This window comes from Lepisma saccharinum, chromosome 23, assembly GCF_977018435.1.
Source record: "Lepisma saccharinum chromosome 23, izLepSacc3.1, whole genome shotgun sequence".
Classification (NCBI taxonomy): Eukaryota; Metazoa; Arthropoda; class Insecta; order Zygentoma; family Lepismatidae; genus Lepisma; species Lepisma saccharinum.
This window is the reverse complement of record NC_139251.1, coordinates 62973003-63549718: the sequence shown is the minus strand read 5'-3', so window position 1 is coordinate 63549718 and position 576716 is coordinate 62973003. Positions and strand designations below refer to the sequence as shown.

Genomic DNA, 576716 nt, shown 5'->3' with positions numbered 1-576716 from the left:
CTTCAGGATTTTGATGACAGTGAATATGGCCTCTTCTTAGAGACTGATCTGATGTTTCCAGATCATTTACACAACAAATTTTCTGATCTGCCCCCAATTCCCGAGGTTAGGTGCCCACCTGGCTCTAAACAGAGGAAGCTCATGACAACCCTGGAGCCGAAACAAGGCTATGTCATATATTACAAAAACCTACAGTTCCTGATGAAACATGGTGTTCAAGTGACCAAAGTTGGAAAAGTTTTGAGGTTCAGGCACTCAAGATGGTTGAAACCATACATTGATACAAATACGGAGCTTCGAACATCTGCAAAAAGCGAATTTGATAAGGGCTTGTTTAAATTGATGGTGAATTCAGTGTATGGCAAAACTATTGAAAATGTCAGGAAACATACCGATGTTAAAATAATTACTGACCCCAGCCTGAGCAAAAAATTGGTTGCAAAGCCCAACTTCAATTACAGAAGAATTTATGATGAGCACATGGCACTTTTCAACATGATGAAAACAAAAATCAAATTTGATAAACCTATTTATGAAGGGGCTGTGATATTGGAATCGTCCAAATTACATATGTTAATATTATATTATGATGTGCTGAAACCTTTTTATGGTGATCGTGTAAAATTATTGTACATGGACACGGATAGTTTTATTCTTGAAATTCAAACAGAAGATGTTTATCAAGATATGTCACAGCCTGAATTGTTTCAATATTTTGATACCAGTGAACATACAAAGATTCAACAACACCACAACAAAAAGGTGCCTGGCAAGTTAAAAGATGAGACACTTGGTGATGTTATTGTGGAATTTGCTGGGTTAAGTGCCAAGATGTACAGTTTTAAAACATGTAGTGCTGTTGTCAAAAAAGCCAAGGGCATTGGCAGAGTGACTGTGGAAAAAGAGCTTGTATTTGAAGATTATAAAAATTGCATCAAATCACAGAATTCAATTAGAACATCAGAAAATAGAATTCAGAGTGAGAATCACTTATTGACTTCAAATATTGTAACAAAAGTGGCTCTGGACCCACATGATGACAAGAGATGCATTTTGTCATGTAACATACATACTCTACCTTGGGGGCATTGTGATTTGAAAAATGGGAAACAATGCCCAATTCCAGAGCATGATTTGAAATAAATAAACATGCCTATGAACTTATTTGGGTTCAAAAAACAGGCTATTATGGACCTGCCAACACCGCAAGCCTCTCCTGATTTACAATCTGTAATGTCTAAACTGAGTGGCTTGTTAATTATTCATCTGAACAGCATACTTACAGATAATGATGAAGAAACAGGCAAAATATTGTACATATTTAACAATAATTTAAATCACTACCAATTACCTGTAGGTGGGCAATTGCAATTTATTACAACCCCTGAGGGTGATGTTAAAATTTCAGTAGGGAGAAATATTTATAGAATCAAGCACTCAAACATGATTTCTGGCACTGTATATACGGTTTCTGCTGGTGACTGCTTATATATTGAGGTCCCTGGATCCTATGACAAGCTTATACCCTTTTTTATAGAATTAAGAATCAGATACTCTATAATAAATAACCAATAAAAGAAAATGCCTAATGATATATTTGGCCACACAAGACATGAAGATCACAGTGATGAGATTCTGATGCTTGATGTCAGAGTCAAGAAATTGAGAAGTGATTTACAAGCTTTACAAACCACACTCAATGCCAGTCTTCAATTAGAAATTACAAATTTACAATCACAATGCATGGACCCTCTTCTTAAAATTGATTCTGAACTCAAAGTGCTGCTTCAGAAATATACTGACCTGGCAACATTGGATAATTTTCAAAGTTTGGAAGAAGCTGTAGCAGCTCTTCAAGCCAAATTTAAGACCCAGGCCACCAACTCCGAGCAATTGAAACAGCAATTGGAAGAGCAGATAAATAATGTCCAGACACAGCTCCAAACAATTGTCAAAAGCATAAAATCACAAGAAGATTTTGATCTAGTGATTTCCACTCTAAAAGAACAGATTCAGTCACTCCAGATACCTAATCTGGACCCTCTGCACAATGCCATAGCCGAGGTTAAAGAAAAAATTGAGACACTTGAAAATTTTATGAACAACTTGCCATCTTCTGATGCTTTGAATGCAATAACTCGGAGTGTAGCAAACATCAAGCTGCAACTTGAAACATATGAAGATTTTGGAAAAATTCAAAGTACCATAACCCATCTTGAGGGTACAATAGCAGCAGTGCAAAGTGATTTGACAAATGTACAAGAATCCCGCCTGCCTGGTATTGTAGATACCCTTGTCAGTGTCCAGCAACAGATCACAAAGCTTGAAAACCTCAACACTGAATCTGAGCTATCTCATTTTCATCACTTGATTGATGATATCCAAACAAAACTTGAAATTTTACAACAATCAACACCCACTCAGGCAGATATAGCCCTGCTCCAAAATGCTATGCAAAATGTGGCTGATGCTTCTGAATTAAACAATGTGAAATTGGCACTTGAATCCTTGCAGAATACTGTATCAAATCTTCCCACATCACAGGAACTTAAAAATATTAAGAGAGCAGTGAATAGGATATTGAAATCAGAAGATATCAAGAATATCCAGACAGAGATCAAACAACTCACTCAGACAGTGGCCACTCTACCAACCAATCAACATATTAATGAACTGCATGCCCTGTTTGAGGATATCAGAAGACAGGTCCATGATCTTACTGCTCAAAATTCAAAATTGGCAGTTGTTGAAAATTTGCAACAAATTGTAGCTAATATCAAGCAACAGCTAGGGACCATGGAATCCAATCAAGCAAATGCTCTGTCTGTTTTTGCCACGCAGCTACAAGAGATTGTGCAACAATACAAGAGACTTGCTGTGGACATAAAAATAAAGCCAGGCCACGATGATGTTGTTAGAACCATCAATGAGCACCTTGAATCTGTAACAAGTAGATTGCTTACAGCAGAAAAGGAAATAACGGGCATAATCGAGAATCCAAAACATACAGTAATTCTTGAATTGTACAGCATCCCCAACAAAGAATATGATTCACCATTTACACCAGGTGGCAAAATATATATGCTGTCCCCTGCACAATTTTATTACCAATTTTTTGTTGGGGGCACATTGAGACCAATCAAGATCAAATATTGGCATCAGCCACAGTCACACCACTACCCTACCTTATCAATAACAAATGCTGAGAACAAAGTGAAAATCACCAGTGTAGAGTTAGAGGATTTTACAGACCCCAATACATTAGAAACAGCTTATACTGAAGATGATGGCTCTCTGGAATTTAAAATACAAATAGGGGACAAACTGTATTTAGAAAATCCTGTAGTCTCAGCTGCTGAACACCCCATAGTTGCAATATTCTTGTTTACATATTATGTCTAGACAAATTATTGTTGATGAATTACACAGACAGGCCAGACATAATTATAAGAGACTCCCAGTAGTTACAAAAGGCATAGATGATTTATGGCAGAGCGACTTGATTGAGTTGTCAAGTGGACAGTTGAAAAACTTAGACAAAATCAACAAGGGCTACAAGTATCTACTCACTGTCATAGACACATTTTCAAAATTTGCCTGGGCTGTGCCACTCAAATCCAAGACTGGAAAATGTGTTACAGAAGCCCTCAGGACAATCATCAATCATTCAGGAAGATCACCGCGCTATTTGCAAACAGATAATGGCAAAGAATTTTATAATTCAGTGTTTCAACAATTTATTAAAAGCCAGTCAATAAAACATTACTCGAGTTACAGTGATCTCAAAGCCTCAATTGTAGAGAGATTCAACAGAACCCTAAAAAATCTTATGTATAAACAATTTACACTTCAAGGTAATTATAAATGGATTAATATTCTTCCCGAACTTCTACATAAATACAACAACTCTGTCCATTCTACAATCAACATGAAACCCTCTGAAGTAACTTCATCTGATGAGCAAAAATTGATCAGGACTGTTTATTATCCTAGATACCAGCCAACAACAAGAAGGGCCAAATACAGGGTGGGCGACCAAGTAAGAATCAGCAAATATAAGCACTTATTCAAAAGAGGCTTTACGAGAAACTGGAGCACTGAATTATTTACAGTGGTTCAAGTTAAACCCGGGACCCTTAACACATATATAATAAAAGATCATCGAGGAGAAATTCTCAAAGGTAGGTTCTATGAACAAGAGCTCAGCAAAACTAAACAGCCTGACACATATCTCATAGAAAAAATCATCCGCAGAAAAGGCAACAAGTTATTTGTCAAATGGCTAGGTCATCCGGAAAACAGCTGGATCGATGCAGACAAAGTGATAATATGAGCACCTGGGATGTTATATAAAGGCTGCCAGAACCTGAACAACAGAATAAGATAAATGGAGTGCTGCTGCCTGATAATATTAGGTGTCTTATTGTTGGGCCATCTGCTTGTGGTAAAACTACACTAATGGTTGATAATTTTTTATTGGCACCCAACTGGTTAGACTGGAAAAACAGGCACTTGTATGTCTTTTCTAAGAGCTTGGAACAATTAAAATATCAGCAGTTGATGAAGCTATATGATGGATTGGATATTGCCACTTTTGAACCAGATGTTAAGCCATTAGATGAATGTCTCGATAATTCTGTTGTTGTGTTTGATGACATTATACTGGATAATCAAAACAAGGTTAGAAATTTCTTTACACAGGGCCGGCACAAAAACATTGATTGCTTCTACCTGGCACAGACTTTTTCTAAAATTCCGAAGCAACTGATCCGAGACAACAGCAATTTTATATGTGTGTTTCATCAAGATCATACCAACCTCAAACACATACATGATGAATATGTAGGTGGGGACTTGAGCTACAATGATTTTTCCAAGTTTTGCAGCAAGTGCTGGAACCAGGACAGTTATGGGTTTGTCACAATTGATATGACAAGAACACCCAATACTGGCAAATACAGAAATAAAATCAACGATTTTCTAGACGTTGAGACATAAATAAACAACCATGAAACGACCAGTCATTGATGATCTTAAGTTAAGAGATTATCTTGTAAAAAGATTTAAGGGATGGAAATCAGAGAACCGTGGAATTTATGAAAAACACAAACAAACAGAACAGCCTGTCATTGATGCTATTAATAATTTAGGTAAGAATATCAAAACTGTTACAGAGCAGAATCAAGATTTGATCACGGAGCTTGTGCCTGTAGCTGCAAGAAACATATTAGATTATCCATTCACCCCACTTTCCAGTATTCATACACCTAGTCCTGTTGCTCCTCGAAGAATTGAAGCTACTCAGGATCCTATTGAATTGGGTCTTCTTGCTCAAAAATATTTAACCACACCTAAAGACAACAAAGATGAGGTCTTTGGCTTATATGCCGACACAGAGCTTGATGGCAGCATCATACATAGAATCGGTAATTTCAGAGTAACTTTTATGGGAGATGATATCATTGTTTATTCAGAATCTCGTCTCGGAGAAAAAGGTGGTTTTGTTAAGTACACCGGCACACCTGGATTGTGGGAACTGATGACTAGGAAGAGGCCTGGCAGCTATACAGATCAAGATTATGAGGATTACAAAGAAATATTAATAAAATCAGATGCTCTATACCAGAACAATGATCCCACGCAAAAAAGAGTCAAGTCTAGCAGTGGGGCAAAATACAATAATTTAATCAAGCCCATATGGTCTCAGATCAAGACAGGCAGTGGAATCAAACAATACAATACTCTGCCTAAAGAATTTGTGTGGGTTGATGATGTCAGGAAACTTGTGGATAGGTTATTGGTGATAGCCGGGGAGGAAAATGCAGGGAACCACAATTTTTACAATGAAAAGGTTGGAATTATGGACATGATAAGCACCAAATTGTCTAATTTTATAGTGAATGACACTAAGGGGATTGGATATCTCATAAAAATTATTAATACTCTACCCCCCAAATTTTGGAATGTTTCTGAGGGTCGGGGGCTTGTTAATGACATTATAAACAAGCTGCCATTTGAACTACACATTCCAGGCTATCAGTATTGTGGTCCCGGCACAAAATTGGACCATAGATTAAACAGAGGTGACCCTGGTGTTAATCCCCTAGATGCTGCTTGCAGAGACCATGACATAGCATACAACACACATACCGACCTTGACAAGAGACATGTTGCAGACAAGAAATTAGAAGAGGCTGCATTTGGTAGATTTGTAAGCAAAGATGCTTCTTTAAGTGAAAAAATAGCAGCATTGGGAACCACCATAGCTATGAGCACCAAACAAAAACTGGGGTGGGGGTTGTGAATATGTATATAATAAACCTACAATGAAGGCAAAGGGTGTTATGTATCAAATACCTTATGCAGGTCTCAAATCTCTTAAAACTATTGACAGTCTTTTGACCAAAAAGCAGCGCAAGAAAAAAAATTCTTGTCTTGCAAAGGGACATGGTATGAAATTGTTGCTTAGTACACCCCAATTAAAAAAATTACAGCAATCCAGGAAAAAATCACATGTGGGGGGATTCATATTTACCATCCCTGCTATCTTAGCTGCTCTCGGGGCTGTGGGGAGCTTGGCCGGGGGATCAGCTGCCATAGCAAAAACAGTAATAGATGCCAAGAAGAATAAGGCAGAATTAGATGAGCAGAGGCGCCATAACCTGGCAATGGAGAAAAAAGGCAAAGGTGTTAAGAGAGCCATGAATAAGTTTAAAAAAAACAAGAGCCGCTTACAAACCAAGATATTGAAGCTTTAATCAAGCCACTGGGCATCAAACATTTTAGGGGTGTGTACATGTCTGATTCTTTACCAGAACAACCACTCAACAAAGAGTGTGGCATTGTTAATTTGGATGAGTACAAAAATCAGGGCACACACTGGATCTGTTATCTTAAATATTTAAACGATGATGCATTTGTGTTTGATTCATTTGGAGGTGTTCCTCCTGAAAATTTAATAAAATATCTAAAATCAGCTAATCTTTATTACAATAATGCCCGTGTTCAAAACTTCAAAGATGTTAATTGCGGACATTTGTGTTTATCCGTTCTCAGATACATGTCTCAAATAAATAAACCATCAATTGAAAATTTTCAAAAGGCCCTGTGGTATTTGAAACATCATGGGGGTATTCCATCTCACCAGCCAAAATTCAATATTGAAACTCAAATTACATGATGATATAGTGTATCCCAAAACAATAGCTCTCAGAGCATTTTACGGCATGTACCTAATCCCTAATATTACACACCACAACAATACAATTGCAGTAGGGGATCAAAAAATTGTCATCACTCCAGGGCAATATAATCTATCCACTCTAAATGCACAATTACCCAGAGGTGTAGTATTAAGTCAAAATTCTGTCACTCACAGAGTAGAGATTGTATCTGCTACAGAAACAGTGCATCTGGGTACTATAGGAGAGCTGTTGGGCTTTGAGAACAACACAAAACTCGAACCGGCCATCAAACACACTGCTATGAATATACCTAAATTCTTAGCCATAGAGACTCTGAATATTCACTGTAATGTGGCTGAGGGTATGATCACCAAATCAAACGGCATAGGCACTCACAAACAAACCGGCATCATTGCAACATTCAAACCTAATTCCGAATTCATGGAGCCAATCATCTACAATCCATCCCCAACATTATATTTTCCTGTGTGCCATAATAGAATAGATTACATTGAATTGATGGTCACTAATGAAAAAGAAGAATTAGTTGATTTTGCTGGAGCCACAACAACTGCTATCATAGAGATTAACATTTAAATAAAAATACATACAATGGAAAATATTGAGAGTTATGAGCTACAATCATTCCCCCCAAACAGGAGGACATTTGCAAATTTAAATCAACCCAACACAGAAATTGAGGTTGATCTTGATGTAGGGGATGGCTTTATACACCCTCACAGAGCAGATCTATACATCAAATTTGATGTTGTAAAGCTCGATGGTACAGATTATCCGGCAAATTCAAATATAAGATTGGTGGACAATTTTGTGCCGCATCTTTTCTCAGAAATTGAGATCAGAAAGCATGGTGTTGTTATAAACAGAATAGATTATCCCGGCATTACCTCCACGGCTTTGGCCACACTAAAATTATCCAAAACCGAGGCTTCTTACTACAAAATAGGGGGATTTGAAGCTGGTGATAAGATATTATCTAAAAACCACACAGTGCTGTTCCCTATGCGCCTGTTGCCAGGATTCTTCTCGGATTACAAAGAAATTATGTGGAAGGGCGGGTTAAGAATTACATTTAGAAGAGCTGCAAATGATAACAATGCTTTGATGAGGTACAGTGCAATAAACCCCACAGGGGAAGCTTTGCCTAATACCCTACCTGATGAGGGCAAGTGCATTATTCAGACTATGGAGCTAAGAATCCCAGTTGTTGAATATGAGGCCAGTTACGCTCTTAAATACAAAGCAGATATAATAAAAAATCCACAGATTCCTCTGCAATTTTACACATATCAATGCGTACAGAAGCCTGCCGCTGGTACTTATTATGAGTTTGATGCTACAAATTCATTCTCCAGTATTCAATATGACATGCCTGATTTTGTAGTGGTATTGTTTCAGACTGGAAGACACAATAATCAGGAAAAAAATTCAAGTAGATTTGATAACTGCAACATCAAGAACATATATCTTAAAAATGGCAGAAATGAGGTATTCCCCAGAGAAAATTACAATTTAGACATGTCCAAGGATGATTTTCTCAAATTATATGAGGCATTTTCGGCTTTCAAAAGAGTCACTACTGGCAGTACTGATATGTACTACACTCCAGATGAATTCAAAACACGGAGACCCATGTTTGTAATCAACACTTCAAAAAGAAAACAAGTTGTGGTGAATGACAGAACAAACATTAAAATTATCTGTGAATTCCATGAGGCTTTACCTGAAGACACCATTTGTAGTGTCATTCTCATAGGTGAAAAATCTTATGTTTATGATGTAAGAAATGAGAGAGTCACGGAGCAGTTCTAGAAGATATTTGTTCTATTATCCTGTTGTACAACACACAAACCTCAACTGTATTATCAGCTAGCAGTGAATATCTTATGTGTGGGCAGTTGTATATATTTCAATCTTATATGAGGACTCGAACCCGGAGCCCCTTGTTTACAAGACAACAATATTAACATTTTGCCATCAGGAGAGGCTTTACATTTTATCAGGACTCAAACCCGAGCCTTTTGCTTACAAAGCAACAATATTAACATTTTGCCATCAGGAGAGGCTTCACATTTTATCAGGACTCAAACCCAGAGGCCTCCTGATTGCAAGACAATAAAAACCATGGGGCTATGCACCACACTCCACTGGGCCTCAGAACCCAGTAACTATAAGCTTTATATTAATATACATGGCAGAATCAATCTGAGCTACACTAAAATTCAATTCCTGGGATTTTGACAGAAAAACACACTATAAGCAATAAGATCATATGGGAACTTGGCATAATTTTAAGTATAAGCAAATCTGTCTGAGAGGCTTTCACCCTTTCTACACTAGAATTCAAAATTCTTAAAATTAAGAGCATGTCACACTGGAAGAATTGGGGTATAGGCCCCTCTTGGCATTGTTTTAAGTATAGGTAAATCTATCTGTTGAGCCCTCGCCTTTTCTACACTAGAAATTCAGAATTTCTTAAAAATCAGAGCATATCACACCTGAAAAATTAGGGTATAGGCCTCTCTTGGCTTTGTTTTAAGTGTAAGCAAATCTGATTGTTCAATCAAATAGCCTCGCCTTTTCTACACTTAAAAATTGCGCTGTCCGTAGCATAAACCCCACTACTGTAGGGAGCGGAAGTTGATGACCTAAAAAGAATAGGTATATGACCTATAGAATGTCCTAAAAAATGGTAAAAATATGACGTAAAAAATGACCATTAAATTTGTTAGTTTCGGGTTAAAAATTTAAATGAAAAGGAAATTAAACAAAATGCATTCTCCTTATCTGATCTTAAATTTGAGTTTGCCCCAGACGGACACCTAGTGTTTTCCCCCGACACAACAAAGACTGTCACCAGTTCAGCATTTCTTTAGCACGTAAATTGCAATCCTGCGAGATATATATATATTCCACCTTGGTGAATGGACTCAAGAATATTACCAAAACGAAAGAATTGACAAAATATGACAAAACAATACACCGAATATTGCGAAAAATGACGGGAAAAATGCCGAAAATCGGGGTAAATGACCTAAAACCTGAAAATTGGCAAATAAAATGCACTTTAAAATTACCTTTTTTTGGTTCTAGACGAAGTGTAATATTGTGTATATTTAATTGGCATCGTGTCCAAGGTGTCAGAAAAAAGATGACATTTCATCAACTTCCCCTCCCTACTTATATGTATTTTTTCTTTGTATTTTTTTTTATTTCACTGTAATTTTTATGAACTTACTGGAAATCAAGGATTGTATTGGGATCATACGGCTTTGAAAGACCTTTTTTTTTCTTTTTTCAATATTTCAATATTAAAATTTTTTGTAAACATGGTCAAGTGGAATTTTCGGCTGGGAATTTGGTTCTATCAAGTTTTTGAACATGGACTAGAGCCAACAGACACCTTTTTGATGTGACCTGTTTCCTCATATGTGCGAATACACTTCCCAACTCTCTCGTCGATTTTAATGTCACGCTTCTTCCTTTTCTGACCTTCTAGATTAAGTTCCATCCGCACGTACTTGATGTTGGTGTATTCTGCTTGGCTCTTGAGGCAGGCCAGAACATCATGAATTTTTGGATGCGGTCTTCCAAGCCATCTATTTATTTTGTTGGTCCATCCTTATACAGCATTATTAGTTCTGTGGCGCCTTTGGTTAGGTTATGTCCTGATCGTCGTAATTGTCCTACCATGAATTCGTAAAATGACCTTCACCGTCAAAATCATCACAATTGTCCTAGTTTCGGCAGGAACACCCTAAGTGCGTCCTTGACGCAAAGCCCTTCCCAAGAACGAAAACGCAGCCGTCAACGCCTGAACACCGCACCGTAACAAATCAGAAGATGTAACATGGATAATGACGTCACGGCGCCTACAAGAGAGCGGATTGGAACCGAGGACCGGAACTTCGACCTCAATGTCGGAAGAATTCCTTCTTGCTTTCTTCCGCCATATCACTGTGCTTATTGTTCTCCCCCTCTGGGATAATTTACCAGAGAATCCTCTACTCGCGGTTCTCAAATATCAAAAGGCTTCACAGTCCACATACAGCTGCATGGTCTACTTCTCTTCTGGGTGATTCTAAGAGGAGGAAGGGGGGGGGGGGTAGTGGTCATTGTAGCCTGAAGGATAGTATGCCGCAAACAATATACTTACTTCGAGTGTAACCAACCGTACGCTCGATGGTAAGAGAACTTGAAGAAAGTTAGGTATGTTTGAATTTCCAAGGACGCGTTCACAGGGGGGGGGGGGGTGGAATCCCTGAGGAATTTTTGGATCAGTTCCGGTTTTCGTGGTGCTTGAATCGGTATGGTGTCTGACCGTCATGCGGGAGACCTGGATTCGATTCCCAGGTTGTAGTTTTAAGTGGGAATTGTTTTAACAGTGTCCCTGCACGGAGCGACTCTGGGGTTCACTTAGGCTCTAACAAATGGGTACTTGAGGGGGAGGGCTGCCGGAGCGTGGTGCTGAACTGGTCGACATTGTGAATGTGTAGGGTTCACATCGCACCATATTTCCTCAAGTCATGTTGGAACACGCACACACACTCACCCACACACATATCTACGTATATATCGAAGATATTTCTGGAGGGTTCGAACCCTCAAATGATCCCTCTCGACAGGCTCTTGCTATGGCCAAAAGTGTAGTGATATTTAGAGCCAACTGTCCAAGTTAAGTGCATTTGCAAGTAATCGCAATTCGGCTCCAATGCTTTTGAATGACTGACTGAATTAGGTTATTTTGTGTCGCTTTTCTTCCATTAATATTGGGCCTCTCCCATGGCGCAATGGTAGAGCCTTTGCCTTGTAATCAAGGGGTCCCGGGTTCGATACCTGGTGGAGGCACAAGTGGTTCGGATCCCACTTTAAACTGTAGGTCCAGTCCCGATTAGCCTTACTGTGCATAAAGTGGACTTAAAACAGCAACTCAACTCAACTCAACTCTTCCATTAATAAACTATTATTAAATCAGAAATATTATAGCGCAAATGAATACTTAGTGTAAATTATTCAAATTTTGCAATTAATTATGTTTTTGTCTTTTATTGAAAACGTGAACTGTACTGTACCCTTCAAATACCAACGTGTACGGTGTAGATGTTGTAATAAATTCAGATTTCAAATCGAAGTTCGCATTGCGTACCAGTCCACAAGACTGCTACTCCGATAACACTACTTGCGATTCCTCGAGTTTTGTCAGATTTCAGGTTTGTATTGTAGAGGCACATTTATAGGTATGCCAATAGATTCACTTATACTGAAAACTGTACAATACAAGGTTTTTGATGTCATTCTCAAAGACAAACTCTAGTGTTTATCAAACTTTTGTATACAACTCACATTTTACACGTAATCTCTGATAACTTGAGCTCGATACCTTTGTAGATACATTGCTTGAACAGAAAAATGTCAACGAATTATATAACTGACATGATAATACATAAGTTGTATGTTACATATTTCCACATGTTTGCCAGGATATTACATATTTTACATAGTTGCTAATTTACTTTAAATATAACAATAATTTAGCTTTTCCTATCTTAATCCTTTTTCCTATATTTTCGATCTCTGAAACATGAAGAAAATGTGTATCTCATGTGATGTCATATTTGCTAATCAAGGAGATACATAATGCTTGCTGGAGTTTCTCCCTTTCTGGTTAGATATCTTCGTTTCGCTTTAAGGTTCAGGCAAAGCACCTAGAAACTTGACATCGGTGGACAAGAAAGCTCCTTTCCTGTACGTAGCGAGTTACACAATATGTTCTCTTGTACAAAAAGTACAAAAGTAGCTATGTATTTTCATTCGGTTGTTCTTTGTGTAGACACTTTTTTTTTTACTATTTGTTTAGAAAATTATGAAGAGCTCTCTTACATATTTACATATTCTACAATAATTATCGATGTGAAAAGATGCTCTTTTGAGTTTATAAATGTTATACAAATTTTAATTTGAGCAACTTATGTTGAATGTATTCAAGTAATATAAATATCTAGCAGAATCTTGAAATTGCTTGGATATTCGGTTATTATCAATATTTCATATTCTTTAATATTACATATCCTTTTGACAATACATATTTAAGTACATATTTTATCAATAATTTTTACATATCTATGTACATATTTTATACTTTGATATTACATTAAAATCCGGGGTCTACTGATAACCAGTGCAACATTAAAAGAAAACATACGAAAAAAAAACAACTTCCGGACGAGAAGATATGAATCTTGAGAAATGAATCGCACGTGATGTATGAAATGCTTTGCTTGTATCCATTAATGCACTGTTGCGCATCAAGGAAAAATCTGATAATAAATGTTTCCTTGTTAGCTGACGTAAGAATGTTACGTGTTCTATCCTTTCCTGTGTTAACAATAAGATTTCCCAAATTCCTTGCAACAAAGAAGCGTGTTATTTCTTCCTGTGAGGAATTAGCCCCGAAGTGCATTTGCCATAGAATAAATAAGATTGTGATAAGCAAGATATGGGCCTGTATAAGCCACGCGGGAGATTTAATGATTTCATTTATTTTACTTTGATTTTCTGCCACTTTACGGGAATATGAGGGTGAATAGCGATTCAATGAGATGGATGAAGGGACAATAACAAGATGGCGCTGGTGTAGTGGCAATGACAACGTTTTCGCTTTGTAATCAAGGGATCCCGGGTTCGATTCCCCTGGAGGCACATTGCACAGTGGTCCGGATCCCTCTTTAAATTATAGGTCAGTGATGTGCGTCTACGCGTAAACAACGATAGTCTACATTCTGCACGTATTTTATACACGTAGATTACGTAATCTATGTAAACAACATGGCGAAAGGTGATAACTTAGCAAAGGGCGCCGTGGAATTAAAAGAAAATTATACTTCGTATCAGTTGCTGATGTGTGAGGAGAACTTTTCATACTCTTTCCTCCAAATTCGAACAATTTCTCACCTAGGAAGAAACCTAACATAGGAAATATTCTAGTGTTTTATGGGGAAAAGACCACTCTTGTCTCACGACTGCCATCTGTTGTTTTTTGCATACTATTTATCTTCTTCCATAGTTGATTATATAAGAGAAGAGAAATTTGTTGTAAATAGGATTCTTTTCATTTCGTTAGGAACCAATATAGTTGAAAATGTCACTTTCCTTTCATGAAAGCCTTGAAAATTAATTTTAATGCACTTTAGATTGTCTACGTAGTCTATGTAAACTACAACCTAATCTACACGTAGATTACGTGTAGACAACGCATGTAGACGTAAACTTATAGTCTACGGCACATCACTGCTGTAGGTCCAGTCCTGATTAGATTAGCCAATTTGAGCATAAAGTTTACTTAAATTCAATAACAAACGTGGACGACATGACGTTAGACCCACAGAGAATTATACTGTTACTGAATCCAGATGCCACAGCCTCGCTAGTACTGTCCAGGCTATCGCACGGGAGACCCGGGTTCGATTCGCAGAGAGAATAGCAACTCTACCTGCAATATGCATGCATGGAGTGGTTCTAAGGTTTACCCAGTCTCATAAATGGGTACCTGGAGGCAACCCTTAGTGATGAAGGCGTTCGAAGCATGTTACTAATCACAGGCCTCCACAAAAGGCCGAGATGGTGAATGTGTGGAACCCTATCTCGACATCCCTCAATATGACTTCACTGTATGTTGCAATTTATCTTTTTTAGTGGGCACGCCCCTGCTCATTTATACTACAGTAAACCCTCGTCAACACAAACTCGCTTAAGACGAACACTCGGTTAACATGAACAAAATGTTGGTCCCGGCAGGGATGTATTATATTTTATAGAAAGTTTTATCGGTTAACGCGAATTTCGGTTACCACGAATTACGAACTGTTTTTTAGTCCGTTGCGTCATTAGATCTCATTTAACATGAACTTTCAAAGTTTTTCATATTTTTTTCTGTTGTTCCTCTGCTAGGTATGTAAGAAATCGCTCAATAATCTCTATCATCTTGTCAACAATCAACTTATACAGTATTGTAGCCAATAGATCCAGATCAATAATGTGTTCAAATGTGTTTTTCTATTCTTTAAAACATAGCCATTACGAGTAACATCAAGATTAAAACTTTGGTGCAATTGCTCGACAATCGCGACCATCGCGTCAACAATGAGCTTATACGTATTTTACCAACAAATTCAGTTGTGTGTTCAGATGTGTTTTTCTATTCTTTAAAACATATAGTACGAGTAACATCAAGTTGCAAGCAGTAAGGTGGGAGTCATGGCCAAGAGGAAGCAGACAGGCATAGATCTGCAAACAAGACTGAAAACCCTATAGGAAGTAGAACGTGGTGCATTGAACAAAACGACAATTGCTGGGCAGTATGGAATTGCCAAATCTACATTATCTACAATACTTAAATACATAATACGTATTGTAAATGGTTAATGTGTAGAAAGAACTGTATTGCAACAAAAAAATTGAGTCCCCGGTTAGCACGAATTTTTTTAACACGAACTCTTGATTTTTCGGTCCCTTGGGATTAGTTTTAACGAGGGTTTACTGTATTATGTGCGCGCGCGCACACACACACACACACACACACACACACACACACACACACACGGGGATATATGTCTCTGTTGAGTGTAGTGATGAAAATTTATGAAGAACATTCTCCCAACTGCTTCTTAGTCTTTGCCAAAAGAGAGCTGGAGACACCCAATTGTCAACTTCACTTCTACGTAGTACACTCTAGACTCCATTTAGCAAACTAGCGAAGCTGTGGTGCCTGGACCTAACTACCAGGTTAATTCTCAGGGGAGCTCGTGTTATAACGTCACCGTATCTTTTCATATTGTCACTTCATCGATTTAATCTTATCACCTTTCATCCTCATCTTCGCGATTAGCCAAAGGTAGCAAAAAATGTAAAATGAAACAAATCAATCAATTTTTGCCAAATCACCCCTTCACATAACAATTTCAACTTCAGGTGCTGGTTAAATAAATAAATATTGCAAAGACACCAAATTATGTCGTAGCAAAAGATTAATTATTTCTTTGTTTAATTTATATACATGTTCGTTTTACCCAATGTTCGTATGACCCAATGTTATTCGTTCATTATAACACGGGCCTGTATGGTCATAGAAAATATCTGATGTTATCACACATTAAGGTATGGTAATTTTCTGTGCGAGGTTGGCAACTCCGCAAAAATAAGCAGGTTGGTAACGATGGGAAAAGATAGAGATTTTCTTCCCTCTTCCTTTTTTGGTTTGGTTATCCGGTTCCTGCCCTTCCCCCGCATCCATATATACATTCAATGTACATAAATTGTATGTAGTCCGAATCTATGGTTCATTCCGCGTATAACGGTACTTCATTCCTCTGTCTAGGGCAATTAGCCTCCAATCTACATTCATCCAAATGAAACTCTGCATTTTGCTTAAAATTGGCCCGGAGGGCTTACATGGCAAAATGGACTTGGTAATGAAAAGGTTAATGTAAGTCTAAGTTTGTGTTATGTCAAGTGTTTTTGTGAGTAATCTTGTGACTATTTCCTGTTTCTAATCTGTTGAAAATAGCAAAGCTGAAATTTAATTGAAAGATTTGCCTCTGCAAGACTTGTGTAAAGTAAGTATATCAGTGGAAGTGTCTTTTAAACGTGTTGAGTCACGTGTGTTGTTAACTAGTTTCTAGTTAAAGCAATTACTGTTAATAAAGCGTTAATTATGCGATATTAAGACTGTTACTTAAACCCACAAAGCCCTGGGTGTAAAAGAGTTCCATACTCCTAGCTGGGGACGTAGCAATATGTAATCTCTTTGTTTTGCAGAAACGGCTTCAAATATTTCCGGAGAAATTCGCAAGCGTTTACTCATTGCTGTTTCCACTTCACTGAGCAACCGGAAACTCGCTGATTTCTATCACAAGGCTCGAGAACGTGAGGTGTTTCATTGTTCCTATCAATGGCGTGGGTGGTTCATGACAAACTTGGCATTGGCAAATTCTCAGTGTGATGACTGAATGCAAAAAATTACGAGTGAAAATTGCACGACGTTTATTCGTAATTTCCGTTTAAGTAATTAAGGCTGCTTTCAGACCGAAGCGACAAGCGTCACTTGGAAACTCTCCTTCACAAACAAATGCAAGTTTTCGTAGCGACGTGACAGGAAAAGCGTAAGTGTCTCTCGGACTGAACCACTTACTCAATATTGTGCATCGTGTCGCTTCCGTCTGGCGATCGCGCATGCGCAGTGAATGGGTTTTTACAAGACTGGAGATGACCGCGTCGCTTGGGCCTGCAAGCTCGCTATCATACTAAATGCTGGTGATAACTAATCCCCGGATTATTATGTAATATCAAAGTACAAAATACATAAATATGTAAGGATAATTGATAACATATGTACCTATATATGTATTATCGAAAGGATATGTAGCTAAATATGTAGTATCATTGGATATGTAATATTAATAATAATGAAGTATCCAAGCAATTTAAGGAATTCTGCTAGAATATTTTTTTAACATATTCAACATAATCTTAAGGACATAAGTTGTTCAAATTAAAATTTGTATCAAATTTATAAACTCAAAAAACAGCAAACGTGCACATATTTAAGAAACCAATGTTGTAAACTATTACTTTTCACATCGCAAGTTATTGTAGAATATGTAAATATGTAAGAGAGCTCTTCGTAACTTTCGAAACAAATTGTAAAAAAAAAGCGTCTACAGAAAAGACAATGGAATGAAAATACATAGCTACTTTTGTACTTTTTGTACAAGGGAACATATTGTGTAATTCGCTACGTACAGGAAGGTAGCTTTCTTGTCCACCGATGCCAAGTTTCGTGCTTTGCCTAAACCTAAGGGCGAAACGAAGATATCTAACCAAAAAAAGGGGAGGGGGAGAGAGACTAGCATTTTGCGATAAATAACAGTTCCAGTATTTGGAGGAGGGGGTTTGGCAGTCAATTGTAGGTGACCGTCATCACTTTGCATCTCACTGATTAGCAAATATGACATCACATGCGATACAACTTTTCTTCCTCACGTTTCAGAGATCGAAAATATATAGGAAAAAGGATCAGAATAGGAAATAATTACCGAAATATGATGTTTTATGTAAAGTAAGTTAGCAAATATGTAAAATATGTAATATTTTGGCAAATATGTAAAAATAAGTAACATGAAACTTATGCAAAATGATGCCAGTTATATAATTCGTTGATATTCTCGTGTTCAAAGTATGTATCTAGAAAGGAATAGAATATGTAATTACATACAAATCCGAGATCTAGTGATAACCAACCAACTCTATCAAAATGAAAGTGTCTATTAGTTTCAGCATCGAATACAGGGATGCAAAGAAATACGACACAAACTGCAAACAATGAATAAATTCACCAATTTCGCAGTTGCTAAGACTTAAAGGGAAGAAGGGGCTTGGGGGCTGCAGCGTGTGGCGCAGCACTAAGCGGGGGATACACGGGTACATTTTATCCCACCCCTTTTTTTTTTTTTTTTTTGGAAGGAGGCACATTTCCGCCCTAAACGCATGGATCCAAGTTGTATTAGAGAAAGTATATCTTGCCCAATGAGAAATTCTTGTGCTGCGGGTTCTCATTTAGTAAAACAAGTGAATATAATTAAGCCTTTGTTTCCAAATTTAGTGTTTTTAGTGCATGAACATGCTGATGGGCAATTTATTTGGTAATACTTATGCGTCCTACTGTACGGTAACCCGAATTCGATACTAAGTAGAGACCTTACGTTGAGAGAAATTATTATTATTATTATTGATATTAATATTGTTAAGAGGCCTAGCTGAACTTCTAACAGCCGCGGCAGCTCAGTCGTATGTCGACCTCCGTTCCTGGTTCGAGTCCCGGGTAAGGCATGGGTATTTTTGTTTGTCCAAATGAGATAAACTGAGAAATGAAAAATTGTGAAATACCGCTTAGGGGTATTCCATTAGAAAGAAAAAGTCGTTAGGGCGTCCGACAACCATGCGAGACACCCGGGTTCGATCCCCGGCGGGGAAAACCAGGACTTTTTCAACCTGTTTAAGTGTCCCCAAAGTCCACCCAGCTTCGTATAAGGTGGGTACCTAGAGGAAACTCTGGGGTGTAAAGGCAGCCAGGGGCGTGGTGCTGATCACATCACCACCACCTTCGGCCGAGATCAAGAAAGTGTGGGGTTAGGGCCTCACACCCCCCATACGCCTTCTTGGCGTGGTGCAAAGCACAGAGCGTCGTCGCCTTGTAATCAAGGGGTCCCGCGTTCGATTCCCGGTGGAGGCACATACTGGTTCGGATCCCACTTTAAACTGTAGGTCGAGTCCAGATTAACCTTCTTGTGGACTTAAAACACCAAATCAATCAATCAGCAAAGCACAGGGGAGCACTTTACTTTGTTTAATAGCTGAACTTGTGGAAAGCTACAACATGAACTTATGATGAGGTATAAGATTATAGGCCGCGGTGGCTCAGTCGGTATCGCGTCTGACTACCATGCTAAAGGTCCCGGGTTCGATCCCCGATGGAAGCGGCCCCTTCGCCCATTCAGCGTCGAATAACATGGATACCTGGGGGAAACCCTGGGGGGTAAAGGCGGTCAGGGGCGTGATGCTGATCACATCACCCCCACTCACGACCGGATCAAGAAAGTGTGGGGCGTTACCCCACACCCCCTATACGCCTTCATGGCGTGGTGCTATGCACAGGGGAGCACTTTACCTTTACCTTTTTTATAAGATTATAGGATCCACTGTATTATCTTATTATTATGTATTCAATTTTATAATTTTGTGTGAACTAATTTGACATAGTGATGCACCTGGATGTCAAATCGTGCTCATCACTTAAGTAAATATTACATGTTATATTATATTATTATGCATCAAATTCTATGTTGTTCGTGAAAAAGCTCTTACATTTTTGCAGCAGGCAGTCTTTAAAGTTATTCTTTTAATAGTAAACATTACAGGCATTATATACACGGGAGATTTCTGAAAAGAGTCAATGTAATTCGAATAGTGAAATTGTAGGGATATTTTATATAAAAAAATATTGCTTCTGTGGCTTACAGGACATACATTACAGCAACTATTATTATTGTTATTTGAAGTAGGGTTACATTTAGGCTTTCAGTCTATTTTACACTGATACACCACCCTGCATTTTGAAAAAAAATCGGATGATTTCAAATCAATAGGTGCTGAAAGTATTTTGAATGCTGGTCACGGAAATGACGTCCATTCCCCCCCCCCCTCCCCATCACGTCAGGATTTTTCACAATTTCACAATCAAAATTCTCAATTCTATTACGCCTATTACAGAATGCAATAAAATAAATTAAACAAAGGAAATTTCGGTTGTTTACAAACCAATAGGCGACTCTGGAAGTATTTTGAATGCTTATCATGCACATGATCTCCATTTTCCTCCATCACATCAGGATTTTTCTCCACGTCATTAAGTTCAATCAACCCACTTCATATTACATTATAACATTGAGTTTTGGACATTTTGTGAAGGAAATTTTTATGAGGGATATCGAAAATGGAACTTACGAAATCGAAGTTTACAATTTTCATGTAAATGTGTCTTGTGAAGATAGAAGGTGCGTTATATGCTACTACTCTATTTGTATTTATAGTTCAAAATTGGAGGATATGTATTCTAGAAAACAAATATTTTACCATAATCTAAACAGAGCCATCTATTGATAAATGATGAAACTACACATTTCATTGTGAAATTAAGGCAGTTAATATGTTGCTCCCTTCTGAAAAAAAAAAAAAAAACTAGAGGCGATGGGTAAAAATGGATTTAATTTTTGGAATCTGAATTTTGAAATTATTCAGACATAACAGTCATCTGTAAGTCATCCAAAATCATGCAAGCATGCGTTATCTAACTAAAAAAATAGCTTTTTGTCCTACATGAATTAATATGTTAAGTATACAGTTATGCAAATTGTATATAGATACAAGTGTCTGTAAAGTAATTCAATTCGGTCCAGGAACATTTTTTCCGGATCAGTTTAAATAGGGTCCAAGTTTAGTGTTGAAATGAAACAATTCGCAACTTGTACCGAATTTAAATTGTGCGAGAAGAAAGGTTCCGGTCCGCAGCGGAAAGCAATAGAATTTATGGGTTTCTGGTTCAAGTTTGGTGGATTCATGTAAGTTGGAGCACAGTAAAGAAAATTTTAACAAATTTAATAAAATATCAGAAGAAACTGGGACCAAACATCTGCTCAGCAAAATTGCACGTCAATGGGACGTTCGTATACGCAGCAAGCATATCGTGCATGTATCAATGTGTAGAAGGGGGGAGGGCTTATTTGGATCAGCCCGAGGGGGAATTAAACGCAATTAAGGCCACTTTCTCCTCTTGGGAAAGAATGCGTGCTACTCTGATTCACTATTAGTGGACGCGCTTTTTTTTTTATTAGCCACGGACCAGGTAAACCAGTGGTGCATTCAGGATTTTCGTTACAGAAAGGAATTCACTGTACCTGCGTCTACGCGTAAACAACGATATTCTACATTCTACACGTAGACTATTTTATACACGTAGATTACGTAATCTATGTAAACAACATGGAGAAAGGTGATAACTTAGCAAAGGGCGCCGTGGAAGTAAAACAAAATTATACTGCGTATCAGTTGCTGATGTGTGAGGAGAACTTTTCTTACTCTTTCTTCCAAGTTCGAACAATTTCTCACCTAGGAAGAAACCTAATAGGAAATATTCTAGTGTTTTATGGGTAAAAGACCACTCTTGACTCACGACTGCCATCTGTTGTTGTTTTTTGCATACTAATTTATTTTCCATAGTTCATAATAGAAGAGAAGAGAAATTTTGTTGTAAATTGGATTCTTTTCATTTCGTTAGGAACCAATATAGTTGAAAATGTCACTTTCCTTTCATGAAACCCTTGAAAATTAATTTTAATGCACTTTAGATTGTCTACGTAGTCTATGTAAACAACAACCCAATGTAATCTACGCGTAGATTACGTGTAGACAACGCATGTAGACGTAAACTTATAGTCTACGGCACATCACTTGCCTGCACTCTAACAGTTACCGTAAAATTAGCAGGTTAATAGTCTGTCCGCATGTGTCGCCTCAGTCGAATCTAGTCGTTCTCACATTGAGAAACAATAGTGCAGCATCTGCGCATGTATTAATCTGTGCCATGCACAAAATTAGAACATTCTGGAATGAATCTGCAATTGCTTTAGATATCAAAATTAGTTGTTGTGTAACCTCTCTTGACATTTGAAAAAATATTTTTGAAAGGTGTGTAATTTCAAACTTTAATTATTTAATGTAGATATTGCAGGGACGGCGCCAGGGGTGGGCACGGGTGGGCAAGCGCCCACCCAAAAATTCCTGTGCCCACCCGATTGCCCACCCAATCAAATTCAATAAGTACCTATACTTGGAGATATATGAATAATTCGATAAATAAGTGTATTCTGGTGTTCATAACATGTATATTTTACTTTTGAATATTATCTATGCTAGAAATATTCACATATTATCAACCCATAAAAAGCCAATTTTGTCATTAGAAAGTGAAAGTAAATACTAGAGCTATTGAAACAAAAACTGTGATCAAATGAATACTTCCATGATTAAAAGCAGTTAGTAGGCTTAGGAGGCTCAAAATTATGCAGGGTATGATCAAGATTATATCAGAATTTAGGTCGAACTTGTTGACTGCAGCTCCGGGCCTCCACATACGTATATAAATCCCGGCCTGGGTATGGTTAAAGTAATCTCTAAATAAACAAATAAAATCATCATCTTAGCGTTACTTCCACCGGCAACACAATACATTATTTTGACTTTTAAATTATTATTAATTTAATCAAGAAGACTTAGATGGGCAGGCCATGTGACACGAATGGCAGAGGAAAAAATAGTTTACAGGATTCTTGTTGGGAAACCTGATGGTAAGAGACCAGTAGGAAGGCCAAGACGAGGATGGAGGGATAACGTTGAGATGGACCTAAAAGAAATCGGCAAGGATCGAAAAGATTGGATTGATCTTGCCCCGAATAGGGACAGATGGAAGGCTTCTGTTGCTGAAGCCATAAACCTAGAGAGTATAATATAGTTTTAATTAGCTCTGCATTAAAATTCCAGAAGTGTCCTTTTTTTTATTTCATTACAATTTTTATATACTTCTTATCTTCAAACATCAATATGGTATGCGAAATATCAACTTTATATTCATTTTACTAATAAGAAGGAATCACAATAATCACTACAATACCGCAGTGAATAAATTTTAATAAACCAGTTATGTATGGAAAAAGCTACAGAATTATTCAATTGCTGGCACGGTGATCAACTTCGATGAATTCCCTGTGTCCTAAATCATTTTGTTACCTCAAAAAATATGTTCATGTAACCAACCATACGTGTATTGCTTCTCCCGCATTAGTAACATGACAGTTCAGAAAATGAATAACAACTTAGCTAATAATCTCTTCAATTCTGAACAGATTTTTCGATCTTACTTGTTTGTGAGTGATATTCTGTCAAAATAGCCTTTCATTAGCCTAGGAATACTTCATGGACAATGAACAAAGAATTTGATTTCCATGTGGGTTTTAAATCATTTCTAATAAGACGTTCATTTTAATCCAAACATTCAGTGGCGGCGATTAGAAGAACCGGGAAGTGGGGGATGCGGTTCCCTCGCCAAATTTTGCCACTTTTTGCCCCTGCACTATGGCCTTTTTATGCTAAGCCTTTTCTACCAAGAAAATGTATATTGTCCTTGCCCCTCAAATGTTGGCACCCAATCGCCGCTACTACAAACATTCAGATAGATTTCTCAGTTGTACAAACCTTGTAAGCTAAGAAAAGTGACCCCCAAGGAGTAAGAAAATTCTTTCAGTCAAAAACTCATACGATGAAAATACTATGCTCAGGAACATGCATTTAAATTACGAGAAACTGCACGATTGTCTACCATCGCACTTTCTATCATTGTTGCCGAATACATAAAATCAAGTATGTGCCTTGTATTGTTGTGTTTGCAACACAAGCTTAAATCTAATTCAAATTTATTTCACTGTATTAACATGCATACATTAGAATGTATGGCTGGGGTATGGCTGCGCATGTGTAAACACTTCCTTGTGTCCATCAGAGACAAAACGAAAGGAAATGGAACAAGATGCGAGAATAGATTAGAAAAGAATAAAGAGGAACACAAGGAAAGGAAAAAGAAGTAAGAGGAAAATCGGGAGTGTAAGAGAGAGGGAGATACATACGTACACATACATGGCCTTACATTTATACTGCCCACCCTAATCTATCAATAAGGAGCTTCTGCCCACCCCGTTGAAAATTTCTGGCGCCGTCCCTGAGATATTGTAATGGCCTAAATTGCATGATGTAATTATGCAAAACCATGGATACATATAAATGTCGACCAAGTTACCTTGGAAATTTGTTCACAACTTTTCAGTGTAAAAAGGGACCAAATTCTGTATTTTTCGGTCTTCTTTTTCCGGTAACCGTTAGGCTGGTATCACAGGATACCTATGCCTTGGAGCGCGGTTCTTGCGATACCAAAAAACAGTTGATTAATCTTCGAAGGGTTGCCCTTTTACAGATTTCTACGCAGATCTGCATCTGTCAACTCGATCCAGGATTGCCAGTGATTAAGTATTGTTGTAATTGTATAAAAGAACAATAAATAAGACTTTATTCGAAGAAATTTCCATAACCTTTCATTTCAAACTAAAGAAAGATATAAATCCAACACCACTATATGAGGATTACACATTGCTGCTACGCCATCAAAATTTTGGAGGGTGATTTTTTCCTACTATATAGGGTGGGCGGAAAGTAACTCCCTATTTTTAATTTTGTATTTCTATTGAAGTTATGTACGTATTGCAATGAAAGTTATCTTGATTTATAGACTAAAGTGTGCCATTTGTTGCAATTTTTTCCAGATCCTCTGAAGCCTTTGAAGTTCCTTTGAAGTGACCTTGAAGATAGAGATGGAAATACGATTGAGCATTGAAGAGAGCCAAATTGCATCAAGATTTGAGGTGTGGCAATCTGTAATTCAGGTGCAACGGTGGTGGAGGAGTCAACATGGGAGGCAAGCTGTTCTGGATGCGAAAACAATTAAAAAATTGCCATAGACAATTAATGACTACCGGAAGTGTCGTGGACATTAAGAGATCAAGTAGGCTCTCGACTTCAGTATGGGAGGAAAAGGTGGTCACAGTGAGGGAGATGTTCGAGAGGTGTTCTGAATGGGACGAGGCACATGAACTGTTATTTGGACGCTGGAGGACGCTGGATAGGTCGCCGAGGTCCCACAGAATGGCCAGCTCGAAGTCCAGACCTCACTCCATGTGATTTTTTTATGGGAGTGAGCTAAGGAAGAAGTGTATCGCAGCAAACCTCGAAACTCTTGGTGAACCTGAAAATAAGATCCGTGAGGTCATGAGTGGTGTTCCTGCTGAGTTCTTGTGGAAGGTCGTAGCAAACGTACCTGTTCGTTTAAGACAGTGTTTAGAAAATACTGGAGCACACATTGAATTGTAACTTGAAGGAAGATAATGGTATACAATAAACTACATGTGTACAAAAAAGTAAGTTTCTACCTTCAATATCTAAGGAGGAAAAAATTAAAATAGGGAGTTGCTTTCCGCCCACCCGTATAAATGCGTGATAAGTTAATATTGCTACAAATAATATGTTGTTCATAATTATATTATGATTATTATTAATGTATAATAATAATTATAGCAACCCGTGTCGCAACAGCCCGTGAGGGCCAGGGCCTACATACTAAGGTGAGATCATCAAAATCAGTTACGGGTTGACGTGTGGCCAGCACGACGAACCCCCCAGTCGTTTTTACAAGTTTCCATGACCGGGTTACGCTACTAATTCGTAGCTTCCTAATTCCCTCACGATGGCGGGTGGCCACCGGTCCCATACACAGGTCGAAATCTCAGGAGAAAAGTTGTTTCGAATCCCCCAGGAGACTCGAACCTGCTCGCCCAAAGCCTTAGAACGCACAACCACGGTGTGGAACATTTTTAATGTATGGAAGACAATTTATTGATTGATTGATTTGGTGTTTTAAGTCCACTTTATGCACAGTAAGGCTAATCGGGATTGGACCTACAGTTTAAAGTGGGATCCGAACCACTATGTGCCTCCACCAGGTATCGAACCCGGGACCACTTCATTACAAGGCAAGACATAATTTATAACTAACATGCTCTTATCCAAACACACAATTCTCCTCCCTCCCTAAAAAAAAAGGCCGGCCCCGTGGCGGAGTGGTTAGCACATCGCGCTACGACACCAGGGTTTCCGGGTTAGAATCCTGGCCTGGGCATGGATGTTTGTGAGTGTCCATCACTCATACGTATCTTCTCAAATTAGCCAAAAGTGGCACAAAAGCGAAGTAAAATAAAGCAAATAAAATAAAAAAAACAGTCCCCGGAACATAGTAAGGATGACGCTACGAACCTTTGTGATTAGCCTAGAGAGGAAAATGAGGAGAAATACAACGCAAATATACTTAGAGATGCCAACACTGATTATGCATTCTTTCTACAACAGTTACATCACGAACACGCAAGCTCCATTGCAAACCTCAGCATCAGACGTCAAATCCCGTTGGAATTCGTGTGCATTGACTCACGCAGGTTTAGTTTGTAGCAATATTGCAAGGTCTGGGTGTGACGAGAGAATTTCCACTTCCCCAGCATGCAACGCACGTAAACTGATTCTGTACCAAGGTAGTCAGTCAGTCAGTCCATTCGGAGAGAAAATGTCACCAGTGTTCCAGGTTGCAAGACAGACGCGGAGAAATGTGGCAACATGACGCAACGATAGGCGCCGACTCCATGGGGCTTGGGGGGGGGGGCTCGAGCCCCCCAATGTTAACGATGTGGGGAGCAGAGCCCCCAAAATAATTTAGCTTAAGAGGATATAATGTGCTTCTCTTGTAAAGTTTACTCTGAATTGTGCCACATGAACTTAACTTTAAATACACATTTGAAATGTTCTAGACCATCAATTTGGGGGCTGAGACCGCTAAACCATCAACTTTGAGGGGGCTATGACCAGAGACAGCAAAACACATGACTTATTAATTACTACATACTAAGTATATAATTATGAGTATTGTTAACATTTTTACTAAAAAGGGTTTCAAAAGAAGATGTGCATGAACTAGGGGAGTGGATGGGACGTTCGGGCTACAAATGGCTCTCACATGACATTCAGAACGAGATCATTGATATATTAGGGAGATACGTTTTGCGCTCCGTGGTAGCAGATATTAAAAGTCTGGAATATTTTGCTATTATGGTTGACGAAACTTGTAACATATCCATCCGTGGACAATTGACATTCTGCATTCCAACTGTGAATAAAAATGTTGATATTTTAGAGGAGTTCATGGGTTTTTATGAGATTCCGAACACTGAGGCCAAAACTTAAAAAAGGGAGAGAGTGAGTCATGCATTAATTTATTTCAGTGATCAGAGCACCCCCTCCCCCCCAATTATTTTGGCAAGTCGGCGCTCCTGGACGCAACTGACGCGTTTCTGGCGCCTCTGTGGGCGACAACCTGGCAGGCCTCTGGCACGGAAATTCCGGTTTCCGTTCCACGTTTTTCCCTATAGCGATCGTTACACCATTTGATCCCAATAGAAGCATACAACAGAAGTTCTTTGTGATTTCATTTCGGGGGTAGGTTTTTTTTGGGTATGCGAATTTGTATATGTTACCCGCCATGGCGTATGGAGGGGGTGATGGGGCTTCAGCCCCTCCCGAAATTATGAAAAAATCATAATTTTCAAATGAAAGTACTAAAAAACACTGGGGGGAAGATGGTATATGCAAACGCCCCTAAAAATGACACGCGATTACAATTTTTATCTTTGAACAAAATTTAAAACGAAGGCCAAAAATGGAAATTATGAAATATTTCATCCTCAATGCCCCCACCCATAGAACGCAGCCATGTAATTAATATTCATCTTTACAATTCCAGTAAACGAAACCACTGCCCCTGAACTATTACCTTAAGAGTTCAAAACAGGTGCGAAATCCTGGCGGGACGGGGGAAATTTCCTTCCACCAACAATCTAGGCCTCAAAAATCCCCCCACCAAAAATTTCCGCGGTGGGGGAGTTTTTGTTACAACAAACAAAAGATAAGCAATTCCTTTTAATTTCAAATATACTGTACTAAGAATAATATCGAAAACGCACACAAATTAGTATAGTTGTGAGGGTCCAATCCTTTTTTATCTCAAGAAATCATGAACAAATCTAAAATAAAAGTAAAACAAGAATGCAAAACATTAATTACTATGAAATCTAAGTGATTTATGTTAATATAAAACAAACAAGAACTTAATAAAAACTTACACATAATAAAACCAACTATTTCATAATTTATTAACATCTTTAACCAGTTAGTAAGGGACGTAGTTTGCTACTTGATAATATCTGATATACATAAAAGTGACAATTTAATTTTGTAGTTATTAATAATAATATATTTTAATTTAGTATTTTTTGTACTTTTAATAACATTATAAATATGTATATCGTATAGGAGGGGAAGGGGAGGGGGTTTGTAGATTAATATATTTCTTCCCCCCACCACCAGTCTAAAGTGATTTCGCACCCTGGTTCCAAGTACCTTAGAACAGTGTTTCTAACCTAGAACAGGGCCTCCCCGATGGCGCAGTGGTAGCGTCGTCGCCTTGTAATCAAAAGGTCCCGGGTTCGATACCTGGTGGAGGCACATAGTGGTTCGGATGCGGATCCCACTTTACTGTGCATAAAGCGGACTTAAAATATCAACCAACCAAGTAACCTAGAACATTAAATCTTACGATAATATACGCAATTTAGAAACATTTAGCATATTTACACTAAGAAAACCCCTACCCATAAAGAGCTTTTAACTAGCAACACTTAGAAAACTTGACCTAATATATACTGCCCGTTCAGCATGCGGCGAGAAATGGGATTTATCTTCTTCCACGTGACGAAATCAACTACTTGCCACGGCGGCAGGTTTTTTGTAGTTTATCTAACAATGGACAGAGCAAAAGCGGTAGTCTGGGTGGCTTTTATAAAACATCTGCTCCCGACGACAATATAAAGAAATTAACAATGGGCTATCTAAAAATAGAATTTCCGATGCGAACTAGGATGCAAAATATTTTCCTGAATGATTTTTCAGTGGTTTTGTTCTGTAGTTAAGACATTATATACTGAATGCTTTCATTCATTGGGGGATAAAAACATCACTGGCAGGAATTTAAAAAAATATCTTCTGCTGGGGATAAAAATGTTTGTGGGGTGGAAACACTTACCTCGGTCTCATCTTGATCTCGAAAGGCGTCGCAGTATAATCTCGCTTTCGTCTGGAAATATATAATGTAAGCAACATTTCAATTCGAATTTTTGTTTTAACTACACTTTATGAACAGATAGGCTAATAGGGACTGGACCTACAGTTTAAAGGTCTTACATAAAACTACTTCTTACAAATATTGAAAGATACTACAGATACCCACAAACCCTAGTTATAAATGGGGTGAAATGAGTGACTCTACCATAAGCACCCTTCCACGTAGTACACCCTGCGCCACATTTTGCAGACTAACGATGCTCTGGCGTCCGGTCTCGCAGCCAATAGCGGCTCGTGTTGTGTCTTCCCTTCATTTATGTTCATCCTCATCTCCGCGATTAGCCAATAGTGGCAGAAAAGCGAAGAGATGCAAACTAAATCAATGATTCGAGTTGTAAACGCCTACCTCGTTCTTGATAAATTTGTAAGAAAGAAATTGGGAGAAAGGAGCAAATGGGAAGGGAGAGAGAGGAAAGGAAAAACGAGATGACGTGTAGAGAGAGGGAACAAATGAGAAGATTGAAAGAGAAAGAGAAGAGAATGGAAAAAGAAGCGAAAAGCTGAGAGCAGTGATGTGCCGTAGAGTATAAGTTTACGTCTACATGCGTTGTCTACACGTAATCTACGCGTAGATTACATTGGGTTGTAGTTTACATAGACTACGTAGACAATCTAAAGTGCATTAAAAGTAATTTTCAAGGGTTTCATGAAAGGAACACATTTTCAACTGTATTGGTTCCTAACGAAATGAAAAGAATCCTATTTACAACAAAATTTCTCTTCTCTTCTATTATGAACTATGGAAGATAAATTAGTATGCAAAAAACAACAACAGATGGCAGTCGTGAGGCAAGAGTGGTCTTTTCCCTATAAAACACTAGAATATTTTTATATTAGGTTTCTTCCTAGGTGAAAAATTGTTCGAATTTGAAAGAAAGAGCATGAAAAGTTCTCCTCACACATCAGCAACTGATACATAGTATAATTTTGTTTTAATTCCACGGCGCCCTTTGCTAAGTTATCACCTTTCGCCATGTTGTTTACATAGATTACGTAATCTACGTGTATAAGATAGTCTATGTGGAGAATGTAGACTATCGTTGTTTACGCGTAGACGCACATCACTGGTTGAGAGATAAAGAGAGAGAAAAGAGCAGAGAAATGAGAAAAAGAGAAAGAAAGTACAGAAAGGGAGAGAGAAAAACAAAGAAGAGAAGGGGAGACAATGAAAAAAGAGGAAAAGATAATTAAATGGCACGTAATTCATCTGCTAAAGGATGTTACAAATCTTAAGAACAGATGAAGACGAGAAAAATGCAAGTTTATGATTAGTGGGACTGAATGTACAGGTAATTTAGAACCTTTTTCTTTAGAAAGCATTTAGCGATATTATATAATGCTAACGGAACCTAACCTAACTACGAGAGCATTTAGGTTTATTATTAAAAGAATGGTAAGGGACCTAATCTTAAAACATTTATGTGGAAGTAATAGCTACAACTTCACAGTATGTGTTACAGACGTAATTGCATACATAGCATGATGAAATCACGATAAAACAAAGACCGAGTTTGCTGCCACGCGCATCTCTTTTAAGGTTCTAGCAGAAAAAGAACGTGACAGCTGACACTACCTACATAGAGATGGAAAAGTGAAAAGGAAGTTAGGACAGGAAAATACAAAAAAGAAAAGGAGCAGTCAATAAACCTGTACACGGTATGCCACTAATTCTAAGACAAAAGCCTGCAAACTCGGGCACTTCATCTTTCCTGCGCCATCCTTTCGCCCGACAGACAATATGAACAACCGCTCCATCCATCAACCCTTTCCCTTGCACCGAGCGGAAAGTGCAAAGATAGAACGGTTTTCGCACGGAGAAAGCAGACAATTTCACGCAAAAATCCATGTTTGCCAACTTGTAGCATCGATTCGTCATATAAAAGTGTATTCAAGCTTTTCTTTTCATCCCAAGACAAAAAGAACAACCTTTCTTTTCTTTTTTTGGTCCAGTTCTCCTTTCTTGGTTCACTACGTCCATTGTGTTCCCTCTGTTTCAATTGTTGTAGCCTTGGGTCAACAGCTGCGTTCTCATATCGAATCCGTTCCATTATCCAACCGTTCCCTTGCTTCAACAAACATTTCCATGGTTATTAGGAGCTATTGAGAAAGGGAAGATAAAGAGTAGGCTTGGAAAAACTTCATAACCATGTGAATTTAAAATCCCTTTTTAAAATCCTTCTCCTTCCGTCGCTCCCCTTTGGTTCAAAATCCCTCTACTTTTGTCGAAAATCCCTTTAAAAAGCCCTTTTCCTCAGTCTTCCTCCTTTCGTCGAATATCTCTCTGCATTTAAAATCCTTCTCCTTTCGTCAAAAATCCCTATTTCTCCGTCCCTCACTTTCCGTAGAAAAACCTTCTCCATTTAAAATCCCTCATCCTCCGTCCCTCTCATTTCGTAGAAAATTTCTCTACTAAAAGTCCCTCTCCTTTCGTCGAAAATCCCTCTCCATTTCAAATCCCTGATATTCAACAAATCAACATTTAAGACAAAACTAAACGATCTAAAAGGCTGTCATTTCCTCTGCCATTTCAACTACTGTACAAAAACTGACCATTCTCAAAGTACTAACACCGGGATTCGAACCCGGGACGCGTAGCGTTGTAGTGCTAATCACTCCGCCACGGACGACGGCGAAGGGGGAAAGTCAGATAAAAAACAGAGAGAGAAAGTACAAAGAAAGTTCGATTTTTCTGTTTGGAAATAACCCGAAAAGATAACCGTTTAGTTCTTACGCCTCTCTTTAGATGGCAGCACCTTTTATACAAATACTTTTCTTAAGAATTTTGTCATCTCTCAAACCTATTATGTATTCCATCCAGTTCTTGAATTAAACCTTTTTTTTTAGTTGTATAATATGCACTGTGTAGTATTATGTTCAAATTTAAATACATTATAATGTAATATACATTCTCATAATGTTTCAGAATTATAAGGTCCTTATGAACCAATGCAGAATGAAATGTTTATTTCACAAAAATCAACAAACCTGTTTTTGTCGGGACACAAAAGCTCGCCCCAACCCAAAGTCTATAACTAGAGATAGGATTTTCATGACAGAATATTTTTTTTTGTTTGTTTGGGAAGGGTGATGTGTTCCTTAAAGATAGAAATTCATATTAATTAATTAATTAAATTATGGTGCTTTCTAAGGGCATATTTTGGCATATTTGAGCATTTCTGCGTGATAGAGCATATTTTGATAGATTTTCGGTCATATTCAGCATATTTTTGCTATTTCAAGAAATATAGTCATGGATTCGTGCTTACACAATAATGTTACGTCCGAAGCTGCAAAAACATGTAAATAAGACACCTGTTTTGCAACCTGAGCTTCATTCCAAAATCTCGACAACCGAAATCCTTTCGAGCTTTCTGTTGCGCTTCTTTTCACACATGCCCAGTTTCTACTGTAATTCTTTTGTGCTTTCGTTACGCACCAGAATGCGTGTGTAAGCGTCTCGGACGAACAGGCAGAGGTAAAAAAAAAAAAAGCAAAACGCGCGATCGCAAATTGGACGAACAAAGCAAAGGCGTTTCTTCAGTGGAAAGCGCCGTTCGCAATGTCGATTTAGAAGCAGTGAAAATCTCCCCCCGTGTAAATTACGAGTAATCTGCCACGCGTCGCTGATTACACGTGCCACTTCGCTCGTTCATTCAATGAAGTCTTCATGTCTCACGTAAAAAAGAATTAGAGAAAACCAGGTCATAAAAACAAAGCGATTGTGTTGCAGCTTTCGTGGATTCCCATAACAGTGACCTTTATGCAAGAGGAAGCCCATAGTCAGTTTGTTTCTCGGGTAGGCTAATCGGGACTGGGCCTACAGTCTAAAACGGGATACACTGTCTGCACTAGTGTTGGGCGATGTTCGTCATATTGAAGAAATATCGTACTGGCGATCTCTTATATATATCTTGGTAATTCTTAAAGTATTTAAAAATAAGGCAATTATTTTTCTTATTTAAAACATTAAATATGTAACATGGTCAATATTTTTATTGGGAGTGGAAAGTAGTGCGGGGGCGCCAAAAATCCACCCTGAGGCACCCCTGAGCGGGTTGTGATAAGCAATGAAGTATTTAGGGGAGGGTCCAGGGGCTCCGCCCCCCCGAAAGACTTACCAGGTACTAAAATGAAATAATGAAAATTGTTTAGCATTTATTGTAAGATCGATCGGTTATAATTTCCTCTGTACTTATTGGAAGGCAAGAATTATGGGATCATACTGCTTTGAACAGTTATGCTTGATAACTACTATTTATGATAATATGCACAAAAAGTTAATCAAGAACTTAACTTTTCGCAAATTGAATGGAACATCTTTTTTTATTATTATTAAATACATATTCAATTCTTCATCTACAGGTAAGCTAGATGATGAATACGTTCTGTTATATCTATATCCTTTAATAATAATTAATGTATATATTTTTATTAGTGTCAATTGAATTTAATATTATCATTATTATTATTATTCCCGAGACACTTGATACGTGCCTGGTGATAGCCGTTCTATAGTTAAGTACCATTAGCGTCATCTTGTGACCATTTCGTGAGTTACAAGTTCTTTGTTTGTGGCAGGCGAGACGATATCACGGAAGCACGTGATATAGAACGAAACAGGCAATTTCCTAGCGGCGAAATAACCGCCTCGCTGTTTCGTCTTTTCGCCACGCCCTGGGGCCTCGATACACAGGCGGAAGAGGAATTTGGGAGCGAAATAATGTGGGGCCACTTCATCCCCCCCCTGTTATTTACGGAGAGACGTGTCCCCGGGTGCTACTACGCATTTTACGAGCGTTCCTGTGCGATTTGCTTTCAAAGTCAAGAACAATTAAGCCGTGTCTGTTGCTCAGCCACCGACGCGGACTGCTTTACGTAACACTTTCTTCCAGCGCTCTGGAATCTAGGTTTCTACCTCTTTCCTGGTTTTCTTCACTCGGGTGATTTACGATTCTCTGTCCTCCAGCGTAAGGCCAGCTTTAGAGGAAAGCATTTTCCTTATCATTTATGCCGTGACCAAAATGCTACCGCGTATAGTTTAAAATCTTATGGCATTTCTCAAGGATAGAACCCGTCCTATTTCCGTAGCATAACCAATCAGAAGCGACCTCTAGGTCACGAGTGAACATGTAATGGCGGCCGAGTGAGATGTTAACAACGTATCACTTCACGTTTTTAAGAGCTGATAACTAATCAACCGAGAGGAATAACGTTTCCTGTAAAATGGTTTTAGGAACAAAAGCAATGGCACTGCTTAAATACATACTTTATAGTGCATAAAATACACGTAGGGAAGAATATTTTAGTTGTTTCAATTGTGAACACCGTGCACTCACCACAGATGGTGTAACTCGACGTGCCTTTCGAGTGTGTATATTATACATTGCAATCGCAAAAGATAACAGAAATGTTCCATGGAATGCTTCCGTGAAAAGTGCTGTCTGCTATGATTCTTGGAAGCATTTATGCTAGCAAAAATGCTAAGGAAAATGCTTCTGTCTAAAGCGGATCTAATAATTAGGTCTTTTTCTTTTAACTAAGGGGACAATGCCGTTCGTTGCTGTATTCAGATGTTGATGTTTCTTTAATCCACTAATGCGCATCTGTGTGTCTAAAATAAATACGGGGGTTGGTGAATAAGTCATGGCAACTTTTTTCACGAGAATGCGAGACCTTCACGAAAATCGAAATGAAAGGGGACAGTGTATGGTAGTGTGGAATGTAAGAACAGTGCAGATTTAGTGTACCAGGTATAGGACAGGCAAGCGAGCAAAACATTATTAAAGATGGCATCGTGTCATATGTGTTTATAAGTGAGAAAGCATACAAGCTTAACAAGAACAAAAGAGGCCATACTGCAGTAGGACACTACTATTCCCCTCAGTTTCCATCAGCTCCCTGTGGCATTCTCTGCCATTTCTCCCAAGAACGGCTTTTTTGATACATGAACGCTGTTCACCCCGTGGAACAGCAGTTGACTCAACTGCCACGATAACCGCTCAACACACTTCCATGTAAATGGCGTCTCTACATACTACGGTTGCCACGTTCTCTGGGATATTACGATCATTATGCTACCACCGTTTAACTTTAAAAAATAAAATATAGTTGCCATGACTTATGCTCTAGCCCTCGTCAAACTCCGGTAATAATGTTAGACCATACTTGATGTAGCTGGCAGTAACGGCGGTTGGGTGCCAAAACTGGGGTGGAGGGTAAAGGACAAGTAGTGGGGTTTACGGTACGGACAGCGCAACTTTTAAGTGTAGAAAAGGCGAGGCTATTTGATTGAACAATCAGATTTGCTTATACTTAAAACAAAGCCAAGAGAGGCCTATACCCCAATTCTTCAGGTGTGATATGCTCTGATTTTTAAGAAATTCTGAGTTTCTAGTGTAGAAAAGGCGAGGGCTCAACAGATAGATTTACCCATACTTAAGACAATGCCAAGAGGGGCCTATACCCCAATTCTTCCAGTGTGATATGCTCTTAATTTTAAGAATTTTGAATTCTAGTGTAGAAAGGGTGAAAGCCTCTCAGACAGATTTGCTTATACTTAAAATTATGCCAAGTTCCCATATGATCTTATTGCTTATAGTGTGTTTTTCTGTCAAAATCCCAGGAATTGAATTTTAGTGTAGCTCAGATTGATTCTGCCATGTATATTAATATAAAGCTTATAGTTACTGGGTTCTGAGGCCCAGTGGAGTGTGGTGCATAGCCCCATGGTTTTTATTGCCTTGCAATCAGGAGGCCTCTGGGTTTGAGTCCTGATAAAATGTGAAGCCTCTCCTGATGGCAAAATGTTAATATTGTTGCTTTGTAATCAAAAGGCTCGGGTTTGAGTCCTGATAAAATGTAAAGCCTCTCCTGATGGCAAAATGTTAATATTGTTGTCTTGTAAACAAGGGGCTCCGGGTTCGAGTCCTCATATAATATTTAAGATTGAAAACATGTGGCAAAATAATATGTCCACAAGTGGGATTTTGAGAATAGTTGATATACAACTCCCAGATCTGAAAACCTGGTAAAAAGTGTTTTACAATAATATATTGTACAAAAAACTGAATTTTCTTATTTTTTCATGTTTTATAACCACCTCCTCAATACAATAGGAGAAGAGCGGGTAAGCATAGTTAATTGTTTGCGTGCTTTGCCGGCACGCAAGAGACACGCTAGAAGGGAACATTAATGATTTTTCTGTATGATTCACTGAAGGGGTCATTAATCTTTCAGCACGACAGGGGAAAAAGTGTAACAAATTCCTAGTCATGCAAGACAACATGTAAAAGTGTAACAAAGATTATTGAGATAAAGATACATATTTTCACACAGTGGCAATGAACTGTACCCCCCTCATGCTAAAAGCAATTCTGTTCAGATAATATGAGCCTAGGCAAAGACTTAGAAAATATTATGGCAGTTCAAAATCCAATTTTGTCTGCATAAGGGTCTCAGAACCCAGTAAAATATGGGCATATTCTATTTGGAGACGTGTTAATATTGTGGCATTGTAATCAGAGGCTTTGGGTTCGAGTCCTGATATAAGATTGAAATATATGCAACTGCCCACACATAAGATATTCACTGCTAGCTGATAAACAGTTGAGGTTTGTATGTTGTACATCAGCAAAACTATCACCAAAACCTAGTTACTGCTGTTGTTTGGGTATAAAAGCACCAGCTCAGCCATTAACTGCTGAACCCAACTGATATTTTTATTAAGTATAAAGTTTGGAATTGAAGCCCAGAAAATCTTATATAATAAACAACAAGAAAAAATGCCAAAACAAAAATATTGCAATCAGTGTAATAAAAATATATCTAGTTCTCATTGGGCTAGGCATTGCCGTATTTGTAACTCTAGGAAATGCAGAAAGGCCATGAAAATATGTCCAAGATGCCATAAAATATTAAGCAAGGCATATTACAAATGGCATAAGTGTAATTCTTATGTACAGTCATCAACATTGCCCCCACAACCATCCACATCTGGTCTGAAAAGGAAGCATGAAACACCTGTTAATGCTGGACCTGCAAAGCAGCCACGCTATGAACCACCCATACATAGCAGTTTTAATGCCCAACTTAGGGATTACCAGTTTGTATCAGAGCCAAGATGCGGCATTAAGAATTTCTTGAACAGTATAAATTCTGATCTGCAGGCAATTCTTAATGCACAAAATGGCTCTTATAAGCTATCCCTCAAATTGTTTGTACAATATAAGAAACCAAATGGCACAAAATTTACACAGCCCCACATAACAGAAACTGTACCTGTATATTCAAATGCAAATTCAGACACAATAATAAGCAGCTTGATAAATCAACTGAACATCAAACACTCTGAATTTGCAGCAAAAGAGTCCGGATGGAGCCTATGCGGTTCATCACACAAGTTATATGTTAATATTTCTGAATTCACTCCTTTACAAGGATCTACTTATGTACCATTGCCTGCCAATATCAAAAACAAAAGAGCCGTGGTCAATATAAAAAATGCCGACCAGAAATGCTTTTTGTGGTGTATATTAGCTGCTTTGTATCCAGTTTCAAAGGATCCTCAGAGAATAACTTATTACAAACAACATGAACATCTTTTTGACGATGTAATGGAGGGTTTGGAATATCCAATGTCAGTTCAGAATATTGATAAATTTGAAAAAAGAGCCAAGCACATCAATGGCAAACAATTATCTATTAATGTATTTATTTGTTCCACTGGCAATTGTCCGATAGCACCTCTCAGAATCAGTACAATTGATGATGAATCTGCAATTCCGATTGATCTGCTCTTAATTGAAAAGGATGGTACATATCATTACACTCTGATACATAATCTTGAAGCTTTAGTGAGAACACAACTAGACAAAACTCATACAATATTTAAGTTGTGCAGAAGATGTTTGACTGTATTTGATGGTCAAAAAATGGTGAAGGGGGTTCGGGAAGAGAATGCAGAAATTGCAAAAAACAAGTTAATTGAGCATCTGAAATACTGTGGCAACCATAAACCTGTTCATATGGTGATGCCCAATCCAGGTGAAAATTGCAAATTCAAAAAGTATGAAGCCCTGTTGGAACACCCAGCATATATTGTCTGTGATTTCGAATCGAACCTCAAACCTATTGCATTCTGTAGCCCAGATCCAGAAGAATCCTCAATTACACCATACCAGCAACATGAACCTTCCAGCTTTTGTTATGTGGTTGTACAGGATGGTGTAGCTAGTAAAGAATATTCATACAAGGGACCAAATGCCATCAAAGAATTTGCACATAGAATAGAAAATGTGTGCCGTGACATAGCATCTAACATCTTATTAATATCAAAGCCTATGTTGCCTTTAACAGAGGAACAGATTGAAGATTTCAACAATGCAGAAAAATGCCCGGTATGTGATTCTGAATTTTCAGATACAAATATCAAGGTGAAACACCATTCTCATACAGATGGTAAATTCTTAATGGCCCTGTGTAATAGCTGTAATATTAAGATCAAGAGACCAAGATTTGTCCCCATATTTTGCCATGGAGCATCCAATTATGATTTCCATCATCTGATCAGGTACGAGGGGTTTGACAAGCAGAATTTAAATATTTTAGCTGAAAATGATGAAAAATATATATCTATTAGCAAGATAATTAAAGTTGATGGTATTCCTATTCACATAAGATTTCTTGATTCTTACAGATTTTTATCTGCTAGCCTGGCTACACTGGCCTCTCAATTATCTGATGATGACTTGAAAATCACACGTGCCTCGTTTCCAAATCAGGACCTGAAATTAATTAGGCGGAAGGGTGTATATCCATATGACTATGTCACAGATTTTTCTAAATTTGATGAGTGTTCCCTGCCACCGCAAGAAGCATTTTATAGCAAAATCAGAGGATCTGGAATTACTGATGAAGATTATCACCATGCCCAGTTGATGTGGGACAATTTAAATTGCCAGACATTTGGTGATTATCACATGGCTTATTTGAAACTTGATGTCACCCTCTTAGCTGATATATTGCAGGCATTCAGAAAATCTTCCATGCAAAATTATGGACTGGACCCAGTGTATTTTTACAGTGCCCCGGGCCTAGCATGGGCCGCAATGTTTTTAAATACTAAAATGCCATTGGATCTGATCCACGATCAAGAAAAGTATCTGTTTATGGAGGAATGTATAAGAGGTGGGATAGTGCAATGTTCCCAGAGATATGCCAGAGCAAATAACAAATACGTGCCTGATTATGATCCAGCACGGCCATCAAATTATATAGCGTATGTAGATGCAAACAACCTCTATGGTCATGCCATGATGGATAAATTGCCATATGCAGAGCTTGAGTGGGTTGAAGATTTCAATATTGAAGATCTTCAGGACTTTGATGACAGTAATTATGGCCTATTCTTAGATGTTGATCTGACAATTCCTGATGATTTGCACAACAAATTTTCTGATCTGCCCCCAATTCCCGAGGTTCAGTGCTCACCTGGCTCTAAACAGAGGAAGCTCACGATGACCCTGGAGCCGAAACAGGGTTATGTCATATATTATAAAAACCTCCAATTCCTGATGAAACATGGTGTCCAAGTGACCAAAGTTGGCAAAGTCTTAAGGTTCAGGCACTCAAGATGGTTGAAACCATACATTGATACAAACACGGAGCTTCGAACATCTGCAAAGAGCCAATTTGATAAGGGCTTGTTTAAATTGATGGTGAATTCTGTATATGGCAAAACAATTGAAAATGTCAGGAAACATACCGATGTTAAAATAATTACTGACCCCAGCCGGAGCAAAAAATTCGTTGCAAAGCCCAACTTCAATTACAGAAGAATTTATGATGAGTACATGGCACTTTTCAACATGATGAAAACAAAGATCAAGTTTGATAAACCTATTTATGTAGGGGCTGTGATATTGGAATTGGCCAAATTACATATGTTAATATTGTATTATGAGGTGTTGAAACCTTTTTATGGTGATCGTGTAAAATTATTGTACATGGACACGGATAGTTTTATTCTTGATATTCAAACAGAAGATGTTTATCAAGATATGTCTCAGCCTGAATTGTTTCAATACTTTGATACCAGTGAACATACAAGAATTCAACCCCACAACAAAAAGGTGCCTGGCAAGTTAAAAGATGAGACACTTGGTGATGTTATTGTGGAATTTGCTGGGTTAAGAGCCAAGATGTACAGTTTTGAAACATGTAGTGGTGCTGTTGCCAAAAAGGCCAAGGGCGTTGGCAGAGTTACTGTGGAAAAAGAGCTTGTATTTGAAGATTACAAAAATTGCATCAAATCACAGAGTTCAATCAGAACATCAGAAAATAGAATTCAGAGTGAGAATCACTTGTTGACTTCAAATATTGTAACAAAAGTGGCTCTGGACCCACATGATGATAAGAGATGCATTTTGTCATGTGGCACACATACTTTACCTTGGGGGCATTGTGATTTGAAAAGTGGGAAACAATGCCCAATTCCAGAGCATGATTTGAAATAAATAAACATGCCTATGAACTTATTTGGGTTCAAAAAACAGGCTATTATGGACCTGCCGACACCACAACCCTCTTCTGATTTACAATCTGTAATGTCTAAACTGAGTGGCTTGTTAATTATTCATCTGAACAGCATACTTACAGATAATGATGATGAAACAGGCAAAACATTGTACATATTTAACAATAATTTAAATCATTACCAATTACCTGTAGGTGGGCAATTGCAATTTATTACAACCCCTGAGGGTGATGTTAAAATTTCAGTAGGGAGAAATATTTATAGAATCAAGCACTCAAACATGATTTCTGGCACTGTTTATACTGTTTCTGCTGGTGACTGCTTATATATTGAGGTCCCTGGATCCTATGACAAGCTTATACCTTTTTTTATAGAATTAAGAATCAGATACTCTATAATAAATAACCATTAAAAGAAAATGCCTAATGATATATTTGGCCATACAAGACATGAAGATCACAGTGATGAGATTCTGATGCTTGATGTCAGAGTCAAGAAATTAAGAAGTGATTTACAAGCTTTACAAACCACACTGAATGCCAGTCTTCAATTAGAAATTACAAATTTACAATCACAATGCATGGACCCTCTTCTTAAAATTGATTCTGAACTCAAATTGCTGCTTCAGAAATATACTGATTTGGCCACATTGGATAATTTTCAAAGTTTAGAAGAAGCTGTAGCAGCTCTTCAAGCCAAATTTAAGACCCAGGCTAACAACTCCGAGCAATTGAAACAGCAATTGGAAGAGCAGATAAATAATGTCCAGACACAGCTCCAAACAATTGTCAAAAGCATAAAATCACAAGAAGATTTTGATCTAGTGATTTCCACTCTAAAGGAACAAATTCAGTCACTCCAAATACCTAATCTGGACCCCTTGAACAATGCCATAGCCGAGGTTAAAGAAAAAATTGAGACACTTGAAAATTTTATGAACAACTTGCCATCTTCTGATGCTTTGAATGCAATAACTCGGAGTGTTGCAAATATTAAGCTGCAACTTGAAACATATGAAGATTTTGGAAAAATTCAAAGTTCCATAACCCATCTTGAGGGTACAATAGCAGCGGTGCAAAGTGATTTGGCAAATGTACTAGAATCCCGATTGCCTGGAATTGTAGACACTCTTGTCAGTGTCCAGCAACAGATCACAAAGCTTGAAAACCTCAACACCGAATCTGAACTATCTCATTTTCATCACTTGATCGATGATATCCAAACAAAGCTTGAAATTTTACAACAATCCACACCCACTCAGGCAGATATAGCCCTGCTCCAAAATGCTATGCAAAATGTGGCTGATGCTACTGAATTAAACAATGTGAAATTGGCACTTGAATCTTTGCAGAATACAGTATCAAATCTCCCTACATCACAGGAACTTAAAAATATTAAGAGGGCAGTGAATCGCATATTGAAATCAGAAGATATCAAGAATATCCAGACAGAGATCAAACAACTCACTCAGACAGTGGCCACTCTTCCAACCAATCAACATATTAATGAACTGCATGCCCTGTTTGAGGATATCAGAAGACAGGTCCATGATCTTACTGCTCAAAATTCAAAATTGGCAGTTGTTGAAAATTTGCAACAAATTGTAGCTAATATCAAACAACAGCTAGGGACCATGGAATCCAATCAAGCAAATGCTCTGTCTGTTTTTGCCACCCAGCTACAAGAAATTGTGCAGCAATACAAGAGACTTGCTGTGGACATAAAAATTAAGCCAGGCCATGATGATGTTGTTAGGACCATCAATGAGCACCTTGAATCTGTAACAAGCAGATTGCTTACAGCAGAAAAGGAAATAACAGGCATAATCGAGAATCCAAAACATTCAGTAATTCTTGAATTGTACAGCATCCCCAACAAAGAATATGATTCTCCATTTACACCAGGTGGCAAAATATATATGCTGTCCCCTGCACAATTTTATTACCAGTTTTTTGTTGGGGGCACATTGAGACCAATCAAGATCAAATATTGGCATCAGCCACAGGCACATCACTACCCCACCTTATCAATAACAAATGCTGATAACAAACCAAAAATCACCAGTGTAGAGTTGGAGGATTTTACAGATCCCAATACATTAGAAACAGCCTATACTGAAGATGATGGCTCTCTGGAATTTAAAATACAAATAGGGGACAAATTATATTTAGAAAATCCTGCAGTCTCAGCTGCTGAACACCCCATAGTTGCAATATTCTTGTTTACATATTATGTCTAGACAAATTATTGTTGATGAATTACACAGACAAGCCAGACATAACTTTAAGAGACTCCCAGTAGTCACAAAAGGCATAGATGATTTATGGCAGAGCGACTTGATTGAGTTGTCAACTGGACAGTTGAAAAACTTAGACAAAATCAACAAGGGCTACAAGTATCTACTCACTGTCATAGACACATTTTCAAAATTTGCCTGGGCTGTGCCACTCAAATCCAAGACTGGAACATGTGTTACAGAAGCCATCAGGACAATCATCAATCATTCAGGAAGATCACCGCGATATTTGCAAACAGATAATGGCAAAGAATTTTATAATTCAGTGTTTCAACAATTTATTAAAAGCCAGGCAATAAAACATTACTCGAGTTACAGTGATCTCAAAGCCTCAATTGTAGAGAGATTCAACAGAACCTTAAAAAATCTTATGTATAAACAATTTACACTTCAAGGTAATTATAAATGGATTAATATTCTTCCAGAACTTCTACATAAATATAACAACTCGGTCCATTCCACAATCAACATGAAACCCTCTGAAGTAACTTCATCTGATGAGCAAAAATTGATCAGGACTGTTTATTATCCTAGATACCAGCCAACAACAAGAAGGGCCAAATACAGGGTGGGCGATCAAGTAAGAATCAGCAAATATAAGCACTTATTCAAAAGAGGCTTTACAAGAAACTGGAGCACTGAATTATTTACAGTGGTTCAAGTTAAACCCGGGACCCTTAACACATATATAATAAAAGATCACCGAGGAGAAATTCTCAAAGGCCGATTCTATGAACAAGAGCTCAGCAAAACTAAACAGCCTGACACATATCTCATAGAAAAAATCATCCGCAGAAAAGGCAACAAGTTATTTGTCAAATGGCTGGGTCATCCGGAAAACAGCTGGATCGATGCAGACAAAGTGATAATATGAGCACCTGGGATGTTATAAAAAGGCTGCCAGAACCTGAACAGCAGAATAAGAGAAATGGCAACTTGCTGCCTGAAAATATTAGGTGTCTTATTGTTGGGCCATCTGCTTGTGGTAAAACTACACTAATGGTTGATAATTTTTTATTGGCACCCAACTGGTTAGACTGGAAAAACAGGCACTTGTATGTTTTCTCTAAGAGCTTGGAACAATTAAAATATCAGCAGCTGATGAAGCTATATGATGGATTGGATATTGCCACTTTTGAATCAGATGTTAAGCCACTTCATGAATGTCTCGATAATTCTGTTGTTGTGTTTGATGACATTATACTGGATAATCAAAACAAGGTTAGGAATTTCTTTACACAGGGCCGGCACAAAAACATTGACTGCTTCTACCTGGCACAGACTTTTTCTAAAATTCCGAAGCAGCTGATCCGAGACAACAGCAATTTTATATGTGTGTTTCATCAAGATCATACCAACCTCAAACACATACATGATGAATATGTAGGTGGGGACTTGAGCTACAATGATTTTTCCAAGTTTTGCAGCAAGTGCTGGAACCAGGACAGTTATGGGTTTGTCACAATTGATATGACAAGAACACCTAACACTGGCAAATACAGAAATAAAATCAACGATTTTCTAGACGTTGAGACATAAATAAACAACCATGAAACGACCAGTCATTGATGATCTTAAGTTAAGAGATTATCTTGTAAAAAGATTTAAGGGATGGAAATCAGAGAACCGTGGAATTTATGAAAAACACAAACAAACAGAACAGCCTGTCATTGATGCTATTAATAATTTAGGTAAGAATATCAAAACTGTTACAGAGCAAAATCAAGATTTGATCACGGAGCTTGTGCCTGTAGCTGCAAGGAACATATTAGATTATCCATTCACCCCACTTTCCAGTATTCATACACCTAGTCCTGTTGCTCCTAGAAGAATTGAAGCTAGTCAAGATCCTATTGAATTGGGTCTTCTTGCTCAAAAATATTTAACCACACCTAAAGACAATAAAGATGAGGTGTTTGGCTTATATGCTGACACAGAGCTTGATGGTAGTATCATACATAGAATCGGTAATTTCAGAGTAACTTTTATGGGGGATGATATAATTGTATATTCAGAATCTCGTCTCGGAGAAAAAGGTGCTTTTGTTAAGTACACCGGCACACCTGGATTGTGGGAACTGATAACTAGGAAAAGGCCTGGCAGCTATACAGATCAAGATTATGAGGATTACAAAGAAATATTAATAAAATCAGATGCTCTATACCAGAACAATGATCCCACACAAAAAAGAGTCAAGTCGAGCAGTGGGGCAAAATACAACAATTTAATCAAGCCCATATGGTCACAGATCAAGACTGGCAGTGGGATCAAACAATACAACACCCTGCCTAAAGAATTTGTGTGGGTTGATGATGTCAGGAAACTTGTAGATAGGTTGCTGGTGATAGCCGGGGAGGAAAATGCTGGGAACCACAATTTTTACAATGAAAAGGTTGGAATTATGGACATGATAAGCACCAAATTGTCTAATTTTATAGTGAATGACCCTAAGGGGATTGGATATCTTATAAAAATTATTAATACTCTACCCCCCAAATTTTGGAATATTTCTGAGGGCCGGGGCCTGGTTAATGACATTATAAACAAGCTGCCATTTGAACTACACATACCAGGCTATCAGTATTGTGGTCCCGGTACAAAATTGGACCATAGATTAAACAGAGGGGATCCTGGTGTTAATCCCCTAGATGCTGCTTGTAGAGACCATGACATAGCATACAACACACATTCTGATCTTGACAAGAGACATGTTGCAGACAAGAAATTAGAAGAGGCTGCATTTGGTAGATTTGTAAGCAAAGATGCTTCTTTGAGTGAGAAAATAGCAGCATTGGGAACCACCATAGCTATGAGCACCAAACAAAAACTGGGGTGGGGGTTGTGAATATGTATATAATAAACCTACAATGAAGGCCAAGGGTGTTATGTATCAAATACCTTATGCAGGTCTCAAATCTCTTAAAACTATTGACAGTCTTTTGACCAAAAAGCAGCGCAAGAAAAAAAGCTCTTGTATTGCAAAGGGACATGGTATGAAATTGTTGCTTAGCACACCCCAATTAAAAAAATTACAGCAATCAAGAAAAAAATCACATGTAGGGGGATTCATATTTACCATCCCTGCCATCTTAGCTGCTCTCGGGGCTGTGGGGAGCTTGGCCGGGGGATCGGCTGCCATAGCAAAAACAGTAATAGATGCCAAGAAAAATAAGGCAGAATTAGATGAGCAGAGGCGCCATAACCTGGCCATGGAGAAAAAAGGCAAAGGTCTTAAGAGAGCCATAAATAAGTTTAAAAAAAACAAGAGCCGCTTACAAACCAAGATATTGAAGCTTTAATCAAACCACTGGGCATCAAACATTTTAGAGGTGTGTACATGTCTGATTCTTTACCGGAACAACCACTCAACAAAGAGTGTGGCATTGTTAATTTGGATGAGTACAAAAATCAGGGCACTCACTGGATCTGTTATCTTAAATATTTAAACAATGAGGCATTTGTGTTTGATTCATTTGGAGGTGTTCCTCCTGAAAATTTAATAAAATATCTAAATTCAGCTAATCTTTATTACAATAATGCCCGTGTTCAAAACTTCAAAGATGTTAATTGCGGACATTTGTGTTTATCTGTTCTCAGATATATGTCTCAAATAAATAAACCATCAATTGAAAATTTTCAAAAAGCCTTGTGGTATCTGAAACATCATGGGGGTATTCCATCTCACCAGCCAAAATTCAATATTGAAACTCAAATTACATGATGACATAGTGTATCCCAAAACAATAGCTCTCAGAGCATTTTACGGCATGTACCTGATACCTAATATTACACACCACAACAACACAATTGCAGTAGGGGATCAAAAAATTGTCATCACTCCAGGGCAATATAATCTGTCCACTCTAAATGCTCACTTACCCAGAGGTGTGGTGTTAAGTCAAAATTCTGTCACTCACAGAGTAGAGATTGTATCTGCTACGGAGACAGTGCATCTGGGTACTATAGGAGAGCTGTTAGGCTTTGAGAACAACACAAAACTTGAAGCGGCAATCAAACACACTGCTATGAATATACCTAAATTCTTAGCCATAGAGACTCTGAATATTCACTGTAATGTGGCCGAGGGTATGATCACCAAATCAAATGGCATAGGCACTCACAAACAAACTGGCATCATTGCAACATTCAAACCTAATTCCGAATTCATGGAGCCAATCATCTACAATCCATCCCCAACATTATATTTTCCTGTGTGCCATAACAGAATAGATTACATTGAATTGATGGTCACTAATGAAAAAGAAGAATTAGTTGATTTTGCTGGAGCCACAACAACTGCTATCATAGAGATTAATATTTAAATAAAAATACATACAATGGAAAATATTGAGAGTTATGAGCTACAATCATTCCCCCCAAACAGGAGGACATTTGCAAATTTAAATCAACCCAACACAGAGATAGAGGTGGATCTTGATGTAGGGGATGGATTTATACACCCCCACAGAGCAGATCTATACATCAAATTTGATGTCGTAAAGCTCGATGGAACAGATTATCCGGCAAATTCAAATATAAGATTGGTAGATAATTTTGTGCCGCATCTGTTCTCAGAAATTGAGATCAGAAAGCATGGTGTTGTTATAAACAGAATAGATTATCCCGGCATTACCTCCACGGCTTTGGCCACACTAAAATTATCCAAAACCGAGGCTTCTTACTACAAAATAGGGGGATTTGAAGCTGGTGATAAGATATTATCCAAGAGCCATACAGTGCTGTTCCCGATGCGCCTGTTGCCAGGATTCTTCTCAGATTACAAAGAAATTATGTGGAAGGGTGGTTTAAGAATTACATTTAGAAGAGCTGCCAATGATAATAATGCTTTGATGAGGTACAGCACATTAAACCCTACGGGGGAAGCTATGCCCAATACCTTACCTGATGAGGGCAAGTGCATTATTCAGACTATGGAGTTAAGAATCCCCGTTGTTGAGTATGAAGCCAGTTACGCTCTTAAATACAAAGCTGATATCCTAAAAAATCCGCAAATTCCTCTGCAATTTTATACATATCAATGCGTACAGAAGCCCGCATCTGGTACCTATTATGAGTTTGATGCTACAAATTCATTCTCCAGTATTCAATACGACATGCCTGATTTTGTGGTGGTATTGTTTCAGACTGGAAGACACAACAATCAGGAAAAAAATTCAAGTAGATTTGATAACTGCAACATCAAGAACATTTATCTTAAAAATGGCAGAAATGAGGTTTTTCCTAGAGAAAATTACAATTTAGACATGTCCAAGGATGATTTCCTCAAATTATATGAGGCTTTTTCGGCTTTCAAAAGGGTCACTACTGGCAGTACTGATATGTATTACTCACCAGATGAATTCAAAACACGGAGACCCATGTTTGTAATTAACACTTCAAAAAGGAAACAAGTTGTGGTCAATGACAGAACAAACATTAAAATTATCTGTGAATTCCACGAGGCTTTACCCGAAGACACCATTTGTAGCGTTATTCTCATAGGAGAAAAATCATATGTTTATGATGTAAGAAATGAGAGAGTCACGGAGCAGTTCTAGAAGATATTTGTTCTATTATCCTGTTGTACAATACACAAACCTCAACTGTATTATCAGCTAGCAGTGAATATCTTATGTGTGGGCAGTTGTATATATTTCAATCTATGAGGACTCGAACCCGGAGCCCCTTGTTTACAAGACAACAATATTAACATTTTGCCATCAGGAGAGGCTTTACATTTTATCAGGACTCAAACCCGAGCCTTTTGATTACAAAGCAACAATATTAACATTTTGCCATCAGGAGAGGCTTCACATTTTATCAGGACTCAAACCCAGAGGCCTCCTGATTGCAAGGCAATAAAAACCATGGGGCTATGCACCACACTCCACTGGGCCTCAGAACCCAGTAACTATAAGCTTTATATTAATATACATGGCAGAATCAATCTGAGCTACACTAAAATTCAATTCCTGGGATTTTGACAGAAAAACACACTATAAGCAATAAGATCATATGGGAACTTGGCATAATTTTAAGTATAAGCAAATCTGTCTGAGAGGCTTTCACCCTTTCTACACTAGAATTCAAAATTCTTAAAATTAAGAGCATATCACACTGGAAGAATTGGGGTATAGGCCCCTCTTGGCATTGTCTTAAGTATGGGTAAATCTATCTGTTGAGCCCTCGCCTTTTCTACACTAGAAACTCAGAATTTCTTAAAAATCAGAGCATATCACACCTGAAGAATTGGGGTATAGGCCTCTCTTGGCTTTGTTTTAAGTATAAGCAAATCTGATTGTTCAATCAAATAGCCTCGCCTTTTCTACACTTAAAAGTTGCGCTGTCCGTACCGTAAACCCCACTACTAGGACAGCTTGCTTTTTCTTGGTAGACAATGCTTAACATTAAAGGGCCATTGTACAGTCACGGACAGTTCTGGGTTGTAACAATACCATCGACTCTCAATGGGATTGTTACAACCCAGAAGTGGCCATGACTGTACAAGGGTATAAAGTGGGAGGGGGAACTGCCCCCGAGGCTCCTCAAATCGCCGGCACAGATATCAGCAGTAATGTCATCAATGAAATTAACGTCTTGAGAGCTGGGATGGTGACAAATGCAAACAAGAGATGGCGGAAGAATCTTAAAGCTGTAAAACTTCATGAAACAAAGACAACGAATGTAGAATCCACTAAAATACATCAAAATATGTGTAAAATAAACAGAACTAAGATGAGCGTGTTTGTTTGGGATATTTTGGTAACATCTCCTTATTTTACTACAATCAAATATGAAGAAATGAAGTGTAACTATTTAAGAATCTGCTGAAATAAACTATCATCAATCAATAGCTATTGGATATAAGTATTTACTTGGTACAATTCTTCTATAGTGCGCTAGAAAAGTCTCCACACTCCCACTTTAAAAAAAAATCCTACTGAGGCATTAATCTGTATGGGTTGGCAAGCCTGCCAGGAGGAATTGGTATGACTTAAGAACGAGTTTATGTTATGTTTAGAGCAGATCCGCTGTTACAGTTCTCGGCTTGAGACGTACAATCACAGTTTGTCAACAATACCTTTTAAGCACATCGCACACCGAGACACGAGGAAAAGCGGAGAAATGCTGCAACAGAAAGCAACAGAGCTTCTGTTGTCTGCTTCTATTGAAATCAAATTATAAGGCCCACTGCAGGGAAACGCGCGGAATTTCCGTGCCAGAAGTCTGCAGTTATCATCAAGGTAATCGCCCAGTGAGACACCGGAAACGTGTCTGATGCCGCGTCTCACTGGGCGTTAATGCTTACGCGCGCACAGCGAATCGCTATGTTGGAATAATATTTTGAGTACCTCATATGAAAGATGTATGGAGAAATGTGGACGTATTCCCGGCGATCCGGCACCAGCTAAAACCGCAATGCATGATTGTTTCAAATTTAGTTTCAATATTCTTTCTGTCTATTTCAAAGTCCGGAAAGTGGTTTGCCGTATTGAGTGCGCTACCGACCTCAGAGATTGCAGTGTTGATTACATTTAGTTTACAAATTATTTTTTGTGTATTTCAAGATACAGTTAACAAATTAATGTATTCATTACGCTGATAAGTTCAATAAATTACAAGCAAAATATTCTCAAAATTTGAGTGCGGTGAATTTTCGAACGCTCTTGATTATAATAAAATGCAAATCTTTTACCTCGATTAACCTTAAAAAATTACGATTGTGGATCACGATCACGAAAATTGCGCACCAAGCACCACATTAGCGTGGTAATGGTCTTCAGTAAAAGTGAATCCAAAGTTGAGTGTACAATGCATAAAAGCAGTTTACAAACTTTTAATAAATAGTTAAACAAATTAGTCTTAACTAAATTGCTGAGGGAAGAAAATTAAAAAGAAAGCTCTCATAATCTCATTAACAATTTCGTCTGTGTAAATTGTGCCAAGTTGAAAGCCGTGACAAATCTAAGCAGAGTTGCCAACCATAGGAGTGGGAATAAACTGCGTAGGTAAGAGTGTGATTCCGAGAGAATTCCCCGAAAGAGAACAATATGAGAAAGTTTACATTCGTAATGGAAGTCTGAATGTGGATTCTACAGACTTGAGATAATCTCTGAAATATTTCTCAAGTCGGCAACTTGTGAAAGTTGGTCAAGTATACGCTGAGAGATACTGTCCAAGGTTCACACTTGTAACGAATCATCAAATCAGTATAGTGTGATGTACACAAAGAGACTTATTATTATTTTTCAAGGGAAAGTTTTAACGTCTTCAAACCCTTCCTACTGGTTTAGAAACGTTTTGTATTAATTGAATAATCGCATCAACATTTGATTGATTGATTTGTTGTTAATCGGGACTGGACCTACAGTTTAAAGTGGGATCCGAACAACTTGTGCCTCCACCGGATATCGAACCCCGGACTCCTTGATTACAAGGCAACAACGCTACCACTGCGCCATCGGGGAGACTCTACATCAACATTTGATAAAATCACCTACACTAAATAATGGCAATAACTCGTACAAACTTTTCAAATAATAATAATACCACATATATTTTGATATATAATTCGAAATATTTGAAAATAGAAAACTAAATTTACATAATAACAATACTTTACATAATAATTATTTAGAACAATTTATTAATTTGAAACTGAGGACATTTAGTAATGATAAACTGCTTAAAAATTACATTATTATTAACATCCATAATCAATTTATTGGATTTGCTATTTAGCGTTCTCTTTTCAGTCATTTTTGACTAATCGCGACGATAAGGATGAGTGGTAATATGATGAAATTGATGAAGAGACACGCTAACCACTCCGCCACGGAGGTATGGTCTCAAAGGCGACAGACTATAGCTTCTTTTAGTAGTCTATGCTATATTTTATCACCTTTTCACGGATCTCATGCTTTCTTTATGTAGAAAAATCTGATCAAAACTGATAGCTTGCAAACCCTAAATCCGCGACATTCATTTGTCTTTGAGCTTCGTTGCTGAATGAGCGTCATACTTTTTCTCTCTCGGCATAGCAATTAAAGACTTGTCCTTAACACCAGTGTATCCTTAACAATGGCTCATTCCATCATACTGGACATATATAGGACTAGCGAGATCTGTTCTTTTATACAAATATATCACGGCCAGATGGTCAGTGAATGGCCATGTGAAGGCCACGGGTTGAACTCCGAATGCTACAACTAGGCTAAACTGCCACAGGCTACTGTTGCTGCAGACAGTCTCTCTCGCACCTCGTTTTTGCGTAATTGAACAGGCTCAAAGCCTTTCCCGCGCAGTGCTGGTAACGAACGCTACAGCCACTGTTTCCAACCTAGATATTTTGGAACTAGATGTGGTTATTTTGCTCCAGAACGAATAGCGTCAATTTTCGAAATCTTGTTAACGTGCGACGAAGTCAATAGAAATGGCTAACACATGCTCAAGGACTAAATCAGCATCACTGTTGAATCCAGCAACCCCTTCCGCCCACCACTTCATGGAGGATGTCATAGGCGTCAAATTATAATACTAATAATTGATTGATTGATTTGGTTTATTTTCTTTTCATTTCTGCCACTTTTGGCTAATCGCGGAGATGAGGATAAGTGATATGATGAAATTGATGCGACTCAAATAGAACACCCATGCAGGGATTCGAACCCGGGGCACCAGGAGTAGTAGTGCGGTGTACTAAGCATTTCGCCACAAGGCTGGCTATAATACTAATAAAAACAATACTAATATTTTTAAACTGACCCTTACCTCACGTATATAATCAAGTGGAAACAGCCGGACCCTGTGGCCGAGTGGTTATCACATCGCGCTGCGACGCCAAGGATCCCGGGTTCGAATCCCGCTCGGGCTTGGTTGTTTGTGAATGTCCATTCATCAATTTCATCACTAATCCCCATCTTTGCAAATTAGCCAAGAGGCACAAAACGCGAAGTAAAATAAACTAAATCAATCAATCAAGTGGAAACATCGATCATTTAATTTGATTTTTGTTATTTAGCGTCGCTTTTCTTCCACTTTTGGCTAATCATGAAGATGATGAATGATGATACGATGAATTTGATGAAAGGACAATCCTAAATAACACCAATGCCAGGCCGAGATTCGAACCCATTACCAATAAATTTCGTTAAAGTTTCGTTTATCATCCACGGTGTACTTAAAAAACAAAAAAAAAACACTAAGTTGCTGACCAAGGCAGTTTATTAAGATGTAAAAACGCTTAACATGTAACTTTTCAACCCTGTATCAGGGTCTTCCTCAGACGAAAAACAGGTTTAGTTCTTCGTCTGAGGAAGACCATGATACAGGGTTGAAACGTTACGTGTTAAGTGTTTTAATATCTTAATGAACTGCCTTGGTCAGAAACTTAGTGTTTTTAATATGGAAACAAGGCTTAATTACAGTATATTACTAAAAAACAAGTGCCGAAATAGACTAAATTTGGAGCCGAAACTCCGCTTCAAAGTTTCAAGTGTACAAACAGACATCAAGAAACTGTCAGGCTATGCAGGCACTTCCGTTCCTTCTCACTAGAAACTGTGAGGATTTACAATAAAAACTCCAAAATTGTGTTTGACAACGTGTTTACAAACTTATTTTTATTTTTTTTACTTTCTTTCAATAACTATGAAGAAATATATGACAAAGTTTTTTTAATATTTCTTATTATGTGTTTCACATTTTAATTTTTGTAACTGATTATAAAAGATTGTAAACGTTGGAACAGCCAATAAAAATAATAAACGTAGGCTTTTAATGTTTATTCGTTTACCGTCTTTCCACATACAGCCCGAAGGCCATTGTGCTCTATTGCATTCAATAAAATTCCCCAAAACCCACACTATTCGGAGAAAACCTAAGGTGGGTGTAAATTAGATGTTTAAAATTCCTATGTCGCAGGAACCGGTGTGCAATCACAGTGCAGAACGGTTATTTTGACAAAATCACCGTTTCACTGCTAGCTGCTTCGGGGAGGAGGGTTCTTAATGTTGCCGCTTCTTGCCTAAGTACTAGGCCTAATTGGTTGTTTGACAGCGATTCCTCCGTATGTAAACGCGGCAACAGAGGGTCATTGCCATAAAGGCGGTACCCGCACTGGATCCTAGGCCGTCTCGGCTATAGTTACGACTAAAGGATACAAATCAGAGGCGCCAACTCAAAGTACATTTGGGGGAGGGGGCAGAAAGTTATTTGCCCCCAAAGACGATTTTATATTATTATTAATATTATTATTATGGGTACAATGAGAAAAGTAATTGAGAACCGCTGCTCCAGAGAGAATTCCTAACATTGGCGTTTTCAGAACTTGAACGAAATGAGGAAAATTCTTTGGCGAGACTGTCTAGCGTCATCGTCTTTCCGTACCACGTGTTCTTATTTCTTCTTAGCCTTGCTACCTCCTTTCTTGGGCAAACTTTTTACACCACGACTTAATCTCAAATTTTTCGAGCAGACATCATCTCCTGGAAGCTATCAACTCGGGGCAAGCCCAGGCACCTACCGACCTGTTGGGTGAGATCAGTCAAGGCAAGGATACTATAAACTTTTTCCTGCTCCCCCCAAAATACGCAATAGTTAGGCTGGATATTTCGATGAACTAATCCATCTCTAACTATGCACTTGAGAGATCGGTTAGTTCATCGAACTATCCAGCCCAACTATTGCCTATTAAGTCGACAACTAAAGTGAAAACATACTATATAATTGTTTCCTTAATATTATTGTGAGCATGAAGTATTATTAAGCTTTCTTTCTTTCACTTTGTTATATGAAACCTCATCCTTTATTCTTATTGTTCTATTTATATATTCTTATATTTATTTCTTAACCGTTCTCTGTTTAATTATATATTTATTATAATTACATTCTATTTTTATTTACCGTCTGATGCTGCTATCTATCTTTGAGTTTTAGAAACTTGATATTTATGCCTTTTTTGCCACTTCGATTTGGCAACACTGTCGAATGTACAGACGCTTGCTCGCTCCACTTAGCGCCTGACATAAGTAATACACGCGCATCACAATCCTACAATAAGTCACGATAATCTCATACGGACATTTTTAGCACACCTATCCTAGGGAATACACGAACATATCAGCCTTAAGCTACGCTCATGCTGTTCGTCCTACATTGGCTTCAGACTGGAAGAATCGTTTGAGAAGCTACATAAAAAAAATATGCATACATTCGTGCATACGCAAATATGGGTTACCGAGCACGTTTCGATATGATATTTTTTATACACTCTAAGCAATGTTGCCAACTTCAATTAATTTTGGGCGTCAAAATTCAGATACGGATACTTTTATATAGTATTATTGCTATTTAGTGTCGCTTTTCTGCAACTTTTGGCTAAAGCGAAGATGAGGATGAGTGATGATACAATGAAATTGATGGAAGGGACAATCACAAACACCCATGCCCAGGTAGGGATTCGAAACCGGTACCCCTGGAGTTGTAGCCACAGAGAAAGACGGAAAGAGTGTTACAGGGTGATTTATATAAAACTAACACATTTCATTCACGTTTTATTTCAGTACGAATACATCGTAATGCACCATGTTAATCTCGCATGACGCGGGACATCTGAGGGATTCAAACATTCTCAAGAGAGTGCGCAGTTGTGCAGGATTTGGTAGCTTTCGTCGCCCTATTGTCTCAGTTTCTATACGAATTTCCATGGTGTTTGTTGAGCAATTGAATGACACACAGCTGTGTCAAGGGTATTTTCAACAGGATGGCTCTACATGCCATGCACCAAACGATTCCTTGAAGATGATCCAAAGCGTCTTTGAGGACCGGATAATTTCCTGAAACTTATGGCCAGCGAGATTACCTGACTTAACCCCCTCCCTCGACTTCATCCTGTGGGGGCATCTTAAGGAAAAAGTGTACGTTACACGCCCTTGGACGAATTGAGGAAGAACATTACAAATTATATCACTGGTATTGACGGCAGCCAACTCGAACGAACGACCAGGAGCAACGTGGCCAGCTGTTCGTTCAGGAGGAAGGACGACACTTTCAGAATGTAATGCAGAGGTTATTAAACTCCCACATTTATGCTACATTTAAGATGTAATAACTTATTGCTAGCTTTATTCTTGCTCGCATACATTAATAATGGATTGTGTCCGTTTTATATGATTCACCCTGTATAAAGAAAAAAAAGAGGGAGATAAAAAGTCAAAAGAAAATAAATCAAGGAAAACAAAGAATTTAAGAAGATGGGTAGAGAGAAAGGAGGCAGATTGAATGGGTGAAGTAAGGACATGGAGAAGGATAATGCAAAGGAGAAAAAAGAATGCTAGATTTATAATTTGGCACATACAAGTTGTATACATTTCAGCGAAAAGTGCATAATACATCACATGTGTGTATGCCAAATTCTAATTTGATATACAGCCTCACTCTGGCGGTTGCCCTGACAACGCAGGTAAAGGGAGGAAGCGAAAAATCAGTTGAAAACATGGCTGACTCGGTGGCCCACATGGTAGGGCAATGGTGTAGTATGCTAGAACTGGGTTTTAGTCCTGATCGGGATTAGTGTTGTCCACGGGACGAGACGGGACAGGCTTTTAAAATTTCGAGACGAGACGAGATTGATCATGTGTCATGAGACAAACTAATATTTTCGAGACGAGACAGCATTTCCACGAGACTTCCACGAGACGAGACAGGCCAAAGTCTCGTCTTGTGGGCAACACTAATCGGGATATGAGAGCTAAGAAAAGAGAAGAAAATCTAAGCACCCATGATTGTTGAAGAGGAACCGAGATTAACACATTTCCTACACGCCAAGAAATCTTTGGTGATGCGACAGGACCAAAAGTCCCACGGAAATATGATTGATTGATTTGGTTCAATTTACCCATACCTCAGTTTTCTGCCACTTTCATCGGGAAAATGAGGATGAGTGCTGATATGACACCCATGCCGGGATTCGAACCTGGGATCCCTAGAATCGTAGTGCAAGGAAACCCCTAAGCGGTGGTTTTCACCGTCAATATCTTCCAATTCTCTCATGTCAGTTTTACACAATTCTCTATTTTCACATTCAGAACAATACGAACATCCAGGACTTATCCAGGATTCGAACCCGATACTACTGGCGTCGTAGATCGACTTTCAGTGCTTTCACCGGGGCACCGAACCCGGTATCACGTGTCAGTTATATTATGCTTATTTGTGTACAAATTATGTATTTCATTTCTAATTTATTTATATTTTGACGAACATGCATATGATTGTTTAATTGACGTGAATCACGTTTTACCTTCCATCGAAGAGACTTCTATGTAAAATGTCTTTGGCCCCGTTGTATTTTTTTATGACAAGACTTATGAGCAATATTACATAACTATGTGAAAAGATTCCCTAATTGTAAGGAAACATTTGTCAAATTATGTCTTCATTGTGTACTATATTTAGTGTAATGAACAGGTAATGATTAGTTATTGAAAAATTAGTATTGTACGGTGTACTAGTTAATTCTATTTTTAACAAAATTGAGCATTAAAATTGAAAGACGTTCAGTATGTAGAATCGCTCAGTACAGAGAGAGACGTGAAAAGCCTTTTTCGGTTGTTGTTTCTGACGCAAGAAGTGCCAATTTTTTTAAGATTTTGACGCGGTTTTCGGGATCCCTTGATTACAAGGCGACGACGTTACCACTACGCTATCTGGGAGGCACAACTAGATCACCAGGGATCCAAACAAGAAACCAGGCATGGGAATAGATTAAATAAGACATCACACCTGGTTGGGACACGCGTAAAAGAAGACATGCCACGGCCTTGTGACAGTTGCGACATCTGTCGCCTGCGTGTAAACTAAACCCCCTTTCTCTGGGATGGGAAAGCGGGATGTTCCTGGCTAATTATATTAATGAGCGTGGGACGGCGGGAGTGAAAACCGCGGGCGTCGTGCGAGAACGACTCCAGCGGAAGACTCCAGCTTCTCTGGAAGGAAGGGGGTTCCAGGATTTCCCTGCTATGATGAGCGACTGGAGCGAGTTCTGGAATTTTTGAAATTCGAAACGACATTCTTGAGGTCTGCTCCGTACTTCTCTGAAATTACCAGAGAAAGGACGACAGCACCGCTTAAAAATATATTACTGTCCAAGAGTTTGGTTCAAGTGAGCTACAGAATGTAATGTACAGAACCCGTGTAAAAAAGTGTAGAATCTAAATTTGTGAATTGTCGACCCATGGCAACTGGGACCGCCCAAAATGACACGTTTATGCACAAAGAGCACTAAATTTGATATGATATTTAGACCGTTCGAGGTACCCTGTCGTTGTGCTATAATATATTAATTCTTAGCTTCACAAGAATGTAATTTTCGGAAACAAAAGACTTGCTACGTAATCTTAAAGTTTTACGAAACACTTATATACTATCGAATTAGAAGATAAAATTTTAACCGGTTAAAATAGCCTTTAAACCACTCCATCTCGATCCAATGTAAAGCTTAGAGCAACCAAATGACGAACGACAGAACTAGGGTGGCGCCGCCGCCGGAAAACTTTGGCAATCAGCAGGCCCATTCACGAGTGGCTTGAGGAATCTATAGCAACTTGAGGATATATGCTAACAGCGCCAAACATGACGCCTAGCGTACTTACGTATGCATGTTACAGAAGAAATAAACAAAACTTAATCTGCCTAACTTATTTACATACTTTATTCTGCTATTAGATGCATATGTGAGTAGGTTAGGCACGTCAGGTTTGGTTCTGTTTGCATAGATCTCTAAACTGTTATAACTAGGGAAAGGTGCAAAATTATGGTCGGGAAAGTGAAAGAAAGGTTCTGAGAATGTTTTCATAAAGGTGCAAGAAATAGTGCTGATAAAATGACTTTATTAAATCCTCCCTTTTTCTGCGACTTCTGTATATAATTCGCGCGGGCCGCAGAGAGAACTGTTGTTCTGCCGAATAGGTTTTGTTAAGTTTGAGTTTTCTCTCGCGGGTTTTGCTACATTATCTTGGGAACTATTGGGGCTACAATGATTATATTATACCATTTTATAGATCTTGTTCTGCTCTACTAAATGAGACTATACACACAGAAAACTAAGTGCATCATACCGATTGATGCACAAAAAGTGTGTCTTATGGCATCTGCGAAGAATCACATTCACATTTGATGCATTGCAGTGCATTTTGTATGTCGTAAAAGAGACATCAAAGTGTATCATGTGATGCAAGTGAGGATTTACTTCAGTCAAGATGCAATATAATGCATTATTTGATGCGTTTTGCTGCACCTTCCTGCATCTTTCTCGATCATCCACTTAGACGTTTCATCTGAGCTAAATAAAATCTGTAGCTCAGACGAAACGTTTAAGTGCATCATTGAAAAAGATGCAGAAAGGTGGATCAAAACTCATCAAATGATACATTATAATGCATGTGAAAGAAATCCTCGTTTGCATCAGGTGATGCACTTTCGTGTTTATTTACGACCTACAAAAATGCACTAAAATGCATCAAATGTGAATCTGATTCTTCGCAGATGCCACTTTAGTGCATCAATCGACGCGTTCTGGTACATCAATCGGTATGATGCATTTAGTTCTCTGTGTGTAGGATTTTATGTAGCAGCTCGAGATGAGTGAAAAGTTGCAAAAAGGTGCAACAAAGTGTGTTCAATTTACTTGATTTCATGTCCTAATATACATATCTCAAACGATCTGTATGAAAACAGCTATATGTTTGTAAATGTGCTGCACCTTAAAATTCGTTCTCTAGTTATACCTGTCCCTAGTCACTCGTGGATCGTTCTTCCTCTATCGAGACGAGAACGAGACGACTTGCTCGTGAACTGGAAACATCCTTTTAGTATCACAAAATAGCGGCCATGAAGATACTCATATCTGCCTCCTAACCAATGACGTCACTTTATGATTCGAATTCCCCGCATTCCTAGCATTCGAAACGTCTGCCGAGCCGTTAGTCTTTATGGGAGCCATCAAAGTTAACGAACTGCTCCGAACCCAGACTGGAAGAAAGTGGAGCAGATCGCTTTCCTCGAGTCGAAAGGCCTTGAGTCAAGAGACCGCCAAATGCTAATTGTGGCAGGTGCGAAGATTCCCAGGCGATAGAAAGGCTCCATTGTAGAATCTGTGATTCCAGCAAAGAGAAGCAGGCCAGGAAGACAATGAGGAGGAAAGTGAATTACTGGAGCACTCGTGGAAATTGAGCCATGGAGCTGCTACCATTGCCGGTCAGCGTTTTGGCGCGAACCGGATGACCTTGAAAAGTAATTCTTCCGCCATTTTAAGCGATATAACTATGATTTCTCATAAATTTGATTCCATGAATCGCTATATAATGTTATTCGTCACTGAACAAAGCCATTCTCGTCGCTTCTGCTGTTCTCACTGCAGAGATAAACGGGAATTATATTCTTGGCGCCAGCGTTCTATGCAGTGTGGCCGGGTAAAATCGACAAAAAGCAAATTAGTTACCGAACAATTCGTAGGCTCGCACTGAGAGAACCTCAGCTGTGGACTCGACAACAGAAAAAAAAAAGATTATACGTGTAACTTCCGCTTAACAAATCCCAGGGAACAGGGGCGTCACCATAAAATGAGCCAGGGTGGGCTGTAGCCACAGTCTATATAGTCGTAGCCAAACCAATCTACATGGAATGTTTCCAGAATCCTTCAAAGGTCAAGAAACTCGCACACCTGTATAAAGTGAGAGAGAGACAAAGGAAGAAAGAAAAACAGGAGAGAGAGGGACGCACGGAAGGAGAGAGAGAGAGAGAAATAAAATAAAAGCAAGACAAATAACTAAAGACAGAGGAAGAAAGAGAAAACAGGAGAAAAAGCCAAATATAAAGAGAAACAGAGGAATGAATATAAACAGAAAACAAGAGAAAAGGAAAGATAGAAAGGAAGAGGATCAGAGGAAGATAAAGAGAACAATGGCGCAACAGAGGAGGGAGGGGCATTGTCCCCAACCTTGGACGGTAATGAATTCTAAAGGGGGCAAGAAGAACAAGCATAGAAGTGGGGGAAAAAACTAGCAGAATCTAAGAGTAGCAGGATAAAAGGATACTAAAGATGGAATTAGTTTTCATACATTTCTTACATTTTTTCTTCCAGACGGCCAAGAACATCTGCAAGGGACACAGAGGGGCAGCTACCCCTCGATTTCAAATTTTATGCAAGTCAAAATATATCTCGTAAAATTTTCTTGCTAGCTTCGCTCGCAATATCTGCTTTTCTTACAGTCTCGTCAAGTTCAGAGTCGTAGCTAGGGGGCGGCGGGGGTCGATCCTTGGAACAGAACGATCTAAATGAAAAGGGCCGTGAAAGAGATAATGCCATGGCGACCCGTGCAATTATTTGTGCCCTATTAAATTGATATTGTTATGAGTTTCCAAAAAATTAATCTATTTTTTTAATTTTATTTTTTGCTTGCTTCGCTCGCAATGTAATTATTTTCTCTAATGCATTGTAAATTACCAGAGAGAGAGAGAAGTAATACCAGTGTTGCTGCTAAACAGTTTGGGCTTAAATGCATCAACAAATGTTTTTAGGAATACGAGCGCGCACATGTGAGAGACAATTTATATCATTTTTGCTGTTGGTTTGTTATGAGATGGATGAATTGATTACGTAATGTACGCGTAATTAAATATGTTTTCTATTTAAACTATGAATATGTACACAACTTAGTGTTAACATGTTGCATACGTATTTACTTATTTTACGCCGCTCCTTTTTGTATCAGTGTAAAACATATATTGTACATGAAAGTTATACATACTAATATGTGCGAAAAAAATAAATTCGGAATGCATTTATCATGCATTCTCTGTCTTTCAAAAATACCGGTTGTGTGCTTTGTTTTCAATTATTAGCTAATGTGAAAATGTAAATAATGTAAAAAGTAGCTACGTGTTGAAAAAATATTTCAAATAGTTTGTTCCAACACAAATGCTTTAGCACAGACTTCTACCCCCTTTTTGTGTAATTTATGAGGATAATAATGTCTTTGATACTACTACTCATACCATACTACTACTACCAATAATAATAATAATAAAGATGGCATTATTATTAATGTTGTTGACACCGTTATCCTCGTACTTGCCCCCCCCCCCCTTCCAGACAAAAACTCGTGGTTGCGCCTCTGAGAGAAAACAGGGGCTGCAATTGTAAAGGTAGATAGTGAATAGCCGTTTTCTAAGGGATACCCAATAACATATTTCGTGTGTTAGAAATTGTCCACGCTCAAAAATTGCAATCGGTGGTGAATTTAAGGCGATTTTGCATTCAGCAGTCTGGTTTTTCCCAGAGTTCTTCACTGCTTTTGTTCGAAAATGTACATTTTCTTAAAATTTCGGAGGGGGCTGTAGCTCCTTCAGCCCCCCTCTGCGTACGCCAGTGACTTGATGCAGCTGTTTGCAATATGTACGTATTTCACAAGTTTTTTTTTAAAAAAAAGTACTTTACGCGTATTACATAGTCAAATATACTCTATACAACTTTTTTAAAGCCTTTCTATACCCGACAAAAATACTCATAACTAGGGAACGGAACTTTATGTGCTAAAAAACACAGAAATATTTATTTTTTATGTGTCATAAATGTTGAAAATATGTGATAAAAACAGGAAAATATGTGACAAAAATAAAAACATTTGGTAACAAAAACAAACTATAACATGCATTTTAAACACCTGAAATTAGTTTCCAAATGATTACCTCTTAGCGAGCAATTTTTTGGAAGAGTTGCAGTGGATCACCATAGTTTTTCCAAATTCTCCATTGTAAATCTGTGCCGATTATCTCTAAAAAGCATCTTATATTGCGAGAAAGATCGCTCCACGTCACAAGAAACAATTCTTGCATATTTGAATCACGAAATGTCACTAACGCTTAAGTTTTCCAAAGCTTCCTCTTCCTCTACTTCACTTTCCAAAACACATGCAATTTGGCACAAAGTTTGAAAACCTTGTTTTTTCCCAAAAAATTCTGTACATTTAGACACTTAGATCCAGAGAGTTCTTGCAGTTTCGATTCTACTATACGGACTTTAACAATGGAAGCTGCCAAAGTGTTCGCGGACGATTCAAGCTTTCATATGGAATTAGAGAGAATGGACAGGTTTGTTGAGATGTATGCCAATTCGACTTTTACGGAGGGCTCCATCAACAGTTCTTGCAGAATTCTTCTTTGTCGAGATCATTTACAACAGATACAATTTTTTCAAACTTCTGGGCATAACATCTGCATCCAACCAAGTGCCCCATCGCGTAACTACAGGTGTAGGGGGAAGGGGAACCCCAGGACATTTTTGTTTAAAATTGTCTATTCTTCTAGCCAACTTGATAAAAACTTTCTTGCCATTTGAAACCAGTTTATCGACATTGGGATAAAGAGCTCTTATCTTTTCACATATTCTATGCAACGCATGGGCCACACATTTAACGTGCACCATTTTGGGGTAGCTAACGGCAAGGCCTACTGCAGCTTTTTTCATGTAAGCTGCAGCATCTGTCACGAGGAGAAGAACATTGTCAAATGTTATGCCTTCCGGCCACAATATCTGCATTGCTTCATTAAAAAGCCTTGCTATCATTACGTGTAGCCAGCCCCAGCTACTACTAACAGCTATTTTCTCCCAGTAGGATCGTAGGCGAGGTGCCAGAAGTCTGCCAGCGAGGGTGTTCAAAGACAAAACAAACCTAGCACTCTCGATATGAAAGAGGTACAGAGTAGCCTATAAACATTTTTCCTTCGAGGATTTCGAGGTGGATGAAGTCAATGAGCGATTTTATGTATTTAAAATGAAAATTTGCAAAATATGTATTTACATACGGAAAACTGGAAAATATGTGTTTTTATGTAAAATAAAATTTGCTGTGTTGACATATAAGGCTATAATCAGAATTTTGGCAAAAATGAGGGTCTGTATCTTATCGCAGAAAAAACATTTAATTACCTAAAGTTCCTTTCCCTACTCATAACATTCAAGAAAATTACCAAAAGAATGTATATTTATTATTTATATCTTTACATTCGAGAACCATATTGTACACTGTATGTTGAATGGCGTAAGAAAAATATTTATTTTAAGAAGTCAGTTGGAGAAAAATACATAAAAGTGTTGACAAACTACGAAATATAACAGAGAAGTATTCATATATAATACCTGCCATCTAACGGAAAAATAAGAACTAAACGGTTCGTTATTACGAGCGGGTAGCGATAGACGTGACATGCCTAATCTTATTGCGTATCTAATTGCAGAAATGAACATGTAAATGGGATAGACATATTAGATTTTTTAGGGATGGACGATATCGGAAATTTGATATCGCGATATATCGTCACAGACGATACGATATTTTTTTCGCATCTTGATTGGCGATATATAGTTTCCACGATATACATCGCCAAGTATCGTGACGATATATCGCTAAAATATCGTGACGATATATCGCCCAATATTAGTTTTTATCTACTTCTGGTTGTTAGGTGCATACGTGAGTAGGTTAGGTTTGGTGCTGTTAGCATGTATCCTGAAGTTGTTGTAGCTAAAGTGCGCGTCAAATCTCCTGCATATGGCGATAGCCAATAGCAGCGCACTGCAGCGGTGCCATGTCGAAATCTCACACGGAAAGGAGAAAGCGTGGTTGAGCGAAACGTCTTGTCACGGAACTAGACAACGCCGCTCGTCTGTGATTCGCTGGCGCTGTTCAGCCGTTCAAGGCCATATGCAGGAGATTTGACGCGCACTCTAGTCGCTCGTCTAGCTTTTCGATTATAAAGGGTGTCCCAAAAGTAAATCAGGATTTTAATTGTGCGCCATTTTTTCCCCCGCAGGATTGGCTGCGTTCTGTGAGGTTACATGTTGTAGTAAAAGCATTGCGGTTAGTGAATATGGAGCACTACACGACGAAGGAACGAGTGAGGATAGTTAAAATTCGTTACAACTACGGAAACCTGACATTTTCGATAGGAGAAGTGGCCCAAATGAAACAACTGTGCGATTTTTCTCCTCTGGGGATTGGTTAAGTCTAAAGTTTATGCTGCGAAGATAAGAATGATTCATGAATTGAAAGCAGAAATTCAAAGAGTTATCGACGACACTGAGCAGCAGTTATGCGAGAAAGTGATTCAGATTTTTGTCAAAAGAATTCTAGCGTCAAATGCGTGGTGGAGATTATTTGTCATTTATCCTCTTCCACATTTAATAGCAATGTTCACACTTTCATATAATGTACTCCCTCTGTCCCATAATTATTGTCCGGTACACCTTTGTTTGTTGTCTCATAATAATTGCCAGATATTCAAACTGTGACATTGGTGTATACAGAAGAAGAACATGAAACAAGGGAATGAGTCATACAACTTTATTACTCAAGGATCAGTACAAATTGTGCTTTCCATCTGTCTCTTCGTCTGTCATTCCTGCACTACCATTTTGGCATACCGGACTAAAATTATGGGACAGAGGGAGTAATAACTTTGTCACTAATAAATATATGAAATGTTCTTTTTCTTGAATTAAATCCTGCGTTTCTTTTGGGACACCCTTTATTAACCAAGAAAAATCTTATTTTCTTTGCTCCCTCTCTCTCTCTATTTTTCATACTCCTTTCCTTTGTCTCATCTTCTCTCTCTCTCTCTCTCTCTCTCTCTCTCTCTCTCTTTAGCACAGCACGCTACGACACCAAGGGTACCGGGTTCGCATCATATCATCACCCATCCTCATCTTCGCGATTTGCCAAGTGTGGCAGCAGTGGCGAAGCTTGACATCTTCACATAGTCATCGCAAGATTTGTCAAACGTCAGGGTCGAACTTTCAACGGGGGAGGGGGGGAGCACAATATTTCATGCTGTGGCTTGGCTTATTTCGCACAAATATGCGAATATCCTGACTTACTTTTTTAAACTTCTTCTCCAGAATATTTAAAATGCAATATTTTTTATATTCTGCTTGGTCATCGCCGCATCTCTTGAGGCAGTAAAACAAACCAAATCAATTGATAAATTATTTAAGGACACGTAGTTTAAATTTAAAGCAAAGATCAAATGTTGTAACTTGGCCTCAATAAACCCGCTGCAAGTTGAGGCAGCAGAATCCAAAACGCACCCACCCAAATTCCACAGAAACGCCGCCGCTTAACAAATGACACCCCATTGTACGAAGGTCATAGAAATCTAGAATGCCATACATCAATTAGGAGAAGAACTTTCGCCCGGAATACGTGAACGTTACCCAGGCAAATCAGAGGCTTTCTACGAACCCAACCCCCCCCCCCCCCCGAACTTTCTCACCACGGTCCACCAATAAGCATTAATCTTCTTCCCTCCCACTCATCGTGGTACACAAGTGCGGTATATGTAGCTCCTGTCAGATTTGGCGAAAAGTGGAAAATGATACTGCGATAAAGAGAAAATGGAATGGTACGAAGATGCAACAAAAGACTGATTTATTTTATTTTACTTCGAGTTTTGAGCCTGTTGGCTAATTTGCGAAGATGGGGATCAGTGATGAAATGATGGACATTCACAAACAACCATGCCCGAGCGGGATTCGAACCCGGGACCCCTTGCGTCGCAGCGCGATGTAATACAACAGAAGAAACACATAAAAGAGACAAATTAGGAATATACGGCAACATTTCCTTGCTCCTAGACGAGGCCTCACCAACAGAGGTGGTCATCCTCCGGAGGGCGACCCTCATGAGGCCAGACCTCATCCTCACCCTCCGAAGACTTGTGAGGGTGTGTGAGGGTGAGAGCGATCCGTGAGGGCGTGTGAGGGTGAAAGGCTAGTCGTGAGGGTGTGTGAGGATGAGGGCGAAATGCGAGTCGTGAGGGCATATGTGGGTGAGGGCGAAGTCGAGTCGTGAGGGTGAAGGAGGTTGATCGAAAATGACCACCTCTGCTCACCAATGCCAATGCCGTCGCCTTGTAATCAAGGGGTTCCTGATTCGATACCCGGTGGAGGTTCATAGTGGTGTGATCTGTCTTTAAACTATTGTTCCAGGCTCAAGTAGAATATATTTGCATAAAGTCAACTTATGTATCAACCCAGATGGGAGGCAAATGACACTACAGGCGATGTCTGTTGAACCACGACCTTGCTCAGGCAATCCTCCACGCTCACGTCTTGAGCCTGCAATGAAGTGTGCAGGAAATTTTCAACGGTCAGTAGACGCATGCGTAAATGCGAATTAATCTTCCCCACTTATCAGCCAACAATCAAGATAAGGTTCATTGCATCTCCTTAACAATGGGCTGGGTGTGTGCTGACAGTTTTCTAAATGGCGTCTTCATTGTTGGCAGCGAAGCGAGTAATTGTTCCTTGGGAAAAGTTATTTATTGTTTAACAAACATTTTGGTATTTGGAAAATAGTGAAAGAGGACCTCGTTGCATAGGTTTGTGAATACGAATTCTTGCATGGTCTAGTGGTTAGCGCCTGTCTTTGTATTAGTGGCAGTCTGCTCGATACCGGTGAGGGTAGAGGAAGGCGCGATTTTTTTTTCCGAGAGAGTCACATTGTACAGGTTGGTCCATAACTATGGAAATATCCGTTTAAAACCAATACAAATGTTCGAACACGAATGAAACATACAGAGATGTGATACAGGGAAGGGGGAAACCGTATAGGGCAAGTGCCAACATGGCGAGCAGCTTTAAGTGCACCATCTAGGATTGAACTAGTTTTTTTTTCTTTTTGAAAGGTTTTGCATGTGACACATGAAAACGGACTACAATTTGAAGAGAAACACACTGCTATGCCTATTGTTTGTGTAACTTTAATCCTAAAGCTGTTAAGAGCCTAAGTCCACTTTATGCACAGAAAGGCTAATCGAAATTGGACCTACAGTTTAAAGCGGGGTCCGAACCACTATGTGCCTCCAGCATGAATTCGAACGAGTGTCTTTGCCCTATTCCTTAACGATTAACATAAGTGGAACATTACTTTTTGAAACGCCCACATATTGAAGAATAGATTATCTCGAGCTATCGATAGCTAGAGGGAATCTATTCATCATTCGTCGCCAGGAAAGCTTCAAGTCTCACCCACATATTATTTTTATGATCCACGTAACGTCATTGTAACACGTCACCATTTCCACACTGAATGTTCCAAACACTATAATCTCGCTATCTAAAGTCACACGCCTAGCCAAATTGGGATGGTCTTTTAATTAATCTTGTACTTCTTTATGGAAGGTCGTCTTCCCCTTATGTTAACCGCTGCGATGAAATGAGAACGTCAACAGAGGGACACATCTCGACATTAACGGGATTTAAGATCTCGTGGCGCGCGACGCTAACCGTTGCATCACAAGGTCGGCACAGGAGAACTTCTGACCTTGTACATAAAAAATAAAAGGCATAGAGAGGAAGAGAAGACTTACAACGGGTACATCGACCCCTCCTGGTGCTTTTTTCCACTTTTGACTAATCGCGAAGATGACATCGGTCCAAGAATTTTAAATAAATTTAATTCCGGTCCAGGAGAAATCAGCAAGCGTAAATGGGTCCTGGACCGTAAGAAACCTTTCTATGTGTAAAGTATTTGAATTCGGTCCTGTTATGGAATCCAATAGAACCCATTAGAATTTATGGGTTTCTGGACGTTTATCAACCATCCACTGATCCTCACAAAGGATGGTGCCCCATAGTGACCAACACTGTCGGCAGGTATTGAAGTAACCCCAGAGTACAATTCCCGTTGGACACACATTGCACAGTAGTTCGGACCTCCACTTTTTTTGAGCCCTAAAAGCCCTTAAAGGGACTGAGGCCGTGTCCGAAAGGTGCAAGACCGTACTTGAAGCGAGCATCCTCCGAGTATGGTCTTGGAGTGCGGTCTTCAAGTCGTCTTTCGAATTGCATTTCGACTGCAGCGCCAAATGCGATAAGTGGAGAAAACTGAGTATTCGTTATTTTCCTCGCCATTTAAACACTTGTTTTCACCATTAAAATCACATAGCATTTTCAAATACTCGTACACATACATTTCCACACATTAAAATAACTATAACCAACAACTTGCTGGCCCATAACCTGTGTCGCTGGCTTTCTACCTCCGTGGTTTTAAACAAATGAACAACGAGTGTGGAAACCACGTGACCTAGTCACCAACCGTCTGTACTGCGAGCTGTGTACTTGCGTGCTTCTGTTCGTGGCGCTTTCGAACTGTACTAGGTGACGTCACTTCCGCGAAGACCATACTTCAAGTCTGTACTTTGTACCTTTCGGACAGAGCCTGAGAACGCGAGAGAGAATGAGAGACAGAGATAAAGTGATACAGACGAAGAAAAATATAGAGAGAAACTTAAAGATGGAGAAAAGGGAAGAGTGGGAGATAGGGAAACAGAGAGAGAAAAGACAAGAAGAGGACGAGCAAGAAAGAAAGGTATAAGAGGGCAAAAGAGGAAGAAAGAACCAGAAAGATAAAGAAATAAAAAAGGGTATTAGAGAGAGAGACAGGGGAAACGGAGGAAGAAAAAAGATTGGTTGATTTGGATTATTATACTTCCATTTTATCCTACTTTTGGTTAATCGCCAAAATGAGGATGAGCGATGATATGATGAAGGGACACTCACAAAGAACATCCATGTCCAGATCGGGATTCGAACCAGGGACACCTGGCGTCGTAGCGCGAATGATAGAGAAAGAAACGAGAAAGCTGGAGAAAGAATAAAGGGATGAGGAGAGGCAGTAAGCTAACTAACTCTCTAGCCTTCTTAAACCCGAAGGTTCATGGCTGCAGCAACACAGGCCTTCCATCTGTTCCTATCATGAGCAAGATCTATATACTCTTTACCATCCCTACAGATTTTCTTTAGGTCCAACTGAACGTTATCCCTCCATCTTCGTCTTGGTCTTCCTACAGGTTTCTTACCATCAGGTTTCCCAACAAGAATCCTGTAAACTCCTCTTTCCGCTCCCATTCGTGCCACATGGCCTGCCAACCTAAGTCTTCTTGATTTAATCATTCTAATAATATTTGGACATCAATACAAATTATGTAGTAGAGGCAGTAAGGAAGAAAGAAAAATAGAAGAGAGGGAGGGAGGAGTGGGGAAGAGAATTTTGGCAACCATGACAACCGAAAGAGTGTCCACACGAAAATTTGTCACCCTTGCGTCCATCCCCCCCTCCAAAAATAATTCAAATCAACACCACTTGCAGGCACAATTTTGAATTAACTCTTTCTTCTAAAGTACATTGAAGTGTTATTGACATTTCTTTCGATCCGCGGTGTGTTAAGCTTGACGCCCACTGAGACGCGGCAACAGAACGCAACAGACGCTATTCCGGCATCTCACCTTTAAGATAACCTGCAGACTTCTGGCACGGAAATTCCCGCTTCGGTTACGCGGGTTTCCCAGTAGTGGGCGTTACACCATTAGATTTCAATAGAAGAAGACAACAGAAGTTCTGTTGCCATGTTTATCCGCATCTTAGTGGGAGTTTAGCTTTAAGAATGCACTGAACAAAACGTATTTTAGCAAATAATCGGCTGCTTTATGAAGAACAGCAAGAAAAGAGTAAATCGAAAAAGAGGCGTGGCGTTAAATTAGATTAGTATCGCCAACAGGTTTTGTGAATCGATTTCAATCTGTAACTGTCCCCCCCCCCCTCATGTATAACTTTTTGCCGTGGACAAAAGGGTGGACTAATATTTCACAATGAGCTACAGCTCCCCTCACCATTCCGGTGGCTTGCACCTGGAATATAACCGTACATAGTTCGCATCTTGCTTACAAGAATCACTCTTAGAGGTATAAAGAAATAAAGAGAATAACAGAAAGTGAGATAATGATAAAGAAGCAGGAGAAGACATAACAGAAAAGAGAGGAACATGAAGAGTAAATAAGAGAAATAGAAACTTGGGGGAAAGAGAAAAGGAAATTGAAACATGGAGGAAAGATGGAGTGAATAAGGAAGATAGAAAAATAGAAAAGATTAAGTTCGATTGAATATTTTAGTCAGCATTAGTATTAGTGGGGAATGCTGAGTGACTTCACGATTCATCAAGAACAGGCAATTTTCTCTTCCACTTGTTTAAAGCCCGATATCGACTTGTTGCAAACCAGCGTATCGTCTCCCCATTCCGTATCAATTTATTCGAAAAAACTTTCAACCCTCCGTTTCAAAATGTGAGAAAAGATACGCAACCGACCCTATTGCTCATTTGGCGGTTTTTCCCAATCACATCAAAGCAAGGATACGATAAGCGGTGGAGGGTCAGTGTGGACGGTCATGCGCGCGTTCCGTTGCCTCGTTGCATCATCCTTCATTGTGTAGTGAGCTCTGTGAATGACAGCACGTCCTATTGTCAACAGTGATGTGCGTCTACGCGTAAACAACGATAGTCTACATTCTACACGTACACTATTTTATACACGTAGATTACGTAATCTATGTAAATAACATGGCGAAAGATGATAAATTAGCAAAGGGCGCCGTGGAATTAAAAGAAAATTATACTGCGTATCAGTTGCTGATGTGTGAGGAGAACTTTTCATACTCTTTCCTCCAAATTCGAACAATTTCTCACCTAGTAAGAAACCTAATATAGGAAATATTCTAGTGTTTTATGGGGAAAATACCACTTTTGCCTCATGACTGCCATCTGTTGTCAATTTTGCATACTATTTATCTTCTGCCATAGTTGAAGACAAGAGAAATTTTGTTGTAAATAGGATTCTTTTCAGTTTGTTAGGAACCAATATAGTAGAAAATGTCACTTTCCTTTCGTGAAATCCTTGAAAATAAATTTTAATGCACTTTAGATTGTCTACGTAGTCTATGTAAACTACAACCCAATGTAATCTACGCGTAGATTACGTGTAGACAACGCATATAAACGTAAACTTATAGTCTACGGCACATCACTGATTGTTTACTTTATTATCCTTATTATGGAGTGGGATAAGGAAAATACTATTGTATTTATTGGTATAAAGTAAAGTTTCTGTATAATCCGCTGATCTGGTGGAACCGCAAGTCTGCCAATAAGCTACTTCCACAGTACAGTTCACAGTTCGAGTTCATGTTTGTCATCCACCAACGTGGTGATTTGAGTTTTTTTCATTTTCGATAAAACGTAATCAATGAAAATATATACGGCTGCTGCCACTTGCTGCGGTGTATCATCGTCATTTGAGACCAGACTGTGATCTGTATCGCACGTCGCCACCGGTGCGAGGGCAAGCGGGGGAAATAGCCCACAGTGACATTTTTAGCGCAGCCCCTTCGGTCCATAAAAAGGCTACATATTAAGAATAATATATATTAGGGGGCAAGAATCACATTTAGAGGGATAAAGAGCTAAGACGAGAATTTAAGACAAACAGAGGAAATGATAGCCAAACAGGAGGAGAAAGTAAGGGAAGAAAACAAAGACGAATAGATTAACGAGAGCACATAGAAACTAGAGGTAAGAGAGAGAGAGAAAAGTGCAAAGAGAAAGAGAGAAGAATGGTAATAGAGAAAAGGGAGAATCAGTATCCGTGGCAACCGAAGATTTCGCTTCGGAGTACTGGCCCTTGGGATATAACTTCATCATATTAATCTATTCAGCATTCACCTTCATCGCCGCGATTTGCCATGGAAGAAAACTACACGCTGCAAGCACTAATGCTCGTGAGGGTACCATTCCAAGTTTAAGTTCACTGTATGCTCAAATGGTCTACTCGGGACTGGTCCTACAATTTAAATTGGGCCGGCCCCCGTGGTGGAGTGGTTAGCACATAGCTACGACGGCAGGGTTCCCGGGTTAGAATCCAGGCATGGGCACGGATGTTTGTGAGGGTCCATTCATCAATTCCATCATATCATCACTCATCCCCATCTTCGCAAATTAGCCAGAAAGTGGCTAAGTAAAATGAAGCAAATCGATCAATCAGTTTAAATTGGGATCCGAACGCTCCACCGGGAATCGAACCCGGGGCCCGCTCTCACGTGCCCTCCTGTCCAAAACTGCTGCTTAACGTAGCCCCGTACCAGCTCCGAAAATGTGCTTGTTTAGATCCGAAATGCTGTTGGAGTGTTAGATGTGACCAGAAATGCTACGGTAGTATTGTAGCTAGAGCTACACGTAGAATTTTAAGGTTGCAATATTATGGTCCAGAGTAACGGAAGAAATTCAACTCACCGATACACATTCCCTCCGCCTCTACCAATCAGCAACACAGTCGTTTACAGAGAAAGACTGTCACACGATGTATAGCTTGGTGGTTATTGATTACATTCAATTCTCAGTACTATTTTACTAATAATTTATTCCGTAATTAACAATGTTTGCAAATTTCCTTAAATTTTCACATACCAGCAGCATTCTACAGTTATGATAATTCTATGTTTAGAAAATATAAACTAAATTGTATGTATTAGCAATGATTCTTATAATGAAAACCATGTCTGAGTAATGTTGTCAACCCCTCCGCCCATCGCACACAAAGAACGGGACATTTTCGCATTACGACTGCAGAATGGACTGTCCCTATTAAATCGGAACGCCTGCTTGTAGCCTTGCAACACTGGTTGCAGGACTAAAATGACCTAATATTGCAGACTGCAGATGTCTGAAGCCTACATCTCTCCACAAACTTACTGTTTGTAAGATTTGTTGTTTTAAGTGCACTTTAAGCACATAAAGGCTAATCGGGACTGCACCTACAGTTTAAAGTGGAATCAGAACCAGTATGTGCCTCCACCAGGAATCGAACCCGGGACGCCTTGATTACAAGGCGTGGACGTTACTTTACCAGTACGCCTCGGGGAGGCTCTCTCCACAAATCGAAATTCCTGCACAACGGGGCCGAATAGGGGGTGTAGGGGGCAATTTCCCAACACTTCTTGTCCCCGCACTATGTCCTCTCAATGCTAAGCCTTTGCTAAAATGCCCTTGCCCCCTTCAGTTTCGGCACCCAATCGTCGGTACTGTTCTTGCAAAATCTGAAAAATCAATATTCTTTTCGGTAAGAATTTACAATACCGGACCCCTCCCCGATTTTTGTAATATTTCGCATACTCACTAATTGAGGCCTCCTAATCACGAATTTAAAGTTAAAATTTGGGGGTCACGTGTAGAAATTGCAAAATAAGCTAAATTGAGTGAGGACATTTTGCCGTTACAGTGCTACGAAACCAACATTTTTTATCTGTCCGTGATCGCAATTGGCCCACAAACTATTCACGGATAGCCCCACGAACCATTCTCGGTAAGGTTAGGTTAGGGAAGCATAGTTAAAATTTGGGGTCGTAGTAATATCAGGAATATATAAATTTCATTCTAAAACGTAAAATATTGCAATAACCATTGTTTTCGTGGAGAAATCCAGAGTTTCTGTCCCGATCGCGGACCACTCAAATTCGCTTATTTTGCAATTTCTACATGTGACCCCCAAATTTTAACTTCAAATTCGTGATTAGGAGGTCTCAATTCGTGAGTATGCGAAATATTACAAAAATCGGGGAGGGATCCGGTATTGTAAATTCGCTCCTTATTTTCCTATATTTTTATACGTTTACATTAAAATATTTTATAATTCGACGGGGGCAATGGCCCCCTTAGCCTTTCCCTTCTGTATGGGCTTCATTGACGGATATGTCACAGAGGAAAACAATGGAAAATTAAATTAAATAAAATTAAAGAAAAACATCAACTTACCGCCATTGATGTCTCCCATGTGTCCCTCCTTTAATAGTCCTATATAAAGACCACATATTCCTTCAGTAGAACAACACTGTTTGACAAAACACCAGAAAAGACACTACAACACAGTTTCCGCAGACACAGAGTTATTCGCGCAACTTTCCTTCCCCCTTCCTGTCTTATGTTGTCTTCCCTTCAACAGAACACTGCAACGACACCTTTTGCATAACCGCAAGATGAAGAAGCCACGGAACAGGGCATTGCCAAACTCACCCTCGCGTTACTGAAGGGGTGGTTCAATCAGGAAGCTATCTATGGCTGGACACGCGTGCAGAAAGCACTGAACTAATCCCGCGCAGCTGTGCGTTCGCCCCACGCGCGATTGTGTCTGGAAGTCTTTCACCAGTACGAGAAACAAGGCCACGCTTGGATCTCCCAAGACATTAACGATTGCGGTACGTCACAGTCACACACCGTTGCAGACTTGTGTAGAATCGGGGAGAAAACAGCATTTGACTGCGCGGTGCGTTTCGGTGGCCCAAACTGGTTTGTTACGGCATAACAGACAATGATTCCTTCACCTAACAGGTCCCTCAGGGGTCGACGGTGCAAAAAAACCTTTCACTTCTGTTAAAAACCTCTTGCGGCTGTCCTCCCACCACAGGCACTTCTTGGTACTTTACCTCAGGCAGCGAGCGTCATGTCGAAGCCCTCCCAATACGGAAAAGCAGCGGACGCAATAAACAAGAGAGAAGCGTGTGATTGACACAAGCAAGCTTACGCACGACAATCAGTGTTGCAAACTAATTCTGAAGCAATATCGCACGTGCACGTATGACGTCAGTTTGCTTTGATTTTTTTTAACATATCAAAAACACTCTAGGTGCTGACCAAGGCGTTTTAAAATTTTTGATTGATTTTTGTTATCTAGCGTCGCTTTTCTTCCACATTTGACTAATCGAGACTAAGAATGGCCAGATCCGGATCCTAAAATTTTTCTAATCCGGATCCGTTTTGCCATCCCACATGAGCGCTTCTTTGGAAAGTAAGAATGTGTTTATAACATATTGTTACCTGCTAATATTTATATATATGAAATATACATATACACGTATTTCTTCCTTTGGGCCCCTCTATACACCTGCCAAGTTTCATGGAAATCGGAGGGGGACACTTAGATAACATCCCTTGTTAGTAATTATATAATACTGCATATATTATAATGTTTTATTTTAATTTTTAAAACTGTAACTGTAGAACAATTGTATAAATTTTGTATAACATTTTTATCTTGTTAAATGTGTTAAAGGTTTCATCCTGAAATGGAATGTCTCACATTTATGTGTGTTTCCATTTCCAATACATTCGAATGAATACATATTCGTTTCAATGGCATTTACAAAATCACCTCTGACATTTCATGTTATACAAGTAAGATTATTTTTGTGCACGAGTGTGTTAGTCTTTTAGGAACACCACTTGAAAAAAAAATCTTGTAGGACTAACTAATGAAAAATCATAATGCCTTTTAAGGTGTGGTAATATTATAATGGGTTTGAGATACGAAACTCTCGGATCCGGATCCAGATCCGGAACTTTCGGATACGGATCCGTTTGGCCATCCCTAGTCAAGACGATGAGGATGAGTGATGATGATATGGTGAAACTAACAAAGAACACCCAGGCCGCAGGCCGGGATTCGAACCCGGGACCCCTGGCGTCGTAGCGCGCTGTGCTAATAACACCGCAATCGAGGTCGGCAACATCAGTTTGCAAATTACACTTCTTTCTTTTTGCTTTGGAGGTTGCCACTGAGTTGAGTGGATGGATTCACTAAGGTTCTGGTTCGAGTCACGGTTTGAGCATGGGCGTTTGTAAAAGTGCCTTCATCAATTTCGGACACATTTTTCAAAGAAGAAAATATTTTACACAGTGGCATGCGAAGGATTTTTGAAAGGGAGGGTTAAGTATAATTGTTTTTACTAGTAAGCCCTAATTTAGCCCTATCTTCCTGACTTTTACGTTGTTTTTTACTGGGCCAAAAAGGGGGGGGGGGGTTATGACTAGGGAACTGAACTTTAGGTAAATAAATGTTGTTGTTTTTTTATGCGATAATATAGAGACCCTCGTTTTTGCCAAAATTCTGATCATAGCTTCATATGTCAACACAGCAAATTTTATTTTACATGACACATATTTTCCAGATTTCCGTATGTTGCGAATTTTGATTTTAAATACATAAAATCGCTCATTGACTTCAGCTACCTCGAAATCCTCGAAAGAAAAATGTTTATTCTCCGCACCCCTTTCATATCGAGTGTGTTAGGTTTGTTTTGTCTTTGAACACGCTCGCTGGCAGACTTCTGGGGCCTCGCCTACGATCCTATTGGGGGTATATATTACCCCCCCTGGATCTAACCCTCAAGTACTAATGTGTAAATGTACAGAAAGTTTTGGGAATAATCAAGATTTTCAAACTTTGTGGCACGTGTTTTGGAAGGTGATGTAGAGGAAGAGGAAGCTTTGGAAAACTTCAGCGTTAGCGGCATTTCGTGCTTCAAATATGCAAGAATTGTTCCTTGTGACGTGGAGCCATCTTTATCACAATATAAGATGCTTTTTAGAGATAATCGGCACAGATTTACAATGGAGAATTTGGAAAAACTATGGTGATCCACTGCAACTTTTCTAAAAAATAGCTCGCTAAGAGGTAAGCATTTAGAAACTGATTTCAGGTGTTTAAAATGCACTGAATATTTTGGTTTTGTTAACAAATGTTTGTTTTTTTTAAATTTTTGTCACATATTTTCCTGTTTTTATCACATTTTTTCAATATTTATGACACATAAAAAAATATTTCTGAGTTTTTTAGCACATAAAGTTCCGTTCCCTAGTTATGTTCCCTACCGTCGTCGGCATGCCACCGATTTTATAGTCACATTGTTATTCCAAGGGTTAACAAACTACAAAAAGGGTTGATCCTTTGTGAAGAAACCCAAATATTAAGCTCTCTTCCACGTAGTACAACCTGGGATGCATTTTGCAGACTAACGAGGGTCTGGCGTCTGGACACACGGCCAGTATAATCTTCCGTGGGGCTCCTGTTGTGTTCTGTCCACGAGATTGTCCTCCCCTCAATTCCATCTTATCATAATTCATCCCCGTCGTCGCGATTAGCCAAAAGTGACAGAAAAGCAAAGTAAAATAAACCAAATCAATCATTCATCTCCATACTCAAGAATAGACAAAGTGAAAGAAAAACGACAAAATATAAGGAAAAGAATACAAGACTTTTTGAGAAAGAATTTGCTTACATCTTAACTGTACATATTTACGTTCCTGAAATATTATTTACGATATATTTTTGTTTAAGACATTTAAGAAATCTTTTTGTCACACATCACCTAGGCTACTTGTTTCTTGTGTATCGTATCATACGTCGCGTGAGGAGGTGAGTGATCTTGTTGAATCGGATAGAAAATCCTCTCTGCTACGTAGAAGAGTGGTTAACGTAGACGCTACAAGGTTGAGGGTCCTGGGTTCGAATTACCGGCAAGACATAGACTCTTGGTTGGGGTAAGATTGACAACAATTTATATATCCTCCACCTTTCAGTGGTATGTTTTGGGGGAGATGTGGAGGCTGTAAGGTGCAACCGTCTGGTAGAGTGAGATAACTTTCGTAACATCTCTGGGTGTTTGCATTGGCAGCTTTCGAGCGAGTCATAAGTCCCGGAGCGGCCAATCAACAAACGGCCCGCTAGCGTCATCTCTACCCAGCACCTATCGGTATCCCTGTTGCTCGCGCTCTGGACTGTTGGTAGGCTCACTAACTGGACTCGCGCGGTCAGCTGGCTTTGTTATGAAAATAATCTGACTTTACGCCTAGTAAGGCACCTAAAAATCAGTCTCACTTCTTCCGGTAACTGCAATACGGCAGTATAATCTTCCGTACATCGTACGGCTGTGTTGTTCCGTGTTTCTCCTTATTTGTAGTGTTGCCAACGGGACGAGACGGGACAGGCTTTTAAAAATTCGAGACGAGACGAGATTGATCATGTGTCCCTTTGACAAACGAATATTTTCGAGACGAGACAGCATTTCACAGCATTTCCACGAGACGAGACAGGCCAAAGTCTCGTCTCGTGGGCAACACTACTTATTTGTGCTGAGTCCCCTTTTACAGCCTCAGCTTTTAATAGGTCAGGAGGAGCATGGTTTAGGTCGTGTTAATCAATGAATGAATGAATTCTTTTAAAAAAAAAAAACAATTGAACAATTAAGTTTTAAAGTGCCCAGAATATCAAAATAAATCAATAAATCTTTTCAGTGGGCAGGGACGCTAGAGGGTATGGATATTTGTGAGTGTCCATTCATCAATTTCATCATATCATCACTCATCCCCATCTTCGCAAATTAGACAAAAGTGGTACAAAAGCGAAGTAATATAAAGAAAATCATTTGGCAGGGGAGGGGGGGGGCAAAAGAACGCCTACCCTCTCAAAGTAGTCGCGTATTATTCTCCGTGTTTATTTCATCTTATACCAATTCATCGTCACGAATATGTAAGGAAATTGTAAGACAAACGTAATATAAACGCTACTGGTATCCAAGCATGGTTTTAATTAATTTTTAGTGTATTTGGTTTATTTAACTTCAGCTTTTCTGTCACATTTTGATTATGAAGAAGACATAAAAGTATTCTCTAGACGTCCACTTGTGTTCTGTTATTCTAAAAAAAAATCAGAAGTACCGGTTTCACTTCAACGCCCCTCGTATATATCTAGAGTGCGCGTCAAATGTCCTGCATATGGCGATAGCCAATAGCAGCGCACTGCAGCGGCGCCATGTCGAAATCTCACACGGAAAAGAGACAGCGTGGTTGAGAGAAACGCCTTGTCAAGAAGAGCACGGCAACGCCGCACGTCTGTGATTCGCTGGTGCTGTTCAGCCGTTCAAGGCCATATGCAGGAGATTTGACGCGCACTTCTAGTCATATTATTAGCTCCCCCCTACTCTGACTCTGCATGTGAGTGTATGACAGTGATGTGCGTCTACGCGTAAACAACGATAGTCTACATTCTACACGTAGACAATTTTATACACGTAGATTACGTAATCTATGTAAACAACATGGCGAAAGGTGATAACTTAGCAAAGGGCGCCGTGGAATTAAAAGAAAATTATACTGCGTATCAGTTGCTGATGTGTGGGGATAACTTTTCATACTCTTTCTTCCAAATTCGAAAAATTTCTCACCTAGGAAGAAACCTAATATAGGAAATATTCTAGCGTTTTAGGGGGAAAAGACCACTCTTGGCTCACGACTGCCATCTGTTGTTTTGTTTTTTGCATACTATTTATCTTCTTCCATAGTTGATGATGGAAGAGAAGAGAAATTTTGTTCTAAATACGATTATTTTCATTTCGTTAGGTACCAATATAGTTGAAAATGTCACTTTCCTTTCATGAAAGCCTTGAAAACTAATTTTAATGCACTTTAGATTGTCTACGTAGTCTATGTAAACTACAACCCAATGTAATCTACGAGTAGATCACGTGTAGACAACGCATGTAGACGTAAACTTATAGTATGCGGCACATCACTGGTGTATGATTGCCTACCCGAAGTTCCGGAGTCCCCGCAAGGGCAGCGCCAAAACCTTAATTTCAATTATATAAGCGTGGCTCTTTGCTTTTAAAAGAATTGTTGCAAACCAGATATTTCAAATTTCGAACAATAACAAACAAGTGATGAAAGAGGTGGAGTTTCAGAAAAGTAAAATAGATGACAGCACAATCTGAGAGAATATAAAAAAAATGTTAGAGGAAAAGTATAGATTTAGTGTAAGTAAAATTACGGTAAAAAAATGTGGAAAAGGTGAATGAAATGTACAAAAAAATTAATAATACATGAATAGGGAAATGTAAGACGTTTTCATGAATCAACAAGTTAATCCTGGAGTCAATTTTTAGGCACGCTTAAAGAAGTACTCAACGAAGCAAATTTTATACAAAACATTTCCTTCCTCGAACTCGCCTGAGTTCTTAAGTTTTAATAAACCTTTTAATTTATTTTCTTTTAGAATTTACAGCTGTATATCTTAATACATACTCATATATTGCAAAATAATGTGGCAATTTAATTACTGTTACTTTATATTATTACTAACTGATTGCCCGGCGTTGCCCCGGTATTTATTTGTCTTAATGTTCTATTAGACAGGAATATAATGAATTCTAACTGTAGTGTAAAATGAACTTGGAGTCAAACGGCATTGGGAGTGTCACTATTCATCTCAGCGACCCCGACAACTATGAATTACACACTAATATCGGTCGTTTTCGATTATTTTTACATGTCACCCCCTTCCCAGCCCCACTCCTAGGGGTGACAGGGGTGTCTTACCCGCACTGTATTTCTTTCCAGATTGTAAGTCATATGTGTACCAAGTTTGGTCATCGTGAATGTCAGCAATTAGCATAGCGACTCAGAAAACTATGGATTCGACACTAAACTAGGTCATTTTTGACATTTTATTTTTCACCCCTCTCACCCCCCATCTCGATAGGTGATGAACTTGGAGTTGAACGGCATTGGGAGTGTCACTATTCATCTTAGCGACCCCGAAAACTATTTATTCCACACTAATATCGGTCGTTCTCCATTATTTTTACATGTCACCCCCTCCCACCCCCACCCCTAGGGGTGTTAACCCCCACAGTATTTCTTTCCAGCTTGCAAGTGATACGCGTACCAAGTTTGGTTGAAATCGCTCCAGGCCTTCGAGAGTTATGCCGGAACAAACACATACACACATCCATTTTTATATATTATAGAAAGATTAAATAAATGCATACCTACAATAAACGTATTTTTAACAGTAATACTTATTGAATTTAAAAATAAGGCTACTATTTGTCTAATTTAAAACAATATATATGTAACACAGTGGCGGCGGTTATGGGGAAGAGGGGGGCAGTTGCCCCCCTTGTTCACCACGTTTGCCCCCGCACTATGATAAACCTTATCTACAAAGGGAAATATACTGTCTTTGCCCCCCCCCCCCATCTCTGGTTTTGGAACCCAATCGCCGCCACTGATGTAACATGATCAAAGTTTTTATTGGGAGTGGAACGTAAGGGGGCGCCAAAAATTCACGTCGCCCGGGTGAAAATTTTAACTTCAGTCGCCCCTGAGGGTATAGATGTTCTTACTGAGCATACATTCATGAAATTCAACTAATACACAGTCATCCTCATTAACCAGAAGTGGCAGAAAATCGGCTAAATAAACCAAATACGAATAAATGATTGCAAAAAATCCTCCTGTAGGATATTTTGGCTGGGCAGAGACGGTGGCGACACCTGTGCGGATCGGATTCCACTTTAAACCAGTCCGTTTAGCCTAACCTGTGCATGAAGTAGACGAACAACACGAGTCTAGGGAAAAATTCCCGAGGTTGGCAACACTGACGACATCTGACGTGTTTACGCACATCAAGGACATTTCCTGAAAAATTCCAATTGTCTCGGTTTACAACCCGAGTAACCCAATTGCACTGGTTTATGTTTGGAAAACCTGGAAACGAGAAGAAATGTCATCAAGATTGGCGTTACGACACTCGCCCGGCTGTGATGAAAGCGAAACACATTCTGCGAATACCAGCGCAGCTCTCTTGCAGGCTGAAGTAAGCCACGCGTCAAGGACCTTCGCATCTTACGATACATCTCGAGGATTTGTTTAGCGATGTGTGTGTGCTTTATAGTCAGAGTTGGAGACTAACGTAACGCAAGTACCTTACGATTGCTCCTGTAATTTCCGTAACGAGTACAAACGCAAGTACAGAAGTAGTAACATGTTACTTGTGTTAACATGCTTGTGTTAGCAACGCATTAATTTCTCGGTACTTGTCGCATTGATACTTCTGTTAGCAACGCCTTAATTTGTCAATACTTGTGTTAGCAACATCTTACTTTCTCCGTGCTTGTGTTAGCAACAATTTACTTTCCCGGTACTTGTGTTAGTAACGTATTACATTCTCGGAACTTCTGTTACGAACGCGTAACATTCTCGGTGCTTGTGTTAGCAACATTTTTACTTTCTCGGTACTTGAATTGCTAATTCAATCATCTTACATTTTCGGTATTTGTGTTAGCAATATCTTACTTTCTCGGAACTCGTGTTTGCAACGTATTACTTTCTCGGAACTTCTGTTACGAACGCGTAACTTTCTCTGTGCTTGTGTTAGCAACATTTTATTTTCTCGGTACTTGTATTAGCATCATCTTACTTTCTCGGTACTTGTGTTAGCAACATCTTACTTTCTCGTTACTTGTGTTAGCAACATCTTACTTTCTCGGTACTTGTGTTAGCAACATCTTACTTTCTCGGTACTTGTGTTAGCAGCATCTTACTTTCTCGGTACTTGCATTAGCAACATCTTACTTTCTCGGTACTTGTATTAGCAACATCTTACTTTCTCGGTACTTGTATTAGCAACATCTTACTTTCTCGGTACTTGTGTTAGCAACATCTTTCTTTCTCGGTACTTGTGTTAGCAACATCTTACTTTCTCGGTACTTGTGTTAGCAGCATCTTACTTTCTCGGTACTTGTATTAGCAACATCTTACTTTCTCGGTACTTGTGTTAGCAACATCTTACTTTATCGGTACTTGTGTTAGCAACATCTTACTTTCTCGGAACTTGTATTAGCAACATCTTACTTTCTCGGTACTTGTATTAGCAACATCTTACTTTCTCGGTACTTGTATTAGCAACATCTTACTTTCTCGGTACTTGTATTAGCAACATCTTACTTTCTCGGTACTTGTGTTAGCAACATCTTACTTTCTCGGTACTTGTGTTAGCAACATCTTACTTTCTCGGTACTTGTGTTAGCAACATCTTACTTTCTCGGTACTTGTATTAGCAACATCTTACTTTCTCGGTACTTGTGTTAGCAACATCTTACTTTCTCGGTACTTGTATTAGCAACATCTTACTTTCTCGGTACTTGTATTAGCAACATCTTAGTTTCTCCGTACTTGTATTAGCAACATCTTATTTTCTCGGTACTTGTATTTGGAACATCTTACTTTCTCGGTATTTGTGTAAGCTGCGCCCTACTCTATTGACACCTGTGTTAGCAACGCCTTAATTCTCGGTTGTGTTTGAACTCATCGTTACTTTCTGAGTACTTGTATTAGAAACGCTTTACTTTTTCGGTACCTGTGTTAGTAACATATTACTTTCTCAACTATAAATTTGCCGGGAGGGTCAACACCGACATTTTGGAGCTGCCACCGGGAATCGAACCCAAGACCGTTCGCTCAAACCGTCAAACGCAGTATGCGGAAGTACTCCTTATTTTCATTTCTTCACTTCAGATCCATCCTCTAGATAAAAACACTAGTGAACACTGGTAGCTGGAGGGAAATCCTGAATGACAGCCTCTCCTTGTCGAAAGCTTCATAAAGATCTCAAAAATAACAAACGCATTTGTGCTATCATTAGTCAGTTCCGGATTTTATCATGTGCCACAAATCTTAGAAAAATATCGTCCTCAAAATGTCAGTGACCTCAGTAATACGTAAGTACACTCTTAAGGTTTTTGAACCTACTTCCACTCTGCCATCTATCGGCAAAAGGGTTCATCACTGCGCGAAAACAACGCTTTGAATGTATTCAGGGACTTTTCATGACCCTTAAAATTATTCTTACCTCGATAATCAATATTAACATACAGGGTGTACAAGAATTATGTATACCACTATGTTGCCCGTCCAATTTAACAACATTTCTGCATGTTTTATTTGGTGATTTAGCGTGAGTAATGCTAAAATTGGAGAAGGCACTGTATGCAGAATGACTCCCAATAAAATATGTGTGTGTGTGCGTCAGTGGCGTATCCTGAAAAATTTTACCTGGTCTACCGCAACAATTCTTATTTATTATGGAACCTCCTTGCGTGCGTCCACTACAAATTTTCCACGAATTTCTATATTTTTCATAACATTTCCCCTTTTCACCGAAAATTGAGCTGGATAGACCTTCACCAAGGAAATTTACCTTCATGTAGAAACACTGCCTCTGCCAATCGTGGCATAGAAAGCATGAATGAACCAGCAGATTTCTCCTGCCAACGTGCTAAACAGCCACTCTCTTCGGCTCCTCGCCCTCCTAGCGTACAATTGGGGAGGAAACCCGGTCGTCAGAAGGGTTCAGTGGCGTACATGAACCAGTCTTTACGTTCTTTTAATATTTTACTAAAATTCTGGTTTAAAAGCTTGCTTTAATAGTTTGCATAATATATAATGACCTATTTCCAATATATTAAAACATTAAAGCTAAGTACTTTAAAAAATGAGAAAAGTTGTTTTACCGGCGGTAAACGTGGTAACATGAAGAATACGCCAGTCATATACAGTATGTAACATTCTTATTCGTACACACGGATTTTAAAAGAAAATGTTTTAATATCTGAAAGGAAATACACTCCCTTGAAATTGTTTCTTTACAATTCAATAACTAATATCATTAGGAACATAAAATCTTACCCAAATTATGTATAACCAATGACAATAATAAATTAAATGAAACTGAAAGAGAAACATGCCATTTTTTGAACAACTTTTCTATTCGTACACTTAATAATATAAAAGAAAAAACATATTCAGAGCAAATTGACTGACAGTTCTAATACTTTGATGCGTATCCTTTGACTATAATTACTGCTTGATACCTGTTCTTCATAGAATTAACCAGTTTCCGACATGTTTCAGAGCTTATTTTATTCCACTCGGCTCGCACAACAGTTTTCAACTCTTGTTTGGACTTTACACCTGCTTTATGGACTCGCCTCTTCAAAATTGCGCATAAATGCTCAATGGGATTTAAGTCTGGACTTTGAGCTGGTGTTTGTAGTAGTTTGGGCACATTCCATATTAGCCAATTCAAATAACTCCCGCCTTATGCTTACTGTCATTGTCCTGTTGGAATCTGTAGATAGGCGGCATGTCCATTTTTTGGGCATTCTGCTTTACATTGTTCTTCAATATGTCCAAATAGACATATGCATCCATGATACCATCAATAAACTGGATGGTACCAACACCTTTGGACGACATACAGGTCCAAATAATTAATGAACCACCACCGTGTTTAACTGTTGGAACTGTGTTAATGTGATCATTGTCTATTGGATTTTCTCCAGACCCTATTTATCCCATGTGACCCGTATATATTAATCTTGGACTCGTCTGACCATATGACACTATCCCAAAATTCCTGGTCCTTGTGGATGTGCTCTTTCGCGAATGAAAGTCTATTTCTGAGATTCACCTTATTTACATACGGCCTCTTTCGTAGTATTCTGCCATGATATCCATGCTTCCACAAGGCACGTCGGACAGTTTGATCGGACATCATCTTGCCGGCAACATTTTCTACTAACGGTCGTAACTGAGGAACACTTAGTCGGGGGTTTACTCGCACTCTTTTTAAAATAAAGCGTTCATCACGTTTATTCAACCGTGTCTCTTTTGGTTTTCTCGGCACATTCTGTGTTGAACCTTCCTCTCTAAATTTGTTTACTATGTATTGAACTGTGGAGTGTGATTTATTGACTGTTTGTTCAATTTTTCTTAACGAATAACCTCTAAGGGCCAAATTTATAATATCATCCTTCAGATCGGAACTAAGTTCCTTCACCTTGCCCATTTCGAACACGCTGATAGATAGACGATAGGCCTACAACAATACCTACGCCAGCATTCAGCTTGACGGGGAGCGCGTATGCATGTTCAAACTTGTTACGAAGTTTCAACCTGCACGAAATCGCCCGAATAGCGGTGGCGCTGTATGCGAGGAAGATTGAAACTCTTGCCTGTACGAATAACAATGTTCCATGAAACAGCGTGTTTTTCTCTTTTCATACAAATTATATGCTCTGTTTATGCACTTTGAACATACATTTTTATTGACATTTGTTGGTGAAACCTTCATTAACATTAATTTCCAGGTACATATGAAAATGATTATATTTGCTAGTAGATATGACATTTTTTCCTCGGAAATTCTATGTGTACGAATAACAATGTTACATACTGTATGTACAGGGTGAGTCTAAAGTAGGTACACTTTTGTGTTGTGTTGTATTTGTGATAGGATAATGTACACCTACTTTTGGCCCACCCTGCATGTATATGTGTGTATGTATATATACGTGGGTTAAGTCATAAGTCATGGCAACTATATTTTTTCTCGCGAACAGTGGACAATATCTAAGATATACTTTTGAAAGTGTATGGAATGTACTTTCGAATGAAGCCACCAGATGGTGTATGTGAACAACGGTGGGGTAGTAAGCACGCACCCGAGTTCAGTCGGTGAGTGACAGCGTTCGAAAATTTAGGTCATGAAGCAGGAGCAACGTTCGTACGTTAAAATAGCAGTTCTCTGCGGCAGAAATAAACGGGAACGCTATACAGAGCTACGGGAAGCTCTGGGTGTGCATGCCATGCCCTATCGAACAGTGGCGAGGTGGGTGGAGGCCTTCAACCGGGGCAGAGTCTCAACTACCGATCTGCCTCATAATGAAACACAGTTGCCAAATATCCTGTGTTCTACCTCTTCCCTACGACAGTCTCCTGCATCCAGACTTGATCTGGTGACTTCGAAGGTACATTCCATACACTTTCAAACGTACATCTTAGATTTTTCGTGTTGTCCCCTGTTTGCGTGGGAAAAAAATAGTTGCCATGACTTATGACTTAACCCTCGTACATATTGGGTGGCGGTATTTTGATTGATTAAATTGATTGAATTTAAAATATTTGTGTGCGTCAGCACTGAGGCTGTTTTGCACCCGTCACATGAAACGGGGTCCAGCCCCTTAACTTAACGAAAAAAATAACTAATAGCACAAAATGTCGAAGACTAAAATATTCTGACCAGTTAAAAGCTGATGCTGTAAAGTGGCATTCAGTTTATTTACGTAAGGTATTAAGACAAATGAAATAATCCCATACGGTCTAAAACTATTTCTATTTGCATTTCTAACCGCTAGATGTCACGCTTAGCATTTGTTTCTGCACGCATAACCGCTAATCATATCATTAACGGGATTCGCATCTCGCACTGCAATTTAAGTTGATTATGTAACGCAATGCGAAGAGAGGAGAGAAATTTTTGTGCCTGGAACTACTCGATTTCTCTTCAAGATTTGACGAAGCTTCCCGCGTGAGTTTTCTCGGGTTTGCAAGCCAAAATTCACGCTTGCTAATACATAATGAGACCTCTGGATTTCTATTCTAGATGAAAACCATATTGAACCAGAATCTATATGTAATGGGCTAACAATTATTTTTAAAAAAATGAGGGCCAACTTGACGCCAGCCTCCCTATCTCCAATAACTCGTAAACGGTGTTAGCTCAATCAAAAATAATTGTTAGCCCATTACATGTAGATTCTGGACCAACATCGTTTTCATGTAGCCTATTCGCTTGGGGAGGGAGGGGGGCAACTTGACGTTCGCTTCTGAGTTGTATCCAATAAGTATTATTTTTATCGACCCATTCTTGTTACGTGCTTCTGGTGTGTCATTCTCTATGTTGTATGTATGGACACTTTATATTGTAAAATGTATGTGGAAGATTGCCTACAACAGGGTATTGATTCACTGTTATCTTTATTACTTCGCTCTTCTGCCACCTTTGGCTAATTGCGAAGATGAGGATGATTGGCGAAGAGATGAAATTCATGAAAGGACAATCGCAAACACGTGTAGGCAGCACATAACACAAATCCCATTCCCATAGAGCAGTGTTTCTCAACCGCCAGGCCGCGAGAGGAAACTGATTCCTGGTCTAACTAACTCTCTAGCCTTCTTAAATCCGAAGGTTCATGGCTGCAGCAACACAGGCCTTCCATCTGTCGCTATCCTGAGCAAGATCTATATACTCTTTTCCATCCCTACCGATTTCCTTTAGGTCCATCTCAACGTTGTCCCTCCATCTTCGTCTTGGCCTTCCTACAGGTCTCTTACCGTCAGGTTTCCCAACAACAATCCTGTAAACTCCTCTTTCCTCTCCCATTCGTGCCACACGGCCTGCCCACCTAAGTCTTCTTGATTTAATCATTCTAATAATATCTGGACGTGAATACAAATTATGTAGTTCTAAATTATGTAAGCTTCTCCACTCACCTGTCTCCTCATCCCTTTTAGGTCCAAATATTTTCCTAAGGATCTTATTTTCAAATACTCTCAATTTATGTTCCTTTTTCAATATAAGGGACCAAGTTTCACACCCATATAATACTACAGGCGAAATTACTGTTTTGTATATTTTAACTTTTAGTTTCTTAGATATTAAACGAGAAGACAAAAGTTTATGAAGAGAGACGTAACAGTAACTGATTCCTGAAGTTTATCAAATTAGTGTGCGCAGCAATTTTCATTAACAAATAATTATATGTCAACAATCTGAGATAAAATCGAACTAACACTAAGCCAAGCGTCAAGTCAACCTTGCAGCAGGTTTTTGCATATGTAGTTCCAAACGTGCGCGCAAGAATATAGTTCCACTGAGACGGGTTCTATTCCGACACAACTGCATACTTGCAAGAAAACAGTTATTTAATTTGTAATATAAAAAAGTAAAGTAAAGTGTTCCCCTGTGCATAGCACCACGCCATGAAGGCGTATAGGGGGTGTGGGGGTAACGCCCCACACTTTCTTGATCCGGTCGTGGGTGGGGGTGATGTGATCAGCATCACGCCCCTGACCGCCTTTACCCCCCAGGGTTTCCCCCAGGTACCCATGTTATTCGACGCTGGGTTGGCGCCGGGGCCGCTTCCACCGTTAGAAAAGTTCCCGGATTTGAACCGGCCGGGGATCGAACCCGGGACCTTTAGCATGGTAGTCAGACGCGTTACCGACTGAGCCACCGCGGCCACGCTAATTTGTAATATACAGACAAAATAATACATCCATTAGCAGGTATGAACTTAATTGGTTGCAATCACTGTGCAGACGAACTTAGAACCGCAGATTCGCCAACTGCAATGTGTATTGCGTTGAAGAGACACTGAAACTTTAGAGCGAGTCGAGCGAGTCTGAATGCGTTGCAGAACGCGTGGAATCGGTGATACCAGTGTTGCACATCCCACTATTTTAACCCTATGTTTATTGTAGAGCGGCGAGAATGGCTGAATCTCCTGTTCAGCGCGCGGTTTTACCCGAATGTTATTTTGGGCTTCATCCGAAGGGAAATGCTCTTCAAAGTCAAGCAAGTTGTTTTAAATGCATAATCCTCCTTGCGGCAACAAGATCAAAGTAAAACAGGGCGCGAGGTGATTTGCCGTTAATGTGCGCACGAATTGTATCACGGGTCTTGAATGATTTGCGGTTTGAGTTTAGCAAGAGGAAACGATTGTTTGTTGTTTGACGACAAAAGAATCTCCGCGGTATTAAAAGATATTGCAGTGAGAAGAAACAAGTTTATTATTTGGACGAGACGTCCTTCAACTCGGTGGGTGGGGGAAGGGGGGATAAAACATGGAAGGATACCACCATGCAAAACCACCGCCAGGGCTGAAGAAACCGACGATGAGGGGAAGGGGGAGGCTTATTGTTTCACCCACTGGCGGCAATGAAAGCTTTGTTGAAGGCGCATATTTACTGTTCCGCGCAAAGAAAGGGTGAATATCAGCAAGAAATGGACAGACCAAGATTTGAATCCTGGTTTAGTGAAGTGATTCATAAATTGAAACCAGAGTAATAGCAGCAGACAATGCACCTGATTGTATATATCACCAATAACAAATCATGCTTTTTTGGTGGTATAACTTGAAATGCGTGTGTCTTACAGTAACGGATGTATTGCGGACGAAGCAACCACGTTTTTCATAAATGTATTTCTTTCTAAACCAAAAACAATAATTTGTCATTAAATTCAAGAGGGGCCTATTGTTGTTTACTTTAATCTCCGTTTAATTTTCGTTTTGCGTGCTCGAAATATACACACATGCTCTCATGTTTAGAAGTTATTTCGCTCTTATATTAAGTAACGACACATTTATTAAATAATATATGCGCAGAAAGTACTTTTAAAATTTTATGTTTCAGGAGACAAAGAGAAGCTAAAAATACATTCCACTTGACATGCATGCGGGTTTTGATGTGTTGTGCGGTTGGCAATACTGTGGATTTTCTCAGTGTCTGCGATGTAAGCAGCTCGGCGGTTGAGGAAAGACTGGCACGGAAGATTCTGAGCTCAGTTCTCGCGCGGATTGATACATAAAACCTGCTGCAAACTTAGCCTGACGCGCGGCTTACATGATTATAAAATTATATATATAATATTTAATTTCAAAGGCATATATTAATTAATGTACAAAGTTTCAAGACTATTTACGAGTAAAATTGTTGGGAGCGGGGCATGATTGGACGTAGCTGTTCAGCTCATAATACAGGACGAGGAGTCCAGTATCACTTTCAAAAATTTGTTGCAAAGAAACTATTAACTTTACAAAGTGACACAGTATGTTGGTTGAACGACTGAGGTTTTTTTGTAAAGCAGGTGTTCCCTGTAGCTTCATTTCTCGCCGCTAGATGGTGCTTTATGGAGCTAGATATTTTGTGATCTTCATTCATTTAGGAGCAAATACGGGATGGAAGCCGAACAAGAAGAAAGGCAATCTAATGATGCTTAGTCACTGAGTGAAAATTAACAAATCCACGAATTAATATTCTCTCTGCTGCAATTCACAGCAAAACTGGTACCGCCTTTATTTCTCTTCGGGATATAACTTTTGCATTAACACAATTTCTTTTCACGCAAAACACTCCACATACGCAACTCTTATTTTATCAAAATGCAGCACACAAAAAGCCTTTTCAGCAGCAGAAAGAAACATCTTGAATTTCCCACCATCTAGCGGGTAGAAACAGAACTACAGGGAACAAATAAACCTATGACTTGACTCGTTCAACTAATGTACTGTGTCACTTTGTAAACATAATAGTTTCTTTACGATTAATTTTCGAAAGTGTTGCCGTGCTCTGTACGTGATTTGGCTATATGACACGCACTCTATTCTTATGGGCAAGATTTCTGCGGAGCTTACACTAGAATTACTAATGGGATTTCTCAGAGTCCACGTGTGCTTGTTTATAAATACTTCATTCTTACTTACTTACAGAGGACGCCGAATAGGCTGTCTAACCATGGGCGGAGTTTGAGCGTTTGCTTTGGGGGGGGACAGACTCTGAGAGAAGCATATGATGTATCTGAGGGTTGTTGAATATCCCCTAGATTATAAGGGGTCCGGAGACCTTCCCCAGGAAATTAAAAAAACAACAACTTAAAAACGCTGAGTTCTAGGCCTTTTAGATTTGAAAATGTTAAATTTCCTCGCTTAAGTAAACAAATATTAATTAGTATATTGGTTGTCAGTTTTAAAAGAAGCAAAACAGTACGATTATTGTATTTTGCATTTCATTAATATTTTATTGATACAATACTCGTATTACTTTCAAAAAGTTACGGTACAATAGTAAGTTTCAGAAATTTTAGAAAAATTAAATTGAAAAGTTATTTTTATGCCTCAGCAGTAACTGTTTACTCAACACAAAGTCATTTTACGTTTTTCTTTCTTCAAACTGTACACATTAATCAAATCGTCTAAGACCCGCTATTGCGGCGCAATTACCGCACGTGACATCATGCCAAACGTCAAGATTTGCGGTATGGCTGCATAACAAAAATGTAGTAACTGAACTTAATCATGTGTTATTTTTTAGTCTTTTTTAAAGTTGGGGGGCCAGGGCCCCCGGCCCATTCAGAACTCCGCCTATGTCTAACTATATTTATGTGCTTAAATAAAATATAACAATATTATGGTCTTGGTATCGTCTGATGATTTAGGAAAGGGTGGAGGTGAGTCCAAGGTGTTAGAGAGGGTGGAAACCCTGGATGGAGAAATGAAAAAGAGAAAAAGTTCACAAAACAGAAATTCCACATTCCTAGTCCGCAACCAGTTTGAGCACGTGAGGCGACCAACTCTTACGCAGGCTTATCGTATCGAATTGCGTGTGGGAGGAGCACACGCATGATGCACACGCACATGAACGTACGCATTCCTGGGGAGTCTTGGTCCCAGCACACACTGTTTCAATCTTCTCGGGTTGGAAATACCAGTGGGGGAAAGGCGTTGATCAAAAGTGTGTATCTCCTGTTTTCGGGTCTTCGAAGGGGAAAACGGAACAAAGAAAAGATTGAAGCTCTTAAGACTCCAATCAACGAGAAAGACTGAAAAATTGATTGAGTTGGTGTTTTAAGTCCACTTTAGGCACAGAAAGGCTAATAGGGAGTGGTCCTACAGTTTAGAGTGGGATCCGAACCACATGTGCCTTCACCGGGTATCTAACCCGTGACCCCTTGATTAATAGCAGTGATGTGCGTCTACGTGTAAACAACGGTAGTCTACATTCTACACGTAGACCATTTTATACACGTAGATTACGTAATCTATGTAAGCAACATGGCGAAAGGTGATAACTTAGCAAATTGCGCCGTGGAAGTAAAACAAAATGACACTGCGTATTAGTTGCTGATGTGTGAGAAGAACTTTTCATACGCTCCCTTCCAAATTCGAACAATTTATCACCTAGGAAAAACCTCACATAGGAAATATAATATTTTATGGGTAAAAGACTAATGTTGCCTCACGACTGCCATCTTTTGTTTTTTTTGCATACTATTTATCTTCTTCCATAGTTGATAGAAGAGAAGAGAAATTTTGTTGTAAATTGGATTATTTTCAGTTCGTTGGGAACCAATATAGTTGAAAATGTCACTTTCCTTTCATGAAAGCCTTGAAAATTAATTTTAATGCACTTTAGATTGTCTACGTAGTCTATGTAAATTACAACCCAATGTAATCTACGCGTAGATTACGTGTAGACAACGCATGTAGACGTAAAGTTATAGTGTACGGCACATCACTGGTTAATAGGCGACGACGCAACCACTGCGCCATCGGGGAGGCCACAAAGTATTAACGAGATAAAAAAAGAGGGAAGTAGAAAGAGAACTTCAACATGCAGGATTATTCAATTAAATGTAATAATCTTTCATAATTTTATGGCGCATGTTTTCTATTGTAATCTACAGTCCACACGAAGCAGGGAATTCTTTAACAAGGAATTAACAAAAGTTAAATATTTTTAAAAAAAAGTTTCTTCTGGTACAGCACCCAAATTTCAACCTCATTTCCACGTAGTACACCCCGGTAACTGCTTTTGCAGGCCAACGAAGCTCTGTCGTCTGGAAATACAGCCAGTACAATCCTCTGTACGGCTGTGTGTGTGTTATCCTGCGTTATGTCTTTATATAGCTGAGTGCCCATTTACGTGGGTCGTTCAATATATAAGTTTCCGTATGCTGTAAAGTTTTTATTTTTAAGATACATTAGAAAACTATACATACATGTGTAGGAGGATCCTTCCTCACTTCTCCACATAATCCCCATAGAGATTCAGGCATTTGTCCCACCGTTGCACCAATTTGTCCATACCCTTTGCAAGAAAATCAGGGCTCTGGCTATTGAGCACTATTCTCACATTCCGCTTCACTTCTTCATCTGTTTCGAAACGGTAACCTTGCAATTCAGACTTTAACACCGGAAAAAGATGGAAATCACTCGGCGCTAAATCGGGGCTGTATGGAGGGTGGGGCAGCCGTTCCCACCCCAATTCTTCAATTTTGTGTTGTGTTTGCACTGCTGAGTGGGGGCGAGCGTCATCGTCAAGAAGAATGACACCAGCAGACCTGGTCGCTTATGTCGAATTGCGTTTTTCAGTTTATCCAATGTTTGACAATAACGGTCAGCATTAATTGTTCTTCCTCGCTCCAAAAAGTCCATAAGAACAACGCCCTTAGCATCCATGCTTCTGAACTCCTTATGACGCGAGCCCGCGTTTTCCGAACAAGCATTTACTTTTCGCCCTTGAGCGCATGCGCCTTCACGTCTGATAACGAATCGATTGTTGTTCCTTGTAGACGAAGGATGGCGCTTGTCAACCATGTGCTTCTTTTTAATGGCATTGCTTTATACAATATTTTATAGCACAGGGAAACTTATACATTGAACGTCCCTAGTACATTGCATTTACATTGCAAAATAGCCTAAGTGCTGACGCATCAACAATTTTTAATTCAATTCCATCAAGATAATCAGGACTAGAAATACAGTTTAAATTGGGATGACAACCACCAGAGGGTGGCAGAGTGGCACCTGTGATAGATGGTGATTTCTGTCACCTCATGACCGAAGGTGATATTTCTCAGACACTGTCGTTTTCTGAACTTTTAAGTAAAGCACCTTGGCACAATGTCAACTAAAGATCGTGACAATCTAAGAGAGGAGAGTCAACAAGATTTGAGAATGAGTAATGGAGGACAGAAGAAGAGAGGACAAAAATGGAATTCGAGAAACATCCTGAGATGTGAAACCAAAAGAATGGAAAAATCTAGAAGAGGAAGTGTTGTCACTAGAAAAAAAATCCCTTTTAAAGACGCAAAATTTCCCTCCAACTAAAAAAAAATCACATACAAAACTTTATCAATTATTATTATTATTAACAATTTTTCTAATAGTAGTAGTACGATTATTAAGATTTCCGCTACACTCGTAGAAACACAAATTCACAGAAATATTAGGATTTTTAAATTGATTAATACATAAACTTTAAAACATTGAATGAAGATTATTTATAGGGAATTGTGCACTTTGCAAAAACTGAAAGAAATATCAAAAGTTTCAAAACTATTAGTTTTATACGTTGTGTTATCACGATTTTGTAAAACTGGATGATAGCAGAAAGACATTGTTTCCAAAACTAATTTATAATTTTAATTGTCATCTCGCCACCAATGTTCCCTGGTGCAAGTGCATGGGTGTTCTTTGTAAATGTCCCGTCATCAATTCATCTAAGCATTATCCATCATCGTCGTCGCGATTAGCAAAACTGGCAGCAAAGCGACGCTAAGTTAGAAAAATACAAACAAATTTTTAATTAGGAATCCATTTCACAATGAGAGAAAGGAAATAGTTTATTTTACACTGTATTAGCTTAGATTTAAGTGATACAGATATCTTCAAACTTCTAGGCAATTTTGATATTTTCCATTAAATTTCCCTTTTTTCCCTTTTTGCGTACACATTCTGCCTGAATTTTCCCGTCGTCGAGGAAAATTTCCTTCTATCTGGCAACACTGCTTCAAGGTCGCCCGAGAAGAGAAAGGATTCGAAGAAATCTGTCTCTGATTCATCCTAAAAACCAACAGCGATGTCTCGTCCTCAAGTCCTTCAATTTTTTTTTGCAATTGTTCCCGGATGCACGACAGCAAATACTCTTTTGCCAGTCCTAAAATTGACTTGTCACTTGGAAACACTTTGACCTTCCAAATGTCCCTTTTGCTTTAAATTTCTCTCATGACTTCGAGGGCTTAAGCTTCACACAGTATATAATCTATAACATGTGTCAGTGGCGGCGATTAGGGGCCGAGGGAGGTAGTTGCCCCCCACTTTTCGCCATTTTTGTCCCCGCACTATGCTAAACCATATCTACGAAGGGAAATATATTGTCTTTGCCCCCCAGTTTTGGCACCTTGCCCCCCCGGTTTTAGAACCCAATCGCCGCCACTGACAGGTGTGAATATACACCGCGGTGGTCTAGTCGTCAGCCTCCGTGGCGGAGTGGTTAGCTCGGCGCACTACGACGCCAGGGGTCCCGGGTTCGAATCCAGGTTAGGACATGGCTATTGATGTTTCTCGGTGGATACTATAATAAGTAGGTATGGCGTCTGAGTGCTACGTGGGAGACCCTGGTTCGATTCCCGGGGTGGGTGATATAAGGTCGGAATTTTCCCATAAAGAGGCTCTGGGGCTCATCCAGCCTCAAATTAATGGGTATCTGATAGGCGGCCGCAGCGTGGAACTGATCACATCACCTCCAAAATGTCAGAGATCGAGAATGTGTGAAGCCCTATTCCCACATCCCCTAAGTGTGCCTTCATCGTACGGTAATGTGTGCCGGGGAACTTTACCTTATCTTAACAGGTGTGAATTTAAACCTTGTAAGCAGTGCTTAATGGGAAATATTATAATCCTACAGAGCGAAATTTAAGGAATTCATAGGTTGGAATTTTGCAGGTTCATTGAAAAATGCCGTGAAGATGTATGTATGAGGGAGGATGGTCCCTACATATTGTGTTTATGTGCGTGGCTTTTCCTGATGCTAGGTTAGGCACTCTTTTGTAGATGACAATATAAAACTAATGACACTATATTTTAACGAAAGAAATGTATGTGCAACTATATGGATGAACGAGCGATAATATTGAACATACCTAATATTTTGAGTAGTTCTTATGATGAGCACAATAACAAATAAACTTGCAAAGTATCGTAGTAACATTTCTTCCCAGAAAATAAGTACTGTGTCTATATACATAATACAGGCACGTACCTAGAAATACATTTCGGGGGAGAGGGTCCGACCAAATGTCTCAATAATGATAATAATAATAGACAATGATATTAAATTAAATTAACAATAATTAAATAGTAAATTAATTAATATTATTTTGTTATTAATACAGGAATAGGTAAGAAAACATTATCTAGCTTAGGTGTAGTTACGATCGCCAAAATTTGTATAAAATCAACTGCCCTGGCAAGGAAATTAATGTCAAATATATAAAGAATTGAATATTTATTGAATAACAAAAAGGAGTTAGATTCTGTTGTAATAGACAAAACAATTTACGGTAATCACTTTTAATTGCTAATTGCAATTGACTAAAGTAAAGTTGCTGATTAATATTTTATACATATTATCATAAGTACTGTTATGTACCTAATGGGACCAACTCATGTAAACGGTTTGCCGAGGTGGAATATAGATGGCAGCACAAGATGTGCAAGATTGAAGATTAACACAAGATAGGCGAATGTTGGTGTAATGAAGCGCAGAGTAATTTGGAAAGATGAATAACAATAGAATCCATTATAAGGGTATAAAGAAAAGTTAAAAATATATAAACTAATGTAAATACTTAATAAATTAAATTGGTGCACACATGTAAATATACCGGAAAATTAAAGAAGTGAAAACACTGAGAGAAATTCGTGTCTTTTAACAGTTCTATGAGTCTATTCTTTTTGGTGGAAATTTTGATTTATACCAGTGGCGCGTTTCAGTCGTTGCCACAAGGGAAGAGAGTAAGATTATGCCCAAAGCACGAGGGAAAAAATAATTCCTCAATCGTCGAAGAGCAAAAATAGGCGGCGTAGATATCAAACCTCACCTTCGAAATCGTAACCCTCTAGGACTTGGTGTGAATGAATAATAAGTGAGGTGTTACCAGCTTATTGTGAACGAAGCTTACAGAAACCTAGGATAAGAATTGGGAGGGATTTCAAGAGACAGGATACTCTAAAAACACTATACAACGCACTGGTCTGATCGAAACTGGAATATGCTGCCGAAATATGGAACCCTGTAAGCAAAAATATAGCCATAAAGCAGAAATAATACAATCAAAATTCATAAGATATGTAGTTTTTAAGGAAACTGGCAAATATCCTCGCATTGAACCATATCAATATTTGGTTAAACAAGTTAACATGGTTTCCCTCAATGCCAGAAGAAACGCACGGTTACTTTGCCCCCTGTACAACACCATCAACAACAAAATCCAATTGCCACAAATACTCGAACAAATACAATTCAGAGTTCCCAGCGTCAAAACACGACAAAAGGCTGGCTTGTTTCACTGGAAAACCCTCAAAACCAATGTAATGAAACAATCGCCTATTCGGAGTACGTGTGACCTTTACAACAAACTACGTGCAACTGGTCCAAATATTGATGTATTTAGAATGACCTTCGCGTAATTCAAAAGAGCAATAAAATATGTAGGTGACAATCAATGTATAACCAGTATCCAAATCTGTATTATATGATTATCATGTATTATGTATATACATGTATATATATTTGTCAACTATCAATAAGAATTATTAAGGAGTTACTCACATTGTATGATAATCTTGAACTGTCTGAACACTGTAACTGGAATTTATCCTGTTGTGTTCTATTGAATAAATAAATAAATAAATAAATAAATAAACTTAGTGAAGAGAGAAAACTTACATATGAAAATACCAGAGGAATTGGAATAAAGGATCCACATTCCAGGGAATACATAAGAGTCCAGAAGGAAGTCCAGAACCAGATTGCCACAAAGAAAGAAGCAGAGAAGAAAGTCCAGAAGAAAGCATATACGAGAGAAGATTATACACAGAAGAAATTCATGAAGTATACAAATTGAATGTAAATCAGAATCAGAGAAATACATATCTCATTATGTAAATATACAAATCCATGTATCCTTGTTGAGATAATATAATCGGTTAAACGTCTCCATTGGAAGGCATCCTGTCTGGTTTAGTTTTCAAACAAGAACCCTACCTTAAAGATATATTAGCCGTGGTTTAATATTAAGATTTATGTACCTTTGCACAAATAGAGGTAGCAGTACAAGTGTGGAACTGTCCTTCAAAGCCATATGAGCCAAATTCCTTGCCTTCCAATAAGTTCAGTGGACATAAATAACCATCGATTATGTAAAAAATGCTAGAAAAATATATTCTGATTATTTAATTTTAGTACTTGTTAAGTCTTTCGGGGGGTCCGGATCCCCTGGACCCCTCCCTAAATACGTCCTTGACATAATACATCTGTGTGTGTATATATAATGCATAAAGGTAGCAGATTCACTTTTCAATTGCGGCGTTTTCCAACATTATGCACATAGAATTCATCAAAGAAGCCACGCAAACCTTGTTTCTCGTTCCTAAATGACTTTCTTCTAATTGGATGGAAACTCGCCTCTTTTTCAGTTACGGAAAGAAGGTCTATGGGTTTTTAATGGCCGTTCCTTTGCTTTCGTGCGTAGCAATACATTATCTAGTCTCGTGTCTAGAATATCAGGGTTTCAAAATGACGTAGTCAGTGATCAATAAAACTGAAACGGTTATTTCAAGTTCCTCTACCCAGAGCCATGTTGAAGCCGTTCGAAGCAACAGATTGCGGTGAAGCTATGGTGGGTGACCTTGGGGAAGCGAAAGGTGACGAAGAAGAAATAGTTCAAATTTTCACCACCAGGTGGAAAAGTGGCGTTGGAATATGTGCACAGTGAACATCGTCCAGCTGTTGAATCATTGATCACGCTGCCTCACGCTTCCAAATCGTCATTCACGTTGACGGCGCCCATATTGAACACTGCTGTACTGACAAACTAAAAATAAGGATTTTAATGTTCGATTTCTGGTTGTTGTTATTTCAAAGTGGTGAGCACAACGCACCTCGACGCCAGTGATCCAGAATTTGAATCATGACACTGGCATGAGTGTTCTTTGTGAGTGTCCCTTCATCAATTTCATCATATCATCACTCTTCTTGTATTGATTAGCCAAAAGTGGCAGAAAAGAGAAGTAAAATTACCCAAACCAATGAACTATTGCACGTATTCACCTAAAAGGGCCTTGTTTGCAGTTAATGGTTGCAAACAGCTACAACTTAATGTGCGATTGCAATAGCCTCCTTTACGTTCTACAACTTTTATTTGGACGTTTTTCTGTAAGCTGTCCAGTTTGAAATCAATTTGCCAGAATGTTCACGACTCTATACCACAGAAATTGAGAAAATTATTTTCCAAAGTGGTGCGGAATTATAACATTGAAATAAACGTTAAAGCTGAAGCAAGAAGCCACGTGCTTCAAAGGTAAATACAGGGTAAGCCAAAAGCCAGAGCACATCGGCGAATGGCCACAACTGTCGCCAGACTTAACACCCTTTGATTTTCATTTGTGGGAACACATAAATGCTAGGTTGTACGATAAGAGAATTAATAGTCTGGACCACCTTAAAGAAATGATTACATGTGGCATTTACCAGATCACCCACACCACACTACAAGATGTCTTACAACTGGTTTTGACTGATTTGGTTTATTTTACTTCGCTTTTCTGTCACTTTTGGCTAATCTCTGAGGATGAGTGATGATATGATGCAATTGATGAAGGGACACTCTCAAAGAACATCTATTCCCTTGCCAGGATTCGAACCATGGACCTCTGGCGTCGTGGTGCGGTTTGCTAACAACACCGTCACGGAGACTGACGTCTTGCATCTGGGAGCATCTTATTGAATCATATAATGCATCCAAGCATATGTTGCGCATATTAAAATGTAACCATTAATACCAATAATTTGTATGTCTGTATGCACGTGTTTTCTTTCTTATATAACATGACTTTTGATTCACCCTGTAGTTCATGTCCAACATTTTTCTTGACAAGTACAGAAATCCAATATGGAGACCTTTTTTGTTGTTAGAAGCGGAAAGCTTTTACTGAATCATTTTCTAGATTCACAGGAAATACTCTAGAGTGATTGGCGTAATTATAACTCGTCTTAATTTGATTGGTCATTAGTGAAATAATAAGTTATTGGTTCCCAAAGTGTATGGCGCGCCGCGAAATGTTTCAATATTTTCACTGAAATGACGCTTACATGTGTCTGAATTTGAAATGTGTTTTTTTTTTGTTTTTTTTTAACTTAAGGCAAGCAACCTAATAACACTAACTGGGCGTTGCAAGTGTTATAGATAGGCCTGCATTCTGACTTGGGCGCCGCAGAAAAATGAAACGAAAATGTTCCAGAAACTCAGCGTTATTTCATTACCATGTCAAACTACTTTGTTCTTTGACTGTTCTTTAAATTACCATACAATCCTTTGCCGCGAAATTTGTTCTCATTGCTGTTCACAACGACAGCTTTAATCACATTAAAACAAAATTTTATAGCAGTACAAGAAACACAATTCTTTTAAAAACTTCTCATAAAACCAGGGAGATATGGGTCTAAAATAAAGGTTCGTGCCCTTCAAATACACCGTACCGACTGGTACCCCATCTTGTGTCACTTTTAAGAGTTACTAACAACGCGACATTTTTTCGCCTGAATTTGGAAAGCTCAATTGCAGTACCATCGAGAAGCGAGTAAGAAACAGTAGATGCTTACTTTCACCTAATAAGGAAAAATACCGACAAACAAGCGAGTAAAGAAGACAGTAGAAATTGAGAAAGAGAAATAAAAGTCAGAACACATGCTCTTTACTTGTCGTTCGTAGCTTTCTCCTTTCTCACAATGAAATTCCGAACTCGTGTACGCGTTACGCATGGCGATGTTCCATTGTTTCAAGGACAGATTCAAGTGTGAAATACTGATGATGGAGGATGGAGAGAAATTCCTCGAAATTTGACGTTAAGGTATGAATAGGGGAGGGTGGTCCTTCAAAACTGCAAATTGTTAGCAGTGGTCTCAAATATTTTAGAAAAAATACCGGGCAGTTATTTTTCAAACTCAATACATTATTATAAAGGAACAAACATGTATACCATGAAACCATTCAAAAAGCACATTTTGAAACTTTACAAAACTGAATTATTGTTAATTGTAATTAGCAATAATGTTAATGATATTGTTAAGTAGTGGGCAGTGGCGACGATTAGGAGGGGCGTTGGGGGCGGTTGACCCCACTTTTTGCCACTTTTGCCCATCGCACTATGCTAAACCTTGAAATGAACTGTCTTTGCTCCATCAGTTTTGACATCTTGCCCCCCCCCCCCCCCCCCCCGGTTTTGAAAACCCAATCGCCGCCACTGGTATTGGGTAATCAAAGCCGGCCCTACGGAGAGGCAACTAGGGTTCTCGCTTGAGGACCCGCGTTTTAGAGGACCCGCTCATGGATTCTTTGACACTTAAAAATATCCAAAATTAGTGAAGTTACATAAAAAACAAAGATCCACATAAAAATCGTGTTGAAATATTGTAAAAAAACAGTTGATATGCACTGTGCGTTCAATTATATTATTAAATCATGAAGTGAAAATATTGCTTCATATGATACAATGCAAATTCAATACACGTCAAAATCTAATGAGAAGTAAACGAAAGAGAATTGGCACTTTTATAGTGGTATAATAGTTTGATATTGAACACACCCAATTTTTGTAATTAAATGTCATGAGCGTGGCGCCAGTGGTTCATCGGATTGGATTGCTTTAGTGTTTTAAGTCCACTTTATGCACAGTAAGGCTAATCGGGACTGGACCTACAGTTTAAAGTGGGATCCGAACCACTTGTGGCTCCACCGGGTATCGAACCCGGGACCCCTTGATTACAAGGCTACGACGCTACCACTGCGCCATCGGGGAGGCCCAGTGGTTCATCGGAAATGATAAGAAACACTAAGTTCTTAGGTAATAATATAATATAAATTAATAGCATTAGTTGTAACAATATTTGCATTGTCATTATGTAGGACTCGTGAACTTCGGACCAGTGTTGTTTAAGGTCGACGAACCCTTAAATTCTAATGGGTTCTATTGGGTTTCGCTGAAAGACCGAAACCTTTTCTCTCGCACAATTTAAATTCGGTCCAACTTGCGTATTGTTTAATTTCAATAGGGAACCTGGACCGGAATTCAATTGATACGGGAATAGAGTTCCTGGACCTTACTTAAATTGATTGGAGAAAAAAATGTTCCTGGACCGAATTGAAATTATTTAAAAATCAAAGGGTTCTTTACGATCTGGAACCCACTTGCGCTTGCTAATTTTCCATCCTGGACCGGAATTGAATTTATTTAAAATTGCAAAACATTGAACAAACCTGCTTCGGGCTAAAGAATACGAAATTCTCTGATTCTTTCGATACCTCTGAAAATTTTTTGTTATAGGCCCCCAGGAATATTGTGTGCCCCACGCCCCTCACCACCTAGGACCGGCCCTGTGGTAATGCGTCTAAATTTATTCGCGACATTCCATGGGAATTTATTCTTAACAAATGAAAATTAGCTTTAAATTCGGAATATCCCTTTCGTAAACGAAACTGTTCTCAAGTAATTAGCCTCCAGGATGGCGCAGTGGTAGCTTCGTCGCCTTGTCATCAAGGGGTCGCGGGTTCGATACCCGGTGGAGGCACGTAGTGGTTCGGATCCCACTTTTTCTGGCATAAAGTGAGCATAAAACACCAAATCTTCAAGTGATTGGACTTTCTTTGAAAAAGGGATTTTCTTTCGCGAGGAAAGGGAAATTTTCAACTTCTGAGAGGGAAAGTCTTTGGAACGAAGTTATCGTGTTTGCATTCTGGGAAATTTTGCAAAAGTCCGAAGCGAATTCCGACCTCCCACGCCCTCCAAATCACAAGAATGCAATTTCGGTTAATGGGCCAATGTAAAGAGGTCAATGCAACTGTTGCAGAAAACTTCCGCCAGCGGTGGACAGAAGCGCCACCAGAGGTCACTGGATGAATCAACAATCGCTCGCAGTGTTGCGGCAAGGGGGAAAATATGCTGGAGCAATTTCTTGGAATGTCAACTTGTATCCTGCTGGGAGAGAAACACGACCTTGCACAGATAGAAACGAGATTCCATTCATACTGTGTCGACACGCGTTAACAACACGCAATTCGTGGTCACCTGCACCCCGTCCTCGCTTTGTGGGGGTCGACCTGAGTGGCGGAGTGGTTAGCGCTAGGAATGGTTAAATCCGGATAAAATTTTATCCGGATATCGGATATTTTTTTCCAGGTTTTCAATATCCGGAAACGGATATTCTGATATCCGGATAACGGATACATTATCCGAATTTTTCGGATATTTGAATTATCCAGATATTCGATGTGTGTATTATCCGGATAATTTTATCCGTTTAAGGGGATATCCACATATAATTATTCTCCGGATTTTCGAATTATCTGTTCCATCTGAAACTGATATCGGATAATTTGAAATCGGATATTGTGGCCTTCCCAAGTTATCACAGCCCACTACGGCGCTAGCGGTCCTGGGTTCGAATCCCGCCCTGGGCATGGGTGTTTTGCGAGTGTCCATTCATCAATTGTATCATATCATCACTCATCCTCATATTCGCGATTAGTCAAAGTGACAGAAAAGTGAAGTAAAATAAATCGAACCAGTCAACACTTTCTTGATCACGGCAGAAGGTGGGGGTGGTGCGATCAGCACTACGCCCCTAGCCGCATTTACCCTCCAGGTACCCACTTTATACGACGCTGGGTGGACGCCGGAGCCGCTTGAACAGGTGGAAATAATCCCGGTTCTCCCCCGCCGGAGATCGAACCCGGGTCTCTCGCATGGTAGTCAGACTCCCTAACGACTTAGCTACCGCGATTAGTGATGCAGTTACTTATGGATAGTGAGGCTCACATACAGTACACCATATTTCGGAATTATATTATTTTTGTTTAGCATCGCTTTCCCTAATGAGGATGAAGGGACAATCATAAAGAACTTCCGTGTCCAGATATTAATTCCTACCCGGGACGCCTAATGATATGATGACATTAATAAACAGACACAAAGATCTCTCATGCCCAGGCAGAGATTCCATCTCGGGATCGCTGGCATCGTAATGCGCTGTGCTAAATGCTCCTCCACAAGCAAGAATTAGCGACTATTTGTTACTGAAACCATGGGCGTAACTTCGGACCTAACTTTGGGGGGGGGGGCAAAATCGAACTTGGGGCTTAACTTGGGGGGGGGGGGCAGAATCATTCTAGAGAAATGACTCGGGGGGACAAAATCAAACTTGGTGCTTAACTTGGGGGGGGGGGGCAGAATCAAACTAGAGACATGACTTTGGGGGGGGTACTCAAACTTGGGGTTTAACTTGGGGGGGGGGGCAGAATCAAACTAGAGACGACTTGGGGGTGAATCAAACTAGAGACGACTTGGGGGGGCAGAATCAAACTAGAGACGACTTGGGGGGGGCAGAATCAAACTAGAGACATGACTTTGGGCGGCGCAAAATCAAACTTGCGGCTTAACTTGGGGGAGCAGGGCAGAATCAAACTAGAGAAATGATTTGGGGGGGGCAAAATCAAACTTGGTGCTTAACTGGGTGGGGGCAGAATTAAACTAGAGACATGACTTTGGGGGGTACTCAAACTTGGGACTTAACTTGCGGCGGGGACAGAATTAATAAGTTTTCCATCCCATAAATATAGCGTCCAGAACTATTATTTTGAATAGCTTACATTTGCACAATAAAAAAAAAATACCTTCAATACTTTGCTACTTAGATCCCAAGAGGTTAACAAAAGTATAATTAACTTTTAAAGTTAGCCTGAAAATTTTGAGGGGCAAGTGCCCCTCTTGCCCCCGGCAAGTTTCGCCTATGACTGAAACCAGTGTTCGAAGCAAAGGGGGGTGGGGATTCGGGGGAATATCCCCCACCCAGCTAACAAAATTTTCCTAAAATTACCCCCCGAACTATCTATTCTCACTGTCTGCATTGCCACAGGGGTGTGCCGCGTCATCAAAATTTAAGGGGGGTTTCCCTAAAATAATTCAAAATTGAACTTAAATATATTCGTGTAAAATATTGGGTGTCCGAATTGAAACGCCCTAATGGCAACTGTCTGTAACTCCACATGTATTTGGTGTATCCAAATGAATTATAGCCTACATCAATGAATACACATAGTCATAAAGTTTATGTGAGCAAAGTAGCAATTAGTACATTTGTACATGCGGCCATGAGTCGCATTGAGGATGTCCAGTGTATTCAACCAAAGTGAGAAATATGGAACAGCTTCGTGAAAAGATTACAGTTGTCATTGGGACAGTCACCCCCCCCCCCCCCCCGGTTTTGAAACACAATCGCCGCCACTGACTATGTATATTCGTTGGTGACAAATACATTGGGAGTTGCAGACAGTTGCCATTATACAGTTTCAATTCGGACACCAAGGCGTGATGTAACATCCCTTCCCCCCAAGTAACATTTTCCACTTTAGGCGCTCGTTAAGAGATGGCGCGACAGTGTTCCTCTGTAAAGATGCAATGTTTTGAAGCAGAACACATTTTGAGCATCTATAAAGTTCAATCTTGTTTAACTTTCTCCCCAGCATCAATGTTAGCACTGTTCTGAGCAATTTAAATATAATATTCGTAACAATTATGAGCCATTTTTCACATAGCTACTGTCGTTTTATTATGTACCTTATTCAAGTTCCTACAATCGCGCAGTTTGTCCCAAGTAAAATACTAATTAGGGTTCAACTAAACAGTATTCAAGATAAAATAGAAGCCAAGATTAGAAAAGAGCAAGCAGGATTCCGTTCTAGTAGATCCTGCACAAACCAAATATGTACATTAAGGATTATCATCGAGCAATACATAGAATGGAATAGTAGATTATATACATCTTTGGAGATTTTGATTCTATAGCAAGGAAAAGAATGTGGCAAATATTACTGCAGTTTTGAATACCAAATAAAATAATAATGATAATCCAGGGATCATATCGACAATACAAGAGCCAAGTTATTCACGAAGGAGAAGTTACAGAACCCTTTGAAACATAAATTGGAGTGAGGCAGGGATGTAATAGATACAGTAATGAGGGAAACCGTACAAGAAAAAAGAGGAATACAATGGATAGATTAGAAGACCTAGATTTTGCTGATGTTGTGTGTCTGTTGTCAGAATCTTATAGAGATGCAAAAACTAACTTGAAAGATCTGGTTGTAGAAGCTAAAAAAAATCGGACTGGCGTTAAATAAATCAAAGACTACAACAATGCGATTAAATGCAAGGACTCCACAGCTGAATTATTCTTTTTACGCATTAGTAATTTTTCCACAAACTGAATGTTCAAGTAGAGAATCATTTTCTTTATTATGAAAATTCGCCAACTTCGCTTTGCCCACACTACAGGCCCGTTACCATCAGGTTATCCGAAGAGTATACATGTCTTAGGCCCGCTTTAGACGCAAGCATTTCCTTTAACATTCCAGTTAGCTTTTGCGATGCATAATACATATAGCACGAAAGGCACACATAGTTACACCATCTATGGTTAGTGCACGGTGTTTACAATTGAAATAACTAAAAATATTATTCCATTCCTGTATTTTATGCACTATAAAGTATGTATTTAAGCAGTGCCATTGCTTTGTACCGGACACATTTTTATAGCAAACGTTATTCCTCTCGGTTGAATAGTTATCGGCTTTTAAAAACGTGAAGTGAGACGTTGTTTACATCTCACGCGGCCGCCATTACAACCTAGAAGTCGCTTCTGATTGGTTACGCTACGAAAAATGCTACCAACCGAGCCTATCCTTGAGAAATGTCATGAAAATATGCTATGGCATCTGAAATGCCGTAAGATTTTTCACTTTACACGGTGGCATTTTGGTCATGGCATAAGTGTTAAGAAAAATGCTTTCGTCTAAAGCGAGTCTTACTCACCGAAAACCGAGAGAGAGAAAGGATAAAACACAAGAGAAGAGGAGCAGAGAAAGAGGAAAAAGTAGAAAAATGGAAAGTTAATGAGAAAGGAAGAAGTCGAGAAATGCGTAGGTAGAGAGACAGAGATGCATAACTTCAACCTGTCCGCTGCTTTCACATCGCCCCAAGCAATCGTTGCATCAATTTGTAAACATCTTACAGAAGTGTGAATCACTGTGGCATGCTGTGAAGAGACAAGAATTTAGTTTCCCAAACCTCAATTTCTCTGCGTTGGTAAGTACTTTACAATACAATTCCCTCTTGCGCGATCGTTTGCAATACGTTCTCTCAAAATCCAAGGCAATCAGGATAAAGTTACAAATCGTTGTTACTTATTGCTGTAACAATATCATAAGCCTAGGAATATTTTATATTGCGCTGTTTCAAATCACCGATTTATTTTACAGCTAATTGTATAAGTCAAATCCAATTTTAAGAAGCTCCCGTTGATAGTAATTTTACATTCAATTTAATTTTGTGCTTGTTTAACTTCTACTTTGAGACAAAATCTGTCTAAACTGCTCGGTGAGATTCAAGCTGCTTAAAGAGCCATCTATTGGGAGGATTTGAAACCTTTATGTTGGATTTGCGTCACAGTCAGTGATGTGCGTCTACGCGTAAACAACGATGGTCTACATTCATGGACGTCCGTAGGATTTTTTCCAGGGAGGGGCAAGGAAGGTATCCAGGGGGGGGGCAAACAAGGCACATTTTCCCCAGAAATAGTGTTGTTCCGTAAAAAAACATTGCTTAAATTTGAATTTATGGTGTTCATGCAATAATTAACACACATTATTGTGGCAAAAATGAAATTATATGTGTGAAATACATAATTTTTGGTTGACTTTCGTTTTCCAGGGGGGCCCCCTTGCCGACGCCCATGTCTACATTCTACACGTAGACTATTTTATACTTAGATGGCGTAATCTATGTAAACATGGCAAAAGGAGATAACTTAGCGAAGGGCGCCTTGGAATTAAAAGAAAATTATACTGCGTATCAGTTGCTGATGTGTGAAGAGAACTTTTCATACTCTTTCTTCCAAATTCGAATAATTCCTCACCTAGGAAGAAACCTAATATAGGAAATATTATAGTGTTTTATGGGAAACGATCAGATTTGCCTCACAACTGCCATCTGTTGTTGTTTTTTGCATACTATTTATCTTCTTCCATAGTTTATGAGTGAAGAGAAGAGAAATTTTGTTGTAAATAGGATTCCTTTCAGTTCGTTAGGAACCAATATAGTTGAAAATGTCACTTTCCTTTCATGAAACCCTTCAAAATTAATTTTAATGCACTTTAGATTGTCTACGTAGTCTATGTAAATTACAACCCAATGTAATCTACGCGTAGATTACGTGTAGACAACGCATGTAGACGTAAACTTATTGTCTACGGCACATCACTGGTCACAGTGCTTGAATGAACCTGTAGTCTATTTAGTTGTACATTTTTAAACTTTACAGCTGGACAAAGAAAAGTAAAACCCTAGGCGCTTATTGCATTTTGGGGGTTCATCGTGCTGACCACACGTCACCCCGTAACTGGTTGGATGATCCACCTCCGGCTCTCTTCGGCTCCCTCGCCTCCACCCGGTCGTCGGAGGGGTGGGATGGACAACGATCAATGGCGTACGTTAACCAGTTCAAGTTCTTTAAATAATATACTTAAATTCTGGTTTAATAGTTTGTATAATATATACAATGAACAATTGCCCATTGAAGCTAAACGTACGTATAAAACACGGTAACATGGAGAACATGCAACTGGTTTGCAGGCTGAAGATAAGGGAGCTACGGGAGGTGTAGAACACGTTCCGTTTCAAGAGGCCTAAGACAACGTTGGCAAATACCATGACGCCATTACAAGCACAGCTCATCATGATAACACGCTCCAGCATGGACGAAACACCTCAACAGCGTCAATTACGTGAAAGTCCGCATTGAAGTCCACTCGACGGGCGATGGAGGAATGCGCCTCTTCCAAAGAGTGCCTCGATGACCTCAGGCATCCTGCTCGCACCCAAAGGTCATCGTCGCCTCCTCTGCCCCCGCATTGTTCGCCCTTTCATTCCCAAGGGTGTGGCCCAATCATTGTTCTCCATTATCTGAAGCGGCTTCGGCACCTGCCTTTGCCGGTATTGCAAATCCAGTCAGCAAATCTTGCTTCATTTCGTGATGATGTGATACCTTCCTCACCTTGTAATCAAGGGGTCCCGGGTTTGTTACCCAGTGGAAGCACATAGTGGTTCGGATCCCATTGATAAACTGTATGTCCAATCCCGATTACGCTAACTGAGCACAATGATCTCCCATGATAGCGTAGTGGTAACGTCGCCACCTTGTAATCAAGGGGCGCCGGATTCGATACTAGTTGGAAGTACATTTTACAGTGGTTCGCATCCCACTTAAAATTGTATATTGAGTTCCGATTAGCGCCTCTGTAAACAAAGTAGATTGAAAACAAACTCACACTAGTCGTACTGTTTGAAAAGCTCTTTTGAAACATAAAATCTTGAGTTATTTACCTTCAACTGGAGGGACAAGGGCGTCGGCCCCTATGTAAACTGACATCGTTCATCTCAAGTTTTTTTAAAAAAGCAGAAAGCTTGTTATTTGTATTGTTAATAAGAGAAATAAAAATATTAAAGTTAGTATTAGAACAGAATGATCAAAGTAAATATTAGCTATATCCAAAAAGTTGAGTGTAAAATGCAAGAACGAGGTTACATTTTCATATTCTACCATCTAATCCAAAGAATAAATGGTACCACACTGTTCATAATTCCAAAAAAATATTGTTCTAGGTGAGGGGCCACCCAGCACAGTCCTTATGAGTAAAATTTCCCATTTACATGTGGATTTTTTTTCCTTTTTAGCGAGCAAAAATATAACATTGTACTCCCATTTCCAAAACATTCTTCCGCCACTGAGCATAACGATCGTAAATGAGTGTTAAATAGGATGAAAACTAACTTAGTTTATAGTATTTTTATAGTACCTAGTGTTTGTGGAGTAAAGAAAGTTTCAAAACACGCTTGCGTCTACAATACTCATATCCCGTTGATTCAATGGCCTACTGCTGATGACGTTTCATGCAAGCAATTTCTGCACGGGCCTTCTTTTAAGAAGGTATCGGCCAAGCAGCGAATAAAGCGCCACGTAACGGGAAAAAACGAAGCAGAGTGGGTTTGTAAACTGTAACAAAAAAATCAAGTTAACAGATATGTCTTCGGTCCTTCAATCAAACTTGACAGTCTATTTCACCTTGATAAAACAAGTGAATCATGCTACAAGCATACCAAGTAAGTTAACAATGAGGAATTGTTACTGCGGCTTTCTTTATTGCAACTTAGCTTTCCTTCCTGTGTATGTGTGGCCTTTAGTAAAGGCTGATAGCTATTTATGAGAATTAATTTCTTCCTTCTTTGTTTGCCGCTACTTACAAGCCTCGATTGAATTACACAAATTAAAAATTCACACATTAGTCTGTTCTGAGGTCAAGTGTATGATCACTTTCACGGTTTGTCATTATGAACAATAAACATAAACTTCACGCTTAATTGACCTAAGTCAATTACTTGATATTTAGTGGCTTCTCGGTATTTTCAAGAAAAATGTTTCTTTATACTGTTTAAATGTAGAAATAATTCCATATATTTTATCATTTTTGATCATCATGATTAACGTTCTCTGCCATTTGTACTCCGAATGATGCCAAGCATTTCAATTATTTTTCTCACACTCGACTATTCTGGTCTGATTCTATATCTCTTCCCTCTTATCTTCATTTCAAAGTCTTCTTCCCATCTTGTCCTGATTTGTCTCTATCTCTCTTCACTTCCATCTTCACTTCAAAGTCTTCCTATTTCCTTCCATCTTGCCCTGGTCTGTCTCTATATCTCTTCACTTCCATTTCCATGTCTCAGTCTTATTTTCTTCTTTCCACCTTGACCTTCTCATCTCTCTATATTTCTTCCATTCCATCTTCATTTCACGGTCTTCTCTTCTTCTTCACATCTTGCCCTGATTTGTCTCTGCATCTCTTCCCTTTCATCTTCATTTCACAGTCTTCTTTTCTTATTCCAATCTTGCCCTATTTGTCTCTATATCTCTTCCTTTTCATCTTTATTTCAGAGTCTTTCTATGTCTGATTCGATATCTCTTCCCTCTTATCTTCATTTCACAGTCTTCTTTTCTTCTTCCCACCTTGCACTATTTGTCTCTATATCTCTTCCTTTTCATCTTTATTTCAGAGTCTTTCTATGTCTGATTCGATATCTCTTCCCTCTTATCTTTATTTCACAGTCTTCTTTTCTTCCTCCCACCTTGCCCTGAGTTGCTTCTATGTCTCTTCACTTTCATCTTCATTGCAATCTTTTTTTTCTTGCCATTTTGCCCTGAACTGTGCCTATATGTCTTCACTTCCATCTTCATTTCAACGCCTTCTCTTTTCATTCCATTTTTCCCTGGTTTGTCTCTATATCTCTTCACTTCCATTTCCATGCCCCTATCTTCTTTTCTTCTTTCAATCTTGCCCTACTCATATCTCTATATTTCTTCCATTCCATCTTCATTTCACAGTCTTCTTTTGTTCATTCCATCTTCACTGTTAGAGGTTATAGTACAATTTGCAGTACCCTACCGTTAACAGACGATCGCCTATTATTTTACAAAAGCGGGATTCAACAGTTTTTTATTTAAATTTTGGATATTTTATCATGCATACAGACAGATAATGATTATAAATTGCAGTTGCTTGCACCATAAGTATATTTTTAAAAAACCATTGGGGGAAACCCTGGGGGGTAAAGGCGGTCAGGGGCGTGATGCTGATCACATCACCCTCACTCACGACCGGATCAAGGAAGTGTGGGGCGTTACCCCCACACCCCCTATACGCCTTCATGGCGTTGTGCTAAACACAGGGGAGCACTTTACCTTTTTTATTAATTAGTGTAAATATGTAATGGTCGTTAATACTTTAAAAACTGTCATTGTTACGTTTTAAGCTATTTGGATGGTAGCTGAAGTAGACGGTCTCTGACAACCATTTCTCCAGGCAACTTTTTTTTTTTAAAAGTGTTGCCTTAGTCTGCCCTTTTCATTTCTTCCTGTGTTATCTTCATTTCGGAGTCTTCGCTTGTTCTTTACATCTTGTCCTGGTCTACCACTACTATCGTCTACTAAAATTTCGTATCGTACCCAAGGTATTGGGTAGGATGTATAAAGTCTTAGCATAGCAGGTATCAGAGAAAGGAATGCTGAATAAGTAATCAGGCAAAGGTCGGGTGATTGACTTGGAAGTCGTATGTGGCATGAGTGTTGGAATTGTCAGGAGGTGTGATCAGTTGGCGAGAATAGGAGAGAATAGGAGAGAGAGTAAGGACTACGGATTGTGAGAGAGGAGCAAAGTGGGGAACGACTATTGGACGATGGTGTGTGACAAGAGACAAGTGATAGTTGAGAGGACAAGCTAGGAACAATCTCCATATATTTGTAAGGCAAGTAATATCCTTTCCTTAACCAATCCATATCGGTTCAGTCATGGAGAGTATGAAACCCATATCTAATCTAAGCTAATTTCTATCGCCATTCCTTTAAAAGGTAACCTCTCGCATTTATCACATTTAGGCCACGCGAGTGATAACCATCTGAGAGATGAATGAGGAATAGCTACATCACCCAATTAAATCTAGAGGTTCTTGGTTCGATCCCAAACGCAGCATGGGAGTTGCGTTACGTGGTGGAGGTGCGGGGAAATATCATTAATATTTTGGAAGGAAAAGAAGACGAGGGGGCAACAACCCACCCAACCCCTCCCTGCAGAGGCAAGCTTGTTATTACATTATGGACAATGGACTTCTTTATAGACAACATAAACTGGGAGCTACGACTAAGAAATTATTATGCATACCGAAGTCACTTCGCAACACTGTCATTGAGACATTGCATAGTTTACCAGCTGGAGGAGCGCATTACGGCTTCACTAAAACATACAAAAATGCACTAGATAGGATTTACTTTCCATTTATGAAGAACCATATTCAGAAAATGGTCAAGGAGTGTGTAATTTGTCAGCAGAATAAGCGCATAAAAGGAGCGCCATATGGAGAACTTTTAACGTTCAACTCACAGAAACCATTCGATAGAATCGCTTTAGATTTTAGCGGACCGTATCCACCAAGTGGTTTGCTCCGCCATAAATATATACTAAGTGCAATCGATCATGGTACTCGATTTTTAATTGCTCAATCAGTAGCAGATACTTCAAGTGAGACAGCAGCTAACTTCCTTTTTGAAAATGTAATTTTGCGCTACGGATGTCCTTCTCATTTAGATACAGACAGAGGTACTTCATTCACAGCTAGTTTATTTAAAGAACTATCGGAGAAATGTGGAATCCATCTGAAATTCGCTCCAGCAGCTAATCACAATTTAATTGGATTATTGGAACGATCACATGCTATTTTACAGGGACTTATGAAAAACTTCGTGAACTCAAAACACACAGACTGGCTTTTATACTTGCAATCGGCCGTGTGGTCGTACAATGTTAATTACCAGGAGAATTTGAAGAACAGTCCATTTTTTCTTCTTCATGGATTTACGCCTAGATTAGTCTGGGAGAGCGGACTACATTTAACGCCCAGTGTGAATGTAAACAACGAGATGAGATTCAAGATTCTCGAAAAAGCACGAGCAGCAGCTTATGAGTCTTTACAGAAACGCCACCGACAAGCAAAAAAGTACTACGATAAACGTCATCAGTCCATTGAATTTACGCCAGGAGAATTGGTTCTAGTATACGATGGCAGTCATCGTGTACACACCGCTAAATGCTTTTCGGGAGTATATAAAGGACCTTGTAAAATTATAGCAAAAGAAAATCCCAATGTTTACAAAGACAATATAAGACAAAACGGGGACAGACAGTCGTGGACTCAATTTCGGTTCAGAGGTTGAAGAAATACTATGCTTCGGAACACGGTAGCGGCGATGAGAATGTAAATGGTGATGATGAGACTGAAGAACAGGAACAGTCAGGAGTGAATGAGTGAGAACATACCTTTTACCCTGTACGTAACTTCCTTTTCAGTACTCTGATGCACTAAATAAATTTTACATCTTGCAAATATATTTTTAAACTAACAAACACTAAAATTATGTGAAATATTATTGTTTAGCCCTTAATAATTGCACGGAAGTGTAAAACTAGTTATTACCACACTAAAATCATTAGTTATAACACGTAGACTTCGAGGTTTCATAATAATGAACAACAAGTACAGTAACGCGCAAAAATAATAATAATTAATATTATTGTATTCACGGATAGTGAACAAAGGGAATGGTGATGAATATAAATTGCGCGCAAGGAATTTTCCTCAGATTTCTGTAGGCCTGCAGAGAACTGATGGAAATAATCTTTTGTGAACTACAAAAGATAAATAGTGTAAGTCAATAATAGACTTTAGTATTTTTTATGAATAAAATGTGTTAAACACATTCGGTAAGGAAAATGAGAATTAAAATTCTCTATGATTTAGCGTGGTTAGTCAAAATAGGGTTTAAACAAGTATACATTTTAATATTTCAATTGTTAAATTTAAGTTAATTACATTTATAATTTTAATAACTAAATAAATGACAGAAATATGAGATTATCAGTTTTATAAGATTTAAATAACGTTAAATAAAGAGAACAGTTATAATAAGAGCTGACTAGGCATACAGCCAGTAAATTATTCAATTAAATGAGCTACAGATCAATAATAACTAAATAAGTATTGCGATAATAAGAATTCTAATATAGATAATAATAATAACGAAGAGAATAGTGAACATATTGAGTTCTTTGATATTTATAAAGCTTAAATAAAATGTATCACATGGAAATAATATAAATATTAAGATTACCTTTATAATTATACGCATTTTACATTGAGATTTAATTATTTTGTATATTTTTCTTACATAACTTTACATAAAAGCTAGATTTCAAATCTAATATGAAGAGTAATAAGTCAATTAAGAGCATAGGAGAAATAAGTAGTATTTTACAAATACAGTTACGATCATGAGTTATCAGCAGCCACTTGTCAGATTTTATTAACAATTTCACGACACAGTCATGAGATGAATTAAGACAGTCTTGAAGAAGTAAAATATCTTTCATTAAACATATACATTACATTGATCCATCTAATTTGGAACACTTCATTCCAAATATGACTCAATTAATTTATTGAATGTTATAATCAAGTTACTTAGAGTACTTCCTAATTTTTTTTCCGCATGGTAGAAATTTCCCATCTTGTAAAATTCCCACTTAAAATTTCCCTCACATGTATTTCACATTCTGAAAACGATATCGAAAATCAGCTTCGAACGTCTTCATGGTAAATTATCTGTCGTCAGCAAAAGGATAAAGTTAAACCAGGGTGCAACGGAAATGTCCTTCCTCTTTAAGCAATGGGGAAACTTGAGTTACATTCAGAAAGACAGAACAACTAACGAAATATGCAAGTTAGGCATTCTATTCGTTTCTTGCGGCAACGATATCTACCTACATCGGCAGGAGCAACATTCTCTCTTGACATGAAGTAACCAACACGTTGCAAATTAAACCGCAGATATCTCACATTCCACATTAGCCGGGGAACTGAATAAACTGCCGGCAGAGCATTCTTTCAACTCAGGTTATCAGCTCGAAAGATACGAGGGAACATGGAATTTTATGTCTGTTCAGAACGCTATTTCTTTGTGAGACAACATTTGGAATCTATATTGGAATTAACTTTTCATTTTTATATCATTTAATGTTAGGTGCATATACATATAGTTACACACTACCAATTGTCAACTTTCATTTTTTTTTCTCTCCATATTTTTTTTGTATACACAATTGTATATTATTTTCCTTGAATATTCTTAGGCTAATTGCAATATCATTAAGGGAGAAAGAGTCAATAATGGACAACGAGATTTCGAATTCTTAGAATATTATTTTACGTATTTCAATTTATGTGGACAATATTAGCAAGTGCACAGGATATTTTACAATTAATCTTTATTAATGACGTTATTTTTAACAATATCATACTAACAGAAGGACGATCATTCGATACATTATTTTTTAGTAATATTTAAAGTACTTCATTCAATTCAATTGTTATTTATAAATATTTTCAGTTAATTTAAGTATTCATATATTTTCAGAAATCAATTATACGTAATTTAAATTTTGCAGTAGTCTACAGTATACACTCATAACACTCTCAAGAGTATTTACAATATTACGTTCAATTCATATATAAAGTTCAATTGCTTTTAGTAATTATTAGTAGTTATATTTATTTATTTATTTTTCTCTTTTCAAGATTCTAATTACATTTGGTGTGTAAAGGATGGCATTAATTAGAATTTGGGTAATTTATAGTAAGAGTAAATGTTATGACTGAATCGGTACTCCTTTTCAAATTCCATTTCCTCAAATATAACAACCCTCAACTACAAGATTTTTCATACTTGTAATATTTACAAGTACTACTTTCTTAAAATAAGAGGCGCCCTTGTCTCAACAAAACCTCTACACATACCGACATATTAAGTTCTCTCACAAACAACATTACACTAACGATCAGGAGGAAATGCCTGTTCGGTATATGATGCAAATTTCCTTTCCAAAACCTACCTGAATTGCCTCACAGATAATTCAAATTTTAACGGTGAAATGAACATTTTAACAATATTATGAAACCATGTTAACAGTCCTCAGTTCAACTTTTTCACAGATGTCAACGTCTAGAGATGGTCACCAGCTAAAACCTTGGAGAAATAAGAAATGAACACGATTTACACCTGAAGGACGCAGATAAATTATTTTGATCTACGAACTTTCTTAAGAATTTCTCAAGATTTTTATTTCTGAGATTTTCTTTTAATTTTTCGACACGTGGAAACATGAATTACAATTAGACCTCTCATCAATTTTAATTACGCAGTTCAGCGAAATCAGTTGATAAGCACCAAATCGTTTAACACGGATCTCCTTCATTCTATTTTACTTAACTCCTACTGAAGTCAATTAGTAGTGAGACCCGATATTCAACGCTGATAATACATACATCAATTTGAAGGAATATTTACATACAACTAAATATTTCACATTCACAATTCGACGATATGCAGTTCTCTACTGTGCGTTTTTCATCAATGACAATATTTGTAGATGCAAAGTTAATGCATCAAAGTGAAAAACATTTTTCACGGCCTCAAGGAACTACTATATACATATATACGTGGTTTGGTTCAAGAAGAAACTTCATTGCTATACGCAGAGACTATTAAGTGATGTTAACACGAGTAAAATTATGGTATTTTACTTGAACTCTTTATGAGAATCAGGATAACTCAAGGATTATTTTATGGACAAATGTTAGTGCTGTGATTTTATCTATCGAACACTATTATATTCTTATTTTCAAATACATAAATTCATGTACATATATTATTATTCAAGGACAGTTATTGATACAGTGTATATATTTTGATTAACTTCAAATTTTCTAACTAAATATTTATTGTGATAGTTGACATATATTATAAATAAAAACGACAGCGATATTTAAATGATACAATAAAATAAGAGACGGTGAAATTTACATCGATAATGACATATGTGTGCAAGTGCAACTCGGATGAGTATCACAAACGTTGCTGATTTTGTAACTATTAACTTCCAAATCCACAACAGTGTTGTACAGTGTCAGTGCTTGCAGGATCGATTACACTACTTCGCTAGTGTGTCATTGAGACATAAATTTTGACAAGATCCATTCTTGTGGAACAATGCTTTTATAATTTTCTCACGTGGTGTCAGAGTGTTGCATGCTTATGCACGGACTTCGCTACGTCATCATGTAGTATTGGAACTGAGATGTGTAGCGTAAGCCTCTCAATGAATACGCGCACGAGCAGATTGTCAAGTTAGCATAACAAACTCACGTGCCAGTGTTTACCTTTTATATGCTTTACGCAGACATGTATTTTTTTCTTCTCTTTGTTTCTATCGGGACTCGTGATATATCTATATTTTCAGGACCTATATTATTCCATTTACATATATTCTGGGTAATGGTATGTTATTACAATATTTTTAGTACACTATATTTTATAATAAAAAAAAAATCTCTCCATAGAAAGGATCGATATGGAATACAACTTTAAATCTTTCATCTTTAGGTGAAAATCAAAGGATTTTCTTTAGGGGGTAGAGGAGCGTATCGTACCCAAGGTATTGGGTAGGATGTATAAAGTCTTAGCATAGCAGGTATCAGAGAAAGGAATGCTGAATAAGTAATCAGGCAAAGGTCGGGTGATTGACTTGGAAGTCGTATGTGGCATGAGTGTTGGAATTGTCAGGAGGTGTGATCAGTTGGCGAGAATAGGAGAGAGAGTAAGGACTACGGATTGTGAGAGAGGAGCAAAGTGGGGAACGACTATTGGACGATGGTGTGTGACAAGAGACAAGTGATAGTTGAGAGGACAAGCTAGGAACAATCTCCATATATTTGTAAGGCAAGTAATATCCTTTCCTTAACCAATCCATATCGGTTCAGTCATGGAGAGTATGAAACCCATATCTAATCTAAGCTAATTTCTATCGCCATTCCTTTAAAAGGTAACCTCTCGCATTTATCACATTTAGGCCACGCGAGTGATAACCATCTGAGAGATGAATGAGGAATAGCTACATCACCCAATTAAATCTAGAGGTTCTTGGTTCGATCCCAAACGCAGCATGGGAGTTGCGTTACGATTTCATCTCAAGAATTTTCAATTTACGGGAATTATTGTAGTCAGGATGTTTGTGAATTGGATCCAAATTGGATCGCCTCTACTAAATGGGGACCTGGGGTATAGGTGGCCGGAGCGCGGTGATAACCACATCACCTCCACAATCTACCCATATGCCTCCACGGCATGTTGCAATCTGTCGCGTATAACTTTATATTTACCGTATCTAATGCTACTTCCGATTATGTACATTAGCTCTTTGCAAATATAGTGTTTTGGTTTGATTGATTGATTGAGTTGGTGTTCTAAGTTCACTTTAAGCACAGGAAGTCTAATCGGGACTGGACCTACAGTTTAAAGATGGATCCGAGCCACTAAGTTCCTCTACGACGACGCTACCACTGCGCCATCTGGGAGGCCTTATACGGTAGTGTTTTGGAACTGTGAAAAATTGGAAAATATTTTGTAAAATCTGCTGAGGAAAATACGCTACATTGTAAAATGATTACGACTGCTCGATACTTTGTATACTGCGCAGCTTATACATGGACGTCCGGAAGAGGGGCAAGGGGACGGCACGCCCCCCCCCTCTTCCTTGGAAAATGGATGTTACGTTGTTTTTTTGTTGTTATTTTCCTTCCGAAAACTTAAAATCGCCATATCTCCGTTCCTAATTGAGCTAGGAGGATGGTTGATAGCTCGTTGGACTCGGAATGAAGTCCTTCTTCCCATTCTACAATACAAAGTGGGGGTTTCCATTTAAAATTTCACAGTTGCCCCCTGCCCCACCCCCAGAGGGCGGGTTTGGGGAATCTAGTGTGACATCATTGAATAGCTATCTTTCACTTATTCAACACGTATTTTTTCGTTTTCCGATTCGATGTGTATTTCTCACGATATGTGACCGTTCCGGGGCTTTTGGACCACCCGGTATATTACACACATAAATTTCATTTAATTTTTTTTGGTTTGATTCATAGTTTTCTGTCCAGGGGCAAGTCTTTCCTTTCTGTTCGATCTTCAGCCTTTGCTTTGTAGCAGCGAAGGGCACATTTATTTCGACGTCAATATCTTCTTATTCCCCAAATTGTCTTTCCCTTGACCATTCCTTCAATAGCATACCTTAGGACAGAGTTTCTTCTCATCCTGTGGCCCAACCGATTTATTTTTCTCTTCCTGATTATCTCCAGCATTGATCTATTTTCCCCAACTCTTTCTAGCTCTGTTTCATTCACCCGTTCCATTCGTCTCCATAGCCACATTTCCAGAGCTTCCAGTAGCTTTCTCTCACGTGTTCTCAGTGTCCATGTTTCAGCACCATATAGAGCTGAACTCCATACAAAGCATTTCATTAGTCTTTCCCTCAGTTCTTTGTTCATAGATCCACACAAAATATTTTTCTCTCTATTGAAGGCTTCCATCGCAATTGCTACCCTCACTTATATTTCTTGCCTGCATTTCATATCATTTCATTGACAGACATTTATGTTAATTATTGGAAGGATGTTGCAGGAACATGATAGCTTCAAACTGAAGAAGTGTTTCTTGAGGGGACAGCACTATTATAGACGGAAATGTGTCTCGTTTGCCCCCTCCACCCCATGGGAAAATATTTTCATGCTTGCCCCTCCCTGGAAAAAATCCTGCGGACGTCCATGAACATATAACAAATTCGTGTTCGTGGGTGGACATGCTTCTTAGAAAAAAAAAATCCCACACATGGGTTCGCTGCTAAAATACTCCGTGACGTCAGCATCTAAGGCACTGGAAGCTAACTGCTTCTTGGGGAAATTAGCTCTTTGGCATATCAGCTTCCATCGGAGCAGAAATTGCTACCTGCAAGATCGGAAAGAGGGTGTGGATGCTAGGCTCGGCTCTTGGTGGCGATCACGTCACTACATAACAGAAACGCTCCCGTATGCGTAAACCTGATCACGCATGATTAATCGTATAATAAACCACTGTGATTCTGCTATCTCTGAATGTATGCCGGTGGAGGCTAGGCTACTTTTGGGGTTCCCCATTTTCTTTGTCATTCTTTGTCAAATCACCACTCTGAAGAAAAGGTTGGATATCTTGTCAGTGAAGCGTCCTAAGCTCGGCTGCACCTTTAAAGAGTAGCTGTTTTCCTCTTCTTTCAAAAAACCGTCTTCATATTCCAAAATCTGAAAGATTACATCAGCTTAGAATTTCTTCTAGAGCGTTTATCTAGATCTTCGTATAGTTTGCTTTCGTTGTTATCTAGATATTATCAATAATTTAATAGGCTTACGTAATTGTAAAACTATTGATAATATCTATATCTATATATTTGTATTTTAAAAAGTATAATCGTTCAGCAGTATTAAATAAAATTTCTTATAATTTTTTACTTATAGATTTTGAGGAGCCACCTTTGAAATCTAGAATATTAATAACTCAATATTTTACACTTTATAAGATTATGAATTACTTAATAGATTCGCCTGAAGTATTGCAATATTTTAAACTTAATGTTAAGCCAATAAATTTTAGGTGTCTGCTTCCTTTTTTTATTGATAAATCGAAAAATAATACACATAAATCTTCAGTTGTTATCAGACTATGCACAAATTATAACAAACTTGTTCAAAAGGGAATTAAAGTAGACTTCGTGCTTCCTTTTATAACATATAGTTCAATAATAAAAAGAAATATATTGTCATTGCTTAACATTTAAATTTGATTGTATTAAAATTATTCAGTGTTTAGTGAAGCTGTGTTTGTATTATATTATTTTTATCGATACTATGTATTTAAAGTCGTGCTTCATTTACTCTCATATGGATTTGATATTTGTACAATTTGTGTAATTAATCTTAGTGTTCATCGACTATTGTGCGATGTATTATATGTTTGTATTTGAAAGTATTTAGCGATACTCTGTTGTGATTGTACTATATTGTGTTTGTATTTTGTTCTGTAACTTTGTATAACATACCTACTGCCTTTTCTATTCTCTATTTTCTGTATTTTTCTTTGTATTTTGTAATTCTGTAGTTCTGTAATTTTTTAAATGTATATTTATTCTTTATTATAAATGTTTTTAATATGATCCTTTATTATTGGAACATTATGTTCTGTTAAGGATCTTTGCGAAATAAATAAATAAACCTAGACAACAGCTAAACCACATGAAAATTCACGTCAACCTGTGCGGTTGTGCCTTGTCTTTTGGTAGCGAGTCCTATGTTTTATGATTCCAGTATAGTGGAACCACAAGCAAAAAAAACTGCGCAGACCCGCGACTCCTGTGCACCATACCCAGGCGTGGAGGGGAGGGGCAGAGTAGAGCATGCTTCCTTACGGCCCGAGCTGAACGGAAGAAGGGGGAGGTGCGTGGAGACTTTTCGCCGAAGGTTATTTTGCTTGTGGTTGCTCTATACAACTCATCTCTTCAATGGTTTGGTGGTTAGCATTGTCACCTCCTAATCACTTCGTAATCTCCCTGGTTTTAAGGCTGTTATCGAGACCAAATGAGTTTTGGCAGTATCTCGTCTCGTGGCTGTGTGTCCATTTCTTTTCTCTATTAATAAACCCACATCTCTTTCTCGTTTAGAAATATTAATAACGATATACAGTCAATCATCCACAAATTAGAAATTCCTTATGCATGGCTGCTATATCACTTAACCCGTAAAATCATGTACAATCAAACAAAAATACGTATAACACTACTATAACATAAGTGCAACATTACATTTATCCCTACTAAATATTTCAGTATCTAACATTGGGGCCGTGGGACCCGAGTTCATCTAATAATTTGCCAATTATGATATATTACTTTAAGGAAACAAAACGCTTCTTCATTATACACCCAAAGATATCCCACAACTTAATTACTGACTGAGTGCTATCAAAATATTTCATAATAATTTGCCACATCTCCAATAGGATACTTTTCAGTGCCATCTGTTATCGTTATTAGGAAAGTAAGGAACCATAAGGGCTTGTAATAAGGATAAGGATTGGTAGGACTGGAAACAGGCAGACAAAAGAAGCACCGAAATTATAAAACAGGCACCAATATTGATTAGGATTGAGAGATATTTCAACATTTTCCCGGATTAGGTACTCAAAGAATAGTTTTATAAGTGAAATAGGCACTTATGACTAAAACTGGCAAAAGCAGCCACTATAACATTCCTCTCAGAAATGGCCTGAAACTGTTTTCAAACGTAAAAGCCTACATTTTCTGGCCAAGGAACAAATCCTCAGTTTACGTATGACATATAGGCCTATTATTGCATAAAATTATAAAACGAATCTGAGTCCAGCTCATTCAATGTTTTTCAAATGTCCAAAAAGTAGTTTGCTTGATTGATTGATTGCTTGCTTGATTGATTGCTTGTGTGATTGATTGCTTTTGTGCCACTTTTGGCTAATATGCGAAGATGGGGATGAGTGATGACTAGGGACCGGATTTTCATGCAAATGCATATTTTTTTTATGGCAACCAAAAAGTATGCACACTTCGTTAAATGTTCGAATCAAGTCATTCCCCACCTTTTAGACATGAGTTTATGGTGCATATAAATGCATGTTTTAGTTGTTTTCTTAACGGGCATAATATTTTGGAAGATTTCCTTTCATACTGCATATTTCCCTCATAAAACTATTTTATTTTACATTTTTCTAAATATTTGTGTGCAAATTTTAATCCTGGCGCCAACGCGACATTTTCCCCTTCTGAAAGTGTCCACGATCCGATAACGCAGTTATAGAGATAGCAAAAGTTTTGCTGCCTGCAACATGTGGCTTTGAAGGGGTTGGTCGGAAAGAGTCGATATTGAGAGACCCGTACACACAGAACTCAAAGTGTGTCAATTGACACACAAAAGTGCATCATTTTTTGACTCCAATGACACATTAAAAATGCATCAAACTGAATTATGCATCTAAATGCATCAAAATAAATGTGTCAAATGATTCACTAAAATGCATCAAACTGAAAGATGCACCTAAATGCATCAAAATAAATGTGTCAAATGACACATTAAAGTGGATATTTCGTTTGATGCACCAAAACGTGTCGTTGGAGTCAAAAAATTTGATGCACTTTTAGTGTGTAGAGTGACACGTTCAAATGCGTCTTTCTTTCCCTTTTCTTACTCAAGGGGGTTGCATACCTGCAAGGGAAAAGTTCCAATACATTTCTCCACTGTAAAAAGTATTGCATTTTACAAATACTTTCTTGAAGCACTTCACATTTAATGTGCTTCAGAAGTGTAGAAATTGCTGAAAAGTGATAGAAAGGAGTATTGTCAATATTAAATATTCTGCAAGTGTGTAAAGTGCATTCTAGAAATTATTAATTATTTTTGATCATTTATAGTACATTTCACACATTTAGAACATGCTGAAAACACTTCTTAGCACACAATGAACAAATTCCTTATTACTGGAAATTTTTAGATGGAGGGATGCTTAGTGTAAATTTCTCTAGTGCAAGGGAATTAGTGTGTTAAGCTACACTTAACTAAATATTATGTTTTTCTTGTTCACATTTCTGCACATATAAACACACTGTGGCATGGCCTTGTGAGCTCATGGTTGTATGTGCAAATATTGAATTGAATACATAAAAATAACACTTTCAGAACATACTGAAAATAACTTTTGCACAAAATGAGAGATTGTAATAATTTTTAGGCTGAGAAAAAGAAGTAAATTGATTTTCCTTTCCATTTAATCTACATGTTTATGTCTTACCGTGAACATGCAGATTAACAATCACAGAAAAATCAAAAAAGCAAATAATTTTCAATTATGAACAAGAAATAAGTGACGTAGGAGTAAAAATGCATCGTCATTAAACAGAAAAACAAATCAACACCCTGTAACCTAAAATTAATATATAACATAGAAAATCTATGAATACCATTTTCAATCACACCAATGTTGTTAGTGAACAACAAAAGAACTTAGGTGCTATTCATACTAACAAATGATAGCCTACAGATGATCTTGAGACAGAACATTTATTGTTTGACACAGATACACTGATGCTTAATGCACATTCTGTTTTAAATCCTTGCACATAAGATAGATGACTTGGGGCGACACTCTCTATTTATGACCTAATAGTATGTACTCGACTACTGCCATATATGTACCACAGTTTTCAGAGTAGTGTAATTCAAAAACATAGTACATGCCAACAAGTGCACAGATAAATAATTGTAAAGTGGCACATTGCACTTTCTAGCATCCAGCTACCAGGACAACTTTCCTTCCACTAATAGTGCCAGATAAGGTGCATCATTCTCAAAATCTTCTGTTAGCAAAAGGTGATGCTTCCTGAAAATAAATGAATGAAGCACTCATAAATATGATATTTTCCTTGAATTTTATTACAAAACATCATACGTCAATTGGCACTAGGAAAACATTACCACATGTAACTGGTGTAAATATAATAGCAATAATAATTTTGTAAAACTCTAAAGGAGACAAATTCTGTTATATGCTTATAGGCCAAAATGAAGTGACATGATACTTTACACAATACACACAGGTTAAACATAAACTTTCTTATTGATAACCTGTTCAAATCATTTTCCAAATCCAACGAGTTACGAAGAAGATTAGCAATTGAAAAGCACAAACAGGAAACAAATAGAGAACATTCAATTCAGTTAATGTACATTACTTTTTGTTCATAAACGTTTATCCTCATCAATATATAAAAATATGATTTAATAAATGGAAGACAGCAATTTTTTCTGTTGTATATGAATGTGAAAGAGTGGGTACTTTATCTCAGAGGAACATGATTTGGAGCTTTAAAAATAAAATAATTATGGACATATGTGGACTAATACAGATGAGATCAAGCAGAACTGAAAATATTACATAGTTTTAATGGTGTAATTTGTATACGATTTACAATCGGAAACCCTTTATAATTCATCCATCTCTTCCCTCCACCATTCTATCCTTTTCCTTCCCACCACCTCTCTTTCTTCCACATAACAAGCATAAGATATTAGAGAGGGAGAGAGAGTTGATCCTCTCTCAAATACACATATTTCCCTCTCCTCTCTTGCAATCTCTCTCTCTCTTGGAGAGACTGAAAAAGGAAAGAAATGCAGTGAGAGAAAAAGGGAGAGGGGAGAGAGACATGACAAGCACATATATTTATTTCTCTCTCTTTCTAAAAGAGAGACTCTCATATATACCATGCAGAAAACGGCATTTGTGCACTCCTTGTTATTCCAGCAATAAAAATAAATCTAGTACTTAATATTATATCAAAATCAGAAATTAACCAAAAATAATAAATATAGTTTTAAATGCCATAATTTAATATTCAAGCAATAGATAGTACGATAAATACATCCCCAACTCGATTGAAATGACAGAAATGGAGTAAGAGAGAGATATAGGGGGAAGAGGGAAGGAAAGAAATATGAGAGTGAAGGAGTCTATCTTTCTCTGACAAAGAGTGAAAGGGGAAATAGAGAAAGAAGGTAGAAAGAAAGAAAATGGAGAAAAATAAGAAAGAATGACAGAAAAATAAAAACAAATTAAGGGAGAAAGAGATTCCTCTCCTCCTGTACCGCTTTCCATGACTTAATGGCATTGTAATAATTAAATTTCCAAGCCTTTCATGGGTAGCTTGATGTGCTTAAAACTATGTATGCTAATGAAAAAAGATTAAAAGCCATTCATTGCTTATCTCAAGCAATTAAGAAAATGAAACAGAAAATACATGACAATCTTGTGTTAACCATTATGTATATATATAGTTACTTAAAATTATTTATCAGTTGCATTAAAATAATATTTTCAGGGATGTGTCCTGAATTTTCCATATGTGAGTGTAAGTTTGTATTTAGGGGTGGTAGGGTAAATTTAGAGCCAAAATGACCTTATGTCATTAGCAGATAGAAAGCAAAATTAAACATGAAATTGACATAAGGTTCTTATTTATAATGCCTATAAGTATAGAAATCATTTTCCACAAAAGAACTCCACCACTGAAACAAACATAACATCAACTCTCTTTGAATTTTGTATACAATATGAAACTCATGTCCAATAATAATTTACACACACATAGAGAGAGAGAGAGAGGGGGGAGAGAAAGAAAAGCAACAAACATTAACAGTTAAGCATATTGAATTATCCCCAGTCTCATATAAAAAGCTAGGTATCAAAGGTGATAAGGGGCTTAAGAGCTGATCATTATGTCATCCAATGAGAAGCTGTTTGGATTTTGAGTGATGTTATCAGTTATCAGGATTTTAGAAGGGGGGTACATATACTTATTTTTATTATTAAGCCCTCAATTTGTCATCTTTCCTGTCTTTGATGTTCTCTTTTTTTAGAAATACTTGGCCAAAGAGGTGGTTATGATCCCCAACAAACCCCCTTGAGCACGCCACTGGATGTTATGTGAAGCAGTTTATTTAATGAGCCTAAAATCTATGAAATGAAAAAAATATTCTGGAGATATTTTAAATTAATTCAACATGGAAAGATTATATTTACATGTGTTAACTTGAAAGTCGTAATTTGAAACATGAGCAACACTTGGACCATGGTAAATTTTCTGTGGAAAGTGAGATTTTCTTAGCACATATTCATGTTACGGATAACAATATGTAACACACACTAACCTTTTGCTTGCATTGTTGATGGGTATCAACAACAACCAGAGAATAATCCCTCTTCAGTCGGTTCATTTGCTTCATTCCTCTGCAAAAGAGCTTCTGAATATTTCTTTATTGTCTTCATGAAGGGAACAACAAGTACCTTAAAAATAAACAAAAAAAAACTTTGCATGAAACATCTACTTGGGATAAGCAGAAAAACGAAACTTAGTTTAATATCAAAACAAAATACTAGTTGAGTATAATTTAAGTGGTACAGTTAACATTAATGAATAACAGACAAGTAGATCATTCAAAAATAAAACTTTTATACAAGTGCTAGAACGATCATTTCATTCCTAATTAATAAGACGAGTGAAATATCATATTTTAATTTTTTTATTGTTTGAAATATGTTAGTTCGACATTATCCATTGTGTAGTTCTTGAAACTAGACATATGAAAGCACTAGACAATTAATAATATCCAATTAACATTGTATGCTAAAGTAGAACCCAGTGGCGTGCCCAAGGGTAAGTTGGTTGGTGGGTCCTAGCACTAGTACTCTTAAAAAAATCACAGGTAGAACTATTGTCTCCAACATTCAGGGATATTAAAATAATATTTCTGAACTTTCGTAAATAAGATTAAGATATTCTAGAGTTTTACTGTATGTACGCCTTCTCAATTTTTATAAAAGAAAAACAAAAATTCAGCTTATGTAAATTCGATGTGGTTGGTGATTGGTGTAGGCGACAATCGGAACCCGCAGATTGCTTTTCGACATCTTTCTCTGTCTTTCACTCGTTTCCCTATTTATGTCCTCCCCTCTCTCTCCCATGTCTTTCACTTCCCTTCGGCCTCTCCCTCTCTTCCCCAGATTTGCATCCCCCCCCCACACACATCTTCAGCACATGTCTGTGTATCACTTATTTACTTCGCTTTATCTTTCACTTATGATTCTCCTCTCTCTACTTCACTCTCTGTCCGATTTTTTCAATCTTCTCTCTTATGAGTGTGATGGCATGTAAACAAGTTAGACACACTGACATCATGTTCCATGTCATCATAAGAAAGAAGCACGTTAAGGGAGATAAAAGAGATGAGAGAAGCGGCAGAGAATTTGAGAAAGGAAGAGAATTAAAAAGCAGACGGTGTGAAGGAAAGAAGGCAATCACAAATGAGAGACAGATAAAGAAAAAAAGAAGTGAGGTGCGCGCACACACACACACACACACACACACACGTTTGAGAGAGACAAGAGGGGAAGAGAATTATTTTTCTTTTAATCACTTTATGTGCAGATAGCCTGATCGGAACTGGGCCTACAATTTAAGTTTGGATCCGAACCAACGTGCAATGCGTCTCCACTGGGTATCGAGCTCGAGATCCCTTGATTACAAGGCGACGACGTTACAACTACGCCATCGGGAGGCCGAAAGAAAGAGAAAAGAGGCGAGACACATAAGCCAGGCAGAGAGAAGAACATGAATGATCGAGAAAGAAATAGAGAAGCGAGAGGTAAATGAAATAAATAGGGAAGTGAAGGAGAGAGGAGAATAGAGAAACGAACGAAATAGAGAAACAAGAGAGGGAGAGAATAAAAGACAGAGAGATAGATAGAAAGAAAGAAGTGAAAAAGAGCAAACAAAAATAGAAAACAGAGGAAGAAATAGAAAAGAGAGAGAAAGAAATAAGAGGAGCGAGGGAGAAGGAAATATATAGAAGCAAGGCAGCCAGAAAGAGACAGAAGGAAGAGGAATAGTAAAAGATTAATGAAGAGACAGACCGAAAATGTGAGGAGAAATATAGAAAAAGAAATGTTCGATACGAGAGGAAATAAATAGGAAGCACAGAGAAGATTCTGTGTAGGAAGCAAGAGGTTCGAAAAAGAGAAAAGAAATTCGGAACCAAATTTTATATGCATGTATTCGCTTCACGACACTGGGTTTGTCCTCAATTGCAAAAATAATAAATTATGAAATAGGTAGATAAAAGCAAAGAAACATTCAATTCACACCCATGGGCGTCCGGAAGGGGGGGCAAGGGGGCCGTTCCCCCCCCTGGAAAATGAAAGTCAACCAAAAATTATGTATTTCACACATATAACTTCATTTTAGCCACAATAATAGGTGTGAATTATTGCATGAACATCATAAATTCAAATTTAAGCAATGTTTTTTCAAGGAAACATCCATATTTTTGGAGACAATGTGCTTTGTTCGCCCCCCTCGAAAAAAATACATTCCTTGCCCCTCCCTGGAAAAAAACCTGCGGACGTCCATGTTCACACCTAACACTTCTATTGTGCTATGTTAAATATTGGGTCCTGAAGCTGATCTCCCATTTTAATTCAACTGTTGGGACTGAACACGTGTTTAATTTTTACTCGAGCATTTGGAATTAAGTACTGACATCAGAACTTCAACGGAAAAAGCAAAACGGAAAATTACAAATAACCTGGATAGATACTTACTTTTCCTTACTCCGAAAATCTGTAGATCTTCTCTCCTTGTGCAATCTGCAAACAACTGCAAAACACACGAACACCAACAAAACACGTTATCACCACCAGTTCACAAGATGCCAACTACGGAAACTGAATGGAATGCACAGGAATGCACGCTTCTGGTGGTAAAAGCGAATAGCGTCAGCGAGCACCCCTCAGTGATGAGTCAGTCACCCAGGAGTTGTTTACAAAGAATTTTCCGTTTCGGGCAAGTTGATGGTGGGGGGGGGGATTTGAAATAACATTAAATTTAGAGCCAAAATAACCATAAGTTGGGACTATGTGAAAAATGTTAGGTGGACGTTACTAACATCAAGTAAGGGTGTAGTGAATACCCCAAAAATATTTTGCCTTTATTTGATTTTTGTTATTAACGTCGCTTTTCTTACATTTTAGGCTAATCCGACGATGAAGCTAAGTGATGATATCATAAAATTGATGAAGAGACACGTACAAAAAGAATCCCCAGCCCGGGATTCGAATTCGAGACCCCTGACATCGTAGCGCGTTGTGATAACATTCCGCAGCGGAGCAGATTAAGGGATTTTTCATATCTGTATATCGTAAAAAAGGAGAAAAAAGCCAAAGAACTGTTCATGAACAAAGTGATATACTTAGATGCTTATGGAAACAAGCAAAGCGAATCTATTTTCTACCTAAATAGCGTACACAAGTCTGAACTTGTTAACAACGCCAAAGTATTTTCAATATAATTTCAATTTTATGTTTTGTAAAATAATAATAATAACAAGCACCTTTTTTCTGGCACTTTTTTATTTATGAACATGCAAAAAAAAAATTTAGTATTTTTTATGATGAACACAAGAACAAACCAACTTGAAGAGTAACGGAACTTTCCTCCCAGAAAGAAAGCACTGATTAACAATAATAAAACGGAAATTTTAAGTTTCTATGACTGGAGGGCAAGATGTGACCCCTCCTCAAAGAGTTCAAATTACTTACTGTGCAGAAACAATGCATCAAAAGAACAGTATTAGTGGCTTGAACATGCAAGTGTGACACCAATTTTGATATTTCAATTAGCTATAGGAAATATAATTAATTACTTAAAAATAAATTTACTTTTGTTCTTGATACTTTATATTTTTTACTTCGATCAATTTATGAGCTTATAAATTAAGAATTCCTTTCATATTATCGTAATATCAAAATTTATTTTCTGTATAAGTTAAGTAAAATCAATGAACAATTGCTTCGTAAGAATTATGCATGCAAGTGTATAAATTGAGAAATATGCATTTCGATGCATAAAATCCCATCGGATGTGCAATTAACACACTAAGATGCATCAAAAGACACACTCCACAGTCGATATTCTATTTGATGCAGTAAAAGTGCATTAAATCCGAAGAAAATTTCCAATAATCCAAGATTACACGTTTAGGTGTGCCATTTGATGCACTAAAAGTGCATCAAATGCGCTTTGATGCATTTCGAGTTCTCTGTGCATCAGTGCACATTTCATCAACTCATTTCCCAAGTCTTCACCAGGTTCTCAAAGATGGCGGATTCATGCAATTGTGCTCGTACTGTTCTTTTGTCATTCTAGCGGTGGCTGTGATCTGTTTTTTGTAGTGTTAACAGTTTTCTGCGATGCCGAAAGTGAAGTTAAGTGAAAAATCTAAGCTGCAACAGTATCAGGATGAGTTCAAGGGAGAAATGTTAATTAGTGATGGCAGAATTCTTTATTGCCAAGCGTGTGAATAAACAGTTGGTAGTGACAAACTATTTCAAATCTTTCAGCATCTGAACACTAATAAACACAAATAACATATTAAATTGAAGTCTTTGAGACGTGCTCCAGTTCAAAAACTGATAGGTGAGTGCTCTAATAATAGTTTTTCACAGTTCTCATTTGAATTGTGTGAAGCTTTTGTAGCTGCAGATATTCCGCTAGAGGGCGCGTCAAATCTCCTGCATATGGCGATAGCCAATAGCAGCGCATGGCAGCGATGCCATGTCTCACACGGAAAAGAAACAGGGTGTTTGAGCGAAACGCCTTCTCACGGAGAGCACGGAACTAGGCAACGCCGCACGTCTGTGATTCGCTGCTTCTGTTCAGCCGTTCAAGGCCATATGCAGGAGATTTGACGCGCACTTTATAGAAGCTAACCAATACTACTCTAAAAAAAAATCTAAAGAAGTATACACACTGCCAAGTGGCAGACGAATCTACTTTGCGAGAGAACTATGTGAAGGAGTGTTACGATCGCACTACTGAAAACATTCGAGATAAGATTGAAAATAACTTTGTGTGGGTATCAATTGACGAAACACAGGATTGTGAAGGACGCTTGCAAATATTGTAGTTGGGTATCTTAATAAGAATGAGCAATCAATTCCTTATCTCCTTGCTATAGAACAATTTCAAACCACAAATAGTTCCACAATTTCCTAATTTTTCATTGATTCTATGAATTTACTTTGGCCAAATGGCATTCAGTACGAGCGTGTATTGCTCTTCGTAACTGATGCTGCTAAAGTGCGCGTCAAATCTCCTGCATATGGCGATAGCCAATAGCAGCGCACTGCAGCGGTGCCATGTCGAAATCTCACACGGAAAAGAGACAGCGTGGTTGAGCGAAACACCTTGTCAAGGAGAGCACGGCAACGCCGCACGTCTGTGATTCGCTGGTGCTATTCAGCCGTTCAAGGCCATATGCAGGAGATTTAACGCGCACTCTAGTTACATGATCAAAGCCGGTAACGCTCTCAAAGTTATATTTCCAAATATGATACACTTGACTTGCCTTGCACATGGGTTGCACCGTGTTGCAGAAACTATACATGCAAACCTTTCGCTCGTTGACAAGTTGGTGTCTTCGGTGAAGGTGCTTTTTAAAGCTCCTTACAGGATACAAGCCTTCAAAACAACAGCTTCTAACTCGCCACATCCACCAGAACCAATTTTAACCCACTGGTGCACATGGCTCAATGCTGTCATTTATTATGCTGAACATTTAGAAACGGTTAGTGATATTGTTAGTACATTTGATCCTCATAGTGCAGCATCCATTCAGATTGCTCAAGAAGTATTAAAGCACGCAGACATACTTGGGTGAATCAAATATAAACGGGAATTTATTTCTTACTTGCAGGGAAAGTGTGGTGGAGTCCTGTGGCCTTGAGGTGATGATAGTGGGTGTATCTGGAGTCTGTTCCTTCCCTGGAGTCCTTGTCAACTTTTAACATCAGTCAGTAGCACGATAAGTGAGCAGGAGGTACAGTCTTAGAAAAAAATACCTGGGCCACGGGACGTAGAATTTCGTAACGTCTTAAAGCCTGTTGTTTATGCAACCCAAATAACAAAATATTCGCTTAAGTTTGCCTGGTGATTCTGAGTTCTCGGGAAGGATTGAACTTTGATAGCATGAGTCACATGACTCGTGCCCCAGCCACAACAAACAGCTGGGTGCTACGATGCCTCCAGAAGAAAATTTCAGGAACTGGTTTCTTGACAAGAGCTACTCCTAAGGAAATACTATTCTTTCAAGTGATATTAGAGTCATTGTCAAGAAGGTTCGCTGAAATGATGGTTCTCATCACAGACCACATGCCACACGTTAGTTGTTTAAGTCCAGTTCATGCACTGGACCTACAGATTAAAACGGGATCCGAACCAAATGCCACTCTATTTGGTATTGAATTCGGAAGCCTTTCATACCATGGCGAAGACGTTACCACTACGACATCAGAGAGGCAATGGAACCCCTTGAGAAAGAGATAAGTGAAAATTGCTACGTGACAAACCATATTTGCCCGTAAATTTTAAAAATAAGACAATATTTTGTACTGACAGTTTCGAACCGTGGGAGAGGCATATATTTTTTTGTACCATCGTCCATTTCACGAGTTTATAATTCTTCCTCACCGACACGAGTAACGCGATTGGTAGAAGAAAAGCGAAGTAAAATAACTGAAACAGAAATAAAAGGAAAAAGCGAAATAAATTTTATTCATAATATTCTGCAGTCACTTGAGTTGTATTCACGCGATGGCATCTTTAAAGAAAGCCGTGGTCTCTTCCTTGTCTTTTTCGCTTTCTTTGTGCTCTTGCTTGCCCCGTCACGATTGGTCTAAAACTAATTAATGCGACGTTAATTAAACAATCCAAACAACGAAACAATGCACAATCAACTGCACAAAACAACATTCCAAATGTTTTCGAATCGGAAAACAATTGAGATGCTGTAAAATGACTTATGCAGTAATAAAGTTGGAATTCGGTACCGTATAGAATTAAATCGGTGGAGATGTTCGATTTGATTGGATGTTTGTTATTTAGATTTGCTATTCTTTCACTTTTGGCAAATAGCGACGATGAAGATGAGTGATGCTATGATGAAATTGATGAAGGGACACTTACCAAGGACACCCACGCCCAAGTCAAGATTCTAACCAAGGACCCATGGCATCGTAGCGCGCTGTGCTAACCACTCCTCCATGGAGTGGACATTATAGCATATTTTGTGTGCTCAATTGGGATCAATCAATCGAATGAATAGGCATATTATATGATTAATAAATTCATATCATAATACCACGTCATATTATTCGGCACGAAGTAACATCAGAGACATTCAATCTTGCATTTTTGCCTTTCAACTAATTCTTTGAATTCAGGTTAATCACAACAATAAGATAAATTATGAAGCAAATGATAGTTATTACGAATTACCTGACAGAAACAACATTAAGCAGGCTCGGTGGTCAAGCTCATTAAGTGATTGACATTCGATATCGTCGCCAAAGTTTCCGGGTTTGAGTACCGTCCTTGTCGGGGGTGTTTGACTATTTCGTCATCAATTTCATGTAATGGTCACTCGTCCTTATCGTCGCGATCATCGAACAGGGAATAAAAATTATAAAAATAAATACGATGGAAGAGTACTTATTTCATCTCTCACGAAATCTCCTACAAAACCGGAATATATAAAATACATGTATATTCATTCACATACATTTTCGATTTCTATATTTAACTAATCGAGACCGAGAACGGGAGAGCAATTTTCAATTGGACAAACCGAGAGACGGAGACACTGTCAAGTCTCGTTTCTTCTTGGCACCTCCGTAATCGAGTTGTTCTGTTTGTCATTGGCTTTGTATTGGCAATTATTGTCATTATTCTTCCCCTGCAGGTAAAACATAACGATGAATTATGATGAAATGAAGCAGATAAAAGGGCAAGAACAAGAAAGTCATGCCTGTTCGGGACTCAACCCAGAACCTTATGTAACGAGATTTGAAATTCTGGAGAAGGCGTCCGTGTTTCGCTTGGTTTTCTCTTTCCTCTACTTCTCTTATATTATCATACATGTATAATAAAAATGGATATGATACGATATGTTGCGATTCATAATTGTGCTGGTTAGATGCTACAGATGTGAACTCCAACCTGCAATATATTATTCCCTTTTGTTTCGTATCTGGTTGAACATTAAATTTTCTTACACTGTGACAATTTCTTTCTTAGTTTTGGTTTGGTGCACAGATAAGCTAATCTGGACTGGACCTTCAGTTTAAAGTGGGATACTAACCACTATGTGCATCCACCGTGTATCAAACCCGGGATCCACTGATTACAAGGCGACGACGTTATCACTACGCCATCGAGGAGGCCCCATGACAAAATGTTATTCACTCGATCTCTACCATAATTTATTTCAGCATTTACATTTTCGTTTTCTTCTTCTTTTTTCGTTTTGTTAACTACTCTTATACGACTCTTTTTGCGTGAACGAATTTCTTCTTGTTTCAGGAAAAAATAATACATGCAGGCTGTATAAAAATCCCCCGTTCAAATAGATAAAACTTTCACTCTCGAGAACTAATTTACATGTTTATCACTAAAGTAACCATTAGGAAGGAAACTATTGAAATGTTAACTGATATAACTGCAGATGAAACAATACTTACAGCCAATAACGAAATATCTATTCTTGTGTAGCCTCACAGACAACAAGTATCTGGTGAGTCATTCACTCTTGCTGACTACGGGTGAAGGTCACTGAAGTAAAGGATGGTGGCAAGCAAGCAGGTGTCTGCTCCATTAAAGACGAGGTCACGTGTTCCAGTTATCAATGGCGTACGAAATAAGGAGGAACACAGCTATCTGACGTATATTTTGGTCCCGTCATTGCAGGTAGAACACTTTATCGTCGTGGCCTTGAAGTTCCCTCGGGGCACTCCTACGTAAAGGTTTCTCAGCTAGAAGGATATCTTCCCCATTGAGTGGAGGAAAAGTGGGTGCGTATAGAGGTCCTTCAACTTTCGTATTCTTTTTCATTTCAGAACCCGTGCTGTATCGTCGACTTAATCCAATCTATCCGATGTAGGTTTTAGGTTCTGTTTGTGTTCGGTTATTTCACGTTGTCTTCCTGCTTATGTTATTCGCGACGAAGGTTCTGGATTCGATAATCTGGACAATAACGGGATTGTGTTGGTTGCTTGATTTGGTGTCTTAAGTCCACTTTATGTCCTGTTAGGCTAATCGTGAATGGACCTACAGTTTAAAGGGGGATCCGAACCACTATGTTCCTCCACCGAGTATCGAACCCGGGATCCCTTAATTACAAGGCGCCCACAATCCCACTGCGCCATCGGGGATTGTGTTCAAAACGAATGAATCAAATTTGAGTGATATGATATGCAACCATTGGAAGACTATTGAAAGAAAAGCTATGGGAACCTGCCAGTTTTTCTACTGCAGACAGAAAACCATAAACATGGAAGAGAAGCTTATATTCTACGAAACCTGACGTTATGTGCTCGAATACTGGCTAAATATAATCCATAGAGGCATAGCAACGTTAAACAACCTGTTATATGATACATATAGGTTTCAAAAGGTCAAAATACAAAGATTGTGTGCGCCTCACTGATGGCGTAGTGTAAGGCCTTATAATCAAGGGGTCTCGGGTACGATACCAGGTGATCGCACATAGTGGTTCGGATCCCACTTTAAACTGTATGCAGTTCAGATTAGTCTATCTGTGCCGGTGACTCAGTCGGTAATGCGTCTGACTACGATGCTATAGGCCCCGGGTTCGATCCCCGGCCGGTTCAAGCCCGGGAACTTTTCTAACGTTGGAAGCGGCCCCGGCACCCACCAAGCGTCGAATGACATGGGTACCTGGGGGAAACCCTGGGGGTAAAGGCGGTCAGGGGCGTGATGCTGATCACATCACCCCCACTCACGAACGAATGAAGAAAGTGTGGGACGTTACCCCCACACCCCTTTATACGCCTTCATGGCATAGCGCTAAGCACAGGTGAGAACTTTACCTTTTATTTTTTTTGCATAAAGTGGACTTACAACAAAATTTAAACTTACGATAAAGATTATGATAAGGTATTAAATAATTGGGTCTAACACATTTTTTTATTTTTTACCAATGACATTGTTAACTAATATTCTTAATTTCAGTTTCAAGATGAAATCGGCTACGAAATAAAAGGAGTGGGTTCATATTTCTGTTACGAAATTCCACTTTTGTAGTAGACCTGTGCCACACTAAGATGTGACATAATAAACAAATCTGAGACACTTTCAAAGTATTAAATTGCTATCTACGTATTTGGGAACAATCTTTCAATATAATACTTTTTTTGGACGCGTCAAATGATAGTATTTAATTCCTGTTTTAGCAGCTTTAAGAAACCTGATTTGGGGGGGGGGGTTACAAATGCCCTTTCTGCTCCCGTCAAGTTACGCCTATGACAAACAGGAATTCAAAGTAAAAGACTGTCCCGACTAAATCGGGAGACATGTCTTATAGATTTACAATTGGGAAAATCATAATTAAGCGTGTAGTTGAAAACAACCTATTTTCATATATTGCATGCAGCTCTACTTTTTCTGCAATGTGGATCAAGAACTGGGGACGTGGAGAAGCACAACACTCCACGTAACCAATAGTCACGTGACCCTCTTTGCTTTCCTGTCATGTTGACCTTCGCGTGGAACACATTTCTCGGTGTTAAGACAGGCAAAATCACCCGATCATCGAAGGGTGCAATATGTGTTGCCTACCCTCCTGCATTACTTGCTCCTATTAAAGCCTTATGGGGAAGAACTTTTTTCCATGACTGTACACCCGTCCATTGCGCAAACGAAGGAGTAAAGCCAAGTGAAATTTTGACCAGACTTCGAGAACAGTTTGGTGAGTCCACCCTTTCAAAGACCCGTGTGTATGAATGGCACATGTTTTTGGGAGGACGGGAAACTGTGGAAAATGAAAGACATCAACGGCGGCCAAGGAAAAGCATCACTCAAGAAAACATTCTGGCTGTTCAGGACTTGATTGAAGGTGACCGTCGCTTGGCAGTCAGTGAAATTTCATCTGCAGTGGGCATAAGTTATGGTAGTGTTCACGTGATCATTCATGAGAACTTGGGCTACAGGATCACTGAGGAGCAGAAAAAGGTTCGACTGGAAATCTCTCACGGCTCCTGCTTCGTTATGAGAGAGAAGGGGATGAATTTTTGCACCGTCTTGTCACCTGTGATGAAACTTGGGTCCACCACTACACACCAGTGTCAAAACAGGCCAGCAAGGAGTGGCGGAAAAAAGAAGAGGCTGGGCCAGTCAAGGCCAAAAGCCACGCATCAGCTGGGAAGATGATTTTTTGGGATTTCAGAGGTGTCATTTTTATTAATTATCTTCATGAAAGAAGAACAGTAAATGCTGCTTACTATTGTCAACTCCTGTAAAGTGTTAAGGCTGCTTATCGGACCAAACGACGTGGTACACCCATCAGAAGTGTTCTGCTGCTTCATGACAACGCCAGACCTCACACAGCTGGTGCAACACGTGACAAACTAGACGAAATCCATTGGACATCACTTGAACATTGTCCATACAGTACATACTTATCCCCTTGTGATTATCACTTGTTTGGACCCCTGAAAGAAGCACTCGGAGGTAAGCGTTTTCGGGATGACGCAGAAGTGGAAGAGTTCGTGTGCAACTGGCTGCACACACGAGCTAGAACTTTCTGAGACAAAGGGATTGCCAAACTCCCTATCCGCTGGCAAAAGTGCATTTCAGTTCAAGGAAGCTATGTAGAAAAGTGATTACTTTGTTTTGTATTTTGTTTCAATAAATTATGAAAAATAAATTCCCGTTTATATTTGATTCACCCTAGTAGAAGGTAATCTTGCCTTCATTTCAGCCATTTCTCTCATCTTCCATCGGGCATTACCTCTCTGGAAAAAAGCAGTTCTTCACGAACGTTTTCAAAACTACCATCTCTAAACTAAATTCGGTTCCTGGAAAAGTTGGTGAAACAGTGAAGAAAAATGTGCAGAGTATACTTTCAAAAAACCCAGGTATAGAGAAATTTGTGACATTGAAGAAATTTTAGCAGGTAAACACAGTGGACCCTTAGCGACAATGTCCTTATCAGTGGAGCAAATTGCTGCTTTTGAACAGGCACCGGTGGGGAGATGTTTCTCCCGCTACAAAGACATCTTACGAGATAACAACTGACGCTGGAAAACTTAAAACATCTCCTATTTTAAACTGCAACAGAAGAGAATCCCAAGCCTTGGAAAATTGAATGTGAGTACCTCACATCCTTTTCATAACGAGTAAAAGTTCCTCTACTGCATGTTTTGTAGTCCTTTTTTTGTATCTTTTCATTAAAATTACATGTATGTATTGTAATTTGAATGTTTTATTTGTTAGTTAAAAAGTTATGTCGAATCAGTTTTTACACCCTGAATGAAAATTTTGTGTGCATATTGTAATGCATATTTTGCAAGTTTTCTCTGCATAGATGCATGCATATTTTCATGTTTTTTAGTGCATAAAAATCCGGTCCCTAGTGATGGCATGATGAAATTCATGAATGGACAATCACAAACACCCATGTCCAGGCCGGGATTCGAACCCGGGACCTCTGGCGTCATATGCTAAACATTTCTCCACGGGAGCCGGCAAAAAGGTAGTTTACAGACTAAAATTGTATTTCAGCTGCGTTCCCGTCAAGGACCATCATGGAGGGCACTTTCTTCGAGCTCTGTTCGTATCCTTACGCTTTCAGAGAGAGACAGCACAATGTAGTGCGCTTACTCATGCTTTTCGCCCCAAGGTCGCCGCTAACACAGCTCTACCGCCCACTCAAGACCGTTCTGATGACACCTTCCGAAAATTGGCGTTTGACTTTTACGGTTTCCGACGCACCTGCGTTGCTCAAATGTTTCCACTTTCTCCTTCAGCGTGAGTGAGTGCTTCAGCCCACACGCTCTAGGCGGTCTTTACGTACGTGTATCAGGAACACAAAAATATCGTTAACGTCAGCGAAAATAGTGGATTTGAATCAAGAATGGGGAAGGAGGAACTACGTGGATTTGTGTGGGGCAAGAGAGAGAGAGGTCAGGATTGGCCAGGTTCAGACTGGGGGGACACAAGTTAAACTAAAACGGGAGGACGAAAGCGTAGAATGCCCGCTATGCGGCGAAGATGAGACGAAATTTCACATTCTCCTCCAGTGCAAAGAAACGGGGGGGGGGGGGGCAAGACAAAAATATATCAGGGAAATAAATGAAGATAACATTGAGAATATAATGACAACCGTTAACTTTGCTTTGAGTGATGATATGGTGAAATTGATGAATATACATCACGAACGTCCATGCCCAAGCCAGAATTCGAACCCGGGACCCCTGGCGTTGCAGCGCGATGTGCTAACCACTCCGCCACAGGGGCCGGCAATGACAACCGTTATTAGGAGGGAGAGACCGAGAGGGGGGGAGGCGCAAATATGGAATCTGGGAATTTTCCTACACTATGTCTGGGCAAAGAGAGCAAAGAAGCTCAGTGGTGATAGCGAAAATGTGTGAAACGGGTGGGGGGCTACTAAATAAATAAATAAATAAATCTGATAAAATTTAGGAATCACTCAGGTAACAGTGCAAGTGTAGTGAAAGAATGGAAATGAAATAGTGTTTGTGAACTCCCAAGCAGTGTGAATGTGGAAGTTGACTGAGAGGAGGAGGGGTGTAGGAAAATTGCTCTAAAAATTTTTTCATCCTTGTATGTACAGTTGCAAAGGCTCATACTTGAAAATAAATTCTTTTCTATTCTCCATCGGTATTGTCATCAGTAGCGTCAGCACCGTGTCTGCCGTATATACTTCCGAACAAACTGAAAGATATTCCCACCTTATCTTCCTGATAATATTGATGAACCGCGAAGGGTGCTGCAGCGAGAAGATTTCGCTCGATCGCCAAATAGTTCGCAAGGGTAACGCTAGATGGCGTACGGAATCGAGAAGTTCTTCACTCGAGCGAATAACGCTCGAACAGGCAAAACGAGCTGCATACGCTCGAAGCCCAGCAGTACACGTATAACCGTAATTTGTCTATGGTAGTGAGCCTTCAAATATGGATTGTGAAGCGAAAGATGCAGTGAAATTGAAACTTAAGTGAAAAGTGAACATAATAGTCATCTCCATGTTAAAATGTAATTTAGTCTCTCTTGCCAACACACAGTGATATATGACAATGAAATAAATGATTGTGGGTTGAAACTACCACACGGATATTTTACATCTATGCATAGGCGCCGACTCCATGGGGCTTGGGAGGCTCGAGCCCCCCCCCCCAATGTTAATGATGTGGGGGCAGAGTCCCCAAATAATTTGCTTAAGAGGATCTAATGTATTATTTTGCTTCTCTTGTAAAGTTTACTCTGAATTGTGCCACATGAATTTAACTTTAAATACACATTTGAAATGTTCTACACCATCAACGCTGGGGGGGGGGGGGGGCTGAGACCACTAAACCTTCAACTTTGGGGCAGGCTATGACCAGAGACAGCAAAACACATGAGGGAGGTTATCTAAGTGTCCCCCTCCGATTTCCATGAAACGTGGCAGGTGTATAGAGGCGGCCAAAGGAAGAAATACGTTTTTTTTTTTTTGTTTTTTTTCGTTTCGGCTAACCACGCTCTGTTACCCTGCTCTGGTCCGTCTATTGTTATGCCAATGCCTATCCGGGAACAACGGTGTCTATGAATTCAGCATCTCTCTACAATTGCACTGCGTTTGGTACCGACAATCCTACAGTTCTGTGCTGTGTATGTTCCAATTATATGTGCGTGTTCTTCCTATGCCAGATTTACTTGGTTTCGGGGTCAGATCCCCACTTCAATTTGTCCTCATCTTGACATGGGGGGGGGGGGGTTGCCTCCTCAAACCGTTTCTTAGCCGAAACAAACAAGAAAAAACAACACGTATTTCTTCCTTTGGCCACCTCTATACACCTGCCAAGTTTCATGGAAATCGGAGGGGGACACTTGGATAACCTCCCTTGTAAGTATATAATTATGAGTATTGTTAACTTAACGTTTTTACTAAAGAGTTTCAAAAGACGATGTGCATGAACTAGGGCAGTGGATGAGACGTTCGGGCTACAAATGGCTCTCACATGACATTCAGAACGAGATCGTTGATATATTAGAGAGATCTGTTTTGCGCTCCGTGGTAGCAGATATTAAAAGTGGGGAATGTGAACAATTGACATTCTGCATTCGAACTGTGAATGAAAATTTTGATATTATTTAGGAATTCGTGGGGTTTTACGAGATTCCGAACACTGAGTCCAAAACTTCAAAAAAGGGTGGGAGTGAGAGATTCATTAATTTATTTCAGTGATCAGAGCCCCCCAATAATTTTGACAAGTCTGCGCCCCTGCATCTATGTGTCTACGATTATTGACATTCGAATGTATAAGCTGGAGCGTAGTACGCTCGAGGGAGGGAGACAAGAGCGAGCGAAAGAGGTCCCATGCAGTAATCGAATTACCACCCTTATATTCGTGTCGAAGTTCTGGATATGCATGGGATATCCAGGAATATTCAGTAGATATCCATTGGATATTTCCTGCATGTCCATATGTCCGTGCAGGGTACATCCATAGAAAAACCAGGAAGTATATATTTTGGATATTCTATGCACTACTTTCGGATATTTTTCGGACATCAGTGCGACTTGATTCAGGTGAACGAACGGGACTTTGTCAGGACGTTTTTATTTGATTGTGGATTAGGATGTATTCTGAACTACAATTGGAACAAATCTGATATTTTTTACACAAACGTTGATACGAAAAGAACATTCCTGCACAAGATTTACGCATATCAAAGTTCTCATGTACACATATGTTTATCAGTGGCATATGCTGAGACCAAGATGTGGGCTGGCTATCTGACTGTGACAAGTAATCTTAAACTATAGTGGAAGGGAGAAGACTGAACGAGGGTATAAACGATACGCCCACTTGAAGCGACTGTGCAGGAAGCAAACTCCTAAGAAACCAGTCTACTTCCGTGGCGGAGTGGTTAGCTCTACCACTCCAGGGATCCCGGGTTCATCAATTTCATCTTGCCGATTAGCCAAAAGTGACAGAAAAGCAGAGGCGTCTCCTGAACGCATGCGGTGCATGCTGCGCATGCGTCAATTGTGGGGAAAAGGACAGCTTGCTCTGCGACGACATTATTTAGCATCTCTACATTCTAATTTCTTCCTATAGGAGAAGTATTTATTTTACACGAGAGCGCTTAACTAAGCTTATATTACATTTCTTAGATCTGAAGTGAAAGAAAGTAATAATTCTTTTCCCACAATTGACGCATGTGTCACTTCAGATCCATGAAATGTAATATAATCTTAGTTGAGCGCTCTCGTGTAAAATAAATACTTCTCCTATAGGAAGAAATTAGAATGTAGAAATGCTCATTAATGTCGTCGCAGAGCAAGCTGTACTTTTCCCCACAATTGACGCATGCGCAAAATGCACCGCATGCGTTCAGGAGACGCCCTCTGCATAAAAGCGAAGTATGATTAATCAAAATCATCATCATCTTATAGAAATGATCAATTTTATTCACAGCTAGCCGATTGCCCGTCATTGTCAATGGAAAATTTGAAAGATCTAAAACCACACATATACACGATCATTTGCTTTCAGTGCTTACAATTTTCATCAAAAGATGGCAGTGTGCGCAGTGAGAAATAAAGTAAGCAAGCATACCATTACATAGGTAGACATCTTTCTTTCAAAAGTTAATTTTCTAAGGAAGTAAAAAGAAGTCGAAACTGCTTTCATGGTGCACTCAAAGCAATACGAAACACTAGAAGAGAATATTTTTAGTCTTAAAGGGTTCGTATATATTTCCACAAAGTATCTATTAAATATTATTTCAACAAGAAGAATATATGATTTCGGGTATCGAAATCGCTATCTGTGTCTAAGATATGTGAAATACGCTGAAAATTGTGTAAAAAGATTGAAATGATATTTTTTTTAATTCTTCGGTCATTTTTTCAGTCCCTGCGCTATTCTCAGGATCCTGAGAGTAAAAAAATATTAAATTAATTTGCCGATTTTTATCTTATTTTAATAAGTTATTTTGAAATACTTAAATTGTGGTTTCTAATTTACATTAATAGTTCTTGAACGTGATACATTCTGCTTGAAGGGATTTCTTACAAATTCTGTCATGGAGACCAAGGGCCAAGAGTTTAATTCTGCTGACCAAGAGTAACTGCTACTTTCAAAGATTGTCCTCTACGACGAAAATGGTTGCGGGTTCGAGTAGCGGGCAGGACATGGGTGTTCTGTACGATTCTCCTTTCATTTATTTCATCACTCATCCTATTTGTCGCGATTAGTCGAAAGTGGCAGAAAGTCGACGTAAAATAACATAATTCAATCAATCAATCAATTACCCACAACATATTTAATTTCATAAAAAGAAACTCAGCACGGAAACTGTCTCTAGAAAAGAGTAAATGTTAGTTCCAAAGTTTGTCCACCAGGTGGCCAGACAGCCTAGAGTTGCTTACGTCGTTGTAGTTGTTTCATACCATCGTACGTTTATCCAGTTCGTAAACAATTTAATTGACATTGAAACATAGACTTCGAGACACAACAATTTTATTCACAACTAGCCGATTGCCCGGGTATTTATTTTTTCCAATTTTCGATTAGACAGGAAAATAATGAATTCTAACTATAGTGTAAAATGAACTTGGAGTTGAACGGCATTGGGAGTGTCACTATTCATCTCAGCGACCCCGAAAACTATAGATTCCACACTAATATCGGTCGTTTTCGATTATTTTTACATGTCACCCCTTCCAACCCTCACCCCTAGGGGTGCCAGGGGTGTCTTACCCCCACAGTATTTCTTTCGAGATTGCAAGTGATACGTTAACCAAGTTTGGTTGAAATCGCTCCAGGTGTTCGAGAGTTATGCCGGAACAAACACACACACATACATCCATTTATATATATATATATATATATATATAATATATATATACATATACATATATATATATATATATATATATATATATATATATATATATATATATATATATATATATATATCAGTGGCGTATACTGAGTCCAAAATCTGGGCTATCTCACTATGTTACGTGGTCCTAGGCTATGAATAGAAATAAATTTACCAACTCAAGTAGATAAAAATTGTGACTCCCACCGCAACTTTGATTTCTTGACCAAACGACTACAAAAAGTTGAAAAACTCACTTTCTCTTCCTGTTCCGCGCCTCATTTAGTGCGCTGACGATGTTTCACGGGGGCAAAAAGGCAGTGATGAGTGAAAGATGAGCTCTCATTCTCTCATCCTCCTCATCTTTCTCATCTTTCTTATTGTTCTCTCATTCTCTTTTTATTCTCCTGTTAATCCTCTCATCTTTTTTATTCTCTTATTTTTTTATTCTCTTATTTTCTTATTTTTTGAAAGATGAGTGCACCTTATCGTAATTTTCCAAGTCTGGGACCAAATGTTTATATATCGTGACCTACGTAAACCTCTCCTCTCATTCTCTCATTCTCTCATTCTCTTATTTTTTGAAAGATGAGTGCACTTTATCGTAATTTTCCAAGTTTGGGACCAAATGTTTATATATTGTGACCTACGTAAACCTCTTCTCTTATCCTCTTATTCTCTCAATCTCTCAATCTCTCAATCTCTCAATCTCTCAATCTCTCATTCTCTCATTCTCTCTATTTTTAGAATATTGTCGTCAACATTAGAGATGAAGTTGGAGTGCTGGAATCAACGGGGCCAAATGTTTATATATATCGTGATCTTCGTAAACCTCTCCTCCCATCTTCTCATCCTCTTATTCTCTCATTCTCTAATCTTTTGAAAGATGAGTGCATCTTATCGTAATTTTCCAAGTCCGGGACCCAAATGTTTATATATATCGTGACCTTCGTAAACCTCTCTCTCGGGGAGGGAACGATGTACCCACACACACACACACACACACACACACACACACACACACACACACAGACACACGCGCGCGCGCGCGCGCGCGTATGTATTGTGACGCAAACAAACAAACAAACAAAATAATAATTGCTGTTTTTTAGAATACCTGGCCCCTAACCCGCCAGGGTGCGTGGTGCCCAACCCAAAAAAGGTTCTAACGGCTACGGCTCTAGATAACCGCACCTCTGTAGGGTTTCACGTGTTTTTTTTTTCCCCCCCCAAACTTCCATGAAACCCTACAGAGGACCTCCGTAATGCATGCAACGTGTACTAACGACTCTAGTGTTATTTGACGTTGTGATATTTTTGAATATAGAGTTTTATTGTGAGATATAGATAAAAATAATTATGTTTATTATAATATTTTCTTGATGAAGATGGAGAATATGTGCGTGTTACAAATAAAGTTGCATGCTTTTTTTTTTCTAGTGTGTGTGTATGTGTTTTTGATGTTTCGACAGCATCTGAAACGATAAAAAAGAAATTTTATTGTTAATTTTCACGTGTAAAAACAACAACAAATTTTTTTGTGCAAATTTTTCTGATTGTCTCTCGTGCTATAGTGCAAAAAAGATATTGTAACTTATAACTAATGAAATTGACATTTGTAACTGATCTGAACTAGTGAAATTCGTATTGTGCCATTGTAACTGATTGTGCTAGCACTAAAAATTTCTTATTGTGCAAGAAAATAGATGATAAAAACTTGTTAAAACTGCTCTGTGACCCTCTCATTCTTCACGTCGTAGGCGAAGGGACTTCTCTGCAATCAGGATGACACTGCATAGGGTATCCTCGGGCAAGGCATCGTGGAACTCGCAGACGACCTTGATGTTGGTTCGATCGTTGACCACAACCTTCTTTCTCTTAGATGTGTTGATGACGGTCATGGGTCTCCGTGTTTTGAACTCGCTGGGCGTGTAGTACATGTCCACACTTCCCTCGGTCACGCGTTTGTAAGCCGAAAACGCTTCGTAAAGTTTGAGATAATCGTTTTTGGTTATGTCGAGGTTGTAATTCTCGCGCGGGAACACTTCGTTGCGTCCATTTTTGAGATAAACGTTCTTGATCTTGCAGTCGTCGAATTTGCTGGAATCTTTTTCCTGATTCTTGTCCCTCCCGGTCTGAAAAAGCACTACGACGAAATCTGGCATGTCGAACTGTATGTTGTTGAACTGCGTCGTCACGTCGAATTCCATGTGACTTCCCGTCGCCATCTTCTGCACGCACTGGTAACCGTGAAAGTGAATCGGTACCTGCGGACTTTTCAAGATCTCCGCCTTGTACTTGAGGGCATAGTTTGTCTCGTATTCCACCACCGGCATTCTCAATTCCATGCTCCGGATGATGCACTTGGCTGCTTCGGGTAAAGTGTTGGCTATCGGCGTGCCGTCGGCATTCAAGTTGGTGTATCGCATTATTGCGTTGTTATCGTTGGCCGCTCTTCGAAACGTTACTCTCAGTCCTCCCTTCCACATGATCTCCTTGTAATCGGAGAAGAATCCCGGAAGCAGACGCATGGGAAAGAGCACTGTGTGACTTGTTGTCGATATTTTGGTCCCCGCTTCGAATCCTCCCGCCTGATAGTATGCTGCATCCGTTTTGGATAATTTCAACGTTCCCACTGCCGTCGACGTGATGCCTGGATAATCTATTCTGTCGATGACGGTGTTGTGTTTCCTCACCTCCACCTGCGAGAACAGGTGAGGCACGAAGTTGTCTACGAGTATCAAGTTTGCTGCTGCGGGAAACGTGTCTCCGCTTTCTTTCTTCACCACGTCGAATTGAAGGTAGAGGTCCGCTCTGTGAGGATGAATGAACCCATCGCCTACGTCAACGTCGTATTCGATCTCCCTGTTTGCCTCGTTAAGATTGGCGAACGTGCGACGGTTGGGAGGGAAAGATTGCAATTCGTAACTTTCGATTTGCTCCATTTTACATGTATGGTTATTTATTATACGTTGATCTCCACGATGGCAGTAGTTGTTGCACCTGCGAAATCCACCACGTCTCCTTTCTTGTTCGTCACCACCAACTCTATGTCGTCTATGCGGTTGCGACATACTGGAAAATAGATCGGCGAAGAGGGCGTGTAGATGATCGGTTCCATGAACTCGGAACTGGGTTTGAACGTGGCGATGATTCCCGTCTGCTTGTGACTTCCCAGTAATCCGTCCGAGGATTTCGTGATCATGCCTTCCGCCACGTTACAGTGTACGTTCAGAGTCTCTATGGCCAAGAATTTAGGAATGTTGGTTGCTACGTGCTTAATGCCAGCCTCGAGTTTGGTGTCGTTCTCGAAACCTAAAAGCTCTCCCATGGTGCCCAGGTCCACGGTCTCCGTTGCGGATAGGATTTCCACTCTGTGCGTGACCGAATTTTGAGAAAGATACGTGCCTTTGGGTAATTGAGCTTGCAAAGTAGAAAGATTGTATTGGCCTGGTGTGACGACGATGTGTTCGCTTCCTACGCTAATTTTGTTGTTGTGCTGCGTGACGTTAGGTATGAGGTACATGCTGTAGAATGCACGCAGAGCCACGGATTTAGGATAGACGATGTCGTCGTGCAGCGTGAGTTTCAAGATTGAAGATTCGCTCGTGAGATGGAACACGCCCATCCTAGTGATGCTGTTTGAGGTTCCACAATGCTTTCTGGAAATCCTCGATCGTAGGGTTATTTATTTTAGAGAGAAACGCGAGCACGGAGAGGCAGAGATGACCGCAGTTCACGTCTCCGAAATCTTGAATGCGTTCGTCGTTGTAGTATATAGAGGTTTTGTTCGTCTTCAGATAATGAATTAAATTTGTAGGTGGAACACCTCCGAAAGAATCGAAAACGAATGCTTTATCATTGTCGTTTTTGTGGTAACATATCCAATGCGTGCCTGGATTTTCTTGACCGTCCAAGTTGACTACTCCGCATTCTCTTCTTTTAACGCTTGAAGGTAGCGAGTCGGACATGAAAACTCCTCTGAAGTGTTTGATTCGTAACGGTTCGATCAGAGATTCAATGTCTCGGTTGGTGAGTGCTTCTGTTTTTTTTTTTTTAAACTTTCTCATCACGCCCTTCCCTTTCTTCTCCATGGCCAGGTTGTGACGTTTCTGTTCTTCCAATTCCGCTTTGTTCTTCTTCGAGTCGATGACGGTTTTCGCGATGGCGGCACTTCCGCCAGCCAAACTTCCAACGGCCCCCAATGCTGCTAGGATGGCCGGGATGCTGAATATGAAACCTCCGATCTTTTGCTGTTTCCGCGAACGCTGCAATCTTTTCAATTGAGGTGTGCTGAGCAGCAATTTCATTCCATGTCCTTTCGACAAGCAAGAACGTTTCTTCTCGCGTTGTTTCTTGGTGAGTAACCCATCGAGGGCACCTAGATTTTTCAGATTGGAGTATGGTATCTGGTACACGACACCCTTGGGCTTCATGTTGATGCTCTATGTGTTATTTTCGCAGTATGTTATTTATATATATTCTGAGATTTTTTCTTGTGTAGTTTTTTTACGGTATGTTATTTATATATTTTCAAGGCCTCGCAGTCGCTACACAAATTCTATTACGTGCTTCGTTTTCTTGCCAAAAAGTTCCTTTGTCCCCTTGTACACGATTCGAGTTTTGTTCTCGATTAAAATAGATAGCTTCTCGTCCGATAACATGTTAGCGTATCGATCTGGTAAAAATAAACTGTATTGTGCGTTGAGCAACAGGCGTACCTTGGGACCATACTGGGTAGAAACGATTGAACCGGAAGTTATCGTGTAAGATTTGTCGACTTCCAATTCCCGAATTTTTACATACTCGACTGACAAATTTAGCATTTGTTTTAATGCTTGGAGATCACTTATTTTTTCAGTTGTCATATCGAAGAAGAGAAATTTTCAGTGTGTGTGTTAGGGAAATTTAATTGTTTTATTTCACCATGTGTGTTATTTATATATACCGAAGATTATATTTTTCACGATGTGCGTTATTTATATATCAAGTTTTTTTGATGCGTATATATATATTATTATTTTTTTAACAGAGGAAGAAAGTTCGTGCTTCGGAGAACGCGATGATTTGCGTGATGATATCTTCCGTCTCCTGCATAGACTTGTACCAATCATCAGTATACTGTCTTCTTCCCTGCCTTGCCTCGTACAGTTCGTCCGACCTATCGTTTAATTTCTGCCCTGCAGCCGAAAGCAGAATGTTGAGATCACCGCACCTCAGGCCACTGATCTCCCGAAGATGGTCCTTGAGAACCATTTCACAAGGGATGCGAAATTCCGGCGTCGTTCTTGCCATGATTACAAGTTTATTAACATCTCCGTTAACTACCTTTTTGAATATTTTAGATAGTAGTTCGTGCGGCAAATCAGTTATGCAAGCCATGTTGTTTTTTTTACTGTATGTTATTTATATACCCCACCCCAATTTTTGTTTCGTGTTCATGGCAATGGTGGTACCCAGTGCGGCGACCCGTTCACCCAGCGATGCGTCTCTGCTCACGAACCTTTCGAAAGCTGCGTGCTCTAACTTTCTGTCTGCTTCGTGACGTGCGTCCAGATCCGTCTGCGTGGTGTTGTAAGCAATGTCGTGATCTTTGCATGCGGCGTCCAACGGATTCACACCCTTGTCTCCTCTCTCCAATCTTTTCTCGAGTTTGGTACCCGGTCCGCAGTACTGGTAGCCAGGTAGATGCATCTCGAAAGGTAACTTGTTGATGATATCGTTTACGAGTCCCTTTCCTTCGGCCACGTTCCAGAATTTCGGAGGCAGCGTGTTGATGATTTTGATGAGGTAACCTATGCCCTTGTCGTTGTTCACGATGAAGTTGGAAAGTTTCGTGCTGATCATGTCCACGATGCCAACCTTCTCGTTGTAGAAATTACGGTTGCCTGCATTCTCTTCGCCGGCTATCACCAACAATCGGTCCACGAGCTTCCTCACGTCGTCCACCCAAACGAATTCTTTGGGTAACGTGTTGTAGCGTTTGACGCCGCTGCCTGTTTTGACCTGGTTCCAAATCGGTTTGATGAGATTCCTGTACTTCTCGCCGCTGCTCGATTTCACCCTATTCTGCGAGGCGTCGTTGTTTTGGTACAAGGCATCCGTCATGATCAGAATTTCCTTGTAACTCTGGTAATCTTCGTCGGTGTAATCTTTCGGCTGCTTTTTGGCAACGAGTTCCCACAGTCCCACCGTACCCGGATACCTGTTCCAACTATCCTTGTCGCCTAAATTGACTTTAATGTCGTTGCCTTCGAAGGTCACCTTCGATTTCCCAATCTTCCACACCACACCGCCGCCTTCGCTGGTTTCCATGCTGGGATACAATCCGAACACTTCATCCTTGTCGAATTTCCCCGTGCTCAGGTAGTCTCGTGCCAAAGGTCCCAACTCGATTTTATCCGAAGACGAGGACGTGCTGCCTATGGCTCGACGTCGTGCCGGTGCATCCTTCAGTTCGAACGGCGTCGAAGGAATGCTTGAAATAGGCGTGGGTACAGCGTAACTTTTAGCTGCGAGCGGTACGAGTTCATTAATCAAATTTTTATTTTGTTCCGTGACACTTTTAATTTCTTTACCTAGACCGCTGATGGCATCGATCACAGGTTGATCCTGACGTTTCTTCTCTTCGTAGAATCCGCGATTTTCGGATTTCCAACCTTTGAAGCGTTTCGCAAGGTAATCGCGAAGCTTGAGATTTTCGTCCTCGATTTTTCGTTTCGTCATGACGTTATTTATATACGTCGTTTCTCACAACGTTGCAACGTTTAGAAAGTCGTTGATTTTGTTTCTGTATTTTCCGTCGTTGGGTTTCCTCGTCATGTCGATCGTCGCGAATCCGAAATCGTCACCGTTCCAGCAAGTAGAGCAGCAGCGTTCCGAAAATTGATTGTAGTTCATGTCTCCGCCTACGTAGTCATCGTACGCGTGCTTGAGGTTGGTGTGATCTTGACGAAACAAACATATGAAATTAGCGTTGTCGCGTACTAACTGTTTTGGAATTTTGGAAAACGTTTGAGCTAGGTAGAAGCAATCCATTCCTTTGTGACGACCTTGCGTGAAAAAGTTGCGAATTTCATTTTGATTTTCCAGGATGGCGTCGTCGAACACAACGACTGAATTTTCACGACAATCGTCGAGTGGTTTTATTTCCGAGGCGAACGTTGCAATGTCCAGGCCATCGTACAGTTTCATCAGTTGCTGGTATTTGGATTGCTCTAAACTTTTCGAGAACACGTACAGGTGCCTGTTCTTCCAATCTAACCAATTCGGTGCGAGGAGAAAATTGTCCACGAGCAGTGTCGTTTTTCCACACCCCGAAGGTCCTACGATCAGACAGCGGATGCTGTCGGGAAGCAATTCACCGTTTTTTTTCTTCGTTTGACTTTCCGAATTAGGTAAACGTTTCACAACATTCCACGTACTCATAGAATCACTTCGTTTGAATCGATCCAACTTGTTTCCGGAAGTCCCAGCCATTTCACCAAAAGTTTGTTGCCTCTCTTGCGCAAAACTTTTTCGATAAGGTACGTGTCGGGGTATTTAGTTTTAGAGAGTTCCTCCTCGTAGAAGCGCCCCAATAAAATTTCACCGCCACTGTCTTTTATTATATACGTGTGACGGTTCCCGGGTAGAACTCGAACCACGGTAAAAAGTTCAGTGCTCCAGTTTCGTGTGAAACCCCTGTCGAACGTTCGCTTCAATTTACTGACCCTCACCTGTTCTCCAATTTTGTATTTAGCTTTTTTTGTCGTGGGCGTGTACTTTGGACAGTAAACGCTAGAAATTAAACGTTGCTCGTCAGACTTGGTAACGTCAGCTGGCTTCATGCCTATCGTTGCGTGCCGTGTGTGATTATAGTCGTTAACAAGTTCCGGAAGAATAATGACCCACTTGTAGCTTCCCTGAAGCGTGAAGTGTGACCACATGCGCGATTTCAGAGTGCGATTGAATCTTTCCACAATGCTGGCCTTGACGTCACTGAAGGTCGAGTAATGTCGAATGCCATGTTTTTGAATAAACTTTTGGAATACGGCGTTGTAAAATTCCTTCCCTTTGTCCGTGTGCAGAAACCGAGGTCGTCTGCCGCCGCTTTCGCGAAAAATTGTCTTGAATGCTTCCGTGACGCACGTTCCTGTTTTCGCCTTCAAAGGTAGAGCCCATGCGAATTTCGAAAATGTGTCTATGACGGTGAGGAGGTACTTGTTGCCATTGTTCAATTTATGAACGTTTTTTAACTTGCCGCTACTCATTTCGACGAGGTCGCTTTCCCAGAGGTCGTCGATTCCCTTGGTTACCACAGCCAAACGTTCGTAGTTGCGGCGTGCAGGTTTATGCAATTCTTGGACGATGGCTTGCCTAGACATTTTTTATTATTTTTAGAGATTACGTTTCAAAAGAAGCACAAGCGTGATGGGATTCAAAGAGGGTGGCACTTCGCTCGTGTTTTGAATGATCAGCTTATCGCCGGCACTCACGTCGAAAACAGTAAGATCTTCGTCTTCGTGTATTTCATATATGTTGCGCGTTTCGTTCCAACGCGCCAGAGGAATGTTTCCTGCTTTCTGGACACCACGATTCGATATCAAAGTCATGGTGGGAACGCTAGCTTTTCTGCCGTGAGACCAGTACGAAAATTCGTTTATCTGAATCGTGCCATCGAGGAGAAACTTGTAGTACGGATGATAAGGATGTAGCATGTACAGTTTGTTACCTTCGACGAAGGTGGAGATTCTCTGTTGATTGGGAACGCTGTTGATTTCGATGGCTTGCAGAGAATGCAGTTTAGCGAATTTAGTATCGATGCTAACGAGGTTGCTGTGAAGCTGACCCAGTGTGTTTTGTACGGGCACCAAATGCTCGACTATGGTATCCGTTACGGTAGAAAATGACGGTTTGATTTTCACTTCCACGTTCAACTGCTTGTAGCTTTCGTTGAGTTCTTGCAACTTGGCACCGAAAGAGGCCAGCGTTGATTCCTGCGTTGATTCCAGCACTCCAACTTGATCTCTGATGTTGACGACAATGTTCTGAAGGTTCTCGATTTGATTCAATTTCGAGCTCTTCTCGGTAAGATCGTTCACGATGATTCGCATCTCTGTAAACTGCGTGTGAAGGTCGGCGACGCTCTGCGAAGTGGGCAGCGTCGACACCAGCGAAGCAAGTTCGTCTCGAATCTGTTCCACGTTCGCCGTTTCCGTTTCCAATCGTTTCAGCATACGTGATATGTTCCTTTTCAAAGCGTGTAATTCTTTGGAGGTAGGGAGATTGGCCACTTTACTCTCGAGATCGCTCAACGAACTTTTGATGTCGCTCGAATCGGATAGTGCCGTCACCGCCGTTTTCAATTTTTCCAAATCTTCGCTCGAAGGCACGCTCGTTCGTAACGATTCCAAGTCACCCTGTATGTTGTCCAGTACGTGATGAAAATGAGTAAGATTGGATTCGACGTTCAAATTTTCCAAATATTGGATCTTCTGCTGAACCGTGCTTAACGTGTCCTGAATACTCGTCAACACACTTGCTTCAGCGTGAATATTTTTAATTTCTTCGTTGATCAACTCCAGAGACGCCTGAAGCGTAGCGATGGTGGTTTGAATGTGTTCGAAATCTTGATAGGCCTCCAATTGAATTTTTATGTTCGCGACGCTTTTACCGATGACCTGCAGTTCGTCCGACGATGGTAGGTTCGTCATGGTATCTTCCAAAGTCTGCAACTTGGATTTAATTTCTTCCAACGTGCCGGTGAATTCTTCTTGTAATTTGGAAACAACGACCTGCAAGCGTTCTACATCAATATCATTCACGACGGTTTGAAGTTCAGAGAAATTCTTTTCTATTGTGGAAGTTCGCTCTTCGATTTCGAGTTTCAATTTTTCCAAATCTTCATTTTTCGATTGAAATTGCTGTAATTTGGCCAAATCATTTTGAAGCGAATCCATGCTCAACTGTATATTTTGAATGTTGTCGTAAGAAGGTACGTCAACATAATTTTTTATCAGTGTTTTCAGTTCGGAATCGATTTTCAGAATGGGATCGAGACATTGTGTTTGGAGCGTAGCGATCTCAGACTCTAAACTTTTGTTTAAGGTCTCCTGCAAAGCGATCAAATCGGTCCTCAACTTCTTAACACGAACGTCCAACATGAGAATCTCTTCTGCATGGTCTACACGCTTGGTGTTGCCGAAAATATCGTTAGGCATTTTTGGTTAACGGTTATTTATAATAGGATAGACGATTCGTAATTCTACGAAGAGAGGAATAAGTTTGTCGTAGTCTCCGAGGAGTTCCACGTAAAGATAATCTCCTGCAGACACATCGTACGACATGTTAGAAAGTATCTTGTCGTGCTTCATTCGAAAAATGTTCTTGCCGGTAGAAATTTTGATTTCGCCTGTGTTCTCCGGATTCACGGTGATTTGAAGTTTCCCGTCGATCGGAATTTCATAGAAATGTAAATTGTTATTGAAGACGTAAAACATCTTACCCACATCGTCATTTATTTTTGTCCATATACTATTAAGATGTACAATTAGTAGACCATTGAGTTTAGATAACATGGAAGGTAAGAGGTTATTGGAATTTAGTAATGGAGTGTCCATGTTGCCTTGTTTGCGAAAACCAAAGAGATTCATTGTCCTTGTTAGTTATTTAACACGTTGTGCTTTTTTCCCATTCTTCTTCAAAACATACGGAAAAAAAGGGGAGCCCTCGGGCGATGAAAAATAAGAGTTGAATTTAATGAGCCTCGGTTTGGAGCTTAACAACATAATAACAGGTTGCAACTTTTCATCGCCCGAGGGCTCCCCTTTCATTCTTTTCCTCCGTCTGCCATTCTTCTTCAAAGACACAGCGGACTTCATGGCTATGAGGTTACGATTAACACACGTCACATTTATCGCTTTTATTGTAGTGGCCCCACTCTCGCGTGTGGATTTGACAATCGAGAACACGTAACTTGTTGTCCGTTGCATCCAATGCGACCTTGCTTACGCGCGTCGTGTGCAAATCATGCAATTTACTTGCAATGCGATAATCGGTGCTGAGTTGCCTTTTACCATGAAAAAGGCATTCCTTGTAGTCTTGCATGCTAAATTTGCTGGTACTTATTTTTCCCACCCCCTTCGCTTTCTTGATCTCTTTTTCTTCTGTAATCTTTACACAGTACATTTTGGCACGAAGCCCCGCAAATTCCCTGCTGTAATTACCAGCCGCTTCATCTTTGAACTTTCCAATCGTCATTTTGTTTTCTGTCGAATGCAAGTGATGGCCTGATGGTAAGTTGCTAAAATCAAACAGATGCTTCATCTTAGTCAGATCATGTTCGAGGCTTGGTGTTTGGATTAGAAAAATGAAGCTATCCGTATCAATATAGCATATTTGGATGTTATCTCCATAAAAGGGTTGAAACTGATCGTAGTACGATTGGTACATGTGCAATTTTGATAGTTCAAGGACAGTGGCACCTATGGCAATCGGCTTGTTGAGCATCACTTGCTTCTTGTTCCTCTCAACAAATACTAGATTCTCGTCGAAAATAGTGAAGTTTTTGAAGTAGGGTGACGCGACGATCTTCTCAAATTTCTTTTCGTCCGTGACCAACGTTGCGTCGATGTAATTACGCACGTTCTCCATCGTCTTGCCGTAGATGGCGTTATTGAACAGTTTGTACAGATCCTTGTCTGCAGGCGATGTCGATTGCGCTCTGCGGCGCGTGTTCTCGGCTATGTACGGTTCGAGCCACTTGCTCTGTCGGAACTTCAATCCTCTATGAACTTTCTTCAACTGCAAGCCGTGACTTATGTAAAATTGGAGGAGTCGGTAGTGCAGAACGTAATTCCGCTTGTTCTCCATGCTTAGTATGAGTTTTGGCTCCGATCCTCCAGGTGGCTTCTCCTTGGTGGGGGCCAGGGCCAATCCGTGATGTTTCTCGTGAAGCGTTTCGGGATAATCGAGATCCACTTCCAAGAAACAGCCCCATTCATTATCTTCGCTCCAGTTGAGAAAATCTTCGCAGGAGAGTTCCTCTTCGGTCATCCACCCGTAGTCGCTGATGGGAAGACACTGGGACATGGAGTGGCCGTACAGGTTGTTGACATCCCAGTAGACAATATAGGTGTTGGGCTTCGATGCATCGTAACCAGGCGTATGAGGATTGTTTGCTTGAGCATGGCGTCGGGGACATTGGACGATGCCACCCCGTATCGCACTCTCCATGAAAGCATACTGTTCCTTCTCTGCGATGAGGCCCAGTTCCACGTTGGTGTATTTCATCATCGATTCCCAAGTCAATCCCGGCGTGGTGAAGAAATACGCAGGATCCAACTTGTATATCGCGATGCATCTCTTACGAAACGATTCGAAAATATCCATCAGAAGTGTCACGTCCAATTTCAGATAAAGATCGTGATAATCGCGAAAAGTTTGGCAATTGAATGCCGTCCACACACTACGAGCGTGTTCGTAGTCCTCTTCGGAACAGACGTCCTCCGTGAGAGAAGAATAAAATACCTCCCGAGGTGGAAGTTCCGTCTCGTCAAATTTGTCGAAATTGTTGACGTACTCGTAGGGGTAGACACCCTTGCGACGCAACAGATTCAAATTCTCATCTCTCCCCGAAAAACATTTTTGCTTGGTGGCCACAAGATCTTCGTCGCCAAGTTGAGATGCAAGGCTTGCGAGGCTGGAGGACAGGAAATTGTAAGAGTCCAGGATTCGCACTTCCACACTTCCTCCTTCTTGGAGAGGGATCCACACTCTCACCACAATATATTTCTCGCTCGTTCTCGGGATGATGCTGATTCGAGAAGTTATGTTGTGGAGCTCTTTGACGAAGAGATGTGTGTCGTACTTCTCCGTGTAGTGCAGAAACACGGCAACAAAATGCGACTCCTTAATTTTAAGATTGCACGAATTACAGATGGTGCTTAGAAATAATCCATTCTGGTGGTTATGGTGGACGACCTTGTAATTTTCGGCGGTGAAAGCCTGGTTACACTCCTCGCATCTTGTCGCCGCGTCATGTCTCTGTTGTTGTTCTGTTGTGAGAGCAGGTGGAGAAACGTAAGAGCCTTTCAGGCTGGGTGCAAGTTCTCTCGCGCATTCCGCTATCTTCTCAACAAAATGTTTTGCCGCATCGGGTCCGCAATACAAGATGACATCATTCAATTTTTCTCCGTAGATGGAGAAACTGCAAGGCTCGTGGTGAAAAATTTGGGTCGTACTTGAGGTAGAGGGATCAGGGTCGCAAGACGTCATGGGAACTTGGAAGCTTTCAAAGTCGGCATAAAGGACGACGGGATGGTGGAGAAGAGCCTGGTGTTTCTGAAATTTCATCTTGGTTCCGGGGTTCCGGCATGACATCTTCGGGTTCTGCATTCACGGAGCCAAAACACTTGTGCTGTTCTCTCATCTTCTTACCTCCGCGAAAAATTCTCAAACACCGATCGCAAATTTCGATCTTATCGTGATGCTTGCTGATCTGTCTTCCTACTAATCCTGAGAAATTCCGTATCAAACTGTAACGGCCATCTACAAGCAAGAGTCGAATTACATTATTCTGGCTTCTCGCAGGTCTTAACACACGAATGTTGTCGCAATCGTCAACCCCAAACACAGAAATATTGATATCTTTTCCTTTTTCCTCTCTATAGTTTTTTTCAAATTGATTGATCTTATTTAGGGGCACAGGATAGGAAATTCCTCTCATCATATTCTCGTATATCCCCTCATATCCTCTGTAATTGGACAGGCGTTGGGGGTCATTATTATTAGCCGGGTGTAATGCGGCGATGACAGACCATAGGAAACTCTTCTGATCATTACTTTGTATGTTCAACACTGCATTTTGCTTTTTTTGTTTTTTTGTTTTTTTTTGAGTGCTGCGTAATGGTTTGAAATTGCAGACTCGAAGTTCTAACATGTGGTTGTGACCGCAAAGACTCCATCCACTTCCTCTACCTTCAAACTCTTCTTGTTTTTGTGTCAAGTGCTCAAATAGCCGTGTCACTATCTCGTCAAGATCCTCGTTATTGTCATCGTGTAAGCCTTCACACCCTACGTAAAAGCTAAAAGTGCTTGACTCGGACGAGACAACTTTCTCATACAGCAGGGTCAAGACGAGATGAATTTTAATTGCAACATTGAGGAGGCAATCACGTAATTTATCGACTACCAGAGATTTCGCATTGTTGAGGAAGGTGCTTGAGTCACATTTTTCATCCCTTCCAGATTTATACGTTATGATGCGTGCACTTTTATTCAAAGCACCAACTTCATGCCCATCAGTGCGAGATTTCTTTGCCGGCGAGACTACGTCATCATGATCCGGTAAACGACATTTTTTCAAATGCCTAGCAATATTAGGTTTAGAAATCAACTTTCCACAGTTGCAACATGCCACTTTCTCGCCAAGACCGGAGGGACCTGGTTGCGGTTCCATTTTTTCTCTCTGTTATTTATATATATATATATACAGAGAAATTTTTTTGGGGGGGGGTTGTGGTGATGGTAGTGGAAAGCGCACTGAAACAGAAGGAAAAAAAGTTGAAAAATGCTAGATATTTTTTCCTTCCACATATATATTAGACGCGAACAGTATGTATGTATGTATGTGTGTGTGCACTGTTGTAGGAGGTTAAAAATATGGGACATGTAAGTGTGTGTCAATTTTTTATGGCTCCTCTGAATATGTGTATGTCAGACGCAAAACAAAAATATTAATATATCATGAAAATAAAAACTTACCTTTCAAGAGAGGTGGAGAGAGACTTCAAAATAAAAACTTGTAGCTCACTAAAACTTCCACGATGATATATATATATATATACTGCCAGACAAACAATTAAGAATACTGAACTGCCACGATTGACGTTCACCTTTCAAGAGAGATAGAGAGACTTCAAAATAAAACTTGTAGCTCACTAAAACTTCCACGATGATATATATGTATACTGCCAGATAAACAAATTAAAAAATACTGAACTGCCACGATTGACGTTCACTATGATAATGATGTACAAAAGAAGAAACTAGTACGTTATATAGGAACTCCTCTTTTTTTTTCTCCTTCTCTCCTCCCTACTCCACGCGACTCTCTTTGGTGAAAACACAATAAGGGCTATGGTCAATATCCTAGCAAATAAAACCCTTGTTGACTGATTTATTCATGCTATATTTTTTCAACAAAAACTTTTGTGATATGCACAATATCCTGTGGGGGACAAATAACAATAAACGGGACGTTGATAGTTCCACCCATGTATGTATTGTCGATCATTTCCCCTCGGCCTCTATTCCACGCCCCGTCAGGGTGTGGTGTGTGAAACAAACGATTCCCAGTATAAAACTCAAAAAGCGAAAGATGCTGCTGTGTTTGCTTCCGCCACATCCCCCTCTGATTCTATTGTTATCGGGGATGTGATGGATTCTTCATTCAGAACCGTGGGAAAGCTGAAAAAAAATAGAATCTCTTCGGGCGAAAGAGGATGCAAGGTGAATGGGTTCGGGGAGGGGTTGCTGTGGATAGTTTGGTTCGTGATGAAAATGTTACATTGAGCGACGAAACACAATTTCTCCACAGGGGCAGGAAAAATTCTACCGGGCGTCGCTATCCACGCAAACATTAGAAATTGCCTGAATGCCTTGGGGGGGCTTGGCATAGGATTATCGATTTTCGTTTTTAGAGAATAATCTATGTAAGATTCTAGCATCGAGAATAAACAACATTGATTAAATTTTTTGACAACATTCGCAGTACAAATCTAAACTCGTGATGATTTCGCCGTTACCATGTATCCCTGGTGAGGTTATAGGGGCCAGGCATCCTAAAAAACAACAATTATTATTTTGTTTGTTTGTTTGTGTTACAATACGGAAATAATAAGAGGCATACGCGCGCGCGCGCGCGCGCGCGCGCGTGTGTGTGTGTGTGTGTGTGTGTGTGTGTGTGTGTGGTACATCGTTCCCTCCCCGAGAGAAGAGGTTTACGAAGATCACGATATATATAAACATTTGGCCCCGTTGATTCCAGCACTCCAACTTCATCTCTAATGTTGACGACAATATTCTAAAGGTAAAAAGAGAATGAGAGATTGAGCGATTGAGAGAATGAGAGATTGAGAGAATAAGAGGATAAGAGAAGAGGTTTACGTAGGTCACAATATATAAACATTTGGTCCCAAACTTGGAAAATTACGATAAAGTGCACTCATCTTTCAAAAAATAAGAGAATGAGAGAATGAGAGAATGAGAGGAGAGGTTTACGTAGGTCACGATATATAAACATTTGGTCCCAGACTTGGAAAATTACGATAAGGTGCACTCATCTTTCAAAAGATGAGAGAATAAGAGAATAAGAGGATGAGAAGATGAGAGGAGAGGTTTACGAAGATCACGATATATATAAACATTTGGGTCCCGGACTTGGAAAATTACGATAAGGTGCACTCATCTTTCAAAAAATAAGAGAATGAGAGAATAAGAAGATAAGAGAATAAGAGGATGAGAGAATGAGAAAATAAGAGGATGAGAGGATGAGAGAATGAGAAAATAAGAGAATGAGAGAATAAGAAGATGAGAGGATGAGAGGATGAGAGCTCATCTTTCACTCATCACTGCCTTTTTGCGCCCGTGAAACATCGTCAGCGCACTAAATGAGGCGCGGAACGGGGAGAGAAAGTGAGTTTTTCAACTTTTTGTGGTCGTTTGGTCAAGAAATCAAAGTTGCGGTCAGAAGTACATTTATTATCTACTAACTCATAAGAAATCAGGTTGCCAACTTATAGGAAATCAGGTTGCCAACTCATAGGAAATCAGGTTGCCAACTCATAAGAAATCAGATTGCCAACTCCTAAGAAATCAGGTTGCCAACTCATAAGAAATCAGGTTGCCAACTCTTAGGAAATCAGGTTGCAAACTTATAGGAAATCAGGTTGCCAACTCATAAGAAATCAGGTTATCAACTTACAAGAAATCAAGTTTGCCAACTTCAGATCACCATCATCATCTCACTAATATGAATAATAATATTTACAATTTCTGATCGATTTTTCTCCTGTATTGTATTCTCCAGACTTCATGCTTCGTAGATAGCCTAGCTAGCCCAGAATATACGCTCCTGATATATATATATATATATATATATATATATATATATAATATAATAATATATCTAATTGATTTTTCTTCTGCATTTTAGTATGGAAGCTTCGCAGATTAGCCTAACATCCTCGTTCTTAGTCTCTCTCGCGCGCACACACACGCACACTGACGCATGCAAACACACACACACTTTAGGTCTGTTGTTAAACTATTACCCCGTTTGGGCCTATTACTTATTCACTTTGAATAACTCACGTTACGTGGTAAACAATCTTATGTACAGTGGCGCCAACTTATGTTTTATTTTAGAAATAAAGTCCCCGCCTTTAAGAAAACATAACGTCTCATCGTTATACACCTACAGAATTCTTACAACTTAAGTACTGGCTGAGTGTTACCAAAATGTTTGAAATAATGTGTTCCCTCTCCAACATGATACTTTTCAACACTATCCACGGTCACATAGTTATTAGGAAATTAATGGTGGATAAGGCACTAAAGACTCGTAAAGTAGGCAGGCAAAAACACCGAAAAATACAAAAATAGGCACTAATTTGATAAACAACAGGTTTTAATCATTTTTCCGGATTAGGCACTAGAAGCAGTATTCTTCAAAATATGCACTTATGACAAAACCAGGCTAAAACGGCCACTATGCAATTCATGTTTTCCTCTCACAAATGGCCTCAAACTGTTTTGTAAAATCCTACATTTTCTGACCAAGGAACAAACGAACAAACAGAAATGCATTTTAGGGCAAGTCCCCAGCTTATTTATAACATGTATTAGGTGAAGGTAAAGGAAATGGTAGTTCCCCCTGCATATAGCACCGTGCCATGATGTGCCCACATATTATCGATTCCAGCCATTTTGGAGGTGATGTGATCGGCACCACGCTCCGGCCACCTTTCCTCATCCAGGTACCCATTGATTTGAGGCTGGGTGAGTCCCAGAGCCGCTTTATGCTGGGACAATGCTGGAAAATTGTGACCTTAGACCAACTACCCCGGGAATCGAACACGGGTCTCCCGCGTTTTATGACATAATGCATAGAGCCGCGGTTGCTCAGTCATTGGGGTGAATAACTACAATGCGAGAGACCCGGGTTCGATCCCGGCGGGAGAGAACCGCGATTCCTTTCCTGTGTTCAAGCGGCTCTGGTGGGGCTACTGAATGTGCCATACGTGGTATTACAGAAATTCTGATCATTCCGTTGCACTGTGAAAATTAAAATATTTGCAGTATAGACTGAGTTTCGGAACGAAGGCAAATTTATAGTGACGCCGCCGTAACAGCCGGCGCGGGATCGCCTTTCTGGCAGTGACACTCTGTTGCCGCGTTTACCTACGATAGGTTTACCAGATCGCTGTAAGGAAATGTAGGACATAATGTCCCAAAATGTAGGACTTTAAGTCAAAATGCAGGACACAAAACACTCGCAACAAATAATTTCTAGAACGAGTTAGAAAGTAATTTAAAATTAGCACTTTTCTGTTTTTAAAAATATGATTTCTTAATGAATTCTTAAAATTCAAAATTCCCAAACTTGTAATCAAAACTAAAAAATACACTTCTAAAAGTTTGAGGTTTAGTCAAAATATATTTCTGAGACAATGATGAACAAATTCTTTGAAAATATATTGAACCAGTACCAAACGTTGTACAGACCTTATGAAAAAAAAAATCTCTCATGAGTCCGTTGTGGTGATTGTAATGAAAGTACTCTCAACATTTGCATCCTGACTCATGACCGTAACTTGAAATGGTTCCAGAAATTTCATCTGGGGTAATTTTTAGTTCAATAACTGCGTTCTCTATACCCCCTGCTTTAAAATCAAGGTATTGATTAACAATGGAAAAGACCTTGTTCCATCAGTAGAAACCCCAAGGAAAGAAATTTCGCTCATGCACCGAACAAGTGACATCTTCAGAATGTGGGCCCAAAACTTATCCAAAAATTGCTTTCGTTTTTGTTATAGCAGGACAAACTTGTATTTTCTTTTTGTGCAATGACTGTAAATTTCACTTGAGTTTGGGAGCGTAGTCCATATACTTGTAACTTGTATGATTTCTTTTTGTTCAACTGAAACACGTATTTTCCTAATTCATATTATGTGACGCTCAAAATGTAGGACATTTATGATATTTTTCAAATTCCTCCCGGACGCCGGACATAAGGCTAAAATGTAGGACACGTCCGGGAAAAACCGGACGTCTGGTAACGCTAACCTACGAAGGAACCTGCGCGGTCAAAGCGCCATTTAGGCCTATCTCGGGCCCCTGTTTGGGCAAGAAGCGGCTCTTCTCCCCGAAGCAGCCAGGACTTTGTCAAAATAGCCGTTCTGCGCTCTGAATGGGGGCCGGTTCTTATGACGGCACTACTATAGAGGCCTTACGTCACTTTGGTCTGTTTACCAATAGACAAATGCAAAAAATCAGCTGCCTAAATCAGGAAACTGGACACGTTGATCGTCTGAGTCAGCGCGTGGGGCGGTCTTCCAACCGACCTGGTTTCTAGCGGGACAACCTGTCGTCCAAGGTCGCACTCTCACTCGTGTCTTCTGGCCACGGAGAGATTGCGAGACGTAACTGTCGCAACACAGGCCATTGTTCGGAGATTTTTCCGCGAAGAGGAAAGCAAAATAGGGCACTTCCCTTCCCTTCTTCCTTGATCTTTGAACCGGAATTCGACGCGCTTCGAGATGCATTGGCTCGACGCATAGGCGTAACTTGGCGCGGACAAGGGGACATCATCCCTTCCTCCTCGCGCGAAAAAATCAGTTTTCTAAAAATTTGCAAGCAGAGGGTATTTTTGTGAACGTCCAAGGAGATGAGGAACAAAGAGATAAAAAAAAAATAATTTTATGAATTCTCACATGCATGAATAATTTAGCAGAATAATCCTGGACGCCATTTGGGGGGGGGGGTGGAAAATTTTCGACACTGCCCCCCCCCAAAGTTTTCTATATTTCTTGCTTTCTCTCTTCTCCTTTCTTCCTTGTATCTGCATCTCTTCTTTCTTGCCCTTAAATAAAATTTATTAAAATGAACTTGAATTTTAAATTTTTTTTGCTTCTCAAAACAATTTTATTTTTCCTGTCTCTCCCTTTGTTTTTAATCTAATTTTCTTACTCTGCTTCCCTATTTTCCTTCATTTCTGTCTCTATCCCTCTATTCTTCTGCTACCATCCCTTCCTTTCTCTTCTTTGAGTTCTGAAGTCCACTTTACGCGCATACGGGCTAATCGGGCATGGACCTATATTTTAAAGTGGGATCCGAACCACTGTGCAATGTACCTCCAGCGTGAATCGAACCCGGGACTCTTTGATTTAAAGACAACTTCGTTTCTTTAGCTCGTTCACTCTATCCCCCCTTCTCCCTTTTATTCCTCTGTTTATCTATCTCTCTTTCTTTCTTATTTGTTTCTGTTACTTGGCTTTTTCTCCCTTCCTTTCCTTCTTATTTATTTTGTTTCTGTATGTCTTTCGTATTTCTTACACTGTATCTCTATATCTTCCTATCTCTTCATCTTTATTCCTTTTTTTGGTAGCGTTGTCGCCTTGTAATCAAGGGGTACAGGGTTCGATCCCCGATGGAGGCACATAGTGGCTCGGATTTCACTTTAAACTGTAGATCCAGTTCCGATTAGCCATACTGTGCATAAAGTGGACTTAACACACCAACTCAATCAATCAATCCTCTTTTCTCCAGAAAATAAATGCTCTTTTAGCACAAATATAAAGTGTGTATGGTACTTAGGGAAAAATAAAATATGACAGGCATCTCCAGAAAATATTCAATCCGCCCCATTTATTCTGACACTAGCTACTCTGCTCCAAAAGATGCAACTTACCCCTTCCTGTAAGAATGTTCCCTTTTCCGTCTACGGTAGAAGACACTTACCTGCAAAAGAAACAAATAATCTTGAAAATTCGCTCAAAGACAATACACACAATTATGCAGGGTGAGCCTGAAAGAAATAGACGCTTTATAAATCGAACACTGTTTGTTCTATCAGGAAGCATTCAGTACTGTTTTGTAGAAAAAGTCTTCCAAGTTTAGACCTCCACTTTTCGTTTGTTTTTGTGACGTCACCATCATGTGAGCGACCTTGACGTCATGGCCGCTAGCCATGGACTGGACTATCGCATTGATATAAGGGTCACGCATAGAACATTTGTAACAGGCATGTAAACTTCAAGACATGCAAGTGCAACCATTGATCTATAAATACGGTGAATGAATTGCTGACGTGCGGTGTAGTTGGTAGACTGAGATTATTTCCGTAACATCTTTGGCTGTTATGCATTTGAAGCTTCGGAACGAGTCACAACTCTCGAAGCAGCCAATTAACCAAGCGAGCCGCTGACGTCATCTCCACCCAGAACCTATCGCTAAGCCCCTTACTCAGGTTCTACACGCCCACTAGGCTCGCTAGACAGACTCACGCAGTCCGCTGGAGATGTTCCGAAAGTAATTCGACTCTACTACTGGTTGACGGTGAGGTCAGTGAACCCCTAGGTCTGTCAGTCATCGTTCGCGAAGCCGTGTGGTTGTCCAGACGTGTAGTTTGTGTGTACGCGTTGTGGAAGTAAGATGCAGTGCAGCGACACTGTTATGGGTGAAATGGAGCAACGGACGAACGTGAAATTCTGCTCCAAACTGGTATCTGCTGCACGATAATGCACGCCCCCATACCGCAATAACCGTGCAACAGTTCATGGCACGTAAGGGGGTTGTTGTACTCCATCACCCCCTTATTCACCAGATCTGGCCCCTGCCGATTATTTCCTTTTCCCTCGCTTGAAGAAACGCTTAAAAGGACAATGATTTTCGACATCATCAATAAAATCCAATCAAATCACATCCAACGCAATGTGAACGCTGAACTCAACCGCATCACATCACACAGGCTGCCTTCGCCCAAAGTATGCGAGACCTCTACACGCGTTCTCAGAAGTGCATTACCATTGGAGGCGATTATTTTGAAGGACAATAAGCTGTATTCCTGCATACATGTACAGTCACGGACAGTTCTGGGTTGTAACGATTCCATTGACCTCCAATGAGAGCGTTACAACCTAGAAGTGTCCGTGACTGTACCGCATTTCCTGCAAATAAATCGTGAAATCAATCATTCAATCTTTCACCGTATTTATTGATCACAGGTTGTATTTCAGCCATGTTATTAAAACTCTTGTTTCTGTAAAACTTTGAAACTGTCTATTTCTTTTAGACTCACCCTGTATATAATGTATATTTACCGTATAGTTTTAGGCTTGTATTTCTACCACTAGATAGACCATAGTGGAAGGATACATAAAATATCGTAAGAAATTACAGTGTCATGTTATTACCTTCAGCAGTTTACAACTAAATGAGTAATTTTAGGTGTTGTAATAATGCATGTAAAAATCTATTGATGGATGGTATTGCAACAAGATGTGAAATCATAGTCTACACAGACTTCTCAGGAGAAATAGTCATATTTTTGCCATAGTAAAAAGATCAGCTTAAAAATACATTGCATAATTTCAGTTCTAACGTTTGGCTCAATAATGACTGCACACCATGAAGAGCTTTCAGAGGGTAGCAAAACATTTATCTCAATTTTAACATAATATGTACGTGGAAATACAGCGTGTTCTAAAAAATCCTACAGGGTAATAGGTTCATTACAACGAAATATTGTTTTTTTTTTCACAGAGAACATTTTAAATTTTGTTCTGCACACACTGCTGAATGACGTGTGTGCAGGTGATCACGTGATTCCAAGATGGCGTCGATGCAGGAAAGAGGACCAACATTACAGCGCCTTGAATAACGTACAGTCCGGCCAAGGAAGACGAGGACGATTCCAAACGCGAGAGGGGGAGCAGGGAGAAGCACTCGCCGAACTAGACTCAACTGTGGTATTTGGCTTGTGTGGGTTTGCTTGTTGTGTTTATTACCGCTTTCTGTGTTGTGTTTGTGATTTGTGATGGCTCTTACAATTCGCAACAAACCGTTTCGAAGTGAAATGAAAGAAAATTGGGACGTTTTGGCCCCTGTTGCACATTCTACAAAACACCCTCCTTATGCTAGAAAATGTCACAAGCCATTCATTCAGTTACTACATTTGTATTTATAATACTATATACAACAATATTATTATTATTGAATACAATCCTGATTAATGTTGTATACATTTGTGCTAATTATAATATTTACTAAGAAGATCAATTTAATTGAATGATCTAAAATGAAGCTACTGGTCTACAAACAACTTTATCTACTGATGTGACGATATGAATACTTTCCGGATATGTTCTGTTTTCTGATATACGAGTAGTATATGACTGGCTTACATAACCCTTACATAATTCATAAAGATTTCTGTATGTATTTTGGCGGCGATGTTACTACGTTGAAACTTCATTGCCGTTTCTACAGCAGACGATTTTCAAGGAACCCGCTTCCTGTCCAAAGCTCCGTCACCCCTATTTAGCCACTGAACGCGTCCGGTTGGCGCATGCGCACTTCCGTCCATGGTCTCGGCTAAGGCAGCCAGACAGTAGTGTGGAAAACGACCCAAGACGGATGAGAAACATAGATGGCAGTGCGATCAGTATCGGTGCTAATTTTCTTATGAAAGTAATGCGACTTTGTTAGTTTTTGGAATATATTATGTAGATTTGTTTGTCTTGAAATGCGGTACGTGAAATGATGGAAACAGTTATATTTGTGGAGTGATTTGCAGTCACGAAACGGCATTAATTTGGAAAGAAAAGTAAAATAAAATTAATAAATAAATAGCATGCGTAACAAGAAGAAACATCGCACTAGAGTTTGTACTAGAGTTTGATTTCTCTATGTTATTAGAATATAAATAGTATCCTGAGAGATATTTCATACCGAGGCGACAAACCACAAGTGTCGCTTGGAAGCGAGCAGTCCGTAATCAATGCAGCCTTTCGAACCGTAGGGACACAAGTTCTGACTGCACCGTTTCTTCAAGGAGATTTTACACCAAAGCGACACGCGACAAACGATACGAGGATTTCACACCAAAGCGACACGGGTCCTTCGGTTCAAGGCAACTTTCATACCGAAGCGACACATGTTGCTTGGAAAGGAGCCAATCAAGAGCAACATTTCACATCGTAGCGGCATGACGGGAAGCACAGGCCAGCGTTTGGTTGGTGAAATCCTCAAGCGATAAGTGTCGCGTGCCGCTAGTCGCTTTGCTGCGCAATCTCCCTAAATTAATACACTCATTGCATCGCGCATGCGCGAACAACAAACCACGGCAACATGTTGCAAGCTATTGAGGAAATGGCCCAGTTTGAGCGACGCACAAGCGACAAAGCGACACGTGTGGCTTATCGTGTCGCCTAGATCTGTTGTTGTAATGTGCGGTTTTTCGTGTCGCCTATCTGTTGTTTGCAAGCAACGCTTGCCAATAGACTGGAGGCACCATGTCGCTTGTCACTTAGTTGGGAACTCCCCCTGAAGCGCGTCGCTTCGGTCTCAGCACCCTTCCTTTAAGGAGCTTTCCGACCGAAGTAAAAAAGTAGCACGCGAATACGCCATATGAACGTGTCGTTTGCTGTTTGGACCCTCATGTGCAATGAATGCTATTTTACAGTCTGCAAGTGTGTGTCACTAGTGTGACAGTGTGAACATCCCGTGTCGCTTGTCCCATTGGTTTGAAAGTTTCCTTACACTCATGTCGATGGCACTAATTTAGTTTTGTGGGGTTCCCCTTGTCGTTTCATGCAATCATCATTATCATCATCGCCGCGATTAGTTTAAAGCGGAAGGAAAGAGACAGTAAATATCAAAAATACAAATGCTTCAATGTGTATATCTTTAAAAGAAATGATGATGATAATAATAATGAACCTAATTCATACACAAAAATTTAGTTGCCAAGAGCATTCCACGCGTATTTTTTCTCCCGTATTAGTAACGAAAGTATGACGATAACAGGACGTGGTCGACTGTCTAGAATGTTCGTTAATATCTTCGCGACCACTGTACCAAATATCATAGTAATTATCACCTTCATAGAAATGCTTCATGTAAAACAATCAGACGTTGCAGCGAAAACTCCATTTACTTCCATTATAAGAAGACGAATACCATGCACCGGGTTCAACATCAGCGCCTCTAGCGGATCATTTTCGAGTGGAACCTGCCAGAGAGGCCAAAACCGTCCGTTTTCCACACTACATTATTCAAGGCATTGTACCAACATCTTGGCCCGCAAGGTCACCACATCTTATGCCTTGCGATTACTGTTGTGAAGACATGTCAAGACCCAGGTGTATGCACAGAAAGCTCATCGCGTCGCAACGCTAGGGGTCCAGGGTTCGAATCCCGCTCGGGCTTGGATGTTTGTGTTGTCCAGTTTGATAAGTAACGAAGAAAATGTAACAATTGAAAAAGTGTAAAAGTGAGAAAATGTGTGAAGGGGGGATACCTCGGTGTAGGGGGTATTTCTATTTTTTTAAAAAAATAAAAAAAGTCGTTTGGGCGTCTGACTACCATGCGAGAGACCCGGGTTCGATCCCCGGCGGGGGAGAAACGGGATTCTTTCCACCTGTTCAAGCGGCTCCGGCGCCCACCCAGTGGATACCTGGAGGAAACTCTGGGGCGTAAAGGCGGCCAGGGGCGTGGTGCTGATCACATCACCCCCACCTTCGGCCGTGATCAAGAAAGTGCGGGGCCCTAAATCCACACCCCCTATACGCCTTCATGGCGTGGTGCAAAGCACAGGGGAACACTTTACCTTTTTTTCTTTACATGTATAAGGATGCTCTATGGGCGCACCTCCTGCTGCCATCAGAAAAATAATACATATACTCTAATAGAGTGTCCTTGCTTAGTCCTGGGTGCACCTATTTACGTTATAGAAACGCCTGACAAAATTCAAATGAACAGGTAGACGGAAACATTTATATAATTATGACATATGCGTGGTTTCTGGGGCATTACAAGTGATATTGATCTTGGAAAGTATTTTGCCTTCCCCGTTGATTGGCTGCTGGCAAGCGCTGTGACGTAACAGAAAGGATTTCCTCATTGGTTGCCAGTAACCAGATCGAAGTTTTGTTTGGAAAATTAGCGGAAATCAAGGAAAACCAGAAATATAGTTACCTCCGGAAAAACGATTGTTTTTCTCTCTCTTTTTTGTTGACTGTTACGCATAGTGCGTTGCATATCTCCCTCTCTCATCTTCTTCTATGTCTTTCAGTATGGGACACAAGCACAGTGGCGAGAACCTACGAAATTAGACGACTGATCAGAAGTGCGTTCGTGCCTCGTGTCCCCTTCACTCATTGATGGATTTAGCGGGAGGCCACGGGGTCATTTACCCCTCTCAAAAGAAAAGCCTAAATGCTCTCTTGAAAGTAATGATAACCTTATATGCCGGCCCCCGTGGCGGAGTGGCGTCGACCTCCGTGGCGAAGTGGTTAGCAGAGCGCGCTACAACGCCAGGGGTTCTGGGTTCGAGTCCCGGGTAAGGCATGGGTATTTGTGTTCGTCCAGTTGATAAGAAACAAAGAAAATGTAGGAATTGAAAAGTGTTAAAGTGAGAAAAAGAGTGAATGATGGGGGATACCTCCCTGTAGGGGGTATTTCCTTTTTTTTTTAAAAAAAAAAAAAGAGTGGTTAGCACATCGCGCTACGACGCCAGGGGTCCCGGGTTCGAATCCTGGCCTGAGCATGGATGTTTGTGAGTGCCCATTCATCAATTTCAGTGTTTTATGTTAAATATCTATGACGTCATAATTTGTTTTGTTCAATTTGGTAGCTGTTACAATGGTTATGGAGTAATCTTAAGACATTTGAGTGTGGGTTGCTAGGTGAGATATATTATGAATATTGATGGTTGATGTGGGTTGATGTAAGTGATTTTGAAAAGTAAATGTGTTAATTTGTGTACTCGAAGGACATTTTTGATCTTAATACAGTTTTCTTTGTAACAAGAGGTTTAATTTCGAGTGCAAGTGTGGGATATTAACATCAAATTACATTTAAAGGTATTTTAGTGTGTGAGAGTTAGTATAGTTTACGTAAACAGACCCGTAACTGTTTCCCACATCCTGAGGGCCTCATACTAGGCTGATTAGTCTCATGTTCGCCGTAGTGGATTAATAGTAAGTAGATCCACCGAGTATAAAACGGGAACGTAACAATTTCATCATATCATCACTCATCCCCATCTTCGCAAATTAGCACCTTATATCCCAATAAACAAAAATTGTTCGAACTACGTATGATCAAATTCGTCAATAACCTCCAGACAATCATAGACAAAAACAAAGTTTAGCACAAATAAGCTAACTGAAACTAGATTTGCTGGACCCTGGAAATCGCATTTAGGAAATCTTGATTGGATAAGGGACACCCTGTATGTCAATTGTCAACCTTCATTTTTATTTTGTTTTAAGCCATTGTTAAATCAAATAACTGTAGAATTACTTCACCATAATTGATAACGCTGTTTTCCTTGTAATCAAAACATCCCAGATTCAATTCCCAGTGAAAGTAAAAGACACAGTGGATTGAATTCAACTATAAACTGTAGGTCTTCACCCCACAGCAGGAAGGCATAGCACGAATGCCTCAGCGGTATGGGATAGGCAAAGCGAGCAAAGAATGCCAAGACTAACTCTAGACTAACACCTATTTCATGTGCGACTGACAACTGTTCTCTCGTTTAAATACAAGAAAATTTCGATACTTAGCACGCTGTTATTATAATATATTAAGTTACACGTTCTAATTTAACATCAGAGATTTTTAGTACATGATACCTGCACGATATCAAGAATATTATGGTAAAATCTCAATAAAATAGAGTAATTTATTAGTCCTAAAAGTTTCAGTTTTATGTAGAGAGAAGTGCAAACAATTACAGTAATGTTTTCATTAAATATATGGATGAAATCATTTAATATCTGCAGAAAAATGTAATTGGTGGTAGAATACTGATGATATACCTACACATAATTGAGATAAAAGAGGCATATAATACTAGATTGATTGATTTGCTTTATTTTACTTCGCTTTTTGTGCCACTTTTGGCTAATTTGCGAAGATGGGTATGAGTGATGATAATAAAAATTGATGAATGGACACACAAACATCCATGCTCAGGCCGGGATTCGAACCCGGGACCCCTGGCGTCGCATATTATACTAGGAAATTCAGTTTCAAAGTTAAAATAAATATGAAACGCATGTTATAATGATTGATTGTATTTAAACGTATAGGCCACAGTACAAAATGTTATTGCATTTTACTTTCTTGTTGATATTATGTTTCGGTTTCAGACTGTTGTGCATCCATCGTCGCGAGTATTATGACAAGAATCACACGTAATGGTTACACGTCTATTTATTATATGTACACATAAGGGGATTGTTAAATACACCTGAAAATTAAACAACGTAATGTTGACCGATCTGTCACGGAGACTGTCTCTAACTCGCCCGACTGTTCAGTTGTTTTTTGTTGTTACACTAAAGGTCAATAGATGGTACTGGTTGGATTCTACACAATATCACGTTCACAATTGACATGTCAGAACACATGCCTTTTGTAAATTGTCAGTTTATATACTCTTCACAACTTTGATAATACTGCTAATCACAATAGAAATGAAAAGCTTGGGAAAAATACTTAGAAATAGCTGTAGACAAGACTTTATTCTCAATGTAAATAGTGGTCTTCAAAGTGCCTCTTCTGATACGTTATAACCAATTGCCATCAGCTGAAACTGATCAACTTCTCAACATTATGTTCCCGATCATGTTAATTTATTGATTGAATTGCTCTATTTTACTTCGCTTTTGTCTCACTTTTGGCTAAATTGCGAAGATGAGGATGAGTGATGATATGATGAAATTGATGAATGGACACTTACAAACATCCATGCCTAGGTCAGGATTCGAACCCGGGACCCTTGGCGTCGTAGCGCGATGTGCTAACCACTCCGCCACGGGGACCGGTCCGATCATGTTAATTCATAAACCGTGAGCTCACTGGTGTGATGGTCAAATTACATAAATAAATACCAAGTGTTTCATAAATAATTGAGGGGTTACAAAAAATTATTGCAAGTTAACTATTGAACTTTCGTTAATGAAACCAGTCCAGAACGTACGAGGAACTCAAACAGTTTTTCTTAGCACCTACAAATGTTCAATGTATGCACCTCGGGTGACACAGCATGCATGCATCGACACGATATGAACGCAAACAGTTTCTGCGTGCATGTCTCAAGATGAAAGTTCACATCCCTGCCGCTAGGCGACACTCAAATCACCCACATCACTCACAGCGTTTTGTGCAATGTTTTGGTCCCCAAGATCATCAGAACTTGCCTCGTGTGACTTCTTTTTGTGGGGGTTTCATCAATTCAAATTCTTTATTTACGTGGGCAAAGACAGGGTATTCGTCTCACCGAAACCGCGTGATATCACAGGTGTAAGTGTAGGTGTAAAATAAAACTGTTTGCATTCCTCGTTCGTTCTGGATAGGTTTCATTAACGTAAGTTAAATAGTTTACTTACAATAAATTTTTGTAACCCCTCAATTATTTATGAAACACATAAACGAAACGAAAGTGACAGGAACAGTAAACGCTGACTCTGTAGCGCCATCTTTTGAGAAGCATTGAGTGGGCTGAACTCGGTGATTTGATTGATTTAACTTACTTCGCTTTTCTGCCACTTTTGGCTAATGGCCGATATAAGAATTAATGGTGAAAAGATGAGATGGCTGAAGCGACAATCACATACAGACAGGGATGGCACAACACAAGCTCCACGGAAGATTATACTGGCTTTGTCCAGCCCTAAAATGACTGTTTTATTCCTTGGCCTGAAAATCTAGGCTTTTTTAACATTTATAACCCCTTTCAGGCCATTTCTGAAAGGAAAACATTATTTTTTGTGTGTGCCTATTTTAGTTATAATTGCCTATTCCGAAAAAGAACTTCATTTTGTGTTAGCATGCCATGTTAATTGAACATTATCCATTTTATAGTGTTTTAAAGCATGCTTATTCTAAAACTCCGTTCATAGAAGTAGTGTAATTTACGGTAGGACTGGATCGATAAATGATGAGGTGTTTTGACTGAATAGAAATACTTAAAACTAAGACAAAATGTCTATAAAATTTCATTGCTACTGTGTAAAACCTACGATTTTTGTAAAAAAAAGCTTCCGAGAAAAGATGACCCCCTCAAATTGATGTGGCTAATCCTGAATTTGCTAAAATTGCTGTTTATAAATTTGTTAAAAATATGGCTTTTCTCGATATTGTTTTGACTACACTTAAAACTAATCCAAGATGCTCTTAAGAGCTACACCTACCTACACACACCCACACACATCTATCTATACCCTCCCACACACACCTATACCTATATATATTTACCCACACATATATATACAAGTCTACATATATACCCATATCTATACATATTTATTTCCGGTTTATTTCTAATTATTTCTAGTTTAAGTTTAGAGTATTAATATGATAACGTGAGTATTTTAATTGGATACTAGGCCCAACTTGCTTATCTAATACTAAGACAACGTAATATGCAAAACTCTTCTAGAATTGTTCTGTGACTCTCTCATTTCTTACATCATAAACATATGATTTTTCACCTATAAGAATAACACTACATATGGTGTCATCAGGGAGTGTATCATGGAATTCACAGATAATTTTAATGTTTGTCCTGTCATTAACCACAACTTGTTTTCTTTTTGAGGTGTTGATGACAAACATGGGTCTCTGTGCTTTGAATTCATCTGGTGAGTAATACATGTCGGTATTCCCAATTGTAACCCTTTTGAATGATGTAAATGCCTCATATAATTTGAGGAAATCATCCTTGGACATCTTTAAATTATAACTTTCTCTAGGAAACACCTCATTTCTGCCATTTTTAAGATATATGTTTTTGATGTTGCAGTTATCAAATTTACTTGAATTTTTTTCTTGATTATTGTGTCTTCCAGTCTGAAACAGTACCACCACAAAATCTGGCATGTCATATTGTATACTGGAGAATGAGTTTGTAGCATCAAATTCATAATAGCTACCAGTGGCAGGCTTCTGCACACATTGATATGTATAAAATTGTAAAGGTACCTGTGGATTTTTTATTATATCTGCTTTGTATTTAAGAGCATAACTGGCTTCATATTCAACAACTGGAATTCTTAGCTCCATAGTCTGAATAAGGCATTTGCCTTCATCAGGTAGGGTATTAGGCAGAGCTTCCCCTGTAGAGTTTAATGTACTGTACCTCATCAAAGCATTATTATCATTGGCAGCTCTTCTAAATGTAATTCTTAAACCACCTTTCCACATAATTTCTTTGTAATCTGAGAAGAATCCTGGCAATAGGCGCATAGGAAACAGTACTGTGTGACTCTTAGATATTATTTTATCACCAGCCTCAAATCCACCTATTTTGTAGTATGAGGCCTCGGTTTTGGATAATTTTAGTGTGGCTAAAGCTGTAGAGGTAATGCCAGGGAAATCTACTCTGTTTATAACAACACCATGTTTTCTGATCTCAATTTCAGAGAACAGATGTGGCACAAACTTGTCTACCAATCTTATATTTGAGTTAGCCGGATAATCTGTACCATCGAGCTTGACAACATCAAATTTAATATATAGGTCTGCTCTGTGAGGGTGTATAAATCCATCTCCTACATCAAGGTCAACCTCAATCTCTGTGTTGGCTTGATTTAAATTTGCAAAGGTCCTCCTGTTTGGGGGGAATGATTGTAACTCATAACTCTCAATATTTTCCATTTTATTTTTTTATTTTTTTATTTTTGTATGTATTTTATTTAAATATTAATTTCTATGATAGCAGTTGTTGTAGCTCCAGCAAAATCAACTAATTCTTCTTTTTCATTAGTGACCATCAACTCAATGTTATCTATTCTATTATGGCACACAGGAAAATATAATGTTGGGGATGGAGTGTAAATGATGGGCTCCATAAATTCAGAATTAGGTTTAAATGTTGCAATAATGCCAGTTTGTTTGTGAGTGCCTATGCCATTTGATTTGGTGATCATACCCTCGGCCACATTACAGTGAATATTTAGAGTTTCTATAGCTAAGAATTTAGGTATATTAATAGCAGTGTGTTTAATGGCTGGTTCAAGTTTTGTGTTGTTCTCGAATCCTAATAGCTCTCCTATAGTACCCAGATCCACTGTTTTTGTAGCAGACACAATTTCTACTCTATGAGTAACAGAATTTTGAGTTAAGAATATACCTCTAGGTAACTGAGCATTTAAAGTAGACAAATTATACTGCCCTGGAGTGATGACAATTTTTTTGTCACCAACTGCAATCTTGTTGTTGTGGTGTGTAATATTAGGGATCAAATACATGCCATAGAATGCTCTAAGAGCTATTGTTTTGGGATAAACTATATCATCATGTAGTTTGAGTTTCAATATTGAATTTTGGCTGGTGAGATGGAATACTCCAATGATGTTTTAGATACCACAAAGCTTTTTGAAAATTTTCAATTGATGGTTTATTTATTTGAGACAGATATCTAAGAACAGATAAACATAGATGTCCACAATTAATATCTTTGAAATTTTGAATACGGGTATTATTATAATAAAGATTAGTTGATTTTAGATATTTTACTAAATTTTCAGGTGGAACACCTCCAAATGAATCAAACACAAATGCCTCATTGTTTAAATATTTAAGATAACAGATCCAGTGAGTGCCCTGATTTTTGTACTTATCCAAATTAACTATGCCACACTCTTTTTTGAGTGGTTGTTCTGGTAAAGAATCAGACATGTATACTCCTCTAAAATTTCTGATGCCGAGTGGTTTGATTAAAGCTTCAATATCTTGGTTGGTAAGCGACTCTTGTTTTTTTTTAACTTATTCATAACTTTCTTAACACCTTTGCCTTGTTTTTCTATGGCCAGATTATGGCGCTTTTGTTCATCTAATTCTGCCTTAATTTTCTTGGCATCTATTACGGTTTTTGCTATAGCAGCTGATCCCCCAGCCAAGCTGCCAACTACGCCGAGAGCTGCTAAAATAGCTGGGATACTAAATATGAATCCACCTATATGTGATTTTTTTCTAGATTGCTGTAATTTTTTTAATTGTGGGGTACTAAGTAATAATTTGATACCATGTCCTTTGGCAAGACAAGAACTTTTTTCTTGCGCTGCTTTTTGGTTAGAAGACTATCAATAGTTTTAAGAGATTTAAGACCTGCATAAGGTATTTGATACATAACACCCTTGGCCTTCATTTTTGGTCTATTATATACATATTCTGGGATTAACTATCACAATTAAATTGTAGCTAATTCATTTAATTTATTACAACCCCCACCCCAGTTTTTGTTTGGTGTTCATAGCTATGGTGGTTCCCAATGCTGCTATTCTCTCACCCAAAGAAGCATCTTTGCTTACAAATCTACCAAAAGCAGCTTCTTCTAATTTTTTGTCTGCCACATGTCGCTTGTCAAGGTCGGTATGTGTGTTGTATGCTATGTCATGGTCTCTGCAAGCAGCATCTAGAGGATTAACACCAGGGTCACCTCTGTTTAATCTATGGTCTAATTTGGTACCTGGACCACAATACTGATATCCTGGTATATGTAGTTCAAATGGCAACTTGTTTATGATGTCATTAACTAGCCCCCGACCCTCAGAAATATTCCAAAATTTAGGTGGTAGAGTATTAATAATTTTTATAAGATATCCAATGCCCTTAGTATCATTCACTATAAAATTAGACAATTTGGTGCTTATCATGTCCATAATTCCAACTTTTTCATTGTAAAAATTGTGGTTGCCAGCATTTTCTTCCCCAGCTATTACTAGTAATCTATCTACAAGTTTCCTGACATCGTCAACCCAGACAAATTCTTTAGGCAATGTGTTGTACTGTTTGATCCCACTACCTGTCTTGATCTGTGACCATATGGGTTTGATTAAGTTGTTGTATTTTGCTCCACTGCTAGACTTGACTCTTTTTTGTGTGGGATCATTGTTCTGGTATAGAGCATCTGATTTTATTAATATTTCTTTGTAGTGCTCATAATCTTGATCTGTATAGCTGCCAGGTCTCTTCCGAGTCATCAGTTCCCATAATCCAGGTGTGCCAGGATACTTGACAAAACCACCTCTTTCTCCAAGATGAGATTCTGAATATACAATTAGATCATCTCCCATAAATGTTACTCTAAAATTGCCAATTCTATGTATGATGCTACCATCAACCTCTGTGTCAGCATATAAACCAAAAACCTCATCTTTGTTGTCTTTAGGTGTGCTTAAATATTTCTGAGCAAGAAGACCCAATTCAATAGGATCCTGAGTAGCTTCAATTCTTCGAGGAGCAACAGGACTAGGTGTATGAATACTAGAAAGTGGGGTGATTGGATAATCTAATATGTTCCTAGCAGCTACAGGTACAAGCTCTGTGATCAAATTTTGATTTTGCTCTGTAACAGTTTTAATATTTTTACCTAGTTCACTAATAGCATCAATAATCGGCTGTTCTGTGCGCTTGTGTTGTTCATAGATACCTCGGTTCTCTACTTTCCATCCCCTAAATCTTTTTACAAGATAGTCTCTTAATTTAAGATCATCAATAATTGGTCTTTTCATGGTTATTTATATATGTTTCAATGTCTAGAAAATTGTTAATTTTATTTCTATATTTACCACTATTAGATTTTCTTGTCATATCAATTGTGACAAACCCATAACTATCCTGGTTCCAGCACCTACTGCAAAACTTAGAAAAATTATTGTAGCTCAAGTCACCACCTACATATTCATCATGTATGTGTTTGAGGTTAGTATGGTCTTGATGAAACACACATATAAAATTGCTGTTGTCTCTTATCAGCTGTTTTGGTATTTTAGAAAAAGTCTGCACCAGGTAGAAGCAATCTATGTTTTTGTGTCGGCCCTGTGTAAAGAAATTTCTAACCTTATTTTGGTTTTCTAATATAATATCATCAAATACAAAAACAGAATTATCGAGACATTCATGAAGTGGTTTAACATCTGATTCAAAAGTAGCTATATCCAATCCATCATATATCTTCATCATCTGCTGATATTTTAATTGTTCTAAACTCTTAGAGAAGACATACAAATGCCTATTTTTCCAATCTAACCAATTGGGTGCCAATAAAAAATTATCAATCATTAGTGTAGTTTTACCACAAGCCGATGGTCCAACAATAAGACATCTAATATTATCAGGCAGCAGCTTTCCATTTCTCTTATTCTGCTGTTCAGGATCTGGTAGTCTTTTTATAACATCCCAGGTGTTCATAGTATCACTTTGTCTGCCTCGATCCAGCTGTGTTCTGGGAGACCTAGCCATTTGACCAGAATTTTGTTGCCTTTTTTGCGAATAACTTTTTCTATAAGATATGTGTCCGGCTATTTAGTTTTGTTGAGTTCTTCTTCATAAAACCTGCCTTTGAGAATTTCTCCTCGGTGATCTTTTATTATATATGTATTACGAGCCCCAGGTTTAACTTGAACCACTGTAAATAATTCAGTACTCCAATTTCTGGTAAAACCTCTTTTAAATAAGTGCTTATATTTGCTAATTCTTACTTGATCACCAACTTTGTATTTAGCTTTTCTAGTTGTTGGTTGGTATCTAGGATAATAAACAGTACTGACCAATTTTTGCTCATCAGATGAAGTTACCTCAGAGGGTTTCATGTTGATTGTAGTGTGAACTGAATTATTATATTTATCTAAAAGTTCTGGTAGAATAGTAAGCCATTTATAATTACCTTGAAGGGTAAATTGTTTATACATATGATTTTTTAGTTCTGTTGAATCTTTCTACAATAGAGGCCTTAAGATCACTGTAACTCGAGTAATGTTTTATTGAATGGTTTTTAATAAATTGTTGGAACACCAAATTATAGAATTCTTTGCCATTATCTGTTTGTAGATAGCGTGGTGATCTTCCACTCTGATTAATAATTGTCCTAAAAGCTTCTGTAACACATTTTCCAGTCTTAGATTTGAGCGGCAATGCCCAGGCAAATTTTGAAAATGTATCTATAACAGTAAGTATATACTTGTATCCTTTGTTGACCTTGTGTAAGTTTTTCAGCTGTCCCCCATGAGGTGCCATTTCCACCAAGTCACACTGCCATAAATCATCTATGCCTTTTGTAACCACTGGCAGTTGCTTATAGTTATGTCTGGCTGGTTTGTGTAATTCATCAACAATAATTTGTCTAGACATAGTATGTAAACAAGAATATTGCAACTATAGGGTGTTCAGCAGCTGATACTACAGGATTTTCTAAATAAAATTTGTCTCCTATTTGTATTTTAAATTCCAAAGATCCATCATCTTCAGCATAAGATGTTTCTAATGTATTGGGATCTGTAAAATCCTCTAACTCTATATTGGTGACCTTTGGTTTGTTGTCAGCATTAGTTATTGATAAAGTAGGGTAGTGGTGTGCTTGTGGTTGTAGCCAATATTTAATTTTGATTGGTCTAAGTGTGCCCCCAACAAAAAACTGGTAATAAAATTGTGCAGGGGACAGCTTATACAGTTTACCACCTGGTGTAAATGGTGAATCATATTCTTTGTTAGGGATACTGTTTAATTCAAGAATTACTGTATGCTTAGGATTCTCGATTAGGCCAGTTATTTCTTTTTCTGCTGTAAGCAATCTACTTGTTACAGATTCAAGAAGCTCATTGATAATCCTAACAATCTCATCGTGACCTGGTTTAATTCTTATGTCCACAGCAAGTTTTTTGTATTGTTGCACAATTTCTTGAAGTTGGGTGGCAAAAACAGACAGAGCATTTGCTTGGTTGGATTCCATGGTCCCTAGTTGTTGCTTGATGTTGGCTACAATTTGCTGTAGATTTTCAACAATTGCCAATTTTGAATTTTGAGCAGTAAGATCATGGACTTGTCTTCTGATATCCTCAAATAGAGCATAAAGTTCATTAATATGTTGATTGGTTGGAAGAGTGGCCACTGTTTGAGTAAGTTGTTTGATCTCTGTCTGGATATTCTTAATATCTTCTGATTTCAATATGCGATTCACTGCTCTTTTAATATTTTTAAGTTCCTGTGATGTAGGCAGATTAGATACAGTATTCTGCAAAGATTCAAGTGCTAATTTCACACTATTTAATTCACTAGCGTCAGCCACACTACGCATAGCATCTTGGAGCAGGGTTATGTCTGCCTGAGTAGCTGTCGATTGTTGTAAAATTTCAAGTTTTGTTTGGATATCATCGATCAAGTGATGAAAATGAGATAGCTCAGATTCGGTGTTGAGGTTTTCAAGTTTTGTGATTTGTTGCTGGACACTGACAAGAGTGTCTACAATACCAGGCAAGCGAGATTCTAGAGTTTCTTGTACATTTGTCAGATCACTTTGTACTGCTGCTATCGTACCCTCCAGGTGAGTTATGGTACTCTGAATTTTTCCAAAATCTTCATATGTCTCAAGTTGCAGCTTGATGTTAGCTACACTACGAGTTATAGCACTCAAAGCATCAGAAGATGGTAAGTTGTTCATAAAATTTTCAAGTGGTTCAATTTTTTCTTTAACCTCGGCTATGGCATTGTTTAAGGGGTCCAGATTAGGTATTTGTAGTGATTGAATTTGTTCTTTTAGAGTGGAAATTACTAGATCAAAATCTTCTTGTGATTTTATGCTTTTGACAATTGTTTGGAGCTGTGCCTGGACACTACTAATCTGTTCTTCTAGTTGTTGTTTCAATTGTTCAGAGTTAGTATTCTGAGTTTTTAATTTGGCTTGAAGAGTTGCTACAGCTTCCTCTAAATTTTGAAAATTATCCAATGTTGCCAAATCAGTATATTTTTGAAGCAATAATTTAAGTTCTGAATCAATTTTAAGAAGAGGGTCCATGCATTGTGATTGTAAATTTGTAATTTCTAGTTGAAGACTGGCATTAAGTGTGGTTTGTAAAACTTGTAAATCACTTCTTAATTTTTTCACTCTGACATCAAGCATCAGAATCTCATCACTGTGATTTTCATGTCTTGTATGGCCAAATATATCATTAGGCATTTTTATTTTTTTGATTTAGTGGTTATTTATTATAAAATATCTAATTCTTAATTCTATAAAAAAAGGTATAAGTTTGTCATAATATCCCGGGACCTCAATATATAAACAATCACCGGCAGAGACGGTATATACAGTACCAGAAATCATGTTTGAGTGCTTAATTCTATAAATATTTTTCCCTACTGAAATTTTGACATCACCCTCGGGAGTTGTAATAAATTGTAATTGACCACCTATAGGTAATTGGTAGTGATTTTAGTTATTGTTAAATATGTATAATATTTTACCTGTTTTATCATCAACATCTGTAAGTATGCTATTGAGATGAATAATTAGCAAACCACTTAGTTTATATATTATATCAGGAGAGGGTGCTGGTGTCGGCAAGTCCATAATAGCTTTTTTTAAATCCAAATAAATTCATTGGCATGTTTTATTTATTTTAAATCATGCTCTGTAATTGGACATTGATTACCACTTATCAATCACAATGCCCCCACGGTAGAGTATGTATGCCACATGATAAAATACATCTCTTATCGTCATGTGGGTCTAGAGCTACTTTTCTTACAATATTGCTAGTTAACAAGTGATCCACACTCTGAATTCTACTTTCCGATGTTTTGATTAACCTCTGTGACATGAGACAATTTTTATAATCTTCAAATTCAAGCTCTTTATCTACAGTATCTCTACCAATGCCCTTAGCTTTTTGGCAACACCACCACTACATGTTTTAAAACTATACATTTTAGCTCTTAACCCAGCAAATCCTACAATAACATCGCCAAGGGTCTCATCTTTTAACTTACCAGGCACCTTTTTGTGGGTTGAATTTTTGAATGTTCACTGGTATCAAAATATTTAAATAATTCAGGATGTGATATATCTTTATAAACATCTTCTGTTTGAATATCAAAAATAAAACTATCTGTGTCCATATACATTAATTTTATACAATCACCATAAAAAGGTTTCAACACATCATAATATAATTTTAACATATGTAATTTTGCCAATTCTAATATCACCGCCCCTACATAAATAGGTTTATCAAAGTTAATTTTTGTTTTTTTCATATTAAAAAGTGCCATATTGTCATCATAAATTCTTCTATAATTAAAATTCGGCTTTGCCACCAATTTTTTGCTCCGGCTGGGGTTGGTAACTAATTTAACATCACTATGCTTTCTAACATTTTCTATAGTATTGCCATATACTGAATTTACCATTAATTTAAACAAAGTTTTATCAAATTGGCTTACTGCAGATGTTCGAAGCTCGGTGTTCGTATCAATATATGATTTCAACCATCCTGAGTGCCTGAACCTTAAAACTTTGCCAACCTTGGTCACTTTAACACCATAACGCATCAGAAACTGCAAGTTTTTGTAATATATTACATAATCCTGTTTTGGATCCAGAGTCATCATTAGCTTTTTTTGTTTAGAGTTAGGTGAACACTTAACCTCAGAAATTGGGGGCAAATCAGAAAACTTGTTGTGTAAATTATCTGGAATTGTCAGATCAACCTCTAAGAACAAGCCATAGTTACTGTCATCAAAATCCTGAAGATCCTCAATACTAAAATTTTCAACCCACTCAAGCCCTGCATATGGCAATTTATCCATCATAGCATACCCATACAAATTGTTTGCATCCACATAAAGTATATAATTTGATGGCAATTCTGGATCATAATTAGAAATATATTTGTTATTAGCTCTGGCATATCTCTGAGAGCATTGCACCATGCCTCCTCTTATACATTGCTCCATAAACAAGTACATATCTTGATCTTGGATTAAATTTAACTCCATTTTAGTGTTTAAAAACATTGCAGACCATGCTAGACCTGGAGCACTATAGAAATAAATTGGATCTAGCTTATAATTTTCTATTGAAGATTTTCTAAATGCCTGAAGTATATCGGCTAAAAGAGTTACATCAAGTTTTAAATATGCCATATGATAATCACCAAATGTCTGGCATTTTAAATTGGTCCACATCAACTGAGCATGGTGATAATCTTCATCAGTGATTTCGGATGCCCTGAGTTTACTATAGAATGCTTTTTGTGGTGACAGAGAACACTCATCAAATTTAGAAAAATCAGTAACATAGTCATACGGGTATACACCTTTTCGCCTAATTAGTTTCAAGTCCTGATTTGGAAACATGGCACAAGTAATTTTAAATTGATCATCAGATAATTGACTGGCCAGAGTAGCCAAGCTAGCCTACAAAATTCTGTATGAATCAAGAAATCTTAAGTGAATAGGAACACCATTAACTTTAATTATTTTGCTAATAGCTATATATTTCTCATTATTTTCTGCTAAAATATTTAAATTCTGCTTGTCAAACCCCTCGTACCTGATCAGATGATGAAAATCATAATTAGATGCACCATGGCAAAATATCGGGACAAATTTTGGTCTCTGGATCTTAATATTACAGTTATTACACAGAGCCATTAAAAATTTACCACTTGTATGGGAATGGTGTTTCACCTTGATATTTGTATCTGAAAATTCACAATCACATACCAGACATTTTTTTGCATTTTTAAAATTTTCAATTTGTTCTTCTGTTAAAGACATCATAGGCCTTGATTTTAATAAAATATTAGATGCTATATCATGGCACTCATTTTCAATTCTATGTGCAAATTCTTTGATAGCATTTTGTCCCATGTATAATTGTGGTTCACTAGCAACACCATCCCGTTTAACTATATAACAAAAACTAGAAGGTTCATGTAACTGGTATGATGTAATTGAAGATTCATCAGGATCTGGGTTGCAGAATGCAAGGGGTTTGAGGTTTGATTCAAAATCACAAACTATATATGCTGGGTGTTCCAACAAAGCTTCAAATTTTTTGAATTTGGCATTTTCACTTGGATTAGGCATCACCATATGAACAGGTTTATGGTTCCCACAATATTTTAAATGTTCAACTAATTTGTTTTTAGCAATTTCTGCATTCTCTTTACTAATCCCATTTACCATTTTTTGACCATCAAATACAGTTAAACATCTTCGGCACAACTTAAATATTGTATTAGATTTATTTATTTGTTTTCTTACTAAAGCTTCAAAGTGTAATGGTATGTGCTATCCCCCTCAATTAAAAGCAAATCAATCGGAACAGCAAAATCATCATCAACTGTACTAATTCTGAGAGGTTCTATCAAGCAATCCCCAGCACCAGTGGAACAAATAAATACATTAATAGATAATGGTTTACCATTAATATCTCTGGCCTTTTTTTCAAATTTATCAATATTTTGAATAGACATTGGATATTCTAAGCCCTCCATTGCTTCATCAAAATCGTGTTCATATTTTTTATAATAACTTATTCTCTTTGAATTATTTAAAACTGGATACAAAGCAGCTAAAATACACCACAAAAAGCATTTCTGATCATTATTTTCTATGTTAACCACGGCTCTTTTGTTTTTAATATTGGCAAGTAATGGCACATATGTCGAACCTTGTAGTGGGTTAAATTTAGAAATATTAATATATAACTTGTGTGGACTTCCACATAAACTCCATCCGGATTCTTTTGCTGCAAATTCAGAATGTTTAATAATCAATTGCTCTATCAAACTGCCTATTATTTTGTTTAAATTTCTATTTGAATAAACAGCTACAGTTTCTGTTATGTGGGGGTGTGTAAATTTTGTTCCATTTGGCTTCTTATATTGTGTAAATAATTTGAAAGATAATTTATAAGAGCTATTTTGTTTATTTAGAATATCCTGCACATCAGAATTTATATTATTCAAAAAATTCATAATATCACATTTTGGGTCTGATATAAAACAGTAATCACTTAGTTGACCATTAAAACTACTATGAATAGGTGTATAGCGAAGCTGCTTTGCTGGTTTATAATTAATAGGTGTTTCAAGTTTTCTTTTTAGACCAGTTGAAGATGTAGATAGTTGTGATAAAGTAGAAAACTGTGCAGAACAATTATTTTTATGTTTATATAAGAAATATTCCAGACTATATTTTCTATGACAATTTGGGCATATTCTTGTGGGAGTTCTATATTTGCCTGGATCACAATTCTTTTGGTGCCTAGCCCAATTGGGGCTAGAAATATTTGTATTGCATTGATCACAATATTTTTGATTTGGCATTTTTGTTATTAGTTATAAAATTTCTTGGGGTTCAAATTAAATCTCTATATTTAATATAAAATATGAATTGGGTTCAGCAGTGTACTTTGTATAATTATTGTATATATTTAATATGTTAATATTATTAATTTTTATCCTAGGTTTATTATATCAAATTTCTTGGGATTCAAATCAAAATTTTATACTTAATAAAAACTATGACAAATTGTAATGCCAATATTGCTTACATGCACCAAGGTGGAATAAGTATTGATCGACAGAAAAGCAGTGACCTACTGAAAGACTAACCTGCCTCAATTGCGTGTTAGTACAGGCACGTCGGTGGCAATGACCCAATAGCGTGTGCTATGTATTGATCTTGTAAAACACACGGAAAGAGATAGCAACAGCAGCAGGCCAAAACTCTAAATATAAACTAATTACAACTAGATGTAACAAATATCAAACTTTTTTATACAAAATATAAGATTCTTATTCAGTATACTAGAAATATGTTTAATATAAATAATAAGAAAATCACTATATCAAACCAAACAGAGCTATAATATGAGGAGCACTGGAACAACACCTCTATACACTTCAACTATTCTCACAATATTAACTATTAAAGTTAGATCCCGCTTTATATATATATAGCTAAATCCGGTCTGAGAAGAAAAAAAACGGGAAAATCCCAAGAATTTTGTTTTTACGGGAATTTCCTGTGGAATTATACTTTCTACTGGAAATTCCCGAGGAATTATACTTTTTACGGGAAATCCCCGAGGAAGTATACTTTTTACGGGAGGCTTTTTACAAAAATTTTAGATTAGACAAAATAGCACACTATAATAAAAAAACCTCTTAAGAGCATCTTGGATTAGTTTTAAGTGTAGTCAAAACAATATCGAGAAAAGCCATATTTTTAACAAATTTATAAACAGCAATTTTAGCAAATTCAGGATTAGCCACATCAATTTGAGGGGGTCATCTTTTCTCGGAAGCTTTTTTTTACAAAAATCGTAGGTTTTACACAGTAGCAATGAAATTTTATAGACATTTTGCCTTAGTTTTAAGTATTTCTATTCAGTCAAAACACCTCATCATTTATCGATCCAGTCCTACCGTAAATTACACTACTCATAGAGAGCATCTCTTCTCTTTGTCTTCAGGTGAAATTTGTTTCGTCGGTGGTAGGAATCGAATCTACGACAAACCTGTGATTTTTACTTCAAATTCGTTGTTCCAATTCGCAGTTCCACGGCGCTCCCAAGAATTCTACACTAATAAATTTGCTCCATTCACGCTACTATTCTTAATTGTTGATGACAATGGACAATACGTGCTTGAATTCTACACTGCGATGATTTACAGCCAGGGTTTTGGACCATTTCAATGAAGGCTGACTCACTGATTCTACTTGCTTTTTGATTGCTTTTTCTTAGGGAAAATGATGAAAACATGTCGATGTTGATCAATTTTTGAACCTACTTTGTATTTTTTGTTCTTTATGCTTGTTTATATTGAGAGTTTTTAGTTTCTCTTGATCCTCAACCTGGGTATAAGCCCTTACCCTCACTTACTTCCAGGGGCGCCGACTTGTCAAAATTATTGGGCGGGGGTGCTCTGATCAGTGAAATAAATTAATGAATGAATCACTTCCTCCCTTTTTTAAGTTTTGGCCTCAGTGTTCTAAATCTCGTTAAAGCCAATGAATTCCTCAAAAATATAAAAAAATTTCATTCACAGTTCGAATGCAGAATGTCAATTGTTCACGGATGGATATGGCCCAAGTTTCGTCAACCATAACAACAAAATATTCCCAACTTTTAATATCTGCTAGAGGGAGATGATTTCCGCAACATCTTTGGCTGTTACGCATTTGAAGCTTTGGAACGAGTCACAACTCTCGAAGCAGCCAATCAACGAAGCGAGTCACTGACGTCATCTCAACCCAGAACCTATCGCTAAGCACCCTGCTCAGGCTATACACGCCCACTAGGCTCGCTAGACAGACTCGGGTAGTCCGCTGGAGATGTTTCGAAAGTAATTCGACTCTACCACGGAGCGCAAAACAGATCTCCCTAATATATCAATGATCTCGTTCTGAATGTCATGCGAGAGCCATTTGTAGCCCGAACGTCCCATCCACTACCCTAGCTCATGCACATCGTCTTTTGAAACTCTTTTTAGTAAAAATGTTAACAATACTCATAATTATATACTTAGTATATAGTAATAAGTCATGTGTTTTGCTGTCTCTGGTTATAGCCTCCCCAAAGTTGATGGTTTAGCGGTCTCAGCCCCCCAAAGATGATGGTCTAGTCTAGAACATTTCAAATGTGTATTTAAAGTTAATTTCATGTGGCACAATTCAGAGTAAACTTTAGAAGAGAAGCAAAATAATACATTAGATGCTCTTAAGCAAAATTATTTGGGGACTCTGCCCCCACATCGTTAACTTTGGGGGGGCTCGAGCCCCCCCAAGCCCCATGGAGTCGGCGCCTATGCTTACTTCCCTATAATAACGACGTGACCATGGATGGTGTAAATCAGTGGCTCTTAAACTATTTTCCCATTGTACCCTTTAGTCGTAACTAAACGCCTAACGTACCCCCACCATAGGTTTTCTCTGAATAGTACATAGGTTTTGGGGATTTTCTTTTGGCTGCCTGATTGGTGGGACGTTTTTATATGTTGCAGGGGTGTATATCTGCAATAGGGCAAAATGGCATTCGGGCTGTGTATGTGGAAAGATGGAAAACAAATATGTACATTAGAATCCTACGTTATATTAGTTTATTGGGTGATCCTACGTTTACAAGCTTTATGATTAGTTACAAGAATAAAAATATTAAACAGATATAGACTATGCGAAGAAGTATATATCAAACTTTAATTTTCATATATTTTATCAGGGCCTCCCCGATGGCGCAGTGGTAGCGTCGTCGCCTTGTAATCAAGGGGTCCCGGGTTCGATACCCGGTGGAGGCACAAGTGGTTCGGATCCCACTTTAAACTGTAGGTCCAGTCCCGATTAGCCTTACTGTGCATAAAGTGGACTTAAAACAACATATCAATCAATCAATCATATATTTTATCCAGAGTAATTGAAAAAGGTAAAGAACAAAAACAAGTTCGTAAACAAACTGTGAAGCACAATTTTGGAGTTTTTATTGTAAATCCTCAGAGTTTCTATTGAGAAGGATGTGCCTGCATAGCCTTGATGTCTGGTTGTGCACCTGAAACTTTCAAGCGGAGATTCGGCTCCAAATTTAGTCTATTATAGATTTCGAATGAGTATTTTATATCAAAACATATGAAGCAAAGACGAGAGTGCCAGTGACAAAATCAGCTTTATTTTCCTGTTGAGTGTTAAAGCTATGAAGTCTGTTCTACACACCTCCAGCAAAAATGTTGTCGTGTGGTTATTCTCGACATTTCTCTTCCGAACTGAACGCATACCCCCTTCAAGTCGTTCATGCACCCCTGGGGGTACGTGTACCACAGTTTGAGAACCACTGCGGTGCAAATAATATAGGACACTGAAAAGTTTCACATTCAAGATGCAATAAATTATTATAAAATATTTTGATAACACTGAGTCACAGTTGTGAGAATTCTTTAAATGTATAATGATGAATTATTTTCCATTCATAAGTGGTGATTTTATTTCTAAAACACGATCTAGGGCTGAACCCCACAAGCCCATATAAATTGGCGCCACTTCGCCGAGAGAAAGACAGATTTACTCGAAGATTTGACGGTGAAAAAAACGTAATTTCATCTTATTAATACGCGTATACTTAACGAAGGAAACGGAAAATTCGTAAATATAGAAATAATCCACTTTCTTCCTTGTAACAAAACACAACGCCTTTTACTCAACATATTGTGTAAAGAAGCCACGCCCACTTTCCAAGCAGTTTCTTATTGGCATAAGAGAAGGGCGTCGACGACAACACGTAAAGAAATTAATGAGCAAACAATCTCACCCTTCTGTGTCCCACCGCCGTGCCTTTAACCTCTGACAGGAAGGTCATTATCTCCAATAGCGGTTGACTCCCTCCCGAGGGGCAATTACTGTGACAAGGGTTGTTAATACAAGGTGGAAGTCATAACATCAAGGATAATTACTATTGGTCTCTTCCGAATCAATCACTCTGATTGGGTGATCATCTGGTGACGCTGGTGGAACGTTGATTCCGAGTAGTGCGGTAAGCGAACCATTAATAGTTCATAATTGTCTTGTTTTAGAGATATGGTGACAGTATTGTTACAAATGTTTTCAATATCTTTAGAAGTGCACTGCCTCTTGAGTAAACTGAGTCTCTCCTTGCCTTTTCAACGTGTTTGTCCTCTCTAGGTTCCTTTCAAACATTGCACTTGTAACCTTTTTGACTTAAGTTAAAGCTTTCAGATAAGAGGATTTTTTCTTGTACACTTTGGTGGTGCAAAATGACCATATCTATGTGCCAACGTACACAAAAATGTATAATCCATTCATTCTTTTGACTTTTGAAGCATGGGAACTTTTGGAACAGGAATTTTCTGATTTACCGTGAGTATATATCGCCAATATTCATTACAATAAATTTTCTCTATCCTAGTAGGCTGACAGTTAAGCAACATTTTCTTTCCAATTTCTGTCCAATGAAATACGAAACTAAACACACATAACTACCCTTAAAATACTTTCCCAGATTTATAGTTTCCGATACCAAACTGGTTCTGGCTCACTTTAAGTCCTGGGTTAATGCAATTTTCAGTTCTTTCCTGTGCGATCAGCACCTCAACTGGAGGTTGAGTGGCAAGTAACTTGACCCGTGCTTCTTTCGGAGGTCAGAAAATAACTGGCAGTTACGAACTTGGCTACCTCATCAGAAGATCGAGGTTACATTGGTGTACAAATAAACTTGTTTTGCTTGGCACAGTTCAACTGGTTTGAGCGCCGTAACAGGTAAAACAAAGGTTAATGATTCATTGATTTGGTGTTTTAAGTCCACTTTATGCACAGTAAGGCTAATCGGGACTGGACCTACAGTTTAAAGTAGGATCAGAATCACGATGTGCCTCCAACGGTATCGAACCCAGGACCCCTTGATTACAAGGCGACGACGCTACCACTGCGCCATCGGGGAGGCCGACTTTTTTTTATGAACTCGTACTGTAGACATCTGTAGAATGTCGGCAGTGTGTCTCAACCGCCGGGCCGCGGCCCGCTAGCGGGTTCTGGCGTCCATTATATTAGGCCGCGAGAGCTTCTCCTGAAGTTTGCGACTTGCAGCCCGAGCTGGCAACCACCTGGAAAGACAACCTTTTGTTCGGGTTTCCACTGCGATAACAGGAAATGCTTTCGCGACAGTGGCAGTGAGAAATCAAACAATGTAACCATGAGGTGCGTCGCGTCCCGTCTCTAAATTAGGAGGTTGACGAACGTACATACACCACATGTCTCCAGAATATATCCAGAACGGGATATCCATGGGACGTATATGGGATATCCCTTCCTGGATATCCAGAGAATCTCCCATCCTGGATATCCATAGGACGTCCCGTTCTGGATATTCATGGGATATGTGGTATTACGTCCACGTGTTATCACAAATTTGACATAAATGTTTTGATATCCGTGTAAAGAATCAGTCATAGTATCTAGTGTCCATTATGTTAACACTCAAACTCTGTTATGCAGTAAAAAATCGTAAATTAAAAACATCTCCCACAGGAATTGCGTTTCCCGTAGGCCCATTGTCTTTTCAGCGAGTCACGCATTCGCGCCAAGCAGGTGAGAGTTGGCACGAGGCTTTCTTTGTGTCCCCTCTCGAACACAACGGCGGCAGTTTGCATGAGGACGTTGCCTTGCGTGGTAGTCAAGAATAAGCGCTGCTTACTATGCTTATGCGTGTGAATACAAAGTACTTTTCGGATGTGTAGTTACGTGTGTGTGTGAATTTGTGTGCGTAAGTGCGTGTGTGTGAGAGAGAGAGAGAGAGGAGTGCTTGTTATAAGCATATGTATACTAGAGGTCTTCGATTTGTGTAAAGCTAGTCAAGAAATGTTCTTTTCGTATCCAAAGTATGTGCGAAAAATATCAGCATAATGTCCAGATTAGGTACAATTTTAGTCCAGAATATATCCTTATCCACAATGAAATAAAAACATCCAGAAAATCACGTGATCTCATGTTCGAGACATGTACAAAAGTCATCCATATAATGTCCAAAACACATCCAAAGATGATCTACAGGATGTTCAAAACATGTTCAAAAATGATCCACAGAATATCCGAAACATATCAAGAATGTCCAAAACACATCCAAAAGTGATCCACAGAATGTCCAAAACACGTCTTCCCTGGATATCTTATGGACGTCTACTGGACATTGCGGGACATCCTATGGATATCCAAAATTTCGACATGGATATCCAGAGAACGTCCATTAGACGTCTCCTGGATATGTGTGTGCTGTATGGGTAGTTTGAGCAACAATTTTCATTAACAAACATATTTTAAGTGGATATATTCGAATAATTCAAAATTTTCCGTGTCCGACATGCCAATGAAAATTAGCACTTACCAAATTAATTTGATGATACTGGGCAGAGGAAACTAAAAGATTTGGTTAGATCCAGTGGTTGCCAACTAATTTAAACTATAATACTCTATATGATTATGCTATAATTTGCTTATTAATATTAAACTTCAATGGTAGATATTAATTAACGAATAAAGTTTTAAAAATATATTCTTACGAGTATAATTGCTGGGATCGAGAAGTTGATTTTTAAAGAAACAAATTTACGAAGGTTGGAACCACTGTTCTGGGAGATGCAAATGTCAGTTTATTTCATATTTGTGTTAACGGGTCCAAATTCCTCTCATCGGTATAATAACAATCTTGCACTATCATATCTCGAATGGTTGAAAAGCTATTGAAAATGTGTTTTTTGTGATAAAAGCCCAATTTAAATAAACTTTAATGTACAAATAATATTGTTAGTGTTAATATAAATAATGTACATTGTCACTATTTGCATCCAAACTGTGCATAGAAAATCTTATTGGATCCTTACTATTTGTAAGTTATTGTTCATAATAAATAAATAGTAACAATGGTCGCCAGCCTTTGCTTTGTGAACTCACACTAGAGACATCTAGCGTTATCCACTCTAGTATGAAGTGGTTTATGGATCGGAAGCTATGCATCATGCATAAGTTAAAGCATCTTGTGGTCTTGAAAAAGTCATTAAGATAGAATTGGTGAGACCGCAACTCCTGATGCAGGTGTGACAATCGGTGTCATATTACAAGAGTCAGCAGCCTCTGAACTGGAGGAAGGCGGAAGTCGCTGCTGTAAAATGCGGGACTCAACGCCCTAGCAGTGTTCGGAAATTTACTTCCTTAAAAAGTAAGCGAACTACAGTTACTTCGCCTTAAAAGTAACCCGTTAAGGTTACTCTTGCCAACTTACTTTCACGGCCAAGCGCGGGTCGACAGGGAGTACGATAGATCACCCCCTCCCAAGTGTATATAATGGCCCCATCTAGTTTGCTGCGCGCTTTGACAGTAGCTGCAGTTCAGGTGTCACGCTGGTGCAAGGAAATCTTAAACCAAGCAGACAAATAGCGGTGTTCAAGTTCAGAGGATTCAACAACTACCTGTCTGCTGCTTTAAACGTTGATTTGATTAGTTAGCACGCAACACGTGGTCATGGGCGTAACTTGGGACCTAATTTTGAGGGGACAGAATCAAAGTTGGGCCTAATTTTGAGGGGGCAGAATCCGACTTGGGCCTAATTTTTGAGGGGACAGAATCCGACTTGGGCCTAATTTTTGAGGGGGCAGAATTCGACTTGGGCCTAATTTTTGAGGGGGCAGAATCCGATTTCGGGCCTAATTTTTGAGGGAGCAGAATCCGACTTGGGCCTAATTTTAAGGGGGAAGAATCCGACTTGGGGCCTAATTTTGAGGGGGCAGAATCAGACGGCACCTAATTTTGGTGGCAGAATCAAAGTTGGGACTAATTTTGAGGGGGCAGAATCAGACGGGACTTAATTTTCAGGTGGCAGAATCCGACTTGGGTCTAATTTTGGGGGGACAGAATCAGTAGGACCTAATTTTAAGGTGGCAGATTCAAGGTTGGGCCTAATTTTGAGGGGGCAGAATCAGACGGGTCCTAATTTTAAGGTTGCAGATTCAAGGTTGCGCCTAATTTTGAGGGGGCAGAATCAGACTTGGGACCTAATTTATGAGGGGGCAGAATCCGACTTGGGCCTAATTTTGAGGGGGCAGAATCAGACTTGGGGCCTAATTTTGTGGGGATAGAATCAGACGGGTCCTAATTTTGAGGTAGCAGATTCAAGGTTGGGCCTAATTTTGAGGGAGCAGAATCAGACTTGGGGCCTAATTTTGAGGGGACAGAATCAGACGGGTCCTAATTTTGAGGTAGCAGATTCAAGGTTGGGCCTAATTTTGAGGGGGCAGAATCTGACTTGGGGCCTAATTTTGAGGGGGCAGAATCAAAGTTGGGCCTAATTTTGAGGGAGTAAAATCAAACCTGACGCTTAACTTTGGGGGAATAGACTCGAAAAGTTTTCTATCCCGTAGAGACAGGTTCCAGGGTTATTTGATAAGTAACTGTGACGTTTGCGAAATTACCGATATTACTCTTTATTACTTTGCTCCTCAGGTTCCCTAACTTGTAAATTTTAATAAACCTATAAATTTTGTGGGAGGCCTTAGGCTTATGCACGTGGTCATACACCACACCATACACCGCTGCAGAACCTAGTGCAAACGGTGCAGACACCAAATACACTACTTGACACCAAATCAACGCAGTGGAGGAGGCGGTGTTGCTCCGCAAAACCAACTAGACGCTCGGAAGCAGAGAGAGTAAAAAGCAAGTGCAGCCAATTAGTGGTGCTATTATTATGCCTAATACTTTTGAAGACACTAATGTTCTGTCTTTTATCACCAAGTTTAACAGCCACAAGAACATGTTTATATTAGTTTGATTAAAGTCCACTTTAAACACATGATAGACTGCTCGGAACTGAACCTACAGTTTAAATTTGGATCCAAGGCACCGCACAATATGACCGAAAAGGGAATCGAACCTGAGACCCTTCTTTTGTCTCTTGTTTCTTCACTTTGTTCCTCGTCTTATCGTAGAGTACATTTTTTTTAACTTTATACATTAATTAATATGTACCCTTGAATGTAATATTAATAAATAAATTATGGAATAACCATAGAGGGTATTAGTTCCATTATGATCCATCAGTTTGTCATGGCAACGGGAGGAAGTATGACAACGGCGTGGACCCCTATTTTTGCAAAACAATACGCTAATCTCCAGAACATGGAAGTCAGGTTCCTTCCTGTTTACAGTACTGTACAGGATGTGGAAAAGCACAGTTGACATGTGCCAAGTAGATTTGCTGTTCTTTGGATTATCATCTCTTTCACCACACCCCAGAAAAGGAAGCCATGGGCGTAATGTCTGGGGGGGTCGTCGGGACCACTCAATGCTACCTACTATCATCATTCATCATCATCCTTTGCCGTTTCCTGCCTCTGGCTGGGTCAGCATAGAAGTCAAGCCTCTCCATTTTTTTCCCGGTCTTCCACCACTCCTCTCTTTCCACGATATTCCAATCATGTCCTCTTCTCCTAACACTCCGCTATCTGCTCTTTCCACCGACATCTTGGTCTTCCCCTTGGCCTTATTCCCACTCCTTGTGCATTGTAAGCTCTTACTGGTAGTCCTTCTGCATCCATCCTCTTCATGTGTCCGAACCACCTCATCTGTGAGTGATCTATCCTGTCCGGAACAGAGATTTCCACTTGACTTCGGCCTCGCGAGGCCCGGCCTCCGAGCCAGTGATGTGCGTCTACGCGTAAACAACGATAGTTTACATTCTACACGTATACTATTTTATACACGTAGAAGACGTAAAATATGTAAACAACATGGCGAAAGGTGATAACTTAGCAAAGGGCGCCGTGGAATTAAAAGAAAATTATACTGCGTATCAGTTGCTGATGTGTGAGGCGAACTTTTCATACTCGTTCTTCCAAATTCGAACAATTACTCACCTAGGACAAACCTAATATAGAAATATTCTAGTGTTTTATGGGGAAAAGACCACTCTTGCCTCACGACTGCCATCTGTTATTGTTTCTTGCATACTATTTATTTTCTTCGATAGTTGATAATACAACAGAAGATAAATTTTGTTGTAAATTGGATTTTTTTCATTTCGTTAGGAACCAATATAGTTGAAAATGTCACCTTTCATGAAACCCTTGAAAATTAATTTTAATTGATTGTCTACGTAGTATATGTAATTGATTAGATTGTCTACGTAGTCTATGTAAAGTAGATTACGTGTAGACAACGTATGTAGACGTAAACATATAAATATAATAATAACCTAATTCAATCAATCAATCGACCATTCCTTAAATGGTTAATTTCAGAAAAAAGTAACTCTGTGCAGTCAGTCTTTCTGGGAAAGGTTGTTTAATAGTGTCATGTGTTTATCTCTTAAACCGTTCGGAAACAATTTAATTGACATTGAAATAGAGACTTCAAGACACAACAAAATTGACAGCTGAAAGGCGATGAACAACATTGTTATTGGAAAATTTGAGAGATTTAAAACTGATACACAATCATTTTTTTCAGTGGTTACAATTTTCACCAGAAGATGGCAGTGCGCGCAGTGAGGAATAATGTAAGCAAGCATATCATTACATAGGTAGACATTTTCCTTTCAAAAAATGATTTTGCAAGGAAGTAAAGAGAAGTCGGAACTGCTTTCATGGTTCTCTCAAAGTAATACGAAACACCAGAAGAAAAGATGTTTAGTCTTAACGGGTTCGTATATATTTCCACAAAGTATATATTAAATATAATTTCAACAGAGAGAATGTGTAGTTTTGTGAATACACGTCATTTTTGGTTCCTAAGATGTGAAATAGTGTAAAAAAGATTGAAATAATATTTTTTGTTTTATTCTTCGGTCATTTTTCCACTTCTGTGCTATTCTCCAGATGCTGAGAGTAAAGGAAAATATTAAATTAATTTGTCGATTTTTTTATTTTAATAAGTTATTTTGAAATACTTAAATTGTGGCTTCTAATTTACATTAATAGTTCTTGAACGTGATACATTCTGCTTGAAGGGATTTCTTACAAATTTTGTCATGGAGTGCCCGTAGGCACTTTACCCCCGAGATTTTGTAACCGATTATTTACATAAAGAAGTAAAAAAGGATCAAGACACCCCTTTTTCAAAGAATAGACTGTCCCAAAGACAAAGGCGAATGCATTTTTCGCGCAAAGTTACAGCAGTGGCGCGGAGATTTCGACTGAGAGGTGGTCGCCAGTGATGTGCGTCTACGCGTATACAACGATAGTCTACATTTTACACGTAGACTATTTTATACACGTAGATTACGTAATCTATGTAAACAACATGGCGAAAGGTGATAACTTAGCAAAGGGCGCCGTGGAATTAAAATAAAATTATACTGCGTATCAGTTGCTGATGTGTGAGGAGAACTTTTCATACTCTTTCTTACAAATTCGAACAATTTCTCACCTAGGAAGAAACCTAATATAAGAAATATTCTAGTGTTTTATGGGGAAAAGACCACTCTTGCCTCACGACTGCCATCTGTTGTTGTTTTTTGCATACTATTTATTTTCTTCCATAGTTGATAATAGAAGCGAGGAGAAATTTTGGTGTAAATAGGATTTTTTCATTTCGTTAGGAACCAGTATAGTTGAAAATGTCACTTTCCTTTCATGAAACCCTTGAAAATTAATTTTAATGCACTTTAGATTGTCTACGTAGTCTATGTAAACTATAACCCAATGTAATCTACGCGTAGATTACGTGTAGACAACGCATGTAGACGTAAACTTATAGTCTACGGCACATCACTGGTGGTCGCACAAGTGTGCTTGGTCCGTTGAGTTTTGCAGACCTCCGTGGACATAGAATCCTCAGTCGGAAGACCACGCCAGTCCGTCGTTGTTAGCAGAAGCACCAGAAACGTGAAATTGGCATTAAGGCTCTCCGGAAGAGAGATCATGCGGGAGTGAACTCTGTCTGCAGCAGTTTTGCAGATTTTCAGTCGGTGAAGCCGAGGTTGCAGAGAGGGAATTTCTTCAACTTCGCGATATCGAGGAACCACCAGGAAAAGAAGACTGAACATTCAGTGAACAACGAAGATTTTTGGATAAGCAATAGTGTCGAGAGCTCTCGTGTGTTAAACCCCTCAAGCCTAGTTGTGATAGGACATCCACTATAACGTTTTATGAATATAGCGCTAACCCAAAGTCTAAAAGTCGGCGAGGTGTCCGGAAGTAGGCCTACATGTTAGTCTGTTTAATATTGTTTATAAACAAATGAAACTAGATTTTCCTTGTTTTCCTTTCGCCAAGAAAATTCAAAGTACTAGTGTTAACTTTTTGTATTGAGTTTAACCTTCATTTTTTTAGTGAAATTGTTTCTTAGTTTTATACCGTAATTAAAAGTAAGAAAAGATAACCTGTTATTGTTTTCTTTCATACATTAAAATTATAATAATACTAGATATTAGTTTATCTTGATCAAACTGTAATTAGAAGCAAAGCTAAGAATAATAAAACAAAATCACGTCTAATCGTTATAATTTCTAGAAAGAGTCAATGTAATTCGAATAGTGAAATTGTAGCGATAATTTAATTTTAAAAATATTGTTCTCTATGACTTACAGGAAGTAAGTTACAGCAACTATTATTATTATTATTATTATTTGAAGCACGGTTATTATAAAAAACAGTTCTTTGTCCTACATGAATTAATATGTTATACAGTTATACAAATTGTACGTATAGATACACCGAAAATTGAAATTACAAATGTATGTAATTTTTAAAAAAGTTGTAGTAGTAATGATAATAATAAAAATAACCAAAAAAACGATAGCAACAATAATAGCAGTAATAATAATGATAATAATAATAATAGTTTCTATGACTGGCTCCCCTGAGAAAAACGGAGAGCAGGGGAGGGCGTTTGCGATGAGGGGTAAAATATACTGCGGAGGAAAGCGCCCCTCTTTTCACGGAAACCCTCCTCTTTCATCTTCCATTATCACAATGCCACACTACACGAACGCGACCGACGAAGCCTCCTGTCTCGCTCACAACTTCCTTACCGCCACTCGTACAATGCTACATCAGCGTGAATACGAAAACGCTTTTTCACAAAACCGACCTTCATGGTGGAGTGGTTAGCACAGCGCATTACGACGTCTGGAGTCCCGGATTCGAATCGGGGCCTAAGGATGGGTGTTGTTTGAGTGTCATCATCAGTCATCGTTGCGATTAGCTAAAAGTGGCAGAAGAACGACGTAAAATATCCTAATTGAAACAATGAGAGTAAGTTAATTTCAGAAATTAACTCGGTACGGTAATTCTTACTAGAGAAGAGTAACTGTTACTTTCAAAGATTGTCCTCTACGACGAAAATGGTTGCGGCCAGATAGAATAGACAGGAGTGGAGGGTTCGAGTAGCGGTCAGGACATGGGTGTTCTCTGCGATTCTCCTTTCATCTATTTCATCACTCATCCTATTTGTCGCGATTAGTCAAAAGTGGCAGAAAGGCGACGTAAAATAACCTAATCAATCAATTGCCCACAACATACAAGGTGCGTCTGAAAAGTTCGGTGAATAATCCCATATTTGAAAAACCGCTCTGGTTAGGATGACGCGCCCGCGCATGTGCATTGAGAGACATGTCAAGAAGCGGCCCCTATCGTGCAAATCGCCGAAGTGAAGCAGTGGTGCACGCTGCGACAAAGCTAACGGAGTGAGTGTGCGAACTCGTGTCATTGCAACGTGGAGCGCAAAATGGAGCAACGCGTTAACATGAAGTTTTGCTTCAAATTAGGGAAAACTGCGACGGAGTCTCATGGAATTTTAGTGCAAGTGTACGGTGTTGAAGCAGGGAGTAAAAAGTGTGTGTTTGAGTGGTTTAAACGGTTTAGAGACGGAAAGGAAGGCGTCGAGGATGAGCCGCGTTCGGGTCGACCGTCAACAAGCACAATCCCAGACAACATCGAATGAGTGAGACGGATGCTTGCGGATTATCGGCGACTGTCGTTGAGAATGATCGCAGAAGAGTTGCAGATAAGCAAAGACAGTGTACGCACTATTATTCGGGAACATTTAAAAAATCGCAAGATTTGTGCCCGGTTTGTACCGCACACGCTGATAGACGAGCAGAAGCGAACTCGGATGGAAACGTGTGGAGATGTCATCGCTATGTCTAACCGGAATCCGCAGTTTTGGAAACCATCATTACTGGAGATGAGACCTGGTGGTACCAAATACGATTCGGAGACCAAGCGACAGTCAATGGAATGGCATGGTGTTCATCGTCTTCCCCGCCTCCCAAAAAAAGTCGGCTGACAAAATCCAAGATTAAGACGATGTTGTTCGCCTTTTTCGACAGCAAGGGCTTGATCCATCATGAATTTCTACCCGCGGGTCAAACTGTCAACGCGGAAGTTTACGAGGGAGTATTGAAACGGCTGCTGCAACGCATCCGGCGGGTTCGGCCCGAACTGTACCGGAGTGGACAGTGGACTTTCCTCCACGACAACGGCCGTCCGCACACTGCGATCCAAGTGGTCAACTTTCTTGCTCAACGCTAGGTGACTGTTCTTCCACACACCCTCCGTATTCTCCAGATTTGGCGCCGACAGACTTCTTTTTGTTTCCCCGCCTTAAATTAGCCCTGAAAGGCTTCCGCTTCGCAGACGTTGCGGATATCCAACGCGTGACCACGGTGCTTCGTGCGATTCCACAAGAAGCGTTTGCTGTCAGTTTCCAACAGCTTTACAACCGATGTCAGACGTGTGTTGTAACTAATGGTGATTACTTTGAAGGCCAGAAAGGTATTTTGTTTATAACTCTTGTTTCCTTTATTTTCTGAGACCATTCACCGAACTTTTCAGACGCACCTTGTATTTAATTTCATAAAAGGAAACTCGGCACGGAAACTCTGTAGAAAAGAGTAACTGTTACTTCCAAAGTTTGTCCACCAGGTGGCCAGACAGCCTACAGTTGCTTACGTCTTTGTAGTTGCTTCATACCACCGTATGTTTATCTCTTAAACCGTTCGTAAACAATTTAATTGACATTGAGATGTAGACTTCGAGACACAACAAAATCGACAGTTGAAAGGCGATGGATTGATTTGCTTCATTTTACTTCGCTTCTTGTGCCACTTTTGGCTACTTTGCGAAGATGGAATGAGTGATGATATGATGAATGGACACTCACAAACATCCAAGCCTAGGCCAGGATTCGAACCCGGGACCCCTGGCGTCGTAGCGGAAAGGCGATGGACAACATTATCATCGGAAAACTTGAAATATCTGAAACTACACTTGTAGACGATCAAATTATTTCAGTGGTTACATTTCTACCGAAAGTTATATTGAAATACTTACATTGTGGTTTCTAATGTACACAACGTGATAAATTCTACTTGAAGGGATTTTGTCATGGAGACCATTTGAACTTCCGACCTGCAGTCAATGTTTTGAGAATAAGCAATAGTTGTTTTGTGAGGTATGGCAGTACTAAAGAGCAAGTCGTAGCATACCTGTAGCAGCTCGTGTTCTGTTCATGGTTCGAATGGAGCGGTCTATTGCCTGAAGAATCTCTGGAACAATTCAGAAGCGAATCTCCTTCATCTTAGGAATCAAATCAAAGTCACAGGGGCTGGTAGAGCATCTGCCAGCCCCATGGAGCTAACGAGTCAGCTACAGGTTGCGCTACATGCGCCAGAGCATTGTCCTGCAAAATGATGGGAGAATTCAGCAGAAAGTGTCCCCTCTTCTTTGCGAAACGCAGGTCGCATGTTATGTTTAAAAAAAAATTAACAGTAATACGTTGATATAATGTCCTGGAGGTACGGCGAGAATCACCAGAACTTTCACATTAGTGAGATTCTGACTAGAGTCCAGCGCAGATAATTCTGCCGTGCGATGCGCGAAACAACTAAAGAAGCAGTGTTGCTAATGGAGCAGATAGAAAAATCGCTGCAGTGCGCCGATGCACAGCTGTTACGTACAACAATAAAATTAGAGAATTCAGGTCTATCTAACGTTGAGTATTAAACGTCATGCATTATACCAGGACTAGGATTAATATGTACTAACAAGTGGCTTTGTATGTAGCTACATACATATGGACTAAAAATTCGCAAAATATGAACTAACACATAAGTAAAATTACCAAAAATGCTGCAAAGAAGACTTCTTCATACGATTCCTTATTTGAGTGATTTCAAACAAAATAAAAAAATATATATATTATTTTTCATTGCATTAATGCACTGGTGGCGTTCTAACTTTTCACCCCCAAAACCCGTATACACTGGTATGGAACTGCAACGGCAGATAATAACATGCCAACGTGTTAAACCGCTACAATTGCACCATAACACTCCTCCTGAAGCAGTATTATTATTTCCTCTCTGAGATCGGCGACAATCGGTTGCGTTTGTTGTACATTTACAAAGGATGCCGGCTTCCACAACAATAACAAGTACATATACTGCCACTAGACGATAAGCTGCGCAGCTTTTTCTTTTGTTATGAACCAGGGCCGGCGCTAGTCATTTTGCCTCCCTGGGAGGTGGCTTCAGATGCCGCTCTATTTCGACCCCCCCCCCCCCCCCGGTCATTACGCAGCAACGGGAAATTGAAAATCAATATATTCCTAACTAAAACATCAAAATATAAAATAAATAATGAGACTTCTTATGCTATTTCAATACTATTCAGCGCAAAAGAATATCTCGCTCGATCACAGTTTTCAATAGGCTTATTTTTTTTCTTCTCTTCAAATTTTGCCGCTCTGGGCGATGGGACGGTTCGCCCTCCCCTTCCGCCGGCCCTGCTATGAACTTGGTCACCCATCAAAGCATGGCAATTTTAACACAGAAAACAATATGTATCGCATTAAGCAGCAAAAATGACAGCCTCCTCTATGCAATTTCTAGAAGAACACGTGCCGGAGCCAGAGTTGAAATGATGTTGGAGCCACATAATTTATTTATTTTGAATAATTCCAAAATTATGAAATATGAACAATTTGTTGCTGCTGTTCGCTGCTCTCTTGCCAAAATGCTTTATTGGGATGCTAACACCATGACTGGCTTCCTCCTTCATGAACTCGTGCACGTTGCTTAGAATTTCCCGAGCTTGGCTATGCAAGGTTTTTGATTTCAACTTCGACAGAACTGGAGGCATTATGGAATTTAACGTTCATTAGCAAACACACACTTTTACATACACACACGCAATACACGCACACAACGTCAAACCGGTCAAATACTTAGTATAAAATAAAAATATGGTGCTTCCAATCCAACAAAACTCACCGCCACTTTACCTGCCTTTTCCCCTTCCATGACAGAAATAGTGCTTCATTATTACAGTTGGCAACACTAGTTACTAGCTAGCCAATGAACATGCACTGCATAAAAGAAGCAAGCACTACGCCGTGCTATATTGCCACATTAGCGTCCCTACCGAACGGTGGGAACCGCTAGCTGGAGCGCTATTCAATTGTTTTCAATGATGTTTGCGCGAGTGTGTCCAGGAATGGAATGACAATGTGGCAACAATAGCGAAGGTTTTCGAGCAGGGTAGAACACATGATGCTAAGAGAGAGGGAGACGAAACGAAAATTCGTTTCTACGCAACGGCAAATTTACATGTGTGGCACTCTACACAACTTTAGACCGCCAACTAAAACGATACTCTATTCCTCTCGTCACTGCGCATGCGCCTAGTGTTGGAAGGAAGAGTCCATTTACTAGGAGGTAGGTTACGTATCGAACTAACATGTGGTATAAGCTAGAAGCACCGGTTCCGTTTCATGGTGTTTATACAGCACGTGTATCTGCATTAGGTAATGAAAAATAGAGAAATGGGCATTATGTGTAAAAATATGTCTTCCGAACGAAAAATATGTAATATACCTGAAAATATGTAACGTAAAATTCATGCTTATTGTTGCTAACATCGTAACTAGCGGACATTTTTGCTTTCGCTTGGCTAGATAGAAGAAAATGTGTAGTCATACAAAAATGCTAGCGTTATTCACTTTGTTAAGCTAAAACACGATACAAAGATGTAATTTTACGGCTGATTGTCGATTCGATCAATACCGGCAAGGACTTACTCTTCAATTTAATTTTATTATGATTAATACACAGCTTCATGCTTTACGCTCTATAGCGTTGCCTTTTCTTCACCACAGAATAAAATTAAGTAGCACTCCGTACTTGGATGCGTTGTTCGATCGATGCCTAAACTGCGTACCCTGGGTCGACAGACTAGGTTGGATAGTTTTATTTAGAACCGAAAGTAAATTAGAGTTCTTGAATGTTAATCTTGAACACAAAGAGAAAAAATAGCCCCGTCTGGTTCGCTGCATCTCTTTGACTCTATCTGCACTCACGCGTCTTGGTTACAAAATGCAACACCTAGGGCTGGTTTTTCAATGTCTGGTCAGAGGTGCAACCGCAAGGGGGGCAGGGGCATTATCCCCAATCTTGGACGGAAATTAATTCTAGGGGGGATGGGGGCAAACATTGACGGCCAAGGGCACCTTCGGGGAGGCCCAGAGGGTAATTGCCCCCTTAATTTCAAACTTTATACAAATAAAAACACATTTCTTAAAACTTTCTTGCTCGCTTCGCTTGCAATCCCTCCTTTTCTTAGTCTTATCAAATTCAGCTAGGGGGCGGCGGGAGTCAGCCCTGGGCGCCGAACGATCTAAATGAAAAAAGTTGTAAAGGAGAGAATGCCATAGTACTCGGTGAGATTATTTGCGCTCTATTAAACTATTGTTTTTAGTTTGAAAAAAAAATGATCTAAAAATGTTCTTCCTCTCTTCGCTCGCAATGTATGATCGTTTTCTGGAATGCATTGAAAATTACCAAAGAGAGAAAGCAAGACTTCTCTTAATTGATTTTGTCTTAAATGCATGAGCAATTGTTGTAGGAAATGGAGCGTGCACATTTGATAGACAATTTATGTAACTTTTGCTGTTGGTTTAATATGAGATGAATAAACTGATAATGTAATGTATTTAGATAATATTATGTTTATAGGTATTAAATAAACTTTGAATATATAGCTACACAGTTTAGTGTTAACGTCGCTCCATGTTCCCTATGATGTGTAAAACGTAAGTTACACATTAAAGTTATACATGTTATATGTACAAAAAGAATTATATTCGTCATGCATTTTCTGTCTTTCAAAAATACAGTTTGTGTGCTTGTTTTCCATTATTAGTTAGTGTAAAATTGAACATTTTGAAAAAAATATTTGAAATAGTAGCAGCACTGACCTCTATCCTTTTTTGCGTAATTTACGAAGATAATAACGTCTTTGATACTACTACTAATAATAATATTGGTACGTTTATTCTGGTACTTGCCCCCGCCCCCCCAACAAAAATTCGTGGTTGCGCCTCTGTGTCTGGTCAATTTTTTGGTGAGCCAACCACCAGCTGGAGTTTAACTCCAGACGTAACCAACACCGGGGTTTTCAATGTGAAAATAACCAAAGATTGGGTGCCGAACAATTATGGCAATGCTGGCGCGAGAAATTCGATCATTCTGCCATCTAGATGTCTAAATTCAAATCAAATTTCGCCTGGTGTGAAAAGTAGGTTCGATTTTTATAGGATAGATGTCACTTTCTACTTCTTATATAACTAGAGCTTGTCGAAGGGAAGGACAAAATTATATAAGGGCTATTTCAAGATAACTTATAGATCCTAGTTCATAGTTTATGGATGTTCTGAAGGTTTTGCTAACTTTCTACCAGATTTTGTTAATTCCTTGCTTGATATTAATATCTCCTGTGTTAGATTAACTAACCTTTGGTTAGATATTGCTAACACTTCAAATTTCGTAACTTTCTATTTTATACTATATAACAATTGTTAAATACTATACATACTACAGATGATATTGCTAATTCCGCTCTCAGGGTGCGATTTTGATTTAGTCAGACTTTAGTGGGTTTGGTTTACCATTGATAATTTTAAAAGATGTTTGTTTGCCAACAACTCCCAGAAAAAAATATTTAGTAATAGGATATCATTAATTTAAACCTTGCATGTATATTTTCTTCACCTACAAATTAGGTATTCTTACAACTGGATGTTAATGCTTATCTTGAATTTTTCGGTGCTTTCTGCGTGGCTATTTTGAGACTTATCCTGGTTATAAGCACTTATCCTTGCTTACTTTCCTAATTACGATGTGACCACGGATAGTGTAAATAATATAGGGTACACAAGTATCATATTGGAGATTTAACAATTATTTATGAAACATTTTGATAACAGTCAGTATAAGATATGAGAAGTCTTTGTGTTTAATGATAAAACATTTTCAGCGAGGGACTTTATTTCTAAAATAGAATACAGGGTGAGCCTAAAAAAATAGACAGTTTCAAAGTTTTATAGAAACAAGAGTTTTAATAACATGGTTGAAATACTTACATGGTTTGAAGTTTACATGGCTAAGCAGTGGCGGCGATTGGGTTCCAAAACCGGGATGCAAGGTGCCAAAACTAAGGGGGGGGGGGCAAAGACAGTATATTTCCCTTTGTGGATGAGGTTTAGCATAGTGCTCGGACAAAAGTGGCCCCTGCGGCTAAGTTACAAATGTTCTATGTGTGACCCTTTTTTAACACGACAGATATCAATGCGATAGTCCACTTCTCCCCAAACGCGTCTCAGCATGTCCATGTCAACAGGTGCAGCAGCTGTCGTGATGCGTTGTTTAAGATAGTCCACACTTGTACGGAGGGAAGAAAAAAAACTGTCTTTGATGTATCCCCAATCGCACGGCGTTAAATTACAAGCACACAGAAAGCCTTTTCCAACTGGCTTGCGACCATGTTGATCGACTGACGTCTAGGGCGCTCACGTGATGACGACGTCACGAAGATCAATGAAAAGTGGAGGTAGTAAACTTGAAAACTTTTTCTATAAATCAGTACTAAATGCTTCTTGATAAAACAAATAGTTCTTTATTTGTAAAGCGCTTAATCTATTTCTATTAAGCTCACCCCCCTTCAACAACAGGCAAATTATTTGGTGGGCTTGAGCCACACAGGACCATATAAGTTGGCGCCACTGTATACAATCTTCCTTAAAAACTCTTTACACACCAACAGCTCTTCGGAAGATACGAGTTCTGTAGCGTCCTTGATATAAAAACAGTTGAACAAAGACTTGAATGCGACTTGTGCTGGACAGTCATATCATCGACTTCATTATCCAAATTTATCGCTTCCTTTTCCGGCATCAGGGCCGGCGGAAGGAATCTGAAGGGGTAAGGTACCTGAAATGAGCCTAATGAAGGTTCGGTCCGACTGAAGGCGACATGCGAGGAAGGCTCTTAATATGACGTAAGGTGACAGCCATATGAACTGGTCAAATGAGAAGTGACAACTCGGAACAAGAAACGACATGCCCGCAACCGACCTCAAGAGGCAATGAACTTGAAACCACGTACTTTACGACGGACCAACAATGGACGCTGCAACCAACAATGGCCGTGAAGGCGTGCGTGTGTGTCTTTTGATCTGCATACGAGGTGAATCACCAGGCTCAGCGACAGATTGGCAGCCGTTACCGGCGACCATAAATTCTTGGTCCTTTTCTTCTCCTCAATTCGGCATCAAGGCATAAGTGGATTGTCTGTGGTGTTTCTGTTTTAAACCCTTCCTTCTTCGACGCAGCGTTGCCAACCGTGTAGTTTTTACTTACATACACAGTAACTTCATGTACATTTCGGTTCACATTAAGTGCCACTCTTTAGGTAGTGATTTTACTACAATTGTTTTAAGCATTGCCATTGGCTGGTAGTTTTGTGGGGTCTCACTTTTTGCACACAACTTAAACACCTGTGGTGGTTAGGTTAGACTTCTTGGGTTTGGTTCTTTTAGAAGAAGACGACAAAAAATGGTTGTAGCTGCAATATCGACCCATTCTTCATGTGGTTGAACAGTTGAAATATGTGCCACTTTACATGAACAGGAGTGTACTGCCATCAGTGATGTGCGTATACGCGTAAACAACGATAGTCTACATTCTACACGTAGACTATTTTATACACGTACATTACATAATCTATGTAAACAATATGGCGAAAGGTGATAACTTAGCAAAAGGCGCCGTGTAATTAAAAGAAAATTATACTGCGTATCAGTTGCTAATCTGTGAAGAGAACTTTTCATACTCTTTCTTCCAAATTCGAATAATTTCTCACCTAGGAAGAAACCTAATATAGGAAATATTCTAGTGTTTTATGGGAAAAAGATTACTCTTGCCTCACGACTGCCATCTGTTGTTGTTTTTTGCATACTATTTAACATCTTCCATAGTTGATAATAGAAGAGAAGATAAATTTTGTTGTAAATGGGATTCTTTTCATTTCGTTAGGAACAAATATAGTTGAAGATGTCACTTTCCTTTCCTGAGACCCTTGAAAATTAATTTTAATGCACTTTAGATTGTCTATGTAAACTACAACCCAATGTAATCTACGCGTAGATTACGTGTAGACAACGCATGTAGACGTAAACGTATAGTTTACGGCACATCACTGACTGCCAAGGTCGTCGGGAGAGAGGAGGGGGTCGGACTGAAATTGACATCGTTAATTGAAAGTTACAAAACAGCCTAAAGCTTATTATATTTAAAATTTAATAACAGAAATAAAGTTCTTTCAGTTAGTATCGAACAGATTAAGCAAAATATAAACTGCATTAGATCGAAAAAAATCAGTGTTAAATGCAGGAACCAGGTTCATTTCCTACCATTTAATCCAACGAATAAATGCTTTTACAGTTTCCAAAATTTCCAAAATTATAGTTTTTTGTGAGAGATTACACAACATAAACTTACAAGTAAAATTTCCCATCTTTTAAAATTTATTCTAGAACGAGGTGTTTAAGAAATAACAACATGCAATACACTAACTGTATACAATGTAAGAAAATAATGGAGAACAGTTGTGCTGGATGGATATTCATCTGGTGGATCGAATAACAATGTCTTCCTCGTATATAATAATACATTTGGAATAAAACTAAACAATTCATTTTTATTACTTTATAATACTTATTATTGTATAGCAACAAGTATAACGACGGCAATAGTAATTATTATTACTATATTTAATTTTCAAATTTCATCATTGACCTGACCCCCCCCCCCCCCAACACAAAATTCTGGCGACGCACATGGACTAACCAAGATTAGTCAAAACATAAATGAATGACAAAATCAACGCTCAAGTCAAAATCCAAATCACAATTATGAACAAAAGTAGATCTATAAGGTGAATATGAATTATGAGAAGAAATAAAATGTTCTTTCTTCTTTTGAATTGTACGAAAATCACAAAGTAACTCAATATCGTGCATATTAATTAATAGTAAAATTATGAGACATTTTCTTCCTTTCCTTTCCTCAATCCAAGTCGGGAAGCAATATTGCATTACACTATTTTTATATACTTGCATTGGAATAAAAAAGTCCTTTCACTTTTCGATTATCGAGCTAAAATATCGATTAGCATTTCACGCTATACGTTCCTCACTTGTCGAGTAAGTTTCCTTCCCATCGCTATAGCTCTTTTCAGTTGTTACGGCGTGCGCTCTAGAAGCTGGCAGGGGAAGTGGAGAGCGGGGAAACGACCTATCCAGCGCAACGAGACAGGCCGGTTAGAGAGAGAGACTGCAGCGTTGCCAGAGTAGCTGGAAAGGCGAGTTGAAATCGAAAGAACCATGAAATATAGGCGTCGTATTGTTCGCGTATGGCCTGAGAATGCGTATTATCCCCATCTTGTGGTCAGTAGAATACTGATAAGTGTACGATATCAAGGTATACGTTGTAGGAATTCTTTCCAACTGTACCGAATGGTATCTATAGCAGTGTCCATTACAATCACTGCGTCTTTGATGTTCCTTTCGTCAAGTGGATCTAAAAACTGCAAAAACCACTGAAAACTAATGTACATTACTGTAGAAAACCAGTGTGACTGGAACCTTCGTGACAAACAATAATGCGCCCACCTTTACCCACGGGCACTTTTAAACCCCATGTACCCTCTTTATTTTGCCAGTTTTTCGTTGGAGCGTAATTCTGATGTATGTACGTTTCATCTAAATGAAATACCTATATAGGGCAAAGATTCCTTATTTTTTAGAAGATCCATTTTTCGCAAAAACGTTACTCTGGCTGTAACTATATCGGCTCTCCATCAGAAATCGTCTACCGTCATTGCTCTTTTTGTACTAGAACCCCATATACTTCAGTATCCTCCACAACGACGAAACTCCCCACTGAAAGCTTATTTGTGTATGCAAATCAACGAAAACTTGTTCAGTGTTGGATATTCGCCCTTTATATAATACCCGAGGATAATTCTTCTTGTTATATCTTTATCGCAACCGTCGATTGTCTTTGTGATACTGTTCCTTTTGATTCGTTTGCGCGGTGATTCAAACGACGTGGAACCCGACGCCTCAAGACTGTCTTTGCCTTCCCTAACAATACGCTGCACAGTTCGCGTACTCACTCCAAAAGCTTCCAACACACTCTGTTGCACTTTGTGCACACTTACCAAGGGACCACTGTTTTCTGCTTCCTTTTCATAATATCCATGAACCCTACTGATTATTTTCCTGCCTTGGCTATAAACTACCCTCTTTCCTGTTCGCCATCGTACGATACTTACTGCCAGGGGCGCCGACTTGTCAAAATTATTAGGGGGGGCTCTGATCACTGATATAAATTAATCTATGACTCACTCTCTCCCTTTTTTAAGTTTTGGCCTCAGTGTTCGGAATCTCGTAAAAGCCCATGAATTCCTCAAAAATATCAAATTTTTTATTCACAGTTCGAATACAGAATATTGATTGGCAACGGATGGATATGTCACAAGTTTCGTCAACCATAATAGCAAAATATTCTCGACTTTTAATATCTGCTACCAAGGAGCGCAAAACAGATCTTCCTAATATATCAATGATCTCGTTCTGAATGTCATGTAGCCCGAACGTTCCATCCACTACCCTAGTTCATGCACATCGTCTTTTAAAACTTTTTTTTTAGTAAAAATGTTAACAATACTCATAATTATATACTTAGTATATAGTAATAAGTCATGTGTTTTGTTTTCTCTGGTCACAGCCCGCCCTAAGTTGATGGTTTAGCGGTCTCAGCCCCCAAAAGTGATGGTCTAGTCTAGAACATTTCAAATGTGTATTTAAAGTTAAGTTCATGTGGCACAATTCAGAGTAAACTTGACAAGAGAAGCAAATTAATACATTAGAACTCTTAAGCAAAATTATTTGGGGGGCTCTGCCTCCCCATCGTTAACATTGGGGGGTCTCGATCCCCCCAAGCCCCATGGAGTCGGCGCCTATGCTTACTGCGTTAATAAGCACAAAGCTCCCTGTGGAACAACAAGAGTACAAATAAACGTCACATCACATGCCACATACACGTATATCGAAGAAACAATGCAGTTAGGCAATACACGACGCGACAACAATTACTCCCACGTATGTTATTCCTACATTCCGCTCATAACAAACAGGAATCAACACTGGGGCAAAATACCATCAGCAACGCGGTGAATTGGCAACACAGCAACGTTCAGAACGAAGTTAGCGCTGCAGCTTCCTCCCGCAACTGCGTAACTCTCGGCTCCACCGCTAGGTGGTCTGTTCTCTGGTTGGTCAGCGGCACGTTTCCTGCTCCCCACTTCCCCTGCCAGCTTCTAGAGCGGACGACGTAAGAACTGAAAAGAGCTATAGATGGCTTTGTGATCTGAAGTGTAGTAGTCTATGGTTCTGTGAGAAATTAACACAAGTTTAAGGAAAAACATCCACTGTCTCGTCCTAACGTAGATAAACCTTGCATGCGCCATCTAAACCTTGAATGCTAAAAGTTCATAGCCCTAATCTTAGAAGCATTCTGCAGTTAAAGTTAGTTTACGTAGAAACGACGCAATAGTTTTTTTCATGAGCGCATGCGTATTCATGACTAGCTCTCTGCAGTAGTTAGAACGAGAAATAAACAGGTGATTCTAATCACTTGGAATATTAAATAGAGACATACTAGTATCTACAATTACTAAACAATTTAGTCAAAGTAATTAACTTTAGTACATGCTATCATATGGATCTGGTAGTACCAAACAGGACAAACATCCACTTTTCTGTGTGACCGCCCCTCACAAACAATGAGAATATTGAAAAATAAAACAAATTGGCCGAGGAATGAAGTTGACGTTATGCAAACAAGAAACAAATAAAAAAAATAGAATTCTGGAATAGACGCTTCTGGCATATTAACATTTAATGTTAATCTTGCCATTAAAATACACATATTGTAAAATGTGTATATACTTTTTACAAGGCGTATGTTTGAACCATAATCGTGTCATAATTTATGTACCCAATGTGTAAAGGAGAAGAAACTTTGCTTAAATCAAAAACAGATGGCAGCACCAGAAAATTAGGAATTATTAATCGACTACAGGACAAATAATGATCAAATAAAGTAGAAATGTAAGTAAGGATTTTGTAAATAACCATATCTAATATACAAAAATAATAAACGAAAGAAGAAATATACATAAATATAAATATTAAAAGATATGATTGCAATTTGTACAGTCAATCAGTAGACTAATGTCTAGAAGAGCCAGAAAAGGCAAAAATATTGTACACAGACACAACTGATCCATTTTTCAAGACGTTAATGTCACGCTTGTTTAACATTTTCTGTAAATAATAACTCCGTTGTACTTGGAACCTCGGTAAATATGCGAAATACAGGCTTCCACAGCACGGTTAAGTGGATCAGCAATATGATCGTCCGTATTTACAACTAATAATGTTTACAGATTTCAGTTTACAAGGCTGTATAACACATTTGGACCAATCAAGAAAAGTTTGCCCACACTATTAGAGAAACTGCATCTAAGAGTGTAGCAACACTGACGCGAGGACGATTTTTTAGTGCTCATGAGCTGGCAACTGTACTTCGAGGCGCCAACGCCATAAGGCTTACGGAAGGGCGTTCACTATACGACTTATCTCCTACATGGTTTATGTCGCATAAAGACGGTTTCGGAAACTTTGAAAACTCCTTCGGGAGTTGGCAGAAGAACCGCAGGAATCTACATAGACACAGGACTTCCTGCAGAGGTAAACGTCCCCCACAAACAGGCATCGTTTAGATCAGGCGATAAACTTTGCTTCTCAGTTAACATCCTATTGTGGAAGGGAGTTGAAGAGCCACTAGCCACCAGTGTTAGAATTTTCGCAGTGGCGGCGATTGGGTTCCAAAACTGGGGGGCAAAGACAATTTACTTTCCCTTGGTAGATAAGGTTCAGTTAGCATAGTGCGGGAAAAATAGTGGCAAAAGTGAGGGGGGGTAACAGTCCCCCCTTAATTGCCGCCACTGGCATAAGGTTTTAAATAACACCAGTGTAACTGCGTGAGCAATAACCCCCCTCTCCAACTAGTACGCCAAATTGTCAACCTCACTTCCACGTAGTACACCCTGGACTGCGTTTTGCAGACGAACGAGGCTCTGGCGACTGCCCCCATGGCCAGTATAATTCCGTGTGTCGTCCTTATGTGTGCTGAGTGCCTCTTTGCAGCCTCAGCTTTTAACCAAAGTCAGAATATTTTAATATTTTAGTTACGACACTTTATTTTAGTTCTGTTAACCTAAGTCAGAATATTTTAGTCTCACAACGTTACATATATGTTATTATTTACATTTTAGTTCAGGTAAAGGGGCTGGACCCTGTATAAAGTGACGGGTGCAAAATAGCCTAAGTGCTGAAAATTTTAAATTAAAAAAAAAATCTCAAATAGCTATGATGTGAAATTGTTTTACAATTTCGATTACAGCACACAAACTACATGAAATATATCTATCTATCTATGCATGCATCTGGTAGATCGAGTATAAAAGTATCCCAATGTTATAATAATTATAATTTGGAGTAAAATGTGTTTATTTTATAGTAGATATTACATAGCCTATTTAATAACATGACCCACGGTGTAAACGTCCTTGACGGCTAAGGCTACTCCGATGGCGTAGTGGTAACGTCTTCGCCTTGTAATCACGGTGTCTCTGGTTCGATATCCCGTGAAAGCGTATAGTGGTTCGAAACCAATTTTAAACTTTAGGTCCAGCCCCGATTTGCTTTGCTGTGCATGAAGTGGACTTAAAACACAAATATCAATCAAAACGTTACGGGGTGACGTGTGGATAGCACGACGAACCCCCAGCCGTTGCTGTAGGTTTCCATTCGTAGCTTCTCAATTGGTGGGTGGCAACATAGATGGACGTAAAGGAAATCGGTAAGGATGGAAAAGAGTATATAGATCTTGCTCAGGATAAAGACAAATGGAACGCATGTGTTGCTGCAGCCATGAACCTTCGGGTTTAAGAAGCCTGGAGAGTTAGTTAGTTAGGTTTCCATGACTGGGTTAAGCTACTCATTCGTAGCTCCCCAAATTTGTCACGATAGTGGGTGGCCATAAACAGGCCGAAATCTCAGGAGAAAAATTGTAACACTTCCACCAGAAGACTCGAACCTGCGCGCGTTCCGTTGCCGGAGTCTCGACCAAAGACTGTCTCCCGTTGCCAGAGTCCGAGCAAAGACTGTCTCCCGTTGCCAGAGTCTCGACCAAAGACTGTCTCCCGTTGCCGGAGTCTCGAGCAAAGACTGTCTCCCGTTGCCGGAGTCTCGACCAAAGACTGTCTCCCGTTGCCGGAGTCTCCAGCAAAGACTGTCTCCCGTTGCTAGAGTCCGAGCAAAGACTGTCTCCCAGCCGTTGCTGTAGGTTTCCATTCGTAGCTTCTCAATTGGTGGGTGGCCATTAGTCCCATACACTGGTTAAAATCTCAGGAGAGAACGCTTCCCCAAGGAGATTCGAACCAGCGTGCATTCCGTAGCCGGATCCCAAAGCCTGACGCTTTAGGCTTGACGCCCATTGAGACGCGGCGAACAGTTCCGGTAACAGAACTTACAGTCCTACTGTTGTATCTCGCGGTGTCCAATCAGATCGCAGAACGGTTATCCTGTTTCCCTGCAGGCTGCTTTGAGGAGGGGGGGATTTTAATGTTGCCGCTTCTTGTACAAGCGGTAGGCCTGATTCGTTTGGCCGCGAGTGCCTTCGTAGGTACACGCGGCAGCAGAGGGTCACTGTCGCGCCGTTTATAAGGACGACAGGGCTTTATGTTGTCTGTTTCTGTTGAAATCAAATGTTGATACGCGCGGAATCGAAGCACGGAATTTCCGGCTAGAAGTCTGCAGGTTGTCTTAAAGGTTATCGCCAACCGAAAAGCCGGAAACGCGTCTTTTGCATTCTGTTGCCGCGCTTCCGGCGTGTCAGTGGACGTTAAGCTTTATGCCGCACGACCACAGTGCGGGACTTTTGTAATATTTACTATCGTAAAGGGTTTTCCAATAAGAATATGATTTTGAAATGAACTGGCAACTATGCTTCAAATGTTACAACTGTCACTAGTTGTCATTTGTGTTTAGTATACTGTGACAATTCATCATGGTTAAATACACGTTTCATGAACGTTTCGTTATTATACAAAAAGCAATATGAAAATAGACGTTCTTTTGTGAATACTCAGCGTGCACTTCGCGAAAACTATGGTCCATATAATCGCCCTTCTGTGCTTGCTATTCGTCGAATTGTTGAAATATTTGAAAGGCATTTTACTCTTCACGATGCGAAAATACCAAGAAGAATTAGATTGATTTGGAAGACAGGTGGTTCCAACAAGACGGTGCCAAATGTCACACCGCTAATGCCACTATCGACGTATTGCAAGAACAGTTTGGTGAAAGGATAATTTCAAGATAGAACTGTTAGTTGGCCTCCAAGAAGTTGTGATTTAACTCCTTTAGATTGCTTTTTGTGGGTTATTTGAAATCTATAGTCCATGCAAACAGACCACGAACCCTTGATGCATTGAGATTGAACATCGAACGCTACATTTGTGACATTAGGCCCGAGTTATTGCACAAAGTCATCGAATTCACTCCTGTGCACGAAGTCGACACTTAAGTGTTATTCAAAACATAATGTAATAAAGCATGCTTCAAAATAATATAACAAGTTTGGTTGTATCTGAAATAGTTTTTATTTTATTTCATTGTAAAATCATGTCGTTGGAAAAACCTTTATAATAACAATCATAAGCATGATAATAATTATTATCTATTCTGTGAAGTTTCAGTCCCGCAAATTTGGTTTGTTAATGTTGTAATATCTGCAATGTGGATAAGTTAGCACGGGTGGATGGACAGCTAAACAGATACAACCAATGTTTAATGGTAATTTTGGTAATTAATCTTGAAATGGCTGGGTTTCCACAGGTTAAACGAATCTTGCTCGGTGCAATGTCCTTAAGAGTATAAATACTTGAATGCAAACCAAAGAATTGAAGTCATACGGCGTTAAAGCACAAAAGAAGATTCCCTCATTTTACATGACTTGATTCTTATTCTTGATGTTCTTCTCTTAAGACAAGTTCTGCTTAACAAAAGGAACGTAACAAAGACGGACAACCGAGAAGCGCACACCTCAAAAAGTAACCCTCTCATGATGAAGCAAAATATTATCTCTGACTGCAAGAAACTGCCATTGTCAAGTCACTGAACTTCATAAGACACGCCCATGATTGTCACTCTATCAGATGTATTTTCACGCGTTCAATTTTCTTAGTTAACGAAGGGTCGATCTCCGCGGCAGTGTGGTTAGACAGCGCGCTACGATGCCTGGGGTCCCGGGTGCGAATCATGGCCTGGGCATTAATGTTCTTCGTTCCATCCTCATCATCACTAAATAAGAAAAAACAGAATGAAATTTGGTAACAATAGTTCGCAATGAATATATACCCTGTCCCGGGTCTCTCTACAGCAAGGCCCCACATAGCAGCAGAGAAGAGGGAAAATCGCTGCTCGAAGGCTGGTAACAGCAGTTGCTATCCCCCTCCACGCAATCCCGTTCCTTCTCACGTGTTCATTGGTGGAGCCGTCTCGCGTCACTACTTGCACACAGACTTGTTTTCGTTCGCTTGCTCCGGAGATAGCCGGGACAGGTTACCCCTATGTAGTTAATGATCACTGGCACGGACGTCAAATTAGGCTATTCTCCATTCACTGCAAGAACGAAGTTAAGGTAAACAAAATCACGTGATTTCTTAGAAATAGTTCATTTGCTATGTGTTGGTTCTGGTAAGTATAAATATAACCAATGACGCAACAGCCCTGGATGGCAAAGGACTAACTACTGCCGGTCTCAGTCTCACGTGGCTCAGCAGAGGTGGGAAGATCATCCAACCAGTTACAGGGTGACGTGTGGTCAGCACGACGAACCCCCATTTCTTGTTGTAGGTTTCCATGATTTGTATTCATGTCCAGATATTATTAGAATGATTAAATCAAGAAGACTTAGGTGAGCAGGTCACGTGGCACGAATGGGAGAGGAAAGAAGAGTTTACAGGATTCTTGTTGGGAAACCTGATGGTAAGAGACCTGTAGGAAGGCCAAGACGAAGATGGAGGGACAACGTTGAGATGGACCTAAAGGAAATCGGTAGGGATGGAAAAGAGTATATAGATCTTGCTCAGCATAGGGGCAGATGGAAGGCTTGTGTTGCTGCAGCCATGAAACTTCGGGTTTAAGAAGGCTAGAGAGTTAGTTATTTAGGTTTCCATGACCGGGTTAAGCTACTCATTCGTAGCTCCATAATTCTGTCACGATGGTGGGTGGCCATAAACAGGCCGAAATCTCAGGAGAAAAGTTGTAACGCTTCCATCAGAAGACTCGAACCTGCGCGCGTTCCGTTGCCGGAGTCTCGAGCAAAGACTGTCTCCCGTTGCTGGAGTCTCGAGCAAAGACTGTCTCCCGTTGCCGGAGTCTCGAGCAAAGACCGTCTCCCGTTGCCGGAGTCTCGAGCAAAGACTGTCTCCCGTTGCCGGAGTCTCGAGCAAAGACCGTCTCTCGTTGCCGGAGTCACGAGCAAAGACCGTCTCCCGTTGCCGGAATCTCGAGCAAAGACCGTCTCCCGTTGCCGGAGTCTCGAGCAAAGACCGTCTCCCGTTGCCGGAGTCTCGAGCAAAGACTGTCTCCCGTTGCCGGAGTCTCGAGCAAAGACTGTGTCTCCCGTTGCCGGAGTCTCGAGCAAAGACTGTCTCCCGTTGCCGGAGTCTCGAGCAAAGGCAATCTCTCGTTGCCGGAGTCTCGAGCAAAGACCGTCTCCCGTTGCCGGAGTCTCGAGCAAAGACTGTCTCCCGTTGCCGGAGTCTCGAGCAAAGACCGTCTCCCGTTGCCGGAGTCTCTAGAAAAGACTGTCTCCCGTTGCCGGAGTCTCGAACAAAGACGTCTCCCGTTGCCGGAGTCTCGAGCAAAGACCGTCTCCCGTTGCCGGAGTCTCGAGCAAAGACTGTCTCCCGTTGCCGGAGTCTGTAGAAAAGACTGTCTCCCGTTGCCGGAGTCTCGAACAAAGACGTCTCCCGTTGCCGGAGTCTCGAACAAAGACGTCTCCCGTTGCCGGAGTCTCGAGCAAAGACTGTCCCGACAAGTCTCGAAGTGACTGGTCGTCTCGATTCTTACAAGGCTGCCTCGGTCTCGGTATCGTGCCTAAGACACATGTCCAACATGACCACCGAGGAAAGGACCTCCATCTTGATCTTGTTCTAACTGGAAAAAGAATCTCCAGTGAAGTCACAGCCCCCTCTAAGCAAGAGGCCCTGGGATTAAAACTATAGGATGAAGACAAAGAAAAAAGAATTGTTGAGGGGGATGGTAGTAGGAAGGGAAATTAAAAACATGACCAAATGACTTATTCCACCTTGGGACCACCAGAAATTCTGGAAGAATATACGAGACATGAATGGGTCATAACTCGTGAGCGAGAAATTTGGTATTCACAACTTGCTCCAGACTGAAACTCAAATTACTACCATCATCATTCTTTAATGGACGTGTTCATAATTGGGGCTGTTTCCACACACGAGTCTCGTGACGGGGGTTTGTGGGGGGGGGGGGGGACTCAAAGTGAATCGAATCAAGTTTCGTGCATTAGTTGGCAGACGCATTTTTATTTGTTCGGACTCAAAGTGAATCGAATCAAGTTTCGTGCATTAGTTGGCACACGCATTTTTATTTGTCGGAAATGATCTTGATTTTATTTGATTTATTTTACTTCGCTTCCTGTGCCACTTTTGGCTAATTTGCGTAGATGGGAATGAGTGATGAGTCCATGCCCAAGCCAGTATTCGAACCCGGGTCCCGTGGCTTCGCAGCGCGATGTGCTAACCACACCGCCACGGGGGCCGGCAGAAATGATCTTGAAATTGATGCATTTTTAGAAAATCACATGGATCCCGTGTGCATTTCGACGCACCGAAAATGCATCATCACCAGTTGATGCATTTTCGGCAGCCTTCAGACTGATGCGACAAGCGACACATGTCGCTTGGGAAGGAGCCAATCAACAGCAACGTTTCACACCGTAGTCAAACGACACGTGTCGCTTGGAAGTCAACCCTCAGTAATCAATTGAACCTTTCGAACCGAAGCGACGCGACAAGCTGCACGTGAAGTTTGTAAGTGCAGTAATCGGCTTAATTTGAGGCCGTGTTTCGACCATTTAGGACATTATTCAACGTGATAGGGTACTTTGTCAGTGTTTTGCGGGAGTCCCGGGTACGAATCCCGGCCTGGACATGCATGTTTGTGACATCAATTTCGTCATATCATCACTCATCCCCATCTTCGCAATTAGCTAAAAGTGGCACAAAAGCGAAGTAAAATAAAGCAAATCAATCAATAGAACAATCTTGACAGTGTTTAGTCGTCTTTGCTTCGTCCAGTTTGGAAATACGAAAAGTCTAGCGAGGTAAGTGCATATTATTTCTTCTTTTTCTCATGGACTACATACATGCCTCTTTTGACTAAATAATTTGCACAAACCTTACATCATAATTGACACATAACACTCTCTCTTCTTACGTTTTCTTCTGGTGACTAATAAACTAATTAGTGCAATTATATCGGTATCATCACCCAATGACGGCATCATGCGAACTGAGGAGAGAAACAAGTGTACCTTACCGCGTATCGCTTCGGTCTGAAATCTCCCTTACGGGGCTTTATACTTTAAAAATGTTCGTTTTTTACAATATAAATGACAGTCGCACATAACACAGAAAATGTTTCATTCTTTAAGGACGAAAAACAGACCACCCCCCGCCCCCATCCGCAATAGGACTTTTCTGTTTTTATTCTGGCTTCAAGCTACTATTGCTTACGGTTGTGTTGACAATAATGTAAAGCTTTACATATGAATATAACTTATTCCCAAGGGCCTGTCGCATTGGAGTCATTCCATGCGAAATCAACACAGCCCCAACCTGACCATCTCCGATTTTCATGAAATTTGGGGAGTTGAAACTATGCATGGAACTTAGTAACTATGAAAATTTTTAGTCTCGTGAGTCTTGTAATTGTTAAATTATTCAAGGTCAAAGTTCGCATAAATTGCCCTTTTTGAGCCCGCAGAGCTATACTATATGTGCTGTAACTCCGCCACTATTTTGCCTAGGAAACTCAAATAAAGCTTATTGTACAGGGAATTGAATAAGCTTTCCAGTGATATATAACAAGCCCACCTTTGGATAAAAATATAATTTTGTCACGTGACCTTGACCTTGAATATCTCAAAACATGTCATCACAAAAATTCGTGAAAAAAATATATTTGGTCCCTCATGCCATACTATAAAATATATCAAAAAATCATTCTGGGACTGCAATGGGATCAGAAGATACAAAATAATATGTGTAACTATGTGACTGATAAAAGCCTCATTACATGAACTATGACGAGTCAAAAGTCCCTAACACCCCCTACAAAATGTAAAGGAGTTATCCTGGTCATCAAAGAAATAGGTTAGGCACAGGGAGATCCATAGCTGTGTGTGTCAAGGCCAGGTCCGGCACATTGATGACCGCCATATTGAATTCAACACAAAAATTTCAAAGGAAAGTGATATACAAATGAGGCTAGAACTTCCCGAGAAATAAAACGGCGAAGGGTTTTCAAAGTATCTTTAAGCAGCAAGAAGTTATTACTGCATGCTTATAACCATTTTCTCCTTTTCGAGGTGTTAAAAACAAAGTATTAAGAATGCTCCTAACGTGTTTGGAACTCGTCGAGATCACGCTGACATCTTGGGAGAGAAAGAAGTATACGCACCATTGCATATGATTTTAATCAGCAACATTCACCAAATACTTGAATTGTGGATAATATTGGGAAAAGTATCTCAAACAATTACGTGACACTTCGTTTGGAATGAAAAATTCTTCAGTGACGAGGCTAATTTTTATGTTCACGGTAAAGTTAATAAAAATTATATGCAATACCTGTGATTTGATAATCTACAGTAGACAGATCCCAGCCGAATGGTTGTTGCTGGTAAGCTAATGATATGGTATATTTTATGGAGAACGGGAATGGTTGGTCCATATTCAACAACGGAACCTTAAATGGTGAGGGCTTCTTGGATTTGTTAAGTGAACAGGTTTTTCATCCTTGCTTACGGGATATGGCACTTTTCCAGAGTTTTTAAACAGGACAGTGTGTGACCACGCTATGTGAACATTTTGGCAATTTCTTCATGATAAATTTCTAGGTAGATTGATGGGCAGACGGGAATCTATTAAAAGGCCTGCACATTCCCCAGATCTAACATCTTAGGAGGACTTTAACCTTCAGAAACATTTGAAGAGAATGGTGCATGAACTAAAAGTCGCTGATATTGACCATCTGAGAGAAGGCATAGTTGTTGCTTGCGATGATGTTGCACCAGCTACATTGCCAAATGTTATATGTGAGTGTGAAAGACGTCAACGAGTGTGCTCACAGGAATATTAACAACACTATAATGTGCATAGCCTATATCGTAAGTGAATAATATGCGTACAACGTTTTACTGCCTAAAAATATGTTGGAAAAACCTTCGCTGCTTCATTTCTCGTAAAATTGTAGCCTGATTTGATATATCACATCGCCCCCTTTGCGTTGAATTCAATATGGCGGTCAACAATATGCCGGACCTGCGCTTGACACACACAGCTAGAGATCTCCCTGTGCTTAACCTATTTATTTCATGACTAGGAAAACTCTTTTACATTTTGTACGGGGTGTTAACGGACTTTTGACTTTTCATAGTTCACGTAATGGGGCTTTTTATCAGTCAGATAGTTACACATATTATTTTGTATCTTCTGATCCCATTGCAGTCCCAGAATGATTTTTTGATATATTTTATAGTATGGCATGAGGGACCAAATATATTTTTTTCACGATTTTTTGTGATGACATGTTTTGAGATATTCAAGGTCAAAAGTCAAGGTCATGTGACAAAATTATATTTTTATCCAAAGGTGGGGTTGTTATATATCACTGGAAAGCTTGTTCAATTCCCTGTACAATAAGCTTTATTTGAGCTTTCTAGGCAAAATAGTGGCGGAGTTACAGCACATTTAGTATAGCTCTGCGGGCTCAAAAAGGGCAATTTATGCGAAATTTGAACTTGAATAATTTAACAATTACAAGACTCACGAGACTAAAAATTTTCATAGTTACTAAGTTTCATGCATAGTTTCAACTCCCCAAATTTCATGAAAATTGGAGATGGTCAGGTTGGGGCTGTGTTGATTTCGCATGGAATGACTCATTGGGGAATGTTCGAATGCGATAATTTTGTGACAAACTTGAACAATACACTTCAAGAAATCATTCGTACATGTGCGTAGGTTACCACACCATACTCTCGCTAATCTTGAATGTGACGATCTAGTTTTTACAAAATAGTTTGGTAAATATGCTATATCGCCCGAACGGATTTCTTCAAATTTACAGGAGAAACTAATTACTGAAATGAGTTTCTGTAGCATTGTCGAAGTTCTTCGAGGTATTTTCTTTCGCGGAAACTGAAAATTTCACCATAGAATGCTGCAGAACAAGAAATAACTTTTTATGTAAGGAACTTGCATTTTCAGTAAAGCGACAACATAATGCCGTTGTTTTCATTATGTACCTGCAGATGGCGCGAGCGTCGAAAGTCACGCGGTCTCGCCAGTGTTTCCAAACGTGCCTTTTTTAAGAGATTTTTCTTATTAACTATGCTTACCTAACCCAACCTAACCTCGCCAGAAATGATCCGTGGGGCTATCAGTCAATGGTTCGTGGGGCTATCGTGAATGGTTTTTGGGGCTATCCGTCAATGGTTCGTGGGGCTATCTATCGTCAATAATTTTTGGAGCTATCCGTCAATGGTTTGTGATGACATAATGAACACGAAAGTAGGTATTTTGCGGTTAAGAAGGATGAAACACTGCATACCCACTCTGAATCGACAAAACACAATCACGACGCGCGATGATCCATGACGAGTGCACGCCATATTGTCTGTTACCCAAGCGGAACAAGGAAGACAAATAATGACTCGTAATATGAAAAGTTGACGCTATTTTATGGAAAAAGGCATAACTTGACCTTAAAGAATCTTCCGCAATGCAGAATAGGTAAGTATCAATGGTAAAATTAACGAAATAAATGAGTGAGAGGTGTTCGGGCGATATCGCATAATTACTAATAGTTGTGTACCTGAATAAAATGTTCCAATATAAAAAGGAGTGGTTGCTTAGAAAGCAATGTTTCTTATACATATTCAATAACCAGCCAAATATAGCTGATGTAGCTACAATGACACAAATACCATTTTCCTAAATAAAGTGAAAGAAGTAAAGTGTTCCCCTGTGTGCATTTTCCTAAATTCTTTAATAAAATAAAGCCTCCTCATCAGTGCTTTTCTCAACTGCAGGCAGTTCAACTATATGTTTTATACAACAGTGCCACCTGTGAATTGTTGCCAGAAGTATTGTGCAATCCGCTCCAACGTTCGATACAACATTATGCACGTCAAAGTTTTTAAAAGAAACATTAATGATTGTGTGGGTTGCTGTCTGTTTGTGAGCATGTGTGATGAAACAGAGCTCATAACAGATCGATAACATGTTCTTTAGAGCAGTTTGCACAAGTGTGTCACTCTAAAGCAAAGTTCAAGCATGTGAACATCTCAGTTTTTCAAATAGTCGACAGGTGGTGCCACACTAATCATTTATCAACTTGGCAGAACATCTGAAAGAGTCAGCGAATTTACTAGTTGTGAGTACAAAATTTTTAGTTCTTTTATTTTGTTTATATGCAGAAGAGACAAATGATCAGAATATATTGTCAATATTTTAGAGCAAATGTTTATCTATATGTGTTTCTCAATATCAATGATAATGTAGTATTGTACAAATGAGCAAGAAACAATTACGACGTTCACAGAAAAACTGATATAGGCTATTGGCCATCTTGTTTATGCCATTTCGGCCAACCCCTACATTGGAAAACTGGCTTGGCGTGTGTTTCGGTCTGAGGACGATTTTCATGTAGTTGCATACGGTGATTTTAGCGTTTACTTTTCGAAAAAACATTGCGTGGACTGAAACCAGCGGCCGTCCCCGCTATACAGGAAAAAAAATCGATTTTATGAGTCAACAATGACATAATTTCAACTGAAAGTTCCTTGAGGCAAGCACTGGGTATATCAACAATCGGAGTTAAATTAGCTCACTTGCTAAAGTGCGCGTCAAATCTCCTGCATATGGCCTTGAATGGCTGAACAGCACCAGCGAATCACAGACGTGCGGCGTTGCCGAGCTCTCCTTGACAAGGCGTTTCGCTCAACCACGCTGTCTCTTTTCCGTGAGATTCCGACATGGCACCGCTGCAGTGCGCTGCTATTGGCTATCGCCATATGCAGGGCATTTGACGCACACTTCTAGCTAATCTCATACCGTCATGGTAAACTTACAGGGTGTAAATCGTCTACAGTTCAGAATTATAGGAATATCCGTTACTCTGTATCTTACTGTCAGACTATGAACAATAAAACACACTTTACCGATAATAAGAACTTTACGTGTGATATTTAAAATGAAACTTCCCTTTATATATTTTCATGTGCAAATAAAAGCCATCCCGCATGGTTTATTGATTGATTAAGTTTATTTTACTTTGCTTTTCTGCCACTTTTGGCAAATAGCTAAGATGAGTGATGATTAGATAAAATTGATGGATGAACATTCACAAAGAACGGCCATATCTAGGTCGTGATTCGAACACGCGTCCTTGGCGTCATTGCGTGCTGTAATAACCACTCTGTCACGCAGTTTGGCCATCCCACATGGTCCACGTGTGTTGCACTATTTTAGACATACTGTAACAGGATAGTGGATTTTTATTTTAATTGTTTAAACACTTCAAAAGGGCCCAAAAATTCAATAACAAGGCCAGTACGCCCCTGATAAAAGGTTGTGTATTCTTTTGTACCTTATATTAGTTAAATTTCACCATTATTTGAAGGATTTTCTTCCATTTTAAAATTTCGAAAGCATTTCTGTTGAATGAGTTTTCTTTACCAGTCTGTTATGAACAATTTGGTAATGCTTGATTGATTTGCTTAATTTTACTTCGCTTTTTGTGTCACTTTTGACTAATTTGCGAAGACGGGGATGAGTGATGATATGATGAAATTGATGAATGGACACTCACAAGCATCAATGTCCAGGCCGGGATTCGAACCCGGGACCCCTGGCGTCGTAGCTAACCACTCCAGCTATTTTGGTAATGTATGTTCAGCGATATAGGAGTCTATCGAACAAGAAAGTGCGTCGTTAAAATTACGATTAATAATATAGAGGTCCATTACCATTAAAAATCAAATTCCGTGTCCTTGTGGCAACAAATTTTTGGGGAAGAAGTTCCTCCGATCAGCTTTTCTTTGAATGACACGAATCCAATCAACTCTATTTCTTTCTAGTAGATTCCAATTCACCTTGTGATGCTTGATTCATTGACCCTAGTTTGAATTTAGATCCGAACCACTATATGATTCCACAAGGTATCGAACCCGCGATCTCTTGATGACAAGGCGACGACGTTACCACTACGCCATCCGTAAAGCCCTGACCTTGTGACGCTGAGCCAACACACACCGACAACCTTGAGGTCCAGTTCAACCCCCAGCCCTGAAATTGTAAGTTTGCTTGAACCTACTCTACCCTAACCTAAATCTAACGTAACTCTGGATCCCATTCGCGTCCCATTTTCAAATTTTGTACAGTTATTGAGTAATAGTGTATGTATGACATATTTTTTTTTAAAAATAAATAAATTAAAAATACCCGTTTTTGAGAAAATGGCTACCAAAGTTTTCTTTACACCACCTTCAATTGTGTTTACCCTGACATGGAAATGCAATATCTCATGTGAAAGAGCCCTTCAAGACCTTTCCAACGCCATCCGAATCACTTAGATAGGTGCCCTGGTTGCCGAAATATGGCAATTTAAAGTTAACAAGATGTTGGAAAAAATGGTCAATATCGCACAGTTTGCAACACTGTAATGTCGATAATACAAAAGATATGGATATGCAACTTTGCATATTTTCCTACCCCTGGTGACCCTTTCAGTGTGCCAAATTTCAAATGAATAAAAATATGTGAGGTTGAAAAGTGCTTCTTAACTTGTTGATTTCACATGGAATGTCCCTATAACAAAGGAAATAATATTAATTGTGGTTGCTGGTAAGGGGTGTTCCTTATTTCTATCTTCGAAGCAACGCGTAATTTCATAAACCACGAAGTTTGAAATTTTTAAATCCGAGTGATAAAGGAATTGTACAGAAGCGGTGATTAAAATGAGCTCGAAAAGAGATGAGGCCAAAGGTGGTAATACTTGCAGTGTGTATAACAATGCAATGTGTATCACAAAACATTAAATTTGCAACGTCCCTCTAGTGCACTTCTTAAAATAAACTTATACCACGGCTACAAATATCTCAATCTCAGGGGATAGGTTCTTTATTCGAGAATTCCAAATAAGAAAGCGTTTTATAGCCAAGAGGATATAGAGGACATATTCTGGAAGCTATACACAATACAGAGAAAATATATAGCTAAGCTTGTATATATATATATTTATGCTGATTCCAAATTTACGTCGGTTATATTCTTCTTATACATATATGAATATATGAATAATTGAAAGGAAATCTTCTTCTTTCTTCTCGTAATTTCTGGGAAAATACTTCTTCCTTACTATCTTTGATCTGGGAAAAGGCTTCCTCTTCTTTCTATTCTTGGAAAAGACTTCTTCTTCTTTTCTTCTTTCTAATTTTGGAGAAGGCTTATTCTTCTTTTCTTTCTTCTATTTTTGGAAAAGATTTCATCTTCTTTTCTTCTTTCTATTTAGGAAAATACTTCTTCTTCTTTTTTTCTTTCTAATTTTTGAGAAGGCTTATTCTTCTAATTTATTGTCTTTCCTTTTAAAGCGTAATCTTATTTATTACATATATGCGCTCGCTTTCCCCGTTTCTTTGGCAAACGATACAAGCTATACTTATAGAAAGAGTAAGGTCGACTAAACTGACAGTAGCGCCACCTCCTATGTAACGACCAAAAGGGGAATAGCCCAAGATCGCTAACAGCAAGCGCTGCCTATGGCCCAGTGCGTCTAATGACAAGCGCTACCATAAGTGCTTCGGGGCGTCACCGAGGGACGGACAAATACAAAAGCTGATGTTCTCCTCGTCAGAAAATAAAAAAGGAGAGAGATACAATTTCTGAATTCATATGCTCACTTATTAACTTTCCTAATTGTTTCATATACGAGCATATTCTTATTTATCTTAATTTGCAATTTAACAACATTTTATTCACTCCTTCTATAATTTTTATACTCTTCCTTTATATATTTTTCATTTATTATAATATATATAATCGCTCTTCTCCGCTCCTAGTTTCTATAATGAACTCTGCTCTTCTTTATATGGCATGCTGTCATCTCTCGTCTCTTTCGGGAAACATTTCTTCCTTGTGTTTTTCATTGTGTCGTCGGAACTGGCACGTGACAAATTTGTCAAATTTCTCTACATAAAGTGAATTAATCGAGTTTCATTTTTTCAACTAATGAGTCCATTAATTTGGCCAATACTGTATATATATAACATACTAATATTATTAGATTAATTCAATTATCAACGCATTATTGGTATAACGCGAACTAGGCACTCACCTACCGACCCTGATTCGCTGAGCGTCAAGTGGACTCAACATTTCCACGACGCTGATTGGTAGCCTAAAAAAGGAGGGAGGGGGAACCGTAAGGTGAAATCTTTGATCTAGCAAACACGTCCTTCCGAGGTCAAAAGGAAATTTCCATCAATAAGCAGCAGTTATTAATCGTTCACATTCCTCACGTGACACAACTCCTTCCTCTTGTACTTTCGTCGCACGCACTTTTCACCTTCGCTTTCCTTTCATCGTTTCTATTCTCGTCCTCTTTGGTTCCAGAAGACCAAAGATAGAAGAGAAGGCGCTTCGTTAACCCACAATAGACGCCACGACGTCTTCATTCCCGTGTTTTGCTTCCTCAAAGCCACAGTCAGTGTTGCCATAGTCTAACGGCACAATTTCCCTTTGTAAAGGACAAATTCCCTTTTTATCCCACTTTTTCCCATCATGTAGGAAATATTATTATTATTATTATTATTAATGAGTGATAATAGTATTAGTAGTAGTAGCAGTCGTTGGTCCATGTTTTATACTTGAACATGTTTCAAGTATGGATCACATGGGGTTATGAGGTGACACGGTCGTGCCAGGTTCAACCATAGAATATTAATAGCCATAAGAATCTATTCATCTCAATACAAATTGAGAATGAGCAACATGAGACTGTATATTGGTATATGCAGGGCACGGTAAAACGTTAAGATTTGCAGTAAAAAGAAACAAAAACACAGAACTTACGTTTTAACATATAGATTCAGAATCTATTTATCTTGATTATGCAATTAAGAACAAAATTGTACATCATAACGAAACGCACTAAACGTCATAGTAACAGCAGCACAAAAATTATCACATGCACTTCCATTAACTTCCCGCAACAAGATTCAGATATATAAGGCGGGATGGTGTACTTCAACAACCTGTTCATACGTCCGGGAAGGACATGTCTGAGACCTGGGTCCTGTGAGGCCTATAAGCAAAAATTTTCAGAGCTCTGAAAAATCATAAATTTTTCTTCCGGTACTTATCCGATAAGGCCCGAACACCTCTTACTCGTTTATTTCGTTAATTTTAGCATTGATACTTACCTATTCTGCATTGCGGAAGATTCTTAAAGGTGAAGTTATGCCTTTTTTCACAAAATAGTGTCAACTTTTCATATTACGAGTCATTATTTGTCTTCCTTGTTCCGCTTGGGTAACAGACAATATGGCGTGCACTCGTCATGGATCATCGCGCGTCGTGCTTGTGTTTTGTCGATTTGGAGTGGGTATGCAGTGTTTCAACCTTCTTAACCGAAAAATACCTACTTTCGTGTTCATTATGTCATCATAAACCATTGACGGATAGCCCCAAAAACCATCCACGATAGCCCCACGGACCATTTCCGGCAAGGTTAGGTTAGGTTAGGTAAGCATAGTTAAAAAAAAAAAAATTCTCGAGACCGCGGGACTTTCGACGCTTACGCCATCTGCACGTACATAATGGAAACAACGGCCTAATGTTACAGAAAATGCAAGTTCCTTACGTACCAACTAATTATTTATTGTTCTGCAGCATTCTTTGGTGAAGTTTTCAGTTTCCGCGAAAGAAAATACCTCGAAGAACCTCGACAATGATACAGAAAGTGATTTCAGTAAGTAGTTCCTCCTGTAAATTTGAAGAAATCCGTTCGGGCGATATCAGATAGTTACCTTTCTTCCTTACTCTAAAGTACAAGTGTCCTATATAATCACAATAAAAACATTGTTACAATTAATTTATCTTTCGTATTACGTATTATCCAAGAATTATGGAAAATTAATAAAGGTTTCTAAATTATTGTTTATTTTCATTTCCAATGTGTCACTTGTAATTGGGTGTGCCTAATATCAAACTATTATTTAACTATAAACTCATATCCAACAACATTCTCTATAATAATTCTCTTTTATTTAGTTTTCATTGAACTTTGCACTGTAGTGAATTTACATTGTAAGTAAAGTGCTCCCCTGTGCTTTGCACCACACCATGAAAGCGCATAGGGGGTGTGGAGTTAGGGCCCCACACTTTCTTCATCACGGCCGAAGATGGGGGTGATGTGATCAGCACCACGCCCCTGGTAGCTTCCACTTTATACGACGCTGAGTGGGCCCCGGAGCCTCCAGGTGGAAAACAATCCCGGTTCGAACCCGGGTCTCTCGCATGGTAGTCAGACGCCACAACAACTGCGCTATCGCGGCTGTGGTAGATAGATAAAATTTACATTGTTTCTTATAAAACGTAATTTTCACTTCATTCTATGATTTCACAAATAGTGCATATTTACAGTTTTTGATTGAGTTATTTGAACACAATTTTTATGCAGGTACTATTACTTTGTTTAGAATATGATTTCAGCAATTCTGGATATTTTAGAGTATGTCAAAGCAATCCATGAAGTCAAGACAAATCAAATTACTCTCTTGATTGGAAGAACCAGCGTCCTACAAACTCGTAATAACCCGTACACAAACAGTTATTTTTACCTGGCGTGGGAGCTTCCTGAAGCACGTGGTCACAGGAGAGTGCCCCAGTTGCCCCTCCCTGAGCACATTGGCCAGAGGGTTCCGATCTTGGTCAGGCATGAATGTACAATTATCTTTGTTCCATTGCCCATTTGATAACTTCCATCATTCATCCTCATCGTTGCAATTAACCGAAGATGTAGAAAGGCGACATTTGATTGATTGATTGAGTTTGGGTCTTAGGTCCAATTTATGCACAGTAAGATTAATCGGGACTGGACCTACAGTCTAAAGTGGGATCCGATCCACTATGTGCCTCCATCGGGAATCGAACCCGGGACCTCTTGATTACAAGGCAACGACGCTATACAAATTCGACGTAAAATAAATACAATAGTAATAGCTATAAGTAGACAAGGCTCAAGGGAGTAGACATAAGTAGGAAACGATGAATACGAAATGTGAATCTAATATAATATATATTGATTGATTGAGTCTGACGCCTTCGAATTTCCCTCAAGTTTTCGTATTTTTTCATAGAATTTCCCTTTTGTTTCAAATTCGGTTCTAATTTCCCTGGCAACACTGCCTCGAAGGACCCCTGCACCATATATATTTGGCCGATGAAAAGGCCCTCTTTAGGCACCAGTGGCACGCGGTCGACAATGATGCATCTCCTGTAATTTCCGCATTCATCTTCCTTGTTGGACTATAGAGAGGTTGCCACGTTGACGCTGTCACTGAGTTTGTTCAGTTCTTTGTCTTGTGAAGGACTGTCACGACGCTGTGGCTATTTTTCAAGCGTCGAGAGTGAAAGGTGCTCATAAATGTTCCGGAAGACATTTTCTCCCCAGTGTTGCCATAACCGGTGAGCAAAAATTCAATTTCTTTGGTAAAAAAAATCCCTTTTTCATTCAAATATTTCCCTTCATTTAAAAAAGGGAGATCGTGGTCACAAAATTTCATCAATTTGTATTATCATGTTCACGATATTGAAATCATTAATTTAAGAAAATTGTTGCATGAATAACATGAAGATAAGAGAAAGAAATTAAACAATATATTAGCATATTAATGACATCAAATATGGAATACGATAAAATAATTTTAAAAGTTAGACTGATTTGATTTATTTTACCTCGCTTTTCTACCACTTTTGGTTAATTGTGACGACCAGAATGATTGATGAATGGACACTCACAAAGAACAATACCCAGGCCGGGATTCGAATCCGAGACTCCTAGCATCGTAGCGTAATGTGCCACGAAGGCCGGCTTAAAGGTTAGATAGTGCAGTTTCTCTAGCCCCCCCAAAAAACCTGCTTCAGTTATTAGTCACTATGTTCCTTCGACAAACTGTACATACTTGCAATTAACAGTCTCGTAATAATTAACGGAAATTACTCTGACAGAGATATATAATTTTTGGCTGATATTAATTTTCCATGGAGCAAGGCCCCTCTGCCCCATTGATTACGCCCATGATTAGTGGAAAGGTACTTATTGTTCCCAAACTTAAAATTTAATTTATTTGAGGAAATAGATTATGTGATGAAATAAAGTATAAATGTAATAAAACATTCGCGTATATTCAAAGTTCGCCGTAATTTAGATATTTTTCCCTTTTCACCTACGATTTTATGGGAATTTCCCTGCGCTTAGGGAAATTTTCATTCATATGGCAACACTGGCAGAACTATGTTCGAGGGAGTCAGGCAGAATGTTTGGAAGACAATGCGTGAAAGACGGCTGTTGGGGATTGAAATGAAGTTGTTTGTTCTTCTTGAAAGAGTTCAGAGCGTGTCCACTAGTCAGGGAAATATTTCAATACGTCTCTGAAGAAAGCATTGACTTATTTCGTGCACAAACGTTCAGGATAGTAAATAAAAACATCATCTCCATAGCAACAGAGCAGTCGCAACTCAATTCCTAACTACTCTCCGTCCACAGCAAGAACGAAGATAAAAGCACGTGACTTGTGAGCTTGCTCATTGGCTAATTCTCAACCCAGCTCGTCCATAGATTTACTGACCGTTGACTCACCCTACTGCCGTCGAAATCAACCAATAGAATCTCTCCCAGCTCATGGCTTTGTATATGTCGACTTCGTACCAGCTGTGGATGAATAATAGGGAAGTATAACTATAAAATCAGAATGCTGAACAATGATTGATTGATTGATTTGTTGTTTTAAGTCCACTTTATTCACAGGAAGGCTAATCGGGACTGGGCCTACAGTTTAAAGTGGGATCCGAACCACTATGTGCTTCTACCAGGTATCGAACACGGGACCCCTTGATTACAAGGCGATGACGCTGGTACAGTGAGAATGAATTAATGTTTCATTGTTTCGTCGTGTGAGAACCAGAGACACCTAACTCCAAATCATCAAATTTACAGGAGAGAGGACATAATGTATTCGTAGGAGTCTGACACTTAAAATATGACAGTAAATTGGAGATATGTGGCTCCATCTATCTGACTGCTAAGGATTAGAAGTGGAGATATGCCCGCGTGACTCGAAATAGAGCTCTTCATAGGAGTTTTTGAACAAAACTGAAGACCGGTAGGGTAGAAAATCAGCAGAGCCGTACGCCGAGAAGGAATAACCTGGCAGTGACGTCACTCCCTGCTTAGTCAGCGTTGCCAACTACTATGAAAGGAACCATGGCACGAGTAAGAGTACGAGCAGTAAGGATCGCGGTGCAAACTGCCAATCTTCAATTTAATGTTAGCACTGCTAGATGTGTATTTTATGTTTGTTTATTTTAATTATTTCATATAATTCGGCTTTCAGCAAACCTTCTTCATGCGGAATATCGTGAGATGACAGCCACGACTTCATTTCATCCTTCCTGCTTTTTGATGTTGGGATTTTTTCCACTAACTTATTGTGGTACGGATCAATGTAGCACACAATAACAGAGCTTGGGGCCAGATTGGGAAGAAGATGTTCTTCGAATCACAACATCAAATTGTTAGTGTTCATCTCCCCATGATAGTCCCCAGAAGTTGTTTTTGAAAGGAACACTAACTGCGCACCCTCCACAAATCCACTTTCACCACCAGCATGCACAATAATAAACTTCGGACCCTTTCCTGTTGGCACATTTACCCCCCCCCCCCCCCCGGCCCCAAATCTTTGGAATCCAGCCAAACTTTGGGGACAGTGTGGCGTGTGTTCACGAAACTTTCATCCATGTAAATGAAAGACCAGGGGTTTGCCCTCTGCGCAGTTCTTTAACTTCACGCAAAAATGATCGCCCCCCGCAACGCAACGGTGCTGTTTCGTTCAAGGAGTAGCTTCCTGCTGCTTACGCTATGCTTTTTAAATCTGAACCCTAATTTTCTTATGATCATACGCAACGACCAACGCGAATCCTTAAAATTAACATTTTCTTGCAGTTCCTTCATCAGTTTATGTACGGTGACAACAATGCCTTTCGTGTATAAACCATGGATTGTTCGGCGCACGACTGCTTCATCAAAAGAATCCAGATTTGCTGGGCGTTCGGTCGGTTTTTGCACGCCGTTGGAAACGGTTTCCCGCTCGCACTAGCAACACTTTTTGTCTTTCTCCTTCAAAATTCTCCACACTGATCTTTCACTGACACCTGTCGTCACGGACGTTCTGTGAACAGCTGTGGTTTAGTTTTTCATCGCAATCAAAGTACTTATACATTATACGTTGAAAACTATTTCTCTTGCATCGCTGTGCAAGGGCTTGTCTTTCTTTACGCCGCTGCTCATTGTACAACAATGACAAAACCAGCAAAAAATACCCTCCCTAAAGTAGTTGTATTTACGGTAGGGACAGCGCCGGAAAGTATGAACCCCCCTCTGGCAGATTTGTCTACACTTAAAACTTGCTCAACATGCCCATATGAGCTTTTTGCTCAAGTGTGGAATATTGTCTAATCCAAGATTTTTGTAAAAAATGCCCTCGGGAATTTCTCGGAAAGTATGAACCCCCTCGGAAAGTATGAACCCCCTCAGATTGATTTGCCTATACTTACAAAAGGCACTTCTGTGAGATTGTTGTCTATAAATTTGTTAAAAATATGCCCCTCTTGATATTTTTTTTGGCCACACTTAAAACTAGGCCACCCACACCCACCCACACCCACACACACCTACACACACCCACACCCACACCCTCACATATTTACTTCCGGTCCACTTCCGGTCCACTTCCGGTCCACTTCCGGTCCACTTCCGGTTTGCCTACTTCCGGTCCACTTCCGGTTTGCCTACTTCCGGTCCACTTCCGGTCCACTTGTGGCCAAGTTGTGCCCTATTTCTGCTTTTTTTTATCCAGCATAGAGTTTTGATTTGAACCCCAAGAAATTGTATATAAATACCAATGCCAAAAATATCAACACACATACACACACACACATACACATACACACACACACACATACACACATACACATACATACATACACACACACACATACACATACACACACACACAAAGCACAGTGTTGAATCCAACTGATATTTTTATCCAGCATAGAGTTTTGATTTGAATCCCAAGAAATTGTATATAAATACCAAAGCCAAAAATATTAAGTGTATACACACATACACACATACACACACACACAAAGCACAGTGTTGAATCCAGTTGATATTTTTATCCAGCATAGAGTTTTGATTTGAATCCCAAGAAATTGTATATAAATACCAAAGCCAAAAATATTAAGTGTATACACACATACACACATACACACACACACAAAGCACAGTGTTAAACCCAGTTGATATTTTTATCCAGCATAGAGTTTTGATTTGAATCCCAAGAAATTGTATATAAATACCAAAGCCAAAAATATTAAGTGTATACACACATACACACATACACACACACACAAAGCACAGTGTTAAACCCAGTTGATATTTTTATCCAGCATAGAGTTTTGATTTGAATCCCAAGAAATTGTATATAAATACCAAAGCCAAAAATATTAAGTGTATACACACATACACACATACACACACACACAAAGCACAGTGTTGAATCCAACTGATATTTTTATCCAGCATAGAGTTTTGATTTGAATCCCAAGAAATTGTATATAAATACCAAAGCCAAAAATATTAAGTGTATACACACATACACACACACACAAAGCACAGTGTTAAACCCAGTTGATATTTTTATCCAGCATAGAGTTTTGATTTGAACCCCAAGAAATTGTATATAATAAACAACAACAAAAATGCCGAATCAAAAATATTGTAATCAATGCAATAAGAATATATCCAGCCCTAATTGGGCCAAGCACCAAAAGATTTGTAACCCAGACAAATACAGAACTCCCACAAAAATATGCCCCAAATGCCATAAAAAATATAGCATGCAATACTTCACATATACACAAAGATACTTACTCTGCACAGTCATCAACACAACCATCTACATCTGGTCTGAAAAGGAAGCATGAAACACCTGTTAATGCTTCACCTGCAAAGCAGCCACGCCATGCACCCATCCATAGCAGTTTTAATGCCCAACTTAGGGATTACCGGTTTGTATCAGAACCAAGACGTGACATTAAGAATTTTTTGAACAGTAAAAATTCTGATCTGCAGGCAATTCTTAATGCACAAAATGGCTCTTATAAACTGTCCCTTAAATTGTTTGCACAATATAAGAAACCAAATGGCACAAAATTTACACAGCCCCACATAACAGAAACTGTACCAGTATATTCAAACGCAAATTCAGACACAATAATAAGCAGCTTGATAAATCAATTGAATATTAAACACTCTGAATTTGCAGCAAAAGAGTCTGGATGGAGCCTATGCGGTTCTCCACACAAGTTATATGTTAATATTTCTGAATTCAGCCCATTAAAAGGTTCTACATATTTGCCATTACCTGCCAATATCAAAAACAAAAGAGCCGTGGTTAATATAAAAAATAATGACCAGAAATGCTTTTTGTGGTGTATTTTAGCTGCTCTGTATCCAGTTTCAAAGGATCCTCAGCGAATAACTTATTACAAACAACATGAAAATGATTTTGATGATGTAATGGAGGGTTTAGAATATCCAATGTCTGTTCAGAATATTGATAAATTTGAAAAAAAGGCCAGGCATATCAATGGCAAACAATTATGTATTAATGTATTTATTTGTTCCACTGGCAATTGCTTGATAGAACCTCTCAGAATCAGTACATTTGATGATGATTCTGCTGTTCCGATTGATCTGCTCTTAATTGAAGGGGATGGCACATATCATTACACTCTGATACATAATCTTGAAGCTTTAGTGAGAACACAACTAGACAAATCCAATACAATATTCAAGTTGTGCAGAAGATGTTTAACTGTATTTGATGGTCAAAAAATGGTGAAAGGGGTTCGTGAAGAGAGTGCAGAAATTGCCAAAAACAAGTTAATTGAGCATCTGAAATACTGTGGGAACCATAAACCTGTTCATATGGTGATGCCCAATCCAAGTGAAAATTGCAAATTCAAAAAGTTTGAAGCCTTGTCGGAACACCCAGCATATATTGTCTGTGATTTTGAATCGAACCTCAAACCTCTTGCATTCTGCAATCCAGATCCCGAAGAATCTGCAATTACACCATATCAGCTACATGAACCTTCCAGTTTTTGTTATATAGTTATACGGGATGGTGTAGCTAGTGAGCCACACTTATACATGGGACCAGATGCCATCAAAATATTTGCACATAGAATAGAAAATGAGTGCCGTGACATAGCATCTAACATCTTATTAAAATCAAAACCTATGTTGCCTTTAACAGAGAAACAGATTGAGGATTTCAACAATGCAGAAAAATGCCCGGTATGTGATTCTGAATTTTCAGATACAAATATCAAGGTTCATCACCATTCTCATACAGATGGTAAATTCTTAATGGCCCTGTGTAATAGCTGCAATATTCAGATCAAGAGACCAAGATTTGTCCCCATATTTTGCCATGGAGCATCCAATTATGATTTCCATCATCTGATCAGGTACGAGGGGTTTGACAAGCAGAATTTAAATATTTTAGCTGAAAATGATGAGAAATATATAGCTATTAGCAAGATAATTTAAGTTAATGGTGTTCCTATTCACATAAGATTTCTTGATTCTTACAGAATTTTATCGGCTAGCCTGGCTACACTGGCAAATCAATTATCTGATGATCAATTCAAAATCACACGTGCATTGTTTCCAAATCAGGACCTGAAATTAATTAGGCGGAAGGGTGTATATCCATATGACTATGTTACAGATTTTTCTAAATTTGATGAGTGTTCCCTGCCACTACAAGAAGAGTTTTACAGCAGAATCAGAGGATCTGGAATCACTGATGAAGATTATCACCATGCTCAGTTGATGTGGAACAATTTAAATTGCCAGACATTTGGTGATTATCACATGGCATATTTAAAACTTGATGTCACCCTCTTAGCTGATATATTGCAGGCATTCAGAAAATCTTCTATACAAAATTATAGACTGGATCCAATATATTTTTTCAGTGCCCCGGGCCTAGCATGGGCTGCAACGTTTTTGAACACTAACATGCATTTGGATCTGATCCACGATCAAGATAAGTATTTGTTTATGGAGAAATGTATAAGAGGAGGGATGGTGCAATGTTCCCAGAGATATGCCAGAGCAAATAACAAATATATGCCTGATTATGATCCAGCACGGCCATCAAATTATATAGCGTATGTAGATGCCAACAGCCTCTATGGTTATGCCATGATGGATAAACTGCCATATGCAGGGCTTGAGTGGGTTGAAAATTTCAATATTGAAGATCTTAAGGACTTTGATGACAGTGACTATGGCCTATTCTTAGGGGCTGATCTGATAATTCCTGATGATTTGCACAATAAATTTTCTGATCTGCCCCCAATTTCCGAGGTTCAGTGCTCACCTGGCTCTAAACAGAAGAAGCTCATGATGACTCTGGAGCCGAAACAGGGTTATGTCATATATTACAAAAACCTCCAGTTCCTGATGAAACATGGTGTTCAAGTGACCAAAGTTGGAAAAGTTTTGAGGTTCAGGCACTCAGAATGGTTGAAACCATACATTGATACAAACACAGAGCTTCGAACATCTGCAAAGAGCCAATTTGATAAGGGCTTGTTTAAATTGATGGTGAATTCAGTGTATGGCAAAACAATTGAAAATGTCAGAAAACATACCGATGTTAAAATAATTACTGACCCCAGCCTGAGCAAAAAATTGGTTGCAAAGCCCAACTTCAATTACAGAAGAATTTATGATGAGCACATGGCACTTTTCAACATGAAGAAAACAAAGATTAAGTTTGATAAACCTATTTATGTAGGGGCTGTGATATTGGAATTGGCCAAATTACATATGTTAACATTGTATTATGATGTGTTGAAACCTTTTTATGGTGATAATATAAAATTGATGTACATGGACACGGATAGTTTTATTCTTGATATTAAAACAGAAGATGTTTATCAAGATATGTTACAGCCTGAATTGTTTCAATACTTTGATACCAGTGAACATACAATAATTCAACCCCACAACAAAAAGGTGCCTGGCAAGTTAAAAGATGAGACACTTGGTGATGTTATTGTGAAATTTGCTGAGTTAAGTGCCAAGATGTATACTTTTGAAACATGTAGTGGCGCTGTTGCCAAAAAGGCCAAGGGCATTGGCAGAGTGACTGTGGAAAAAGAGCTTGTATTTGAAGATTATGAAAATTGCCTCAAATCCCAGAATTTAATCAAAACATCAGAATCCAGAATTCAGAGTATGGATCACTTATTGACTTCAAATATTGTAAGAAAAGTGGCCCTGGACCCACATGATGATAAGAGATGCATTTTATCATGTGGCATACATACTCTACCATGGGGTCATTGTGATTTGAAAAATGGGAATCAATGCCCAATTACAGAGCATGATTTGAAATAAATAAACATGCCTATGAACTTATTTGGGTTCAAAAAACAGGCTATTATGGAGCTGCCAACACCACAACCCTCTTCTGATATGATATCTAAACTAAGTGGCTTGTTAATTATTCATCTGAACAGCATACTTACAGATAATGATGATGAAACAGGCAAAATATTGTACATATTTAACAATAATTTAAATCATTACCAACTACCTGTAGGTGGGCAATTGCAATTTATTACAACCCCTGAGGGTGATGTTAAAATTTCAGTAGGGAGAAATATTTATAGAATTAAGCACTCAAACATGATTTCTGGCACTGTATATACTGTTTCTGCTGCTGACTGTTTATATATTGAGGTCCCTGGATCTTATGACAAGCTTATACCTTTTTTTATAGAATTAAGAATTAGATATTCAATAATAAATAACCACTAAAACAAAAATGCCTAATGATATATTCGGCCATACAAGACATGAAGATCACAGTGATGAGATTCTGATGCTTGATGTCAGAGTCAAGAAATTAAGAAGTGATTTACAAGCTTTACAGACCACACTCAATGCCAGTCTTCAATTAGAAATTACAAATTTACAATCACAATGCATGGACCCTCTTCTTAAAATTGATTCTGAACTTAAATTATTGCTTCAGAAATATACTGATTTGGCCACATTGGATAATTTTCAAAGTTTGGAAGAAGCTGTAGCAGCTCTTCAAGCCAAATTTAAGACCCAGGCCACCAACTCTGAGCAATTGAAACAGCAATTGGAAGAGCAGATAAATAATGTCCAGGCACAGCTCCAAACAATTGTCAAAAGCATAAAATCACAAGAAGATTTTGATCTAGTGATTTCCACTCTAAAAGAACAGATTCAGTCACTCCAAATACCTAATCTGGACCCTCTGAACAATGCCATAGCCGAGGTTAAAGAAAAAATTGAGACACTTGAAAATTTTATGAACAACTTGCCATCTTCTGATGCTTTGAGTGCAATAACTCGGAGTGTTGCAAACATCAAGCTGCAACTTGAAACATATGAAGATTTTGGAAAAATTCAAAGTACCATAACCCATCTTGAAGGTACAATAGCAGCAGTGCAAAGTGATTTGACAAATGTACAAGAATCCCGCCTGCCCGGTATTGTAGACACTCTTGTCAGTGTCCAGCAACAAATCACAAAGCTTGAAAACCTCAACACTGAATCTGAACTATCTCATTTTCATCACTTGATAGATGATATCCAAACAAAGCTTGAAATTTTACAACAATCCACACCCTCTCAGGCAGATATAGCCCTGCTCCAAAATGCTATGCAAAATGTGGCTGATGCATCTGAATTAAACAATGTGAAATTGGCACTTGAATCTTTGCAAAATACAGTATCAAATCTTCCTACATCACAGGAACTTAAAAATATTAAGAGAGCTGTGAATAGGATATTGAAATCAGAAGATATCAAGAATATCCAAGCAGAGATCAAACAACTCACTCAGACAGTGGCCACTCTACCAACCAATCAACATATTAATGAATTGCATGCCCTGTTTGAGGATATCAGAAGACAGGTCCATGATCTTACTGCTCAAAATTCAAAATTGGCAGTTGTTGAAAATTTGCAACAAATTGTAGCTAATATCAAGCAACAGCTAGGGACCATGGAATCCAATCAAGCAAATGCTCTGTCTGTTTTTGCCACCCAGCTCCAAGAAATTGTGCAACAATCCAAGAAACTTGTTGTGGACATAAAGATCAAGCCAGGCCATGATGATGTTGTTAGGACCATCAATGAGCACCTTGAATCTGTAACAAGTAGATTGCTTACAGCAGAAAAAGAAATAACCGGCATAATCGAGAATCCAAAACATACAGTAATTCTTGAATTGTACAGCATCCCCAACAAAGAATATGATTCACCATTTACACCAGGTGGCAAAATATATATGCTGTCCCCTGCACAATTTTATTACCAATTTTTTGTTGGGGGCACATTGAGACCAATCAAGATCAAATATTGGCTTCAACCACAGGCATACCACTACCCTACCTTATCAATAACAAATGCTGAGAACAAACCAAAAATCACCAGTGTAGAGTTAGAGGATTTTACAGACCCCAATACATTAGAAACAGCCTATACTGAAGATGATGGCACTCTGGAATTTAAAATACAAATAGGAGACAAATTATATTTAGAAAATCCTGCAGTCTCAGCTGCTGAACACCCCATAGTTGCAATATTCTTGTTTACATATTATGTCTAGACAAATTATTGTTGATGAATTACACAGACAGGCCAGACATAATTTTAAGAGACTGCCAGTAGTCACAAAGGGCATAGATGATTTATGGCAGAGCGACTTGATTGAAATGGCAAGTGGGCAGTTGAAAAACTTAGACAAAATCAACAAGGGCTACAAGTATCTACTCACTGTAATAGACACATTTTCAAAATTTGCCTGGGCTGTGCCACTCAAATCCAAGACTGGAAAATGTGTTACAGAAGCCATCAGGACAATCATCAATCAGAGTGGAAGATCCCCGCGCTATTTGCAAACAGATAATGGCAAAGAATTTTATAATTCAGTGTTTCAACAATTTATTAAAAGCCAGGCAATAAAACATTACTCGAGTTACAGTGATCTCAAGGCCTCAATTGTAGAGAGATTCAACAGAACCCTAAAAAATCTTATGTATAAACAATTTACACTTCAAGGTAATTATAAATGGATTAATATTCTTCCAGAACTTCTACATAAATATAACAACTCGGTCCATTCCACAATCAACATGAAACCCTCTGAAGTAACTTCATCTGATGAGCAAAAATTGATCAGGACTGTTTATTATCCTAGATACCAGCCAACAACAAGAAAGGCCAAATACAGGGTGGGCGATCAAGTAAGAATCAGCAAATATAAGCACTTATTCAAAAGAGGTTTTACAAGAAACTGGAGCACTGAATTATTTACAGTGGTTCAAGTTAAACCCGGGACCCTTAACACATATATAATAAAAGATCACCGAGGAGAAATTCTCAAAGGCAGGTTCTATGAACAAGAGCTCAGCAAAACTAAACAGCCTGACACATATCTCATAGAAAAAATCATCCGCAGAAAAGGCAACAAGTTATTTGTCAAATGGCTAGGTCATCCGGAAAACAGCTGGATCGATGCAGACAAAGTGATAATATGAGCACCTGGGATGTTATAAAAAGGCTGCCAGAACCTGAACAACAGAATAAGAGAAATGGCAACTTGCTGCCTGAAAATATTAGGTGTCTTATTGTTGGGCCATCTGCTTGTGGTAAAACTACACTAATGGTTGATAATTTTTTATTGGCACCCAACTGGTTAGACTGGAAAAACAGGCACTTGTATGTTTTTTCTAAGAGCTTGGAACAATTAAAATATCAGCAGCTGATGAAGCTATATGATGGATTGGATATTGCCACTTTTGAACCAGATGTTAAGCCACTTCATGAATGTCTCGATAATTCTGTTGTTGTGTTTGATGACATTATACTGGATAATCAAAACAAGGTTAGAAATTTTTTTACACAGGGCCGGCACAAAAACATAGATTGTTTCTACCTGGCACAGACTTTTTCAAAAATACCGAAGCAGCTGATCCGAGACAACAGCAATTTTATATGTGTGTTTCATCAAGATCATACCAACCTCAAACACATACATGATGAATATGTAGGTGGGGACTTGAGCTACAATGATTTTTCCAAGTTTTGCAGTAGGTGCTGGAACCAGGACAGTTATGGGTTTGTCACAATTGATATGACAAGAAAACCCAATAGTGGCAAATACAGAAATAAAATCAACGATTTTCTAGACGTTGAGACATATATAAATAACCATGAAAAGGCCAATCATTGATGATCTTAAGTTAAGAGATTATCTTGTAAAAAGATTTAAGGGATGGAAATCACAGAACCGAGGAATTTATGAACAACACAAACAAACAGAACAGCCTATTATTGATGCTATTAGTGAATTAGGTAAGAATATCAAAACTGTTACAGAGCAAAATCAAAATTTGATCACAGAGCTTGTGCCTGTAGCTGCAAGGAACATATTAGATTATCCATTCACCCCACTTTCCAGCATTCATACACCTAGTCCTATTGCTCCTAGAAGAATTGAGGCTAGTCAGGATCCTATTGAATTGGGTCTTCTTGCACAAAAATATTTAACCACACCTAAAGACAACAAAGATGAGGTTTTTGGCTTATATGCTGACACAGAGCTTGATGGGAGCATCATACATAGAATTGGTAATTTCAGAGTAACATTTATGGGAGATGATATAATTGTTTATTCAGAATCTCGTCTCGGAGAAAAAGGTGCTTTTGTTAAATATCCCGGAACACCTGGATTGTGGGAACTGATGACTCGGAAGAGGCCTGGCAGCTATACAGATCAAGATTATGAGGATTACAAAGAAATATTAATAAAATCAGATGCTCTATACCAGAACAATGATCCCACACAAAAAAGAGTCAAGTCTAGCAGTGGAGCAAAATACAATAATTTAATCAAGCCCATATGGTCACAGATCAAAACTGGTAGTGGAATCAAACAATACAACACCCTGCCTAAAGAATTTGTGTGGGTTGATGATGTCAGGAAACTTGTGGATAGGTTGCTGGTCATAGCTGGGGAAGAAAATGCTGGCAACCACAATTTTTACAATGAAAAGGTTGGAATTATGGACATGATAAGCACAAAATTGTCTAATTTTATAGTGAATGACACTAAGGGGATTGGATATCTCATAAAAATTATTAATACTCTACCACCTAAATTTTGGAATATTTCTGAGGGCCGGGGCCTGGTTAATGACATTATAAACAAGCTGCCATTTGAACTACACATTCCAGGCTATCAGTATTGTGGTCCAGGCACAAAATTGGATCATAGATTAAACAGAGGTGATCCTGGTGTTAATCCTTTAGATGCTGCTTGTAGAGACCATGACATAGCATACAACACACATTCTGATCTTGACAAGGGACATGTTGCAGACAAGAATTTAGAAGAGGCTGCATTTGGCAGATTTGTAAGCAAAGATGCATCTTTGAGTGAAAAAATAGCAGCATTGGGAACCACCATAGCTATGAACACCAAACAAAAACTGGGGTGGGGGCTGTGAATATGTATATAATAAACCTACAATGAAGGCCAAGGGTGTTATGTATCAAATACCTTATGCAGGTCTCAAATCTCTTGGGCCTATTGATAGTCTTTTAACCAAAAAGCAGCGCAAGAAAAAAAGCTCTTGTCTTGCAAAGGGCCATGGTATGAAATTGTTGCTTAGTACCCCCCAATTAAAAAAATTACAACAATCCAGGAAAAAATCACATGTGGGGGGTTTCATATTTACTATCCCGGCCATCTTAGCTGCTCTCGGGGCTGTTGGGAGCTTGGCTGGGGGATCAGCCGCCATAGCAAAAACAGTGATAGATGCCAAAAAAAATAGGGCAGAATTAGATGAGCAGAAGCGCCATAACCTGGCCATGGAGAAAAAAGGCAAAGGTGTTAAGAGAGCCATGAATAAGTTTTAAAAAAACAAGAGCCGCTTACAAACCAAGATATTGAAGCTTTAATCAAGCCACTGGGCATCAAACATTTTAGAGGTGTGTACATGTCTGATTCTTTACCGGAACAACCACTCAACAAAGAGTGTGGCATTGTTAATTTGGATGAGTACAAAAATCAGGGCACTCACTGGATCTGTTATCTTAAATATTTAAACAATGAGGCATTTGTGTTTGATTCATTTGGAGGTGTTCCACCTGAAAATTTAGTAAAATATCTAAAATCACCTAATCTTTATTACAATAATGCCCGTGTTCAAAATTTCAAAGATGTTAATTGTGGACATTTGTGTTTATCTGTTCTCAGATATATGTCTCAAATAAATAAACCATCAATTGAAAATTTTCAAAAGGCCTTGTGGTATCTAAAACATCATGGGGGTATTCCATCTCACCAGCCAAAATTCAATATTGAAACTCAAATTACATGATGACATAGTGTATCCCAAAACAATAGCTCTCAGAGCATTTTATGGCATGTACTTGATCCCTAATATTACACACCACAACAACAAAATTGCAGTTGGGGATCAAAAAATTGTCATCACTCCAGGGCAGTATAATCTGTCCACTCTAAATGCTCAATTACCCAGAGGTATAGTTTTAAGTCAAAATTCTGTCACTCACAGAGTAGAGATTGTATCTGCCACAGAAACAGTGGATCTGGGTACTATAGGAGAGCTGTTAGGCTTTGAGAACAACACAAAACTTGAACCAGCCATCAAACACACTGCTATGAATATACCTAAATTCTTAGCCATAGAGACTCTGAATATTCACTGTAATGTGGCTGAGGGTATGATCACCAAATCAAATGGCATAGGCACTCACAAACAAACTGGCATCATTGCAACATTCAAACCTAATTCCGAATTTATGGAGCCAATCATCTACAATCCATCCCCAACATTATATTTTCCTGTGTGCCATAATAGAATAGATTATATTGAATTGATGGTCACTAATGAAAAAGAAGAATTAGTTGATTTTGCTGGAGCCACAACAACTGCAATCATAGAGATTAATATTTAAATAAAAATACATACAATGGAAAATATTGAGAGTTATGAGCTACAATCATTCCCTCCAAACAGGAGGACATTTGCAAATTTAAATCAACCCAACACAGAAATTGAGGTTGATCTTGATGTAGGGGATGGATTTATACACCCTCACAGAGCAGATCTATACATCAAATTTGATGTTGTAAAGCTCGATGGAACAGATTATCCGGCAAATTCAAATATAAGATTGGTGGATAATTTTGTGCCACATCTGTTCTCTGAAATTGAGGTCAGAAAGCATGGCGTTGTTATAAACAGAGTGGATTATCCCGGCATTACCTCCACAGCTTTGGCCACATTAAAATTATCCAAAACCGAGGCTTCTTACTACAAAATAGGTGGATTTGAGGCTGGTGAAAAAATATTATCTAAGAACCACACAGTGCTGTTCCCCATGCGCCTGTTGCCAGGATTCTTCTCAGATTACAAAGATATTATGTGGAAGGGTGGTTTAAGAATTACATTTAGAAGAGCTGCCGATGATAATAATGCTTTGATGAGGTACAGTGCAATAAACCCTACAGGGGAAGCTCTGCCTAATACCCTACCTGATGCAGGCAAGTGCATTATTCAGACTATGGAGCTAAGAATCCCTGTTGTTGAATATGAGGCCAGCTATGCTCTTAAATACAAAGCTGATATAATAAAAAATCCACAGGTTCTTTTGCAATTTTATACATATCAATGTGTACAGAAGCCCGCAACTGGTTCTTATTATGAGTTTGATGCTACAAATTCATTCTCCAGTATACAATATGACATGCCTGATTTTGTGGTGGTATTGTTTCAGACTGGAAGATACAACAATCAGGAAAAAAATTCAAGCAGATTTGATAACTGCAACATCAAGAACATATATCTTAAAAATGGCAGAAATGAGGTATTTCCTAGAGAAAATTACAATTTAGACATGTCCAAGAATGATTTCCTTAAATTATATGAGGCATTTACATCCTTCAAAAGGGTCACTACAGGCAATACTGACATGTATTACACACCAGATGAATTCAAAGCACAGAGACCCATGTTTGTAATCAACACTTCAAAAAGAAAACAAGTTGTGGTTAATGACAGGACAAACATTAAAATTATCTGTGAATTCCATGAGGCATTACCTGATGACACCATATGTAGTGTTATTCTCATAGGTGAAAAATCATATGTTTATGATGTAAGAAATGAGAGGGTCACAGAGCAATTCTAGAGAGTCTCTGCATATTGCATTGTCTTAGTACTAGATATGCAAGATAAGCCTGGTGTCCAATTAAACTTAAACCGGAAGTGGACCGGAAGTAGGCAAACCGGAAGTAGGCAAACCGGAAGTGGACCGGAAGTGGACCGGAAGTAAATATGTGAGGGTGTGGGTGTGTGTAGGTGTGTGTGGGTGTGGGTGGCCTAGTTTTAAGTGTGGCCAAAAAAAATATCAAGAGGGGCATATTTTTAACAAATTTATAGACAACAATCTCACAGAAGTGCCTTTTATAAGTATAGGCAAATCAATCTGAGGGGGTTCATACTTTCCGAGGGGGTTCATACTTTCCGAGAAATTCCCGAGGGCATTTTTTACAAAAATCTTGGATTAGACAAGATTCCACACTTGAGCAAAAAGCTCATATGGGCATGTTGAGCAAGTTTTAAGTGTAGACAAATCTGCCAGAGGGGGGTTCATACTTTCCGGCGCTGTCCCTACCGTAAATACAACTACTCCCTAACAAAGAAACAAAATAGCCTGCAATCTCTCGCTCGTAGCTGCGGTTTGTTAGACTAATGTATACCGCGTTTGGTAGAACCTGTCCCGCTTCCCGCGCTAGGGAGCGCTCAACAGTTTCCGTGCTGGGGAAAGTCAAAGCCAGGCAGCCAATTAAAATACGCAACGTTGCAACAGCGTCTACGTAAACGCCTCTCTTCTGGCTTTCATTCGCTCCTCGCTGCCCAGCAGACGATTTTTTCCTCGTTTCTCATTGACACCGAAACTGTTGAGCGCTCCCTAGCGCGGGAAGCGGGACAGGTTCTACCAAACGCGGTATAGCAGTGCGGGGGTTTGCACGCCTGCATCACCCCTCTCGGAATGATTTCGATTGGTTTGCACGTCACCTTGTCGTCCGCTCTAGCGAATGAGCCATCGCTTCTTGAAGGAGAGGTGAAGGTGGGAGATGACGTCACTGCCAAGTTATTCCTTCTGCGCTGTAAGAAGGGAATGCCCCCTCGACCCATCATTTCTTGAACTCAATACTATTATCCATATCATGAATTTATCCCACATAATGCATTAGTAACAATTCATTTACTATTACGTCATACTTTCTACGAGAATTAGTGAAAAAAATATTTAGGATCAAATTCATAGAATTTTTGTAACGTTTGTTGTTACTATAAAATCCACCAATAACAACTTTATATGTTCTATAAGAGAAATATTTATAACTGTCACTGAATTCCATTCAGACTGGGTATTTACGTGTATGCATAATACAGTGACATCTGTGCCGCATCGCTAGTGTGGCGCTAATGAGTAATATTGTCGCATTGTTGGTTTATCGGCCGGTAGGTTGAGGAAACTGGAACAACTCGTTTGGTCTACTGGTTATCCAGATCTTCCTCTATCTCCAGGACTTTCTCCTAGGCAGTGCAGTGTTTGAGCGATCTGCAACGCAACCTTTGCTAGTGACTGTTATTTGAGGTGGAATATAAGTTTGCACATGCTTTCCATTAAAATTGCTATAACTAGAGTCGTTTTCACGTTAGAAGAGACAACGGCGCTTATGGAGAAACCGCACAGTGTTGCCAATACAGCGCTAGCTCATGTCGCCGGGAAATGATGAGCTTCCTTCACAATGAAGGTGTTACATATTTTGTATATATATAATAATAATTATATGTAATTATTAATGTTAATATTATACTGTGAACGTTACAGTTACCCTTTTTACTATGATCCATTGCGATCACTACACACGCGAGTGTAATGCACGAATATGACACTTCAGAAATTACTTAAAAAAGTAAAAATCACTGAGCGCTCACACAACTGAAAACACTTTTTCGAGAGAGGGAAAAAGTCTACTCTCACTCAAGTAAGGGGAACCTGGCACATGGGTTTGATTCAAATTGCAACCCAAACAAACAAATGAGTTATGGCCCACGTGAACTGATAAGACGTAAATGACTCAAGCAAGGCATGTCATATTTCTATCTTGAAGCCCCATATTTTGTCACGTGTTGGAAAGCCTTTCAAAGGTTAATATGTCGTCTATGAATTTATGTGTACGTTGGAAACTGAAAGTTTTTCTTCATTTCAGTATTAATGTCGACAGTAATGTAAACAAAAACAACGTGTATTTGCGACAGCACTAATGTTGCTCACAACAGCAGCATTGGAAATAATTGTCAATTATTAAATTTAAGTTATTTCAATTCTATTATAACAAACTGCATGAAGTTCATATTTTTACTGAATGGAAATAAAATAACTCGAAAAGTTGGTGGTGATTAGCCGGAATGCTGCGGTGAGCCAGCTCAAGATGGCCAGACAACGTCTCTTTACTTCGCGCGCGGTTCGGGTTAAAAAGAAACTCCAAATGCATGGAAGTAATATTTCTGGGAACCTTTGAGTGGTTATAAAAAATAATTTCATTATTTTCTCCACAACTTTGTCGCTGGAAGTTTTTACTTGGAATTACAGAACAAGAAATGGCCAGCGACGACATTTTCTACTACACGAATATAAAAAATCTCCACATACTTTATTTGAATATTTTTTAATGCAAATATGCTTTAAAGTATTGATAAATTCTGAGTACCACCATCACCTACGACAATTAAAAAACAGTGTCAATTTTTTTAATAATGAATGCTTCAATTTTACGGCATGTTTCAACGTTAGGAATGAAAACAATGTAAAAATTGTGTTTTCACAGAAAATTTGCGTTTTTAATTTATCTAAAATTATGTAAGCAAGTTACCAGTTTTTTGTGTTCACCATCGTATTCTCTACAAAATTTCCTGCAAAACTGTATTTACCGATTTTACTTAAGCTAAATTCGTAAATCCAGAAATTTGACAACAGCGCGCTCGTATTTCCCATAAGAAAAGCATTGCCCATAAGAGCCCATTGTGTCTTCTGAACGTGAAAACGACTCTATAGTGCGCGTCAAATCTCCTGCATATGGCGATAGCCAATAGCAGCGCACTGCAGCGGTGCCATGTCGAAATCTCACACGGAAAAGAGACAGCGTGGTTGAGCGAAACGGCTTGTCACGGAGAGCACGGAACATTAGATAATATAACATCTAATAAACTTAATGGGAGAAAAGAATATACCTGATTATGCCAGAGGGACTGCATAATTGTTTCAATATTCTCAAGGTGGAAGTTGTACAGCCTTTGTAAGATATTTTGTCCCGTGAAGAGTACGTTATCTTTTTGGCAGTAGAAAATTCGCCACAATCGTAAATTTCAAAGACGGTTCTACGAACTACGTCTTTTTCAAAGTTACGTAAGTTTGTCGTTCTTTTTTGGTACGTTAATGTGCTTTCTAGGTGATTGAAACATTGGAGCAGGCCCCGATCCACATTGTTTTGCCCCCGAACATATCCGAGAAACGGTAGCTTGATTCACACCACACGCTTGAGCTGTTAGAGCCTGGCACTTCTTAAAGTCAATTTTACTGCTCTCTTCTTCACTCGAACATTTTTTTTAAAAAAAAAATTGTACACCTAAAAAATCACCTGTCGTGCCTGGCTTCGTACAACACTGCATTGTTCTCTCTTCTGTCGCTATCACTACCACTTGGTTTACTCAACGACATGCTGCACACACACACACACACTAAAGACGTGGGAAAAACGAACAGTGACGGTATCCTCTTCGTCAATTTCTCCTTCTACCATCACTGGGAACGAACCTGCTCTGTTCCCTTCGCTAATCGGAAAGTTTCGGAATGCGACAGGAACGAAGGGAGAACAAAAACGATACAATGCAAATACGTTTATAATAACATTGCTTCTACAGAGGGAACGGTATAAGCTACAATCACGCTTGTTTTTCGTACATACTCGCAAAATCATTATCTTTCCATCTGTTGAACTACTGACACTTGAAATAATATATTTATATCCGAGCGCCAGGTACACGATTTAGTGGCGAGGTGAAACAGGTTCTGAACTAGGCAACGCCGCACGTCTGTGATTCGCTGGTGCTGTTCAGCAGTTCAAGGCCATATGCAGGAGATTTGACGCGCACTCTAGTATAGTTTTCTTCATGTCAAGTCAAATATTGTTTTAAGCCCACTTTATGCAGCGATAGGTTAATCTGGAAGGGGCCTGTAGTTTTAAGTTGGGTCCGAACCACTATGTGCCTCAACTGGGTTGTGTGCCTCCCGATGGTCCAGCCCGACCCTGTGGCCGAGTGGTTAGCACATCGCGCTGCGACGCCAAGGGTCCCGGGTTCGAATCCCGGTCGGGCTTGGTTGTTTGTGAATGTCCATTCATCAATTTCATCATTTATGTCGACCTCCGTGGCGAAGTGGTTAGCAGAGCGGGTCCCGGGTTCGATACCCGGTGGAGGTACATAGTGGTTCGGATTCCACTTTAAACTGTAGGACCAGTCCCGATTATTCTTACTGTGCACAAAGTGGACTTAAAACACCAACTCAATATCAACTGGGTTGTGAAATCGGTCCCCTTACTTACCAGGCAGCGATTGATTGATATAGTTTATTTTACTTCGCGTTTATGCCACTTTTGGCTAATCGCGAAGACAGGAAATAGCCATGATATGAGGAAATTGATGAAGGGACACTCACAAATAACGCCCAGGCCGGGATTCGAACCAGGGACCTCTGGCATCGTAGCGCGATGTGCTAACTAGGGATGGCCAGATCTGGATCCTGGCGGATCCGAAATCCGGATCCGAAAAATTATCATGAATCATTGTGCTCTATCAGAAAACTTCTAAACACAACGTAGACTGAATACAACTTCCTACCTCGTGTGTGTTAGTTTACAACGACCAGCATCCACGCTGATCCTGTACAAAATTTTACAGCAAACGGTAAACTCCACTAGAATGATTACTGCTGGCAACGTTCACCACATTTAGAATCTTCATACGACATTTCTCTCAATGTATTATTATAAGCGAAATGCATATGCTTTTCCAGACTTCTAATGGTAAGAAGAAAGGTTATACTTCGTATTACATACCTTGATGAGCTATTTAACTAAGGTTGAAAGTGCTTATAAATGCTTATTTCTGCAGGAAATGGTTATGTCTGCTTATTTTATGATTTTGGTTTAAAATAGCATATTTTACTCAAATCTGCCATATTGCAATCACACGACGGCATTGGGATGACGAGATCAATGCTTCTAAATAGCCGCACAGTAGAAATGGCATCCAAGAAAAGATACAGTACATCCAAAATCATTTTTCCAAATTACCTGATATTATAACACAGTTGAAAACTCGAAATAATACATTGCAACATACACTTTCTCTGATTGATGAAATTTCAGTAACGTTGTCTTCAGAAACTCACGGTGTTGGTAAAATTGTGTCCGACAAGATCAGTCGGGTATTACTGAAAAATCCCGGTTACAAAACACTGTCAAATTTATAAAAAGATTTCTGCTGAAGAAACAGACATTGAAGAGGAATTCACCGAAGAAGAACTGTGGTGTTTTTCACATGCGACGTGGAAAGAACATTTTCAGTGTACAAACCATTCTTCACTGACAGACGCAGGAGCTTCACACAAGAAAATCTCAGGATGACCTTCCTTACATACTGTAACAGCTTTGAATAAGGTAATAGAACTAATAAACAAATATTTTTTAAGATTTTCCTGTATTTGTTTATGCTTATTTGGTGCTTATTTTTTATTTTATTTTTGTGCTTATTAACTTGCTTATTTTACTGTTTGATTGTGCTTATAAATCCGGGCTCTAGTCATCAAGAATAGCTTTCAGCCCCCCCCCTTCTTTACTGTATTTAACAATGAAACACTCAAACAACTGATATTGGACAGAACAAATATTACTGATCCATCACTTATGACATGGTACTACTTTTACCAAAATATCAAAAGATAATATACACAAACGTTTGAATACAACAACAAACAAGTTCGGATTATTTACGCAAGTTGCACGACCTGTTCAACGGATTTTCGGGTACACATATTCTACCTTTTATTCAAAATAGTTGTAACAGTTACTTCACACAATACAGCTATTATTCGCAATACACATGTATGGTACTCTTTGCAACAATTAAAATAGGCTCTAAGCAACCACATAAGACAGCGATTCTCAACAGGAGTGCCCAGAATGGGGTTTCATGACGCGCCTGCGTCATGAGTATTTTTGGGGGGAACAAAATTTTATACCAATTCTATATGCACACGAAAATGGGGGGGGGGGTCCTATCGTTTGATTGACTTGTTATTGATTTTTAGTTTTGGTTATAATGTATAGTTTTTCTACCTACCTGTGGGTGATCGCGGCGATAGGGTTGAAATGAAACACCACGTCTTATGCCTTTAGAATCGGTTTGGATGGAGGGGGGTGTGGTATTCGCATTAATACAAGGTTAGTCGAGCAGAGAATCTGTGGAGAATAAGGTTGACTAACAATGGCAGGGAGCCTAAAGTATCTAAAGTAAACATACATTGCTTAAATATATCTGTATTATACAGTGACGCAACCACAGGTAGGGCAGGGGGTCATTGCCTCCTCCCCAACCTTCGACGGAAGTCAATTCTGGGGGGGGGTCAAGGGGGGGACAAACATTGACGGCCAAGGGCACCTGCAGGGGAGGCACAGAGGAGCAATTACCCCTTCGATTCCAATTTTAATGAAAATAAAAATACATTTTGTAAAATTTTCTTGCTTGCTTCGGTCGCATTATCTGCTTTTCTCGTCTTAGTCAAGTTCAGAGCTGTAGCTAGGGGCGGCGGGAGTCCGCCATGGGCGCCGAGTGATCTAAGAGAAGTTGTAAAACAGAGAATGCCATGGCGTCCAGTGAAAATATTTGCGCCCTACTAAATCAATATTGTATTCAATTGCTAAAATTGGATCTAAAAATTTTCTTGGTCGCTTTGCTCGCATTCTGCTTGTCCTCTATAATGTATTTAAATAATGTGTGTTGTATATTTCTATTGAATAAGCTTTAAATACGTACGCATGTTAGTTTGTTGCATATGTATTTTCTTATTTTATGTCGCTCCATGTAGCATAGGTAGTAAAACATACGTTATACATGAAAGTTACACATGTATCTTCGGAATGCATTTATCATTCATTTTTTGCCTTTCAAAAATACAGTTCGTGTATTCCATTATTAGCTAATGTGAAATTGACGGTGTTGAAAAAATATTTCAAATCGTTTCTTCAAAACAAATGCATTAGCACAGACTTCTACCCCCTTTTTGCGTAATTTATGAGGATAATAACGTCTTGTAGTAGTAGCAGTGGTAATAATAAAGACATTATTAATGTTATTATTATTATTGGTACGTTTATATTGGTACTTGCCCCCGACAAAAATTCGTGGTCGCGCCTCTGGTATTATATTTTTCCGCAAAATTTGTCCCACGAAATAATTTGAGTAATTAATTCGGCATAAACGGCGGGGGGCAAATGTTCTACCATTTTGGGGGGAATGCGTCGTGGACCTTGCGGGGGATGGGCAACCCTGATTCTCAAACTGTGGTACGCGTACCCCCAGGGGTACATGAAGGACTTGAAGGAGGTACGCGATCAGCTCGGAAGAAAAATGTCGAGAATAGCCACACGACAACATTTTTGATGCAGGTGTGTAGAGCAGACTTATAACTTTAACACTCAACAGGAAAATAAGGCTGATTTTGTCACTTACACTCCCAATGTCAGAGTTCTACGATGCCTCAAACAGGCTACAGAGGGCTCTGAGTTGGGTAACTTCAATTCTGGCCACCCGGTACTATTACTGTTAAAGAATACATTTATTGTAGGTATGCATTTATTTAATACCTATATAATGCTATCAAAATAACAGAAATCTATTAACTCAAATTGTTACATGATTTTCAGCAGTAAATTAGAATTTTTTCCCCTTGGAAAGACAACTTATACCGGGTGTTTCAACAGAAACGCCGTGATTTCAAATGGCATTTTAAAATATTCATGATAACTACTCAAAAAAATAATTACATAATCTGATAGAGAAAACGCAAAAGTTTAATGGAAAACATGTTCGAAATGTCCACCTTGATCATTTATCACTTCTTGCACCTGGTTGCACATGTTGTCAAATATCTGACCAAGGGTTGCACTACTAACTTGTGCAGTACACTGTTCGATGTTTGCTTTCAAATCATCTAGTGATCATAGTCCTCGTTTGAAAACTCCCTGATTTAGGAAACCCCACAAGAAATAGTCTCACGGGTTTAAATCAGGGTTAGTTGGAGGCCACTCTAAACCATTTTGAAATAAATGTGTGTAGCGATTGTCAGGATAGGTTCAGTTGTATGCGGCCTAGCTCCGTCTTGTTGGAACCATTGCTGACGAATTGGACAACGTTTCCGTCGAAGACCAGAAATGAAGTATTCCTGCAGCATTTGCAAATAATTTTCTGATGTGACTTATCCATTAAAAAAGAAAGGTCCGATCAAGCCACGTTTCGATACACCACCATACCAAAACCTTTTGTGCGTACAGAGGTGTCTCCTTTGTTTCATGTGGATTATAGGTTGCCAAAAATTAAATTTTAGACTTTTGTCTATCATAACATATACTGAATATTTTCTTTAGGGTAATTTGAAATCACGGCGTTTCTGTTTAAAAACCTAGTAGAGGATATCTGTATTGAAGTGAACTCCTGGAGTCCATTTCGTTGGGTTCTTTTTCTTATGCATACCTAACAGTTGACTGTGCACATTAACTTGTTGAACAAGAAGAATCACATCTATTTTCATTCCTATCTATTGCTTAGTTTTTATACATTCTTCTCAATTTTTCTACATCTTTTTTATCATGTTTCTTTTTTCACAAATCGATATTTATCTTCCAACAATTTACTTATATTATTTTATCTTGTGCTGCCATCTATCATTCTTCTTTTTGTAACTCCTTTCAGTGATTGGCTGGTGGAAAGTTACGGTGCTATGATTCTGAAAATATCTTGTCTTAATGTCGCTTGCGTTATACACGGTGATGTACGCGACTTATACAAGTAGTAAAGTATAGAGAAACTGATCATTAGGGTTCCGTCTGTGCGCATTATTTGAAATAAATACCCACGCTAATATAATCAAAAAGAGTTGTTACAATACAAGGCAGATATTTCAATAACACGAGATGGAAAGAAACGCAAGCCACAAGTCGACTGGAAAAATAATATTCGCACCCGGGACAGAGTATATTTCAAAGAAACCGCATTTTTCTGTATTCGATTCATTTTGAAAATTTACATTGCTTCTCCGCTCTTTTATGTTAATCGTAACGATGAGCATGAATGGACGGAATGCGTTGTTGAAGCAATAAAATAGGATGGGGTTGGGGCTAATTCTGCCCTTTGAAAAATCCTCAAGAGGGGCATACATTACGCGAAAAACTATCTAATCCAAATATGATAGAACCTCAACTGTTTCGGAGAATAAGGAATATATTGTATTAACCAGCAGCATAAATTGGGGCCTAAGTTTTGGTTGCGGGGGGAGAAGTCAGAAAACGAATCTCGGATCCTAAGAGTACGCCTGAGAACTGAAAACAAGTAGATATATCTACGTTGGAACAACGAATGATTGCAAAATACAGGGTGAGTCATAATTATGTTAACACTTAAATGGGTTATTTGTTGTTGTTGTTATCTGTAGCGGTGCTTGAGCTTAAGTGTGATACATCCTGTACGACAGAATGGAATGTGAACCACATTGTAACAAGTATATAACACATATGTAACCGTCTTTCTGCTCTTTGCAGATATTGAACTTCACGTGCCTCGTCGCTATAAGTGATAACATAATTATGACTCACCCTGTATATTTATTTGGGGAAATTAATACTTTCAAGTCCACTTTATGCACAAAAAGACTGATCCTACTGTTTAAAGTGGGATCCGAACCGCTCTGTTTCTCCACCGGGTATCGAAACCGTGACATCTTGATTACAAGGCGACGACGTTACCACTACTTCGGGGAGGCCCCATTATTATTATTATTATTATTATTATATTAGCCTCCTAATCGATCGGTCACTGGTTCAATTCCCATGGGGGGCTGCTCCACAATATCAGTGTTAACCCAACATCGTGAAGATACTTGGGGAGCTTCTTCAATAGAACACATGGTGGACTCCCGTCTCGAATGCCAGAAATCAGCAACTATGGGACTCGATGAAATTATTTGTCAAGAAAAAATATCTTTTAATACAAACATTTTGAAAACAAGTTCATGGAGCTGAAATAACCTTTGTGCGAAAACGATTTTTTTTCGATAATTAGAAAATCGAAAGACAAAACAAGAAAAATTTGGAGAAGCAAAGAATACACAGAAATAAAAAAACTTTTCTATCAACAAGAAGGATGGAAACGAAAAACTGAAAATTTATCGAAAACGAAAAATTTCAAATATTTCACTTTCAAAAATCGAAAAGCATTTTTTTTTTTCGAAAATGTCCATCTCTACTTCGGGGAGATTAGTTTTGTTATTTTCAAATGTATCTATTTTGACATGAATCCAACAATAGAAGACGACCCTACGCAAAACATTTAACTCGCACACTAGAAATGACCATGTCCAATCAAGTGTACTATATAGTAGTGACGTGCGTCTACGCGTAAACAACGATAGTCTATATTCTACACGTATACTATTTAATACACGTACATTACGTAATCTATGTAAACAACATGGCGAAAGGTGATAAATTAGCAAAGGGCGCCGTGGAATTAAAAGAAAATTATACTGCGTATCAGTTGCTGATGTGCGAGGCGAACTTTTCATACACTTTCTTCCAAATTCGAACAATTTTTCACCTAGGAAGAAACCTAATATAGGAAATATTCTAGTGTTTTATGGGAAAAAGACCACTCTTGGCTCACGACTGCCATCTGTTGTTCTTTTTTGCATACTATTTATTTTCTTCCATAGTTGATAATAGAAGAGAAGAAATTTCGTTGTAAATAGGGTTCTTTTCATTTCATTAGGAACCAATATAGTTGAAAATGTCACTTTCCTTTCATGAAACCCTTGAAAATTAATTTTAATGCACTTTAGATTGTCTACGTAGTCTATGTAAACTACAACCCAATGTAATCTACGCGTAGATTACGTGTAGACAACGCATGTAGACGTAAACTTATAGTCTACGGCACATCACTGATAGTAGGGTAACAAAAAGGGGTAGAAAACACTACTCACCTCCACTCGTCCTTGTCATCGTCGACCCCATCAGGCTGCAAGAAGTAGCGCAGCATCCGATGAAGATAGAGTCGCCTGCCCTTGATGGTCAGTTGGTCAGCCGCCGCCTCCAGGTCCTTCAGCCACTTCAGAGTCCTCTCGTGGCGGAGGAATTTCTTCTGGTCAGGCTCCATCCGGGGGTCCATGGATCGTTTCCGGGTCGAGCTATCAGTGTACGGTAACCGCAGGGACTTTGCCAGCCACGAACCGGTCCACTTTTTCGGGTGACAAGTCTTACTCAAGTCTCTTCTCATGGTCATTGCAATTGCTGCACTACTGTTACAGTAGACACAGAACTTTGTCAAGTATTTGGGTTTTTACTCACCAACACTGTTTGGCAAGATAATTTGTTCCTAGTCCTAAATGTTCACGGAGAGAGGGACGTTGAAGTACACAAAAATGTCTCAAAACTTTGGGTGTTGGATCACCGGTACTGCTTTACCAGAGAACTTGATCCCAGGCTTCACTGTTCAATAAGATGACATGTTGAAGTACACCTAAGGGAAGCAGTCACAGAACTTTGTCAAGTATTTGGGCTTTGACTCACCAACACTGATTAAATAAATTGTTCTTAGTTTTCAATGTCCAATGACAGGAAACTTTGAAGAACACGAAAGGGAAGTAGTTTTGACTCACCAACACTGCTTGACCAGAGAATTTGTTCCTAGTGTTCAATGTCCAACGAGAGAAAACTTTCAAGTAGTTTTGACTCACCAACACTGCTTGACCAGATTTTTTTCCTGGTATTCAATGTCAAACGAGTGTAAACGTTAAATAACACAAAAAGGAAGTACTCACAGAACTTTGTCTAGTATTTGGGTCTTGACACACCAACACTGTCTGACCACACGAATTTGTTCATAGTCTTGAATGTTCAAGCGTTGAAGAACACAAAAGTGAAATAGTTTTGACTCACCAACACTGTTTGACCAGAGAATTTATTCCTAGTCTTGAATGTTCAACGAGACCAAACTTTGTCGAACACGATAGTGAAGTAATCACAGAACTTTGTCAAGTGATTTCGTTATGACTCACCAACACTGCTTGGTCGGGAATTTTGCTCCCGGTCCTTAATGTTCAGGAGAGAAGATTCGTAGAGGAAGCTCGGGGTTGGCCAGTCACCGATACTTGTCCACTGGCGCCAAAGACGTGGCTTGAGAGAGGGAGGAGCGAAGGGGGTTGATGCAACGAGTCGTGACTTCGTCAACAACAGAGATGGAGAGAGGATGTGTTTAACCGACAGGACAAGAGGAACCGTAGAAAACATGTAGAAGAAACCCAACGCCAAAAGATGTAGCTGCCAGATTCCTTCATTTCCTTTTGTTACATTCCTTCAGATCAAATTTCCGCCATATTGAGGCTACCGGTCTTGAAAGGACTTTTGTTCTCTTTTTGTGATCAGGAAAAAAAAGAGAGATAAGTCAGTGGGTGAGGACGGAACGAAATGTTCAAGTCACTTCTATCGAAATGATTGATCCGAGAAACCAGTGGAGCCTGTGAGAAGAAAAAGAAGATCACAGACTATTTTTAACGTCTCTTCAACCACCGGCCGAACCAGTACACGGCGCCACAGATCTTCACCCAACATGAGCTTGCACCCCATTTATCTTCCAACCCTTCCGTTGCTTTGCAAGCTGAACAAAAAAGACGAACAAGGAAAAAGGAATAACAATTGCTGGAATCTTCACCCACACCACCCAAGACACTGGGCTTCTTAATACCCGTCCTGGACTTTCCTGGAGGTCACCGAGTGTCCTTCAAAACCCTTCGGTCACTCACACCACCACACTATTATGCAACCTTCTTTTATTCCCACCTCGGGGCAGCTGTGGTGATTGTCTCACCCTCCCCTCTTCGCTGAAACGTACCTCGCAACCCCCGGCAATTACTTCCCCCCTTCAGGGTGGCTTCCAATCAAGAGGAGAGAGAACTTACTCTAAACATTCAAAACATATAACTTAAAAGGGGATGTAACGTCCATCATAGCGTGTCTAAAGCACCACCTCTCCCTTTGAACCGTAAATCAAGTGTTACGTGTTAGGCCTGAGCTCGCTTGAATACTAAACAAGCACCAGAAATACCTTGGCCATAAACTATGTGACGCATGCCTACGATTCCTGCCACAAGCCAAACAACCGATCACTTTGCATCACTGATTCTTCCTGAACACCAGTAAACGTTTTACGCTTGCGAATGCATGTTAGAACAGGAAAAGCCGTGAGATATAGACACAACAAATCTCCACACATTTAGATTTGACTTTGCCCCACGTTTTTCAGTTCCCAAGTTGAGATGACTTGACCAAGGTTTCTAAGAGTAGAAAGAACTGCTAAAATCTCACCTTCATCACTCGAACTTATGACAAGGACTTAAATGCAGTGTAATTTTTTTGCTTTTAGCGTCCAAAATGATGAAATACGTTATAAAAATATTTCATCCAGCGTCCGAAATGCTGACACAGTTAAATGCACTATATAAATACTGCATTTAGCGTCTAAATTGGTGCAAAAAATTTAAATGCACTGTAAAAATATTGCCTCAGCGTCAAAAACAATGTCAGACTTTAAACTCACTATAGAAGTATTTCCTTTAGAGTCCAAAGCATTGAAAGAGATGACAAATATATTTTGAATGAACACGGTCTTTGGTGTACAGCCACTGTAAAATATGCACTGTAATTAATTTTGTCGTTGGAATCCGAAATGGAAAATGCAGGTGGAAACACTTTAAAAATAACATGGAAACTTATTCACCGTAAGGAAATATTGGCACACAGTAACTTATTGACAGCTCTGCAAAATGCTCACAAGCTCAGCTTCTTTGAGTAACCGCAAAAACAGACACAAACTAAGACGCATGCGACACAAGCACACACACGACACACCAAGCCAACTTACACAGAACCTGCAAATAATCTGAAGCCACACTGGCAAATGCGGGAGACACGTTCTATTAGAACATTCGGCAACGGAGAAAGCGAACTTTTTAACCCGTCCAACACCACCATGTATGGTTTCGTAACACTCCTGGTGAGACGATCACAGGAAAATGACAATGTGAAGACTTCCCAACGTAAAAAAATAAAAAGAAACATTTGACGAAGCAAGATTCGCTTAATCTCTGCATCCCGTCGTCCTTGGCCAATAAACGCACGCCCAAAGCAAAAGATGGCACGCGTAGCTGACCTACAGCGAAACGAGTTGACTCGGTGAAAAGGTTAAAGTTCCCAAAATATAAACACTGGGAGCGTTTGGAAATAATACGTTATTTAAGCGTAAAATTGTACTGGGTTTATGTTTATTTATCGTTGTACATTCATCATCAGATAGTTATCTTGCCTTGGATTCACTGTTAAGTGTTTTAGACGTAAATTTAACGTGAAAGACCTTGCAGAGGTGACGAACTTAGCCTGACTATATTCGCAAGGTAATCTAAACTCTATTGACTTCCGGATTGAAAAAAGTGGACCTCTTAAGACCTGTGCAGCTAATTAACACAAAATGTAATTAAGCGTGCATGCTTGTTCACATAATTTGTCACTGAAATTTCTGTGGTATCTGACAATATGATTTACGAACACAATAGTCTGCTAGGTGTCCGGAAGTGTTAAGTAGTCGACTTTCAACCTCGCCACCAAAGTTCAGGGTTCGAGTCCCGGTCATGGCATGGATGTTTTGTGAGTGTCCCTTCATCAATTAAATCTAATCTTCACTCGTCCTCATCGCGACAATTAACCAAAAGTAGCAGGAAAGTGACGTAACCAGTGTTCGAAGTGAGGGGGGATGCGGGAAGATGGTATCCACCTAGATATACCCACCCTGTGCCATATATATCCGGAGGAAGGCAGCGCGTAGCAACAGAGAAAGGGGGAAATCGAGTGGCCAGAGCGAAGCAGTACACGCTACAGCGAAGGCTGGTAACTGCAGTCTCTTCCCCCTCTACGCAATCCCGTTCCCTCTCACGTGTTCATTGATGGAGCCGTCTCGCGTCACTACTTGCGCAGAGACTTGTTTTCGTTCGTTTACTCCGGAGATAGCTGGGACAGAGTGTAAAGTTTTCGCGAAGCATCCACCAGTTGTCTCATTGCTAGCATGTTAAACTGTAGGACCACTCCCAAACTAACCCCAAGGCTCGACCAAGCATTCCCCCAGCACTTCAGGAACTGGACACATACAATGATCTGCAAGAGTGTGCCTAAAGGGGTACGGATAACAAAAGTTTGAGATCCAAGCTTTTAATCCGTGACCCTGGGCCCAAATTTCGTAACCTTGTTTCCGTATTAAAGTACGCATCATGATTCCGGGAGGAAGGTTCCGGGCGAGTACTCCGGATTCGTAATTTCAAGTGAAATTTTTGCATCCGAGATTGCAGGTGGAAATTACGGAACCGTGGTTCCGAACACAAATTTCAAGTCTGTGGTTCAGGGTGCAAATTTCAAATCTATGGATACGAGTGAAAATTTCGGATCCGCCTTTCTGATCTAAAATTTGAAATTCATCCATTCCCAAAAATTCGAAGCCACGCTTAATCTTTCCTAACAAACAGATAAATCAATACGATTTCCTCGTCGTTAGAAGCTGGTTCGGTAACATACATAACTGAATATCAATAGATCCAGCTGAGTATAACATTCGAAGCCACCTATAAAATATATGATATTCAGTATAAGGGAGAGTGGGGTAATGCTGAACAAAACTAAAATGCTTCGAATTATGCTTCACTTACTCAGTATGTTGTGATGAGTAATTTTATTACTCACAAACAATGTTACATTTAATTCTGGTTTAGGAATATTAGATTTAACAGCGAGAAAAAATGGCAAACACGAGGATGACGACTGTTCGCCATTACACCAAAACTCGCCATTTATTATATCCAGCAATAGTGAAGTTATCATATTCATATGTGAATTCCAGAATGAAGTTAAATGACACTAACCTCCTTCCGAAATGCATCTTCTACATATAACAAATCGCAAACCCCAAAAAACGGTTTCACTACTGAACAACGGCGATACAAGATAAGTATATCTAGTAGTATACAGAAGATGGCAGTACCGGTCAAGCTTTCTTGAAACTTGACGAAAGTTTCATACTCGCGTTCGCCATTACCCCACTCTCCCCTACATATAAATATCAACTTTAAAGTTTTGTAATTCCAGAGCGATAAATAACACAAAACTGAATATCGATAGGTCCAACTGAGTATAAAATTGATCCTTATACCAGACTGTGCTGCAAGTATGAACTACTGTAAATAGAGGATACAATCATAATACATCATTGTTACTCTTTACTATTGTTGACTGATAGCTTAGGCAATTTATCTAATTTACACGTCCCTTATAATATATTATAAACTCTCCTGCAGTTATTCTTGCTCAAGCATTATCAATTTCTGCCAACATTCTCCTTCAGCTTGACAAAGGCAGTGACGTCACCCAATCCTCAAGAAACCAATTATCCCCGACGGAGCACATAATTTCGGTACTGCTCAAAGAATCTCCTGGTCGTGGACGCTTTGCAATAGCATGATTCGAGAGTTCTCGAACACAGAATCAAGAGATGAATTACGCAGCCGTCCAATTGACACAGATTCGCAGACATTTCCAAATAAAACTTGCCAGTGGCAGCATGTGGTTAAGCCGAGTGAAATATTGACCTTCGTGGCCTTCGAGATGGAAACAGTGTTATTACAATGTTGCGAACTGAATGTTTGTTTAGTTGGATGACTCGAAATGGAGATTTGAATTTGCATCATGGATGATTGTGATGAATTAACTTAATGTATTTATGTGAGTGTTGAGGTCATATGCAAGTTGCATGATAAGTTATACTGTGCTGTCATTAAGTTCAAGCCGTTTTCAGACTTGCAAGTAACATTTTTCAAATTATGATGTTTGCAGAATTGCACGGCTATTGTATACAGCTAGAGGCTTATAATAACCTTTATATTGTGGCATGATGTAACCATAGAACTATGACACATTTTATGAGATAATAGCGATTAACCTGTTAAGGCAACCACCTTGTTGTTGGCACTTGATTTTCAAAATGTATGCTGGGCATAATCAGTTTAACGTAAAGCTGGAAATGCGAATGTGAAAGTCACTAGCGCCATCTTACGGTTGGACTGCAACTTTAAGTCACAAAACCATGCACAAGTACTACAAGTACTATGGCTTTTTGGGTTAGTCCACGGCCAACACAAAACTCATTAAGTGATCTCATCAAATTTCATTGTAGAGTGTATTGTTTGTATCATATTTTATGTTTATCTGAAACATTTTTATTTTATTTTATACTGCTCGTTTTAAACATTGGACAATCGTTTCCATTCCAAGTTATGCATAATTAAGTACCCGTCAGTATATTCAATTTATGTGAAGCGTAAATAGGTTTAATGCTTATGAAAAAGTAAATAACTGACATCGGTAAATACGCATTTATGTACTCGATTTCGTGTATTCAGTTATCTGACATTTTTTTCTATCTGCATGGTGCAACACTAGCGCATATATTTCGTATTCGTTTCGTGGATAATTTCACTTTCTACCGTCGTTACGTCATCACGAAGAAAACAATCTATCTACCCAACCTCTATATTTCCAATAACCTTGCGATGTAGAGATGGCCTGAAAGATCAAATTATGTTATTGTGTATCTAAACTCACGGTAAATTGGATAATGTTTTTATGTTATAATGTTAATATGTGTTTTACACTAGCTCTTTGATTGTTGCCGTTAAAAGTGCTTAATGTGGATAAGAACTGAAGATTTACTACTGACCTACCAAGGTCCGGGTTCAAAAATATATATATAACTAGGAAATATAACTCATAGATTCGATGCGTCTTTCATTTCCTGAGTAATATATTTTGATAAGTCCGATTATGGAGATTCTATATATTGCCAAAAGGCATAAAACACCTCATCCCAGGACAATCACAAAAGCAAACAATGACCACTTCTCTTTAAGCTCACATTATCAAATTAACAAACATACCACGAATAACGTAAGCGGAATCCACAATAAACTTATTTGTTTGTTGAGACAGTAAGTTACAAACACACTAAATCGATACCCACTTGTTACAAAATCTTATTGTTCCTTATCACCCACCACAAGTTGATCAACAACCAAGTTGGCCATGGACATTACATTCCATTCCTTGTCATTGTAGGTCTTGCTAATTGTCCATGTCTTGTGGGTTGATAGTTTTCTTTCCAGCCGTTTGACGGCGCTAGTGTCACTTTCGTGCCGGCTAGTGATTTCAACATTCGCCCTGGTTTATGGAGCTTTCGAATCCTTATACATACATATTGTTTTCACTGATTAAACTCTTTACGATTGTCATATACTTTAATAAATACACACATTTCTTTAATAAGATTTTTCAAACAATGAATAGGGCTACATCAGTACAATTCCGAGGACCTTGCTACTTTGGCCTATTTTTGATGACGTCAGTTTATCTGCTACGTACATTTGAAATTTAAACTTAGAACTTCGTCGAACAATTTCTTTAATCTTGTCTGATAATTTCGTTAAATTACTTCATAGTTAATTTTATTTCTTGTTTGTTGTAAGAGAAAGGATTATAACCCTATTCACTAACAATTTTTTTCAGTTAATTGAAAATTCAAGCAAGCAAGAAAATATTAATATGCAAATTTCTGCGCCACTGCCAACTCGTAAGCTAAGTTGAAATCCAAAGGAAGGAAAAATGAATGAAAGTTACGGCAGTAAACTCACGATATGCTCATTATTATTCTGCGAAAATAATCTATAAATCAGCTCTGCGTACTTCCTTCACGAACAACAGTGAGTGTCAGAAAGAAACGATACAGCATTTTACCTGAAAGGTCATGCCATAGAGGTGTATCCTGTCGAATTTTCTTCTCATTATTCCTTCATGTCCATAATACCGATACTCCCCTCCGATAAAAGATGGTACCACACGCAGTTACGATACCAACAACCCAGCAATATTTCCAATTCGGCTCTTTTAGAACTTAACTGCACACACATTTTGGATACAATTTGACTCACGAAGTTACGAAAAAACCTGAGGAGTTCTAAATGTAACCCACTCTTGTGTAAATTGGTAGCACTTCTAGCTCTAATTCAAAGAACCGTTATGAGTTATGAAAAAAGATTCTATAAGGCTTCTACTTTACTTTCCACGTTATTTTAGGTCTTATATTTCTATCTCTATGTCAAACGCAGAAAGCAAATTGTATAAGCGAGCAAGAGTACCCATTGAAAGATTTTAACGTCAGTTAATGTCTAAACTCACTATCTTCATATGGTCATTTTTTAGAGTGGTCCCCCGAGATATCTAGAGGGCTGCATAGCCTGCCTTTTACCTACCCACTGCCCGCTTGCCCGCGAGGACAGGTATACCTGCTCGCCTGCCCACGGCAACGAGTCGACTTGCGTCTTTACCCGGGTTCTTGGTCTTCAAGGCGCTCTGCGCTTACAAGGTAACTGGGCATTCAACAAGACCCGGGCGCCTGCAAAACCTGCTGGAAGGAAACAGCCCTCCGGCAGCGTGTCGCTCCAGGTGTTTCATCACCACGTGGACAGCTACAGCCAGTGTTGCCTACTTACGTAGCTCCTAAATCCTACGAAGTCCTATGAGGAGCTCTCTCCTCCAAGGAGAATTTATATACTTAGCAATTTCAGTTCAGCGTAAGCAGTTTTTATCTTATTGCCAGGAAATGCACGCAGTATTACAGCTTCATTTATCTAAATGAATGATCGAGCAAACAAAAATCTCCTCACTGAAAACTAATTGTTTTTCATTGCATGGTGCCTTAACCAGGCACGCAGTGGCGCAACCAGAGGGGGCAGGGTGCATTGCTCACAACCTTGGACGGAAATTAAGTCTAGCGGAGGGGTCAGGGTGGGGGTCAAACATTAAAGTACAAGAACAAGCAGGCTAGCAGAATTTAAGAGTAGCAGGGCCAAAGGGTACTCAAGATGGAATTAATTTTCATATTTTTCTTGCATTTTCATTCCAGACGGCCAACGGTACCTGCAGGGGGGGGGGATGGAGGGGTAATTGCAACCCCTTGATTTCAAATTTGACGAAAGTAGAAATATGTTATAAAATATTATACAGTCTCATCAAGTTCAATGCCGTAGCAAAGGGGTAGCGGGAGTCGGCCCTGAGCTCCGAACGATCTAAGTGAGAAAAGTTTTAAAACAGAGAATGCTATGGCGTCCCGTGATATTATTTGCTATTAATGTTGGTTTGTTACGAGTTGGATGAATTGATTATGTAATACGTCGCTCCATGTGAAAAGAAAATATTGTAGATGGAAATTTTACATGCCATATGTATGTACATTCGGAATGCATTTATCATGCACTTTCTTTCTTTCGAAAACAGTTTGTGTGCTTGTTTTCCATTATTAGCTAATGTGAAATTGACGTGTTGAAAAAAAAATATTTCCAATCCTCTGTTTCAATACAAATGCGCGTGAGAACCGACTTCTACCCCCTTTTTGCGTGATTTATGAGGATTATAATGCCTTTCATGCTACTTTATTACTATTATTGTGATTGTTCTTGTTGGCACGTGCCCGACCCTCTGGCCGAGTGGTTAGCACATCGCGCTGCGACGCCAAGGGTCCCGGGTTCGAATCCCGGTCGGGCTTGGTTGTTTGTGAATGTCCATTCATCAATTTCATCATTTCATCACTCATCCCCATCTTCGCAAATTAGCCAAGAGGCACAAAACGCGAAGTAAAATAAATAAATCAATCAATCAATCATTGTTGGCACGTTTATCCAAGTACTTGGCCCTACCCCCCAAACGAGGGTAACGGCAATGGCCCTGGCTGGCTACGGCCCTGGTGTTCGCAGTAGAACAGTGTGTTGTTCGACTCGCGACCTCAGCGTCGAACGTGACATGTTTCAGTCCTGTCCTATATCACTATATATACGTATATTGTTGTTTACGACATATACTTATGGATCCTGTGCCACGGAAAACCTATTTCAATGTGTGTGTGTGGTGGGTGGGGGTAGCAACATTCGTAAATCTCATTTCATTGGTGATGTGGCTTACGAAGCTTCGAGTTCCCTTTTTTAAGTAGTGAAAATCTATTGCAGTTGGCAACACTGCAGAACGGTGTGGGCCCGGTGCAGTTTCTACTCGAAGCAACTACGTCATGTAGAGGGAGGGGTCTGCAGTTGATGGAAAGAACGAACTGAGACCTACTAGGTATCGTAAGACTGCGGGTACCCGCCGGGTCTACAATGCCTGCCAGGAACGATCTGTGCAGGTGGGCATACAAGCTGCTCAAGCGAGGGTGTTGCGCAGGTTGCATGGCATTTCAGGAGCGATGTCTCGCGAACGGGTCTGCTCCAGGTCTTGTGCAGGCCTCTGGAGATATCTGGAAAAAGTTCGTGTAATTCAAATGCCGAATTGTAGCGAAATTTTATTACAAATAATATTGTTTTCTTTGATTTACAGGCTGGATCCTACAAAATAACAAGAGAGCCGTTTCATAAGAGGCATTAGAATCGTGTTGACTGCTATAAAGGGATGTGTGGAACGGAAAGTTTTTGGTCGAGAAGGGAAATTTTTATCATACCGACGTTCGAGAGTGAGAAAAATTTCCCGACACTCAAAATTTTGAATTATACCCAGTATTTAACCCTGAAGTGATTGTTTTTGTATGTATCTGACCTTGTCAATTCACGCTCAGTCATTTTGATTTTTTTTCAGACGCAGAGCCTCGTTAGTCTGCAAAATGCAGTCTAGAGCAGGGTTGTTAAAGGTCCATGAGTTTTAAATAAATTCAATTCCGGTCCAGGAGAGAAAATTAGCAAGCGTAAATGGGTTCTGGACCGTAAAGAACCTTTATATCTGTAAAGTATTTCAATTCGAACCAGGAACCTTTTTTTTCCATCAATTTAAATACGGTCAAGGAACCTTTTTTTTCCGAATCAGTTTAAATAGGGTTCAAGTTCCGTATTGAAATGAAACAATACGCTACTTGGATCGAATACGGACCCGACGATAAACAATTATCCACTTGTGATCGTGAGAAACTAATCCAGGTGCTGGGCTGTGTCGAGAATTTAAGGTACAGTGTAGAAATGGGCGAAACGCAAATGCTGAAATCACGTTACCCGTCTCCATGTAGCCCCATTCTCTCGCGCACGTTACCTCATCGACGGCTCCCTATTGGCTGCGGTTCCTGGATCGGATGCCAGAGCAACACGTGACGGGTTTGTTTGAACTCAATGTGACGCCACACTAAAATAGTCCATTGCGTTATGTACAGTAACTCTTCCACAAGGGAGTTTGGAACCTGGCCTTCGAGAGAACAACAGCGTTATTATTTATTCCCTGTGCTACGTTTTTTACAACAGCTGCGTGACATTCCAATGTAAAAGTCAATCCCGGACTGGGAGAGAAAATCAGCAAACGTAAATGAGTTCTAGACAGTGTATAACCTTTTCATATTTAAAGCATTTCAATTCGGTCCAGGAACCTTTTTTTCCAGATTGAGTTTAAATTCGGTCCAGGAACATTTTTTCCAATGTAACAATAAGCAACTTGGACCGGATTTAAATTGTGCGAGAAAATAGGTTCCGGTCCTACAGCAGAACCCAATAGAACCCATTAGAATTTATGGATTCCTGGACCATTAACAACCCTGGTCTAGAGTGTACTATGTGGATGAGAGGCTGGCATTTTGGTATCTTTGTAAAGGAACACCCCTCAATTCAATTTGAATTTTAAAATTTGTAAAATAATAATAATAGCTAAAATAAATATGTTTCTTTGACTGAGGGGCAACATATATAATCCTAGTTTTCCCCCACCCTCCCTGAGAAAAATTCTGCAGGTGCCCTTCTCACTAAACATACACATGTACATGCTCATCGTTCAATGTTTAGACAGCGGTACATGGTACTATACGTTCTCATATGGACAGCTTCTTGTACTTTAATAAATATTCAGCTCCTTACATTGTTATTTTATCACAATTGTGGATGGGTGTCTAGGTATTATTTAAAAATACGGTTTGGCAACACTGCAGGATGTTACCTTCCCTCCCAAAATAACTTCAACATTGTTAGGAATGTGCTTTATTGATCTATTCTTCGCCTGACCTCTCATTGACCTTCGAGAAATTACAGCCCACAGATAAAAATAAAACGTATGGTACAGGCATTATCAGTTCCTTCAGGTATTCGTGTAAACCTATTTCAGCGTGTGAGTTTTTATGGGCCCCCTACGATGATGTACTCCCACATTACTTTGTTCTCTGGATATTACTCACTGGTGAAGCATGGTTGTGTGGAAAGTCCAACGGAATGTTTTATTGTGGTGTCGTTTGTATGTGACCAATCGCGCCTCATGCTTTAGGTAATTGTAGACATATAAATTAATTTGGAGATCTGATAACAGATGGCAGTTTAAACTTATGGCATATATCTTTGCATTGAAAGCTACATTTGCCTTCATATCAATGTTGCCAAGTAAATATAATTTACATGTTTATAAAAGCATGAAAATTAAAATAATATATGGAGAAATAATGTAGCGGATGGTAGGAATGCAGAAAAATATTACTTTACTCACTAATTATATATACATGTATAACGGGATATTAATGTAGTTCTCCGTTCGACGAGTAGTTCTCAAGAGTTGCTCTGTATAACACACTGAACTTAAAAGTGAAATAAGCAAATACTCATCCATGGAGAGTTGGCAAGCTTAATGGTGGTTGGATTATACTTTAAAATAGAGGCCCACTCCAGATTAGCTTATCTGTACATTAAATGGTTCGAATCCTGACTTGGGCATGGATGTTTGTGAGTGTCCATTCATCAATTTCATCACTCATCCCCATCTTCGCAAATTAACCGAAAGTGGCACAAAAAGAGAAGTAAAATAAAGCAAATCATATATTGATATATTCAATCTTATATTAAGGTAAAGCTACCTGCAAGCTGTAACATGGCGCGAAGGCATACGGTTGGATGTTGAGGTAGAACTACACACATCGACAATCTCGGCAGTTTGTGGAGTATATGTGATCAGCATCACGCTCCGGCTGCCTTTACCTCTCGGGCACTCGTTTATCAGAGTCACTATCCAGAACATTGCTAGAAAATAATCCTACCTGAAATCACTACTCCCTCGGGAATCGAATTCCGGTCTCTCGTATGGCAATCCAGGAGTTCTACCATCGCACCCTGTGCTCCAATTGGGGGGGATTGTGTCCCCAAGCTCGTAAAAATGTCTCTCTATTAAATATCCTCCCAGCTTGTCACAAATCTCGAGCAAACATCCCCCAACCTAACACTTACCACTTCAAGGGCTGTTCTGTGTATATAACTGACGCTGCGTTGGAAAGATGACGTCACCAGTGTGGTTCGAAAGCACGAATTCATTCATCCATTCCTTTGCTTTATTTTACTTCGCTTTTTGTGCCACTCCTGGCTAATTTGCGAAGATGGGGATGAGTGATGATATGACGAATGGACACTCACAAACATCCATGCCTAGGCCGAGATTCGAACCCAGGTCCCTTGGCGTCGTAGCGCGAGGTGCTAACCACTCTGCCACGGGGAGCGAAAGCACGAATTAAAGAAGCAATCGAGCAGGCAGCATGCAGTACGCGGCATTGCACCCTTATCTACTACATTCGTTCGCTTCTTTGAAACCGTGGAAGTCGAACGTCCAGCTCTTTTTGTAGTTCTTCTATTCTGTGCAAAAATAAGTATAAGAACTTTATAAATTGATTGAGTTGGAGTTTCAAGTTCACTTTATGGACAGTAAGGATAATCGGGACTGGACCTACAGTTTAAAGTGGGATCCGAACCACTATGTGCCTCCACAGGGTATCGAACCCGGGACGCCTTGATTACGAGGCGACGACGCTACCACTGCACCATCGAAGAGGCCCAAGAACTTTATGAAACGCTATTTGATTTCAAAATGCTTTGATACATGTATTATATAGGCTATGCATGCTTTCATAGTGTCGGTCCCCGTAGCGGAGTGGTCAGCGCAGCGCTATGAAGCCAGGTGTCTCGGGTTCGAATCCCGGTTAAGACATGGATGTTTGTTTCCGTCTGTCCTGAATGAAAAAGAGATTTGAGATTAATTGATATTACTTTGATGTGCGGGGAAGGCTGGCCGCTTTGGGATTATCCTTATTAATAATAATAATAATAAGAGCCGCTGTGGTCTAGTCGGTAGAGCGTGTGACTGCCACACGTGATCTAAGGTCGGAAATTTTCCTCGCATAAAGCGGCTCTGGGGCTCACCCAGCCTCAAATTAATGGGTACCTGGGAGCAACTCTGGAGGGTAAATGCGGCCGGAGCGTGGTGCTGATCACTTCATTTCCACAATGGTCGAGATCGAGAATGTGTGGGGCCCTACCCCCTCATCCCCTAAATGTGCCTTCATGTTCATCATGCACGGTTCTATATGCGAGGGGAACTTTACCTTTACCTAAATGCATGCTTTATTCTATGGCGCTTCTGTTGAAGTGTAATTCGAAAGATTTTCCCTGCATCAAGATTGAACTGCGAGACCATTCGCTTCAAATATGGTCTTACACCTTTCGGACACAGCCTAAACATATTTAGGAGTGGTTAAATATTGTCTTGTCGAAGGGAATTTACACGTCGTGTACTGGCAACAATGCTCTCCCCCATTGCAGCAACCCCTCGGCGCCTGATCACATAACGTTCGCTTCTCTTCTGGAAGAAATATGCACACCACCTCGCGGGAGATCTTTGAAGCACTGCAATGGCGTCTCACTAATCTCGGGTCTTCTTTTTTACATTCCACCTGCACGTGGAGGAAGGATTTTGGTGGAGGGTTAAAAAGACGAAAGCGAAGAAGAACCAGATTTGGGCGTCAGGATGTCGCCAGATGCTTTCTTTAAATTTCATTAGGACGACATGCTCTGGCTGCTCCACGAGATTACCAACTCTCTTCTCCTCTAAGCATAGCCAGGATGGTGTGTTTGGCGGGACATATTTGGATGTATATTATATTTATAAAGTTGTTACGTACCTTTTGAGTCTGTTTAGGAATTTACCCGTATATCGGTTGGAATTTATCTACCGAAGTGGCGACGATTAGAAGGGGCGTGGGGGCAGATCACCCACTTTTTGCCACTTTTGCCCCCGCAAACCTAACCTACCATGGACAAGTAAACTGTCCTTGCCCCACCAGTTTTGGCACCTTGCCCCCCGCAGTTTTTATCCCAATCGCCGCCACTGTCTACCGATACCAGCCGATACTTTTCCGTAGAATTGATCTTTCACGGTGCCGCAAAAATACCGCGCGACACTTTTTCTAATTATCCTGGAAGTTATGCACAATTCAAACTTTTTTTTTATTTTGCACAAATTATGAGAGAAAGACTTGTGTTTTTTTTAATTACATAACATCTATTTTTAATATTCTGTTATTCGCATTCTGTTGAGCCTGAGCTCTGGCATGCACAAAGCGGGAAAAGTTTGTCTTCTGCGGAAGGCGTCACGTGACTCATAGGAGCAGTGTTGCAAAGTCTATATGCTGTTGTCCCTTCAAGAAAACATGTAAAGTAGGACGCTGTTCTTCATGATCGTGAAATTTGTTAATTGTTCTACGAATAACAAACATGTCAAATTCGTCCACATAATTTTTTAATATCTTTCTTCTGCGTGTTTTGTTAGGCGTAACTAGTCCCTTCCCAGTTACTTTGTAGCGATCATTTTCGTTTAAGAGGTATTTCAAAGTACTTACCGAGACACCAGTAGTAGCGGAAACATGCTTTTGCACTTGTTTAACACGCAATGCAAGACTACTGTCAGTTTCTTTCTTCATAAACTTATGCACCTTCAGATAATTTCGCTATTCTAATCTTCTTTCCAGTTTTCATTTTCACCTCAACTTCCGTTGAATAAAAACACCGTAAGCAACACAAGAGAACAATCACCTTCCTCGTGGTAACACGATCTGCCTCCCCCTTCCCCACAGCCCGAGAGGAATTGGAGGAGAGTGAGAATGCCTCTTTCGCCGAGGGGGTTTGCCGACACAAAGAATCCTCTGTCATATTTTCCTTGAACTATCTATCACCTTCTCGAACTGTCGCTTTATATATATATATATATATATAATCCAGACACCAGTAAGTCCCGAACACCCCTATAAATAAGCTCTAAAGTCAGATTATGGATATAGGTAATTGTTAAGGCGGTTAGCAACTCTGCTCCTACTGGAACTCTCGCATCGTCGCACTGACAGCAGGCTTCTGCGCAGCTGACGGACAGAGCTCAAGCTAAACCGAATGGCCTGTAATTCTTGAATATTCTATCTCAAATTTATTAGTAAATTCATGCATATAATTGGAGAAGATTATTTACACACCAATATTTATTAATATATTTTTTTTTAAATAAATTATTGCAATTTTCAAGTATCGGTATCGGCTCAGTCCTAGAAATTACCCTTCGCTCCTCACGTCGTTAGCAAAAGACTCGTAATCATCAGTCGTGGTTATCAAAACTTCCTGTTTCACCTTAATAAAATTGTTTATTCTTCGTTAACTAATGCATTAAACAACAATTTAGAAACTACTTCTTCCTTATTTTTATGGCTCACACCGCGTTTGCAGTTTCTAGCCAAAGTTGCTGAGTTCAGGTTCTATTGTTAATATCTATGTTCCAAACTGTTGTTGTTCACTTTCTTCGAAACACTAATGTCTTCCTGTTCTTATGGTATAACAGTTTTGTGAGGTTATTGATTTAAATTGTAGTGTGAATCATCGTGGTTGTTTAAATAGTAAATCTATGTTTTCTAGCGAAACTATAAAGAATCCAAATAACTGCAGTGCGAGATTCAGATATTAGTGTAGATAAGGATATCGGAAATGGTACCTCTGCATGTTGTAAGTTTTTATAGAAAGAGTCTCGGTATTCTTGTCTTAAGGGCCATTCAAAAAATAAAAGATTAAGTGTTTGATTAGCTTCTCCGCATTGGCAGGAAGTTGATGACAATTTAGAAACTTAAATACATAAATCGCTATTGTTCTAGTTATTACAATTATTTCGCTGCCATGTCTTGTTGATAAATCTCTCAGTTTTTTAAATTACATTGCCAGGTGGGCACATGAAGGTTAGTCAATTTGTCCATCTGATATTATCCGTGACATCATAAATACTTGCAAAATTTAAAAACGTACAAATACAATTTTTCAACTAAATAACAAACAACTACATGTAATGTCCAGTGCATTACAAAGTTATGCATATATTATTATACATTGTGCATTGTTCTCTACATTAATAATATTCAGTACATAATGCACATATAATTTACTTGCCACATTAAATTTTCGGAGGGGGCATCGCCCACTATTAGGACTGAACCGATACCGATGCTTCAAAATTGTAACATTTAAAGATTGTTCAAAATATTGATTAATATTAGTTGATGAGTATTCCATTCCAATTATATGGGTCAATTTACCAGAGTTCTGCATCAAAATATTCAACATCAGAAATGATAAAATAACTTATGTAATCACAAAATACAATATTGCACCCAATCTTGATGGGAAAATAAATGGAAATTTTGAATTAAGCGTAACTCACAGGATAATTACACTCCGCGAGACACCAAAATGCCGGGATAGAACAATTTGCTCTGACGAAGATAGCCTTGACTTGCAGGCAGACGTAAATAGATAACTACATTGGAGCAAAAATAATAAGACTTTCATTTAATCTTGATAAATGTCAGGTAATGTCTATAACAAACGCTCAAACAATAAGAAACTTCCCGTATCAGATGGGAGGAAAACATAACTAGGGTAACTAAATTCACAGATCTTGGTGTCACATATGACGCAAATCTATGTTTTAAAGAACATATTCATCACATCGTTAACCAAGCATACAAGAAACTAGGGTTATTAAAAAGATGTGGGAAAGATCTGAAAAGTACATCAATATTAATAACTTTGTATGTCTCCATAGTACGCTCACTCCTAGAATATGCATCGGTAATATGGCAGCCTTTGGACAAAAACATATGAGGGAAATAGAGATGATTCAGTCTAAATTCTTGAGGTACGTACATAAAGGACAAGGAAGACAAAGTGTACCCTAAATTCACTCCGTACTCTGAGATTGTATCGCACTTTAACATGGAGACAATTGAAGAAAGGTTTCATCTAAATTTGATGAGCACGCTATACAAAATTGTAAATAACAAAATAGACTCTATGGGGTTACTATCTGCATTACAATATCGTGTACCTCAAATGAGAACCAGACCGAAACCCGGGTTGTTTCATGTACCAAAATCTAGAACAAATTATGTAAAGATGTCCCCGATGTGGAAAATGGGTAAAAATTATAATGAAGTGGTAGGAAATGATCCAAGTGTTGATCAGTCTGTCACTTCAATCATTCAAAAGAGCCCTACTGGCTCACTGGAGAACGGAGTGAGAGGTTCGTCTGTGTAGTAATTAGTAAAGCAATTTATGTAATGCACAAATATATGCAGTGTACAAAATGAACGTATGTAATGCAAAAAATGTATGCATGCCTCAATTGAACAACGTTCTGTGGCATCATTTCTTTAATAAATCAATGTCTGTGCCCTCTGAAGTATCCCAACTACACGATTCCAAGTGATTGAAATATGCGACAACAGCGCCACTATTGCCAGGCCATGGATGCATAAGCCTTACGAAGCAAATTTTCCATCACCATGTTTTTTTTTTCTCTTTGTTTTACGCAATGAGAGCTTCAAGAATTTAAACAAACGCCAAAGTGATGAACATTCCTTAATCCATTTTCCTTCCATTTCCTCCTTCTTTGTTTCTCTTTGTGTCGCTTTTCAACTTTTTATTTCTTTCTCTCCTTTTCATCCCCTACTTCACTTTGTCTCCTTCTTTCTCTCTACATTTATTTCTCTATTTTTCTCTGATTCTCTTTGTCTCTCTTTCCCCTCTTAATTTCTTTACCTCTTGTCTTCTCAGTTTCTCTTTTCTATCTCGCTTTTTCTCTTTTTCTCTTTATGTACTCTTTCTCTCCATGTTCTCTTTGTCTCTCTCTTTCCCTTTTTATAACATTTCCTCTTTTATCTTTATTTTACTTTCTTGCTTCTAGCTCGGTGGCCGAGTTAAGTCGTTGGCCTTCGACCTCACCACTGAAGTTCCCTGCTTCGAATCCTCTCTTTGGCATGGGTGTTTGTGAATGCCCATCAATTGCATCTAATCGTCACTCAACCCATCGTCACGAACATTGAAAGATAAGCAATGTAAAATATACAAAATACTAAATACCATTTCCCTTTCTCATATTTTTCTGTACTCTGGACGATTGTGAAATCTTCTATGCAAGCTCTTTGGGGTTCAGTGAGGATGGGGAGGCTAGGCCTACTCGCATACGGCACTGCAGACTTTGTGCATCTTTTGTTCTCAAAAGATACATAATTTAGTTATTTATTATATAAATACTCCCTCTCCCTCTGTATGTGTTGTAAAGTCAAGTATTATCGACTAGACTGGCGAGGTTCAACTTCAGGCTAAAATCAGTCACGACTCACGAATGCATAATTGGTTCAAAAGTTTATTTTATTGAGTGAAGTGTCTTCTAATTGGTGATTGTATATAAATAGTCTACTTGTCTAAGTTTTCTACTCTCACAGTCGTAAACGAATTTTTGAACTGGCATTACCTATGTAATTATGTAATAAACTGTGCTGTGTACAGTGGGATCCTTGAGTATTACCGTGCAAATTGTCCATGACTATTTTCATTAACTTTTCTCTTACATGCGATGCGTTTTTAAGCGATGGATTTTTATGCATGATGGTGCAGAAGTTGTCAACAGCTTGTTTTGTGTTTTCTTCTAATTCTTAAAGCTCTTACTGGGTCAAATAAAGTGCACGAACATGGTGATGGATAATTTGCACGGTAATACTCATGGATCCCACTGTACACCAATGAAAAACAAAAATAAGCGAATGTATGTCCCAGACTACGGCCGGCTCTGGTTTAGATTATCTACATAGGATTTCAAATATTACGTTGTCGTAAAGAAAACGCTTTCTGTCCAAATCTCCAATATGACGGAACAAAAGACAATCTCGTTTTAGTTTCCAATGGAACTAATCCTGGCGAGCGAAACGCGTTCATAACCAGCTCACAAAGAAACAGTTGAGCACGGACATCGAACCCGATCTAAACGGATTAGTGTGTGATACCTCGGGTAGCACGTGGTTGTCTAAAAATACCTCTGGCGTGGAGGTGAACAAACCTCCTTGAGCGTCGAGTGGCAAGGTCGCTTGGGAGCCTTGACGCACTTCCCTCCCGTGACCCCCCCAGGGCTGCGTCGGATTCCTTTTCGGGAAGATGCCCTTATACGTATCTGTTTCGGTCTCCAAGCGAGGCACGCACGTAGTAATGCCAGTGCGTAATGGCGAGGGCAGTGTTGCCAGGTTTACTGCTCCTGTTGCATCGTGATCGTCAGCGCCGTGCTTAGACCGTGTCCGAAAGGTGCACCCACCGGCAAAAGAAATAGAAGGCGAATTGTCCATCACCATTTCCACTTAGTCTGTTTTCCACACCGTAAAGATTGTGGATTGAAATAAAAACGTCAATAAACAGAGGACAAAGTGTGTCCCGAATAAAAATAAAAAAAAATCCATGCATTAAAACAAGATAGAATGTAAAATAAAAGATAATTAAAATAGTGATGGACAATTTGCCTACTGTTATCTTCGCAGTTGGATGTACAGTGGGTACATGAGTATTATCGTGCAAATTGTCCATGACTATTTTCATTAATTTTTCTCTTACAACCTGTGTGTTTTTAAGCGATGGATTGTTATGTATGCTGCTGCAGAAGTTGTCAACAGCTTGTTTAGAGTTTTCTCTAAATTCTTGAAGCTCCTATTGGGTCAAATAAAGTGCACGAACATGATGATGGACAATTTGCACGGTAATACTCACTGTACAATGTATATGTTACTTCAAGAAGGTCTCGCATCAAAGTTCAGTCTTGAAGCCTTGGATTGGAAGCAAAAATCTTACGAATTACTCTTCGACTGCAGCGCCAAATACGATCAGTAATAAAACTAACAACAAATTGTTTCTCCCGTATTATAAACACTTACTTTCCACGAGAGAAATCACATAGCCGTTCTCGTGAGGGACGCGAAACCCCTTCATTAGCGCCAAAACCTTATCTCTGATTACATAAGCGTGGCTATTTGATTACTTGAGTTAATTTTTAAGTCCACTTTATTCACATAAAGGCTAATCAGGACTGGACCTACAGTTTAAAGTGCCTGTTGCGTGGCTATTTGTTTTAAAAAAAGAGTTGGATTAATTGTTGAGAAGAATTAATTGAACTTACTGCTGTATAACATAATAGATCTATTGCAAAATCATGTAGCAATTTAAGGGATTACTGTTATTTTGATGTCATTATGTAGGTATTAAATAAACATACACCTACAATAAACGTGTTCCTTAACAGTAATACATAAAGTATTTAAAAAATAAGGCTATTATTTCTCGTAATTAAAAGCTTAAATATATACAGGGTGTATCATAAGTAATAGCGCAAACTGACACAGGTGAAAGTACGACAATAGAAGCAAAAAAAAGGCTCAGTAAACATGGGTCTACAAACGAGCCGTTTTCGAGATAATCGCGAATGTGTGATTGCAAGCCGCCACTGACTTCATTGTTTGTAAACGTCGTCCTAGTTGTTAAAATGCTAATAATGTGTGCGAATGTGTGGTTAGAAGCAGTCACTGATTGCATTTTGTAAACACCGAGTGCTTTACTCCTTGCGCGTTCCGAAGTTTGCTCTTTGTTTACAAAACAGAACATTTCCGAGGTGACGTTGTATGGATACAATTAGTACACGGTCTAATCGTACTGTGGGAGTCACGTCAGTTGTGCTGGACTGCGTAGTGAAAATGGAACCTTACTGTATTATTAGCATTTTACCAACTAGGACGACGTTTACAAACAATGAAGTCAGTGGCGGCTTGTATAATCACACATTCGCGATTATATTGAAAACGGCTCGTTTTACAGACCTATGTTTACTGAGACTTTTTTTGCTCCTATTATCGTGTACATAATGCACCTGTGTCAGTTTGCGCTATTACTTTTGAGACACCCTGTATATGACCATGTGTTTTATTGGAGGAGGGTGGAAAGTTGGGGCTTCGCAAAACCCAACTCACACGTCTGAAAATTTTACCTTGAGCCGCCCTTGTCCTTGCCTATCAACTATTTCTCGGGGGGGGGGGGGGCAGCAGAGTCACAGAAACGTTTATTATTATTATTGCTATTATTATTGATATTATTGTTTTAATTTTTGTTGTTGTTATTATTATTATATTAAAATTACTACTACTAATTTTTTTTTCTAAATTACATACATTTTTAATTTCCATATTCTGTATATCTATATACAATTTGCATAACTGTATACTTAACATTAATTCATGTAGGACAAAAAGCTGTTTCTTTTAGTTAGATAACACTGGTCTACAAAAAAAATATTTGTGAATGTTACAAGAACAAAAGAAGCTGTTTCTAGAAGTTGATGAGCCCCTGAATGCAGATCTAATTTCAGAATTTCTCCATCGGGCTCAGATTTCCTGTAAAAATGTTTTTTGTATTTTCCTACCTCAGCCTATGTTCTATGTGTATTGGTCGAAAGGACTCGCTTTCACAAAAGTGCTACAAACGTAAAAGGTAATAAATCTGTGTCAGTATACAAAGGAATGAAGCAAATGAGTAACATGAAAGTGTATAAACATATCTAAAAATGTTTCCTTCCTGATTTCCTACGAAACTTTGCCTCGGGAACATCTCTTCGTAAGGTCCAGCAGTAGTCGGACAGCATTGTGGCACACCATTTGCCTTGATACCGGTTTTCCATTAGATCAATGTCTTGGTGAAACCGTTCACCGTGTTCGTCACTAACGGCACCAAGATTAGTTGTGAAGTAGTCCAGATGATCATTCAAGAAATGTAATTTGAGAGACATGTTGCATCCCATACGTTGGTATGATCTAATTAGTCCATGTACAATATTGCGATACTTCTCTGCTTTATCTTTTTACATACACTTGTAAAAGACAACCATGCCATTTTTTCAACATCTGTTAAATGTTGAATGAAATTCCCGTCATTCATCAATTCCCTTATTTGAGGCCCTACAAATATTCCTTTTTTAATTTTGGCATCGCTGATTCTTGGGAATTTCCGTTGCAAGTACATGAATCCTTGTGAAGTTCTGTCCATGGCTTTCACAAAGTTTTTAATTAGTCCCAATTTTATGTGCAGAGGAGGGAGATACACATTTTTGGGGTCAACAAGAGGAGTGTTTGCCACATTCTTCTTTCCAGGCACTAATTCTCTGCGAAGAGGCCATTTTTTTACACAATAGTGATGCCTTGTGTACCCAAGCTGCATACCAAGCAGAATTGCAATTACCTTCAGATATCCGCATATGTCACCATTGTATTTCTCATATTGGATATTTGTCAGAAGCTGTTTCAAGTTCTCATACGTCTCCTTCATGTTAACAGCATAAGCAATTGGTAGAGGTAAAGGTGGTATTATGAGCCCCCATTTTGTTTTTTATTTTTTAAAATTTGATTTTTAACTTTTTTGTTCAGATTCTTATGCTAACTTTAACTACAACATTTCATACAACTACTGTTAAAATATAAACCAATTTGAGCAACTTTAAGGATAAGAAAAATAAAAAAATAAAAAACAACTCAATTTGTGGGAAAAAAGTTTTGTGCTGGTAATATGAGCCCCTAGGAAAAAATAATAGAATAACTGGTTTAGAATTATGATGTGAAATGCCATAAAAGAGTTCATAACAAGATCATTGAAAAAATCATTACAAAACCAATTGTAAGGGTAATTAAAAATGAATTGAAAGGGTCATTAAGAAACCATTTGAAAAGTTTTATTTTGATTCTTTGTAATGTATATTTACAAAAGTAGCAAATGTAAATATCCTTCTCGCATCCAGCGCAGTCGTTGCGTGCCCACATTTCACAGATGAGACATTTCACCTACAGTTCTTCTCGGTCATCTGCCGAAAATAGACCCTCGCAGAACAGACAAACTGCTTCTTCATCACCGGGACTTTCCACTCCGATCTGAATCTTGATGAAGCTTCGGTTTCACTGCATGCTTTGTTTTAGGTTCTGTTTCTTCAGTAGGCTGTTGATCATCTCTTTTCTTTTTATCCTTCAGTTGTCTTGTTACCCTGCCCCCGTGTCAGGGCAACAGTGTTTTTTTTTCTTATTGAAATATTTATTAATATGTTAATTAATTAGGTAATTACGTGTATAAACATATATATGTGTTATTAGTGTAAATCAATTTATTATGCATTTTTAGGTTCATATTATTCCATGTATAAATACCATGTAGCTCTCTGTTCTTGCTTCGTGTTTCGAACGTTCAAAAGAAAGGCGGGCAGTTTAGCTGTTAAAGATTAAAAATTTTGAAAGAAGGGCGGTTGGCAACAGACGCCAACCAAACGTATATAAACTCCCAGATGAGAGTAGGGGAAGTCGGCTGTTGGAACTGAGACTTGGAAGGGAGAGGCTGTTTTTGCTTCGGTTAGCTAGGACCGGAGGACAGGTCTCCCGAAACGGATGCTGTAAGAAATTGGATTGCCGGGCAAGCTAGTGCCTTGGTGTCCGATTTACAGGTAAAAAGGTAGTTTGTACTGGATGTTATTTTGAAGTAATTACGGTGCGCCGGGCAGCCTAGTGCCTTGTCACCGTGGAGGTTGAGAAATGTACACGTCGGGCGGCCTAGCGCCTGTTAAGACGTTTCTTGGAGTAACGCGAGTCTACCTTGTGACAAGCGTACTTCAGATGTAATTCATAAAATGTAAAGCATCCAGGTACAAACAATAGAGATTCCAACATCAAAATTAGAGCTTTGGCCCGATAAATAATTAGAGAAATGAACGTTCGGATACGACTTGTATATACTTTAAATTTTACGTTAATTAAACTATAGAAATTATCCAAAATTTCCGTTTTTAATTTCACACATGCTGGACAAGGTAATTTATCCCCTATAGCAATAAGGTTTCGCAAAGGTTATCCGTTGTCTCTTGTAGTTAATTATATAATTATGTTGACTTGTAGCAACCCACGTGCATTGTCGTACAAAGAAAGATACCCCTAGACAAATCAGAGCCGAGTACGAAGTGCACCGAACCTCGAGTGCGGAGGTAAAGTGTGGGTGGCCAGACGAGTAACAGTCTCTTCCCTTCAGCTGAGTCTGACTTCTTTCTTTTTTCTCCAGTAGCCAACAGAGCATCTTTGTACGGAGACGATGTAATCAAAGCTGCCTTGGAGGGTTTAGGACCTTTGTTAGTCACTTTCCTCTTTGGTTCGGGAACAGGCCAGATATATTTTGGAGACACAGTGTGTCCGGGAATCTTCTTCTCCTTATCTTTACACAGACCGCAAGGCCCTGCCCATGCCAAATCTGCAGCAGCTGGTTGCAATCTTGTTACTTGCACATTCTCCAAAACTGGTAAACTTGCAGTTCCAGCGCGGTTTGATTCTACAATTGTCGTCCCAGATGCATTTTGACCATCTTCTTGTGGAGTTTCGGTACCTGTGTTTTGTCCTCTTACTGCATTGTTGGAGGATTTAGGTATTTTCCCTTTGCCTTTTTGCAGGGTTTCCAAATCCAGTGCCTCTTGAGAGGAAGGTGCAAAATCCACAGTAGAAAAAACATTCTGGTTACATGGATATAATCCTGTAACCTGAAACCCATTCACAGCAATGGATCCGGTCTGGCAAGTCAAATAAGCCTTTCCCAATAGTTCGGCAATATCATAGGGTCCAACAGCATCCACTTGCGTATGTTTTCACTGTAGTGATGTTTCAAAGCGCCAAGAAATGTTTTGTCAAGAGGCTGCAGTTTATGCGATGTGTATGGGGGTAAACTTACAATGGATATGCCATTTTCTCGAGCAAGATTCACAATGTCCATGTTTTTGGTGTGGGAGTTGTGGCCATCTAGAATAAGGAGCACAGGGTAATTTTTTGAGGGTTTAATTTTGTTAATAAAGTGCGTTAGTCAGTCTGTGAAAATGTTTGCTTGTATCCATCCGGACGGGTGACATCCACCAATTGCCCCAGGTGGAGCGCCTTTCATGAGAAGCTCAGACATATTTTTCCTAAGAAAAATGAAGATAGGAGGTACAAAAGTTTCCCCTGCACTCATGCAGCAGACTACTGTCACGAGAGACCCCCGTTCAGCAGAACTTAGAACTCCCACTTGTCTTTTTCCTCTCAACCCAACCCAATGATTCGAGGGATTTTGCTTTGAACGACATTAAATACTCTGTCTGCCGGGTAGTTGTGTTTGGCGTACTCGACTTCCAGGATATCAAAGAAATTGTCGACTGCCTTTTTGTTAAAGCCATTTGCTCTTGAAAACGATGTCGCAGCAGGTTTCAAAAGAGATAAAACATTGTTATGACGATTCATGAAGTGGTCGAACCAAACTCTATCAGCTAACCCCTCTTCTGTTAATAGGTGATTAATTCCATTTCTTTCACACAGTTGGTAAGTTACCCTGCGAACATCTTGTCTCGTAAGACCATAGAATTTACTTTCCATGATACGTAAATACTCGACTTACTCTGTTTTCAGCTCTTCGCCCATTATAGGTTTTCTTCCTAATTTTGTTAAAGCGGCTTCTTCAGGTGGTTTGTCAACTCGAACAAGCCTTTGAAGGGTAGGTCTTGGAACAAGAAACATTTTTGATACCATTTTCAATCCCATATCTTTGTTTCTCACAGTCTTCATCGCCTTAACCATATCTTCAGTATTCCAGTTTTTTTCCTTTGGTCTTGTTTTTTGGACCTAGCACTTTTCGTGACATCTGAAAAGACAAAGTTGAAACCACTCCTGTAGTGTATATAATATGAGCCCCTTAAAGTTTGGGGGCTCATATACCAAGCTCGAAGGGGGCTCATTTTACAACCCTTGCCATATTGGAATTGGAACATGCATAATGAATCTTTGTTACTTGCAAAATTACATAGTATCTACACAAAAACAATCTTTTAAACATGCTTTATCCAATGCAATAATGCACTAGGATGAATTTAAATGAATAAGTACTACAATTAAAAGCAAAACACTTACCTTTCAAGTGGTGGCCAGACGAGTAACATATTTATTTGTGGGCTCTGTCCGGGATAGAACTTATTTATTTGTGGGCTCTGTCCGGGATTGAACTTATTATTATTTTTTTGATTTGAAAGTTAAGGAGAGAAACGGACGAGGATCGAACCGATGATCTTGCGAAACAGAAAAGGGGAAGTTACAAGAATGTCGCTTGGTAACTCGAGTAGGTCCAGCCCGACCGCGACAGAACTTTCTGTTGTTGAGGAACAGAGGTGCGTTCCAAGGGTGACAATGGAGGAAATTCGTTTGCCGCTTCCGACATTTGAGGGAAATGTAGGTAAGGAAGATGCTTTTTCGTATCTGGATAGGATTCAAGATTACGCGAGAACGCTGAAAATTGCTGAAGATGATCTTCTGAAGCAGTTTATTCCTCTTTCGTTGCGAAATGAAGCGAGGGAGTGGTTTTTGTTCACGGAACCATTCGGTGATTTTTCACAATTCAGGCATAAATTCTTGCAGGCTTTTCACGGATTGGATTATCAGAGAGAAGCAGAGTTATTTTTGTCTCAGAGGTTTCAACTTGCTAACGAGGGATTGGCGGAATACGTTCGCAAAGTTGACAGGCATTTTAGCAGGATAAGGAATTCGGCTTCTGCACAGGAGAGAATTGACTTTGTGAAATCGCACTGCAATCCGGTATTTAGGGATTATTTGTACAACAAGACATTCACTTCTATGAGAGAAATGAGCGAGTACTCGCTAGAATTGCAATCGGAGTTTTTGGAAAGGCAGAGATTCAAGTCTTTCGTTTCTGAAGACGAAATTCGCAACTTGGCTCTGAGAAAGTCCGTTAACCAGGAATTCGAAGAGGAGAGGGGGAGAAAGAAATCTGATATTTTCTTGGACCCTGTGAGCATTGGTTTTGACCGCCCGAAAGTCGAGCGCCTGAGGGCTGAACATGTGGTTTCGCGCCCTCCACCCTCGCGGCTTGCGGTGAGGGATGAAAACAAACAGAACCGCTTTTGGAAGGAATATTGCCAGAGAAATAAATTATGCTACACTTGTGGACAGAAAGGTTGCAGAGCTTCAAATCACCGTAGGGAAATGAAGATTAATGAACGTGGGAAGGAAGAAACAAAAAACTCGTAGAGTCGCCACGAATTTGTCAAGTTCGTGGCGTGGAAACTGCAAATTTTACACAGAAGGAAAATTTTTCACCTAACAATGTAAATGTTAAAGACGTTAGGGAACCTATCGTTTTATGCAACGTGTCTAATGTGGAAGTACACGCATGTATTGATACGGCGTCGTCCAATAACTTTGTGTCTTTGGAGGTTTTCGAGAAAATGAAGACAAATGGAGTGAAATTGAAGGGTTGCAAAACGAAAGTAATACTTGCGGAAGGAAATGTGGAATCTCTGGGGAGTGCTTACGTGAATATTAAGTTTCACGGACACAAGGCTCAGGATCAGATATTTGTGTTATCTAATGCTAATCATGAAATGTTAATGGGAAGGACATTAATGGCTAAGCTGGGACTTATACCCATGATTCATCGTAACGGGTGGGCAATTGAGCCTGATCTTTCGAAAATCGTGCCTTTTGATTCGCCGCCGACACGTGACAGCGTTGATGCTGTTGGTTCAAGGGGACTGGGTTCGACCGCGGATGGAGTCGAAGCAGTCCGAGAGAACGTTTCTGCTTGCGGAGCGGAGACACGTAGCAGCGACATCAAAGGGGAGGGGGTTGACGAAGAGAGAAGGATTGCCATGTTGATGAAGGGTACCGATATCTCAGAGGAAAACAAGCCGAAATTGATTGCCATACTGAGAAGGCATATTGATGTTTTTCAAGATAAACCGGGATTAGTAAAGGATTTCGAGGTTCGTTTGGCTGTGAATAATGAGAAGCCGTTCCGAGCGGAAACTAGGCCATTTCCTAAGCAAAAGAAATTCGACGGGAAGCAGAAAAGGAAAACGAAAGCGATGTTTACAGATGCAGCTGGCAACACTGTAAATGGAAGACAGACGGACGGACAGAAAGAAACTTCGCCGCCCGTAGATCTTAACGATAAAGATATGTGGAAAAGAGGAGAACAGAGTGATCCTTACTTGTCGAAATTAATTGGATGTTTAAATGGAGAAGAAGTTGAAATAAAGGATGCTCGAGAGAAGAGAAAATTTGACTTTTATCTCCAACATTCCTGTCTCGATGATGATGGACTGCTTTACCGTTTCGTTGACGAAAACACTGGACTTTATCCACCGTTTAGCTCCAGATTGAAGCTGTGGGTACCAGAGAAGTTGAAGAATGAAGTACTTAAATCTTCGCATGATGATTTATTATCTGCGCACTTAGGACATTGAAAGACATTGTTTAAGGTCCTAGAGAATTATACTTGGGACGGAGTAGTCAAAGATGTCAGTAACTATTGCAAAAGTTGTATCACTTGTCTTCAGTATAATCCTGACAACAGCAGAAAGATGGGATTTATGAACTCGAGAAAATCTACTGCGCCTGGATACAAAGTGTTTCTAGACATTTTTGGACCACTGCCTACAAGTACGAAGGGGAGATACAAGTACTGTTTAGTCATTCAAGACGAGTTCTCAAGGCACATTAGTTTGACACCGCTTAGAACTACAACGGCGAGGACGATCTCGCAAGCATTCTTGAAGTACTGTTTTCAGTCAGGATTCCCGAAATACGTTGTCAGTGACAACCAGAGTGTATTTCGAAGCAAACTGTATTCAAAAACTTTGCGTTCTGTGAATTGCAAGCCTGTCTATATTACGCCATATAGACGGAAGGGAAATAAATCAGAAGCAGCGATTAAGATAATCAAGCAAGCACTTGGGAAGTTTTGCAGAGAACACTCATCGTGGGCTGAAAACTTGGACGCGATAAGTTTTGCCATCAATAATGCAACGAATTCGATGACTGGATTGAAACCGTCATTCTTGTTCTTTGGACGTGATTTGTACACGCCGCATGACACTCGGAAAATGGAACTTCAGAGGGAAGATGGAACCGGGGAGGACGTCACGGTGGAGAGACAGATGGATTACGTCATGCAGTTAAAGGAAAGAGTGAGCGTGGCTTTCGAATTTGCAAGAGAAAAAGAAGAAAAGACGAGGCAAAAGGCGTCAAGGGCCTACAATAAGGACAGAAGAAGGGTTAATCTTCGTGTCGGAGATCGAGTACTGGTTCAAGAGCATAGAATTTCGTCTGCTTTTAACAAGCAAACTGCGTGCTTTTTCCCGAAATTCAAAGGGATCTACAGAATTCTGAATTTTACTACTCCAAATAATGTTGTTTTGGAAAAGGAGGGTGAGGGGAAGAGAGTTCTGGCTAACGTTGACCAGCTGAAGGTCGTTCCGAGAAGAAATTTGAGAAGTGTGAGGGAAAGCACTCGTCCCTAAATTCTACCCTGAGAATCCATCTCAAGGGGAGGGGGTAGAAGGGCTGTGAAAAATGATTAAAAAGAAGCCGAAAAGTCGACTTATAGTTTGTACAGTAGTTAATTAAGTTCCTGATTTATTGTCGCTACACATTTGAGTTCTGGTAAATTTATTTCATGTGAATGTAAGATTTAAAATTACGGACTGTTGGATTTTATGTTATGTCAACCTTTTTGCCGATAAAGGGTGGTGACAATTGTGAACCTGAAGACATGAGATTTTCATCGCTAAGAGAATGCTGAAGGATGGCAGTTCGATGCCCGAAGAGGGAAAGGAAAGTTTCCTTATAGAGGGAAAAATTGGGAAAGCCATTTTAAAATCGGGTCGTGTGATCGAACGATAGAACTTTTTGAAAGCAATTGAAGCTGAAATTCGGCAGAAGTCGAACCGAGTACCGCGGATGTCCGAGACGCAAGGACTAGGAGACTAAGGAGCCGGAAGTTCTTCGGATGGACCGAGGAGGAGGCTGAGACGACCCTAGAGCGGGAGCTGGACATGTTCTTTGGAAGGTGGAGGAGCTGAATACGTCTGCACCTGAGAGCAGTCCTGATGACCAGATGGCCCAGATGTCCAGGAGATTCTAGGATTCCCGGAGGAAGAATCCGTGTGGAAGTTGGATATTTAGTGCAGTGAAATCGAGACTCTTCTTTTCAGAGAGACGTTTTGACGTGTAGTGAAAATAACTTTTTCAGTGAACTTTTCTTTTTCAGATACAGTGCTTAACTTTTCTCAGTGACTTTAAGACAATTCACACAGACTGAAATTTAAATTTCAGGTTGAATTGTAACGCTGGGGAGGGGGAATCTGTTACCCTGCCCCCGTGTCAGGGCAACAGTGTTTTTTTTTCTTATTGAAATATTTATTAATATGTTAATTAATTAGGTAATTACGTGTATAAACATATATATGTGTTATTAGTGTAAATCAATTTATTATGCATTTTTAGGTTCATATTATTCCATGTATAAATACCATGTAGCTCTCTGTTCTTGCTTCGTGTTTCGAACGTTCAAAAGAAAGGCGGGCAGTTTAGCTGTTAAAGATTAAAAATTTTGAAAGAAGGGCGGTTGGCAACAGACGCCAACCAAACGTATATAAACTCCCAGATGAGAGTAGGGGAAGTCGGCTGTTGGAACTGAGACTTGGAAGGGAGAGGCTGTTTTTGCTTCGGTTAGCTAGGACCGGAGGACAGGTCTCCCGAAACGGATGCTGTAAGAAATTGGATTGCCGGGCAAGCTAGTGCCTTGGTGTCCGATTTACAGGTAAAAAGGTAGTTTGTACTGGATGTTATTTTGAAGTAATTACGGTGCGCCGGGCAGCCTAGTGCCTTGTCACCGTGGAGGTTGAGAAATGTACACGTCGGGCGGCCTAGCGCCTGTTAAGACGTTTCTTGGAGTAACGCGAGTCTACCTTGTGACAAGCGTACTTCAGATGTAATTCATAAAATGTAAAGCATCCAGGTACAAACAATAGAGATTCCAACATCAAAATTAGAGCTTTGGCCCGATAAATAATTAGAGAAATGAACGTTCGGATACGACTTGTATATACTTTAAATTTTACGTTAATTAAACTATAGAAATTATCCAAAATTTCCGTTTTTAATTTCACACATGCTGGACAAGGTAATTTATCCCCTATAGCAATAAGGTTTCGCAAAGGTTATCCGTTGTCTCTTGTAGTTAATTATATAATTATGTTGACTTGTAGCAACCCACGTGCATTGTCGTACAAAGAAAGATACCCCTAGACAAATCAGAGCCGAGTACGAAGTGCACCGAACCTCGAGTGCGGAGGTAAAGTGTGGGTGGCCAGACGAGTAACAGTCTCTTCCCTTCAGCTGAGTCTGACTTCTTTCTTTTTTCTCCAGTAGCCAACAGAGCATCTTTGTACGGAGACGATGTAATCAAAGCTGCCTTGGAGGGTTTAGGACCTTTGTTAGTCACTTTCCTCTTTGGTTCGGGAACAGGCCAGATATATTTTGGAGACACAGTGTGTCCGGGAATCTTCTTCTCCTTATCTTTACACAGACCGCAAGGCCCTGCCCATGCCAAATCTGCAGCAGCTGGTTGCAATCTTGTTACTTGCACATTCTCCAAAACTGGTAAACTTGCAGTTCCAGCGCGGTTTGATTCTACAATTGTCGTCCCAGATGCATTTTGACCATCTTCTTGTGGAGTTTCGGTACCTGTGTTTTGTCCTCTTACTGCATTGTTGGAGGATTTAGGTATTTTCCCTTTGCCTTTTTGCAGGGTTTCCAAATCCAGTGCCTCTTGAGAGGAAGGTGCAAAATCCACAGTAGAAAAAACATTCTGGTTACATGGATATAATCCTGTAACCTGAAACCCATTCACAGCAATGGATCCGGTCTGGCAAGTCAAATAAGCCTTTCCCAATAGTTCGGCAATATCATAGGGTCCAACAGCATCCACTTGCGTATGTTTTCACTGTAGTGATGTTTCAAAGCGCCAAGAAATGTTTTGTCAAGAGGCTGCAGTTTATGCGATGTGTATGGGGGTAAACTTACAATGGATATGCCATTTTCTCGAGCAAGATTCACAATGTCCATGTTTTTGGTGTGGGAGTTGTGGCCATCTAGAATAAGGAGCACAGGGTAATTTTTTGAGGGTTTAATTTTGTTAATAAAGTGCGTTAGTCAGTCTGTGAAAATGTTTGCTTGTATCCATCCGGACGGGTGACATCCACCAATTGCCCCAGGTGGAGCGCCTTTCATGAGAAGCTCAGACATATTTTTCCTAAGAAAAATGAAGATAGGAGGTACAAAAGTTTCCCCTGCACTCATGCAGCAGACTACTGTCACGAGAGACCCCCGTTCAGCAGAACTTAGAACTCCCACTTGTCTTTTTCCTCTCAACCCAACCCAATGATTCGAGGGATTTTGCTTTGAACGACATTAAATACTCTGTCTGCCGGGTAGTTGTGTTTGGCGTACTCGACTTCCAGGATATCAAAGAAATTGTCGACTGCCTTTTTGTTAAAGCCATTTGCTCTTGAAAACGATGTCGCAGCAGGTTTCAAAAGAGATAAAACATTGTTATGACGATTCATGAAGTGGTCGAACCAAACTCTATCAGCTAACCCCTCTTCTGTTAATAGGTGATTAATTCCATTTCTTTCACACAGTTGGTAAGTTACCCTGCGAACATCTTGTCTCGTAAGACCATAGAATTTACTTTCCATGATACGTAAATACTCGACTTACTCTGTTTTCAGCTCTTCGCCCATTATAGGTTTTCTTCCTAATTTTGTTAAAGCGGCTTCTTCAGGTGGTTTGTCAACTCGAACAAGCCTTTGAAGGGTAGGTCTTGGAACAAGAAACATTTTTGATACCATTTTCAATCCCATATCTTTGTTTCTCACAGTCTTCATCGCCTTAACCATATCTTCAGTATTCCAGTTTTTTTCCTTTGGTCTTGTTTTTTGGACCTAGCACTTTTCGTGACATCTGAAAAGACAAAGTTGAAACCACTCCTGTAGTGTATATAATATGAGCCCCTTAAAGTTTGGGGGCTCATATACCAAGCTCGAAGGGGGCTCATTTTACAACCCTTGCCATATTGGAATTGGAACATGCATAATGAATCTTTGTTACTTGCAAAATTACATAGTATCTACACAAAAACAATCTTTTAAACATGCTTTATCCAATGCAATAATGCACTAGGATGAATTTAAATGAATAAGTACTACAATTAAAAGCAAAACACTTACCTTTCAAGTGGTGGCCAGACGAGTAACATATTTATTTGTGGGCTCTGTCCGGGATAGAACTTATTTATTTGTGGGCTCTGTCCGGGATTGAACTTATTATTATTTTTTTGATTTGAAAGTTAAGGAGAGAAACGGACGAGGATCGAACCGATGATCTTGCGAAACAGAAAAGGGGAAGTTACAAGAATGTCGCTTGGTAACTCGAGTAGGTCCAGCCCGACCGCGACAGAACTTTCTGTTGTTGAGGAACAGAGGTGCGTTCCAAGGGTGACAATGGAGGAAATTCGTTTGCCGCTTCCGACATTTGAGGGAAATGTAGGTAAGGAAGATGCTTTTTCGTATCTGGATAGGATTCAAGATTACGCGAGAACGCTGAAAATTGCTGAAGATGATCTTCTGAAGCAGTTTATTCCTCTTTCGTTGCGAAATGAAGCGAGGGAGTGGTTTTTGTTCACGGAACCATTCGGTGATTTTTCACAATTCAGGCATAAATTCTTGCAGGCTTTTCACGGATTGGATTATCAGAGAGAAGCAGAGTTATTTTTGTCTCAGAGGTTTCAACTTGCTAACGAGGGATTGGCGGAATACGTTCGCAAAGTTGACAGGCATTTTAGCAGGATAAGGAATTCGGCTTCTGCACAGGAGAGAATTGACTTTGTGAAATCGCACTGCAATCCGGTATTTAGGGATTATTTGTACAACAAGACATTCACTTCTATGAGAGAAATGAGCGAGTACTCGCTAGAATTGCAATCGGAGTTTTTGGAAAGGCAGAGATTCAAGTCTTTCGTTTCTGAAGACGAAATTCGCAACTTGGCTCTGAGAAAGTCCGTTAACCAGGAATTCGAAGAGGAGAGGGGGAGAAAGAAATCTGATATTTTCTTGGACCCTGTGAGCATTGGTTTTGACCGCCCGAAAGTCGAGCGCCTGAGGGCTGAACATGTGGTTTCGCGCCCTCCACCCTCGCGGCTTGCGGTGAGGGATGAAAACAAACAGAACCGCTTTTGGAAGGAATATTGCCAGAGAAATAAATTATGCTACACTTGTGGACAGAAAGGTTGCAGAGCTTCAAATCACCGTAGGGAAATGAAGATTAATGAACGTGGGAAGGAAGAAACAAAAAACTCGTAGAGTCGCCACGAATTTGTCAAGTTCGTGGCGTGGAAACTGCAAATTTTACACAGAAGGAAAATTTTTCACCTAACAATGTAAATGTTAAAGACGTTAGGGAACCTATCGTTTTATGCAACGTGTCTAATGTGGAAGTACACGCATGTATTGATACGGCGTCGTCCAATAACTTTGTGTCTTTGGAGGTTTTCGAGAAAATGAAGACAAATGGAGTGAAATTGAAGGGTTGCAAAACGAAAGTAATACTTGCGGAAGGAAATGTGGAATCTCTGGGGAGTGCTTACGTGAATATTAAGTTTCACGGACACAAGGCTCAGGATCAGATATTTGTGTTATCTAATGCTAATCATGAAATGTTAATGGGAAGGACATTAATGGCTAAGCTGGGACTTATACCCATGATTCATCGTAACGGGTGGGCAATTGAGCCTGATCTTTCGAAAATCGTGCCTTTTGATTCGCCGCCGACACGTGACAGCGTTGATGCTGTTGGTTCAAGGGGACTGGGTTCGACCGCGGATGGAGTCGAAGCAGTCCGAGAGAACGTTTCTGCTTGCGGAGCGGAGACACGTAGCAGCGACATCAAAGGGGAGGGGGTTGACGAAGAGAGAAGGATTGCCATGTTGATGAAGGGTACCGATATCTCAGAGGAAAACAAGCCGAAATTGATTGCCATACTGAGAAGGCATATTGATGTTTTTCAAGATAAACCGGGATTAGTAAAGGATTTCGAGGTTCGTTTGGCTGTGAATAATGAGAAGCCGTTCCGAGCGGAAACTAGGCCATTTCCTAAGCAAAAGAAATTCGACGGGAAGCAGAAAAGGAAAACGAAAGCGATGTTTACAGATGCAGCTGGCAACACTGTAAATGGAAGACAGACGGACGGACAGAAAGAAACTTCGCCGCCCGTAGATCTTAACGATAAAGATATGTGGAAAAGAGGAGAACAGAGTGATCCTTACTTGTCGAAATTAATTGGATGTTTAAATGGAGAAGAAGTTGAAATAAAGGATGCTCGAGAGAAGAGAAAATTTGACTTTTATCTCCAACATTCCTGTCTCGATGATGATGGACTGCTTTACCGTTTCGTTGACGAAAACACTGGACTTTATCCACCGTTTAGCTCCAGATTGAAGCTGTGGGTACCAGAGAAGTTGAAGAATGAAGTACTTAAATCTTCGCATGATGATTTATTATCTGCGCACTTAGGACATTGAAAGACATTGTTTAAGGTCCTAGAGAATTATACTTGGGACGGAGTAGTCAAAGATGTCAGTAACTATTGCAAAAGTTGTATCACTTGTCTTCAGTATAATCCTGACAACAGCAGAAAGATGGGATTTATGAACTCGAGAAAATCTACTGCGCCTGGATACAAAGTGTTTCTAGACATTTTTGGACCACTGCCTACAAGTACGAAGGGGAGATACAAGTACTGTTTAGTCATTCAAGACGAGTTCTCAAGGCACATTAGTTTGACACCGCTTAGAACTACAACGGCGAGGACGATCTCGCAAGCATTCTTGAAGTACTGTTTTCAGTCAGGATTCCCGAAATACGTTGTCAGTGACAACCAGAGTGTATTTCGAAGCAAACTGTATTCAAAAACTTTGCGTTCTGTGAATTGCAAGCCTGTCTATATTACGCCATATAGACGGAAGGGAAATAAATCAGAAGCAGCGATTAAGATAATCAAGCAAGCACTTGGGAAGTTTTGCAGAGAACACTCATCGTGGGCTGAAAACTTGGACGCGATAAGTTTTGCCATCAATAATGCAACGAATTCGATGACTGGATTGAAACCGTCATTCTTGTTCTTTGGACGTGATTTGTACACGCCGCATGACACTCGGAAAATGGAACTTCAGAGGGAAGATGGAACCGGGGAGGACGTCACGGTGGAGAGACAGATGGATTACGTCATGCAGTTAAAGGAAAGAGTGAGCGTGGCTTTCGAATTTGCAAGAGAAAAAGAAGAAAAGACGAGGCAAAAGGCGTCAAGGGCCTACAATAAGGACAGAAGAAGGGTTAATCTTCGTGTCGGAGATCGAGTACTGGTTCAAGAGCATAGAATTTCGTCTGCTTTTAACAAGCAAACTGCGTGCTTTTTCCCGAAATTCAAAGGGATCTACAGAATTCTGAATTTTACTACTCCAAATAATGTTGTTTTGGAAAAGGAGGGTGAGGGGAAGAGAGTTCTGGCTAACGTTGACCAGCTGAAGGTCGTTCCGAGAAGAAATTTGAGAAGTGTGAGGGAAAGCACTCGTCCCTAAATTCTACCCTGAGAATCCATCTCAAGGGGAGGGGGTAGAAGGGCTGTGAAAAATGATTAAAAAGAAGCCGAAAAGTCGACTTATAGTTTGTACAGTAGTTAATTAAGTTCCTGATTTATTGTCGCTACACATTTGAGTTCTGGTAAATTTATTTCATGTGAATGTAAGATTTAAAATTACGGACTGTTGGATTTTATGTTATGTCAACCTTTTTGCCGATAAAGGGTGGTGACAATTGTGAACCTGAAGACATGAGATTTTCATCGCTAAGAGAATGCTGAAGGATGGCAGTTCGATGCCCGAAGAGGGAAAGGAAAGTTTCCTTATAGAGGGAAAAATTGGGAAAGCCATTTTAAAATCGGGTCGTGTGATCGAACGATAGAACTTTTTGAAAGCAATTGAAGCTGAAATTCGGCAGAAGTCGAACCGAGTACCGCGGATGTCCGAGACGCAAGGACTAGGAGACTAAGGAGCCGGAAGTTCTTCGGATGGACCGAGGAGGAGGCTGAGACGACCCTAGAGCGGGAGCTGGACATGTTCTTTGGAAGGTGGAGGAGCTGAATACGTCTGCACCTGAGAGCAGTCCTGATGACCAGATGGCCCAGATGTCCAGGAGATTCTAGGATTCCCGGAGGAAGAATCCGTGTGGAAGTTGGATATTTAGTGCAGTGAAATCGAGACTCTTCTTTTCAGAGAGACGTTTTGACGTGTAGTGAAAATAACTTTTTCAGTGAACTTTTCTTTTTCAGATACAGTGCTTAACTTTTCTCAGTGACTTTAAGACAATTCACACAGACTGAAATTTAAATTTCAGGTTGAATTGTAACGCTGGGGAGGGGGAATCTGTTACCCTGCCCCCGTGTCAGGGCAACAGTGTTTTTTTTTCTTATTGAAATATTTATTAATATGTTAATTAATTAGGTAATTACGTGTATAAACATATATATGTGTTATTAGTGTAAATCAATTTATTATGCATTTTTAGGTTCATATTATTCCATGTATAAATACCATGTAGCTCTCTGTTCTTGCTTCGTGTTTCGAACGTTCAAAAGAAAGGCGGGCAGTTTAGCTGTTAAAGATTAAAAATTTTGAAAGAAGGGCGGTTGGCAACAGACGCCAACCAAACGTATATAAACTCCCAGATGAGAGTAGGGGAGGTCGGCTGTTGGAACTGAGACTTGGAAGGGAGAGGCTGTTTTTGCTTCGGTTAGCTAGGACCGGAGGACAGGTCTCCCGAAACGGATGCTGTAAGAAATTGGATTGCCGGGCAAGCTAGTGCCTTGGTGTCCGATTTACAGGTAAAAAGGTAGTTTGTACTGGATGTTATTTTGAAGTAATTACGGTGCGCCGGGCAGCCTAGTGCCTTGTCACCGTGGAGGTTGAGAAATGTACACGTCGGGCGGCCTAGCGCCTGTTAAGACGTTTCTTGGAGTAACGCGAGTCTACCTTGTGACAAGCGTACTTCAGATGTAATTCATAAAATGTAAAGCATCCAGGTACAAACAATAGAGATTCCAACATCAAAATTAGAGCTTTGGCCCGATAAATAATTAGAGAAATGAACGTTCGGATACGACTTGTATATACTTTAAATTTTACGTTAATTAAACTATAGAAATTATCCAAAATTTCCGTTTTTAATTTCACACATGCTGGACAAGGTAATTTATCCCCTATAGCAATAAGGTTTCGCAAAGGTTATCCGTTGTCTCTTGTAGTTAATTATATAATTATGTTGACTTGTAGCAACCCACGTGCATTGTCGTACAAAGAAAGATACCCCTAGACAAATCAGAGCCGAGTACGAAGTGCACCGAACCTCGAGTGCGGAGGTAAAGTGTGGGTGGCCAGACGAGTAACAGTCTCTTCCCTTCAGCTGAGTCTGACTTCTTTCTTTTTTCTCCAGTAGCCAACAGAGCATCTTTGTACGGAGACGATGTAATCAAAGCTGCCTTGGAGGGTTTAGGACCTTTGTTAGTCACTTTCCTCTTTGGTTCGGGAACAGGCCAGATATATTTTGGAGACACAGTGTGTCCGGGAATCTTCTTCTCCTTATCTTTACACAGACCGCAAGGCCCTGCCCATGCCAAATCTGCAGCAGCTGGTTGCAATCTTGTTACTTGCACATTCTCCAAAACTGGTAAACTTGCAGTTCCAGCGCGGTTTGATTCTACAATTGTCGTCCCAGATGCATTTTGACCATCTTCTTGTGGAGTTTCGGTACCTGTGTTTTGTCCTCTTACTGCATTGTTGGAGGATTTAGGTATTTTCCCTTTGCCTTTTTGCAGGGTTTCCAAATCCAGTGCCTCTTGAGAGGAAGGTGCAAAATCCACAGTAGAAAAAACATTCTGGTTACATGGATATAATCCTGTAACCTGAAACCCATTCACAGCAATGGATCCGGTCTGGCAAGTCAAATAAGCCTTTCCCAATAGTTCGGCAATATCATAGGGTCCAACAGCATCCACTTGCGTATGTTTTCACTGTAGTGATGTTTCAAAGCGCCAAGAAATGTTTTGTCAAGAGGCTGCAGTTTATGCGATGTGTATGGGGGTAAACTTACAATGGATATGCCATTTTCTCGAGCAAGATTCACAATGTCCATGTTTTTGGTGTGGGAGTTGTGGCCATCTAGAATAAGGAGCACAGGGTAATTTTTTGAGGGTTTAATTTTGTTAATAAAGTGCGTTAGTCAGTCTGTGAAAATGTTTGCTTGTATCCATCCGGACGGGTGACATCCACCAATTGCCCCAGGTGGAGCGCCTTTCATGAGAAGCTCAGACATATTTTTCCTAAGAAAAATGAAGATAGGAGGTACAAAAGTTTCCCCTGCACTCATGCAGCAGACTACTGTCACGAGAGACCCCCGTTCAGCAGAACTTAGAACTCCCACTTGTCTTTTTCCTCTCAACCCAACCCAATGATTCGAGGGATTTTGCTTTGAACGACATTAAATACTCTGTCTGCCGGGTAGTTGTGTTTGGCGTACTCGACTTCCAGGATATCAAAGAAATTGTCGACTGCCTTTTTGTTAAAGCCATTTGCTCTTGAAAACGATGTCGCAGCAGGTTTCAAAAGAGATAAAACATTGTTATGACGATTCATGAAGTGGTCGAACCAAACTCTATCAGCTAACCCCTCTTCTGTTAATAGGTGATTAATTCCATTTCTTTCACACAGTTGGTAAGTTACCCTGCGAACATCTTGTCTCGTAAGACCATAGAATTTACTTTCCATGATACGTAAATACTCGACTTACTCTGTTTTCAGCTCTTCGCCCATTATAGGTTTTCTTCCTAATTTTGTTAAAGCGGCTTCTTCAGGTGGTTTGTCAACTCGAACAAGCCTTTGAAGGGTAGGTCTTGGAACAAGAAACATTTTTGATACCATTTTCAATCCCATATCTTTGTTTCTCACAGTCTTCATCGCCTTAACCATATCTTCAGTATTCCAGTTTTTTTCCTTTGGTCTTGTTTTTTGGACCTAGCACTTTTCGTGACATCTGAAAAGACAAAGTTGAAACCACTCCTGTAGTGTATATAATATGAGCCCCTTAAAGTTTGGGGGCTCATATACCAAGCTCGAAGGGGGCTCATTTTACAACCCTTGCCATATTGGAATTGGAACATGCATAATGAATCTTTGTTACTTGCAAAATTACATAGTATCTACACAAAAACAATCTTTTAAACATGCTTTATCCAATGCAATAATGCACTAGGATGAATTTAAATGAATAAGTACTACAATTAAAAGCAAAACACTTACCTTTCAAAGTTTTTCAGATCGAGAAAACAAAAAGAACACGTTTACTCATAAACTATCAGCTGCAACTGAACGAGAACTCTCTGGCGGCAAAAGGCGTTACTAAATTAGCAGTTAAAATCGTCGCCGCCAGGTTGAGGCCACTACATGAACAGATATTGGGGGGGCTCATAATATATGAATGGCTCATAATACCACCTTTACCTCTACTGATGGAAATTTGTTTCCATTATAGAGAAGTACAGCTTTCATACTAACTTTGCTGGAATCGATGAAAAGATGCCAATCGTGTGAACTGTATTCATGGCTAAGACAATCCATAAGGGATGAGATGTCATTACAAAAAAACCATGTCTCCTTCGTGGGAGAAATATTCTGAGAAAATTCTATGGCGGTCACGAAATAAACAGACTTTCGTATGGCAAGCGAGGAGATTCCAACCATTCAGTTGCAATGCTAAAAGTTCAGACTGTTGCTTAGGCAAATATAAATCCCACGCAAGATCGTTCAGATCACCTTGGGACAATAAGTGTGGCTCCATTGATGAACCGGATGCTTTAAATGTTGGGTCAGCAGTTTCTTCACCTCTTGCACTTTCTTCCCCGTGTTGGTCACGACATTCATCTTCACTCACAGTCACATTCTCAGGAGGCTTTGGTACCGGCAATTCTTCACTGTGACATACAGGTCTCATGGCTGATAGTAAATTTGGGTAGCCTACTGCACAATGTTCCTTGTTTTCGACGTGATTCCAGCTATTTTGGTCAGGCAGAAATAACAGTCTGTTTTGTGATCTGATGGTTCCCTCCAAACCATGGGAACAGCAAACGACATGTGACGTGATCCTTTTAACACAGGTCAAACAGCATATGTGGGAGGCCCATGTTTTGTCTTGGTCCACAACTTTACACCCAAAATAAAGTTCGTAGCACTTCTTTATAAGAGGGGTAATTCGTCGCTTTTGTGACTTAAATGTCATCTCTCCACATATATAACAAAGTGAATTGGGTCTATTTACGCAGGTACGAGGCATTTTCTTATGCACTAACACTACACACGACTTCTGAAACTTCAAATCACAACCTAATCAAAGGCAGTCACTTCCCACTAAGTCAGAACTCACAATGTGAGACCCACATGTCAACAAACAACACTGCGATTCTACGTGTTCGGACATGACTCATCGACAGTGTTGCCATGCCTCTCTCTTATTCACAATTTGGTTTGTTGCAATTGGAGAAAGGTCCCAGGTCTTAGGAACGTGTTGGTCATTCTATTGTCATATAATGACTGTTATTCAACAATATCTGTAGAATAAATATAGGTTAAACCACAGATATAGGCAGAATTTTCATGAATTGCATTAGGTACAGGTTAGTGTGTACCAAGAAAACTGAGCCCGACAGGAAAAAACTGATTTCATTTTTGAATTCAGCACCATCGACTTACCTTAGAACACCATTCACATTCCTTGTAACAAATTTCATGTTGACCAGTGTAATCAGTGCAAAATAGACTAAACTTAAATGTAACCCTATTTCAAATAATAATAATAATAATAATAATAATAATAGTTGCTGTAACTTACGGCCTGTAGTCTGAGAAAACAATACTTTTTGTTTATAAAATATCTTTTTTGACCATTCGAGTTACATTAACTCTTTCCAGAAATCTCAGGGGGACACGTGCCCCCGCTGCCCCTATCCTGCGGGCATCCATGCAGGAATTATAATATGATTCTCTAGTGTCTAGTTGCTATGCTACTGCGAAAAGTTTGCGTCAACATTTTTTTTAAAAAAAATCTGTTGTACCCGTCACTAATTTGAACCCAACTTCATAACTAAATATGGGCTTGGTGGCATTCATAGGAAATTGCTCTTTGTTCCAAGGGGGAAGAGGAATTAACGAAATGTCACACGAACTGAATATTAGTTCCGAAATTATCCGTCGTGGCGCCACTGGCCTATCACGCATCCGAACAGGGTAGTTCGTATCTTTCTTACAGCGTTCCATCTCTTTGTTCCACGTTCGCATTATTGTAATAGAGCAAATGACACCCCTTCGACCTCATCACCATTATTCCTCCCCTGTTGCTTCCACAAGGTCACCCTGGGAGCCTTTCCTTGGGCTTCAAGTATTATATGTCACTGTCAACACGTTGGGAACGCTGCGTGAAACATTTCGTGTGTGCAACGGTGGAGGCATGGTGAATATGTGATTAATATGGATTACATATTCAGACGAAGTCGGGGGAGGGGGTAAGTTATTGCCCATTGCTTGACCTCATTAAAGGAAAACAGACGTAAATTAAGGTTCTGCCGAAAGGTTTTTATTTTTATATTTTTACTATGCTACAATTAGACAAAAGAAGGTTGTACTTTAGGGGGTAAATTTTCTTTCAACACTTAACGACAGCGTTTCTCAATTGTACGGGGCGGCGAGAGGTTCTGCTGAAAGTGGTTGACACACTCACTCGCTCTCTAGCCTTCTTAAACCCGAAAGTTTATGGCTGCAGCAACACAAGCCTTCCATCTGTGCCTATCCTGAGAAAGATCTATATACTCTTTTCCATCCCTACGGATTTCCTTTAGGCCCATCTCAACGTTGTCCCTCCATCTTCGTCTTGGCCTTCCTACAGGTCTCTTACCATCAGGTTTCCCAACAAGAATCCTGTAAACTCGTATTTACTCTCCCATTCGTGCCGCATGGCCTGCCACCTAAGTGTTCTTGATTTAATATTATCAAATTTTCTTAAAAAAAAAAGTGGTTGACAAATATTATAAGTAGGAGTCGGAAGTTGAGGAAAAATCATTTTTTTTCTTAGTGTCCGAAGACGAGGCCCAACATAATATATGTTCATTTTGGGTCATTGTGGGACAGAAAAAGGTGGGTTTTATTTGTCCTTTTTTGTCTTTTTTGGCTTATTCGTCCTTTTTAACCTTTTTTAGGTCTTAACAGCTCTTTTTGCAACTTCACCTTCTTTCGACTACGTTTTTACTGCCCATGCTCAATTCGAATCATCATCAGTTCATCACCTCTTAAACATCCTTCTGTAGTAACGAAATATATAAAAAAAGAAAGAAATATATTTGAACCATCCCTGAAACGAGAAAAACATTTTTGGACTGAAAGAAGATGCATTTCATTCATATAGTTTTTTCGCACTGTGTGTTTCATACCATCAGAATTTTGTATTTTTTTTATTCATTAAAACTGAAGTTATTAATTAATTTGGATCACATTTTTACGTGCTTTTTTCCGTTTTTAGGTCCTTTTTTGATATTTTTAGGTCTTTTTATAGTTTTTTTTGACAATTTACAGTCTTCAACTTCCGAGCCCTAATTATAATCCTAATTTCATATTTGAGTTGAGTTTTTTTAAAGTCAAATTTATTCACAAATAGACTAACATAGACTGGACCTACAGTTTAAAGTGGGATCCGCACTACTATGTGTCTCCACCTGGTATCGAACCCAGCATCAATTGATTGCAATGCGACGACGTTACCACTACTCTATCCATATTTTTATATTTGTCAACAAATGGAAAGATATTTACGAGGAAAATTCTTTGGATCCAGGCATTAACTAGTAAATAAAAAAAAAATCCGGGACACGGTCCCACGAAGGTTGAGAACCGCTGCTCTAGGATATGGAGATGTGAGCCTAGTTCACAGTTTATGTTAGTTAACGTATAGCCCCCTCCCCCCAAAAAAAGGCACAGATAAATTCAGACAAGTGGGCAAAATAGAACACCTACTTAAAATGTTTTGTTTTTTTAAAAAGAAGAACATGTACTATTTTCCTGTATATTTGCCATTTCATTTCGGACTACTGGGTTTATGTTTATTCGTTTGTAATTATTGTGTTAATATTTCTTAAACGTGTAGCTCCCCCTATAAAGATATTCGAGCGCCATCTGCTTGGCAAAGAACGTAAATCATCGACCATTGGCATAACCCAAAATGTTTTCAAGTTCCATGCGAGTAATAGTGAAAACATTGACAATACTTTCTCACCATTGAGAAACCGCATCATGTAGGCTAGATTCAGAAACTTACGAATTTCGAGTATCAGTACACTCGCCTCAATTCGTACTCCGGCAATTTGTTTCTTTATACAGCATATTTGCAGAAGATACAATTAAACATAGGAGTGTATTAATATACGCTATATAAAACACAACTTATTACTAACTTCGTTGAACCTGTACCTGGGTAAAATTCAACTGACAATATGTTATGTCCCAAAGTATTATCTGAAAGTACGTGCTCATCATTATCCAGGAAGGTTTTTATACCTTTACGATAAAAGTTTACGAAAACTTTACGAAAAGTTATTCCTTAAGCTGCAAGAACTTCCATCAGCTATGAAAAATACTGGAAATGTTCCTTTTACACGAAAAGAATATTGAAATAACAAGTTTCAAAGTACTGCACTGTAATGCGAGCTATCAAATCAATCATAATCGCACGAATTGTAGGCTAGTACACTCAACTCACTTAGTACTCCGGCAGTTGGTTTCTTTATACAGCATATTTGTAGAAGATACAATTAATCGTACACGTGTATCAATATACGCTGTATAAAGCACACCTTATTACTAACTTCGTTGTCCGTACATAAGAACTTCCACACGTTTACAATAGATTTTCTAATTACAGTTGTCCAAGTTATAACTTGATGCTATCAAAACACACTTCCAACAAGTATTTTAAAAGCTACAAGAAAGTAATCCCTTCCGCGAAAGGAAGTAAGCTAAATATTCCAACATTTTTAACCTAAAGTTAAAAAACGTGAGCTAATCGAAGAGCAAATACATATCCCAGACCACTTTTTCACTTAAACACAACTCTGTTGAATTTTCTGTCCATATTTGCATTGGAACATTACTTTTTCTTCCTTGACCTTGGTGTAGTGATCCGTATTTATGCTTCCTCATTAATCATAAGGAAGAAATACCTATCATACACCTTGCGGACATTGGCTTCTCTCTCATTCCCAATACAAATTAGATACTTAATAACATTCCAAGATGTCAGTTGAATATTTAACACCGGTGAGATGATTGGTAACTAATGGGCCTCGACGTAAGTGTTTGTACATGTATTTTGTTATCTTAGTATCGCTTTAAATCGATCAGATCCTTAGCCCTTGTACACTTTTCTTTTTGTAACGTCGTGTGTGATTAGTCACAGACTCTTTCCAATCAGAAGAGGGATGGTTCTTTAGCCAGTTGCACAAAAACCTACTTCAATTTATAGCCTGTGTACTTACTGCTTACGTATATGATATCTGATCCACTCTTTTCGTTCGGAAAACGCAGCCATATATAAATGAAATGGTCGTTGACGTGAGTTAATCTGAAATAGTTGCGTGTTTGTTACGTCCATCTTGCATCAGTTCAGTTGCGTTTTACCGTGAATAAGCAGGCGTGTAACGTGATATGTTCACATGAGCACGTATACGCACGTGCTTTTAAATTATAAATGATGTGTAATAAATACACACACTCTTGTTCGATTTGTTTGAAGTTCGAGAATGTACAAAAAAGCTTCGACATTACCACGATTACGGTTTGATAGCTTTTCTACATAGTTGTAGAAGGCGTGAAATTGTTGTGCGTTTTGAATAAAGCAGTCGCCTAAAGAGCTGTTGTTTTCCTACCCTGAAACTTTACATACCGTACAAGTGTGAACCACGGTTGGGAACGGTAATATTTCTTAGATTCGACACCAGAGTGCAGCACATACAACGGTGGCCTGCTGTGGCAACTGCAACTTCAAGTTCTCGGTTTTTGGAAAGATCAAGTACCGTAGTGGCGAAAAAACAAGTGAAATCAGCGTGGCATCTGATAGCAAGTGGTTGGTGCTTAGATTTTAATTGTCTCGATTGCAGGTGTTATATTTCAATTAATATATATTGATGTTCAACTCAAATAAAACTGGTCTCCGGGACACAGTAGCGTACGCAGGATTTCATCAAGGGGGGTGTTATTTCGAAAACTTTCTACAAATTCACATTACCATTGTTTTATTATACTTTATTTAATTAATTAATAATAATTAATTAATTAATTAATTATTATAATAATTAATTTAATTACTACTAATAATTATTATTAATGCAGCTGCTATTTATGACAGAAATAGAACAAAATTACATTTCTTTTGTTTCTTTGTTACAAAATAATTGTCTAGTCAACGGTTATTTGTATGTGATAAGTGAGACATTTTAAGTGTGAAGAAAATCCATAAAAACAAGCAAATATATTAAATTTATTGAAATAATCGAAATATGAAACTCATTCAAGGAGACGCGCTGGTCTAGTCTGACAACTTCGTGGGATATCCGGGTTCGATTCCCGGAATTGGTTGGAATTTATCCAGCCTTGTCTCCGCACCCAGCCTCATAGCAATGGGTACCTGAGAGCAACCCTGGTGGATGAAGGCTGCCGGAGCATGGTGCTGATCACATCACCTGCAAAATAGTTCGAGATCAAGAATCTTTGGGGTCCACCACACCACTACGTGTACCTTCATGGCACGGTGCTATATGCACGGGGGAATTTACATTACCTTTACCTATGCAACTCGCCCAGGATGATGATGATGAAGCGCGAGAATACATGTTGCTAAATTCCATTGAGTCTATGTGTTCGTTGAAAAGTAAGTTTATAGACATTCCAACACATTTATCACTTCTAGGTGATTCACAAAGCACTTCTTCAACATTATTTAATGATGTGGATGTAGACTCAGCATCACTTGAGAATTCACAAGGGGATGCGAAATCAGTACAGAGAAGAACGTTTGCAATAAGGTCGGCACACAGCGACGAAGCAAGGAATTTTCACAATTCTCGCGAGAGTCACTGCGCGTCATTTTGCAAAAAAAAAAAAAAAAATGCAAAATTGAAATTTGCTGCCGCTTAGATTGTGTTTGGAATGTTGTTTTTTTCTTCATGCTACATGGGAATAATAATTCAAATTATTATTATTATTATTATTATTACTGTCGCAGATCTTTGACTGTGATAAATTAGCCATTTTTTTTCTACAGCATATTCCATAATATTTCAAAAGCTCAAGGGGGGGGTTTAAACCCGGTAACCCCCCCTTGCGTACGCCACTGCCGGGACAATTGTGGAAAGCATGGAGTACAGAAGTAAAAACGTTTTCTTTCTTTGTTAGTCGTTAAGTAAAGAGCTGGGAATGTGAATTAGGATCGCTTTAGATGGAAACATTTCCATTAAATTTTCGCTGCCATAAATGAAGCATATCATGTAACATTCCGATTAGCATTTGCGATTGCGATATGAAGCTCACAGGAAACTTTAGATAATATATACAGCACGAAAGGCACACCGAGTTCAACGGTTTTCATTTAATAACTAATAAATTTAAGGAACAAGAGATATTCTGAAATTGTTGTACGTATACAAATCGCACGCGTCGTAACTTATGATATTTTAAAGTAAGAAGCAATGTGTGATGATGCTATTTTAAAGTAAGAGGCAATGTGTGATGCAACAATACGATATATATATAAGGGGCGGTGCCAAGGGCAGGGGGAGGGTGGGTTGTGCCCTTCTCTTCACCCCCAAAATAAGACTCACTCACCTGTTGGCCTGGGGCTCACCCTACCAAAATGAACTAGTGAAATTTCATGATAGAAAATCAAATAAATGGTAATGATACATATGAGAGTAGGCCTAATCTTCTTGATTTTGATCTTGTAACAACGGTGAGGTGAAACTATGCTACCGCACTGCCTTCGTTGTTCTAAAATTTCATTTTACTGGAGATTTATAATGAGCTACGGCATCTATTAGTCAGCTGTGGCTAACTAGTTACATATGATGATAATAATACTAAGTAGGGAACGAATTTCTAGGTTCATACCTATTTTTTTCTACGTCCTAGACGTATGCTATTTAGATATCTTTGTGTAAATTATATAGGACCTAAAATGCCTAAATGAACTATGAATTCCTATAAATGCCTAATGAACTATAAATTCCTATAAATGCCTAAATGAACTACATTCCTATAAATGCCTAAATGAACTATACATTCCTAAAAGCCCTATTTTCTCTTGAAAAGCCTTTTAAATCATTCCTTTAATTTTAAAACTAACTTTTAATAAGATCGATCCTAAATTTCCACCACAAAGTTTTGAGTCGAGCGGCAAAAGAAGCAATACAACAGCAAGGGGTGTCAGCGTCTGTGCACAATTTCCGCCATTTTCCAGCTTGCATCACGAAATTGGAAAAATGTGGAGCGAACTGACTGGATGATCAGTTCTCCGTTGTTAAACGTTGTACTTCCTAGGCAATTAAAAGGACCTTAAGTAAAGCATATGAGAGCTGTTTTGGGACGGAATCCTAGCTATAAAATCATTAAGTTCTTAAACTCGGCCGGTATTATTCCCGGCCTCCAACAGTGTAAGAGCGCGGGAAGATTTCAAGAATTCCTCCGTCTTATTGGCTGTTTCGAGTAGGAAAGGCCTGTTTCCTCCATTGACATAATAGTTAGGTGAAAGGGGAGGGTTTGCCCCGGAAATTACAACTCAAGGAGAGACACCACTGCGAACTTGCCTGCGGCTTGAGTTTTGAGGTTTTTTTTTAGCACACTTTATGCACATATAGACTAATCGGGACTTGACATGCAGTTTAAAGTAAGATCCGAACCACTATGTGCCTCCAACGGATATCAAACTTACGACCTTTTCGTTCCAAGGCGAGCGACAACGTTACCACTATGACTCGGGGAGAACCAAACCTGCCTTGAAAATCAGCACCAGTTGAATTTATGAAGTTTACACCAATAAAAGTTCCTGCGGCGTGGAGAGAAGGTTCTCCATGGACGCTTCAGGGTTGTAACGATCACATTGATTGTTAATGGGATTGTTAGAATCCAGAAGTGACCAAGCACCTACTCATGGATGACTGGAAGAACTTCACCGCGGAGAACATTAAAAAGCATATGGTAGTGCTGTGTTTCAGTTTCAAAATTATATATTTCTTGTAATCAAAGAATAGTATTCATTGCACTAAAAATAGTAACTTTTTATACATTGCATCTAAAACCAGGTATTTCATAAAATTATTCTTAATTAATAATTATGCCTATTAACTTTTTATAAGCACCTAAAGGTCCAAAAATGAAGTTTAAAAAGTCCTAAATCCGTTTCCTAATAATAAGCATAAATGTTAACAACTATGGCAATAAATTGTGTAGCTTAACATATTTACTACTAGAATTTCATGCTCGAAGTGTGTGTGTGGGGGTATCCCCCAGTTAATAAAATTTCCACAAAACATCCCCACAGATAGGATAAGCATCCTCCACCTACCGACCTCAATCCCACCATCCAACCAGTTACGGGGTGACGTGTGGTCAGCAGGACGAACCCCCCTCGCTGTTGTAGGTTTCCATGACCGGGTTACGCTACTCGCTCGTAGCTCCCCAATTTTCTCACGATGGTGGGTGGCCACCGGTCCCATACACAGGCTGAAATCTCAGGAGAAAAGTTGTTACGCTTCTCCCAGGAGACTCAAAACCTGCGCGCGTCCCGTAGCCGGAGGCCAAAGCATGAAGCCATGACGACTGTCCCACAGGGTCGGTCAGACCAAAGTAAGTATATATATAGTTGAGAAAGTAGCGCAGTCTTCCCTCCCGAAGCTGAAAAAAGAGGGTCGTGGGCGGTCCCAACCCTGACGTCACTCACAGGACAGGGGTGACTCTGTCACTGACCTTTCCGCTTGTTATAGGATCTGCATTTGTGCGAGAGAGTGTGAAAGTGCCTCGTTTTTCCTTTTTCTGTAGCTTGTGTGATAGTGGAGAATTTTTTTTTTTTGCAACAACAATAACATTTAAGGAAGATGCCGTGCAATTGTGCTGTTGCTTTGTGCCCGAACAACGCAAGAAATACTGTAGGAGTAAGCTACTTTTCGTTCCCAAAGGATCCGATTACGTGCAAGATATGGGTTTCAAAGTGTAAGAGGTTAGATCCTGTTAACGCCAAAACAGCGACAGTGTGCTCATCGCATTTTCTGGATGCTGATTACTAACGGAACTTAAAAGCAGAACTGCTGAGCATTGCCTGTAGACCGCAACTTAATAAAAACGCTGTACCAAGTTTAAATTTGCCTGGTTGTGTGGTGAATTGTAGTAGTGTGCAACAGCCAAATGACATAATTGATCGAAGTGGACGTGCCAATAAACGTCAGATTAGAAAGCGAGCATTGGAAAAACTTGAAGAGTTGTCTCCTCGCAAAAGAATTTGCATGGCACATAATTCAGAGACTTTGAGTACTGGAAATATATCCAATCTGCAACAAGATAGTGAGTTCGAAACGCTGACAAAGAAATTAAAATGTGCTGAAGAACAAATAAAGAAACTGCAGACACTACATGATGAAAGTGCTAAGAAAGTAAACAAAGTAAAGAAACAATGCAATCGTTTATTACATAAAGTGAAGAATTTACAAATTAGCAATAAAAGTTTGAGGCAACAGTTAGTAAAACTTCACAAATCAAAGCAATCTGCTTTCAATGTGTCTAAGAAAGTAAGGGAAATTCTTCGACCAGTGTTTTCCTCCAACCAAATCGAATGTCTTCTTAACCACAAAAGCAGACCGAAACTGTGGTCGAGAAGTGATATTGTAAGTGCATTAGCACTTAGGCATGTGTCAAGAAAAGCTTACACCTACATGAGGAAAAATATGAAAATCCCTCTTCCAAGCATTTCCACTTTGCGTCACTGGACAAAAAGTTTCAAGTGTAGACCAGGCCTTCTGAAAAGTGTTATTGATGTTATGAAGAGTTATGGAGAATCACTTCAACCACACCAAAAGTGCTGCGTATTATGCTTCGACGAAATGAATATATACTCCAAAGTTGCGTACGATGCTGAGAGTGACACTGTCATGGGACCGTTCAAGAATGCACAGGTAAATAATTTATTACTTTACTTACAAGTAGAATTAACAAGTTATTTATATAATGTTAGAACGTAACAGAAGTCAAATTCTAGCATAACGAATGAGCAAGTAATCATTTTCATTCATTCATCATTGAGAGCCTTTCCGATGGCGCAGTTCTGGAGTCGTCACCTTTCAATCAAGTGGTCCCTGGTTTGATTCCCGGTGGAGGCACATAGTGGTTAGGATCCCACTTTAAACTGTAGGTCCAGTCCCGATTAGCCTTACTGTGCATAAAGTGGACTTAAAACACCAAATCAATCCAAATCATTCATCATTGACTGCGGAGTTTTTCCGCTGCAACCTTCATCTTTTTCTATCTTGCGTTAGCGTGTGCGCGCGTGTGTATTCTTACTGTGTTGGAAATGTGAAAAGATATAAGGTAAAATATGAATAAAATTGCTAGGGTGTGTTCACCAAAACTCAGCGTTAATTTTTTGACTGAAGTTTTTCTAATAGAAATAAACTACTTTAAAGTCCTTAAAAAAGTGTTACATAGCATAATTAAGAATGAAAAATACATATTAAAATTTGGAAAGACACATCTCGATAGACTGTGTCATCAGGATGAAGTACTAAATTTATTAGTAGTTCATAATGAGATTATTTTCAAGTATTAATACCGTAATTATTGCTCGAAACTCAACATTTTAATGACAAGATTTTAGAAAGTTTCTTTTTTTTTTTTTACAGGTCATTCTGGTTCGCGGGTTGTACGCCCCATGGAAACAAACTGTATACTACAACTTCGACACACAAATGACTAAGGATATCTTATATTTAGTAATATCAGCAGTGCAAAGTGCGGGCTATGAAGTTGTTGCGTGTGTTTCCGACTTGGGAGGTGGAAATATAAGGGTTTAGCGAGAATTAGGTGTCGCTTCGAGTCATCCTTCGTTTGTGAATCCGAATGATAAGGGACGGAACATTTGGGTATTTGCAGATACTCCACACATGCTTAAATTGCTAAGAAACCATTTTATTGATAAAGGTTTAGTCTTGCCATCGCAGAATGTCGTAACAAAAAAAGTCATACAGTCAGTGTTAGATAAAAATGAAAGTGAACTTCATTTGCCTTTATCGATAACGGATGCACACATTTGCGTATCAGGTCGCGAGAGACAAAGAGTATTCTATGCCGCTCAGTTATTTTCTAGAAGGACAAGCAGTGCTATATGTTATTTATTCCCAAATGAAGTTGAAAGTACAGAATTTTTCGCATTAATTAACAACTGGTTTGACATAATGAATTCATATGTTAAAGAGAATTTTGATGTTAAATTAAAAAGTGCTTTTGGAGTGCATCTTGGACATCAAACCAAGGTGTTAAATGAAATGAAGCAGGTCATCGAAAGTGTTCGCGTGAAAGGACGTGGAAAATTGTTGCCTTTTCAGCAAGGAATGATACAATCTATCAACGCATTATTTGGGCTCTATCAGGATATGAAACAGAAACACAATATGAATTTTTTACTGACTGCAAGGTTGAATCAGGATGTAATTGAAAATCTTTTCTCGCGTCTTCGTGGCATGGGAGGTTTCTATGATCACCCTCTCCCTACAGAATTTAAAAACCGACTTAGGCTGCTGTTGTTAGGAGTGAATATAGGACAACTTCCCCTAAAAATGCCAACCAGGGATCAGTGCGAGAATGATGAATTACACAGTAGGACATACAATAGTGTTTTTAGTACGATGGTGTCTGACCTTTTACTTGACAAAGAGGAAGGCGAATCAAAGACGAAGAATAACACCGATGGCAGCGAACTCCAGTTTCCAACAGAGTGCAGTGACAACGAAGCCCACGACTGTTCCAAGGAAGGTTTATATTATATCGCAGGTTTCATTGCGCAAAAGTGTCGGCATTTAGATAAAGATTTGGGTTCTCGTACGGACAGTCTTCCTCCCGTTCGTCAAAAAGAGAAAAAATGGGTTGACATAGTGTCGCGTGGTGGACTGTATAAACCTACTGAAGAATTTTTCCAAATCATTGAACAAATGGAAAATGCATTTTGTTTACACAATCCTCCTGGTGATTTAAGCAGGGAATGTGGAGTAATGAAAGCAATGAGGAAATTATTACTTTTCAGGTTTGCTATGATAAAGAAGGAAATTATAGATTTATTTGTCAAAACTCGGACATACATTCGTATCAGGCATTTAAATTCGAAAATTAAACACAATCGAAGTCTGCCCAAGAAAGGTAAAAAATGGTTGTTATCTAATTAATGCCAACCTGTAGTCAGGCATGACTAACTTTGGAGCGGGAACTTGTGATCTAATTTACATTAATGTATATTTGACTTTGAGAACAAATGAGAAACAAGTACTCAATATTTTGTGTGTGTTGATGCTTCACGGGATATAAAAAGCCATCTATGCAGACTCTGAAATGAAGCGTGAACAGAGTGTGAAGTGAAATAACAATAGTGTTTGGATTATTTATGTTTGCTACATGTGCGCAGTGCAGTGTGTGTGCTTTTTGTGTATTTCCTGGCGTTTTGTTAATGCTTCTTTCCTGGACATGGTAAGTCACATTTATCAATTAATTTTAACTTGTGCATGGTAGTATATTTTCTTTAATTTGTATTTACATTTTGGTATTTTGATATTGTAATGTCTCGGCCCCAGTGATTTATTCACTAACTTCGCCCTAACACTCCACACAGTTTTTAAAAAAGGACAACTTTGTGGTTATTTTGGCTCTAAGTATACCTTTTCACCCCCATAAACACGAACTTACACCCCTAAAAGAGAAAATTCTGAATAGACCTCTGCTCCACCCCCGAGCCGGCTTTCCCGCTTTTCATTACATGTTAATTATATTGATAGTTAACCTTCGGCGACACAGTTTACTAGATATAGTCTGCTCTATACATATACATTTACTTACACACACACGCTAGAACATTCAATCGATTTTTAAGACAAATTTATTTCCAAAAACACGGAAGAAGTATATATGAATTCCTATGCCGTTGCTTGTGCTCGTCTTTGACATGTCCTGTGTCTGACGTCATCCGTGGAGGTTTACGAATGGTTCCGAACTTTTCCGAACGCCAGACTGCACCTCCCTGGGTCAGACTACGCCACTATTTACATAAATTATAATTATTGTATTCATAACATGCTACTTTTGTCAAATGTTACCGCGAGCACATTAAACTCAAAGAAGAAAAAGTATTACACATTTTCGTAGTGAACACTAAAAATCACGGAAAATACATTTACTATTACACAATTTAATGTGCATGAAAAATAGTTTGTCATATCGTTTTATCCGCTTATAAGCAATTTTTAACAATGATTAATATTTTTTCAGTGTTTTTGCGATTGTGCAAATAAGATCTCTACATATAGGGTATGCGATATAATACTTGTGATTTCAGATAAAAATAAGAGACAAAAGGTTAATACAATTTTTTTCATCTCAAAATCTAATTAAAAAACAGCAACTTTGTTTATGTAAAAATTTCGTTGTCCAGCAGTGTCATTTTGGCAAACTATTACATTACTGTAAGCTCATGCCGGGTTACGCCAATGAACATACTCACGGGAGTTCACAGAAATTTACGTTGGAGTCTAGAGAGTCCGTACATTGATAAAACTTAGTACAAACATTAATATATTATTATTACATATCCTTCAGGATCCTCTTCTACTCGATCCGTCAGATGAGTGAATCTCACAACAGTTCTTTTTTTTGCATTACGGTTATTATTATTATGTTGTTAATTTTTTTAAACACCTCGTCAAGAAAGTTTGTACTGTGAGTCCTCTCTCATAAAATTATAATATTTGGAATTTTGTGAAGTGTGGCATCATTTATTCCATACGCGTAACATGGCGGGGACACTTTACTTACATAATTTGAATTCTATGTGTGACAGCTACACCATGCTTTCTCCTTCCTTTATTGTTTTATGCATATGTCGCATACGTTTGGTTCTGGCACCTCAGATTCCTCTTTCCCCTACCTAACTACGCCCATGGCCACTTGCTCCCTAAAATTTTAGGGCTCATTAAAGTTTACAAGTTCTTTTGTTGAACTCCTTGGACGTGAGGGGCAAATTCATAAAGAGTAATTGTGATTGTGATTTCGCAAAAAAATTCTGCATTCTATATTTTCTATGGGATGGGAAGCTTTGTCGATTGTGGACCCCCCCCCTCCAAAAGTTACACTCCCAAGTCACGGCCATGCTACAGTACAGAACATTTCTTATACAAGAAGGGAATCTGCCGTTGTCGTACGAAACATATTGTACGATTACTATATTAGTTTTTATTATTGATTTTTAATTTTAAGGGACGGCGCGAACGCAGTCCCTACTACCAAAAATTACGCGCCCGAGATATCCACGTTTGGGATATTCGCGGGGGTCAGCCCAAGCGAAGTGCAATGCAAGAGCCTCACCCCGGGGGAACCGCCTTGCTGATCACGGTAGCCCCTACGCCAGGTAAGTATGACGAAACTAGAAAACTGCTGACCCTAACTGAGTTTTCTAGAGAAACTGCCATCGGCAGCTTCCATGAGTTTATAGTTTTCTGATATAATTATCAAGATACTACATTTTTTATAGTATAAGTTTAACTAACTTAATAATATACAATTTACTTTTATGTAAATTTATCATACTTTGTTCATTTATTTACCTCATAATTGACGAGAATGACTTTTTTATTTCTCCTGCCATCTAGGGGGAATTTATACATTATTTGCTAAGTGTATATTCCAATGTTGGATATGACATCAAGAGTGAAAGTTAGGTGGAAGTTGTAAATCGTTATCGTGTGTCAAAAGATATTGTACCTGCATAAAAATACATACTAGTATATATTTTAAAATTAATCATATTTATTTTATTGCTGATATAGTGGAGAACTCTCTCTTCGAAGTTAATTTGAGGTTAGCTTTCCCATTTCAATTTTGAGTAACGTAGTATGTATTCACGTAAACTTCCGGTGTATTGCTTCCATGAGAAACTGTTTTGATAAAATTATATTGTTTATTTCGTCACACACAGGGGTTCATCACGAAATGATACGTGTTTAGCGATATGAGAAGACTGGTGTGCAGTAGTACCCTTATTCATTAGTGCCCGCTCTTGGAGTGACAACAAGTCAACGTCATGGTGGAGAAGAAGGAAGCGAAAGGGGAGGACTCCGAATCAGAGACAACTCATTCCGATAGAAGTGGCACCTTCCAGAAACCAACATATGCAAATTCAAGAGAATACATTGATGCCCTGGAAAAATGGTTACAACAGGCGTATATGTGGCAATGTGTGTCCGCCTGTTTCCCATATATGTGCATGGGCCAACAGATGATATATGGGAATGGTTCTACAGGAGTACCTTTAACCAATTCCTCACATTCTCAAAATTCTAACTTTCCCCAAGGTTTTTACACTTTCCCTGGTACCGTTCCGCAGGCAGGAGGTATAGCCCAGCAATTTTTAAATAATCAACAGCAGAGAGTACAATCTCAACAAGCAAGGCATCTTGGACAAGATTCGGTACAAGGTGAGATGCACTAACATGCCATAATGTTTACAAATAGTCTTTGATTAGTTTTCTAACCATTATAATAGTATCTCGTTCCTGATGTTTCACTAGTCTCACATACAATTACACTTTTCCATGTTTTATAATATGTGTAACCCCTTATATCGTGTCAAGAGTTTGCATTCAGTTATCCAATAATATGCGAACCAGTAAGATAATACAATAACAATGCATGACCAAGATTATTTAGTAGGTTGTAGTGGGAATTAGGTAACAGTATGGTATAGTGAAAACACATTTCTTCAAATTTACAGGAGAAACTACTTACGGAAATGAGTTTCTGTAGACTTTTGGAAGCTCGTGGAAGTGTTTTCTCCCTTCGTTCAACTTATTTGGCCGGTAAATCATGTATTTTTCGACATTAATGTATCTCCGATGCATGATAGCTTTTGCCACCATTACCGTCAACTACGTGAATCAAATGTTCCCTGCGTTCGATTATGTAACCCCTTGTTAGTGTTGCAACCACGTGGTAGTTTTTCAAGATGACGTGTGAGCGGGTTTTTTATTTTCCAATTTAATTTTCTGTATGCCTAACCTAACCTTCCGTGAATGGTTTGTGGCTCAATTTTCACTTAAAAACCGGCTCGGGTACCCTTTTCTACACCCTCGATTTTTCGCACATTTCAAATATTCTCGTTACGAAAATTAGTTCTTCATAAGAAACGATGTTTCTAAATAGCGCGGAAAGTAATTTTTTTAGATCTACGTGCTAGGAAACTTACGTTTTTCAATATTTAGATTCCTTATGTAACGTCGAAACGGTTTTGCAGGGATATGATCATGGCGTCTCTTAGATTCAAGTCACAGGCACACGTCTGAACATTTTCTTTTTCTTCTTATCTTTGACTTGTGCAATGGGATAATTTGCAATTTTTTCTTGTTATGAATGACTTGTGCAATGGGATAAAAATTTTCGATTTCAATATATTATTTATGTAATTTATTGGCGGATTGGATATTTGAGACATTGCAATTGTTTTGTGCGACTTTAGACATTGGAATTGATTTGTGTGACATTGAATTAATACAAAAGGACTAAATATGAGATTGACACACGTTCAACGGATGAAGGACATAGAGGACTTTGTTCGACGAGACATACGGGACATTGTACATGGTCTGCTGCCCCACGAACCATTGGCGCTAGCCCCACGAACCATTGGCGCTAGCCCCACGAACCATTGGCGCTAGCCCCACGAACCATTGGCGCTAGTCCCACGAACCATTGACGCTAACCCCACGAACCATTGGCGCTAGCCTCACGAACCATTGGCGCTAGCCCTACGAACCATTGACGCTAGCCCCACGAACCATTGGCGCTAGCCCCACGAACCATTGACGCTAGCCCCACGAAACATTGGCGCTAGGCCCACGAACCATTGGCGCTAGCCTCACGAACCATTGGCGCTAGCCTCACGAACCATTGGTGCTAGACCCACGAACCATTGTCGCTAGCCCCACGAACCATTGGTGCTAGCCCCACGAACCATTGGCACTAGCCTCACGAACCATTGGCGCTAGCCCCACGAACCATTGGCGCGTGGATAGGTTAGTTCAGTTAGGTTGAGATCGATAGTTAAAATTTGGTGTCGTGTTAGTATCACGATCTAGAAATTGGAAATAATTGCGAACCATTTCAAACGACAAAATTTCAACTTTAAATGGCTGTACAGTCGTAAATACTTCTTTCCGCGCTCCAATTTTTTTTATTCACAAATAGGATCAAATAATGTTCATAATGAAAAAAACATATATCAATATTCGAGTGTGTAGAATAGGGTACCCGACCCTAAAAACCTTCTGTGAATAGTTTGTGTGGCATTTTGTCGGTTAATAAGTTTGGAAACACTGCATATCAGCTGACGATAGACAACGTGAGTCAAGATTTGCCCGCCATATTGTGTGTAACGAAAGCAAATTAGCAACGAACAATAAATACTTGTAATGTGAAAAATTACGCTTTTTTTCAGTGAAAAAATCAAAATACCACGTTCAAAAATGTTCCGCTATGCATAACAGGTAAGTACAAATGTAAATAATTAGGAAATAAACGAGCAAAATGTGTTTTCACTATACCATACTGTTACCGGGAATTATATCTGAAGACAGCTGATGGCTCAACTACCATGTGTTACGTGATGTTGAGCAGTTTAAGCCAGTGTTGCAGTTTTTCTACATTGTTTCTCTTTTCCTTTCATGTGCATGTGAATAATGTATCGTAAATGAACACTCTTAAGTGTGGTTTGTCACCACGTATAGCACCAACTCACGGTGCCTCAACATTACTTTAATGGCACCGGGATCGAACTTTGGGATGCATTACTTCCCAATCAGTAGCTTAGACTTCCTTAGAGCATGCGAAAGATGTACAACTAACATAATCTAAACAAATACTGAAATGAAAAGTGGCACACACAATTTTGATTTTATTTAGGACATGTGCAAGGAGAAAAAAACTCAGTTAAAATCACCACAATGACTGTAAGTTAGGCTTTTCAGTTCCTCCAGTGTAACATGGAATTATGCTGAAGACAGTGTCCACTTCCTCAGTCCACCCCCTTTGAGCAACATCTCAATATTTTATATAACATTGTTTCGAGACACAGAAATCGTATATAGCCACATTTTTGGACCAAAAATCTCTTAAGTGAAATCCCCTGTCAGCCAGAATGGTTCCCAACTTTATTTTCGTTTAGTGTGAAATAATACCACTGTAGGCACAATCTGAAACTTAAAAACAACATATATAAAAGTGTCAACAGCCTCAAACTAATACACCTAACCTAATCACTTGTTGAAAATTTAATTGAAACACACACGTACCTTGAAATGCAATGTTGATACATGTTTGGGGGAACTTGTATGGATCACGGAAATACTAGACATATATGTTGTGTTTTAATAGCTTTTCGCTAAGGCGAGGGTAGCTTCTACCAGATTACACTGCTCTCTATGTTGTCGCTGTACGCCGCTATAAAATTATAGGTGGCACTACTGTCTCTCTTTCGTCTGAGCAAAGAAATCTTGTAGTAGGTTTTCCAGACATCCTGTTTTTATGGTATTCCAATAAGGGAACAAACTGTAAGAATCAATTTTGTTCTCTCTCCAATTCTGAACAAAACATGTAGGCTATGTATAAAAAGTTAGAAACCACTATTAAAGTAGTTATGATGGATTTTCTTAGTGCATAAAGCGGTAGCCATCTTGGATTTATGACGTCACGCACGCCTTCTGCCACAATTGCGGGCAAAACACCTACTAATTTCATATATGTTTGACCTTCATGGCATTATAATAGCTATTTTTCGTGATTCGCTTGCAACGCTCCACTAACAACACTCGTTCTAGCATTTTTTCCAATGGCTTTCCTGGCCAGACGCCGGGCAGGTTCAGCGTAAAAGACTCTATATTCCTTGCAGTCTATCTGGAGGGAAAGTTTGGATCTCTACAGCACACACGCAAATGCTCTCTCGTACGCCAGCATATGGAGCAGAGGGCTACGGTGATTGGTTCATGTGACCCTTCCTGCCTTCTGAAGCAGACGACAACGGTAGAATTCCTACCCAGTTCTACAATTGCTACAATACGCAATATTGACTGACATAACTTTACCAAACTCAAAAATACCACTTCATAATGGCCACTGCATTCTATAATTTATCGCACGAACAGTGATGTGCATTAAAAACTAAAAGATCAACACTGTTTTTGTCAAATAAGTTGGTGAAGTCCTCGTGGTAGAAGTTCAGCCTGTGGCTGCTCTACCACTTAACCCGCAAAACTATTCTTTTTTATTATTATTTTTTCGTTAGTATCTGTCAATGGAAATGTTTAGCATTCATTTGAAAACTCTTTAATATCGAATGATCTCTGGACAAAATTATTTTAAAATGTTAATCAACATTCTCAAGATGTAATAAACAGTGGTCTGAATTACTAATTGGCACTGTTACGTCAGTTGAGTGTACTATAGTTGAATCATCCACCCACCTCCGTGTCAGAGTGTTTTGCACAGCACGCCAAGATGACAGAGGCCCCTGATTCAAATCCCGGGGTGAGCACGGGTGTTCTTTGTGAGTGCCCCTTCATTAAGTTCATCACTCATATTCATATTCGCGCCCGACCCTGTGGCCGAGTGGTTAGCACATCGCGCTGCGATGCCAAGGGTCCCGGGTTCGAATCCCGGTCGGGCTTGGTTGTTTGTGAATGTCCATTCATCAATTTCATCATTTCATCACTCATCCCCATCTTCGCAAATTAGCCAAGAGGCACAAAACGTGAAGTAAAATAAACTAAATCAAATCAAATCATATTCATATTCGCGATGAACCAAAAGTGGTAGAAAAGCGAAGTAAAATAAACCAAATCAATCGGTAGTTGGATCACCCACAACAATGACGTCTACTGTTGTGCAGAGGCGTTAGTGATTCAGGTAGGTTAATGACTTGCGCCATGCAGAAAGGTATAAAAAAAAAGGTATAAAACACCAGAGTTCAATACATTTGTGGCTTAGTGAGGCATCTAATTTTCTAGCTAAAACATGCATGGATGATGTTTTATTGAAAACCCAGCTGACTTGATGCAAATAATACCTGTGGCGACTAATACCATAAGTAAATTATTAATCAAGGAAGGGCCGACCCTGCCTTCGGACTCTCCGTTCCCACCCGAAATGCCCATGCTACGCCACCGGTAGTCATATATTCCCTTCATTCAAAAACCCACGGGATTACAAATTCCCTTTAGACTAGTAAGTAATCGCAAGTATTTTATTATATCAATAACGTGACAAGAATTTTGAGCTAAGCAGCATGGCCATTGAGAGAGGAGTTGGGGGCAGTGGCGCAGAAACGGGGGGGGGGGGGGGGGTAATGGTGTACATTGTACCCCCTAAAATTTTTGAAGGGGGTACTGTACCCCCTAAATCGTAGATTCAAGTTGTACCCCTTGTACCCCCCTCAGATAATTTGACAGATGCGAGGTGCTACCGTTAAAAGAACCTAGTATTTTCTATTCGCTCAATACAAAAAGCGTATATTGTTTATAAGTAGAGCCCGGAAGTTTGGCAAAATGCCTCTTTTTATCTACTGCATATATTGATAAATTTTTTCCGGATATGCAGTTTTTATGTTGTTTCGAATGTTTTAGAAGCCTTTTCATTTTGCCTATTTGGGACCCCACTGCCTATTTTCAATTATAAAGCCTTTTTTTGCCTTTTTCAATGAAATTTGACCATTTTTTTTAAAAAAAAATATGTATATAAATTATTTTTCTCCCAAAAAAACGTTGTTGGCATTTATTTTTCTTCCGTTGATTAAGTGAATAATTTTCGCCTTATTTAATTAATATTGAACTCACACATGTTTCAACATTGCTGAAGGAGAAAAGTGTGAGAAAAAAAGTATTTCCTGCTGAGTTAGGATATTGCCTTTCGGTTAATATTTCCTTGTGCATGATTGACTGCTGAAAACCTGTTGCAGAACACCTGCACAATTACGTCATCACGTCCAGCATCCATGTCAGGAGGTTATTGACAAGAAACAGACAGCACTAATGCCCAAGGGCCTTTGCATGGATTCCAAAATCAAGTTCTCTATCTTTAGTTTAGTTCTGCACTTTGGAGGGAAAGGATTTGTAGTTGTCATCATGCCGAAGTTTAGTGTGCTATTAAGTGGTAAGTTACATGGTTACGTGCGTGAATTTGGTGAAAGCATATTTTCGACAGACGGTACTATTCCTCTCTGCAAGATATGTGAAGAAACAACCAACCATGAGAAAAAATACTTTATATCTCAGCATGTGTCAACAGGCAATCTCAGTTTCCTCTTTAATTGTGCAAAGCTTTCATGGAAGCAGGAACACCTTTCTGGAAAGTGGAAAACAAGTCACTGAGGAAATTCCTAGAGAAATACACTAAAGAAACGGTGCAGTCGAAATCTATGCTGCGGAAAATATATTTAAGCGTCTGCTACGAAGAAGCTCTGCAAAGAATTCGTGCTGAAGTTGGTGAAAAGAAGAACTGGATTTCAATAGACAAAAGTACTGACGGTATGGGACGCTACATAGCTAACGTCATCATAGGAACTATAGAACCAACATACGGAGAATCCTCGTCATTTCTTCTCACGTCAGAACAACTAGAGAGAGCCAATGGTTCGTCAATGGCTCAGTTATTCTCAAATTCCCTACTTCTGCTCTGGCCACATTTTGTACATCATGATGACGTGTTACTTTTTATTAGTGATGCAGCTCCCTATATGAAGAAGGCTGCCATAGCATTGAAAAAGCTCTTCCTAAACATGCTTCATATCACATGTGTAGCCCACGCAGTACACAGAATCGCCGAAGAAGTTAGTGTGTTGGATCCAGAAGTGGACAGGTTGATTTCAAACACAAAGAAAATATTTATGAAGTCTCCATCTCGAACCCGAAAATTTCAGGAAGTTGCGCCTGAGCTTAGTTTACCTTCACAACCAGTCTTGACGAGATGGGGAACCTGGATATCACCAGCTATATATTATGCTAACAACCTTGAAAAAATCAGTGAGGTGATCGATGCTCTTCCAGTTGTTTATTTTTGCACATTATGGTGCATTGCCAGAGACATCCATGAAAATCTTCGAGGAATCTATGCAGCAGATGATGGACGTGCCAAGAGAGAAGGGACGTGCCAAGACAAAAGGGGTCGGCTGTTGCGGAAAAGTGCAAATGGGTAGTGAGTGCAAATGAAGACTTGAAACAATTGAAAACAATTTGTGATATTCTAAAAGGTGAAAATGCTGTTACCGAAATGAGTCCAGCTACATTAGCTTATTTTATGTATGCTCCAATAACTTCTGTCGAAGTAGAAAGATCATTTTCTATTATGAAAAACATTCTCTCTGACAGACGACTATCAATGAATGTTGAGAACTTAAAAAAACACCTTGTAGTTATGTGCAATCAAGACAGAGAAAATTGAAATGCTCTTCCCAATGTAGAATTTAACATTTTGCCAGAAATTTTTTTAAAAAATAAGTGACTTCCAAATCTGCCTTTTTTCGGTTTATTTTGCCTTTTTTTCATTTTCAGTGCCTATTTTCCACATAATAAATGCCTTTTTGCCTGCCTATTTTAACGAAAATAAATGCCTGAACTTCCGGGCTCTAATTATAAGCATTATAATTCCTTACCACAGGATTCAAGCCATTGTAAACTTAATCTACTACATTGTGCTATTAGTTAGTTCATTGACCTGTGTGGCCACGGTGGCTCAGTCGGTAACGCGTCTGACTACCATGCTCAAGGTCCCGGGTTCAATCCCCGGCCGGTTCAAATCCGGGAACTTTTCTAACGGTGGAAGCGGCCCCGGCGCCTACCCAGCGTCGAATAACATGGGTACCTGGGGGAAACCCTGGGGGGTAAAGGCGGTCAGGGGCGTGATGCTGATCACATCACCCCCATTCACGACCGGATCAAGAAAGTGTGGGGCGTTACCCCCACACCCCCTATACGCCTTCATGGCGTGGTGCTATGCACAGGGGAACACTTTACCTTTTTTTATTGACCTGTGTTCTTGGAAATCTTTCTAAAAAAAAAAAAAAGGTAAAGTGCTCCCCTGTGCATAGCACCACGCCATGAAGGCGTATAGGGGGTGTGGGGGTAACGCCCCACACTTTCTTGATCCGGTCATGAGTGGGGGTGATGTGATCAGCATCATGCCCCTGACCGCCTTTACCCCCCAGGGTTTCCCCCCAGGTACCCATGTTATCCGACGCTGGGTGGGCGCCGGGGCCGCTTCCATCGTTAGAAAAGTTCCCGGATTTGAACCGGCCGGGGATCGAACCCGGGACCTTTAGCATGGTAGTCAGACACGTTACCGACTGAGCCACCGCGGCCTAGAAATCTTTCTAAGATGAAAATTGTTTAACATGTGTCTGAAACCATGAAATCAGTTAAAGTTTACTTTCATAAAATCATGCTGTAGATGAATGCCCCTTCGTGTAAGGTGAGTACACGTTTGTAAAGAAGTGGTCACGTCAATTCGAAAATATAAATCTGCATCAGAAGAGTATGTGACTGAGTTTCTTTTCTTTTGAATTTTTCAAATGGAATTTTCCGAAACTAAATACTTTCACAATTCCTGCCTCGTCTTGTTTCCGAGATGCGACACGACAGACCAATTTGGTGGGGAGTACAATGTACTCCTGTGACTCACCGATTATTTTCTTTAATTATTAACTTTATCAGGGGACATTCGGAAAACTTTTTTTTTCTTTTGAAGATAGAGATGGTACGGAGACAAAAGAAGTCTCAAATTTCGAGATGAGACTGAAATAAATCTCTGCAAAATTAAAACGGAGACTGAAATAAATCTCTGCAAAATTAAAACGAGACGATCTCTTTCGAAACTTTCCTATCATATTTGAGGAATTTACTTAAAATAAATTGTGCCTTATTCAGATATACCAAGCGTATGTCTTGTTCATTTTTCAAATAAGTCGTATATTTTGTTTATTGTAATTGCAGAGTTAATCCATTAGTGACAATTGTGAACCTATGCTGCACGATTTCATCTAGTCGGGATAAAATTCCATATTTCGACTGTTTTGCAGCGTTGAACAAAATGTAAAGCCGAAATAAACGTTATTAGGATTTTTTTTTGCTTTAATGACATATGTACGTTGTGGAAGTTTGAGTGGTAACACATTCGTCTCACCTCGATACCATTCCTAGTTGAAATGAAGCAGTGATGTTTCCTAGACATTAAAGCAGGGTGTGATTTGTGATTTTATCAGAAGGGAGACGACTTATTTTACCTATGCATTGGGTATGCTTAGAATTGCACATAAATTCCTAAGAATCTAATTCAAGTTCTAAGGTCTCCTATTTTTTCTTCATTAATAGAAGCAGTTATAAACGTGAGAGTTGTTTGAGAAGAAGCATCCATTCTTGAAGGTTGATGAGGCCAGATGACAGCACGATACGACCCATAGGAAGTTAGTGGCGCTATCTAACGATTGACATGTTTTTGATACTGGGAATGACATCATTTACATCAAAAGAACAGTGTGTTGTTATCCATTTTCTTCACCTGCGTGGAGTAACACCCATCGATATTCATCTTAAATTGATTCCGACATGCTCTGGTGGTGTCATGGATGTGACCAATGTGCGTTCGTGGGTCCCATAGTTCAAGGAATGTCGAACGTCGTATGAAAATAAACCAAAGGAGCCTCGCCCACGAACCAGCCGCCAGTTACTTCATTGCTGAGAAAAGGGATGTTTTGAAACAGCGAAGGCGTTATACTCACGCATTGCTATCCTAAGGGTACCACAATGATGGGTACAAGTTATGGAACTGATTTGAGGACCAAGTTGCTTCCAGCATTGAAAAAGAAACTGCCGAAAATGGCTGCAGCTGTGTTCTTTCATTAGGACAATGCACCTCCTCATCGGGCGACCATTGTTCAGACACTCTTCATGGAAAACAAATCTGAAGTGAATCACATGCTCCGTCCATACTCACCTGACCTCGCACATAGCAATTTTTGGCTCTCTTCAACCCTCAAGGACATTCTCCGCGGTTGCAAATTTTCCAGCTGTTCTCCTCTTGCATCAGCGATTATTCAGTATATGGTACAAAACAGACTTTTAGAAAAGCGTTTGCAGAGGCCATGCTATGGTGACGTCAGCATTGTGGAAAATGTGTACGTCTAGACAGTGACTATGCTGAGAAATGATGGCAGTTTCAGCTTTCTGAGGTGAGTATATTTTTCAAAATAAATTAGGGGATCTTAGAACTTGAATGCACCTCATATCGAGTACAACACAAACATAACACCGCTTATGGTTAAATTCTAGAGTCAAATTGTAAGAAAATTACTTTAGTCAGTTGAATGCACGAAATAAATGACTCAGTGCAGGTTCGATGATTTGCCAGTTGGCTTCTCAAGGACACTGTAATGCTTAGTCTTGACCAAATTTGTTACAAATTTTTCTGCATCAAAGCTATGCACTGGGGGTCATTTGAAATGAAACGCAGATTTAAAACTTCTAAATGATTTCTCTAATCTGTTAGGGTAAGGTTCTTGGCACTGAACTAGTTTTCAGATTCAACTGTAGATATTGGTACAATTTGGATTGGATTTACAAAGTCTTTGAGTGGAGTGGGAATGTGTTTTGGATTTTCTTTGTAGATACGAATACATTCGACTGATGACGCGCACATGCTCTCTCTTACATTAAAGTTCACATTTTCATATAAACGAGAAATTAACATGTCACCACAAAACACATGTCTGTATCTCAATTTAATGTGACAACATCCGAAAAATAATCTAAACTTTTCAAACCGGCTCTTCATATTGTCCGCCAAAGATTGAAACATAATATTTCGAACGTGTGATTTTCAACTTTGCTTGCTACGAGATCTGAAGGATTTCGGATTTGGATGTGCAATGGCAGTACTTTCAGTGTTTCAAGAGCATCATAAGGTACAGCTTATTACATTACAAATAATTACTATGTCAAATGTTTTACAAATACTTCAAAATAGATCTCTTGCAAGTTGATCGGGTATCGTCTCGACTCAGTATTTTCTTTAAAAGACAACACAATGCTATAGCTATCAACAAAGGTTTGATAAGTGTTAAGGATGAAGTGGCCCAATATACGTCAAAGACAGGGCACAGTTTTCGTTTGATAGAAAGTACTTTTGAAACACCCTTTAGAAGTCTGAGAAAAGACCGAACACATTGCTTCTAAAAGGCACTGTCCAGGGTACATATCTGCAATAAATTAGTTTAATGATATTTTATGAATAGCTATGGGGCTCTAAAATCAACTGAACTGAAGTGGAATTCTATAAGTATGATATATTTTATAATATGATTTTCATATTCAGTGGGTGGGAAATGATTATACCTGATTTGGAATTGCACAGGTTAGAGAAGGGGGAATCCTCCTCACCCCCTTTAAATTGCAACATGCATTAAAATAAATAGATGTATCTTTGTTCGCAATTTCCACATTCCAAAATCCTGATCTTTCCATTCCATTAAATTCAAAATGAGCTCAGAACAAGGTCCAGAGCTTTATATGTTTCGGAATTATCTGGTCTTGAAATCTATTTTAAAGACAGCCATCAATTCTTTTTTTTTTTTAAATGGTATATAAAATTATAAAATATTAATGCAAATTTTGAATTAAAAACTGGATATTCGCATCTGAAATGGAATTTCCCATGCCCCCACATTTTACTCGGATATACATATGTGTGTGAAGTACAAAACTCTTTCAACAACGCTTGGGTGCTGGTAGATATCATAAAAACAAGTAACTTTTCCCTATAAAGTTTACCTCGAAAGTGCTTAGTTTCTGTGCTATAAGTGCTTAAAATCTATCCTGTACGTATGCAACCCAACACAGCAAACACAGCAGGGTTGGGTGTTGAGTGTTGCCATTGCGTCCAAACAAAGTTTTGAGCTTGAGTAGATTGAAGAACGACCGCTTGTGCAGCGGTAAACCACATATATGCAAACAGTTGCAACTGGTCCTGAATCAGAGCGCAATACATGCTAAATAAGTATAATGGTGGCAGGATGCCTCATATCTCCGGGTAAGTAGTATTATTCGCACCAAATATCTATTCTACTATTGGAACAGTCTAAAACACGCAACGTGTTAAAAGTAATTATCTTCACAAACTGTACGATTTGTCGAGTCGCATATTTTTCTCGATATCGTGAAGACCAATTTTGAGAATCCTCCTTAACCTCCCGGATTGCGCAGTGATAGCGTTGTTGCCTTGTCCAGGGGTCCCGGGTTCGATACATGAGTGGAGATACACAGTGGTCCGGATCTTACTTTAAACTGTAGGTCCAGTCCCGATTAGCATTACTGTGCATAAAGTGGACTAAAAACACCAACTCAACTCAACTCCTTAACAAACTTTTCGAAGAATCGAAAATTTAAACAAGAACAAGTAAATACATTTTTTGTAATTTTGAAGTAAATTATTATTATTATTGTTTTGGGTATTTTTGGTTCGTATGAATCTGCCTCACACAGTAAGCTTATTTTGTTGAGTCAAGTACAATAAAAACCCTTGCAATAAGTCACTGGAAAGACATGTGAGGTTGCACATATTTTTAAGCATCTATAAATATATAATAACCCGTGGTTCGACAGCCCTGGAAGGGCCTTGGTCTATCTCCTGACTGCCAGCCCCTCCCACAATCCTACCTAAAATTTTAGAGTTGTGGAGATCTTTAACCAGTAATGGGGTGACGTGGGGTCAGCATATCGAACCCCCAACCGTTATAGGGTATATCCATAAAGAATAATTATATTCTTGTGGTAAGGAGTCGTTGTCATTTAACAAACTTTATTGATTTATTCCATCAGCATTATTTAAAATGTAGTGCAATACTGAACTTACCAACTTAACAAAGGCACATTGATTGCTAAATGAGGCATTTTCCTTGTGTTGCAGAGCAGGTTAAGTTTTTGGAGTATTGCAATGTTTTACACAGTCCGTTCGAAGAATTTTGAGAATATTGATGTTTTGTCAAAGGGACCACCCCCGAATAAATATCTGTGGATGTTTTACAGGTTTCATAGTATTTAAGAAGGTAATTTTTCCGGTGCAACTTTCCTCCGTACATGTATTTTGCCACTCAAGCTGAAGAGCCGATTAATAGGTGCAGCGACCTTGGCAGAAAGAAACTCTGATTGGCACCATGTTGACAAAAGACTCAAGAAGTCCCGCAACCGACAGAACTCGAAGCGCTCGGATCCTACGGTGACATACACTTTGATTGAACACAAACGGATGCATTGGTAGGAAATACAGTGATTTTATGGGCCGTCCCTTTCTGGGAAGTCGGGGAACTTTTGAAAACACACTTTCCCTTCATGCACACCGGGGGGCCTAAGCCAGATGCCAGGTCACCCCTTCCCACAAAATCTTCTCTTCATCTGGCTCTGGTTATTGGCAGCGCCGAAACGCACTGCAGGTAGCTAGGACTTTCTGGGTTAATTACTTTATGGTTCAGCATGGACATAGGCTTTTCAAATTGCAAGAGACAAAATTCTACTGTTTGTCCTTTTTCTGGCGGGAGATGAATGACAAAGATGTTGCGGTTCCTTCAGGTTCCCACACTCAACCCTTGTGCTCATAACCTGCAATGAAAGGAAAGACCATAATAAGCCTTTGTAATGTACTTTATATCCTTCCTTGGTAACTTTCCACTCATTTTCAAGAAACATCTGCTTCTTTTTGCCCTACTGTGTTGATTGGTCGACAATTGATGACTGCCAGCTAGTTCGAAGAACAATTTGATCCAAGAAGTGGTTTCACAGTTAGCTTCTGTAAACGTGAGATTCCGGTAGGATCACGGACTGCTTGAGATCTCATTTTCATGCCTTGCGAGTGAAATTTTGATTGATTTGGTTCATTTTACTTTGCTCTTCTGCCACATTTGGCTAATTGCGAAGATGGGGATGAGTGATGATATGATTAAATTGATCAATGGACACAACAAACACCCATGCTCAGTCCGGAATTCGAACCCGGCACACCTGGCATCGTAGCACGATGTGCTAACCACTCCGCCATGGGGGTAGGCGAAGTGAAATTTCGAGTGTGAAGCTGCCAGCTTGTTTTCCTCTCGAAAAAATTAAAGTAGGATCGACTGATCGACCAAATGTCCAACACATTGACTTTCTAAATTGGTGTCCGACTACCACACATGAGACCGGGCTTGACTCCCAGGGCGGTTGATCTCACATGTGATGAAGAATAAGTCACATTTCAATTAAGGAAGGGAACGAGGTATGTAGTCAACTTTATAAAGGAGTGTGCATGCTCTAGAAATAAGACGTCTCAAAATTCTGCTTATTTTGTGATTTTTCTTCATTTAGCCTCCACCAGGGTTGTCAAAGGACCATCTACCCATAAGTTCTATGGGTTTTATTGAGTTCCGGTGAAGGACCGGAACCTTTCTTCTCGCACAATTTAAATTCGGTCCTAGTAGTGTATTGTTCCATTAAAAAAAAGTTACTGGATCGTATTTAAATTGATCCGGAAAAAATCCTGCACCGAATTTTAATTGATCCTGGAAAAAAGGTTCTTGGACAGTGTTTAAATTCAGCCGCAAAACAAGGTTCCTGCACCGTATTTAAACTCATACGGAAAAAAGGTTCCTGGACCGAATTGAGGCCTAGAACCCATTTACACTTGCTGATTTTCTCTCCCTGATGTGAAATGAATTTATTTACAATACCTGGACCATTAACAACCCTAGGATTGTTAAAAATTAGGGAACGCATACATTCTAATCCCATTATAGGACCGGAACCTTTTCTCTCGCACAATCTAAATTCATACCAAGTTGCGAATTGTTTCATTTCAATACGGAACTTTGACCCGGAAAAAAAATGTTCGTTGACCGTATTTAAATTCTTCAGGAAATAAGGTTCCTGGCCCGAAATTAAATTCATCTGGGAAGAATATTCCTGGGCCGAATTGAAAACTTTACAAATGAAAAGGTTCATTACGGTTCAGAACCCATTTACGCTTGCTGATTTTCTCTCCTGGACCGGAATTGGATTTATTTAAAATTCCTGGACCTTTATCAACCCTGGCCTCCACCCGCAAATGCAGACGCTGTGGCTGCTGCTTAGGCGGGAAAGTTGACTAGCAATACAAATAAAATTTATCCAAAGGTCTATAGCGAATAATAGTTGCTTACATAATAATATCATGAAATACGGAGAGCCAAATTACTTATCAAGCATTTTCTGTTATTTGCCTATCCTAGTGGGAGTGAAAATCTTTTGCCCTTGCTGGTGAACTCGGTTCCTGCAAATTCAAGACGGCATTTTCTAATTTGCATTTCTATTTGGGCCTACAACTCCGTGTTGAATGTCCCGTGTTCGAATCCCGGCCTGAGAATGTGTCTTCTTTGTGATGGTCCTTTCATCAAGTTAATCTTAACTCATTCTCATCTTTACGATTAGCCAAAAAGTGTCAGAAAAGTGAAGTAAAATGAACCAAGTCAATCAATATTTTCTATTTCGTTATTTTACGCCGCTTTTCTACCTCTTGGTTTAAATGTGATGATGAGATTGAATGATGATCCGAAGGAATAGCGATGCGAGACATGACACAACCACACCTGTCCAAGGTCCGAACCTTGGACCTCTGGTTTCGTAGTGCGTCATGCTCATGCTTCGGGAGTGGAATCCTTTGAATTAAAAACAATAAAAGTAGGGTGAAAGAAAACAACATTGTACTGTGCAAAAAAGCCATGTTTACGTCCTCTAAAGAAAAGTACAGTTATTCAGTACAATTAATTTTGAAGGACAAAGCCTCCGAAGTGTTTTTCCATTTGGTGACGTGTGGTCATCACATCGAGTCCCATCTAGCTTTGAGAGTGGAATTCGCTTACATATTGATTTCAAGTAGCTTCCCAATTGTCCTCACGATGTTAGGCCATCACAGAAATTTTGGAGTTCCTACCAGGGATCGAACCTTGAAAGACTAGAGCACAATAATTTGAGCGCGCGGGAATTTTGTTGTTTCTATTGCCATCATATATTCAGTTTTGCACGCGCAAAGAAAATTACTTTTAAGAAACTAGATGCGTGCATAAAATTTCATATATATCGTCATCATTCTCCAATGTGAACAGTACGACGCCACAAAAGACTCGTGCAAGTCCCATAGAATAGTGGTTAAGGGTGTTGAATTGCACTAAAGGCCGCCGGATTCGATTCTGGTATAAACAATAGACATGGGATGCCTATCTTGAACTCATTACACAAACATTTCATTTTCGCACCGTTGTCATACTTGTACGTACACCTGATACCAGCACCCTTTTATATCTAAACCCACGGAAGAGAGTTTTCTCTACTTCTCAATTTTCTTCGAGCAAATTTACAAATCTAAGGAGTGAGGACTAATGACATTGTTCTTGGTGTCTCAAAAAACTAACATAAGAGAAAATACATGGAATTTTAAAGACTGTCTAGATGCCATTAAGTTAATAAGTTCATTCTGCATTTAGATTCCCGAATAATGGCCGTGGATTTCGCGAGTCTATATCCGTAAATTTTTGGGGGCTACAGGAGAAAATAATGTTCTCTTCCAACAAGATTATATATATATATATATATATATACATACATACTGTACATATACTTATGTAGGCCTATATGGTATATTAATAGTTTGTTAGTTTTTAATGGTTTGATAGAAAAAAATCTTAAGTTTTTGGCCCCCCAAAACTGATCAACCTAGCTACGTCCCTGGTTCGTGGATTTCCCATATCTCACGTCTCCCTTGCAATTGTTGATATCGCATGATACACGAAACACTCCGTGGTTAGCACAGCTCGCTACGGTGCCAGGTATCTCGGGTTGTATCACATTGTGGACAGCATTTTTCTTGTTCCACAGCTTTAACTTCTCCCAAATGCAAAGGACGTTTTTTATATTCTGAATGCTAAATACATCTTGCACCATGTCATTCCTTGATGGGAAACAAACACTCAGTACACACTGCATGTACCATGAAAGTTAATCTTCGTGAGTCATTCCACGTAAAATGTGTTCTTCTAAAAAACTAATGATAATACTAATGATGTTTGTATTGGTAGTATGAAATAATTATAGCTCTCGGTAGACCTATATTAATTGTAAATATTGTTTATGGGTGACAGGTTTGTTTCACCATGCATGCAGATTTTTTCTGGGTACTGTCACATTTGACATCTCTACATAACAGATTGTATAAAGGAAAGCACATTATTTTTCACCATTGTCCTGTTTCTAAATATAAAGTGTTTTTTCATTTAGTATTACAGCACTGTAAAAAGTTAATGTAAGACAATTTTAAATTTATTCTGATGCATTTTTCTTCCCAGGTACAGAATACAGAATTCCGCCTCTATGGAAGAGATTTGTAGCTGAATTTTTGGACTTCCTTATCTTGTTCTTTCTGAAACTAGTTGTCACATTCATAGCTGTGGATTTCTTTGATTTCATGTAAGTGTTTTTGCACTTGTATTAATTTTTACCATCAGAATGCACAGTAGAATTAACCTTCACAAGTTATTTTACACTATTTTTAGCCTGTTTTATTATGCATTTCACACTTTCTGGTCTTGTTCAAATGTCTTTTTAAACATATGACAGCTGTATGGCACTGATAAATATGATTAATTACACAAATTTATGCACTGCTGAGGTGTTAGTATACCGGTAATTATGAAAAAATACATTCACAATAGGTTTTGTTTAATGCATCAACCACAACCAAGCATGGTATATGAGTGTTTTTATACATTTTTTCTCATGCACTATTTGTTTGATGTATTTCTAGTAATGAATTGTATATAATTATTGGTGTAGCATGTTTCTTAATACAAAATGTAGCAACATGTTGCATATTGTCCCCCTGCCATGTAGAGCTCTGGCCAGCTGAAATGTAACCAAGAAATTGCCTTTGCCTTTTTGCCTTCCCAACTGTGGGTGTCTGCAAGAGTTGCAACTCTACACACATTTGTCTCACGTGTGCATGTAATGATAATGGAATTCTCAAAAACATTTGAATCCATTACATTTCACATTGTGCCATAGAATTATTGTGAATTTTGTTATTCTTCTTTTGGGTAAGAAATAAAGCCATGTACAGCCAACGGCAAATTAAATAGAAGTAAAAAGGTTTTCCAGACGGAAAATAAGTTGGCAATGCTGCGAACACCGAGGAGGCATTCTTGATAAGACGCTTGAGGAGCGTCGAGCAAACTTTCCTGAAAACCACAACTCCAGCATCGAAGGTCATGCTATCCGTAGAGTGGCAACTTTTGGGAGCATGCTGTCGGTCTACACAGTTCTCCCCAAATGCCTGTTTGAAGATGAATCTTCTGCTAGCATTTTATTTTTCAAATGTAGTTCTGATAGTGTAGTCACTTTACAATTATTTTTATTTGTTCTTATTTTGCTTTGCTTTTGTGTCACTTTTATAATTAATCGCAACTACGTATGAAGATTGATGATAATCAGATTAAATTGATGAAGGGATACTTAAAAAAGTAAATTGCCAGACCAGGACTTGAAAGCGGATAGATTGGGGAAGACCGTCACCAACTCCCGGCCATGAACTGGCTTATAACAATTGTAATTCCTCAGGAGTATTTTTTGCTCTGTTCATGCCTAATACCTGCTTTCGGACAATTAATTTATAAGTGACATTAATCCACACTTATTCGGTGGGGACAAGCCACGTATTGTTTGAGAGGAGGGACACATCTCGTTCATATACCAGACACAATCATGGCCTATACTTCAACTGAATTACTTTATTTTACTTCGCTTCTTGTGCCACTTTTGACTAATTTGCTAAGATGAGGATGAATGAGTGATGATATGATAAAATTGATGAATAGACACTCACAAACATTCATGCCCAAGCCAGGATTCGACCCCAGGACCCTCGGCATCGTAGCACGATGTGCTAACCACTCTGCCATGGTGGCCGGTACGTGCTAAACACTACTTTCGGAGATCATTTGGACATGGCAATTTTGATATACAAGTTGCATTTTCTCCACTTACATTCATTATGTCCAAATTTTATCCTAATGGGTAATCTCGCAACAACACAAAATGTTTTAATTAACTCTAATTCACAATGCCTAATATATTCTTGACCTACATTTTTTAAATGCAAAATCTGGGTGACGAAAACGAACACGGAAATGAAAATACAATTTTCATTAAATACACTAAAAATGCTGACCAAAGCAGACTTTATTATATATTATGAATAACACTACACACGTAATCCTCTAACAGGGTTTTCTTCGGAAAAAGATTCACGAGGCTTAATAGGATTATCATTCACTACAAAGCAATAGCTATAAACATGAGATAAACCTGAAATGAGGGGTTAGTATTCACCAAAAGAGAAGTGCAGCAGGTAAAACAAAATACATATGTAAGGAAGAGGTGTTAAGTTTCTATGTGTAAATTGACTGAGTGGTAGCACTAGATGCTTTTACGTCAGGGGTCCCAGGTTCGAATACCGGCCTTGGCTTGGTGTTAATTTTGAACGTTCTATTTATCATATGTTCACTAATCTTCATCGTCGCGGTTGCCCAAAAGTGGCAGAAAAGCGACGCTAAATAACAAAAATTAAAATATATGTGGAAATTAAAAGGTGAATTAAGAGCTGATAAGTAAGATATATTTCATGAGCGATGTTCGATAGAAGTTCTGTTAAGATGTCAAACCTGTAGCAAGCATATAGCAAAGTTGTGTGAAGGACTGACAATAAGCTTCTATCACATTTAATCTAAGCTCACACGAAGAGCTAGAGCTCTGTGTGAGCTAGAGCAATGCAAAGCACAGAAAGCACTTAATCATTGAGAGAAACAATGAATTTCAAGGCTGCAAATTTTTGCAAATGTCCAGGTTTGAACTCTCAAATAATAATTCTTATGTGACGAATAATATCATGTTGTAAGCCAGTGGGGATTTGAGGTCCTTTGCGTATTGTTGTTTTTCGTAATCATTTTCATTGTTACCATTCTTGATATAGGCAGCATTTCACAATAAGTTCTCAATTAGTTTGGGTTTTTGTTTCAAGTCCATTTTATGCACAGATAGGCTAATCAGAACTGAGCCTACAGTATAAAATGGGATCCGAACTTTTATATGTCTCCACCGGGTATGGAACCCAGGGCCCCTTGATTATCACCACAGACTGCATCGTTCTTCTCTTGTTACTATTCATTAGAAAATAAGAATTATTTCATATCACTCTCACTGTCTATAGTTGCTATTGATTGACGAAACAGCAATGCCTCAAGCTCAGAATCCAACACCGAAGGTCAGATTTTTGTTATTTCACGCCATTGTTCTACCAGTCTCCGTTAATTTCGATAATAAAGATTAAAGATGTAACAGGTGGAGGTGGGATGAGGACCAGGTTCTAAACCCAGCTATTCGACTTTGAAGCACGTTACGCTAACCAATTTGCCACGGGGTTGGCTTTTCAGTTCATCAAATCACTCTATTAGTCATTAAAATTCCAGAGGTAACAAAGCAACGTAAAATAACGAAAACAGAACATATCCACTTATCATCACCCAGCAAATCCACACACAAACCTCTTCTGGCATTCATTTTGCAGAATGGCCTTGAGAATTTAAGATCGCCCACTTCCTGGTTCAGCTCGAGACAATTCAGGTCCTTATCAAAGCTGCCCTGAAACATGCAAGGTTTCTTACCCACTTCGTCGTGAGGTCTACTATTACCTTTGCCATTGTTTGTACGTACGTATGAATATGGGTTGTTTAGTTTTAGTAACTGGGACTTAGAGTATGCAACACTTTAGTTAGGTAGGTAAGATCAGTTGTAAAACCATGGCATTGGACTGATTTTAGCGTACATTTTTCTTTCTATTGCTTCTCAAGATTTACATTTTAATCTTGTGATGCCTCAAACACATGAAGGACCACTATTTGCAGTGGAAAAGTAAGATCAAATTCCTAGAGTAAAAAAAAATGCATTCACATGCATTACTGGTTGAAGCTTAAGCAGACGTAAATTTTTCATGTAAACTAGTTATGAACCTACAATTTCTGGCAAATAAATTAAATATCTTCTTAATGTAAAGTTTCAGATCTGATACAACAATCTTAAGTTTTCGTGCTCGAAGTGGAAATTCCTAAGTGAGGGATGTTTGTTCGAGACATGCAAAAATGCTATGAAGGGGTTACTTTACGTCAATTATTCTGACCGAGGGGATGGCACCCTCCACTTCAAATGCAACATATGTATTAAAATTGACTAGTACCTACAAATATTTAACCTTAAAGAGAAATATCTTGATAGATAATTCTGATAACTCAAAAATAAAAGTGCAATAAATTAATATTAAATGTTAGAAGAAAATTGTTGTGGACAATTATATGATTATTATTATAATCGTAATTATTATACATCAACATTCAGTACTTATATTCACAGTATTTCGAATTCTATTATTATGTAGTTGTAATGTTAACAATAATAATAATAACAATAGCATTTGATGTTTAGCATCTTGGAACCAGTGGTGATTCCTCCATTTTAAGAGTTTAATGAGCATTATAACATTTTGAGTGCAATCAAGGTTTGCTACTCGACTGTCAAGAGTCAATGTGCTAGCTATCACGTGCTCGTTCCAGATCTTTGCCTGCCACTGAGGAACCTTTCTCGTCATCCTACAGGCAGATGGGTGAGGAGCAGTGCAAGGGAGGGTGGGGGTACGCAGGGGGTTGCCCAGTTATACGGTCTGCGAGGAAGATCCTGTGGGTTCCTCAACAGTGATGCCAACTCTAGCATAATGGTTCTAAACCTAGCAAAATTTGAACTTCGTTGGCACCTAGTACTCTGTGTTTGACATAATGGAAAATCCAGCATCATCTCAAAAACGGGCGTCCCTGGGAAAAAGAGAAATTGAATTCTGATAATTTGAGGAAATATTTATTTTTAAGAAAATCTCCAGATCTTGTTTGTACTTGTTTCAAACAAAAGGAAGTATGCCGACCAAGGGACATCCTCTTGTTTTCATCTTTATAACAAGGGAGGAACATTTCATAAAAGGAAATCGGTAGAAAGAGTTGGAGGTCACAAATAAAACAAACGGACGCTGTTACCAGTCATGGAATTTTCTCCAACTTTTTTCAAGCACTATGCTAAACCCATTTTATTGAATGGTCGAAATCCCTAATGTTGCTTAACTACAATAAATAATCAATAACGCAGTTCACAACTCCAAAATAGCAAAATAAAATTGAACTTAAAACTACTACAGTCATCAGAAAATGATGATGATAAATTAATAATTGTATAATAATAATAAACCCTAGCATAATTTTATGACATTTAGCGTAATTTATGAGTTGAAACAGCACCTTTTCTTATCAGGAGGTTGGTATTGGCAAAGCTGTTCTTAATCCACACATGACAGCCAGGGAGAGCCTGCAGCTAACATTACAAATCCAATGGCTAATCCAAGCTACAGGCGATACATGTCACTGTGTAATTGAATGCATTTTTGAAAACTTTCCTCAGTCTGTTTACCATAACTTCCTACACCCCAAAAATCCACAAGTCACCACTGCTTGGAACAGTCAGGGCTAGTTTTTTGGGAGAAAATGGTAGTCCTCCATACAATACAAAATACTTGCTGCAAGAATCACCTGTGAGAAGTAATACTCATTAGAAAAAGAAACTCCACCTCATCCACCATATTTACAGGACATTTGCAAGTTATTACAATATTTGCACATGTGTAAACCAGACCCTTCGAAAAAAATGATTTCTTGGAATTTTGTTGATGGACAAAAGCAGAAACAGAAGTATTTAGATGTATGGAAACTTCAAATTCCTCTGTCTATCATTACTTGAGTTAACTGGCCACTAAACAGTGAAACAAGGGTTTATTCTGTTCGCCTCGCTTCCGCATCCATACCTCATCCCTCTTCCTGCCAAAACTGCAATGCGTGCCACGGTTGACAGTAGCATTGCCACATCTTTTCTCCATTCCAGTCTCTCAGCAGCCAACCCTCTTCTTATATGTCACTGCATTGCCCAGTGGCATCTATGCAAGGGAGTGAAGAAGACACAAACGTTAATAAACAAAGGGACTGAACATAATCTTTCGCCACTCACGAAAAATGCTCAACGGAGCAAGGGCAAAAACATCCACGTGCGCCACCCTCTCCCTGTTCTGTTTCAGTGGTGGGAGTGGCAAGATGCTTGGCAACCCCAAAGTAGCCCTACTGTGTCAGTGTGCACTAAATTTATGGCTCTGGTTTTCTCTCGGATTGGGGAAAGGAATGACGTTATAGCTTGGCGAAGCCTGAAGTACAGCTCCACTCAAAGTTGGACTTTATCGTCCTCACAATTTTGACAAAATGTGAATAAGCATGTGTCCACCCCATGTCCCTTCCATGTTGCCAATTCTAGTTAAGACTCCCCATGGAAAGGGCAATGGTGGTTGGTTTCAACTTTAATGTGGAAAGTTCAGAAGTGAGTGGCCGAAACACAAAAGCATAGCAACACTATTAATCTAGCTCAGAGCTATGTTTCCCTGTACACCTGTTGGAAGAAGTAGGGGAGATACTTTATCTGTCTAAAAACATTTTTAGTTTTACTCCAAACCTCAGTAAATGCTGTTAGTTCACAAAAGAAGACATTTTTTACAATGTTAGCTTTTACAAAATATGTACTGGTATGTCCCGCACCGTGGCTGTGGGGTCTAAGCCATCATGCTTTGAGCACCAGCTTTGGGACACGTGCAATTTCGTGTCTCCTGGGGGAAGCATAACAACTTTTCTCCTGAGATTACGGCCTGAGTGTGAGACCGATGGCCACCCAGCATCGTAAGGAAATTGGGGAGCTATGACTGAGTAGCGTAACCCAGTCATGGAAACCTACAACGACTGAGGGTTCGTCGTGCTGACCACACGTCACACCGTAACTGGTTGGATGGCCCAGGCCCTCAAGGGCTGTTGTGCCATGGATTTACTAATATATTATTTTTAAATATGACTTTTAGTTCTATCAAATGCAAGCTGCATGCCATTTCTTCATCCGATCTTGCTTTAAAATGTGTAGCATGTACATGAGTAAATTCAGTACTACTTTTTCCTTTTGGGGACATATGGTCTGGAAATAAACTTCTCTCACTTTTTTGTCTAAAAAGAACGTTGTAAAGGAGAAATTTCCAAATTTGTATCACAATTGGAAGGAATTTGTAGGTTGTGATGCTGTCTATGGTTTGATTTTATTTTTCGTAATTAGCATCACTTTTCTGCAACTTTTGGCTAATCACAACAATGAGGATGAGTGATGATATTGATTAAGAGAGTCACAAAGGACACCCATGCTCAGACAGGGATTCTAATCCGAGACCCCTGGTGTGAACCACTCCACCATGAGATCAGGGATTATTTTTATGAGTAAACTCTTCTGGTCTTCTATAATTTTGATTAAAAATAATGTAGAATCATTTTTTGTTGTTCCCTGATGGATTTTGTTAATGCTCTTTTACCACTGGAGTGTAACTCCATGCTGAAGGTATAATGTATTATTAAATTATGTTGGCAAAAAGTGTAATATTTTTGTGTTTTATTTTAGAGATGTCGACAAGTACGATTTTGATATGCTTCAGCCAAATGCGAAGATAGATTACAAATTAGCTCTTGAGATGACGTCAGAGATAGTGATGCTTGAGATTGTACATAGGATAGTGGTTTGTATTTTTGAGGTATGTAATTTTTCATGTTTCAGTTTGTGATAATGTCAAGGTTTTCCACTGGATCTTGTATCTGTCTTAGCAATAATTCTTCAAAACGTCTCGTATTTCTAAGAACATTACGGGTTTTCCAAATTATGAAATGTTAGAATTCCACCTCAATTATTGAATGCTTTGATTGATTGATTTTTTATTTTATTTCGCATTTCTTCTGCCACTTTTTGGCTGATTGCAAAAATAAGGATGACTGATGATATGATGAAATTGATGAAAGAAAACACAAATAACTCCTCAAGTTGGGATTCAAACACAGGACTCCTGGCATCGTAGTATGCTGTGCTAACCACTCTGCCAGCTCAAATCCTACGCAGATGCCTTTCAATGTTTCCTATACTTGTAACAGTTTTGTGATCCTGAAAACATATATATTTTTAATGTTTCAGTGCCCATAAATTCCATTATCCTGACAAATATCCAACTCTATTATCAGTATTTCATGTAGAAGTGAAAAAAGCTGTTTTTTAAATGTGTGTGTGTGTTGTTTTTTTTCCCTATAAATAGCCAGCTTTATTTTTCAAAGGTTATACCTCTATTGTTGGAATTGGAAATTACTAATACCATATTTTACAACAAGCTAAATAATCTTGCATGGGGCATGCAGTTAATTATGGAGCCAGAATAGAAGGGAAAGACACCCCACCCCCTGGCCCCATGACCACTTTGCATGGTCAGTACCTCTTTCAGCCAAATTATGGAATTTTAGTAGTATTTTTAGTCACATTAAATGTAACCCCCCCAGAAAATATTTCTGCTTCTCTCTGCATTACTACTCACTTTTGAGAGAGACATGAAAAATGATAATCGGACATATTTCACAGCATTTTAATTTTTTTAAATTTATTTTTCGTACTTCACATGATCTGTTTATTATATCTGTTCTTTTTGTTTCAAAATGTTTACTTGTTTTGAAAGAGCATAATATATCATTGAAGCAAAAAGTATATGTTCCTCTAAGCTGCCCTGAAGAACTCTGGGACAGTTTCATCGTGCTCCACAAATTTTGATATAATATAAAATCACTTAGGCACTTTTCGTATTTCTATTAGCATGACGATAACATACAGGTATGAAAACTCACTACAAACAGCATAGACTTCTTGACTAAATAATGCACAAATCTAAATTAAAAATTGTAACATTTAATCGGTAGTGGATGAGCTCTGCACTAACTGTCAAAACTCCTTCTACCTAGTCATATCATAAATGCTACCCACGGGGAGCTTGAGGACCTGAGTCATCGTGTGGTGAGTTGCAGACAGCTGAAGGTGATTGTGAGAGGTCAGGATGAAATGGAGCGAGTATGAAAATTGAGTAGCTATCATTGCACTACATAAGGTAGGGAAAGTAGCAAGTGAGATTTTGAAACTTCTCCAGAAGCTTCAGATCTCCAGCGATACACTGAAACTGGAACTGTGAATGACAGGCCCAGGGCAGGGCAGCCTCGAACACTATGGATGCCAGAGGTTGTGAACGCAGTGGCGGCATGTGTGCGATGAAATTCTGTCAGGAGACAGTCAGTGCTGGAGTGGAACCACAAGATGTCCAAAATGTCCATGTCTCGTGTATTGCATTGTGACCTGGGACTGCAAGCTTACAAACGACGTACAGGTCATTTCCTCAATGATGCGTTAAAGCGGCAGAGGTTGATCAAAGCAAAATGCCTACTCACGAGGTACACAGCAAATGGGCACAGATGAATCCTCTTTACCGATAAAAAAAACTGTTCAATGTTGAGGAGGCAATAAATGCCCAAAATGTAGGGTACATGTAAAGAATTCACAAAAAGCTGCCGACAAGACTCCGGAGGGGCCATCATCCAGTGTCAGTTATAGTGTGGTGGGCTGGTGAGCTACGAGTGCACAGCTGAGCTGCATTTCTGGGAGCAAGTCATCAAAACATTGGCCAAGGTGTACCAAGTGACGGTCTTTGAGGGTGTGATCAAGGGTCTGACAAACACACTCTTTCGCAGTCAGGCCTGGAGTTCCCAGCAGGATTCGGCACCAGCCGATAAGGCTAAGACCCAGCAGTGGCCCCAGACGAATGTGCCGGACTTCATTTCCACTTCTGATTGGCCCTCTGGTAGCAGTGATCTTAACCCTCTGGACTACACATTGTGGGCTGAGCTTCAGGAAATAGCATGCAAGACACCCCAACATCGCCAGTTTGAAGCGCTCTCTCATTAAGGCAGTGGCGGACTTCCCTGTAGATGTTGTGCGTAATGCAGCTGATACGTAGCCACAAAGACTGAAGGACCGCATGCGTGCTAAAAGTGGTGATTTTGAGTAGCTATGTGTGTTTTGTGTTTGGGTCATTCCATGTCAAGTGAACCAAATTTTGGTCAATTTTGAACGTGCCCATCTCGGATTTTATTCATACTTAGTTGTTATGAAGTATCACCTAAGATAGAAAAATCTGCAAAATTGCAGATTTGTATCTGTTGTACCAGTTAGAACCCTCTGAAATATGAAAAGAAAAAAACAATTTTCGGCACACATGCAATCACAAAAAAACTCATAAATCAAGCTAGAATTGATGTAGAAGGTTGGGATAAGAACCAAATTGTTGCTTTTGCTATGAGCTTTAATTAGATCTATCACATAACTACTTTTCAAATTTTGTTAATTGCAAGGTCATTCAATTTTTTTTGAAAATCGAAATTTTCAAAAACCTATCTTTTGAAAATTTTTAAAAAATACACATAGAAACATACATATTTCAACATCAGGTCTTAGAAGTTTTGTTATGTGATCGCAATTGGATCATAGTTTTTGACATGTATAAACAAATACTATACACTAGGTAAGACCATATGACACGGGAATATTGCAATGTAAATTCCATTCATTTGTAAAGGGACTATGTTGTTTACTAAATTGGCTAAATGGTGAAATAATGGGTATGTAGGAAACTTTTAAAAAGTTTTATATATACATACTATAAAGTTTTTTTTTTTTTTTTTAATTGTTTTAAAATATATTTTAAATATTACATTTAATGTTTTAAAAGTTTTTAAATATTTTTTTTAACAAATATTTGTTAAAAACTTGCCCTCCCCCTCAAAAAAAAGGCGAGACCCCAAGTTATGCCCCTTTCCTACATACCCATTATTTCACCATTTGGCCAATCTGGTAAACAACATAGTCCCTTTACAAATGAATGGAATTTACATTGCAATATTCCCGTGTCATATGGTCTTACCTAGTGTATAATATTTGTTTATACATGTCAAAAACTGTGATCCCATTGCGATCACATAACAAAACTTCTAAGACGTGATGTTGAAATATGTATGTTTCTATGTGTATTTTTTTAAAAATTTTCAAAATATAGGTTTTTGAAAAATTCAATTCTCAAAAAAAAGTTTGAATGACCTTGCAATAAAAAAATTTGAAAAGTAGTCATGTGATATATCTAAATAAAGCTCATAGCAAAAGCAACAATTTGGTTCTTATCCCAACCTTTTATGTCAATTCTAGCTTGATTTATGAGGTTTTTGTGATTGCATGTGTGCCGAAAATTGTGCTTTTTTCGATATTTCAGAGGGTTCTAACTGGAGAACTACAACAGATACAAATCTGCAATTTTTCCCACCTTAGGTGGTACTTCATAACAACTAAGTATGAATAAAATCAGAGATGGTCAGATGTTTTTCATTGGTTCACTTGACATGGAATGACCCGTTCCTCACATATCCATGTACCACATATTCTATGGATATTACACTATCCATAACCATCTTGTGTCTATTTCCTGCAAACTTTGTGACAGTATTTATGATATGACTAGGTACAACAATGGTTTCTCTCATATTGCTGTTTACGTCATCTCATTAGAATGTTACCAGGTCTCTCCTGACATTCTAAAGGTTAGCTTGAGAACACCACAGGCCAATGCTTTACTATTAAAATGGCACTTAATTAAAATTGAAGGTGAGCCCAGCATTCACCCTCAAACAATTGCAGATTAATATCAAATTTTTAGACACCTCAGAAAACAATTTAACCCATTTCTGTGCAAATTATTTTTAATTTGAATCGGTCACACGGACAAAGTTGTAAGCAATAGATTTGTCAATACGTAAAACTGGAGAAAAATTGGTTTTTGCTGCGAGACTATAGTAGTATGGAAGAATTTTCTTTGCTGTGAAACTTAGGGGATTTTACTACTCATTATACGTACATAGTTGCAACAACCTGCCAAGATACGTAATTTCATCTAGTCTTGACACTGGCATTGGGTCCCAAAATTTTGGACCAAAGTCTCAGACCATATTGCTTCAAAGCTAAATTTTGTGGAAAAATTGAAATCTCAACTTTATGAAAATTTCATTTTTAGGGATGAAGAAATTTTATCCCACACTGTGTTTTATCTCAGGTGAACAATTTTCACAAATCTCTGAAATAACAGACATTGGGCAAATGCACTGAAACCATCACTTGTGAGCAAGATTTATTAGATAGTGATATTTTGAACTACCAGTATATCAAGGTGACAATGTACCAAACATTAGAATTTTTCAAAATAGTCTAGCGAGTGGTGTTGACCACGCACTTACATGGAAGGACCCACTTACGCAATCAGTTTTCATATAACACGCAATGTGCTTTTATGTCCTTACTCAGTTCTAGCAGTGTTAATCGGTTTAGATCGATAGTTCCAAAATTTTCAGAGGGTGAGGTTAGGTGAGACGTATGTTTCCATTAACTTTGAAATATATTTGCATTAAATATATGCACAAAGTAATTTAACACATTCATTCCCAGCTCTGGAAGGGACATTTAAACAGCCAGCCCAGGCATTTTCTGAATCCAAACTTATCTATAAAAAAATGTGACCACTATCTTAAATTTTTGAGTTTTTGAAAATGGTGTCCTGCAGGCTTGGAATGGTGCTTTTTCATAGACTTTTTCAACCCAGCAGATAGGAACCCAACCTCTTTGAAGGTGCGTGCTGGTGTCATCTACTGAGGATCCAAACGTGTTGGGTTCCCTGGAGCCCTCGGTAATTTGGCACCCCAAACATGCCCTCTGTACAATAACCGTTTATCACTGTTATCTAGTGATGTGTCCACATACTACAGCTGTCCATGTTCTTTGGGACCAACGATCATATTATGGTACCACCAATTAGCTTTAAGAAAAAAATATAGTTGCCAGGACTTAATGTATGTATGCATCCATAATTTTAAACTTGATTGCAATCTTTTTTACAAACTCTGTTCATTTTCAGGCTCTCTGTCTGCACCACGGAGGCGGGAGACCTGGCGGAGCGACACCTGGAAAGAGCATCATGGGACTGCGCGTAGTGTTATGTGATAGGGTCACGGTGGTCATGGGTGCTCACCCCGTCGGCTCGAAAGTGATAGTGTTCCCGGCAACGGACCTCGGCTTGTGGTGGGCCTTCTGTCGCTCGTTCATCAAGAATTTCATACTGGCCTTCTTCTTCCCTGTCTGTTTCACCCTCTTCTTCTTCCAACACAACCGAACGGCGTACGATATTCTGTGCAGGTCCATAGTCATCGAAGACCCCAGACAGTAGTTCATTTGTAATATAGAAATACCTTATGGTGTACATGTTGTACAGTAAAAACTTCCATACCATTCTAAAAGTAAAGTGAGTTTTAGTTCAAAGTAGTTCGGCTAGAATTAGTATATTATTGTACATTTTTTAATTCGAGGGTCATCCACAAAAAAAAAATGAACGTTTTAGTGTAAAACACAAATGACAAATGATGTGTGGAAAAGGTGTATGGTACAAAACTACATACCTTACTCTACTTTTCCACATGTTCGACATACTCATTCAAGCAATTATCATAGAGTGATACCAGTTTGTTTATACCATCATTGTAATGTATTCAACCATGTAGTGACAGCATCTTTGAGTTCATTATTTGTGGCAAAGTGCTTTCCAGAAAAATGGAACACTCGACTGTAACACACAGCACACTCCACCTAACCTCTTCATTTTCAGTCAAGCAACAAGATGGTACAGATTTGTATGCATGTGTGTATGTTATCGCAACATGATAAGGTATCTGAGTGTGAGAAAAGTTTGTGCCAGTGAAAATCATAAGCAAATAACGGAAGTGTACATGATAAATGCCACTTTGCCACGGCTGATGAACTCAAAGATGCCGTCACTACATGGTTGAATACATTGGCGGCAACCGAGTGCAATGACGGTATCAACAAAGTGGTATCATGCTATGATAAGTGCTTGAATGGGTATGATGAATATGTGGAAAAGTAGAGTAAGGTATGTAGTTTGTATACCATAAAGATTTTGCACACTTCATTTGTGCTTTACACCAAAATGTTCCTATTTTCCTGGATGACCCTCGTACATAGCTCAGATCATTTTCTTGTGGATAAATTTTCACTGATACAAGATGCCAAGCTTTTAGGAGAGTTTTTTTTATAATTTTCATCGTTGTTCAAATATTGCTGTTTCATAATTGTATTAATGTACATACGTCCCACTTGCTTTTATGTGTAAATATCAGTACTTTCATGTAAATTTTTAATGTCATAATTCAAAATCCACTTCACTATTAAGACTTAACTAGCTCAAAACTCTGAGTAGAAGAACTCAGTATGAAAAAAGTAATGAGTAAATTATATGTGAATGCATATTTTTGCTTTTTGGATGTACCTTGAGAGTCTCATTAAGTATGTTCAGCTGAAAGAATCTTGCAAGCTGTTTTTTAGCATAATTTTGATAGAGCCAGTTATTTTTGTAAGTTTTTCTTCCACAAGTGTATATTGTTAAATATAAATTGGAAGATATGTGTCTCTTTCATTTAAAAAATACACCCCTCCCCACCCTATACACAAACACAGGGTTTCCTGATCGGAAAAATCAGGGAAAACAACCTAGGACAAAAAGTCATGGAAAAGTCTGAGAATTTTGAAAATGCATCTGAAAAGTAGGGGAAAATCAAGTGGTTTTTTTTTTTTTTTTTTTTTTTTTTTTTTTTTTTTTTTTTTGTATTTGCCAGAACCAAATTTGGAAATTAGAATTAGTCTACTTTTTTCTTAATATCAGCTTCTTGATGGAAAATATTATATACAAAAATATTTTCATAGTTTATTTTTAATTTATTATGAGGAATGTTAGTGTTTCGAAAAGTGGTGTAGTTTTAATGCTTAAAACATTTATTCATTTTTTTACGACTTTGTTTACATAGCAAAGTTGAGGCATTAATGACTTCTCTTCCACTAACTAACTAACTAACTAACTCCCTAGCCTTCTTAAACCCGAAGGTTCATGGCTGCAGCAACACAGGCCTTCCATCTTTCCCTATCTTGAGCAAGTTCTATATACTCTTTTCCATCCCTACTGATTTCCCTTAGGTCCATCTCAACATTATCCCTCCATGTTCGTCTTGGCCTTCCTACAGGTCTCTTACCATCAGGTTTCCCAACAAGAATCCTGTAAACTCCTCTTTCCTCTCCCATTCATGCCACATGGCCTGCCCACCTGAGTCTTCTTGATTTAATTATTCTAATAATATCTGGACATGAATACAAATTATGTAGTTCTAAATTATGTAACCTTCTCCACTCACCAGTCTCTTCATCCCTTTTAGGTCCAAATATTTTCCTAAAAAAAAAAAAAAGGTAAAGTGCTCCCCTGTGCTTAGCACCACGCCATGAAGGCGTATAGGGGGTGTGGGGGTAACGCCCCACACTTTCTTGATCCGGTCGTGAGTGGGGGTGATGTGATCAGCATCACGCCCCTGACCGCCTTTACCCCCCAGGGTTTCCCCCAGGTACCCATGTTATTCGACGCTGGGTGGGCGCCGGGGCCGCTTCCATCGTTAGAAAAGTTCCCGGATTTGAACCGGCCGGGGATCGAACCCGGGTCCTTTAGCATGGTAGTCAGACGCGTTACCGACTGAGCCACCGCGGCCAAGGATCCTATTTTCAAATACTCTCAATTAAAACATTACTCTCAATTTATGTTCCTCTTTTAATGTAAGGGACCAAGTTTCACATCCATATAATACTACAGGCAAAATTACTGTTTTGTATATTTTAACTTTTAGTTTCTTAGATATTAAACGAGAAGACAAAAGTTTATGAAGAGAGAAGTAACATGCATTTCCTGAATTAAGCCTACTTTTTATTTCCTCTTTAATATAATTTTCATTTGTTAATATTACTCCTAAGTATTTGAATTTGGAAACTCATTCAAACGAGTTGTTATCAATAATTAGATTTTGATTATTACCTAACACTTGGTTTCGGCCTGTAAGCATATATTTAGTTTTCTCTTTGTTAACTTCCAAACCTATCTCTCTAGCAGTTTTGAAAAATATTTTAGCATTATTCTTAATTGTATTCACATCATCCCCCAGTAACTCTACATCATCTGCATATGCTAACAACTGAGTCACACCATTTAATTTTAGTCCTTCTTTAGTTTCTTTTACCTTCCTTACAGCATATTCTAAGGCAAAATTAAAGAGCAATGGAGATAATGCACCTCCTTGTTTTAACCCATCATGAATTGTAAATTTGTCAGACACATTAATACCCACACGAATTTTACTTTCTGTTTCACTGGTGCATATTTTTATCATACTAAGAAACTTAAACATTAATTAGAGTGGTCAACTGTTTTCCTTTACAATTAATTGTATACATTTAAAAAATGAAAAATAAAATAATGAAAGAAAAATAAAGTAATAAAAATAAAATGAAAGTAATACAGTTTGCATACAAGGTGTCAATAATTACAGTGGATTATTTTTTACTAACATAATGAAAAATAAATACGGAGAAATTAGTACTCACTTTTTCTGCGAAACTGTTTTTTTCTTATTTGTTCTATTAATTTCAGTGGCAACTGCCACCATCCTCCTTGATTCCCCTACTGCAACAGTTATCGCCGGGAAATAGCAGACGACACGGACACAGACATACAGTTAACAACAGCGCACCTAGCGGCAGCCGGAGAATTACAAACAAAAGACACACGCCAAGCAACACTACAGCAACAAGTTCCAACGAGGATGGTTGCAGTGGCCGCTGAAATTAATAGAACAAAGAAGAAAAACAAACAGTTTCGCGGAAAAAGTTAGTACTAATTTCTCCGTATTTATTATATTAGGCGCATCCAGAAAGTAAGTTTCCCTGGGGTCATGCACAAAAATGAAACATTATTTCATTCAATGATTTATTGCCACAGATACATCACTTGTCCAGTTACTTGTCAACATAATTCCCACCGGAATTCAGGCACTTGTCAGCGTGGGACCAACTTTTGTATACCTGTTTCGTAGAAGTCCACTGCCTGGGCGCTGAACCACTGTGTGACAGCCGTCTGAACCTCTTCGTCACTGTGAAAATGTTGACCGGACAGGAACTTTTTCAGGTGCAAGAACAGGGTGTAATCACTGGGAGCGAGATCCGGGCTATATGATGGATGATCGAACACCTCCCAACCGAATCTATCCAGAAGGGCTGCAGTGCACCTAGCAATGTGCGCCCAGAAATGTCAGCACCGTTCCCATACGTTTTCCTTTGTGTTCGGGCATCAGGTGTTTCGGAACCCACCGGGCACACAATTTCCAGAACAAGAGGTGTTTGGTAACAATGTCGTGCAACAACAACCGAGAAGTCTGCGGGAAATGGCTGCTGAGTTCCGTGACCGTGACGATCCTCCAATATGCGCTGCTGCACCTGCTCCACATGCTCGTCCATAACGGCCGATGGCCGCCCACTGCGCTCACCATCATGCACATTTTGCTGGCCTTCCAGTAAATGTCCTGTACCAACGATGCACCATCTGATTGCTCATGACGTCTGGCCCATACACCTGGCACAGCTGACGATGAATTTCGATCAGCTGTATGTTTTGTGCGTTCAAGAACTTGATCACCGAACGAACCTTGCATGCGGCGAGAGATGGAATAAGAGCAGCCATGTTTCATCGCTGCCGCGACGCTACTGAGGACTTTTGGGAGGCGTCTTCTAAGACATTCACTAGCCAGGGCATGTAGCATGCATGCGCAAAACCGGTTTCAATACGCATAGCCTGCCACCTGTGGGCGAGTGGAAAACTTATTTTCTGGATGCACCTAATACTACCACGTGTCTCTTTTCCCAATTATGAATAATGAAAAAGATAACTGAAGAGTAAAATTAAAAATAAAAGCAGTACAGTTTCTATATGGACACACACATACACACACACAAATACCTACAGAGAAAGCAAACTTTGTTAGTTAAAATTCTTCTGCATTTTTTTCTGGGAATTCATTCTAGGTGTTTAACATGTGTGATTTTAATTGTCTTTTGAATGTTACAATTGAGAAAGAGGCTTGGATATCGGGGGCAGTCTGTTCCAGTGTCCTGCAGAGGTAACGGTGAATGAATTGGAGTAGAATTCTATGGAGAGGAATGGAGAGCAGAGATTTTTCACATGATCTGGTGTTGCACCAGTCAAAGTCTGAAAGATATTGAAACCGCCCGGAAAGGTATTTTGGATCTTTTATTTCTAGGGTTTTGTACAGTAGGGCAAGGTTGTGGTAAATCTGTTTATCACTCAATTTCAGTCACTCGTTCTTTGCATAATACAGCGTCAAATATTCATAATATTTTATGTCGAAAACATGGTTATTAGCATTTTAAAGTACCACAGAATGGTTCGGAAATTTATTTTAAACTTGCCGGGAAAATTTGGAAGCATCAGGGCATGTATTTTGCATAGTTGGCAGAGACCAGTTGTTAGGCACTCAAAATATTCAAAATAAGCAAGCAAAAAGGCACTACAAATCTAGATAATAGGCTCTACAATCTTGCCACCAAATGAAATACATCTTTAGATCATGCTCTAAGAGCAGATTTTTTTTTTTTTAATCAGTCGAAAATGCATCACCAAATTCTATCATGAAGTTACTGAAGTTGTTTTTCATTCCTGACAGTTCTTTTGGCATGGTGAAACAACTGCCCAGTACATGACCACAAGAAACCACCAAACACTTCCACATCACTTGCAGAGGACATCAGTCTGCAGTGGATGAGGAAAAACTTTGAGAAAGTAGGTCAGCGATGTCTCTCTGTCCCTTCGAGACTAACTACAACATGCCTCCACATGTGTTTGCAATTGATTGAAAGTGATTGACAGCTTAAGGAAGGGATGGTGTGCCTTGCTTTAAATAGAGTAGGTGACTGATCATGTACAACAGAAGCCAGAAATTTGGAAAAACGCATCCTTCTAGAAAGAAATTTTGGGTTGCCAGACATGTAACAGAAATATGAAGTGAATTTTTAAGATGCAGAGTGAAAATTTAATGTATTCATAAATATTGGCTACTGTACACTTCAATTTTTTAATGCCATGCAAAGTAAAGTTTGAAAAATCAGGTAAATAGGCATTATACATGAAAATAGGCAAGATGAAACCTTCGAAACCCTAATATCCTGACATGAACTAATATTAATTCATGTTTATGATATCTGTAACAAGTATAGGCTTTGCCTAACATCTGGTCACTAGTAATTAGTGGGAACTCTATTCTCATAGGCATTTTACCGTGTGTAGTGTTTGCCGTGCTAGCCGGAGCAAGAGATAAGCGAGGTATACTGGTGTGGGTTGTAGGATGTACTGCCCCAGGCACTGGCATAGTGCAGCTTTGATTGCCTAGGTGGCAGCACCTTACACAACATCCCCCTTCTTTATTGAAGTTATATATTTTGTTTGCATATGCCACATAAATCTTGCATCTTATTACAAAACATTTTAAACGAAGTTCCTGACTCTTAATTCAAATTGAAGAACAATAATATTTTAACCAAAACATGAAAGTTGTACATTTAACAACTTTATCCATAACCACCATACCCATTAACAAAAGAACAAATAATATCTTAACCTACATAATCCTTCATCCATCCTGGAGGGTTTCTTTCCCTTCGAGGATGCATATTCACCAAACTCTCAGCTTCTAACTTATTTCCTTTATTTATTATCTCGTCCTGGTGTAGTTGGAGTTACTCTGGGCTGAGCCCTTTCAGGAAATGTAATATCATCCCCGTTCATTACCTGAGGAGCCATCTGTTTCGACGATAAGTACCTGTATTCGTTTGTATTAAGTATGATCTAGGATATTTCAATTTAGTTTTAACTGTACCATATTGCTTTAAATCCTTGACCCAAATCCTCTCACCTTCCTTTAGGTCTCTTAAATGTCTAACTCTGTGCCTTTTGTTGTAATTGTCAGCTTGTTTGTTCTTTAAATTCTTTATCTTGTACAAAATTTGGCTACAATTCAACACTTTAGGTAGTAATTTTGCAGGTAACATTGGTAAATCTGATCTTCATTTCCTGTTCAGAAATAATTCTGCAGGAGAATAACCATTCGCTAATGGAGTATTCCTATATCATTCTTCATTGACAAATGTTTAACAATTTTAACAGTAGCTTCTACTTGTCCTTGAGACTGACTATGATATGGCGAACCTGTCTGGTGAATAAAGTTATACTCCTTAGCAAAACAGCGAAATTTGTACTGAAAATGCGGTCCACTATCAGATCTAATTACGAGGGATGATCGGAAAAAAAGGTTACAAAGTATATAACTTTTGTTTTATTCACTGTAACGTAACGAAAATTTATGTGTAAATTAATAACGTTTGTCTTGTTGGGAGTTTGAGGACTTCAGATTCTGACCATGTATACCCGAGAAGCGGACATTTAAAATGGTGACTCATCTAGAAAATTGGTCAAGAGTAGAAGTGAGGGCAGTGATGTGGTTCCTGTGGGCCAAAAACACTACACCTGCTGACATTCATAAGCAGATTGTGGAGGTGTATGGGGAGGGGACAATTTTAAGGCAACATGTAGCGAAGTGTTGTCGTGCTTTCAAAGAAGGACGGACCAGTATTGTTAATGACAACTCTGGACACAGCGGTAGGCCCAGTACCTCAACCACTGACGTGAACTGTGCTCTTGTGGATGAGTGTATTTGTGAGGACAGAAGAAGAATATTACGCTCAATATCAGCTGAGCTGGGACTATAGATCGACCACAAGGAAAAAAACCTTGGGACGAGAAGTCCCCGCGCAACTTTCCCTTCTTCCCTCCACCTCGGGCCATAAGGAAGCATGGTCAACTCTCCCCCTCCCCTACTCGCGGGGGTACGGTGCACATGACTCGCGGGTCTGCGCAGGTTGTTTTGCTCGTGGTTCCACTATACCATTTGGTTGGCTGGCCACCATTATCTGACATGTGATGATGTCAAAGGAGCTGCCTTACGGTGGCTACGAGAACTTGACGTGGATTTCTGTGCAACCGGTATGGAAAACCTCATCTACAGTTGTGACAAGTGCTTGAACGAAAAAGGTGATTACCTCGAGGACTAGTATTGAGTGCCCTCCATCATCAGGTGTGTTGATCTTCCAGCTATGTCTAACACATACGCCATAATAGGCTTTGTAACCTTTTTTTTCGATCATCCCTCGTACATTACAAACACCATATCTAGCAAACATTTGCTTCATTTTTGTGATTATCACATCTTCAGTCATTTGTTTCAATGCAAATATCTCAAAAAACTTTGAATAGTAATCTGTGGCAATAAGGTACCATGCACCTTTACATTTAAACAAACCTACTCCCACCTGTTGCCACGGTCCATCAGGTAAACTTTCCATTAAAAATGGTTCTTTACGGTTACCTCTAATTTCAATACATTGAGAGCAGTTTCTCACTAAAGCATCAAGTTGTGAACTAAGTCCTATCCACCATACTGACATCTGTGCTCGACGTCTACATTTCGTTATACCCTGATGACCTTGGTGTATGAATTTTAAAACCTCCTCTTGTAGCAAACTTGGTATTACAATACGAGAACCTTTTAACAATATATTATGTATTATTGAGAAATCTAATTTATATTGATAGTAAGGTAACAGTTCAACTGCAGTTTTACTCTTCTCAGGGCAACCATTCATAGTATGGTAGGTAAGTTTCTTGCATATGTTATCATTTACTTGACACTGTTTAATTTTGTCTAAGTAATAATCTTTCACAGGACAGTGTTGAATAACAAAATTTACAAAAGCATGAACTTCTTCACCTGATTCCTCTCTCTCCCAGCCATCAATAGGATTTCTGGACAGCAAATCTGCTAATATAAGTTCACGGCCTGGTACATAATTAACTGTATAGTCAAACCTCATTAACCTTATTTAAATCTTTGCAATCTAGGAGTTAATTCATCAATGTTCTTAGAACCTAAAATCTGAATTAATGGTTTATGATCAGTTTCCAAATTCACTTTTAGACCTGAAACATATTCTGAATTTTTTTCCATAGCCCACGTTAAACCTAAACCTTCCTTTTCAATCTGTGCATACCTTTGTTCTGTAGGTGTTAATTTTCTAGAAACATAAACAACGATTTCTCTTTTTGTACCTTTCATTTGAAATAACACAGCACCCATGCCATATGAAGATGAATCTGCACTAACAATGCACTGTTTACTAGGATCAAAATATGCTAATGTTGGGGTTGTAGTTAGAGCTTGCTGTAAGTACATTCTTGTTTCGCACCCCAAGTAAATTCTACTCCATCTTTAAGCAAACCAGTTAAAGGTGCCAAAATATCTGATTTATTTGGAATAAATTTTCCTGCATGGTTAACCATACCGAAGTATGTTTGAAGCTCTGATTTGCAAGTAGGTCCTTCCATGTTTACAATAGATTTTACCCTCTCCGGGTCTATCGAAATACCTTTCTCAGACAGGATATGACCCAAATACTTAACTTTAGTTACACCAAAAATACTTTTGCTTTTGTTAATAGTAATACCGTCTGCTTTGTTTATTTAAGACTCTTTTAAGAGCTTCATCATGTTCTTCTATAGTACTCCCAAAGCACAATATGTCATCTACATGAAAAATTACATTTTTTTCACCTTGCAATAACATGGAAATTTGTGTTGTGAAAAACTTCGGAGCACAGCAGATCCCAAATGGCATGCGCAAAAATTTGAATCTTCCAAATGGACAAATGAAGGTAGTTAACAGTTGACTGTTTTCATCTAATTTTACTTGATAATATATATTTAAAAAAAAAAATCCTTTCTTCTTTTTGAAAATACTATGGTACATTCGGCATACTTTCTGATCAGACAAGTGATGTGGCAGGTATAGAAAGTTCTCTGTGTGCATAGTTTGTGGATTTTAAAAATAACATCCACTAAAAGTTTTTCTTAGTTTCTCGTATATCAGCTGAATATCTCACTCCAGTGAGAAACTATTTTGGTACAGTACGTGTTTTTTTTATTTTTTTTTAGAAATAATACATGCAAAGGTGAAATACCAAAAGCAAATATAGAGTAAGGTGGGGTAAGACTGCACGGCGGGTAAGACTGCACACCGGTTTTTCGAGGTGAGAATCACACACAGTTGACACCACTGCCCCACCGTTACTTCGTCCAAGATGGTAGCTAGCTGTGGACAGTGGTGAAGATACGTTTGAAATTTGTTGTGCTGAGAGAGGTAAGTGAAAAGATTTTGAGGGTGTTTGCTATTTATTTTAGTACTACGTGTTTTGAGTACTACGTCACTGTGAATGTATACAATATTACGATGTTGATGGATAGAAGAAGCTGTGTTAATGCCGAGTCCACCTGCGTATTAGTTTCCATTACTTTGTGCAATGGCTGGGCAGCATCACGTGATTTGTTCAGGAATGCAGCACGGGGCACGACTGCGCACGTGTGCAGTTTTACCCCACAAGTGTGAGGTTTGCAGGTGCAAGTGTGTGGCTTTGCAAGACCTAGCCATTAGATAGATCATTTTTTGGTCCACTGAAGTCGTTTTATTCATCTGAGTGTGATAAGTGGATGAGTAACCATCCGGGTTGCCCAATCACAGTTTTCCAAGTGGCATCCAAATTTACAAAGGCATGTGGGAAGGCAGCTACAGTTGGGAATGCCATGAAGGGCTTTGAACTGACTGGATTATGCCCTTTCAATCAAGACATCTTCACTGAGGACGAGTTTCTTCCCTCTACTGTGACAAATGTATCAGCTCCAACTCCAGGTGAGCAGTCTTCAACAAGTGGGGTTAACAATACTGGATCATACGGGCACATTTCCGTTAACCAGATTCACCACTTCCACGTGCAGAGCATATTCAGCACCGCCGACGAAAGGGAAGGCAGTCTCAGGTGTTAACTGGATCTCCATTCAAAGTCAACTTGGAAGCCTCGTTGGCTGAGAAGAGTAAGAAGAAAGTTCAGGGGAACAGAAACGGAACATCGTTGTTGAAGAAGATGTAGCAAGCAGAAAACGCCAGAAGAAAGAGTACAATTGCCCAGGTTGTAATGAGAAGTACAGCGATCCTCCAGTAGAAGATTGGATCCAGTCAGGGACGGCGACAGGGGTGGGCACGGTTGGGCAAGTGCCCACCCAAAAAATCCTGTGCCCACCCGATTGCCCACCCAATCAAATTCACTAAGTACATACACTTGGGGATATGTGAATTTTTCAATAAATAAGCATATTCTGGTATTCATTACATGTATATTTTACTCATGAATATTATCTATACTAGAAATGTTCACATATCATCATCCCATAAAAAGCTGTCTTAACTTTGTCATTAGAAAGCAAAAAGAATTACTACAGAACTTGAAACAAAATAAACTGTCATCAATTGAACACTTCTATGATTAGAAGCAGCTAGTAGGCTTAGGAGATGCAAAATTATGCAGGGTATGGTCAAGATGAGATCAGGATTTAGGGTGACCTCGAGGGTTGCAGCTCTGGGCCTTCACCGGGGGAAACTGCTTGGAAAAGTACTGCATAAAGAAAAGAAGGAAGTACTTCGGATGTGATAAAAAAAAATGTAGAAATACGTATAACTAACCAGCTCATGTAGGTTAGCGAGAAGTTATAACTGAAACTGTGGAGGGGATTGGGGTGGGTTCTTGGTGTTGTATGATCCGGGTCTTCACATATATAAATCCCGGCCTGCGCATGATTAAAATTATCTCTAAATAAACAAATAAAAACCCCATCTTAGCGTTGCTTCCTGCAGCAGCACAATAAATTATATCGACTTTTTAATTAGATCTACATTGAAATTCCAGAAGTGTCTCTTTCTTTATTTCATTACAATTTTACATACATGTCATCTTCAAATATCTAGTGGTATACAAACAACATCTTTGTATTCATATTTGTACTAATAAGAAGTAATCACAATAATCACTACAATACCGAGGTGTATAAGTTTTGATGTAACAGTTATGTGGGTTTGGAAAAAGCTACAGAATTATTGAATTAATAATAGCCTATCAGTTACGTATTGATGCAATTTTTCTTGTGATTAACTTACGTAGAATTAGAAGAAGAAAGCTTGGTAGGAAAGCTTTGTTTTGAGGGCGTCAGAGAACTAATCAATCACGATGAGAATGGTTTAAACTTTAGAAGCATCAGAGGTTTAGCAGAAAAGGTTAACAAAATATGTAGATGCATGCAGATGAAGTAAAGAAAAAAGGTGTCACGAAGTATCCATTAGAAAATTTTGTTTCTTTGTTTTTAAATCCACTTTTATGCTCAGATAGGCTAATCGTGACTAAACCTACAGTTTAAAGTGGAGTCCGAACCAGTGTGCATTGTGCTTCCCACAGGGTAGGGGTTAATAGAAGCCAGAACCTCTTCATTATAAGGCGACAACATTATGCCATTCGAGAAAGAAATATACAGAAAGAACTCGCAGGAAACGTGTCATTTTATCACCACAGAAGATGTGTGATATTAAGAGGGTGTGTTGGCAGACAAAAATTTGAGACTTTCGGAAAACAACGTTATTGTTCACGGAGTTAGCTGCCTTGATCCAAGAATGAAACAATGTGAAATTGAAACTACCACCTCAACTTTCGAAGGGTATGAACTAATGAAACTCCACTTTTGAAAGAGTAAGTTGTTGCTGATTCGACTGATTTGTTCGATGTGAAGTCACTTTTCTGCTAATTTGGCTAATGGCGACGATGAGGTTCAATGGTGATTAGGTGAAAGTGACGAAGGACGAAAACAAATGCACGCAGACACTGAAAATACAACCCACCACAAATTATTATTTTGACTGTGGTTCCTGCAAGATTAAAGTTTTCAGGGTATGCTGGGCAGGATAGAGGTTGACATTTGAGCGCTTTCGGAGAGGTCGCGCCATACAACGCAAGTCATCTGTGAAAAAGAGATAAAATACCGGGTATGGTGATCAATTTCGATGAATTCCTTGTCCAAAATCACGTTCTACAAAATGTAAACTACAAGGGTTGGAACTTAAATAGTGGCAACACTGCTGTGGAGACACTATGCAATGGAATGTAGTAGTGGCGCTGATAGCACACGTTGTTGACATACCTACCTTACCTCCGAGCAAATGGACTCGCCCGTCCCACGTCACAGGCAGGAGCACAAGCGAGGGAAACACAGTCACTTGTGAGCGAGCGGTCTAACGTGAAGGTCACTATGTTTTCCAAACAGGAACAACGGAGTTGGATCAAGATTGAATGTGCCAGAGGTCGTACAGCATGACAGTGTCATCAAGGGCTTCTAGAGGCATGCGGGGAATCGGCATTGCCGTACAGAACAGTGGCACGGTGGGTAAAAGCCTTCAACGAAGGTCGGCAAACTGTGGCAGACATGCATCGGGAAGGTCGTCCTAGCATCTCTGAAGAAGAAGTGCAAGCTGTTGCCGCGTTAGTGGACAGTGATCGAAGCATGACGATTCGTGACCTCGCCCACGAAACCGGATTAGCGCATACGACTGTGCTTCGCATCCTGAAGGAACGCCTGGGCATGCGCAAAATTGAATCACGATGGGTTCCGCATGAGTTGACGGAAATTCAGAAATGGATGCGTTACGACGCTGCTCAGACGCACTTGGAGCGCTATGAGCGCGAAGGTGAGGCTTTCTTACGCCGTATCGTAACACTGGATGAGACATGGGCCAGACCTTACGAGCCAACACTGAAACGCCAATCCAACGAATGGCGTCATTATGGGTCGCCGCGAAAGTCGAAAGTGCGTCAGAGCCCCAGTGTGGTGAAAGTTATGGTGATCCTCGTGTACGACTGTGATGGTGTTATCCTAACGCATTACGTTCCTCCACGGCAGACTGTCAATGCCCAGTATTACTGTTCATTTTTGGAGCATCAACTGCGACCAGCTTTGCGAAAGAAGCGGCAACACTTTCTGCGCAACCCACCCATCATTTTGCACGACAATGCACGGGTGCATACAGCGCAAGCTGTGGCTGCTCTGTTCGGTCGATGGGACTGGGAAGTATTTTACCATCCACCATACTCCCCGGACTTAAGTCCTTGTGACTTTGATTTGATTCCGAAGATGAAGGAACCACTTCGTGGCATTCGCTTCAGAACTGTTCCAGAGATTCAACAGGCAGTAGACCGCTCCATTCGCACCATCAACAGAACAGGCTCTGCTAACGGTATTCTACGCCTTCCACATAGCTGGCAACGGGTTCTACACAACGCTGGTGACTACTTTGAAGGACAGTAACAGGTACAAACATGTTACTCTTGTGTATCGGTTGTGAATAAATAGTTGCCACTATTTAAGTTCCAACCCTCGTATTTGTTACCTCAGTGCATGTGTTCATCTAACGATACGTGTGTTACTTCTCCCGTATGAGTAACGAAGACTAACTTCAGAAAACGAAATAGCAACTCAGCAAATAATCTCTTCAATTGTTAAGAGATTTTTAATGTTATTTGATTATTACTTTTTTGGCGATGTTTTGTCAAAATAGCCTTTCATAAGCCTTGGGATACTTTATGCAGAATGAAGAAAGAATTTTTTTTCTGCGCGCGCGTGTGTGTACAAGTACATTCCCAATAAGACATTAATTTTAATCCAAATATCCAGTGGCGGCGATTAGGAGGAACAAGGGGTGAAAGTTCCCCCACGCCACATTTTGCCACTTGTTGCATCCGCACTATGGCCTCTTAATGCTAAGACTTATTTTACCAAAAAAGTAAACTGTCCTTGCCCTCAAGTTTTGGCACCCGATCGCCGTTACTGCAAACATACATTCAGATACATTTGTCAGTTGCAATAACCCTGTAAGCCAAGGAAAGTGATCATTAACCCCAAAGTTTCAGTCAAAAACTCATATGATGAAAATAAAATGATCAGGAACATGCATTTAAATTACGAGAAGGTAATTTAATTCTTCACCATTGTGTATCATCACAATTTCTATCATTGTCGCCGGATAGCTATATAAAATTGAGTGTGTGCCTTGTATTTTTTGCACTTGAAGGACAAAATGTGACGCAACCGATTCACATTTATTTCAGTACATTGACATGAATGAAAGAAGGTGATTAGAACGTATGGGTGCACACACACAAACACTTCGTTTAAATAATTGCGTACATCGGAAACAAAGAAGTGGAACAAGATGCGAGAATCGATTAGAAAAGAAAGAGGAAAGACACCAAACACACACATGTGTGTGTGCCACTTAAGAGAAACAGTTGAAGAATGGAACGAGAGAAAGTGAAAAGCAGAAAGAGGTAACAAGCAGAGAGATATAAGAAGGCATTAAAGAGTAAAAAAAAAAGATGAAAAGTAAAGGAAAAAGAAGTGTAGGGAAATCGGGAGTGTAAGAGAGAAGGGGATACATATGCAAACGATATATGTCATACATATATATATGGCCTTACATTGATACCTGCCCACCCTAATCAATCAATATACAGCTTCTGCCCACCCGATGAAAAATTTCTGGCGCCGCCCCTGGATCCAGTGTTCCACATGTGAACCCAAGTGAAGGACGAGAATAGTATCCCATATGATAGAAGAACTTTTTTAGGTGATTTGTGTTTCTTTTTATACAAATGTGACTGTGTAGAAAGTGCGCATTCTTACCCGAACTTGATCGCAGTCTTACCCCGCGGTGCGGGTAAGACTACGCATTTGCATGGTCACAGTTTTGTAATTGTTTCATGCAGAAATATTGTTCATTCAGCTTTCGGAAATTTACTGTGAGTTAGCAAAGGATAGTGCAATGTGTATTGCTTTTTTCATGTGTGTCTAAAGTTTCATAGCTTGAATATAAAATTATGAACTCAAACTGCGCAGTCTTGCCCCACCTTACTCTATTGCATTATGTACCAGACAGTAAAAACAAACTATTGTCAGTGTGTGAAACTATATTTCTAGAAAAAAACGCTTCACTTCAAGTTCTTCAACCATCCCAAGCAAGTGATTTTCTACCCGCAGTTGAAAAGGGACTGTCTTAATTGTAATCTTTGTCTGTGAAAATGTTTTCAGTTTTATTGTACACTTGTCAAAGTATTTACCCAGGAGACATCGCAGAACTGCTTCAGAGACTTCGGGAGATTTCAGATGAAGAGTTCAGCCAAATATTTCAAACTGCTTCTGAAGAAAAGTGTCAAGACACATTAAATTCTCAAATTACGATTCCAAGAAACACACACACACACACAAACAAAAAAACGAGATAACTATCCTACAGTTTAAAGTTGGCTCCGAACTACTATGCTATCCAAGACGCAAAATTAAATGTGATGCCATCTTTAATGGGTAACAAATGATGAAATAATTAAGTATTATTATTTCTCTTGTGTTTTACGGTTCTTACAAGCACATAAACACAATTTTTGATATAAAGTTTTGGGAGAAAACACGCTCCTGTACATAACTGCATTTTTAAAAGCTGCCAGCTAGCAATAAATGCTCAAAAATGGATACATTCTCACATTTTATCTACCATGATGATAGTACTATTATGAATTTATACATAAAATTGTACAAGATATTTAAATACAAGTGTGGGGTTGGTTGTTTGTTTTCCAAATTACTCTACCAAAAGCCAGAGGCAGGAAACAATGAAGGATGATGATGATGATGTACCAAAAAACTGAAGTTCTTCAAAACTTTTCTCCACATAGCTTATTTTTGTCCTATATTGGCACTTGTGTGTGAAATTTAACTCGGTTGAAAACTATATCTAGAAGTCGCCCATTTATGCAGATTTTTTCAGTGATATATAACAAGTCTACCTTTGGATAAAAATATAATTTTGTCACGTGACCTTGGCCTTTGACCTTGAATATCTCAAAATATGTCACTACCAAAAATCATGAAAAAAATATATTTTGTCCCACATGCCATACTCTAAAACGTATCAAAATATGATTCTGGGACTGCAATGGGATCAGAAGATACATTGGACGAAGGAGGTCAGGTTGATGTAATATATAGCGACTTTTGCAAAGAGTTCGACTTGGTTAACCATGATATTCTATTAAGTAAATTAGCATGCTTCAGTATTTCTGAACCACTGCGTCAACTGTTAGCTTCCTATTTGCAGAACCGTAAGCAGTACGTAACGTATAAAGGCCACACATCCGAGGAGATAAGAGTCACCTCAGGAGTACCTCAGGGGTCTTACCTCGGGCCACTTCTTTTCACATTACTTATTAACGATTTGCCGGATTCATTTGAAAACTCACACAAATTGCTGTTTGCAGATGACCTGAAACTTTACAGGAAAATAAGCAAACAAGATGACAGTGTGCAACTTCAAAATGATGTTACAAAGTTAGAAACGTGGACAAAAATTAATGATTTAACACTAAATATCAGTAAATGCCATTATGTAATATATACTCGAAAGAAAAACCCAGTTGAATTTCAGTATCAAATATACAACAATACTGTAGCCAGAAATTTTACAGCCAAGGATTTAGGGGTTATTTTTTATTCAAAACTTACTTTTAATAAACACTTAGAACAAATAATTAGTGAAGCGTTCAAGAACCTTGGGTTTATTCTTAAAATGGGGAGGGATTTCAAGAGTATAGAGACACTAAAAGTTTTGTATTATTCATATGTAAGACCAAAACTCAAATATGCATCTGTTATATGGAATACAGACACAGCAAAGTACAGTGCAGCAATTGAAAGAGTCCAATCGAGATTTCTTAGATTTTTAAAATACAAATTTTAGAAAGTTTACCCCACATTTGAACACTACGACAACCTAATATATGAATGTCGGTTTACAAAGCTGTGTCACAGAGCAACGTTATATGAAATAGTATTCTTGTGGAAATTGTTAAATCCCGAAATAGATGCTGAACATCTACTCTGCCAGATTAATTTTCGAATGCGGTCTTCGAAAACTAGACTAAAGAATGAAGTTTTTCTTATAAAGAAGGCTAGATCCGAAATTAAAAAGAAATCTCTATTGTGGAGAATGTGCACCAGTTACAATAACTTGCTAATCAAGAATAACACCATTGACATCTTTTCTATGAACCTAAGGGATTTCAGTAAAGCCACTATTAACACAATGGCCTAAGCTTAAACACATAAGTTCATATTGAAATTGTGTGATAAAGTGTGTGTGTATATATACACACACACACCGCGTGAGGCACCTGAAATAGCGAAGAAACCAGAAACAGTAGCAATGTGAGGTTTGCGGAAAACAATAATATCAAATGGGGCTCGTAAATCAGAGGTATGGGGTGGGTCGAAAAATATTGACAAATGGGGCATCTGGAGCAAAGTCATATTTTTTTAAATGGAACGATATACAATAACATGCATAATATAAAAGAGCACACGCACAGAAACACAATGCCGTTGGTCTCATGCATCTACTGCACATAGGAAAGAAGATATGGCCATGTGAAAATATGTAAACAAACTAACAAGTGGCCCACTTGACCGTCAGTACCACGGCATGTACAAGTATGTGATGTCGGAAGCCATTGGACAAGATGAAGACAGAACGTGTTAAAGGAAGAAAAAATACAGTAGACATCGTCAGCACCATGTATTTGACAGTGTTACAGCACAATGAAAATGACCATGACAGTATGTCGAAGAACCACTGCGTAAGAAGCGAAAACCTGTCAAAGTGTGTGTTCAAAGTGGTGGCCGTCAGCTGCGATACAGGCAACGAGGCGCCCACGCAAAGATCGTTGCACAGAATGTAGCATCTCGTAGGGAATGTCCCTACAGGCTGCAGTAATGCGGTGTTGCATATCCTCTGGAGTTGTTGGCACATCCCGGTAGACAATGTCCTTCAGCTTTCCCCACAGGAAAAAGTCTAACGGTGTCAAATCTGGGGAACGAGCCGGCCATTTGACAGGCTCTCCACGTCCAATCCAACGATTTGGAAATGTATTTTCCACACATGCCGTAGCACGTCTTGCACTGTGAGCTGGGCACCCGTCATGTTGGTACCACATTTCCCTCCTTGTCTGAAGTGGTATGTCCTCCAATAGTACAGGCAGTTCATGTTGTAAAAACTGTATGTATCGGTCAGCATTCAGTGTCCCTTGTATGAAAAAAGGGCTACTATACCACTATACCACACCACACGTTCACACTCCATGGGTGCTGGCATTCCACTTGGCGAAGCCAATGTGGATTTGTCACCGACCAATAGTGCATGTTCCTTAGGTTGACATTTCCACGATTGGTAAAAGTTGCCTCGTCAGTGAAGAGGATACGTGACAAATCAGGTGTGTCGTGTCGTAACATCCATGTGCAAAACCGAACACGGTCCACAAAATCATTCCCGTGAAGTTCCTGATGGAGGGAGATATGATATGGGTGAAACTTATGTGTGTGCAGAATTCGCAATATACTTCGCTGACTCATCCCAGCATCCCTGGCAATTTCACGGGAGCTAATGTGCGGATTCACAGCAACAGCGGCGAGAACATTTGTTACACCTGCCTCAGCTGTAGTTGGCTTGTTCCGCACACGTGCTCGTGGTGTTACACTTCCGGTGTCTCTTAATTTAATAAATAACTTACCAAACAGACGTCGAGATGGCTGTCGTCTGTCCGGATATCTCTCTGCGTACACACGGTAGGCTTCTGAGGCATTCTTTCGGCATTCCCCATAAATCAGGATCATGTCCTCTTTTTCTACGTTTGTGAACACCATAATCTTCGCTCTTACCACTACGACTGCTTGCTATGAACTAACACGATCTCGTGGACCTGCTACCAAAACTTGCTCTGCGTAAAGGCAGTTCTGTCAGGCACCTGAGAAGTCTTACATGCCGTGGTACTGACGGTCAAGTGGGCCACTTGTTAGTTTAACTAACTAACTAACTCCCAGCCTTCTTAAACCCGAAGGTTCACGGCTGCAGCAACACAGGCCTTCCATCTTTCCCTATCTTGAGCAAGTTCTATATACTCTTTTCCATCCCTACCGATTTCCTTTAGGTCCATCTCAACGTTGTCCCTCCATCTTCGTCTTGGCCTTCCTACAGGTCTCTTACCATCAGGTTTCCCAACAAGAATCCTGTAAACTCCTCTTTCCTCTCCCATTCGTGCCACATGGCCTGCCCACCTAAGTCTTCTTGATTTAATTATTCTAATAATATCTGGACATGAATACAAATTATGTAGTTCTAAATTATGTAACCTTCTCCACTCACCTGTCTCCTCATCCCTTTTAGGTCCAAATATTTTCCTAAGGATCTTATTTTCAAATACTCTCAATTTATGTTCCTCTTTCAATGTAAGGGACCAAGTTTCACATCCATATAATACTACAGGCAAAATTACTGTTTTGTATATTTTAACTTTTAGTTTCTTAGATATTAAACGAGAAGACAAAAGTTTATGAAGAGAGAAGTAACATGCATTTCCTGAATTAAACCTACTCTTTATTTCCTCTTTAATATAATTTTCATTTGTTAATATTACTCCTAAGTATTTGAATTTGGACACTGGTTCAAACAAGTTGTTATCAATAATTAGATTTTGATTATTACCTAACACTAGGTTTCGGCCTGTAAGCATATATTTAGTTTTCTCTTTGTTAACATCCAAACCTATCTCTTTAGCAGTTTTGAAAAATATTTTAGCATTATTCTTAATTGTATTCACATCATCCCCCAGTAAGTCTACATCATCTGCATATGCTAACAACTGAGTCACACCATTTAATTTTAGTCCTTCTTTAGTTTCTTTTACCTTCCTTACAGCATATTCTAAGGCAAAATTAAAGAGCAATGGAGTTAGTTGTTAGTTTGTTTACATATTTTCACATGGCCTTATCTTCGTTCCTATGTGTAGTAGATGCATGAGACCAACGGCATTGTGTTTCTCTGCGTGTGCTCTTTTATATTATGCATGTTATTGTATATCGTTCCATTTAAAAAAAAATATGACTTTGCTCCAGATGCCCCATTTGTCGATATTTTTCGACCCACCCCATACCTCCGATTTACGAGCCCCATTTGATATTATTGTTTCCTGCAAACCTCACATCGCTACTGTTTCTGGTTTCTTCACTATTTCAGGTGGTACTTTTAGGTGCCTCACGCGGTATATATAATTTCTATCTATATTACAGAAATATATGTAATTGTATTGACTATGTATCCTTCATATGGGCTCTGTAAGTAGGTATGTACCTGTTGAGTTCAACAAATAAATAAATACAGTCGATTAGTGATCAGTCAGTGTCCGTTTACAGCTTTATAAGATCTAGTGATTCGAAACTGAAGAGGACTAGTGACACAATTTCCCATAAAGTAACAAAGTCTGCCACCAGTTGTGGTGTTTGCTTATAATGGGTATAATTTTAAAAGCTCCACCACATTCTCCTCGTTAAATTAACAAGGAGTTTTGCTTCAGTGTATTCCTGATGCTCGGCTCTAAACGTCAAACAAAGTAAATCCGGCAATGCTGTTTCCCCTAGCGGGAGAACCTTGTAACTCAAGGGAGAAAGCCACGGCTACAGGCGAAGTTTTTTCCCGAGAGAACAGCAGTTGCAGCTGAGGCATACATATGATAAGGAGCTTCCTTCTCCTTCCTTGAACACTGGCGAAGGTGATCGGATCCATGTCGACACATGAATTTGACTGTGCCTTTTGACTGATGACTGGACATGGAATAACTAGGTATACTAATTTAACTTATTTCAGTTTGTGTTAGAGTGAATTGACCGGTCACTTTTAGTTCATTATGATTTTCAGGAATAGTTTTGAATAACCATTTTGTGCATTGAATCTTAGTCTGTTTATTCCATGTCAAGCACAGTACAGTTCAAAATTCGTCAGCTTGATTTTTGAGAATATCGTCGATAAAAGAACATCAAGTTTCCGATCACCTAAACCGTGCAAAATGCCATTGTAGTTATTTAATATGTGTGTCCATTGTCATAATTTTTAACGGTACATATGGTTAAAGGGAATTATTTATTATTCATGTGGTTATTATTCTGTTGTACGGACAACTATATTTGTGAAGAAATATTTGTCGGTTGTTGGGAAAAGGTTGCTAGCCGTATGGGGAATAGTTTGGTAAAATAAATGTCCACAAAATTGAAGTTCGAAGTTTCTAATTGTTCTTATTTTTGTTGATTAAGCATTCCATCTTGTTTTGGTACATGTTGAGAGTGGTTCAGTTTTCGTGGTTAGACGACCACGAACACTGAAACCAATATCAAATCGCGACTACTAAATAAAACGGGAAGTGTACTGTATGGTGGGGATTGGGTGCTCGAGATCCACGTTATTTTGTGAGTCGGCATAAGGGGCCCAAAATTCGTTATATCTGTGGTCACAGCTTGGAATGAATGATGATTTTACCACAGAGGTAATAAATGGTGGAATTGAGTAAAAAGAGAAAATGGTTGCGGGTTTTGAGTTTTCTTACAGGTCTAGGTTTTGACAATTAACCTTTTTTTTCTTTTGCTCTAATTTTGGCCAATGTGAAGTGGTCGTGGACTTAGTGGTATAAGAAAACCTACGAGTGTCACTATTTATATTTTGAGCCTTGGCAACACTGATTGAAGTTAGGCACGATTTGACGTTTGCACGGAATCGTCTGGCATTATTGACCATAACGTTCTTCAAATGTTTTGTCAATAGCTTCATTTGTGTTGTTTATGTTGCCTTGGAAATTGCGCGACAACAATAACATGGAATTAACTCGTGAACATTTTCGTGCGATGATTTTTTATGATTTTCGATGTGGATTATCAAGACAAGAGTGCATCGATCAACTTACTTCCACATTTGCCGATGAAGCCCCATCCTTTGCCACTGTGAAACGCTGGTATAACGAATTTAATACGAGATTCGCGAAGGTCGTCCAAAATCAGTTGTTGTTCAAGAAAACATTGATGCTGTGCAAAACCTAATACTGCAAGATCGTCACGTGACATACTGTGAGATTGAGGCAACCATAGGCATTAGTTCCACCAGCATATATAAAATATTACATGATCATTTAGCTGTGAGAAAGGTATGTTCTCGTTGGATCCCACACAATTTGACAAAAACTCAAAAAGACGCTCGCGTCAATTGTTGCAAACAAATGCTCAATAAATAAGATCGTGGTGCTTCAAAAGACGTATATAAGATTGTAACAGGTGATGAATCATGGATATATGCATATGAGCCGGAACGTAAACAGCAGTCGACTGTATGGGTGGTTCAAGATGAACCCAATCCAACAAAAGTTGTTCGCACTCGAAGCACATCGAAACAAATGGTCGCCTGTTTTTTCGGGAAAACTGGTCATGTGGCAACTGTGCCTTTAGAGGAACGTAGAACGGTCAACTCTGAGTGGTAGACAACAATTTGTTTGCCAGAGGTCTTCTGTCAAATACGGAAAACAAACAAACGCCGTCGGATCATTCTTCATCAAGACAATGCCAGCTGTCACACATCTCATCTAACAACCGACTTTATGAACAGTCAAAAAATCGAATTGATGGGTCATCCGCCATACAGTCCTGATTTGGCACCCAATGACTTCTTCTTGTTCCCGAATGTCAAGAATAACTTGCGTGGACAACGATTTTCGTCGGCGGAAGATGCCGTTGATGCGTTCAAAAACCATATTATGGAGGTGTCTCAAGAAGATTGGAAAAACTGCTTTGACAAATGGTTTGAACGAATGCAAAAGTGTATTGACCATAAAGGAGAATACTTCGAAAAACAATAAAGCAGTTTTTAATGCCAAATTCCTGTTTTTTCATTGTTAGGCTCAAAATATAGTGACCCTCGTATTTAGTATTTTTTTTGCTTCCAAAATTTTACCACTATATTCGAATGACGCAACCACGTCACACAGTTCCTGCTAGACCCAAAAGCTGAAGACATTGACGAAAGTGGAACTGCCAGAGCTTCAGTGTTGTGCTAGTTCGGGTCAAGAGTCAAAGAGATTGAAGTTAATACGTGGGGCATATCATAAAGAATTACACTTTATTGTATTCGATACATACTGACATAGATACATTTAATCGGCTATATGCACTTTCTCAACATAGTCCCCCTGGAGCTGTAGACACTTACGCCAGCTGTGTGGAAGTCGTTCGAGACCATTTTGAAACCAGTTCTTTGGAGTTGTGTGCACCCATCGCTGGACAGCCTCATGGAGTTCCTCACAATTGTTGAAATGGTGACCACGCAGGGGCTTCTTCATGGCACCAAACAAGTGAAAATCGGATGGTGCCAAATCGGGAGAGTATGCTGGATGTGGTAACACCTTGAAACCCAGTCGGTCAATAGCAGCTGTTGTTTCACGACTGGTGTGTGGCCAGGCATTGTCATGTTGGAGAAGCACACCTTTGCCCCATTTGCCTTGCCTCTTCTTTTGAATTGCACGATGCAACCGCGTCAGTGTTGCCACGTAGACTGCACTGTTAACGGTGGTTCCCCTCGGTAGCCAATCAATGAGGATGATGCCATCACTATCCCAAAACACAGTGGCCATTTGTTTTCCAGCCAATTACCCAATTATACACCGTTTTCCGTGACACTGCATACTCGCCACACACAGACACTAACCGTCTATGGATACGTGCCGTTGTTTCCCCTTCCTTCCACAAAAACCAACTCGTCCATCGTTGACCATGTTCATCTTGTTCCATGTTGTCCGCAACAGCACTCGTGACGTTGTGCTTCGACGGCTGCACAGGCCACAGACTGCGCAGTGCGTGGAATTACGCCATTTCATTTTGCATTAAAACAATAAAGTGTAATTCTTTATGATACGCCCCTCGTATTTCAACAGTACTGGGTAGGAGTGGTTCATTAAAAAATAATGAGCTGTACAGATCAACTGAAAATGAAAGTTTTGAGCAAATATTTATTTGTGCCCACACCAAATTTCGAGTATGCAGTCCACTTGGACACATGTCCTACCGCACATGGGGTGCACATTGACTGCATTTAATGTCTGTGTGAAATGGCAAATAATCCTCTTTCAAATGGTTGTTGTAGTTTCTGTATCTCTGTTCGCTATTGGTGAAAATATTGCCTTACAAAATCAACCAATAATTTCTGAACACCCTTTATTCAAAAGATATGATTGGCAGACTACAGTGCATATTTTGCTAGTTTTTAATGCAATTAAATCATTCTACTCACATGATGCCATGGGCCCCTGATTATTTCATATAAAACACAAAATATTGGTCATAATGAAAGAAATTTGCTATGGACATACCTTTGTGTATGAGAAGCATGGTGAGGGCACAGCAAGTGCTCTCTTAATTGACTCTTTTCACTTTGTTGGAAGGCTGCAGTTGTTGCACAGCAGTAACACGATATGCATACAGCTCTGCTTTTTTGGCAGTTCGTTGACATGTGCTTGTGGAAACTCCCATTCTCTAGGACAGTCTACGCAACAACTCCTTTGGTGAGGCCAGCAATCCGTTTTTCACTTCCTGCACTGTTACTTCTGGCAGTTTTGGATGTCCTCCTTCATGCACATCCAACAATGTTCCCATTGTTTCCAATTTCTTCAACAAATATTGAATGGAAGACTTTGCAGGCAGTTTCCGGACCCCAATGAATGCAATGAATTGTCGGTGGCACACGTTTATGTACTCCATTTTGGCATTTGACGGCAGAATCACCCAGATGAACGTGCATGCCTATGCAAGGACTAGAGACACTATGGCAAGCACGGATCCACGGGGAGGGTGATAGGGGCAATGCTATCCTCCCAACTGCCAGGCTTTTGGATATATTATGCCTAATATTTTTGAAGACCCAAATGTTTGGTCTTCTATCACCAGGTAGAGAATATTTAAGTCCACCTTATGCTCAAGATACCCTAATCGGAACTGGACCTACAGTTTAAATTTGGATGAGGTCCATTTTGCAATATGCTTCAAAAGGGAATCGAACCCAAGACACCTTGACAGAATAGGTTTTTGTTTTATCTGTTTATTCATTTTACTTGTGATATCAGAGAGTTCAGTTCACTGTGGTAAATGGGAGGAATTACGATAAAATCCAGTAGCATTGCCTTGTTGCCTAAAGTTTTGGCAGTCAATCGCCGCTACTGATAAGACACAATAATAACCATCCATTCCAGCCATGGGCCCCGTTTTTATAAAATAGAACATGGAAGTCAGCTTTGTTCCTGTTTACAGTATGATATATTGTTTATATAAAACAGTGTAACAGTTGGGCTGAAAAGTTCGTAGGCTAACATAGTAAAAAATATTTTTTTGACAAAATTCGATTTTATTATTCAATATAGTTGCCTTTGAGGGCAATACAACAATTATAGCGGTCACACAATTTTTCGATGCCATTTTTATAGTACGATTTCTCTTTAGCCTCAAAATAGGCCTCAGTTTTGGCTATTACCTCTTCATCAGTGCTAAATTTCTTTCCAGCGAGCATTCTTTTAAGGTCTGCAAACAGAAAAAAGTCACTGGGGGCCAGATCTGGAGAATATGGTGGATGGGGAAGCAATTCGTAGTCTAATTCATATAATTTTGCCATCGTTTTCATTGATTTGTGACACGGTGCATTGTCTTGATGAAACCACTTTTTTCTTCTTCAAATGGGGCCGTTTTTTCGTGATTTCATCCTTTAAACGCTCCAACAACGCTATGTAATAATCTCAGCTATCTCGATCAACTTCACTTTATGATCAATTAAAATTATTTTATGGACTTTTTTGATGTTTTCGTCGGTAACAGCCTCTTTGGGGCATCCACTGCGTGCATCGTCTTCGATGCTCATTTTGCCTCGTTTAAATTTAGCAAACCACTTCTCAATGGTTGGTTTTCCTGGTGCAGAGTCCGAATAATGTTTATCAAGCCAAGCCTTGGCTTCAACAGTATTTTTTTTCGCCAAAAAACAATGCTTTATTAACACACGTAATTCTTTTTTATCCATTTTTTCACAATAACAAAAGCTGCTTCACTCACAATGCTATATCTCACGAACTAATTATCCGGCAGCTGTGAAATTTATACACGTATCTTTTGAAGGTTAGTACTAAGTAAAAATCACATGGATTTAATTCTAGTAACGCCATCTATGAGTCAGCCTACGAACTTTTCAGCCCAACTGTTATGTTATAATTCATTCTCTGTGAGGGTGATGTACACCAGCCTGAAATTCGCCCCTCCCAACTGTAAATTCTGGATCCACCACTGGACTATGGCGCCATCTCCAATGTCGTCACCGTACTTCTCATACACGAAGGTATGTCCGTAGCAAATATCATTACATTGTGACTAATAGTTTGATTTTTATAAGTGAAAATCAGTGGCAGAGAGAGAGAGTGAAACACACTGTAGTATAAGGGTATATTAAGCACCAAAATGACCATAAATTGATCTTTGGCGAAAATGTGAGGGGGGGAGGTGTTATGTGTAGGTGTGGATAAATCATGGATTGAATGCCCCTTCCCCCCAAGAAACTGCTAGTTATACTAATGCAGACAAGTGTCAACAAAAGGTGGGAAAGTTGCAGCTTTCATTGTTTTTCCCAAAAAGGTATTTTTTTTGTATTCTTACTTAATGTGTAATTAAACATAATGCACATGCAGGCTGCATTTTTCTTTCTTTTCTTTTAGACAGTATCATTCAAGTATTAGAGGGGAATTTCACTCAAGGACAAAAGCAGAAACACAAGCATTTAGAAATATGGGAAAATGTATTTAAAATAGGGGCAGATGTATTTGTGATGAACGTGGAAATGATATAGTTTGAAGGCTGCAGACATATAATGTAGTACGGCGTCAAGTAGGCTTGTATATCATGTGACTAGAGCAAGCTCTGCCATTGGCTAGATCTTGTAGCTGTATGAGCGAAGGGTTTGGCGTGGCAGAACCTTGCCGACTTGGGAGACAGGACGAACACCCCCGACACAGGCTGAGTATATTGTTACCTATGTGTACTTCTTTTTCAGCCTGCGTGGCCTGGTAGTGATTTTCTTTGAATTTACTTAAAATTCTTTAAGAGAGATTTAATTTGTTTCATTTATTAACATTTATTTGTTTAGTAAGGGTAGATTACTCCTGGTCATGTTGGTCAGATGGATTTTATGCTGGGTTGCAGTACATTCGTTAAAGTAATATTTCTACAGACAGATGCACTGCTTGACTGACATACTTGGACAGACTTTTCATTAAGTGTTATTCCTCGTAAAAGAATGCTTATTGTAATTTGTCGACTGTGGGCAAATAAAGTTGAACTTTTGTTATTATTAGGGAAGGGATTTTAAGGTGCAAAATTATGGTCAGGAAAGGTGAAAAAGGTTCTGAAAGTGTTTTCAAAAAGATGTTGATAACATGCCTATATTCAATGCTCTCTTTTTCTGTGCCTTCTGTATATAATGTGCGCAGACCGCGTAGAGAACGGTGCTTCTGCCGAATAGGTTTTGTTGAAGTTTGTGTTTTCTCTCGCGGGTTTTGTTACATTATCTTGGGAACTATTGGGGCTGCAATTACACTCCTCACAAAAAAGTTTGGAATATTTTTATATTAGGCACAACAAGTTTCAAACATTACTATATTAGGTAATAGGTGATAGGCACGGTGGCATATGTTGGCGAAAAGACGAGAACGTCCACCAAACGGATACCATGTGTTGTTGCATTCCAAGGCCGTGTCTATCACCTATTGTCTAACGTAACAATATTCTAAACTTCTTGCGAGGAGTGTATTATAGCATTTCATAGCTCTCGTTCTGCTCTACAAAATGAGACTATAGGATTTTATGTAGCTGTTCAAGAAGAGTGAAAATCATTTATTTTTCTGTCCAAATTTTTTAACAAAACATGAAAGAAAAGTAAGGAAAATAGTGCTGAAGCATCAAAAAGGGGGTAAAAAGGGGATAAATGTGCTAATCTCACAAAAACGTGCAACAAAGTCTGTTCATTTTACTTGATTCCACATCCTAAAATACATATCTCAAACGATTGGTATGAAAACAGCTATATTTTTGAAAAGGTGCTGCAACTTAAAAAAATATTGTTCCCTAGTTATTATCATATAAATTTGTGATGGGTTTTGTTATTAAAGGATTGTGGTATTTATAGTTACTCAAAAGAATTGTTAATAAAATATGAAATGAAATGAAGCTTTTAAATTGACCATACTAACCATCTAAAGGCGTAACTTCCACTGTGTAGATAATTCAATCCCATTCTCCCCCCGTCGTTTTAAAATTTTGAGGGGAAATAGGAAATTTAAGGGATTATACAAATGTGAAGACTCAGCAAATACCACAGATACCCATCGACAGCCTCGTGTCATGGCAAAAAACACCGCCATAAAAGTGTTTGACCCCACTGCCTTGTGGGTCTGGAGGGATCCAGAAAGACTAAGGGGGTTGGAACCCCGACAGAAAACAAGGGTGTACCTGAGAACCAACAGGTGGCAGCCCCACGACTCTGGTGTAGGCTGTGACAGGCGCCGCCGATTAGCCAACAGCCGAAAACAAAAAAATCGAGTTACGAAAGAAGCAAGCTGGACTGGAAATTGGGAGACGACACGGGCTACGAATAGGGACATTGAATATTGGAACACTGACAGGAAGGACTGAAGAAATTGTGGATCTAATGGAAGAGAAGAGGGATCGACATCTTTGGAATGAGCGAAACAAAATGGAAAGGAAGAGGAGAAATTAAATTGAGGAAAGACAGTAAACTGTACTGGGCAGGAACTGAAGAGGGCAGACAAAGTGGTTGGATTTGTAGTCGGAAGTGGAATAAGTGAGGAAGTAGAAAGGGTAAATGACAGAATTATAAAACTAAAAATGAATGTAAGGGCGCAAGTAATAGAAATAATTCAAGTGTATGCCCCACAAACAGGATGTACAAGGGAGGAGAAAGAAGAATTTGAAGAAGGCTTGTAAAAACACGTAGGAAAGGAATGGCAAATTGTGGTGGGTGATTTTAATGCACAAGTGGGAAGAGACAGGAAAGGGTATACGGAAGTACTTGATAGGTTTGTCGCGTGTTACTCACAAATCCAGAATATAGAAAAGGAAAGTTAAAAATTGTACTTACGTATGTGAGTATAGTGCTCTTATTGTAGAACGACGTTTCAGAGATTGACTATCTCTTTCCTCAGGTTCGTATAAAAACTAAGTACTTGGCATAGTACTGCGTCAAAAATGTAATATGAGGATTGTGGTTAAGGGTTGGTTAGGGTACATTTAAAATATTAAGTTTTTGCTATTAGAAGTACGTAAAAACCAAGCCGTTCCCTAATAAAACTTGTACAGTAGACCTATTCACAGGTAAAAAAAGTTAAAAAAGTTAAAAATCTAAAAAACCTGCATAAATCACAATGCAACCTGCAGGTTTGGCCTTTCCTACCCAACTGTGCTTATCTATCCACATGAAGGCCAATTCTCAACGAATATTTCCCCTCCCCTTAATTTTCTCGTTTCCCCTTATTACGTCACAAATCCAACATGAATTCACGTTCCTCTCTTGCAGCTTGCATAACTTCCGGAGTGACGTGGAAACCGATATTGGGTTCAATCTTCCAGGCTTTATCCCATTTTTTGAGGAAATTGATCCACCCTTCTTCCAAATTTCCTTCGTCCCTATTAAGATTACTCTTCCCCCCCCCTACAAATACTCGCTGTTTCATACACATTTCTTCCTAATTTCCTCCCCTCTTTTCTGATTACCTCTTTTTTTGCGATTCTATGCCCACTTTCCAAAATATGTTCTGAGAGACCCGTTTTGGGAACTTTTTCCCTTATGTCCTTTTCATGCTCGCTCCATCTTTTACCCATATTTCGGCCCGTCTGTCCTATGTACTCCTTCCCGCATTGGCATTCTATTCGATAATAGATATGGTTTTTACGTACTTCTAATAGCAAAAACTTAATATTTTAAATGTACCCTAACCAACCCTTAACCACAATCCTCATATTACATTTTTGACGCAGTACTATGCCAAGTACTTAGTTTTTATACGAACCTGAGGAAAGAGATAGTCAATCTCTGAAACGTCGTTCTACAATAAGAGCACTATACTCACATACGTAAGTACAATTTTTAACTTTCCTTTTCTATATTCCGGAAGTACTTGGAGCAGATGGATGGGGACAGAGGAAGGAGGAGGGAAGGGGCTTTTGTAAGAGAAAGGGACTGTTAGTAGGTAATAGCTGGTTTAAGAAGGAATATGACAGCCATAAGATTACAAGATACAGTTGGAATAATAAACAAAAGTACAGGCTACTAGAGATGTGAGGAGATGGAAAGAAAAAGATAGAAGGGAGGAACAAGAGAGAAGGATAAGAGTGTGGAAATTGAAGAATAAGATGGTACACGAGAAATATCAAGAAATATTGCAAACAAAAGTGCCAAGAGATGAACCCAAATGAGTAGAAAGAGAATGAACAAGATTTTAATCAGAATTAGTACAGGCAGCCGAAACGGTATGTGGAAGGACAAACAAGAAAAAAAAGAAGCAAGGAACACCATGGTGTTTCATGTTGGTCATTAAAAAACAATATTTTGGTGGAAAGAGCAGATAGTGGAGAGTGTTAGAAGAGGACAAGATTGGAACACCGTGGAAAGAGAGGAGTGGTGGAAGACCAGGAAAAAATGGAGAGGTTTGACTTCTATGCTGACCCAGACAGATGCTTTTTGGCAAGACATGACGTTGTAATTCAGAGAACAACATTAGTGGTGCAGTGGCTACACAGTCGAGATGAACAGTAAGTATTGTTAGTACACAAATGAAGACATTGGTTGCACTGATAGTTTTTACGAGTCATGTAGTAATCATTAAAATTATACTATTTTGATTTAAGGCACTTTTGGTCAACACCTTGGCAGCTGTTTTCAAATTTTCCTCTCCTTTTAAATAATTGCTATGATCTTCCAAAATCTGAAAAATTACATGTGCTTAGAATTCCTTCTAGAGCATTTACGTGAATCTTGTGGGGTTTGCTTTCACTGTCATATATATATTATCGATAGTTTCCTAACTAATGTAGCCACAATACTATTGAGAATATGTAGGCAACAGCGAAACGAAACCACATGAAGACTCACGTGAATGTTCCAGAAAAAATTATAAGCAGATGTAATTTTTCATATTTTGGAAGATCATAGCGATTTTTTGAAAGGGGAGGAAAATTTGAAAACAGCAGCCTAGGTGTTGGCCAAAAGTCCTGCCGAGCCCTAAGAACTCTAAATGCACTCATTTCTCTCCTCAATTTTGATTAAAAATATGTAGCCTACATACACACCTAAATACAAGATCACAGCATTTAACACCAAATGTGTTTGTAATTTGTACTATTTTCTAAATTTCCACATAACTACTCTTGAGGCATTTGGATATTACACTGACAGTTTCCCTCAAGAGTTGAAAATTGGCAACAGGAGCGGGGAATGCAGAAACCAGTGGAGAGATTTCCCCCTCGCTGTTCCCTCAAATAACACCCTGTATAAATATATTCAAATTTTTGGTTCGACACAAAAATCACAATGCTAATGGTTCTTATATACTTTCCTGTGAATGAGGGAAGTCAATATGATAATTTTACATATATTTAAATGAAACATTTCAGGTGATAATATATGTATGTATATATTAAGGTAGAAATACATGTTTTGATATGTATCACATTTAAATTACAAAAACTGAAGGTCAGTAAATAACATACTCACACAGCTTCACTCATTTATAAAACTATTTGAAATGCAACGTCCTATGGTCTCGGTTTTATTAACATTTCCTGAATAACATGTTGTACTTTATATTTAACAATCAGCTATTGCTAAATTGCTAGCTACCATTTAGAAACATTATGTAATACATGTCCTCTAATATAGCCACATTTAACAAACATGTACATGGATTATTGCATACAATATTGTACATACACATTTTTGCATTGACACATTTACAAGTAAATAATTTCTTACATTTAACAGAAACAACAGAAGTTAAGTCTTTTTACACAAAAAATTCCTGTCCCTATTTTTGGACCACTATTATCTCCTCCTACGTTTAAATTAACAAGTATATTATTATAATTATTAACAGTTTTAGATCTCATTTTATTATTTTTTGAAAATATTTGCCAATTGACTGTTCTTTTGCTTGGAAAGTGCAGAACAAATCTTTGTTGAATATTTTTGAATGCGATTTAATGTAAAATTGAGGCATGTATTTTCATATAGTAGAACAGGGATCTTAATCTCACCAAACTGTTCAGTATTGTAAAACATTCTCTTCTGAACTGAAAGTGCATAATTACTTTCTCATTATGATGAACACAGTAACATTTAAGAAGGTACATACTCGCTCACCTTAGCACATGGTAAGGTTGTCATCCTATATTTTGTCCAGTTCACTCTGTTTCCTCACGGATAATTCATCATACACAAACCAGACAAGACACTGATTCCCAACCAGGGTGGCGTGGCACCTCTAGGCCGATTTTGCCATGCCAAAATAGGCCTAGAGGTGCCACGAGATATTTCAGGGATAATGAGATAAAATTGTCATAATTTCTGGAAAATAAAAAGTGAGTTCGAATTTTGCATAATTTTCAAGATGATTAAACTCCACGAAAGTGTTGTGTGGCTTTTTGCAGACCCTGTGAAAGACAAATATGCCGGAAAAGTATCGGCTGGTATCGGTAGATGAATTTCAACCGATACTTTCTGCTCTGAGCCACACTCTCCAACATATAAATTATCCCTGAAGAATCCAACTGAACTTGGCGAAATATAGAATAACAACGTTAGGACATGATGAAACTGTTAAATGTACTCTTGTTACAGTAATACTAGTTTTAGCACTCAATGTATGAGTAAACTGCACTGATGAGTCAGAAATGTGTGTATATTTTCAAAATTTGCATAAATTTTACTACCCTATGTTTACAACCAATATTTGAATGAAAATAATTTTGTGCATGTGAATATGAAAATATGCTTTCCATTCCTCCACCACATTATCATCATTGATCTTAAATGATGTGGGTACCAAAATTTAAAAGAAAAATGTATTTATTACTCACTTTGTAACTACACTAGTTCACATTTTTAGAAATGAACACATTGAAGCTTCATATCATGGAAGACAACTTCTTGTAAAATTCCTATTTCCTCCTCTTGTACAAAAACACATGTAGAAATGAACACATCCACTGCAGGAAGAAGTACGATTCACTCTTTTCAGTGAAAATGCACTTTAAAATGTTCCTCAATGATAAAAAATGAAAGAGAATGTAGCCAATACATTCTTATTGTCACGATGTAATTACACATAAAAGTAATTAACACTAATTGTTTCATAGAAAAAACACTCTGTACAACACACATTAATTTACACACAAACACATATCTTCTGCTTCACTATCTCTTCAATAATAGTGAACTAAGATACTTTTCTTCTACAGAAGTATCTGAAGGTAAGAAAAAAACACTTTTAATCTTCTTGTTAAGTCACTAAGTTATGAATTATGACTTTCTAAGTTCGTTACAACATTATAATACATTGGCAACTTTGTTTCTTGTGCATCATATTGCAACTTTCACCATTTCTTCCTTCGGCACTCCAACATTTGTCAGTACTGTGGAGTGGGCGAATGGTACGATGCGACAGAATTGGGAGTATTCAACATGGAACCTGGACACGACTGAGGGGGTGAATGCAGGTCGTTTCTCTGCTTTAGAATGCGTGCATTCCCGGCGTTGCTGCCCGTGCTGCTCCCGTTGCTGTTGGGATACGAACCACTGTTGCCAGATCCGCCACTGTGATATGAGCCGTAGGAGGAGTCGGCCGAATCTTGGCGTCGGTTGACGACAATGCCATACATCGATTCCGGTCGCGGTTGCTGGACCGGGTTCATGACGTTCACGATACCTCCGTTTCCAGCCATGACCTGGTTTTTATTGTTAACCGGTATCACACCGTACACTCCACCTCCATCACCTCGGCTCACCGTGGCTACATTGCGTACACCGTAAATGCTTTCTGCTCTTTGGATATTCCCGTTGCAACTCGTTCTCATCGGGTACAGGGACTGCGCAGGAACTAGTGGTCCTGGTCGTGGAGGCAGACCTGAATCGGCCCTGCCGTTGGGTCCAGATGGCACCTTTGTGTAAACGGACTGTGAACGGTTCAAATTGGCACGAGTCAAAGGTGGAGATTTGGCGTAGAGTGATTTTGTGCCACCGTAAAGCGATTCAACTCGGTCCAGCTTGCACGGAGGAGCAGAGTAGAGAGATGCTGATGCCAAACTGGGGCAGTAGTTGTTGTTGGGACCTGAAATGTGCAGAACATTAGTTAACAAGATTTTTTTTTTATTTTACTATTCAATACTCTTACAGCATATTGATTATTATTTTACATAAATGCCTACTGATTTTAATTTAAATTTTAATCAGATTTAATTGGTTTACATGCAGTTTAATTCAATTGAATGCAAGAGATTGAAATAAATTGTGCACAATACTGGAATTAATTGGAATGAGCAGTGTCACAGAGTAAAGATGTATATGGAATGTGGCAACACTTCACACACTGACTCCCAGTGACAGTCTGCCGTTTCCACATTTTAACGGACATCGTTTTGCCACATCCCATGTACATCTTTACTCAGTTGAATAAAAATCTGTATAAAATCGGTTTCGCAATGTGAATTGACAATGATAATGGATTTTAAAAACAGATGCAAAGAGCTTCAAAACAAGACCAATATTGTATTTGTAGGACTACCCAGTACTAAGAAAAAGTTGTTTCGCAAAATTGATAAGAACGTTTTTTTGATACACTTTCAAAATCTGGAAACTAAGGATTGTGTTTAATACCTTTCTGCCTGAACCATACTAAAATGTCATCATGATCGGACCACCAGTTTTCTATTTATAGAATTTCAAAGAGTGTGATCGTTTGCAAAACTAAAAAGAAAACTGCACTTTCTTTGTGATGATAAAAAATTGGTTAGCATAGATTAATGCAGAATTGAATAAATTAAATTTTGATGTAACTCGTTTCCATGTATGTCTACTGGTTAATTTTTAATTGGAGTCCAAACTCTACTATCTATAATTTTTAATCGGGCAATAGTATGGAGGTGCCTAGGGAGGTCTTCCTCCTAGAATTAGAACTGTTTGCGAAAATAGCCACCGAAACAAGAAAGAGGAGATTTCTGATTGACAGGCTGGGCAATTAGGCAAAGTTAACAATAAATTACAAATATTAAGGATTTCAAAGATTATGTGTGTGTGTATGATCAGAAATGCTGTACATGCTATTGTTGCTATTGAACTCTGAAAGTAAAGTTACAGGATAAGTCCAGTGTGTGGAATCTTCAGTATCTCCATTATGATAGATGACCACAATGGGTTATCACCTAGACTAAGATTAGGTTAGTTCTCCGTGCACTTTGCACCATGCCACGAGGCATACATAAGGTTATGTGGTGGTGAGGTCCTTACATTCTTCGATCTTGCCCATGTTGGATGTGATGTGATCTGATCTGTGCTCCAGCGGCCTTTACCCCTTAGGATTACCCCCAAGTACCTATTTGAGGCTAGGTGAGCACCAGAGCTGCCTTACGCAGGGACAAGGCTGGAAAAATTCCGACCTTAGATCGCGCACCCCAGGAATCGAATCTGTCTCTCCCGCATGGTAGTCAGATGCCCGACTCGACCACCACAGCTCCTATTAACATTACAAAAAAGTTCTGCTATTCTGAATGGAGTGTCTATTTTAACATTATCGGAAGTGGTGATTCAATAGTGACACGAGTGTATTCCAATGTACAGTAATATAAGAAGTCTGAATGTTTACCTGCTGGGGAGACAGGAGTTGGAGGTCCCCCGGGGCTCAGCGATGGTCTGTAGGTGTCGACTGGAGGCTGGGATCTCAAGGTGTTGTAGGTTGAACCATGGAATTTGGGAGCTCCTTTGTCCAACTCATCATATGGGTCTTCATCACTGTGAATGCTTGATGAATCTGTAACGAAAAGGAAACATTAGTGTTTCACATCACACCACTATCATAACACTTCGAAATTTAGATCTTTTCAAATACATCAACATACAGGGAAATTTTCTGTTACTCATAATTTTTTCTTAAGTTAAATATAACCTCGTGTGATATACATGGAATGACTGCAAAAAGAAAACATAAACGGGGGCTTTCTTATAGAGCCAGAACAATAGAAGGGACACGTGGTGGCCACACGTCTCTTGAATCCTTGTTAAATGATTGAGTTGGTGTTTTAAGTCCACTTTATGTGCAGTAAGGTTAATCGGGACTGGACCTACAGTTTAAAGTGGGACCCAAACCACTATGTGCCATCACCTGGTATCGAACATGGGACTCCTCGATTACAAGGCAATGACGCTACCACTGCACCATCAAGGAGGCCTGAAGCCTTGTTAACATTGTGAGGATGATAAGGTCTGACCTTCCTCAACTCTATCTACTGGTTTAAAGCTTCAATTTCATACTATACAGGGTGTTTCAGAAATAATTGAGGGGTTACAAAAATTTATTGCAAGCAAAGTATTGAACTTACGTTAATGAAACCCGACTAGAACGAATGAGGAATACTTTTTTTTACACCTGCAAATGTTCAATGTGTGCACCACAGGTGACACGGCACTATCGACATGATATAGTTCTTGCCACCCTCGCATCAACATGGGCCTGTCGATAATGTCTATTGCTGCAATGATACACTACCTTAAGTCTGCGATATCGCGCGACATCGGTGGGATGAATACCCTGTCTTTGATGAAACCGTACAAAAAGAAGTCACACAGTGTAAGGTCCGGTGATCATGGGGACCAAGACATTGAACAAAACACTGCAAGTGATGCGAGTGTCACCTAGCAGCAAGAATATGAACTATCAGCTTAACAAAACATACACGCACAAACTGTTTGAATTCCTCATTCATTCTGGATTGGTTTCATTAACGGAAGTTCAAAAGTTTACTTGCAATGAATGTTTGTAACTCCTCAATTATTTTTGGAACACCTGGTATTGGCATGACTATAATAAAACCAACCTTGTTGAAAAGGTTATTTCCAACAAATCCACTGAATGCTTAGGCAACCTCTATTATTCCTAATAAAAAGTGTATAACCACAGAGAGTGACATATTAACAATCAGGTTAGAACATGTGCATAACAATGTTGAGTGTGATATTCATAAATATATTCCTAGAATCACATGGAAATTTTAATCAGTGTAAAAATGGACTCTTTTAAAACAATGTTATTTAACAGCAACAGTAGCAATAGCAGGACAGGGGAGAGGGGACAGGTGGCCCTATTTGCCCCCACACCATCCACCCCTGTTTATTATAAAAAAATATTTTGACTATCAGTATACAAGAGCATTGTTATTATTAGTGTATACAATATTCTGTGCTTTGAAACTTCTGTGAATTTTTTTGAATTTCACCACTCCATATTCACCGAAGTGATTGAAAATTTAAGACAATATGTATCTATATTTAATTCTCAACCACTCCTGTGTTTTTCTTCAGAGGGATAGGTGAGGTAGAAAAGATAAAAAAATACACATTAAAGGAATTCCAGTCAAAAAGCTTGTGGGTGTAGCAAAAGAGGGGAAACTGTGGCCAACACGAACACAAAGCAGTTAGAAACACTGCTTTCACATTACAGCCATCATAACCATTAGCCATGCACAAATTTGAGAACAATACGCCACAGAATAAAGTGCACAGAATATGCAGAAATGTTATGCTGGAAACCACCATGCAATAAAACACGCCAAAGAACTAGAAACGAAAATCAGGGTTGCATTTGGAGTAAATTGTGATCATCAAAATATACCTCAGATGTATGTGCTGTTGTTCAATACAACAGATGCTCTTCTGCTGCAAGTGCAAATAGCTGTAAAGAAGAAGAGTTTAATTTCTATTAAAATATTTGGAGTCAAAATTATTTTAAGCATGGTAATGACTTCGTACAATTAGCGCCATGATTCAGGCGTGATAGTATCTTTGCCAACATCAATAAATTTAATAAGTAAAAAATTGAAATATTTTTTTCTTTAGTTTACACTTTGTGTATTAGGCCAGGGCCTACCTACTGACTGCCAGCCTCACTACCACATGCCTCAGCAACGATGAAACCCCAGTCGTCGTCGTCGTCGTCGTAGGTTTCCATGACCGGATTACCCTACTCATTCCTAGCTCCCCAATTTCCTCATGATGATGCGTGGCCACTGGTCCCATACACAGGTAGAAATCTCTGAATAAAAGTTGTTATGCTTCCCTCCAGGAGACTCGAACCAGTGTGTGTTCTGTAGCCCGAGCCCAAAGCCTGACGCTTTAGATCACGCAGCCACAGTGCAGGACTTAGTGTATTTTAGTAGACTTAATTCAGGCAGTGCCTGTAACTTTTCTACTTTGTTATCTTTCCTACAATCCTCTCATTTCATATCAAAGAATCTAATGATAAAATCAAACAAAGCAGAAATGTGGCTTTGCTATTACGTGAATGTGAAATATTGTTCCTTACACTAAAAGAGGCAAATATATTAACAGGTATTGAAAATAAAAGCACTATAAAATGTTTAGACTTAAAAGGAACAGGGTGATTGTTGAGAAGGTTGTACAATATTGAACTGCATAATATGTACGAATGTTTAAATATTATTAAACTAATTAAACCGTGCCAGGGTGGCCACACTAGTTCCATGATAAAATTCAAACATAATTCCAGTTTTCAAGGCAAACCTAAAATTTCAAGCATACAAGCAGATGTTTTTCTATTTCAACCTTACCTATTACCGACTTTCACAATCCACGCAGATATACACACAAATATATTAACAATATAAAGGGTCTGTGTAATTCCAATGTATCTAAAAATGTTAATTCAATAGAATTAAACTATATATATATATATATATATATATATATATATATATATATATATATATATATATTGAACAATTTTCTAACATCGTCCACCCAAACAAATTCTTTCGGTAAGGTATAATTAAATATGTGTGTGTTTTTAGACTGGAATAATGCAGTTTTGAAAGGATACTGCAATGAAGAGAGATTGACAATGGATGATATTCAACTTGACATCATCAAGCAGTGTACTCTGGGAAAAAATTTAAGGTGCAGAGTTTATATTTGCCATTCTGCATACTCAGACTCGAAACACATCTACAAGCACAAGTCACAAATGTTACGGAATAAACAAACCTATGAAAAAAGTGCTAATTGTATAAGAATTTCAAACTCAAATCTACCTAATCAAAGTCGAGATACGAGGGGGTATCAAAAAGTTCGTGCACTGGAGATGATTTTGTTTGTACATCATCAGAAGAATCTGCCCAATGTACTTCACTGTAATCCTATATTTTTCAACATAAATTTGAACATCCACATCTATGCGCTTCAAATCCATGGTGTCCACAGAAGGGGATATTTGTGTGGACTGCACCATCAAAATTGTTTCGGTTGGGGGGAGGGAGGGGTCCTTAATACAAAATACACCTTGCATATATTTTTTTCTAAAATGTCTGTAAAAAGACTTTACACTTTGGCACCATGCTGGGTATTTCCTTGGCAATTCCTATATTGCAGCTGGTTCCAAGTCACATTTGCTATTATGTGTGCCATATTTAATCCGTTCGATGAAGAAAAGGAAGAATTTAGGAGGGAAAGATCAAGTGAAGTGTTTAGTAAAGAAAAAAGTTACTTTCAGTAATAGGACAGTAACAAAATTACATTAATTAAATACTTTATGTGGATTATGACAATCTGGGGGGGACGTGGCATTGGCCCTGGCAGGGATGAGGGGGGTGCCCCCTGTTCTAACCGAAGGGGTGGCACAAGATCTTACATTCCCTCTTTTACAGAAATCCTGGGCATTCTACTGACAAAGGATTACAATTTCTGGAAAAAAAAATGTCACACATGGCACTAATAGGTGATTAGAAATAAAATGTTAGAAAAATAACTTTCTTTCAATAAAGAATAACTCTGTTTCACAACCATGATCAAAGTTAAACTTAGACATCTTGTTTTAAAGGAAATTTTAGCCTTAATTTTGTGTTTAAAAATGTGCAGCAATTTATTTCCAGTGCATTATGTAAGTCTAGGGAAGAAGTAAAATGTGTTCTTATTTGGTAAAATATTTTATTATTGTAGAAATCATGTGTAAAGCTTCCATTTCAAAGAACTACAGTGCAAAATTGCAAGCTATGACTATAGAAAGTGAGAAAAAGGGTGGGTTTGAAATATTGTGCCTTGCCCAGCTAGAACAGAGACGCAAATGTTAAAGAGTAGTGTAGGAACTTAATGGAAAGTTTCTAAAATCTTTCAGTGTCATCTTTAATTGCAGAAAATATAATGAGAATGGTTTCTTTTTGACCATTTGTGCTCAATGGAAATTAAAGATGAATGCAGTCTAAGAGAGTGTTGGAAATCGAACAATTTGTGAAACCTGTTTGGACATTCTTATGAAAATTCTCCTCTTCTTTTTTTTCTGGGACCGATTCGATTAAATCTTCCAGTTTTGAAGCAATCTGCAACTCACACACACACACGAGAAAATAACCAGATGTTGTGTCAACTGCACAAACCAGATCAAGGTAGGATTTGTTAGGAGAGGTGATGCCAAGACATGAAGATATATGATTGAGGAAGCATTTTTAATGGAAAGCAGGATATCAAAGTCTCTTTAAGAAACCCAACTTCGATGCAAAAACAAGTGGTGTGATAAATTACACAGAGGCAGCAGATGTTTCAGGGAAACAAAGGAACAAGTTAATTGGTTTTCGTTTGAGTACATTATAAGTAAAGATCTGCAACAAATGAAGGCAATGACATTGGAAAGGCCTCATAGAAACACAACCTATGATTGGCGATGCTTTACAAATGCAGTTTGCTGTTTCAAGTGGTATCCAAAGGATACTGCAAGGAAGAGGGATTGACAATGGATGATATTCAAGTTGACGTCATCAAGCAGTGTGCTCTGGGAAGAAATCGGGCAAACAAATTCACGCGTGTTAAGGAAAACATATGAGAAGCCTTCTCATAGCAAGAAAATTTGCATTTAACCACTTTACACACTTTTCACAGTTTCTGTAGAGCGTCTGAAAAGGTAAAAAAGCAACACATTCCTCATGTGATCAAGATGATTATGCTTTGAATCACTTTGGCACAAACTTCACACACAATGCTTTCCCGGCATGGGGTAAAATTTACCAAACCTTTGTCAGTTGGGAACGGGTCTGCAAGGTAAAGGGGAGGGGGCAGTTTCAACAGCAAAATGTCGCTGAAACTACATTTTGGAAGACCCTTTTATTCACGTCGCCCTTTGCTCTCATTTCTGTAGGTGAGATAAGTCGTACGATAGTACGCGTACCAGAAGGTGTGCCTGGTTGGTATACGTATATCAAAATTGTTCTATTAGGTAGAATCAGTGTGGTATTTAAGAAATTTCCAGTGGTGAGGAAATTCTACTGACTGTCTAGGGGCAGCATGAGATAATGTCTTTATGCCATATAACATTTCCCCCCATTGGATAAAATTTATCAAGCAGAGAGGGGGGACAAGTACCCAGAGGGGGGAAATCCCCCCATCCCCCCTTACAAATACCACCCTGGTTAGAATACTTATTTACAATGAGTAGTTAGTCCTGCGATTCGAAGCATTTTGATAGGGGTTTAATTACTGTTTTTGTTTTTGTAAAGTAATAATTAGATATATACCTAGATTTATATAAATAATTACCAATATAGCAGCCCCACAATCTATTAATTTATTAGGAGAAATTAGTATCTTAAATATTTTATTGGGTGATCTTATTTTAGTTATGCAGGGGTTGATCTTCTTTCTATTTTGAGTTTTATTATTTTTAATCTCAAATGGTTCTGCCAGACCATAGCAAGTGAAACATTTTTGCCATGAATTTAGGTTTGTCAATAAAGGCTTAATACGTAATTTGTATTTGAGTTATGTTACTTTCGAGTATAAACGACACACGTATCGTTTCGCTTTGTTTTATCTTCTGTTGTTAACTGGATTGGACCTACAGTTTAAAGTGGGATCCGAACCACTGTGCGATATGTCTGCACCGGGTATCGAACTCGGGAACCCTTCATTACCTCTACGCCATCGACGAGACCCAAAACGTCATCATCCGAACTTGCAAGTATGGTGTGTCCATAACTATTTTCGTTATTTTTTCTCTCATTTCCTAAGTGTTTCTGAGGAATGGTTTTCAGCAGCTGTTTAGCGTTTTCTTTCAATTCTTAAAGCTCTCATTACGCACTGTACAACAAAGTGAATTGACATGGTGATGGACAATTAGCTTCGTAATACTTATGCATCCTATTCTACTGTCCTAAGAATGATGACGCTAGAATGGGACAAGGAAGAGTCCTGAGAAAAATTTTATAATTAGGGTGCTTTCAGACCGAGGCTACCTACAAACGACACGTGTCGCTCAGGCTTGGGTGTTTCTCAAAGCTGTGCATCGTGTCGGCCCGGTCTGTGAATATTTTCCTTTAAACAACGGAAGGGGCTTGTGTTAATTGTTGCTCGTCTCTTCGGTGTAAACCTCCGATTTCGCTTATCGTCTGTCGCTTTGGTCTGGGCAGTTTTTTTTTTCAATACCGTGTATCGTGTCGCTTCAGCCTGTTGTTCCCTCTTGCGCGGTGAATGTTTTGCTTTAAACTGAAGTGGCTCTTGTCGCTTCAGTTTGAATTCACCGTTTCGCTTCGTTCTGAAAGCTCATTAAGGAAGAATTCAGACGAAACGACACGCAACACATGTCGTTTGGGGATGAGCCAATCTTTCACACCATAGCAGCACGACAGGCCGCAGAAACCTGCGTTCGATTCCCTGTTCCTATAGGAGACATTCTTAGGAAACTGAACTAGGCACCATTCAGGTAGAAAAGCGTCAACTCTTGAAGAACATACTTTAAACAGCAAAGAAAGCATGTTAAGAAAAATCCGCCCACCATCTAACATTTTCTTTCTTTTTCTTTTTTTATGCATCGAAGCGCAGACGAATATTTTCCCCTTTTTCGTCCCGAAATTTATCTTTACCACCAGTGACATTTACGACTTCTCCCTCATACCACTGCAAATGAACCAGGAGAGGAATGTAAACTTCTTCAAAACTTTTCAAAACTGAAAAAAAAAGAAAAGATAACGAAAACCGAAGTTACAGAGACTTCATTTCGCTTTTAATTTAGATTTTGACAAGGAAACTGTCCGTTGGAATAATAAACCAATGCTTCACGTTTTTCCAAAAAGTATTGGTCGTTATTAATGGAGAAAAGTTAATCTTCAGTCCGCAATAAACATGGCCCTGTGAAGGAGAGAGAGTGTGTGTGTGCGAAGGTATTTTCTCACGCCGGTCACATTCTCTTCAGTTGGACCGTGAGAAAAAGGCTTACTCGCTGGAAACTGGCCAACCTACGCACAACGCTCCTAAAAGACGCACATTAATTTGGCCAGGAAAACAACATTAAAACCGGTGAAAAGTGAAGTCTGTTCGAAGGGGGAATCGCGGTGCGTAACTTGGCAACCATGTAAATGAGCAGAGGTGGCAGCACCAGCCAAAATCTGAGGTCACTTCGAGGTGAGGATCGTGACCCGAAATCCCGCAGTATAAAACTCGGTACATCATTTTAACACACGGAAAAGTCGTAAGAATTTAGTTTATAGATGCTATGGGGGGACGATACGTTCGAACTCCCCTCACGTTCGGTTGCTTCTATTGGGAAAAGGTCAGGATTTTGTGTTGGCGAAGGCGGGGTTTTCGCTCGCCATAAAAAATAAAGAGACGTAGCTTTAGAGAAAAAAAAAGGTGACAAAAACAGTCATGTAGTTGTGAAAAGTTGTACTCAATTCATCAACACGGTACTTCTATATATTGTGCCGCCTCGCTGGTTATAAAATAAATGTTTGATCAGTGCAGAAACGACAGGGAAAGAGTACTCGATTTATCACCTTGCACTTTACAATCGCTGCTTGCATGCAAGAAAGAAATGTATTCTATATTTTATGCGACTGATATTTACGAGTATGTATCAAATTGAAATGTACACGAAAATAATACATGAAACATCATTCACACGGAACCACTGACGAGATTCAGCGGGTACACAAGAGCGAGTCAATTAAACTTGGTCAACGATCATTGGTTAAAGAAATGACCTCATTTCAGTTGTACTGGGTAAGATACTACAAACCGAAACTTGACGGTACGTATCCTATTAGACTGAACGCTCTGTACTTTAAAGGTGTCATATTATTTTCATTAATAACTTGTAATTAGTCTTTAAGAGTACACCAAAGTTTACAAACGCAAAGATATGCTGATATACGACAGGGATTGCTGCTGTTGATTATATCGCAAATTTGCTATAAAATAACGAACTCTTGTGAAGTAGAAACAACTGGAAAACTGAAGTGATATTATTATTATTATTATTATTTTATTTTTGGACCTAAAACTGTAGTGATAACACCCTATCTGGACGAATTACTGCAGAATATGTCTCCCGATATGAAACTTGGTTGATTTGTTGTTTTAAGTCCACTTTATGCACAGTAAGGCTAATTGGGACTGGACCTACAGTTTCAAGTGGGATCCGAACCACTAGGTGCCTCCACCGGGTATCGAACCCGGGACCCCTTGATTACAAGGCGACGACGCTACCACTGCGCCATCGGGGAGGCCCCGATATAAAACTCACACCCCCTACTAACTTCTGATTGGCACTTAAAAATTAAATTGATGCATCATACGAAATGTGGCCAGAACAAGGACGTATTTAGGGGGGGAGGTCCAGGGGACCCGGACCCCCCCCCCCGAAAGATTTACTAAGCACAAAAATTATATGATGAAAATAACGAAATAATAAAATAACTAAAATTACTTATTCTTTAATCGAGGGTTATTTATTTCCGCCAAACTTATTGGAAGGCAAGGATTTATATTGTAATCATACTACTTTGAATGACAGTGGCAAGGTAGATTTATGCAAGATTTATTACTGCTTACAACCTAACAGTTATAAAATATCACCAGGAACTTTACTTTTCGTCAACTGGATCTAACAACCTTTTTTTATATTTAATAAATATTCAATTCTTTATCTATTTGGCATGAATTTCCTTGCCAGGGCAGTTTTTATTTTGTACAAATTTTCCCGACCTTAACTACAAGTAAGCTAGATAATGAATACGTGCTGTTATATCTCTATTCTTATACCGTCCTTTTACCTATTCATGTAATAAAATACAGAGCATTCCCTGACATTCGCTACGAGACTCGGCGGCAAGCTGCCCGGCATCAGCGCTTGTCTTTCCCGGTGAACGGGTCAGCGACAGTCGCTAGAGTCGGCTATTAAAATTACAGTTTTCATATTGTGTACTAACCTTGACTGAAGAAGGTGTTGAAAATGATGTCCCTCTGCTGCAACACATTCCTGGAATCTCCGAAGGAAATTGGCATTTACACGTGCAAGTTCGTCTACTGTAACTGTCCCGATTTTTCGTACAATACTCTCCTTCAACTCACGGATGGTGTGCGGATTGTCTTTGTATACTTTATTTCCCCATTTTTCTTTCCACTTTTATTCAAAACTGACCCTGTTACTCTAAACTTTTTTACGAGGTTTAATATAAGCGACTGTCGCAGACCCGTTCATCAGGAAAGACAAGCGCTGATGCCGGGCCGCTTGCCGCCGAGTCTCGTAGCGAATGTCAGGGAATGCTCTGTTTATTAATTAATATGAATATTTTAATTAACACTATTTTAATAAATTTAATGTAATAATTATTTTTGTTTAAATATTATTATTATTATTATTATTATTATTTTGAGACAGTTGGTTCGGACCCCCCTCCCGCTCCCGAAACATGTTTCTAGATACGTGCCTGGTCCAGAACACTTGAGAAATGCAAGACTCTGGACTGTCTCCTCTAGAAGTATACGTTTCCAAAAGATTTCGCATCCAATACAGCAGGGTTTTCACACAAAAATGCATGTAGATTATTAACCCCTATTCCCCGAATGACAAGAACTCCGAAGTAAAAACATGCATAAGGAAGTTAGATATTCTCTATTAGAGCAGATGTGATAGAAAATGACGTAACATAGTCGACACACTGGTGTATGCGCTCAGTTCTGAGTATTGGCTACAAATGGTTTGATTAATTGAATAGGTTGAATTTGTTTCGCTTTTCTGCCACTTTAGGCGAAATTGATGGAAGGAACACCATGCCCAGGCTTGGATTCGAAACCCGAGACCACTGGCGTCACAGCATGGTGTGATAACCACTCCACCAGAAAGCTGGTTTGGAAGTTAATATTAACTTATTTTTTTCGAATCAAAGTAAAGCTAATCTGCAGTTTCACACTAGAATCGCTATTCTTACCCTACTTTTCTCATTCACATATCAATGACGTGAGAAACACATTAAATTGTTTATTTGGTGGATATTTTTCTGAAAGATGATTCCTTAAAGCAATCTAGAAACCAAGTATAATGTTTCACGTTTACATTTATGAAATAACAAACGTTTTTTTCTCTCAACATGAACAAAAATGTGACGGTAAACTCACCTGATACGTGCTGCCATCTCTTAATGGTTGTCACAAACTGGTCATAATTTAGCGAGATAAAAATCAGACGTCCAGTTGCCAGATCGGAAATTCGGGTTGTAGTTGCGCGGATACTTCTTTGTGAATAGGAAAGGGTGACCAAAAGATGGTGTAAATTTGAATACTGGCTCAATAAAAAGCATCTGTTGGAAACCAAGCAAGCAGAGCTACAGTGCGCACGGAGGTCATGTTGACCAACAGTAGTAGTCAGTGGCGGCGATTGGGTTCCAAAACCGGGGGGGGGGGGGCAAAGACAGTATATTTTCCTTTGTGGATAAGGTTTAGCATAGTGCGGGGGCAAAAGTGGCGAAAAGTAGGGGAGGGGGCAACTGCACCCCTCGCCGCCACTGGTAGAAGTATATCCATTACTAGTCTGAAACTCAATGTCTGTGAATGTTACGCATACCTTTCATATTTATCAAGATTCACTCACCTCCATCAATAGAATCCTTTGGTCTTCTCACGTGTCTTCTAGGGTTGAAAATAAACTCATAGATCAGGCCTGACAACATTCCACCGAAAACGGGACCAAACCAGTACACCTGCCGATACAGAAAGAAGTAGATAAATATTATTGACAAACACCCACATGACGGCACATACAAATGGTTCTGAATTGCTAATACCAATATACAAAAAGGGAGGGAATAGATAACTAAAATATATTTTAGTGCGTATACTTAGGTCTGTTCGAATTGTAGAAAATGCAGGGAGAGTTGTTTCGGTTTTCATATTTAGTGTTTGTAATTCTTCGACATACACAAAGAAATGCATCAAAGAGTAATTTTATCGGCTCCGTGTTTTCAGCAATCAGAACACTGTTTTAGGATCATTCGGTTCAACACATTATTCTTCAACTTTTCTTCTTTTCGTTCACATATTTGTGCAGTTATATTAAGTAAGGTCATTCTTGCCTTATTCACATGTTGATATAAACTGCTCTTATGATGTAGGCTACTTTCATAGATTTTCTCAATACTACCTAACCCAACACTGGTCGCATATATATTATTTGGTATAGGCAAGTTTTGAATCATATAATTCTCACCAAAAAAAAGCACGATCAAGTTTGAGTCTTGTTTACTTTCAACCAGACACAGATTATTAACGTTTTTCTCAATTTGCATATTTTATGCACAGTGTAATGAACATAATGAAAACTTCTCAACTGTTTTCGCAGACCTGGCAACACTTTCTCACGGTTTATCTGCAAATTTTGAACACGGAAGTAAAGAAGAGTGCGAACAGTTTTGGCTGTGCATTTACTCCATGTCAAGACAGTCTAGCGCGGAGCTACGGGAAACATGAATGGCAAAATAACCTTGACTTTTGCTTTATGTTTGCCATCTGAGCAGTCATCAAGCTGAACAGTTCACGTGCAGCATTGTGAATGAAACACCAAATGAAAACAATAGGCATGAACAGATTCTAACAGGGACCAACGAGAAAAAAGACACTACGTATCTTATTCTCAGAGTTCCCATTGTGTTTGTTTAAGTCATTAGTTACGCCACGACACGTTTTGGCGAAGGAAAATAGCCTAGCAGCAGCTTCATAAGGAAGCTAGCAGAAAATGCCTCCTCGCCATATTGCTTGTCAAGTCTAGCACTCCAAGTACCGTGTTAAAATCGTGGGCAATAAACTGTGGCAGTACAATGATGAGAGATTATCTTCTCCTTCAGACTGAAGTTGTATGAGAAAAGTAGACAACAAGGGGGTATTATAATTGTAACTTTTTGTGTTGTCATGTACTAAGGTTCACACTGATTTGATCAAGTTGACTGTGCATTAGCACACATCACTCACCGGCCCCAGAAAAAAAAAAGAAAGACGACCAGAGCCGGCCCTAGGGAGGGGTAACATGGACACTCATCCGAGGACCCATCCATTAGGGGGATCTGCGGCAGATGAAAATAATTGTTTGCTTGCATTTTATTAAGAGTTTATAAGACGCTGCTACTTATGATTAAGCAACTAACTTGATTTATCTTGACTTCATGGATTATAATGACACACTTAAAAATGTACAAAATTACTGAAAACATAATCTAAACAAAGCGGGTTTGTTAACGGTCCAGGCATTTTAAATAAATTCAATTCCGGTCCAGGAGAGAAAATCAGCAAGCGTAAATGGGTTCTGGACCGTAAAGAACCTTTTCATCTGTAAAGTATATTTCAATTAGGTCCAGGAATTTTTCGAATGAATTTAAATACGGTCAAGGAACCTTTTTTCCGGATCAAATTAAATACAGTCTAAGTTTCCGTACTGAAATGAAACAGTTTGCAACTTGGACCGAAAATAAATCGTGCGAGAAAAGAAGGTTCCGGTTCTGTTGCGAAATCCAATAAAACCAATTAGAATGTATGGATTCCTGCACCTTTAACAACCCTGAAATAAAGTAATACATGAAAATTGTGTTCAAGCAAGTTTTTCAATAAAAGATACTTCGTATGCACTATTCGTTTCGGAACTACAGGGTGTTCGAAAAGTCACGCAACCGAGACTTACAACGTACGTCTTTTGTACAAAAAGACGATAGAAACATGAACCTCTCTCTGGGTATTAACTTCGTCTATGTCGATGCTTTTTAAACATTAAAGAAGAAAATGATTCTCTACATGAACGTTCAGTATGTGTAAAAAAGTTTTTGTACGAAGTCAAGAAAGCATGGACAAAAGACATAGATATTGAGTCGCTTGTAATAATTTTCCATGTGTCGATAATTTTTTATGCATTTTATGCATTATAGACGATTTATAGGGTTCATTATGGCATATTCATAAAAAGTATGTTTGTTTTTTTAATTACAAGATGTACTGGCAACATTGGCCGTGTCAGAGGGCAGTCATTGGTTAGTCAACCAATGTCCAGACGAAATAAAAGTGTTGAAATTTATCATACAGAAAGAATAGGTAGCTTAGGTTTTTGTACGATAAATTTCAACTCATATTTCATTTTTTATGTGGCGTATGCACCACTGGTTCGAGCTATACTTTCGCTCAACTGAATCAGATTTTCTAGTTTGCGCTTTCATTGTAACTACAGTCTGTAACAAAATAACTGCACCACTTACCACAATGGAACGCAAACTGTGTTTTAAATGATATGTAGACAATTATACCGCTCCAGGCCCGTAGCCAGGTAGGGGCCAGGGGGGCTCAGCCCACCCTGACATCATCGTCAGCCCCCTCTTTCATTGTCGTTAGCACCCGGTCATTAGGGAAAACTATTGTATAATTTGTTTGTAGTGACAAGTGAAAATGTAGACAGCGGATATTATGTGGTCATAACTTGATGAAAGGACAAATTCACAGAACGAAGATCAGCTATCACATTCCTTCATCTTGTTTATGAACTGAAGTCTAAGTAGCAGGGTGTCTACAAATGATTGATAGCAGTTTTATGATGTTACTGTACATGTATTATTGAAAGTATCACAAAGTAACTTTGCAGTTTTGTGGAGAAACTCAACACGTTTCGTGACACATTACAAGTTGTAGAAGTTTTCTGTTCCCCGTGGCGCCGTTGAGCATATTCGTTACTTTCCGGAACTCAATGCCTTTTGTGCAATCTCAAAATTTAGAGTTTACAGCCACTTCTTCTTCAGCGAACAACGATTAAATACGGGTATCTTGACATGTTAGGAAATTGGCTCATGCCACAGTTGGAGATAGACAGTGAGAACTTTATCCACCAGTTGGATGGTGCTCCTCCCCAGTTCCATCACGATGTCCACAAAATCTTAACGACCAGAGTATCAAACTGATGGGTCGGTCGGTGTGGAAATGATGATCATTGCCTCACGGTGGCTATTTTGTGTGGGGGGTTATGTGAAGGATCTAGTGTTTGTGCCTCCATTACCGAGTGATTTAGCAATGGTTCATCGCGTTTGGGAAGAACTTGATTATAAAGTTTATATCTGCAGAATCACGAATAGATGGCATATCGAATACTTGTAATGTATCAAAAAACTTGTTGAGTTTCTCTACAAAACTGTAAAGTTACTTCACAATATGTTCAATAATATACGTACAGTAACATCGTGAAACTGCTTCAATCATTTGTAGACACCCTGTATTTAGTAGGTTGTATAGAGTTTAGAAAGTTCTTGCATAGCAGGGCCGTAGCCAGACTGAGCTCTCCCTTGACATTAGGTGAAATTATTTTGTATAATTTGTTTGCAGTGAAGAGTGAAAATGTAGACAGCTGATATTATTTTGCTCACAACTTGGTGAAGGACAAATTCACAGAACATAAACTTCATCTTGTTTAAGAGCTGAAGTCGAAGTAGCGGCAAGTATTTAGAAGATTCTATGGACTATAGAATGTTCTTTCACAGATGAGCTTCTTTATCCCTACCTTTGCTGCCCCTGTTGTGGTCTCCCGTTTAGACAGAAATCTGCGACTTTGACGTCATCATCCATATTCCTTCCATATCTGTATCAAAGGTCAACAGTTCCTAAGTTTTGGGAACGAAGGGAAGTTTTATTCCTTCAGCTGGGGGTGGAATGTACGGTAGGCACTATGATTGAATATTGTATAATATAAATATCTGTATCATCATAATAAGGAATGATGTCAATAGCAATTAACAATTCAAGAGATGTTTTAGAAGATACCTATAGAAAAATTAACTATTTGTGTGATATTTCTAAATTTTATATTAACTTAAGGACCCCCCCCCCACACACACACACACAAATAATTTACTGTCATTTAACAATGTTAAACTTTTGAAAAATGGCCTTGGTTTACAAAGCCCCCCCTGATAACCCGTGAGCCCCCCCCCTCCCTGGAGATCAATTCTAGCTACGGGCCTGTACCGCTCATATTTTACTTAAGATTAATGCTGGACCTTATTTTATATGTATGTTAATAATTAAATCCTGGATATTGACCTTTTGTAATTATTTTTTTCAGTAAAATAATCATTACATGTTGATTTTGAAAAAAAACTGACATTATTAATAAATCACATTTCAACCACAATTTTTGCTAGCAAAACTCAATGTATCTGCTCAAACTATGAGTGAAAACTATAGAGTGAAATCCATTACACAGATTTTCCACACACTATTCACATGATTTCCACCAGTAAACACGGCTGCACGTCAGGAACAGGCGGCAGCCATTTGCACACAGACATCAGAGACACCTGCTGGCAGAGAGTGGAATGAAAGACAGCAATGCAAAATAACAAAAAAGAATCAATCCCAGGTGCAATTTGCCATTGTTTTGACCATTATTACAATGACAATTTAAACATATTCAATATTTCCCTCATTTTTAGCGGTGGTGCAGTTATTTTGTTACATACTGTACACATATCAACTTGATTCTGCACTATAGCCTGCAACTGTTTACAGTTTTGTCTGAGGCAAATAACCCCTGGATTCGACCCCTTCCTCATTTTAGCTGTGGATTAATTTTAGCCCTCTTTGCTTTCGCGTTGTAGCCGTTTCAAAACGAGATTGCGTCCAAAATTAACCCTTCGTTGGAAACAAGCCAAGTTAACGAGGACAGGGGGCTTTTCAACTGACAAAGAAGTCCTTCTGTTCCTAAAAGTAAACAGCCAAGCCTTTTACAATGAAACTCACTGCCAAACCAATGTTTATGCCATCTCTCAGGGTATAGTTTAGATCCACGATTAAGTGAGGCGGAAATTGATATGTTACGACTAGGGCACGTGACTTTATGTTATAACATATTTTTCATTTGGCTTCGGTGAGATCTTTACATATCTGATGAAAATCAGCCAAAATAGACAAACTTGACAATCATATTTTGACATATTTCACCAATTTCGCGTTTTTACAGCATATTTCTGCAATTTTGTTGTAATAAGACATATTTCTGTATAATTTCGTAATTATCTCGCATATAATCGGTTATTTCATAATTTTTCATATTGTCGATGGCAGGATATGAAAATTACGGAGGAAGAACGGTGCCGTCTTTTCTTAGTACAGAACAATAATACCCCACTTTTTTTTATCCCGCCGACAATTGATAGCCATGCAAACATTATCTCTCTCATTGTTGGACGGGAAGTAAAGAAGTTTCGTTCTCATTTGTTTGCCTTTTTCGCTTTTCACAAAAATCAGTCAAAAGTAAAAATAACATTCGGTACATTTACTGGGAATATTTCTGCATTTTTCTGACATATTTGTAATTTTTCATGATATATTTTCCAATTTATATGACATACATATTTTACAGTTTTATAGGACAAAGTCCCGGGCCCTAGTTACGATTGAACGAAATAGGAACCTCGATTTTTCGGTGTAATTCTCCCAATTTCGCGTTTTTAAACCACATTTTCCTGCCTAATGCACACTCCATTGTGCTTTTAACTAAACGCACTGCCATGAAATCAGGCGGGTGGCAGAAGTTCGCGCTGTTGCCACGTCGGAGCACAACCCCGTGTGTTGGGAGGTTTAAGAAAATGAAAGATCTCGTTGTAGAGTTGGTCCTTGTAATCCATGCATGGCCGTATTTAGAGGGAGGGTTTCTAGGGTTCAACCCCCCCCCCCAAAACTTCTGACATGTTGGATTAATGGATGTTCAGAAACCAAAATCTGTAACAAATTTTCAATTTTTTTTTCGAAGCATCACAAAAATACAAGGAGACAATGTTGAAACGATCGAGCTAGAATTTTCATATATTTGGAATCCTGAAACTTGAGTGAAACAGGATTTATTCTCCGAATCGCAGCCCACCGGCGACCCCTCCATTATCACCCAGTGTTGTTCCTGCGTCACAAGGAATATAGACTGAAGATTCCCTTATGATTGTCCCAAAATTCCCTTTCCAGCTTTTAAATTCCCCGTCCGATAAAGTCGAAAATAAATCCCCCTTGATAGGAGTTCAAACCTAGTACCTCCAGTTTCGTAGCACATTACGTTCGCGATTGAGGTTACAATCCATGCACCAGGCTAAGTTCTTAAGAAGAATAACTGGTTCCACACTTTTCAAAATCCCAAAAATTTAATTTTAAAGTCAAACAACAAAAACCTTTATGACTAAAATTTCCATCTAACTTTTAAAGTTTTTCTTGAAGGTATCTAAAGTTTAATGACGAAGTAAAATAATTGTGCATTTCAGTACACACTGTAAAAAAAAAAAAACTTATGCTGGATATTCACTCATCTGCTGGATTGAGTAAGCCCCCTCAAGGATATAACAATAATATAATAATTATTATTAGTATTATTATTATGAAATAAAATTGTTTTATTATTATGAACTTTTAATTATTATTGTACAATTATTATTATTATTTCTATTATTCAAATTTCTGGCGACGCCCTGGGAACAATTATGAATGAACCCCACCGAAATATTTTCTGCCTACGGCCATGAATCCATGTGATGCAAACTGACAGTATTTGCTCCAAAGGTCAGGGATGACACAAAAGTGCCCCGGAGAGAGGTCGGTGTGACGCTCGAACTAGGCAATGCAGCCCGGTTGACGATGCCACACGGTGCACGGGAACCAGCGACTTTCGTCCCGCTCTCGCTTTCCTATATCCATATGTGGCACCAGCGCACGATTTTTTTGGCGAAGTTATTTTCTATTATTTCCCGCGGGACAAATGCCGATGTTATAGTTTCAGTGTGACGGTAGGTGCGGACCCTATATCCGGCAAAAGCGTTCCATTTTGCTCGGTGAAGTAAAATGTTTCTCGTGTGACCGTAGGTGCGCAGTTGGTCAATCGTCAGAACTTCACCGCTTTGCTCGGTGATGCTAAACGTTCCAATAGTAGGTGAAAAATCTTGAGAAACAATCATTTACACATTTAGATGTCGGAGTTATTCCATATATAACACGCACCATACTTCTTTTATTTTTCGAGCGGGTGAGGGAATAAAATTTCAGAAATACACCCACAAAAGTGTCACACATCTATTCTTGATTGAGGCTGTACTTTACTTGTTTGAATTGCCCTTTAACTGTAGGTTCAGTCTCAATTAGGCTATTCGTGCAAAAAGTGAGGTTACAGTATTTCGAAACCTTTTTTGCATTTCATTTGCGAATCGAATTTTACAGCAAATTTTTGGCTTTGCTTCGTATTTATTTGCCTCTACTGTGTGTGTGTGACCTGCGTCAATAATACATTTCTAAATACTACTGTCAGGGGCGCCTATTGGGTTTTAAAATGGGGGGTCAAGGACAGTTACTTTCCCTTAGTAGATAAGGTCTAGCATAGTACGAGAGCAAATGCGGCAAAAAGTGTGGGGGCAACTGCCACCACGCGCCCACTAATTGATTCTTGTTTTCAGTCAACTTCATGCACAGAAAGACTAATCGGGACTGGACCTACAGTTTAAACTGAGATCCGAATCACTGTCACTGTGCCATGAGCCTCCACCGGGTATCGAACCCGGGACCCATTGATTACAAGGCGATAGCGTTACCACTACTCCATCACGGACCTCCCTCTAACCGTCGCCACTGGCTACTGTATGTCCTGGTAAGACAAAGTGGTGCATATTTCTCATGTTGAAGACGAAGAAATACTGCGGTACCGCGACTTTTGCATCACCCTGTATTCCACAAAAATGAGACGTGCAGAAGCAAACTGTGGTATGTTAACCAATGGTTCATTCTTTCTTCAGAAGAGGGTAGTAACATACGTGTATGGACAATGCTACACGATTGCAGTGTCAAATATAATCCTCTCTCTCTTTTAGGTCTGGAATTTAAAGCCAAATTCTCAGCTTTGGTGCTTGCTTTCGTGGGTCTTGATGTATGTGACGCTAAAACGGAAGAAGTTAAGTTATGACGGCTGGGGTGGATGACGAAGGGCATGACGCGAACAAGCGAGCAAGACCCACCAAGTAGCGGCGCTTCGTTCGGGGGATCTCAACAAGAAATACTATTAAGATATTCCCAACGAGAAATTAGAGTCTACGGGAGCCCCAGATAAAATGGGAAGGTGTGTTTAATCGCCTGGCAACGAAAATGAAGATAAATTGCACATAGAGATTACTACAATTTTGCCGCCAGTGGCGCCACTGTCGTAAAATTGTCGAGGCTAACATCGTACCATCTGCGTGTTGGTTTGTGTTCTGCTTTGTTATGTTGTGTTATTCATGTTATTAAATACATATAAAATAATTACTTGGTTAGTTATGTATATCAGATATTTATAGAGTAACACACTAATTCCTTTACTAACTGGTTAAAAATGTCAATAAATTACGAAATACTTGTATTTGTATAAGTTTTTGTATAACTTTTGCTTTCTCTTAATAAATATATATTTGTTTAGTGCACATGAACTATTTCTGATTGAAATGTTTGAACACGATTTGTATTTGATGATTCCGTTAGATTATTATTTCAGTAATTTATATTTTTAAGTATGTCAAAATAACCTATGGAAGTCAAGAAAAATGGAATTACTTTCTTAACTGGAAGTAATAAACCGTATACAAACAATTATTTTAATCTGAAGCCCCTTGGAGCAAGCACGTATCCAAGGAGGGGGCTTAGGGGGCTCGAGCCCCCCCCGAAAGTTTTCGGTTTACACTAGATAAAATGAGGTTTTTGGTTTCTTGTGGTGTGAAATAAGATAATGTGACGATAATTTAAGGAGAGAAATAATTATCGAGGCAATACGGAGAATGTTCTGTATCCTTGTTATTGTTAATAATGCGTATCCCAGGTGGAAATCTGAGGGCTCGAGCCTCCCCCTTCCCTTTGATCTTAGCGATTCTGTTTACACTACATAAAATTAGGATTTAGGCTTCTTGAATAATGTGATAATAAGTTGAGAGAAATAATTATGGAGAAAAGGCGGAGAATGTTCTATAACCCTGTTATTGTTACTAGCGCGTATCCAAGGTGGGCATCAGGTGGCTCGACCCCCCCCCCCCCCCCAGGAAATGTTTCAGTTTACACTAGATAAAATTAGATATTTGTCTTTTTGAATAATATGACAATAATTTAAGGAGAAATTATTGTCGAGGCAAGAGGAAGAATAACCCTCTTATTATTAATAGCGCTTATCCAAGGTAGGAATCAGGGAGCTCGAGCCCCCCCCCCACCTACAGGATTTTTTTCTGTTTACATTAAATAAAATTAGGATTTTGACTTCTTCAATAATGTGATAATAATTTGAGAGAAATAATTATGGAGAAAAGGCGGAGAATGTTCTATAACCCTGTTATTGTTACTAGCGCGTATCCAAGGTGGGGATCAGATGGCTCGAGCCCCCCTCCTCAGAAAATGAAATTTTTCAGTTTACACTAGATAAAATTAGGTTCTTGTGTTCTTGAATAATGTGACGATAATTTAAGGAGATACAATTATCGAGGCAAGACGAAGAATGTTCTATAACCCTGTTATTGTTAATAGCGCGTATTCAAGGTGGGAAACCGGGGCTCGAGACCCCCCCCACCACACACACCTTCAGGAAATATTTCTGTTTACATTAGATTAAATTAGAATTTTTGCTTTTTGAATAATGTGACGATAATTTAAGGGGAGAAGTACTTATCAAGGCAAGACGGAGAATGTTCTATAACCCTGTTGTTGATAATATTAGAATATTAGATAATAACCTTTTCTTGAACTTTCAGTATTGTCGCAGCAAACTTGAGCACTATTTAGAGACTTGTCAGCATTTGGAAGCTGCACATCATAGGTATCGCCACACGTAGAGCGATTCGTTGTAATTTTTAATCTCTGGAAGGCGCGAGAGGAAATGTTCTTGAATAAGTGGAGTCGAACTACTGGCAATATTTATAAATCGTTTATCTGAACAACGTTCTAGAATATACTGAGGATATAAATACGCGTTAATTAGAACCATTCCTAAATAGAAATTCTTTACCAAACTTTGGATCCAATGAGAAAAATGGCGTTGTCTATGACATCATTTTCTTTTAAGCGTTCAATTCAAGGACTTGTTTATGATTTATTTGATCGTGTTAAAGGTGCTTTACTTCAGTCTCTAATACGAAATTATATAAACTTCTGGTGAGTTGATTTTTAAAAATGTGTCCGAGATGAAGAGTGGCGTGCCAACGATTTTCGGCAGGGAGAGGGGTTACGCATACTATTTTTGGTGGTCAGTCCTCATTTTGCCATATTTTCCTGTTTTTGACTTATTTTTTTAAGGACTGTGTCAAATGGGGTTATGACACCTCCAACCCTCCCTTGGGCACGTCACTGAAGATACCTAAATGAGTAAGCATTTGATCATATTGGGAGAAGAAACATTACATGTGTTGAGAACGGAAGGGTTTTCACTGTGCAATAATTGTTTCGCGACCCAGCTGTATTCTATAGAATACTTCCTTTGTTTCGTGCCGATATATGACAAGACTGCGGAAGCTGTGACAGACAATTTTGAACACTGGCGAGTGCTTAGGCCTGAATATGAACAATTTGGTGGGTTTCGGTTTTTAAAAGAGCTGCAAACATGGGATGTCCTCCCATTAGTGGTGTTCAGGCTCGAATCAGAGAAATATTCGAAAACTGTCTGCGTCCAGTTCGCAGCACACAGTTTGAATCTCGTGTTGTCGAGTGGATTGATTGTCCATTCCGTGCATGTGTAACAGCTTCGTAAAAACACTTTTGGTTACCTGGTACACAGATGTTTTGATGCTTGATGAGAAGAAATGGACGAACATACATACTAAGATGGTTCCGGCACACAAAAATCACAGGCTTAAACAGTGGTGACGATTTAGGGGATAGTTGCTCTCCATTTTTTGCCTCCATACTATGGCCTCTTAATCCTAAGCCTTGTCCAACAAGAGAAAGTAAACTTTCCGTGCAAACCCCCCCCCCCCCCCCCCGGTTTTGGAACCAAAATTGCCACCACTGATCTTAAACATATAATTGTGAGATTCTAACTATACCCCTTAAAAAAATTGTGTTCAGCCCCCCCCAAAAGGAATTCCTGGATACGTGCCTGCCTTGGAGCCTCTAGCAATGGAGGTACCCTATTAAAATGAACATCAGAATAACATTTAAACATGAAAAAAAGTAAATATAAAATAAATGTAAGTAAATTAATGCTCTTGCAAGAACAGTTCTCATTTTCCATTATTGCATAACGGATCATATTTTTTTGCAAAGCCTTCAACTGTGTCCCACTGTGGTGCCAATATACTTCTGACTGCTTCATACAGATTGTGCTATCTTTATGCTGCACAAATATCCAATATGCCAATTATTATATGTTCATTTTAGTGAATTAAAATGTCCTATCATGAAATTTGATTTCAGCAGATAAAAGAACATCCTTTCAACTTCTTAAAATATTCAAAATTTTCTTCTGTGGAATATTTTTTTGTTAATTGCTTAAATTAGCCCCATTCCTATATTCTCGAATTCTTATTTGTTGTTAGTGTTAAGCGTTTAAAGTACCAATTCCTAAAAGTTACTAACGTTGATATAGTTTTACATCTTACTACAGTTTAGAAACTGGAATATTTTATTTCACGTGCTTCCATCTGTTGTCGAACTTTTAATTATACTCTCGTCCCTCTATGGTGTGGGTCTTCCTTATCGCACAACGCTAGGACAATCTTGTGTTCTGACGTCAGAGGAGGAATACCTAAGTTGTTAGGTTTGATCCTCTTAGTATAAATACACTGCAAATGTATTATTTATGTTAAGAGCACTAAACCTAACAAGCTTAACCCAACAACTTAGGCATTTAGCCTAACAATAAAAGCATTTCCCTGTGACGTCAGAACACAAGGTTGTCCTAGTGTTGTGCGATAAGGGAGACTAATCCATCATTATTTATTTAACACCAAATTGCTACTAAACATTTTACAACGAACTTCTTGTACACAAAACAAAACACAATCTGTAACGTCAAACATATTTACAATTCCAAAGGTCTTACAAATGAGACCGACGGAAAGTCGCTATCAGTAAGAACCTATGGCATTATTTCTACCATAGACACTAAGGCTCAATAAGGGAAATAACTTACCCAATGGTCGTCCCACTTATTCATGACGAATGCAGGGCCCAAAGATCTGGCAGGGTTGAATGACGCCCCTGTGAAGGGAGCCTGAAATATATTGAAAGAAAAAAAAAGTCAACAACACTTTTCCACCATTTACGCTAATTTACGCACTAATTTGTTGGTATATTATAACTATCCAGGAAAGTAAAATAGAATCTGAGTTGTAACAATCCCATATATTTTCAATGGGATTGGTACAACTCAGAAATGTCCATGACTGTACTTATCCAAGTTGCATTGTACACTCTACCCATCGGATCAACTATCAAATATAAGAACTTTGCTTCTTTGTAGAATCAAATGAGCGAGCTCAATTTCAAGGGGTCTAACTCCTCTCGTGATGGCTATGTATCACATACACACAGAGTGGGGAACACAGCGATAAATTTTTCAGAGTAAAGGTTCATAAATGTGAAATAAGAGAAGAAAGAGTTAAATGAGAGGGAGAGAGAAACAAAGAGAAGAGATAACGAAACACAGACACACAGAGACAGAGAAGGAAAGAAAATATCATAAGTTTTTGTTTCAAGTCCGCTTTATGCACATTTAGGCTAATCGGGATTTAACCTACAGTTTACAGTGGTATCCGAACCTCGAACGGGTATCAAACCCAGAACCCCTTGATTCCAAGGCGTCGACGTTACCACTACGTCATCGGTAGGGACATTGAATTTTCGCGATGCGCGAAATCGCGAAATGTGTAAAAAAATATGCAATTTTGAACATTCTGCACGTAACTACACCCCCAATGATGAAATATGCATGAGTTTTATTCGCGAAGTAATGCGAAATGTGTGTTTTTCCACGAAATGAACGCTTTTTCGCGAAATAACAGTGAAATATCATCAAATTAAGTAGAAAACACGCAAAAACCGGCAATCGAGGTTGTGCGCGCAAACTGTCGATTTGTAACGAAACGTTTGCCTAAAGTTTCCTACCACTTGCAGCTGAAGAACGTTTTATTTTCGATCACATCAGGAAGACGCTGCAAATTGGGATTTCCCATGCACATAATCTCAGTTCGAAAACCTCGCTCCCTGGGAAGCTGGATTCCTTTTTTCCCCCCGAATGTCTATTGAACTTCCAGTTTCATTGAACTTGCTAGCTGTAGCAGCGATAAGATTAGTCTGTTCCCGCACATCAAGGGAAACAATGGTGTCATTTGTGTTCAGTCATGAATGAATTTTGTTTATCATCATGTGATTTTCAATATGTGTTTGTGCAGTAGTGATTATTTTATTTGTTGGACAGCAAGGATATCCTTTAAATACATACAATGAATACATCACTTGAGATATGCAATTTGGAAATGAAGTGATTTTGTGTTGATGTTTTCTTTTTGGTTGGACAGCTAAGTACTTGTGTATGTGTACAGTATATAAAAATGAAGGAGTTTATCAGTTATAGCTCTTTTGTATGTTGTTTCCTCTCATAATGAAAAAGTGTGTGCCAATTTTTTTCCCCACCGCTGGTATATACCGCTGATCTAACATTTTATTTACCGCTCTCCTCAGTTTTTATTTACCATAAATTTGTCTCCCTAGTCATCGGGGAGGCCACAAAATAAAAGGAATAAAAAAAAGTTTATTTAATATTTAAATTAATGAAACATATGGAAGAAAAGAACTGCAATAACATACATAGTTCCCCCGTTCCATGATGTGGTTTCCCGTATCTGCAGGCAAGATTACTTCAGTTCAGTTGTGTCAAGTTCGTCCGAATCAAGTGTATTTGGAATTAACAAGTGCTTACTGTAGTTTATTTTAACCATCTTTTTGGCTTATGTACCATGTAGTTACTCCAACATAAGAATACTTAACAAATGGGTTTTTGACAGACACAGACAATGACACTTGAATTAAAGGGCATCTGACACAAACCAGGATCAACTCAACAAATGAAAGCCGAACAGAATAAATCTTCAATTTCTCGTTACGGAATTAGTGCTTTTATGGTCCTCCTTTCTGAATAAAGAACATTGCTTCGGTCTTCAATTGCTTGCTCGACCTCAACGCTAATCCCCAAGCTCAAACAAGAACAATTCGAAGCAAAAAAATGTTCCGCGAGTAATCTGTGCTCGAGGTTTGGAGTAGAAAGGCAAATTCCCTCCTCAACTGAACCCGAGAACTTCCGGTTGACGTCAGAAACAAACAGCTGGAATAACAGCTTGGAAGTTCATTATTAAAGCCGATTGTTCCTTCGATTCGTTAAGGAAGTTTCCCTGCTGCGAGATTAGGGAAGAAGAATCTCTGAATAAGGAAGGGGGAAGTCAAATTTGTCCACGACTTGCAGACTGTTGTCAGATCCATGCCCTTGCACATGAAAGGGGAATTTAGTTGGAAATATAACATCGGAAGAAGCCACCACAAAATCTTCCAGACATTTCATGTTATAGATATTCAACAGCTCTTGGTCGACATGTGTTCTGGAATTTTATTCTTATAAATGGCCACTTCCAAGTCGAGTATATAACAGGTGATGCAATCAGACTTTTCAGCAGTATTAGTTTTTGACGTCATTTGCGTTACACTGGTTCCAGAAACTAACTTCTGAACTTGGACATATCAAAGTAAATGTACATAAGACTTATAATATTGTAACTCTCTAGTTTCGAAAATAAAGAGTAAACGATCAACGTTATTCGGACCTTGAACGTTATAATGGTTAGCACATTGCGCTCCGACGCCAGGGGTCCCGGGTTCGAATCTCGGCCTGGGCATGGATGTTTGTGAGTTTTCATTCATCATATCATCATCACCCTTCTTCGCAAATTAGCCAAATGTGGCACAAAAAGCGAAGTAAAATAAAGCAAATCAATCAATCAACCGTACAGTCAATTTAATGTATGGATAAACTATTCCATTTGCTTTGTTCCTGCATTCGAAATAGCACAGTAACTTAATATTTCCATATTATTGTCCCTTATCTACCAAGGGAAAGTAATCTGTCTCCACCCCTATCCCTAGTTTTGGAACCCAATCGCCGCCACTGCGTACAGAACATGAAAATTACTGCGTGATTGTTTTTTTAATTGCACTTTATTTATTGACACCTATTACCTATTCACTTGCATTCACAATGATATTGCAAATAATGCATTATCTGTGCATTTGGGAGTCTTGCACTGCCGAACGTAAAACTTCTGTTCCTTACCCAGTTCAAGAACACCTGCTGACACAAAAAAGGGTGAAACGGGAACAAAAAATATATATACAACATGGCCACTGACGGCACGAGCTCATCAAACTGTCTCCCTCTCTTGATTACCAGGGTTCATCACGAAACAACATAATAGTTTCTACAGCGCCACCATTTTTGTCGGTGACCAGCTGCCTTATTCTCCTCCGGCCTGGATCAATGTTGCCAAGTTCTCCTACTGTAACAACCCAAGGGGGAAGAGAATAATAACTGCATACCGGCGCTGCTACCTGGGGAAAATAAAGACTCCCTCTGTCTCTCTAGCTATGCAGGAGACGTAATCACTGGTGGGACAATGAAATGGGCTACTTCGTCGCATGTAAGAGAGAAAAAGCTTTGCCCCCAAGGTTGTGACAAATTTATTATGCAAAATCATGACTTGGAAGGTATGTAAATAATTTAAACATTCCCCTTTCGACTCACAGCATACATGAAAACTCACAACGCATTGCTCTGTTTAACATTGTAGGAAACATAAGAATTGTGAATTCGTAATATTAAAACTGACAACACAACATACTTTAGAGTGAAATTTCTCAGTCTAAGGTTTAAAGAATTGCAGCGAAATCAGATAGGGAGAAAGAATACTAGAAAACTGCATGAGAACGGAGCATTGATGACAAGGAAAATGGCGAAAACACAAGCTGGAACATAGATTTCAGCTACAGTAAAGAAGTTTTCAGATCAAAGCGACACGGGCCCGACCCAGTCTGTTGACAAGCATTCACTGCGCACGCTCCCAGCCCAACAGGCCGAAGCGACTCGATGCACGATATTGAGAAAATGGCTCAGTCTACACGTGAAACTTATGTATCTTCGGTACGAAATGTCGCATTTATTTCTGAAGGTTTGTTTCCACATGACACGTGCACTTGTCGCGTCAGTCTGAAAGCTCCCTAAGAATGGAATTAACTAGTTTCTCGAATAATTCGGTGCATTGTACGAGTGCCATAATTTTGATTTCAGGATACTGATCCAGCAGTCATTTTTTACTTATCACACCATCTCGCTTGTATCTTTCCAGTTAAATTACAAATGCTTGCTTTCAATCCTGCAATGATCTAACAAAATTGGACTATGGATGCATCTGATAATTGAAATTAAATTAGTTTCTTATGCACAAAACACTAACGAATATACTGTATTAGAAAAATGTTTTCACTGCTTCTTAACTGCCGAATTCGTGTAAATACCTGAGGTAGAAAATACTTTTTTTTTAACCTGTGGATTTTAAAAACTTTCAGCTCTGATATAACGAAGTTTCATGTTCCAGTCTATAACAAAGCATGGCTTATATTTTAAGAAAAGGAAACGCACATACATACAAAGAAGAAGAAAAAACGCCCATAAGTCAGATAAGCAACAATATATTCTATGCTAAAGTTCAAATCACAAACCCTGAGACCTTCTGTAAACAAAACCACGTGCATACAGAAAGCATTGCAAACTCATAGAAGTAAAATAATCCACACGAAAATCCAGCGTTGTTACAGGATTCATTACATAAGGTAAAACAATGGCCAATTTGTAGTATGGGATACGCTGCCGCAAATGACGTCTCACTTTAAACCCAATGCTCTTTCTTTTTTTACTTATTGCTTCACCTTTATGGTTAACTCTTTGCACCAGTAATCATTTCCCATGAATTTGGCTTGTTTCTTGCATGTGAATTGAATATATTTTACTCGCATTTTTTTAGATACGTGATTCAGTTGCTCAGGAACGAGTCCAGAAGCCGCTTCTATTATCTGTGCCGTTAACTGGTATTAATATAAAATGAATGGGTTTTGTGTGAATTCATGTTGTTGATGTAATAAATTGCCGTACAAAATGACACTCTTCACACCTCGGCCACAGACATAACAAACTAGCATCAGCCAAATAATAATAATAAAAAAGGATTGCATACAAAGATGATTGTTCTTCTGTTTACTTACCGCTACGATGGCGCAGGCAAGGTAAGACGAGCCGACTGCGACAGGAGCGTTTCCCAGCCACTTCCGATGGGAGTCCATGGCGACGAAGTAGGTGAACACCACGATGAACGAGAGGACGAACTCCATACCGAAGCCCTTCCACGGGGTCAGACGCGACGCCACAACGGTCACTCCTAGGTTCCCCTGGGCGGTTGGCGCCGTCACTCTGAAAAAAGAAGAGGCTCTTGTCAATTGTTGTCAACTTTTACGTCCTTGCATCAAAATTAAGTTTACGTACGGGCACTTGATGGACGGAATGTGTGTTCCCCATTTTCAACTTCACAAATGTGTACAAAACAAGAGTTTTGGAATGCCTTTTTGTTCCAATCAGGGACATTCTACCAAAGTTAACACACACACTGGCATATGCAGGGGAGAGATGATAGGGCTATTAGTCCCTCCCAAAATTTTGAGAAAATCATAATTTTGAAAGGAGAGCAGTAAGAAAATAGGGAAAAAACAAAGTGGTAAATACAAACCCGCCATTTAACATCTTGGTCATGAAGCAACTTTTAAAACGAACGTTAGAAATGGTAATTATGAAATATTTTATGGTGTGTAACCCCCGCTCCTAGAACACAGCTATATAATATGGATTTTTACAACTCCAGTCCCCTCTGAAAAAATCCTGCGTACGCTGATGGACATCGGAATTGCACAAAACTGATATTATGCGTTAGAATAAAAAACTTGATTGTCGACATTGAACAGTTTTTTTTTTAAAAAAATATGCTGGGACGACCTAATCTTTTATGCATATATACACACTGAAAGTATGTATAAAAATACAAATAAAACAGTATTTGTTACGTAGTACAATATTTATTTCGGTGAAGTTGTAATGTACAGTGGGATCCATGAGTATTACAGTGCAAATTGTCCTCGACTATTTTCATTAATTTTTCTCTTACATCATATTTTTAAGCGATGGATTTTTATGTATGCTGCTGCACAAGTTGTCAACAGCTTGTTTTGAGTTTTCTTTTAATTGTTGAAGCTCTTATTTGGTCAAATAAAGTTCACGAACATTGTGATGGACAATTTGCACGGTAATACGCATGGATCCCAACTGTACTTGTATACATTGTATTTCCAAGCGAGTCAATTTTGAAACTAGTTCAATACTTTTCCTACAATTTAGAACAGTAAAGAGATATTTGTATGTGCTTTTAGTGACGCAAGAGTATTTTAACAGTGTACGATATTGGTCTTTCATCCATTCCACTAACAATCATTACTTACAAAATATTCAGTTCAGAATTGAGCACTTTATTGCACATCCTAATATCACATAGCCTATCTATAAGCGCGCACACATTAAGTTACACACATTCACACAATCTCACGTGACTTTGAGGTAGGTTGTAGTTGTCAGTTAAACCAGCTCCAACGTTTATGGCTGACGTGTCATCTTAGATTTCTGACCACGTCCTTTAAAAACTGGCAGCAGGAGCGGAACACGCCATGTTTAGTATGCACGATGGTACACACTGTTCAGACGAGAATCTTTGTAATTGTGTGTTGCAAATCTCTCAAGATTCTTGCCTCGAGAAGTAAAATGTGTTCATGCATAGACATAGAGATACAGATAAGAAACGTCCTATTCTCGGCGCTGCGGATTGAAGATTGCTTCTTGCGGCTCCCGCCATCTTGGATTCTGCAGTGCAGTTGCGTTCAACAGCATTTATTGAATGTTTGGTCTACAATAAATGCTTTATAAACTATTTATTACGTTGTCTAATACCTACATGATGTTTGGATACAGATCGCATTCTCCAAGGGGGCAAAGTAAGGGTTCAATTATAAGTTTGTGACAAATTTCTTTAAGCTGTCAGTACATGATTAAATTGGCATTGAAACAGTGCATTCATGAACCAACGAAATCGACAACTGAAAGGCATTGAACAACGTTCTTATTGGAAATTCTGAAAAGTCTGAAATTGCGCCCGTACACCATGAAATAAAAATTTGGCAACAGTTTCACATTTTACCGAAATATGGCAGTGTGTACGGCAAGAAAGAGAAATAGATTAGCCGTAATAATAATTTTCTTCACAAAGCAAGATGTACAGGTTATCAGAAACGCGAAAGAAGTGTGATCTATTGTATCGGTACACTTCGCAACATCTTATTTGACCGACGCTGCGGTGATAGGTTTTCAATTTAACACTTTCCATGAACTTAGAAACTATAAACCGCTATTATAATACACAATCAAACAGATATAATAAATTGGAAAAAGAACCTTGTATGATATTTACGATTCTGCTTGCTCGACTTGAAATTTGGGGGGTTTGAAACACTGAATAGAGTTTTTCTCCACCTGGAGGAAATTGCCATCAAGTTTGTGCAGAAAGAAGCAAATTTGTGAGGAGTTTATGCGACATTTTATTTACAATACCTTGCATAATATCGAATAGTTCTCAAAAACATATATTTTACACGACTTGTCGAGAAAATGTGCTTGAAACACAGGAAAGTGGGAGTCTTCATAAACGTCAAAATGTTTTTAAGGGTATAACGTCATTAAGTTAACGTAGAGCAGTTGGTTAGGCGCTGCTATCCTTAATTTTCATCAAGCGTGAAAGGTCGCGGGTTCAAATCTCACCCTCTCCTCTTTCTTTCTTTTTTTTTGTTTGCTGAACAGATACCGTTGATATTAGAATATTTAAAAAATTAATCCGATGCACACTTGAGGGACGTCCCTTCTGCGCATATTTCCCCTTAGAAGTTGGAGATTTCCAGGATTTAAAGTTAAAACTTTTCTTTTTAGTTATTGTTCATATGTTGTGTTAACACACACATCATGATTAATTCACAAATCACATTTGATTTGATTTGAATTTAAAATTTTGGGAGCGTCAGTACTTAGGCTATTTTGCTCCCTTACCATTACAAATAACAACTCTAACGTTGCATAACCAAAAAAGAATAAAATGTTCCGACTTCTGTTAAAAGCTGAGGCTGTAAACGGGCACTCAGCACACATAAGGACAAAAGAACAGGACAATACAAAGAAAATTATACTGGCCATGGGGCCAGACGCCAGAGCCTCGTTAGTCTTCAGCTCAGGGTGCACTAACGTGGAAGTGAGGTTGACATTTGGGTGTACTACGTGGAAGGTCACCCCTTACACCCCACAAATCACATATATGTATTCAGGATGCAAAATGTAATGTTATTTAAGTTATATATTTTTGTTCTTCACCGACACCTAAAATATTGATTATTTGATTTCGATACACTAAAAAAAAAAAAAAAGATATACATTTACGTTAAGTAGTGATGTAGTGCAGTATTGTAACGAAGGAGAGCGTTTAATGAGTTCAAATTGCTAAGATTGGTAATTTTATGTCCGTTCCTTCGTAATGACTTTTGTCAATCCTCTGACCACCATCTTACCATGCGTCTAAAACTAATAGTAAATCGCTTATTATAATAACCCATAGCTCTACAGCCCGTGAGGGCCTTGGCTTACCTACCGACTGCTGGTCTCCCTCCCACACTGTTCCTCCGTCACCTGTTATAGCGTGGAGATCTTAGACCAGTATAGGAGTGTCGGGGGATCAGCCCGACGAGCCCCCAGCCGTTGCAGGTATTCTCGAGTAAATCGCTTATTAACATAAATAAATTGTTATTGCGACGAAGGCCGATTCGATAAGAAACTACTAATAAGTATTTATATAGTGAGTGACAAAGAAAAAATTCAAAACTCATAATAATCGTTAATTCCTCACTGCTTTGTATCTAAAATGTTTGTCTTCTTTGAACAGAAAGTACGAGTATCAGATACAACAAACTTTCCCACTAACTTTGCAATATTCGATACCACCATCACAGACTTAGCTCTATGTAACTTGATTCTGCGCATTCCACGTGACTTCCTCCTATCATCGAAATAACTTTCTCTTACTATTTCCTTTCCTCTCCTGAAATACAGAGACCAATGTCAACTTCTTAACACGGTGGATAAACTTTACACCCAACGATATAATCCTGAAAAAATCCTGCCTAGATGGAGAATCGATCCTACGACCTCCCTCGTAAGAATCAAGCACGCTACCTCTTCTCCAGGTAGCTCACGTTAAAATTTGCTACCAGTTTGAAGAAACCAATTCACACATAATGTCATATCTATAATTTCCTCGTGGCAATTTTCATGAGGACACGAATTCAGATAAAATCGAGAAACGCTGAAAGGGAAAAATGATGAACATGTCTATTGGCGTTTTGTCATATTTTGTAAATTGTGTAAAAATTCCGTGTTTTGAACAAGCAATCGTTTAGTTACGAAGTATTTTGTTGTTTGTTTAAAGTACGAACAGGAGAGCGAAAAGGAGTAATTTAAACCAGACCCCGTTTGACAAGAAACTTCAGCTTTTTTCCAAAGACTGTATGAAAAGAGAGAGGAACGTATGAAATATAAAATATGTGTGAAATTAAAACAATGGAAATCTTGAAAGATAATACTAACGAACTTCAAACTATGAAAAACATATTTTCGTGGTAGAAAACTCCAAGTCATTTTCGAAATATGAACTTGATGTTTTTCTGTATTATGAAGTGGAGATATGGGACGATACGATCCCTCAGCAAGAAAATTTTAAGTAAGCTACCTCCAACTTTTTCAATGGTCATAATTACTAATTAGGGTCCGGAAGTTGATGAAAAATCAATTTTTTTTCTGACCCTTAAAAACAATGCTAAACCTGATATCATGTCCGTTTCCCTTCAGTTAGAGCCGGAAAACACTTTCTATTTTACATTTTTTTTTTTTTTTTTTTTTTGCATTTTTCGGCCTTTTTTGGCTTTTAGTTTATTTGTCAGTATTTTAAGTTTTTGTTGCATTTTTACTTATTTTTGAGGTTTATTTTTCTCCTCCCCTGTTGTTTCGTGCATTTTAAATGCATTTACTAGTAAAACTTACATATTTAGATGTCTTGACATGGTCCTTTTAGCAAATTCACCATGAATCGAAAATACGGTCAATGGAAAAGCATAATGTTATTCTTAACTGAAATGTTTTGCAATGGATTAAAATACTTTGTGTGAAGATCTACTTTGAGGTTCTTTTTCTGGACCCTATTATCGCTTTAATCTGTAGTTTTAAAGTAAAATTAGTCTCAATATTAAATGCAATTACACTCTGGTATACGCGAAGCAGAACAGTATTTTCGGATGCTGGCCGACTACAGTATCATAGAAGGCCCACTCTGAAAGGAGATGAATTGGTTGATTTGGTGTTTTAAGTCAACTTTATGCATAGTAAGGCTAATCGGGACTGGACCTACAGTTTAAAGTGGAATCCGAACCGAGTGCATAAAATAACGTGAACCATGTGGTGTAGGGCGCTATAACAGGTGACGGAGGAACAGTGTGGGAGGGAGACCAGCAGTCGGTAGGTAAGCCAAGGCCTTCCAAGGTGCTGTAGCGCTGTGGGTTATGTTATGTGGTGTAGGGGGATCGTTTGCTTATGGAATGGAAGGTCATGGGTTCAAACCTACTTCTTTGCGAAATCTTTTTCGGGAAGTAAACGGCTTTGGACGAGAATGCTTATCTACGTTTCTTGGATATTTCCGTTGATATTTATGCGATTTATGTCCAGCATTTCCGGATGCAGAAAGTTGACATGTAAGTTCTTAATATGTGTTAACTTATAACGGCTGAATGAAAGGAAAAGTGTTTCCTAAAATCCTGCCAATCACTGAAAGATTAAAAACATTAGTAGAAGCATTACTTGAGGCATGCACAGAGGCGACGATTATGGAGTGTGGAGGGGCAGATGACCCAGCACTATGCTAAACATTATCTACCAAGGGAAAGAAACTGTCCTTGCCCTCCCCCTCTCCCCACCTTGCCCCATCAGTTTTGAAACCCAATCGCCGCCACTGAGCATGCATCGCATAAGTATTTACAGTAATATCATATTATATTACGTTATTAGAACACTTCGTACTCGGTAAATAGAAAGGAAAAAATAATAAGGAAAGGGTGGGATTTGAACCTACGATGTTTCAATCTTGACGAAAACAGTAAAAAACGAAAGTGCTGTCATCTAACCAACTACTCCAGGAGATTGCTAACAGAAAGCTCAGTAAAACACGTTAATCTCAGTTGAAGCAACATTGTGCCGGGGTTTCGAACCATTTTTCGCCAAGAACCAAGGAAAAGACACACTTTGCAGAATCGTTTGGTGTTTTGCAAGGTATCTTTACATTTCGCATAAAATCATCATAAATTTGCCTTCTTGCATTCAAATGTGACAGCAATTCTTTCCAGGTGGATGAGAACCTGTTCAGTGTTTCACAATGCACATACATTTTCCTATTTTCAAATTCAGAACGAAGAATATTGAAATATTTTCAACATTCGTATTTCTACTTAACATTTCTATTGTCTACTCATATATTTTATTACTGCTTTAGGGTAGCTTTACTTTATGGAATGTGAAAGATTGAAAAAAAAAAATCACGAGCGTTTTCATTCATGAAGAAGAAATGTTGCAAAGTTGGCTACTCTTAGTTGGCCCTGAAGCGCTATGCTGCCAAATTTACGAATTCCGGACTTTGAAATTTTTCAGGGCGGTCAAATAAGATGTTGCGAAGTGTACTATGAACTCTGTACTATGTAATGTAACACAGCATACAAACTGTGTTATCATAATGTCATAAAATAACATTTCCACAGAAATGTTTGTTGTTCTTCATTTGTTTATCTAACTCTAAACTACAATTTAAGATACGATTTATGACATCACTCACTACTGTAGAAATATACATTATATAATTGCGATTAAATAAATAGACAAGAGTGTTGCCTCCGCACCTCCATAGTACTATCCGTGTCGTTTTCTCTTCACCACAGAATATAAATAATCGAGTACCTCCATGCTTTTTCGATACTCGATTTTAATAGCAGGCGTGTGCTCTGATTGGTCGAGTCTGTCATTTAGAACCTATCCTAATTAGATATTCTTTGACGTTAGAGAAGAAACATAATGTATGCTGGCGTCACATCCTTTAAGCATGGAATTCAATGTGTTTTTTTGTGTTTGATTTGATCGTGTACGGACAACTTGAGACATAAAACTGACGGGCTACTCTTCTCTTTTTCTCGCTCTCACCGTTCGCTTCCTTTCACGTTCTCTGTTCCCCTCGCTTATCTTTATCTGTATTGCTCATTTTCTCGCTCGATTATTGGTTCACGGTTGTTCATGTTCTTTGTTGTTCCACTCACCACGAAGTCGTCTGGTTTTCTGCTTGTCAGCAGTTTAAATCAATGGGCAATGTCCATCTTTCTTCCGATCAAGTTGCCAAAAAGTCTTCCCCCCCCCCCCCCCGTAGCCCTGTATTGTCGTTTTTAGTTTTACATCTCTCTCAGTTCCTGTCCAGATACTTTTCTCTCTGTAGAGCACCTTCAAAGTCTAGCTTTTTCAAGTGTTTGTTCATCCCGCACCACATCCGTTCACTTCATTCTTTCCATTCTTTGCCAAATCGACAACTCAAAAGCATCTGGTCTACCTTATCCTTCTTCCACGATTCCAAACTAAAAATATAAACAAGGATATTTCCACAGTGTATTAGGATGTATTAATAACACATACACCCTAATCGCTTATATAATAATCTGCTTCAAATGTTGTCATATTGTTGCCAGATTCCGACAATCGTTAGGAATGTATGTCACTTTTAAAATTATTCTGTCAACTTGTCTTGTTTTGTCTTTGTTCTTTTCCTGCTGTTAATGTTTCAGTATAAAATGATCATTAAGTACTGTATCTGAAACTTTAAGCAAATAAATAAATAACCCCCACTTTTTCATAAACTTTAATGAAATTTACAAATAATCTATAGTTTGAAAAGCACTGGTTTCATTTTCTTCTCGCTTTGTCTGTTACTGATTTGATAATTACACACGAAGCGACCCATTTCCCAAGACTTCCCTCTTGTTTTTTTGGGTTCCACACCAAGGTCAGACTCAAACAGTGCGTGAGACAGGTGCTCAGAGCTTTTGCATGCGCCGCCTTGCAGCCACGAACAAAAAAACTATGGTTTACAGCCACGATTATTATGGCGAGTCTTTTAGCTCCAAAAGAATCGAAAGGAAGCGAGCAACCTCAGGCGATGTCAGCTGCAAGCAGTTAACATTGTTAAGTAATATCACAGCGGGAAAATCTGCGTGGAATCACAATATGGCGAAAAGCGTATGTGAACATGCGTTTGCTTTTGGACAATGTTGTTTCAAATGGCCATTGTTTTCCTACAAGCTTAACCCAGACATTTAGTAGTGCACCTGGGGATTGTAGATAAACCCTGAATATTACCAGAAAGTGGTTTCAAATGGATAACACCAAGGCGCTAGTCTCTTCTTGTCAGAAGACAATTTGTTTTTCAAATACTGAACATGCGTTTGCTTTTGGACAATGTTGTTTCAAATGGCCATTGTTTTCCTACAAGCTTAACCCAGACATTTAGTAGTGCACCTGGGGATTGTAGATAAACCCTGAATATTACCAGAAAGTGGTTTCAAATGGATAACACCAAGGCGCTAGTCTCTTCTTGTCAGAAGACAATTTGTTTTTCAAATACGGGCTGAGAAAGCCATGAATTCAACTAAGATAAGCTATGAGCAAGGGCGTATTTATGGGAAGTCCAGGGGGTCCAGACCCCCCAGAAAGACTTACTAAGTACAAAAAAATTAAATAACTAAAATTAAATAATGAAAATATAGTTGTTTAATCGAAGCGTTAATTATTTCCGCCGAACTTATTGGAAAATAAGAATTATATTGGGATCATACGACTTTGAATGACAGTACCCAAGAAGATTTATGCGAAATTTGTTACTACTTATAATAATATGTACAGTGGCGAGGCGTGACATTTTTACGTAGTCATCGCAAGATTTGCCGAATGTCAGGATCGATATTTCAACCGGGAAGGGAGGGGGGTTGCAATAATTATGCAATAATGCACATAAAGTATTTAATTACGACAGCATGTCTCCTCCCTAAACAGGGAGCTCAGCACTCAAGAATACCCCTAAAATCGTTCATCATAATCGATAATATCGCATTGTCTTGTAATGCAGCTATAGTATAAAAACTTCATATTCACCTAATTAAAGCGCCGAAAGTGCACCCTAGTAACACATGATTGCGAGCGAAGCGAGCAAGAAAATTTTTACATCCATTTCTTTGCAGGCTTTCAAGAATATTAATTTAATGGGATGTCAATACTTTCTTAGTCTTTTCCAGCTTCTCTTTGGAACGTTCGGGGTCGAAAACGTGTGGGTACCATATCGCTAAATACAGTCTCCAAAATGTAATGTTCGAACTCTCTCTCCACTACAGAAATTCCTTGACAATCTAAGATTTAACACTTTATCAAGAGCTTTCTATCTCCCCCTTTAAATTTAATACTCAATCAATTTTAGACTTACTGTTGATATTGAAGAGTGGATATTGTATCCTCCAAAAAATTAATTCTCAGTTTCCACACCAGAATTTCCGCAACAGTCTAAGACAATAGCAATACAAAAGAATTGGATATCCCCTCAATTTAATGCTCAATCCCCCCCTCTAACTAAAATACCTACCATAATCTAAGACCTAGAGTTGGATACTGCCCCCCCCCCCCAGTTTAATTCAGAATCTCCCCCAGAACCCACATGTCAATTAAGGTCTAATATGTAAAAGTTGGATATGCCCCCCCACCAGCTTCGATAATACCCTTAAACACTTTCTTTTCTTCATCTAATGGATTAAATATGGTGCATTTAAGGTGTAAAATCTTTACACATATTTTGGAAAAATATATAAATGTTGAATTTTATATAATTTGAAGGGAAAAAATCCCCCCAAAAAATCCCGATGGCGCATCGTGCGCCATAATCCCCCCCCCCCTTTGTGAGCACCCCTGGTATCGCAGAACATCTAAAAAATACTCTAAAAACTCAATTCTTGTTACCGAAATTTCAAGATTTTTTTACTCTCTGAAGACGGGAATTCTCTAGACTGTAACGTTTACACAGTCCAATGATGATTAACTTCCACCTGCACCTAACAAAAAACAAGGGAGTTTAGCAATATCTAATTCATATTTTAGAAAAATAGTGGTGTTTCAAACCCTACAATCTTCTTTAAGAATCTTCCAATGCTGACTTTATACTAATGCACGAGATGGGTAGCGAAATAGCTTACAAATGCTAGTTAAATGCTGCGAAATCGTGCTTGGCAAATCAGCGCAAGGGCTGCGCAGGGCAAGTCAATAGAGATAACAGAAAATGGAATTAAGCTGCTTAGAAAAGAGCCATCTGGGAACGAATACGAAATTGCAAACGTTGTGGTTAATTCGAAACGGATTACATCCTATCGATGCCCTAAAGGACTTAGCAAGAGAAGCCCAAACACGCCCTTGCAACACGTTATCAGAAGGGCATGAATAGCAAGGGAAGAAAAGGGGAGATATGCGCACAGGGGATACAATTCTGTTCCCCCTCTGAAGCGGAACGCCACGAATATACAAAAGGGGAGATGATGTAGTGGGTTGTCCGCCAAGGGGGGACACGAAGACAAATCAACACTGGAAAACTCTGAGCTCGTAAGGTTTCTCGTAGCAAAACGGAAGAAGTTATAAATGGCATGCTCGAGAGAGTTCTGGTTGTTATGGAGATGATTTGAACTCCTTGTAATTTCAAGCATGCATGAACTTCTCGCACGTGTAGGAGTTACGTGGCTGTAATTCACAAAATACGGCACATATCACCATCATAGGTGTCCTGCGTATATTTTAAAGTCCACTGTGCCCTATATTTTTCCGTATTCATATCTTCTGTTTTGTTCCTCCTTGTACCAAATTTCAAGTTTCGTTTTCTAAATTTAATGTATACCGGTACAATGAACTTTGTTCGCCTACTGTTCTTAATAACACAACTTGAAAACTATCTTCACTCTTATTAAACCTTAACAATAAAAATGAATGTCCGTTAAATTGTTTTGTCCAACGAGTATAGAAGGGATAGAGTCACGAGAATGCTGAAAACAATGCTATTTTGTTGGGCAAATTGAACGCAAAAGTCTTGCGTTACTATTTTGAGGTGTATCCGCCAATTACCGATGGTGTTTTATTCTTCACAATACTTAAAAAGTAATCAAACAATTACGAAAGCATAAATAACTGAAGTTCCATATAAAACACACACAAACACCATGTGATTCGCGCTGCAAACTACGTAGTATGTTTATGTTTATTGTTTAAAATTAAAGATGTAAGAGATATGAATGAGAATTGCGATGGACTAATTTGCCTTGGCTAAATTATGCATCTCATTGTACAGGAATATTCAACGTAATTTGACTCACTATGGGTCAAGGTTAATGAGACTTTTCTGATATAGCTGGATATCTTGAATTAAAAGAAAATAATCTTCACTTTCTGAGCAAAAATCTATCTGTGCAGAGCAGAAATGGAGCGACAGTGAATACTGGTATTTGAGTTTAAGAAGAGTAGTCAAACGTAAGAAGAAACTTGCAACGACGATGTCGCAGAAAAGGAAACAACTCAATAAACCAAGAACAGCTGAGTGAGAAGAGAGAAAACAAATTTTAACTATAGCACACTTCTTTGCTCTCGATAGCCGAAATGTACAAGGGTAAATGGCACTGGAATGAACTAAGAATGCGCAAGGTCTACGGATGATACACGTTATTTCCAATGCAGCATTCCAGTTTTTTCCAATCACTGGACTTAGAGGCGAGAACATGTTCCAGAACACCTGTCACTAGGCCATTATCTTCCGTTCCCCCATCCTCTGCCATTCTTCTTTTCATTCTTCTTCGCCCGTTGCACCTGGAAATCAAGACAACATACCAAGAGCCTGCAGCCATGGTGGAACGGTAACTTTTTCTGCTCTGCAACTTTCGCTCCACCTGCCAGTGAAGAGGATACTGATTATGCGAGGAAAAAGAGGAAACGCCACCCTGTAGTTAGCAATACTTTCGATCAGCGAGACATAAGAGAGATATTAATTGCTCTATAATCTGTGAACAACGCCCGTTCGCCGCTGATGCCACAGCATTCTTCAGAGTTCCTCATCCTCTTAACAGTGAGACACTTGATTATCTATCTGATTTTGGACGCCAGAAATATATTCAACTAGTCTGAATTCACACAAACTTTTTTCCTCCCCTACTATAGTGATTGATAAATATTATTTTTTTATTTGAATATAGATGGAATAATGGGTCTATAAATAGATAAAGTGTTGCTAATATTGTTGGAATTATATATATTTTTAATATTTTTACTCTTAATTGGAATATTTCATTTGGTGTAAGGCTTGTTGTATAAATAAATAAAACTAATATTCCGCCTATAAATACTAGGAATAGTACATAAAGTGGTTTTGGTAATTTTATGTCAACTTGAGTAGGGTTTATCAGTGATTTTTGGCAAGCTAACAACTTCTTGGTCAGGTTGACTACTCTAGGACCATGATAAAATGCAAGTATAATTCCCGGTTTTCAAGGCGAACTTTCCAAAAATTCAAGACTACAAGCAGATGTTTTCTCTACTTCGACCTTACGCATTAGCGCCTCTCACCAACCACACACACATGTATATTAACGACAAAAAGGGTCTGAGATTCCAATGTATACAAAAATTCCAATTCAATTAAATAGTATATATACATATATAATATTTAATTTAAGGTGCCAAGTTTGCATTTGCCATTTCACATACTCAGACTCAAAATGCATCTACAAAAACGAGTCACAAATGTTACTGGATACATTAATCTACGAAAAATTGCCAATTGTATGAGAATCTCAAACTCAAACTTACCTACTCAACTTCAAGATATCTTATCTTGCCATAATCTTCTGTCTGTCAGATTGTTCTACAAAGGGCACTAACAAAGTAAACAGATTGGGAGAATCTGTTTTATTTTCAACGCAGCTTTCTTTTCCTTCCTCGATAAAAATAAAACTGTGAAAACTTGACTCGGGAATTTATAAATATGTATAGCTTCAATGAGATTTGGATTAATAAAAATTGCAATTTTCACGTCTATGGAGAAAAATTCACACAGAATTCCCGGGGCCAATAATGCACGCATAATTCCCGGAATTCAAGGAATTCCCGGTGAGTAGCCAGCCTGTTGGTACGTTGCCTGTGTATTCTTAAATCATATTCATTAAATTTGAACAGTTAATTTGATTTTTGTTACTTAGCGTCGGTTTTCTGCCACTGTTGGTTAATCGCGACGATGAGGATGGGTGATGATACGATGAATACTGATGAAGGGACATTCACAAAAAACACTCATGACCAGACCGGGATTTGGACACAGGAGCCCTGGCGTCCACATGACAAATAACAGTATAATGAAAGTTAATATTTAAAATGATCAACATCACACAATGTACGAACGAACTAAACATATACGTTATCACTCACTTTCATTGCCAAGAAATGTTGTGCACAACGTTTCACGTCAAAAACGAATTTCAAAATTAAATATTTATCGCATAATGGGTGGAATTCTCAGATTATTAGACGGAAGCTTTACAGAATTTGTGTAGGATGACCATGTTAGGATTATTTGACCATTATTTTGAGTTTTAAATAGATTAACGTTGAAAAGATAAGACTTTTCCGGTCTAGTGCAATGTATGGATGTATACTGAAACGAAGGTTTGTTGAAAGTGTGCTAGCACGTGATCGATATTGGCATTTTAACAAGGCTCACATGCTAACGAAAGTAAATTTCCTAAAACACTCATTTTCACTTAATAACAACTTTCAGTGTCGAAACAACATGTAATTATGCACCAGAGAGCGATCATGGGCATGTTATTCATCCATGCGTGTCAAGAAAACATGCACAAGAAAATATCAGCAACTCTTCCCACTGAAGTTGTAAAAAAAGACAAATTCCGCGCTGGTTTATTGGAACAGAGAAGTTGTTGGGACAGATCAGTTCCTCAACTTAAGAGATTCTTGCTCGTGTGACGTCTATGGCTAGACACGTTTCCGTCTTTCTTTTTGTACAAGTCTTTGGTCGAACGTGTAGCGACGTTCGAAATGCTCTTCCCTGTTCGCATCGAAGCACGAATTTTTGCTGCAACTGATGGGAAAGCTAGGCATGCGTGCTGACGAATCGTAAATAGCTGTTATCTTTTAAAAACACATTCACGCAAGAAACGAACCTGTTTATTTACGTAATGCTTAGGTTTGCCGGCCATGATTTCTGGCCAAGCATCGGCCTAAACCAAGTATTGGCGAATCTTCGGCCAGAGTTCGTGAACAGATGTTTATGGTTTGGAAGCACGATGGCGCTGCATGCAAGCTGCGATGGGCAGCAATTCGCTTCACGAATTTAATTGCCTCTTCAGTAGCGAAGATTAGAACTTCTGACCCCAACCCATAACTTTGTATTTCAGCAGGCAAAATTGGATAAACACAACTTGTGCAGCGAAAACAGCTGCATGAACCGAATCTCTCAAACAGGCTGAACCTTGGAACTTAATGATTCGATAAAAAGAGTGCCAAATGTTAATAAAACTGTATTTGAATCTTATGTCCGGCGTCTTGGAGAAATTTTGATCGCAAAAACATAAAATGTACAAAATTTTGAACAAAAAGCAATTTGCATGAAGAAAATCGTCTTTAAGTTGTGGAAATTTGAGGAAACAATTGTTCTTTAGACAAGAAGGATAAAATACATTTAGAAGTTGTTATTGATTACCAGTTTGGGAATGTTGTACTCGTGGGGAGGATTATTTTAAAAATATATTGTTTTGTACTGCAAATGTGTTAATTTGCTGTGAATGATTATGCCTTATCTCTTGCTTGTAGCGATTTGGTAACTTCAGTTAGAATGAGTACATGCAATTTATATCATTAAATGATGTAATGATGCCAATGCAAATTTGAATTATTTGATGAAAACTGCCACAGAATGATAAAAAATGGCATGCCACTGACGAGACGAGAGCAAGACGTCTTTGCTTTGCTCCATTGCATATTAATTATTGAAAATACAGTTTGTCCATCAGAATTATGGGTTGCAATCCCAAGCACAGATTGCCATTTAGACATCGGTTTGAATTCAGTTTTCTGAAGAATGTGGAATACATTTTCATGAAAGAACCTGTTGTTCCAATCAACTGAATTACATTTAACTACTTTTGAATTTTTAACACCATCAACTGATTGATCAATTCGTATCATTCACATATATCATATTTTCTTCTAATCTGTATTTTTTTCCTACTAAAGCAATCCAAATATGCAAGTAAAAATATGTTTCATAAAAGGTTTCAGCTGATGGCTGTTCGTACTATTCCTCCAAGAAAGATGCATTCATTGATTAGCTTTATTTTACTTCGCTTTTGTGTCACTTTTGCCTAATTTGCGAAGATTCGAACCCGAAACCCCTGGCGTCGTAGCGCGATGGGGCCGGCGAAAGATGGATTGAGAATGATGACATTTGGATGGTAAACACTTTTAATTTGTAACATAATAATCCGTTGCGCAACAGCCCATGAAGGGCCTAGGCATACCTACCGACTGCCGATCTCCCTCCAACGCTTTCCTTCGTCACCTCTAAGCGTGGAGATCTTCAACCAGTATTGGGATAGTCGGGGGGTCAGCCCGACGTATCCCCAGCCGTTATAGTAGGTCTTCTCGACCGGATTACGCTCACTCAGTCGGAGCTCCCCAATTTCCTCACGATGGTGGGTTGCCACCGGCCCTATACGCAGGCCGAATAAATTCCGACCAGAGCCGGATTCGAACCTACGCCGTCCCGCAGCGAACGATCTCAAGACGAGTGAACGCCTTAACCCGCTCGACTACGGAGGAGGACTTTTAATTTGTAACAGCTTTTGTAATTTTGTTCCCTGTAATAACAGGACGTCTGGAAAACCTACTACAAAATTGCTTTGCTCTGACGGAAGAGAGACAGTAGTGTCACCTATAATTTTATAGCGGCGTACAGCGACAACAATGGGTGCGTTCCGAAAGTCATAACGAAACGAACGAAAATAACTGGGCTCGTGAATCTGGTGAAACCAGTTATTTTACAGACTTGTGGGACGCTCTAGACGAAAGCGCAGGCGCAGCGTTTTGTTTATAAAAAAATTCTGCATGGCGTCCAGCGAAAGGCATTTCCTTCTGACAGAAATAAACTCTACTGCGGATACTGTTACTAATTTTAATCACATTGTAAGAACAGTTGAGGCACACTCATCTTGTGCATGTTGCTTCTTATCTCTCTCTGTTAAAATTATAATACAATTCCGAACTAATGCAGTTTGAAGCCATCACGCACCCGCGGTGTCTGCAGGCAGCAGACGATTCTCACCGAACAAACCAGCCTCCTGGATCGTGCGTTTGGTGAATCTCGTTCTTGCACGAGACGCACGGAATGCGACTTTTGGGACATCATAATGAACCTCATGAAACGCACGGATGCACTTATGGAACGGCCAGTTGCCATAACTCGTTTAACGCGTTAAACTCGTACGACTTTCGGAACGGGCCCATAGAGAGGAGTGTAATCTGGTAGAAGCGACCTTAGGGGCAAGTATAAGCGGAAGAGCTATTAAAACACAACGCTACAGCATAAAATATATATGCTACGTAAAATAAAGAAATAGGTATATCCCTTAGCGATAGTCAAAGGGGAACATTTTTTACCGTATGGAATAGAGACATTATCTACGTATTCTCACCTTCCCCCTTTTATGTGAACTCTCTTCAGGTGTTTTCTGTACTTGTGTGCTCTCTCTAGCTATACCACCTTCCTTTCATTATACGTATCTCCTATTCGTTTCTACTTCTCACTTTCATTATCTGTTTTCGCTTGTTTGCCTCATTTTCTTTATTCTTTCTTTCACCTTATTTCTCCCTCGCTTCTTTGTAACTCTCTTGTCTTTCGCTCTTGTTTCTTAGTGTCTCTCTCTCTTTTTACAGATTCTCTCTCATCTTTTCTTTCTTTCCTCTCTGTTGTTGGTTTATTTCTATCTCTATCTTGTTTCTGTATTTATCTCTCTCTCTCTCGCTTCTATTTTTCTTTGCATTTTCTCTTCCCCTCTGTTTTGCTTATTTCTTTCCCTTCCCGATGGCGCAGTGGTAGCGTCGTTGCCTTGTAACCAAGGGGACCCGGGTTCGATACCCGGTGGAGGCACATAGTGGTTCGGATCCCACTTTAAACTGTAGGTCCAGTCCCAATTAGCCTTACTGTGCATAAAGTGGACTTAAAACACCAATTCAATTCAATTCCTTCCCTATGCAACTCTTTCTCTGTGTACGGGTGTGTGTGTCTCGCTCCTTTATTTCTCTGCCCCTTCTCTAATTGTTATTCCACTTCTTTTCTCCCTTATTTCTCGCTTCTTTATTTATTTTATTGTCTCCCTTTCTCTTCTCTTTTCCTAAAAAAAGTTATTTCTTCTTGTAACACGTAAAGATAACCCCAATAACGAGACATCCATGAGTCTAAATAAATTTTATTTACATCATTGTTTTCAACACATTATGGATTCTACATATCGTAACGAACTGTTGCTCGTTGGGATCTTACCAGAATCCTAACCATTATGCTTGGGTGATGTAGCTTCGTCATTCGTTCATCCTCACTGGTGAGCACTCGCCCTTTGGCAGATAACTCGATGGTAATAGCGAGAGGTTACTTTCACACTTGAAATGGCACAACACTAAGAACTTGGATTTTATGTATTCCAGTTTAGATCAACATGGTTAGAGAAGGATATTACCTGTCTATTCGATGCTGAAGAAATCCTCGGAGAAGACTCCTAGAAATGCTCTATCCTGACTCGCTCAAGTTCCCCGATCTTTCTCCTTCCTCGTACCAATGCAAAAGACCCCAAGTCGCCCGTTACACTCTAACTTATTCTTTCTTCCACCACCTGGTTTTTGCTCTCAGATACCCGTTGATCAGCAACTTCCTTTCAATCAACCAGGAAGATAGATTTGATACTGACTTGGCATTCTTTGAATGCTTCAGAGAGTAACGGCCGACGAAGGAGGTTATTGCTTTTGGCTTGCTACTTTTCTCTAATCAGGGGAACCTGTTACGATACCTCCCTCGGGAAAAAATTTCCCAAATTGAAATTTATATTTGAAATACCCATGTTTGAACAATCTAACAAAGAAACAAACAATCGAAATATATAATTAGTGCTTCACAATAGATTGAGACGAGGAATTTGCACATTTACTCCAAGTGGTGAATTGACATATACACAAGGCACATCTGCACTAAAAAAATAATTTTTCAATTTAGTATTTGACAGTGATCATAATGTGGAAGATGGCAGGAGCGAATGTCTACTTCTCTTTTTTTGGTGGCAACGTAAAAGATCCGTTGCAACCTTTTCCGCTGGCTTGCACCAGCTGATTGTTCTTCACGGCAGTCTTCACAGCTACCTTCAACTGTTCATGAAGCTCGGCGGTTTTCTCATCCTTGAAGCGAGTCTCGACGACCAACGATTCTATAGCCTTGAACGAGACCTTTGAATCTCCCTCCTGCAAAGACTCCATAGCGGACAGTACCATTTCGGACATAGTGAGCTTTCGGCCTTGCTTGCCAACACTGCTTTTAGGAGCAGATTTTGTACGACCCTTCTTGGTCTCTCTCTCTGGAACGGCTGGGGAGTCTGCAGGTCGCTTGGCCACACTGATTGCATCTTCGGGAGGCTCCAAATCGTCCAACGATGACATTGAATCTGAGTACTCGTCAAGATCGATGAAGCTATCTGCCTCGTAAGACCCATCACTGTTGATGCTGTAGGTGTCGTTGTCAGACAGTGTTTCTTCTTCGTCTTCTGGTGACGCAGCAACGAGGTTCGGAGCTTCGATTTGGCCCTCATCGTTGTTGTTCGTGTCAGAAGGCCCGGTGTTGTCGGTTGCTTGTTCTTTGAGTACTTCCTCCTCTGATTTATCATTCATTTTGTTTCTGCTTTAGCCTCTTTCCAATCTATTGGCTCTTTGGACTGTGAAGTTGTTGCTTTTATCTATAGAAACGGCTGGTAATTGTTGAAGCGGCATTGTTCAACCTTGTTGTTACGTTGAGAGATTGTTGAGCTATTCAGGGTGCGATTTGAAGGCGAGACGGGGGATTTAAAATATGGAACAAAAATTTCTGGATTCAAGACATGAAAACTAGCTGAAGGGGGAGTGCGTGAGGGAGGCAGTTTTCCCCTTCCACTTTTTGATACTTTTGCCCCCACTATGCTAAACCTTATGTTCCAAGGGAAAGTAAACTGCCCTTTCCCCCTAGTTTTGGCACTTTGCCCCCTCCAAAGTTTTGGAACCCAATCGTCACTGGTAGTGACGTTTATTTATTTATTTATTTATTTATTCCATGTTCCAGATACAGCACTGTAATGGCCATTTTACACTGAAACTGTAACACATTAACAAAAACAAGTCAAGATGGTTTAGGTAAAAACAAGAATGGTAAATACAGTAAACCCTCGTTAACACGAATCCCAAGGGACCGAAAAATCAATAGTTCGTGTTAAAAAAATTCGTGCTAACCGGGGACTCAAATTGTATTGTTGCAATACAGTTCTTTCTACACATTAACAATTTACAATACGAATATGTATTTAAGTATTGTAGATAATGTAGATTTGGCTATTCCATACTGTTCAGCATTTGTCGTTTTGTTCTATGCACCACGGCCTACTTCCTCTAGGATTCTCAGTTTTGTTTGCAGATCTATACCTGTCTGCTTCCTCTTGGCCATGACTCCCACCTTACTGCTTGCAACTTGATGTTACTCGTACTGGCTACGTTTTAAAGAATAGAAAAACACATCTGAACACACAACTGAATTTATTGGTTAAATTAGTATAACCTCACTGTTGACGCGATGGTTGCTATCGTCGTGCAATTGAACTCAAAGTTTTAATCTTGATGTTACTCGAACTGGCTATGTTTTAAAGAATAGTAAGTAAGTAAGGTGCTCCAAAACACATTTGTACACATTGTTGATCTGAATCTGTTGGCTACAATACTGTATAAGTTGATTGTTGACAAGATGATAGAGATTGTTGAGCGATTTCTTACATACCTAGCAGAGGAACAACAGAAGAAAATTATGAAAAACTTTGAAAGTTCGTGTTAAATGAGATCTAATGACGCACCGGACTAAAAAAACAGTTCGTAATTCGTGGTAACCGAAATTCGCGTTAACCGATAAAACTTTCTATAAGATATAATATATCCCTGCCGGGACCAATATTTTGTTCATGTTAGCCGAGTGTTCGTCTTAAGCGAGTTTGTGTTAACGAGGCTTTACTGTATAAACATAACAAGACAAACAAGAGATCTACAAATTCATTTTTAGTGACGATCGGAAAGTACGTTCTGGAGAGAAAATATCGATGTTTACGGGGAGTTTATTATAGAACTGGAGCAGCCTGTTGAACAGGAGCTATATAAGAGAAAGACTAGCGGTAGACTTGCGGAACAGTTGAACGTTTCTGGTCGATCGAGAGGGAACTCTGAAATTGAATTCTGTAAGTAGAAATTCGGATCTTAATTTTTCATTGATGATTTTATAGAAAAATTTCAAATCGGCCTCGGGTCTGCAGTAACTGAATGTTCAAAGTTGTCTGGATGTTCCTGCACGTTTCTGAAGATGTCGCAGAGAAGGAATTCTATGACGAACAATGGCGGTAAAGAAGCTGAGGACGGAATCCATGCTAGAAAGATTTGGATTGGAAGCCATGGCCCAGACTGGAGAGCAGTAAAAATCGAAGAAAAATAGGCTAGGAGAAGATGGAGTATGAATTTCAGTGAAGGAGGCTTGGTCATCTTTTTCTACACTCGACGTTGGAACGCTGGGCCAGTGGTGGAATTATGATTTTTCCACTGGACACGCCCATAAGTAAAAATTCTTGATCCGCGCGGCTCATATAATCTGGTATTTATTACCTACTCTTTTCCACCTCGAACCAACCTGGAGATCTCCAGAAAACGTCGATTTTTAGTAGACTTCCGAGTAAACGAGCCGGGATTGCCTCCAATAGGGGAAGCAAAGGGGGGAAGAACTTTCGACATGTGCTTGTGCGGTGATCCCGTCGCCATGGAAACGCCAAAATTCTCTCCACTTTCTCTTTCAATCGTGTTCCCACGGGACGCGTGTCGTCCCGATTGCGGAAACCTGGCCGCTCGGAGGAGAGGCCAAAATGAAGGAGGGGGGGGGAAAGGGTTAGTGCTCGAAAAGGTGAAAAACGTGTGACGAAAGCGTGGGAAGACATGACTGACAGGAGAGGAAAGGCATGGGAAAGGTCACGACCCGGAGGAAACAGAAGAAGCAATGCTGCCGCCTCCTGTGAAGTCATCGGATGGTTACTAGGAATATCGACTAGTGTTTCCAACTCCTTTTGCCTATCATTGGTGCTCAGGAGCTGTAGTAAATACGGTTGTCGTGCTTGATAAGATGGTTCTACACACTAGTGCACACAGGAGGAGCTGATAAGGCTACATCCCCTCCCGAAATTGAGAAAATCAATATTATCCTGGACTGCATTGTTGCAGACTAACGAGGCTCTGGCGCCTGAGCCTGCAGCCAGTATTATGGGGGGTTCAGATGCGGGTCTCCATCTTTATAGATCCACCAACCCATCTGCAACCTTGGCGCGGGAGCAGTGTCGCTAGTTAAAGTTACGGAGAAGCCTGTAGTTCGCATATTTTCCGAGGTTTCAGAAAAATATATATATATATATATATATATATATATATATATATATATATATATATATATATATATATATATATAACAGGTCTCTTTTTGGAAAGGACCGTGAACAGAGTCGCAAAATGAAACTGAACGAAATACTGGAATAACCTATTCTACAGTGTGAGTAAGAAATAACCATTCGACGAAGCCTGAACTAACTACGAAGTTGGTAAATTACATATTATATACATAAGACATGCAAATATATACCTACATTCAGTCCTGATTACAAGTAACAAAGTTGAAATTTTGCGCGTGTAATAAAACCCAACACAATTTCTTCATGGGAAATATAAAGGTTACAAAGCGGGGTATATAATTTCAAAATTAATTACCGTATTTGCGGGCGTATAAGACTGAACTTTATCACTGAATTTATAATTAATTTACAGTATTTCTAATAAAAAGTAATATACAGTTCTATTTTCAATAGATATCTTACTTAATCTGACTGGAAAGGAATACATTTTTATCTTCTTCGTCACCCGCCGCAAGGAATCAAGAAAAAAAGTTCAACTCGGAGAAAATGTCCAGGAATGAAGGATATAAATACTGAGGATCAGCGTATAAGACACGCCCTGATTTTCATACATAGGAAAAAGTGAGTCTTATATGCCGGCAAATACGGTGATATAAAAGCAATAGGTTAAGAAATGTCGAAATCTTAAGTAGCAGTTGAAAAAACCCGAACAATATAAAGATTAAATCAAGATTGGATTAAAACAAGGAAAAACTACACTTTTTATGCGTAAGTTAAGGTACAAGATATGCTGTGAGTAAACAATAATATTGTATTCTACTTCAGTTTCAGAGTGCAAAATTCTGGTAGCTTCTCAGATTAAACATGAACCTGATATCACCAAAAGTTGGTAACATTGCTCCGAAAGTCAAGGCACCATGCTGCGCTTTTGTCGAAGAGACCCATCTCACATTTTCTCGCTTGCATTGCATACCTTCGTCCTCTTCTTCCAAGTATCGGAAGACAAATTGTGAAGCTCGTGTTAATTGTTCTCACGACACGATTTGGTAGGCGCGCCTTCAGCTGCTTCCACGATCCCGTCGAAACAACTCCACTACTCATGACGCAAGGAGCAGTTTTGCCAGGCCCTGACTTCCAAATATTGGTTCTCGAAGAAGAAACAAAATGGCTGTAGGATGAACTGTGTCTCTGGGTATCGCTTGTACAGTGGGATCCATGAGTATTACTGTGCAAATCGTCCATGACTATTTTCATTAATTTTTCTCTTACATCCTATGTGTTTTTAAGCGATGGATTTTTATGCATGCTGGTAAAGAAGTTGTCAACAGCTTGTTTTGAGTTTTCTTTTAATTCTTGAAGCTGTTATTGGGTCAAATAAAATACACGAACATGGTGATGCACAATTTGCAAGGTAATACTCATGGATCCCACTGTACGTATAAATGAATGAACAGACTAGGTAATGTGTTTCGTATGGGCAAGGATCTAAACTAAGATACCAAATTCCCTAATACATTATTAGAACTACATATTGATTTGTTCTTAGCATTCTGCAGTTGCATCAGGTTATTAAATTCACCTCAATAATAATTTGTTCAATAATATTTTCATTTAACTTACTGTAGTAAAAATATGTAGCTGCAATACATTTCTTATTCTACACAGAAATCAATATTTCCAATGCCACATAACAATTAGTATTAACTTAACTAATTGCTACGATTCGTTTTAATCGACTGACCTGTCATCTGACGGACTGCACTAATTGAGAGAGTTTGCATCGTCCAATAGCCTTGAGTTTCTCTATCCACAATAATTTATTTGAGACTTATTACGCAAATTGGCTGAAATTATTATTGATATCAGAGAAGTGTGAGATTTGAATTTCTTCTTCCATAGTTTTCTCACCAAACAGTATATCCATTGATGGATGAATCGAATGATCCCTTATGAATGTGGTTGGTGGTTGTGGTTTATGCCTGCACGCATTTATGTATTTGTCTTTATTTTTAAGTTAAGAATTGTCTAATTTATAACTCATGCTATTTCACAACACAAACGAGAACAACAAAGGTTGCGAATGTTGAAGGCTTTGCAACATCTTGATAAGGACAGAAAAACAGCTGTTGAAGAAATAAAAAAAATCTGCCAGCTCCACGGTGATGATTGATGACAAAAGAACGTACTCGTACTGATAACGCAAGTTGAAAAACAATGCTCTTGTTATATCACAACAGCTGAGACTGCTTGCTACTCAACTTTACCCCAACTGTTGCATTTTCTGGATGTATCAATGCTATTTTTTTATGTACTGTATTTCTTTTCGGAATAACAATCAGCTTCATTACAACGACTTTTCGTAACACACTGAAGTAGAACGTATTAAGATTACATGATATATTTAGTACAATCAAATATAACTCCTGTGTCCAGTTTTATTAATTAAGGTCGCTTACATATGTTTTAGTTTGCTTTTGAAGGACCTTGCGACCTTCAGTTACGGCTAATACGTAATATGTGACATATCCTGGGGGCCGCATTCCAGACCTCTAGACGAGGCAGGGGGCGGTGTGGAAGAGAGATGATTACGACTGGGAATTCTGAGAGAATGATAAAAAGACTACAAAAGGAACCGTGATGGTCACTTGAGCCCCGAGACACTTTGCCCAGCAGCTGATACTCGGCAACTCGCGAGGTGACCGCGGGGGGCAACTGCAGACAACAATCAGTGAAAGCCAGGTGCTGTTCACAGTCGCACGTGCTAGGAATGCTGTAACATGACAGAAGCCTGTGTACGTGCAGGCCCTACAGAGAGCCGGCGATTGTGACGTTATGTTTGTTTCCTAGAAAATCCCACTGCAGGGTAAAATTTCCCTATATTGACAAAACATTTTGATGAAAATTGGGCATTTGAAACCCAGGCATGGAGCAGTGGCGTGTAACGTGTAGCAGTGTTCACGTTACAAGGAAGTATATAAACTTATTATTTTCCTTTGTTTGGTATTTATAATTTTTGGGTGGTAATGGTGAATTACCAAGAAAAGTGGAACCACCTCGTATATAGACTATACATCCAGATGTTAAATAAAAGTTCAAAGATTTTGTTTCTTTCTGCCAGCAAGCTGAGCTGGAATTTTTTTTTTTCGGTGACAACAATGCGAGAAAACAATCGCTATTGTGTAGAAGCCAGGCAGACTCAACTTTAAGTAAACGTTGAAACCGGGGAAAAGACGAAAGATTAGGCTGTCTTCCCCACGCTATATCTGTCGTGTCCCTTGGCGGACAATAAGTTAACTAATATCATATTAATCCCTGATTCTTTTACTGCAAGACGGTGTAATCAGAATTTAGTTATGTTAAGGTAAACGAAAGTTATGCCCGCGCAAGACAAAACCTGTATTTAAAGAAATTTTGCTTAACACTTTAACGTTGTAAACTTTCTTTCTTTTCTTTGTTGTCTTTTCGCGTGGCCGTTGCAGGGAGAGAGGGGAGTTGGAAGAAGCAATACTCCCTAGTCAAGTTAAATACTGAGTGTAACAATTAAAATTATCTTGCATATTTAATATTCACAAAAGGTTAAAAATAGTAATTTCTGTATGTAGCTAATTATGTTCCTCTTTGATATTTTATTAATATGTATTTTATTGTAATGTAAAATTGAGGTAAAGATAAAAGTTGGTAAATCCTTCACGGCACCGAGAATTCCTATATAAGCAGCGAAGCTCGGTGGCCCGTGGCCTTTTGTATTCGAACTCCAGATAAATACGGAACTTGTATTACCGTCTTTTCTTTTCACACCCGTATGTCTGCGTTTACTTCCACGTCGCTACTAGGAATTAGTTTATTCTGGACTATCGTTAGGACAATTACTTAGCTCTTCTGGTCAGAAGGCTTATGTTCTCTCGGTTCTATGCTCCTGGTCAGGAGATATAATTGAGAGGATTGTGATTGTCGTAGGATATACCAGAATTCGGGATCGGTCGATAGACTGTTAGTAGTCAACGTTTGTGTCCCTGGTCAGGGAACACCTTTTCTTATTCTGTGGTCACGGATTAATTTTCAGTTCTCTGGTCAGAGGCTGAAAAGAGAAAAGGAAGTTGGATACTTAACTGAATATCGACAGAACCTAGTGGGAAAAAGGATTGTTGATTGCTTATAGAATCTTGGTCAAGATCTATAAGTACATTGAGAACCTTTGACCTAGAATTACGAGGGACCTTACATCGAGGATTGAAGAAGCCGGAATAACCCGAACCTTGAGCCGAGGAGACTCAAGCCCCGAAGCGATACTGAGTGTGAAGCCGAGGCTCAATAGACCCATCGAACCAAGTACGATCCAGGGCGGACCGTTACAAGTGGCGCTGCAACGTTTGGGGCTCGAAGTATATATCCGGTGGTTCTTCTGAAATTACGAAACATCGAGATGGCAACAAGAAAGTCTAAACGCAATTCATTGCCGACGATTGTAGAGGAAGACGGAAATTTGCACTTTGATTGTTGCTCCGATCAAGATGAAGATAAGGGGGCATTTCGGTGCATTTCCTGCAGCCATTGGAAGCATTTCGTTTGTGAATTTGAGGCTGAATCCGTGGAAGGGCAAAATTTAGATGCCGTCCGGTGTAAAGGTTGCCAGGGCAATGACGATGAGAATAAGGAACCTGCTATTGAACTTCCTCCGTGGTTGACAGTTTGGTCCGAAATGGAAGAAAAGAAAAGAAAGAAAGAAAAAGCCGCAGAAGAAAGAAAGCGACGTGAAGAGAAAGCAGGAGAAAGTAGAAGAAGAAAGGAAACGTCAAATAGAAAAGGCTGCAGAGGTGAAAGCCCGGAAGGCGGAAGAGAAAGCTAAAAAAATCGCTGAAGAGAACAGGTGGCAACAGTTCTGGAGTATATTAAGAGAAGAGAAAGCAGAAGAAGAAAGAAAGCGGCAAGAAGAGAAAGCAGAAGAAGAAAGAAAGCGACAAGAAGAGAAAGTCGAAGAAGAAAGAAAGCGGCAAGAAGAGAAAGCAGAAGAAAGAAAGCGACAAGAAGAGAAAGCAGCAGAAGAAAGAAAGCGACAAGAGGAGAAAGCCGAAGAAGAAAGAAAACGACAAGAAGAGAAAGTCGAAGAAGAAAGAAAGCGACAAGAAGAGAAAACCGAAGAAGAAAGAAAGCGACAAGAAGAGAAAGCAGAAGAAGAAAGAAAGCGACAAGAGGAGAAAGCCGAAGAAGAAAGAAAACGACAAGAAGAGAAAGTCGAAGAAGAAAGAAAGCGACAAGAAGAGAAAGTCGAAGAAGAAAGAAAGCGGCAAGAAGAGAAAGCAGAAGAAGAAAGAAAGCGACAAGAAGAGAAAGCAGAAGAAGAAAGAAAGCGACAAGAGGAGAAAGCCGAAGAAGAAAGAAAACGACAAGAAGAGAAAGTCGAAGAAGAAAGAAAGCGACAAGAAGAGAAAACCGAAGAAGAAAGAAAGCGACAAGAAGAGAAAGCAGAAGAAGAAAGAAAGCGACAAGAGGAGAAAGCCGAAGAAGAAAGAAAACGACAAGAAGAGAAAGCCGAAGAAGAAAGAAAGCGACAAGAAGAGAAAGCAGAAGAAGAAAGAAAGCGACAAGAGGAGAAAGCCGAAGAAGAAAGAAAGCGACAAGAAGAGAAAGCAGAAGAAGAAAGAAAGCGACGAGAAGAGAAAGTCGAAGAAGAAAGAAAGCGACAAGAAGAGAAAGCCGAGGAAGAAAGAAAGCGACAAGAGGAGAAAGCGACAAGAAGGGAAAGCAGAAGAAGAAAGAAAGCGACAAGAAGAGAAAGCAGAAGAAGAAAGAAAACGACAAGCTGATAGATCTGAAAATGAAGAACGGTGGAAACAGCTGCATGAAACTCTAAGCAAGGAACAGTCCCAAAATAATGAGAAGTGGGAGGTACTCCACACAACGCTTACAGTTGAGCGAGAGCGTGAAATAGAAGGAATTACTCGTTCCATGGACACTCTGGGAGTGAGTGTAACCGAGATTAAGGAACAGATGACTGCTTATCTAGGGAAAAATGAGGAAGTAAGTTCTAAGGTTGCTGAGTGCTTTGAGAGGTTAGAGAATTTTGGTGAAGAACTACGTCAAGGAGAGAGTAAGGTTTCCTCTTTCTGTGAAGAGATAAATACTAGTATTTCCAGCTTCCGTGAAGAAGTAACCCACAATATAACCAGCGTTCGTGAAGAAGTGGATAACATTGCAAAGAATAACACTTGTGTGGCCACCGAGTTACGTCAGCTGAAATTAAACGTGGAACAAAATATAAGCTCCCTGAGAGGCAGGCTTCAAGGACTTCACATAGATCCATCTCAGCAGGAAACCGCTGTTAAGTCACCTTATGGCTTTGATAACCATCAGTCAGCTGGAGAGACGTCAGATTACGTTGAGTGTGAGGGTGCACGCGGATCTCCGAGTAAGAGAAAGATCTCGAGGAAGAATAATGTTAGGCCCACAGTGGAAGATCTAATTGTTCGAGGTATGGAAGAAAGAATTCATCACAGTAAAGTTGTGACCTCTATTGGAAACTCTGATGCTGGTAGGTTTGGGAAAGCCTCGAAGACAGGAAAAAATCGGAAGAGACCTTCTTGTGATTCCTCTTCCGAGGACGAAAGACCACTGACAAGGATTCGTCGGAAGAGGCGGAAACCCGGAAAGAACTCAACTCCATCTTCAGATTCGGAATTAGATAAAAAAATCGGAGGACGATATGTCAAATTACCTCGAATATCTGACTTAAATCAACTCCCTAAGTTCAGTGGTAACATTGAAGCTCAAAGTGCACAGAAGTACTTGAAGGAACTAAATGTTAACTTTGAGCTTATGCAAGTTCCAGAGAAATATCGTCTCCAGTTACTATCCAGATTGTTTACCGGACAAGCCGAGCATTGGTTCCAGGCCCATTACGAAGAGTTTAGGGACTACAATGGATTTTGTAAAAAGTTTACTGCTACATTTGCTTCAGAGGAAGCAAAACAAAGACAATTGGACGTCTTGAGAAATAGAAAGTACACTAAAGGCTCCAATCAAACCATGGAAGAGTATGCGTGGGGAATTTATGCTGGGTTTAAGAATCTTTCGCCAGTACTCATAGAAAGTGAGGTCTTGAATTTGATAATTAAACAGATGTCTTATAAAGTCAGACAACTTTGCCTCGTTAACCCACCAAAGACAATGGAAGAGTTAGCGGCATTCCTGAAGAGATATGAAGTCAATGAGGAGGCCGAAAGCTGGAGAGCAGATTGGTTCAAGAGAAATGAAGCTGGGAACAGTAATAATGGAAGGTTTAGAAATCAGCAACCAATACAGAGAAATACAGCAGTGAGACAAGTCATCCGAGAAAACCACGGACCTGCGGGAAGAAATATTAACAACAACGTCCGTAACCATGAGGAACCAAGGACAGGTAATAATGGTTACCGTCAAACTAGGGAGTTTAGAGGAAGAACGTGGTATAGAAGTCGTCCTAATAGACAAGAACCAAGATCTGATCCCGAGACGAGAGCACCAGAAGGAGGTTACGTCGAGAGAAGAAGAAACTCAGCATCTCCTCCTCGAAGAAGAGTCTATAATTCTCCTAACCGGCAATTCGTGACTTCAGGATCTCAGACATATGAATCAGAGTTACCGAGGACATTTGAACAACAACAAGCCGTTGATCAGACTCGTCAGTTCTATTGGAGTGCTCCAGTAGTTCCCACTAACCAAGGTTTAAATGGGAATCTTGCTTAAGTTCCGTTCCGCTTGGGCAAGGAAGTAGTAAGGAACGATTAGTATCCAATGGCGAAACTTTTAACAGGGCTTACGAAATCCATTACAGCTACTCCTTAACCAAAATAGAAGAGAAAGCTGTAGAAGAAGGGATTAAGAGGTCTGTTGAATTAACTACTTTCCATAGTACGCCCAAAGTTAAAGCTCAAGTTGCAGACATTCCTGTCGTTTGCTTACTCGACACTGGGAGCGAGGCTTCGTTGTTAAATTTCGACATTTGGATGGAACTACTTGAGAAGTACAGGGGAATGAAACTACAGAAGGACCCAGAAATTCGAATAGTTGGAGTAACCGGTTCGAATCGGATAAGGATTTGTGGGAGAAGGAATATTAGCATTAAATTTAGAGACCAGGAGTTGAACACTGAAGTATTTGTGATAAAGAACTTAGGTGTTGATGTTTTACTGGGCATGCCGTTTCTTAAGCCCTATGGAGCCAATATCTGTTTGTTGGAGAACGAGTTGACACTGCAAAGTAGCTGCACCCCGCTCACTGTTAATATAGATTACGACGGAGGCAAGGAAGCCAGAGTAAACGTCGCTGTGTTGGATAAGTGGAGTGCCAGTGAAGATAAAATTAGGGAAAAGGTTGAAGAAAGTCAGTTCTTGTCCAAGAGTGAACAGGATAGTTTGTTCCATTTGCTTATGAAATATCACCATGTATTTTCAGAAAGACCTGGCTGTGCTAGAGACGTTCAGTGTGAGATATGGTTGAAGGATTTAGAGCCAGTGTTTAGGAAGCCTTATCCGATCCCTGTTGCCAAGCGTGAAGCTTTAGAAAAGGAACTAAATCTATGGAAGGAATGGGGAGTCATTCAACCTTCGAATTCTGCCTATTTGAATCCTTTAATTGTAGTGGATAAACCTCAAGGACAAATACGCCCGTGCATTGATTTTCGTCAGCTCAACAACAAAATGATAGTTCCAAGAAGTTCCGTCGAACCCATCCATGAGTCTTTGCAACGTTTCAGAGGATCCAGGTTCTTTTCCAGCTTGGATCTCGCGTCTGGCTACCTTCAGGTAAAAATACACCCTAGCCACAGAAAATACACCGCTTTTTCTTATCGAGGTCGCCTATATGAATTTACTCGGATGCCTTTTGGACTTTCGAATGCGGTCAGCACTTTTGTCTCAGTCATGCACAAATATTTTGGTCCAGAGAGTGAGGAGTATCTTACCGTGTATCTGGATGATTTACTTGTTCACTCCAAGACGCTTCTAGAGCATTTACAGCATTTACAATTGGTCATAGAACGATTGAGAGAATGTGGAATGACCATTAAATTAAGGAAATGTGAATTTGTCAAAAAGGAGATTCGCTTTTTAGGGCATATAGTATCAGGAGAAGAAGTAAAACCTGACCCTGCTGGTAATGAAGCCATTTTGAGATTTCCTCGGCCAGTCTGTAGGAAAGACCTCCGGAAGTTCTTAGGTCTTGCTAATTGGAGAAGAAAATTTTACCCTGGATTAGCACAGGATGTAGAACCTTTAAGTCACCTCCTAAGGAAGGATGTTAAGTGGAGCTGGAGTGAAGAGGAAGAACAGGCGTTCCAGAAAATTAAGATTACGCTAGTTACTACTGGTGCCTTGTCTCAGCCAGACTTTAATTTAAGCTTTTGCCTACAGTGCGACGCCTCTGCTAAAGGGTTAGGCTGCATATTGTTCCAAGAACCAGAGGGTGGCGAGAAAATTGTAAATGTTATCCAATATGCAAGTCGAAAACTGAGGAACAATGAGAGACATTATTCCATCCATGAACTGGAGTGTCTGAGTATCATTTTTGGTGTGGAGAAATTTTCAGTTTATCTAAAAGGCCAATCATTTAAAATATACTCAGACCACAAGGGACTCGTCTGGTTAAAAAACTCTCAGGATCTTAATAGCAGGTTAACTAGATGGGCTTTGAAACTACAGGCTTACCAATTCCAGATTATTTACGTCAGAGGAAAGGATAATGAGATAGCTGACACTCTTTCCCGGTATCCTGTGTCCGATTCACCAGAAGGAGATATTCCGAAGACACTTTTTAAGGTGAACTATATTTGGCAAGAACGGGAAGAAACTGAGGAACTGGAGAAGTGGATTGAAGCTCAGAGGGAGGACTTGTTTTGTCAAAGCATCTTGAACATCTTGGAAACTCCAGAAGAGACTGATACCATTACTCAAGGTAGAACTAGGAAGAATTATTGTCTACATGGAGGTTTATTGTTCAGAAGAGTTCAGGGTGAATCCATTATTTGGAAGCTTTGTGTGCCGGCAATATTTGTTTCCCAGATACTTAGAGAAAATCACGATAACCTAGGACACTTTGGCATTACAAAAACCAAAGCTAAAATAAAATATAGATATTTTTGGCCCAAACTATCCGGAGAGGTTATTCGGTATGTGAAGGACTGTGAGATATGTGCCAAGACAAAAATGGATAAGATAGGAATCCTGAGAGAGAAGCTTCACATTTCACCCAAGGATCCTCATGAGATGCTGTCTATTGATATTATAGGCCAGCTACCAACTTCCCATGGGTTCTCCTACATTTTTACCGCCGTTGACATTGGCACGAAATTCGTTTCGGCCTATCCTCTGAGGAGAGCTACATCTCAGGAGATCGTGAACTTATTGGAGAAGACGTATTTTGCTCACTATCCTCGAGTAAAAGTCATCCTCTCAGACCGAGGTACCCAGTTCACTTCGATAACCTGGAGCGAGTATATGAGAAGGAAGGGCATTACTCATGTCTGCACTACAGCCTATCATCCCAGCAGTAATGTGGTAGAGAGAATTAACCAAGAAGTCGTCCGTCTTTTGCGGCTGTTTTGCTACAGAGAGCATACTCGTTGGGCCACCTTCATCAATGATGTGGTTTGGTTATTGAACAATTCCGTCTCCTCTGTTACGGGATATGCTCCTTCTGAACTTTTCTTCAATAGAGCCATCCCGGAGGAACCTCATGAAAGGTTTTATTGGCCTGTACCACAGGATGAGAAGACGACTTGGGCCTTTAAATTATATCAAGCTCAAGGGAGAGAAAAAGCCCAACAGAAGAAGAGAAGAGTGAAGAATCAAGGACAAGCATTGATCTTGAAGGAAGGAGATCTGGTCCTAGTGAAGAACCGTAAGCTGAGCTCCAGTCGTCTCCAAACCATCTCCAAACTCTTCGAGGTGTACGTCGGTCCATACATCGCTACCCAGATGAGGGACAACTCCGCACTTCTCCTGCAGCCGTCTACAAAGGAGCCTGTAGATCGGGTTAACTACCAGAACCTAAAGAAGTTCTCCTGCTCCCAGGAACGACGGAGAGAAATACTCGGAGAAAGCCAGATGTCTTGTGACTAGTGTGGAACGTCAAGAGTTGTCAGTGAATTGTTTATGAACATTAAGTGAAGTTTTGAAAATTTTCACAATTTTTCTGTGAAAGAGAAAATTGTTCAAATTTTCTCGTAAGAGGCGGGGCAATTGTAACGTGTAGCAGTGTTCACGTTACAAGGAAGTATATAAACTTATTATTTTCCTTTGTTTGGTATTTATAATTTTTGGGTGGTAATGGTGAATTACCAAGAAAAGTGGAACCACCTCGTATATAGACTATACATCCAGATGTTAAATAAAAGTTCAAAGATTTTGTTTCTTTCTGCCAGCAAGCTGAGCTGGAATTTTTTTTTTTCGGTGACAACAATGCGAGAAAACAATCGCTATTGTGTAGAAGCCAGGCAGACTCAACTTTAAGTAAACGTTGAAACCGGGGAAAAGACGAAAGATTAGGCTGTCTTCCCCACGCTATATCTGTCGTGTCCCTTGGCGGACAATAAGTTAACTAATATCATATTAATCCCTGATTCTTTTACTGCAAGACGGTGTAATCAGAATTTAGTTATGTTAAGGTAAACGAAAGTTATGCCCGCGCAAGACAAAACCTGTATTTAAAGAAATTTTGCTTAACACTTTAACGTTGTAAACTTTCTTTCTTTTCTTTGTTGTCTTTTCGCGTGGCCGTTGCAGGGAGAGAGGGGAGTTGGAAGAAGCAATACTCCCTAGTCAAGTTAAATACTGAGTGTAACAATTAAAATTATCTTGCATATTTAATATTCACAAAAGGTTAAAAATAGTAATTTCTGTATGTAGCTAATTATGTTCCTCTTTGATATTTTATTAATATGTATTTTATTGTAATGTAAAATTGAGGTAAAGATAAAAGTTGGTAAATCCTTCACGGCACCGAGAATTCCTATATAAGCAGCGAAGCTCGGTGGCCCGTGGCCTTTTGTATTCGAACTCCAGATAAATACGGAACTTGTATTACCGTCTTTTCTTTTCACACCCGTATGTCTGCGTTTACTTCCACGTCGCTACTAGGAATTAGTTTATTCTGGACTATCGTTAGGACAATTACTTAGCTCTTCTGGTCAGAAGGCTTATGTTCTCTCGGTTCTATGCTCCTGGTCAGGAGATATAATTGAGAGGATTGTGATTGTCGTAGGATATACCAGAATTCGGGATCGGTCGATAGACTGTTAGTAGTCAACGTTTGTGTCCCTGGTCAGGGAACACCTTTTCTTATTCTGTGGTCACGGATTAATTTTCAGTTCTCTGGTCAGAGGCTGAAAAGAGAAAAGGAAGTTGGATACTTAACTGAATATCGACAGAACCTAGTGGGAAAAAGGATTGTTGATTGCTTATAGAATCTTGGTCAAGATCTATAAGTACATTGAGAACCTTTGACCTAGAATTACGAGGGACCTTACATCGAGGATTGAAGAAGCCGGAATAACCCGAACCTTGAGCCGAGGAGACTCAAGCCCCGAAGCGATACTGAGTGTGAAGCCGAGGCTCAATAGACCCATCGAACCAAGTACGATCCAGGGCGGACCGTTACAGGCGCTAGTATCGCTAGGTTAAATCAACGGGAAAGTCTGTAGTTCGCAAATTTAACGAGGATTCAGAAACCTTGGCGCTAGCATAGTCAAGAGCAATGTGGATTAAGATGTAAAAAAAAATCCATGATAAATATATATATATATATATATATATATATATATATATATATATATATATATAATGGCAACACTAAAAAAATATAGGTGCGAACGAGTGGGAACAGAGATTTTCACCAAAAGTGTGTCTGGAATGAGGGGCATTTGTTGTTATCGGCATAAAATGATAGAAAGCATTTGATAGGGAAATTACAGTATCTTGTTTCCCCATTCTCACATTTCTTGCATAAAACAAGGATTTGATATCCTCTTGTGGAACTCTACCCGGAAAGCCTCAACAAATGTTAAATTATTTAAATTCTGGTTGTATAAAACAGATGAACTTGTTACGGAAGCAGAAAACTATTATACATGAAAATGAATATTCAGTAGTCAACGAGGGTACTATTTGTGATTTTATTAGAGGAGTGATGGACTTAGGGGTTTACTATATGCTTAATAATCTTATAGATATTTGTCCCTAGAAAAATATTTACCTCTATATTATGTATGCTTATATTTGGATTGATTAATTGAGTTTATTTTACTGCGTTTTTCTGCCACTTTTGGCTAATAGCGAAGATGAGAATAAATGATGATATGATGAAGGAACACAAAGAACATCCATATCCAAGACGGGATTCGAACTCGGGACCCCTGGCGTCGTAGCGCACTGTGCTAATATTATATTGCTTAAAATCCAATGGAACACAAATCAACCTCATTCTAAGTCAAATTCCAAAATCAAACAATAAGAAAATTTAGATTTTGGCTTATATAAATCAGCTTAATACATACGAGATAAATGAAACTGTATCTGAAGGGTTCAATGGTTTGCTAGTTTGCTTGTCAATGACACTAAGAATCATATTTCAAAGCAAAAAAAAAAATGTATGACTAAAAAATAACCTCTCTCTTTCATCAAAATAGTTCCAAGCCAAAAACAATGCACTCGAAATGAGGCGAGACAAGTTGAACATTTGAAATTATGAATTTGGCATTTTATGCAGTATTTATATCTACGAATATTTTTTTCATATCTTAGCGCAGTAAAAAAAGTAGTACACTAGCTTTTTGTAGTAACTAAATAAAATATACTGACACTAAATCAGTATTACCCACTTACGTATTTCTTTACTTTAAGAACAAACAATTGTAATAATTGTTTAAATGGCCTTCCATTTTATTTAGTTCATTGCATGTTAATACATGAAAAATCATCTATTTATGGTTAAATATGGCAACATTTTTATGATCAAGATATGATGATTCTTTATTGAAGAGCAGCTCGAATATGAACACAAAACACTAACGGATCACTTGCATTCAGGCAAAAGGAATGGAGTCCATTAGTGGTGACGTCACAAGCAGACGATGAGCTGGAACTGAGTCTTCACAACGAGAGAACGTGTTTTCTTCCTATCCAATTCAATGCCATTTTTCTTCGGAAGGGTTAGCTTTAATTATTGTGACAGCAGTTATGAAACAAAATTATGATGCGTATCGTGCATCAGTGTAAAGATGAGATTTCGGAGAATACGACTATATATATCACACATACCTTACAGAGGATAAGGTAAAGAATAACCGGAGTAAAAAATCATGCATTTTCAAAACATTCCACTTCCGAGCACAGCCGAAGTCGACCCGAAGCTCACTCGATCTGAAGTCGGCCACGCTGCCGCTATGAATGGTGGGAAACCAGCAGCCTCAGGCGATTGAACCGACGACGCCCATTGGCTGAGATTTCTTTTGGAGCATTCGCTTGACTCGATTTCCTACTCCATTTATTCTTTACATTCTCATCTGCAAGGTATATGTTATATATAGACGTATTCTCCGAAATCTGATCTTTACATTGATGTACGATGTACATCACAATTTTGTTTCGTAACTGCTGTCACAATAATTAAAGCTACCCCTTCTGAAGAAAAATAGCATTGAATTGGATAGGAAGAAAACACGTTCTCTCGTTGTGAAGACTCAGTCCCAGCGTATCGTCTGCTGTGACGTCACACTATTGGACTCCATTGTCAATACATAGCAGGGTTACCAGATATTGACATTTTAGATATACCGTCAACCGTGGAACAAAATTCCCGTTTTCCCCGGTGCCAGTAAAATTTCCCTCTCCTTCGACCTGCCAACACTGTTGCGAACGATTCATTCCGCTTGCCAGGGTTCTTGAGTGGCAGGAAGACACATCATAACAACCGACGAGCCAGCTGCCAGGAGTCCTTAGCACCGAGATTGAGATGGAGATTTCTGAATGGCAGACACGTGTGCTACGCTTCTCCTGCGCATCAGACTTTGTGTCTCTATGGGGCGTAATGAACCCCAGCATTTAGCCGAAATATCCTTCCGACGTGAAGTGATTGGCAAAAGACGGTGTGACTCGAATATCGACCAGTGGGGTCGCGCGGGACTCCCATCCCAGCTTGAGAAGCCCGTATAGTGCCTACCACTGGCAGAAATCAAATGATACACCCTTGCAACTGTAGCTACTTTTAAAAGTATGTAGCTGTAACAGATACTTTCTAGCAGTAGAAGTAACGTTAAAAGCAGTTACTTTACTGACAATTAAATCGTTAATTTGAAAATTTGTAACGTGAAGCTAAATTTGGCAACATTGCTGCACCTGTAATAATATGCATAAACTCGCTCTTAACCCATTCTGTATTTGAACAAAATGTACTCCCCGTATACAGTTTACAATTAGTAATATATTTTCATTTTTTAAACAATCTCATTGTGTGTGTGTGTGTGTGTATATATATATATATATATATATATATATATATATATATATCAATGTGCACTATTAACAATAACATTATTATTCTTTATTGTTTATTGTAAGAGTACATTCATATTTCTATTTTAAACTTTTGAAAAATTATCAAAATATGCCTGAATTTTCACTTTTTGAAGGCTACATACAATTAATTATTAAACTAACTAACTAAATCTCTAGCATTCTTAAACCCGAAGGTTTATGGCTGCAGCAACACACACCTTCCCATCTGTCTCTATCCTGGACAAGGTCAATCCAATCTTTTTATTCCAAATTAATTTATTTGCACAACAAATTCTGAAACATACTTAGGTTATTAAGAAAATAACATTATTGTTATTAAAGAATATGTGGCCATCTATTATAAATAAGTCAAATAAGTTTTTCGAATTATTCCAAGTACTCTAACGAAATTGTTGATTTGATTACATAATCAATGTAAAATATTTACTAAACAATAGGGGGAGGGGTATGGACTCCTTAACCCACCCACTCTTATATATGGTCATGCCTATGAAGCTCCCATGGAACGACATATGAAACGAAACAACACACATCACAAATGATGACGGCAATATACTGCTCGTTAACTATTTCCGTGTAAGCTGCACAAATGGTAAAGTTTCTCACGGTCCGCCATTTCCTCGCTTTTTATGACGCCGACGTCAAGGGTTGTTGAAGAAACCAGAGACATCCGTATCTCCCAAATATTTCCTTCACAGCCTCTCACGGAAAAGAATTCCCTTGGGACGCAATCCCAATCCCGTCTTCCTCTGGAACGTTGTACATGTATAGAGAGAAATAAGGTGAGCGATGCGATGCGTTTCTTTTCCCATCGCTTCGGCCATACTTCTGTTGACGTAACCGAGATAGGATCTGGCAACTTTGGCCCAAATGCATTTCAGAAGGCGTTCCATACGATTCAGCATTCCAGTTGAAATATCTCCGAAATCCTCCAGCAAGCATAAGATGCCATGCTAATGTCACCAGTTCCTTGTGCAATGTTGCCAACTTGCAATATCAAAAAATATCAATTCGAATTTCAAAACATTCAGGGAAAAGTCACTAAAAAGGTTTAGTTTACTTCACTTATTTTTAAGTCAAGCAAGAAAACTTCAACATTAGGAAGTAGACTTGTCTTGAAGTTCTTAAAGCCTATAGGAGAGAAGATGCTGTTGTAGGTATGTATAACCTTGTATTCGAATTATGAGAGTTTACATTGCGGGTTAGTCGTATTGCTCCCATTGCAAAGTCCGTGATCCAAATTGACAGTCCACCATTTATTTCTTCGAAAAGAACACTTGCCCAAACTTGAAATAACAATATATACACAATAATGAGGCTCTTCATTGCTAAACATTTCTGGTGGCGGCGCCACGATCGTTATGCCCCAAAATAATTTCGTTCATTTGGTAGCCATAAGTTTTAAAATGGAGCGCGATAGAATGGCTATTCAAACTTTATTTTCACCAGAAAATAAAGTTTCTCTGTAACACAAAAATAAAATATGTTTAGTAAACACATTTTGTGGCAAGTCCTGAAAATTACATTCTCGTAAGCGCAACGACAGGGTAGCTCGAAAAGGCTAAATAAATATAGTATGTTTATGCACAAAGAATACTAAACTTGATGCCGTGGGTCGATAATACCAAAAAAATGTAGATTCTACACTACGCTTTATGTTGTTTTTTTTCTGGTTGCATATGTGTAATTCAACGGCGGGCGTAGGAATCTGAGAAACTCCTCAAATCATCCAGAAAAAATGTGTTAATTGTACGTATTATATTTATCATTATACATTATGCCCTATCCAATAATTTGATGTTATCACAGTTTTAAAACTATAATTCTCGGTTGCGAGGCGTGAAACAGAAGATTATTTTTTTTAATAAAAACTATTATTCACGATATATATGTATGTATACAACAGAGGATCATACTTAATAACAATATCGAAATGTATGATATGATGTAAAAAAAATTGCAAGTGACGTAAACAAATACTGTGCAAATTTTAAGGATTTTTGGAGTTCTATTATATTTTCTGTTGTTGACGGTCACCTTTCTTTAAAATCCTAATTTTACAGCACTAATTATTCATCTATCATGTGCCGGCATAATTTCCGAAGTTATGATGAAATTAAACTTACGATTTAATGTAATAGCAGCACGTTCAGCATCAATTTTCCCATGCATTTAAATGGGAGAACAATTGCCCACCAAAAGCGTTGGGACAACTATTGTTCTGCCACCTACAATAGCTTTCCTTGACCAGCCCCAATTTATTTCTTACCCTGGCAACGCTGCGTATATTTCACTTCCACTTCCAGCGTTATCAACCGTTCGAGCAGCGATGAGAGCTAATCCCTTCTCCCATCGCTGCTACAGATGCCTTTATCTGATCAATTTGCAGATTCCATTCCTCGCTTCGCGTGCTCCAGAAAACAGATTCCAGCATGAAAACTGGAGAATGGAAGGAATTGGCCGCGAGGAGGCCAACAGATAGAAGAAAAACGTCTACGAAGGTTGCATATTTGTTAAACGACTGTTCACGAGCGGACAAAAGCAAATCGAATTAATAGATTCTTGAACTTCAGCCAGAGCCAAGAGGTATATATGCAGGTGTGTCAGTCTTGTCGCCAAACATTCGTATTCGTTTCCGAGATAGTTCTGATGTATCTCCGGGATGTTTTTGAATTTTACAGCCAGAATGATTATGTAGGTCAATCAAATAAAATAATTTGCATCTTGCATACTTTATGTCGCTTTTTGAACTCTTTAGGTTAATCATGACGAAAAAAAATCGAAGGCAGGAAAAGATGGCAAAATGAGAGTTGAGTAGTGGAAGCGAAGTAAAGAACTAAATTAATCAACACAGGAACACCGACACTATGCCGGGCTAATCCCATAATCTATGGTGTTGAAATATACCGCTGAACTCGCTTTGCCACCGATGACGGGTCTTTCTACATACAGGGTGTATAACAGTTCACAGTTTAACTCCATGGACGAATAACAAGGTTGAAGTTTGTTTAAGTTTACTTTTGTCCAGGTATTTGAGGCTGGCCTACAGTTTAAAATGGGATTCGAATCACTGTGCAACGTGTCCCCACCGGGAATCGAACTCAGAACTCCTTGATTACAAAGCGACAATGTTGCCCCTCCGTAGGGCCGGTTCTGACGCCACCAACTCCACTTGGCCGCGCTGGATAATTCCATTAGTAGGCGTTTCCAGATTGCTATATGGGAAAAGTACGACATGCTGTCCCAAAATGCAGAACTTTTTAAGTCAAAATGTAGGACACAAAACATTCTCAGTAAATAATACACATTTATACGTAAACAAGTTAGAAAGTAATTTAAAATTGTCACTTTTCAGTTTTTAACAAATATCATTTCTTAAATTCACAATTTCCAAACTTGTAATGAATGCTAAACATGTTTTAACCGGTACATCTCAGAGGAGCCAATTTATGTAAAAATTTCAGGTTTAGTCAAAATATATTTATGAGAGACAGAACAGTCAAACTCTTTGCAATTATACTGAATCAGTACCAAACCTTTTACAGACTTTAAATTATTTTTCTCACCAGTCCATTGTGCTGATGGTAATGAAAGTACTCTCTCATTATGACCAGGAATGACAAACAAACATTCAGCAATTAACGTAATTTGAGATGGTTCCAGAAGTTTCAACTGACTGGGGTAATTTTTAGCTCAATAACTTTGTTCTGTATACCTCTGCTTTACAATCAAAATATTGAATAAGGATGGGAAACACCAATGCTCAGGCATTGAACAGTGACATCATCAGAATGTGCGCCAAAATTTTGTTCATTAATTGATTCCGTTTTTGTTCTAGCAAGACAAACTTTTATTTTATTTTTGGGCAATGACTGAATCAATATAAATTCACTATTGTGTTTGGGAGCGCAGTCCATAGAATTGTAACTTGCATGATTTCTCTTCGTTCAACTCAAACACGTATTTTCCTAATTAATATAATGTGATTCTCAAAATCTAGGGCCGGCTCCCGTGGCGGAGCGGTTAGCACATCGTGCTACGACGCAAGGGGTTCCGGGTTCGAACCCGAACCCATTCATCAATTTAATCATATCATGACTCATCCCCATTGCAACAGTTCTTTAATTCAAAGACATTTTACAATTATATTTTTGTTATTTAGTTGTGAGCATAATCTGAAAAGAATGAAGAAAATTCTGTTGTGCTACTCTGTTCAATTTTGATGTTATTTTGTTTATTATTCGTTACTATAGTGACTGTAGAAATTGGTTAATATACTAATTTTGTTAAGTAACATTTGAAAAGTTATTTTTATTTAAAATATTGCGACAAACTGCTCCACACCGGGGACAGTTGCAATAAATTGGCGACCTAGAGCCAGGATTCGAAAATTGTAAGTTGATAAGAACTGAACTGATAATGTTACAATGAAGAAAAGAGAAGTTCCTTACGTGCTTCGAAGTAGTGTGTGCCTTCAACCGGATCTCAGTGATGTTGCTGAAGTAAGCAACGAAGAGGACAATTCTGGTAAGCAAATGGAGGATTTACTCTGTTGTAAGGACAGATTTTCTGACACTCGCATGATTGAATGCACGTCATGCAAGAAATGGGAACACGTAAATTGTAGGGGTCTTACAGTTATTCACTGGGTAATATTCAGCTCTATGAAAGAAGACTATTACTGTAAGGCATGCAAACCAGAATTCAATCCATTCACTCTAAAATCATACTTGGATACAGTAAATCCCAATATTGACCAAATTTTATCTGCTTTTCACTTGAGTTTGGCCCAACATGAGAATAGGTTGCAAGACAAGTTGCTCCAGAATACCGAAACGCTGGAGAATAGGTTGCAAGACAAGTTGCTCCAGAATACCGAAACGCTGGAAAATAGGTTACTTCAGAACACTGAAGCTCTGGAGAATAGGTTGCAAGACAAGTTGCTCCAGAATACCGAAACGCTGGAGAATATGTTACTTCAGAACACTGAAGCTCTGGAGAATAGGTTACTTCAGAACACTGAAGCTCTGGAAAATAGGTTGCAAGAGAAGTTGCACCAGAATACCGAAACGCTGGAGAATAGGTTACTTCAGAACACTGAAGCTTTGGAGAATAGGTTACAAGATAGACTTGATCAGAACGCTGAAACGCTGCGCGAAAGTTTACAAACAAACTGTGAAGTTTGGGGCACAAAATTGGTTAGGTTGCAGCAAAGTACTGAAAAACTGAGCGAAGGACTCCAACATGTAGAAAATAAGTTGCAGGAGGTTTCTGATTCTTGTCAATCAGCTAATAGGTTACTAAATGAACGTATAAATGATGAAGTAACTTTATTAAATTCGAAAGTCAGTGATCTTGAATCAAAACTAGACCATCATGATGATGAGTTAAAACAACACTTATCAAACCAGTTGTGCCAACATGAAACTTCTATAAGTACACTACAAACAAATATGAATACTACGCAGGTAAAGTTGCAAGAATTTGATTCTATGCTTAAGGATTTAAATGAGAAATGCATTAACTTAGAGCAAAGCGATGTTATTTGTACTAGTATGGTTAGAGACGTTCTACAACCAGATAAAGAACTAAGTAATGATGATGCACTTATTAATGAACATAGGCACATAGCATGCCAAACTGATACAAGATTAAATTCTAAAATAAAGCATGTTGTTTTTAGTGAACACAATAAATGCGAAACATTTCATACAGGTTCTTCTGGCTATGATACATCTGATGCTGAAGTGAATTCTGTAAAGGAAAATGTAACCAAATTGTGCAAGGGCAAATCTGCTCACAATAAAAGTAGAAATAAATTTGCTAAAGCTTCCACTTCACAAGGCAAGAATACATATGCATTGCAGCATTGTGTTTTAGATAATACTGAATTTAGTAATAGCAATCCTACTGTTGACAAAATCCATTGTACATGTTCACTCAATAACCATTCATGTCTTTCTTCGTTGAACAACTCTTTACTGTATGATAATAAGCACGTACATACTTGTGATACTGAAAATAATGCACCTAGTTCTTTATGTGCTACAGACACATCAAAGCAAATTTGTTCTACATCTAACAAAAATTCCAAACCTTCTAGAACTTATGTTGCTTGTGATAGTAAAGACAATTTCACAGGTCTTGAAACTTCAGTATGTGGTTGCCAACGTCAAAGTACATGTCATTCCTTAATCCATGATCAGTTTCCTGATGACTTAAATGTAAATCATAGTCCTTGTACTAGAACAAACTGTACTTATAAACCGATGTGGCTGAATAATGATTCTACATGGAATTCTTATAATCAGTCTGATACATACTCTAATAGATTTTCACGAGTTAGTGAACTTAGTCAATTGCCACGTTTTGGAGGAGATGTTTCAAAACAGTCTGCTAGAGAATTTATCGAACAACTAACTACAATGTTAAACATAATTGGTGTTCCTCCCAAGTATAAATTATGTATAATTCGTAAGTGTTTTTATAATGTAGGCGCTTACTGGTTCAACAGTGAAAAGAAGAGTTTCATTTCTTATGAGGACTTTGTACATAAATTCCTTGATCAGTTTGCATCTAATGAGTTATTAGAAAGTCAGTTGACATTGTTACGATCAAGAAAATACAACCCAGCTTCAGGTTTGTCATTGGAAGCATACGCTTTAAAAACGTACTCTGCTTATTGTAACCTTGTGGAAACTCCAAACAAAGTTGAAGTAATACGGATGATTTTGAAACAGCTACCTGAGTCAATTTCAAAGAATGTGGGCTGCCATAACATTACAGATCTTAAGCAACTGACGCAGAAATTAAGGACTATTGATTTGTATTCGAGCGAAAAGAATAAAAGTTTATCTTTGCCCGGTGATAATACAGATTCTGATGACAAGGCTAATAAGAAGAGAAGTTTCGACAAACCAAAATACTTCGTCAGGCAAGTAAATGTGGAGCGGAATTCTTATGATTCTACAACACAGACCGAAAATGCAGGAATCAATATAAATCATCGCCCATCTCCCAGAAGATTTGAACGCAATCCCTCAAGAAGGCAGTTTGTAAGGTCTGAAAGAATTAATAATAACGTAAATAATTCGAATTTCAGACTTGGCAATACCCCATCTGATAACAGAAGATATAGAAGAACTGGAAATTACAATGAACAACCAATAGAGTATGGTAATGCATCTCATAGTTCACAGGAAAATAGTGTTACAGTAGGCAGCACCAACTTGCAGCGTAATTCTGCAAATATGGAACACCTAACTCCGACTGCTACTACTACCACAAGTGCACATTCTTCTAACTACTTAAACAACTAAGGCAGGGTGATATGCTCCGATTTACCTTGCCACAAATAAATGCAAAGGAGCTGGATGGTAGAGTTAATAACCCTTATTTAGTACATGTTAAGGAATGTCTGAAGGATTATAATAAAATTAAATCTTTAGGCGTTACCAGAGATAAAGTTTTATCTGTAGCATTTTTATTAGAATGGTACGATTCTGAACCAGAGTGGATTATGTCAGAAAACGGTACTCCAATACCAAAAATTGAGAATCCAGAAATACAAGGTAAAATTGCGGATCTGTCTTTAAATTGTTTAATTGATACTGGAAGTCAGTGTAATTTATTAGATTATAAAATCTGGACAATTCTAAGTTCAATTATACCAGGAGCAAAATTGGAACAATTAGAAGGAATACAATTGGCTTGCTTTGCAGGAGATCAACGTATAAAGGTAATGGGTTTCAAATATGTAACAGTTCAAATAGCAAATGAGTTTTTCCACATGGGACTGTACATTGTTAAACAGTTACACGCTGATTTAATTTTGGGTTCGCCGTTTTTGTGGCAATATAAGGCGATTATAAATTACAGCAACGCAACCGTCATGCTTTCGAATTCATTAGGTCAGGAAATAATTGCTCCGTTTTTAGTGCAATCTGAAGAAAGTCTTCCGTCAATGAAGGGAATAGTACGTTCTTGCAAATTACCAATTTCAACCACTTCACATATTGAAGGAACATCTGATATCGCTTCGGAGGAAGATATTCGGCGTGCAGCGTACATGAACAATACTCTTCTATCTGATTGTTTGAATCAGTTATTTCATCTTCTTCTCGAATACCAAGTTTTATTTTCTGACAGACCTAAAAAAGCAAATGTGGAAGCTTACGATATACAATTGGATACTGATGTGCCAATAATAGCACCCACTTACCCTGTTCCTTATGCTAGACGGGATGATATGGAAAGAGAGTTACAAAAATGGCAACAGTGGGGCGTTATACAAGAAAGCACATCTCCCTATAGGAATCCACTCCACATAGTCCCAAAGGTGGGAGGTTTATGGAGACCAGTGGTCGACTTCCGTAAATTAAACCAACACGTAATTTCTCCGATGACACAGGTAGAGCCGATCTCGGAATTACTACAAAGATTGAAGGGAGCAAAATACTTCACATCTATTGACCTTAGTTGTGGTTATTTTCAGATTCCTTTGACACCAAGGTCGTTTAAGTTTACGGCATTTTCTTATAGAGGTATTTTGATGGAGTTCCATTTTTTGCCTTTTGGAATCAAAAGTGCCGTGAGTGTGTTCGTTGATAGAATGCATAAAATATTTGGCAATCATACAAATTCTTTCCTGATTGTTTATATTGATGATATTTTAATTTTCTCTCCATCAATTCAAAACCACTTAGAACATTTACGTTATGTTTTATCAACTCTGAAGACAGCTAATATGTCTATTAAATTGTCGAAATGCAAGTTCTTCCAAACTGAAATACATTTCCTAGGCCATGTGATTTCTGGAGAAACCATTCATATTGATCCTGAAAGGAACCAAGCAATCATGGATTTTCCAGTTCCTCAAAACAAGAAGGCTCTAAGGAAATTTTTAGGAATAGTAAATTGGAGGAGAAAATTTGTTCACAAATTTGCAATGATAGCTGCTCCTTTGTATGATTTACTAAAATCAAATAACAAGTGGGACTGGAAGGAGAATCATCACCAAGCTTTTAATGATTTGAAACAGCTAGTTACATCTCCGGATGTATTAGCACAACCGGATTTTAGTAAAAATTTCCATCTTAACACTGATGGAAGCAAAGTTGGAATTGGAGGAGTTTTATGGCAGTTATCAGATGAAGATGAAACGTTAGTAATACAATATGTTAGTAGAGTATTGCGTGGTACAGAATTAACTTATTCAACTCATGAGATTGAATGTCTTGCTATCCTCTTTTCAGTAGAAAAGTTTAGTGTTTATCTTAGTGGAAGAACATTTGTTATTCATTGTGACCATCAGTCACTTTCATGGCTGCAGTCGGCTAGAAGTTTAAACCCAAGACTAAACCGCTGGGCATTAAAACTTCAAAGTTTTGATTTTACTGTTGAACATATTCAAGGTTCTACCAATATTGTGGCTGATGCCTTAAGCAGATATCCTGCAAGGTCACAGGGAGATTTATTCACATCGAAACTCTACGTTAATAATACAAATATCGATCTCCTATCCCAAGATACTCCACAATATTGGGTACAATCTCAACAGAACGATGAGCAGTGTCAAAAGTTAAGAATTGCGATAAACAAAGGAGATTCTAAGTTCGAAATCAGAGGACATTTTAGAATGCATGAAGATATCTTATTCTATAAATCTATTGCGTCTGAACACTGGAGAATATTTGTACCTAAAAAAGCTGTGGAAAAGGTACTGTATGATCATCATGATTTATGTGGACATTTTGGTTATTCAAAAACGTTCAGAAAGTGTTCAAAATTTTTCTTTTGGCCAAACATGAAAGCCAGCATTAAATTATATCTGAGAAATTGTCTTGAATGTGCCAAGTCAAAGCAAAGAGTGCAACGTGTCACACGAGAAGATCTTCACATATTAACTCCTAAAATACATCAATTCCTTTCATTAGATTTGATTGGTCCGTTACCAGCTTCTCAAGGTTATCAATATATACTAAGTATAGTGGATCTTGCAAGTAAGTTTATTATGGTTTATCCTTTGCGTAAAGCTTCATCTATGGAAATTATCAATAAACTAAACCAATCGTATTTTCATCATTATCCTGCATGTCAAATTATATTAAGTGATAATGGTTCACAATTTAAATCTAAGGAGTGGCGAAGTTTTATTACCTCCAAGAACATGAAGCATATTTTTACTTCGCCATATTCACCACACGCTAATCCAATTGAACGCTACAATAAAGAGATTGTGCGTTTACTGAGGTTATTTTGCAAGGATAATCATAAATCTTGGGCTAAATGTTTGACAAACGTTGTCAAATTGTTGAACAATTCATATTCTGAATCTATTGGTTTTACACCTGCGGAACTATTTTTACACGATCAAGTTAAGGATAATATAACTAATATTGTCGATTGGCCTGAGAATATTGAAGAATTATCCTGGAAGGCAAAATACTTGGAGCTAAAAGAAAAACTTAAACATCGAAGAAATTCTAAAGGTGTTCAAACAAGCTCTGGTACTAAAAATATTGTCAAAGGAGATTTAATCATGATTAAAAATCATGCTAAGAGCTCTGCTTTAAACAAAACTATCTACAAATTGTATGATTTGTTTATTGGCCCATTCTTGGTAATAGAAGTAAGAAACAATTGTGCGACTGTAGTTTCTCTAGATGGAAAGGGAACAAAAGGTAGACAAAACCTAGAAAACATTAAACCTTTTAATTGTTCGGAGGAGAAAAGAAAGGAGTTGTTAAGAAATACTGATTTATGTTTTAATTGTACATAAGGGTTGAATTTGTTGTAATTTTGTGCAAAAACGAGTTCTGTTGTTTGCATTATGTATTTTATTATCATGTGTAAACCAGCATGAATTTATTATCTCTGTTCTGTTGATCATCATATTATCTTTTATGTAAGAACTTTTGTTTGGCTTCTATTCTCATCAGTATGGTGTATGTCAATGTATTGAGGAATTGTGTTGACACGAATAACAAAGGGATAATTATACAAAGTGTCTCTCTGGAAGAATGATAAGAAGGAATATATATATAATGTAAGTTGAATGTAATGTGGTTCGCATTTTTATTGAAGGGCTTCATTTGCACATATAGTTTCAAACGGAAGAAGTGCACTCGTGAAGAATAAAATCTTTTTTTTTTTTTAATGGACATAAAATGGTTATGAAATAGTAATGGTAATGAGATTGCAGTAAAGAAGAAATCTACTGAAGATGGCTGTAAAGAAGATGTGAAAGGAATAAGATTGCTGCCAAAGAAGTGAAGATGATACATTGAAGATGTTAAGTTTGAAAAATATACGTATATCTACATCAAAGTATGATGTCAAGGTTTTCAACCGGAGGAGGAGGCTATTGCAACAGTTCTTTAATTCAAAGACATTTTACAATTATATTTTTGTTATTTAGTTGTGAGCATAATCTGAAAAGAATGAAGAAAATTCTGTTGTGCTACTCTGTTCAATTTTGATGTTATTTTGTTTATTATTCGTTACTATAGTGACTGTAGAAATTGGTTAATATACTAATTTTGTTAAGTAACATTTGAAAAGTTATTTTTATTTAAAATATTGCGACAAACTGCTCCACACCGGGGACAGTTGCACCATCTTCGCAAATTAGCAAAAAGAGGCACAAAAAGCGAAGTAAAATAAAGCAAATCAAAGAAAAAACAATCAAAATGTAGGACATTTATGGTATCTTCCAAATTTCTTCCCAACTCCGGCTAAAATGTAAGGAATGTCCGGGAAAAAAAATATGTCTGGTAACCCTATCCATTAGGATATTTCTTCTTATTTCGGAAGTTCAAAGAACACTGGCATCACATTTTCCCGTCATGGCGAGTCTCTTCGATCAACTTCTTGCTTTCGAATGGTTCCTGTGAAGCCAGCTGGAGGTGTTGCAACCAGGCTGTCGAAAAGAGCCACTTGGCACCGTTCGATAAGGGAGCAAGGGGCTGTTGGGCACAGCCGCTGAGTGTCAACAGGATGACAGCAGCACTTCTCTGCAGTAATTGAGGTGACACAAGGGTTCAACGTCTTTCTGTTCCTTATGACAGTCGCTGTAAAATGAAGACCGGATCGACACCAGAATTCACAAACCAAGACGAGACAAAAACGTATAGTCGGTGAGCAGAATGCACGTGGCACAGTGGTTCGGATCCCGCATTAAACTGTAGGTCCAGTCCTGTGTGCATAAAGTGGACTTAAAATAACAATTACATCTATTCTATCGGCGAGCAGAAACGTCCCCTGGCAGGGGAGATGATACCAAGAGGGTGATATTATTATTTTGCAGAAACTTGTGTTTTCACTTAGTTTAATTTTTCACTTACATTTTTTATCTCTAATATTGTTTATTTTATAATGGGAAGATGCCCATGAAAGATTAGCCGGGTAAGGCACTCCTAGAGGTCATGCTTAACGACATGCATGGAAAATATTAACATATGTAGTGTGTAAAACAAGAATAAACACTTCAGGTGGTGTAGTGGTAACGTCGTCGCCATGTAACCAAGAGGTTCCGGGTTCGATACCCAGTGTTGGATTTAAGTCCCACTTTAATCTGTAGGTCCAGTCCCGATTAGCCTATCTGTGCATAAAGTGGTCTTAAAAGGACGAATAAACGCTGTCGGTAAATTTAAGATAATTAGAACGACAAGGAAAAGTTAAGACGCTTATTTTTTTTTCGCACGTTCTACAAGTGCATCAGACACAAGTTGCACAACTTTTCAGATTTCTATAATTAAAGGTAAAATGACAAATTTATCTATTTGTCGACACGGTATTCTTGTCTTCTGAAATCGTGCGTCATCGTATAATGCATTTCGTGCTGTTGAACATCAATAATCGAGGGAAAACATGTGACAGCGTGTTACGTTGCTTCGAAGCACTTGACACAGACTCTAAACTCCTTCCTCGAAGTGGTCAGGTGACCCCGAATGATCCTCTCGCGAGTCGTGGGAGCCGCAGACCGGCCTCGCAGATGCAGGCAGCGCCATCTGTGCCCGAGCGCCGTCCGCTAACGAATCCATTCACAAGCGCCGCATTGGAGGTCATCCACCGTGATATCGGGGACAAGGGTGGTGGGTGTACGCGGCGGGAGTGAACAATTGTCCCATGGGGAGAGATCCTGTGGGAATTCGGGGCACCTGCGGCAGAAGTCCACTCCGTTGTTTGTAAATTGATTTTTGATTCGATGATTTCGCTTGTCTTTTGTTTCTTTGTGTGTCCGCGTTGCTTTTGTTCGTTGGTCGATGGACACAGGCGCCAGTCCTCTTGCACGCAAGCCCCTCTATCGCAGCAAGTGCATTTCGAGAGCCACTGAATCACATAGCTTGGTCACAGAACAGAAGTAGAGCAAGCGTGTTGTCTGTGCTCCAAGGTGGATACATACAGGTCGGGCTATCAGTTATTTTTGCGAGTTCGGGAATTTTTATGCGATTACAGCATGAGCGAACCCACTTGAAAATTGACATAGTTTATTTCAAGTTATGAAAAAGGAGAAATCTTTTTATTTTTTATTGGTAATAACATAATGTTCAGTTTAGTTAGTTTTCTGAGAGAAGAACCTAAGTGAAAACTGCGATATATATAAAGCATTGAGTATAATCTACAGGAAATACTTATTATTATTATTTTCATATTCTACCATTTAAGTCATAGAATAAATGGTTCCGCAAGTTTGAAAATTCCCAAAATTACTTTTATGTGAGAATTCAAACAATGTAAACTTTATGACAAAAATCCCCCCCCCTAATCTTAGAGCCTTTATGTTGAGCAAGGTTGTAAAAGTTTATAACAAAATAGAATAACTACGCATTTTAGTACACTAACGGCATGAAATGTAAAAATACAATGAAAAACATTTGTGCTGGATATTCACTCGTCTGGTGGAGCGAATATAAAAGTCTCCCCAAAGATATAATAATAATAATAATAATAATAATAATAATAATAATAATAAAGTTTGGAACAAAATCGTTATTATTAATTAAAAGTTATTATTGTATATTGATAATCATAATAATAATATAGTTATTATTTCTACTATTTAAGTTTTATCAATGTCCCCTACAAAAATTTCTGGCGACGCCCCTGGAATACAGGACTCCATAAATGTGCACAAACTGTTTTAAGATATTTATATTTTTAAATTCAGGTCTTCCAAAAACAAATTAACTCCAACAAACTAAAATAACTTCAGAAAATGGAAGAGTTCCAAGCGACGTAATCTAAACATGTTCACTGAATATCCCTCGTGGACATTCCCCCCCCCCAACTCAAAATAAAATAATTACATGTTATTCCCTGATATAGTGATGATTTGAACCTCCTTCAGATTTGATTATTTTGTAGACCTTGCACTGCTTAAATCCACCTTATGATCAGTTGGGGCTCTTGTAACTGGACCTACAGTTTAAGAGTGTGTAATCACTGTGTAGTATGCTTCCACATCTTCCACATTCCGTGCATATAGCACCGTGCCATGAAGGCACATATAGGGGATGTGGGTGTGGGGTTCCACATATTCTCGATATCAGCCATTTTGGAGGTGATGTGATCGACATCACGCTCCTGACACCTTTTAACCCCCCGCCCCCGGGTGTTACCTATGTACCCACTGATTTGAGGCTGGGTGAGCCCCCGAGTCGCTTTATGCGGATTGAACAAGACAAGAAAAAAATGCCGAACATTTTCTCCCCCAATGCTACATTAATTCTATTTGTATACGCCTTATCTAGATTAATAGTAGACTTAAAATCCGATCCATCACAAACTAGAACTCAGTTCATTTTGACAGAATTGAAATAAACGTGCTGCTTATGCGAAACTGTGGCTTCTCTGGTAAAATATAAGGTTCCAGGGACTTCAGAACAATATCGACGCTCTCTGCCATCGCCCTAAGACGCTCAAAAGATGCCCCGTGATGAAATTCCAGCCCACTGCTCCCCAATATGAGTTTACGTCCGAGATGAAATCTTTTCCGTCAACCACCAACCCGAGTTTATGAAATTCCGAGGGAAAGATCAATGGCAGGTAAGAAGCGAGTCTCTTGCGAGCAAATAAGGAACCGCTTCCCCTCTGAACGTCGAGGAGCCTATTTCTTGGATGACTGGGTTTTTCTTATAAGCACATTATGGTCTTGCTGCAGGCATATTCCTCAACAACCGCAGTATAGACTTGGACTACGAGTTCATGCACAAAGGGATGGCTTTATTAACATAGCAATTGCATATCGGGCCAATTGATCCCCCCCCCCCATCAAATGATCACTTCCTTGTTGGACATTCTATTGCTGAAAACTGAAGCAGATAATTCCCATTGATCCAGCATTTCTGGAAAGGGGCTCCGAACCAAGTGACAAGAAATAATAATGTTTAAATTAAAACAATTAAATTGTAATTAAATTAAATATTAATCAAATGTAGGGAATTTATTAATATTGCATTTTTTATTATATGAATACTTAAAAAGACGATATAAATATAACAGCATATCTAGTTTGCGTGTACTTAAGATCGCCAAATTTGTATAAAATCAAGGAAATTAATGTCAAATAGATAAAGAATTGATGAATAATAATAAAAAGGATGTTTCTGATTAATATTTTACCATAAGTAGTAGTGTACATAAATCTTCCTTGGTACTGCCCTTTAAAGCCGTATGATAATAAATAGCCTAATCATAATATGTATAATTGTATAATGATCCTTGTCTATAAAGTTCATAGGAAAATAATAACCATCGATTATAGAACAAATGCTAAAAAGTACATTTTTATTATTTTATTTTATTACTTGGTAAGTGTTTCGGGAGGGGGGTCCTGACCCCCTGAACCCCACGCCCTAAAACGTCCTTGAAGGGAGAGTCAACTTAAAATCGTAAAAGTCCTTAAAAATTGTATGATGCCCTATATAGTTAATATAAGGTATCAAATAAAATTTGCAGAACAACCTGAAGGTTGCAACACTGATCAAAACGCCATTTTTGTCATTCTAAAGATGGCGCCTAATTCACACAGTTGCTCCAGTGGTTTCCTGCCTTCTGGAAGCCTACAACGAATAGAAATTCTACGGCAAATGAAAATTCAATATCTCTATGCATGCTTACCACACCATCTAGTTTAGGTACGGTGGGAAGAAATTCGAGAATGGCCTCAGCTCGCAAGGTTACAGTTTTGCGAAGAGCTGGTCTGTTCCACCGTCTGTGAGGAAGCTGTTATAAATTCTGACTTTTTAAAGTGTTGTGCTTGGTTTGTGCATGTCTTTTAATCTTTTCCAAGGGACCCCATATTTTAACTTTATCAGTCAGAATTTTAGGTAAGGGGATAGTTCCCCGTATACATAGAAGTGTGCAAAATGGCCTTAAGTGCAGACGCACCAACAACTTTTAATTCAATCAATCAATCAGATGGGTGGAAAGGCCATTGCAGTGGCTCGTGTGACTGCGCGTCCATCTCAAAGTTTCTTCTTCATGAGGTATACGAAGACTAACTCAAGCTTGATATTATGTGTAGAGCAACAACTGACCTATGTTAAAATGTAGAAAACTTGTTCAACCATACATGAAGAAATATTAAAGACAAATAAAAAGTTATAATTTGACTCTCCCTCGTATATAATATGGTGGCCTACTATTATATTTGCGAATAATCGAGCATAGGGGGTTGTAGGTCGGATAAAGCTTCTAACCAGGCTTGTTCAAGGTCCAGTAACATTTTTTCTCTCGCACAATTTCAATTCGGTCCAAGTTGCGTGTTGTTTCATTTGATTACCGAAATTAGACCGTACTTTAAATTGATCCGGAAAAAAGGCTCCGGGACCGAATTGAAATTCTTTACACACAAAAAGATTCTGTGCGGTCCAGAACCCATCTACGCTTGCTGACTTTCTCTCCCGGACCGGAATTGAATCAATTTACAATTCCTGGACATTTAACAACACTGCTAGCTATTTCAATCTACATTACCGGGTGATTCAAAATACCGGTATCTTCACAACTCGGGCTTCACCGAATGCGTTGTAATCCCGGGTTCGATACTCGGTGGAGGCATATAATGGTTCGGACCCCACTTTAAACTGTAGGTCCAGTCCCGATTACTCTATTTGTGCATAAGTGGAGTTAAACTGAAACTCAAGCTTTCACAACGCTATAGCTTTTTAAAGAATTGCAATATTGTAACGTACTCGGTAGGAAAACAAAACAAAGTTTCATTTAATTGTCACACACTTTGTGATTTGTTTTATTTTACTTCGCTTTTATTGTCACTTTTGGCTAATTTTGCGAAGATGGTGATGAGTGATGACATGATGAAATTGATGAATGGACACTCACAAACATCCATGCCCAGGCCAGGATTCGAACCCGGGACCCCGAATTGTCACAGACGATAGACAGATTGATTGGTGGTACCTTCTTGGAAAATGTCCAAAACTTAATTTGCACCACGGTTTGTCCTTCAGACACAAAACGTATATTTTTCTTTCCACCTGCGTCACAATTTTTGCTGAAATGAAACAAAATTACACATATAATTCACCCTTTACGTATTTTCTTCGTTGTTCTTCACTTTCCTGCAATTTTTTATTCCAAAATTTCCCGTTCCTGGGAAGTTTCCCTGCTTTCACTACTGTGCATGAACTTCAGACGCAAAACTTTAGAGGCACCCTGTATTGAATTCTACAACGGCGAACCGGAAATTTCTTGCGAAGAACAGAACAAGGGTAGCCATAGTTGCAAGCGGGAGAGGAAAGTTCGTTCGTTCGTTACCCTTGACCCCAGAGAATCTCAAATTCCCCGCTGGCAGAAGAGGGGCGTTCTTCGAGAGACCTTCGAAGCTTCAAGGAACATCAAGAAACTACAGAGAGCAGATTCAGAAGGGAAAGGAAAGAGGAAGGGAGAACTCTTATCGCAACCCTCTTGGAAACATGTCAACTCGCAGACGCACAAAAAAACTATCTTGACTTGTGTCCGTCACTTCGTTACGCCTGAGGATAATGTAAATACTCACCGAATAGTGGTTCCTTCATCGAAAAAGCATGCGTCTCTTTCTCTGCCAGCCCATATTATCTTTTTTTGCTCGTTTTCAGATCTTCTGGGCCCTGAAGAGATATTCTTATGCTCAGACCGACATACATAATTCTTCTTTCAGTAGATTTCCTTCGTAAGTTATGGCTACTCTGACAGGTCGTTTTATTTTCCATAGCGTCATTAGTGGAAATTTTTGGCCTCTTCTCTCGACCCAAGTTCAGTCCCCTTGTGGACTCTTCCCCTATATCAGTTCTCTTTTTGTGATCCGTACAGACTCAGTTTCATTGGTTCATCTTTGCGTTCATTATAGTTGGTGATTATTAAAAGGAACAACTTGTAAGTCAGACAGTACTCCAAAATTATATTATTTCTTTTTGTTATTTAGCGTCCCTTTTCTGCCACTTTTGGCTAATTGCGACCATGAACATGAGTTGATATGAAATTGATGAAGGTACATTCACAAAGAACACCCAAGCAGGGATTCAAACCCAAAACTTAGCGCGCTGTGATAACTACTCCGCCACGGAAGTCGGCAGAAGGAAAATGTATACAACAGCAACAACACTTCTACACAACTGAAGAAAACCTTGACATAAAATGCGAAATCAAAGGACATGGTGCATATCTTCAAAAGATGAAATTCAAATATGTGTAAAAGATAAATGATACTTCCATGAAAATCCATCCAAATAGGATGTTCTACTTTTGTATTTACATTCCACTATCATTTTCTACTTTCCTTCATTTCATGTTACATTAAATCTTACACAAGATATGTTGGACATTATAAATTAACATTTGCCTGTAGTGATATACAGTAAAACAACATTAATCCGGACCCCAATAAGCCGGACAGGCACAGCCCCACCCCCAAAAGCAGAATGCTTTCGGAAGGAGCCGCATTGACACAGGAATACTTTATTGCTTTACATTTTACTGTACTGTATAGTGTGTTTAGGCCTATGCCCATTAAATACACCATAATAAAAGTGTTTTGCTGCTATAAACGGAGTTTTAATGCACTTTCTACTGTTCTTTTAGGTTATTTCAGTTAATCCGGACTTTCGTTAAACCGGTCAACTTATTAGTCCGGATTAACGAGGTTTTACTGTATCTTTTAAAATAAAATAAAATAGCGATTGTACCGAGATTAGACTTGGCACAGACTTTTAGCTGGTCGCGACAACGAAATCGTGTATGATTACATGCAAATGACGGGCACTCGCAAATTATACCCACGACATGGCCGGGATTCGAACCTGCAGCTTCGGTGGCAAGTTCCGTGGGTGGTCAATGCCTGTCTCGTTCTCGTCACGGTCTAACTACTTCAAACTGTATAGAATTATCGAGATTTAACCTATGTTGCCATCATTCCTAATCATGTTCCCCATGACTTAATTCAATTTTCCCTGAAATTTAATACGTAAGTTTTTATGAAAAGTGTGTGTAATTCAGAAGAGATTGAATTGTTCCTCTAAACGTGTGGTTCAAGTTTACCTTAACTATACTTGATTAATAAAGGATGTAACAAAGTACCAGAACTACAGTATTTTGTATTTTAGTTTATTATGCGATTGAAACTAAAATTTCTCAGCAACAATGCAATATTCAGAAACCATTTTTCATTTCCATGACTATATTTGTAATTGTTTCTTGTAACACATTTTCTTTCACATCATGCAACTTGAAGAATTTCTGTATAATAAGATGTCTTTCTGCTGCACTTGATGTTCACAAGTTCAGCGTTTTGGTTAAGTCTCTAGCTTCAAAAATGAATTTTTGAAGTGGAATGTTCCGAATCTCTTCCCCAGGGGGGAGGGGGAGAGCTAAGGACCGGTTGTTGCGTTTCTTATATTGTTGTACATATCCCTTTGCAAGAGAAAGTGCTGTGCTTTACGAGGAGTTTCTTCCTTCATCTAATATATTTTGAGTATATTGCATATCCTTTGCTTCGTTAGGTTAGCAGCAGCGGCGGCGCCAGGTTTAATTAACCAGGGGTGCTGAGGGGGTACGGAATGAAATTTAGGGGGTGCGATGTTGAAAATAAAGGAAAAATGAAACATGCATGTTTGCTTTAGCCCACTACATCAAATAACCATCAACTTTTAGTAAGCTTCTAAGAAAGTATGCCAATGACTTGATTCAGATTTGCTTGCTTGCTTTGATCACATGTACAAAGGCTTCCCTTTCAGATTAGTATCAATGGCTTGCATCTGTAGTATACAATAATAGTGGTCATGCAACATGGTTTTCATAAGTCATTACGTAATGACAACAACGACACAGAAAAAAAAACTGATTTGGTTGAATTAACAAAACACGTTTAGTTAATCTATCTGGTAACTGTAAACAAAAAAGAAATAGATTCATCCTCCCTCGAGGCAATTAGTAGAACGTCCTGAGTTGGGAAGACATTTCACTGAAATATCCAACTGATAAAGACCAGTTCCTGAGATGGAACAGTCTTCATTGCAATTTCCATTTTTCCTGAGTTGGGAAATCCTGAATCGGGGATAAATCGTTTGAAAATAGGTCTTCGACAGAGACAATTAGCTATTCATGTATGTAGATTATTTTATACTTTGAAAATTAATCGTATCTTAATAATCATTCAAAGTTTGTATACATTTGAAATGGACGGTCAAGACATCCTTGCATTTCGGTATCTACACAATCAGCTTCGGTACTTTGCATTATTTTTTACTCTATTCGCTAGTGACTTAGTTTCGAAATCCTCTGTAAATTTGCAGGGAATGACAATTACATAGTGAGCTTTTCAATTAATACTTTCAAGGTTAACTGATTGTCACAAGTTAGCGTTTATACGAGAGATAAATAGCACAAAACCGATGAAATTATACTTCTATCAATCTTTAGAAATCGTCACCAGTACCTTGCCATCTAGCGGTATTAATTGTTACATCTGTGTCCACCTTTTGAGATTTGTAATATTAACAGTTCCGACTTCGGAATGGCAAGAGAAACAATAACTGGGCGGGCCGTGAAATATAATAGAATCTTCAGGATTGCGTTTTACTTCTTCCTTTTCTACTACTACTATTTAGGAAGGCGGTTGATTAACAGTGATTACAAAAACCTTTGACTGAGAATTCACGTAGATTGTGTCTTTAATCTCTACAAACGCTATGAAAACGAATTCAGGAATTCGAACCAACAAAATTGATAATCCACTAAGAAGCATTCCTACTCAGGGGCGCCAACTTGTCAAAATTATTGGGGGGGGGGGGTTCTGATCACTGAAATAAATTAATGAAAGACTCACTCTCTCCCTTTTTTTAAGTTTTGGTCTCAGTGTTCGGAATCTCATAAAAGCTAGGGGTGTGCGGATCCCGAAAAGTTGGGACCGGGATCGGGAAAAAACATTTCCCGTCCCGATCCCGACTTCGGAAAATGATTTTCCGACTTTTCGGGATCCCGAGCAGTCGGGAAATACCGAATGCTCATTTTAAAATGTCGTTATTTCTCGACGTTTTCTGCATTGTCAATTTCTGGAACTTATCGTAAATTGTTAGTTTTTAATCTAGAAATCACTTAAAGTGAAAATGACGTAGAATTCGAAATTTTCAGAGCTTCGGGAAATTTCGAACATTTCCCGTCCCGATCCCGTCCGGCACATCCCTAATAAAAGCCCATGAATTCCTCAAAAATATCATATTTTTTTTATTCACAGTTCGAATGCAGAATATTAATTGTCCACGGATGGATATGTCACAAGTTTCGTCAATCATAATAGCAAAATATTCCCGACTTTTAATATCTGCTACCACGGAGCGCAAAACAGATCTCCCTAATATATGAATGATCTCGTTCTGAATGTCATGTGAGAGCCATTTGTAGCCCGAAGGTCCCATCCACTACCCTAGTTCATGCACATCGTATTTTGAAACTATTTTAGTAAAAATTTTAACAATACTCATAATTACATACTTAGTATATAGTAATAAGTCATGTGTTTTGCTGTCTCTGGTAAAAGCCTCCCCAAAGGTGATGGTCTAGAAAATTTTTAATGTGTATTTAAAGTTAAGTTCATGTGGCATAATTCAGAGTAAACTTTACAAGAGAAGCAAAATAATACATTACATTCTCTTAAGCAAAATTATTTGGGGGCTCTGCCTCCACATCGTTAATCTTGGGGGGCTCGAGCCCCCCGCCCCCTCCCCAAGCCCCATGGAGTTGGCGCCTATGTTCCTACCCAACCAATGCCCGTTCACTACGCGCTCATTGACTTGCCTGTATGTTGTATTCCACGCCACCAGTGGACATTTCATAATCTACAGATCCGGAAGCCGGTGAGTTGAGCTTCGGAGCTCTGAATGAAGCCTTCTGGTGTAGCCGCCAGGTGGCATTCGGCCTACCACACGCCACGAGGGGGGGGGGGGCGTCTATGGCCGTGAAGGCACGTGCTCTGGATGCGAGAGAATGCTGGACCAGTTTAGCTGTCAAGGAGAACAACCCCCGGACTCGCAAGGTGGAAGAGGATAAAATAAATCCAGCACTGTCTTTCCATGAGGTCAGTGTTCGATTCCTAGCGTAGAATGGCGAGTTAAAGCGCTTTAGGCCCGGTTTCTTAAAATTATTTTCACGAACGTTGAATGAACTTTAATTCTCTTGGACAGCAAGTCCAGTTTAATGCTTAAAACGTTGTTGATAAAATGTTAAACCAGCACAGACTGGACTGGTATTCTTTTGTTTGAATTGGAAAGGTCAGGGAAGTTGATTTCCAAAACGAGTGGGACCCTGATAGAGCATAATAATAAAAAATGTTAATGTTGTTGTGATTCTAGTAATTGACTTTATCGATCCGAGACCTTTTGACGTTCAAACAACTGGCGTACGCAGGATTTTTTTTTCGGAAGGAGCTGGAATTGTATAGGATATTGCTACTTTCAGTCTCGCCAACTTATAGGTAGGTGGTGCCCGTGGGGCAGAGCCCACTCAATAATTCATCGCATTATTATTATAACTATTTGTTATTTTTATATATTTGCGTATTAAAATCAGTAAATAACAGATTTTAAAAGAGATTGTGTACATTACGGTAGTATCATGATACATGGAAGGGAGACTGGGATTATTAAAAACTTGAAAGTACCCAATGTTTTTCAAACGTTGGCCTGCTTTCTAGTGGCCGGCATACGCAATAGGATATATCGTATATTGAGAACTTTCCATTCTCAAAAATAGCAATGGGGGTCATTTTATGGGGTTTGCATTTATCACTCTGTTTTTACCCCGAGTTTTATATCAAAATGTTGATTTTTGAAAAATTCAGAGGGCGCTGTAGCCCCACTCTGCGTATCTGGCAGATTGAAACCCTTGTCTGTACGGGAAATCTAACACTTGTTCCATGACTAATATTCGATTTGTGTTCACTGCTTTTGTTATGGCGTACGCCCACTATGTCGTACGCACTGAAACATTTGGACAAAGGCATTGATGTATTCTATCCACGCCACCCCTTCGTTTTACTGCGTAGTCAACCTTTTCATGCGATTACTGCGTGCGGAAACGTTCCTAAACCGATGCGTGTGCGAACACATTGTTGCCTTTAACTTAACCTTCCTTGTTACTGCAAGGGTGGAAGGAAGCATTTCGTTAATCCATAGACATTGTTCCCTCTGATAATTGTTGTAGAGCAATTAGGTGAATACGGAAACATAAAAAAAAAGAGGGCGCTGTCTACGTGTGCGTGTTGCCCATCGATTAAGGAGGGGAGAAGCACCACCCCTACCATATCACCACTCTCTCGCACTTTCATTGTTGATGTTCTTCACAACAATGGTCTTACTTTTTCGCGTGTCTTTCCGGTTGAGGGTTTTTTTTCCCACAAGGGGAGTCCGTTTCGCGAAAAGTTCCCACTCACCACTCCCCGAAAACACAGCAGCCATTGTGGCAACTTCTTATGTACCCAAATCCATTTATCTCTTGTTTTCAGAAGCTGAATCAAGAATTTTCGTAAGAAGTGAACCAGAGTTCTTTGTTCGTCGCAGCAGATAAAGAAAGTTTGATATACAATATGTTACATTGGACCTGGGGGGGGGGGATCAATTCCATTTGGGGGTCTTCTATTCACGCACAATCGTAGATACCGAATTTGTTGGGGGGGACACGGGAGGGGCAAGTAATACTAACCTTCCAAATTCCTAGGGAGGAGGGGGCAGATATTACGGATCCGTTAAATATAGTTTATGCCTATATAGTTTTCTTTCCTAATCGTCGTGATTGACCCAATATGTAGAAACGTAACATAAAATAACCAAAATTGAAATGGAATAGAAAATATAAGGACCGACCTCTGTGGCGGAGTGATTAGCACATCGAGGTACGACGCCTGGGGTTCCCGGTTCGAATCCCGTCCCAGTTCTTTGTAAGTGTCTCTTCATTAATTTCATCACTCTTCCTTATCTTCGCGATTGGCCAAAAGTGGCAGAAAAGCGAAGTAAAAAGCCAAAGCAATCAAGAAAAAATAGAGAAATTACATCGAATTTACTTTTTTCGTTTGAATTTCGGCAAGAGTGGTGACCAGATCCTTTTCCCCTGCTATTGCTCCTTTCGAGGAATTCGTGGTGCTGAAAATAGGGGTCAGGAGGTCGGGGAGGGATGGATCCAGAACGTACAACAGAACCCCAAACAAAAAACCTTCTCTCGACGTTAGGAAATCTTCAGGCGGTCAGAGTTCGGCGTGAGGTCACGTGCACCCCGTGTGCAGTTGAGCAGGATATCCGGAGACTCGCAATTGAACGTAGTCCGGCTGTGCGCCACTGTCTGCCAGTGTTGCCAGTCCGCGCGCGAAAATTTATCATGCTTTCGCTGAATGAAGCAACCGTGTTTGACGATAACATCTGGTTTTATTTTCTTGAACATTGAATTGAGGTTTCATGCTGTATAAAACGTAAGAAGTTGAGCCTCTATGACGGAGTGATGTTTATGTTTTTCCCTTCCATTTCATCAATTTACCATCCATCGTATTGATTAACCTAGGAAGCGAAAAAACACTAAAATAACCAACAAACGCAAATAAAATAGAGCAAGGAGTGGTTACTATCTGTAAATATACAGATGGGATAATTTAACAGGATTGAAAAGATGGTCACAGACATATAATATCGGAGCGGAAGTTTATCTTTTATGCATCCTTACACAAAAAGTCTAGTGGCGTGACGTCTGGTGAACGCGGAGGGATTCTTATAAGCCTCTTCATTCAAAATTTCTCATGAAGACAAGAAAAGAGGTTCTCTCTTGAAAGGTAGTGTTTGAGTAAGTAGAGTTTAAAACACTAGACAATGGATAATGTCCAATTAACATTCCATGCTAACACTTGATTTTGATATTCCTGTAATAATGTGTATGCAATTTTATGGGACACTCTGTATTATTATAATGAGCGTAGAACCTCAACGATACTTGATACAACCTTACGCAGTGCCGCAAAAACTCTTTTCATTAGGTACTTTTTTTTTTAGCTACCGCCCACATGATATTTCACAATATGTTAGTTTTTTTTATTATTATGGAATAAATTTATTACATATTGCCTTATCTTACAGCTATCACTTGAGAAATTGTAATTAAAAGACATTCCAGTACTCTTGAGAACCCTCCAAACTACGTCAAAACCATAGTGGTGCGCACGAGGGGGGGGGGGGGCAGTTGCTTCCCCCAATCATGGACGTCCGCAGATCTTTTAAACGGAGGGACAAGCAACGTATTTTTCAATGGGGTATATTACCCCGACAATAGTGTTGCCCCCTCAAAAAGCAAGACTTAAATTTGAAATTATCGCATTAATGTAAATTACTATTTTGAAATCAAATTATACGTGTGAAATAGCTTGACAATTCAATTTCTAAGGGGAGGTGTAACCATCCTTGCTCCCCCTTCCAGACGTTCATGTCCCAACATTATTATACTTTCACCTAGAAATTTAGTATAGAGGAATCTTATCTCTTAAAGAAAATAAAGTACGGTATTTTCAAGCCGATTAAAGTTCAACGCAACTTCGGGGGAAGAGGGTGCAGTGGCGCAATCACAGGGGGCAATGAGCATTGCCCCTCCCCAACCTTGGACGGAAATCAATTCTAGAGGGGGGCAAACATTGAGGTAAAAGATAGGAAGATTACTAGAATCTAAGAGTACTAGTTTTCACGTCTCGATATAAAATTTTATACAAATAAAAATACATTTCGTAAAATTTTCTTGCTCGCTTCGCTCGCAGTCTCTGCTTTTCTTACCGTTTTGTCAAGCTCATAGTTGTAGCTAGAGGGCGGCAGGCGTTGGCCCTGGGCGCCGAACGATCTAAATGAAGAAACATGTAAAAGAGAATGCCTTAGAACCCCATGACATTTTTTGTGCCATATTAAAATTAATATTGTTTTCAGTTTGCAAAAATTTGGATCTGAAAATTTTCTTCCTCGCTATTTTGTTGTTTTCTGTAATGCATTGTAAATTATCAGAGAGAGAAGTTATAACTACGAAGTACTTCAGACCCTTGCTGCTAAACAGTTTTGTCTTAAATGCATGATCACAATTGTTTGGAGGAAAAGAAGGGCGACACATTTTAGAGACAATTTGATTGATTAATTTGCTTTATTTTACTTCGCTTTTTGTGCCACTTTTGGCTAATTTGCGAAGATGGGAATGAGTGATGATATGATGAAATTGATGAATGGACACTCACAAAATCCATGCCCAGGCAAGGATTCGAACCCGGGACCCCTGGCGTCGTAGCACGATGTGCTAACCACTCCGCCACAGGGGCAGCAGAGACAATTTGTTTATTCGTTATGGTGTCTCTATATTGCTGTATTATATAGGCTGTATAGTGTGTGTGTGTGTGTGTGTATATATATATATATATATATATATATATATATATATATATATATATATATATATATATATACACACACACACACATATATATATATATATATATACACATACATATACACACACACACACACACACACACACATATATATATATATATATATATATATATATACACACATACATATACACACGCGCACGCACGCACGCACACCAATCAATGCATGAAACTAAAACTGAGATTAAATGAGGTTTTTCTTTCGCAACGGAACTTTCACCAGGGCTTTTGCCCCCTCCCCCCCCCCCTAATCAGAGGTTCTGCGCACGCCTATGGTCAAAACCAACTCACGAAGTAACTGATTACCAACCTGTACGTAACCATCTTGAGACATGGAAATTAATACGCTAAAAAACTGAACGAATAAACGTAAAAAAAAAGTAAGACAGGAAGTTAGATCAAGAATATTTTCGTTCAAGAACAAAAGAAGTAATTGCAGTGAAGTTGAAGGAAAAGCTTGTAATCCAAAGCAATCTGTTCGCAGCGAGGGAGAGGTGTTGTGGTGTCGTGAAGAAAATGTGGAAGTCATTTGGACACCAGATGTCTCCCTGGTCGCAGGTGTTCGTCCACACTGAACAAGTTTTTGGTTTACGGCTGTGGTGAGAACAGATTGCTGTGAAACCTTAGACAAGGAACTAAAACAAAGGAAAAGTCACATCTGTGATTGTGAAGTTAACTTTAGTGCCTTACTAATACTGCTATTAAAAACTAATATAAATCAAAACGGATAAGCCAAGCAGCAAAAAAAGTGTTCAATACATTCCTCGGAACAAGCAACAAAGGAATAACATTGAAAGTTTTATTTTAAAGATTGGAAATACTATATCCTCATGTTCAATAACTGTTTATTGCAGTCGCAAAGAATAAAACGCCCACTACGTACAAATATTAAAACATTAAACCAATATTTAGTTACACTCGAAGGATAGTACAATTCAAGTTTTTTTAAAAAATATTTGTAAGTTTTTGTAAATATTGGTCAGTTTTTGTATATTCACGTTTTTTGTAAATATTTGTAAGTTTTTGTATATTCAAGTTTTTGTAAATATTTGTAAGTTTTTGTATTTTGTTATTGTCATTACATTTCAAGACGAGGCTCCGGCGTCTGGATTCGTATTCAGTATAATCCTCTACTTTTGTGTCATATCCTTGCGTGTTTGTGATTGTCCTTTCATCAATTTGATTTTATCACCGTTCATCCTCATTTTCGCGATTAGCCAAAAGTGGCAGAAAAGCTAAGTAAAATAAACCGAATCAATCAAAGCAAAGTGAAAGGGATAATTGAATAGTTAATGAAACATTATACATACATACATATACATATACATATATACATATACATATACATATATACATATATATATACATATACATATACATATATATATATATATATATATATATATATATATATATATATATATATATATATAGTCTCTCTAGAAATGTGATGAAATGAAAGCTAATGTTAGTATTATTTCTCATGTTTCTTACTGTTAAAACATTTGTAACATTATTTTCATTACCCCCATCTCATTTTAATGCATGTTCGTATTTTGTTTGAGTTCTGATGTGATATGTAATACACTGAACTTACATTCGTCCCAAATTTAAATACACAACTCAAAAAGGAAAAGGCGTGCGGCAGACAAAGCGTGAAATTTATATTTTGCCAATTTTTCTGACAACTCAAACTCTACCATCTGCAATCTCGAACAGCACTTCAAAGCGTGAAAACTATCCGCCATATCACTGCCGGCGTGTCACAAGCTGAATATTCCTGACGCGATGGAAATATGGCTGGGTTTTTGACGAACCTCTAAAAAAAAGGCACTCACCCTAAAGATCTGCACAAGGGTGTGGGGTGTCTGGCCGAGACACATGTCAGAAAAATGTAACAAGGGAGGGTTGACACTAAGGGCTGTAACATAACCACGAATCGGAGGACGTGTGTGAGGCGCCCGGGGTAAAAAAAGTTTGGAACGCGAGGGTGAGAACAGAAGGGAGACTTCCAGACTAGGATGTTGAACGAAGTATGGCCAAAGTCTTCTTATAGGGAGGCCGGTCCATTTTCTTTGTTTACATGCTACGTCATCATTGGTAGGCCACGAATTACATGATATCACCATACTGCAATTACGTCGTCGCCTTGTAATCAAAGGTCCCAGGTTCGATACCCCGGTGGAGGCATATTGCACAGTGGTTCGGATCCCACTTTAAACTGTAGATCCAGTCCTGGTTAGCCTATTTTGCATAACGTGGACTTATAAACAACAATCCATTCAATCAAGGAATCAATATTGCAATTATTACACTTTATCCATATACACTAGGAATACTAGGTTCAAATGCGTATGTACATTTTCACGGGCGGCTCAAGATAAGCTCCTCACCCGAGGGACGTGGAGCTTTGGCCGCTCATAATTTTTGCCCTGCCACTCCCCAACTTTATACTCTGGTGCCTCTACTTTCCACCACTTAAAAAAATATTCAAAAAATGATATTTCCAGTTTTAACGATGAAAAATGTAAGCGTCGTTTTTCATATCTTGTGTTAAATAACACTTTATTGTAGATAAGTATTTATTTAATTCATACATACTGATATAAAAATATCAGTTATCTCTTAGCTTAAATTGCTACATGGTTTGCAATCGTACTTATTATGTGATTCAGCAGTAACTTTAATTAACTTTTGTCTACACAAATCCAAGTCTTTAAAAAAGAAATAGCCGGCAACGCTTAATAACTAGAAATAAGGTTTTGGAGCTACTCAAGGGCGACGCACCTGGCCCTTAAGCCACCCCTGAGATTTTTCTACCCAGCACCACCTTCCAAATGTGATGCTGATATAGAGTTGTGATCAATGGCCTACCAGTGATGACGTTTCATGTCTGCACAGGCCTCTATACAAGAAGGCACTGGTACAGCCCTGACATAAAATGAAAATCCTTCAGTGGAGAGCAGAATACACAATTGACACCTGAATGTAGTCCAATCACACCGATAAAAACAATGTTTATTTTGATATTCCTGTAGCCTTAATAGTCACATTTGTGAAATTTAAAATTCGCATTAGAAAATCGTACTTACTGATATTTGCAAGAATACTGCTTCATCCTTTACAGTTATGGACACTTACCTGTAAAGAAAAGAAAAAAACTTCAGTAACAAGTTAATAGTTGGCACTGATTTTTCAAGGCCGTGCATGCAATGTAAAATTACATAATACAGTGCTATTTAATTCGATCTCCAACGGGACACAAAAAAACAAAATTCGAATTAACAAAAACATGCATCATTAAAGATGACTTCAAGGGGTAATTCGAACAAACTTCTGTCGGAATTCAAATTCAAACTTTCTTTATTGAAGGGCGAAGTTCAGCCTGTGGCTCTTCTCCCACCTAACCCCGTTTATAGATTTACCTGTTGTACATAAACAAAATCATAATAAAGAAAAAAATGGTTACAAAGAAAAGAACAAAGACAAAATTTAAAAAATCAACAAAACACATTAAAAAAGAAAGAAAAAACACATTCTTTAAGCTGTATTGTGTAGTGCTATTCGTGGGAGCTCATAGATATAGCTATTGCTCATCTAACATTCTTTATCTCATTCTTAAATCTGTTACGACTGAGGAGGGACGCTATGGAGGGGGGGGGGAGTTCATTCCATGGTTTTTGCCGCTGAAAGTGTAAAAGACGATTTGAAAATTTCAAGTGAACGTTTCAAAAGTTCAAGTTTTGCTGTTCATCTTGTTTTGTAGTTGTGAATTTCCCTTCTTAGTTTCTCGAAAAAAAATTCGGGGATTTTTTTATGCAAAAGATTCTGTATAAAACAACAGAAATGACGTCTGTTCATGTTTAGCATTTTGTTCTCGTTCAGGGTTGGAAGAATATGATTACGGATTAAATCGAATTAAATAGCGTTCACTGTACCATAACATATTGCACCTGTGTAACGTGTGTGACGCTATTTATAGCACACAATGTTTAGAACTCTTTATCAGGCATTGACTCAATCGAAGCTACGAGCCAATCTCCATGGAGGAGTGGTTAACACAGCGCACTACGACGCCAGGGGTGCCGGGTTCGAATCCCGGACTGGGCTTCGCGATTAGCCAAAAGTGTCAGAAAAGCGAAGTAAAAATAAACCAAATTAATGGATCAAAGCTATGAGAATGAAATGAGCCGTGTCTTAGTTGCGAAGAATGATAAAGAGGTGAAGTATGACATATTCATGCAGGACTTTCTCGTTCCGCGACAATTTATGCTAACCACCACATTACATACGTCGAATTTTAAAAACACAATTTCTATTACTTTTGCTGATTTCTACGCTAGCTAAAAAGGAATTATCGTTTGTGAACATCATCGAACCAAATGAAGGGCTCAGCGAGCTAAGACTGTGAAATCTGGACTTTTGCTGATGGCTGTACTTCTTTCAATCACTTTCCCAGGCACGCCAAGGAACAAGTATTTAATGAGAGGATTTATGACCCACAGCTGACTCCCCATTCCGGTGGTCTATTTCAATCAGACCCTCTCGGAAAGTGTCACCGAGTTATGTTCGCGCGTAATGATAGCTTCAAAGCTAATCATTCTTTCTCGTCCATTTCCACGTCTATTCATCACAGTTTATCACATCCCAATCCCCCCGGCTCATAACTAACAGAAGTTGTGCGAAGGTATTTCTTTTCAGTGACTTTACAACTTCGAGGATATGGAAGTAGCATCAAGTACAAGCCAGTGGATTCACTGTAAAGCAAATCTTCGACATTCTGCCAGGACGTGTACATACAGGTAGCTCTATCGAGATTGGTGAACAGTAATTGGCTAATGTGAAATGACCGCTCAATGTACGTACGTGTGTTTATGTCCAAATATAAGTAAAAAGGTGCAACTGAGCACTAACATTTCATGAAGCTCGATAAAAAGGCTGAAGTGAGAATATAGCAAGAAATCCCTTGTGTGTCCTCCACCTTGTTGGCGCCAAAGATTGTGTTTTGAAGTCTTCTTTGGTGATTCTTCTCACAAACTATCGTAACTAATTTGACTTTTGAATGTACATAAAGGGATGCATGTAATTTGGCTGAACATTTCCCGTGCAGCGGAAAGGTTAGAGCTATCTTCTTTGGTGCGAGTGGTTCTGCGTTCGATACTAGACAGGGACCTCGAAATGTCGGTGCTTATAATGTGGAGGACACTGTGGATAGATGGAGTTGGTATTTTAAGTCCTCTTTATGCACAGTAAGGCTAATCGGGACTGGACCTACAGTTTAAAGTGGGATCCGGAGGACAATGTGGAGCTACTTGAAAGGTAGGAGTAGCGGGTTTTAGTCTAGAAAAGTATATTACAGCGGCGATGGGACTCGCTGCGCTGATCATGCGTCAGCCAAACCTTAAGTCTAAAAGTCCAGTTGTGCCACGGTGGTTATTCTGTGCTAGTGTGCGATTGCTGTAGATTAATCGTGACGATGAGGATGAACTGTGAATTCGATTAAATTCACAGCGTTTTATGAATGAATGAATGCAAAGGTTTTGGCCATATGATGCACGTGTGCCACATTGCACCCTTCAATGTATTCGGGGGGGAATACCCTTCTCTAAAATCCTCACCTGAGAATTTTAAAATGGGTGTAAAAAGCCATTGTGAAAGGTTAAAGGGCAGCACAGGACAAACCCAACGTATTGAAAAGATGAGACATTAAAATATTTCCTCAGAGAGTGGGAAAAGGCCTGCCTGCTCTTCTCACAAAGGTAAGAACATTAGTTAAAACAATCTCATCGTCTCCCAGATAAATCTCTCGTAAGGTTAAAACTCTGGGGAGACTAAAATTGGCACATTCAAGGAGGATGTGCTGAACATATCGTTTTACGATATTGCAGACACGGCACAGCAGGGGGAACCAGCCCTTGTACTAATTTCACACCTCAAAATATGATTTTGGTGGTTGTGGTATCGGATCAGTAATCAAATAGTTCCAGGATCGAGTCCTGTCAAGGGAAAAAATATTTTTACGTAAATCATGAGTCAACCAAAGATGACAAAAGAATTCGTGTCTTGAAATTACGAACAGAATGTACAGACATCCGTATCGGAGTGGTTATCACAACGCTCTACAACGCCAAGGATTTCGAGTTCGAATCCCGGCCTAGGTCCCTTAATCAATTTCATCACTCATCCTCATCGCTGCGATTATCCAAAAGTGGAATAAAAGCGACGGTAAGATGAAAAATAAAATAAAACAGATGGCATGAGGCAGGGCTTCTCATGGTTCAGCAAGTGTCATAGTTCGCGGTATAAACGCTCCCTAATTTCACTTCCCGTGCGAAACAAATACCCACGTTCCCACAGCGGCGAGCAAGAAACGACGAGGGAGTGAGACAGCATGTTCGCTCCCCCTCCCCCGCCCCTTCGCAGAACCTTTCATCGGAGCTGAAGGCAACTTTCCCATGCTCCAGACTCCACACGGGACTCGCATGGACTCCCGAGCACGCATATGCAGCGACGTCCCTGCCCGCAAAAAAACGGAATCCTTGGGAAAAACCAGCAGATGCGAACCTCACGGCTCCAGCATCTCTTTTTGCCGCGTGGTCCTCTGGGGATGCTGGGCTGGAGTTAGCATCCTCGGGAGACTTGTTCTGAGGGTCTAGCCGCGGGTGAACTTCACACACAACCTGCTCGCTGCACCTTCTTCCGGAGGCAGTGTTGTCAACGGGTCGCTAAAAAAAAGTCCAATGAAAACAGCTAAATGTAAACCATGACATACAACCACACGGGAAAGTTCTAATTCCTAGTCATATAAAAAAATACAGGCATGGTATTATCAAATGAGTGAAGTTTATTCAACACTATTGAAAGCAGATGAATAAAAATAAAAAAAAAACATTCTTCTAATACAAAATATATAACAGGTTTTTAAACGATTTTACAAAATTTCCTGACTTTCCATAATTGACTTGTCCAGGTCACTTGGGAACATGACGTCCGGAAGTGGGGGCCACAGCCCCCTTGGAAATGAATATCCAGCCAAAAATGATATATTTCACACATAATTTCACTTAAGTTACAGTAATTCATGTTAATTTTCTTAATGCGTTGAAGGAACATGATAATTTCAGCAGTGTTTCTTGAGGGGACATCACTATTGTCGGAGAATATGCCTCCTTTGCCCCCCTCGGAAAAAAATACCTTGCTTGTCCCTCTCTGGAAAAAATCCTGCGGACGTCCATGCGTGGGAACCGTAACAAGTGTATCTGAAATTTAAACACTTGATAACAACAATGTGAAGAATATCTTCTGGGGGAGGGGGGTGACCCCTCCGAAGACACCATTCATCCATCCTCATGTCTGCGATTAATCAAATGTGGCAGGAAAGCGAAGTAAAAATAAAGTACATTAATTTCGAATTCGCATAATCCGCCAACGTGTAGAATATATAAATTAATACATCCAATTCTTTACATTTTTAGACACTTCTATATGGATATATGAATCTGAGAAGTTGTGCTAATTCTCATTAGTCGCTGAATCAGTATACAAATGCGCTAGATTTAGCCAGTTCTCTTTGTACTTGGCAACTATGTTCCCGACCCAGACGGACAATCCTGTTACGCCACAAAAAACTGCCACGACATCTGGCCCAATGAAGAGCGCAGACAAGTGCATGTATATTATATGCGTTCCCACATTCACCCTTCAACGACAGGTCCCCTATTCAAGGTTGCACCCGCTCGGTTTAACTTATTAGATCAATTGTCCTTCGTAGGTTTCGAGAGGCGAGCCACATGACATGTAAACTTAGTGTTTTCAGACCTCACGCTAGGTGGCAGGACCCCCGCCGGAACCACGTCATTGATATCTGCTATAAAACGATTGTGAATTGCGATCGTCAACCGCCCCTCAATGTGTATGGAATTATCATTTGAAGGGAGTGTGGCGCCCTCACCTTTTGTGCCCTTTCGTTGGCTGGGTAATAAATTGGGGAGATTCATAACACTCTTTCTTGTAGGTTCCTGCCGAGATGCAACAATGTGCTTTGGAAAAGCAACAATGAACTTCCGATTTGATGGGTGGTGCCAGTGCTTGCCACATTGCAATTTTCATTTTTGTGTATCAGTCTTGGTGATGTGTTAAGTACATTTGTATTGCCAGAGAAGGCTCAACATAAAATGTTGGCGTCGTTCTACTTCCTACGGTTTTAATGAGGACAAATAATAGCCTTATTTTTAAATACTTTAAATGTTACTGTTAAAGAACATGTTTGTTGTAGGTATGCGTTTATCAGGGGCGTATATTCCGGGCTAGCTACGCTATCTGCAAAGCCTACAGCCTAGAAAGTAAACTTCTGAAGATAATGTCAATTCTGAAGTTGGTAACCTGAATTTTTAGGAGTTGTCAACCTAAATTCTTAGTAGTTGGCAACCTGAATTCTTATTAGCTTGCAACCTGACTACCGTTGGGATGGCAACGTGGCTTCCTTCAAGACATCAAGAAGGAGTCTATATTAGTCTTCTCCCTTTCTCCATAGCCTAGGAGTAGGTGTCATAGTGAGCTACTCAAGGTCTTACACTCAGCATACGCCACTGGTGTTTATATACCTACGACATGAAAATAACAGTAACCTCTGTTTAAATTGCTGTATGAGTTTGTTTGAGTTGGTGTTTTAAGTCCGCACACAGTAAGGGTAATCGGGACTGGACCTACAGTTTAAAGTTGGATCCGAACCACTATGTGCCTCCGTCCTCCCCGATGCCGCAGTGGTAGCGTCGTCGCATTGTAATCAAGGGGTCCTGGGTTCGATACCCAGTGGAGGCACATAGTGGTTCGGATCCCACTTTAAACTGTAGGTCCATTCCCGATTAGCCTATCTGTGCATAAAGCGGACTTAAAAACACTAACTCAATCAATTAATCACTATGTGCCTCCACCGGTTATCGAACCCGGGACCCCTTAAATTGCTCTATAATTTTGCAATATATACTTATTATGTTATGCGGCAATAACTTCAATTAATTCTTATCAGCAATAAATCCAACTCCTTTTAAAACTATTATCCACCCAGTGGAGACACTTGAAACTGTAAGTTCAGTCCCGATTATCGTTTCTGCTCCTAAAGTGGACTTAAAATAAACTCACACAAACAAACAAATAGCCACGCTTTATGTGACCAGAAATAAGGTTTTGGCATTAATCAAGGAGGTTTGGCGCTCCCCCGAGGGCGGCGCCCCGGGCAGTCGTGTTTTACGGTTTTACGTACTGCAAAGTAAGAAAAAATAGTCTTGTTTTGAAACCAGTGGGGACCTGTCAAGGTAATAGTGTTTAGAAATTTGCAATACAATTAGTGTTCTCACAATAAGTTTCTGGTTTGTGAGTTCGAGATGTATTGGGTGAACCTTTATGAAGACACCCGACGTAGTACACCCTGGACTGAAGTTTGAAGCAGTTGCGTATGCAAGGGGGGGTTACGGGGTTTGAACCCCCCTTGTGCTTTTGAAATGTTATGAAATATACTGTGGAAAAAATAAAATGGCCAATTTACCACAGTCAAACATCTGCCCTGCGACAATACTACTACTATTGGTACTAATAATAATAATTATTGTTATTATTTGAATTATTATTCCCATACAGCACGGAGAAAAGCACAGCATTCCAAGCACACGCGTCTTTCAGAACGAATGCCTTGAAAATAAAATATGAGGATAACTATGATTTAAGAGAGAAAAAAAAGTTATTTCGTATATCAGCTGCAAGAATGTTCAATGAACATGTATCTTTTTGTTTGAACAATGAGCCTTAACTAAAGAAAGTCCTTGGTTCGTTGTAAATTGCTAGTGTATAGACAAAGGCTAGGCGGACAAGAATACACAATCATCAGTCCGCCATCCCATTGTTTACCACGGCACGGCACGGCACATATGAATTTCTGAATTCAAACGACAATGAGCTTAACTATTTAAAAATGGTTTTTGTTGGTAAGAACAGCCAGGCAATCCAGATGTGAATTATTGGGGACAGAGCCGGAAAAATTCCAACCACTTCCGGGATCGAACCCGGATCTCCCGCGTGGTTGCCAGACGCCCTACCGACCAGACCACTGCAGCTTCTTGGATGAGTTCCATACTATGATTATTTAAATTTATTTAAATATATTTTCTTGTTTTCATGGATTTTCTTCACACTTAAGATATTTCACCTTGTTGACTAGACAATTATTTCGTAACAAAGAACAAAAATATGCTCCCCAGAATTTGTTAAAAATCGAATGACTAGAAACTAATTTCGTTCTATTGCTTTCACTATGTAGATCTCTACTACTTCATATTAATAGTGGTATTAGTAGTAATTCAACGAATTATTTATAAGTATTATTAATTAATTATGAGTACTATTATTTAATTAAAGTATAATGAAACAATGGTAATGTGAATTTGGAGAAAGTTTTACAAATAACCCCCCCCCCTTTTGATGAAATCCTGCGTACGCTACTGGTTTGAAAACTAACGAGGCTCTGGTGCCTGGACAAATGGCCAATATAATCCTCTATACGGGGCCTGTGTTGTCCATTTATGTTTGTGATTGCCCTTTCCTCATTTCATCTTATCACAATTCATCCTCATCTTCGCAATTATCCAAAAGTGGCAGGAAAGAAGTAAAATAAAACAAATCTTTCAGATGTAAGACTGCAGAACATACACGGAGTTAAATAAATACTCAAAGGCTGTTCAGGAAAAGCCAATTTCAAACAGCACATAAGCTGTGTTCGTGTGCCTGAGATAGGCAATTCTTATCTAATTTAAATACATGAAGATATTCATATTGGACGTGCTTCAGTTGCATTAAATTACATGCCTAGTTTGATTTTAAACTAGTGATAATTCACTAATTAATGCTTTGAAACTAAATTTTAAAAAAAATATGATGGCAGGAAATATAACGGATATTAAAAAGTGCTTTATTGCGGAGAGCTAGTACATTAAATAATAATATCTATGTAATAATTCAATGCATCTGTGATTTTTAGTCTCGTGGTTGTTAACACATTTTTCAAGATGATATGCGTTATATAAATGAAAATATTATGTTATATTTCTTGTCTAACGTCAGAGCGTTTAAGTGTACATAGAATTGCTTCCAGTGAGATCGTTACAACACAGAAGTAAGTACTGTACAAGAAGTACAAGGCAAAATATCTATCACAAAGAAAGTTTTTTTTAAGAATACTAATAAAGCGCAAATAGGTTCGGAGTGAAATATTAGGTCAATGCCAGAGTCAATCTACTTTCAAAAATTGTCAACGTTTGTTCAAGTCAACTTTACATTCAGATAAGCTAATCGGGTGCACATACAGTGTACAGCGAGATCCGTACCACTACGAAATCTTTCCTCCACAGGAGAATCGAACATTGAACCTCTGATTACGACAACAGTGTTGGCCTGTGAAGACATTTATGACGAAATGCTGCATGGTATCATGTACAGTTGCAAGCAAGGTTCTGTAGGTCGAAACGATGCAAGTAATACTTTTGTAATGACCTGGCAACACCTTGTTTCGTACCCAGTTTCATGCGTCAGAAATGCAACAGCTTCTTTTACACCAAGTAGAGAGAAACCGACGTGCTGCATATGAATATAAAAGTAGGATCTGGTAAAGATGGCTATTTGCTAATTTTAGAACACACCACCAGGTGACACTACTATAGATTTCCACACGTATGAAACCAAAATATCCAATTCATATAAAGTTTCTGGAATCACTTAGGGCAAATTATGACCGGAAATAAAAAAGGAGAGAATTATTGTCCAGTAAAAAAAAACTCTTTCTTAAGCAATAAAGGCAGCCTGGGGGGTCGTTATTATATCATTATATAAAGTGGCTGCTATTGTTACATACCTGCATAATTATTCTTGACAATGAGCGTGGATATTCCCACTATTTTATCCAAATTAAGACAAAGATTTCTTTAAAAAGAAAATAATGAATCTCGTGCATCTGCTCACGAGACCATACCACGCTTCGAGAGCTTGTCATAAAACTGGTGAGTAGCAACAAAATGGGAGAGGGGAGTCTGTATTTGCAGCCAATGTTCCAGACAGGCAGATTTTCGATTTTGTGCATGTAAAGAGAATTGGATTACGCTTAAATAGAAGGTTCAATAAATGTATTTATTTTCTCTGCAGAAAAAGTTTGCAATGATGCTTTATTGAACTCTCTGTAGTTGCAGAACTTTTCATTTGCAGCAATACAGAATCAGAAACTACATTATTAGGAAAGCATGTCATCAACAGAAATATGAAAATATGTACAATAGAGATTTGTTTTCGCTCTTCTGCCACTTTTAGTTAATCGTGACGATGACGGTGAGTGATATCATGAAATTGACGAAGGGACACTCACACAGAACACCCATGCCCAGGTCGGGATTCGAACACGGAACTCTTGGCGTCCTAACGCGCTGAACTAACCGCCACGGAGGTTCGGCTAAACATAGCATAAAGTGTAAATTCTAGAACATCTAGAACTATCTACTAACATACCAATGCTCTTAATGCAGACATTTATTAAATATTATCATTACACATTTTATTAGTAACGTTTGATTTAAAGTTTGCTGTGTCCTACAGGACATAAAACAGAATATTTGCATCTTTTCATGCATATTTGCAGGATAGTAGTGGGTGAATTCGCCCTCTGGTTACAAATATCTAGATACCATCTATGAATATCCCTTTGCCTAGAAAGAAGTGTATATTCCGTTACAAGTGGAAATTTTACGTTCAAATTGACAACACTGTCAATAGCATACCCAAAAGAAAGGAGTCGTGCGTTCATAACCCTGGCCCAGCAAGCTTAAAAAAAGTTAAGTGTACGAAAATATGGCAAAATACAGGACGGACTGTTTGAAAAGACATGACCCCTCCTTACGAAAATCCTGGACACGCCACTGCATACTTTATATTTGAGAAGTTTTGCGCAGGTATAAAAATCTTAAACCAAGTGTGCAAGGCGTAAAAATTGATGAATGAATATTACGTTGTATAAATTATCTACGAATGCCTTTGTGGTTGACTGTACCCAGCTTTCGGTCAAGGAAACGGAAGCATTGCATTTTGTAGGATCAGGCATGCAGAAACAGAGTACGGTTTTGAAAAATCCCTTTTAGGGCACTCAGAAAGAAACGTTCTAGTAACGCGAAGCATCTTTATTCGCGTTCTTTGGCCGACTGCCGCTCTGTAGACTACATTCTATGAAGCAGCAAGCACAGACTACAAAGGGAATGTTGAAATCCTCACTTCCTCTTCTTTCGTCGTTCCACAGGGAACCTTTTGTCGAATTGTTCGCTCCTGTAACCTGCTACGTCATATTCCATGCCAAAGGGGGCGGTTTAGCAAGCATAGATTTCTCTCTAACAATTCCTTGGAGCCTTCCACACCAGCGACCAGCTTCCCCCTCTTTGGAAAGAAGAAAAAAAGAAGGGACATGCGTGAGTTTGAATACCGACGACATGGATCGGCTACGCACCACGCAGTGCTGCCAATTGTGCAAGTGTGGAAACGCTGCGTGTTTCCAATATGTTGCCTGCCATGTCTTTGAAGTATATTGGCTCATTTTATTATTTTCGGAAAGAATTCAAGGAATGTTTGATTCACGAAATACCTATTGAAGAACATAAGAACTGATGTTCATTAAAAGATTTCCCTCACATTACATGAAATAAAGTTTGAAGATTAGAACTTATAACATTATGTATATTCCAAGTTTAAGATGTGATTAATTTCCCTGTAAAATTTCAGTTGTAATCTGTGTATAAAATTTGTAAGACCACTGAAATGAGGTCAAATTTAATTTGCCCTTGTACACACAGTTTCTGGCTGTCATACAAATATCTGGAATAAGAATTCACGCAAAATAGTGTACAGAAAACAACAACGCTTCCATTTTGGGGGGAAGGGGCGATGGAGTACTATCACACTACAGAAAACTGTTCGAAAAACTAGCCAAAATGTTACTAGAACTATAGAGATTGGGCTAATTGGTAATGTAATGTATATGGTGTAAGGTGAACTGTTAAGGAATTATGTACAGTACTGTAGGTCTATTGATATCTACAATTAAAATCTCGCAACTGAACACAAAAGTGAATGTTTGCTTGCTTCCCACGATAATACATTTTTACTGTTGAAGTTTTTGTGTGTGTTTCGATGTAATAGCTGCCTCTCGTTCATTCAGATATTTACATCTGCATATTGCAACTATTCGCTGAAAGTTCACGCGCGTTTTACGTCCATATTTCGTCATGCGCACAACGAAGCTGCGCACCAGCGCCAGTAGAGATGAATGTGCACAGGGAAGTTCTCACTACTGACTGGGCCAAAAACGTTGACAGTGACAGAAACGACGCGACATAAGAAGTGTATAAACAAAACAATTTTAGAGAAATCAAAAAGTAACTCCCACACTACAGGAGTGCACGATTAGTATATTTCCAGAACGCAGCCATGTCACCCCTTGAATACATCACAGTTCTTGCAATATTTTTTTTAAACCCACTTCATTACACTGCTGCTGCAGAAGGTGTTGCCAGAACAGCCTATAAAACATGCAAAGAAAGGGGGCAAGTAATTACGTGACCCTTGGCCAACTGTTTGTGTGGACTTTTCAAGCGGAAGTCTTGCCTCTTGAAGGACAAGAAAGAAAATAACTTCCATTATCGCACTCAACACCGTGTCCACGCGTCAAGCGTATGTGAAGAGCATTTTCTTCTTCCTTCTCAAGTTAACTTTGAGAACTGGTGCCCACAGACAACTGTCGATTCTGTGGTTTCGTTTGTCCACGTTATTCTTCGCAGAGCATTTCTTTCATTACGTAGATGATAATTAGTGTCAAAGCGGTGAGCCTGTTATTTCATTATAGGCAACCGTGGTATCATGCAATGTTTTGTTGGCGGGATTAACAGTTGCTGCTTTAGAAAAATCATTTTTGGGTGAGGCGCGTGACGCGACACGATGCGGCAAGACGAGTCGTCACTTCTTCGCTAAAATCTGACAGCAGATTTCGTTCATGCGCTCAGTAGGTCTAGGTCTGTCCTTTGTAATTTGGGAAGCGGGTAACGATGCATTATAATTTATAAGCATAACAGTTTACAGTAGAATCAAGGCATCAATCTGCATGTAGAATAATGTGTCATGAATTTAATATATTTCTAACAAATAATTCATTAGAAAATACGATATAATTTTGTAACAGACCTATATTACTTTGAAAAGTTTAAATGAAGACTGAAGCGTTGATTCATCTAAGGTTTACTTACAAGTTGTGAATAATGGAATGCAGTAACTGACTGATTTAGTTCATGATAATTATAATAGCCTGTGAGGGCCAGGGCCTACCTACCGACTGCCGGCCTCACTTCCAGCTGCCGAGGTGTGGTCAGCACGACGAACCCTCAGTCGTTGTAGATTTCCAGGACCTGGTTACGCTAATCATTCGTAGCTCCTCGATTTCCTCACGATGGTGGGTGGCCGGCCAACTGTCCCATACACAGGCCGAAATCTGAGGAGAAAAGTTGTTGCACTTCCCCCAGGAGACTCAAACCAGCGCGCGTCCCGTAGCTATTAGAGCCCAAAGCATGTGACGCCTCACGGTCACGGTGAGGGACACGAGGAACTCATCAGGACTCATATAATCGAGGGAGGGGGATCCCAGCAAGAACGAAATAAAGAAGCTAAATGTGTACTCAAAAATCTCTCAAACAAGCTGATTTGTGACGTGCATGCAATCAAAATTGACGTCTTTGTAACAACCAATCAATGCGCTCTCTACAGGATATGACTAAACCGTATTATTAAACAATCAGTATCTGGGTATTAACGCCAAAAGTGGCTGTAATTTAAAATACAAATTTTAAAATATCTGAATTGTGACTGGTAATTTAAGGTGATGCTTATCATATTATTTTGGAATGTCCAATTCACTCAGAGAAACGAACTTTATACAAAACATTATCAAAAATTAATTTGACTTCAATGTTGTATGCACCAGACATTCGAATTGGATATATTATACTTGTTTTTTGAGACAAGCCGATATAAAATTATAATTTATTTATGTTAATGAATGAGTGAATGTAGTTATATAAAAAGGTATTTAAGAGCATATTTGAACTTTGTGTGTAAAATGAATGTTAAAAATGTATCTTATGTATTTAAAATGTATGCTGTGCGTAAACGGCCACATGTAAAACTGCAAGTCCAATAAAATTTTGTTGAGTTGGAGTTGTAAAAGTGATCATGAATAACAGGAATGCATAATTTGTTTATTACTTTTGTGGAAAGTTCTTCATATCAGGGAAAGTTTTTCCTGAAACGTGCATCTTGAGAGCACAGTTCTTTCTTGCAAAAGCGCCGTCTGGTATGGGAAAACTAAGGCATGGAGGGAAAAATTCCGACGTGCCTTGGCTTCTTTAATTACACATTTCCACTGCTATAAGGGCTCTGGGAGTCAACGCGACAAGTCAACAGCCGGCGTGGGTGTCATTGCTCGAAAGGGTAACGAGGCAGACGTGTTTCTTTTACGGTGCAAAGCCTTTTATTTCTCTTCCCTGCCTTCAGTCAAGTTGTAAAACTATGAATCGCGTAGAAAGAGAGTTTCCTCGTGTTTCGCGCCTTATAGTGCTGGGTCGTTTACCTTTTCGTGAAGCAAGCAAGAAAAAACGACCTGCTCTGGGTTAGTGATTGCCTTGCGAAAACCGAGACAGGAACGAAACTCGATATTTCGAGACGAGACTGACGTCTGTAAAGTCTAGATGAAACCGTGTCAGACTGCGTGTAATTCCATTTCGCCTTATCAGTACCCTATAATGTGATATCTGAACTGGCTGCCATTTTAGGAGAAACAGGATATTCTCTTTCGCCAAATCTCATTTCGCCTTAACTAGGCGCGCGGGGGTAAATTTGACCCCCAGTTAGGTGTCTCTTAACGCCCAGACACTTGTTGGTTGCCCCCAGTGCAAGCTTATCTAGCACCTTCCTAAAACAGTCTGATTCAACTATCGAGGTAATTTCCTTCATTGTGTGTGTAATTGCAGCAAGGTGAAGTTGTTCCAAAGTTGATGGGGGTCAAATTTTTGCTTACTGCGCTTCGTGAGTGAAATATTTTAACGGTTTTAACTTGGTCTGTGTTGTGTGACCGTGTTTTAAAGTGACTGTTTATTTTTCTTAGAAATCGTTCAAAAGCTCGTAGTAAGAAATACAGCAGAGGCGTATACGGCGGCTGTTGGAGTACATTTCGAACCTAGTTCATCTGAAGTCCTTCAAGACTCCAAATCAGATCATGATGTAGAATATCATGTTACTGAGTGAGAAAATTATACTAATTCTAAGACAAATCATGATGATGAGACTGATGTCCCGGATAAAGATGAAACTTATTTCCTGGGAAAAGGCAAAATAACTCGATGGAAAGAAGCTCCCTGGTCATGTTCGAATGTTCACGAAAGAAGTATGAACATTGTTTTACATCTTTTTGGATCACTTGCAACTGCAAAAAAATTCCAAATCTGCTATCGAGGATTTTCACTTTTCATAGATGACGCTACTGTGAGAATCATTGTTGAAAATACCAGTACGTACGTAGAAATTATACGGGGATATTCTGTAAGGATGAAAATGAAGTTTTACAAACAAGACAAGTTTATTTGACATACAATGATCCAGTTTAGTTAGTAGTGTAAAACAATTGAGATTTTGAAAATTGATATGCATTAGAACTTCAATTTTTTCAAAGGAAAACGTACTAAAAATATATATTTGTATTTCTTTAAAAAATGGATATTGCTAAAATTACACAAACATTTGAAGTGTATACCCCACAAAAAAAATATTTTTTGTATTGCTTATTCCACACTTTGCTCAATATTATCATTTGATTTAACTATTGCAAGAAAGGTTTTTGAAATGCTGAAAATGCAATATCTGTCCATATTATTTTTTAAAAAAATAATTGCACCTATTTTCTATATTCAAAAACTACTTTAAGTTCTTGAAAATAGTCAATTTAATCGCATAAAGGTATTTTTTGGTGCATATGTATCTTACTTGATTACAAATAATATTTTATATTTGGGGGTCAAATTTACCCCCACGCCCCTACTTAAGGTGGTGAAAGAGATTCGCCTGGTTAAGGGTTCACTGGTTAAAAGGGATTTTTTTAAAATGAGGGAAATACGTATAACGGTCTCTCAACAGGGAGATGCGTGATCTGTTTTGCTTATTCATTCACCTTTAGCTCTCCTTGATGTCACACACCTGATCCAGCGATCGGTCCAGCCCGGGGGGGGGGGGAAGGGGGGGGCGCAGTAAGAATGATAAATTAAGAAAGACAGATAGTTCACAAAAGTTTTCCTTTCGGCGTTAAAATATATTTTCAACCGAACATATTAAATTTTTATGCCCCTACAACAGCAAACACAAAATGTTAATCAAAAGAAGAACCACGTCGAACATCATCAAAGTTACAGAGTTCCTCTTGATAGAAAACACAATTCTGGCTAGTAGCATTCCTGAATCACTGCTTATATGATGTGTTTGAGCCTAGCTGTGACGTCTTCATCAGTTGAGAGATTTTTTTAATTTATTCCAAGTTTCAGATACAACACTTGTAAGGCCATTTTACACTGAAAACTAATAAATTAACAAGAACAAGTCAAGATTGTTTTTGGTAAAAACAAGAAGATAAATATAAACATGATAGTTTTCGTAAAAACAAGAAGATAAATATAAACATGATAGTTTTCGAAGATAAAGTTGATCAAAAATTACTTGAGAACACAACGACAAGAGTGAAGAAACTAGATCGGGCTCGGAAACAGGAGCATGGTCACACTATCCAGCAGCCGGGAGGCGCTTGTCGCATTTTGTATGAGATAATTGATATATACACAAATAGTAGCGTAACTAACACGCTCTGTGCCCCCCCCCCCGCAACTTTGCAGTTCGGCGGCCCCTACTCGGTTTAAATAATATAGTAGTTTTTGCTAGAAATAGTGTAATTTCACAGCCTACATTTATATTAGCTGTTATTTTTTGTAGTAACAGTGTATTTTCACAATTAATTATAATATATAATTTTTATGCAATTTGTATATGTTGTCTTAAAACTTTCGTATCAGTTTTTACATTGATTCAAATTACATGTATGTATTTTCATATTTGTACGTATATACAGCTAATATAAATGTAGGCGTGAATTAATATTTTAGAAAATAAATATATATTATTTAAACGAGTAGGGGCGCAGAACTGAAAGTTGCGGGGGGGGGGGCACAGAGCGTGTTAGTTACGCTACTATTTGTGTATATATCAATTATCTCATACAAAATGCGACAAGCGCTCCCGGCTGCTGGATTGTGTGACAATGCTCCTTTTTACGAGCAACACCTGACTATCTGGTTCATTTGACTGTAATTAGCAGCGGCACATGCTGCGCATTGTTTGGCATTTATGTTGCTCATCGTCAAAATTTCCCTAACTTGCAATATTTCCCACTCAACCGGTTTAGGTAGAATGGGATTAGGCGAAACTGAATATATCCTATTTCGTCTAAAATGGCGGACAGCTGTCAGATCTGAATGACAGGTGCTGATAAACAATTTGGCGAAACGGGATGCGATCAGACAGTGATTTATCCACCCCACACATTTCAACACCACCTCCATAAAATTTCCCACAAAAGCCTAATTTATGGCCATGCCACTACCTCCATGAAAAATTCTGGATAACTTTGTTGCCCAAGACTACAGTTTATACAACTGTGCTAAGAATTCAATTAAACAAGTGTAAATTTTCAGTTCTGTTGGTTCATATCCAGCTGGAAAAATCCAATGTACAGCAAATTGTATTAACATCATTCTCTTTCAAGCATCAACTTTGATTGATTGATTTGTTGTTTTAAGTCCACTTTATGCACAGTAAGGCTAATCGGGACTGGACCTACAGTTTAAAGTGGGATCCGAACCACTCGTGCCTCCACCGGGTATCGAACTCGGGACCCCTTGATTACAAGGCGACGTCGCTACCACTGCGCCATCGGGGAGGCCTAAGCATCAACTTTGGGGACAATGCAAAGTGTACACAAACAGGTGGTAATCGTGCGACAAGAGTTGCATATTCTTCAACCAGGCGTTGAGACTATTTCATATACTGTGTTTTGTGCTTCACAGAAATCGTTCGCAACTGGGCAAGGTACTTCTTATTGCACTTATTCAACAACTGAAGCAACGCCTGTTGTTAACAAATGTAGGCATGGCGGCACGTTAGGCCTCTTTACGTCTACACTGTCTAGATGTAGAAAGTACACAATTGTTTACGTGTGAACTAATCTTCACCACAGAATAAAAATAAATAGCATTCTGTGCCTTGAGGTTCTGTTCGATAATCGATTTTTATACCACGTGCTCTGCCTTGAATGAGTATATTAAGAACCATTCCTAAATAACAATTCTTGAATGTTAGCCTTGAAAAGGAGAAAATAACTTCCTTCCTTCCTTCAACGCAATGTTATAGATTAAAGTGATCGTGTACAACAGCCACCTTATCTGAACAGACAGTTTTAACTTTCCAAAGTTTGCACCCCTGCTTGGGTTCAAAAGAAACGACGAAAGGAGGGCAGAGGAAGCGTCACAGAAAAGGACACCCACCGTTTGTGGGGGAGGAAGGGGGCACAGCTGCTTCGAAAAGAAGCTACTTCCAATAACCCCACGTTGGTAAACCCGGCGACCTGAAGGCTTTTGAGAGCGAGGCACAGGCCACGCATCTGCCCAAGAAAAATCCTCTTCAAGACGCAGATTTTCGTGCTTTCATGGTTCTCTTTGTGGGGGATTAGAAAGGAGGGTTGGGTTGGAGGTTTGTTCGCCATGTTTCAGCTGGTGGACTATTGGAATTCTGTGCAACACTGACAATGGAAAACACCACCTTACCCCTAAACGTTAGAAAATTCAAGCCAATATTGAAGGATTATTCGCATAATTGACTAAAAGACTAATCGTACAAAAAAATTAAAATACGCGAAAGTCCGGTATTATCGTATGAATATCATCCTAGATACAAATGTTTTCTATGAAGAAACCTCAGTACTTCATTTCTCTTTTGGTACAGGTGAGGTTTATCCGTTCACCTTAACCCGTATCTTGAAATAAAAATCACGATTTTTCGTGCAATACCACAATACGTTGGTAATGAAGAAAATATTCCACAATATGAATAACGTGCCTACACTTCCATAAAATATAAATAAGTCTTCCATGTCTCTGAGTTTCGATGTGAAAGATTGAATCAGATATTAATTTTTGCACCTTAATTATGAATACTGGCAAGTCGGATTGCCATGTTTAACCAAAAGCGATGGATTATTCCAGACATAAATTTGTGAGTCTCGAAACAGAAGCACACATCGTATTTGAGTTACTTTCTAGCTGCATAAAAACATACAAGGGCAATGATGAAATATCCCTTCAGCGATTTTCACTAGTTACACGCTGGGTAAATAAAGGTGAGTCGCTCAGAGGAAGATGAAAAGGCATTGGCTGGCAGAAAAATACGAGTCCGTGTCGCTTGCGCCGAGGCTTCTTATCGGTTCATTTCCGCCGCGACATATGTCAAGACCTTCCTTGGTGGGTTTTCCCACAATCCGGAGTGTCATTACCGCCGCGCGCATGTGTGTTTATGACGTTGCCCACCTCCAGCTGTATTTATCTTAGATTGAAAATGAAGGTGATTGGTAAATGAATGTAAGATGACAGTATATATGAGGGATATACATTGGGAAATTAGTATTTATGTAAAACTGAAACTTGAGAGAGGCGACAAGATGGCTGAGAATATTGAAATTATAGAAACAACGCGTGGAATGTCTTCGAGCATTTGCATACCTACAATAATTCAAATAACGTTTGTATTGTTGTTGTGCAAGTGTATCGAAATATTGTGTTTATATATACGTAGCTATTACTTATATAATGTTTGCAAAAAAATACACTGTATTTATAATGTTTTTGACGATTTTATGTAGTGTATAATAATTAAGTGTAATAGACTGGCACATTTACGTTGCTTCCAAAGTGTACATTTATGAAGTATTTGTAGAATGCTTGCAATATTTTAACAATACTGTATTTACAATGTTTTTTTGACGATTAACGATAAATGATTAATAGTTAATAGGCTGATACTGATTTATGTATTTTCTGTTGTGGAATAACATTGATACAAGTAATCCTCTGTAACGGCTTTTGAAATAAGTAAAGAAAAGTCATATTTGACTCTCTGGATAGGTTTAACATTTCAGTGTAAACACAGCTGTGCATCGTCATAAACACACGTTTCGTTTTATGTTTTAAGTCCACTTTATGCACTATGCACCATGTGCCCATAAACACACGTGCGCGCGGCGGTGATGACACTCTGGATTGTGGGAAAACCAGCCGAGGAAGGTCTTGACATATGTCAAGGCGGAAATGAACCGATAAGAAGCCTCGGCGCAAATGACTCGGCGCAAACGACACGACACCGAAAAATACCCCACTTGAACTCAACAAGATATTAAAAGCACATTGATACTCCAAAAATTATGTTCCTTATTCAATCGTAAATAAATAAAATTTAAAACACCCAAACATGCGTCAAAATTACACAGTCATAGAGTGGAATGCATGAATATTACCAGGCAAATTGTCCTTCACCATCTTAATTCAAGTTTTCTTTACGCACTGCGATGTTCAATTTGCAACAAAATTCAAACGAAATAGTTGAAACCAGCATCATCTTTATAAACACGTAGATCGTAAGAGGAAAATAAGTGAAAATGACAATAGACAATTTGCACAGTAATACTTAGGCATCAGAACACTTGGCTTGCTATTCTCTTATATGTACATTTTGTCGTTATTCCCTCTCAGTGAAAAGTTCTTTCAGCATTTCTCTCTAACCAGATTTACCCCCAGCACATGGACGTAACCTGTCAAGGAGCTCGACTGAAAGGAAAAATTCCTTCAAGAAATGTCGGAGGGATCGACCCACAAAAGCTCCCAAATCTATCAATTCCCTTCCTTGAAAAGACAAACTTGGGGAAAATGAAAGAAGGGCATGTGGGTGAATGGTTGAAAGGAATTTTTTGCTTCTCTGGAATTTAGGGAATTTGTCTCTCCTTTGTGAACCATTTCCGCCGAAAAACATTGGGTTCGAAAGACTGATAGGGAACATGATATATGCTTCTTTAAAGGATACTGCATTTTGGTTTCCAGTTAGTTTCTAGCCAATTGTTCAATACAGGGTCAACGAATTTAGAGTAATTTTGATGCACAAATTTTTCACAATTTGCCGACCTCCGTGGTGGAGTGGTTAGCACATGGCGCTACGACGCCAGGGGTTCAATTCAATTCAATGGTCATTATTCTTGGGCAAGGTTCAGCAAATGCTGACCTACCACTTAACCCGACAAAGAAAGATGTAGCAGGGTTCAGTGACGTGCCCAAGGTGGGGTTGGCGGTGGTTGTAACCCTCCCCCTTTGGCCCAGTATTCCTATAAAAAAAAAAAAAAAAAAAACGTCAAATGCAAGAAAAGTTGGCAAAATGAGGGATGACTACTGAAAATGCACATTTAACCCCCTCCTTTCGAAAATCCTGGGCACGCCACTGGCAGAGTACCTAGGTACATTATTATACATGAAGATTATAGACACTACATACATAAATGCCTCCATGTTCGAATCCCGGCTTGAGCACGGGTGTTCTTTGTGAGTGTAGCTAACTCACGGAGAATGAGGCGAGGCAACCCTGAGTACCGTACGATGTGCGTAGGAAACACAGAGCAGTGTTGCCAAATGAAAAGAAATTTCCCTCGAGGCAGAAAGTCTTATACCAAAAGGGGAAAGATAAATTCTATGAAAAATTATAAACTGTAGTTAAATTTTGAATACTACAGAATGTTACTTTCTTATTTTTCCTGCTGGATTTTCCAGTTGAACTTTGTGTGGTACTTTCTCACGAGCTAGTTTTCGCCTCACACGACACTCGCTACCATACTTGCGCTGCGACGCCAAGGGTCCCGGGTTAGAATCCCGCTCGGGCTTGGTTGTTTGTGAATGTCATCATTTCATCACTCATCCCCATGTTCGCAAATTAGCCAAGAGGCACAAAACGCGAAGTAAAATAAACTAAATCCATCAATCAATCGTTACCATACTTGATGGTGGACTTTTGTTCCCACAAGGAATTGAGATGAGCAGAGAAACTAAGAAGAGATGAACGAACGAACTGCGCAAGAACGTCGAAGGAGAACAGCTGCTACTGCCATTTTCCTTACGATTCCAAAAATTAATGGTTTAGGAAGAAACATCAAAGCATGGGCTAGACATTGGCTCGAAAGAAAACAAGGTAATCAAGGTGCTTGTTTTTAATGAACTCGAGTATATTTTCATACATGAGGTTCGCAGGATACCTTCATTAAAAACATTTAATTAACAAGATACTTCCATTATCGGCTAACCACAAATGTCGTTGCTATGGATAAATTCCTTAGTATTAAATGCAGTACATTTATATTTTTTATCGAGTTGCATAATCAACACTCGGAAATCAGAGAAAAAAAAAACTGACAGATTATCTTCACATGATCAACCGTTCGCTCTGACTGGTTGTTAGCACAGAAGCAAGTTGCAATTAGAACGCGGTCTATACTCTGTCCCGGTCATCTCCGGAGCTAGCGAACGAAAGCAAATCTCTGCGCAAGTTCTGACGAGAGACGGCTCCACCAATTAATACGTGAGAGGGAATGGGATTGCGTGGGGGGAAAGACTGCCGTTCGCTCTGCCCACTAGATCACCCGCCCATTCTCTGCCGACGCGGCCTTGCTTCAGGGTATAGACGCCAAAACCATTCAGGCAGCCAGTTCAGCACCAACTAGGGCATTCCAGTAGGAAATCCAGCTCCGTATGATTCTAACTTTAATCTGTTTTCCCCAGTCAGGCTTTTGTCCGTCCTTGGAAGAAAGGTGGGTTTGCAAGGCGAATAATAAACCAGTGCAAACACTGAAAATTCATAGTTTACTACACGAAAATACCGCACCTCCATCTGTTGATCGGAGTGCGAAGCATCTGGGTGGCTGTTTTGAGGGGGGTGCAGCTGTCGCTGGGTGCGTGCGATGCGTGTGTGTGTGCGTGATACCTATCCCTGCAGCTGGCAAAAGACGGGCAACCGAACAGATTCTTGGAAGAAAACTACCTGCCGCAGAACAGCAGCTGCTCTCTGGGTCTGGAGATGGGGAAGGAAGGGTCCGTCGGTTGACGGGCACGCCCTTGGCTTGTGCACACCGTTCCACCCCATTCTCTTACGACCAGGGTTGCCACATAAAGAGAAATATCCCTCCGCGAAGGGAAGTTCTGTCAGAATTTTAGTTGAAATGGGCAATTATTAAAATTAGGACTGTATCAATGTCAATCTGAACGGATACCGATACTTACAGATCCCGACCAACACCGATGCTGGACAACTGAATAGAATGGGTCTTTATTTAAGCCTCATGGACAGTCACACATCAATACCTTGTCAGAAATAGGTGTGTTTTATGTGACGTCAGGTTACGCACAGCCGCCATGTTTGCGGCCAATTTTATTTGCCGTTTGCAAGGAAATATCTACAACGTAAGCGTTCGTTACATCTGCACAAAATGCAAGTTTCTTTGAAATAATTAAATAGATAATTGGGGAACCCCCGAAAAATGCCCTCCTCCACCCACATACATTCAGAGGTATGTGCTATTGTCCCAGTGCCTTAAATTACACCGGAACGTCAGTTTACGCGAAATATTTACCAGATTCCCACGTGTTTCTTTGTTCTTTACCCTTTATTTGTAATTTCCTTTTTTTTTTACATGATGGTATGATTTAATGTCATAGCAGAAAAAGGATCAATGATTATTCGGAGACCAGAAAAATCATTGGTTTACATATAAAAGTGTTAGTAGGGTTAAAATGTTATTGTGCTAGATCTACAATTATTAAATTTAAGATCTTAAAGTTAGTGAGAACTTTTAAATCACGAATGTCTGCTTGGTACCTTCCGCCCACTCGCTTGAATTCCGTATGCTTACAAGGAATCGCCTCAATCATGGCTGCTGGAAGCCACAATGCAACAGTTTGTGAATATAATGAATTAAGAATTAATAAAAACAAAGAAAGAGATAATACAAATAATATACAATAATGTAATAATACATTGAACTGATAAGTATGTACGACTATGAAGTAACGACGTATAAGAGCATGCTCAATTGATAAGATTGATGTAGGTTAATGTAGTTGTGACAATAGTAAGTTATTCAGTTTTGTCTTGAAACTATGATTGCAAATAATGTTAGTCAATGGTGCAGGCAATTTGTCCCATTCCCTAATCCCTGTAACAATGAAGGGCTTTTTATAGGTGGAGGTTTTGTGTTTGGGGATTTTTAGTTTCTTGCAGATTTAACAATCAAAACTTGCACACAATACTGAGTAATATTAGTAGGTGAGTACTCCAATTATAAGCATGAATTTACAAGAGCTTTGCTTTAAAATATTAAAAAATTACATCAGAATATAAGAATACTTGTTATGTAATAACAAAAGGTTTATTTTTTCACATATTGGTACGAAATCAATGGAAACTTAGAATTTTGCATAATTAGAGTCCCCGAAAGTATGGGAAATAAAATCCAGCAGATACTTCCCACACCGAAACAACTGCTACCGACACATCGGCATCGATTCAGCCCTCATTAAAAATGCATGAATTTTGAAGACGATCGGCTCTCACAATAAATTCAAACACGTTGTACTGTGAAATAAATTGTTCTTTCTTTCGCTGCATCACTTACGTGAAAATATAGTTTAAATACCCACAAACCAAATGACGAACGAACACCGATGCTGGCGCCGCCGCCGGAAAAGTTTAGCAGTGAACAGTTCCACTGACAATTTGGATGAAAAGGTGAAATTAGGCTTTATGGTTGTGGCAACGCTGCTTCGCCCCAACGAGCTGCTCCACCTTGAAAGCCACAACACGGGAAACGCGAGAGGTTGCAGATTGCTCGCTTAGCGTTTTGAGATCGGTAAAGAAAGAGGAAAATCCCGATCAGGAAGTGTCAATAGTATCAAATTACATAAATTGTATTATTAATATAATTGCTTTCAGACAGATCAACTCATTGTCATGAATAAAAAGGGCAACATAATCCTGTTCCACTTTCCTATTCATATTTGAATCTAAAATGCTTTCGCATCAGCTAAAACTTCCCCCCTTTTTTTTTTAAAAAAAATCTTGAGTGTGCCTATGAAAAATACATCGTTGCACATACGGTTGAATTGGTTGGTTTATTTTACTTTGCATTTCTGTCACATTTTGGCTAATTGCAACGACGAGGATGAGTGATTATATGATGAAATCTACGAAAAAAGTGACAGTCACAAAGAACATCCATGCCCAAGATAGGACTAGGACCCCTGGCGTCGTAGCGTGCTGCGCTAACCACTACGCCACGGAGGTTGGCTGTTGCACATATCATGTATCAATGTAGTGTAGTTTGAAATGAGTAACTTTTTCGTAGTAAAGGTTAACTCATGAATCTATTCTGGGTTCCCCGATAGCGTAATGGTAACGCTGCCGCCCTGTTCCAATTCCCAGTTGTCAAATTGCACAGTGCTTCGGATTCCACCTCAAAATATAGTCTAGTCCTGATTAGCCTAAGCATAAAGTGCGCTTAAAACAAGAAGTTCTGAAACTATTCTGCGGCCTTACCTAGGGCCAAAGGTCATTGCGTCAATAGTTTCGTAATTGACTCATTTCGATGCTGTAGGAGTTAAAACAACCGTACAGTTACATAGCTTTGCTAATTTCGTGCGAAACCCGCCCCTGGTCGTCTGAAAAACAGATCATACGATGTGCAAACACTCCCTTTCATCTGTGGGAGCTGGTGAAATGGGCAATACTTTCCAACATTCTCCATACAAGGCGGAAAACGCCACTAAGCTCATAATCGAATTTGAGGCTGTAATTCGTGAGTTGGTCTGGTTCCATCATCCCCCCCCCCCCAGATCCCGCGAGGGGGGATTACTCCACCCTTTTTCAGGAAGGAGGATTCCCAGGAGGGTTGTTACCCCTTGAGGGAAGATGGGGGAGGAAGAGAAAAGGTTCTGAAGGGGGACGGAATGTTGGCCGTAGCGAAGACAGAAGACTGGCTAATCAATACTAATTTCCAGAAATGAGATGTGGGCATTCTTCTACTTTACGACCAGCTCTAGAAAATGGTAACGATATTTCTGGGGCTACTTTACGATAATATTTACGAAACAGCGCTTCTCTGGTGTAAACTGGAAAATATTTCTTCCGTGTTTTAAGACCGTATTGTTCAAGTTTTGTAATGAAAGGATTAAATTCCGCCATCTTGAAATGAGCTCAAATTGTAATAATTTATTATTAAATATATAAACATTTTCCGCTACCAAAGTGAACGATAAGGTTTCGCACAATTGCTTTATTTATTTATACCGGCTTTACATACATGGCGAAGTTAGGCTACAATGTTAGGCTTCCACTTAACCATATACCTCGCATCTTGTTTAGTAATAAAGTATAAAAGAAAAAAAAATAATGAAAAAAAGAGTAGAAAAAGTGTGCAGTTTATATTATACACACACATACACATTTTATTCGAGTTATCCTAGACCCGATCACAGATATGAGATGTGGCTTGATTGTCAGTGCAAAGATATTTTTGTGTCATAATTCACTTAAAAATATAGTGGAACCACAAGCAAAAAAAGCCTGCGCAGACCCACGACTCCTGTGCGCCGTACTCCCGCGTGGAGGGAGGCGGCAGAGCTGAACGGAACAAGGGAAAGCTGCGCGGAGTCTTTTTGCCGAATGTTCTTTTCCTTCTGGTCGCTCTATACCCATTATTCTCCAGTTAGTGAAAGGTTTACGAACAAAACATTCTGCCTTGTACTTACGGCAAGTCTGACTGCAGTGTAAGCCAGTAACGGTTTTTGTAGTGCGAAAACAAAGTGAAAATTACACAATCGTATTGGCACGTAATATTCTATACTTTCTAGCGCCACTCTGTCCTACTATTTTGTTGCATATGCAAACACTGACCATGATCCGGAAGGTTTTTCATTCATTTTATAACTGCACCATCATTATTATTATTATTATTATTTTACATCTCGTGTCGAACATTAATATTTTGGGGCAAATAAAGCAAAAAAAAAAAAAGTAAAAATTTGATTCTACGGATTGTCTTGGGGCATAATAAGAACTTTGTCTGCTTCTGGCGGCCATGATGCGAATTTTAAAGTGACCTCTGAACTCAATCCATCAGGAGTCGAGTCGAGGTATGAGAATATTACGGATACACAGCAAAATGCATCGAACAGGGCAACGTCATGTTAAAATCGCATCTTTAATGTCGTATGGGCGGGAAAATTTTAACAGCGGAAGAAAGTTAGAGGAAAAATTAATTTGAAATTGATTTTGCTACACTTCTTTTTTTATTGAATTCAAATTACTTGCGCGAGTTGTTGGTGTACCAAGTGCAAATTTAAAAATTACAAAGAAATTAGACGACAAAACAATAAAATGATAATACAATGGAAACTATACGAGAAGTAAGATAGAAAATAAAAGTAATAAAGTTACAAGTGGTATGAATTAATTTCTTGCAACTCGCTAACTGATGAAATATACACTGCACAATTCATGACTTTCCGTTCTTGTACAGTCAGAAACATTTCTGCTTTGTAACGACCCTATTAAATGTAAATGAGACAGTTACAACACTAAGAATGTCCGTGACTGTGCATTGGAGTTCCAGCAGTTGAGTGGTTAGGGTCATATTATTTGGCAAAATGGCCGAACGAGATATGACGTCACTGAGAAACGACCAAAACAGAAAGGTCGCTCGCTGAATTAGTGCGTCGTAAGTCTTCTTGTGCATGCAGACTTCCTCCGCATCTTGGTAAATTCAGGAGGGGCAGATCGCATTTGTTTAATTGGGGTCAACAACAGATGCGGGCACTTTTCCAAACGAAAAATGCCCCTGCCTTGTGGGAATCACGTGAACAAAAGCTCTTGAGCCAATTTATCACGACTTGTCTCTTTGCTACTTCTTTTCCTTGCCTCTGGCTTCTTCCCCCTTTCAGCCTAATTACGAGGGGGGGGGGGGGGTCACCAGAAGACGCCGACCGCGTCAACTTGATTTAAGCAGTGGAATTATTCCTCATTATGAATGGATACCATTGCCAGGCTCTAACTCTCTGGTACTCCTAAATCTGAAGGCATATTGCCGTGGCAATACATGTCTCCACCCGCCAGGGGCACCACCTTTTCGCCTTGTAAACAAAGGGGCCCTGGGTTCGAACCCGGTGGAGGCACATTGTACAATATTTCGGATCCACTTTAAACTGCATGTCCAGTCCCGATTCGACTATCTCTGCAACCAACTTTTCAAAAACATTGGGTGCAATCAAACATTTTCGTTAAAAATTCACAAAAAATAAATAAATCCTGTCTTCCATGTATCGTGTGATATTCATGAACACCAACACTGCATTTTTTTAAAAAAAATTGTTACCGATTTCAATAAGCACTTCGTTACGAATCATGATAGCAAATATAACAATAAAAATAACACCACGACAAACTATTGGGTGGGCTCAGGCGCTGAGTTTGCGCCACTGTCTCCGCCTGTCCTTGCCGATCCAATTTTGACCATCCTTTAGGCATCTTAACACGAAATTCGTAAACTCTTGTTTACTTTCCCACACGGCCATACATCCAACTCACAAGTGGCCATTACAACTTGATACTTGATGTTGAGTTCACTTATTATTGGTTAAGCTATGGAAAATTCTAACCAATACAGAGTCACCTTCGTAAAATGGCTTGACATTTTGAGCATAGCAGAAATGCTACTAAATGTTGCAAGGAAATTTGGTAACAATTGTCAAAATCAATGCTTTTCTTGCTTTACAGTATATCCTTTCACACAACGTCGGGGGTTGTAGAAGTTGTGTGAGAAGTGTTTTGCATTCTTTCTTTACAATTACAAACAATTTTCAGCTAAGCTACAAAGTAAATGTGAATTACTCTCGCAACTGATGAAAGCCCGACTCTCGTCAAATATTTATTCTTTTACGTTTTACTTTTCCAAACAGTTGATCCTCGAAAGAGATTATGAGAAGGTTTAGTGGTAAATGACTTAATGGAATTATTTTAGTTGGATGCGAGCCAGCAATATCCACATAGAGTAGACTACAGCACAACGCTCACTAGATCTAATTTGTTTTCACCAGAGCGAGATTGTGAATTTGAATTTGTTCGCAAAGTACTTTTCCAGACACACACACAGAGGGGGAAAACTGGAATTTCTACTAGATTACTTCTGCCAGTCGACCCACCAATTTACAAAAGTGTACACTGGCAACATGGACGTATTCAAGAACCTGGGGATGGACGCTATTATTATATTTCCCTGCTTTCCTTTTTCCTGCCTGGAATGGTTGGTCTTTTCTTTAGGAACACAGCGTGAACGGTAGGTGTCCTGGAGCAAGCTTTCACACCTGCAGTTCTAAGCTTCTGACGACCCCAGCGCCACCATCGTTGGATATGGGCTGAAATGGCTGTAGCGGTAATGTCGTCATCCTCACGTTTTCGAGACAGCTTGGAAATGTGCAATAAAACCTATAACGCATTTGAAGGTGCAATATAAAGGCTCATATTTCTTCCAACGGAAAGAGAGAAAGCACATTCTGTCAGAAAAAAAATGTTGTTTCACCGTATCTTACAGGTTCTTATTTTAACAGATAAAGAAACGCTTGTTTTTGTAACACAAACATTGACTTATGTTGGACGTTTTCATATTTACGACTTTCTTCCCAAGTACGTAATACGTACAGTGGGATTCATGAGTATTACCGTGCAAATTGCCCATGACTATTTTCATTAATTTTCTTTTACATCCTATGTGTTTTAAGCGATGGATTTGTATGTATGCTGGTGCAGAAGTTATCAACATCTTGTTTTGAGTTTTCTTTTAATTCTTGAAGCTCTTATTGGGTCAAATAAAGTGCATGAATATGGTGATGGACAATTTGCACGGTAATACTCATGGATCCCACTGTACAAAGAAATGAATTACCACAATGCTCAGCAAGTGTCACAGAAACAAAACGTGAATTCTATGTATAGTTTAGACCAAATCTTGCGCGTACAAAATATGAAATGAACTACATAACAAACTTGTTTAATTTGTACTCAAGCTCAAGATAAATTAACCATTGTCAGTTCGCCTTGAACAGTTTTAGGAGTTTCCACTGGGATATGTAAATCAGTGGCGTCACAATGAAACAAAATCAAAATAATTCTCATGCGATGCAAACAATTATATAATTAAGTTCAAAATATTGCGTTCAATTCCTTTTGCAGTTATTCCTCAAAGCGGAATAGAGAGATGTTTAAATATTGCGAGGCATACATCCTACTTTTTTTTTATGGAATGGTTCTGCTTCGTTGGCATTTCAATTCTTGAATCCAGTAGCAATCGAGGCATAACAAAGTGAATGAAAATGTCGATGGACATTCTACTTCATCATAATCCGCGTATTGCGCTATGTAGATCTTCGTGCCACCTAGTGGCAAGAGCGAAATGAATGTGTTCGCTTCTAAGAGTTCAAGAGAAGCATCACCTTATTGATGTAGCCGTGGACGACGAAAAGATACAGAAACATGAAGAACGGAACTAAAAACTGATGATAGCACATTGTGAACCTCCAAATGGCATTCTCATTTAGTGTTTAGCGAGTGTATTGTAGGACTGTGTGAGTTCCCGGTTCGTTCGAGAACAGATGCCTTATTCAAGCAACGGACTCGCACGTTTTTTTAAAGTGTAAGAAAAAGCGTTCACTCATGTTCTTTGATGCAGTGAAGCATATGGGAACGTACGATCTCCGGAAACAGGCCCTCATCAACTCCCACTCACGGTCACAAAATTCGGCGCAGTCGCGTCTGGGTTTTTTTTGCACACCCTCAGTCTCTCCCTTTCATTGCATCCTGATGTCACCAGCCTCCAGCAGGATGTCTTCAACAGCTGTGTGGCCACGGAGACGAAAAGGGTAAAGAGGCAAAAACAGTGTTGTCAACGTTTGGGTCCCAAGACATTGGCGATGGACTATAAACAGCATTTAAACTACACGTCAAGGGTTCCTTCTTTCCTTTACTAGTAGATTAGTACGCGCAAAGATATCCTTGTAGGACCGTTTATATTCTGTGAGAATGTCAGGAACGTAAGCTGTGAGAAATACCTTCAGCAAAGGACAAGTAACAAGATTATCCAGTTACACGATTTTTATGAACACTTGCTTAGCACAGCAAAATGATTCTCATTAAACGAAGTTATAAAAATACAAAATATTGTTGTTACATTTTCTTGCATGAATGTTATTTTTATAAAACAATCTGTCAAAAATCTATGCGTAGACTTGGGGGGTGGCAAAGCCCTTTCTGCTCACCCAAAATTCTTCAAGAGCTGCATATACATACTACCGTGCGTCCATTTCGATCTGCAGCCGAGAGATCGGGAGAAGCGTGGCGGGCGGCACTGACGGAGATGCCGACATTTGCGGCCTGAAATGCACGCTTCTTTTTATGGACATATGCAGACATTTATATAAATATTGCAAAACGAGCACTAACCTGTGTTATAAGAGTATGGTTTTAATTTTAGTAGCCTAGTGACTGTATGTGCCGATGATTTTGACACGCCCACCTCTTGTGAAACACGGCGTAGAGGTTTGTTTGGAGAACGTTCTAACGCTGCACCAATATCATCGAGTTTTGCTTCGGTTAGAATCCGTCGTTTTTGCTTAGGTGTTTTAAAATTTAACGATACAGTTTCTCGTAATTTAAGGACAAGATGTCTAACCGTATCTCTGTGTGGAGCTGAAACGCATGGGAATTTCTGTACAAATTACCTACACACGTCTCGACACGAGTTTGTTTTCACGTAGGTACGTGTCATACATAAAAAAATCTTTGTTCTAACGTGAATCTTGCGGCTGGCATTCCAATCGTCTCACTGACACGTCACACATACACACTACAATAACACAAACAAGTAACTGCAAGTAACCAAGAATAACACTCTTGCGCACAGTACGAAATTAACACGCTCTTGGTTTACATTGCTCGCCACTATATTTACAACTCTGTCTTCATCTAGTCGCGAAGGAACAAAAAACTCGAGCTCGGAGATTTCGGATTGCAAGGAAGCTCACGAACACTATTGACTTTTAACGGTTTCTTCTACAGCGTAATCTTGATACAGTGTTGCACATTCAAAACCTCCAAACGATCCCCATCGGCACAAAACTCTTTCAAGGATATAAACTTAAGCAGGACGTTACTGGTCAAAACTATGATTAAAATGTTTTATTATCTGTGGCTCTTAACATCGTTTCTAAAGCGTATTTTTTTGTGTATATAAGAGCAGAACTTGGATGAATTACATAAGAACTTTTGCGTGTTATAACACAGGTTAGTGATCGTTTTGCAATATTTATATAAATGTCTGCATATGTCTATAAAAATAAGCGGGCATTACAGGCCGCAAATGTCGGCATCTCCGTCAGCGCCGCCCGCCACGCTTCTCCCGATCTCTCGGCTGCAGATCGAAATGAACGCACGGTACTATCAGTATATACTGTACAATAACATTTACATAAGTTGGCGCTATTGGTAATAAATAAGGCAGAGACAAGTATCTTTCATTCGACAAATTTTAAGCATTCAATATCGACTCCAAAATATATTTGTGGCTTCCCCGATGGCGCAGAGGTAGCGTCGTCGACTTGTAATCAAGGGGTCCCGGGTTCGATACCCGGTGGAGGCACATAGTGGACTTAAAACACCAAATCAATCAATCAATCAAATCCAAAATATATTTCTGACTAACTTATTCAAGTTATTGTAACCGTACTGCACACGAATGGTTTGGTTATGGTTAATAAACAATTATACGTACGTATGATTTTGTAACTTACAAAAAAATGGAAGAAGAGTAAAACATTACCAGAGGATTATTATGAACGATTTGTTACCCTAAAGTACTTTAATGACGATTAATTTTGAAAGAGTAGCATGATTATACAATTTGAAAGCAGAGCTTAAAAACTGAGTACACAGCAATAAATTTTGAAAATAACTTTTTTTTTTTTTTTTTTTTTTTTAGAAATGAGATTCTTTATTTTTAGAGGGTTCTATCCTGTAAATAACGTACAGTACAGTTTGATGCAAAAGTATTGCTCGGCAAATTGTCCTCGACTATTTTCATTGTATGCTCATGCAGATGATGTCAGCAATTTGTTGGCGTTTTGTTCCTACTCTTGACGCTCTCATGACATAAATCAGAGAATAAACGTAGTGATGAACAATATGCTCCCTCTACACAACACGGTGAAGAATAATGATCACGAATTATGTAAAGCTCTACTATATCGACTTGGCAACATTGCCAGAAACTAGGCTTAGTTTATCAGGGTAAAGTAAAATTAATATTCCAACTATTGTGAATTCCAAATGGAACAACGACCTTCAGCGCCATCTGTTACACTGAATTAAACTTGCAAATGCAGCCTCTTTGCTTCAAAGGTCCTGAAGGCGGGAAGTTTTTCTTCTGAGGTGACAACATTGGAGGAGGATTCCAGAGCGGAAACAGGTCGGATTTCAATCGCTGGTGGTTCTACTGGCAGCAGGAAGGGACGAGGAAGATGGATGCGGTGGGTGGGGTGTGGCCATCCCGCGGGAAGTGACAGGAAAGAAAAGGAGGGAAGATGGGTGGAGAAGATGCTGGAGAAACAGTGTTAGTAGATTGAGGGAAATTTCCTGCGGTGGATTCAGAGTGGGAAGTTTCGAAAGGCTTTTTAGAACAGTGCCGTACTCGTGTTGTGCTGATGGGTTGGACATTATTCCCTTAGAAAGACTGGAAGAATAGAAAAATCGGCAGTTTGTGATGCAATGATGTAAGAGGAGGTCTAATACTGCGCTTAGTTATTTTAAAGGGAATGAACGAACAGTTGCCAAATCAGTTACGTGTGAAGAACCTGAAAACTGTTAATCACAGTCACAACCAATGTTTAGATGTAACCGGTAACCTTTAATGTAGTTACAAGTAACATCCCTTTTTCGAGTAACTGTAACTCAATTACTTTTTCAAGTAATGATCAAATAGTACTGTAACGGTACGTGAATTACTTTCTGAGCAAAGTAACTGAACTGCAACTCAGTGATACTTTTCAAAGAAATAACTTTCCAAATATTGCTCAAAACAGGCTTCACTGCTCAGACCTACAAATAAAACATCGACCACAATTAACAATATGATTTTTGGCTCCTGAAAAACGAGCCACTGAAAAGGAAAGTGTACCTCAACAAATGAATGTTGTCAAACAAAAACCTGGACTATGTAGTTCATATTTTTTTCTTTTCTTTGTGCAGTCTCAAGTCCTTTATCTCTTCGTTGACGCTTCAAGAAACCAACTATTGGAAAATATAATTTTTTGGAATGGAGACATACACTACAAAGGAGAGAGAGAGAGAGAGAGACTATATTTATTCTCATGCTTTTGTTGTCACCGTTTCAAGACATTCAAAACTAAAAGCTACTACAACAGCATTTCTACTCAGAAATAAGATATTTTGCTGCGCCATTGATTTGCTTTATCAGCTTTGGTTTGTCCACCTCTCCCCCTCTTAAAAAGGTGTTCCAGATGTTGCATTTGTTCTTCTTGCTTATCGTAATCACTCAGCAGCACCATCTGTCCGCCAGTTTGAAGATAAAACATCACTGTATTCTTTCTTCAAGTTGGATTTGAATGATACACACATTTCACTATAAACTCTGTCGTTCAGTAGCTCCATCTGTTAGTCAGTTTGAAGCTTAATTAAACATTGCAGTTTCCAAACTGAAGTTAGACATCCTATTTTCAAACCTATGACTAAAAATAGTTCAACGAATTTGAATTACGTATACGCATAAATATTACATAGTAATTGCCGCTTTCTTAATGTTTGACTCTTTTAGGCTAATCACGATGATGTGGATGAACGATGTACAGTGGGATGCACAAACATTGCTTAGCAATTTGTCCACGAGTATTTTCGTTAATTCTTTCCTTTCATCTTACGTGGCATCTGGGAAGTTCATGAATAAAAAGTGGTTTAAAAGCTGTTAGGTCCAAAATAAAAGAATGAATGCATTTGTCCTCTGTTGCAGAGCATGGCGATGGACAAATTGCTTTGTAATAAATAGCCTACTTATGCATCTCACTGCACTTATGCAAGTAACATTTAGGCATTCCATTGTACTGATGTTAGCGCAAAGCAACTCCTTGCATCTTTCTTGACAAAAAAAATTGTAGGACTTGAAGTCAGCAAGAATGCCTTCCACCTTAAGCATGGGAAAAATTAGCACAAAACCTTTTGACTTGCGAATCTCATGGTATCAATAGATTGAACGTTGAACCTGTTTTCCATTTCTTCAATTACACTTTCCGCGTATTCCTTCATCCCACAGAAAGTTTTCCTAGCAAATGCGTTTTGTCTTTTGTAGACCGGCCGGTTCAAATCCGGGAACTTTTCTAACGGTGGAAGCGGCCCCGGCGCCTACCCAGCGTCGAATAACATGGGTACCTGGGGGAAACCCTGGGGGGTAAAGGCGGTCAGGGGCGTGATGCTGATCACATCACCCCCACTCACGACCGGATCAAGAAAGTGTGGGGCGTTACCCCCACACCCCCTATACGCCTTCATGGCGTGGTGCTATGCACAGGGGAACACTTTACTTTTTTTTTTTACCTTTTGTAGACCACCACTTGCCTGTAGTACTGGCAATGCGGTGGCTGGATTCTAACAATCGCATACTTTTTTTTTAAGAACACTTTTCAGTCAGTCCACCTTTCACTCAACAATCTATTTTCTTATATTTTACAAATGTACTGTTGTGTCTCAATTACAAAGAAAATACAGCGTCGGCTTTGATGACAACGAGTCGGTGCTTTTGGTGTGGAAAGCACTACTGCACATTCGAGAGATAAGGCTAGTGCGGTTGCCAGTTTTATTCTGCTTATTCTGTAAGATTGGACAAGTGTGGGCGTTGTTATTTACAGAGGGAAATATAAAGGCAAAAATATTCGCCACATAAAGTAATGCGGTCCGATGCGCGCAAACAACGGTAGCTGAAAAAGTTTTATACTTTGGTTTTGTTGTACAATTTTGTCCGGGGGGGCGGTAGATTCTCTCCGGAAAGGTGCCTGAAAGAAACAAGCATGGCAATGGACAATTTCATTGCTAATATTTATGCAGCGCCCTTGGACGCTTAGCAGATCCATCTGCTGGTCAGTTCGAAAAACGAAAATGTTTCTTTTCGATCACTTTTCAGCCAAGGACGAAAGCGGCATGTACTTTCAATGTAAATTCAAGTTCCCGCGTTCGGTCAATGATCCCTCCAGGGCAGCGTACACAGCAGCCAGCTCTTCGCACGTGAAAAATTAGGCAATTAACCGCAGGAACCGGTACCAAAGGACTGGTCCCAAACTCATCGACCTCCTCTACTTTCGATTCACGAATTAAATGGGTTACAAGACACGTTGCCTACGCAAATAGCTTTCTGCTCTCACCCACCCCAACGGTCTCAACATTTCAACTCCATTCTTTGAGGCCAATATACCTGATGTGATGAAAACTGTTGGTTCATAATATACGATCTATCCGAAAATAGTAAACGGATACATTCCTCAAACATTTTGAAATCAGTAATTGCGTTTTTGTTGCTCTGAAGATCAAACAAAAGATAGCAACTATGCTGTGTATGCAGGAAGAACAAGACCGACAAGAATCAATGTTGAACAGTTACTTTTTAGTACGTTCCAACAGTGATGAACAAAATTTTGATTTGCCAATAAAAACCTAAATAGTTTAAACCTTCACTTCATGTGTACCTTTTCAAGAAGAGCAAATGTTTTGTGCCACGTAATTTTTTCAAGTACGGTTTACTTAGAATCCTCCAGCCTCTATATTTACATATTCAAACACATGAGGTCCATTTTAATGAAATCAGTGTTTATTTTGTTACTGTTTCAGTACACAAAAAGGTCGCTAAAAGGTGCGTGTGCATGTGTACAGTCATGGAAAGTAGTTCTTGGGCCACGAGACCTACGATATCGTAACATCTTAAAGCCTGTTGTCTATGCAACCCAAATAACAAAATTGTCGCTTGGGTTTGCCTGGCGGACCTGGATTCTCGGGAATGATTGAGTATTGACAGCAGCGTGAGTCATACCCCCAGGCCCAGCCATAACAAACAACAGCTGGGTGCCGTGAGAACACCAGAAAAAGTTTCAGGAATTGGTTTCTTAACAACAGCTATTCGTAAGAAAATGTTCTCTTTACTGATATTAGAGTCATTGTCAAGAAAGTTCACTGAAATGGTGGTTTTCGTCGAATCATCATCGCGCAACACACATGCTGTCAACCCAGAAGTCCTTGAAAAAGATTGGAGTTAAAAACAACTACTTGACTAATGATAAGACGAATCGCTATTCATTAGTCCCAACTTAGAATTTTGTGTAAGACATGGATCATCATGTCCTATCATCCATTTCATAACTTCATTAATCATCCTCATCGCCTTTGTTGACGCCAAGTGCTAGAAAAGCAATATAAAATAAGCAAAATTAAGAAATTAATAAATGACATTTTCAGCGATTTCACGCAGCGACTCAGTTGCATGTAGACAAAGTTTCATTAATCGGGAACCAAGGGCCCCCTCGTTGTTCTTCATTGTCATTTTCCCTCCACTTTGCCTGCCGCGATTAACTTGATGTTGATTAATGCACAATCCACAAAGTGCACCAAAGCGGCGCATATTATGAATAGGTAAACTATGGGATATTATGCTAATTTAGAATTTAGTAATAAAATGTGAATTTTGGGGGCTTCAGTTAAGTGGCTGCCCATCCATTACGTAATCGCGATATCATCAAATTGTACGAAGCGTGTCTACACCTACGTAAAGTGTCAGTCCCCGTCATAGGCGTGCGCAGACCCTCTGATTAGGGGGGGATAGCCTTGATTATATTTCAGGCCGGAAAAGAATAACGTAATTTCATCTCACTTGTTTAAATTTTATTGCATTGATGGGTGTGTTTATATATACACCCCTCCCCCCGCCCCACACACACATATAAAGATACATACATACATATATATATATATACAACACACACACACACACACACACACACATATATATATATATACATATATACCAACAGTAAAAATCATATAAATTGTCTCTCAAATCTGCGAGTTCGTTTTCCTCCCAACAATTGTTCATGCACTTAAGAGAAAATCTTTTAGCAGCTGTACTTCTCTCCTCGGTAATACAAAATGCATTACAGAAAACAAATTGCGAGCGAAGCGACCAATAAATTTTCAGATCAAAATTTTTGCAAAATAAAAACAATGTCGATTTAATATGGAGAAAATATTCATGGAGCGCCATATTATTCTCTTTTACAATTTTTTTCATTTAGATCGTTTGGCGTCCAAGGTAACTCCCGCCGACCCCTAGCTACGGCTCTGAACTTAACTAGACTGCAAGAAAAGCAGACATTGCGAGCGAAGCGAGCAAGAACATTTTACAAAAGGTATTTATATTTGTATAAAATTTGAAATCAATGGGGCAATTGCAGCTCTGCCCCCCCCCCCCCCCGCAGGTGCTCTTGGCAGTCTAGAAGAAATAATGCAAGAAAGACGTGAAAACAAAATCCATCTTGAGTATCCTTTTGTCCTGCTACTCTTAGATTCTGCTACTCTTGCTTTCCTTTACTTCCATGTTTGCCCCCTAAAATTGATTTCCGTTCAAGGTTGTGGGGGGCTGTGGTTTCGCCACTGCACCCCCTTCCCCCGTAGTTGCCTTGAACTTTCATCGGCTTGAAAATACTTAATTTTCTTTAAGAGTATAATATAGTTTAATAACGGCGATAGGATTCATCTATCCTAAATTTCTAGGTGAAAATATAATAATATAGGGGCACAGATGTCTAAAAGGGAGGCAAGGATTGCCACATCTTCCCCTTAGAAAACGAATGTTAACCAAAAAGTACGTTTTCACATGTATAATTTGATTTCAGTCATAATAATTTACATTAATTATTATAATGAGGATGCAGGAATGCGATAATGCAACACTATTATCGGGGTAATATGCCCCATGGAAAAATACCTTGCTTGTCTCTTCGTGGAAAAAATCTGCAGACGTCCATGATTAGGGGTGCATTTGCCCTCCCCCTGGCCCCATGGGCGCACGCCTATGATCCCCGTGGTGGAATATGTAGCGCAAAGCCAGGGCTTTAAGATCAAATTTGTTTTGTTATTGTTTTTATTAGTAATTACCTCAGTTTTCTTCCTCTGAAGTTAAATTATTCATGACGACGATTTATGATAACATTAAAGACATGAATTAACATACACAATGAATCCATTTTGGTCGGAACTCGAACTCGGAACCTTGTTCGGCAAGAAATAAAAATATCCATAAGGCATGAGTGTTTCATTGGAGATGTTCCTCTACTTCCGTCATTTTATCACTAACATATTGCTTTAATATACAATAATAAGTCAGAACTACCTAAAAATAAATATTATTTTGCATTTTCACATGCATATGTTTTTTTACGGTTAGAGTGTGAACTGGCACCTGTTTATTTAGATTGTTCATTATGTTTCGTGTGTAGTTAAAGATAGGAAATATGCTTGAGGAACGATTAGGGCTATAAGAATTCCGTCCGTGACAGAGTGGTTAGCACAGTGCGCTACGATGTCTGATGTCCTGGGTTCGAATCCCGTCGGGCGTATGGGTGTTCTTTGTGAGTGCCCCTTCATCAATTTCATCATATCACTCATCCTCGTCGTTGCGATTAGCAAGAGGTGAAAAAAACGACGCTAAATAAGAAAATAAAAAGACTTATAAGAATCATTCTTATTTCCGGACGTGTCCTACATTTTATATTTGTGTCTGGCCTCCGGAAGGAATTTGAAAGATATCTCAAATGTCTTATACGTATTTTGAGCATCACGTAACTTCAAATTAGATGGAGAAACAGAAAAACTGAGGGAAGTCTAAGATAACGTGGTTCCTTGGAGAAGTATGCTTAAATCAAAGAGTGTGCATAGTTGCTACTGGATGTTCGGAAAAACAATTACAATCCCAGCTCAGAAATTACTTCACGATTTTCTAGATCCGAAAAAGTCAGGATATATGTATAAAAATGCTTACTTTGTGAAGTTTTATCGATATAAGTGTCGGTAATTTGTTCGAAGTAACAAGTAATTTTTCTCCTTATTGGAGAAATAAGGCACACAATTCTGTTTTTTTCCAGTGTATAGTAGTTTTTTTTACATATTAATAAACAAGAACTTCCAGACTTTGCTTACAAAATTGTGATTTTTTTCCTTCCCGAATTCATGGATTGTTTTCTCTTCCTGGCCCCACATCGACGAAAAACGTTCTGTCTTACATACACAAGTTGAAATGAAATACAGCCGTGCTATTAATTAGCAGTTGAGGAATTTTAAACTCAAGCGTTCACTTCAACATTAAGTTTTGAGCTGAAGATTTGTCATATTCTCATTATACGGTATGCTAAGATGTCCTAGTAACCTATTACATATTCACTGCAAATGCCTTCGTGTCCAACATTTTGAGACAATTTGTCCTACTTTGGGCTGAAGAGTGATCTGATAGCCCTATGTGTGATGAAAACTGTTTTTACTCGATATAATTTATTACAGCATTTTCTTCAACCTCCAATGCTTACACGACTTTTCCTTCGTGCTCGACCTTTGGGTTCAGAAATGTTTACAACACCCCCATCTCCCGCGTGTAAATAGCAAGCAACAACACTCAAGAAAACCACAATGTATACAACTTGTTTACTACATATTTTACGAAAATATTAGAATGTTAGCTTGATATAACTGTGGATTGGAACGAACGAAATAAAATACCTGTTTCATACGCACACTGGAACGAACGCAGGCCTGCTGTGAGTCACTCTGCCAGTGAAGGTCACTGATCGAAGCAGTTGGTGCTTGCCAGCTACAAGCAGGCGCCTTATCTTTTCTCAAGGAAACACGGAAATCTTAGTTACTTTCTTTCGCCAGACTAATGGTGAACATTTACAGGAAAGTAAGGAGTAGTATCGTATTCTATTGGAATTAGATTTCGTGGTGTTTAAAAGATATCATATCAATATGTAAATCTCTTTTGTGACCTACACTGAAATTTTAACGTTTCATTGACATGTGAAAGCGGAAATTTAGAGATCCTTCTTCCTTACGATTTCTAAACAACCGAAGAGTGTGGTGAACGTGAAACTACTTATTGTTCACAACAACGATATGTATTATACAAATGGTCCTTAATCAAAAACCCTATTACATCACAGGAAGTGATATTTAAAACAATTCTACCACGTATCCAACGTAACCAATATTCAGATTGATTCCAAGCTTCTGTTTGGGTTATTTTGTGTCGCATTTTTACCTCTTGCGATAATCGCGACGACGAAGATGATGGGTAATGATACGAATGCAATGCTACATCTAAGCCTCAACAGGTTTCAAAAATGGATTCTCTGGCTTTGTAGAGAGTTACGGTGATTTTTATTTTTATTTTCATTTGGTATTTTAAGTCCACCTTATGCACACAAAGGCTAATCGAGACTGCATCTACAGTTTAAAGTGGGATCCTACCCACTGTGTCTCCACCGGGTATCGAACAGGGTACTCCTTCATTACTAGGCGACTCCTCTACTACAGCGCCATCGGGAAGGATGAGAGAGAGAGAGAGAGAGAGAGAGAGAGAGAGAGAAAGAGAGAGAGAGAGAGAGAGAGAGAGAGTTACGGTGACTACGATACTGAAGAATTGAAAGTAGCAGAACGCCTAAGCTATACTTTTGTGAATATTGGAATTGTTAATGAATGTTATGAATGTTAGTTCAAATTGAAAAAAAAAATAAACTAAAAGATTTCCAGAGTGCCGTTACAAATCGTTAATTTTTCTCTTTCCACACATTACTTTGCTACTATGTAGATATTTGCATGCTAAGATGTAGAAAGTGCTGCATTTTCTGTGTTTGGAATTGTGATTTATTTCTGAGAATGGAGTGAGTAGTGGGAAAAGGATCACCTCACATGTTTGGATTATACCTCCCCGCCAAAAAAAGACACAAAATATATATCGGCTGTTGTTCTTATAAGGAAATATAACATGTATGAATTGTGTCAAGAAATATTGGAGCCTATTCACATCCCTACGGAACTTGGAAGAAAGCCCACGTAGAGATTGGGAAGTTTTGTTACGACAAAATTGGGATGTATAGTAAATTGGGATGTATAGTAAATTAAAAAGCAAAGTCCTACCTTGTGCTTTGCACCAAGCCAGGAAGGCGTATAGGGGGTGTGGAGTTAGTGGAATTAGGGCCCCACGCTTTCTTCATCAGGCCGAAGGTGGGAATGATGTGATCAGCACCACGCGCCTGGCCGCCATACCCCCCCTTCCCCAGAGTTTCCTCCAGGTACCGACTTTATACGACACTGGGTGGGCACCGAAGCAGCTTGAACAGGTGGACAAAATCCCGATTATCCCCCGCCGAGGATCGAACCCAGATCTCTCGCATGGTAATAAAACGCCCTAACGACTGTGCTACTGCGGCACATACAGTAATTAAGGCAAGAATTGTTTTAGCGTTTCGTTCATCGTTTTTAGGGGAATCATTTTCGGAGATTTAACGTGTAGCTCTTGTCGGTTCTGCGACCTGGGTTGAGAAAAGGCGATTTTCTGACGAACAACATTCCACCTGACAAGTCACGTGACTTTCCTACATTTCCTGTGCCTGTTGGCTTTTGCATGAAAGACGAGTTGCTCTTGAGACAGACAGAATCACCCGATCACCTAATGGTGCAATGTGTGTTGCCTACCCTTCCGGCATTATTTACTGCCATTAAATTCTTATGGGGAAGAACTTTTTTCCACCACTGTACCCTGTTTCCCACTTGAACTTGCCGACTGAAATAATTCGAAAAAGCAAGTGTACAGATTAAATAAGAAATCAATATTCCGTTGGCTCGTTATTACAGCTAATAGTAGTACTGTCTTTTCTGTTCCGGAACATATCGTGAAAAAAAAATCTCAGCCTCTCCGTTGAAAAAACATATACCCTCGCAGTACTCCTCTGAAACTGTCGGCCGAGCCCTTTTCCACCAGCCCTTTATAGGTCCCGAATAATAAACCAAACGGTTAAATAAAATTCCGCTGGTCGGCTCTAAAACCTAATTAAGAGTAATTAATAAACACATATAACACATAAAAAAAGATCAAGTAATGATTCCATATCACTGTACGCTGTAAAGGCAAACATCTTCTTAGTACAGAAACATTCCTGCTAAACTTGTCCTTGGGCAAACTTGGCAACGATGAAGGATAAAGAAAATACAAATAATGGATGTCATGTGAAACAAGTCAAAGAAGCAGTTAATAGCTTGGCAGGGATTGAAAGCTGTTTGGTCACTTACAAAGAACGCGCCAACGAACGAACAAGTGACTGACGTGAGGTTTTGTTGTCTGCTTGAGAAAACACGTTTCAATGTTGACGAATTGCTAATAACGGAGAACCAGATTAGTAATGGAAGTAGTATGCTGCATAAAATCTTCTAATTGGACGATCTTACAAAAAAAGAAATCAAATATTCACTTACTTCTTTCTTTTTATAATTTCAAATCAAAAACTACAAATACTGAGAAGAAACAAATCGACAAATGATAGTAGCCGCATGATACGAAATAACTTAATCGTTAGTTCTGTTCTTATTATGCCTAATCCGTAAGTGCAGCATTTCAAATATGATAAAATAAAATAAATTTCAAGTGAGAACATGTGCGACGTTAAATAACAGTTTCCGTAATACCCATGGCATTATAACATTTTGAAAGTAAATCTAGCGGAAATTCACATTTATCCTAAACTATTTTTAGTACACTTTAAAAATATACAAATACATTTCTTCGTAGCTATAACCAATATTTAATAGCATACACACGCGATTCAATGTGCTATAACATTGTGCACGTAAAATGCGCTGCGTAATTCTATTAATAACATTATTTTATTGATTATTGTGTATTTTTTTAAAATACAGCATATGTGTAGCACAATACATTCAGGATTATCTGAAATTTTGTTTATCCTAAGCGGGTGCGGTACCATCAAATTTATTTTTTATTGAGTTGGCGTTTTAAGTCCACTTTATGCACAGTAAGGCTAATCGGGACTGGACCTATAGTTTAAAGTGGGATCTGAACCAATATGTGGTTATCGAACCCGGGACACCTTTATTTCAAGGTGATGGCGATACCACTAAGCCATCGGGGAGGTCTTATTCATCAAATTCGGATCGAGTTTTTAGCGCTCTACAAAACTCCACTCATTACAATTTTACTCGTTGTAGGCCCATGAAATTCAAAATGGAGGGGAAAAAACTCTTTCGTAATTCATTCCCACAATATCAAGAACTTTAGGATGTTCTTCAATTGTGAACTAAAATTTGCTTCTATTTATGTAGTCTGCTTAGTTTACCAGTAGGCCTAGGTCTCCCTTGCAGTGACAAATTTCGAAGAAATTAGTACCGACCACCAGGTGGTGTATGTTGGAATTTACATAGAAGAGGGCAGCACTGGGCACTAAAGAATTTGCATTTTGTTTCTTAATTGACACTTCTTGCAATTACACCAAGTTTCACACGCTCGAGTTTCGGTGCAAGGCGGAAGGTTACGAATGACACGAAGTAGCAACGGCGGTCACGCACTACGAGGAAGACCTTCCACTGCACGGTTCTTCGTGTTTTTTCTCTGTTCGTGCTCTTCGACAGAGTAAACAAGACTCGTTTCTCACGACGAGATCTGCGGTGTACGATATCTACTAGTAAAAGGAAACAGTGTAGCGTGCTTTCCTAACATGTCAGAGAAGAAATAACAGTATCCTATGTTCGCCAGATTTTAGGGCAGAATTGATGAAGACTGCATCAACGATTGAGCAAATTTCGTGACACTTCAACGCTATTTTAGAACCGTATTATGTAAGTTGTTCAAAAATAATGTTACAAGTCTAAGAATAATAAACTAAAGTAACATTTTCGTCATAACGAGAAAAGATTCATAACTAAATATAAATGTCCTACGTTAATGCTGCAATTTATGACAGGAATAATCATTTCCTTAAATTGACTTTTAAGTACACTTTTTTTAAATGATCAACGATTTATCGGTGCTTTTTTTAATTATCATTTTACCACAATACCTTTTAAAAAAACTATGTTTAGGGCATCTGAACAATGAGGAATATATCTAAATGCATGTCAAGTGCAAGGAAGAGCATAGATTTTTAGTTTTACAAAAACTATGACTAGCAAGGGGGCGATAAGTTTTGCAACAACATAACTGAATCTTTCGGTGGCGCCTCCACAGTCTAGGAACTCAACTAACCAGTAACCATATTTTTTCTTTTTTAATAAATATAGCAACATTATGTCATAATTGCTTAGGCTGCCATGCAAGCAATTTAGTTGTGAATGACCAAGGTAACGTATAGGTGAGGACGTCACATACTTTATAGGTTTGAATATATTTAAGTGATGCACGTTAGAGGTCCTTATAAATGTGTACAAAACGAAAAGTCCGCTCAACGAGCAAGTTGGCCACGCTCACACAGTTGACACACCCAGGGTTGCGATATGTCATATTTATTACATAACGTCCTGTATCGTACAGCCTGTTTTCATTTTCAATGTAACATACAATATGGATATTTGATTAAAGTATATCACTGGGGTGTGTTAGTGTAGAAAAGCGGGTTTTTACATTCTCGTTCAGTGCCTGTCTTGTATTGGCAAATGAGAAATATGGCACGCCTCTATATGCTTGGCCCATGCTCTGGTAATAGAAGATATTTGTCAAACAGACAAACATGATGTAGAAACAACAGATGACACTAGCTACTTACGAAGATATACTGTCTATAGTCACTTCCAAAAAATCGTTAAATTTAAGTCCACATTATGATATTTGAATCAGGACAATACCTACTGTTTACAGAGGCATTCGAACCACTGTGCAATGTCTCTCTAACGGGAATCGAAGCTGGAACTCCTGACTTACAAGGCTACAGAGTTAACGCGCTCTAAAGCCAGGTGCCCCAGGTTCGAATCGTGTACTTAAAAAATCCGCAAGTATTGCTATTAACCGAAGACGTACAAAAAAAGTGAAGTAACAAAATCTAAATACAGGAAGGACAAAAGGCTTTATTATTTGATAAATAGTGGTACGGAGTTATTAAATGTTTTGAACTCACTATATAGTCACTTACAGCTCGAAATTCTCACCTAAGATTTGCTTCATCTATTTCTCAATTCTAACATTCCCACAGGATATTTTCCCAGAATTTCATTGGTACAGCCGCAAATTTAGATCCGAAGAATTTCGTGTGGGAATGAACGACAAGGCTAAGCTCAATCATAGTGTTTTTTCTTTCTTCTTCCCCCACTCTCACGATTCTCAGGCAGAGAGATATGGGAACATCCTGAATCCGAGAAAGAGGTGATAAGGAAGGTCGCATGATGTAAGGAGTGTGAAAGTGTCGGAGGGAGGGAAAATGGACGTGAGAATTGTGACAGACGATTGGAACACTGCTTCGTTTCCCAGATTCGATGCTGAGAAAAACGTTACCGTGAGGGAGGGTTGTTGATTACACGAAGCACATAATGGCTCTGTTGCAGCCTGAGAAATTTCAGAGAAAGCTGGATGATGTAATGAGTCATCTTCAGAAGTTTACTGGCGAGAGAAGCTAACCGATGTTTTACCAATGCACGGATACATTTTGTTGGTTGGGAGAACCTCACATATTTGCAAGAAATTAATTTTTCAATTAATGCTTTCCACGGATAATTCATCGCAAATTAAGGCATAATTGCTTTATAAAACAAAAAAAATACAATACTTCGAGCATAAATTCCTTCTTGGTAAGCGTAGATACTTCAAGTCTCAATTCATCAGCACAAGAAAAATATATAATACGAACGTGGCATTTCCATCTAGACAGGTAAGTGGAACGCACTAGCGCGGCCAAACGGTTGGAAGACAAGCATCAGCTGCAATATCGTTAATAAGTTATACAATTCCAGTTAGCGGTGCGCAAGTAATTGCACAAGTTCCAATAATTCATACTTCATATTATTTGATTTGAGGATGTTAGAGGGAGTGCTTAATTTACTTAAGATTCAAAGTTATAGAGAAGGAAAAGTAGTCACTGTTTATGATTTTGTCCAGCTAATATACTGGCAATATAACGTTGTTCATTTGTCGCTGGAATTGCCTCCCATCTGCTAGACGGCTCTGTACGTAAAGCGGAAATAACGTTATCTGTTTCGTTTTAATATCTAATCCAGATCAACGTGAATCAGATTGTCCATTCCACAAGCAGAGATTAAGGTCTTGATAATTTGAAAAATACGCAAGTTGTAAATAAAATCAACTGTAATCAAACATCTCTATGCGTATTTTTGCCATGGATGTATTCTTATGCAACAATGCTCGGGTTAAAATATTCAAGAAACAAGCATGGAAGTGTGTATTAGGACAAAAGACAGGAACGTCATTTTCCATGGAATTAGAATGACAATCATTTGGAAAGAACTGAACCTTTCGTGAGTTCTTTTTTCGGGGGGGGGGGGGGGCTGAAATTTGGTTCAACCATTTCCTATAAACATATAAAACTACAGAAATGTCTCCCTACCAAGTATTAGTTCCATAAAGCATATTGGCTTGGAAGAGTTTTGTTCGGGAAGAAACGCTGTCCTGAGTAAAGCTGCCAAGCTTCTACCTGGTGCCAGATGGCCGACGGTGAATGCCAGGTGGCACTCTAGTTCCTGAAAGAAACCGACTTCGCCTTCAGAGAGGGGAGGGGAGGTGAACCAAGAATTTTAGGAAGCAAGTTGAAGATGGTCCCTTTCCTGAGGAATGCGGTACCCAAAACCTACCACGACGTTCTGGTATACATTTACGATATCAGAACAAACAGGCTAGCACTAAGTTTACCTACAATGATGAGAAGGTTGGTACATTACGCAGTCAGACAAATCAGCCCTTAATACTTGTATATAGTTCAAAGTCGCATCAGAATCGGTGAATCATACTCCCATCGAGACTCGAACTCAGATTGTATATATGCATACACGGACATTTTTGTAACTTGTGTGGTTAATCGCTGCGATGAGGAAGAATGATGATTGCGGAACTACAGAACAAACCCAAAGGAACACTTATGTTCAGGGTTTCGAAACCACAACCTTTGAAGTGAGATTGAGGTCATCGCTCGGGCACCCACACACACACACCTGTTTTACTCAATCCGTTAGCCGTTCGTTATCGAATGTTACCCGACAAATTGAAGAGTAGACTTGATATTTTGATGAAAATTCATGGTGTTGAGGGAACCCATGGTGGGAATGCAGGGAAATGAGGGGAAAATGTCAATTTGTATAATTGTACACACAATATATGTTTGCACATACTTTTGTACTAAAAATATACCATATTTCTCAAATTCCCCTGGATTATTTTCGAATTCTTGTAACTTAGATAGAATAAACATAATATAGTTCTACTGTATTATTACTACAAAGAAATCCTAAGAAATAATTTCACAATGTCAGATGAAGGGGAAAAAAATCGATTTTCTGAGAAATCAACGAAGCTCTATTACTTCCCAGCATCTTTTTAACCTTTGAACCAAGCTGAAGCGCCGCGATAATTTATAAGACAGTAAAAATCATATTATTCGAGTTTCAAATGACATATTCTGCTCGGTTTAGGTTAACCATCACCCTTTCGCATTCTTCGGAAAGCAATGACTGTTATTTTCGAACTGTTACTGAAGGGAAAGATTGTAGGTTTCCACAGCCTCGAATCTGTAAAGATTGCAATGACAGGTCGCACACAATCCTCTGCCACTTCTTCCCTATTCCCAGAGTTGCCAGGTCAAATGTAGCTTATTTCCCACGACCGCGGTCCCAAATGTTTTCCAAAACGATTCCAGGTACTCCGTCGAGGCTGTTATTGGATTTTCATCTAAAAATAATCACGCGCCCGAACCACTCTTGCTCTGCAAATTATACTAATTAAAAAGAAAGATTCTAATTAGTGAACCGACGCCAGTACAAACCTTTCCCTCCTTAATTTCTCAAGAAGAAAAAAAAAAGATCGTTCTGTCGTCTTTGTTGGTTTAGCTGGAGAAAAGAATGGTCTAAGAGACAATAATACCCTAGAGAACGTTTTTTTCCCTAAAGAGTTTTCTTTTCACTGGTTAGCTATATTGTGTGTCTTCTTTCATACTCACCTAAGTATCAATAATACTTCCAGAACTGGCACTCTAAACTCTATGCAATTTCTTCATTCGCTCTACTAACAAAATATAGAATTTGCCATTACATGCACAGTATATTACCCGAATGTCATCCTTCTTGATGTTATCTGAATTAATTTTTGCCCTTGTACAGTACTGTTTGTTTAAACATTTCCGAAAGATGTAATATAATTAGACCTATAATTAAATATAATTAGCCGACTCTGTTTTGGTATTATTTTCTACAAGTTTTGCACTATTCGTTCTATTTTTAAAAAAGCAAGTGAGAATAATATCTAATCAATATTGCAATGTTGGAGAAGTGACTGAAAAAAAGTCTCGCACCCTGAACAACACATTTCGCACAATAAAATTGTTCTTTACATTTTACGCACAGCTACGGGCTTGGTTGTGGCAGAGTACATTTTCATTAGTCTGTGCTAATAATTGTAGGATAAAACCTACATTCTGTGTTGTTTTAGGAATGGAAATTCTGTCTCTGCTTTTGACGTCTTAATTTCAATTCATGGTGATGGACAAGGACAATTCACTTACTACGTATTACCCTTGCCGTTGGATATACAAGGCAAACGTGCTGTTGCAATTCACAAAAATATGCAGATATTTTACACGTTGTTACAAATATTCCCTTACCGTACTTTTCATACTATGATTCCGCTTGAATAACTGTGTGGAGGAAATAGTACATAACTGCAGTTCTACGTAAATGTTCTTACGAAGAAACCATCAATTGTGCATTGAGAGTACGTAGTATTTCTCTACAGATTCGTATGCGTGTATATGTATGCAATCTGGATCCACGCATCTCGGATTATGATTGAATGGCAAGCAGACCTCTATAGAAAAGAATTGGACACTGTTTCAAGCCCGTGAGCTTCAACATGTCATGTGCTAACAAGCCGGCTACCAGGGTGAATCTTCACGATTCATGCGTTGTTCCCCCTCGCAGAGATATCAGACAGGTGCAACTTGAATATTTGATAAGTACCATTGCGATTGAGTTCCGAAAACTTGATCCTGGCAGACTACGAATTCGAACCTTCGATCTAAAATTAACAATGCGATGATGACTATGCAGAGCAAATGTTGTTTGTGACTGGAGTTCCATTCTAGAGGGGCAAAAGATCAAACCAGTTTCAAGTGAAATCTTTCAGGTGGCAATCTAAATACGACAATGGTTAGTTTGTGTTTTGCACTGTCCTTTCTCAAGTTTTTTTTTCTTTTGTGAACTTTTATGATCACACAACTTAGTCTGCATTAAATATTTATTGGATAACACACTAAAATTTGACTATTTTCAACTTAATAAAATATGATCAAGTAAGTGTTTAAACAGTGTTCCCAAATGAGCATTTTCAGCGTCATGGATGTCAGGAAGGAGGTGGACTAGTATCCAATCCGACAAGGGCCAGTCTACAATTAAATAAATGTCACGCATGTAATTTCGTTACAACCACAGGTCTTTGCATTAATTATGATAATCACAAATAACACCCTAAGAATCTTATATTTGAATTCAAACTGGGCGGGGGGGATAACATGGTTTCGGAAAAAGACAGTCCAGTTTGGCCCTCCCTGAAAAATATCCTGCGTCCATGTGTTTAGCGAAGTTTATTCAAGAGGTGGTATCAGATTTAGACATCAAAAGTATAAATATGAACTTCAACTTTTATCAATTACATGATTTAAATAATCGTCGTCGTTTTCTTTCAATTCTTGGCAAGCACTGTTAAAGTCAGTGTAATATTTATGCACACCACTCCATGTTCTCATTGTTCGACTTGAAGCCAAAACATGACGAATGCACTATTGTCATAAGTTTTCAACAATGCTTTTTCTTTCTTATCAATTAGGAGAAGTCACCACTTCTATACTTGCTTTAGCTCCTTGATTACAGATTTTCCGACATGATTGATTTGCTTTATTTTACTTCGCTTTTCTGTCGATTTTGGCTAATCACGAGCTGATGGTATGATGAAATTGACCAAGGGACACTCGCAAAGAACATTAATACCCAGGCCGGGATTCGGTCCCGGGACCCTTGGCATCGTAGCACTCGGTCGGCTGTTTTGCGGCATGGAACTGTCTAAAAAAAAAATACTTACTTCCCCTAAATAGGCAATTTCTAGGCTAGATATTTTAATAAAACGAACGATTGTATGGTAACGTTCCACTCAATGGTTGCGGTATGGTTCCATGCCGCATATAGCAAGTCGCACTTCTCAGCATGGCAACACTGAAGAATGAAAGACTTGCGGTGGACACTAGCCACCTGTTTCCGACAACCAATCAGGGCAGACGCGTCTAGCTTTGCAACTTCAGATGCAACGCACCTGCCAGGGGTCGTCAGCACCGACTAGTTTTTCTTTTTGTCCACGACTGGAAATGCGCGAATGGAATGGTCCTGCAATTCATTCTCAAATGACAGATTTTCCAGAGGAATTCGTGAAAAACAGGAAAGGACTTTCTTTGAAGATAACGTAGGTCTTTAACATTCTTCAACGTCACTGTCCATATTAGACCACAGACCACATGTCACTTCGAGAACAATTCATTGATTGACTGAATTGGTTCATTTTACTTCGCCTTTCTGCCACTTTTGGCTAATCGCTAAGATGAGTATGAAATTAATGAAAGGACACGTACAAAGAACACCCATTCTTTAGTCCGGGAATTCGAACCCGGGACGCGTCGTAGTGTGCAGCGCTAACCACTCCACCACCTTACCTAACCAAGGAGATAGGCACACTTACAGAACGAAACAACCAAATGCAACCTTTCATATATTGGTCAAAAAACATATGCCTGCATGTGATTGAATTGGTATGAAACACGCAATAAACAAGATTAACTGGCAATTTCTTTTAAAGAAGGAAAAACTCTGTGTTTTCATTTGTTTTAAACATTAATTTAATCGAGACGTGATAAAGAAAAATATTATTTTCACCAAATATTTTTTTTAAAAATAATAATTAATAGCTCGTGAGCGCCAGCAACTAACGACTACCTACCCCACTCCTACCAGAAGTGGGAGATCATCACGGGGTGACGTGTGGTCAGCACGACGAACCCCCAGTCGTTGTAGGTTTCCACGACCGGGTTACGCATTCGTAGATCCCCAATTTCCCATACACAGGCCTAAATCTCAGAAGAAAATTTGTTACGCTTCCCCCAAGGAGACTCGAACGTGTGCCCCTCCCGTAGCCGGAGCCCAAAGCTTGCGCCTTAGGCTACGGCCAGACGAGCGATATTTACTGCCAGAATTCTGCCGTAAATGTAGCTGAAGAAATGCACCCTTAGGTCGTAAATGGGAGTGGCCAGAAGCAGCAGTAATTGTAGCCAGTTTGGCGCGTCTTCAAGGTCGTGTCGCGAAGGAATGCGCCGGGACCCATTTTTTTCCGCAGTATTTGCCGCGTGAGCGTGGCCACGCGTAGCGATATTTGTAGCTGCCACATTTACTGCGGTAATTTAACTGTCGAACTGTACAACTATGGATTATATTGACAGTGAACATGTAATAATTGAAGTCCAAAAGTATCCCTGTTTGTTTGACACGAATTGTGAGGACTACAAGAACAGAAACATGAAGATGGATGCGTGGATGAAAGTGACAATGGATGTGGTTGGTGAGAAGTGGGGAGATATGACCTCTGAAGAAAGAAACGACATAGGTAAGTACTTGAAACGAATCAAAATGTATTGAAAATACAAAGTACATAGTTATTATTTTTTACACTATTACGTCAATTAGCAGGTTAGGATTTTTTTTTACTACAAACATTGCAATGAACAAGACGAAATGAAATTATATTGATAGTAAATGAAAACATAGTATAATGTATTACTATGCTCATAAGTGGGTTAAACGAAAGTAAATAATTACAGCCAATGCCAATGGTGTGTTCTATGCGGGGGGGGGGGGGGAGCATAGTATAGAAAAAGTTTTGAACATTTTGAGAACAGCTTTACAAGCAATCGTTTTGCCAGGGAAGTGATCCTTGATCAGAACAAAAATAGGTAGTGAAAGCATCTCTCATCCGAACACCACTTTTATTTCCTCTTGTTCCCTGAGCAGGTATACTCTCTAGTGGACATGAAAGTGTTTCCTCAAAGTTGTACCCATCTCTCTTCCTAACAAAATTGTGTAGTACACAGCATGCTTTGATAATACAATCGGCAAACTCCGGACTAACATCAATGGGGCGATGGAACAGCCGCCATTTATTTGCTAATATGCCAAATGCACATTCAACAAATCTTCTTGCTCTGGTAAGTCGATAATTGAATATCTTCTTTTCAGGTGTTAGGTTTTTGTTAGGATATGGCCTCAGCAAAAATGAGCAGAGTGCGAAGGCCTCATCAGCTACAACACATATGGAATTGGATCACCTGCATGTTCACTTGAAAATGTCTTGGGCTCTGGTAAAGATAATGTGTTAGAATAGATTTGTTCCCCCAAATCTGTAGCCTTTAATACATTTGAATCACTTTCTTTTCCATAAGCTCCAACATTTATGTACGTGAAGCAATACTCAGAATCAGCTACTGCCATTAGTACTATGGAGAAAAACTTCTTGTAATTGAAGAACTCGCTCCCACTGTTCCAGGGTTTAATAACCCTGATGTGTTTGCCGTCAATAGCGCCAACACAATGCGGAAAATTAGCTCTGCTTTCGAACTTGTGGCTAATCTGAAGCCAGTCCTCCACAGACGGTTGTTTCATGTATTCAGCATGAAGACCATGCCATATGACCACACAGGTTTCTCTGACAATGTCAGCAATTGTGGCACGACCAATTAGAAAATCGAAATGCAATGTCCGGAAAGAGCATCCAGAACCCAGGTATCTGAAAAAAAGCAGGAAGTGATCTTAAATATAGAATAATTTAATTGTAAAAACAAATGTGTAAGTACCATCTAGTTGATGTCCTGTGATTTAAACTGAGATGAGTATGTTCGTTGTGTTTACAGAGTTGCTTTCAGTTACAATTATGCATAAATTGTTTTCAGACACTCGTGTGGTATATTGTAGCTATAACCATCTCAAAGCTAGTGGCGATTTTATTAGGTTAACGCAATATAAAATACATGTTCAAACTGAAATCCAAATAGCTTTGTTATTGTACTTTCGCCACATGCCAACTGTAGAAACTAGTGATTTGAGAAGCGTTTTCAAAGACATGACTGATCATTTACAGGTTTAATTGTTTATTTAGTTACGTACACAGGAGACGCCACTAGTTTTGAAATGTTTGTACCTTTAAAGTTACATTTGTGACATAGCATTTTGCTTGTAACAATTGTGTGAAAACAGAGTTCGAATTTTCCTCATGAATGTTATGATTAATTTAGGTAAGGAGGTTCAAAAACGTTGGAAAAGCTTGAAAGATGCATTTACAAGATCTGTGAAATCACAAGATGGACGTAGTGGCAGTGGTGCGACTACAAGGAAACCTTACGTTTACCACAAACAAATGTGTTTTCTTCTTCCGACTTTGCAATCTAGGCAGTAAGTACTACCTTATTTAATTACTACACTAAACTGTTGTTGGACATAGATTTTGTTTCACATTCCAGTACATTAATATATAAATTTCAAATCAGCAGTTTGCGTTTGTTTCCTTGAAGCATGGGCGTATATATAGTTCACGTAAGGGGGGGGAGTTAACTTTTGGTATGATTAGGGTTGCTATATTTCATATGTGAAAATCAGAGACGCAGCTGATCTGAAACTTGTTGGAGAGCGGGGGGATGGGGTGGAGGTTCTGGACCTAACAAAGTTGTATGTATGTACAGTCACGGACACTGCTGGGTTGTAACGATCCTATTGAAGAAGCACTGAAGCAAGCCCTCCATGTCTGACCATCATGCGCCGTGTGACTAGACAACCCAACCAACATTGCAATTTTTCGGCTTGTATGCCAGTCACGAGTATACATCTCTGTAAATTGAGCAGTGATGCTAAAGAAAAATACGAGATGAAGATTGTCGGAAGTAATGTCTCGTGTTCACGACATGGAATAATACTCGGTCCACGTTACGTTCCTTTATTTAATGTTGTTTGGGAACGAACCTGATGGACTGGGTTTATATTTTCACTCCTTGCATTACACTGCATTATCGATGATGGGAATGAGTGATGATATGATGAAATTGATGACTGGACACTTATGCCCCGCCTGTCTCTTGATCTGTTCTTCTGTATTATGCTTTTGTAACATGAATGTTTTTCTTTTCAATATTGTTCTGCAGGACGTCCGGAAACATGGATCAAACTGATGACCAAATTGACCACAGAACAGAGGAAGAACTCTCGCAGACCAATACCAGCAATGCCACCTCTTCGACGGAACACTTTAAAGCTGTACCTGCCAAACGAAAGAGGAGATCTGGAGATTCATTTGAGAGGGAATTGTTGGACGTTCTTGGAAAAAACTGGCCAGACCCACATGAAAATGATCCTGACAAAATGTTTCTATTATCATTGCTACCAACTGTGAAAACACTACATCCTTCAGATAAATTAGAATTTCAGATAAAGGTCATGCAGTTGCTCAAGTCTTACGATGATGCTGCTGAACGCAGGGGTTCATTTCAAGCAGTTTCCCCTACAAATTTGCTTCCCCAAACTTCATGCACATCATCATCATCATCCAGAACTACCGTTGAATCAGATGTTGAATCAGAGTCAGTGTTATCTTTCTTTGATTTGTAGAGAACATTTTATCTTGTTATGTTCTAGTTTTATCAATGTCTGTGTAGTATGTATTACCTTTTTACTTTCAGTAATATTAAACGAAACTTACCGTAATGTAACTGCGAGTTTCTCTTCCACACTTATGCAGTCCCTCATAACTGTACCTTCTCTTTCCAGGCTACCACTCACAGTTGCAAGTAGCAGTTCAAAGGAGCTTGTAGACATTCTATAATATTCAAAAACTTATCTGGATAGTCTTTCAGTTTCCTATGAAGAAGCACAAACTTTCCTTTGTACGATCTTTCACTAATAATAGGATGAATCCACCACTGTCTCTTACGCTTTTGCCGACGACGACGAATCGGAAGCAAGCACAGAGCTGCTTTCGACTGGCAATTCATTGTTACATGCCACTATGAATGGAGCAATTTCTTTCAGCAAACTCAAGACACGTTTTGAACACAATGCTTTTCGTAGTAAATGTCGCTCGTCTGGCCGGGGCAGAAATTTTGTTGCTATATTTAACGCAGAGTAGAGCGACATTTACAGCTACCGTGTGACCACCCACTTGCGATAATTGTAGTTGCGACATTTACGGCAAAATTCTGGCAGTAAATATCGCTCGTAGCCTTAGACCGCACGGCCACGGTGCGGGACTTTTTGTTGTAATACACTGAGAAAATATTCAGTTTTGCTATATATATTTAATTTCTCTACCTACGAAACATTATACTTGTAACAAAATACATCGAAATTATCAATAAACTGAATTAAAAATACAGAAAATAAAGGTTTTACTTGAAAAATTTGAAACAAACAAATCTAGAAAAAAAATAGAAGAGATGAAAGCGTTTCAAAATTTAAAAATGTAGTGTGTTATAAAATTTCGATATACTCATGCAATCATCTGTCGTATAAAAACTCACGATATCAACTAGGACAATTCACATAACAGTTCAGACGCTTCCAGAACTTAACACAGTTCAAGATTCCCAAACATCACATAATGACGTCATTCTTGTAAATTAAGCCATTTTCCTGTCCCTCCTCTTCCCAGCGCACATAATCTTAATGGACCAATAAGAATGAAGAATGAAACAGCATAATGGCACATTTTCAAATAAAACTCAATGAACACAAGATTAGACAATTACAGAGGAAGAATGGTACAATTTCACCACGAAGCACACCGTAAAAACGAAAAAGCGCCAAATAGAAAGTAATAAACATAATGAAAAGAGGAAACACACATAAAAAAGCGACAAACGTCTAAAAAAACACCGAAAGAAAGAGTTTTGCAGTTAGGATATCTGAAAGGGAAACACTCGCTCAAAAGAAACCACGATGAACGTGTTGAAAATGAAGAAGCAAAGCAAATACAATGCCTGGAAAAGTTTTATGGAATCTTGTTTAACAAGCAACTCTTACATTTAGAACCTCTATTCACGATGGTGTTGATTTTGTCCAGACAACTACCTGGAAAGTCAGCGTAAGAATACCGCCAGGGTGCGAAATCATTCGAGACTTGTGTGAGAGAAAGATCTTAAATCTACACATGCGCGCGCACAGATATATATGTATAATTACTGTGACATTCATATTTATAATGTTATTAAAAAGAAAATAAATTGCTAAATATTTTTTTAAAAATACATTATTAAATAAACAGAAATGACAATTTGTTATTCTTATTTATATCAGATATTTATAAAGTTGCAAACTAATACCTTTCCTAACTGGATAAAGATATCAATAAATTACAAAATGGTTGAAATGGTTTTATTATGTAACAGTGTAAATAATTATAGTATAGTTTTTTTTATTTCTATCAACATAAAGCAATTAGATTTCATGCTTATATTTGTTGTATTGCATTCTTGTTTTACCTTTATTGTGCATATATATTGTGTTTTCAGTATTATCCTTAGTAGAGTATATTTGAAATCAAAACTAATTGCTGATCTTCTGTTGTTATAACAAAAACAAGAAACGTTTTCAGCAATGCTTTTATCAAACGAGTTGTCATTCGGCCCTCTTTTCCATTTCAATTTTTGAACACCTTCTTGTGATCTATTTGCCACTTCAAAAACATTATCCTGATATTAAATTACAATCTCCTCTCTTATACATACAATCGAAGATATTCATCCGTATACACTGCTGCCCCCTTCCCCCTGGTCTTGCGCAATACGCCAATATCATCGGTGTACGCATTCTGGAAGTGTTGCCGAGGCATTTTTTTCTTTTCATTAAACCTCGGCAACATCATGATGTAGCAGAAATAATACAATCCACGGATGAATAGATGGCAGCAGGGAGCACATTCGACCTTCTTTTTTTCATTCCCGCGAGAGCTTCCACCGATCAATGTTGCAAACTACTATCTCGAACTACCACTACTCTCAAATAATAACCCTACAATCACCATCACGTCCCAAAAAATGTATCACAAGAACCAATCATTTTTACATGATGAGGATGAGTGATGATATGATGAATGAACAGTTACAAAGACCAGGCCAGGATTCGAATCCAGGACTCCTGGCGTCGTAGCGGGCTGAGCTAAGCACTCCGCTACGGAGATCGGCTCTCGACTAACAAGGCGTCACGCAGGCTTCTAATAATGCCTTTGGCCACCAAAATAAACTCCAGTATCTTCGATACATCAACAATAAGGTTTCAACAAATCTTTAAAACGCCCCTACATTCTCTGCCGTTTTAATCAAACCCCTAGACGTAGTGACATATCCATACTGTTGGCAACATTGCAACACCGTGAACGCGCCTGGTACATTCCAAAACAATGTAAAAGAGTTTTCTGATACGAACAGTATGGTTTCACCAAAAATTAAAAACTTCCCTATATATTTTACCTTTTTAAGAAAATCCCTGAACGTAGAGATACATCCATACCGCTGGCAACACTGCCAAAACCGTGAAAGCGCCTAGGAAGTATGCTCTCCCGTAACGCCGCAGCAACTGGGCCTCGTGCCGATTAATAACAGAGTCCAAAACGGATCGTTACCAAACCGAAAAACTTTCACCGCTGGGGTTCCCAGGGTAATTCTCGCGCCACTTTCCTTCCCTTGACCCCCCCGCGACCTCCGACCTTCATCGAGTGACCTCCGAGGCTTAAGACGTCAGGGGGAGTCGGGAAAATTGGTTCCCACGGTCAAATCTTCGGATCATCTTCGCACGAGTCCGGTGGGACCGTGCCACAGGCGGGAGGGAGATTAATAAATAAATCTTCGCTTTTTGACGCAACACCGATCGGAAGCTGATGGGCATAATCGAAACGTTATATTATAATCGATTATTACACCAAGACAAGAAGGTCGCAACAAGGTGGACCCAACTGCCTATGTGAGAAATATTTCGTTGATTTATTTATTTATTTTATTATGCTTCACTTTTCTTTCAGTTGCAACGACCCAAGTTTTGTCGTAGCAAAAGACTTATTAGTTCTGTTTATGTTCATTTAACCAAATGTTATTCGTTCATTGTAAAACACGGCCTGTATGGTCAAAGTAGATTTCTAGTGTCATCACTCGTATAGGAGGGCCTGTATGGTCATATGATAATTTTCTGTGCGAGGTTGGCAACTCCGCAAAATTAAGTGAGTTGGTAACGATGGGAAAAGTTAGAGATTTCTTTCTTCCTTGGGGTGAAGTGATAAAACAAAGGAAAGATGATATGAATGTAAGTTTAAAGTTTGTGTTATTACAAGTCCTTTTGTGATAATATTGTCAATATTTTATGGCTTATAATCTGTTGGAAATAGCAGAGCTGGAATTTAATTATTTTTTTAAAAAAGACTGGCCTCTGTAAGGTTTGTGGAAACTAAGTATCTTCGTGGAAGTGTATTTTAAACGTATGGAGTCATGTGTGTTGTTAACTAGTTGCTAGAGTTGACGAGCTGTATCTCTGCGGGTGACCTTGACTAATTCGCGCAGATACATGTCCGTAGATGCTACCTACTCGCCGTTGAGTGGTCGACAGCTCTTACAAAGTTAGAGGAGAATGATACCCATTGGCTAAGGCAGAGGTTGCTCCTTCCTTTGCTACTGCGCAGCCAGTCGTGGTCAAGGTTCACCCGCAAAGATACAACTCTTTCACTCTAGTAAAGCTATTGCTGTTAATAATTGTTAATTATGCGATATTAAGACTATTAATTAAACCCAACAAGCCCTGGGTATAGAAGAGTGCTCATACTCCTAGCCGGGGACGTAGCACACTTTTGGCTAATCTCGAAGATGATGAGTGGTGAAATGATGAAATTGATTATGGGACAGTCACAAATAACACCCATCTGGATTCTAACCCGGAACCCCTGGTTTCGTTGCATGCTGTGCTAACCACTCCGTCATGGATGCCGTTTAAACCAAATCTAAATGCACTGTGGTATAAGGAGGTCGCCACCAGGTAGACCCAACAATCTACGAAAGAAATTTTCTTTTATTTTAGCGTCGGTTTCTGTCACTTTTAGTTAACTGCGACGACGAGAAATAGTGGTGGATGATTAGATGATACTGACACAAGGAACACCCATGCCGAGGCCGGAACTCGACCACAGAACCGGCAAAAGGATGTTGTTTTTTTTAATAAAACTTTAGGTGGAGACATGAAGAGACAGGATGAAAGAAATACAAAAAACAGAGGGAGAAAGAAACAGAGGCAATAGAAAAAGAGAAAGGAGAGAAGAAAGAGCAAAGAGGAAAGAAGAACGAGATAGAGAAACAGAAGAAAAAGAAAGGAGAGGAACGGAGAAAAAGTAAGAGAAGAAAAGAAGGGCAGGGGAAATTGAAGAGGTACAGAGAAAAAGAGAGAAGAAAGGAAGAGTAGTGACAATTTCTCAACGGCTGTGCATTGCACGCGCAGATTACCTGGAAATACTTCAACCTCAAGGTAGGCAGAGGAAAGAATAACCACAGGTTAACGATAAACTTGAAAAGAATAACCGCATAACGAATAGGCGCGCGAGTAAAGTTCAGCTAAAATATACAGGGAAAAAGTAACAACAAATAGGGAGCTGAAATCCAGTTGAGGAATAAGTGAGGAAGCAAAAATCTAGTACGCTACAAAAATAAACGAGCAATCCAAATTCAATGCAGGAATATGTGAGAATCGAAAATCCCGTACAGGAACAAACTGGGAACCAGGAATCCGGTACAGGAACAAGCGGACAAAGCGAGGAATACCGTACAGGAAGAAACAGTGAATCCGGACCCCGATAAGCCGCACTTCACTTAATCCGGACAGGCAGAAAAAAAAAAGCAGAATGGAAGGTTTTAAATGTGGCCAGAAGTCAACAAGAGAACTTCCCAAAGAAAAGGAAGTCAACTACTGATGAAATTCTGTTTCCCGCAGACTTTGTACTGTACTGTATAGTGTATATAGACCTATGCCCTTTAAATACACCATAATAAACGTGTTTTGTTGCTATAAACAGAGTTTCAATGCACTTTCTACTGTTCTTTTAAGTTATTTCAGTTAATCCGGACTTTCGTTAAACCGGTCAACTTATCCCCCCATTAGTCCGGATTAACACGGTTTTACTGTAACGGCAAAATATATGGTACAAGAATAAGCACAGTGAAATAAAAACGCCGACCGGAGCAACCCGAAGCGCAAACACTTTCAATAAGAATAGGCCTAACGATTAATAAGGAATCGATCATCCAAGGATGGACTGTGTTCCCATTATAAAGTAAACGCCTGACTAACATCTTGAAACACACATTTATGCCTCGCATGTAGGTTGTTCGAGAAGCTTCAACTAATCCACAGTTGCCAGGCCCAACTGAGTCCACGTGGTATGTACTCTTTTGTTTTTTAAAAGGTCTGTATTGCTGCTACAACCATTTTCGTCTTCTTCTTCTAAGAGAACCAAACCCAAAACCACCACAGATTATTTACCACCCCAAAAAAGTTACCAGCCAATGGGAATGCTTGAAAAGGTTGTAGCAGCAATCACTACCTTATCGCATAGACACTTTCCGAGCAATGCAAGGTACTCACCCGTATAGCAGCGCCGCTCCCGCGATGCCCCCTCCACACTGAGCGGTGACGAACATAATCGCCCTCAGAGGGGATATGTTGCGAGTGGTAGCCATCGCAACCGTCACTGCGGGATTCATGTGGGCTCCTGGAACGATAGAGGAGAACATATACAATGCAATATTACCCTAGAAACGAGCCCTGTATAATATACACACCTCATGTTACCCATAACAGATGGAAATACTGTATTGAGTGGCTTGTATGTAGGAACCTTGACAAGGACGCCCGCAGAGAAAGGGGACTTGCCTCCCCTGAGATATCAAGAAAACCTCCACGTAATTCGAGCTTGAAAACATGGATGAGGGGCGTCATGGAGGACCGCAGATTAAATCGTCTCTGATATCTGTGCATCGTAAAAAAAAGTACAAAAATGCAAAGAACTGTTCATCAACAAAGTGACATATGTTTATGGAAAGGAAGCAAGTCCAATCCAGTTTCCATAAATACTGGACTAGAGTCCACACTTGATGACAACGCCAAGATATTTTCAATTCAATTAATTTCATTTCAATTTTATGATTAAAAAAAAGTTATAACTGAAGGATCTCTAATTCTTGTATCCCTAATATTAATATCCCTAATTTCGGAATAGCTAATCCTTGTATCGCTAATTTTAGTATCCCTAATTTTATCTTCACAATTTTAGTATCCTTAATTGCATCTCTAAGTCAATATTCCTAATTCTTGTATCCCTAAAATGAGTAACCTTCATTTTCTAGAAAATTAGGTACTAGCTGGGGATGCTTTGTCTAGTTTGCGGAAAGGTATTTTGTATTTATTTTATTGCTCATCTCGTGTGCGAACCATAGGCTGTGCGCGCTACATCTATTCGTATTACACAACTATGATTTTCCTTACAGACTACATTTTCCATTACATTCCGTATAGTTCTTAAATAGCAGTTCTGGTTGTTTTAACTGTTCTCACTTAAACTAACACTTATTCCTCTTATTTTTCCTGTCTCTTTTCTCCCTAACTGTTTGTAAATATACCCCCACTTTTTCCAATAGTTCCATATTCCCTTGCACTACAATTGATTCGAACACTCTTTCCAAGCTAATGTTGCGTAGCTTCTCCTCCTGCAGAACGCGCGTGTCCTGACATAAGAATAAATGTTCTGGCCCATTATCACCATTGCATAATACGCATTTATATCTCCCTTCCTCATTTTTCACTGTATTGTGTCTCCATCCCCCAGCCTCATCCATGCCAACCCCTTTCTTGCCACCATGCTCACCTTCTTGATGTACGCTACTTGAGGAAACGTGGAGAGATTCCCATGCAAATTACCCTAGTGGAGGACGTTTCATGAGAATTATCTTAACTGAAGGGATAGCATACCCCCAGTTTCAGCACTGCTGCCCCCTTTATTAAAATCTTGCGGGCAACCTTGATCCTTGAGGTTCAATTCTATATAATTTTATTACAATTGAGTCGCTCAGAATAATAACGGCAAATCCCAACCGACCTCGAATTTTGAGATATAAGTATGACGGTATACTGCTGCCACCTACGTTTCATATGCTGAAGTATCAAAATAATTGGGATATGCCAAAACTCTCATATTTCACCTTTAAAATTCGTCCGTAAGGAAAATGAAAATATTATCAGTGGAAAAATGACATATCCCAACTGTGTGTGCTTTTGTTTATGTCCGCTACGAGTGCGGTGGCGTTGTAGACAATATGGCAACGTCCGTGACTGAGTGTATTGTTATGCACGAATCTCCGCAAAAAGCTAAAAAACGAGTCAAAAACTCAACTGAATGGGTAATAATAATAATAAACAAACGGAAGTTATGCAGAAACAGTGGCAAGTCATATAAAAAAAAAAAACTAACTGTGGTTCCAGAAAAAATACTTCAACCATTAGAGAAGTGCTGTAACATTCCTGATTTAACTTGCGTGTTTCAACGTTTGTCTGGCGATGTGAAGGACAGTGTTTTTCAAGTTCTATGGCCTTGGTGATTGTAATAAGTAGAACACCTATTTGTTTCATTTAATCGAGAAAAATAAACCTCGAAAGGCATACAAAAAGGACAAAATAATCACAGACGAAAATACACGCAAGTTTACCTATAAGTATCATGTTACGGTGAAGAATGAAGCTATTGAGAAGAAGAAAAGGAAGATGCAGTGTGTGTATTGCCCCAACCAATGGTGTGATGTCATTGAAGCAGCAAGAGTAAAAAATCCTTTCACTATTAATAAAATGAACAGGGTAGATTTTGTTGGTATTCAAAATGGTATTAGTTCAAACTTTGTCACCAGAAAAAAATATGTTGATGGTGGTCCTCTGCTTTTATGTAAGGTTACTTCCATTATTGTGGGACATGATAATCCTGATATTGTAAAATTTAGTTTATCTTATTCTGACATTGGCGTGCATCAAACAGTTAATTTTAGGAAACGAGGTAAAACTTTAGATGTTTCGTTGTTTAAGTTACAGCAGACGTACAATGAAGAGAGAAAAATTACGAATGCTAAATACAATGACCTGATGAAACTATTGAAATATATACCACCCGTCTATCATCATTTTTATAAAAATCTTGTTCATGATGGTGTTGATGTTGAATAATGTGAAAGTCAGGGAATGGAGTTGGATTAATACAACATGTTAAATAAAGGTAAACTCAATAAATAAGTTTTATCCAATTTTTTCACTTGTGTATATTTTTTTCCTAGTAAACACCACAAAATCTGTCAAACTATTAACCACAATGGTTCAAGAATTTGCAGATAAACTTGAAAAAACATATTTAAAAGAACCTAAAAAAACACGTCATAATGCTAAAAATATCCTGAGTTTTGAAATTAAACAGAATGTCATTTTTTACAAAATGAAATTTGGTTGGGATCTGCCGTTATTTTTCTGAGCGCCTCACTTGTCCAAGCATCGAAGCGCACTGAAACTTTTGTAGGGAAATGAGTTGCCAACAGTGTAAAGGTGTAAAGACTGGCTGGAGGATAAGGATCGTAACCGACGCCAACCCAAACAAAGGGGCGAGATTGTCTTCTACAATTAGCTATTCTCCGTCAACTCGTATCCTTTCTACAGCTTGGCAATTAGACGTATCATGTCGAAAGGCTGAGCGTGCAATTAAACACTCCTTTTCCCACGCGTGTGTGAAGAGAGGTGGAGCCACCTGATCTCCCCCTTCGGTGGGTCCTAAAAGAAACCGTCGAGAGCTTTGTGAAGTCCAAATGGTGTACAGTTTCATGTAAGGTATTTCTTATTCAGAATTACATTATCTTAATGTTTTCATTGTAGGGAGGAGAATGCACCCAACCGCACTTTCTCGTAGTAACTGTAGTCTTTGATTGATAGATTTTTCTTACTTAGCGTCGCTTTTCTGCTACATTTGGCCAACCATATGATGAAGAGACACTCACAAAGAATACCCATTCCCAAGCTGGGATTCGAACCCGGGATATCTGTGTTAAGCACTACGCCACGAGGCTCTGACGTCAACCAAATCAAGCAATCAATCAATAACAGTGTAACAAAATACAAGCATAAAAATAAGTACGAGTGCAACTAAAGGTGGAGGTGGAAACGCTGAAATGACACGAACAAATCTAATGACTAACGAACGCTGTTCCAATTATAAAAATAACGGAACAGAACCATGCCCTTTACAGCACATACATGGAATGAATCCCATGGAATAGAAGTGTATTATGTCTATGCATTGGTGATGATAATTTGTTAATTCAGTAATGCCTATTTGTAGAAAGAATTTACAAGTATTATGTAATCTATATGCCGCAACTGTGATGCTCTCATTCTAACGTTTTGTAAAATTAATCAGAGAAGTTTTCACTTTCACTAAGAATAATTAAAGGAAGTAGGTGAAAATTGTACTTAAAACAATCGAATTATGTCAGTCGAACTACATCTTGGACAGATATGCTGTATAAAGAAGTAAACATTGTGACCATACTAACATAGGAGTAACTTGGCGGGGACAAGGGGGCACAAGTTATTTAGCAATAATCCTTAACCCTATTTTTATGGGTTTTTTTCTCTCAAACTTTTCGGGTCAGCCCCCACCAAAGTTAAGCTCTAATTTGATACTACCTCCCCAAATAATTACACTACATGCCTACTAAGTGAAGCCAGTGTACCTAAGAAGCAAAAATCTCAAACATAATACAAATTTCAAACTTTGGACAACATTTCCTTACCTGTTTCATTCGAGAACTTTCTTTAGAACACTATAACGAAAGACAATAGAATTTTAATGTACAATGGAGGAACGTGAAGATACGGAACTCAAGCATGCGATTTCTGCTACCGAAATGAGAGATTGAACTTGCGCAGTCCGTCAGCACGAAGCAGAAGTGTTTGACCCGCAATAAAGCTGTTTTGTTGTATATCAGGAGGCACTTCGGAAGGTGTTTGAACTTTGTTAAAGCGAGGAAATGGCAAAACAGTGTAAAGTTATGCATTGATGAGTTTTATTAAATCATTATCCATGGCCAGTTGCGTACTACTTTTATGAAGAAGGAAGATTATCAAACGGTTATGATCTGGATCGTGAGGGCTTAAGTGCAGTGATGCCAGTGCGCCAAGCTCCAGTGGACGAGTCTAAATCCGAAAGGGAAAGTAGAAGCTTTTGCGACACTGCGTTGGGGGTTTCAGATCTTGTGTGGCTTGTTTGCTCATTAACCCTCGCTCTTTACTGCGTAGACGTAGAAACAGTGATGTGCCGTAGATATAAGTTTAGGTCTACATGCATTGTCTACGCGTAGATTACATTGGGTTGTAGTTTACATAGACTACATAGGCAATCTAAAGTGCATTAAAATTAATTTTCAAGGGTTTCATGAAAGGAAAATGACATTTTCAACTTGATTGGTTCCTAACGAAATTAAAAGAATCCTGCTTACAACAAAATTTCTCTTCTCTTCTATCATCAACTATCGAAGATAACTAGTATGCGAAAAGGAACAACAGATGGCAGTCGTGAGGCAAAATTAGTCTTTCTTCCATAAAACACAAGAATATTTTCTATGTTAGGTTTTATCCTAGGTGAGAAATTGTTCGAATTTGAAATAAAGAGTATGAAAAGTTCTCCTCACACATCAGCAACTGATATGCAGTATAATTTTATTTTAATTCCACGGCGCCCTTTGCTAAGTTATCACCTTTCGCCATGTTGTTTACATAGATTACGTAATCTACGTGTAGAATGTAGACTATTGTTGTTTACGCGTGGACGCACATCATTGCGTAGAAGTGATTGTTTCTTATAACCCCCCCCCCCCCACTTAATTTTGTCCGCTTTATTTTATTTCCGTGTATGTGCCGTTTACGAGTCATAATTCGTTTTCTACATTTTCTGGATTTTCATGATTGGGTGGGTTTCAAACCTGTTATTCTGTCGATTTTACTGCGAATTTCGTGTATATATCGCTTGCGTTGAAATTAATTTCGATTTTGACCTTATCTAGCCTAATGAATGAATGAATGAAATGAAAATTTTGGGTGCGTCACCACTTAGGGTACTTGTACCCGTCACATTATATACGAGGCTCAGCCCCTTACCATAACTAAAAGTAATACATGTCTGTAAGTACCAACAACTCCTTACTCATGTTAAGGCCAGGAGGAACAGTTTCAGTGAGCGGAAACACCCAAAACAGCTCCTCCCACACCGACTGGAGAAAAAGAGAGGTCTGTGTGCTGGATGGTTGTAGCATTACGCTTATGGGAGTATCTTTACGCACTTGTTTTCTTGGAAATAGCAAACTTCAGATGGCGTAGAAAAACACATGAACGGAAAGAGGACACGGTGAAGATTTCAGTTGACTGAGGAAAAGTCGAAACTCATTTGAATAGCCGTAACTTGAAGCTGAAGTTGTTTCGGTTTCTTTTCCCCTTCATAAGGAATGCATGGGATTCTGAAAATATTTGTTTATCATATTTTCCAAACATCGTGTCTAGCTGAATAGTCAACTTGAGAAACCTCTTCCACCTGTAACATGGGGATAAATTCATACTCTCGTATAATCGGGGGTACAGAGGATTACACTGGCTGTAGATACAGGCGCCAGAGGCTAGTTTGCCTGCAAAATTGAAGTTACTGGAAGTGAGGTTGACTTTTGGGAGCCTCTACACCCTTGAGCGGGCTTAAGACAATTTCATAGGGGCTAGAGCAGCCCCCCGTGATGCTGCCTCTAGGGTCCCATCCAAACCTGACGGGACTCCCATCTGGAATGACAGGAACATGGCATTTATTCCTTACGTCACTGATCTGCTGATTGCATTCTGATGTTCAGTCTAATCACTGCATTCCGACGAAATAAAAAATTTACGACGGATTTGAATGAGCTTTCGCTGTAGCCAGAAACCGGCAGCCGCTTTTTATGTTGGTTTTGCCTTATGAAGATTCAAATGAACGAGTGGATGATGCAAGAATGGAGTGATAAGTCATCAAAATTCAGGAAAGCGCTCGCTCCTTCCACAACTCACCTGCTGCCCGACTGGTTCGTCTGCCTCGTAATCAAGAGATCCCGAATTTAGTCATGCCGCTGGGTGTAATTCAGGTTGGGGAGAGGGTGATTCTTGTGGGGTTGATAACACTGGCATGGAAAGGAAATCTGTAATCATTTAGCATACCACTGCAGTATTTACGGCAATGAGACGTCAAGATATGCCATGCCAACCAAAATGATGCACAGTGTGCTGTGGTGTTTTGAATGCTAAATTCAGACGTGGAACGTGCGTGACTCTTCTTGTGCTCCAATTACAATTCTGAATCTAGTTGAATTTATCCTGTGCTTCGAACGAAAATTCAGTGGCGGATGACAAGAAAAGTGGGGGAGGAAGGGATTGCTTTATACTGTTACCACAGAAGTCATTTGTACCTTTCCAGCTGGAATTTTTACTTTAATTACTTTGAGGCACAAGCCCCGCGGTGCTCCAGGTTGACCTCCGTGGCGTAGTGTTCGAATCCTGGTCAAGAAAACAAAGTTTGTGTTTGTGTCTTGAATGAAAAATCTTCTAGTTTATGTCTGTTACAAGCAGTGTTGTTAAAGGTCCACGAATTTTAAATAACTTCAATTCCGGTCCTAAAGAGAAAATCAGCAAGCGTTAATGGGTTCTGGACCGTAAAGAACCTTTTTTATCTATAAAGTATTTCAATTCGGTCCAGGAACCTTTTCTTCCGGATGATTTTAAATGTGCTCCAGGAATCTTTTTTACAGATCAGTTTAAATAGGGTTAAAGTTTCGTATTGAAATGAATCAATACGCAACTTTGACCGAAATTAAATTGTGCGAGAAAAAAAGGTTACCGTCCTGCAGCGGAACGCAATAGAACACAAAGAATTTATTAGTTTCTGTACCTTTAACAACCCTGGTTACAAGCACAAACATTTTTTGATGTAACATTGCAGGAAAACACAGGCTCCCTTCATCGCACTTTTACTTGTAGTTTGATCAATGTTATAGTTAACAAAAATGGAACAAATTGCAGACTTCCTCGGGAGTGGCGTACCCAAGGGGGGTTGGTGGGGGTCATAACGCACCCTTTGGTTCAGTATTCCTTAAAAAAGAACGCCAAAGGCATGGAAAGATGGCAAAGAGTTAATAAAAAAAAGTATGCGTACCCTCCCCCCTCCATTAGAAGTTTTCGTAAAATGGAAAATATTCTACCATTAAAACATAACAGTACACCTGTTAATTTACAAAACGGGGCGCAAACGATTTTAATTTAAATTTCAATAGAGATGATTAAAAATTGAAGTTGCATTCACTATAAACATTATGTTGTAAACTTAATCATTGAAATACATAAATAAGTTTAAGAATGTAGTGCCTGTCAATGTTTTAAAAACGGTCATGGCAATTTTTAAGGTAGTTAGGTGGTAGCGGATATTGACGGTCATTTCTGCCGATTTTTGGCTAATCGCGAAGATGGGGTGAGTAATTATATGATGAAATTGATGAAGGGACACTCACAAACACCCATGCCCCCCCCCCCCCCCCCCGCGAACTCTGGAGACAGTCATTTCCATGAAAAGCGTACGGCTGCTAGGTAGGAAAAAATACTTCCAGTAAAATCTGCTTTTGTTAGCTTTGGGGATTACTCCCAGATAGCACAGTAAGATTGCTTGAATCAAGCCAGCGCGTGTCTACATTGCAGCAACCTTAACGTGACAAGCCAAATGTCAGCTTCATTCAAGCGTACCATATCCAACTGCTATCTAGGACTAAGTCTGTATGGAAATACGATCTGTATCGAAATACATGTTTCTTTGGATATATGACCCACGCAAATCTTGAAAAACCACCCTGCGGCCCATTCACATCAGAAAGTCTGACGCCGCCACCAGGCTCGGATCTACGGGGAGGGCGATAGCCCCTCCCAACTGCCAGGTCTTTGATATTATTATGGCTAATATTTTTGTGAAGACTCAAATTTTCTGTCTTTTATCACCAAATTTAACTCGCTCGAGAATATTTTTTAAAGTTTGATGTAAGTCTACTTTGCGCTCATGACAGACTAATCGAAACTGGACCTACAGTTTAAATTTGGATCAGAATCACTGTGCAATATGCCTCAAAAGGGGATCGAACCATAGATCCCTTCGCCATAGGCGTGCGCACGTGGGGGGGGGGGGGGCAATCGCCCTCCCTAATCATGAACGTTCGCAGATTTTTTTCACGGACGGAGAAAAATGTATTTTTGATGGGGCATATTACCCCGATAATAGTGTCGCCTCCCTCAAAACCCACTTGAATTTGAAATTACAGCATTCCTGCATCCCCATTATAATAATTAATGCAAATTACTATGACTGAAATCAAATTATACGTGTGAAATACAAGCTTTTTAGGTTGACATTCGCTTTCTAAGAGGGAGGTGTGGCCATCCTTGCCCCCCCCCTTACAGGCGTCCATGCCCCTGTATTATTATACTTTCACCTAGAAATTTAGTGTAGAGGAATCTTATCGCCGTTATTAAATGATATTATACTCTTAAAGAAAATTAAGTATTTTCAAGCCGATGAAAGTTCAAAGCAACTACCGGGAAAGGGAGTGTAGGAGCGCGACCACAGGGGGCAGAGGGGCCTTGCCCCCCAACCCTGGAAAGAAATCAATTCTATGGGGGGGCAAGGGGGAATTAAAAGAAAGCAAGACTAGTAGAGTCTAGGAGGAGAAGGACAAGAGGATACTCAAAATGGTATTAGTTTTCACGCCTTTCTTGCATTATTTTCTCTAGAAGGCCAAGAGCACCTGCAAAGGGGGGGGGGGGGCGGGTCACAGAGGGGCAATTGAAATTTTATCGGGAGTTGGCCCTGTGCACCAAACGATCTAAATGAAAAAAAATGCAAAGAAGAATGCCATGGCGCCACATGAAATTTTTTGCGGCATATTAAATCAATATTGTTTTCAGTTTGCAAAAAATTGCGCCCAATTTTTTTTTCATCGCTTCGCTCGCAATTTAGCTCTTTCCTGTAATCCATTGTAAATTACCAGAGACAGAACGAAAACAGTGAAAAATGAGGGTTTTTTCCCCGAGTGAACTCCGCGCATGTGTAACATTTGGATCCGCCTGTGGCCGCCACTAGGTCACATATGTCAATTTCGGGAAGAACAGAACGTTCCTAATTTTAAACTTGAAGTTTTTAAAAGTCAATTTCATGACGTTGAAGGATAAAGGGGTTGCAAGGCGTTTCCATCTCCAAAGAAGTGATGCTGTAAGCATATTTTCTTCCATTGCCTCCGTGACGTGGCTTTTCCCATGGGAACCAAATCCGTGGGGAATGCCTCCGCCCTGCACCACACCCAATGGAGGCACACGGGAACTCCTCTGTAGGAACAGCGTGGACGACCAATTCCCACTGCCAAGCACCAACCGCATTCCCACTGGCCGGCCAAAAGAGCGGAATCGCCGGCATGTAGCGACTGATCGCTGCCCCCCCCCCCCCCCTTGCACCAATTCCTCGGCTTCTTACGGGAGTTCCCACAGAGGCCGTGTCGTTTGCGTGTGCACGACTTTCACTGCATTAAGAGGCGCCATAATCAGCTATTGCACACGAAGATCATACCGGGGGCGGAGGGGGTGAGAGGGGGAGGGTGAAGAACGAGAATTCCGAGAAAAGTGAAACATTGATTTGCTATATCTTACTTCGCTTTTTGAGCCACTTTTTTCGCTAATTTGCGAAGATGGGTATGAGTGATGATATGATGAAATTGATAAATGGACAATCACAAACATCCATGCCCAGGACAGGACTCGAACCCGGGACCCCTGGCGTTGTAACGCGATGTGCTAACCACTCCGCCACGGGGGCCAGCGGTACAAAAGTGAAAGAAACAAAGATATATGTGCTGACTTTGAGCGAAAGGTGGGAAATAACTTTGTAGTATTCACTTTTCCAGAAGCCGACCCTTGTGACGGAGTGATTAGCACAGCGCGCTACGACGACGCCCAAGGTGCAGGGTTCGAATCCCGGCCTAGACATGAGTGTTCTTTGCGAGTGCCTCTTCATCATATCATCGTTGCGATTAACCAGAAAAGCGAATAAAATAAACCAAATTAATAAATCACTTTCCAGAAGTTCCGTTTGGGTTGCTTATTAAGACCACACAAAGCCTAATCGGGGTAGAATCTACAGGTTTAAGTGGGGTCCGAACCCGGGACCCTTTGATTACAAGGCCACGATGTTCCGTCATCGGGGAGTTCCAAAAGTTCAATAAAAGATGATGCTGACTATTCCAGATTAGAAGAGAAGTGAAGCTGATATTTGAACTAGGCTTTTCACGTAACACGGTAACGTGTACAATGTTCTGTGTCGAAAAGCGCCTAGAAGCTTTAGAAATGTGGCTATGGTGAAGAACAGAGCGTATGAAATGGACAAATGAAGAAAAAACTGCGTTGGAAAGAGCAATGCTGGAAAGTGATCAAGAAAAGATAAGGGAAGTGATTGGGGCACTGGTTAAGAAGGAAGGGGGGGGGGGAATTGTAACACATATTGATATACAGTATCGCTTATTTGGGATAACCTACGGAAGTAGGTGCAATTTGACTCTTTACTGACTGGACCACTGTAGGTGTTTTCAAAAGAAAACCAATTTATATAGGCAGAGGTGTTTAACTTGGTGCGCCCCCCCCCCCCAAAAAAAAAACCTTTGCTGAGTGTTGTTTGTCGACAGGTTTATTTTTGGTGCAAGCCGAACCAATATTCTGATCTATAGGATGAAAACCCCCCTACAAAACTCCATTGCTGTGTAATGGGCCATTCAGAAAAAACCCATCGCCTACAAGTAGTGGGGTTTACGGTACGGACAGCGCAACTTTTAAGTGTAGAAAAGGCGAGGCTATTTGATTGAACAATCAGATTTGCTTACACTTAAAACAAAGCCAAGAGAGGCCTATACCCCAATTCTTCAGGTGTGATATGCTCTGATTTTTAAGAAATTCTGAATTTCTAGTGTAGAAAAGGCGAGGGCTCAACAGATAGATTTACCCATACTTAAGACAATGCCAAGAGGGGCCTATACCCCAATTCTTCCAGTGTGATATGCTCTTAATTTTAAGAATTTTGAATTCTAGTGTAGAAAGGGTGAAAGCCTCTCAGACAGATTTGCTTATACTTAAAATTATGCCAAGTTCCCATATGATCTTATTGCTTATAGTGTGTTTTTCTGTCAAAATCCCAGGAATTGAATTTTAGTGTAGCTCAGATTGATTCTGCCATGTATATTAATATAAAGCTTATAGTTACTGGGTTCTGAGGCCCAGTGGAGTGTGGTGCATAGCCCTATGGTTTTTATTGCCTTGCAATCAGGAGGCCTCTGGGTTTGAGTCCTGATAAAATGTGAAGCCTCTCCTGATGGCAAAATGTTAATATTGTTGCTTTGTAAGCAAAAGGCTCGGGTTTGAGTCCTGATAAAATGTAAAGCCTCTCCTGATGGCAAAATGTTAATATTGTTGTCTTGTAAACAAGGGGCTCCGGGTTCGAGTCCTCATATAATATTTAAGATTGAAAACATGTGGCAAAATAATATGTCCACAAGTGGGATTTTGAGAATAGTTGATATACAACTCCCAGATCTGAAAACCTGGTAAAAAGTGTTTTACAATAATATATTGTACAAAAAACTGAATTTTCTTATTTTTTCATGTTTTATAACCACCTCCTCAATACAATAGGAGAAGAGCGGGTAAGCATAGTTAATTGTTTGCGTGCTTTGCCGGCACGCAAGAGACACGCTAGAAGGGGGCATTAATGATTTTTCTGTATGATTCACTGAAGGGGTCATTAATCTTTCAGCACGACAGGGGAAAAAGTGTAACAAATTCCTAGTCATGCAAGACAACATGTAAAAGTGTAACAAAGATTATTGAGATAAAGATACATATTTTCACACAGTGGCAATGAACTGTACCCCCCTCATGCTAAAAGCAATTCTGTTCAGATAATATGAGCCTAGGCAAAGACTTAGAAAATATTATGGCAGTTCAAAATCCAATTTTGTCTGCATAAGGGTCTCAGAACCCAGTAAAATATGGGCATATTCTATTTGGAGACGTATTAATATTGTGGCATTGTAATCAGAGGCTTTGGGTTCGAGTCCTGATATAAGATTGAAATATATGCAACTGCCCACACATAAGATATTCACTGCTAGCTGATAAACAGTTGAGGTTTGTGTGTTGTATAACAGCAAAACTATCACCAAAACCTAGTTACTGCTGTTGTTTGGGTATAAAAGCACCAGCTCAGCCATTAACTGCTGAACCCAACTGATATTTTTATTAAGTATAAAGTTTGGAATTGAAGCCCAGAAAATCTTATATAATAAACTACAAGAAAAAATGCCAAAACAAAAATATTGCAATCGGTGTAATAAAAATATATCTAGTTCTCATTGGGCTAGACATTGCCGTATTTGTAACTCTAAGAAATGCAGAAAGGCCATGAAAATATGTCCAAGATGCCATAAAATATTAAGCAAGGCATATTACAAATGGCATAAGTGTAATTCTTATGTACAGTCATCAACATTGCCCCCACAACCATCCACATCTGGTCTGAAAAGGAAGCATGAAACACCTGTTAATGCTGGACCTGCAAAGCAGCCACGCTATGAACCACCCATACATAGCAGTTTTAATGCCCAACTTAGGGATTACCAGTTTGTATCAGAGCCAAGATGCGGCATTAAGAATTTCTTGAACAGTATAAATTCTGATCTGCAGGCAATTCTTAATGCACAAAATGGCTCTTATAAGCTATCCCTCAAATTGTTTGTACAATATAAGAAACCAAATGGCACAAAATTTACACAGCCCCACATAACAGAAACTGTACCTGTATATTCAAATGCAAATTCAGACACAATAATAAGCAGCTTGATAAATCAACTGAACATCAAACACTCTGAATTTGCAGCAAAAGAGTCCGGATGGAGCCTATGCGGTTCATCACACAAGTTATATGTTAATATTTCTGAATTCACTCCTTTACAAGGATCTACTTATGTACCATTGCCTGCCAATATCAAAAACAAAAGAGCCGTGGTCAATATAAAAAATGCCGACCAGAAATGCTTTTTGTGGTGTATATTAGCTGCTTTGTATCCAGTTTCAAAGGATCCTCAGAGAATAACTTATTACAAACAACATGAACATCTTTTTGACGATGTAATGGAGGGTTTGGAATATCCAATGTCAGTTCAGAATATTGATAAATTTGAAAAAAGAGCCAAGCACATCAATGGCAAACAATTATCTATTAATGTATTTATTTGTTCCACTGGCAATTGTCCGATAGCACCTCTCAGAATCAGTACAATTGATGATGAATCTGCTATTCCGATTGATCTGCTCTTAATTGAAGGGGATGATACATACCATTACACTCTGATACATAATCTTGAAGCTTTAGTGAGAACACAACTAGACAAAACTCATACAATATTTAAGTTGTGCAGAAGATGTTTAACTGTATTTGATGGTCAAAAAATGGTGAAGGGGGTTCGGGAAGAGAATGCAGAAATTGCTAAAAACAAGTTAATTGAGCATCTGAAATACTGTGGCAACCATAAACCTGTTCATATGGTGATGCCCAATCCAAGTGAAAAAGCAGAATTCAAAAAGTATGAAGCCTTGTTGGAACACCCAGCATATATTGTCTGTGATTTCGAATCGAATCTCAAATCTCTTGCATTCTGTAGCCCAGATCCAGAAGAATCATCAATTACACCATACCAGCTACATGAACCTTCCAGCTTTTGTTATGTGGTTGTACGGGACGGTGTAGCTAGTGAGCCATACTTATACAAGGGACCAAATGCCATCAAAGAATTTAAACATGGAATAGAAAATGAGTGCCGTGACATAGCATCTAACATCTTATTAATATCAAAGCCTATGTTGCCTTTAACAGAGGAACAGATTGAAGATTTCAACAAAGCAGAAAAATGCCCGGTATGTGATTGTGAATTTTCAGATACAAATATCAAGGTTAAACACCATTCTCATACAGATGGTCGATATAAACAGGCCCTGTGTAATAGCTGTAATATTCAGATCAAGAGACCAAGATTTGTCCCCATATTTTGCCATGGAGCATCCAATTATGATTTCCATCATCTGATCAGATACGAGGGGTTTGACAAGCAGAATTTAAACATTTTAGCTGAAAATGATGAAAAATATATATCTATTAGCAAGATAATTAAAGTTGATGGTGTTCCTATTCAATTAAGATTTCTTGATTCTTACAGATTTTTACCTGCTAGCCTGGCTACACTGGCCTCTCAATTATCTGATGATGACTTGAAAATCACACGTGCCTCGTTTCCAGATCAGGAGCTGAAATTAATTAGGCGGAAGGGTGTATATCCATATGACTATGTCACAGATTTTTCTAAATTTGATGAGTGTTCCCTGCCACCACAAGAAGCGTTTTACAGCAAAATCAGAGGATCTGGAATCACTGATGAAGATTATCACCATGCCAAGTTGATGTGGGACAATTTAAATTGCCAGACATTTGGTGATTATCACATGGCTTATTTGAAACTTGATGTGACCCTCTTAGCTGATATATTGCAGGCATTCAGAAAATCTTCCATGCAAAATTATGGACTGGACCCAGTGTATTTTTACAGTGCCCCGGGCCTAGCATGGGCTGCAATGTTTTTCAACACCAAAAAGCCATTGGATCTGATCCACGATCAAGAAAAGTATCTGTTTATGGAGGAATGTATAAGAGGGGGGATGGTGCAATGTTCCCAGAGATATGCCAGAGCAAATAACAAATACATGCCTGATTATGATCCAACACGGCCATCAAATTATATACTGTATGGAGATGCAAACAACCTCTATGGTCACGCTATGATGGATAAATTGCCATATGCAGGGCTTGAGTGGGTCGAAGATTTCAATATTGAAGATCTTCAGGATTTTGATGACAGTGAATATGGCCTCTTCTTAGAGACTGATCTGATGTTTCCAGATCATTTACACAACAAATTTTCTGATCTGCCCCCAATTCCCGAGGTTCAGTGCTCACCTGGCTCTAAACAGAGGAAGCTCATGACGACTCTGGAGCCGAAACAAGGCTATGTCATATATTACAAAAACCTACAGTTCCTGATGAAACATGGTGTTCAAGTAACCAAAGTTGGCAAAGTTTTGAGGTTCAGGCACTCAAGATGGTTGAAACCATACATTGATACAAATACGGAGCTTCGAACATCTGCAAAAAGCGAATTTGATAAGGGCTTGTTTAAATTGATGGTGAATTCAGTGTATGGCAAAACTATTGAAAATGTCAGGAAACATACCGATGTTAAAATAATTACTGACCCCAGCCTGAGCAAAAAATTGGTTGCAAAGCCCAACTTCAATTACAGAAGAATTTATGATGAGCACATGGCACTTTTCAACATGATGAAAACAAAGATCAAGTTTGATAAACCTATTTATGAAGGGGCTGTGATATTGGAATCGTCCAAATTACATATGTTAATATTATATTATGATGTGCTGAAACCTTTTTATGGTGATCGTGTAAAATTATTGTACATGGACACGGATAGTTTTATTCTTGAAATTCAAACAGAAGATGTTTATCAAGATATGTCACAGCCTGAATTGTTTCAATATTTTGATACCAGTGAACATACAAAGATTCAACAACACCACAACAAAAAGGTGCCTGGCAAGTTAAAAGATGAGACACTTGGTGATGTTATTGTGGAATTTGCTGGGTTAAGTGCCAAGATGTACAGTTTTAAAACATGTAGTGCTGTTGTCAAAAAAGCCAAGGGCATTGGCAGAGTGACTGTGGAAAAAGAGCTTGTATTTGAAGATTATAAAAATTGCATCAAATCACAGAATTCAATTAGAACATCAGAAAATAGAATTCAGAGTGAGAATCACTTATTGACTTCAAATATTGTAACAAAAGTGGCTCTGGACCCACATGATGACAAGAGATGCATTTTGTCATGTAACATACATACTCTACCTTGGGGGCATTGTGATTTGAAAAATGGGAAACAATGCCCAATTCCAGAGCATGATTTGAAATAAATAAACATGCCTATGAACTTATTTGGGTTCAAAAAACAGGCTATTATGGACCTGCCAACACCGCAAGCCTCTCCTGATATGCTGTCTAAACTGAGTGGCTTGTTAATTATTCATCTGAACAGCATACTTACAGATAATGATGAAGAAACAGGCAAAATATTGTACATATTTAACAATAATTTAAATCACTACCAATTACCTGTAGGTGGGCAATTGCAATTTATTACAACCCCTGAGGGTGATGTTAAAATTTCAGTAGGGAGAAATATTTATAGAATCAAGCACTCAAACATGGTTTCTGGCACTGTATATACTGTTTCTGCTGGTGACTGCTTATATATTGAGGTCTCTGGATCTTATGACAAGCTTATACCCTTTTTTATAGAATTAAGAATCAGATACTCTATAATAAATAACCAATAAAAGAAAATGCCTAATGATATATTTGGCCACACAAGACATGAAGATCACAGTGATGAGATTCTGATGCTTGATGTCAGAGTCAAGAAATTGAGAAGTGATTTACAAGCTTTACAAACCACACTGAATGCCAGTCTTCAATTAGAAATTACAAATTTACAATCACAATGCATGGACCCTCTTCTTAAAATTGATTCTGAACTCAAAGTGCTGCTTCAGAAATATACTGACCTGGCAACATTGGATAATTTTCAAAGTTTAGAAGAAGCTGTAGCAGCTCTTCAAGCCAAATTTAAGACCCAGGCCACCAACTCCGAGCAATTGAAACAGCAATTGGAAGAGCAGATAAATAATGTCCAGACACAGCTCCAAACAATTGTCAAAAGCATAAAATCACAAGAAGATTTTGATCTAGTGATTTCCACTCTAAAGGAACAGATTCAGTCACTCCAGATACCTAATCTGGACCCTCTGCACAATGCCATAGCCGAGGTTAAAGAAAAAATTGAGACACTTGAAAATTTTATGAACAACTTGCCATCTTCTGATGCTTTGAATGCAATAACTCGGAGTGTTGCAAACATTAAGCTGCAACTTGAAACATACGAAGATTTTGGAAAAATTCAAAGTTCCATAACCCATCTTGAAGGTACAATAGCAGCAGTGCAAAGTGATTTGGCAAATGTACTAGAATCCAGATTGCCTGGGATTGTAGACACACTTGTCAGTGTCCAGCAACAGATCACAAAACTTGAAAACCTCAACACTGAATCTGAGCTATCTCATTTTCATCACTTGATCGATGATATCCAAACAAAGCTTGAAATTTTACAACAATCAACACCCTCTCAGGCAGATATAGCCCTGCTCCAAAATGCTATGCAAAATGTGGCTGATGCATCTGAATTAAACAATGTAAAATTGGCACTTGAATTTTTGCAGAATACAGTATCAAATCTTCCCACATCACAGGAACTTAAAAATATTAAGAGAGCAGTGAATAGGATATTGAAATCAGAAGATATCAAGAATATCCAGGCAGAGATCAAACAACTCACTCAGACAGTGGCCACTCTTCCAACCAATCAACATATTAATGAACTGCATGCTCTGTTTGAGGATATCAGAAGACAGGTCCATGATCTTACTGCTCAAAATTCAAAATTGGCAGTTGTTGAAAATTTGCAACAAATTGTAGCCAATATCAAGCAACAGCTAGGGACCATGGAATCCAATCAAGCAAATGCTTTGTCTGTTTTTGCCACCCAGCTTCAAGAGATTGTGCAACAATACAAGAGACTTGCTGTGGACATAAAGATCAAGCCAGGCCATGATGATGTTGTTAGGACCATCAATGAGCACCTTGAATCTGTAACAAGCAGATTGCTTACAGCAGAAAAGGAAATAACGGGCATAATCGAGAATCCAAAACATACAGTAATTCTTGAATTGTACAGCATCCCCAACAAAGAATATGATTCACCATTTACACCAGGTGGCAAAATATATATGCTGTCCCCTGCACAATTTTATTATCAATTTTTTGTTGGAGGCACATTGAGACCAATCAAGATCAAATATTGGCATCAGCCACAGGCACACCACTACCCTACCTTATCAATAACAAATGCTGAGAACAAACCGAAAATCACCAGTGTAGAATTGGAGGATTTTACAGACCCCAATACATTAGAAACAGCCTATGCTGAAGATGATGGCTCTTTGGAATTTAAAATACAAATAGGGGACAAATTATATTTAGAAAATCCTGCAGTATCAGCTGCTGAACACCCTATAGTTGCAATATTCTTGTTTACATATTATGTCTAGACAAATTATTGTTGATGAATTACACAGACAAGCCAGGCATAATTTTAAGAGACTGCCAGTAGTCACAAAGGGCATAGATGATTTATGGCAAAGCGACTTGATTGAAATGGCAACCGGACAGTTGAAAAACTTAGACAAAATCAACAAGGGCTACAAGTATCTACTCACTGTGATAGACACATTTTCAAAATTTGCATGGGCTGTGCCACTCAAATCCAAGACTGGAAAATGTGTTACAGAAGCCCTCAGGACAATCATCAATCATTCAGGAAGATCACCGCGCTATTTGCAAACAGATAATGGCAAAGAATTTTATAATTCAGTGTTTCAACAATTTATTAAAAGCCAGGCAATAAAACATTACTCGAGTTACAGTGATCTCAAAGCCTCAATTGTAGAGAGATTCAACAGAACCTTAAAAAATCTTATGTATAAACAATTTACCCTCCAAGGTAATTATAAATGGATTAATATTCTTCCAGAACTTCTACATAAATATAACAACTCGGTCCATTCCACAATCAACATGAAACCCTCTGAAGTAACTTCATCTGATGAGCAAAAATTGATCAGGACTGTTTATTATCCTAGATACCAGCCAACAACAAGAAGGGCCAAATACAGGGTGGGCGACCAAGTAAGAATCAGCAAATATAAGCACTTATTCAAAAGAGGCTTTACGAGAAACTGGAGCACCGAATTATTTACAGTGGTTCAAATTAAACCTGGGACCCTTAACACATATATAATAAAAGATCATCGAGGAGAAATTCTCAAAGGCCGATTCTATGAACAAGAGCTCAGCAAAACTAAACAGCCTGACACATATCTCATAGAAAAAATTATCCGCAGAAAAGGCAACAAGTTATTTGTCAAATGGCTGGGTCATCCGGAAAACAGCTGGATCGATGCAGACAAAATAATAATATGAGCACCTGGGATGTTATAAAAAGGCTGCCAGAACCTGAACAGCAGAATAAGAGAAATGGCAACTTGCTGCCTGATAATATTAGATGTCTTATTGTTGGGCCATCTGCTTGTGGTAAAACTACACTAATGGTTGATAATTTTTTATTGGCACCCAACTGGTTAGACTGGAAAAACAGGCACTTGTATGTTTTCTCAAAGAGCTTGGAACAATTAAAATATCAGCAGCTGATGAAGCTATATGATGGATTGGATATTGCCATTTTTGAACCAGATGTTAAGCCACTTGATGAATGTCTCGATAATTCTGTTGTTGTGTTTGATGACATTATACTGGATAATCAAAACAAGGTTAGAAATTTCTTTACACAGGGCCGGCACAAAAACATTGATTGTTTCTACCTGGCACAGACTTTTTCTAAAATACCCAAGCAGCTGATCCGAGACAACAGCAATTTTATATGTGTGTTTCATCAAGATCATACCAACCTCAAACACATACATGATGAATATGTAGGTGGGGACTTGAGCTACAATGATTTTTCTAAATTTTGCAGCAAGTGCTGGAGCCAGGACAGTTATGGGTTTGTCACAATTGATATGACAAGAACACCTAATACTGGCAAATACAGAAATAAAATCAACGATTTTCTAGACGTTGAGACATAAATAAACAACCATGAAACGACCAGTCATTGATGATCTTAAGTTAAGAGATTATCTTGTAAAAAGATTTAAGGGATGGAAATCAGAGAACCGGGGAATTTATGAAAAACACAAACAAACAGAACAGCCTGTCATTGATGCTATTAATAATTTAGGTAAGAATATCAAAACTGTTACAGAGCAAAATCAAGATTTGATTACGGAGCTTGTACCTGTAGCTGCAAGAAACATATTAGATTATCCATTCACCCCACTTTCCAGTATTCATACACCTAGTCCTGTTGCTCCTAGAAGAATTGAAGCTACTCAGGATCCTATTGAATTGGGTCTTCTTGCTCAAAAATATTTAACCACACCTAAAGACAACAAAGATGAGGTGTTTGGTTTATATGCCGACACAGAGCTTGATGGGAGCATCATACATAGAATCGGCAATTTCAGAGTAACATTTATGGGAGATGATATAATTGTTTATTCAGAATCTCGTCTCGGAGAAAAAGGTGCTTTTGTTAAGTACCCCGGAACACCTGGATTGTGGGAACTGATGACTAGGAAGAGGCCAGGCAGCTATACAGATCAGGATTATGAGCATTACAAAGAAATATTAATAAAATCAGATGCTCTATACCAGAACAATGATCCCACACAAAAAAGAGTCAAGTCTAGCAGTGGGGCAAAATACAACAATTTAATCAAGCCCATATGGTCACAGATCAAGACTGGCAGTGGAATCAAACAATACAATACTCTGCCTAAAGAATTTGTGTGGGTTGATGATGTCAGGAAACTTGTAGATAGGTTATTGGTGATAGCTGGGGAGGAAAATGCTGGCAACCACAATTTTTACAATGAAAAGGTTGGAATTATGGACATGATAAGCACAAAATTGTCTAATTTTATAGTGAATGACCCTAAGGGGATTGGATATCTCATAAAAATTATTAATACTCTACCACCTAAATTTTGGAATATTTCTGAGGGTCGGGGGTTGGTTAATGACATTATAAACAAGCTGCCATTTGAACTACACATTCCAGGCTATCAGTATTGTGGTCCAGGCACAAAACTGGATCATAGATTAAACAGAGGGGATCCTGGTGTTAATCCCCTAGATGCTGCTTGCAGAGACCATGACATAGCATACAACACACATTCTGATCTTGACAAGAGACATGTTGCAGACAAAAAATTAGAAGAGGCTGCATTTGGTAGATTTGTAAGCAAAGATGCTTCTTTGAGTGAAAAAATAGCAGCATTGGGAACCACCATAGCTATGAGCACCAAACAAAAACTGGGGTGGGGGCTGTGAACATGTATATAATAAACCTACAATGAAGGCCAAGGGTGTTATGTATCAAATACCTTATGCAGGTCTCAAATCTCTTAAAACTATTGACAGTCTTTTAACCAAAAAGCAGCGCAAGAAAAAAAGCTCTTGTATTGCAAAGGGACATGGTATGAAATTGTTGCTTAGTACCCCCCAATTAAAAAAATTACAGCAATCCAGGAAAAAATTGCATACAGGGGGATTCATATTTACTATCCCTGCCATCTTAGCTGCTCTCGGGGCTGTTGGGAGCTTGGCCGGGGGATCAGCTGCCATAGCAAAAACAGTAATAGATGCCAAGAAGAATAGGGCAGAATTAGATGAGCAGAAGCGCCATAACCTGGCCATGGAGAAAAAAGGCAAAGGTGTTAAGAGAGCCATGAATAAGTTTAAAAAAAACAAGAGCCGCTTACAAACCAAGATATTGAAGCTTTAATCAAGCCATTGGGCATCAAACATTTTAGAGGTGTGTACATGTCTGATTCTTTACCGGAACAACCACTCAACAAAGAGTGTGGCATTGTTAATTTGGATGAGTACAAAAATCAGGGCACTCACTGGATTTGTTATCTTAAATATTTAAACAATGAGGCATTTGTGTTTGATTCATTTGGAGGTGTTCCTCCTGAAAATTTAATAAAATATCTAAATTCAGCTAATCTTTATTACAATAATGCCCGTGTTCAAAACTTCAAAGATGTTAATTGTGGACATTTGTGTTTATCTGTTCTCAGATATATGTCTCAAATAAATAAACCATCAATTGAAAATTTTCAAAAAGCCTTGTGGTATTTAAAACATCATGGGGGTATTCCATCTCACCAGCCAAAATTCAATATTGAAACTCAAATTGCATGATGACATAGTGTATCCCAAAACAATAGCTCTCAGAGCATTTTACGGCATGTACCTGATCCCAAATATTACGCACCACAACAACACAATTGCAGTAGGGGATCAAAAAATTGTCATCACTCCAGGACAGTATAATCTGTCCACTCTAAATGCTCAATTACCCAGAGGTATAGTGTTAAGTCAAAATTCTGTCACTCACAGAGTAGAGATTGTATCTGCTACGGAAACGGTGCATCTGGGTACTATAGGAGAGCTGTTAGGATTTGAGAACAACACAAAACTTGAACCGGCCATCAAACACACTGCTATGAATATACCTAAATTCTTAGCCATAGAGACTCTGAATATTCACTGTAATGTGGCCGAGGGTATGATCACCAAATCAAATGGCATAGGCACTCACAAACAAACCGGCATCATTGCAACATTCAAACCTAATTCCGAATTTATGGAGCCAATCATCTACAATCCATCCCCAACATTATATTTTCCTGTGTGCCATAATAGAATAGATTACATTGAATTGATGGTCACTAATGAAAAAGAAGAATTAGTTGATTTTGCTGGAGCCACAACAACTGCAATCATAGAGATTAACATTTAAATAAAAATACATACAATGGAAAATATTGAGAGTTATGAGCTACAATCATTCCCCCCAAACAGGAGGACATTTGCAAATTTAAATCAACCCAACACGGAGGTTGAGGTGGATCTTGATGTTGGGGATGGATTTATACACCCTCACAGAGCAGATCTATACATCAAATTTGATGTCGTAAAGCTCGATGGAACAGATTATCCGGCAAATTCAAATATAAGATTGGTAGATAATTTTGTGCCGCATCTGTTCTCTGAAATTGAGATCAGAAAGCATGGCGTTGTTATAAACAGAATAGATTATCCCGGCATTACCTCCACGGCTTTGGCCACTCTAAAATTATCCAAAACCGAGGCTTCATACTACAAAATCGGTGGATTTGAGGCTGGTGATAAGATATTATCTAAGAACCACACAGTGCTGTTCCCCATGCGCCTGTTGCCAGGATTCTTCTCGGATTACAAAGATATTATGTGGAAGGGTGGTTTAAGAATCACATTTAGAAGAGCTGCAAATGATAACAATGCTTTGATGAGGTACAGCACATTAAACCCTACAGGGGAAGCTCTGCCTAATACCCTACCTGATGCAGGCAAATGCATTATTCAGACTATGGAGTTAAGAATCCCTGTTGTTGAATATGAGGCCAGTTATGCTCTTAAATACAAAGCTGATATAATAAAAAATCCACAGATTCCTCTGCAATTTTATACATATCAATGTGTACAGAAGCCCGCATCTGGCACCTATTATGAGTTTGATGCTACAAATTCATTCTCCAGTATTCAATATGACATGCCTGATTTTGTAGTGGTATTGTTTCAGACTGGAAGACACAATAATCAGGAAAAAAATTCAAGTAGATTTGATAACTGCAACATCAAGAACATATATCTTAAAAATGGCAGAAATGAGGTATTCCCCAGAGAAAATTACAATTTAGACATGTCCAAGGATGATTTTCTCAAATTATATGAGGCATTTTCGGCTTTCAAAAGAGTCACTACTGGCAGTACTGATATGTACTACACTCCAGATGAATTCAAAACACGGAGACCCATGTTTGTAATCAACACTTCAAAAAGAAAACAAGTTGTGGTGAATGACAGAACAAACATTAAAATTATCTGTGAATTCCATGAGGCTTTACCTGAAGACACCATTTGTAGTGTCATTCTCATAGGTGAAAAATCATATGTTTATGATGTAAGAAATGAGAGAGTCACGGAGCAGTTCTAGAAGATAATTGTTCTATTATCCTGTTGTACAACACACAAACCTCAACTGTATTATCAGCTAGCAGTGAATATCTTATGTGTGGGCAGTTGTATATATTTCAATCTTTTATGAGGACTCGAACCCGGAGCCCCTTGTTTACAAGACAACAATATTAACATTTTGCCATCAGGAGAGGCTTTACATTTTATCAGGACTCAAACCCGAGCCTTTTGCTTACAAAGCAACAATATTAACATTTTGCCATCAGGAGAGGCTTCACATTTTATCAGGACTCAAACCCAGAGGCCTCCTGATTGCAAGGCAATAAAAACCATAGGGCTATGCACCACACTCCACTGGGCCTCAGAACCCAGTAACTATAAGCTTTATATTAATATACATGGCAGAATCAATCTGAGCTACACTAAAATTCAATTCCTGGGATTTTGACAGAAAAACACACTATAAGCAATAAGATCATATGGGAACTTGGCATAATTTTAAGTATAAGCAAATCTGTCTGAGAGGCTTTCACCCTTTCTACACTAGAATTCAAAATTCTTAAAATTAAGAGCATATCACACTGGAAGAATTGGGGTATAGGCCCCTCTTGGCATTGTCTTAAGTATGGGTAAATCTATCTGTTGAGCCCTCGCCTTTTCTACACTAGAAATTCAGAATTTCTTAAAAATCAGAGCATATCACACCTGAAGAATTGGGGTATAGGCCTCTCTTGGCTTTGTTTTAAGTGTAAGCAAATCTGATTGTTCAATCAAATAGCCTCGCCTTTTCTACACTTAAAAGTTGCGCTGTCCGTACCGTAAACCCCACTACTCCTACATAAAATCGTACGCCACTGATCTCAGGGAACGTCTCATCACAAGCTTGACCCTGTGACGTAACGGGGAAACAGTACTGCACACGGAATTTCCATTGTAACCACAAAGTGTCCAGGCTCTTTAACTGTACCGAACACATCTGTGAAGCGCGCTTGCACACTCCACAGAGTTAGGTCATTCACAGACTACTAAGATAATCTCGGGACAGTACTTGTCGAAAGCAGATGCCCGTCCACTACAGATGGCGCTGACAACAACTGTCGAGTCGAGTGGGCATTTATGTTAATCCACTCCATGCACTCGCATAAACATTATCGGTTTTGTGACAGTAAGGAGAGGCTATGCTATATTCTCGCAGAATATTTCATGTATTTGTTACATAAAGCACCACTATTTGCAGTGGAGAAAGAAGATAAAATTCTTGCAATGAGAAAAAGGCACTCATATTTGTCTCTGATTGAAGCTCAAGCAGACGACGAAAATTTTCCATACATACTAGTTGTAAACCTACAATTTTTCGCGCATCAGTTAAATATCTTCTTGAAAATTTTTTTCAGAAGCGATAGAGCAATCCGTAAATACATTTATATGTATCGACGTGCCCAGGATTTTCGAAAGGTAGGGGTCACGTACACTTTTTTTTAGTAGTCAGCCCTCATTTTGCTATATTTTCCTGCCTTGACGTTATTTTTATTTTTTTTAAGTAATAGGGGTTATGCCCCCAACAAATCCCCTTGGGCACCCCACTGTCGGCAGTTGTTTTACTAGTTTTCGTGTTCGAACTGGAAATCACTGTGGGGGTTGTTTGTTCCTTCCAGCCATGTGAAAATGCTGGGAAATGGATGCTCTACGGAAATTTTCCTAGCCGAGGGGATGGCGTTCTCCACTCGAAATACTACACACAACCCGTATATTTAAATCTGCCGCTACCTACAATTTTAAAAGGAAATATTTAACCTTAAAATGACAAACTTTTACACAAGCCGAAATAAATAACCATTACGTGCAGGTTCGAACTTGCATAGGTATTGCAATACCATAATGGTAGCGAAAATTATTATTGTTACATATCTGTGAGAAATGGAGTTACATTCAGTCCCTTGCCTAACCAAAATATCCCCGCACACCCCCGTTTTGTGAACATACCATACAGTGCTTCCATCTACTGGTTCATCTGAACTTGCAATTCTTCTAAAAGAGGGCTGCACCACGAGGCCTACCAATTTATTCGTGATTAATCTACAGTTCGACCAAGATGAGAAATTCCTGTGGAGCTGCCGTCGAAGTTTCAACCCTAAGCGAACGCGATGCAATCAGCTGCTTGCCACGTAATCCTGCCCCTGCGTTGCCAAAATGTGAAACGTTCAACACATCGTCGTCGCCATCATTCGGTGCTAAGTGTATCATTATGAAGGGAAAAATGACGAAAGCAGAGTAAGCAGTATTTAACTTTGTTGAGATTCTGACACCGAAGCAAAGTAAGAAAGATATAAATATGGATACATCGGGGCAGGTCTGTCTCCCTTAGTTCGCCAGGTTTTTTTCTCATCTTCGTAGAGCTAGAAACGCTACGTATAGCATTTATTTTCATAGTCCTTTACACCACGAACTTTTAAATTATGGTAATAATATCAGCATAACTTAAGTTATACTCTATGCGCACTATACTTCGAGCAATAAAGGAGTGAAACTTGCCTCAATCGTTAGCCATACCAATCAATGATGTAAGCCCACAGATATAGCAGCATATTTATAAATTACAAAGAAATCCTGTGAAAATGATCTATCGGCATCTCAACATAGTTATCCTGAGGCTAATTTTAACTAAATTTCTCAAGACTCCTCATTCAAAATGGCAACCATCAGTAGATTTAGTCCTTAGCTAAACATATTGCTGTTGCAAGTCTGATGGTATCACATCCCAAATCCTTCATAATGCATGACTACCTGTCAATACAACGATCCAGTTGTCATCTCTACACAATCAATGGATGAGACATAACATGTATCTGCCATTGCACAATCTTCACAAGCTCTGTTCACACGCTAATCCAAACATTGATAGACAGCACTTGTACTTTGTGAAATCCTCAGCAACTTAATTTCCTTGCAATTGGCTTGTTTTTTGTACCGCAAAGCTGGAGAGACAGGGTTTTAGACTGGAAATTGACAGCTTACACATTCGCGAACATTTCCATTAAGATAAGATTCACAACATAGAAGCACCTGGACAACTGGTTCTATTGTTTTACTTCTTTGTAAGAACGAAATGAAAACGTAAAAGTATAGATTCTTGCCGCCATGCAATTCTTGACGTTTGAGGATATTCGATTCAGTGTTGGCAAGTCATTCCTCGGAAATGTATGAAATCAGCGACGAATACACAACAACGTATCAAGCATATTATATTTAGCGCTGTCAATCGGTGCGACACAAAAACAAAGTGGCAAGTGACATCAAACCTGTAGATCTCGGGGTAAGAATTTCAAGTGAAATGACATTAGGATGCAGATAGAAAGATACGGTACCCTTGACCCTCTGAAATATATTGCATGGTTTATGAAGATTTTGTTGATTATGAACGTTTTCAGTTGATTTAGCTCTCGGAAATGTGTTATTGTGAAGTAAAGTACGTCTGCTGCATTAACATGTTACTTTACTGTGAAGCAGTGAATATAGCACCCAAAACGACATTCCACAGCAGCAGCTATAATTTTATATTAGTTTTAGAAGCGATATCGGGCGCAGCTACGGAGAGCGTGTCATTGGCGACCAGCCAATAGCAGGAGTGCAACGTTGTAGAAACTGCGGCGCGCAAGTTAGACGCCGTGTTCTGTATTTTTCTTGCGCGCAAGATGTTTTCAAAAAAACTCGCCACTTTAAGGTTCATCACACGATGGGGCACGACATTTTTAATCTGTCTGTCCAAGTCCCGTGAATATCCGTCTCCTACAGCCGGAGTTATCGTTTCGCGAAGAAACACGGGAAAAAAACAGACGTGTTCCGTCTGTTTTTTTTTTCGTTGCCGCCGTGTTGATCCCGCCGAGTTGTGTCTTGGTAAAGACATGGGTGTCAAAGTCGGCTGAATATATATACAATGGCCCTTCATTGTCGCGGGCTTTCACGAACATTGCGAGTCTGAGTCACTTTCAGTTCAACGTTTTCGTAACAAGGACGGTGTAAGATACTTTTACTCGTAGGTCACGAAGAACAGTTGTGAGAGGATTCAATACAGCACTTATTGATTGATTTGATTTATTTTACTTCGCTTGATGAAGGGACACTTACAAACACCTATTCCCGGGCCGGAATTCGAATCTGGGAGGCCTGGCGTCGTAGCGCGATGTGAAGTCCAGCCCTTATGTTCGATAGTTGTGCAAGAGCGTGTGTTCCGTGAGTGTTATTTAATATTGTCGCGCCGGCCCCCATGGTGGAGTGGTTAGCATATCGCGCAACGACGCTAGGGGTCCCGGATTCGAATCCCGGCCTGGACATAGATGTTAATGAATGTCCATTCATCAATTTCATTACATCATCACTCATTCCCATCTTCGCAATTAGCCAAAAGTGGCAGAAAGCGAATTAAAATAAAGCAAAACAAATCAATTTATTAATGTCGCTCTAGAAACCTAGTACTAGTAGTACAGCAAAGGTAAAATATTACGTTTACAAGACAGAAATCTTCTTTTCTGAAGCAGTGGCGGTGATTGGGTTCCAAAACCGGGAGGGCAACGCGCCAGAATTGGGGGCAAAGAAATCATATTTTTCTTTGTAGATAAGGTTTAGGATAGTGCGGGCACCAAAGTGGCGAGAAGTGGGGGGGGACAATTGCCCCCCTCGCCCCCCCCCAATCGCCGCCACTGTTTTGAAATGTATTCTTACTTCAAGGAATTGGCGTTGGAAGAAGTGCGTGCTGAAAGCTGTGCTATGATATGATACAATCCTGTGTAGAATTCTTTACTATATATTTCACGTGGATGCATTTATATATAAAAAAGTTGAATATTGGACACAACGAATTATTTGTGTTTCTATTCCACTAGCAGTTGGTTTGGCAACAGCGCGACAGCACTGGCTGCGTATTGGCTTAATTCATGTTCCTTCTAAAAGCGTACACCGTATAGGTTAGGATTGTTAGGTTTGGTACTGATTTATTTTCTGCGTGTTCTCTCGCTGTTTTAGTGTACATACAAACAGTTTTTAATAACAGAAAGCGGTGAAAATACTTCGAAATTGCAGGTTTTAACTTACGTGGGCCATTGTTTGGGATCAAATATCTCCGTTATTTGTGCTTTCCTAACGCTGGAACCCCTTTTACATTACATAAAACATTGAAATCTGTCGATTAAAAAAAGGTTCGACGTAATTCTCGAGGGGGTACAGTGGGTAAACGGCGGTAAAGATCTTCATCGCCGCGACGAATCCAAGAGGTTGAAAAGTAGTGTAAAATAACAAATAAAAATTGCGTATTTGTACTATTCATTTAGTTATACACCGTAATAGACCGCGGCTGTGCACCTAAGCAGGAAAGTAACAATAAATTTTCAAACAGAAGGCGCTCAAAGAGAGAGAGAGAGAGATCAATTAAACCCCCATTTTTGGAAATTGCCAAAACTGACGATATAACTTGACAATACAAAAAGTCGCCTGCCAGTGTCCCTTTTGAGCAAGCAGTTACTCCGCCATAATCTTGTTCTAGGCTCGGCCTCATCGATGGCGCAGTGGTGGCGTCGTCCGTCGCCTTGTAATCAAGGGGTCTCGGGTTCGACACCCGGTGGAGGCACAATTTGTTCGGATCCCACTTTAAACTGTGGGCCCAGTCCCGATTAGCCTTACTGTGAATGAAGTGCACTTCAAACACCAAATCAATCAATCAATTGTTCTAGGATCAGTATACACTTTTGCAGCTTCTGTGTGAAGCATGGATCGTCTGGGTAAAACAAAGTATTCCACTTTATGTATAAGCTAATCGGGATTAGCCAAAAGCGTAACTTGACGAGGGTACGGAGGTCACTCGCCCACCAGTGTCTTGCCAAGAGGGGGGTTGGTAACGACTTAAGATGACCGGACCCCTCTCAGATTTTCTTCATATTTGGCATACTCACTAATTCAGGCCTCCTAATCACGAATCTGAAGTTAAAAGTTGTCGGAAACGTCTAGAAATTGCAAAATAAGCGAAAATAAGGCGTTAGTTTTCGGAACGGAAACTGTCGATTTTCGCGAAATCACCAAATTTTACGTACGTTTGCCTAACCTAACCACAGGTCAATGGTTCGTGGGGCTAGCGTCAATGGTTCGCAATTATTTTGCAATTTCTAGACGTTTCCGACAAATTTTAACTTCAGATTCGTCATTAGCAGGCCTCAATTAGTAAGTATGCCAAATACGAAGAAAATCGGAGAGGGGTCCGGTCATCTTAAGTCATACCGAGGGTTGTTGGGGGGAGGGGGTCATAACCCCACCCCCTTTGACCCAGTATTCCTTAAAAAAAGAACGTCAAAGGCAAGAAAAGGTAGCAACATTGGGACTAACTACTAAAAACGGATACGTAAACGAATGTGGCCCAGGCCTACGCAACTATTCTCGATCCACTATAAGAACGAAGGTAATGTAAACATAACCACGTGACTTTTGAGACAGTTCCTTTCCTATATGCAAGTTCAGGTGTTATATTGTCCACGAATATATTGGTCACAGCTCATAAAAAAAAAAGAGTCGAACAACCAATGCGATTCCTCAGAACACGTGTACTTGTTAAAATTAACTTCGTTTTTATAGCAGATAGAGAATAGAAAGTGTCGCCGCCACTGACGCAAATACTACACCCCAGCGACGCAAAAAACAGCTTACCGGGTGATCAAATCATTGCATGGAAATAAAATAACTACGAGCACAACAATCAGTGTGACAGAAGGAAAATATGGCAGAAGACAAAACAAATCGGACTACATTTGTTTATGTTAGCCTACAGAATGACACAATTAATTAAACTCACCTGACACATAACCAAAGCAATGAGTCAGCATCGCCGCAGCAAAACCAGTAGCGAAGGCAACTGTATATATCGGGTTCACTGTAGCCCAAAGTGTGTTTGTTCCGCAAACAATGAACACGTAGAAGAAGGTAGCCAAACATTCAGCGATAATAGACCGCCAAAATTCCAAAGTCCTCACTTCGGCCTGCATAGAAAGTCTGTGGGCTATTTGTGGCACCTCGTGGCGCATAGCGTCCAGTTTTTCGAACAGGGTAAGGATATGATACTCCACATTTTGGTTCGTTAAACTCACGGTAGCCATGTCGATATAGTGATAATTAACACGCTTGAAAATTAGAACCGTTTATAAAAATGGCAAGTTGGCAGTTACTTGCTATAAGATTCACAAACCGGGACGGTAACACACAACTGTTCTAGGCTGAACAACACACGATTTCGCGAATGCAAAACACTACGTGACGATGCACTGATGATTTAGATCTGCACGAATCGACGTCAATAGATTTTGTCACAATAGCGCGAAACATACTGATTTTATATAGTATTTTAGAAATTTGAAACTCACACAGTCACAGTAAAAATACACTTTTCTTTCAAGCTTCTCTTTCTTTTGTACAGAGAACACTAAACGTCTCTCATGCTTCGCCGACAGAAGTCCACCTGCCTCGTCACACGCAGCTGATCTCAACACACAACCTGAAGCACCACGCGCTCACGATGAAGTGCAATGCAAGTGAATGGGAAGAACCAACCGACCACTAGGAGCGCTGGTGTGCAGACACAGGTTGCGAGCAGGGTTGCTAGCGTATTAGTAATTTCCACATCTTTCATTTTCGTGGACGGGCAAAATCAATGATGTTTTCTCCCCAAGTCGTAATGAACGTGCTGCTGAGAGCGTAATAACGCGTATAAATCCTAATGTCTCGTATCTCTTAAAGGGAGAGCTAATGCGGATAAAATATTCGTTCTGAGAGAGAGCAATAAATTTACCGAAAGGGGAAAATCAGGG

The 576716-nt window shown here is 39.0% G+C and overlaps 4 protein-coding genes and 1 non-coding gene across 7 annotated transcripts in view; 2 read left to right on the top strand and 3 right to left on the bottom strand.

The window, feature by feature from the left end:
* Positions 1–75856, bottom strand: part of exp (expansion) — a 556924-nt gene extending 481068 nt beyond the window's left edge. Inside the window, exons 1-2 of one of the 3 annotated variants that reach the window (XM_083144338.1) lie at positions 75227–75856; positions 29599–29649 (exon numbers count right to left, since the gene is read on the bottom strand). In XM_083144338.1, the coding sequence (XP_083000464.1) occupies positions 29599–29649; positions 75227–75282 (107 nt within the window). In that variant the 5' untranslated portion in view covers positions 75283–75856. The remainder of the gene's footprint in view (positions 1–29598; positions 29650–75226) is intronic. The other 2 variants (XM_083144337.1, XM_083144340.1) reach the window with 2 other exon arrangements.
* Positions 75857–319078: 243222 nt separating this feature from the next.
* On the bottom strand, positions 319079–319240 carry LOC145977878 (U1 spliceosomal RNA). Its single transcript, XR_014440632.1, has one exon. It is a non-coding gene; the product is annotated as a U1 spliceosomal RNA (small nuclear RNA).
* Positions 319241–319315: 75 nt separating this feature from the next.
* Positions 319316–351570, top strand: LOC146005344 (protein FAM8A1). The gene is made up of 4 exons (XM_083144530.1): positions 319316–320298; positions 337257–337377; positions 344527–344656; positions 349934–351570. Exons 1-4 carry the CDS (start codon positions 319905–319907, stop codon positions 350240–350242), a joined length of 954 nt encoding a protein of 317 aa, XP_083000656.1. The 5' UTR covers positions 319316–319904; the 3' UTR covers positions 350243–351570.
* An 11806-nt stretch (positions 351571–363376) lies between these two features.
* Positions 363377–364255, top strand: LOC146005532 (histone-lysine N-methyltransferase SETMAR-like). The gene has a single exon (XM_083144781.1). The coding sequence runs from the start codon at positions 363377–363379 to the stop codon at positions 364253–364255; it is 879 nt and encodes a 292-aa protein (XP_083000907.1).
* An 18330-nt stretch (positions 364256–382585) lies between these two features.
* bib (MIP channel family protein big brain) lies at positions 382586–576419 on the bottom strand. The gene is made up of 7 exons (XM_083110020.1): positions 575708–576419; positions 544419–544545; positions 415788–415992; positions 410617–410697; positions 398086–398194; positions 386812–386976; positions 382586–385281 (listed from the first exon to the last, which is right to left on the bottom strand). The coding sequence occupies exons 1-7, from the start codon at positions 576006–576008 to the stop codon at positions 384581–384583; spliced, it is 1689 nt and encodes a 562-aa protein (XP_082966146.1). The 5' UTR covers positions 576009–576419; the 3' UTR covers positions 382586–384580.
* Between the last annotated feature and the right edge of the window lie 297 nt (positions 576420–576716).

What these genes read in the sequence shown, in the direction of transcription:
- LOC146005344 (XM_083144530.1), top strand. Translation starts at nt 319,905, where the DNA reads ATGGTGGAGAAGAAGGAAGCGAAAGGGGAGGACTCCGAATCAGAGACA. An exon ending in GTGGATTTCTTTGATTTCAT is followed by an intron (nt 337,378 to 344,526) that starts GTAAGTGTTTTT and finishes GTTTTATTTTAG; the next exon opens with AGATGTCGACAAGTACGATT. An exon ending in TAGTGGTTTGTATTTTTGAG is followed by an intron (nt 344,657 to 349,933) that starts GTATGTAATTTT and finishes GTTCATTTTCAG; the next exon opens with GCTCTCTGTCTGCACCACGG.
- LOC146005532 (XM_083144781.1), top strand. Translation starts at nt 363,377, where the DNA reads ATGCATCGGGAAGGTCGTCCTAGCATCTCTGAAGAAGAAGTGCAAGCT.
- bib (XM_083110020.1), bottom strand. Translation starts at nt 576,008, where the DNA reads ATGGCTACCGTGAGTTTAACGAACCAAAATGTGGAGTATCATATCCTT. An exon ending in TTGCTTTGGTTATGTGTCAG is followed by an intron (nt 544,546 to 575,707) that starts GTGAGTTTAATT and finishes CTATCGTTCCAG; the next exon opens with GAGCCCACATGAATCCCGCA. An exon ending in AACTCCTGTCTCCCCAGCAG is followed by an intron (nt 385,282 to 386,811) that starts GTAAACATTCAG and finishes TGCACATTTCAG; the next exon opens with GTCCCAACAACAACTACTGC.